The 524,562-nt window shown below is 39.0% G+C and overlaps 1 protein-coding gene and 1 pseudogene across 2 annotated transcripts; one reads left to right on the forward strand and one right to left on the reverse strand.

Annotated features, from left to right (window-relative positions):
- Positions 1-217,409: 217,409 nt before the first annotated feature.
- Positions 217,410-458,592, reverse strand: SYT16 (synaptotagmin 16). The gene is given in 8 exon segments (XM_003901907.5): positions 217,410-229,522; positions 245,490-245,679; positions 248,594-249,034; positions 254,466-254,722; positions 260,049-260,261; positions 352,563-352,742; positions 455,971-456,753; positions 456,756-458,592. Coding segments are annotated over 8 exon segments (2,973 nt in total). The 5' UTR covers positions 457,351-458,592; the 3' UTR covers positions 217,410-229,208.
- A 39,544-nt stretch (positions 458,593-498,136) lies between these two features.
- On the forward strand, positions 498,137-498,778 carry LOC101000636 (annotated as a pseudogene). Its single transcript, XR_649797.4, has one exon. The product of XR_649797.4 is annotated as a cytochrome c oxidase subunit 4 isoform 1, mitochondrial-like (transcript).
- The last annotated feature ends 25,784 nt before the right edge of the window (positions 498,779-524,562 follow it).

The following is a 524,562-nucleotide window of genomic DNA, read 5'->3' on the forward strand; positions in this document are numbered from 1 at the left end:
GCAAAGTTGGTTGTAAAAGACCAGCTTTTTATAGTAAGACTACATGGCATGAGAAACAACAGAAGCTATAAAAAGAATTATTAACATGTGTCTATTTCTTCTACCCATGCCCTAATTATTTTTGGGCAACTCAGTCCTCCAGACTGACTTCTTTCCATTAAGAGTAGGTAAACCTGGCCAGGTGCGGGGGCTCACGCCTGTAATCCCAGCACTTTGGGAAGCCAAGGCAGGTGAATCATGAGGTCAGGAGATGGAGACCATCCCGGCACACATGGTGAAACCCCGTCTCTACTAAAAATACAAAAATTAGCTGGCCGTAGTGGTGCGTGTCTGTAATCCCAGCTACTCGGGAGACTGAGGCAGGAGAATAGCTTGAACCAGAGAGTTGGAGGTTGCAGTGAGCCAAGATCATGTCACTGTACTCCAGCCTGGCAACAGAGCAAGGCTCTGTCTCCAAAAAAAAAAAAAAAAAAAAAAAAAACAGTAGTTAAACCCATGTTCGTTGCAGCATTATTCACAATAGCCAAGACATGGAAAAAACTGCAGTGCCCATGAACGGACGAATGAATTTTTTAAAATATGGTGTGTATGTATAGACGTATGTTGCATATATATATGCACATATATAGACACACACACAATGGAATACTATTCAGCATTTAAAAAGAAAGAAATTCTATAATTTCCAACAATATGGATAAATCTAGAAGACACTATGCTAAGTGAAATAAGTCAGGTACATAAAGGCAAATCCCACGACTTCATTTATATGTGGAATTTTAAAAAGTTGAACGCATAGAATCAGAGAGTACAATGGTTACCAGTGGTTGGGTTGGGGAAGAATTAGTGAAAGGGGAAATGTTGGTCAAAGGATACAAAGTTTCAGTTAGACAAAAGGGATAAGCTCTTGTAATCTAATACACAGCATGGTGACTACAGTTGATAATAACGTGTATTTCAAAATTACTCAAAGATTGGATTTTAAATGTTCTCACCACAAAGAAGTATGTGAAGTGATGGATATGTTAATTAGCATGATTTGATTATTCCACAAGGTGTACATGTATGGAAACATCACACTGTATCTCATAAATATATATGGTTATCTGTCAACTTAAAATTTAATGTACAGAAAAAAGGGGAAAACATTGTCCAATTCAATGTCTGAACTCAGTGGCCAGGACAGACAAATTCACCTGCTGAGAGCACAGTCAAGTAAGGACAAGATATGGTTGGAAGAAAAGGGGTGACATGACCAGATGGCAAATGGGCTACCTGTGATGAGGGTGACCAGCAGTAAATTTAGAGCTCAAACTCCAGGCCCATCTCTTGCAAGGATCCTTTCTTCCCACCTCTACTCCCTGCCCTGTTCTCAGTTTAAATACATATATTTGTATTTAAAAAGGAGTGGTGAAGCCTTTAGTAGTTAATTGGACTTATGAAGACATACGATTATATGTTTAACAAATTTAATGAGGTAGACATACTGGCTAAATGTTTTACAAATAATATTTCTATTTTCAGCTACTAAAAGCACTGGCAGACATCATGGCAAGAATGAACTGAAAGCACAAGAAAAACGTAAGTGAGAAAACACTAGGAAGAATGTACTGCAGAGAAAGGGGGCCATGGTGAAGCGCACTGTGTATGGATGGCAGCCACCTTCCTCACGTCCACCTGTGGGACTTCTAGGTCTCAACTCTTGTCACTTGATCATATTTCTGGCAGACTAATAAAGCCTACACATTGCTAAATATGTGAGGCCATTTTGAGAACACAGTTTTATTATGCAGCCTTATAGACTGTAGTCATACTATGGTAAAGAAAATAAAAATTAGATGTGAAAACATTGACTTTGTTCAATATTTTTGAAAAAAGTATGTTTTTTCAAAAGTACTTGTTCTACAAATGCATTTATATTTATTTATATTGTTAACCTTCATCCAAAAACATACTTAAAGTGACTTCTTTTGGAGTTACCTGTATTACCCTGCTTGGTTAAAATGGAGCTTCTTGATAAGTGAGAACCAATCCCCAAATGCAGGTCCTTCAGCCTAGCAGGGGAAATAAATACACAAATACTCAACAGAAACAGAAAATCCAAGAGTCAGTAGAATAGTAAGTACAGTGCTGTTGGGGTGCAAAGTAAGAACAGATCTTATTTGTTTGAGGAGGTTAGTAAATTGGAGTAGCTTATATTCCAAAAAAAAATCTTAAATGAATCAGATCTAAAGAGATTAGAGAATGCTAGTCTAGACAGAGGAAACAGCATGGGAAAAAGTACACAAATGGATCCACATGAGACATGTTCAGGGAGATTAGAGAGCACAGTTGGGGGGAGTTTAAATATACAGCAGGCTGTTAAGTGTGGACACTATTTGATAAGCAATAGAGAAAAGGTGAAGCTTCTTGACCAGAGGAGATCTGATCATAACTTCCCTTTATAAAAATATTAATTCTGCAGTGTTGCATAAACACTGCTGCGTGTTTGGGTGACAGATTGTAAGGGTTTGACTAAGGTAGTGATAATGGGCATGAAAACGAAAGGCTGGGTATGAGAATAATGCAGATGTCAACTCCACAGAATTTAGGAATTTCACAAATGTGAGAATCTAGGAGAAAAGAGTAGAGGAAATAATACTGAATAATAGGGAAGATTGAGGATTGAAGCACCAGACATGAATGTGCCTTGTAAACTATAAACAGTGGTACTACCAGGGAAAGACAGCTAGAAGGAAGTTATGTGCTAAAAAGGAAAGAAGTTATATGCTGAAAAATTGTGAGAGCTTTCACAGGGGTAAGAGAAATTCAAATTCTGACCAACCAGAAGAGAGGCCTTAATAAATACCTAAGGCACTAAACAGAGATCCCCGCCAAAAGGCTATGTCTTAGAAGTAGGACTAACCTACTCTTTTAGTCTAAAACTACCCTTTAGGACTAAAGGTTAACTTTACTTTGTTTACTTTGTAGTTTTTGTTACCCACTGTAACAAAGCTCAAAAATAAGCCTTGACAGGAAAAGTAAATTACCTACAGTCTAGAAGAGAACTACATTTTTTAAAGGAAGATATCAAAATCTAAACATAAAACAAAGTAACATTTACAATGTCCAGTATCTAACAAAATAAACAAACATGTGAAACTGAAAAATATAACTCATAACCAAGAGAAACTTTAGTTCATTGAAACAAAACCAAATGATAATATAATAAAATAAGCAATGACTTAAAAATAAGTATTATAAATATGTTAAATAACATAAAGAAAAATATGAACATGAGGAAGAATGAAAAAACTATGAACGGTGGAAATATGGAGCTCAAAAATCTGCCTCAAATGAAATGTTCACTGATGAGTTTAACAGAAGACTAGCATTACAGAGGTAAAGATAAGTTAACTCTAAAACAGAGCAAAAGGAACTATGAAAACCAAAGCACAGAGAAAAAAAAAATGTATGATAATATCAATTGGTCTAACATATGGATAACTGGAGCTCTAGAAAAAGGCAAAGTAAGCAGAAAATACAGAGATAAATTTATAATTTAAATGCATGCATTAGAAAGGATTGATCTAAAGAGAGATTTTAAGTTAATCAATGAAGCTTCCAACTTAAAAATCAAGGAAAAAAACTAGACAGTAAGATATAATAATGAGAGCATAAACCAATGAAAAAGCAAACAGAAAACAAGAGAGAAAATCATTAAGAACAAATGAAACTTCTTTGGAAAGAAATAAAAATGGAAAATCATTTGCTGGAATCATGAAAAAAGAACAGGTGGGTGGAAGACACAAGTCTCCAAAATCAACAATGAAGTAGGTGTGGAGGATAATCAATGTGAACCTAAAACTAAAGTAATAAGTAAAAGTAAACAACTTTATGTTGCAAAACTCAACAGGTAAAATGAGCAAAAATCCTGAAAAACAAAAAATTATCAAAACACTTAAGAAGAGACAAAATTTAACTATTAAAATTTTTGAATTTATAATGTAAAACCTCAATGACAATTCCCCCATTCCTCAAATGAACTTCAGTCTCAGTTGCCTCACTGGAGAATTCCATTAAATATTTAAGGAATAAAGATGCCAATCTTTCACAAAACAGACATGTTTTTAGCTAATAGAAGAGAAATAAGTGTCTAGTGCTTTATCCTGATACCAGACAATGACATTACGAGGAAAGAAAACTGCAAACCACCATTCTGTAACATGCTAACTATATCAGAAAGTAAAAGTATACAAGTGACATTCATCCTAGAAATGTAAGATTGCTTTGATATTTAAAAGCACAAGATATTTAAAGCTTTGATATAATTCAGCACATAAACCGAATAAAGAAAGTGAATAAGATTTTTTCAATAGATGCAGATAAAGCATTTGAGTCTCATTTCCAGCAACCATTTGTGATTTTTAAAATGATAGAAAACCAGAATTAAAGAAGAAAAAAAAAGCCTTTATTTACCTGATTAAGGGAAACTACAAACATCTACAGTTAATATGAAACCTAACCAGCATCCACAGTTAATAGGAAACTTAAAGGCAAAAGAATTAACATTTTCTTTCCAAAATCGAAAGAAGGTGAGAATGCAAGCTCCTAACCACCACATTAGATATTCTGCTTGAGATTTTATCCAGTGCAATAAAGAAAACATAAATAAAAGGAATAATACTTGGAAAGGAATAGTAAAACTATTTTTACCTTCAGACATTATGATTGTGCATATAGAGAAATCCTAAAGAATCTACAAAAGAATAAAATAAACCCACTAGAACTATTTAATTTTGCAAGGTCATAGGATACAAGGTCACTACATAAAAATTAATTTTTTCTATAAACTAGAAATAAACTATGAGAAAATAAAATATAAACAAAAGATTAATAAAGCAATACAATTCATATTTGCAACAGAAATATGAAATATTCAGGAACACATTTACCAAAATACAGGTAAATACTCTGTATCAAAATTAAAACCCATAGCTGTAATTAAAGGCCTAGATAGTTATGCCATGCATATCAAAGAGTAAATATCACAAAAATGCTAATTATTTCTTCTAAATTGATGTAAACCCCAATCAAAATCCAGAATGTGGGTTTTTTTTTTCAATATTGTGAGCCTAATTCTGTCATTTTAATGGAAATGCTAACAATCTAAAATAGAACAAAAGGATTTTGAAAAAGAACAATGTTAAAAGGCCTATACAATCTTATTTCAAGACTACATCATTCTACATAATTGAGAGACTATAGTACATTTTTCAAAATTCTTCAAACTGTGTATTTCAAATTGACACACATTACTGTGTCTAAATTACACAACTCCAAAGTTGATTTGAAAAAAAGTAAATAAATTTAGACTTCAAGAAATACTATTTAATATTTATATAATTCATGTTAAAAATAATTCTTGGAAGAGTGTATGTGTATTTGTGTATATATGTATGTGTGTGTGTATATATATGTGTGTGTGTGTGTGTGTATATATATATATAATTATTAACAACAAACCCAGTTGAAATCTCAGGGTTCTGTTAAACAAGTCCCAATAACTCCTGGCTGCTATAAGTAAAAATATTGTACACGATGTTATTGTTCCATTTTTATTTACTTGTTAATTCCAAAGAACACATGACCTAAAAGGATCCTACAAGTAGCAACTAGTAGAATTAAAAACTGTCTGTGTCCTTCATACCCCTGAAAATAAGAGCAAATAAACTGTAATCCACATAGCAAACATGGAAAACGAAATGATCATCAAGATTTAAAGAGAGAGATAAGGAGAGGAAGAAAACATGATTATTGAAGCAAAACTATCAGCTTATCACTTGTAACTATGACTGAAAATGGTTTTGGTTTTACAATAGAAACTTTAAAAGAAACTATATCAGCGAATATTTAATGACATGAATGGAAATATATACATAATAAAAGCAGGAGACAACCTACATAAATGCAGTATGTCCTGGTTTATTTTAGTACTTGTCTTATCTTTTAAAAGATCTGTCCTAGTCCATTCAGGCTGCTATAACAAAATACCATAAACTGGGTGGCTTACAAACAATACAATTCATTTCCCACAGTTCTGGTGGATAAAACTTCTAAGATTTAAGATTTGCAGTCTGTTGAGGACCCACTTTCGGGTTCATAGATGGCACCTTCTTAGTGTTGTATGCACATGATAGAAAGAGTGAGGGTGTCTTTTATAAGGACACTAATCCCATTCATAAGGGCTCCACCTCCATGACCTAATTGCCTTCTATCTCCTAAAACAATCATATTGGGGTTTAGGATTTCAATATATGCTTTTGGGGGGACACAAACATTCAGACTGTGTCAAGATCTCTCTCGAAATAGAACCTGATTAAGAAAGAATGTGATGATCTTCTTTCTTAATTCAAAAGGTAATTGGTATAGGAAAGTATAAAGACGACAAGAACTCTAATGACACTAAATGTGTCTACTTTTTGCATTGGACAATATTGTAGAAAATGCAGAAATGCACTTTCATGCCTGAGATATAATCAATTCCACATGATGAAAGCGGACTCATTCTTTTGTATACAAAAAAGAGGAAAGAAAACTTTGTAATTTATTATTTAAAACATTATCAAAACATTGTTTCTAGTGCTAAGTCTCAGGGAGAGCAATTTAGAAAAGCCTGTCTCTATTGTTCGGAAATAGTCCTGGGCCCCAGCTTTGCTCAATAATTTGCCCTCTGCTTGCTATATGTACTTTTGATTCTTATACCTCCTTCATTTTCCCTTCCCTGTTGGAAGTCAAATACCTTTTTCTAAAAGTACTTTGCCTCAGCAACTTCTTGTCATAGGGAAAAGTCTGTTTAAAATTTTAGAGGTAGCTTCATAGCAGCAAAGAAAAGTGGTAAAACACTTCCTGAAATTAAGTAGTAACTCTCTCTCATTAAAAGATAGTGGCAAGTGGTTAATTTCTCATTAGTATTGTAGTAAGTCCATTAATGAAACTTCCCTCATTGCAAGAATTGATTAGAATGATTTTGAGCATTCTGAAGAACTTGATGGTCGGAAGGTAGCAGGATAAATGTTAAAGGTGTAGCTAATGCACACTTATCCACATTGCCAAAGGAATGGCACTTGATAGACTTCAATATTACAATTTAATAGATAGTGATATTAATATTTAAAATGCATGTCCCCATATCAACATAGCAAGTATGACAGGTACCCTCTTGTACAAAAGGCAGAAAATGAACTCTACTTTTCTTCTGTCAATGTTTAAAATACTTCAATAATATTTCCTCTCTTGATGTTTCAAACTTTTTAAATATGGTAATGGAGGGGGGGAAGCTTTAATAGAAATGGTATAAAGTTTGTCCAAAGCCTAGCACACTCTCCTTCTTCCCAAAGAACCACTAAAGGACAAAGAAAATGTAAGAATAAAAATAAAAGCAGATAGTTTTGGAATCTGGCCTAACACTACCACCACCAGACAGACCATAATATTATGACTTACAGAAATCTGTATAAAAGATGAGGAAAGATGATCAATAATTAAGCCACACAGGGATGGGGAGAAAAAACCCTTAATCCCATAATGTCAAAAGAGAAAAACCTGAAGAAAAGTGAAAGTTCAGACGTAACCCTAGACTAACTATAACATAAGAACCTCAGACTCAGCTACTACTGACTCACAGCTATAGCATGACCAGTTTCAGAAGACAGTGTCAACTATCCCCCTTTCTCTAATAAACTACCAAACTAATATTTCATGATGCCTCACATTCCTATTTGCCTGGTCACTTCCAAAACTCTAAGTTAACCAAGCCATTCACTAATCCAACTCCCCACCCAAACTGTAGTGCACATACCCTAAAGGGCTGGGTTAATAATACCTTCATCTCCTTTCCTTCCAAAATTTTTCACTGTGCCTTTTGGTGCTCCTGATATGGAATAACAAACTCTCTTGCAACCTGAGTCTCCTCTCTGAATATGCCCTTTACTCCCTTGTTTGTTTGATAAAACAAAACAACAAAACAAAACCCTGAAAGTCTCCTAAGACCATGCCTTCTGACAGTTTCCCAAGAAATACTTCAGGAATAGGAGGTAGGCAGGTGTTCCCCTTGCTCTTCTTTGTCACTTGAAAGTCAATGTTTCTTATTTCTCCTTTCCAAAACTAAGTTCCTTTGAAGTATAGTCAGCTCTCATTATTTACCATAGATTATGTTTTATAAAGTTACCATGAATACTAAATCAGCTATTTCTAACCATTGCTCCTAGTTAATGATAAGGTTATGTTCCAGTGAGCCTATAAACATAATATTTTTATTCCAAACATTTTAAAATTAAGGAAATAAATAAATGTGCAAAATAGCAGAATGGACACAATTTAGAATCAAATTAATGAACTAGAAAATTAAGTTGAAATATTTACTCAAAATATGATCCCTTGGGCAAAAATGAAAAATCTGGAAAACCTAAAGATTCCATAGGAAGTCTACTAGAAGTGATAAATTTGTAAAGTTACAGGATACAAAATCAACATTCAAAAATCAGTAGCATTTCTATATGCCAACAGTGAACAATGTGAAAAGGAAATTTAAAAAGTAATTCCATTTACAACAGCCACACATAAAATTAAATCCCTAGGAATTTAACCAAAGAAGCGAAAGACTCTATAATGAAAACTATAAAACATTGATGAAGGAAATTAAAGGGTACATAAAACATGGAAAGATATTCCATGTTCATGGATTGGAAGATTCAATGTTGTTAAAATGTACGTGCTACCCAAAGCAATCCACAGATTCAATGCAACTCCTATCAAAATACCAATGACATTCTTCACATAAAAAGAAAAAAAAGTCAATTCTAAAATTTATGTAGAACCACAAAAGACCCAGAATAGCCAAAACTAACCTAGCAAAAAGAACAAAACTAGATGAAAAACATTACTTGACTTCAAATTATGTAACAGAGATATAGTAACCAAAACAGGGTGGTACTGACATAAAAACAGACTCATAGACCAACAGAACAGAGAACCCAGAAATAAATTCACACAGCTACAGTGAACTCAGTTTTGACAAAGGTGCCAATAACATACACTGGAAACAAGACAGTGCTGAGAAAACTGAATATCCATATATAAAAGAATGAAACTAGACCCCTATCTATCCCATATACAAAAATAAAATCAAAATGGATTAAAGACTTAAATCTAAGACCTCAAACTACGAAATTACTACAAGAAAACATGGGGAAAAATCTGCAGGACATTGGTCTGGGCAAAGATTTCTTGCATAATACCCCACAAGCACAGGCAACCAAGGCAAAAATGAACAAATGGATCACATCAAGTTAAAAACCTCCTGCAAAGCAAAGGATACCATCAACAAAGTAAAGAGACAACTCACAGAACAGGAGAAAATATGTGCAAACTACCCATCTGGCAAGGGGTTAATAACCAGAATATATAAGGAACTCAAACAATTCTATAGGAAAAAGTCTAATAATTCAATCAAAAAATGGACAAAATATTTGAATAGACATTTCTCAAAAGAAGACATACAAATGGCAAACAGGCATATGAAAGGTGCTCAACATCATTGAGCATCAGAGAAATGCAAATCAAAACTGCAATGAAATATCATCTCACCCAGTTAAAATAGCTTATATCTAAAATACAGGCAATAACAAATGCTAGCGAGCATGTAGAGAAAAGGTAATCATTGCAAACTGTCGGTGAGAATGTAAATTAGTACAACCACTATGGAAAACAATTTGGAGGTTCCTCAAAAAACTAAAAGTAGAGCTGCCATATGATCCAGCAATAGCACTGGTAGGTATATACTGAAAAGAAAGGAAATCAGCACATTGAAGAGATATCTGCACTCATATGTTTGCTGCAGCACTATTTACCATAGATAAGATCTGGAAGTAATGTAAGTGTCCATCAACAGATGAATGGATAAAGAAAATGTGCTACCTATACACAGTGGAGTACTATTCAGCCATAAAAAAGAATGAGGTCCAGTCATTTGCAACAACATGGATGGAACTAGAGATCATTATGTTAAGTGAAATAAGCCAGGCACAGAAATACAAATATCACATATTCTCAATTATTTATGTGACCTAGAAATCAAAACAATTGAACTCATGGACATAAAGAGTAGAAGAATGGTTACCAGAGGTTGGGAAGGGTAATGGGAAGAGGGAGTATGTGGGGATGGTAAATGGGTAAAAAAAAAAAATAGAAAGGATGAGTAAGAGCTACTATCTGATAACACAATAGGGTGACTATAGTCAATAATAACTTAATTGTGCATTTTAAAATAAAGAGTGTGACTGGATTGTTTGTAACTCAAAGGTTAAGTGCTTGAGGGGATGGATACCCCATTCCCTATGACGTGCTTATTTTGCATTGCATGCCTGTATCATGTTTTGACATTTCATGTACTCCATACATGTATACATTTACTATGTACCCACAAAAAATGTTAAAAGATTTAAATTTTTGAAAATCTGGAAGAGCAGATAAAAAATATAATAAAAGATAAATATAGAAGTTCTAATATCCCTTTTAAGATTTCCAGAAGCCAACCACAGGGAAACCAGGGAGAAGAAATAACATAATAAAATATATTTAAGCTATATAAAAACTGCAGCTTAATATTTAAAGGGAATATTAAAAGATTATAAATGAGAAAATATGACAGCTAGAAATATCCCGGTGGAATTTCAGAATTCTAAATATAAAAAGAAAGTATAAGCTTATCTAGAGGAAAATAGGTTACCTGTAAAGGAATAAAAATCAGATAGACTAAAGTCTAACTATTTTCGCGCCCCCCCCCCCCCCCCCCACACACGCACACACACCCACACACAAAATGGATACTACAAGACAGTGAGCTTATGTCTTCAAAGTACCAAGAAAAAATAATGTTGAACCTAAAATAGTAGGCAGTCTCTAAAATGACCTTAATTATCTCCACTTTCTGGTATTCGTACTCTTCTGTGATTCCCCTCAACCCCTGAGTGTGAGCTGGGTTTAGTGAATTACTTTAAACAAATAGAATACAGAAGGAGCAATGGGATGTCACTTTTGAGATTCGGGAATTAAAAGACTTTGTCTTCTGTCTTGAGGCAACTCTCTTTTCCTTTCCTGCTCCCTACCTCTGCAGGAAGCCAGCTTCCATGTTGCGAGATGCCCTATGGAAAAGCCTATGTGGCATAGAAAGGAGGGAGGCCTCCAGCCAATAGCCTGCACCGAGCTGAATCCTATCAACAATCACTTAAGCGAACTGGGAATTTGATCTAGTCCTTGGTGATGTCTTCAGATTGACCACGGGCCTAGATGCCAGTTTCGCTGCAACTTTGAATGACTTTGAGCCAGAGACAACCAGAATAATTTTACCCATGTTTCTGACCCACAGAAACTATTTTAAAAAATTGTTGTTTTACGCCACTGAGTGTAGTGGTCATTTGTTGTGCAGCAACAGGCATTCAAGTGTGAGAGCGAAAAAAAAACCTTTTTGAAACGAGCTCAAAACTGTAGCCACCAACAAATCTTTCTGAAAGAATTATGAGGATGGGTTTCAACCAAACAAGCAAAAAAAAAAAAAAAAAAAAACTGAAAAACTAGACATAACAATAAATTTTTGAACAACAGAAAATGTAGACAATTCTAAATAACTGCTGAAAATAGAGTTGTGAAATTTAAGGCAATTGTTAAGAAATTATTTCTAAGAAATTAGAACCATAATAAAAATAACAATAAAAACAATCTAAAGTTTAAATTTCAGTGTCTTCAAGGAAACAGAATACACAGGATGTGGAAAGCGAAAATACACAGTGCTAAGAATGTTGTACTCTTAAGAAGAGATCAAAAAACTTCATCAATTATCTATGTTTATAAAATAATATTTTATAATGCTTGTTTAAAATGAATTGGTAAACACAAGGAAAAAATGAAAATATGCCATATAAACATTAGAAGGGGGAAAAATAGAAAAAACCGATTATTACAGCTAAAGAAAATACTAGGAAACATTAAAAATAGAAATAGATGTCAGAAATAATATCAATTATGTAAGTTATTACAGGTGATTACAGTAAATGACCCTATCATTCAAAAGTAGTGATTCTTGGATTGGGTTTTAAAAATTAGCTATATGTCATTTACAAAAGACACATGCAAATAATATAAAACAAAATCCTCGTGTGGGTGAAAAGCAGTGATAGGCAGATCACACACCCGTCAAAGAGTAACAAAAAACAAACGAGAGTGGCAATATCAAAAGCATGTATAGTCTATTCGAGGTAAACAATCCTTAAAGCAGAAGAAAGAGTTATTTCCCAAGAAATATGTCATTAAATATCATGCATCTAACAGCACAGCGTTGACATAAATACAAAGCAAAATCTGTTAGAAACACAGAAATGACAAGTTTCCAGCATAGTGGAAGACTTGAATGAATCTTAATCGCTACTACTAACATGTTTGTTTGTTTGTTTGTTTTGTCTACAAAATTGAGATTACACATTCATTCTTAAAATGTTTTTAACATTTACTGAAATTGACTAAGAGTTAGTCAAGAAGGAACAATAAATTCTAAAAACCAGAAGCCATATTTTCTTACTGCAAAGAAGAATACTTTAACATAATTGAACACAAAAATCTATACAATTAAAAGCTGAAACCTTCTATATAAAGTGTTTTAAAGGCAATCAATATAGGAATTAGAGGCTACAGAAAAATTTGTGATTATACCTCAACCTACAGGCAAAAATCTATAGGGTGTACTTTAATTGGTGTTCAGAGGAAATTGCATATACATAAATGTACTTACTAGAGAATAGGAAGATCAGAAATAAATTAACTAAATATTCAACTAAAGAACATAGAACATGAATTAAATAAATTCAAAGTAGATGGTAGCAAACTTAAAAGCAGAAATTGATTCTATTTAATATTGACCAGGATATGTAGAAATTAGGACTCCATACCTTCAGTGGTAATGTAAATTTTTGAAGCCTTTTGGGAGGTCAATTCAGAAAAAATCTATTAAAATATTGAATGTGTATATATATGCTTTTTGAAACCCATTCTATATGAATAGTCACTCTTTTCCCCAACATGTCATGGAAGGCTGCAAATTCTAGCCTTGTTTTTATCTTTATTATTTTTTGTTTTATTTTATTTTATTTTTGAGACCGAGTCTCGCTCTGTCGCCCAGGCTGAAGTGAAATGGCACGATCTCGGCTCACTGCAAGCTCCGCCTCCCAGGTTCACGCAATTCTCCTGCCTCAGCCTCCCGAGTAGCTGGGGCTACAGGCATCTGCCACCACGCCCAGCTAATTTTTTGTATTTTTATTGGAGACGGGGTTTCACCGTGTTAGCCAGGATGGTCTTGATCTCCCGACCTCGTGGTCGGCCCGTCTCAGCCTCCCAAAGTGCTGGGATTACAGGCGTGAGCCACCCTGCCCGACCTAGTCTTGTTTTTAACAGCAGCATTTGAAAAGGTATTAATGTCCCTTAATAGAGGACTAGTTAAATAAACTATGTTATATTCATGTACAAAATATTCTGTAGCAGTTAAAAAGAATGGCTGCCCTCTGTACAGTCTGACAGAGAAATATCAGGGATTTATTATTAAATGGAAACAGTATGGAACAAAATAATATTCATAACATAATGCCATTTTAAATGTTTTAAACTATGTGTGTGTGTGAAGCACTTACAAGTATCCTCATAAAAATCTCTGGAAGGGTATATACCAAACTATACATAGTTGCTACCCTGTAATATAAGGAATTATGGAATTGAGTAAATTTTTGTAAACCACAAACCATACTGAATTTTATAATTAATAATCATGGGCATTGCCTTGATATGAAAAAAAAGGCCCAGGCTCTTGTCCCAGCTCTATTTTGTAACATGTAACTTTTAATGACTCATAAATGCTCTAAGCGCCAGGTCTTTCGTTTGCTAAATGGGATGAAGAAAGCTTTTTCTATCTGCCTAACTGGTTCATTGGAAAGAATAAATAGAATAATGAAGGGTAACATTGTTTTAAAATCTGCAAAACGCTGTACAAATGCCTGGGATCCAAGAAACTGAAGTAAAAAGAGATTTGAAATGTCATCCAAGAAAATGAAAAATAATATTGCATGACCTCCTTCAATCCACTTCCTGTAGGTTGGGACACTGATTTTTCTGACAGCTGAATGTGTCAAAAAGAAATGTCTCAACACAGAGAATGAAGCTGTCAAGCTCAAAAGGCAGAGGGATGGGTGAGGAAGGGTGGAGACTTAGGAAGGACACAGGAAAGGAGATGGAATGATGTAACTCCTGCAGAAGTCAGTCAGCCCTCATTTAACAAGCCAGTTCTTCCGGAGTAAGGAGTGTTTTCAGAGTGTGAATTGTCACAAACCTGACTTCGCAGGAATTTGTCCTCACCCTTAATCTGTATGTCAAAGAGATATCTGTACTCCCTTGTTCTGATGAACAGTACTCTTCACAGTAGGCAAGATATGGAATCAACCTAAGTGTCTATCAACAGATGAATGAAGAAAGTGTGGTAAACATACACAGTGGAATACTATCCTACCACAAATGAAAAGAATGAGATCCTGTCATTTGCAGCAACATGGATGGAACTGGAGGACATTATACTAAGTCAAATCAGTCAGGCACAGAAAGACGTATCTCACACATTCTCTCATACATTGTAGTGGAAAAAAAAAGTTGATCTCAAGGAGATAGTGAATAGAATATAGATTACCAGGCTGAGAATGGTAGTGGGGATGAGGGAATAAAGAGAGGTTGGTTGATGGGGACAAATACACAGATACAAGTTCTAGTGCCCAATAGCACAATAGGGTGACTAAAGTTGGTAATAATATAATAATATAATGTATATTTCAAAATAGCCAGAAGAGAAGATTTGGAATGTTCCCAACACAAAGGAATAATAAATGTTTGAAGTTATATATATTCCAATTATCCAGATTTGATTATTACACGTTGTATGCTTGTACCAAAATATCATGTGAACCTTACAAATATGTACAACTATTATGTATCCATAGAAATTTTAAAAATTTCTTTTGAGGTATCAAAGATAGAATACAAATCCTGACTCATTGGCCTAATTGGTTTCTGTTAGTGAAAAGAAATCCCTTTTCATAAAATAAGCAGATTCCAGAAAATGGAGAAGTGGGTTATATAGAGATTACTGAATTTGTGTGCAAATTTTCCTTGAAATTTGTATCTTAGAGAAATCCTCCATCAATGTATTGCTAGCCCACAGCAATAAATACATATATAAGATTAATGTCCTGAGAAAGAGTAGGTAATTTTAAAGTTACGTATCTTGATTAATACTTTTTTTAAAAAATGACCTTGTTATATTTGGCCTCAAGCCATTAAACTTTCAGCTAGAAAGAGAGGAAATAATATTTAATAGATTGCAAGCCTACAAGGCAGAAACCATAATTATTTTCCATTTTCTGTACCACCTCCAGGCCAGTGGTGCTAAATAAATGTTAAATTATTGTAAAACTTGGCCTGAAAGGAAAGTCCATGAAACGGAGAATATATCATCCTGTAACCTTCACAGGAGAATTTATAAGACTTTTGGTTGTTAGTGCAAGCATTTGAATAAAATGAAGAGGTAACGCTTTCCCAGTGACAAGGCTTATCCCAGTTTTTGAGGCAAGCTTTCAGATGTCCAGATATGTGGGCAATGACTGCATCTTGATTGTGTCCCTGTTTGATCCCCTCCCCCACCTTTATACAGTACTTGGTATACAACTTGCTCTCAATAAACATTTGTTAAATGAATATGTAAAGAATTCTGAAGGAAAGGATTTTTCCTCTCCTCATAAATGGCAAGTCATAATATAAATTCATCCTCACTGAAACCATGGGCTTATTGGGGCTTTGACCTTTTTTACTGATTATTTATTCCAAATTTGGAGGTGAAAGGCAATGGATTAAATGAGAGGAGTCTGAAAGGGGGGAAGTGGGTAACTGGTTCTATTCCATTTCTGATAATACCCCGGGGTACTAAAAGTAAGTCAACCCTCCCTAATGTCTTACTTAGGTGATAACTTCTGCAAGCCAAAGTTTTCAGGGATTAGACACTGGCAAAGGAGGTCAAATGAGACTGGGGCATCCAAAAGCAGGAGAACAGAAGTTACAAGAGAGGCAGGGAAGGACAAAACACAGGCTCTGTCACACAGTCCAGCATGTCTAAGACGGAACTTATCAGTATTTGCTCATACTTGAGTGAAACCTTCAAAGGGCATCAACTTCCTACTTTGCTTATTTGTCTCCGTGTCTCCTTTCACCCTGATTCATGGAGACATCAGTACATCTATGGCTTTCCCTGTCCTTGTACTTAATCATTTATCATCTTTTAAGCAGCCTCATTTATGTTCTAGAGAGGGTGAAGGTATGACTTCTACCCTTGAAAAAACTCATGATCCATAGAAATGTTCTTATGGTCAAATACATTTGGAAAATGCTTAATATTTATTCTCTCTTGGAGAATTGTCCATGTATATTAACATATTCAACACTCTCCAAGGCCTGTAGGAAAAAAATCTTAGATACTTGACTCAACCTAGCATTTTCTCAAACTTTTTTCACTATGGTACCACTTTAAACCTACTAAAATCTAAAGCAAGGGTTATATGTTTTTAAATAAAATATGCAAACAACAAAATCTTAAAATGTATCCAGAATTTCACGTTTTTAATAATTGTTCTCTTGTAAACAATTGATCAGGCTTGATTTGCCCCCAAATAGTCCTTATTTATGCATGTTGTCCTAGCTTAATTATTAATAGTGTCCCATATTCAAAGGTGCCCTGATTTAGACAACAAATTACGTATTACCCTATCCACAGACCAACTTTGTGCATCTCACGCTATCTTCCTCTTAAGTCCCTCATTCAAATTGGCCTGTTGCAAAGAACTTTTGTATTCTGTAGACATAACTTGGGATACAAAACCAAGTATCAGTTATATTAATGTTACATAAATATTACTATTAGCTTTTCAAACACTAATGTTAATTCCTTCTATTTATTCAGGTTTGTATATTCCCAATCCAAATTATGTGGGTGATCTAAAATTCCAACATGAAATAATACTTAACTATCCAGTATGTTTAATCTGTCTCATTCAAGTTTTCATAGTATAATCATGCAGGTAAATAGTCCAAATTCTCACAGTGATACTTAAATAACTGATCTTCCCATGAAGTCATTTCAGACCTGCATTCTACCCTTTCATATGTCATGGTAACACAGAAAATCACAATTAAAAAGTGTTAATGATACAAGACTGCATAAGTATATATGGCTTTGGTAGCTGTGTTGACTTCCAGATTTCACACAAAATCACTACCAATAAGAAACAAACATTGAAAACAGACTTACAATATCCCATGATGTTAAATAAAAACTTAGAAGGGTTTTAGTGAGAGACTTGCACAAGCCAGGTTTTTAGTCTGGTCACTATTGACATTTCGAGCCAAATAATACTTTGTTGTCCGGGGCTGTCCTGTGCAATATAGGATATTTACAGCATCGTCAGTCTCTAACCAATAGAGGCTAGTAGCAACCCTACACTTAGCACCACACACCCTCGAGATGTGTCAACCAAAAATATCTCCAGCTATTGCCAAATGTCCCCTAAGGGATAAAACTGTTTCTTGCTGAGAACCCCTGGAATAAGCAGTTGTAGGGAAGAACTGAGTCCTGATGTGTCATATTGCTACAAAATCACAATAAATCCATACTATCTCTACAGGTAAGGCTTCATGCATTTCAAATCAACAGATATTTGTTGAGTACCTACTACGTACAAGACACTTTTCAAATACTATAAGAGATTTTTAAAAACTAGAAATACATCCTGCCATCAAAAACTTTAAAAGATAAGATACCTCTGAGGTAACTGAATTTATTTTAATTCTACGTGTGCTTATTTAATACCATTTGGGATACTGAGTAGTATTTATATTTACTGATCATCTAAGCACATCTATTGTAGTAGTAAGTTAGCAAATATTCTAAATAGAATTATCTGAGATAATAAAGTGAAAGCATAGAACTGATATTACTCAGGTCACACATTTGATGAAGAAATATAGAAATCCTTATGAACTACCAAAAGGAAGGCTTCAAAGATGCATCTGAGGAAACGGATTTTCTTCTGGGCTGAAACATGTAACAGAAAATTACCAGTCTTTTTCTAGTGATCAAGAAAGGGCTTATAGGAAAGCTCATACTTCAGTTTGAAATTTATGATATTTTTCTCTGGAGGTTGGGATATTAAGCTTGCATAAGTTGGAGAATTCTACAAAGAGCCTGTGGATAACTAGGTGGATTGGTTGTAATCCAGTTTTGAGATAAAGGCCAGAGAAGTGTTTTCTTGGGGTGCAATATGGGTAAATTATGTATAGGAAGATAATTGGCCTGCAAGCAGGGGACTTAAGTTCCAAAGTTGGTTCTGACTCTAATCTACAGTCTTATAAATTTATTTTAGGTCAAGAAAGCTAAATATGCTTTCCCTATATAAAAGAAGAATCATGTCTTCTCAGTCTACCTCAAATTAAATACCATAAATGAAAATTGAACTACATTTGTTATATTAATATAAGCTGTTAATTAGCTACCAAATGAAATGATTGTACTGAAGGTCCACTCAGATTGCTTCCAGGTCTGAAAAAGTCTATAGTTTTACCACAAAGCTTAAGTCTCCAAGATAGTATCTGTATTTATGAAAGAATAGCATATAGGTATTAGCCTCATAAAGTTCACCAGTCAACTTCTCTAAGCCAGCTAGACTGAGATACAGATAAAATTGTCAGGTGGTTGGTATTTTTGTACCACCAGGGACAAGAGGAACATCCAAATGAACAGTCAAGTCAATCACTGGACCTGGAGAAACTCCCCTTGAGTTCCAGCATTTAGTAGGAAAATGTTTCCTCTTTTTTTGCTTCTAACTTCTCAGTATCAACTAGTAGCAAAGAATCATAATCCAGGCTTTGGTACTCTGAGAGGAGAAGGGGCCATAAAATGCATTTCATCTCTTCTAACTAAGCTTTAGTTTTGTACAATGGAGAAACTCTATTGAATTGTACTTGTGAGATCTGACTAGCCAACATTTCTTGGTAAAGAAAGAGATCTGCCAGCCCTAGGGTTAAGCAGAAAGCATTTAGTTGTGTGTTCTCAGGAAGCTTGCTAATGCCAGCAGTAACGTTACCACCATGCGTGTAGTGTTCTATAGTACCCTCACACACTTTTGTATTCATGCAGTTTTAATACATGACTGAAAATTCATTTGGTGATGGTGCATGATTTTTACTTATATTTTACTTATACTTACTTACATATTGCTATCCATTGAAAGCAGACACTCACCTTCGTGATTTTTCTTTTTCAGTTTTTCCTAAGAGAAGTCAGTCCAGTCAAATAAAAACATCAGAAACCGCTGGAATGTTGATAGGAGATTTTTAAAAGTATACCTAAGGCTGGATTTAAGCTCAGTCAAAATTAGGTTCCCAATTCCATCTGGTCTTCAGGATTCATGGGGAGGTAGAAGTGCCAGTTGGACTGGAAAGTTCTAGTGTGAGATGAAAATTTCTTACTTAGAAACTAGACTTTGTAGCCTGTCAGCAAACATAAGGTTTAGATATTTTGTGAAAATATTTTCCCAAAATAGCCTACAGTATGCTGCTTGGGAAATGTTTGAGAAGGAAGACAAAATTTAGTCAAGGAAGTTTGTGACCATGGAGGACAAGATCCTCCACAGAAGTTTCATGGTTTGATAGCTCCTGCCCCCATCCCTGTTTCCTTCTGTCTCCTGCATTTTCTTCTTGCTTTCTGATGCAGCAGCTCAATGGGAATGGGCACATCTATATTTAGCATTTTCTTTGTCCATGTGGGAATCTGTAATCTCTTCAGACTTGGCAAGGATGATTCAGTTTGTTGTTTTCTTACTGTTGTTGCTAATTGGAGAATTACCTCATTGCAGACTTCTGTACAAGCTATGATTCCAGTCTAGTTTTAATCTTCATTAGGTAACAGAGATTCTAATAAAGACAATCCTGAAATCACAGTATGTTAACTCAAAACATTTAACTAAAAATACTTATTAGTCAAATACAATTTGGTGGTTTTTACAGAAATTTTTTAAAACATAAAACTGAGCAACTAAAAATAAAACTAAGCCCATGCTTGCTCTCAGTGCAGCCAGAATGTGACTGTTTGGAAAACAGTTTTACAGGTGGGTGAAAACATCACCAACAAGTATTTTACGGAGTTTCCATTTGCCAAGGAATTGTGACCTGAGAAGGTAAAATAGTATCTGTCCACAAAATGTGCAATCTGGTATTGAGATAAATCACACAACCTGAAAAGTTTAATATAAAGAGATAATTGAATAGTAAGTGAACAAAATTATAAGAGCTTCCTAAAATATTTCTTGAGAATTTCCCACAGTTGAGTTGAGAGAAAGATTAATTAAGAGGGGCAAATGTCTATATGGAATAAGGAAAGCCTCACAGAAGAAGAATTAAAACTCAGCCTTAAAGTCAGTTAAAGTTCAGGTAGAAGAGAAAGGAAAACACCTTTCGGATGAGGAAGTCCATCGATCTAGTTCTAATTAAGTGTCTACTGTACTCTGTGCCACACCTGTTCTAGGTTATAGACTCACAAGAATGAACAAAATAGATACAGTCCCTGCCCTGGTGGAGTTAGTAGTCTGATCTCATAAAGAAGAACAGATAAAGAAAATGTGGTACATATACACAATGGAATATTACTCCACCATAATAAAGAATGAAATCCTATCATTTGTAGCAACATGGCTCAAACTGGAGGATATTATGCTGAGTGAAATAAGCCAGGCACAGAAAGATAAATATCATATGTAATTTCTCATATATGAGAACTAAAAAAACAAAATGATCTCATACAGAACAGTGATGGTGACCAGAGAAGCTTTGAAGTATAACGGAGAGTGGGGATGTGAAGAGGGCTTGGTTAGTGAAAAAAAACACACAGTCAAATAGAATAAGTTCTAGTGTTTCATAGCACACTAGAACAACTGTAATTCATAGTAATTTAATGTATTAATATATTTCAAATTAGCTAGAAGATTTGGAAGGTTTCCAACACAAAGAAATGATAAATGTTTGAGGCAATGGATATGCTCATTAACCAGATTCGATCATTATACATTATATGCATGCATCAAAATATTATATGTCCTCCATAAGTATGTACAACTATTGTGTATCTATATAAACTTAAAAATTTGGCTGGGTGTGGTGGTTCACGCCTGTAATTCCAGCTTTGGGAGGCCCAGGCAAGTGAATCACTTCAAGTCAGGAGTTCAAGACCAGCCTACCAGCCTGGCCAACATGGTGAAACCCCTCTATACTAAAAATACAAAAATTAGCCAGATGTGGTGGCATGTGCCTGTAATCCCAGCTACTAGAGAGGCTGAGTCAGGAGAATCGCTTGAGTCTTGGAGGCAGAGGTTGCAGTGAGCTAAGATCATACCACTGCACTCCAGCCTGGGTTAGCACAAGACTCTGTCTCAAAAAAACAAAACAAAACAAAACAAAACAAAACAAACAAAGAGAGAGTAATAGTGAAAACAAAATAAAATCACAGCCAAGGCAATAGCAAGTTGAGGTTTAGGACTTGTGCACATCCTGGAAAGTCTGCTTTCTCCCCTCCACCTCCCTTAACTCCAAGCAGCATGGTCACTGGGAGCTAACTGCTGCAGAAAATATCCCTTCACCTGAATTGATGACAGTCACAACATCAGTAGGTTAGTTGATAAGTGAATGAAGCTACTGTCTTAAAAAAAAAATCTAGTGATTGTTTTTCTTGGCTCCATGTACAGCTCATATACAACCTAACTCTAACCTATAGTTAGAGTTCTCAACTAGTTTTTGCTTGTATCCCAAAGAAACAACCTCTACTGTCTCAATTTTTAAAGGGCACTTATTGAAAGGATTTTGTTATAACATTCAGGACAGTTCAGCTTAGAAACAAACAGGAGGCAGAGATGAGAAAAAACATGGTCACTTCTGCTTGTTTCCAGGACCATCACTGTTGGATGCTTCCCCAGCCTATATCACCTGTCCTTCCTCTTTTTGTCACATGCTCAAAATTGACCCCTCCCAGACAGAAGCTCATATAGAGGACACAAATCACAAAGTAGCTGCCCCTGTCAATCCTGGACTCAGTGTAAACCCTCTGGGTGTGGTGAGGAGCTGATGAAGCCTAGAATTTTGTCATTTTTTTCCTTGAAAATCAAATCATCACAAAAAGGATTAACTACGAGATTGTGTCAAATCATCACAAAAAGGATTAACTACGAGATTGTGTCACATTTGAAGAACGACGATACTGAAATATAACACAATTCTATTTCCTATTCTATATTTAATTTTTCAACAATTCCCTTTTTAAAATGAGATTTTGGAAAGAGGTAGAGAATATTAAAAATTAACACACTGTAAGTAAAAATATTGAAACATTTCTTTTTTTTTTTTTTTTTTTTTTTTTTACAACTAAGGCATTAGTGTCTATTAACTCTTATCTGGAATTTTAAAAACCACATGTAGGTCATGAACCAGCTTATATGAAATAAGAAAAGTTGCCTTAGTTGAAGTTGTGGAATGTGGACCTGAACCTCTGCACCAAATCCAACCTCCGACCTCCACCCTCAAGGTGCCCCTGAGATGTTATCGCAGAACCCTGGGGTTTAGCAGCATTTGGACCACAAAACAATCACCTGGCCTATCTCTTCTTTTGGGAATGAAGCTATGTACCACCTTTAACTTTTAATTTAATTTATACATTTCATTTCATTTTTAAGAAGCTGAGCTTTAGTTTATCCAGGATTAACTATATAGTACCACTGAACGGTTTTATTTGGCTGTAAAAATTCTAACATTTTTGAAACAATGAACTCACTATCAGATCTTCCTTTCTGACCTAGAAGTAATTTGATTAAGATAATGAAGAGACAAGCCTGGAATCCAGGTCTTATGGCAAAGGCCACTCAGCTCTGTGGCCTCTATCCTGAACACAAAGTAACCATAACCATGTACGTTTCTGTACGTGGTATGTAGTCTAAATATTTTTTCTAATTGTAAATTATTTACTAAATTGAGAGTTGGAGGATTCCATAAGAGTTAGGCCTTTTCTAGTAGAGGTTTTAGACTCACAAGGAAAAACTGAAAAAGCAGCAAGCCCCTGGTAATACCCTCCTCATATGCATTCCTCCTAAGAGAACTCAAATAGACTCATTCTCCTTAAACAACATGGAACATTAAAGAAAATAGCACTTTCTTCTACTACATTTGTCTGGAGCAGAGATATCAGGTACCTATAGTTAGAGTTCTCAACTAGTTTTTGCCTGTATCCCAAAGAAACAACCTCTACTGTCTCAATTTTTAAAGGGCACTTATTGAAAGGATTTTGTTATAACATTCAGGACAGTTCGGCTTAGAAACAAACAGGAGGCAGAGATGAGAAAAAACATGGTCACTTCTGCCTGTTTCCAGGATCACCACTGTTGGATGCTTCCCCAACCTATATCACCTGTCCTTCCTCTTTTTGTCACATGCTCAAAAATTGACCCCTCCCAGACAGAAGCATTTATTTTGCTAAGCTACTCTCATATGCCCAAACCTTGCTGCTAAGGGACAAAGAGAGGTTTCCTACCCAACCCCACTCTCTGGCCCATTCACAACCACAAAACAGGAGATTCTGCAGAATCAAAAAGGAAACTCAGAGGTAAGGTAGCCAGAAAAATGGCATGTATTTATAGTCAGAATATATGAGTCAAAAGACTACACGGTTAGCCATTTATACATAAGAAAGAAGGGTAGAATTTTCAACTCCAAAGAGTCAAAATTACTGGACTACAGACAAGAGGAAAAATGTTCTAAGGCTCTTGGACATTCATTCTCTAGAACAGTTTTATTCAACGTGTGCCCTGTTAACCCGTGTCTCATGAGATACTTGTCATGTACAGAAAATGGTTCATATCACACATTTCCATGTGCTAGTTAGAACATTAAATGTTTTAAAAGTTTGTTTTATTGAGCATTCTCCAAACTTTTTTATCATTTAGCCCTCAACACCTGTAGCCTCAGTTTTCAAATGAGCACACTAAAAAAAAAAAAAAAAAAAAAAAAAAGATGTTTCTCACAAAAGCAGCATTGTATCCTATGAACATTTTGAGACCATTTCACAGGAGTTAAGAGTTTTCTGGCTTAAGACTAACTAACTAATTTCACTATTTAGTCCTTGATCTCATGAAGTTATAGCAGCTTGCTGTAAATCAGATTACAGGTAATCTGCCTTCCCAAAGATGAGAACATGTAGAAACTTTGCTCCTACCATGAGGGTCATCCCTAATGGCCAGTAGGTAAGTTGCTGTATTAGTCCATTTTCACACTGCTATAAAGATACTACCAAAGACTGGGTAATTTGTAAAGAAAGAAGTTTAATTGACTCACAGTTCCACATGGCTGGGGAGACCTCAGGGAACTTACAATCATGGCAGAAGGGGAAGCAGGCACGTCTTACATGGTGGCAGGTGAGAGAGAGTGAAAAGTCCAGGGGAAAATGCCATTTATAAAACCATCAGCTCTCATGAGAACTCCCTCACTATCACAAGAACAGCATGGGGGAAACCATCCCTATGATCCAGTCACCACCCACCAGATCTCTCCCTAACACCTGGGGATTGCAGTTCAAGATGAGATTTGGGTGGGGACACAAAGCCTAACCATATTAGTTGATATTCTTCTCTTTGACTCAATTTGCAGGAAATAGAGTATGATAGAATAGCAGAGCCCCCTCCTTATGCTTAGCAAAAGACAGAAGGGATGGGAATTAGATGTGAAAATCCAGATACACACTCCCCCTTCTCTCATCTGTGGAAGCCCTGGGCCCTTCTTTCTTCAGCAGCCCAGAGCGATGTGCCCTACATCCAAACAGCTCTGCCAGCCTTCATGCTGCCCATTTTTTTGTAATCAAGAACATAAACAACTGAGAGCATGAGACATCTTTGAAATCGCTTCCTTTAATTTTTACCCCCTTTAATTAAATGGAGATGAAAAAAATTAATCCTTACCAGGATCACAGTCTGAAAGTTAGAGGTATCAAGTGTTCTATCATTGCTTCCTGCCTGCAACTCCGTACTTTGCTTTGTATCTAGGCAGCAAATTATTGTAGCTCGCCTGACAAACATGATTAATAACTCAGCTAGCTAGAGCCTTTGTGCTGGATTCAGTGTTTGCCAAAAAGGGCAGAACTCAATGGAGAAGGGGGCACTCCAGTGACAGTTACTTCCTTGTCCCATGACCCTTCTTTATAATTAAAAACCAAACTCAATTACGTAGCCAACATTCACTGACATAAGCCTTTTTCCTCCTGTAAGTGAGGAGTGCTGATGCTGAGATTATTTTCACAGTTCTAAAATAAAGCAAAAAGAAATATGGTGATCTCTCAAAATGTAGCTTCCACATTCAATTTTTGGAGCTGCTGAGACCTGTCACACTTGTAACCTGTATTGCTGTGCTTGGGAGATGTAGTGCTTTTGCTGGGGAGCAGAGAAGCTGTGAATCCATGCTTTCTCTCTGTCACCTGTATCTAATAGCATTTGAAAACTTGCTATGGCACAAATTAAAGAAAATCACGAGGCCATCCTAACCAAGTGAGGTGGGTTGTCAATGACCTAGTTCAGGCTCTGTGGCTATTAATTCTGCTGCTGAATAGATTTGTCAATTGTACTGTTTTTCCATTTTGGTACAATTTGTTCTTTTCTGCTTAAGGCCATTGCTTCCCTACTGAGGCAGCTTCCAAATAACAGCTGTGATACCACCCACCAGCAACCTAAGGATGTCACCCAACTCAAGTCAACTTGAGTGCAATTTGACCCCTCCCCCACACAAGTGCAAGGAAGTACTCAGCCAGATGCGGATTTCGGCTAAGGGGATGCCTCTAAGAAAGCATCAGACCCACACAAAGGAGGCTAAATCTTGCCGGGTTTGATTTTGAGGGAATAATCACTTTATTTATAAAATGCCCCTCCTACCATGGCCCTGGAAAGCAGTCACAATTGTGACTAGATAAAAACATTAATTAAGGCATCATAAGCCACCCTGAAGGTGCAGGAATAAAAATAAAGGAGGAATTTGCAAAAGTGGAGGTTTCAAAAGGGTTGCTTAAACAGAGAAGAGGCAAGTAAGGCATTGACTTGAGAGCAGAGAGCCCAACTCTGAGATAGCTCCAAGGCAACAGGGAAGCAGCGTATGTCTGTTTCAGAAAGGCAGGAGCTGAAAGGAGAAGCCCAGGTAGTTACTGCCTAGGATACCTGTTTGGCCTGCTAAGTAGGCCAGGTGTCTTGAAAGAATGACCCAATGGCACACTGACATGGATGAGTCTGAATGCTTGATTATTTCCTCTCAAAGTCAGTAGGACTAATGAGGAAAACCCATTTTATTATTTGCATAATCCTTTGTGTAAACAAATACTTGTCTAACTCACTCTAAAATAACAAGCATGTAGCTTTTCAACTCTAAACTAGTTAAATCATCAGATATTCTATCCAACTTTCAACGATCAAGGTTATTTCTCAGCAGAAAGACAAAAATTAGTCAATATGTTATTCAGATCTGCAATAAATGATATTTAGTGACACTGTATATAAGAAGGGCATGGTGATTCAACTTCCATCTTAGCATGTACGCATCCACACGTATGCATAAATACACTTGATTTTTTTTTACTCTAACCCATTAATATTAGAACCCTTAAAATGTTATCCATCACTTATAGCCAAGGGGAAGTGATAAGTAAAACACTCCAGAAAAGATTGCCATCCATCACTGTCCCTTACCTTTTTTCACCCCATTGGTGAAAAAAATAAAATTCTAGTTCTCAATTTAAAAAATGAATCATGTTTCAAATACTTCTGTAAGAAGCCTTTCAACAATTCCATTTAAGATTGCTATAAATTTTTAGAGCTATTATGAATTGTAATATGTGTTGGGATTGGTTCACCAAAAGTAATGGTTAGGAGAAAAATAAACAATAATCTCACAATAATCTGCTGTTTTTAGTAATTTGTAGCATACATATAAAAAAATGGGCTTCATGCCAGATGACATCCTCACCTGATTTGCCCCACACTGGGCTTCTATACTTTAGTGTTAATTATCATGTAGGAGATACTTGGTTCAGGTACCTACACAAAGAACCTAGAATGATTTTAACAGGAAACTTTTAAAATATAATTAAAGGCTTTGTTGAGAACAGCAATCTATCCTTCTCTAATGAGAATTGCAAGGCTAATTATATGCACTTTATATAAAGTGACCTAAAAGGATTTAGAATAGATTCAAAGATCAGATTGGAGCTCATCACCACTCAGGGAGCATGGCTAGGGTAATTGTCTCTATATTGATCTAACTTGTATGTTTCTCATTATTCTTGTCCCAGGTGAGCTATGCTCTTCATTGAGATGCCAGTTTCTTATGTTGGGACCTCTATTACTACATCCAAGCCTGTCCTTATGCACTTGCTTAGTGTGCAATCTGTAATTATTGAGTAGGTAATACCAAGAATGCCTGTGTAGTGCTGGAGCAGTTCCTCTACACTGAGCTCCCTCTGCTCAGGCACTTGCCGTGGAGATCAGCATCCTGATGGCTTCAACAGCTCTGTGTACCCTAGGAATGAACTTGAAAGGAAAAGCATCCTGCTTAAGGGCCTCACTGAAAATGGATCTCCTCACTAAACCATCAAACATGCCCTTCATGAACATGTTGTAAGAGTAACCTTTGTCCAGTGTGATAAAGACTCACGTGTAATTAATCCTGAGGCTGTATTTTCTACCAGCTGAACAGAGACGTCATTATCCAAAAGAATTATGTGTCATGTTTGCTAGCTCTGATCAAAGAAAATAAACCTAAAATGTGGCTCAAGATTTTATGTCACGTGTGTGTATAGCACCAACTGTCAAACAGAAAAGGAGTTCGTTTATTTAACTTTTCTGTGGGGGTGACATGAGAATGTCTGTAATCAACACTATATAAAATTAATAATTAAACTTATTCAAATTCCCCCAGAAAAATCCAAATTCATTCAATTCAAATAATACATGTAAATATTATGAGCCGAATCTTATCTTTCTTTCATTTACTGTGATTTCTGCCAATATTCTCCCTGTTAGATTCAACAGTGATAGATTTTATATCAAATTGTGAGGTTGATAACAGACCACATATTAAAAAATCAATCTTATGATTTTAAATTCATATCTTATTGCAGTGAATTATTCTCGGCTGCTTGAGAGTTATTAGTTTTATGGATAAGTGTAATATTAATACTTGTAGTTATGATCACCAGCATAGAGAAAATTGGCTTTTGTAGTAACACTATAAACATCATGGATTCCAAAAAAGATGTTTCGAGTGCCTGCTACGTGCTAGGGAGCATGCTTGGTGCTGAAAAAACAAATAAACACAGCATAATCCCTTATCGCCAATTGTTCACCAACCAGTTATGAAAACTAAAAAATAAGCCAGGTGCTGTGGCTCACTCCTGTAATCCTAGCACTTTGGGAGGCCGAGGTAGGTAGATCACTTAAGGTCAGGAGTTTGAGACCAGCCTGGCCAACATGGTGAAACCTCACCTCTACAAAAAATACAAAAATTAGCCTGGCATGGTGGCACATGCCTGTGATCTCAGCTACTCAGGAGGCTGAGGCATAAGAATTGCTTAGAACCCAGGAGGCAGAGGTTGCAGTGAGCCGAGATCACACCACTGCCCTCCAGCCCGGGTGACAGCAAGACTCTGTCTCAAAAAAAAAAAAAAAAAGAAAGAAAAGAAAACCAAAAAATCAGCAGCAATTAAAAATACATGATAGGTAGATCATTGGTCAGTAATACATTTGGTTGCATCAATTTCTGTTAAGAAACGCCAATTAATAGTGGGTTCAGGATAAAGGAAGTAATTTGCCTCAATTAGCAAGAAAGCTGGGGATAAGTTAGGCCAGGGACTGTTTCATATCCTAATCACGGCATCAAGGTCTTTTCATTTTTTATTCCATCATCTTTTAGGATATGGCTTTCATCTTCCTGGTCACAAAATGGCATAACTAAAACCATACATCCTATTCACACTCTAGGGGAAAAAGGAGGAAGAGATGAAGGCAACGAGAAGCATAGTGGCCAAACATCTCCCTTCTCCCTTCAAAAAGTTTTCCCAGAAGCTCTGTCTAGAAATTTCTACATTTCAGGGGCCAGAAATGGGTCAGTCACTCCTATCAAGAAGGTAGAAGAGAGAAGTATTTTAGCTGTGCCTCAATATGTTCTACTAATAATGAGGAAGAAGTGGAGAAATACAATTGGGTTGACAACTAGCAGCATCTGCCACAGGAATAAGGGGAATTCTAAAGGATTACTGGGCATAGATCAAAGAAGGTTCTCCAAAGGAGAGGACAATTAAGACTAGCCCTGACATGCTACCAAGAGCAAGTGAGGCAGGCAGACTGAGAGGAAGTATCAGGGAAGAAGGAGACAGGAAGCGCATTCCAAACAAAGGAAATGAAGGTGCTCCTAGCACTGCAAGTAGTTCAGTGTGTTTGGAACACAGGATTTTGAGTAGGAGAGGGGACAAGGTGAGACTGAGATACCAGAAAACACTAGAAACAGCTACAGATGTGAAATGTTTTACAGTCTTGTTAGCTGTGCCATACTAAGTAGTTTTGACTTCACAGTAAAGTTAAAAAGGTGTCACTATGTCATGAATAAGCCTTGCAGTTGGTGTCACAATCTTGCCTCCTGTCTCCCGGTGGAGGAGTCTCTGGTGAAATAACATTCCTTATCTTTCTCTCCATTCCCTACTCGCTCCTTCAAGAAAGGAGAAACAGGTCTGATGGATGAGTTTGGGAGAAAACACTGGACATGCTCAGCCCAGCCACCCTCCCCCTCCCTCCTTTAGAGAGCTAGTCTGCTCCTCGATGTGGCAATCTTGCAGGGTCAAATTCTGCCTTTGTGAAGGAGGCCTGAGGTTGTTCAGTACTGCCTGTGACTGGTTATATGAATCTAATTTTGATTTAGGTCAAGAATGCTAACAGTGTTAGGAAGTTCACTGTAGCCTCACATCCAAGCCAATTTCTCCAGTTCAGCTTTACTAGTAACATTGCTGGTATTTCCCTTTTCTTCTGTCTGATGCCTTGCAATGTTGGTTCTGAACTTCGTCCTCTAAACCCATAACAGTTGGTGATTTTCTATCTCCTGCCACAGTATCTCTTAGTCATTCTATCTCACCCCTTTACCTTGTCCTCAGCCATAGAGTTTGTTCTCTTTCCACCCTGTGAGCACACAGGTGCAGGGAGATCTGAAACCCTTCCAGACTGGTGGATGAGCTCTGCCTGATGGCTATGCGGCAGGCACTCCTCTCAAGAGCATTTTGTATGCCTAGTTGTTATCTTTTCATTAGAAATACATTTAGTTGGGAACCCTGTGCCTGGCACTCTCATCCTGCAGAATTTTGGCCAGAACGCTCTACTGTTTCGAAAACAAAGCTCTGCCTTAATTGCCTCTGGCAAAATATTTGAAAATAAAATCCAAAAATCAAGGGAAGTACAGTACGAACATTGATGATACCCAAATTGACACATTTGTCTGGCTAACAAACTTGTGTCAAGAAGTGAAAATAGAAATTCAAGCCACATGATCCTTACCTGGGCATGTTCACTGGATTTATGTGGAAAGCTCATTAGTATATTCCCTAGCCTCTCTTGATTGGAAAACACAGGGTACAGCTGTACAAACTGCTCTAACAGCTTCCAAGAATATAAGTAGAGAATGGTGATATCGAATAGCAGCATTAATGAGAGAATTGCTGCTCAGAGATAGGAAACTTGCAAATGCTGGGAGTGAGGTGGAAAAGGCAGAACGAATCACATAGAAGTAAATGCTGAAGAATAAAGACAGAGGTTGGGAGAAACCTATTTCACCCCAGGGATGGAAAACAAATAGAACAACCTTTGGATCTCACCGTATGCATAAATACAAAACGCATAGGTATTTTTTTGAAAAAAAAAATCCCATCAATGAATTATAATTCAACTATAAATCATTTCTAAAACATTAGATTTATGAGAGTTTCTAATTGGCATGATAAATCAGTCTGCATATCAGCTACAACTCTGGTGTTTCCCATCTTTTCTTTTGTCATGTCATTCAGGCATTGCATTGTCATGATTGACAACTTAATAGAAACACATTTTTATCTTCTCTAGTTCTTCTAGAAGACAGGATACATGAGCAGAAGGTGCTAGAAAATGGAAAAGAGTACGAAATCATTTCTATTGAATTTGCTACACCACTTGCCTATTCACATGGATAATTGGTAATTGTTCTTAACAAGCAAGAGACAACACTTGGCCTTGTGCCCAGGATCAGTCCTAGTAAACATGTTGACCAGAAAACCTTTTATACCCTGGGCCTTTTCCTCTCTGATTATCCTCTTCTTCCCTTTGGTAATGTAGTTGTCTCATTCTTTTGCCTTCCTCCCTGTTCACAATCCCCACAAAGCTGGATTTTAAATACATCTGGTGTATGAGTTATCTGTATCAGAAAGAATTTAATCACTACTTGGAAGTACTGATATTGGTTAATACTGGCACCAGAAAGCCTGTATTTAAATCCTAGTTTTACCATGCCTCAATGTGTGACTCAGAACATGTTAGTTGACTCATCTACACTTCAGTTTACTTACCTGAAATGGGGATCACACCTACTGCAGAGGTTTTCCATGAGGATTAATGAAGTAATTAAAAATAGATTTGAGGTTAGGCCTGGTGGCTTACACCTGTTATCCTAGCACTTTGGGAGGCTGAGATGGGTGGATTACTTGAGCCCAGTAGTTGAAGAACAGCCTGGGCAACATAGAGACCCTGTCTCTCCAGGGGTGGTGGGGTATAGTTAGTGGGAAGGCTGAGGTGGGAGGATTGCTTGAGCCCAGGAGGATCAAGGCTGCAGTGAGCCATGATCATGCCACTGTACTCCAGCCTGGGTAACAGAGCAAGACCTTGTCTCAAAAAAAAACCCCTTGCATAATCCTAAAAATAGCAGTAATATTATGGTACCTGTTCCAGTGGTATTTACACTGTAACCTTATTTCAAAATGAAATGAAGGAAAGGTTAGGCAAAAAATTACTTGGGGTGGTATGTTGCTTAAGTATAAAGCTAAACCAAAACTTGGTTGCAGTCTATGCTGCTTAAATGTTAAAGCTAAGCCAAAACTTCAAGTAAGACCTATGCCGAATAAATTTTTTGGAGTTTGTGATGAGTGTGGCTAGAAAGGAAGATTTCCTAAAGACATGTGGCATCATTTAGGTCTCAGAAATAGTTCATGGCTTGACTTCTTGTTGGGTGTCCAAGTATGTCTTTAGACTACCCATAAAAATCAAGGTTACAAAGCAAACACCCCAAAGGCCTGATCACACTTCAGTTGTATCTAAACTAATTAGGTCATTGTGATACACTTTTCATAGTGCAAAAAATAAAAAGATAAAAGAAAAAAATTACAAAGCTAGGTAGGAAGAAATGTAGGAAAATGATATATTGATCATTCTTCCAAACAGAATAGGTCACTGCCATAAAAGAATTAAAGAAATACAATCTATTAATACCATTGCATTGCACAGAGTAGGTGTTCAGTAAATATAGAAAGGAGTCCATTCTGTCCATTGCCTTAAATATTGGAAAGGGAGGATAGAGACATTTGAAAGGGTTCTTCCAAAAGTCTTGTTAAGAAAAATTTGCAACACTGTAATAAACAAAAATTGCAGGGAATTTTTTTTATTAGCAGAATATCATGAACATTGGTTTTTGATGCCAAAAAATAAAGATATTTAGGCTCTGCAGAAACAGCAAGCTTTGCCTGTGGCAAATTCATAAAATTTCATAATTTCACCAGAGGCAAAAGTGTCAGTTTTCCCCATAGGAGTTAGATTACCAGTTGGAAATGTGAAATTTTAGCTCAGAAAGAAATCTGGGTATGTTTTGCAAAACTTAAAACTAATTCTCTTATTTACATTCTGGGGGAAGCCAAGCCAAGCCATGCCCAAGTGGGGAAAGTAGCAATGAAGGAGGAACAGATGAGTTCAGGAATCAGATGGAGAGAAGGTAGAGGGTGGAAGTACTGGGCACATGAGATCCTAACAAAGATCAAAAAGAAAGGATGTGACAATGGATGTGCCATAAATTCATAGAATTAAGAGGCCTAGAATTTTGTTTAAATACCAGGTTCAGAGTATCAAATCTCCCAACAAATACCCTAAGACCAGGATTTCTTTTTATGGGCTCTATCTCTGTCCACATTGAATCTCCTATGTTCCTGCCTCTGGTTATTTTCCTTTGATGAAAACTGTACCAGATTTTATTATACAGTTTCAAGGAGAAAGGATTTTGCTTTTGTATTTGCACTTAAATTTCAAGATGTAATTTCCTAAAACAGGCTTTGGAGAAGAGCATAAAAATAAAACTAAGATGTTTCGCAAACACCTGATCCTTTTTGAAAGGATTCCAAAGCCTCATAAATCTTCAGCTTTGTTCTGTGAGTTCTCACCTACAGAATTTTCAATCACACATTATATATATACATGACAGAAACTGAACTTGGGAAGAATTGTACAATGGGGAAGTTTAAATATATGGTTTTAATCTCATTAATAAAGTACTGCTATTAGATGTGGGCTGGAGACCATGAATAATGCCCTAAAAACTATTCTTCACTAAATAAGATATGCCTTCCACTATCCCTGAAGACCCTTTGTAGATTCATCATTTTCTAACTCAGCCTGTATTGTATCTCTTATTCTTCAGATAGAGGAAGGGATGCAAAGGCATTTAGAAGATTCAAACGTTTGAGTACATGTAACCTTTCCAGGAAACTGATCCAAATAAGAACTCACATTAAATACAGCTTTTCTTGTCATTCAGAATTGAACTACCTTTGACAAAAAGGAGACTTGGCTCATAAAATACATTCAGTTTACCTCCACCATGCCATACAAACTATTTGTCCTAAACCTAGATGAAGCAATTCCATGTGGCCCTTGATATTTGTCATATCGATATCTTTGTATGAATACTGGAGGCCACTCATGTAGAGTTATTGAATCAGAAAACATTCACTGGGAAGTCACAGCTCAAGAAGATGCCATCCTATCTCACAGCTTATTAAAAGAGTTAGAAAAAAATACCCAACTATTTAGAATTAATCATTCAAGAATATTATGGTACAGGTGCCATTTTCCACACCCTAAGCCAGAGAGATGAAAAGAAATGAGAACTTAAGGATATCAAGCTCTGCTCCAGTTTGTCAAGAATTGTATTTAAGATTCCTTATAGTGAAGAACTCAGGTTATTTCTCCTTTAGGAGGAGCTTTAATAAGGAGAGTTGACTGCGGAGTTTAAGATGAGAACTTCTCATACACATACATGGCAGGTGGTGAACTAAAAGGGAGACTCCCAATTACTTGTGCTGCTTAACATTCAGAGAAATACAGCATGCGACAAAACAGTGAGTCTGGTGGCTAGAGAGGGCTGCCGTGCAGAGGATATTGTCAGAAAAGACTTTTTCAAGGGAGGTTATGCATAGTTACCTTAGTAAGTCACTGAAGGAATTGAGTAAAAGAGAATAAGATAATGAAAAGTACCAGTGACAGATCTACTGAAAACAGGAAACCACAGAGAACTGACAATGAGCAAACAAAAAGAGAGGTTCCTGCAGAACAAGGTTCAGTTGATATTAATTCAGCTCTCAACCCACCTAATGAGTTAGCCTAAGTGTCTCTGCAAGCTTTATTGTGCATCCAAATCCCTGGAGAATCCTGTTAAAATGTGGATTCCGATTCAGGAAGCATGGGGAGAGGCTAGCAGTTTTGCCTGAGGTGATGCTGATACTGTTCATCTGTGGACGACCCATTGAGTATCAAAGTACTTACCACTGAAGCTCATCAGATCAGTGAAACCATCACAAACCAATAGCAGAGCCTCTGGAAGGCACTTAAGACAATGGAGCAGTCTGTTCTCTGGAGTATCTCTGAATCTGGTTCATTTGCTGCCCAGGTGACTTGGTTCTCTTCTTGCAGAGCATATAATAGAAAGGAAGTGACAAAAGTGGCCCCCAAGTTCTAATGTGAGGGCTATCTGCCCAATTTCTGACTTTACAGTCTAGGAGAAATTATACCATTTTCTAAGCCAGTGTTCTCTAAAATTTTAATAATTATAATCCTCAGAAGGACTATTTTGAAAATCAAAATTGAACTATATAAGAATATAGTAAGACAACAAATATCAGCTTTTCTTCCTTCTTTCCTATACTAAACAATAAGTGTAATTAACATTGATATAACTGACAATAAATAAAATACTTTCAAAGAAACTTTTATTTTGTCTTTTCAAAATCCATAAGCAAGATTCATGTCAACACACTCTAAAGATGAAAAAATAAGCTTGGAGAGATGTTAGTGCAGTAATAAGGTCCCTACAGTTTGGATAGAGCATACTTCAATTCAGATTCTCCATCTATTCTTTATAGAAAGTTTACCATGTATAAAGAGAGTCATAGCTCCACTAAATAATATATGTAAAATGTCTAGCAGAATTTCCTGTCATAGTGTTTTCTCTGCTCCTTCCTAAAATGAAACTATAATAATAAAAAATAAATTTGTGAAGTCATCCTTTTAGTTTCCTAGGGCTACTGTAAAAAAGTACCACAAACTGGGTGGCCTAAACAACAGCAATGCATTGTCTCAGTTCTGGAAACAGAAGTCCAAAATTAAGGTATTGACAGGGTTGGTTCCTTCTGAGGGCTGCAAGGGCAGGATCAGTTCCAGGCCTCTCTCCTTGGCATAGTCTTCTCCTTATGCGTTTCTGTGTGTCCAAATTTCTCCTTTACGTAAGGACACCAATCACATTGGATGAAGACCCACCCAGTGGCCTCATTTTAACTTGATTACCTCTGTAAAGACTCTGTAGGTACTCTGAGGTGCTGGGTTGGGACTTCGACATATAAATTGGGAACTGGGGGGTTGAAATGCAATTCAACCCATAGTAGTAATAATCCCACAAAGACAAAAGTAAAATTGGAAACAAAACAGTTTTAGAAGATGAAAAATGGACAGAAAAAAATAGAATCTAAGAAATCTGAATGTCCGATGCACACTGGAGGAATGCAAATAAGAAACAGTATTTCATAACATCCAACACCAGAAAGCTTGAGAAATGGTGGCAACTTGTTCTCCAGAAAAGGAAAGAGAAGCAAAGAGCTGAAAGCAAGATGTTTATTTTGAAAATATATATAAGGAGAACTCATATCCCCAGGCATCCTCCCTGTCCACAAATGGGACTTATTTGGTAGAGAAATTGAACCCTGGATATTACAAACACAGGGAGGACTGGGGTGGGGAAGGCACCCTCCCGGAACCAGGAGGATTGAGTTAATATTGGCACACTGAATGATAAGCCCCCTACTGCTCTTCTCCACTCTGCCTTAGGAATACAGGCAGACAGGCAAATACTGCCTCGGGAAGTGATTGGTAAATTGTTCTCTGGAATAATTGAATAGTTCTGGGGGGTGAGGAAGACTAACAGATATTGACATGTAGGGGTCCCTGCCAGAACACTTCTGGATCCCTACTCATTAGACCTTCAGCAAAGACTGCAAGTTCTCCAGCTTCAACCACGAATATAGAATTTGCAACTATATTTTTACATTATTCTTTCTTAAACTATTTGTATTTTAAAATATAACATACATACAGAACAGTGCCTAAGACAAATGGAATTTATTCAATGAAATATCACATAGTAAAGACCTATGTAGACATCAATTCATACCTATTATGTATTGTTTCAGGCATTTCTTGCTCAACATTAGTGAGACGTATCCACGTTGTGATAGGTAATTATAGTCCATTATTTTTCATTATTGTATAATGCTCCCTTATAAGAACAAATTTTTATTCTAATGTTTGTAGACATCTCACTTGCTTCCATTTTATATGTATTATGATTATTGGTTCTTTGGGGGTTGTATGTGTCTCTTCAGGCCCATGTGCAAAGCATCTCTGTTAGGTTTTTACCTCAAAGTGGAAGTACCAGGTCAGAGGTTATGCATATTTTCAACTTTATGTGCAAGCTCATTTTTCCTAGTGATGTTGTACCAATTTACTCTCCCCAAAATGATCCTAGATCATTCCTGTTGCTCCGTATCATCACCAACACTGGGTATTTACACTCTTTTTAAATTTAGAGTGGCTTACTCTTAAATAAAGAAGTAGAATCAAGATCAACAGCTATTTCAGGAAAGTCTCTAGGGTGAAAGACAAAAAGCAAGAGAAACACAAGAATGAAGATCATAATTTGTATGAAAAAGACAACAGGTAAGCTTTTAAAAGTATTTTAAGAGCCTTGAAGAAATGAAAAGCTACTGAGTCCATAAAGAAAGAATGCTTTTTGAAAATTGAATAGAGAATAAGAAAATACTAAAATTAATTGGAAGGATCAAAAGATAACATTAAGGATTTCTTACAAAAGGAGAAAAATAGAAGAAAGTTAAGGAAACTCAAGAAAAGGAAAGAAAAAATCCAGGGTCCAACTACTAAGTTATAAAAGTTTTAGGAAGAAAACAAAACACAACAGAAAACAGATGGAAGGAAATGACTAAAGGGCAAATACAGGTAAAATTCCTGAAATAAAGAATGTAAATTTCCAAATTTAAGACACCCAACAAGTGCCTGACCCAATGAATTGACACAAAAAACAAAAATCACACCAAGCCACATTATCACTAAATTTCAGCACACCAGGGGGAAAGAGAAGATTCAGTAAATAAATCACAGGTTACCTACAAAAGAAGTGGAATAAAAACGTCAGTAGAGCTCCACAAGGGCAACACAGCAGTAATGAAACAATGGAAAAAACACTTCAAAACTGGTAGACAAGACGCCAGGTATCCAAGCAAACATGAAGAGAGAAAACAAAAAGATCACTGCGAAAAGCACACATGGTTTCATCTCACTGACACACTGAGGTAAAAGTATATGCATGATGTGTGAATTTAAGAGGAAAAGACAGTTATTAAAAATGTAATAAAATTTTCAGAAACATTCTGAGACTCATTATTTCCAACTCGATTATCTACCTGGCCAAGAAATCAATCATTGTGAGGGTAGAATAAAGACATTCTCAACTGGTCAACACCTTAAAAACATTGGCCAGCGCAGTGGCTCACACCTGTAATCCCAGCCCTTTGGGAGGCCAAGGCAGGTGATCACGAGGTCAGGAGATTGAGACCATCCTGACCAGCATGGCGAAACCCAGTATCCACTAAAATACAAACAAATTAGCTGAGCATGGTGGCGTGTACCTGTCGTCCCAGCCACTCGGGAGACCGAAGCAGGGAAATTGCTTGAACCTGGAAGGCAGAGAGCTGAGATCATGCCATTGCACTCCAGCCTGGCGACAGAGCAAGACTCCGTGTCAAAAAAAAAAAAAAAAAGTTATCCCATGTTTAGGTTTTCAAGAAGTTACACAAGGATATGCTTAACCTTATTAGAAAACACAGAGAAATAGGTAGAGGTCCTAGAGAACACTTGTGTAGCAGGCCAAGAGAACAACCAGACCAGGGTTAAAAAGAAGGACTGAGAATTCCTCAAGTATGGCCCCAAGAAAAACAACCTGATAAGTTAGCTGGTTTATTTGATATTTTAGAAAACATAATTCCATAGCTTGTGAAAAATTAATGATTGTATACATACAAAACTAAGCACACCAAGGAGAGATGCACACAGGAAAAAGAGAGACGACACAGCTTCAGGGGATGGGAAAATTGTTTAAAAAGTAGGAGTAGTCATAGTACACCATTTGAGCAGGGGATTATCTGTGTATGGTAATAATATTAATATAGCTATGTTTAAATATATCCAAATTGGTTAAAAGGGAAATGTGGAGTAAAAAAATCGAGGCAGAAAAGCAGACCTAACCAAAGAAAGTCAATAATGGACAAAACATCTAAAAATACTAAACAATATTTAGATATACAGAAATAAAAGCCTGAAGAAACAACTTAAAAAGTAGAAAGTAGTTGCCTCTAAGGAGTGGAATTAAGTATGGTGGGATGGGGCAAGAGACTTTGTCGTTGCTGTTGTTTTTGATGTTATACACTTTATAGCACTTTGGCTTTTTAAACTATGTATTATTTCTGTTTGACGATATGATCTTCTACCTAGACAATCCTAAAGACTCCTCAATTTGATAAATGAATTCACTAAAGTTGCAGGAGACAAAATCAACATACAAAATCAGTATCAGTGCTATACACCCATCGCAGTCAAGCTGAGAACCAAATCAATAAGTTAATTACATTTACAATAACTACAAAATAACATAACATACTTAGGCATACACTTAACCAAGGAGGTGAAAGCTCTCTACAAGGAAAACTGTAAAGCACTGATGAAAGAAGTTACAGATGACACAAAAAAATGGAAAAACAACCAAAGCTCATAGATTAGAAGAATCAATATTGCTAACATGATATTGATTCACACTACCCAAAGCATCCTATGGATTCAACGCAATTCCTATAAAATACCAAGATCATTTTTCCATGTTTCACAAAATTAGAAAAAAAATTTAAATTTCTGTGAAACAAAGAAGAGCCTATAGTTCACTCATAAAGCAATTATAACCAAAAAGGACAAAGCTGGAGGAAACACATTATCTGACTTCAAATTCTGTTACAAGGCTATAGTAACCAAACAGCATGGTAATGGGCCCTTAACTCCCAAAGACAACCAAGTTATCTTTGCCCCCTTGTTCCCAAGACAGAAAGGAGAGGAGAGCAGAAGCACCCAGAATGCTGGTACCGAAAGTTAAAGTAGGCTTTTCTCTCAAATCACCCACTAACAAAGACAGAGCACCATTTAGGAAATTAAACAGCCAACTAAGCAGGCTGCATTAGCAAAAATAATGAGAATAAATTCAGTCCTTTCAGCTACCAAGAGATTTTGACTGAAATTATTATTTAAAGGCATTTGCCAATGTATAAGGTCCATGTGCTAGGGCTTCTGCCAGAGCTGATCTCATTAGACAATTCCCTTTCCCCTACTTGTTGACTAGACTCCAGCCACATGGCCTCCTTGGTGTTCCTCAAGTATGCCAAGATGGTTCCCAGCTTACAGCCTTCACACTTGCTCTTCCATCTGCCTGGAACACTCTTTCCTCGGATCTTCACAAAGCTCACTTATCTATCCAGTGGTCAGCTCAGATGCCACCTCTTCAAGTCAGACTTCCCTGATCTCTTCTATCACCTGGAGCATCCCACTCCAATAGGTCTCTAGCACTGTACTCTATCTTCTTCAGAACATTAGTTTTATTTGAACTCCATCTCTCTGTTTAGTGTTTCATTGTCTCTGTCCTCCACTAGAATATAAGGTCCACAATTGTGTCCCCGTTGTTCAATGATGAATCGCCAGAGCCTGGCATAGAGCAAGTGGCAAATGAATATTGGAGGGAGAACGGGAGGAAGAGAACGGAGGAGGTCCACCCTCTTTAGCATTTCTCAGGATGGAACACAGCCAGGTTATATCTGAGTTCTTCTGCGGGCATTGCCAATGCCAAAGCAAGCCCATTCCAAACCTGCCCTGACATCACAGTGATTAGAAGTAGGATTTAAAACTGCAAAAACACCCCATGTAGAAAAAGGAGGCTCAAGCACCAATTAGCAACAGAGAAGCAAATGAAAATGGTACTCATTATGTATAGGTACCGAGCACAAAGATATTTAGAGAAGAAACATGTGTCATGTCCTCTAAAACAAATCAAGAGAACTCAAAGTAGAAAAACAGTAGTTAGAAACAAGCGACCATTTGGAAACCAACATTTCTAAGTCAGCTATTTGATGCCAGTGTCCAGGAATACAGCTGATCTCTATTTTAAGAAGTGGAGCTGTCAGTGAAGCAATCCAGAATGATAATTTAATAATAGCACTTTGGAAGAGAGACGCTATAAAATTACAAATTTATCTGAAGAATTCCAAGGCTTAATTTATATGAGGACCTTAAAAGGACTAAGTCCAATCTGGAAAAACCTACACTAACTCCTTCTAAAACCAAAGCAAGTTTTTCTAAGTGATGAAGTTAATTCATTTCAGCCTAGCCCAGAATATTCCAGTGGTGACAGCAAAAATCCTTTAAACTTATTCTATAACATTAAATGACAGTGAAACTTCTGGATAATTTGTTAAATGTCAGGCTAGGAGAAGACCCTGCCTGTCCCTCCCCTCCTGTGAGAGGCAGAGGATCCTCTGGCTTCTTGTCTCAGTGACTCAGCTGTATTCCCACTGATGCAAACAAGGCCACCCTAGGCTAACAGCTTTTTGAGGGTCATAAATCAACTGCTTTCTCTTCTAGGGAACTGGAAGAACAGAATAAAAGGTGGAGTAATTAAAAAAGCAGAGATGCCAATATCAGTTAAATCATCCCTCCAAAGTTAAGCTTAATGAATGTCAATTTTCTTTTCTGTATCCGTTTTTATAGTGAACATGGCAGCATCAGGGAGACGCAGCCAATACAGTAGCACTCAATGGTCTCTGTTAGGGCAAATTGGCTTTATTTTCATTTCATGCTTTTGGGTCAATGACATATCCTTAGAGGTCATGAGCTTTCCCACTCTCTCAAAGACGTTTTCTTAGTTAGGGATGTGGTTTTCAAAGTGAGGTCCCCAAACCAGCAACATCAGCATCCCCAAGAAGCATGTTAGAAATTCACATTTTCAGGCCTCACCCAAGACCTGCAGAATCCAAAATTCTGAAAGTGGAATCAAACAATGAGGTCTTTATCAAGCCCTCTAGGTAATTCTGATGTCTCCTAAAGTCTGAAAATCTTTGAGTTAGGATAATGCCATCCACTTGAACAAACCTGAAATTTTCAGTGACTTTACACAATAAACAATGACTTATCATTCACATAATAGCTCAGTGTGATTTCGGGAGCCAATTTGCTTTCATCTTGAGTCTGCTCCATCCATTATGGCCTCAGAATTTGCTGCATCTTGATTGATGGGGGAAAACGAGTAGAGAATTCCTATCCTCATCTCAAAATTCCTGGCTCAAAAGTAATACACATCACTTCCACCCATAGTTCATTGATGAGAACTAGTTAATGAGTCACATTTAGATACAAAGGAGACTAGAAAATATTCTCCTTGGCTGGGTGCATGCCTCCCTGCCACATCACCATGCCACGGAGGAAGCAGCACAAATCTCTGCCGTGAATGTGCAAACCACATTCAAGCAAACAGTGATGTAGCCAGGGCAGCGGGAGACAACCAACCCCTCACCCAGAGCATATTCTCCAGAACTGGCACATTTTCATAATCTTAAGATAGGGATGCAATTGTTGCTATAACAGTGATTAAAAAAAAAAGAGACTACAGTTTCTCAAATGCTAATGGACATACCCATCGCCAGGGAATCTAGTTACAATTTAGATTCTGTTTGTAGGTCCAGGGTGGGGACTCATTTTCTGCATGTCTATACAGTTCTCACGTGATTTCAATGCAATGGTCCACGGACTACACATTGAGAACAAGATTTATAGAAGATAAGTTGAAAACAAGGGTCAGCGTGTTCAATATGGGATTGTTATACATTCAAACCTAATGTCCTTACAACATTCTACACACGTGGCCATGCATGATCTAGCTCACTACCCTCCCTGCCACCATCCCCCAGTTCCTCCCATTTCTTTTCCTTCTACTCTCCACACCTCACTAACTTCACTCCAGATATAGAAACCTGATTACTATACTCTGCACGTATCAGATACACTCCTTCCTCAGATTTGTTGCCCTAATATTGCCTCTGCTCAGAATGCTCTTAATCAAGATAGATACACAGCCAACTCCCCACCAACTCTTCGCTCAAATGTCACCTTCTAAAAGAAACCTACCCTGACCACTCAATATTTAACTGCAACTCATCTCCTCCTTCTTGTACTCCCAGGCTTCCTTTCCCTGCTCAACTTTTTCTCACATTCTCGCATGATATTTTCTAAGTGCCCAGAACATTACCTGGTGTATACTAGATGCTCAACAAGTATTTGTAGAATGAATATATCAGGGTTCAGATTATAAAACCAACCTAAAAAGTCATCAAAAGGTGATGCCTTTTCCAAGTCCCCACTTCTCTCAATGTTAAATGCCAGCTCTACCAAGAAGTGGGCGGAAAGAGAAATGGGTAGAAAGGGATGGTTGTATCTAATACTTGAAATAAAAATATACCTTGGAAGACCCAATGGACAGTGAGTCACTATTAAAGAGGATAGGTAAATTCCTATACTTTAAGCTGATGTAACTTAAAGTTAACTCCTACCTATTTATGTGAGCCCTTCCTTAGTTAGCTTAGGCTCCTACAGCAGAACACCATAGACTGGGTGTTAAACATCATTTATTTCTCACATGGCAGAGAGCAGATAGTGAGCAAGTTTCTTAGTGTCTCTTCTTAAAAGGGCACTAATCCCATCCATGAGGGTGCCACACTCATGACCTAATTACCTTCCAAAGGCACCACCTCCTAACACCATCACATTTAGGTTAGAACTTCAACATACAGATTTTGAGAGAATGACAAACATTCTGTTCATAACAATCTCCCTCAGTGTAAACTAACAGACTCCCCTTCCCTTGCCTCAGGCCACAGAGAAAACGGATGAAGGCTCTCTTGAAAATTTCTGACACTGAGATCCTGTTATTCTTTTGGGACTTCTGATTTTCCAAGAATTCCCTAAACTCCGAGCTTTGCCCCCAGACAGCATTTGGACCATATGTACACACCAGCCACAGGGACAAGGCAAAGTGGAATTCAGGGCTTTCCTGGAGAATAGCATGAAAACATGCAGGAAAGGATGCCAGTCAGGCCAGCAGAAAAAGACAAAGACTAACAGAGTTACTGGGTCCTAAAGGGAAATCTTCAAGAGCTGTAGGAGATCCAGATTCCTTGACCAAAGCCAAAGTCACCTACCAGCAAGGATTCTATCAAATAGAGGCCAGAGCAGGAGTCATGGGTACTCAAAGTCTATCCAGTGGGTGGGGCTGGGCAGGTGTAAGAATAGTTTTAAAGTCCAGAACAACTGTCCAGACTGCTACATTGTTCACCCTAGAAGTACCAGCTGAAATGCTACAGCACCCTTCTCACATATACACATACTCCCTACCCCAATCAGGCAGCATGAGTACCAGTATTATATACCTGTAAAAGATGATTTAGAAGCTATGTTTTTGTTTTTGTTTTTGAGATGAAGTCTCGCTCTGTCACTCAGGCTGGAGTGCAGTGGCACAATCTCAACTCACTGAAAGCTCCACCTCCCAGCTTCACGACAGTCTCCCCGCTCTGCCTCCCCAGTAGCTGGGACTACAGGTGCCCGCCACCACGCCCGGCTAATTTTGTTTTTGTACTTTTAGTAGAGACGGAGTTTCACCGTGTTAGCCAGGATGGTCTCGATCTCCTGACCTTGTGATCAACCCGTCTTGGCCTCCCAAAGTGCTGGGATTACAGGCATGAGCCACCACGCCTGGCCAGAAGCTATGTTTTAACCACATACTCCTACAATGGAGCACATGTAATGACTTCCTTATATTGCTGGAAGCTTTCATTGATAGATTCCCAGTCTTTCCTATTGCCATATGTTGGAAATCTAGAATATGTGTTGTCTCCTCTGAGGTTTTGGGATCTGTGAGTGTATTAGTCTGCTAGAGCTGCCATAACAAAACTTTTGTGCCTTAAACAACACATTTATTTTCTCACAGTCTGGAGGCTAGAAAATCAAAACCAAGTAGCCAACAAGGTTGGTTTATAGTGAGACTTCTCTTTCTGGCTTAGAGATGGTCACCTTCTCACTGTGTCCTCACATGGCCTTTCCTCTGTGTCTACCTAGAGAGGAGAGGAGAGAGAGAGGTCTGGTATTTCTTTCTCTGCCTGTGAGAATACCAGTCCTTCAGGATTAAGGCCCCATTCTTATAACTTCATTTAATCATTACTATCTTATGGACCCTGTCTCCAAATACAGTAACATAAGGAGTTAAGGCTTCAAACATATGAATTTTAAGGGGACAAAATTTAGTCCATAACAGTGAGCCTATGTGTTTACATATATACATATAGGTGGGCATGTTTTTGTGAATACACATATGCAAATATATTCTTTGGTCCTAAAATTGTTGGATTCTTTTTCAGACTTACTAAACACAAAAAAGAAATGAATTTATCATTTTACAGGAACCCCACTGCCATGCTCTCTCATTTTGCTAATGACAAGTTTCAGGACACAAACTGTCTGATGCTACAATGGAGAAAATGATGACTTGGTAAGAGACTGAAATCCCCATCACACCCTGAATATGTAAAGGTTTATTGTATCCCCTCCAGCTAAGTTTACTGCAAACAGAATGTCACTCATAATTCTATCTGAGAACTTTCTTCTGTGTTAGGGAAATACGTTAAATTATAAGTATTTGCAATTCTAACCCCCTCCTCTTCAAAGGAGATGGAGATTTTACTGTTTTTGTAGCTTCCAGACCTTTATTGTGTTGAGTGGGGTGATGATAAATGGAGAGGAAAAATGAGGAAGCTAAGAAAACCATATTGTTCTACTTAAGAAAAGACAACCTAATACCAGAGTGAGAGGGAGGAGTGGGTTGGAAAATTGAAGCGTGGGCTAGAAAAGGGATGGTAGTGAGGGCCAAAGGAAGAGGAACAATGGAACTTGCTGTGGATGGAATGATTTTATCCCCCCAATCCAATTCACATGTTGAAGCCCTAATCCCCAAAGTGAAGGTATTGGAGATAGGGCCATTGGGAAATAATATGGTTAGATGAGATCTTGAGTGTGGGGCCCTCCTAATGGGATCAGTGCCCTCTCCAGACACCAAATCTGCCAGCTCCTTGCTCTTGTACTTCTCAGCCTCTAGAACTGTGAGGAATAAATGTTTATTGTTTAGGCCACCTGGTCTATGGTATTTTATTATAGCAGCCAGTCTAAGACAGGACTTTGGGAAGGTTTAAAAGGGTTTAATAGGGAATACTTCTGTGTGAAAATGAGCCTCTCATGTCTTCTGAAGAAACCTGTTTAGTAAATATTTGCATCATGCTTTAGGAGTTGGTCTAAAGTGGCTTATTTTTTTTTTAGTTTTATTAACCTTTATGAAATCACTGTTTGGTGGATAAAAATGTTTAATTATTGACAGTTTTGTGTGGCTCAAGCTAATATATTTAGGTAATTCAACTGATGGCAAGATAAAGGAATCTCCAGATATTCCAGGCATATTCAGTACCTAATAACCTAAGGGGCTAAGGAAAGCTAGGTTGGACATGTGGCCTCACCAAGGAGCCTGAGGCCCTCCTTCTTACCCCCAGACAACATTCAAATCTTATCATGTTCTAGGAGCACAAAAGGAACACATTGAAAGTAAGGGTCCTTGACTTGCTTCGAAAATAAACCCATTCTTTCTCCTTTTGATACACAGAGAAGGACAGAGTGGCCCCTACCACCCTGGCAACATGAAATAAAGGAAGTAGAAGCAAGCACGCTCAGGTTCTCTCTCTTGTAACAATTAGGGGGTTCAGTAGGCATGCTGGAATCTGGCAAATCAGATGCATGAATTTTTCTTTCACTGAGGGTGTGTACAAGGAAGATGAGCTAGAGCTAGGAGGTAGGATTCTTCCCCAGTGATAGCCTGCAAATGCTTCCATATACTGAACATAAATAAGTACAAATTAGTATACTAAGCACTTGACATATGTCCATTCATTCATGCTTCAAAGAATGGGGTTTGAGTGCCTACTTCACGCCAGGTACCCCATGATACACTATCAGATCAAATTTTCACAATACCCCTAACAAGGGAGGAATTATTCCACATTTATCGAAGAAAGCCTGGGGCTTAGGGTAGTGAAAGAATTGTTTATAATTAGTAAGGAGCTTAGTTGGGATTTGAAGTGAGGTTTAAGGAAAAACCCATTCTTTTAACCACGACACAATAGTGAATGCTTAAACATTTTCCAACTCAAATCTGAAACGCCTTTTTCTCTGTCAGCTTTCACTGTGATCCACCATCATGGGGTGGCTGGAAGAGTGACACACTGTGAGTTGGCAGAGCTGCTGCCAGAACGCACTCAGTGAGGAGACACTGCTGTTTTCCCCTCCTGTGCCAATGGTAGCTTAGAGCTCCAGATTCCTGCCTCATTAATGCAGAGCCATGGGTGATAACAAATCCCAATTTCTGCTCATTGCCCTGCTCTAGTTCCCTAAATTGAAGCCAGGAGTAGGAATCAAACTAAATAATGAATTCAAATAATAGGTCAGAGGATGTTATCTATTCCCCATCTTCAAGTAGAAGAGAGGGCTAAAACCCACAGGAAAGGCAGGTAGGATGAACAGCAGAAATTGCACAGGGATGGATATTTTAATCCTTCCCCCATTTCCTCTTACTCTCCCTGAGGAAGTTTCAAAACCCTTGATTAATATATCTGCAGAGCCTTCTAAAAGAGTATCTGGTGAGCAAACTAAAAATAAACAGAAACCCACAAGGAGAGGTAGGAAAGATAATAGCATTATTTCTGCAGGTAATCCTTTTGTAACAAAGTTTACTTTCATAATTTGAGTAATGGAAAGAAGATTGAGATAATTTGTTGTCCTGTAGTTCCACTAATTTGCAAGCTTTTTTTGGCTGTTTAATCGAGGTAACAGTATTATTTTTCTCACATTTTTCCAAACTACCTCCCCAAACAAAGACCCCTTCCATTAGATTTCATTTTCTATCTCAGTTCACAGGTTAACTTTCTCCTGCCTCTACCCAAAGGTAAAAAACACAAGATGTCATATATCCAAAATCTGTTATAAACTGAATTTTTGTGTCGTGCCTCCCTCACCCCTGCCAACAAAGTTCACATATTGAAGCCCTAACCCTCAATGTGATTGTATTTGGAGATGGGGCCCCCCTTCAGGAGTTAATTAGGTCATTAAGGTGGGACCCTGGTTCAGTGGGAGTAGTGCCTGTGTAAGAAGAGACACCGGAGAGCCTGCTTGTTCTCTCTGCCATGTGAGGGCACAATGAGAAGGCAGCTGTCTGCAAGCCAGGAAGAGAATCCTCACCATTCTAGTACTCTGATATTAGATTTCCAGCCTCCAGAAATATGAGAAAATAAAGCTCTATTGTTTAAACACCCAGTCTATGGCATTTAAACAAGACTAAGGCAAAGCGGACTAAGACAAATCCCTATTCAATTTTTTACTATGTCATCAATATCTATTGAATGAAAGTTACTAGATAATACACCATGAGCACAAGTGTTTATCATGTATAGATCCCAGAGAGGTCACATAGTGAGTGGTTAAGAAAGTAATCTGTACTTATCTTCCAGGAACTTACTCAAATGGTACCTAAAAAATGCTTAGCACTATGACCAACATGTAACAAGTTTCAAAAAATATTAGTTCTTGAAGAGAGTAAAGGTAAGGGGGCTGTTTCAGAAAGGTGGTCAGGCTTCTTAATTTGCAAACAATGGAAATTACTAGTTTGAGCTGAAAAAGAACTTATTAATAGATATTATCTATGTCACTATAATACATATATACATATATAAAATATTCTGAGTTCTCAGTATCTCAAAATGGGCCAGAAGATCAGACTTAGAGACTGTAAAGCCAGTAATAATGTCCCCAGTTACACCTTAGAATTAGTCTGCTGGAGATCTTGTGGCCACTGCCTCCACTGGGCACAACTAGCATAACCATCTTATCTTACCCTGGAAAATGTTGTTTGAATGCCTGTTATTGCTACCTCTGTAAATTGCATTTAGCTGCCACCACTTTTGCCAGAATGTGTAACTCACAGTGCCCCTTTCTTTGTGCCCTTAATTTCCAATTCAAAGTTCAATACCCATGAAATTGCACCCTGTATCCTAGCTGTCAAGAGTAGAGAGAAAATAGAATCTAAATCTTATCAAATCTGAAAATGTAAGGAATTCTCCAAACGTACGGAGTATAACAAGTGTTTGAAGGCTAGGGGTTGGATTGACTAAGTAAAACATAGGGAATTTTTTAATTTGGTGAAACTACTCTGTATGATGCTCCTATAGTGGCAGATTCATGACACTATGCATTAACTGAAAACCATAGAAGGATACAGCACAAAAGAATGAAACTTAATACACGCAAATGATAAAAAAAAAAGAGATAGAAAATCCCAGGATGGAATGCACCAGATGACAAAACAATCTAACTCTATTACAAATACATGAGACAACTTCACTGAAGAATGGAAAATGGTTCTGACCTAAGTAACTGTGGAAAAGAAGAGGAATCTCTAAGACTAAAAATTCAAAAAGTACTGTACATAAGTGCTGTCCTTTAGTTAATAAAGTTATTTCCCATGAAGGTATAAGTTATTAATTCTGAAGCCACCATTTATGTGTACTGGAATTGAACAATTAAGCAAATGAATATGGAAGTCAGATTTCTAACTGTTGAAGCAGGAGTTGCAAACATCCAAGGGAAGAAGACCGGAATAATCCCTGTGGTAACTGATTAGGACTGGAGATATCAGTATGAACTCATATTCTATTTAATTTAAACATGGATGATTAAGTATAGAAATATGTGTATGTATGTGTATATTCACAGATTATTATACACACGTAAACTTCCTTGCTCTGTCAGTTGAAAGAGTCTAAAAGCAATGACTTTCAGTAGTAACAGTCCAGATCTTGGTTTCTAATATGGTTCTTTAATAGAAAGAAACAACTCTTCTTGAAGAAATGGCTGGTTCTAGGACCAGGACAGGTAAATACTTAAGATAAACCTAAGATGCATTTTAGTGCGAAAAAGAAAGAAAGTGCTAATAACACTAACAACAATAACAATAAGGATTTGTCAAAGGAACATAGGCCTGGAAAGCTCTCAATGGCCAAACATGGAACAATTTGAGCAATAAAACAAATCAAGTAGTATTGGATTGTCAACCAGAGTATAAAATAAGCATCCAAGAGTCCACAGTGGTATAAATAATTGATTGCATAAACAGGGGAGGCTAGGTGCAGTGACTCACACCTGTAATCCTAGCACTTTGGGAGGCCGATACAGGAGGATTGCCTGAGCTCAGGAGTTCAAGACCAGCCTGAGCAACATGGAGAAACCCCGTCTCTACTAAAAATACAAAAAATTAGCTGGGCATGGTGGTACGTGCCTGGAGTCCCAGCAACTAGGGAGGCTGAGGCACAAGAATCACTGGAACCCAGAAGGCGGAGGTTACAGTGAGCTGAAATCATGCCACTGCACTCCAGTCTGGGTGACAGAGCAAGATTCTGTCCCCCACCAATCAAAAAAATAAATAAAATAAACAAACAGGGGATAAGAGACTTGCAGAAAAATTCCAAATAATTTACACTCCACCCTAAAGAAGATAATTACTCACTCCTTACATGAACACTGTACACATAAACTTCTTTCTGAAGAGTACAGTATGGAAAAGCCAGAATAATGTAAATTTACAGTAACCTAACAAACACTACCTAAGATAGGTGGTCAAGGTCAACATCAACTACGATAAGCTATGTTGATAGTATGTACCCTTGATAGAATGTGGTAGGAATGGTACTTTTTATCTGTGGTCTTCCTTCAAACCCACAACCCCAGACTAATTGTGAGATAATCACCATATGAATCCCAGTTGAGGGAAATTCTAAAAATACCTAACAGTTATCCCTCATAAGAGTTGAAGTCATGCAAAACAAGGTAATCTAAGAAACAGTCACAGCCAAGAGGCACGTAAGGAAACATGAATATTAAATGTATGTGACATTCTGGATGGTATTCTGCAACAGAAAAAGATTAAAAAAAAAAACTAAAGAGATTTGGATAATCTTGCTAGCACTGACATATCTATACTAGTTCATTAATTGTGATAAACGTACCATGTGCTACTGTAAGATGATAATAAAGGAATATGGTTGTGGGCTATATGGGAACTCTGTACTACCTTTGCAACTTTTGTTTTGCAAATCTATAGCTAGCCTAAATGCTTAATTAAATGTGTATTAACAAAGAAAAAAGTGAATATTTGATATGCTTTGGCTGTGTCCCCACCCAAAGTGTCATCTTGATTTATAATTCCCATAAACCCCATAAACCCCAGAGGTCAAGGGAAAGACCAGGCGGAGGTCTTGGATCATGAGGGCAGTTTCCCCTACACCATTCTCATCGTAGTGAGTTCTCATGAGACCAGATGGTTTTATAACGGGGTCTTCCCACTTCTCTGGGTACCTCTCCTTCCTGCCACCTTGTGAAGAAGGTGTATTGTTTAACCTTCGCCTTCCACCATGACTATGTTTCCTCAGGTTTCCTCAGCCATGCTGAACTGTGAGTCAGTTCTCTTTCCTTTATAAATTACTTTGCCTTTATAAACCTCTTTCCTTTATAAATTACTCAGTCTCTGGCAGTTCTTTATAGCAGTATGAAAATGGACTAATACAATACTTAATCCACTTAATCAAAGAAAAATGATTTCCAATCTGTCCCACAAAGCCAATCCAAATACTATATATAAAGACATATCCAAAACAAAATGGTCCAGAAAGGTTGAAAATAAAGGAATGGGCAAAGGCCTAGCAGGCAAATGGAAATACAAAAACAGAGGTAGAAATCTGTAATTATTATGTATATCAATGTATGAAATAACATAGAAATTACCTTTACATGTAAAATTATGAAAGACTCAAGGGGATATAAAAACACAGCAAAAATAGCAGACCCTTAACACAACACTCTTAGTGTAAGACAAATCAAGAAGACAAAAAGTAAGGACAAAGATTTAAGCAAATAATCAACAAGATGAATCTAATTAATACATACAAAATTCATACCCTGATAATGGAGAATATATCTTCTTCTCAAGTGCACAAAACACATTTACAAAAATTGGTCACATATTTGGTCACAATGAAAACATTACAAAGTTCCAAAAAAAGTAGAAAGGTTACAAACAATAATCTCTGATCACAATGCAATAAACTTAAAAATTATAAACAAAACAGACAAAATATTCTTCTGAAATTAAAAAAAATTAAAATCTGGTAAACAACTCTTGGATGAAAAGAAAACTTAGAAAACAAAATTACAGATTTTCTTTTTAAATAATAATGAAAATACCTACCAAAATTTTTGGAATATGTTTCAAACAGTGAATAGAAAAATTCAGAGTCTTAAATACTTTTATCAATCAAAAAGTAGGAATTAAAATAATTAAACTATCTCAAAAAATTAGAAAGAGGATATTGAAGTAAGCCAAAGGAACTTACAAAGAAGAAAATACTAAAAATAAAAGTAAAAATTAATACAGTAAAGAAAAATAATAAATTAATGTAATAAATTGAAATTTTAATTTAATCAAAATCATATAAAAAATGAAATCAAAAACTCATTTAAAAAATAGGGAGAAAGTACGAGTACACAAAATAAGAAATGACAAGAGGAAATAACCACTGAAACAAAAGAAATATTCTGAAATCATAAGGGATTGTGTTGCAGAGCTTTATGCAGATAAATTTGAAAACCAAGATGAAATGGATTTTAAGGAAAATATAGCTTATGAAAATGTCCCATTAGTGAAAAAAAAGACAAATATCCATAGAAGAGAAAAAGGAAACAAGGAGCTGTAGCACAAAAAAAGCACCAGGCCCTGATGGCTTCACAGGGCAGTTCTACCAAATATTTAATGACCAAAAATACCAGTGCTCCATAACTTGTTCCAGAACACTGAAAATAAAATTCTAATTATTAGTATGGAACAAGAATAACATTGATAATTAAACCTGATAAAGTCTGTACAAACAAAAGTTTTAATTTAAACCATTAGCAAACAGAATCTAACACAATAGTATAAAAACAATATCCCATGACAAAACAGGATTTGTTTCAGGAATGTAAAATTGATTCAATCTTAGAAAATAAATTATTATAACACAATACACCTAAAGAGGAAAACTTTTAATGGTTTCATAGTTATAACAAATTCAATGAATTATAATATTCATTTTTGGAAAAATCATATGGCAAAATATAAATTGGTATATACTTTCTTAAAATTGATATTGAGAAAATTAGTGGATACCCACTAACTCTACTACCATTTAACATTTACTAGAGGCCTATGCAATCAGATGAGTAAAATTAATAAAAGGCACAGTGTTGGAAAAGAAAAAGTAAACTGCTGCTATTCGCTGAAGATGTGGTCAGTGACCATATACCCAGAAAGTCAATGATAATTCTAACTAAAAATATACAATACATTAGCAGTATATAAAATTAACATGCAGAAACAAATAGTTTTCTTATATAAGATTATCAGAGAATTTAATGGCAAAGAAATTTTATTTCCAATAGCAACAAGGAGACAAGATACCCAGGAATAACTTTGACAAAAAAAATGTATGAATTTACATAAAGAAAACTTAACTCCCCTGAGAAATAATATTGGACTTGAAGAAATGGAAAGACATTTCTAGTTCTTGGATAATATGACTCAACATCATAAAGTTATCAGTTCTAAGTTACAAATTTAATGCAATCCCAAGGAAAATGCCAGCAAGCCATTTGATGGATCTGGACTAAGCAAGTTAATACAAATTGTATATGGAATGTTCAGGAAAATCCTGTAAAGGAAAAACTACTACTAGGGGATTGATCCTACCAGACTTTAAAAAATACTGAAACATGTTTATAATAAAAACAGTGTGATACTGGTACATAAGTAGATAGACCAGTGAGAAAGAATTAAAAATCCAGAAATAGAACAAAGTGCCTATTTAATGTATATGACACATGAAGGTAACCTCAAACCACTGAGGCAAGGATGAATATCTTAATAAGTGGTTAGTAAGAGAACTGATACTTGGAAAAAGACAGTTAGATCCATACCTCATTTAATACACAAGAAAAAACACCAAGTGAGTCAGGAATCTAAATGTAAAAAATAAATCCACAAAAGTACCAGAAGAAAATATGGGTGAATTCCTATAAAACTTAGGGATAAGAAAAGATTTTCTAGCTTTAACTCAAAATCCAGAGAAAATAAAACATTAATAAATTTGAATACATTGTGTCATTCACAAAAGTTTTTTTGAAAACTTTTACATGGCATAAAAAAAGTCAAAAGATAACATACTAGGAGAGAATATGTGTAGCATGCTCCACAGATAAAGAGCTAATAACACTAATACATGTGGAACTCTTAAAAATTCTGGAGATGAAAGAATGGAAACTTTGCCGGATTTCAGGCAGGAAATGATGATCTCTATAGTCACCATAGAGATAGTGGGAAACTGTATGATGTCTGATATATTTTGAAGATAGAATCAAGTTGATTTCCTGATAAACTAGACATAGAGTGGGAAATACAGAGAGGAATCTCACATGACCCTAGTGGTTTTGGCCTGAACCACTAAACAGATGGAGCTGGTATAATTGAGATGGGAAAGACATTGGGTGATACAGGTCTAAAGGATAAGTTTAGTGTTATACATGTTAATTGTGAAATACAAGTGTGGATGTGACTTTCACACTTAATGCTTGCAATACCTTCTATCTGTCTAGGGCATTACATATCCTTAGGCTTAGCTGTATAGAAGCACAGGAAAGGAAAGGAGACGGAGACTTTGCCTTCACAGCCAACATTGTGAGACCCACAAATTTGAAGAGCTTATTTATTCCAACAATACTTTCATCAACCATGTGCCCTCTTGAGTCTATTCCTGTCTCTGTAATGATTAGTAGGTTTCTGGACCCAGTGGTCTTAAACCTTCTAGAGACTCGTCACCCACTTCATATAAACTTAAGGTATAGAATTAAAGCCTCTATCCATGACTCCATTCCAGCAAACTACAGTTGACCAGAATGCAGTACTTATATTTTGGTAGTCACCTTAATAATTTTAATGATGAAAATCTATTGTATCCTTTAGAAGTGCCAGTTGGGAAAACAGACATTTTTAGTGTGTGTCTGCAGTTCAGCCCTAACTGTGTCAGCATAGGGTTGAATTTAGTATGAATTCAAGTCATTTAGTAATCTTAAGTTTCTCATATTGTTTGTTGTGAAAATATCTATCATTCAGTGCATTCTGTAGTGTGGGTTACCTAAATAGAATCCAAATCAACTGTGTCGCCACGTCCTTCTGAATGCCCCACTGCAGGCATATAGCATGCAATTAAATACACAAGACTTCAGTAGTAATCGGAGTTAGCAATGGTCTATGGTTTATTTCATGAGGGGAACAAGAAGACAAATCCTTTCAATCAATGGCTAGGATGTGATAAAGACATAACTGGCACCCTTGTGCATAATTACACCTAGTGTATAATTCTTTTTAATGTCTCATCCTAGAAAGGATCTGGAATTTAACCTATAAACACTAATATCACATGGCAAGAAAATGCTTCCATCTTTCTCTTCTGTTCTTCTAATTTGCAATACATTTGAACTCCAAATTAGCCTTTATTTGGAACGACGCTCCCAGGGAATCAATGTAGGTAAATATTTTTGTTTTGAGCTAAATTTTAAAAAAATTCTAAATATGGTGAACTTCTAAAATAATATAAATATTGCAAAGATGTATGCAATATAAGCCTAGCTCTTGCCGCCTGGGTACACCTTTGTATTCTGTTTTGTTTGAGACAGGGTCTCACTGTGTCACCTGGGTTCAAGTGCAGTGGTACAATTACAGCTCACTGCAGCGTCAACCATACCATTGTTTAAAATGTATTTAAGTGTTTGATCTTTACTACCTTAAATGTGCATAATCCTGATGTTCATCAGAGTTCCCTGGAAATCTAGACATGATTTTCAGAGTGCTATCAATTTTCTATTTCGTAGTGACTAGAACCTTCTTCATAATTCCTGCTCATTCCTATGCAGTTTATTTTTTTTCATTCCCCTCTGCCTCTGGCCTTTGCATATAATACTGCTGCATGTATTTAGGCTCCTCACCAGATTTTACAATAACTCCATCTACTCTGAGCAGAGACCTGGCAGGAAGAAGCAAGTGGCCACTGGACACAGAGACCTATGGGTTTGTGTCACCTGGGGCTAAGTGAGGAAACTGGGGAAGAGGTTTGTGGGAGGGGTAGGAGAATGAAGGCAGGGACAAAGGGAAACTAATTGAACCTGCTTAGAAGTGTAAAAGCAGCCTGCAGCTGGACAATACAGAGCAGCAAGTACATTTAATGCAATAAATATCCCAAATAAAGCATCTGAAGAGAAAGAAGGGAAGGGAAGGGAATGGGAGGGGAGGGGAGGGAAGGGGAAGGAGAGAGGGTGAGAGGAAGGAAAAGGAGAGAGGGTGGGAGGATAGAAAGAGGATGGAGAGAGGGAGGATGGATGGGGGAGGGAAGGATAAAGGATGGGGGAGGGAAGGATAAAGGGTGGATGGGGAAGGGAGGAGGATGGAGTGAAGGAAGAAAAGCAAAGAAAGAATCAAGTAAAGGTACAAGTAAAAGGGAATTACTAGAATTTACATATAAAGTAGGAAAGCTGTCATATCATGTAAACTGGACATGGAGCCACAGACAGGCAGGCACAGGGTCTCAGTAATGTGGACTAAGACCGTGAGCTGCCCATATCATTGGTGGGCAGGATTTATAACCAAAGCTCATCTCACAGTTTTATAAAGCATTTTTAATTAATTCAAATGTTTAATATCACCATTTAGTAAATTCAATCGTTTGAATCTTATATTATCCATCCCATTTGTTTCAAGACCTAATAACTAACTATATACTGTTCATATCAAAAATAATTCTCATAGTCACTGAACTGGACTTACACAGGAAAAAGTAAACCTGAACCCAAGTTAATGGTTAAAAAGACAAAACTGGGCATTTTTAAGAGTGTGAATCTTCCATGACTGCTATATTAGCATAATGCATATTAAATATAATTTTTAAAAATCAAGTACCATCACATTATTTTTTCTCTCTGGACCACACACAGGAATAACTGCAGCACAAGTCTCAAATCACAGCTCCCCATAGCACCCTGACTTTCCTGTTGCCATGACAACACCAGAGAGAGTGAAATGAGGTTCCAAGATATGACCAAATTCATTGATTTTTTTTAAAATCAGGTTATATATTTCATGAATAGTAAAGCCTCAGTAATAAGTTAAGATTCAAGTATATTGCTTAAATTATCTTACTATACACATGCAACTTAGAGACTACTATCTAGAATTCAAAAGGACTTTATGTATAGAATTGCTGAAATAAATCTAGTATACTCTCAATTATGTTTTTTTACAATAAGCATTGAATCATCTGAATGAAAAAGATGAAGAAACTTTGCTGAATGCAAGACAATGAGTTGTCACTTTCTATCACCAGTTGCATTCTAGAAAACATGTGTTCAATAACCAGATATCACGGCTCAGTGTTTTGGTACATTATTGGATGATGTACAATTTTCAAATATATGATGAAAAATACACACAATGAATAAGAATAAATCACAAGTAAATAATCTTGGGAAATAACAAATAACTAACAAGTATATTGAAGCATAATATACATATCCAGTATTGGTAAGTGAAGCCATCTCTTCCAGACTTAGAAGAAATTTGTGAAAAACAATTTTACTGAAAAATTTGTGTTAGGCTTAATATATTTTGTCATTTATCAGTCTGTGGGAGTTTCAGTAGTAATTGATGTTTTTACTATTTCTCCCTAAAATTACCTACATCTGACATGCGTAATGGCAAAAATTTTTGAGAGCCTAGAGACACGCTGGACACCCTCATCCCAGAAAATCCACAGGGTTGTGTTCTAAGACTCTGAGTGGATGCCTGAAACCAGGGACAGTACCAAATCCTATACATAATGTGTTTTCCTATGCATACCTACCTATGATAAACTTTCACCCTCATTTACAGCTTCGCTTTGGCATTTCTGAATGGCCAGCAGACATTGCACATTGAGACTATTATTCAGTAAAATAAGGGTTGCATCAACACAAGCACTATAATGCCACCACAGTGAATCTGGTAACTGAGAAGAATATTAAGTGACTAGCGGGCAGGTAGCACATACAGTGTGGAAATGCCAGACAAAGGGACGACTCATGTCCCATGTGGGAGAGAGTGGGGAAGTGCAAGATTTCATCACCACTACTCAGAACAGGGCACAATTTAAAACATGAATTTGTGTTTCTGGAGTTGTCCATTTACTATTTTTGGACCACGGTTGACCATGGGTAACTGACACCATACATAAGGGTAGAGGGTGGAGGGGGAACTACTATACTACCATTTTAATTAAAAGTCTGGGTTTTCTTAAGAATGGGCCAATTTCCTCTAGGCCTAGACTTGTTTGTTTGATAATGTAGTTCATAGTTTAGGCTTTGTGGGACCAATGAGAAACTGAAGGCTTTTAGCGGCCGCATTTCGTAGCTGAGAGTTTCATCTGAAGTGTGAATGAAAATGAGTTCACAAGAAGCACTTATGAGGATTTAAGCAGGATGGTATGTAAGAGAAACATTCCTTGGTTCTTTATAAAACAGTGACACTTTATGGCCTATATATTTATAGTTTGGGGTGAATTAAACATAAGTAATGGCTCTTTTTATTTTCAGAAAGAGAACAGTAGTAAATAAATCTCAATATCTGGAAACAATATGGTTTTGATTTTTTCTCTCTTTTTGTTTGTTATGAACAAGGCAAATTTTATATAGACAACTGCTATGAAATTGTGTTCCCCTCAAATTTCTATGTTGAATCCCTAACCCCTAGTATCTTAGAATGTGATTGTATTTAGAAATAGGTCTTTCAAGAAGATAATTAAAGCTAAATGAGGTCATTAGATGGAGAGGGTCTACTCCAATATGACTGGTGTCCTCATAAATGAGGAAGAGACACCAGGGTGGTACGCACACATGCACGTTTGCCATCTGCAAGCCAACAAGAGAAGCCTCGGAAGAAACCAACCTTCTAACACCTTGGTCTTGGACTTCCACCGTCCAGAGCTGAGAAAATTAATTTCTGCTCCTTAAGCCACCCAGATGGAGAACAGAAGGATGGGGCCAGGAGAAGTTGATTTCTGCTAGTACATACATACTTATATACATACATATATAACCACGTATGTACATAAGCACATACATACATAGTTACATATTCTCAAAGTCGATGAACCTCTTGCATAGACTTTGCACTAACTTTCTCCCTAGCCCATGTGCTAACCTGAAAAGGGACATAGGAAAATGTCCTTTGGGGTGAATTAAAAATAAGTAATGGCAATCCCAAACATTAACTATCCCAAAACACAGGTAATGAGAACCGTAAGTTGCCTGCAAAAGCCACACTCTGGAAAATACTCTGAATTATCATCTTTGGAACCACAAACATGAAAAGGTACCTCTTACTTCAAGCTTGCTTTTAATCAAAAATACTTTTATTATTAAGTTCCTGCAGTTTGTGGCCAGTCACTTCCCTGCTCATGGTCATCATTAGGATTGTCCGGCATTAGCAGAATAAAGACAATACTCCCTGCTTAACTTTTCAAGGCTCTTCTCAACCTGGTCCTCATCTGCCATCTCACTTTCTCCCACCTACTCTCCACCAGAGAATGGCTTCTCCCAGCTTGGCTAATATTTTAGCCTTGCTCGATTCTGCTCACATCATTCATTCTGCCTGGAAGTCTTCGCCACTCCTCTGCACTATTTCTATGATGGTTACCCTCTGAGGATCAGAAGAACTCTCTCTTCCCACTGACAGTTCACAGTGCTGTGTCTAGCTCAGCCCTGAACTCTCATAGTCTCTCTCCTCTCTGGATCACCCTTTTGACAACCTTATCATCCTGTCTTGTGACATTTCTTTTCTCAAAGCTGCATATAGTTATTTTCACTTCTGAATGATTGCCTCTAAAGTGTATAGGTCCTGCTAATGATCACCTCTAAAGTGTATAGGTCCTGCTTCACCTAAATTAGTTCAAAGCTCTTTGAAATCAAAGACTTTTTATTATCCTACACAAAAATCCAATGTCTCCCTACAGTTTAGTAGATCCTTAATACCTATTTTAAATGTATGCAGCATAAGATTATAATGTGGAAAAGATTTCACTTTTATATATCCTGAACATTTCTTGGCTAAGGCCTTAATCATATTTTTAGGGGTCAATTACGAAAGATGTGAACATTTACAGAACACAGATATGTCCATTTACTGTACTTCAGATGATACATAGGAGTGTCCATTTGTAGGTGAGTAGGAGTTTGATAAATTATTCGAGGTGATGTACTTCAAATTGTATGGAGAGATATTTAATGGCAAGATATTTAATTCTATATTTAATACAGAAATATATGTGAATGCATAAGCAAATAGAAGTGTTAAAAATAAGTTATTTTATCTCAAAAGAAGCAGAAACTACCACCTGGATCCCAAGGTAAGAAATCAGATACTTTTATCCTTTGAAGAATCATTGGAATGAGGTAGTCAATAAGTCCTCTATATCACATTGCTTCTACTACACTTATCTCTCCAAGACTGATTTTATTTATGGATGTATTTATGACATTTTCATGGCTCTCCATTAAGTTTATAAATCCCAAGATCAATATGTGAAATTTATTTCTTCAGAATATTAGTGATACAGTTTGTTCAATAACTATTGACTCATCCACTGATTAAGCCATAAAATTTGAGTTTCCCTATTTAAAAATAAATGACTACATGTATCTCATAAGAAGAGCAGACATTTTCTGAATGATGCCAGGAAGTATCTTACATATAATTGGTACTTTAAAAATTATCTGTGGAAGGCAAAGGAAGGAGGGAAAGAGAGAAGGAATATGCTATGTTTTATAGCTTAAACTATAAATTGCATATTAGTGTTATTAAGGAGCATTACCAGATATAGGTATAAACAGAAAATATAACATTCCCATACACAAGAGATAAAATTCTCCTACTTACTTGCTTTCTTTTATTCAACTAACATTTATCAAAATACAAAATATCAGCTCCCCTCTTCAACCATCTACTTAAATATCAGCAAAGCCATTTTTAGCCCTGTAGCAAAATCACTAAAAGTGACCATATTTTACTAGCAAGAAGAATGTTTAACAAATAACACTTTGCATTAGGAATAAACAACAACAACAAAAAAGCCAAATTGCTGAATAGCCGATGTAGAGTAATAGAAGCCAAAAACATGCTGAAAATTTGTAACTGTGCCCAGAGGTACATTTAAGCAAAAGGATCATCACTTCTACTTTGAAGAAAAAGCTTCTAAATCAGCAAACCAAAGAAAGTCAGCTGAACCTTTCTGTGAATTATTTGGCAAACAATACATTTAGTAATATTTTACACACAAATAATGCCACTTTTCCAAGGTACTCAAAATATTTTGCAAACATCCACTCAGCTTCAGAGCATCATAATTAAACAACTACTGTCTTAGTACCATCCCATGGGAATAACACCCAACGTCCATAGTAATAATGAAGCAGGCCAAGGACAGTACCCTCCTCACTCTGAGCCCCCAATACCACCCTGTACATTACCTCCTTCCAGATGCTGTAGTTAAATAAAAACTGATTTCCCCACCCAGGGACTTCTCAGGAAAGGTAGAAGAGCAGACCTAGGCATCTCTGTCCGTCACTCAGAAGTAGATCAATTCAAACGGTGAGCTTAAAGACATTCAGTTGGAGCGGACTACAGCTGGTTTTATAGGTAACAATTACTGATAATTGTGGAGTTTTCCAATAAGTACTGCATCCAGAAACATTCACAATTCGTCAGAACTTTCCAGTTCTCAGAGAAAATATTAGCAGGCTCTTTTCAATGACATAGGAAGGCCGGGCACGATGGCTTATGCCTGTAATGCCAGCATTTGGGAGTCCAAGGTGGGTGGATCACTTGAAGTCAGGAGTTCAAGACCAGCCTGGCCAACACGGCAAAACTCCCTCTCTACAAAATCTATAAAAATTAGCCGGGCGTGGTGATGTATGCCTGTGTTCCCAGCTACTCAGGAGGCTGAGGTGGGAGAATCGCTTGAACCCAGGAGGCAGAGATCGCAGTGAGCTGAGATCATGCCACCACACTCCAGCCTGGGCGACAGAGTGAGACTTTGTCTCAGGAAAAAAAAAAAAAAAAAAAAAGATGGTAAAACAGAGCTCTTAAAAACTCATTTGAAATAGAATCTTTACCCATATCTGCAATTTTAATAGAAGCCACTGAGGACAGTGGCTATGGAAGATACCCACTCCTTCCTCCCCTGCAAACACCCACAGAAATCTTTTTACCCCTGGTTACTCCAGTATTCTCCCATTTGTCCTCTAGGAACCCACTATAGTCCATTCTTTGAGTCTTTCTTAGGGACTACTACCTAGTATTTCCCAAAAGGTGACCAACAGTGCATAACATCTGACACCTCTGAACTAGATCCCCTCAAAATCCCCCCTACCTAAAGCCCATAGAACCAAAGCTGCCTGGCAATTTGGCTGGCTTACAGCATTCAAGATTCAATGTTGACTTTATTCTTGCTGCCTTCCAGTACTCTTGTAATTCTGCATCTCAATATCCTTAGCACTTTTTTAGTATTTATATTTAGTATTTGGGGATATTTTTTAGTATTTCAGCACTTTTGTATTTGACATATAGCTTCAAGGGTACAAGATCTTGCATCTACAGTTCTGTTACCTATAAATTTAACATAAACTTATAAGTACAAATTACCTCTTTACAATTATAAAGTTTGCCAGGCGTGGTGGCTCACGCCTGTAATCCCAGCACTTTGGGAGGCCAAGGTGGGCAAATCATCTGAGGTCAGGAATTCAAGACCAGCCTAGGCAACATGGTGAAACCCCATCTCTACTAAAAATATAAAAATTAGCCAGGTGTGGTGGTGGGCACCTGTAATCCCAGCTACTTGGAAGGCTGAGGCAGGGGAATCACTTGAACCTGGGAGACAGAGGTTGCAGTGAGCCAAGACTGTACCACTGCACTCCAGCCTGGGCAACAAGAGGGAAACTCCATCTTGGGGGGGAAAAAGTATAAAAGTTCAGTTTATTTACTTGATATAGAGATTAGTCCAATTTCCTAATTGTCTAAACTTCAGACTTTCATCCTTATGATAAGCAAACTGATAGTCTAAGATTAGCTTTATTTTAGGATGTGGATAAGGAGTGGCTGAACTGTAGTTCTCAAAACCTAACCCTTAACTCTCAGTCTCACCCTGCACAGGAAATTTCCCAACTTCATTTATAATATTAGTGTAACACTGTAATTATTTCAATTTGATATATCTTTTATTTCTCTCTTGCACAACTACATTATTTCAGAATTGTCTGAGTCTCTCTCTCTCCCCTCCTCCTTCTCTCTCTCATGACTCTGAGCTCCCAAAAGCAAATACTGTGTGTTCTTCTCATCTCTAAAGGCCTAGTGTAGTGCCTAGGACACAGTGCATTCTCAGTGAATATTTGTGGACAGACCCACTGTGTGAGTAAAAGATTAAAAGAATAAACGGTACGATCAATAGCATATTCACTAAACACATGTCAGCTAAGTGTGTGTTTTTGCAATTACTGCCAAAACTGTTAGAGCACATAGGAAAAAGCAACTAATAGTGAACGGTGGGGTATTGTTAACGTGGGTTTATCAGAGTCCCAGCAGAGTTTCTTTTCGGAGCACTTCTCTAAAGTTCAACATGAGGAGGAGGGCAGGGCATAGGCTGAAATTTGTCTTCCCCAAAATTTGTATGTTGACATCCAAATCTCCAGAGAACCTCAGAATGTGACTGATATGGTTTGGCTTTGTCCCCACCTGAATCTCACCTTTAATTATAATAATCCCCTTGTGTCCAGGGCGGGGCCAGGTGGAGATAGTTGAATCATGGGGGCAGTTTCCCCCATACTGTTCTCGTGGTAGTGAATGGGTCTCACAAGATCTGATGGTTTTATACATGGGAGTTCCCCTGCACAAGCTCTCTTGCCTGCCACCATGTAAGATGTGACTTTGTTCCTCATTCACCTTTAGCCATGATTATGAGGCCTCCCCAACCATATGGAACTGCGAGTCAATTAAACCTCTTTCCTTTATAAATTACCCAGTCTTGGGTATGTCTTTATTAGCAGCATTAGAGCAGACTAATACAGTGACCATATTTGGAGATGGGGTCTTTAAAACCCATTTAGGCCTAGTGTTCCATTACGGGAACACTAACCATGTGGGAGTTATTTATGTCCTACTACTCAAGGTCATCACCAAAGTCTGATTTTTCACACATGTCTGCAATTCAAAAAATTGCAACCTCCAGTATAAATGAGTTAAAGAGGATCATTTCAGTTACAATTACATGATTAAGGTGGGCCTCAGTCTACTATGACCAGTGTCCTTACAAGAAAAAAAATGGACACAGACATGGACAGAGGAAGATGACACACAGACACAGGGAAAAGATGGCCACCTACAAGCCAGGGAAAGAAGCCTCAGAAAGAACCAACCCTGTTGACTCCTTGATCTCAGGCTCCCAGCCTCAAGAACCCTGAGTAAATTAACTTGGCATTTAAGCCACCCATCTGTGATATTTTGTTATGGCAGCTTTAGCAAGCTAATACAACAGGGTATGGCTGTTTTCAAAGCCCTGGTGCTCTATGACTTACAGTATTTCATAAAAGAAAGGAGATGTGAAGGTAATTAACGTAACTGCCCACTATATGCCTGGATACAGTACCAGGTGTTTCAGGAGAATCATCCTTTGGCTCTCCCAAACCACCCTATAATGCGGTATTATTAACCCCATTTTTATGATAAGTGAGACTCAGAGATTAAAAAGTTTTCTAACAATACTTGGCTAATTTATTTCAGAAACAAAGCTTCAAAACATGCCTAGACTTCAAAGTCTATGTTTTCTGACAGTGCTATGACCTCCACAGGCTAGGTGGTCTCTGAAGGCTGAAGGTCTGCGAGAAAGATACTCAAGTGTCTACAGACAGAAAAGCATCTTCACGTACACTGTGGAAGTTAAAAGTAGATAAATTCATTATTTAATCACATTTTTTAAATTATAATATTTACAAGAATATAAGATGCATTTTTCTACCCATACATGAGAGAGAGAGAGAGAGAGAGAGAGAGAGAGAGAGAGAGAGAGAGAAAGGGAGGAGGAGGAGGAAGAGAAATAGGAGGAGGAAAGTGGATGAGGGAAGAATCAAAGTTATATTATATCCAAGCACTTAAGGTCAGAACTAGAATAAACTAAAAGCAAAACACAAACATCACCCCTGTGAAGTTCATGTTCTAACACCAAGTTTTTCTTTTTTTTTTTTTTTTTTTTTTGAGACAGAGTCTCGCTCTGTGGCCCAGGCTGGAGTGCAGTGGCCAGATCTCAGTTCACTGCAAGCTCCGCCTCCCGGGTTCACGCCGTTCTCCTGCCTCAGCCTCCCAAGTAGCTGGGACTACAGGCACCTGCCACCTCACCCAGCTAGTTTTTTGTATTTTTTAGTAGAGATGGGGTTTCACCGTGTTAGCCAGGATGGTCTCGATCTCCTGACCTCGTGATCCACCCGTTTCGGCCTCCCAAAATGCTGGGATTACAGGCTTGAGCCACCGCGCCCGGCCCCTAACACCAACTTTCTTAACAAAAAATAGAGACTACCATCTGACATGAGACAGAGATTGGAAATACATCCAGAACATGTTAGATCTAAATATTTTTCTACTACATAATTGGTAGGTCAAAAGTAATGAAGGCACTGCTATAGTATTTCTATTTAAATTCATTAAAATTTTTTCTATTTTTATTATGTTCTCATATAATAATATTTGTCTGTGCTCTGTGTTAGTTCATGCTGCTATGACAAAATATCTTAGACTGGGTAACTTACAAAGAACACAAATGTATTTCTCACAGTTCTGGAGGCTGGGAAGTCCAAGATCAAGGTGCCACCGGATGCAGTATCTAGTAAGGGCTTGCTCTTTGCTTACGAGATGGTGCCTTGTTGCTGTGTCCTCACGTGGTGGAAGGCATGGAGTGAATGAAGTCACTCCTTCAAGCACTTTTGTAGAGTCACTAATCCTATTCAAGAGGGCTGCAAAGTCCTCATGACCTAATCACTTCATAAAGCCCCCACCTCTTAATACTGCTGTATTAGGAATTATGTGTCAACATGAATTTTGGAGGAACAAAAACATTCAAACCATAGCAGTCTGTGAGGGTGTTTCTGGAAGAGCTTAGCATTTGAATCCTCAGATTGAGTAAACAAGATTAAGTTCATCAATGTGGGTAGGCTCATCCAATCCACTGGGAGTCCAAATAGAACAAAATGGCAGTGTAAGGCAAATTTGCTCTCTCTGTTGGAGCTGAGGCATCCATCTTCTCCTGCTTTTGGGCATCAGTGCTCCTAGTTCCTGAGCCTTCAAACTCAGACTTAGACTTTTACCATTGCCTACTCTGGTTCTTGTGCCTTTTAATTCAGACTGAATTACAACACTGGCTTTCCTGGTTTTCTACCTTGCAGACAGCATATCACAAGACTCTTCAGCCTCCCTTGTCACGTGAGCCAATTCACACAGTAAATCACCTCATAGGTAGGTAGATAGGTGGGTATCCTATTGGTTCTGTTTCTCTGGAGATCCCAGGTTAATACAGGGAGTGATTTTGCCTCCCAAGGGATATTTGGCAATGTCTGGAGACACTTTTAGTTGTCATATTTGGGGGAATTTGCTACTGGCCTCTAATGAATAGAGCCCAGGAATGCTGCTAAACATCCTACAAGGCACAAAACAGCCCCGCACTTCTACCACATGACAGACTTATCCAGCCCAAAACTGTCAACAGCACTGAGGCTGAGAAACCCTGAACAGGTACTAAGCACTTCTGCATAGGAATCCATGCAAATTTATTTTATGTTTCCATTTACTTTGCACCAGTATTTGTGATATATTAGTTTTGGCATCATGTAATATATGCAATATAGTAGGCTGCATTAAATGTACTCATTTAACTTAGTTTGCTTTTCATAAGTTAATGTAATTTTCTGCTATGTATTACCAGTATTTGATTTTATAGAACCACATGATATAAAACTTCATTTACCAGTTAATGTATTGTGTTTTGTTGCCTGTTACTACCCAACACACAATATATTTGCTGTACACAAACAACTATGTACAAATAACTATGATTTTATACTTTTTCAGGACTAGAATATACATGATCATACTCATAATATATATCCATGACATATGATTGTCTCCTAAACTCTAGTACATATATATGAACAAATATATTTCCCATAAAATATATAAGAAAAATATATTTCCTATGAAATATATGATACTATCATGAAATGTACATTTCCCAAAAATCATTTTATCCTTAAAATCTTGAGAAAATATTTTATATCTTTGTGTCTCATATGATGGCACATATGAAGTGGCATTAGAAAATTTTTGAGTGAAAAGTTTCTTTAAATTCCCTACCCATTCCATTTGTACATGTTTGATTTGCACAGATTAGATTCAATTTGGCAGACTTTCACTGAGCACTGGAGAAATACGATGACTAGGACAGAGTTTCTAGCTGTGAAGTGTGCACATTCCAGTCAAAGAGAAACAGACAGTAAAAGTTTTTGTGTGTTTGTTTGGTGGTTGGAATTACAAGGTAAAACAAAATTTCTTCACATTTCTTTTTTTTATTCCTTAAGTATCTGTAACCAGTTTCCTAGTTTCTATATTGTCTTAACAATTATAAATCTTCCTAATTTTTAACTTTATATTGAGTCAAGTACCATAATTTGCTAAGTCAAATTTGGATTCATTTAGGGCCTTGTGGCTTTTTCCAATTGCTCCTGACAGTTATCACAACAGTGACAATTTCTAGTATGTGGATTTTATATTTCTTCCAGAGTGTTTTCTGAAAATAACACCCAGAGTGGGATTGCTAAGTCAAATAGCGTGAACATTTTTATAGCTTTTAAAGTACCCTATTTTGTTACTTACAAAACCATTCTGCCAACGTTTATATTGCCACTAGAGAATAATGGAGAAAACATTTCATCAAATACTTCCCAGGATTGGGATTTATCATTTTAAAAAATGTTTTTGTAATTTAGTATGATTTTAAATGTATCCTAAATTTTGTTTGTATTTTAAGCCTCTGATGACTGAGTATATATGGAAGTTTTCCTATATTCTTATCTAAATTTTTTTTCTGAAAAATGAATGTTTATGTCCTATGCTGATTTATCTGTTAGAATCCTAAGATTTTTCTATAAAATTAAACATAGAATTATTAATTAATTAAACTGTTTTGCTTGGCTTATATATTCGTAAAGGATTGATCTACTTACAGTGTATTTACCAGGTTGTGAACAACTGAAAGAAACTGAAATCCTCAGAATATCTGATACTTTTCCCAGGAAGTTTAGATTCCGGGGAAGCAGGGAATTCAATAACTTTGACAACAAAGTCATTAATGCCAGTTATCCACTTACCAAAGAAGCATGGTTTCAGAATGATTGTAGTAGCTAAGTTTAAAGTAAAAAGAGGGGGCAAAAAGATAACCATCTGTTAAGAAGAACTTTATTTTTGTCTTTTCTTTCTACTTTCTTCGGGTGAGTGATTTGAGAAGATTAATGCAAACATCTGAACATGCTGTTTTGCACTGAGCTCACTTAGCCTTTTCTGCTCAAGTCCTTGACCCAGATAAAGAAATATATGATTTCCAAATTCAATGAAAGCTGAAATCGAAGGGGAGGGGAAAAATGCTATCTCAGCTCAAAGTCTGATTTCTCTCCTGTCCTACAGTTTTAATTGTAGGATAGAGCTTCACTTTAAAATACCTCCCTTTGTTCACCAGGCCTTCTGCAATCCTCATATGGGAAGGGACCTTGAGATGTCATTCGCTACCTCAGACCATGTCTTTGGAACCAAAACTCAAAACAAGTAGCCTAACTGAAGACTTTTTTCTTTACTTGCCAGTGTATTTGTAATAATCTTACAAATGTTTCTAAAAGGTCATGTGAATTTATCCATAAAATAAATAAATTGTCTAGGTCTCATTCATCTCTGTTAGTCCCCAGGCAGCTGGTGTGAAGCCATCAGCAGGCACCGATGCACTACCCCACCTATTTCTGTGTCTTCAGCCCTCTTCCATCTCCTTTGAATCAGTTTATTCAACATCTCCCCCGTCCACATGCCACAGGTATTTCAAATCCAACACATCCAAAACTGAAATCACCTTTCCTTTCAAATGAGTTTCTCGACTTGATGTCCTCTCCCCATGAACACCACCACAACATTCATGACCCAGGCCAGAAATCTGAGAGCTCTCACAGGCCCCTCTCCTCTCTCCACACTCAGTCACTGAATTGGGTCAATTATGTCTGAAAAAAAATCAGTATCTCTCACGTTCATTTCCTTCTCTCCATCCTTACCATTGCTGCCTTTGTGCACAAACTGTAATTTCCTAAGCAAATTATGAAAATCACCTCCTTATTGGTGTTCTTGCTTCCAGTGTTTATCACCATCCACCTGCTCATACAAAAACTGGTTCCACTCTCCTTAGCTCTGTCAGAGATCTTTAGAAAATACATATCTGATCATGTAACATATCATCACCATTCTTGCCACCCCTAGATTCTTCTAGGGCTCTTGGTAACTGAGTATAGTAGCCAAGGCCCTCTATGAACTTGCTCTCACCTGCTTCCCTCTGCTGCATCATCCTTGCCATTTCCCTTGGAACACCCACCCCTGGATTATATGGATTTCCTTCCATTTCCTTGACTAAGTGACACTATCAAGCTTCTGAGACTTTGTGAGTGTCATTTCCTGTGCCAGGAATGCCCTATTTACCTTGTCTGCCATGCCAACACCCTTCAAGATTTGGTCGTTCTATCAGCCTCTCCTCTGGCAATCTCCTCTGAATCTTTTTCCTGGCTCGCATCCCCTGTACCCTGGAACCTCTCCTTTTGTTCTCAGTACATCTCTACCACATTCTATCTGTTGACATCTCCCCACTAAAGCATAAACACTGTGAGAATAGGAACTATTGCTCTATTGCCAGTGTTTAGGACAATGCTTAGCCTAAGGAATAGGTGATGAATGAATGAATCTCTATTAGGATCCTGTTAGGTGAAAGGGGGATTTTTCTGTTTCCCCAGAAAGCATTCTGGGTATTCTATATTCAAGGTCAAGAGAACTATAGGCTGCCAGGGCAGCCACTTTCCACCAGTGGGGCTTGATAATAGAAGCTTGTTAAACAGAACCTGCATAACATGATCACCCCAATATTTCACCACCCCAGTACATAAGCAGGCAACTGGATGGAGATAGCTAGTCTTTTTGAAATTTAGAGTTTGGGAAAAGAGAAACCTCTCCTCTTCTGACCTTCCCATGAGATGATAAACCCACAATAAAGCCAAGAGGCTCTGAGAATAATCACTTGAGTTTTAGGGGACCTGAAAGACAGGAATACTGAAATACTCAATCCTTCTGTGCTTGAATCTTTGCCAAACCACCAGCCATGTTACAAGCTTGGGACAGTTATATGGTATGGGTCTCTTCCCTAAGTTCCTGCTCCCTGAGATCCTGAAAGTTACAGGAGCCAAATCACTTCCTAGCAACAGACCCCAGATATGATAGCCATGAAGACTAGATGAGACGGGGAGCTCACAGTGGTACAAAAAAGAGTGCATGTCAGAGGGATGTGGTGTGATGCTGCTGCCCATGAACACTCACATGATGCCACAGACCCTCAGGGAAGCACCAGTGCCCAGGGAAGCCGGCCCCACCTGTCCACATCAAGACAAGAGCTTGAACACTGGCTGGTCATGACCACAAAGGAGAGTGCAGATGCCACACCACGCTGTCTCTCCAGCCAGCCCAACCTCAGAATAAAAGCAGATGGAAGGTTGGGGGTTAGGGGAGTGTGAACAAGGGTAGTAATGAAAATCTAGTCTGAAATGGGGAAAGGAGGGTGGCTTTGAACTAAATATGAAATTTCAGTTTTTAAATACATAGAATAAGCCTTTAAAAAAACTGAATGAAACTTTTTTGGTAACCATGCCCCAAAAGTTATGGAATCAGATTTTAATGTTCTGAAGGATCAGTAAGCTACAGTTGAGGTTAGTTGTTGGGAGTAAAAGATTATTTTGCATTTATGTCCCAATAATTTGAGACTCCTCAGCAACAACAACAAAAAGCTATAGAGAGAAGAAAGGATGGTGGAAGGCAGGGAAGGAAAGGAAGGCAAAAGAGAAGATAGGTCACACTTAGATAAACCACAGAGATAGCTTCTACAAAGTACGATTGTATTAATATATCTTGTATGTTGTTATATCTTTTACATTCCATCATTATATCTTATACATTTGTGACTAATAGAATCCAAAATATAAAATGCTAGCTCCAAGATTACGTAAAGGCCCTGTCCTTATCAGTATTTTTTAAAGAATTCTGCTGTCTCAAAAAAACAAAACAAAAAAAAAATTGCACAGATGTGTGCTCTCTAACTGTAGATTAAGAGATGAGTCTCCAAAACATAAGACCATTGTGCTTTTTTTTTTTTTTTTTGGAAACAGAGTCTCGCTCTTGTCACCCAGGCTGGAGTACAGTGGCACAATCTCTGCTCACAGGAACTTCTGCCTCCTAGGCACTACACTCTAGCTGGGTGACAGAGTGAGACTCTGTCTCAAAAAAAAAAAAAGAAAGAAAGAAAAAAAATGCATGCAATAAAAATGATAAAGGGGATATCACCACCGATCCCACAGAAATACAAACTACCATCACAGAATACTATAAACACCTCTACGCAAATAAACTAGAAAACCTAGAAGAAATGGATAATTTCCTGGACACTTACACTCTCCCAAGACTAAACGAGGAAGAAGTTGAATCCCTGAATAGACCAATAGCAGGCTCTGAAATTGAGGCAATAATTAATAGCCTACCAACCAAAAAAAGTCCAGGACCAGATGAATTCACAGCCGAATTCTACCAGAGGTACAAGGAGGAGTTGGTACCATTCCTTCTGAAACTATTCCAATCAATAGAAAAAGAGAGAATCCTCCCTAACTCATTTTACGAGGCCAACATCATCCTGATACCAAAGCCTGGCAGAGATACAACAAAAAAAGAGAATTTTAGACCAATATCCCTGATGAACATCGATGCAAAAATCGTCAATAAAATACTGGCAAACCGAATCCAGCAGCACATCAAAAAGCTTATCCACCATGATCAAGTGGGCTTCATCCCTGGGATGCAAGGCTGGTTCAACATATGCAAATCAATAAACGTAATCCAGCATATAAACAGAACCAAAGACAAAAAACATATGATTATCTCAATAGATGCAGAAAAGGCCTTTGACAAAATTCAACAGCCCTTCATGCTAAAAACTCTCAATAAATTCCATATTGATGGAACGTATCTCAAAATAAGAGCTATTTATGACAAACCCACAGCCAATATCATACTGAATGGGCAAAACCTGGAAGCATTCCCTTTGAAAACTGGCACAAGACAGGGATGCCATCTCTCACCACTCCTATTCAACATAGTGGTAGAAGTTCTGGCTAGGGCAATCAGGCAAGAGAAAGAAATCAAGGGTATTCAGTTAGGAAAAGAAGAAGTCAAATTGTCCCTGTTTGCAGATGACATGATTGTATATTTAGAAAACCCCATCGTCTCGGCCCAAAATCTCCTTAAGCTGATAAGCAACTTCAGCAAAGTCTCAGGATACAAAATCAATGTGCAAAAATCACAAGCATTCTTATACACTGGTAACAGACAAACAGAGAGCCAAATCATGAATGAACTCCCATTCACAATAGCTTCAAAGAGAATAAAACACCTAGGAATCCAACTTACAAGGGATGTAAAGGACCTCTTCAAGGAGAACTACAAACCACTGCTCAGTGAAATAAAAGAGGACACAAACAAATGGAAGAACATACCATGCTCATGGATAGGAAGAAACAATGTTATGAAAATGGCCATACTGCCCAAGGTAATTTATAGATTCAATGCCATCCCCATTAAGCTACCAATGAGTTTCTTCACAGAATTGGAAAAAAACTGCTTTAAAGTTCATATGGAACCAAAAAAGAGCCCACATTGCCAAGACAATCCTAAGCCAAAAGAACAAAGCTGGAGGCATCACGCCACCTGACTTCAAACTATACTACAAGGCCACAGTAACCAAAACAGCATGGTACTGGTACCAAAACAGAGATATAGACCAATGGAACAGAACAGAGCCCTCACAAATCATACCACACATCTACAGCCATCTGATCTTTGACAAACCTGAGAAAAACAAGAAATGGGAAAAGGATTCCCTATTTAATAAACGGTGCTGGGAAAATTGGCTAGTCATAAGTAGAAAGCTGAAACTGGATCCTTTCCTTACTCCTTATATGAAAATTCATTCAAGATGGATTAGAGACTTAAATGTTAGACCTAAAACCATAAAAACCCTAGAAGAAAACCTAGGGAATACCATTCAGGACATAGGCATGGGCAAGGACTTCATGTCTAAAACACCAAAAGCAACGGCAACAAAAGTCAAAATTGACAAATGGGATCTAATTAAACTAAGGAGCTTCTGCACAGCAAAAGAAACTACCATCAGAGTGAACAGGCAACCTACAGAATGGGAGAACATTTTTGCAATCTACTTATCTAACAAAGGGCTAATATCCAGAACCTATAAAGAACTCAATCAAATTTACAAGAAAAAAACAAACCACCCCATCAAAAAGTGGGCAAAGGATATGAACCGACACTTCTCAAAAGAAGACATTTACACAGCCAACAGACACATGAAAAAATGCTCATCATCTGTAATCCCAGCACTTTGGGAGGCCGAGACAGGCAGATCACGAGGTCAGGAGATCGAGACCATCCTGGCTAACACGGTGAAACCCCGTCTCTACTAAAAAATACAAAAAACTAGCTGGGCGAGGTGGCGGGTGCCTGTAGTCCCAGCTACTCGGGAGGCTGAGGCAGGAGAATGGCATAAACCTGGGAGGTGGAGCTTGGCAGTGAGCTGAGATACGGCCTCTGCACTCCTGCCTCGGGGACAGAGTGAGACTCCATCTCAAAAAAAAAAAAAAAAAAAATGCTCATCATCACTCGAAATCAGAGAAATGCAAATCAAAACCACAACAAGAAATGCAAATCAAAACCACAATGAGATACCATCTCACACCCATTAGAATGGCAATCATTAAAAAATCAGGAAACAACAGGTGCTAGAGAGGAATGTGGAGAAATAGGAACATCTTTACACTGTTGGTGGGACTGTAAACTAGTTCAATCATTGTGGAAAACAGTGTGGCGATTCCTCAAGGATCTAGAACTAGAAATACCATTTGACCCAGCCATCCCATTACTGGGTATATACCCAAAGGATTATAAGTCATGCTGCTATAAAGACACAAAAATGTTCTTTTAAACTGCTATACTGAGCCAAGCAGTGTGCTATGGGAACTCCTGGTGCCAGAGAGAAAGCATTTTTTTTTTTAAATTATACTTTAAGTTCTAGGGTACATGTACACAACGTGCAAGTTTGTTACATGTGTATACATGTGCCATGTTGGTGTGCTGTACCCATTAACTCGTCATTTACATTAGGTATATCTCCTAATGCTATCCCTCCCCTCTCCCCTCTCCCCCCTCCCCACAATAGGACACGGTGTGTGATGTTCCCCTTCCTGAGTCCAAGTGATCTCATTGTTCAATTCCCACCTATGAGTGAGAACATGCAGTATTTGGTTTTCTGCTCTTGCGATAGTTTGCTGAGAATGATGGTTTCCAGCTGCATCCATGTCCCTACAAAAGACACAAACTCATCCTTTTTTATGGCTGCATAGTATTCCATGGTGTATATGTGCCACATTTTCTTAATCCAGTCTGTCACTGATGGACATTTGGGTTGATTCCAAGTCTTTGCTATTGTGAATAGTGCCGCAATAAACATATGTGTGCATGTGTCTTTATAGCAGCATGACTTATAATCCTTTGGGTATATCCCCAGTAATGGGATGGCTAGGTCAAATGGTATTTCTAGTTCTAGATCCTTGAGGAATCGCCACACTGTTTTCCACAATAGTTGAACTAGTTTACAGTGCCACCAACAGTGTAAAAGTGTTCCCATATTTTTTTTGAGATGGAGTCTCACTCTGTCACCCAGGCTGGAGTGCAGTGCCACAATCTCGGCTCACTGCAACCTCCACCCACTGGGTTCAAGCGATTCTTCTTCCCCAGCTTCCTGAGTAGCTGGGACTACAGGCATGCACAACCATGCCCAGCTAATTTTTTTTATTTTTAGTAGAGAGGAGCTTTCACCATATTGGCCAGGCTGGTCTCAAACTCCTTACCTCATGATCTGCCTGCCTTGGCTTCCCAAAGTGCTAGGATTACAGCCATGAGCCACCAAACCCAGCCAAACCTGTTATTTTTCTAGGAGTTCCTGAGAACAAACAGCCCAGTGCAAGGCCTGACACAAAGCTGGTACTCAATATATGCTGTTGAATAAATATTAGAGGAAAATGGCTAGAAAATGTTGAGGTAATGATGAGAAGGAGGCCTGTACCAAGTGCTGTAGAGTGCCTGATCTGAACTAATCCAGTGGGATGAGCAGGTGGTCAGGGAAGGCTTCTGGGCAGAATGTTCTAGACAGGGCTGTTTGAGTTACAACAGTTGTGCTCTTTCTTTTCTTGGAAACACCCTATCTCTCTGTATACTGAACTCTTTCTCATCATTCAACACCCAGATAAAGTCTCCACACCTCCATGGGTGAAGCCAGCCCCAACCATCACACTCTCCCCTTCTGAACTTTTGATGCCTTCTGGAGCATTTTCCTGGCACCCATGTGTATGTGCACACTCCCAATCTATGTTCTTATCACATGTTTTATCTTGTATTTTGTTGAAACACGCATAAAGCACTTAATATGTGCCAGGAAATGTCCTGATTGCTTTACAATCTCACCTTATTTAATCATCATAGCAGCCCAATGTGTAGTTTTGCTGTTACCCCCATTTTATATCTAGGGAAGCTGAAGCACAGACACGCAGACTACTTATCTTTTGCAGTAACAAACAAGCTCCTTGAGAGTAGAAAATGCATTGTCTCCATCTTTATAACCGCAACTTGTCGTGTATGACTTGGCACGTTGTAGGCTTTCAATTTAATAAACAAAATTATGGATATATTGTTAAATAAAGGAGGTTTGGCAGAGGCCCCCATCCAAATCAAAGACTCTATTCACTTTAACAGACACTTAATTGAATTTCCTTTTATATAATCTTCTCCTCCTCTTAACAACTAAAATGTTAGTAAACCATTACTCTTGCTTGGGGGAAAAATATCATAGAATTAATAGTGACTCTTAAGCGTTGTTCTCAAGCCAAGTAAAGTTCATCAAGATCTGGTAAACCCATTTACCTTAGAAAGACAAATTTCACATCATTGCCAAAAGAAAAAAAAGGAGATGCTTGTAAATTTTCTGTGCAAAATCTCAGTTCTAACCTGTGTCAGCCTGATGTTTAATGTGCTATTAAAGAACAGAAACATGTCCAGAGTTAAAGATGCTGAAAATGAGATCACCCCGTGCTTATGGACAATGCTGTCCCTCTCAGAGGACTACACAGAAACGCAGAGAGCACAGTGAACAAGTGGCTGCTTGTGAACTAACCTTCCTCATCCACCTTGAACACAAGCATTTGGAGGGTTGAGATTTGTTCAAATTGTGAAAAGAAAGATATTGCACAAAAAGCAACAGAAAACAGAAAGATGCATGAAACCGTATGAACAGTGTGCACTGTCTGAACAGAGTCAAATGTCATTCGGTACAATCTGACTGGCCTGTAGGTCTTTCGGTGTCCTGAAATTTCCACCTCATTACTTATTTTTAAGTACCAGTAAGTAGGCCTACTTAGAATAGAGGCACCCAGATTTTGTAAAGTGCTGGAAGAATACCACCTCTCTTTTAATGGTTATGACCTTATTCATTTGGGCCAAATCCCCATTTAAAATGTCAGCACCCTGTGAGGAAGTAAAGCTTAAGTCATTGTCAGTTAACACTTGGTTTGTTTGATAATTCCCTGTTTGAGATCAGTTTGTCCATGGGGAAGAATAAGAAAATGATCTCGACTGGTACAAGGAGAAGGGAGAGGAGTCCTAGGAGGCAGAGAAAGATGACTGCTGTAAGGCTGAGGGAGACCCAAAAGACACACATGATGTGCTTTACAGTTTTTTCAAGCTGGCTGTGTCACTGCACGTCTGCAGGTGTATCCAGGACACTGGGAACAATAAGCAGTTTTGACTCAGGAAAGGGTTTTAGTGAGAGAGAAGTGCTTCTTTACCAGCCAATGTCTATTGCAAAACACGAGTTGGATGAGTGGGGTCAAAGGCTACCAGGCCAGCACCCGACATCTCTGGAAAATAATGAAGCAGGCAGAAGACACAATGTTCTGGTATCAGGCTGATCAGCAGCACATGGTTAGACTGAGCTCGGGGCTGAAATTACTCAGAACTGGGCAGCGACTTGGTGTTCTATCCTTCCCTGCAAGAAGACAAGCTGCATGTCACACTCCCTGCACAACCTGATTGGAAAATAATTGTTTCACAAATTGTACGAATACTGTCATTGAGATGCTGCGGCTGGTTTTCCTGCTCACACAGTCAGGTTCTGGAGACAATAAATGCAAAAGATCTGCATTCCCATCATATTCTAACCATGCAACTAGCAGACCAAAGTCACCTAATCACCAGAACTTTCAAAATAACCAAGCCTGGGTTTGAGTTCCAGCACCGAAGAGGTGCAAAAGGCTTTCAGCTGGGCTGAAAAGGAAGAGAAGCTGAGAGAGCACTATTTGAGGATCCAGGACACAGACGGGGCATAATGGAGGAAATAAATGGACTCATAGCCCCTCTATCTGCACTGAGAGCTAGATCCAGCACTGCCCTGAACTGTCATACAGGTTGTGCCCTGCGCAAGAGCACCCAGTCCATGTGGACAGTAGTGGGAACTCTACTACTATCTGCAAGCCAAGCAACTATCTGGGCAGGACTAAGCAGGCTTTCCAAAGTGGGTGCCTTTTTGTTTGTTTGTTTTTTATAGTTGGCCTGCCAAGCAGATGCAGCTTTATCTTAGCAGGCACAACACCACCTTATATATAAGCAAAGATCATGACAAGTCCAGTTCAACTGGATATGAGCAGAAGCTAAATAGAGAACTGTGGGGTAACTGGAACTCCCCCGACTGTTGTACCACAGTTCCTGCGCCCTGCCCTCCTACAGACCTCACTCAACTTGGGAGCTCTGTTTTGGATTCACAACAAAGGGATCAGAGGGGCCTGGAGTTCTTTTCTTGTCAATACCCTATGAGCACGGATATTTATTTAAGTAGCTCCAGAGAGTCTAGACACAGATGAGAAAACACATGCACATTTCCAAGGAGCAAGGAAAGAGAAGGAGGAGCAGAAGTGGTGTGGATACTTGCAGACATCTGCTCAGCAATAAACGGGGATGAGTGGGGACTTGAGTGACAAGAGCTGAATGATAGGACCATATCTGAAAAGTCCAAGTTCCTTCTCCACATGTCCTAAATGGAGAAGTCAAAGCGAAGTTGTGTCGAAGGGAAGAAGTTCAACCTGTGTGTTGAACAATGGGAGGTGAGTGCTAAAGACCAGTTCTACCTAATTCCCAAGTTTTTCCAGGCCAGCTGCAACCTCCCCTTATGTATTTGTGATCTCTGGGTCCACGGCTGGGCTCTTGGTCTCCCATCTTTTCTAAAAACCAGAACTTCCTTGCCTGGGAATTTCTTCATTAGCTCACTGGTTCATCCTCTCACGAGTTCAGGCTACCCTCATGTGGTAGGGGAGGTTTACCAAGAGACCCCTTGTGGCCTCTCCTCATTGCTAAATGCAACCCCTAAGGTCCCAGCTGGCTTGCAGAAGACACAGAGAAGTCTAACTCATCATAAACTCTCCTCACTGCAGATGGATCTCACTCTTCGTCCTGTGAGCTAGCTTCATAGGAATGAAGGCATTTTTATGGTGTGATGCATCTAGCGTTCTCAAAGTTAAGAGCATCCTTTTCCAGTCTCAGGCATTGGCCAGCTTGCCTGTGAATTTTGCATTTTAAGCACCTCAGATCTCAGCTTAATTAAGAGCATCACTGCTCCTGGAGCAATCTGGTGACAGAAAATCAGGCAAGCAAAACACACACACACACACACACAGAGAGAGAGAGAGAGAGAGAGAGAGAGATTGTGCCCCTAGCAGGGCACAAGCACTGCTAGGACATGCGGCAAAACAAGAAAGAGTGCCAGGAGTCCTGAAGCCACAGCCTCGTCAGAGACCAGACACACACAGCTGGGCAATGGAAGGGCAGCTTCATGACACCTTATCACGAAGCATCCAGTGGCCAATCTCTGCACAAGTGAAGAGAGGGACATACAGTAAAGGGGATGTCCCCATGGTGGTGGGCCCAGCAGGGGAGCTGCCCCTAAAAGTAAGTGGAAGGTTACTTTGAGGATTAAATGTGACAATATCTAAAACATGTTGAGTGCAGACCTGGCACATTCAATAATTAGTAGCTTCTACAGTTATTCAGGCCTATTTTGAGCTGAATTATGTCCTCCCAAAATTCATATGTTGAAGTCTCAACCCTCAGTACCTAACAATGTGACTATATTTGGAGACAGGACCTTTACAAAAGGTAATTAAAGGTTGGCCCTAATCCAGTGTGACTGGTGTCCTTCTAAGAAGAGGAGATCGGGATACAAGTGCACACAGAGGAAAGCCCACGTGAAGTCACAGAGAGAAGATGGCCATCTGCAAGCTAAGGAGAGAGGCCTCAGAAGAAACCAATGCTGCCAACACCTTGATCTTGGAGGGGTAAGTTCCAGAACTGTGAGAAAATGCATTTCTATTGTTTATACCACCATAAGAAAATACCACATGGTACTTTCTTATGGCAGCACCAGCAAAGGAATAGAGTGTACTCAGCTTCATCCCGCTGAGCTCCAGGGCCTCAAAAGGAGAAGACCATGCTTGTCGCTGGCAAGAACTTTGCCGTGCTGCTGCTGCTGGGGGAGGTGTGGGTGCGAAGGTGACTCAGCCCCTTTTACTTTAGAAAAGCTAAGCCCACCAGTGAAAAAGGTTAAGCTGAGCCACAGCCAACCACACCTTCTCTCAGACAGTTGACCCTGGAGCACTTAGGTACAGAGCCGGGCTGAAGCTACTGCTTGGCAATCATAACACTGCTTTCTCTCTCCTGCATTATAGCCCGGGCCTGGGTATACATGCAGAATTCACTTTTTTCAGCTAACAAAATGACATTTTACTTAACAGGAACTAATGCTGGCTCATCTGGAGCTATATGATAGGAGCAGGAAGAGGAGCTCATGTTTTATTGCAGGATAGCAAGGGAGGTAATGAAGGTGGGCACTGCAGATCTGATACCCAGCCTTGCCATTCTCTAATCATGTGACTTTAAGTCAACTATTAACCTCATTTTTCCAATTAGAAACAACTGTGCATCCTGTTAGGGTTTTATAAGTATTAAATGAGTCCATCTATGTAAAGGACCTCACATAATTTTTCTCTACATGTAACCCCTATCATTGCTAGCTAGTATTATTAGTACATCACCACATTATAAAGTAGATGCTATGATTATCCTCACTTTACAGCTTAGGAAACTGAGGCACTGAGCCCAAAGTTACCCAGCTTGTAAATGGTGCGGCCTGGGAATCGAACCCAGAGCCCATGAAGTGCCCTGAGCTATACTGTCTCATAAGCACTGCACTTTACAACAACGGTGAAGGGGTTCTAGTATCAACATAATATTTATTACATGATCTCTCTCTAGGTCCTCGGCCTTTTCAGAGTTCTATACAGTATTTTATTTCCTAGTGTCAAATCTTTCTATGTAACCCAAGCCATTTCCCTAAGTGTTCAGCCTCTTGGCCCACAGGCTCCTTGTCTCCTTACAAGTCTGTATGGTAAAGTGCAAATTCCTAGTGTCCCTTCCCAAACCTATAAAATCAGATTTTCCACAGTGGAACCCAGGAATCTGCATTTTAAACAACCCCCACCCCACCCCCCACACACACACACATAATCATCCGAACCCCATCATCTTCCCCCTGCATAATTCTCATGCACCCCTAAGTTTGGAACCATGACTATTGATTACATCTACCCAATTTTGTCTTTGTACATATTCTTAATAGGGACCTGACATGTTCCTAGTAGATTCCAGAACATCGAATTCAAAACCATTTTCCAAAAAGAGAAAATAACAGTCCTGCTTTACTTGTCTGTTGCAAATAACGCAGTCTCACTCACATAAAGGCACTGAATGTGTGGAAGGTGCAGGGTGAAGAGAAATCCCATAGCTACCATTTATCCAGATGTTTCCAATAGGAAAGAAAACATTAGCTTTGTAATTATTCCCACATCTCCAGGTCTGCAGTGGTTCTTTTAATCACTTGTTTTAGATGAAAAAGTTAACCCTTTCCAGTTCTACTAATAATAGTTCTCAGAGAGAAGCAGGAAAGACTTATCCTTGTCATAACAGGGGCTGTCCCACTGGTCTGTGATCTGGTGGTCAACTTTTCAAAGTAAACACACCTACCAGATACAAATTCCTCCTTCCTCCTTCCTCCTTCATTGAGATGCCACCACAAAGATAGTTTTGACTATTCCAAACAAAAATGTGCTGCCTAAATAACACACAACAGTATAAACACTCACTGACCCATTAACTACCTGGTTTCATGACCTCCCACTAAAGCTCACAATTCAACCATGCAGCTGAATTCTGGGACATTCAGTGACCATGCAGGGAGGGAACGGTCCTGTTGTAATAATAACACAGCAAAAAGTAATAATAACTAGTGTTTGTTGAGCACTTAATTCCCAAGCACTGTGCTCAGTGCTTTTCATAATTAACTGATACAGCAAAAGGAACCAGGAAGAAGGGAAAACCTGCTTGCCTTTGAAAAATGACAAAGCATTCACAACAAATTTGCTCTGGTAAAATGTATAGTATGCACTTTGCCAGTTGCCATGGCCCTTCCCCTTGGTGCCCAGTAAGCTGTTTCTGGCCCCCTGCTATCTTGCATGTGACATCCCTCCAGCTGCCCTGCCAGATGTTCTTTGCTGGTCAACTGGCAGATACATGAGCAGATAATAGCTCCAGTCTGCAGGAAGCCCTCTGTGGGATTTTCTTCCAACACAGCATTTACAGGATTTTAGTCGGAGTTTGGGGCATACGGAGAGGGTAGTGGAAGTACTTCAGATTGAAAATGAGAAGCAGTATGTGCAGCTGTCCAACCCCATTTAAACACTGGCTCCTTGGTTAGCAGTGGTCTGAGTTTCCAGTATTTGAGTTGTTTTTCCCTTGAGCTATTAGAATGTTCATTAGCTGAAGTAAAAATCTGCAAGTAAGCTGCTAATAAAAACAGAGAATTTGCTTCTCTACAAGCCTGATTGTGGAACATTTTTGGCTTATTATATTATTTAGTCATCTAAGGAAACTAATTGTTTGGCTCATTTGTTGAAATTTATAACACTTGGATCCTTTACTTGCAGAGCAAACCAGAACATTTTGGCATTGAAGAACGTGTGGTTTATCTATGAAGTATAGTATTTTTAATATTCATTTTGAATGCAGTGGAAACCTTACTCAGAAGACTATTAGTTTATATCTGAATATCGTTTAAATTAGAATCTGTAAGATATTCCATAATCAGAGGTTATCTCTATACATAGAGGAAACATTGAACTCATTGGATCAAGAACATACTTTTCCCCAGAAATAGATTCTTCATAGATAACATCGTCATTGTATTAGTCCATTTTCATGCTGCTGATAAAGGCATACCTGAGACTGAGCAACTTACAAAGGAAATAATTTTAATGGAGAACTCACAGTCCCATGTGGCTGGGGAAGCTTCACAATCATGGCGGAAGGCAAGGAGGAGCAAGTCACATCTTACATGGATGCTGGCAGGCAAAAGAGAGAGCTTGTACTTAGAGAAGTATCAGATCTTATGAGACCCATTCACTATCACGAGGACAGCACGGGAAAGACCTGTCCCCACGATTCAACTACCTCCCACCAGGTCCCTCCCACAACACATGGGAATTATGAGAGCTACAAGATGAGATTAGGTGGAGACACAGCCAAACCATATTATTCCATCCCTGGCCCCTCCAAAATCTCATGTCTTCACATTTCAAAACCAATCATGCCTTCACAACAGTCTCCCACACAGTCTTAATTCATTTCAGCATTAACTCAAAAGTCCACAGTCCAATGTCTCATCTGAGACAAGGCAAGTCCCTTCTGCCTATGAGCCTGTAAAATTAAAGACAAGTTAGTTACTTCCTACCTACAATGAGGATACAGGCATTGGGTAAATACAGCCATTCCACATAGGAGAAATTGGCCAAAACAAAGGGGTTACAAGCCCCATGCAAGTTTGAAATCCAGTGCAGCAGTCAATCTTAAAGCTCCAAAATGATCTCCATTGACTCCATGTCTCACATCCAGGTCACAATGATGCAAGAGGTGAGCTCCTACAGCCTTGGGCAGCTCCTCCCCTGTGGTTTGGAAGGGTATAGTCCTAACTCCTGGCTGCTTTCATGGGCTGTCATTGAGTGTCCCTGGGTTTTCCAGGTGCACAGTGTAAGCTGTCAGTGGATCTACCATTCTGGGGTCTGGAGGACAGTGGCCCTCTTCTCACAACTCCACTAGGTGGTGCCCCAGCAGGGACTCTGTGTGGGGGTTTTGACCCCACATTTCCCTTCCATACTGTACTAGCAGAGGTTCTCCATGAGGGCCCTGCCCCTGTGGTAAACTTCTCCTTGGGCATCCAGGTCTTTCCATACATCTTCTGAAATCTAGGTGGAAGTTCCCAAACCTCAATTCTTGACTTCTGTGCACCCACAGGCTCAACACCACGTGGAAGATGCCAAGGCTTGAGGCTTGCACCCTCTGAAGCAACAGCCTGAGCTGTACCCTGACCCCTTTTAGTCATGGCTGGAGTGGCTGGGATGCAGGGCCCCAAGTCCCTAGACTGCATACAGCAGCAGAGGGACCCTGGGTCTGGCCCACGAAACCATTTTTCCCTTCTAAACCTCTGGTCCTGTTATGGGAGGGGTTGGCATGAAGACCTCTGACATGCCCTGAGCATTTTCCCAATTGTCTTGGGGATTAACATTCAGCTCATTACTTATGCAAATTTCTGCAGCTGGCTTGAATTTCTCCTCAGAAAATGGGATTTTTTTCTATCACATTATCAGGTAGTAAATTTTCCAAACTTTTATGCTCTGCTTCTTTTATAAAACTTAATGCCTTTAACAGCATACAAGTCACCTCTTGAATGCTTTGCTGCTTAGAAATTTCTTCTGCCAGATACCCTAAATCTTCTCTCTCAAAGTTCAACAAATCTCTAGGGCAGAGGCAAAATGCTGCCAGTCTGTTAGTTAAAACATAACAAGATTCACCTTTGCTCCAGTTCCCAACAAGTTCCTCATTTCCATCTAAGACCACCTCAGCCTGGACTTTATTGTCCATGTTACTACCAGTGTTTTGGGCAAAGCCATTCAACAAGTCACTAGGAAGTTCCAATCTTCTCCACATTTTCCTATTTTCTTCTGAGTCCTCCAAACTGTTCCAACCCCTGCTGTTACCCAGTTTCAAAGTCATTTTCACATTTTCGGATACCTTTTCAGTAATGCCCCACTCTACTGGTACCAATTTACTGTATTAGTCCATTTTCATGCTACTGATAAAGACATGCCTGAGGCTGGGCGATTTACAAAGAAAAGAGGATTAATGGAGAACTCACAGTTCCACACGGCTGGGGAAACCTCACAATCATGGCAGAAGGCAAGGAGGGGCAAGTCATGTCTTACGTGGATGGCGGTAGGCAAAGAGAGAGCTTATACAGGGAAACTCCCCTTTATAGAACCATCAGATCTCATGAAACTTATTTGCTATCACAAGAACAGCATGGGAAATACCTGCCCCCATGATTCAATTACCTCCCACCAGGTCCCTCCCACAACACTTAGGAATTCAAGGTGAAATTTGGCGGGGGACAGTCAAAGTATATCAGTCATTACAAATAATGATGATGACAAGAGGAGGGAAAGAGGGAGGGAGGAAGAAAAAAAGGAAGTTAGTTCTAGTCCCTCAGAGCTGAGTTCAAATTAAATTTTGCTACTATCAGCAAAGAGTTTCATTTTTCTTATCTGTAAAATGGTCACTACTTCACAAGATTATTGAAATAATTAAGTATGCTAATGTATATAAGGCTTCTGGCCCATAATACATATCTAATGAAATTAGCTGTTACCAGGTATAATACAGGACACCAGGCATATTAGTTTCCTATTGCTGTTGTAACAAATTACTATAAAATTAGTGGCTTAAAACAATACAAATTTATTATCTTATAGTTCTGAAGGTTAGAAGTCCAAAACGGAACTTAAGGGCTGTATGCTTTCCAGAAACTCTAGGGCAGAATGTTTCCTTGTCATTTCCAGCTGCCAGAGGCCATCTCATAGTCATTGACTCCCAGGCCGGCCCTTCCTCCATCTTTAAAGCCAGCAGCATGGTATCTTCTCTACTCTCTCTGACCTCTGCTTCCATCCTTTTATCTTCTTTGTTATAAGGACCCTTGTGATTATATGGATCCAAGTGGATAATCTAAAATAATCTCATTTCAAGATACTTAATTTAGTTACATCTGCCAGTCCCTTCTGCCATATAAGGCAAAATATTCACATTCTGGGGTCTGAGACATGAACTACTTTAAAAGCCATTGTTCAGCCTACTACAGTTTATTCTCTGGTCCCTAAAGATTCACATCCATTCTACATGCAAAATACATTTCCCCAATCCCAACATTCCCAGAAGTCTCAGGCCACTACAGTATCAATCCAGTTCAAAAATGCCATCTAAATTCACTGACCAAGAAGTTCTACATCTCATTCCTTAAATAATATATGGGTGAAACTCTTGGTGTGATCAATTGGGGCAAAAATTATCCCCATTTGACCTGTAAAACTAGAAAACAAGCAATGTGATCCCAAAATACAATGACGGGACAGACATAGGAAGTTACAATAATCTCCGTTTAAAGGGGGAGATGCAGCGGGGATAGAAGGAAGAAAAGAATCACTGGTCCTGAGCAATATTGAGATCCATATGGAAAGAAATTTATTAGGTTTAGAAGTCTAGGAATAATCCTCTTACACTTCTGCCCCCCTGTCCACATCTCCATTCTTTGGACATAAAACAGCCCTTTTGGCTAAGAGTTCTGTCATCTGGGTCATCCTTCCTTTTGGACAAAAGGCAGAACATCTTTACAACTGAGTAATTTATAAACCTGTTTCCTGCATGTAGAATTTTTGGAGCCTGACAGCCTTCTTTCATTTCTTCCTGTCAGTTTTAGCCCAAACTGGCAGTGTTTCTGATGATATAATATCCTCAAGGATGGTGTGGGTTTTCCATGTATGTTCCAAGGACTTACTCCATTAGACAAGATGCTCCTTCAAAGATCCTTCCTGGATAATCTCATCTCTATTTTTCACTTCTCCTGAAATGGTTTAGGGGATCCATGACCTATAAGACATAATGTGATTGAATTCTTGGACCTTTGATCCTTACAAGGAGCAAGTGAAAAGTTGTCCAGCCATAATATTGACTTTCTCTCCAGAGTACAACTTACTGACTGCAAATCTCCTGATTGTAGCATTTTTTTTCAACCTGGTTAGGCCGAGAATTTCCCAAGTACCCAAGTCCTAGTTCTGTTTCTGCATAGAGGACTTCCTCCAATCTGTCTCTTTTCTGTCACATTTCACCATAAGAAAGCAAGAAGAAACCAAGCTATACCTTCAACACTTTGCTGAGATTCCATCAGCTACACATCCACAAGTTCATAACTATGAGTTCTTCTTTCCATATAACAATAGAACACAATTCAGCTGAGCTTTCTTGACTAAATCACAAGAATTTACTTTACTCTCCTTTCCATCAACAGTCAGTTAAATTTGAATTTCATATAAACAATAAAGACTACTTTATATAGATATGTCTCAAATATTGCCTGGGACACGCTTAAACTGAAAAATAATTTTCCATTTACCTGAAATTCAAGTTTAACTGGCATCCTGAATTTTTATTTGCTAAATCTGATGTCAGTGAGGTTCCATGGATGATTCTAAGAGAACAGAATACAGAATAGAGAAATGATGAAGATGGGGAAGATGAAGAAAAGCAGAAATTCACAATATAAGGCTATGCATGGGAGGGAAGACTTCATCAAGGAGCCATGACAGGAAGCCCTGAATGCCAGGGAGGCAATGCTAAAGATTCAGAGAAGGTGGAATGTGAGGCAGAGGGATTAATCCTGAAACAGCCCCAAGCATTGAGGAAGAGCATGCTTCATCTCATTACATTTCGAGAAGAGCAAAGTTTTTTTCATTTTTCTCTGGACTTCCTGTGGGTATGTATACACATACACACAAACACATGCACACAAGATCTATGTGCATGGCAGCACCATAATGATTTTGGTCATACTTATTAATAAAATCTTTTTCCTCAGTGGGAACCCAGCACTCTGCTGTGTGTGTGTGTGTTTGTCTACAAGAGACCCAGAGAATTATGAAGAAAATATTTACTTTTCTAAAGATGTGTTGATAAAGCCTTGTTTATGGACCACAGTGAATATATCTTCAAATTAACTTGCTATCATGAATATAAATACAGGTTAGGTTGTCACACACAGAGAATATATATATAGTTTATGTCACCCCGTTTGCATTTGTCTTTTCCAAAGCAAAAAGTGGTTCAAGTTGTATCAATGACATCTGCTGCACTGACTTGCTTCACCACCCTCCCTCTCCCAAGCAAGAAAACTGAACCTGTAACATTTATGCTTTCCTACTACTTGAGAAGAAATTTTGAAGAATATCATTTAGCTTAGAGTGGCTTTATAGCTATTTAAAATTTAAATCACCATTCTCCATAGTTTTCAAGGCAGAAATTGAACAGGAGTTGAGATGGGAATACATGGTCGTCTTCTCTTGTGTTTTCTCCTGAATGCAGCTTTCAGAGAATGCTTCTTAACTGTATCAATAACTTGCTTAGTTCTCTGTGCAACAGGCACTTTTCTAACATGTGTTGCTTGTGTTACATTTATTATGTCTTAAATACTTTCCTTATAGGGTTGTGGTGTAAATTGAGTATTAACTTCTGGAGTTCTGGAGTGAAACCCACCTTTGTCTCAGTCTGGTTCTTCCCAGCAGGGTGACCTTGCCCACCATTTAACTATACTAAGCCTCAATTTTCTCATCAGCAAAATGGAAACGATGATAGTAAATATTTTGTAGAATTGGTATTAAGATCACATGTTATCATCACTGCTCCTATTATTTTTCTAACACCATTACAGTACATTTGTGGGAGAGAAGAACCACCATACTTTTGTACCATTAAATAATGTTGGGAGTAGCAATCAGAAACAAGGAAAAAGACTCAGCTTCCACTGACTCATATCCAGTGAAAATGTTGGGAGAATCCAGAGGCAAATGTGAAGGTACCAAAGGAGGACATAGAGATCCTTACAGGAAAGATTTTAAAAGAGTTGTAGCAATTTAACCTTCAGAATGAAAAAAAAGTGAACAGTGTTAGCCAAAGGCATGAAGGATAATCATTATACAGCTGCCTCTCATCTCCATTAAATCCAGAAAATTTACTCTGGATATACATTCTTATCCCTGGTAAAGTATTAGACATAATCCTAGGAGACTAATTAATTTCCTGGTGGGGATCTTCTAAAACAGGAACTTCACATTTATCTGGAATAATGTGGGAACATTCTGGCCTAAAGATGTGGAAATAAATGAGCCTGAAAATTCTATTAAAATAACATCTACATTATAATGTTAAATAATTATCATTTGGAAAAAATAATTTATTGTATGTAGTTTATTTTTCTGTATCCATCCCACATCTCTTCTCCAGACTCATTCTTAGTAATTTAACTATCTCATACATACTAATTTTATTTATTTGTTTTACCCTTCTTTATTCTGCTTAGAAGTTTGGAGGTAAGATTCTTTTTTTTAAATAAATAAATACAATTTTTATTTCAATCATACCTCAATAAAGCTGGGAAAAAAATAATAATTTACTATTCTTTTTTTCCCCATGGAGAGAAAATTTTTTTTAATTATAGGTAAGATTCTTTTTAAAGTCTTTTCCTTTAATGGCTAAAAAAGTACATATTAAATATAAACATTTTAGAAAACAAAGACAAGTCAAAAGAAGATTGAAACTACCCAAAATCCCAATTAAAACATTCTGGCATATGTGATCCAGACTTTTCTGAAAACGTGTGGAACAGGGAAAAAATAGTATATTTAGTATTCACAATCTCTCAATGCCTGTGACCAGCCCACTGAGGTTTCTTTTCTCTTTGCTCACTCTGTTTCTCGACTTTTGTCATGCAGAATTAGGCAGTTGAGATGACGAAGGAGTAGAAAGAGTTGAGTGATTTACACTGGAAACAGCAAAACTTACTCTCTAAGAAGATCAAAGGAGGAAGATGTAAATGAGGAGGGGGAAAGAGTGAGAAAGACCAGAACCATTCCAGTGGAAATTAAGGATGAGTCCTGGGGAAAGAGGGAGTAATTGGGCAACTTTCATTCTCCAATGACTGAGACACTGGGGCAATGGAACAAAGAGAGAAACTTTAAGTAGATTAGATGTGTGTTATGAAAAAAATCCCCTTTTATGTTTTCCAAGAGAACACATACACAAAAAAGTGATTTACATTCATTCTTTTTGAGATTTTTCTCAGGTTTTTTGTTGTTATTTCTGAAGATGACCCTATGCTAAGGTTCACTTCAAGGGAACAGCAAACTATCCTAGCTATATGGTGTGCATAAATTTTGCCCAATTTTAATAATATTGTATATGCCTTTGTATAACCATCTTGATTCTTAACAAAATGCTCATTAATGTTCATTAACTCTGTAATCAGTACACAGTCATTTTAATTAACATATTATAAGTGTATATCTAGGTTATGTGTTCAATACCCTAAATAATACCTTGCTGAACATCTTTATGTATAAAGATTATTCTTTCTTTAAAATATTTCTTAAGACAGGGTCTCAGAATTCAAATTATTGGATCATTTTCAATAAAAATAGAGAAAAGTAAACTTAAAAGGAAAATGGTTTGTATTGATCATTTTTCAACAAAAATAGGGGAAAAAATTTTAAAGGAGAATTACTGAGCCAAATGGTATAAACATTTTATTACTCTTGAGTCATGCTAACAGAGTGCTTTCCAAAAAGATATCAATTCTATTCTATTAGCACTTGGACCATCAGTGGATAAAGTTGCATGTTTTACTATATTTTCTCCAATATTAAACATTCTCATGTTCAAAGAAATAATTATTTTTATAATCATTGAAGAGCCCTGGAGTTCAGATAATACTTTAAAAATTGACCCAAAAGCTTCAAATCATTCCTTGACCTTCTCAATGTCCCTGAAGGCCATTTCAGTCAGATACTAATTAACTGGCAGCCAGCACTTTGAGTTGAAGAAATTGTTGTTTTCGTCTTTCAGAAGAAAGAGACAAATTACAGGAATTAGAGGAAAACAAGATCAAGTGAGGAAATTTGTTTTCAAAGGAACCTCTTCCACAGAATATTCTGGAGTCACAAGTTTTATCTCATTCTCCCACTCTGCCTTCAACTTTGGTACCAGAGCCTCTGTGGTCAGAGTGATGGCAGAGGACAAGTGTGTAAGATCTGCCCTCACCAGTGGAGGGTGACATTCTGCACAACAGCCAATCCAAGGGAGGAAAGCAGTCAAGTCAGTTTTACAGAGATTTCCAATACCAGTTAGCAACTCTTAAACAGATGTTTCTGGTAAAGTCAGAATACCAGAACCATTTTTCCTGAGCTGTTCAAATTTCTTCTAACTTGGATGAGGGGATTTATGCACAGTAATGTTAAATGCTTGACACTATTCAGAAAGAAACAACAAAGATTGGAAGTACACATTTTAGATCATTTAAATCTCTAAATTCACATCACCATCATACCCTTTCTGTCAGTTTATACATAGAATCTATTAAAGATGTAGGACGGTCCAATCCTCAGGCTGTCATATGATTAGCACTTCAAGGAAGATTATATCTTGTCTGGGCAGCAGACTGTAAGGGATGATGCTCTGTTAGTTCTTCCTCTCTGAACATCAGAATATTGGCTACACATGTCAGCTGATCCTTTAAATTAAAGTTAATGATCCTGGCATGGGTACTCATTTGCTAGGCTTTATATTAGCAGAAACTTTTACTGCAAATGAATCATTTTACCCTGCGGAATATACCACACACATTTTTCTAAACCATAAAGTTATTAATTCATCTGTACAATATAAGGCTGGTTGTGATATTAGCCTGGGCTCTTGCCTACCAGAGGGCTGGTGAAATCTTTCATCTGCTATGTCTCAGAATTATCTGAACCCGGCCGGGCGCGGTGGCTCAAGCCTGTAATCCCAGCACTTTGGGAGGCCGAGACGGGCGGATCACGAGGTCAGGAGATCGAGACCATCCTGGCTAACACAGTGAAACCCCGTCTCTACTAAAAATACAAAAAAAAACTTAGCCGGGCGAGGTGGCAGGCGCCTGTAGTCCCAGCTACTCGGGAGGCTGAGGCAGGAGAATGGCGTGAACCCGGGAGGCGGAGCTTGCAGTGAGCTGAGATCCGGCCACTGCACTCCAGCCTGGGTGACAGAGCGAGACTCCGTCTCAAAAAAAAAAAAAAAAAAAAAGAATTATCTGAACCCAGACCCCATATGAATGTTTTTTCCACACCCTGGTTGTATTTGTATCTTCTGAGTCCCTGCTTCCCCATTATGATCTGAGTTGAAAAGGGTTGTTGCTTAATTCAGGAAACAACTAATTTGATGATCCCAGTTTAGAGGTTGATTCACTAATTGGTGGCACTGATATCTGGGTTAATATATCACCTATAATAATTAGCGTCAAGCCCTGTGAAAGTATGCTAACCATTTACAAACTGTTTCAGAGAATAAAAATAGTAGTAATCATATTGATAATACATGTCATTTATTAAATTCCTGGTTTTTTGCCATAGATTACAATCATCCAGCAAATTGGTGTCATTCACTCATTGACTTATTCAACAAATATTAACTGAACTCCCAGCATGTCTCAGACACCTAAGACCCAGGCTGAAAGATGACTATGACATAGACCTTGATGAAGAGAATGGAGTATGCTATAAGAGATGCCCCTGCAAGTTTCAGACAAAGTCAGAGGAGACAGGGTAGAGTACACGGGGAGGTCACAGGGGTCTTCCTTGAGGAGACAGCATCTGAGCTGCTAGAGGCAGAGTGACTAGAAGCCAATTGCGGAAGTCTAAGCGCCCAATGACTGTAAAGGAACAAAGACATCAGCAATGTGAACCAAGAATTCATGAGAACACACTGGATTTATGGAATAAAAAGGGTAAAGGGCTCTTAGACTAGGAAGTGAATGGCAGTGCCAGCATCCAAATCTGCTCCAAGCAAATCTGAGGTGAAAGATGATGAGTTCATCCTCATTTCATATATATAAGGAAACTAAAGCTCAAAATGTCCAAAGATCCAATGCAAGTTCACACTAGTAGTTAATGGCCAAACTGGAATCAAATATATTTTGGCTACCTCCAAATCTAGGCTCTTTCATTTATCTAACCTACTTTGTTTGTCTCTCTCTAGGAAAACTCACTGACAGCAGTTTGATTTCATTGGAGACAGTAAGAGGTATTTACTAAAAGCAAAGCTAGCTTATTTTTTAACCCTATGCTCACCAGAAAAGGTACCAAATCTAAAACTATTTTTCTCCTCCCCACCACTCCTCACCCCTTTTGTCCTGTTTTTTCTATTAGATTCCCTACGGAACAATAAGCCCTGAAAAGGAAAGGCATTAGATGACCCTCACACAGCTCAGGAAAATTATCATTATCTGCAAACGACATATTTGCGTGTCTATATTGCCCAGTTTTAAAGGCCTGATGAAATTGTTTTTCTGTTGTTGCTGTCATGGTATCCAAAAGTAGATGCAGGTTGCAGAGTCAGCAAGAGGCAAAACACATTTTGCTGAGAGTAGAACTCACTCATTAATCTTAGCTATTGAGTGAAAGACAATTTAGGTTTTAAGTCATCAACTTTCCATAAGGTTGGAATTACCAAATGAAGGAATAGGTATCCCTTTTTTGTTTTAGAAAAATTGTTACAACCCTTTATTCTTTACTGACAGATGGTAAGCCACAGACTTTGAACTACTCCAAGTTCTTTTATATTGAATTTCAAGTATAAATATAAGCTGATAAAAGTATTCAAAATTATAAAATTTGTGTCATTCAACCAAAATCTGTTTGGGTTAATTCAGCCAAAATCTATTTGGGTCAAAATCATAAAATTTGTCTTATTCAACCAACATCTATTTGCATTAATTAAACCTTATTAAAATTAAAGGAAAGTATTTCCTGATGTCTGAAAGAACCTTACGGAACTTCATAATGTTACTACCTAAAAGTTTCTAAGAATATTTTGAAGTCACTATGCCAATCTTGTAATCCTTTCCATTAAATATGAAAAGTATCAATACCAGGAATCTTTAGCATTTAACATAAATATTTGATAGTCCAACTTAAAGAACTACCAACATCCCATCCATCACCATGCCAAATGGAAGAATGAAGTAATCTGCTCAAGAGTCTAACACCTAGTTATACAGAAATGAATGATGCTGTTCACTCCTATACATTTCACCAACTTCTCATGTAAACACAGTGCAAAGATTAGTAAATATTTTAATTTACCTAATTTATTGATATTAATTACTACAAATTGTTCAGTGAAAATGTACTAACAAAAATGCCCCAAGGAGAATTACAAAATATTTCATTTACTGAGAAACTGACTTTTGACTCCAGAAAACTTTGAATATTTAACAAAAGCACAACTTTCTAATAAAACCCCAAAATTGCAGAAAGCCATTTTCTAATTTATTTGGTTCTGAAGTAGTCAAAAAGTCAATCCTATAATCTGAGGACAGGTCATGAGATGAAAGACCACAAAACACAGCTATCAGACTTAAATGTGAAAACGTTCCTTGTTCTGTATATACTCATGCCATATGAAATAATTTCTGCTTGTCGGTACATGCAACCAAATATTTGCTGAGCATATATTTACTTTACTAAGTATATGTAGTTCTTCGCAAAATACTGAGTAGTGTTTTTGTGTGTGTGTGTTTTTGTTTTTTTGAGACAGTGTTTCGCTCTTGTTACCCAGGCTGGAGTGCAATGGCATGACTTTGGCTCACCGCAACCTCTGCCTCCTAGGTTCAAGTGATTCTCCTGCCTCAGTCTCCTGAGTAGCTGGAATTATAGGCGACTGCCACCAGGCCTGGCTAATTTTTGTATTTTTAGTATAGACAGGGTTTCACCATATTGGCCAGGCTGGTCTCGAACTCCTGACCTCAGGTGATCCTCTTGCCTTGACCTCCCAAAGTGCTGGGATTACAGGCATGAACCACCGCGCCTGGCCAAGAATTATGATTTCTAAGCCAATTTGGGATATTTTGCCTAATCTCTGTCTTCATTTCTAATATTCACAGAAGACAATGAACATTAACTAGTTAGGTATTAATGCTGCTTGAGCAAGTTGTTTCAAGGAACTGAAAGACGAGCATTCTCAAGGAGTTTATTGTTTAGTGAAGAAAAGAAAATTACAATAGGAAAGTAGATGAAGTATTATAGTATAGTTCGGACTGCTTCAAGTTTCTTGTGTGTGGTTGAGGAAAATGGTATCAACTGGTTTGAGGTAAAGATAAAAGAAAGCAGAGGATTGAAAATAGTTCCAATAATGGGGCTTCTCCTTTCTCAGATTCACACAGTGCCATGGCACAGAGCATGGCATGATTCGTAGAAGAACTCAGATTTGAGGGATTTGAACTGAGCATTGGAGGATATCCAGGACTTAGACATGTAAGGAAGTGAGAAGAAAAAAGAAAAAAAAAAGTCATTTGTCAATTCTGGGCCCTTGAATGTGGGAGTTGAGTAGGGGGAGAGGTAACATCAGCAACTGCTAGCTTCCAGAGGAGATGAGACCTCCAAGGATGGAGACTGACAGAAATAAAAACTATGAATGGCAGATCATGCCAGGTCTGCAAAGCCCATTATAAACCCTGGGTTTGCTCCTGAAGGCCTATTCAGCATCTTCCGGGGTGGGGGTGGGGGTGCTAAAATACATAATGGCATGTTTTTCACAGGAAAACATTGTCAGTCAGGCGACTTAACTGCAAGCTAAGCTGGCAACTCCATAGAATTCATGTTTATAAATTTCTGGTCCCTGGGACTGGTAACAGGGAAGCATGTGATTGCTTCATCCTTTATGCACAAACTTTTCCCATCAGGAATCACCATCACTCAAAATAACCCAGATATTATGGGACAAGTGCTGCTCAATAAATAGATTTCATGTTAAAATACTCTCAGAGAAAGAAAGAGGCTTTGAGTGACGGTTGCTTCTTGCGGTAACTGATTGGCTGGGACCCAATGTCTAAGCTTACTTCCAGTGAGCTCCAAAGCTGAGTCAACCAAATGTTAAAAGTGATGCAGAAAGTGCTGTGAACAAGGTTAGTAGTAGAATGTTACATTTTCGCCTCACTTCTAAACTTCAACTAAGGATGAAACCATTATGTACAACCTACCATTAACACCATGTTTCTTTAAGTATTTGGGCAGGAATATTGACTACCTATTAGTTCTGCATCAGCAAATTGAAGAGATTGAAAATGTAAGGAATCTTGCTCAGTGTGCAGCCAAACTAAGACACATGAGGGAGAAAGCTTATCAATTAGCTTAGCATACTGAAATGACAAAAAGTGCAAGCCCCAATATAATGCCTGAAAGCAATGGTAGGAGCTGAAGTAATCTGACCACTATGGGCAATTTTCTTTCTGCTAGCTAAGCATCAAACAGCCCCAAACTTGCTAGAATGCTGTCTTCTAGTCATGGAATGACTGCCAATAATGCTCATGTATAAAGTGCAGACCAGCAGGGGGAAGGACAAATCAAGATGACCCATCCAAATATTCTCTCTCAAGAATAGGAAAACTAGTGGGGTTAGCTGACTCTTCACCTTCAGCCCCACTGACAGGTGCCATCTTGGACTTGAAGATTACTACTCCAGAGCCCTCTAAGTCATTATTCCTAGATGTCCTTTATAGAAGGATGGTTTTACTAAAATACAAATATATACAGAAGACAAAAGAGGTGTTTCTTACCAAGTTGTATGATAAAAGGAATGAAACAATGTCAGACTGTTTTGTGACTGATTTAACAGGGCTACAAGAGCAAATCGTACCCTGTATTTGGAGATAAGGTATTCCCCATGAAGAAGAAATGCTTGTTCACTCAGGAAATTATCTTGAAGAATGAACAAAGGAAACCGGTTAAGCAAAAGACCTGAGATTGGGTTTGAATAGGGTAGTAATTATAATTTGGAAAGCCTCTTATCTCGTATCAGGATAAGAGAGGGAGTCATTGTGAAAGACAGCTACACCCAAAAGAGCTTCTGTCTCAGTGGAGCATGCTGACCTAGTATGTGGTAGGGCGGCAAAACAGAGAGGCCAGAGAAACTTACCCAAAGGAGCATGTTGCCATAAGTCTGTGTGAAAAAGTACTCAAGTAAATTCTCAGAAGTAACAGAGGCATATAGACCAATGAAATAGAATTGAGAGTCCAGAAATAAACCATATATATATGTGTGTATATATGTGTGTGTGTGTGTGTGTGTATATGTATGTGTGTGTATATATATATGTCAAATGATTTTTAAAGGGTTGCCAAGACCATCCAATGGGGGAAGAAAGAGACTCCTGAATGAATGGTTCTGGGACACTTGTATTTGCATGTGTGCAAAAGAATGAAGTTGAACCTTTTTCTCAAACCATAGATAAAAAAATTAACTGAAAATGAACCAAAGAACTAAATGTAATAGCTAAAACTATAAAACTCTGAGAAAAAATACATAGGGATAAATCCGTAAGACCTTGAATTTAGTAAAAGATTCTTAGATAATGAAAAGCATGAGCAACAAAAGGAAAAATAAATACAACTTCATCAAAATTAAAAAATTTTATGCTTCGAAGGACAGCATCACGAAAGTGAAAAGCTAATTCATGGAATGGGAGAAGATATTTTCATATTATTTATCTGATAAGGAACTTACATCTAGAATATATCAAGCAATATCACAACTAAATAATAAGACAAACCAATAAAAACTGAGGAAAGGATCTGAATAGACATTTCTCTATGGAATATATACAAGTGGCCAATAAGCACATGAAAAGAGGCTTGAAATCATTAATTATCAGGAAAATGCAAATTAAAACCACAATGAGATACCACTAGAATGGCTAGAATTAAAAAGCCAGATAATAACAAGTGTTGATGAGGGTATAGCAACATCAGAATCTCACTGCTGGTGGGAAAGTAAAATGGTACAACTGCTTTGGGAAATAGCCTGGCATTTCCCTAAACCATTAAACAGAGTAATTCCCCTATGTTTTCCTGAGTAGCTTTAGAGTTTCAGCTCTCACATTTAAGTCTTATCTATTTTTAGTTGATTTGTATGTAGCATGTGGAATAAGCATCCAAGTTTATTCTTCTGCATGTGTGTATTAGTTCATTCTCACACTGCTGATAAAGACATACCTGAGACTAGGCAATTTACAAAAGAAAGAGGCTTCATGGACTTACAGTTCCACGGGGTTGGGGAAGCCTCACAATCATGACAGAAGGCAAGAAGGAGCAAGTCACATCTTACATGGCTGGCAGAAGGTAAACAGAGAGCTTGTTCAGAGAAACTCTCATTTTTAAAACCATCAGATCTCATGAGACCCATTCACTATCATGAGAAAAGCACAGGAAAGATGTGCCCTCATGATTCAATCTCCCACCAGGTCCCTCCCACAACACGTGGGAATTATGGGAGCTACAAATGAGATTTGGGTGGGGACACATAACCAAACCATATCTTTCCACTCCAGTCCCTCCCAAATTTCATATCTTCACATTTCAAAATGAATCATGCCTCCCCATCAGTCCCCCAAAGTCTCAACTTATTTCAGCATTAACTCAAAAGTCCACAGTCCAAAGTCTCATCCAAGACAAGTCCCTTCCACCAATGAGCTTGTAAAATCAAAAGCAAGTTAGTTACTTCCTAGATACAATGGGGCTACAGGCATTGAGTAAATACAGCCATTCCAAATGGGAGAAATTGGCCAAAACAAAGGGGCTACAGGCCCCATGAGAGTCCGAAATCCAGTAGGACAGTCAAATCTTAAAGCTCCAAAATGATCTCCTTTGATTCCATGTCTCACATCCAGGTCACACTGATGCAAGAGGAGGGTTTCCATGGTCTTGGGCAGCTCTGCCTCTGTAGCTTTTAGGGTACAGCTTCCCTCCTGGCTGCCTTCACGAGCTGGCATTGAGTGTCTACAGCTTTTCCAGGTGCACAGTGCAAGCTGTCAGTGTATCTACCATTCTGGGGTCTGGAGGATGGTGGCCCTCTTCTTACAGCTCTACTAGGCAGTGCCTCAGTAGGGACTCTGTGTGGGGACTACCACCCCACATTTCCCTTCCACACTGCCCCACAAGAGGTTCTCCATGAGGACCCTTCCCCTACAGCAAACTTCTTCCTGGGCATCCAGGCATTTCAATACATCTTCTGAAATGTAGGCAGAGGTTCCCAAACTTCAATTCTTGACTTCTGTGCACTCACAGGCTCAATACCACATGAAAGCTGTCAAGGCTTGAGGCTTGCCTCCTCTGAAGCCATGGTTAGAGCTCTGTGTTAGCCCCTTTCAGCCACGGCTGGAGCAGCTGGGATGCAGGGCACCAAGTCCCTAGGCTGCACACAGTATGGGGACCCTGGGTCCAGGCCATGAAACCATTTTTTTCCTCCTAGGTCTTCAAGCCTGTGATGTGAGAAGCTGCCACAAAGGTCTCTGACATACTCTGGAGATGTTTTCCCCATTGTCTTGGGGATTAATATTCAGCTCCTCGTTACTTAGGCAAATTTCTGCAGCCAGCTTGAATTTTTCCTCAGAAGATGGGATTTTCTTTTATATTGCATTGTTGGGCTGCAAATTTTCCAAACTTTTATGCTGTGTTTCCCTTTTGAAACTGAATACCTTTAACAGCACCCAAGTCATATCTTGAAAGCTTTGCTGCTTAGAAATTTCTTCTGCCAGATACCCTACATCTTCTCTCTCAAGTTCAAAGTTTCACAAATATCTAGGGCAGGGACAAAATGCCCCCAGTCTATTTGCTAAAACATAACAAGAGTCACCTTTGCTCCAGTTCCTAATAATTTCCTCATCTCTACCTGAGACCTTATTGTTCATGTCACTATCAGCATTTTTGTCAAAACCACTCAACAAGTCTCTAGGAAGTTCCAAACTTTCCCACATTTTCCTGTCGTCTTCTGAGCCCTCCAAACTGTTCCGACCTCTGCCTTTTACCCAGATCCAAAGTCACTTCCACATTTTCAGGTATCTTTTCAGCAATACCCCACTCTCCTGGTACCAATTTACTGTATTGGTCCATTCTCACACTGCTAATAAAGATATACCCAAGACTGGGAAATTTACAAAAGAAAGAGGTTTAATGGACTTACATTCCATGTGGATGGGGAAGACTCCAGATAATGGTGTAAGGCAAGGAGGAGCAAGTCATATCTTACACGGATGGCAGCAGGCAAAGAGAGAGCTTGCAGAGAGAAACTCCCCTTTTAAAACCATCAAATCTCATGAGAACCATTCACTATCACGAGACTAGCGTGGAAAAGACTTACTCCCATGATTCAATCATCTCCCACTGGGGCCCTCCCACAACACGTGGGAAACATGGGAGCTACAAGATGAGATTTGGGTGGGGACACAGAGCCAAACCATATCAATTTGGATATCCAGTTTTCCCAACATCATTCATTGAAGAAATTGTCCTTTCCCCATTGTGTGTTATTTGGTACATTTGTGCCATCTTTATCGTGGCATCTTTGTTGAAAACCAATTGCCTTTATATACTTAGATTTATTTCTGGGCTTTCTTTCCTGTTCTATTGGTCTACATGTCTATTTTTATGTCAATTCCATGGTGTTTTGATTATAAGTCCTTTTATAATATATTTTGAAATCAGGGAGTATGCCTCCTCCAAGTTTTGTTTTTGTTTTTCTTTTATTGCTGAAGATTGCTTTGGTTATTTGAAGTCTCTTCTGGTTTCATACATAGTTTAAGATTTTTTTTTCTATTCTGTGAAAAACAATATGAAATTTTGATAGAAATTACACTGAATCTGTAGATTCCTTTGAGTAGTATGGCTGTTTTAACAATATTGATCTTACAATCTATGATCATGAGATATCTTTTATTTTTGTTTCTTCAATTTCCTTCATCAAGCTTTTATAGTTTTCTGTGTACAGATCTTTCATCTCCTTGGTTAAATTTACTGCTAAGCATTTTTTGACACCATGGGATTATTAATTTTTGGATAGTCCATTAGTATAGAATATATAGAAATGTTACTGATCTTTCTATGATGTTTTCATTACCTGCAACTTTAATAATTTTGTTTACCCATTCTAATAATTTTTGGTGGAGTCTTCAGAGTTATCTACATATGTGATCACGTCATCAGCAGAGAAACTTTTACTTCATCCTTTCCTATACAGACGCCTTTTAGTTCTTGGTAAACCTTAGCAAGACTAACAGATTTTAAAGATAGAAAAGGCACAACCAATATCAGGAATAAAACAGATATCATTACAAAGCCCACAGATATTGAAAGGACAGTAAGAGAATATGCAATTGACAATTCCTCAAGAACCAGAAACTACCAAAACTTACTCAAACTAAACATAATCTGAAAAGTTCTACAACTATTAAATAAATTGAATCTATAATTTAAAAGCTCCCAAAACAGTCACCTCCAGGCCCTATGATTTTACTTAAGATTTTATCAAGTATTTAAGACAGAATTAACACAAATTCTGCATATACTCTTCCAAATAATATAAAAAAGGCAATACTTTCCAATGAATATTATAAGGCCAAGTTAGTCCTGCTACTGAAACCAGACAAAGACAATGTTAAAGAAAGAAAACAATAGACCAAATACCCCTCATAAACATACATGTAAAAATTCTCAAAAAAGATTTTTACTCTAGCAATATATAAAGGGAATAATAAAACAGGATCAAGTGGTATTTATTCTGGGAATGCAAGGCTGATTCAACATACAAACTCAATTAATATAATCCATTACATTAAATTCTAAATAAACATAGAATGATTCTATCAATTGGTGCAGAAAAAAAGAGCATTTGACAAAATTCAACATCCATTTATGTTTAAGAACCCTTAAACAAGGCATAAAAGGCATCTACAAAAACCTAGAGCTAGCATCATTCTCAATGGTGAAATACTGAATGCTTTCTACGATCAGGCAATAATGTCCACTATCATAACTTTTTTTTTTTTTTTTTTTTTTTTTTGAGACGGAGTCTTGCTCTGTCGCCCAGGCTAGAGTGCAGTGGCCGGATCTTAGCTCACTGCAAGCTCCACCTCCCGGGTTCAGGCCATTCTCCTGCCTCAGCCTCCCGAGTAGCTGGGACTACAGGTGCCCGCCACCTCGCCCGGCTAGTTTTTTTGTATTTTTTTAGTAGAGACGGGGTTTCACCGTGTTAGCCAGGATGGTCTCGATCTCCTGACCTCGTGATCCACCCGTCTCGGCCTCCCAAAGTGCTGGGATTACAGGCTTGGGCCACCATGCCCAGCCCACTATCATAACTGTTATTCAACATTGTACTTAAAATTTTTGCCAGTACATTAAAGGAAAGAAAGGACGGATGGGATAATGGGCAGAAGGACAGAGGGAAGAGAGTCATACAAAATGAAAAGGAAGAAATAAAACACTCTTCAAACACTGATAACATAATCGTGTATACCATCCCATATATCTAGGGGTTAAAACCCTACAACTAAAAATTTGTGTTTAACAAGATCACAGGATACAAGGCCAACAACAAGATACCAACCATATTTCTATATATTAGCTGTGCTAGGCAGAATAATGCCCTCCCAAAGATATTCACGACATTACTGCAAGATTCCCAGAACCTGTTAATATATTACTTCACATGGCAAAAAGGACTTTGTGGATATTACTAAGGTTATGGGCCTTGAAATAGATTATCCTGGATTATCCAGGTGGACCCAATAAAATTGCATAATTCCTTAAAATTGCAAAATATTCTTACCTATAATCAGAGAGAGATGCAAGGATGGATGGAAGTCAGAGAACTTCACCTGACATTGTTGATTTTGCAGATGGAAGGAGGAGGCCATGAGCCAAGAAATGTGGTTAACCTCTAGAATCTAAAACAGGCAAGGATTCTCCCCTAGAGCCTTCAGAAAGAAAGAGCCCTGCTAACCATTTTAATTTTAGCCCAGTGAGACTCCAGATGGATTTCTTACCTACAGAATAAATAGTAAGATAACAAATACATATTGTTTAAAGCCATTAAGTGTGTGGCAATTTGTTATAATAGCAATCGAAAAGTAATATAATAGTAATGAATAATTGGAAAAAGAAAGCTAAAACAATACAATTTATAATAGTTCTGAAAATATGTAATATTTTGGTTTAAATCTAACAAAACATGGACAGAAACTGTATGTTAAAAACAATAAAATGCTGATGAAAGAATTCAAAAGGACACCTAAATAAATTGATAAACATACCATGTTTGTGGATTGGAAAACAGTATAGGAAAGATCTCAATTCTTTCTGTATCAATCTTAGATTTCCCGCAATCCCAATAAAATCCCTAGCAAGATTTATGACATAGAATTAGCTGAGCTGATGCTAAAATGTGTATGGAAAGGCAAGGGAAGCACAATTTTGAATAAAAAAGAGTAAACTTGGAAGACTCATGCTATCCAATTTTAACATTACAAAATAAAGCTACAGTAATCACAAAGTATGAGACTGGTGAAAAGATGAACATATGGATCAATGGAATAGAGTCCAGAAATAAAACCCCAGACATATGGCCAGAAAAATAATGATTTTTAATAGATGCAAAGGGAATTCAGTAGACATAACAATCTTTTCAAAAAATTGTTCCAAAACAATTGATAACCCATATGCAAAAACATAAAATAAACCTTGACCCTATACCCCTAATATCATCCTTAATGGTGAAATACTGAATATTTCCCACCTAAGATCAGAGAATAATGTCTACTATCACAACTTTTATCTAACATTATACCCACGATCCTAGCCAGTACAATAAAGCAAAGAAAGGACAGATGGGAAAATGGACAGAAAATTATACAAAATAAATATGTAAAGTTATGTAAAAATTCATGAAATTACACAAAAATTTAGAATGGATTACATATTTAAATATAAAACATAATTATAAAACTTTTAGAAGAAAACCAGGGTAAAAAATCTTTACAATCTGACCTTAGGAAAAGAGATTTTAGACATGACAGCAAAGGCACAATCCAGAAAAGAAAAAAAATCATTAATTGAACTCCATCAAAATAAAAAAATTTTGCCCTGCCAATGACAGATAAGAGACTTCAAAGACAAAATACCAACTCAGAAGAAATTTTTCAAATCACATTTTCAAAGGATCTGTATCCTAATATGCAAAGAATTCTCAAAGCTCCACAACAAAATAAACCACCCGATTTAAAAACAGGCATAAGGCTTTACCAAAGATTATTCAAAGGCAGCAAATAAGCCCATAACAAGATGTCCAACATCACTAGATATTTTGGGAAAACAAAACAATAATGAGCTATCACTATACACTAATTAGAATGGCCAAAATGAAAAGTACTGACAGAATACTAGGTGCTGATAAGGATACAGAGCAATTGGAACCATCATACGCTTGTCTGAGGAAATGCAAAATGGTCCAGACCCTCTAGAAAATAGCTTGGTAATTTCTTATAGAGGTAAACGTACACCTATATATGATTCAGCAGTCCACTCATAGCATTCACCATGGAAAAATAAAAACATGTTCACACTAAAACTTGCACATAAATGTTTATAGCATCTCTGTTCACAATCATCAAAAGATGAAAAACAAATGTCTTTCAATGATTGAATAGATAAATACACTGTTAGGCCCATACAACAGAATGCTACTCAGCAAGAGAAAGGAAAGAACTACTGATACATGTAACAACATGGATAAATCCTAAAGTCATCGCCCTGCGCTAAAGAAGCCAGTTTCGAAAAGTTACATACTTTACAATTCTGTTTCTATAACATTCTGTAAAATAACTATAGATAGAAAACAGATCGGTAGTTGCTGGGGAATAGGAAGTTACATAAACGTGGAAGTTACACAAATCACAAATCTACACCTGTATTAATATTCATAGAACTGTATATCCTAAGAAGGTCAATTTTCCTGCTTGGTCACATAAAAAATAAAAGTGGTGTTTTTTTGTTTTTTGTGTGAGACGGAGTCTCACTCTGTCACCCAGGCTAGAGTGCAGTGGCGCAATCTCGGCTCACCGCAAGTTCTGCCTCCTGGGTTCACGCCATTCTCCTGCCTCAGCTTCCCGAGTAGCTGGGACTACAGGTGCCCACCACCATGCCCAGCTAATTTTTTTTGTTTTTTGTATTTTTAGTAGAGACAGGGTTTCACCATGGTCTCGATCTCCTGACCTTGTGATCAGCCCGCCTCGGCCTCCCAAAGTGCTAGGATTACAAGAAAATAAAAGTTTTTAAAGACACAGACTGGTTTCCAAGGTGCTGAAAGTCTAATAAGTTGAGGTAGATGAACAATAAATCACAATCACACTCTCACACACGTATACAAAAACACACACCTGATGCCAGAGACTCAATCACCCCCACCCTATAGAAAGGGCACTGTCTTACTCAGCTTTGTGTTACCATTCTCAAGATTTTGTACTCAGTAAGTAGTTATGGGACTCAACAACTGATGAATGGTTTTTGTGGCTACCAGACCATGGCTCACTGGCACAGAACCTGCCATGTTTACTCCATGGTGCTTTCTCAGTCGTGGAGAGTTGAGGTTGAGAGACAGATAGGATCCATACCTCCCTTTGTGCAATCAAAGATCACTAGAAGAGTATACCAAGTCCACTGAAGGAAGGAATAAGAGTGGATTAAGATATTGCATTTTGTGAATCCTCAAAAACCATATATTGAATGAATTCATTGAGGAACAAATGTAGGGATGTTAAGGCACCCGAGTTTGAAGACATTTTTATGGACACATAGGCAAGGTTCTCCCAACAATCTGCAGCCAAGGAAGAAAAGTAGCCTGCTGACTTTTATAGCATAATATAATCTCGTCTCTGAGCACAGTCACTTCTTTCAGAAGCAAAAATGGCTCCCAGATCTCAAGAATATACGTTAAATATAATGTTCTGAAATTTACTACTAAACACACTCCTTTTCTTTCTAATAGGAACCTGCAAGAAATAATTTAGGTTGCCGAGTTATTTAATTTTGTTTTCATAGACACAGCGAAATAAAACAAAGTTTTGCTCCACAGAAAAACAAAACCATGAGATTTTTTGTTGTCATGTGCTGATATGACCTGGAACACACAGGTTCCAAAAAGAGAACATATAAGACAAGTACCTTTCCTACCTTATAGGCCTAGCAAAGGACAAATAAATAACCTAGACAGACTAAAATTAAGTGACTTGAGAGAGGGATGAATTGCCATGACTCTTAGAAGCAAGAGAGATACCTCTGGAGGATGTGGGTGGGATAAGGTGGGATCAAGGAAAGCTTTGTTGAAGATAATCTCTTTTAGCCTTTTTCTGTTCTACCAATTGTTGCTTGAATAATATTCTCTAATATTCCATGCACATGGCAGATGAGGACTTCCAGTGTCCACTCTAACAATATTTTCATCTTCCGGAGGGTAAACTAAAGAGTTGGAAAATACTGCCTTTGGTTTGTTCAATTGCTCTTTTTCTGCAAGTAGCAACAACTCGTTCCCTTTCCAAACAGTGAGAGCTCTTAGAAGAAAGGTGAATGTTTGGAATTAGGGCTGGCAATAAATCATCTCAGGCTGAGCACTTAAAACACTGTCCTAAGGCGCTGTGTAAATATGAGCAAAAAAGACTACCTGCTGTCTGAATTATCACTACCCCTCTATTTTCTTCTCTTTCCCATCAAATTCAATCATATTGTTTCCCTTATACAAAGATATAAGGAAGCCATTTTTGTCACAGCATAAGAAAGGCCCATTTCAACTTGTAAGGTTTTCATGATGTAATAATAACAATCAAAAAGAAAAAAACATGCTATATTCCCTTACCCCAAGGAGAAAAAAACCTGTCATTTCCTCTTGGTATCAGTGACTGGCTGGCAGAGGAAGCTGGAGAAGCCCCCAGAGCCAAGTTACTTTGGGATCCAAGGCCATTGTTTATTTCTACTTTTTCCAAACATATCTTGTATATCAACTTGATAGCACTTTCACAACTGGCCACTCCCATCTCAAAGGTTTTTATGCCATTGTTCTTATCAATTACATCTTTTACAACCATTAAGATCACACTGTTAGCCACATTGTATTGAGTTCTCATTAAGCATCAGGCATTGTGTTGTAATCCCCACAACAGTCCTGTGAGGTAATTAACATTAGTCCTGTTTTATAAATGAGAAAAAATGGCCAACTCAATGCAACCAGGAAGAGCTTCTCCCACTTAGAGAGACCAGACCATCAAGTAAACCAGCACACTTCAAAGAGACCTTGGAAAGAAGGCACTGAGAGTGGACAGAAGGAGGACTCAGATCCCGGGAAGAAGCTGGGATTCCTGCATGGGCTTGCTGAGCACCAGAACTAATTCCTGGTCCTGAGCAGCTCCTAAAGAAGGGGTGAGTGAAACAGGCATGAAGTGACCAACTCTTGTCAGAGATGAAACAGGCATGAAGTGACCAACTCTTGTCAGAGACCTCCAGGATCCTAGCCACAGGAGACCCCACAACCGAACCAGACATTTGAGTTGACAGGGAAAACTGCCTGGAGAGTTGCAGAGACAGAACCCTAGTCTGCACAGAGCCCAGAAGGTTTGGTGCAGGAATAGCTGCAGGGGAGCACAAACATGGGTGCTCATCTGCCAAGCCTCATCATACTATTATAGGTGGCTTTGGTCTTTGTTAGCTGCCAGACTTAAAGAGAGTAGGGCTGTCTTGCTCATGGGATAGGGCCAGTCTGATCCAAATGTCCCTGTCCGCCAGCTTCTCCCAGGCTCCCTGCCTGGCCTCACCCACTTGCAATGCACCCTCAGCTGCCCCAGTGAAATGCTTAACTGTAGCTACCACTGTAACTCTTTCACTAGCTGCCCCCACGTACCCATTAGAACACTTTTACAGACAGACTTCCACCAATACGCACCCACCTACAGCCTTCCCATGCCAGTGCACACTAGCCACAGCCTCCCTCTGCTGTCCCACAGGTGCATATGCACACATAACCCCATTGCCACCCCACCAGAGTGCTTTTGCTTGCAGCCCCAGTCACAAGGTCATTGCCAGCAGACTGGGAATACCTGAGCCCTTCCAGCACAGCAGGTGTTCTACCTTCAGAAGCCAGAGGACAAAGCCCTGGGCCTGGTCCCAACCCCTCAAGGTTAGAGCACACAGCCTTGGAATGCTGAGCTGAGCTTTGGCCCCGTGAAAGCATCTAGAAATGAAGCCAATCAACTAAACCCAACTTATACCAGAGTCAAACCATCAAGGCCATCAAAGAATGTAAAAGCAAAAATCCCCATTCAAAATACAGCAGTTTCAAAGGTCAAAGCAACATTAGCCCACACAGATGAGAAAGAACCGGCCCAAGAATTCTGGCAATGTTAAAAGCTAGAGTTACCTCTTACCTGTTATTGACTGTGCTAGTTCTTCAGCAATAGTTCTTAATCAGATTGAAATGGCTGAAATGACAGTCATAGAATTCGGAATCTGGATGGCAAGGGAGCTCAACAAGATACAGGAGAAGGTTGAAATACAATCTAAAGAAAGCTATACAATGATCCGAGAGTTGAAAGATGATATAACTATTTTAAGAAAGAACCACATTGAGCTTCTGGAAATGAAGAATTTCCTATTTCATAATGCAATTGAAAATAATAACAGAATAGACCAAGCCGAGGAAAGAATCTCAGAGCTCAAAGGCTACTCCTTTGAATCAATGCAGATAAAAATAAAGAAAAAAGAATTTTAAAAAGAATGAAACCTCTGAGAAATATGGGATTATGTAAAGAGACCAAACCTACAACTCACCAGCATTCCTGAAAGAGATGGAGTGAGACCAAGCAAATTGGAAAACATATTTAAGGATAATGTCCACAAAAATGTCCCAACTCACTAGAGAGGTTGATGTTCAAATTCAGAAAATGCAGAGAATCCCTGTGAGATACTATATAAGATGACCATTCCCAAGAAACAGTCATTAGATTTTCCATGGTCAATGTGAAAGAAAAAATGTTAAAGTCAGCAAGAGAGATGGATCAGATCACCCAAAAATGGAACCTCATCAGGCTAACTGTGAACCTTTCAGCAGAACCCTTATAAACCGGAAGAGATTGGGGGCCTATATTTAGCATCCTTAAAGAAAAGAAACACCAATCAAGAATTTCATATTCTGCCAAACTAAGTTTGGTAAGCAAAGGAGATATAAAATCCCTTTTAAACAAGCAAATGCTAAGGAAATGTGTTACCACCAGACCTGCCTTACATGAGGACTTTAAGGGAATGCTAAACATAGAAACAAAAGACTGATACCTGCCACCACAAAAACACGCATAAGTACATATCCCACTGGCACTGTAAAGCAACTATATAATCAAGTCCACATAACAACCAGCTAACAACATGATACAGGATAAAATCCTCACATATCAGTATTGGCCTTAAATATAAATGGACTAAATGCTTCACTTAAAAGGCACAGAGTGGCAAGTTAGATAAAGAATCAACACCCAATTTTATGCTGTCTTCAAGAGATCCATCTCATATTCAATGACTCTCATAGGCTCAAAGTAAAAGGATGGAGAAAGATCTATCAAGCAAATGGAAAACAAAAAGAGCAGGGGATGCTGTTCTTATTTCAAACAAAACAGACATTAAGCCAATAATAATCAAAAAGGGACATTACATAAAGGGTTCAATTCAACAAGAAGACTTAACTATGCTAAATATATATGCTCCCAACATTAGAGCACCAGATTCATAAAACAAGTTATTAGAGACCTACAAAGACACTTAGATAACCACACAATAATATTTGGAGACTCCAAAACCCCAGTGAAAATGTTAGGCTGATCACTGAGGTAGAAAACTAATAAAGATATTCTGGACCTAAACTTGATACTTCACAAATGGAACTAACAGACATCTATAGAATCCCCTACCTGAAACAATAGAATATGCATTTTTCTCACCTGCATACAGCACATACTCCAGGATCAACTACTTGTTAGAACAGAAAGCAATTCTTGACAAATTCAAAATAACCGAATCATACCAACCACACTCTTGGACCACAGTGCAATAAAAATAGCAATCAATACCAAGAAGATCTCTCAAAACTAGACAATTACATGAAATTAAACAAATTTCTCCTGAATGACTTTTCACTAAAGAATGAAATTAAGGCAGAATTCAAAAAATCCTTTGAAACTAATGAAAACAAAGATACAACATACCAAAACCTCGGGGACACAACTAAAACAGTATTAAGAGGAAAGTTTACAGCATGAAACACCTTCATTAAGAAGGTAAAATGATCTCAAATTAATAAACTAACATACCACCTAAAAGAACTAGAAAAACAAGAGCAATCAACCCAAAAGCTAGCAAAAGAAAATAAGCAAAATCAGAGCTTAACAAAACAAAATTGATATAGGAAAATCTCTACAAAAGAACTAAACCAAAAGTTGATTATTTGAAAGAACAAGATTGATAGACTGATAGCTAGACTAATAAAGAAAAAAGAAGACCCATATAACACCAATCCCACAGAAATAACAAAAAAAAAAAAAAACTCTCAGAGACTATTATATACACCTCTGTGCAGGCAAACTAGAAAACCTACAAGAAATGGATAAATTCCTAGAAACATACAATCTCCAAAAATTGAACCAGGAAGAAATTGAAACCCTGAGCAGTCTAAAAACCAGTTCTTGAATCAGGAACAGAAAAACTACCAACTAGGAAAACCTCTGGATTAGACAGATTCACAGCCAAATTCTAACACATATAGAAAGAAGAGCCAACATCTATTCTACCGAAATTATTTCCAAAAAAAGCAAAGAGAGGGTACTCCTCCCTGACTCATTCTATTAGATCAGTATCATTCTGATACCAAAACATGGGAGAGAGACATGAAAAAAAGAAAACTTCAGGCTAATATACCTGATGAAGATAGATGCAAAAATCCTCAATAAAATACCAGAAACCCCAATCCAGCAACACATCAAAAAGCTAATCTACCATAATCTAGTAGGCTTTATTCCTGGGATGCAAGATTGGTTCAACACATGCAAGTCAATAAATGTGATTCATCACATAAACAGAACTAAAAACAAAAACCACATAATTATCTCGATAGATGCAGAAAAGGTCTTTGATAATATTGAACATCCCTTCATGTTAAAAAAAAAAAAAACCCTCAAACTAGGCATCAAATGAACATACTTCAAAATAATAAGAGCCACCTATTACAAACCCACACCCAACATCATACTGAATGGGCAAAAGCTAAAAGCATTCCCCTTGAGAACCAAAACAAGGCAAATGTGCCCACTCTCATCACTCCTAATCAACATAGCACTGGAAGTCCTAGCCAAAGTAATCAGGCAAGAGAAAGAAATAAAAGACATCCAAATAAAAGGAGAAGAACTAAAACTATTTCTCTTCATATACACTATGATTCTATACCTAGAAAACTCCACAGTCTCTTCCCAAAGATGCCTAGTTCTGATAAATAGCCTTAGTAAAGTTTCACAATACAAAATCAAGGTACAAAAACCAGTAGCATTTCAAAACTACAAAAATGCCCAAGCTGAGAGCCAAATCAAAAATGTAATCCCATTCACAATAACTATAATAAGAATAAAATAGCTAGGAATAAGTCTAATTGGATAGGTGAAAGATGTCCACATGAACATTTCAAAACATTAAAAAAATCAGAGATGACAAAAACGAAAAAATATGTCATGCTCATGGATAGGAATAATCAATATTGTTAAAATGGCTGTGCTGCCCACAAAAAATTTATAGATTCAATGCTATTCCTATCAAACTACAAATGGCATTCTTCACAGAATTAGAAAAAAAAAATTACTGTAAATTCTTATGGAGCCAAAAAAGAGCCCAAATAGCCTCAGCAATTTTTAAGCAGAAAGAATAAAGCCAGAGGCATCACACTATCAGACTTCAAACTATACTACAAGCCTGCAGTAACCAAAACAGTATTATACTGGTACAAAAACAGACACATGGACTAATGAAACAGGTTAAAGAACCTAGAAATAAAGCCGTACACCTACAGCCATCTGATCTTCAACAAAGTTGACGATAACAAACAATGGGGAAAGGACTCCCTAGATTCAACAGATGGTGCCGGAATAATTCGCTAGCCATATGCAGAAGATTAAAACTGGACCCTTTCATCTTATAAAAAATCAACTCAAATGAATTAAAGACTTAAATGTAAGACCTAAAACTATGAAAACCCTAGAAGGAAACCAAGGAAATCCATTTTGGACATAGGCCTTACCAAAGATTTCACAATTAAGTCTCCAAAAGCAATTACAACAAAACCAAAATAGGTGAGTGTAACTAAGCTAAAGAGCTTCTGCACAGCAAAATAACTATTATCAGTATAAACAGATAACCTACAGTATGGGAGAAAATATTTACAAACTATGCATCTGACAAAACTCTAACACCCAAAATCTATAAGGTACTTAAACAAATCAATAAGCAAACAATAAACAGCCCCATTAAAAAACGGGATAAGGACATAAACAGAGAATTCTCAAAAGACAACACATATGCAGCCAACAAGCACATGAAAAAAATGCTCAACATCACTAATCGTTAGAAAAATGCAAATCAAAACCCCAGTGAGATACCATTTCACACCAGTCAGAATGCAATTATTTAAAAGTCAAAAAATAACAGGTGCTGGCAAGGTTGTTTAGGAAAGAGAATGCTTATACACTGCTGGCTGGGAATGTAAATTAGTTCAACCACACGGAAAGCAGTCTGAATATTTCTCAAACAACTTACAACCGCTATTCAACCCAGTCATCACATTAGGAGGCACATACCCAAAGGCATGTTAATCATTCTACCAAAAAGACACATGCACTCAGATGTTCACTGTTGTACTATTCACAATAGCAGAGACATGGAATCAACCTAGATGCCCATCAATAATGGACTGGATTTTTTAAATGTGGTACATATACACATGAAATACTATATAGCCATTTTAAAAATGGAATCCTGTTCTTTGCAGCAATATGGCTGTAGCTGGAGGTCATTATCCTAAGTAAATTAACACGGAAACAGAAAACCAAATAGCACATGTTCTCACTTATAAGTGGGAGCTAAACATTCAGTATGCATGGACACAAAGATGGGAACAATAGACACCAGAGCCTACTTGAGAGGGGAGGGTGGGAGGAGGAGGAAGATTGAAAAACTACCTGTCAGGCACCATGCTCACGGCTTGGGGCATGAAATCATTTGTACACCGAACCCCAGCATAATGCAATTTACCCATGTAACAAACCTGTACATGTACCCCCTGAACCTAAAATAAAAGCTGAAGAAAAAAAAAAGAGAGACATGGAGAGAAAATGAAGTAACTTGCCCAAGTGAATATATAGTAGAGCTCACATATGAACTCAGGTGTATTTGACCTTGAAAAATTATGTAACTTGATACTTGAATAGGACTCTTCTTTTTGTTGAAGAATTTTGCCAAAGACTCAATATTGAAGGTAACAATAAATTTATACTAAAGAAAAGCTGCCAGCTGGGCATGTGGCCCACGCCTGTAATCTCAGCACTTTGGGAGGCCGAGGTGGGCAGATCACCTGAGGTCAGGAGTTCAAGACCAGCCTGATCAACATGGAGAAACCCCATCTCTACTAAAAATACAAAAATTAGCCGGGCATGGTGGCGCATGCCTATAATCCCAGCTACTCAGGAGGCTGAGGCAGGAGAATCGCTTGAGCCTAGGAGGCAGAGGTTGTGGTGAGCTGAGATTGTGCCATTGCACTCCAGCCTGGGCAACAAGAGTGAAACTCCATCTCAAAAAAAAAAAAAAAAAACATATTTCCACAGCACTAACATGATGCTGAGATGATGAGAGATCATCATCATCATCTACCTTCAGCAGATAGAAGGCTAAACCCTGAAAAAGAGTTACTGCAGGACAAGAGCTGAGAGAGGGCAAGGAACAATGGACAGACACACAGTTAATCTCAGCTGGTATGTGCATCACCAATGTAAGGGAGTTCTGGTCTGTGAGAACCCAGACAAGTGTCTCAAAGAACCAGCACTTGGACACCTGCAACGGAGGGCTTCTTTGGGCCAGGTATCAGTCAAGAGAGGACCTTAATTATAGGACTAGATAAGTAAGGATTTTTGTGCCTTGCATCTGATTTCCTTTCCTCTGTAAGTACTAAAATGGGAGGCAGAAGAAATACAGAAAAAAATGAAGACTAGATTACATCCTCTTCCCCCGTGGGTCCCAGTTGTGAGTATGGCCCACAATTGGAAGAGAGAAAAGAGGCTATGAATTGGATGTGAGACTCAAGCTTTTAGCATTTGGTAGGAATTTTAATACTTGAAATCAAGTCTTAGTTACCAATGGGGTACCATTCTTACAACAAAAAGGGTCAAAACTCTAGGATTTGCCCAAGGACAAGAAAGAACAAAGCATGTTAAAAGATAATAGTTAAGGTGGGGTGTGCAGATGTGTCCAATGCTCCCCCCACCAACAAGTACATTTAAAAATCCGAAGCAATATTTGATGAAATGATACTAGAGTAAAAGGGAGCCATCTCAAAGGGTACTAAAGTTAAAAAAAATGCAAGACAGCATAATTAGGTTTTTTAAAGTATTCACGAGAAAGAATAATGTTTACCTATGTGGCTTGTCATCAGTGAGAAAGGAGGAATTACTTTTCATTTTATAACCTTTCCATGGTGTTTCATTTTTTACCATATATATACTATAGTTAAAATATCAGTTAAAATGATTTCATTTATTTCTGGATATAATATGAAGCAAGCTTTTGAAATTTTTTTAAAATTAATTTCAGCCAAGCCTCCAGTTGTTTTGTCTATTCACTTACAAAGAATCAGGAAAATGTATTATTTTTACAAAAATAATTGTACATTCTTCCTTGTACTATATCGGTCAATAGTTTAAGGGGAAAGAAACCACTTTGGACACTTTCATTCAAGATCCCCTCACCTTGGGTTGTGTCTGGTATTTTTCTTAGTCCATTTGGGCTGCTATAACAAAACACCTTTGAGTAATTTATCAACAACAGACATTTTTCACAGTTCTTGAGGCTCAGAAGTCCAAGATCACGGCAGCAGCGCATGTTTGGTGAGGGCCTGCTTCCTCAAACAGGGCACCTTTTCACTGTGTCTTCACATGGTGGAAGGTGTTCTCTCAGGCCTCTTTTATAAGGGCACTAATCCCATTCATGATGGTTCCAGCCTCATGACCTAAATAACCCTACTTCCCTGGGGGTTAGATTTCAACATAGGAGTTTCAAGGAAACACAAACATTCAGACTAAAGCAGTATTTCTAACTCTAGCATAGCTGTCATTGGCCAGGGTTCTGAAGCAGCCAGAGCTGTGTGTTTTCACTTTGCGCCACAGCCATGCTTGTGATGAAAGCTGCAGGAAGCAACTGATTGGTGCGTGCACGGAAAGATCCCATTTGCTGATGAGGGAGTTCCAGAGTAATACCAGCCCTGTCACTGAAACTTACCACACAGAACCTCAAACTCCAATTATCACTCATTTTCTCCACCTTCTTATCACTTGTATTTGACAGCTGTTCAGTGACAATGAAAGTAAAGTTTTCCATCTCAGGTATTATGCTGGTGGGCCAGATTAACTTCTGGAAAGATTTAATTATCTTTGAGAGGACAGCTCCTCTAATAACATCCCTTTTTCTATCTTGCCCAAATTAGTATTTGCTTCAGTGATTCTCATCCTGAGACTTAGCTCCCCTGTCACCATGCACTGAGTGGGCTTTGTTAAAAAACCAGAGGCTGAGCCTCTTTTTAAGAAACACTAATTCTGTGGCTGCCTACTTCCAGCTGTATCTCGATACACAGAAATGCACTTGAGGTTGTCCATCAGGATAAGCATTAAAATTGGGTCACAGAAAAAAAGCAGGTTATGAAAGCGCCTGTGTGGAATGAGCTCTTTAAAATGAATGTGTATGTCTAGAAAAATACATCAGTATGTGATCAGTGACTATCTGTATGGTGACTAATTACCTTTATTTGCTTTATGCTGATGCACTTTATGATTTTCTTCCAGTACATATATATCGCATCTTTAATCACACAAAATAACAAAGCTATTTCAAACATTTAATTGTTATTATTTCAGAGTTAGGGAATTTGAAAAGTGTTTAGCGAAGTCTTCAAACTTGAGAAATAGCTCTAAAAAGACCTTCTTTTGAAACTGGCAGTCATGATACTCTACACTTTTCCAGCTCTTATTCATTTGCTGAAATGGTTTGTTTGTAGTAAGCCTACTTTCTAATTTGTCTGAATTTCTAAGTAGAAAGGCATGGGGAATGATATGGCATCAGTAATTGAATAGCATGCTAACAATGCCAGAGTTTTCCGTATCTCTGTAGACAAACTGTGTGTAGGAGGAAGGGAGGGTGTATGTGTGAGAAATCTTCTCTAGATGGTCCACTGGGAAAGGGTTACAATCACAGCAAATGAAGTTCTTCAGAAGTCCTCACAGCTGGAGACAGACAGCAGCACACACAAGATAGGGAGGAGTGTTTTTTTCCTGCACGCACCCCAAACTGCCCCCATGTGACTGCATGCTACAGTATTCGCTGGTAGTTGGACATGAGGTGAGCCCAGAGCTTTGAAGGCAGACATCTCTTCTCAGCATGCTGGTGACCTGCGAAGCTGCCCAGAGACAGAGGGATGGGAAAAAAAATGGCTACAGCTGTTTCTGGCTGATCCTCTGATGCTGGCATTTGGGGCAATATGTCTGAGGTATCTGTTTTTAGCCAGCATGCTAAGTATTACTGTTCTTCCACAAGACCGCAGATTTATCTTAGGGCTTATAGGGATCTAATAAATAGCATTATTCTTATTCCTTACCTGTGTTTAATAATTAGAATGATTGAGAAGCTGAAAAGATGAAAATCAAAATGCCAGATTTATTTTTGATAGAACTGTTGAAGAACAAGGCTTAGGTGTGGGCTACAATTGGGCTTCCTGACAATGTACCCCAAAATTAGCCCTGCACAGACATAGGCAGTACTTGTGAAACTGCGGGTCTGTGTTTATGTTGTGGGTACCCTGATAAGTCTACAGCACAGAGGAGCACATCAGATTGCTTGCTCTCTGCAGGCAGGCAAACGTCACAGAGAAGAAAAGTGAGAGGAATGCCAGCCCAAACATGTGTAGCTTATTTCCTCAACTTACCAATCAGATAACAGAAGGAGTATGTGAGAAGGGCAGGAAGAGAGTCCAGGTGTGGATAGACAATACTAGGGGAATAAGTTGTTTACCTAGAGTGTTTGGTCTTACTTGCATTCTAGTCCGCACCATCACAACTAGCTCTGTAAAGTTGGCAGAGAGGGGTCATTAACCTTTTTGTGTCTATTTTCTCATCTTTTTGATAGTGTGTTCGTCCAAATTAGTAATAACCTAATTAGGGTGCTCTTTTATAATCTAATTTCTTCCAGAATTCTTTCCAATTTTCAAAATTTTATTCTATGGTTTTTTTCTTCCCTAAGGTATCACCACCCACTATATATGTTGAGCTCCCTTGATATTAAAACACAAAAATGTGAACAGGGTGGAATACATGCTAAAAAATATTTTAGAGCAATTAACCATCATTGACCCAAGGGAAACAATCTGAAATGGTAAGTACTAAATGATTTGTAAAAGTTGATTAAACATTCAAATAAGAGCAACATTCAGTGATGATTTATACCTTTCTCCTCTATGAATATGCAGTAGGCTAGAAGATAGTTTCCCAGTTTTATCCACGTCATGCAATTTGCTCATATCTATTACTATAAAGGACTATTCACTTTGAAACTTGAGTCATCTGAGAGAGAATATAAATAAACAAGACCACATTAGCTGCCAGAATTGGAGATCAAGTCTGGATGTTAGCCAAGCATAGGTGATGGTGAAGTGTGGAAATTACCTAATAGCAAGGCTCAAATCTGACAGAAGAATGTATTAACACATCATGTAGCATGGCCCTCAACCCAAACAGAAATTCACTTCTTAAGCTGTTTTCGCATATAACGGAACAGAAATAGGGGATAACCACAGATAACTAAACCACTAAGTCACCACTTCCCCAACAGGCAGAGTTAGGGAAAAGAAAATGGACAAGTTTATGCCCTTCACTCATTCAACAAGAAGTTTTTGAGTACCTTCTATGTGCCAGGCACTGTGTCAGGAACTAGAGGTTATGGTAGTAAGACTAAGGCCTTATTTTGAGTTTTCTCCCAAATGAGACATTTTCAAAACTGATTGAAACAAAGTGAGCTATCTGTCTTTAGTAAGGCAGTAAACAGTAAAGAGCATGATAGAATAGAGTATCCCAAACAGAGCAATTTATCCTACTGATGATTCATGACAAAGTTTCTCAGGCCCAGAACAAAGTGAAAAAATCAGATGTATGTGAATGTGGAGGTGGGGAGTGTGATTTGTTGAGTAAGGTTTGAAAGAACTATTGGAAAAAGTACTTAGTCTAACCTTAGTCCCTCCAAATTTTTTGGTATAAAAATTTTTCATAAAATGTAATTTCATAAAACACAATATTAGTTGATTCTCTTTTTAATGTCCTCGTTTTGCAAACTAAAAAGGTAGCAACCCTATGTCAGTCCCCAAATTGTTTTAGAAATGTTACTTGTTCTTAATTACTGAAGGTTTGGGAATTCTATTAGAAACAATAAGGAAAGTATGCAGATTGAGTTGGCAGATTTTCTATGCCCTTGAATGAAAAGGGGAGTTGATAAACCTCAAATTAGTAGATATTGACATAGTAAGGAAAAGCAGGTTGACATATAGTAAGTGCAAAATCATTGAGTCAGCTCTCCTTATTTTGTAGATTGATTCTAAAGCCTGGGTCTAGATTGTCTGGATCACAGGCTTGTTGGGATGCAAAACATTTTTCTTCAGGAACTCTGAATACACTGTTCAACAGTAGCCAGTTTTTATCGTCTGGTTTTCACCCATTTGAGGGATAAAACTGAAGGAGGAGGAAGCTGGCAAACTTCTCCGTAGGAAATACACAAGCCTTGCTCTTAAGAGAACAAATCCTACTTTTGCTATTTCTGTATGAGACAAAACAAATAAGTAAATTATAACAAACCGGATATGGAATATAAACAGCAGAAGTCTAGAGCTCATATTTGAAAGGTAACTTATGGATCAGATACGTTTCCCCAAAATTCGTATGTTGAAACCCTAATTCTCATGTGATGGTATTTGGAGGTCGGGCCATTGGGAGGTCATTATGGTTAAATTAAGTCATAAGGTAGAGCTCCCCATGATGGAATTAACACCCTTATAAAAAGAAGAGGAGACACAACATCCCCTCTGTCTGTGTGCACTTACTAAGGAAAGGTCAAGTCAGGATATAACCAGGAAGAGGGCCCTCCCTAAGAACCTGACCATGTGTCACCCTGACCTCAGACTTCCAGCCTTCAGAATCATGAGAAATAAATGTTTGTCAGTCTATGGTAATTTTTATAGCAGCCCAGACTAAGACAGAAATTGGTAGTGAGAGGTAGGGTGCTGCTATAACACCTAAAAATGTGCAAGCAGTTTTGGAACTGGGAAATGAGTAGAGGCTGGATGAATTTGGAGGTACATGATGGAAAAAGTCAATATTGCCATGAAGGGAGTTTCAAAGGTCATTCTTGTGAAGGCTTGGAAAGAAAGACAGCTGGAAATAAAAAGTTTCTATTTTCTTTGAGAATACATAAATACTCATGAACAAAATATTGGTAGAAATATGGATAGTAAAAGCCATTCTGATAATATCTCAGACAAAAATAAGCAACATGTTATTGGAAACTGGAGGAATGGTGACCCCTTTTTATAAAGTAGCAAAGAAGTTGGCTGAATTGTTCATGTTCTAATGTTTTGTGAAAAGGTGAAATTTGGGAATAATGAAATTTTATATTTAGCTGAGGAGATTTCTAAGCAAAGTGTTGAAGTGGTGGTTTGGTTCCTCCTAACAGCTTATTGTTAAATGCAAGAAGCCAAATGAATTGAAGATGGAATTGATCATCAAATATGTGTTTGGGAAGAGGAGGGTAGAGGAAGAAGGAATTGTTGAACAAAAAGAAACCAGAACTTAAAGACCTGGAAAATTCTCAGCCTATCTGTATTTTTAAAAATGAGAACACATGTTCAGAAAAGAACTCTAAGAGTGCGGGCTTCACGACCATTTAATAAGGAGATTACTGCATGTGTGAACCACTATCCTAGTTAGCCACTCAGCAGGAACACTGCCAGTTTTAACTGAAGGGGATGGAGATAGGACAGAATGAAGAAAGACTGTCAAATGTCTTAATTTTATAAGAGAACTATGGAATACTATGGCCACAAATGTGCAGTGTTTGAAATTAAGAGACGATTTGGCCGGGCATGGTGGCTCACACCTGTAATCCCAGCACTTTGGGAGGCCGAGGTGGGCGGATCACGAGGTCAGGAGATCAAGACCATCCTGGCTAACACGATGAAACCCCATCTCTACTAAAAATACAAAAAACTAGCCAGGTGGTGGTGGCCGGCACCTGTAGTCACAGCTACTTGGGAGGCTGAGGCAGTTGAATGGTGTGAACCTGGGAGGCCGAGGTTGCAGTGAGCTGAAATTGCACCACTTCACTCCAGCCTAGGTGACAGAGCAAGACTCCATCTCAAAAAAAAAAAAAAAGAAAGAAAAAGAGAGAGAGAGAAAGGGGAAAAAAAAGAAAATAAGGGAAGATTTATACTGAAGATAATTCAGAGATAATCAGGACTGCCTCCACAGTTTCAAAGGTGTGGGGGCATCAGACAGCCCCACAGTTTGGGGTGACAAAGCTACTGAGGCACAGCTACCAGAAGCCTTAGAGTCATGACCCCTACCTGGCAGACCTCTGGGAATAGGATCTCCAACTGGCATAGCTCTGAAAAGGCAACCCTGACCTGGTATAGCCTTGAAGGCAGGATCTCCATCCTAGTGTGTTCAAAAGAGGGGACCTCTACCTTGTTAAAATTTGTTCATAACATTTGTTAGAGACCATATGGAAGATTTTATTCAAAAAGGACTACTGCAATGGGGGCTTTTCAGTAGGGGAGAGAGATCAGGTTCAATTCTGCAAACAACAAGGACAAGTGAAAATGTATAACTAAGGAGTAGGTTTAGGGTGGGGGTCAGTGGATTACTAAGAGAAAACATTAAGGCTATGGGGCATTCTGGCTAAACTGCTTGACAGGTTTCTTGCTGAAGGCAGACCAGAGTGATAAGATATCAAGAATGCGGACTTTTCACTGAACTGACTCATCAGAATTCTTGCTAAAACTGAACTAACTGGCCCAGGGACAGAGCCCAAGGTCAAGACCAGATCAAAAAGAGTAGGACCTTGTCTCAAGTTTGGTCAAGGAGAGACTCTGTCAAACCTCCCTGTCGTTCAAGGGAAAAAGAGATAGTCTTCTTTTCTTTGAACAATGTAAGTCCATTTCTCATTCAGAGACTTTTGTTTATTAAGGACCAGTGGAACTCTTTGTTAAGACTTCACAGTAGAGAAGCCAGTCAAGAAGATTTATACACATTGGACTTAAAGTATCTTTAGATAATAGAGTGAAGATCGCAGAGGCAGTCCCTCAGATTTCCTGGTTGGCTGTTTGAATACTTTTGTGATGGCATAGACATCAGTGTCATGGATTTTTTTTTTTTTTTTTTTTTCTTTGAGAACAGCATGGAAGTGTTTGGTTTTAGCTCACAGGGCTTCTTTAGATAATCCAAATAAGGATCAGGGCAATCAGGTTTTAGTTCTCAATGGTGCCATGTCAGAAGAGTGGGAGAAAAATTGGAAACATTAGAGAGTTGTAGCCAGATATTGGAGAAAACTAAAATAATTGATCCTGTCCAGGTTAGAAATAGAAAAAAAAAAAAAAAAAGGTACATCAAGAGGTGAGAAATAGCCCAAAGGCAATGAATACCCACAAGGATGGACTATAGTTTTCTACTAAAAGATAAAATATCTTTCTACAGTCATTCCTCATTTTGATTAAAGTTAATCAAAATAAGACTACTTTTCTTCGTAAAATAAGTCTGGTCTCATTAAACTTGGCCAGATTATGTAAGAGCAGCAATAATAGAGATTGACTGCATAGGACCCTTTTTAAGTCAGATTTGCTGGAATGTTTAATAAGGAATCTCAGATTAGACTTTCAAAAAAGCCTCTCAAGGCTAGAAAATAAAGCCAAGAACTTGCCATTAGACTGTGCCTGCCATAACTAGATTTGAGTGAATTCATTTCTTCTTGAGGTCTCCAAAATATCCTATGTTTCCTAGGCCAACCAGGAAATGACTGACCAGGAAATGACTCAACTGTAAGATTGGGAAACTTATAATCCAAGTATCAGAACAGCTTTTCCAAGAGGGCTGTATAAGCATTCATTCCTTAAATCATCCTCAGTTTATTAAAATGGTCTGATCATAACTGATTCCAGGTACATCATACTCAAATAAGACATTTCAATCAAAACCTGGATAACAAATGTTTCCAATTATGTTCTGTTACAAGAATAGCATGCTCTTATTAAACTTATGCAAATAACTACATTACCGTAAAGAATATTCAGAATTATAGAGGGATCAGGTAGAGAGAGAAATAAATGCTTCACTTTTATTTACAAAGGTATAAAATCCAAATTGTTGAGAGTTAGAGACTGCTTAATGGAAAAGAAAAAGGGGTTCCTTATATATGGACTATAGAACTTTAAAGGACCAGTAAGTTTTCAGCACAAAGAAATAAAAATATACCATGTGGAAGGGAAATAATCAGCCTGCTCTAGCCATTCTGTCCCACCTAAGGCAGGTATGGTCTGAGAAGCATTCGTGAAATTCAGTCTAGAAGCAAATGATCACCAAACACTGAGATTTAATCATCAGATCATAGAATGCCTCTCCTCTTCCCACACCTTACCACCATATTAATAAGGCCTAGCCTATTTACAGCAGTTTCTTTTATCCATTACATGGTGTCTGACTATAAAGTTTACTGAACAAACTAAGAGCTGAAAAACAGAAGTTGAAGAGAGAGCATCAGAATCAGACATGGCAGAGATGTAGGAACTAGCAGACCAGGAATTTGCGATAACTCATTTAATATGCTAAAAAAAAAAAAAAAAAAAAACCCTAAAGGATAAAGTGGACAGCATGCAAGAACAGATTGGCAGTATAGTAAGAGAGACAGAAATCATAGGAAAACAACTTTAAAATGTTAAAGATCAAAGAAAGAAATTAAGAATGCCTTTGATGGTGCTATAGTTTGAATGCGTCCCCCCAAAGTTTATATGTTAGAAACTTGATCTCTAATGTAGAGGTGTGGGAGATAGGGCCTAGTGAGGGCTAAGAGCTCTGCCCTCATGAATGGATTAATGTCATTATTGTGGAAGTGGGTTCATTATCACAGGACTGGGTTCTTATAAAAAGATGAGTTCGGCTCCCTTGTTCACTTTCTCTCACTCTCTCTTTGCCCTTCTGCTATGGGATGACAAAAAAAGTGGCTTTGAAAGATGCCAGCCCCTCAGTCTTGGGCTTCGCAGTCTCCAGAACCATGAGCCAATAGGGTTTTGTTCATTATAAATTACCTTGTCCGTGGTAGTCTGTTATAGCAGCAAAAATGGACTAGTACTAAAAATTGGTACCAAGAATTGAAGTTGTTGTTATAACAAATACACGAAAATGTGGAGGTGGCTTTGGAACTGGGTAATGAGTAGAGGCTGAAACAGTTTTCTAGAAAATGCTGGGAAAAGCCTATATTTTCATAAAAGGAGCATTAAAGGTGATTCTGGTGAGGGTTTAGAAAAAAAGAAGAGCTGTAGGGAAAATATTTAAGTTCCTAGAGATTACTTTCAAGTGGTCATGATTAGAATGTTGGTAGATGTATAAACAGTAAAAGCCATTCTGATGAGGTCTCAGATAACAATGAGGAATATCTTCTTGGAAACTGGAGTAAAGCCTATTCTTGTTATAAAGTGGCAGAGAACTTGGCTGCAACATGTTCATGTCCTAGGGCTTGGTGGAAGGCAGAGTTTAAGATCACTGAACTAGAATATCTGGCAAAAGAAACCTCTATGTAAAATATAAAGGAGCTCTGTGGCTTCTTTTAACTGCCTAGAGTAAAATAAGAGAGAAGAGAAATTATTTAAAGATGGAATTTATAATTAAAAGGAAAACAAACAGATTTTTAAGATGTGCAGCCTTGTCACATAAAGAACAACAAAACTTACAAGGATCCAGCTAAGTGATGCTTGATAAAGGGATCAGTATGGCTAGAAAAAATTCCAGGTGGTATTCATCTAGATAATGGCAGAATGGCCCTAAAGACACTTGGAAATATTTGAGGCTACCCTTCCCATCACAGGCCCAGAGCTTTGGAAGGCAGAATGGTTTTGAGCGACAGGCCAGAGGCACCCTCCATAGGCTTGCTTCCCTGGGATGCCTCAAGTCTCTGCTCCCACATCCCAGCATGATACTCTTCAGATGCTCCAGTTGTGGCTCAAGCAGGCCTGGGTGCAACTCAGACCTCTGCTCCATAAAGTACGAGCAGTAAACCTTGATGTTATTCATGTGGTGCCAATTTTTTAGGCTTGCAGAATATACAGGGTGTGGGGCCATGGCAGCATTCACCCAGACTTCAAAGAATGTATCAGACAGCCTGGGGGCCCAGGTAGAAACTTATTGCAGAGGTGGAGCTACCACAGTGATCCCCAAGTAGGGTAATGCCCAGTGGAACTGTGCAGTCAGAGCTGCCACAGAGAACCCAGAACTGTAGAGTTACCAGCATACAGCACAGTCTAGGAGAGCTGATGGCAAAAGACTCCAATCCATGAGAGCTCCTACATGGGCTAAACTCAGCAAAGCCATGGGGCAGGGCGGCCTGAGGCCTTGGTAGCCCAAGCCCTACCCTCGTATGTCTGGAAGGTAGGACATGGAGTCAAAGATGATTATTTCCAAGACTCAGGATTTAGTTTTGCTTGCCTGGTTGGGTTTTGAACTTACTTGAGACTAGTTAGCCCTCCCTACTTTTTTAAACCTATTTCTCACTTTTAGAATGGGAACATTTATCTTATGGCTGTCCTACCACTGTATTTTGGAAGTAGATGACTTGTTTTTCTTTCACAGGGCCACAGATGAAGGAAAATTTGCCTCATGATGAGTCATGTCTCAAGTTTCACCCATATCTGATTTAGATGAGGCTTTGGACTTGGACTTTTGAGTTGATGCTAGACGAAGGTAAGACTCTGGGGTTACTGGGATGGATTAAATGTATTTTGCATGTAAGAAGCACATAAATTTGGGGGTCCATGGGTGGCATGCTATGATTTGAATGTATCTCCCAAAGTTTATGTGTTGGAACTTGATCACTAATGTGGAGGTTTTAGGAGGTGGGCCCTGATGGGAGGTGTTTGGGTAATGAGGGCTCTGCCCTCATGAATGGATTAATGCCATTATTGTGAATGCATTTATTATTACAGGAGGGTTGCCTTATTTAAAAAAAAAAAGACTTTATCCCCCCGGCTCTCTTTCTCACCCTATCTTTGCCCTTCTACCATGGCACAACACAGTGAGAAAGTTCTAGCTAGATGCCAGCCCCTCTGGAGGCTAGATTCCAGCCTCCAGAACTGTAAGCCAATAAATTTCTGTTCATTATAAATTACCCTATCTGTGGTTCTATTAGTCCGTTCTCACGCTGCTATTAATATAAATAACTACCTGAGACTGGCTAATTTATAAATGAAAAAGGTTTGACTCACATTTCTGTGTGGCTGGGAAGGCCTCAGGAAACTTACAATAATGGCAGAAGGGAAAGTAAACATGTCCTTCTTCACATGGCAGCAGGAAAGAGAAGTCCAGAACGAAGTAGGGTAAAGCCCCTTATAAAATCATCAGATCTTGTGAGAACTCACACACTATCATGAGAACAGCATAGGGCAATTGACCCCATGATTCAATTACTCCCACAAGTTTCTTCCCAGGACACATGGGGATTATGGGAACTACAATTTAAGATGAGATTTGGGTGGCGACACAGCCAAACCGTATCAGTGGTAGTCTGTTATAGTAGCAAAAACAGACTAAGATAGATGGGCTTAGTATACTGGACATAGCTCAATGAAGAATCTCTAAAATTGAGAATATATCAATAGAAAACTCTAAAACAGAAAAGCAAAGAGAAAGAAGGAAAAAAGAAAAGAAAAAAATAGAATATCCAAGAACTGTGGGATAACTACAAGAAAGAAAGGAACAGCAGAAATACTTGAAACAATAATGACTGGATATTTCCCCCAAGTTAATGCCAGACACTGAACCACAGATTTGGGAAGCTCAGAGTAAATCAAACAGGATAAATGACCAAAAAAAACATAAAACATAAACAAGAAAACCCTATACCTATCAAACTATAGAAAAGCAAAGATACAGAAAACAATCCCAAAAGAAGCCAGAGAGAAAAAGCATCTTACCTACAGAGGACCAGTGATCAGAATTATATCTGACTTCTCAGAAATCATGCAGGCAAAAACAGTGATTTAAAGTGTTGATAGAAAAAAAAAAAAAAAACATCAACCTAGAATTCTGCACATCCTGTGAAATTATCCTTCAGAAATAAAGGAGAAAAAGATTTTCTCAAACAAAAATTGAGAGAACTTGTTGCCAGTGGATCTGCCTTGCAAGAAATACTAAAAGCCGTTCTTTAAAGAAAGCAATACAATATAGGTCAAAAAGTGAGCTCTACATAAAGGAAGCATGTGGAAGAAGAAATAAAATAAAAACGTGTGTTTTCCTTATCCTTAATTAATCTAATGGATAAATTTGTTCAAGGTAATAATAGCGACAATGTATCTGATTATATATGTTTATTTTTTATGTATATGTATGCTATGTATACATAAGTGAAACGAATGACAGCAATGATAAAAGGGATGGGAGAGAGAAATTGGAATTTTGTTATTATAAGCTGCTAACACTTCCCTTGAAGTAGTATAGTGTTATTTGACAGTGGACTGAGATTAGTTGTACATGTATATTCCAAATTATATAACCACTCAAAAACAGTAAAAAAAAAAAAAAATATATATATATATATATATATATATAAAAAAAACTGGCAAACTAAATAAAATTGAATTACACAAACTGCTCAATTAGAACCACAAAACGCAAAAAAAAAAAAAAAAAAAAAGTGGAACATAACAATAGGAACAAACAAAAGGCAAAAAAATCAATAGAACTGCAAAAAGAAACAGAAGAATCCACTATTATAGGTGAAGAGTTTGAGATTCCTCTATTAGAAATGGATAGATCCAGCAAGCAAGAAGGATACAACTGAACTCAAGAACACCATCAATCAGTTGTATATAATTGACACCTAGATACTACTTCATCCAACAACAGCAGAATATACTTTCTTCTAAAGCTCGCATGAAACATTCACCAAGGTAGACCACATTCTGGATCACAAATCCCACCTTAACAGATTTAAGAGAAGAGAAATTATATGTCTGTTCTCAGATCAAAATGAAATTAAACTAGAAATCAGTAACAGAAAGAATTGGAAAATCCCAAAATACGTGGAGGCTAAGCACATTTCTGAATAACACATGGGTCACAAAAGAATCTTAAGAGAAATTTTTAAGTATTTTGAATTTATTGAAAATTAAAATATAACATCAAATTTGGTGAGAGGCAGTGAAAGAAGTGCTTAGAGGAAATTTTATAGCATTTTCTTCATGTATTGTAAAATAAGACAGATCTAAAATCAATGATCTATGTTTTTATCTTAGGAAACTGGAAACAGCAAATTAAACTCAAAGTAAACAGAAACTAAAGTTAGAGCAGAAATCAATAAAATTGGAAATACAGAAAATCAATGAAGCCAAAAGCTAGGTTAAGATTAAAAAGATCAATAAAATTGATAGGCCTCTAGCCAGACTAAGGAAAGAAGAATTATACACCATAATTTATCTCAGGTATGAAAGGCTGGTTCAACATTGAAAATCAATTAATTACATATCAATACATTACATATAAAGGCTAAAAAATAAAAATCACATGATCACATCAATAGATGCAAAAAAGCATTTGACAAATGCCAATACCATTCATAATTTAAAAAAAAAAAAACTCAGTAAACTAAGAATAGATGGAAATTTTCTCAACTTGAAGAGTATCTGCAAAAAAAGCTGTAGCTAACCTCATACTAAATGTTTACAAACTGGAAGGGTTCTTACTAAAATCAGGAACAAGGAAAGGATGTCTCCTCTCATCACTACTTTTTTGTTTGTTTTAGGGTGTTACTCAAATACTCCCAAGTGGCCTTTATTTCATAAAATTATTTTCATTAAAATTCTTTCATCTACTCGTTTTACTGTGTGATGCTATTTAAATGGAAAAAACAATTGGCAAACTCACAAATTATGTCCTTCAAGTCATTTCTTCTCCTTTGAGGCTGAACGTATCAGACAGCATTAGTTCCCAGGCCTAGGCCAGTGAATTCTTAATGCTCTCACATTAACCTGAACTTGGGCTTTCACATGAGGTCGGGTACCCATTATACCAAAGGCGATTCTCAATCTTGTAATGTGGCCCAGGCAGAGGTTTAGATATTGTATGTCCTTGTGTGTGCTATTTCCCCCAGCCCATTACTGAATCAATAAGCCAGTCTCTGAAAACCCCGGTCTACATGGGATGAAGTCTACCATTAGGAAGGATGGAGAAATAAGATGTAAGCCAGAATTGCAGAAAATAAAAATGATGGGAACTTCTACATGAGACCTATATTAGGTTTTCTATTTTGTTACTTTAATAAATTGCCACAATTTTAGCGGTTTAAAACATGTTATCATCTGACAATTCTATTGGTCCAAAGTCCACCTGGTCTCACTGGACTAAAATTAAGGTGTCAGCAGCGCTGCGCTCCTTTCAGGAGTCTCTAGGAGAGACTCTACTTTCTTGCCTTTTCCAGTTTCTAGACGGCACACACACTCCTTGGCCTCTGACCCTTTCCTTCCCATCTTCAAAACCAGCAGTGTCTAGTCAAGTCTTTCTTAAAAGTCTCTTTGACATGGACTCTTTTTTGCCTTCCTCTTCCACATTGAGGGATCTTTGTGATTACATTGGAGCTCACCTAGTAAGGCAGATGCTCTCCTTGTTTTAAGGTCAGCTAATTAGCAACCTTATTTCCCTTTTGTTTTGCAACCTAACAAATGCACAGGCTCTGAGGATATGTAGTAGGAAGGGGTGTTATTCTGCCAACTCCTTTTTGAGAGGACTGTGTCTATTTGGCAAATATTTTTTTTTTTTTTTTTTTGAGACAGGGTCTCGCCCATCACTAGTTTTTAACATCACACTGGAAGTCTGAACTAATGAAATAAGACAAGAAAATAAAAGGAATACTGATAGGGGAGGAAGCCATAAGCCTATCTTTGCCTGCAGATGACATAATCATCTATGTAGAAAATCCAAAAGAATTCTGGAATAGGCAATTATAGCAAAGTTTCAGGATTAAAGATTAGTATACAAAAAAAATCACGTTTATAATAAAACACAATACCATTTACAGTAGCATCTCATAAAAATGAAATACTTAGGAATAAATCTAACAAAATATGTGCAAGATCTGTATGAGGAAAACTACAAAAGTGATTAAAGAAATCAAGAACAAACTAAATAAAAAGAGATACTCCATATTTATGGGTAGGAAAACTTAATATCGTCAAGAGGTCAGTACTTTCCAACATGAGCTATAGATTCCGTGCAATGCCAACCAAATTCCAAGAAAGTTATTTTGTGGATACAGTATTGACAAACTGATTCTAAAGTTTATATGGGGAGGCAAAAGACTCAGAATAGCCAACACAATATTGAAAGAGAACAATAAAGTTGGAAGACTGACAATATCCAACTCTAAGACTTATTGTAAAGCCATAGTAATCAAGACAGTGTGGTATTGGTGAAAGAATAGACTGATATATAGTAGAAAAATGTATCAGTGGAACAGAATAGAGAGCCCAGAAATAGACCCACATTAACCTAGTCAACTAATCTTTGACAAAGGAGCAAGGGTAATACAGTACAGAAAAGATCGTCTTTTCCACAAGTAGTGCTAAGCAACTGGATATCTACATACAAAAAATATGAATCTAGACACAGATATTATACCCTTTGTAATAATTAATTTAAAATGGATCATGGAACTAAATATAAAAGGCAGAACTATAAAATTCAAAGATAACATAGGGGAAAACCTAGATGACCTTGGGTATTATAATGACTTTTTAGATATAACATGAAAGGCATGATCTATGAAAAAAATCATTGATAAGCTGGACTTTATTAAAATTAAAAACTTCTCTGCAAAATACAGTATGAATAGAACAAAATAAGCCATAGATGAGGAGAAAACATTTGCAAAAGACACATCTGATTAAAAAAAACTGTTACCCAAAATATAAAAAATGACTCAAAACTTAACAGTAAAAAAAAAAAAAAAAAAAAACAATTAAAAAATAGAACAGAGAACTTGACACCCCATCAAAGAGGATATACAGATGGCAAATAAGCATATGAAAAGATGTTCCATATCACACTTCAGAGAAATGCAAATTAAAATAATAACATACCACAATACACCTATTGGAATGACCAAAATTCACAACACTGACAACACCAAAAGCTATTGATGGTATGGAGCAACAGGAATTCCCATACATTACTGGTGAGAATGGAAAAAGGTAAGGCTGCTTTGGAAGACTGTGTACCAATTTCTCACAAAACTAAACATACTGGTACTATATGATCCAGCAATTGTGCTCCTTGGCATTTACTCAAAGGATATAAAAACTTACATCCATATAAAAAGCTGTGCATGGATTTTTATAGCAGCTTTGTTCATAATTGACAAAACTTGGAAGCAACCAAGATGTACTTCAATAGGTGAATACATAAACTGTGGTACATACAGAAAATGGAATATTAGTGCTGAAAATGAGACATCAAGTCATGAAAAAACATGGAGGAAGTTTAAACACATATTACTAAACATAAGAAACCACTCTGAAAAGGCTGCATACTGTATAATTCCAACCATATTATATTCTGGAAAAGGCAAAACTACAGAGACAGTAAAAAAAAAAAAAAATCAGTAGTTGCCAGGAATTGGGGGTAGAAAGTGATAAATGGGCAGAACACAGGATTTATTTTTTTATGGGGGAGGTTAGAAATGCTGGTTTGTTTGTTTTTTTTATTTTAAGTTCTGGGATACATGTGCAGAATGTGCAGGTGCCATAGCGGTTTGCTTCACTGATCAACCTGTCATCTAAGGTTTTAAGCCCCACATGCATTAAGTATTTGTCCTAATGCTCTCCCTCCCCTTCCACTGGCTGCTCCCCGGTCAACAGGCCCTGGTGTGTGATGTTCCCCTCCCTCCCTGTGTCCATGTGTTCTCATTGTTCAACTCCCACTTATGAGTGAGAACATGCAGTGTTTGGTTTTCTATTCCTGAGAACACAGAATTTTTAGAGCAGTAAAACTACTCCCTACAATACTATAATGGTGGAAGTGTCCGTATACATTTGTCCAAACCCTTAGAACATACATCAACAGTGAACCCTAATGTGAACTGTGGACTTTAGGTGATTATGATATGTCAATGTAGGTTCAACTGTAACAAATGCACCACTCTGCCGGGGGATGTTGATAATGGGACAGGAGATGAATGTGTGAGAGTAGGGAGCATGTGAGAAATATCTGTATTTCCTTTCATGTGGCTGTAAACTTAAAACTGCTTTTTAAAAATCCAGTGAGATTATTAAAATGGCACAATTGACAAGGGAATTTGTTTCTGTGGTATATAACATTTTAAAATAATAAGTGAAATTACAATGAATAACATACTAGGACATATCATGGAAAGTAAGGATATTGACAAAGGTTAGAAATTTCATATAATTTCTGAAATGTTTATATTAATATTTACCCATGCAAACATAATTTAGGAAAGATTAGCATCTTTCCTTTTATGACAATGCTTTACATGAAATTCAGTGTATCAACGAATGAAATTATCTTTAACATGTCTTTTTCTACAAAGTGAAAGAACAAATATTTTGAGATTTTCCAGAGGGGGGCCTCTGGAAAACCTCAAGATCAGTTTGAAAATAATATTTCATTTAGGATATGATTTCAGGAACGCACAATTGCCAAAAATACAAAAAATAACTTAGCTCTTTTAAAAGTGAAACATCTCATTTCTCTTAAATAATCGAGGACATGGTAAAGGTGAACATAAATCACAAGAAAATATTCTGATAAAACACAGAATCTTTGTTTCCTAGGCAGATCATTTGAAAGATAAGGTAAAACCTTTTTACAGTTTCTTGTTAACAAGAGATCAATAATCCCCGAGAATGTTGTCATTTTTGACAGAAAGACACCAAAATTCTAGGTTTATATCACTGTACTTTTAATATTGAGTTCATTTTTTAAAAACAATTTATTAAATAAACGCATTTACCCTTAGCTGGCTCAACTACACGTAAAATTACTTCTCTGCAAACCTTCTACAACTTTCTGTATTCATTCTGATTTAGAGGTTTTTTTCCATACATTTCCCTCTCTCATTCTAGAATAACCAGCCATTCTACTTCACAAAAAAATTACTCTTTTTTCCTTAACAAAAACACATCCTTTATACCTTGTATAGTTTTATCAAAAAATATATCCTACTTTTCTTGTAGACTTTGCATGCAGAGTTGTTTCTCTTATGATTTTAGTAGCCTTATTCCCACATATTGATTATAATTTTAAACCATCGGTAAACTTTCAAATAGAGAAACTAGGAGTAGACGATTGTGAACTACCAGTCACACAACGGTGTTATCTGAACGACTAGCAAATTTTATGAAAACACCACCTCACCATTTTATAGGCATATGCTGTTTCATAATACAAATTCTCAAGGTGGCAAAAAAGAACGTGTTTATTAACAAGCTCAAATATAATTAGCCTCTCTGTATATGTCATATATAAATAAGAAGACAAACGTAAACTTGTACTTAGCAAAGCATGTTTTAGTACTTTTGTTTCAAAAGTACATTTGTTTAGAAATGATATAGACTCTTAATATCTAACTTAGCATAACTCTAAAGGATTCAAGTCACCAAAAAGATTTTTAGAAATGTATTTTTAGATAGACACATACCATTGAACAGGGCTGGCAATCATCTCCAGTTATTTCCCTGCTAAGTATTTTTTAACCTCATATGACTAGTAGACCCAAGTAAATAATGATATATGTTCGTATTATATTTAATGCTAACTCAGAATATACAGCTGTTTTTATTAAACCAATACTATTAAACTGGCCCCCTTTTTAGGAAATATTTACCCAACCCATGTGAATTTGAAATATATTTTAGTTGGTTGCTGCATTTCTGGGAGTTTGGGAAGACAAGTTATATGAGCACTTATTTCTTTCTAAGCCAATCAGAACAGAACTACTTTAAGGGATTTTATAAACTTGGTAATAGTATGTAGAAGCAGGGAAATATACATGATAATATACATACATATACACACAAAGACAAGATGCAAATTGAGATCTTTTATTTTAAAATTTTAGCCTTGAGTCAGCCATGAAAACAAAAACTCAACAGTTTACATGAGTTGTTTTTCACTTTTTGCTCCATTTACACTTTTATCCAAATTGTGTTTGTAACAGATGGAACAATTTAAGGTTACCTGCTCAGTATGAGGGTGAGCACTTTTACCAATATTTATGGAGACTTAAGATTTCCTTTTGCTATGATCTATAATCTTATCGAGGTAATAAACTACATTTTAGACAAGACACCGAGGGCACATCAAAGCTGTCTGGGTGTATCCAAAGCCTTACCCATCTGTTTCTAATTAGCTTTTTTTCTTTTCAGCCTCAGGTAGTTGCTTTTGGGGGTCTGAGTTCCTTGAGAGTCCCACAGTGGGTCAGGGGGCTAAAATTTCAGGGACTATAGGGAGCTGAGAAGCTGAACTGGGAAGGGAAAGGCCTGGCAGAAGCAAGCAGAGGGGTGGAGGATACAGGGGCTTGAAAAAACACTATCCAAGGACACAAAGGAGCTGAAGGGAAGACAAAATGTGGTAAAAGGAGGAAGGAAGAGTGAAGGTGATAGGAAGGGAGGGGTCTTAGAGGAGCCAGTTTGGGGAGATCATGTTTCCCAAAGATGCTATCAAAGTTCCAAATTTGACACTGAGTTCAAGAAGGGAAGTTTTGGTGACTGAGAAGTTCTCATGAAAGAAGTGGGATCAAATAGAACAGAGAACCCACACAAGGATCCAGGATAAAAATTTTCAGCCCAAGAGTCAGGGAGTGAACCCCACTCAAAATAAGAAGCCAGGAAGAACTTTCAGCTCAGGAAGTACCTTTAATTATAAGAATGAAACTGCCCTACCACGCCTCAGTGGACCGCCATTCAGAGCACTAGCTCAAAGTCTGGACTCACCAATGAATCTGATCCTGAGTTGTGGAAACCATAACTGTTAAAGAAAAAAAAATTAGACACCTGTTAACGACTTGTTAAAGATTCTATTCAAAAGAGATCACTGCTATGGGGCTTGGCAGTAGAGACAGATCGGGGGCTTGACACGGGGAGAGATCAGGCTCAATTCTGTATACAACAAGAACAAGTAGGGATTTACAGTCAAGAAGCAGGTTTGATGGTGGGGACGTCAGTGGATTTCTAAGAGGAAACATCAAGGCTATGGGGGGATTCTGGCTAAGCTGCCTAACAGGACTCTTACTGAAGTCAGGGAAAAGTGGTAAGATAAGAAAGGTGAGAGATTTGCATCGAACTGACTCATCAGGGTTCTTACTGAAACTGAACTAAGTGGGCCAAGGACAGAGCCCAAAGCCAGGGCTTAGTCAGAAAGCGGACTCAGAGGAGCCTGATCCAAGTTCATTCAAGGACAGAGTCCATTGTCATCCCCAGTGGGTCTAAAGGGCAAAGAATTGGACCAAAGATTTTATTCTAAAGCCTTAAAATCTTGTGGAGTTTGCCTTGCTAGGTTTAGGACTTGCTTCAGACCTGTCACCCCTTCCTTCCTCTGTCTTCCTCCCCTGTGGAATGGGAATGCCTTTCTCATGCCTGTCCAACCATTACATTTTGAAAACACATAATTTGTCTGATTTCACAGGATGGAGAGGAATTTTGCCTCAGGATTAATCATACCTCAAGTCTCTTCCATATATGATTTAGATGATATTTAGATAAGACTCTGGATTTTAGAATTAATGCTGGAATGAATTAAGACTTTTGGGCTGTTTGAATGGAATAAATGTAATTTGCAAGTGAGAAGGACATAAATTATAGAGGTCCAGGAACAGAATGCAATGGACTGAACGTTTGTGTCCCTCCATATGTTGAAGTCCTAATCCCCAGTATGGTAGTATTTGGAGGCAGGATCTTTGGAAAGTAATTAGGATTAGATTAGGTCATGAAGGTAGATCCTGCATGATAGAATTCATATACTTAGAAAAATAAGAGGAGACAGGAGATCTCTTGCTGTACCATGAGAAGACACAGCAAGAAGGCAGCCATCAACAAGCAGGAAGAGGGCCCTCACCAGGCATCAAATCAGCCAGCACCTTGCTCCTCAATTTCCCAGCCTCCATAACTCAGAGAAATCAGTTTCTGCTGTTTAAACCACTCAGTCTATGGTATACTGTTATAGCAGTCTGCACAGACGAAGACAATAACCGAGGGTCCATATGACTTTGGGGACATCTTACAAAATGCACCCTGTAGAGGTAAACTCGTCCTGAACCATGCACAGTCCTGATTCCAATGATGTTCTCTATTGAAGCCGAGAGGTGAGAGGGAAAAGAAAACTAGCAGTGGTTTGGGGACTGCTGAATAAACAAAGTAATGAAACGGTCAGTGAATTACAAAGGTCTTAAACCAAAGACCATATGCTTAATACCCATCTCCCCAACCACTTGCTGTATAACCCCTTTGTTCAGGTTCATAATTAATTCCTGTTTTTCAGATGCAGCTTCATTATATTTTATTTAGTCCTTTTCCTTTCTTGCCATCTTCCAGGTATGTTAGTTGCCATGAGAACCATGATGCTAATTTTAAGGGTGGAGCCCAGAGAAATCCACAAACACAGAGGAAAAGAGATTTAATCTTTTTTTCATTGAAATGTAGACCCCAAATTAGAAAACTGGGGGTTGAAATATAGACCCAAATTGGAAAATTCAAAAGTTAAATAAACCACATGTGGCTTCAACCTCACAAATATATGCTTCATAGACCAGTTCACATCCTCAGGCATATGAACCAAGTGATAAAACCCTAACAGTAAAATCATCAAACACAAACAGAGGTCTCTGTGCTATTCTTTACTGGAGTTTTTACATAAACTAATCTATCAAGAAAGTGGTTCCCATAAAAGGATCTGACTGAAGGAGTTATGTTTTCTTGTCTGTCAGGTGTGAGCCAGAGTCAAGCTCTTATAAACCATTGCCCTCTTTTCTATGGGTAACTATGTTATATTGCCTTCTGCTAAATTTTATCTAACTAAACCCCTAAAGCCTTTCAAACTTTCTTAATGACCAAGAAGAGATTTTTCCAAAGAACCTATCAAAAACATCCAATTCTAGACTACTTGGGTCACTGTCTTGCCAGTGTTAGGCTATTGTCATGGCTCTCTCTCCAATCTAGTCCCTGGCCATAAACTCAATCATCTCCACTAGCTTAACTCAGACATTTTATTCCTGGCCCTGCCATCCAATGGGCACTAAATGTTGGTATCAATACAACAGAATAATGTTAAAGAATGTAAGTTCTTTTATAACCCAGAGTGTTCTAAGAGTCATAATAAAACCTGTGTTCACGCCAATCCTTTGAGTTTATCTTTTACCATTTGGGTTTTCACACTGGAGATCATTGTATTTAGCCATGTAGAACATTCATGTCCTGCTGTTCAAGCAATGCTCTTCATATCTTATGGCCCTGGACTTTGAAAGGGTCGATTCTGTATTGACATTGCAGGAGCAGGTTAAAATATTCCACTTTCTGCCCAACGGTAAGTAGGTGGGGAAGTATCAACCTTCTCAAGGTCAACATAGACCAGCTAGGAAATAGTGTGCTCAAAGAGGATAGCTGAAGAACTTCCAATAAAGGAACTACGAAGATGTGGCAAGAGATAAGGGAACAGGTAAGTGGCAGTACTTAGAACTAGAAAACTGAGGAGTCCTTCAGATCTGAAGGGGCAAGAGAAAGAGCAACAACCAGAACCCAGCAGGAAGTTGTCAGAGAAGAGTCACTTGAGAGGAGCTGTGGCATTTAGTAGAGGAATACAGCCCCTGCCAGACTGCAGCCCAGAAGAAAAGGAATGTGTTGGACTGGGGCAGATAATCCTATAGCATCGCTCTCCTCCTGCTCTCTGACTGCTTCCCTGCACCTGCCTTTGACTCTAACCAGAATATAGAAGGCACAGGAGTCAGGGCATCCTTACAGGTCAGCCTGCTAGGGGCAAAAATCAGGGTGAAGAATGGAGGTAAATCTAGAGGTACAGACACACAGTGCTGTTTGTAGACTTATAAACAAGCTAGTGCTCACCAAGGGACAGAAGCCTCCTCATGTGTTGATAGAAGCCCTAGGAATTTGAAACACCTATCTTGCTATTGGAAGAGGAGAGACACACTAACCAACTGGAAAACACTAACGGGCACCCTAGAGTGTTACCAAGACAGGTGACAAACACGTGCACCTGGAAATAAATCCACACCACATCTGAAAGGGGCGCCTTCTCCTCTCTAAGTCTTTTGCTTTGCAGAGACTAAAAACAAACTATAGGAGAAATCATCACTTTTTTTTTTTTTTTTTTTTTTTTTTTGAGGTGGAGTCTCGCTCTGTCACCCAGGTTGGAGTGCAGTGGCGCGATCTCGGCTCACTGCAAGCTCCGCCTCCCAGGTTCACGCCATTCTCCTGCCTCATCCTCCTGAGTAGCTGGGACTACAGGCGCCCACCACCACATCCGGCTAATTTTTTGTATTTTTAGTAGAGACGGGGTTTCACTGTGTTAGCCAGGATGGTCTTGATCTCCTGACCTTGTGATCCGTCCACCTCAGCCTCCCAAAGTGCTGAGATTACAGGCGTGAGCCACTGCACCCGGCTCACAATTCTAATAACCAACATTTGTTGGACACACCATGTGTCAGACTGTTAAAAACACTGTGCCCAAATTAACTCACTTAATTCTCACAACAACCCTATGAGATAAACAGCATTATTATCACTAGTTTCTGGATGAGAAAAGTTAAATAGACTGAGAAGTAGAGAAGCTACCACCAATCAGTAATGATACCAGGTTCCAAACCCAAACAGTCTGACTTTAGAGCCTGCACTTTTAAATCCTACACTTAAGGTGAGCACTCTCAACTATGTTTATTTTTAATATAGTTGAACTGCTCATCCATTATTTTCATGTTACCAGCATCTAACATCGCATTTGAACAGGTATGAAAGTAGCTATGGAGTTACAGAATTTCACAGCTGAAATGAACAATAGCAACTCATTTCATTAGTAAAGAAATACAGAGGCAAATGCACAGATTGATACATAGTATATTTCTACCTGAGGTGTGGTACTAGAGTCAAGATTCAAACTCTTCTCCTAATCATTTTACCATGGCCATTTGCACACTGCATCTCTGGCTGCATGCAAAGAACTTGTGCCAGGCACTATAACGGAGGGGAAAAAAACAGAGAACTTGCCTTCCAGGTGTGACCAGCATGGACTAAGAGGAAATAAGATAAGTATCACCGTAAGAATCTAAGTAGTCTTGCTCACAACAGTGATTTCTCATAAAGTGTAATGGAGTTTAGAGGAGCAATCATGTTTTTTCCAGAGGGGCATCTGGTAGGGTAAGGTAAAGGGGATGACCTCTGGCTTAGGATTTTCAGAATAGGTCATACAAGAGGAGAAGTTTCTAGCTCACAGAGTTTATCAAGGGTCACCAATGATCTGTCAAGTTAGAGATAAAAGCGCTGCTCCCTGGAAACATGAGAAACTTTGAAGTTTGTGAGTTTTTGAGGTAGGGGATTTGTGGATACAAAGCACCAACAATGCCTTGCCTTTCCCCCACCATTCAAGATTCTGCACCCCAATCACCCACAGGTTGCCGTCATTCAGGAGCTCTTTCCTTAAGAATTGAGCAGTAGATTGCAATAAAGGTTTAAAATAATGGAATGGATGAAGGCTATCGACAGAAGAGCAATTGCAGAATGCCAGTAGATGGAACTGTGCACTACGGTATCATGTATGTAATAACACTCTATCTTAAAGGAGACTTCCAGAGAGGGTAGATTTCTTCACCTTGAAGAATGTGCTCCAGCATTTGTGATTTAGACCAAGACCCCAGGAGGAGCCTATAGTCCCCGTTTGTTCTTGCTCCATAAGGCAGGCAAGCCAAGTAAAGGGCGTTCAAGCCATAGCACTAGTGCTTTTTCTTCCATTATCCTCAGACAGAGTAAGCCCACTAAACTTACCATTCCTGTCACCTTCTCTTAAAGGTTTTCCTTCAAAGCTCAAGTGAGTCACTCAGAAGGTAGATAAATCCTCCATGAATGTATCTAAAATTTAGTTTCCACATCTACAAATTCCCGACCAACCACCTTACTCTGAACTGTTCCAAACACCACTGGCTGTTCATTTCCCTCCTCATGCCATCCCTCCAGCAGTGTTCAGACTTCTCTCTGTGTGCAGCTATTCCACAAGTTTCCTGGGGTGGGGGCAAGTAGAGAACATTCTTTTTTCGTATATCCCATAATGCCCCCTAATGGTCAGTGCAGAGTAAAGGGTTATTAGTTTAATATAGTTTAATTCCATGCAGTGGAAGATAAAATAGCTACAAAAAATGGCCTCTCAGTGTTTTGGGGCTTTTCCGCACTTTGGAACTTCTCTTTTAGTGATCCCCACTCTCCCTGACTATCTCCAGAGGCACTGTGTGTTGAGTGAACCAGTTGTCTGCTCAGGTATCACAAACCTCATGGTTTCTGCACTTTCCCTGAAGAGCCAGGGCAAACCATTTCTAACTGCTGCGCTGGACAATTTCCTCCAGAGAACCATTCCTGGAGCTCACTGATCTCACCAAACCCAGTTTGGTGGCCCTGTGACAGCCATTCAGCAGGCTGCATTGTGTCACACACTTGTCATGGTGTACAATGACTGATCTGTGCAGTTAGTTATGTAACACCTAAACCTAACTCAGGTCCCAGTCTCCTCAGACACCTTCACCATTCACAACTCCCTTCAGGCTCATGGAAACCAACTGTTCATCTTCAGAACAGTGATTTAAGAAGTTTTAAGCGGCCTTTCGAGGACAAATGTAGACATCATGAGAATATCTAGCAGTAAAGGGATAACACTAACTTGTCAAGATGTTATCCAAGGTCTCAGTCTCCAGGTGGACTTGAAGGGTTTATTAGTCCATTTTCATGCTGCTGATAAAGATGTACCCAAGACTGGGAAGAAAAAGAGTTTCAGTTGAATTTACAATTCCACATGGTTGGGGAGGCCTCAGAATAATGCAGGAGGTGAAAGGCATTTCTTACATGGCAGCAGCAAGAAAAAGTGAAGATGCAAAAGCACAAACCCTTGATACAACCATTACATCTCATGAGACTTACTCACTACCATGAGAACAGTAAGGGGAAAACCACCTCCATGATTCAAATTATCTCCCACCAGGTACCCCCCATATACACACATATTTCAAGATGAGATTTGGGTGGGGAGACAGAGCCAAATCTTATCAAAGGGGATTTCTATCATCAACACTTGCAAGAATTTGGTCCTCTACTACAATAATGGAACAAAAATAAAATGAATCCAAGACCTTCTGTAAGCAGTGAACAGGGAGACGGTAGCATGGTACCAGATTCAAGGGAAGCCCTCCCTGCAGACAGGGAGGGCTCACAGCTGGCCATTGGAGGATGGATGCCATTCTGCACTAAGAAAAGGAAGTAAGAAGACAGCGAACGTGAATGGGATGGCCAGGGAAATGACGGAATGTGGATCACAATGTGGAATATACCATATGGTTGGAGAGGAGAAGTGGGAAATGTTGATAATGAAGGTTAGTGCCAGATTATGGAGGATGTTGAGAATCCTGCTGCAAGGTTTGAACTTTGAATGACACAGAGCTCTCTAAAAGTCAGCTTTCAACAAAGAAATTGGCTGCTTCTAAATGTGGTCACCTTCCATTATTAGAAGTTCGTCATCACACACCGGGGCCTATCATGGGGAGGGGGGAGGGGGGAGGGATTGCATTGGGAGTTATACCTGATGTAAATGACGAGTTGATGGGTGCAGCACACCAACATGGCACAAGTATACATATGTAACAAACCTGCACGTTATGCACATGTACCCTACAACTTAAAAGTATAAAAAAATTTAAAAAAAAAAAAAAAAAAAAAAAAAGAAGTTCATCAGTAGCCGATCTGTTAGGGGTGAACAATCAAAGGTTCTCTGCTCTATGTTGCGGAATGCAGAATTAGGCAATGCAACAGAGGACCTTAGAATGTGGCATCAAACACCTGAATTTAAGACCAGCTCTGTTCTTCACTGCCTTTGTTATCCTAGGGTTGTCATTATAAGCCTTCTATCATCTATAAAATGAGCATAATAGTAACTGCATCAGAGGGTGATTGGACAAAGTACATGTAATATGTAAATCTACTTTATAAAAGTAGATTATACCAATAATAGTTAATATTAACAAGTGTTAAACTTTCCAACTTGCAATTCTGTGTTTATAGCCTAAAAATGTTATGGTCCAGAAGAGTGTGTTATGATGAAAATTATGTTGTAAGAACAATGGAAACTTTATAAGGCAAGATGAATTGAAGAGAAAGTAGAGGTAGGAGAAAAGCTCTCAGTAGCCTAAAATGAAGTGATGGTGTAGGGTAAGCGCAGCCTGAACTAAGATGGGAGCAATGGAAAAGGAAAAGAAAAGGATTGTAGTTTTTTTTTTTTTAATTATGTAAGTATATTTAGGAAATCAAAGGTGACTGAGATCACAGATAAAATAGCTTTTTTGAAACATCCCAGTTCCAGCACTATCCAGATGAAGTGAGAGACTGTCTCGGGATGCACTCTGCAATTCAGTTACCACTTGCATGTGGCTACTGAGCACTTGAAATGCAGTTACCTCTACCTGAAATGTGCTGCAACTGTAAACTACACACCTAGATTCAAAGACCTAATATGAAAAAAGAATGTAATGCATCTCCATAATTTTATATTGATTATATGTGAAATGATGTTATATTGGTTTAAAGTTAAAATATTTTTGAAATTAATTTTGCTTGTTGTACTTCACTTTTTAAATGTATCTACCAGGAAACTGTACAATATAGGTGTGACTGACATTATGTTTCTGTTGAACTGTACTGGTCTAGCTTATGATTCTCAATAAAATTGCAATGGAGCGTTTCTCATGTAGACATCCCAGAGGTCTCTCCCAGTACATATGAATCAGCAGAAACTATGAGTGGTCCTGCTTTTTAAGATGCTCCTCAATGATTATAAGAGCCATAGAGTATCTGCACTAGAACATTCCAAGTGTGCTTCATAAGCTTTATTTTTGTACATGCATCACCTGGGGAACTCGTTAATCAGCTAACTTCAACCCCAGAGATTCTGATGAGTTAGATCTGAAACGAGCCTGAGGTCCCCTGGAATGTTCAATTACTATGCTCTGCACGTGAGCTAACTCAGGAGACCCCAGAACCACATTTGAAGAAATACTTCCCTGGCAGTGGGAAGTGCTGTTCCACAAGGAACAGGCGAAAACATCCACCAGCACTGTACCAGCAATGCAGGGGCACAGAAGGGGAAGAGGACAATAAGGAAAGTGAGTACTTAAGTAACTTGATATGTGGCATTACAAAACAATTATCAGAATAATCAAAAAGTCATAACTGTTTATCTTATTTAACTTTTAACTTTTTGGTTTACAAAATTATTCTATTATTTTAAATTACATGACAAGCAGTGGGTACAATCTTTTCAGAGCTTGGAGCTTCTACAGATTTGATCCTAACACATAACAAAAATATTTCTCCAAACGTGGAGACTGCGCTATCTTCTACTGTAGGATATTAGGATCAGAAGGATCTGTATGGACACCAACCTTTGGGTTCATTAATCATGAGGGCAGAGAGACTTACCTTTTGGTCTTGATTTACTGTTTTTTATTGTTTCGTAAATCAGCTCATTCTTATTAAAGAGAGGAAAACTGCATTCAGAGGAAGATAGATCCTTAGAAACTATTGTCAGACAGAAGGCCTTTGGCTCATTAACTACCCAAGTTAAGGTCCCTCTTGCAGAGCCCTAAAGGACTCTCACCAACACCACAGCAGGAAAACCAATACCTTGGGCAAATGACTTCCTGCCTACAGAAAGTCTCTTGGAAGAGACAGTTCTAATTCTAGTTAAAAGCTCTCCCACCTCGATCTGCTGGGAGCCTGGATTTAGGCTCTGATTCACCATCTCTGCATTCCAATAGCATGCAAATCGCACCAAGAGCTGGAGTCCATTAAAAAAACTTTTAACAGATTTCTTAAGTGGTCATAAATCTTGTTTCTGATGTGTTTCATTTCTTCCAACAAGTACCTTGCCGTTAATGAGAGAATTATTTTAAGCCAATTCGAGATCCTAAAATTTAATCAAATTTCCATATGATTTATTTTAGCAAATTGTTATAAAACAGGCAGTAATTAGCAGGAGGTGACCACCATGGTAAAGGGTCCCTGGAAGATGATACTGTTCTTTTCACACTTGGGCAACTTGATTGACCTTCAGCATAGGTGACCCCTTCATCTTTTTGTTCCCTGTAGTAGTCATGATGGCATGTTTGAATACCCCATATTTGTGAAAGTGCCCTTCTTTGTGCTCACAGAATATATGGCTGAAGTCAGAGATGTGACTTGAAACAACCTTGAAACGTAACTAGGCCATGGTGGAATCAAGCCTCTGACCCCAGCCTTTCAAGCCTCAGCCTCTAAGAGACTCAACCAACCAGCCAATGTAGGGGATAGAGCACTGCACTACACTGTCTAAAGGCAAATCTTGGGAAATCTAAGGCTTTTAGTGTCAAAGGCACGGAAGCAAGCATCAGGCCCTATACTTCTCACCCACATAAAGGAGTAAAGCCTGCAGAAGTTAAGCAACCTGTAAAAGGTGATACAATTAGTTAATGGCAGAGCCAGGGCCAATGTCCAAGTTTTAAATCCTAGGTTTAGAACTATTTCTCTTTGACGTTAATTATGGAAATAACTAATACGTGTCTTCATCAAAAACTAAAATAAGTAGGTATAAAGACCCTTAATTTTACATATACGGAAAAAGAATAACCAGATATTTTAGTTTTCCTATGAAATCATCTATAACAATTTATTCATAATTTACCATGTGTAGAGTACTGTACTATGAATGTGGGCATTACTAGACCCATTTTAGAAATGAGGACACTGAGAAGTTGAATGTTTATCCATGTTCACACATGAAGAAATGTCAGAGTCTGAAGCCAACTTACTATTTTCTACCTTCAAAGTGGACAATATTAACCACTATGCTACACCACCTCTTAGAATATCACCCGCCATGTACAAGTGGGTTTTGTTAGGGTCCTGAAGCTAGCTCAGGTTCCTGCCAAAACTAGATCCTCATCCCTATGACCCTGCCCCTGACCAGCCACCACCCACACACTACTGCTCACCTCCAGCGTCTAGTGTCAATTTACCATGGGAATTTTCTGTATGTGTTCTAATTGGGTTCAGCAGGGCCCTTGCCTAAAAGCTACCTAGTGGCCAAATACACCCCACTAGAAAGTACTTTCCTGTAGATGTGAAGTATGAAACCTAGGATGCCCTCAGAAGGAAAAGGAAGTTTGTGGAGCCTATTGGAGCACTGGGTAAATGTACCACTTCCTTTGCAACTTGGCCACAGAGCCATCCACCTTCAGAAGACAAGGGAAGAAAAACAGTCCCCCTAAGCCCCAAAGTTCTCCTCCATGAATCCCACCTTCCTGCTTCTACCTCTCACCTCTCAAATCTCAGACACTGATCAAGGCAATTGCTTCAAATTCCTTTCAATTCCCTTCTTACACAGCTGAGGACCCAGATGGAAACACGAGGCCACTCATGACCATACAACTTAGCCTCCATTCAAGCAAGAACACTTTGAGAGTTTAAGGGGACACTATTGCTAAATGTGTTGGCCTATCAGACATAAGACAGACTATCCTAGGCCACCTCAATGTATAGTCACCCGGTCATACCTCCCAGTCGCCTTCTCTGCAAGACAGTGTTTAATGCACTGCTGAGGCAAAGGGCACAATTGCAGCAGCAGCTGTTTCCCAGGAAGGGCATCTCCCCAGGTGGCTGCCATTACTGGCATACAAAGCCTGCTAGGGCAACAGCTGGCAAGGCAGGTTGGCTCACTTTAATTCAAATTCAACTCCTTCTACTGAAATCCAGTTTATTCTGAAAGAGGTGCTAGCTGAGGATATTGTTCATGGAGCTGCATTTCTCAGCAAACTAGATCCAAAAGGCACCAAGTGGAAAAAGCAGGACACCTGTGAGCCATAACACAATTTGGCTGAGACACTTATCGCTAGAGAAGAGCAAATGCAAAGGTTTGCTGCCACCTGCTGTTGCATATTCGTCCTTGCTAACAAGAGGACAGCAGCTGGGCTCCAGGCATTTGGTGTTTTGGGACATCACCAGGAACCCAGACTCTTCAACTCACTCATACCACAACTGAACCATGGGGCCATCAAGCATGTATCTCACAAGCATTTATTGTGAACCTTCTGCACCCTAATCTAGGGAAGGAGACAAAAAGATGATTGAGACTCCTGCGCATGCTGAATTTGAATGTATTTCATGAAAGGACAGAGAGCAGGGCAGTGAAAAATTGAGAACAAAGATATTGTCTAAAATATCTTTGCATCTTCCAAAAAAACAGAGCTTGGCCTGTGACATGTTGAAATGATTATTAGCTACCCAAGGAAGATGCATGTTCTAGTCATTTCTCTCATTTTGATTAGAAACAAATGTGGCACACAGGAGCCGGTCCTAAAGAAATCTATGAAGTAGGGGTTATCTTTACCACTTTCCTCATGATCCCTAGCCTTTTGTGTTTGTTTCTGTCATATCTATGGATCCAGTGGTATCAGATGAGGTCAGGGACATTTTTTCATTATAGTCTTCTAACTTTTAAATTCAGGGGTACCTGTGCAGGATGTGCCAGTTTGTCAACATAGGTAAAGGTCTGTCACGGGGGTTTGTTGTAGAGATTATTTTATCACCCAGATATTAAGCATAGTATCCATTAGTTATTTTTTCTGATCCCCTCCCTCCTCTCACCCTCTACCCTCTGATAAACCCCAGTGTGCGTTGGTCCCCTCTTTGTGTCCATGTGTTCTCATAATTTAGTTCCCACTTTTAAGTGAGAACATGCAGTACTTGGTTTTCTATTCCTGTGTTAGACTGCTAAGGATAACGGCTGATGTGGTTTGGCTGTATCCTCAATCAAGTCTCATCTTGTAATTCCCATAATCCCCATGTGTCATGAGAGGGACTCAGGGGGAGGAAATTGAATCATGGGGGCCATTTCCCCCCATGCTATTCTCATGATAGTAAGTTCTCACAAGATCTGATGGTTTTATAAGGGGCTTGCCTCTTTCCTTGGCTCTCATTCTCCTTCCTGCTGCCACGTGAAGGAGGACATGTTTGCTTCCCCTTCTGCTAGGATTGTAAGTTTCCTCCCTGCATGAGAGTTCTTTATAGCAGCATGAGAATGGACTAATACAATGGCCTCCAACTCTATCCATGTTCCCGCAAAGGACATTATCTCATTTTTATGGCTGCATAGTATTCCACGGTGTATATGTACCATATTTTCTTTATCCAGTATCTCATTGATGGGCATTTAGGTTGATTCAATATTTTTGCTATTGTGAAGCATGCTGCAATAAAAATGCACACACGTGTCTTTATAATAGAATAATATATATTCCTGTGGGTATGTATCCAGTAATGGGATTTCTGGGTCAAATGGTATTTATCTTTAGGTCTTTGAGAATTGCCACCCTCTTCCACAATGGTTGAACTAATTTACACTCCCTTCAACAGTGTCAAAGTATTTTTCTCCACAACCTCACCAGCATTTGTTATTTTCTGGCTTAATAGCCATTCTGACTGTTGTGAAATGGTACTTCATTGTAGTTTTGATTTGCATTTCTCTGATGATCAGTGATGTTGAGATTTTTTTCCGATGATTGTTAGCTGCATGTATGTCTTGAAAAATGTCTGTTCTTCAAAGTGTCCTTTGTTCATTTATTAATGGGGTTGTTTTTCTTCGTGTACATTTAAGTTCCTTTTGGATGCTGGGTATCAGAACTTTGTCAGATGCAGTTTGCAAATTTTTTTCCCATTCTGTAGGTTGTTTACTCTGCTGATAGTTTCTTTTGCTGTGTAGCAGCTCTTTAGTTTAATTAGATCCCATTTGTCAATGCTTGCTTTCGTAGCATTTGCTTTTGGCATCCTTGTCATAAAATCTTTTCTTGTGCCTATATCCTGAAAGATATTGCCTAGGTTGTCTTCCAGGGCTTTCATAATTTTCACTTAAGTCTTTAACCCATCTTAAGTTAATTTTTGTATATAAGGAAGGGGTCCAGCTTCAACTTTTTGCATATGGCTAGCCAGTTCTCCCAGCACCATTTATTGAATAAGGAATCCTTTCCCCATTGTTTTGGTAAGGTTTGTTGAAGATCAGATGGTTTGTAGGTGTGTGACCTTATTTCTGGGTTCTCTGTTCTGTTCCATTGGTCAACGTGTCTTTTGTACCAGTATCATGCTGTTTTGGTTACCCTAGCGCTGCAGGAGAGTTTGAAGTTGGGTAGCATGATGCCTCCAGCTTTGTTCTTTTTGCTTAGGATTGCATTGGCTATTTGGGCTCTTTTTTGATACCATATAAATTTTAAAATAGTTTTCTCTAGTTCTGTGAAGAATGTGAATGGTAGTTTAATGAGAATCACATTGAATTTTACATTGCTTTGGACGGTAAAGCCATTTTAACGATAGAGATTTCTTATTCAAGAGCATGGAATGTTTTTTCATTTGTGTCATCTCTTCTAAATACATTGAATCCCTTTTTTTTTTTTTTTTTTTTTTTTGAGATGGAGTCTTGCTCTGTCACCCAGGCTAGAGCGCAGTGGCACTATCTTGGCTCACTGCAAGCTCCACCTCCTGGTTCATGCCATTGTCCTGCCTCAGCCTCCCAAGTAGCTGGGACTACAGGTGCCTACCACCACACCCAGCTAATTTTTTTTTGTATCTTTAGGTAAAGACAGGGTTTCAACGTGTTAGCCAGGATGGTCCTGATCTCCTGACCTCGTGATCTGCCCACCTCGGCCTCCCAAAGTGCTCGGATTACAGGCGTGGGCCACTGCACCCGGCCACATTAAATCCTTTCTAAGGACTTGAAAGAGGAGGACAGAGCATGCAAAAGGACCAGTGTAAAACATAATACTCACAAACTGGTTAAAAAGCAAAATGCCATCAGGTGTCAAATGTGTAAGTGTTTACCTCAATTGCTGATGTGAAGCCTCCCACCCTCCATAATTGGGTTTCCCAAATTGAATGGGATAGCTGCTAAGTGTGGTCATTAAGACATGCTTTGAACTTGACTGCCTAGGATCTGATTCTGGCTTTATCTTTTAGTAATTATGTAATGCCTTAGATGAATTACTTGACTTCTCTGTGCCTATATTTTTGCTTATAAAATAGTAATATCATCTACTTCACACAGAAGAACACTTTGAAAGTATAAGGGTGCACTGTAATATTCCATTATTATTTCAATGGAAACAAGCAGATATTTTAAAATATGTAAAGCAGAATGGTATCTGATACACATAAGCACTCAACAAATTGTGCATGCCTGTATATTCTTGTATTTCCATCATACCCCTTTCTGTTAGCTACCCATAATCAGATAATCAGAGAATAAATTAAATTTTCTCCTGAGGTTCCAATGACTTCATAGTAACTAATGGTTAAGTGGCTCCTGGAACCTGTTCTAGTTGTCAGTGTGGAGCAGTCTGTAGAACCACCTCCATATTATTTCCTACCACGTGCCTCTTAGGAGATCTGTTTCATGTCAATTTGTGAATCAGAAACATAAGACACAAACTGGTAAAGAGCAAAACCCAAGTAGCAGCAAATGGGTATTTTAACTGCTGCTGTTAGTTAGGCAAACTGATAGAGGAAAACAGAAATAAACTACAGTGTCAAGCTTTCAGCAGTGGGAGAAACTGCTCTAGATAAACTCCGGAGAAAAAAGTCATCCCCACCTCCTCCAAAAACAGTGGAGACTTATAAAGCCTGTCCACCTCTGCAGCATGGAAATTTTGTAAGCAGTAGCTATAGTAAGCATTTTATAGAATCAGAAAGGAAGTGATTTGAAATCCCCAGCTTTATATCCCAATACAGACACACAGTTGGTAACAACTAAATTTAGAGTTTAAACCTTGAACAACTGCAGACAGGAAAACTGATCATGCTCTGGAGTTGGTATACCTACCCTGATCCAAACAGAGGACCTGCTGACCACCAGCTACCTCAAACCAGAAGGCAAACAGGAGAAAATGGGGACAGGCACAGATGACCATGACAAGAAAGGGCATATGCAGAAAACCAGGATGGCGACATTTCCTCTAGGGAAGGGTTTCTCTCATGTTAGTGAGAAAGGATCATATTGTAATTGTAGCTTTTATAATGTGTTTTTTTCAGTGTACTTAAGCCTGTTAAGGAAAATAAACATTGATCATCCCAAGGTCTCTTTCAATCTCAATTGAAATTGGGCTGTTCTCTTCATAAATCAACTTTTTTTTTTTTTTGAGACAGGATCTTGCTGTGTCACCCAGGCTGGAATGCAGTGGCACAATCTCAGCTCCCCGCAACTTCTGTCTCCCCGGCTCAAGCAATTATCCTGCCTCAGCTCCTGAGTAGCTGGGACTACAGGTGTGTGCCACAGCACCTGGGCTAATTTTTTTTATTCTTCGTAAAGATGAGGTTTCACCATGTTAGCCAAGCGGGTCTCAAACTCCCGGCCTCAAGTGATCCTCCTGCCTTGTCTTCCCAAAGTGCTGTGATTACAGGTGTGAGCCACTACACCTGGCCTAAAATCCCAACTTTTAATTTATTAAAATTTGTAGAAAAATACTAAAACAAGTCTATTCCTATGTCTGTATGCAGTATGTTACACTTGTCTTTCTTTAACTGTATATTTGACCCAAATTCAATTTTAAGGTGATCAGATTGATAAATCTTAATGTCCCTGTAGAAAACAGTGGATTTCTGACCCAGCGAGCATCACGGAAATGGATCAGAGTGACATCAAAATAAAAAAAAAAAAGTAGGGCCAAAAAACATTAACTGCATAGCTTCAGTCTCAATATGAATAGCTTGACAATTTGTCCAGACACTGCTTTCCACATAAAATAAACCCCTTCTCAGCTCACTTGAAGACACATGATCAATAAGAACAACATTTTATTCCCAAATTATATTAAACTTTCCCATATAACAGTTGTCAGGGTCACCTACCACTTTATCACATTCAGCCTGAATCCTTACATATTTTTATAGCAAACCCCTTATTAAAATTTACTTTCTATGGCTATAGCAATGTTTCTACCAAAGTCAGTTACTGGAAATGGGGGAAATGCCAGATTCTGAGTTATTATGTTTATCATAAAGAAGAGCTGGTATGGTTAAGAAGACAGGTCATCCTACTTCATGTTCATTTAAAATAATGCAAGGAAAGGGAAAACTCCGTATCAATTTAGACTGAGCAAGAATTTCCGATTTGAGAGTGTGAAGTCAAAAGCATCCACTAATGAATTGTTCAAACTTGGTTGGCGAAGACTCTTGACCTGTGACAGAACTGAGGAAATCTCAGGCTAGCATTTCTTTGCTGACCCAAATAGAGTCTAGTTAATCACCTGAAAGACTGTCCTGCACATCACAGAAGAATCCCTCAGAAACTGCCCTTCGGTCCCTGCACATCAGAGCTGAGCTGCCACATGTCACAGTGCGCTTGCTAGAGGTGAAGACAAAGGGAGACTTAATCTCAGATCCAGCATTGTTTCTTTCAGAGAACACAGAGGAGAGATGCCGAGGAAAAACTACTTCTGTGGAAGAAAAAGCAAGAGCTTCACAGTTTTCTCTCCATCTCATTGATTAGCACACAGTTCCTATATCCTCATGTCCCGGTAGAAATCCAATTGTGACACCATATTGATTGTGACCCTGTTAAGATGCTTACACTTTTCAAAATTCTTCCCATCTTCCTGTTCTTCCTCTTCTCCCAATTATTGCCCTTTATTTATTTAAAAAAAAAAAAAAGTGAAGCAGGAAGAACCTAATCACATGAGAAATTAGGAAAGGGATTTGTGCAGATTTTCCTTTGAAACTCACACATAATTATGGACTGGGAAGGTTAGAATAAGTTGCTTCTTCTTTTGGTGGGCACGTGTTTAATAGTAGAAGGAAGAGAAGGTACATATGGCTATTAAAGACCTGATCGAATTTAAAAGAGGAAGAATATACTAAAGGTATTTAAAGGGGCACTAGAAAGCAAGAAATTTTCTGTTCTTTAAAGGTTTGCAGTAAATGGCAAATTCTACAATGAGGTAGCATTTATAAGTTCACAGTGACATTAATTCACTAAAGCAACTGGAGAAGTAACTGACAAAAGAGTGAAACTGACTGGTATTTTGTACATGGTACACATGAACTACTAAAGAAAAGGGGTTTCTGTTCCAATCCAGAGTAGCAAGTATCAAAACGCTACCACCGTGAGCAAGAGTCCTTCCTGGGATGGAGAGAAAAGTATTTGTATGGCACATCCAGTCTGTGTGCACTGATAACTAAGATACATGCCCTACATTTTTATACTGAAATGGCTATTTTTGCCTACATGTCCTTTCCAGGCCTAGTGTTCTCCAAACTTCTGCCTATTCTTGCATTTACTCATTCACTAACAATTCTGCAAGATACTGTGCAAAGTCCAAGGAAGTCAATGATTAAAAGACCCAGCTAATACCCTTAAGTATCATAACCTATTATGTCTACAAATAATTCCTACAAATTCTGTCATAGTGATACATACACACACTATAGAGAGAGGAGGAGTGGAGGAGGAAGGAGAGAATGAGAACTGAGCATTAGGCAAGTGCTTCACTCAGCCTGGTAATTCAAAAGGTGTCACTGAAACAGGAAGGAATGTTTGAAATGAAACTTGAAGAGTGAGTAGATTTTGTAAGGTCAGCAATGGAGTGGGACATGGTAGGCCATGTTAGAGCTTAAGGAACACCATGAACAGAGATTTAAAAGCATAGGCTGACACAGCTATTCAGCTAACTATAAATCCTGCAATCACCCTCAATGTTTTCTATTCCTTCTTTGGCTGAATCTTGGTAGACTATAATTTCATACAATAACCCAAATTAATGTACCTAATGTGAAAGAATCACAGCATCGAGCTCGAAAGGCTCTTTTCATGACCTTATTAGTGGTGGCTGTCAGTGAATTCAGTGAGCTGAGGTGACATGGTTTGCCTGTGTCCCCACCCAAATCTCAATTTGAATTGTATATCCCAGAATTCCCACGTGTTATGGGAGGGACCCAGGGGAGGTAATTGAATCTTGGGGGCAGGTCATTCCTCTGCTATTATCGTGGCAGTTAGTAAGTCTCACAAGATCTGATGGGTTTATCGGGGGCTTCCATTTTTGTTTCTTCCTCGTTTTCTCTTGCCTCTGCCATGTAAGAAGTGCCTTTCGCCTCCCACTATGATTCTGAGGCATCCCCAGCCATGTGGAACCATAAGTCCAATTAAACCTCTTTCTTCCCAGTCTCATGAATAAAGACATCAGCAGCAGCAGGAAAACAGACTAATACACAAGGCAGTGAAAAACAGCTCTCAAGACAAGCAAATGCACCCCTGGAAGGGAACACAGGTACAGGCTGAGAATATGGACTTTGGAGTCAGGATGGGATGCCTGTGAGCGTCATGCAGGATGATGACAGATATTCAGCACCACATCTGGCACATAAGCAGCACTTCATAAATATCAGACGCTACTCTTTTACTTATTAAATTATTGGAAGGTGTATTCTATAGTTATACTGTGATATTTATGAATTTTGCTACCCATTAAGACATTTAGTTCTACAGGATGAGCATGTGAGTGAACAAGATGAGTAATATGAAATCATCTGATTTTCCAGAAGAATTTAAATCTAAAAATCTATGTAAATTGTCATAACAATAACTCATAGTCCATAAACTATTTTTAAACAATGTAGATTCACATACGTATGTATATTTATCTATAGTAGCTATTCATAGTATAAACAAGAAAAATAGGAGAACAGGTAGGTGCCATTTTCATTACATGACAGATATTTGTAAAAGGATTTTTTTGCAAGATTATAAATAGGTAGGATATTTTAATGGGACACATTGACAGTAATTCTGGTCTCACTCATAAGTGGGAGTTGAACAATGAAAACACATGGACACAGAGAGGGGAACATCACACACTGGGGCCTGCCGCGGGGGTGGGGGGCAAGGGGTAGGAGAATATTAGGACAAATACTTAATGCATGCGGGGCTTAAAATCTAGATGACAGTTTGATGGGTACAGCAAACCACCATGGCACATGTATACCTATGTAACAAATCTGCACGGTTTGCACACATATCCCAGAACTTGAAGTATAATAAATGTAAAAGGATTTTTTTAATGTTGCTTCCTGAGGGATTTTCACTTTTTACTGCATTCTCTTGTTAGTTTGACCATGTCTAGCAGGGAAAGATGTTCTGTGTCAATTTGTGTATTTATCTTCTCTTTAGATGAGTGTATTTGGCTTGCCCAAAACACTTCTGAAGAGGTCAGATATTTTAAGACCAAGACAAAAGTTAGATTTTTTTCATTGTGGCTGCATCGTCAGCTCTACAAAAAAAAAAAAAAAAAAAAGAAAGAAAGAAAGAAAGAAAGAAAGAAAGAAAGAAAGAAAAAAACCCTCAGCCAAATGCATACAAATGAATTATATGCCACCCAGTAATTTTCAAGAAAAAAATTATGAGTCAGGAATAACACTGATGACTCAATGATCCACATAATCTCAGAAAACAGGAAAAACATCAGATTGTTTTCCATTTTAACATCAGTTGGTAAATATTAATTCACTAACATCAATATACAGGGGATTGAACTTGAATCACAGACTATGGCAATAGAAATGGCAATAGAAATGTGGTAAGAACTAAGAAATAGTTCTTACCAAAGAGGTAGGAAGACACACTACATACCATGTCAGAATCTATGAATCTGAGAGTGACGAGCATTTGTTCAATAAATATTTCTGGAGCTAATACTCTATGTCAGGCACTGTTCTAGGTGCTAGGACAAGAGCAATGCACAAAACAAAAACCACTGCACTTATGTTGCTCACATTCCCAGGTCATTCATTTTCATCCCAACTTAAGCTTGTTCGCCCTAAGAATTTAGATGTATTTGGATGTGGAGGATGCTCTACTGGGTCATTCAGATCGTCTTTCAAGAATGAAGGACTTGCTTCCTGAGCTGCTGGGAGTGCAGCTATCAACCCTGTCTGGAGATTTGAATTAGCTTTAAAAAAAAAAAAAAAAAAAAAAGTGTTTCACATAACATCAGACCACCTTCCAGGGCATCCCATACCCAAAGACTGATAAACACGGAGCCATAAAGGCTCAATCTCCTCACTACACCTTAGGACAAGGGGCATGTCAGCTTCAGAGCAGCCTATGGCATCAGTAGATATCTCTATTGGCTCTACATTGGGATGCAACTTCTCCTCCTGCTTCCTTACTATCCACAACAATTCATCCCAAGAGCATTACCAAAAATATTCTCTAATAAGCTCCTGCATGCCTTTCTCTATCTTAAAGTTGGCTTCCCAGAGGGAACCCAATCTGTGGCAATTGTCCTTAGGAGTGAGAAAACAAACATCAAGAATTTTCATGCGGATTTCCTGCCCACCTGCTGGCAATGGGCCATCTACCCCATTTCTGACGCTAGAGGCAACACACGTATCTTCTGGCACAAGATAATAGGATAATTGTTGGCACTTTTCCAGTGGAAGGGAATGCATTGGCTAGATTTTGAGGAAAAATGGAGAAAGAGCAACCATGAGGACAGTGAAATACGGTAGCTACCGCCACCTGCTGATGCTCTAAAAAAATAACAAAAAGTTGAGATGGATACATTGGCAATTAAAAGCTAAATATAAAAAGAGTGAGTACTTCCATGGTAACAAGTAAAGAGGTTATCTCCTCAGCAGTAGGGCAGGAAAAGCTGTGCATCCCACCAAGGAACAGTCAGGTTTTCTAGAAGATTGAACTCCCAACCAAGGAAGATCAGCTGTGCCACAGTCAGGGCCCTGATTTGAAAAGAATAGGAGCCTAACATATGGTATGGGGACATCTAAGTTAATGGACTCAAATCTTGAATCACCAGACTTCCGTAAATTCTCTATGCCTGCAGAATTGGCCCAATTTTCCCAGTTAAGGGCTAGCACTCTTCCTTGCTTGAGGATCATTCACAGATCTCACCCACGCAAAAGAACACGTGCCCCCTCAGGATTTGCCCTCACCTTCCCTGCTGGTCACTTGACAAATAAATATGGTTAAGTCACAACATAACTCAGTTGCGAACATGCTAAAAGGAGAGGTACTTTATCCTAAAGTAACTGTATGGTACACTTGTACCCAGAAAGTGTAAGTAGGAATCTTGGTGTCCTAGATCAAGGTGGGTAAAACAAATTTGAATAAGAGTTTGATATAGGAGTAGTTTCTTCTAATACAGCCTCTAATGCTCTGGCAAGAACCCTTGGAAATGATGAAAACATACTGATAGGCTGACTCATACTAAATGAGAAATACAAGAATTACTACCAGTCAATGGAAGAAGGGATTGAAAGACTCAAGAAATAAATACGTCAAAATATACTATGAAAGGCCAGAAAAATTCACCAGATTATTTCACAAGTGGGCTGGAGGATATGCCATTTGCTAAAGCAAAAATGGGTGTCTAGCGAGAGGGCCAACAGCATTACTAAGGTGGTTTGTGGTGGCTCTACATAGGCCAAGGCAGATGTAGAAATGAGCTCACTAGTAACAGTGGGCATGTTAGGTCCTTGAAACAATCAAGGCCATGCATCAGCACTTAGCCAGGAGACTGGGTGGAGGAAAGTATTGGAATGAGTGTCAGCAAAAGGGAGCATGACCCATAGAAATGGTTAATAGAAAACAGCTTTGCTAGAGGCAAACTAGATGGGCAAGCAATAAGGGCACTTAAGCTGTACAATCAAAAGAAATTCAAGATGGTTAATCAGGAATCTGAAAGCTACCATCTCAATGCAAAGTCACAGTCCTTTTCCCAGCTTCTAGACCTAAGCTAGGTTTCAGAATCAGAACCCATGCATGGAAAAAGTAGTTAGGTTTCCAGGAGGAAGAACCCAGCAATACCATGGCAAGTACGCTGGGAATGATTCCTCCAGTCTCCTTTCAAAGAAACGTATACAATTGATTAGGAAACTGTGGAGTTGAACAAGGGAAACTGAAACATGTTAAGGACTATTGGCAGAGTCTGAGTTGACAATGATACCCGAATACTCAAAACAGTCTACATCCAATGAGTGATCAGCCGAGGCCTATAAAATTCCTAGACCCCAACTCCGGAGAACCCTGAAAGGCCATCCCAGGCCTAGAGCTTCCCATGAGACTGAGAGCTTTCTTGGGACCATGTTGCATCTCATCCTCTCTCTGCCCAATCCTGCTTCCTTCCCTTCCTTTCATGGGGGTTGACAGCAGAGACATTTCATATGAAATATTCTGCAAGCTAATCTCATTTTCAGAGTCCACTTCCCAGGTTAACCAACATTGGGCAAGTCAGGGAAACTGGTGGAAAATGAGAGTTTCCTTGTGCTGGATATCTTCCATATCTATTCTCCACTCTTCTTCCTGCTCTGTTCCCTTCTCTACGGACTGCATCATCCACACCCTTTGCCCACTGGCTTCTCAAGGGAGACCAACAGGAGACTGAAGGGTGAGAAAATACAACAATCAAAATACTAATGACCCAGACTCCCTGTCTTCTCACAGGTTGGGACATGGTTGCAATGCTCCACTGAAAACCTTAACTCTAAAAAGTGACCCTCTCCCAGGTTCAGAGGTGTAGCTCTCTGCAGTATCCCTGAATTATCCCCCAGTTGTTCACTCTTGTTTCCCTTCTTTGGATTTAACAGTAGGAATGAACCTTGTCTATTGTTAACCCTGGGGAGTTTCCTTGGCCTTTTTTGGTTTCCCTTAACCCTGCCCACGCTTTTGTAGAAGATTCCTTATTAAGTGCTCTTTAATTACCCTACCCAAGTATGCCATTTGTTTTTTGCTGTGTCCATGATGAACACGGACCAGTAGAAGTTTACTTGTATGGAGATGCAAGCAGCCTCCTGAGAAATAAATCTTCCTAAGGAACGAAAGAGAGGGCACACAGCCTTAGCTGGAGGCATAAGGCTAACAGATAAGATTGTGGGCTTAGAAATTAGAAGTTCTGGGTTCAAACGTACAGCTAGCAAGTGACTTCACCTCTGTAAGTCTTACTTTACTCATCTATGTACTCGGGAGAACGGTGATACCTACCTGTGTCAGGACGCTTTCAGCTTCAAGGAACAGAAAATCTGAAGCAAACTGGCCAAAATAGTCACATTTATCGCCGACAGCTGGAAGTTAAGAGACTGTGAGAACTCTGGGTTGTAGCCGCATCACGGCTCTGGCACCATTTCGCTGCACGTCTCTTGTTTTACTTTCTTTTGCATAGTTTATCTTCAAACTAGCTTCCCTTACTGTTGAAAGAAGGCCGTGAACAGCAATAACAGCATATGTGCTTCCTTTGTCTCCTCTGGTGTAGTGAATGTCTTTCACCCAAATCACGGGGTAAAAGCCTTATCCTTCATTCTAATTGGTTCAACTTAGTTCGCTTGTCCACGCCTGTACCAGTGAAAATTGCCCTGATTGGCTAAGGCCTGGGCACTGAGCCAATCGTTGGCAAGGAAGATGATATTACCATGATTAATTTAAACTAATTAGGATCTAACCCTGAAGGTAAAGGTAGAGATCCCACCCTGAGTCTCACACGCTTCCTCCGGGGTAAGATAGATACGTTTCAGGTGAAGGGCTCAGGTGAATACCAGCCAGCATTACCAGGTGCTGAGTGGATCCTACAGGTGGAAGAGTCATCTAATGCACCTGTCGCTGTTCTCCAACATTCTGTAGAGAGTTGGCTTGGAATGGTGTAGCTGTACACAGAGGAGGGCTGTGCTCCAGGTGAAGGACACCATCTCCTGTCACTCTCCATTTTTGTGATTGAGTTTGGTCACCAACTTGTCTGAGTTGACCCTCGTGATTGTGATTTGTGCACTTTTCTATACGTTTGCTTAGAAAGCATACATTCTTTATAAAAATGTCCAACCTCACATTTTCTGTCAAATTGCCACCCACCTTTCATTTCCTGTTCGAAGACAGGTTTATCAAAGAGAAATGTACCACCCCCATTTCTCTATCTTCCTCTCCTTCCTTAACGCGCATTCAACACGCTGCTCGCCCCACTGTTCCCCCATAATTGCTGAAGCTATGACCACCAACTGTTAAGCCAGTGGACCCATGTCAGTCTTCATTTTATTTGACCTCACAGCAGTCCTCCACACAGTTGACCTCTCTCTTGTTTGGCTTCCGTGACTCTAGACTTCCTCAGCTTTCCTCCTACAACTCTCATCATTGCCTGGGATTCTTTGATTACCCATCCTCTTCTACGCAGCTTCTAAACGTTGGAGATATATGCCAGTAATTCTCGAACTTTAGCATGAATCAGAATCATCTGGGAACTTGTTAACAGATTGCTGGGCTCTGCTCCCACTTCTGATTCCAGTGAATCAGAAACTTGCATTTCTAATAAGTTCCCAGGTGACACTGCTGCTCTAGGGATCACACTTTGAGGACGACTTTCCTACCTGACTTTCTTCCAGACCCCAAATCTATATATTTGACAATACTACTTGGATATTTCTCAGGCATTTCCATGCTACTCATCCAAAACTGACCTCATGAAATAGTGCCCATATCTGCTTCTCTTCCAGTTGCCCATGGTCTTAATAAACTCAATTACTTACTGAGGCCACAGACTTGGGTGCCACCCTTGATTATTCCCTCCCCCTCATTCTTCATATAACTAGTTACTACCTCATGGCTCCTCTTTCTCCTACGTATATCTCAAAACCATCCCTTTTATCTCTACCAGCACTAAAACCTGATGCCTGGAAGGTGGCATAGCTTCCCAGCTAGTCTCCCAGCATCTGTACACTGAACTATTCTCCACATACCTGCCAGAGTGAGCTTCTCTAACTCAAATTGGATCCCATCACTTTCTTATTTTAAACCTCTGCATAGTTTCCCAAATGCTCTTAGATAAATGCAAAGTCCATAGTACAGCCTATAGGCTGTGGGAGATTATCTCTAGCCTCGTCTCATGCCCCTCTCCGTTAGGCACTGACCATCTTGGGCCAACCCTGTTTCTCACATGTACTCAATTCCTCCCTCCTGGGGCCCTGTGTGCATGGCTTTCTTTCCTGCACAACTCTCTTGCCTTTCTGCCATCACCTCATTAACTTCTGGTCTTTCTTGGCTTCCAAAACTACATTGTTTTAAATTCTGTAGGTATTTAAATTCCACAAGAATTTAAAACACCTGTACTTGTCCTTCATGATGATTGTCAAAAATATTGTTAGTAATTAAATGGCATTTCATTTAGTTCTGAACTATGAAAGAGCAGAAGCCCTGTCTGTCTTGCTTGTGGTATACCGCAACTATAGTGAGCACTCAATAAATAAATCTGAAAAAAGAATGAATCAACATGTTTGAGAGCACAAAGGAAAAGTCTACTGTCTCTGGATTTAGAGGTGCTCTGCAGATGATGAGACATATGAGTTGAATCAAGTCTTAAACGATGCACAGGAGTTTGCCAGATGAACTAAGACTTTGTAGAATTTTCTCACAGTGATCAGCCCAAAAGAGTGACAAGGTTCCTACCTATGTCTCTCAAAAGTGTTTCTTCAGTGCTATAAGGAGGCTTTGGGCTGCCTGAAGGGTGGCCACACATCCAGAAGTTTTTGTATTCAGATTCGAATCCTGTTCTGTTTATGTAGGAGAGAGGCTGGCTACAGGAAGAGAGGTGGGTGAGAGGTTTGCAGGACACACCACCAGACCTGTCCTCAGAACAGTGAATATTCCCATGCCCACAAATCCGAAGGAACCCAGGGACAGAAATTCCACTGGAGAGTCATGGGATAAGGAGGGAAAGTGAGGGTGTCCCCCCTGCCAGGTTGACCTGAGAAATTGAGAGTAAGTGTGCAAGGGTGAGGGTTAAGACAAGAACTTCATGGATTGGGGGTTATTTTCATCTTTTCAAGCTTCAAGATCTGCAACATCCCTGCATGCTTTTAAATAGTTACCCCTTTCCTAAGATTAATGTCACAAAGGGCAAACGCCAGTGTAGGACTTGTTGATTCTCGACCTTGAATAAATAATGCCTTATAGATTAAAGTTATGTGACTACTGTATTCCCATTGTTGTCTCTCTTCTAAGTTTTAGTAGATCCACGGACAATTGAGAAAATGATGGCTATGCATCTGTTCCATGGCAGAACAGGTTTTTAACCTAATGAAACATCGCCATCTAGAGTAGAATGGCTTGTGCTGCAGCAAGTCACCCAGAGAGAGAACCTGACCACAGAATCCTGGAACCACATAATTCCACAGCTTTGCACGTTGCAAAGCGGTTCTCTGGAGTACTGTGGAAAACTTTACCATTTTGGGTCCCTTTTGAGCTGTCAATGCCCCCTTTCAGGAATGTATTCAATGAAATGTATTCCCAAACTGGGATCAACAAACCACTAGAAATCATGAGACATTACAGGCCTGTAAATTCTAAAGTTTGTGAAATGATGGCTGTCTTCAAAATTAATTAATGGATGCACAAACAGATTTACACATTTCTTATAGAGAGATATTTGTAACAGCAAAAATCTGAACTAATAATCATATTCAACAATGAGAACTTGTTGAATGAATTGTGTAACATTTTATAATCACCAAAAATAGTATTGCAGAAGAATATTTAACAACTTAAAAAGTTATCACCACAAATATATAAGGTGATTGTGTGTGTGTGCGTGTGTGGATGTGTGTGTGTAAAAGCAAGGTTTTTTTTTAAATAAAAAAAAAAGCCTAGTGTGTCCAGTATCATTTTGCTTTAGGAAGGGAAGGAGAAAAAGAAAAGAAAGAGGAGGGGAAAATATATATCAAAATACAGATAGTGATTATCTCTGAGTGGTGGAATAAAAGCCATTTCTAGGCTGATGCGGTGGCTCACACCTGTAATCCCAGCACTTTGGGAGGCCGAGGCAGACTGATCACCTGAGGTCGGGAGTTCGAGACCAGCCTAGCCAACATGGAGAAACCCCATCTCTACTAAAAATACAAAATTAGCCGGGCTTGGTGGCACATGCCTGTAATCCCAGCTACTCAGGAGGCTGAGGCAGGAGAATTGCTTGAACCCAGAAGGCGGCAGTTGCCGTGAGCCGAGATCATGCCATTGCACTCCAGCCTGGGCAACAAGAGCAAAACTCTTTCTCAAAAAATAATAATAAAATAAAAAGTCATTTCTGCATTCTTCTTTTTTCTTCCCTATATTTTTGGGCTTTCTGCCATAAACATCAATGTTATTATTGAACTGTGTTTTTCTAATAGAAATAAAAGCAGTAATATAACAAAGACTTTATAAAGGCAAACCACTTCACTGCAGCTCTAAACGCTCATCTGTACCCAAAATAATACCATAGTGGGGAGAATTCAAACTCAGTCATCAGTGGGGGCACACACACATATGCACACGTGCACACACACATACACACACACATGCACACACACATACATACACACACATACACAGCTGTGGCAAAGCAGTCCCAGTACCTTAGGTAGTGCCAACAGGCAGGGAGACCTCTTCTGGTTTAGCAAAGAAGAGCCCTGTCTCAGCTTGGTTGACACTCTTCAGATCTAGCTATTTCAGGGAATGGAAATATTTTATATAGCCAAAGCTCCCAAAAGCTGCAGTCCTGCCTCCCACAACACTCTAAGCAATGTATCCCTGCCTGCTCTTTTCTGGGCTGCATAGACCTCTATTATCCTTCCAAGCCCAAGGGAAATCTCTCCTCCCCACAGTTTTTTGAAAACTTGTCCACCATTGTTTACCACTGAATACCTGGAATGGAGATGTTCATTCTCTCTTATATTCATGTCAGACATATTGATCAGTCAGCATACAAATGAAAGTTTAGTGCTTGGCAATTCCTGGGACATGATCTTAACATGTAGGAAGGACAGCCGTTCTAACCGGGAGGGAACTGGTGAACGAAAGTAAGCCCTTTCCAGCACTACAGCAGCATCCTCAGTGCCAGCAGGGAAAACATCAAAGAGGTCTATAAGACAACCCAGGTGGATAAAGGAATTGACTGGATCACATCAGGCCTCAAATACTGGAGGAGAGGGGGAAGAAAAAAATTGCCCAAATTTTTGTCCCCCTTTATTCTTATCATTGGTGCTTTTTTGTCCTTCTTGATGGTGTCATTTTAATGTTTAACACCACACTTAGTCACATTCCATGTTCCCTTTTGTAATATAAAGGTTGCCAGTCTTCTTTTCATTGGCCATGGAATTGTTCAATTTCCCATTCTTGCAATATAGGCTCTCAGGGATCTTAACATTTGCTCTGTCTACGGATGTTGCATGTTGGGAAAGTCACTCTCAGCTCTGAGCAGTAATTTCAGCATCTAGAGTCCTGAAGGAAGTCATCAAGTATTAATTGACCATGATTAGATGTTGTATACTGTTAGAGCTGAGAAGAAGATAAAAGTCACTGGGGATGAGCTTCCCGAGTACAAACACTGCTACAGGAGTGAAGGCTGCAGTTTTAAACTGCAGCACAGGTCAAGTTACCACAAAGTTACCAACTTTTTACATGGCCACAGGAGGGAGGTCTTTTTACAACTTTTTAAAATTTTAATAATTTGTAAAGACTATTTTTAAGTATCACAGCATCTACCACTGCCACAATTTCAGTTATCAAAAATACCAGGATATTAAATTGAGAGAGATTAATCAGCTGGTCCTACTCATTTGTTCAGCAAATGCTTATTGAGTGCTCACTAAGAGCAACGCTTGTAGCTTGGCATTAACAAAACAGACATTGTCCCTGTGATCCTGGGGTTTCTAGTTTATTGGGGGAAACTTGGCTTTAGAAAGCAAAACTATAAGAGTTATAATACACATGGTTTCCAGGTATGCACTTCTGTAACAACTCCTGAGTTTTGTCTGGGATCCCTTCCACTGCACTTACAGTCCAAGTCCAAGGGAAGACACAACACCCAAAGCTAAGCCAATCAGTTAGTTTTGCTCATCTTTGTTTAGGAATCGGTTCTGGGTTGGGTTTATGACCCAAGGGAAGCCAATCAGAACTAATAAGGCCACAATTCCCAACCCTCAGTTTGAGCTATCAGAGATTAGGAATCTTTCTTTTCCCACTAGACAGACAGAAAATATGCAGTTGAACCCCACTGCAAGAGGGCAGACGGTGGAGACAGGGGCAGAACCAGGGAAGCTGGCAGAGAGGAAAACTGGCACCCAACGGATGGTCCAAGCCTCCAGTCATTTCATTTAAAGTAGCTAAAATTCTGGAACTTCTATGTCTCTTGAGCCAATATTTTCCCTGTTTGGGTTGTGTTTCTGACACTAACAACTGAGAATGTCTAGACTGATAGGTAAAACCCAGCACAGCATGGGATTAAGCCACTAAAAAAAGTTTTCCTAAAGAAATGTACTATAAACTTAGAAGACATATTAAAAGAGCTTACCAGAGAACCCTGGATATTATTCGTCACACATTTTCACTGCCTGCAATGGTTTTATCCATGTTGCTCTTAGGACGTGATTATTATGCACTTTCCTGACTTTCAGATGGAAAAGAAAATGTTGCCAATTCCCTGAACAACCCAGTCATTCTTAACGAGAGGGACAGTATGAAGAAGACTGTGTGGTAAAGAAGGAAAACAAAAAAGACACAAAATAAATCAGAAGCCAGTCACACTTAAAAACTGGGTACACCAAACTCCCGCTGAAAATCCAGAATAAATAGCAGACAGAAAGACAGACAAACACACACACTCCTGCCACACATATGCACATGTCAACATATAGCAATAATGCTTTAATCATGCCAACTTATTATGCCGTCTTTCCTAGAGAGGTACAGAAATAGTATTTCTCAAGTGTAGTGACATGAGCATTTTCAGATTCTACAATGTAACCATTTTGAAAAATAAGTTGAGAATATCTATCCAGAGTCTTATAAATGCATTTGACTTTACAATTCCACTTTTAGAAATCTATCATAAGAAAACTGAAAAGGCCTTATGTATGATATTGATAAAAGTACTATCTGTAATACCAAAAAATAAAAATCATTTAAATTTCCGACAAAAATATAACATTATTGTCCCTCTAATTGAATAAATATTTACACCAAAGGATGTTTTTCAAAAGCCAACAATGACAGAAGAATTTTTGTTGTAATGATAAGTGAAAAGAGCTGGATACAAATTTGCATGTATGCTATCATCTTGTCCCTGGGAAAACAAACTATGTTCATTTCAACTTGAAATGATTCGTGTTTTAATTTGTAGGAATAAATGAAATCGATTACGTGCATTTCCCAGTGAGATTAATCTTAGCTGTTCTGGTATGATCAAAGTAGTCAGCTCAATTTTCCCTGAGTCCTTATCTGGATATTCAGTGTGGTCAGCTGTCATGGGTGGCTTTGTTATGTCAGGAGACTTGATAGCCAAGACTGATAAACTAAACAGACAGTTATATCAGATTTGGGCTGGGCTGCCCACCGCTGAGCTGGGCAGTTGTTAATTTCTGTTAACAATGTGATCACATGCTCCGCTGTACTTAAAGTGTAGTTTATATGTCACATCCTCATTTTTTCCCTTTTTTGTTAGTGTGCATTATAGATATGTGTTGCCCAAAACTGCATCAATTATACATACAAGCAAAAGTTACAATAACCTTATTTTTAAATATATTTTCTTTCTTCTGGGATATGAAAAATGAATTCACTTGGTAAATAGCCCTGATATCAGATTCATACATATGAAAATAGACTATTTTCTGTTAAGAGAAGAAAACTGTTCCAGAATGTAAAACTAAACAAATAGACAGGCAATCCAGTTCCCTCATGTGCAAGGAGCCATTAGTAAAAGATGTATTCCTTTATGTGACATCAGAGGATGTTCTATTACACCCAGGAAAGTGGGAAGGGGATAATCAAGTTGAGAGTACAATTCACAAAGATAATCATTTTTATTTGATGGAGAAAAATAGCATAGGCTTCTACTATAAAAGATTATTTTAAAAGACAAATCACAGGGAAAATAATCTAAAAGCCTTAAAATCTCTTATAAATGCCTGTCTGAATTCAACGACCAAAAGCCCAAATTTAAAGACCCTTAATGTCACTAAGGGAATTTCTGTGGACATGTGCACTGATGATGAAAGGAACAATCTCCAGTGCTCACCTATTCCTCATCAGCTGTGTTGGTTTGTGTGTGTGTGTGTGTGTGTGTGTGTGTGTGTGTGTGTGTTTCTCATGCACCAAGCAGAGCTAGTTACCACAAAACCCAGAGAGCGTAGAATCAGTCATTAAGTTGGTGCCAGAAACCATGGTGGCTGGGGTCTCAATTGTGATAAGATTTACAAGATCTAAGATCTAGCATTTTACTCTGCAAAATACAGCACCTTTGGGGATGTTTAGAATCTTTCCATTTATCTACAAGGCATTTCTACTTCAGTGTCTCTCCACCCACACATACCCCATGGAAGAAGCTTAATAATAGTTCACAATATGTATGTATATATTAGAAAATGCCTGGCAAATAGTAAGTTCTACATAAATGTTACTTAATCATGTGCATTATATATATTTATATATATATATACACACACACACGCATATATATATTCATTCATTCATTCATTCATTCACTTAATCCTTTCAATTCTATGAAGTAAGTACTATCACTTTCATTTTATACATAAGGAAACGGAGGCTCAGGGTGACTACATAACTTTTTCATTTTATGATTAGTAAATAGAAGAGCAGAGATTTCAACCAGGGGTCCTTGAGACCATACTGATGAATGCATCAATGAGCAACGAAGAAACAATAGGCTCTAACACCTAATACCAATCTTTGTGTGCCTCAGCTACTGCTCTCATGATTAGTTTCTTTTGCTTTTTTCTTTTTTAAAAAAACCGTATTGGTTTTTGTTCATTTTTTTAATTGTTGTATTGGGTTTTTTAATTTTTGTTTTTATTTCAATAGTTTAGGGCGTACAGGTGGTGTTTTGTTACATGGATATGTTCTTTAGTGGTGATTTTTGAGATTTTGGTGCACCCATCACCCAAGCAGTGTACACTGTCCCCAGTATGTAGTCTTTTATTCCTTACCCCTCCACCCGCTTCCCTGCCACCTACTCCCCAAAGCCCATTAGAATATTCTTATGCCTTTGCATCCTTATCCTCATAGCTTAGCTCCCACTTTTAAGTGAGAATATATAATTCAAATGACAGGTTTCTCTATCACTTATTATTTCCAAGCCCTTGTCTGGGGTTCTGAATTCTGCCACCTACTCTCCATGACTATGGACTACTCTCCCTGTGCCTACATTGACATCTGCAACACTCCCACCTGTGCTGACATCCTAAACTCTGTCCCCATCTTCCCAGCCCAGGCTTCCTGGGACATGTTCTTCTCTTTGGTAACATACTGATCATATATATATTTGTTTATTTACTGTTATTAGATCCCTTTACCCTCAGCTCCTGTGGCATCCTATTTTTAATCACTATGACTTTATAATAATGTTCGGTGATTGGCTCAGCAAATATTTTCTCCTTGCTCTCTCTCTTCAAAACTTTATTATCCAGCTGAGCATGGTGGCTCATGCCTGTAATCCCAGCACTTTGAGAGGCCAAGGAGGGTGGATCATGAGGTCAAGACATCGAGACCATCCTGGCCAACATGGTGAAACCCTATCTCTACCGAAAATACAAAAAATACTGGGCGTGGTGGTGCGCGCTTGTAGTCCCAGCTACTCAGGAGGCTGAGGCAGAATTGCTTTAACCCGGGAGGCAGAGGTTGCAGTGAGCCGAGATCACGCCACTGCACTCCAGCGTGGTGACAGAGTAAGACTCCATCCCCCTCCAAAAAAAAATTATTATTCATCACCATAGTTTTATTCATTTAGAAGGTCAGAATGACACCAGAATCATATTGCTGAAAGTTTTTTTAAAGGAGGTTTTATTAGAATTTCATTAAACATATAAATTAGTTTGAAAAAAATGATGTGTTTATGGTATTCACACACTCCATCTAAAAATATAGTTGACCTCTCTCTCTCAGGTGTCCTGTTGTGTTAGGGTAAATCCGTGAAATAGGAAACCCTGAATGACTGTTATATCAAATATGATATTTGTACTTTTATTGCTATTCTGAATGGTATCTTTATTTCATTATTCTTTTTCCTAGCTGATAGTTACTACTTAATAGAAAAGCTTTTATTCCTCTACTTTTAAATCCGTCACTTAATTAAATTTTCTTATTACAGCTAATGGTTTTTTAATGGATTTTTTTGTGTTGTGTCCATGGGAATAATACTATCTAAAACTAATAATAATGTCTACATTTTCTGTACCCATACCTAGAAATTCCAGGGCAACATTAAATAAAAGTAGTCATAGTGGGCATACTTAGTGCACTACTAATTATGGAGGAAATGTTTCTGTTATTTCATTATTAAGTACATAATGTAGAATTGGAAACATAGAATGATATTCATTATCTTGTTAAAAACATCTCACACTTCTAGTTCACTGAGAGACTCATTTTTATCAGAAACTTGAAATATTTCATGTTCTTCCTTTATTAATATAGTATGCTTTATTTCTAGCTTTTTTAGCTGAAACATCTTTATATCTCCAAAATAAAACTTGTTTGGTCTTGATACATTAGTGTCTTAATTTACTGCTGAATTTAGTATTTGACACCTGCATGTATAGAGTTTGTTCTGTTTTTCCTGTCTATGTTGTATTTGACTGGATTTGTTATCAGAATTTCCCTAAATTTAAAAATAAACTGGAATTATTATCAAGTTGAAAACAACAGATGCTGGTGAGGCTGTGGAGAAAAGGGAACACTTTTATGCCATTAGTAGGAATGTAAATTAGTTCAGCTTCTGTGGAAAGCAGTTTGGAGATGTCTCAAAGAACTTAAAACAGAGCTACCATTTAACCCAGCAATCCCGTTACTAGGTATATACCCAAAGGAAAATAGGTACTTGTACCAAAAACACACATGCACTTATAGTAGTAGTTCCACACTTCACAACAGCAAAGACATGGCATCATCCTAGGTGCCTATCAATGGTGGATTGGATAAGAAAAATGTGGTACATATACACCATGGAGTACTATGCAGCCATAAAAAGAATGAACGTGTGTCCTTTGCAGCAACGTGGATGGAGCTAGAGGCCATTATCCTAAGCAAATTAACATAGGAACAGAAAACTAAATGTCACATGTTCTCACTTATAAGTGGGAGCTGAACATTGAGCACCCATGGACACAAATATAGGAACAACACACACTGCATAATACTAGACAGGGGAGGGAGGAAGCAAGAGTCAAAAACTACCTATTGGATACTCTGCTCACTACCAGGGAGCAATATACCTATGAAACAAACCTGCGCATGTACCCTCTGTATCTAAAAGCTGAAAACAATAAAAATACAAAATACAAATGAACTGGAAAGCTTTTTATCTTTTTCTACACTATTTAACAGTTGACATATTATGTCTTCAAAGCCTGAAATAATTCAAATTGGTAAGAATATCTAGCCCTACCAACTTTTTTGTAATTAATACTTCGATAATTTTAAAAGTTTTTGCCTATTTATTTCTTCAGCTTATCAATTTCACCCCTATTCTATTTTGGTTATTTATAATTTCTCCAAAAAATGATTTTACTGAGATTTTCAGGTTTGAGAGCATAAAGAAAGCTGTACATACCTTTTACTTGTAATTTTGAAAATCAACCATTTATAAAATTACTGTTTTTCTCTATTTTTCTTAATCCAACTTAGCAATGGTTTTTCTACCTATTTTATACTTTTTTAAAAGAATGAACTCCTGAATTTATTTACCAATGCCATGAATTTTTCTGTATTATAATTTATTAACTTCTAAATTTATATTCAGTATACTTCTGCTTTTTCCATGTTTATTTTGCTGTAATATTTCCAACTTTTAAATTGAATGCCTTATTTGTTTGTTGTCATTTGTTCTTTTTAAATAACAAGAATATATACAGCTATAAATTTTTATCTAAGATTGTTTCACCACAGCACAAAACTTTTGATATATATTGTACTCATTCTTTTCAAATAGTCTGTACATTTTTCCTCTAATACAATCCTTTGCTTTTATTATGTCAAGTTTATACTGGCTAATTCAACCACAGTATCTTGTGCTTTCATATTTCATATTTTTAAAATTTTTATTATTTGTATTATCTAAATGGACTACATTTCCTTTACTTTTATCTTATTTAGTAAAAAATTTCAAAGCCACTATAACTCTGATACCAAAGTCTGCCTACCGGGTTCAAGCGATTCTCCTGTCTCATCCTCCCGAATAGCTGGGATTACATGTGCCCGCCACTGCGCCTGGCTCATATTTGTATTTTTAGTGGAGACAGGGTTTCACCATATTGGTCAGGCTGGTCTCGAACTCCTGACCTCAGGCGATCCACCCACCTTGGCCTCCCAGAGTGCTGGGATTACAGGCATGAGCCACCGTGCCCGACCCCAAAGCACTTTTTAAAAAGACCATGTCATTATAGAGAAATGAAATTCCTAATGAAGATTCAACAAATCAAATAGAAAAGGGAACTAAAAATACATTACAACCAAATAACATTTAGTGTAGGAATGTAAGGATTGTTCAACTTAGAAAATCTATTAAATAAAAAGATGAAAAATAATCAAAGCATCTTGTCAACAGATGCCAAAAAAGTTAATTTAATGAAATTCCATGTACTTTGCTAATGAAAACCTTCAACAAGCTAATGATTGAAGAAAAATTCCTTAATCTAATTAAAGCCATTATAAGAAACCTACAAGAAAACTTTACATTTAATCATGAAATATTAAAAGTAACTTAACTAAGTAACATGACAAGGCTGTCCATTATGGCCATTATTAGTTAACATTACAGTGCAGGTTCAAAGAAAAATACATAAGCAAAAGTTAAAATGATCAGATCAAAAGCAGAAAATCAGCTATTTTTAAAAAATAATATTTTTGCCTAGGTAAGCCAGATAAATCAGTTGGAAAACTATTAGGATAAGATGGCTAAATAAAATCAACAACAATGACAAATCAACAGATTTTTCTACAACTTAACAATAATAGATTAGCAAATTTAATTTAAAAAAAAAAAAAAAGATCCAATTCACTACAGCAACGAAGCCCATGAAATGACAATAATCCTAACTCAAATGTGAAAAGCCTTAGAGAAGCTGTAAAACTCCTCCAGAGGAAAGAAAAACTCAAATTAACAGAGAGACGTAGTACGTCTCTGTATGGAAAGATTTAATATTGCAAAAATGTAACTTCTTCCCTATTAGTCTAAACTGATTATTGGACTTGACAGCCAATTCTAAAGTTCATGAACAAGAATATATAGGACAACTTCTAGAAATGTGAAAAGCAACAAGTGGTGACTTACTCTACATGATATAAAAATTTTCTTCAAACTATTGTAATTTAAATGATGCAGCAATGGCACAAGAATAGGCCAACATATCATTGGCACAGAGTAAAGGTTTCAGGAACAGACCCGCGTATAAGATGGGAATTTAATTCAAGGTAAAGTTTGTATTTCAAATGCTAAGAGAGAATGCCTTAAGAGACTTCTGAATGAAGACCACAGAATAAGCAGATGAAGAAAAACTCACCACCACTACACAATTCTAATCCCCAAAATTAGAATTGCCGTGTCTGCGGGGGAAAGAAGGCTCAGCAGAAAAGCAGAAAAGGAAAATCTCCTGGTGCAGGAAATAAAAAACCTGCCTTACTGAGTAGGAGGTGAAGCTCTCTGTCCCAGGGAAATAATTGGATTTGATGTATGCTTAGAAATTTATACTTTATTATTTATTGCTGCATTATATCAAGAATCCAGATAGAGTAGTCCTGTTGGGAACATATTGCCTGCCAACACAAGAATGCAAACCAAAAGCCTTATGGTTATTGGCAGGAATAGAATTTACCTAGAAGCCCTTTCATCTATAGCATCTCACCTCCAGCAAGGAAGATGTGAAAGAAACTAGGCTTGTGGGCACTGTACTACCGCAATGAAATTGTTTGTCTTATTCTCGACTGGATTCAAAAACTTTCTGACCTGGGTACATGTCTTCAAACTTCTTGGTCCTCCAGTTTGAGTGACAGGTCTAGTTCTGATAATGGTGATGATGTTGATAAGGATAAGAAGCCAGAGCAGGAATTCTCTATTCCTCGTCCCTCAGGTTCTCATAATTATAGTTAATCCCTATCACTCCATCATCATCACCATCCTAAAGCACTCTGATTATATGTTCATAAATAACTATAAGATTATCTACAAAATCAATTACAGAAACCTCAGTACAAAGTACCCAAATGACACTAACCTTAACCGCCGCTATGAGATGAAAACCTTGTAGTCACTCTTCAGTTTCCCTTGACTGTCTCCTTCCTTCCAAAGATGCTGCCTGATTCCAAGAGCTTTTCCATACCAAATGACAGCTCTACTTCTGGACTAAGATGAAATGACATGCTGCCGGTATGATAGCTAAGCTTCCTAAGTAGCTATAGGAGGATGAATGCTGGAACCACAGGTGAACTTGGCCAATGGAAATCAGGAAATGGGAAGGAGGTGGGCCAATTACATTTTGCCCTCCTTTCTCCCTCTCACAAACTACTCCAGAATTTAGCTCTTCCTCCCTGGCCTGTCAGACAATATTTGAGTGCCGAGCGAACACTCCCACAGTATGACTTCGCATGTCTCCACTGACTCTTCAAGAAGTGGTCTCCACTGCTTCTCCTTGCCTCTTCCCTTGCCTCACTCCACTTTTTCCTCACTCTCACTGTCCTTGTCTTGTGTTTCTCCAATGAAAATTACTTTTAATCCTTAACTCAGTCTCTGCTTTTTAGAAGGACCAGTTAAAGACCCAGCCTAGTTAGCAAGACAGGGTGTGCCATCCCTTATTTCTCAAATTGGATAATACTCTGAATACTGAACAGACAGAAATCCAACTCAATCCCCATATTCATCTCCCTCTCCCCATATATGCTGCAGTAACAATTACTGGGAAATTCTATCAAAACAATTGGCTATAGCAGTTTACCAATGAATAAGACACCAAATAGTTTGGTTAAATGTCACCTTCGTTAGAGTAAACACTTTTTTTTTTTTCTGTTTGTTGTGCTGAGTTATCTGATTCTCAATAATACCCATGCTGCTTTTGCCATATCAAGACCAAGTGCAGCATGCAGTTTATAGGTTGGTGCCTCACTAACTTGAAAGTCATGCTCAATTTCAGTCTCCCACTATCACTCCCTGGGAGATCTTATCAAAGTTACTGATAGCTATATGCATATGAGCAATACCTCAGCTCTCATTGAGGACTCATCTGAACCTGATACCATTTTTCACTGGTACAAAAGTGAAGCGATGAAGAAAGAAGAGTTTTCTGAGGCATATTAAGATATAAAAGCTCTAGGAAGGTTTTTGAGATGGCTGAAGCCTATAGAACTAAGAGAGAAGATGAGGATCTGTCATTTAACTTGTCTTCTGCTAGCTTTGATACTCCATTATCTTGAATGAGTCATATATCTATTCTCTTAACTATCCACAGTGATTTTCAAAGGTTGTTTCCAAAAACAATTTTAAAGAATAATACAACTTTGGGAGGCCAAGGCAGGTGGATCACCTGAAGTCGGGAGTTCAAGACCAACCTGACCAACATGGAGAAACCCCATTTCTAATAAAAATACAAAGTTAGCCAGGTGTGGTGGCACATGCCTGTAGTCCTAGCTACTCTGGAGGCTGAGGCAGGAGAATCGCTTAAACCTGGGAGGCGGAGGTTGCGATGAGCTGAGATCGCACCATTGCACTCCAGCCTGGGCAACAAGAGTGAAATTGTCTTAAAAATAAATAAATAAATAAATAAATAAATAGAATAATACAGAGCTAGAGTCTTTGTTTTAAACATTGTTTCTTAACAGTTTATATTTTCTTTTTTAAGAATGATTTTTTTTTTTTTTTTTTTTTTTTGAGACGGAGTCTTGCTCTGTCGCCCAGGCTGGAGTGCAGTGGCCGGATCTCAGCTCACTGCAAGCTCCGCCTCCCGGGTTCACGCCATTCTCCTGCCTCAGCCTCCCGAGTAGCTGGGACTACAGGTGCCCGCCACCTCGCCCGGCTAGTTTTTTGTATTTTTTTAGTAGAGACGGAGTTTCACCGTGTTAGCCAGGATGGTCTCGATCTCCTGACCTCGTGATCCGCCCGTCTCGGCCTCCCAAAGTGCTGGGATTACAGGCTTGAGCCACCGCGCCCGGCCTAAGAATGATTTTTAAGGTGGAAGAATGGGAGTGGGGGTGAGGAATGAAATACTAACTAAGGGTACAATATATACCACTCGGATGATGAGTATATTAGCCCGGAAGTCACCACTATATATCAATATACAAAACTACATTTGTGTCCCTAATTCTATTTTTTAAATTTAAATTAAAAAATAATTTTTGTATTTTTATTCAGTCTTGTAACCATATTTCTGCCATTCATTTATACTTTTGTGTTTAACTAATTTCAGTATTCATTGCCAGTTTTCTTTGCATTTTTTTGCCATAAGTTATTGGGGTACAGGTGGTATTTGGTTACATGAGTAAGTTCTTTAGGGGTGATTTGTGAGATTTTGGTACACTCATCACCCAAGCAGTATACACTGCACCATATTTATCATCTTTTATCCCCAGCCCCCTCCCATTCTTCCCCTCAAGTCCCCAAAGTTCATTGTATCATTCTTATGCCATTTTTCTTTCTTATAGCTTAGCTCCCACATATCAGTGAAAACATACATTTGGTTTTCCATTCCTGAGTTATATCACATAGAATAATAGTCTCCAGTCTCTTCCAGGTCACTGCAAATGCTGTTAATTCATTCATTTTTATGGCTGCATAGTATTCCATAGTATATAGATATACCATAGTTTCTTTATCCAGTCATCGATTGATGAGCATTTGGGTTGGTTCCACGATTTTGCAATTGTGAACTGTGCTGCTATAAACATGTGTGTGCAAATATCTTTTTTGAATAATGACTTCTTTTCCTCTGGATAGATACCCAGTAGTAGGATTGCTGGATGAAATGCTCATTCTACTTTTAGTTCTTTAAGGAATTCCAGTTTCCCATAGTGGCTGTACTAGTTTACATGCCCGCCAGCAGTGTAGAAGTGTTCCCTGTTCACCACATCCATGCCAGCATCTACCATTTTTTCATTTTTTGATTATGGCCGTTTCTGGCAGGAGTAAAGTGGTATCACATTGTGGTTTTGATTTGCATTTTCTCATCATTAGTGATGTTTAGCATTTTTTTCATATGTTTATTGGCCATATGTATATCTTCTTTTGAGAATTGTCTGTTCATGTTCTTAGCCCACTTTTTGATGGGATTGTTTGGTTTTTTTCTTACTGATTTGAGTTTGTTGTAGATTCTAGATATTAGTCTTTTGTCAGACATATAGATTGTGAAGATTTTCTCCCACTCTGTGAGTTATTCCTGTTATTCCTGGTCTCCCATTCTGTGGGTTATTCCTGTTATTCCTGGGTTATTCTGACTGTTCCTTTTACTGTGCAAAAGCTCTTTAGTTTAATTAGGCCCCAGCTATTTATCTTGGTTTTTATCGCATTTGCTTTTGGGTTCTTGGTCATGAAATCCTTGCCTAAGCCAATGTCTACAAGGGTTTTTCCAATGTTATCTTGTAGAATTTTTGTAGTTTCAGGTCTTAGGTTTAAGTCTTTAATCTATCTTGAGTTGATTTTTGTATAAGGTGAGAGATGAGGATCCTGTTTCATTCTCCTATGTGTGGCTAATCAATTATCCCAGAACCATTTGTTCAAAAGGATGTCCTTTCCCCACTTTATGCTTTTGTTTGCTTTGTCGAAGATCAGTTAGCTGTAAGTATTGGATTTATTTCTGGGTTCTCTATTCTGTTCCATTGGTCTATGTGCCTATTTTTATACCAGTACCATGCTGTTTTGATGATTATGGCCTTATAGTATAGTTTGAAATCAGGTAGTGTGATGCCTCCAGATTTGTTCTTTTTGCTTAGTCTTGCTTTGGCTATGTGAGCTCTTTTTTGGTTCCATGTGAATTTTAGAATTGTTTTTTCTATGTCTGTCAAGAATGATGATGGTATTCTGATGGGGATTGCATTGAATTTTAGATTGCTTTGGCAGTATGGTCATTTTCACAATATTGATTCTACCCATCCATGAGCATGAGATGTGTTTCCATTTGTTTGTGTCATCTATGATTTCTTTCAGCAGTGTTTTGTAGTTTTCCTTGTAGAGGTTTTTGTTAGGTATAGTCCTAAGTATTTTTTTTTACAGCTATCGTAAGAGGGGTTGAGTTCCTGATTTGGTCTGTGCTTGGTTGCTGTTTGTGAATAGAGGTGCTACTGATTTGTGTACATTGATCTTTTATCCAGAAACTTTGCTGAATTATTTTATCAGTTCTAGGAGCTTTCTAGAGGAGTCCTTAGAGTTTTCAAGGTAAACAATCATATCATCAGCCAACAGTGATAATTTGACTTCCTCTTTACTGATTTGGATGCCCTTTATTTCTTTCTCTTGTCTGATTGCTCTAGCTAGGAGTTCCAGTACTGTGTTGAATAGGAGTGGTGAGAGTGGGCATCCTTGTCTTGTTTCAGTTCTCAGAGGGAATGCTTTCAACTTTTCTCCATGCGGTATTATGTTGGCTGTGGTTTGTAATGGATGGCTTTTATTACCTTAAGATATGTCCCTTGTATGCCAATTTTGCTGAGAGTTTTAATCATAAAGGGACATTGGATTTTGTCAAATGCTTTTTCTGCATCTATTGAGATGACCATGTGATTTTTGTTTTTAATTCTGTTTATGTGGTGTATCACATTTATTGACTTGCATATGTTAAACCATCCCTGCATTCCTGGTATGAAACCCACTCGATCATGGTGGATGATCTTTTTGATATTGTCTTGTTGGATTTGGTTAGCTAGTATTTTGTTAAGGATTTTAGCATCTACATTCATCAACAATATCGGTCTACAGTTTTATTTTTTGGCTGTGTCCTTTCCTGGTTTGGGTATTAGGTTGATGCTGGTTTCATAGAATGAATTAGGGAGGGTTCCTTCTTTCTCTATCTTTTGGAATAGTGTGAAAAGGATTGGTACCAATTCTTCTTTGAAGGTCTGGTAGAATTCTGCTGTGAATCTGTCTGGTCCTGGACATTTTTGTGTTCGTAATTTTCAAATTACCATTTCAATCTCGCTACTTGTTATTGGTCTGTTCTGGGTATCTAATTCTTCCTGATTTAAGCTAGGAGGGTTGTATTTTTCCAGGAATTTATACATCTCTTCTAGGTAGTCTAGTTTATGTGCATAAAGGTGTTCACAGCAGCCTTGAATGATCTTTTGTATTTCAATGGTGTCAGTTGTAATATCTCCCCTTTTGTTTCTTAGTGAGGTTATTTGCAGGTACCATTGTTTTGATCATGCTCTTTGTTGCCTATGTACGTTGATTTTTTTGTTTGTTTGTTGTTTTTGTTTTTTTCTTAACTTGTATTTTTGTTTTATAGGTCCCCTGTGATTTATGCTTTAAAAAGATTCTGTTTTGATGTGTTTCCAGGATTTGTTTCAAGATTTAGAGCTCCTTTTAACAGTTCCTGTAGTGGTGGCTTGGTAATTTGTCAACTTTTCCTCAAACACAGTGAGCCTTTTAATCTGTATGCTGAGAAATATTTTCTTCAGTGATTTCTTTTAGTATATCTTCTGCGACAATTACTTATTCTTCATAAATCTTCACATGTTAACATTTTTCTCCACTGCACGTCCTCTGTAAATATTCTTTTTCATGATATTTAAAACTCTAATTAATGTTTGCCTCTGCATTATGGAAGAAGTCATTAAATTGGCTTTCATATTGCTACTCTCTGTTATTGATTTTATATTAACATTCTGCTGTGTCTGATGCTGATTTTAATTCTGTTTTGTATTTTTAATTGCTATGTAATCTTTTTTCATTGCATTCAGCTTCAGCTTCACCTTGAAATAGTGGCTTTTGAGCTCACTCTGTAACTTTTTCTCTTTTTATAGCTTTTCATTCCTATTTTATAGATGCCATATCGTTACTTATGTTACTGTGGACACTAACTTTTTCTAAACTTTTTTCTGACACCAAGAATTCATCATGTGAAGAAACTGTCATTCCTCTGAATTTTAACAATTATGTAACATCTCTTGTATTCCAACATAATTTTACATGTTGAGCAACATCCCAGCTGTTGTTGAAGTCTGTTATTATTTTTCAGTTTACTCCTCGTGGAATGAGAAAAGATCTATCTAGTCCCAATGTTTGCTAACACACAGGGATTATGGCTTAGCTTTAACACAGCTTATTACAATTGGAGGGTATAATGATATATTAGCATATAACTTGATTTCCAGGGTTTAGAGATACTCTGCTATTATGACTCTGCTGGATTTCAGTGAAATCATTAATCCTATTCCTGCTATTTGACTGTCTGACTTGGTGAACCATTGGAGTATTAGGGCTGTTCTTTTTGTTCCCACCCACAGCCTTTTTATATATTGCTACTCTATCTCCAGTAATACAAAGTAAAACTGTTTGCCACCTCCCCACCCCAAATGCTGATTTCTTGTCCTGTTGTTTCTGGAAGTTTCAGTATCCAAATGAATGTTGAAAAAGAGGTACTAATGAGGAATGTGAAAATAAGGGTTGGGACATGGAGACAGTACTCAGATAGGACTATAAAGACCCCAATCAGAAGGCAAGCAAAGGAATGAGAAAGGGATGATGATGGGTTAGTTAAGTTTCAGGTGGCAAAATAGATGTCAACATCACTTCAGCTCCATTTGTCTTACAAAATAGAAAATTATGCCAGAAACTGGCAATAGATAAGGTGCAGCTTAGATTTAAAGGTATTTTGAGTTTGTGTGTAGTGGGGGGACAGTGGTTCGTAGGGAGAGAGTGCATCCCTTTACAGTAGACATCATAGTAGAAAGCAGGGGGTCAGTCAAGGAGTATTGACATGTATATTTCAACACAAAAGTTTCTATCCTTAGATCTGCAAAAATCTGCTAGGAAATTGTTGAAATTGCCCACTATCTAAAAACTCTTGAAGTTGACAACTGCTTTATATGCCTGAAGGTAAAATACAGATAAATTCAACCTCCACTGGAATCAGGTGGAAGAGGATAAAGATTTAGTGGTCTAAATGCACTATTAATTTATGATGAAGTCACTGAAAATACTCATATCTTATGAATAATATTAATTACTGCTAGCAGAGTGTTGCTGTTCCATTTGGGCTTGCAAATGTCAGCAGAAACCCAAGTCTGTCACAAATCAGCATAATAAGATAATATTTCTGAAATATCACCAGATGTATTTTCATTTTCTAAAACTCTTGTTTCATACATGGAAGCTGAGGCACCCAGCACTTCAGAGGAAGGAAAGATACAGCCAAGAACAACAAAGAAATTGTCCGATGTTGACTTTCAAAACAAACTTTCTAAAAGAGCATAAATAGAAACAATCGTCTTTAGTTGCCAGGGCCAGGCATTGGAGAGAAAGGAGTTCTCTTAATCAAATAGTGTCCCTTTAAATATCCAGAATTATCTCTGGCTAATGCTTTCCTCCTTTTGCCTAAACTAGCTGTGTTTCTGTTACATGTAGTAAAAAGAATCCTTATCAATATATTGCTTTTTTAATGTGCTAAACTCTAGCTTCAATGTATAATACTCAGTTAACTGAGCTCTGGGATCAAAATTAAGAACCCTAAATTTTATATTTACTTATTACTGCCTTTCGATGTAAGGTTGAGCAATCCATCAGTTTGCTGTTTTCAGTTTAATGGATTTCACCTAAAACTCCATCTTTTCGTTGAAGTCATTCCTGGCTGTGGATAAAAGCAGTCTGTCTCAGTACTGATTCTTCCGTCTATTAATATGATCTCTTGCAACATACTTAAAAATTAGCATATAATATCCCTACCTCTTTTACTAATTTGATTTTAGCATAATATTTCTTCTATTTACTTGTTTGAAGATTTGCTCTGGGTTTGACCACAATAGCAACAGCTTGTGTTGCTCCATGACGGTGCCTACGGAGGTTAGAAATTGGATCTTTCTGTCTTCTCCTGAAAGCACCTTCTTCAGCACCACATGCATTTTTCATTGTGCTCCATTTTAGCATTTTCATTTATTTAACTCGTCTTCTACTTGGTAGTTTCATTTGGTTGTTAATTGTTCATTTGCAATATAAATTCTCTTTTATTGCTAGCGTCCAGTGAATAGGAAATGTGTGTTTTGTTCCATGGACTTACTTTCATTATCGTCCTAGTACATAAGTATGAGTTTACCTGAGTTTACTATGTGTGAAGTGCCCTGTAAAGGGAATTTCACAGACGGGTCCATATCTATTCATTTATTCATTCAAGAAACATTTATTTAGTTCATGAGGATAAAGAGAAAAACAAAAGACACTCATTTTCCTGGGGACGTCACAGAGTAGAGGAGGGGACAGACAAAATCAGTTATGGCAACAAAGAGTAACAAGGCTGTGAAACGTGACTAAAATAATATTGAAGCTTGACTCCTTTATTCACTAGAATTTGTTAATGATTATGTTATAAGACTACTGAAACAACTGCTGAACAGGTTATTATAATTACTGAAAAATGTTCAGAACTGGGGAGGAATTGAGATTTCTGGCTTCTACCTCAGATTTCAATCTTGAATCACATAGCCTCTTGGGTTCTGTTCTCTCTATAAAAGGAGAATGCTACACAAGATGGCCTCCAACATTCTATCTGGCTATCACATGCTACAAATCTGTAATTCTAAAGGCTACAGAAGAAGCTTCTCTACAACTAGTTCAAACTGCAACCTCTCAATAACACACATCTTTGAAGTTCTGGTTCACTGCCATCTTATCTAGCTATGTTTAATCTCCTCTCAAGATGAACTATCTGCGTGGGAATTAAAAATTGGACACATTATTGGTGACTATACCACATTCCTGTGAATCAGACCAATAGCCATCTGGCCCTTGAGTGTGTTTGAAAACACTGCCAAGCTTGAGGAAGGGCCCTTACTCAGGCGTCTGGCAAGTATTGAGTCAGAATCTCTCTGTGATTGGAGTTCTTTGTTGGAAAAACTGTTTGTGCTTGGGAAGGCTGTATTGGCTGTGCTGTGGGCATCACTTAGCTAATAGGAACATGGCCTGGAAAATAAACAGTGAGAATGTCCTGGCAATGCTTTCCTTTATGCCCCCCGCGTCAGTCACTCTCAGTTCATTTGTGGTGTGTATGTGTATATACGTTAGGTTTCCTTAGCACGTTCTTGGCAGGAAAAAAAGAAATACCTCCTCTTATTTTGAAGTCTCCCCCATCTAATTAATACATACACATTGGCTTAGAACACAGCATCTTTTATAAAGAATAAATACCTCATGCTTTGAGAAGTCTCATGGGAAGCATCACAATTACTTGTCTGGAACCATTTTATACCGGGCCATTTTTGAGTGAGTGAGGAACCTAGAATAACTGGAAAACTAAAGGTTTCTCATTATTTCTAAGTCAGTAACAGAAATTTACTTAATCACATTAATGGATTGACATTTTAATCTTGCACTGTTATTTATTTTACTCAGCTAAAACTTTTTTGAGTTTGATCCTTAACCTGGGCATGGTATTAAATGCTGTACCTGAGATAATTGATGCTTCTCTTAGTAAACCTAAGAGTTAGGTGAAATTGTTTCCCCTGTTTTAGAGATGAGAAAACCAAAGTTTAATGCTTTTTTCATTTAGGAAAAAAAGCGCAGCTCGCTACCAGCACTCATTTAATTTTATATAAACGCTTTTTTGAGGCTAAAGCCAATCTGACTGATTTTCAATGTGAAAATAAAATATAAAACTGTTCTTGGAGTTACTTCTAAACAAAACTAACATCAGAATCATCCATTTCAGAAAAATCGGATTCATCAAATGAATCGTTGGCCAACAACTGCTCGTTGTAGGAATGCTACGTTTTCCAGGATTTGACATTTTCAGTGATGGAGAATTAATATATTTTCGTAAATGAAAATACCACTACTAAAAACAGAATGGTATCAATAGAATGATGTCTCTTGTTTCCAAAGTCGATATAGTAGAGCGATTTGAAAATAATAATAAAAGTGAGATATTTTGTGGCAAAGTTATCTTAGAGTAAACACTGCAGCCACTGGCAAGTCATCTCAAGGAAAACAGGAAAAGGATTAAAGAAGTTTAGACAGGAACTTTCCCAAAGTCCTACAGGTATAGGTAGTGGTATTAAGGCTTGAAGCTTACTCCAGACCATTTTACTCTTACTCCAAAACCATTTTCCTAAGCACAACAATACACTCTCTCACAGTGAAGGCTCTGCAGTCAGGCCACAGGAGTTCTAATTTTGGCTCTACCACGGACCAGCTGGACAGCGCTGGACTAGTTTCTTAAATTCTTTGTACCTCAGTTTTCTTAACTATAAATTTGAAAATAATAAAATGTAATTTTTATGGTTGGCGAGAAGTCAATTAAATACTTACAAAACCTCACGTATAGTAAATGCTGAACAAATGGTAGCTGTTTTAATTTTTGTTCATTCAGCATAGCACTGGCTGAATGAACTAAAGACAAATTATCAGGAAAGATCAAGATAAATATATGTCGTCCATATCCAAGGGCCATATAGTCTAGGGGAGAGGAGAGATATGTAATGAAATAATTCAACACAAGGCAGACAATAAAAAAGAAAGAGATACAAAATGCTATAAGGGCTCAAATGAAAAAAAGAGTATATCCAGTTGGAAGAGAACAAGATATTTAATAATAATAAAAAAAAAGGCATTAGAATTGGACCAAAAATGAATGGAGCATTTAAACTGATGGTCATATAATTCTAGACACTGGGATCAAAAAAGAAAAATCCCACTGTCTGATGGTGTTTTATGTCCACATATCAGATTATAAAATCATGAAGAGCAAAGACTGCTTCTGTTGTTCCCTCCTGAGTACTGCAAAACAAATGTTGTGGTTGTTCTGAATGTCAGTATTCACTCACATCACCAACCCCTAGGGACCAGTTTGTTCACAATTGTGGCAGCAGCCTGCACCCCACACCATCATCTCCCACTCCATTGCAAGTCTTCGGCACCTTGTAAGTCGTCCATATCTGTGGGCACTGGAAACTAGAGAGAATTTTGTAAGGAGAAGGCCCACACGCAAGGTCAAGGAGGTCCGTATATACCATATGGAATTTTAAGGAGTATGCCCAAAGAAATTATTTGTCAGAGACTCATAATGATATAATATTTTCGAGCAATTATCAGTAGTTCTAGAAGATTTAGCAATGGGCTTCCTAACTGCTTCTCCCACTCAATTCCCTCCTAATACCAGACTTATATTTTCAGCTGCTTTATTGACGTTCCACTTGAATGTTTCACTCCAAGCTAAAATATGAAACACTAAGTTGATGATCTCTCTCCCTACCTCGTGTTCTTCCTTTTTCTTTGTCTGTTAATGGTCCACCATTGTTCCATTTGTCTAAAATCTAAACGACCGCCATCCAATAGAAATAGAATGTAAGTCACATATATAATTTTACATTTTCTAGTAGCTACACTACACATTTTTAAAGAAACAGGTTAAATTAGTTTTAAATATATTTTATGTAATGCAGTAAATACTAAATATTAACATTTCAACATGTAAGCAATGGGATATTTACATTCTTTAATATAAAAACCTCAAGATGGCCGAATAGGAACAGCTCCAGTCTCCAACTCCCAGCGCGAGCGACACAGAAGACCGGTGATTTCTGCATTTTCAACTGAGGTACTGGGTTCATCTCACTGGGGAGTGCCGGACGATCGGTGCTGGTCAGCTGCTGCAGCCCGACCAGCGAGAGCTGAAGCAGGGCGAGGCATCGCCTCACCTGGGAAGCGCAAGGGGAAGGGAATCCCTTTTCCTAGCCAGGGGAACTGAGACACACAACACCTGGAAAATCGGGTAACTCCCACCCCAATATTGCGCTTTAAGCAAACAGGCACACCAGGAGATCATATCCCACACCTGGCCGGGAGGGTCCCACGACCACGGAGCCTCCCTCATTGCTAGCATAGCAGTCTGTGATCTACCGGCAAGGCAGCAGCGAGGCTGGGGGAGGGGCGCCCGCCATTGCTGAGGCTTAAGTAGGTAAACAAAGCTGCTGGGAAGCTACAACGGGGTGGAGCTCACAGCAGCTCAAGGAAACCTGCCTGTCTCTGTAGACTCCACCTCTGGGGACAGGGCACAGCTAAACAACAACAAAAGCAGCAGAAACCTCTGCAGACGCAAACGACTCTGTCTGACAGCTTTGAAGAGAGCAGTGGATCTCCCAACACGGAGGTTGAGATCTGAGAACGGACAGACTGCCTGCTCAAGTGGGTCCCTGACCCCTGAGTAGCCTAACTGGGAGACATCCCCCACTAGGGGCAGTCTGACACCCCACACCTCACAGGGTGGAGTACACCCCTGAGAGGAAGCTTCCAAAGCAAGAATCAGACAGGTACACTCGCTGTTCAGAAATATTCTATCTTCTGCAGCCTCTGCTGCTGATACCCAGGCAAACAGGGTCTGGAGTGGACCTCAAGCAATCTCCAACAGACCTACAGCTGAGGGTCCTGACTGTTAGAAGGAAAACTATCAAACAGGAAGGACACCTACACCAAAACCCCATCAGTACATCACCATCATGAAAGACCAGAGGCAGATAAAACCACAAAGATGGGGAAAAAGCAGGGCAGAAAAGCTGGAAATTCAAAAAATAAGAGCACATCTCCCCCGGCAAAGGAGCGCAGCTCATTGCCAGCAACGGATCAAAGCTGGACGGAGAATGACTTTGACGAGATGAGAGAAGAAGGCTTCAGTCCATCAAATTTCTCAGAGCTAAAGGAGGAATTATGTACCCAGCGCAAAGAAACTAAAAATCTTGGAAAAAAAGTGGAAGAATTGATGGCTAGAGTAATTAATGCAGAGAAGGTCATAAACGAAATGAAAGAGATGAAAACCATGACACGAGAAATACGTGACAAATGCACAAGCTTCAGTAACCGACTCGATCAACTGGAAGAAAGAGTATCAGCGATTGAGGATCAAATGAATGAAATGAAGCGAGAAGAGAAATCAAAAGAAAAAAGAAGAAAAAGAAATGAACAAAGCCTGCAAGAAGTATGGGATTATGTAAAAAGACCAAATCTACGTCTGACTGGGGTGCCTGAAAGTGAGGGGGAAAATGGAACCAAGTTGGAAAACACTCTTCAGGATATCATCCAGGAGAACTTCCCCAACCTAGTAGGGTAGGCCAACATTCAAATCCAGGAAATACAGAGAACGCCACAAAGATACTCCTCGAGAAGAGCAACTCCAAGACACATAATTGCCAGATTCACCAAAGTTGAAATGAAGGAAAAAATCTTAAGGGCAGCCAGAGAGAAAGGTCGGGTTACCCACAAAGGGAAGCCCATCAGACTCACAGCAGATCTCTCGGCAGAAACTCTACAAGCCAGAAGAGAGTGGGGGCCAATATTCAACATTCTTAAAGAAAAGAATTTTAAACCCAGAATTTCATATCCAGCCAAACTAAGTTTCATAAGTGAAGGAGAAATAAAATCCTTTACAGATAAGCAAATGCTTAGAGATTTTGTCACCACTAGGCCTGCCTTACAAGAGACCCTGAAGGAAGCACTCAACATGGAAAGGAACAACCGGTACCAGCCATTGCAAAAACATGCCAAAATGTAAAGACCATCGAGGCTAGGAAGAAACTGCATCAACTAACGAGCAAAATAACCAGTTAATATCATAATGGCAGGATCAAGTTCACACATAACAATCTTAACCTTAAATGTAAATGGACTAAATGCTCCAATGAAAAGACACAGACTGGCAAACTGGATAAAGAGTCAAGACCCATCAGTCTGCTGTATTCAGGAGACCCATCTCACACGCAGAAACATACATAGGCTCAAAATAAAGGGATGGAGGAAGATTTACCAAGCAAATGGAGAACAAAAAAAAGCAGGGGTTGCAATCCTAGTCTCTGATAAAACAGACTTTAAACCATCAAAGATCAAAAGAGACAAAGAAGGCCATTACATAATGGTCAAGGGATCAATTCAACAGGAAGAGCTAACTATCCTAAATATATATGCACCCAATACAGGAGCACCCAGATTCATAAAGCAAGTCCTTAGAGACTTACAAAGAGACTTAGACTCCCATACAATAATAATGGGAGACTTCAACACTCCACTGTCAACATTAGACAGATCAACGAGACAGAAAGTGAACAAGGATATCCAGGAATTGAACTCATCTCTGCAGCAAGCAGACCTAATAGACATCTATAGAACTCTCCACCCCAAATCAACAGAATATACATTCTTCTCAGCACCACATCGCACTTACTCCAAAATTGACCACGTAATTGGAAGTAAAGCACTCCTCAGCAAATGTACAAGAACAGAAATTATAACAAACTGTCTCTCAGACCACAGTGCAATCAAACTAGAACTCAGGACTAAGAAACTCAATCAAAACCGCTCAACTACATGGAAACTGAACAACCTGCTCCTGAATGACTACTGGGTACATAACGAAATGAAGGCAGAAATAAAGATGTTCTTTGAAACCAATGAGAACAAAGATACAACATACCAGAATCTCTGGGACACATTTAAAGCAGTGTGTAGAGGGAAATTTATAGCACTAAATGCTCACAAGAGAAAGCAGGAAAGATCAAAAATTGACACTCTAACATCGCAATTAAAAGAACTAGAGAAGCAAGAGCAAACACATTCGAAAGCTAGCAGAAGGCAAGAAATAACTAAGATCAGAGCAGAACTGAAGGAGATAGAGACACAAAAAACCCTCCAAAAAATCAATGAATCCAGGAGTTGGTTTTTTGAAAAGATCAACAAAATTGACAGACCACTAGCAAGACTAATAAAGAAGAAAAGAGAGAAGAATCAAATCGACGCAATTAAAAATGATAAAGGGGATATCACCACCGACCCCACAGAAATACAAACTACCATCAGAGAATACTATAAACACCTCTACGCAAATAAACTGGAAAACCTAGAAGAAATGGATAATTTTCTGGACACTTACACTCTTCCAAGACTAAACCAGGAAGAAGTTGAATCCCTGAATAGACCAATAGTAGGCTCTGAAATTGAGGCAATAATTAATAGCCTACCAACCAAAAAAAAGTCCAGGACCAGATGGATTCACAGCTGAATTCTACCAGAGGTATAAGGAGGAGTTGGTACCATTCCTTCTGAAACTATTCCAATCAATAGAAAAAGAGGGAATCCTCCCTAACTCATTTTATGAGGCCAACATCATCCTGATACCAAAGCCTGGCAGAGACACAACAAAAAAAGAGAATTTTAGACCAATATCCCTGATGAACATCGATGCAAAAATCCTCAATAAAATACTGGCAAACCGGATTCAACAACACATCAAAAAGCTTATCCACCATGATCAAGTGGGCTTCATCCCTGGGGTGCAAGGCTGGTTCAACATTCGCAAATCAATAAACATAATCCAGCATATAAACAGAACCAAAGACAAGAACCACATGATTATCTCAATAGATGCAGAAAAGGCTTTTGACAAAATTCAACAGCCCTTCATGCTAAAAACGCTCAATAAATTCGGTATTGATGGAACGTACCTCAAAATAATAAGAGCTATTTATGACAAACCCACAGCCAATATCATACTGAATGGGCAAAAACTGGAAAAATTCCCTTTGAAAACTGGCACAAGACAGGGATGCCCTCTCTCACCACTCCTATTCAACATAGTGTTGGAAGTTCTGGCTAGGGCAATTAGGCAAGAGAAAGAAATCAGGGGTATTCCGTTAGGAAAAGAAGAAGTCAAATTGTCCCTGTTTGCAGATGACATGATTGTATATTTAGAAAACCCCATTGTCTCAGCCCAAAATCTCCTTAAGCTGATAAGCAACTTCAGCAAAGTCTCAGGATACAAAATTAATGTGCAAAAATCACAAGCATTCTTATACACCAATAACAGACAAACACAGAGCCAAATCATGAATGAACTTCCATTCACAATTGCTTCAAAGAGAATAAAATACCTAGGAATCCAACTTACAAGGGATGTAAAGGACCTCTTCAAGGAGAACTACAAACCACTGCTCAGTGAAATAAAAGAGGACACAAACAAATGGAAGAACATACCATGCTCATGGATAGGAAGAATCAATATCGTGAAAATGGCCATACTGCCCAAGGTAATTTATAGATTCAATGCCATCCCCATCAAGCTACCAATGAGTTTCTTCACAGAATTGGAAAAAACTGCTTTAAAGTTCATATGGAACCAAAAAAGAGCCCGCGTCTCCAAGACAATCCTAAGTCAAAAGAACAAAGCTGGAGGCATCATGCTACCTGACTTCAAACTATACTACAAGGCTACAGTAACCAAAACAGCATGGTACTGGTACCAAAACAGAGATATAGACCAATGGAACAGAACAGAGTCCTCAGAAATAATACCACACATCTACAGCCATCTGATCTTTGACAAACCTGAGAGAAACAAGAAATGGGGAAAGGATTCCCTATTTAATAAATGGTGCTGGGAAAATTGGCTAGCCATAAGTAGAAAGCTGAAACTGGATCCTTTCCTTACTCCTTATACGAAAATTAATTCAAGATGGATTAGAGACTTAAATGTTAGACCTAATACCATAAAAATCCTAGAGGAAAACCTAGGTAGTACCATTCAGGACATAGACATGGGCAAAGACTTCATGTCTAAAACACCAAAAGCAACGGCAGCAAAAGCCAAAATTGACAAATGGGATCTCATTAAACTAAAGAGCTTCTGCACAGCAAAAGAAACTACCATCAGAGTGAACAGGCAACCTACAGAATGGGAGAAAATTTTTGCAATCTACTTATCTGACAAAGGGCTAATATCCAGAACCTACAAAGAACTCAAACAAATTTACAAGAAAAAAACAAACAACCCCATCAAAAAGTGGGCAAAGGATATGAATAGACATTTCTCAAAAGAAGACATTCATACAGCCAACAAACACATGAAAAAATGCTCATCATCACTGGCCATCAGAGAAATGCAAATCAAAACCACAATGAGATACCATCTCACACCAGTTAGAATGGCGATCATTAAAAAGTCAGGAAACAACAGGTGCTGGAGAGGATGTGGAGAAATAGGAACACTTTTACACTGTTGGTGGGATTGTAAACTAGTTCAACCATTATGGAAAACAGTATGGCGATTCCTCAAGGATCTAGAACTAGATGTACCATATGACCCAGCCATCCCATTACTGGGGATATACCCAAAGGATTATAAATAATGCTGCTATAAAGACACATGCACACGTATGTTTATTGCAGCACTATTCACAATAGCAAAGACTTGGAATCAACCCAAATGTCCATCAGTGACAGACTGGATTAAGAAAATGTGGCACATATACACCATGGAATACTATGCAGCCATAAAAAAGGATGAGTTTGCGTCCTTTGTAGGGACATGGATGCAGCTGGAAACCATCATTCTTAGCAAACTATCACAAGAACAGAAAACCAAACACCGCATGTTCTCACTCATAGGTGGGAACTGAACAATGAGATCACTTGGACTCAGGAAGGGGAACATCACACACCGGGGCCTATCATGGGGAGGGGGGAGGGGGGAGGGATTGCATTGGGAGTTATACCTGATGTAAATGACGAGTTGATGGGTGCAGCACACCAACATGGCACAAGTATACATATGTAACAAACCTGCACGTTATGCACATGTACCCTACAACTTAAAGTATAATAATAATAAATAAATTAAAATATATATATATATAAAAACCTTAGAAATCCAGAGTATATTTTACAATTACAGTACCTCAGTTTAGACCATCCACAGTTCAAGTGGCAAGTTGCTACAATATTGCTGGGGCAAAGACCCAGACAATTACTGGATCTTTGTTACATAGACAATGCAGGTCTGTCTACATCTGAAAAGTGACTCTTCACTCTTGTTCCCTCACCCTCCATCTCTAAGCGTTTAGTGTGTCTCTGTAATGTCTCTCATAACTATTTTGCCATTTCTATTCAACACACGTAAGACCAGCCTTTCCAAAGTGCTATCAAAAACACCATCAATGGCTTCCAATCGCCTACCGAAGAGGATTCAGATGCCTCACACTGGTGTTCAAAGCCTTCCACAAAAGGTGCCCTGATTATTTTATGGCATCACTTTTCATTGCCCCTCTCTAACACTCGTCTCCTTCAATTAATCCAGAATACAGATTGTTGCCCCATCACATCCCTACTTTCCCAACCCTTTCCCTTTTGTCGTTGGCTCCTCTTTCTGCCTGTTAAAATTTTACTCTTTCTTCAAAGTTGTTGTTGAACTCTACTTTTTCATTAATACTTCCCTGTTTTTCCCAACTAGATAGAATCTCTTCATTATTTTATTGCACAATTCTGTATTTCTCATGCAACTTAGGCAAATCTATTTTGATTTAGAATTTTGTGTATATTTTTCTTATCCCTTCTAATTTTTAGCCTGTTGTGAGCCAGGACGGTATCTTTAAAATCTCGGTATCCCAGGCAACAGTCAACTGGTTCCTTGAATCTACAAATAGATACCTAAGAGAAGCCAATCTCTGAGACCCACTGGTGAAGAAAAGCAGAAGCCCAGAAAACCATCTTTTCGAAAGAGCTTTCCATCATTCAGGCAACAGTAAGTACCCAGAAAGGCAGGGAGATTTCATGTCATATTTTTTTTTTTCTATGAGCTTAAATGGGAAGTTAAGGTTAAAACTCAAAAAGCTAGCCTACAAACTCTCTTTTGGAGATGTGTTTCCAGGCAGCATTGTTTTGGAAAGTGCTGCATAGGAGAGAGAAGCCTGGCATCATTACTGAAGTGCTGTCATGTTATAATTCGGGTATAAGTGTGGGCATCCTCACCATCTCAGGGAGCATTTTTTCCAATACTATAATCTTGGTTTTGGCTGAGGATATCCCTTATATTCTCCCAGATGATGTCTAATTCTATAACCAGGACAATTACTGGGTCTTTGTTCCAGGGTAATAGGATACAAGTTTGGAAATCAGTAGGCCAGTGGTATGTAAAAATAATATAAACGTTTCTTTAGATAAAACCAAATCTATGAAACAAAATTCATTGTGCAATATGCAAGTGAGGGGAGCAATCATTTCAGCCATCTGTCTGAAAGACACTCACACCCTTAGAGCAAATTCAAAGAAAGAAAACAGCACTGTCGAAGTTTTGGGCCCATGCCTAGGGTTCTTTTCCTCTAAATATAGGAACAAATATTTAAGTCCCTGGTGTGTTTGTTCCCGTTGTCCAGGTTGCTTCCATGCTTCTGCCTCCCCATAACTTGACTGCTTCTTATCTCCAGGCAGAAAGCTCTCTCTATCAATGCTGACTACATCAATTCCATTCCATTTAATTATGCAGAGATCCGGGAAAGAGGACATAGTACAAACCAGAGACAGTGAACTACTTAGTATTTTGGGGTTTGTTTGTTTGTTTTCCAGTTCCTAATGGCCTATCCACTACAACAGAGTGAAGAGTTTTTGTAGTTGGCTCATTTTGAAAGCTAAACAGAAATGACAGTTTCTAGTTTATTTGGGACTCTTAATTATTTAGTATCAACAGAGATAATTTCCTTGGGGAGTTTGACATGAAAAGGAGTTTAGTCTATGTGTGTTTTATAAAAAATGGGGCAATCAGGATAAGGTTCCATTGTAAGAAGACAGTTTCCCTATTCACAGTAACCACTAGTAAGGCCTGCCCTGGAAGGGCTTGGTTTCCATGGTGATATCACGTTGGCACTTGAGCGCCAGCAGCCTCTAGTTGGCAAGATTAGACACCTTAAGCAGTCCTGCTCTCTCCTGACAAGCTGCAGCTGGCTACTGACCAGTGGACATGGCCCTGAAGCACCTTGGAGTAAGCTCTCCCAGGGGGAAGACGTCCAGTCTTTCCTCCTGCCAATGAGGTCAACTGAGCATGAAGTATTTTAATTAGATAATTGAAGAATTGTACCCTTTTTTTTTCACAAACTGATAAAAAGAAAGTGGGGGAATATCAGACATACAGATAAAGCTTCTGTATTTGGCTTCTTCATAAACTATAGAAATACTATGACCATAATTGATCAAAGTGGTGCTGTATTCTACTTGTATGTATGAACTAATAATAATTTAATATCTTTTCTTTTGCATTGAGGGGAGTAATAATTCTGTATAACTTGAGTTTACACAGAACAGTTTGTAAACACCTCTAATTATAAAATCCATGGGGCAACAGTATGAATACCTTTTAGATAAGTAAATGTTTGGGAGTGAGTCTCACTGTATGGAATACATGGAGGAATTGCAAGAAAACTACTACAATATGAAGAAAAGACTGGGGTGATTTAATCAAGGACTTTGAAGGATTTGTCCTGGTAGAGTTTACCATGACTATACAATTTCAGTGACAGCAATCAGGTCTGAAATAGAAGCAGTGGGCCAGGAATCAGCTAGAATAAGCTTGGGGAGTAGTGTGGGGAAATAAAAACAGAAATCCTTTTTTGTGGTGGGTATTCGTTTTGAGGTTAAAACTATCAACTCGCCAATTCCACTATATTTAAGCTTCTCAATGTGGCTTGAAATTCTCATGCAGATTGAAAGAAACACCTTGAGGTACTCACCCTTTCTTTTACTTCTTAATGGTAATAAATAAATAGGCCCATTCACCTGCAATTGATGGTTTCTCTCTCTCTCTCTCGCTCCCACTCTTGCGCACGCTCTCTATGTGTGTGTGTTCCATAAATTTTTTATTTCTTTTATTTTTTGTTTATTTATTTATTTTTTGAAACAGGGTCTTTCTTTGTTGCCCAGGCTAGAGTGCAACAGTGTGATCCTAACTAAGGCTAACTGCAGCCTCAACCTCCTGGGCCCAAATGATTCTCACACCTCAGCCCCCCGAGTAGCTGGGACCATGCACAGGCATGCACTGACACACCTGGCTAATGTTTTTTTAATTACTTGTTGAGACAAGATCTCACTATGCTACCTGGACTGGTCTTGAACTCCTGGGGTCAAGCTGTCCTCTTGCCTCAGCCTCTCAAAGTGTTAGGATTACAGGCATGAGCCACCATGCCCAGTTTACAAATTTTAATAGGAAAGAAAATTATATCGACCTACTTTTAAACTTAAAAGTAGAACACCAATGGAAACAAAAAAACACATTTATTTGTTTAAAAAAACAGACTAAGAGTTACTTAGACAGTGCCATTTACTTCTACCAGATATGCTCCAGGCACTATCCAAGACACTTACATGATATAATATATAAGATTGATTCTTTACTGCTGGAAAGTACTGATCAGTTCTTTATGTTACTGTCTTGGATGTGTCTGATCATATGTGGTTAAGTTTCTACTAACACATACATGATAGTCTCTGTCATTTATGTGAGTCAGTTGTTCATTTAAACTGAAATAACTGGGTTGCTCAAATAACTGTACATTTAATCAAGACTTTGTCTTGCTTGATGATATGGTTTGGCTCTGTGTCCTCACCCAAATCTCACCTTGAATTGTAATAATCCCTCCATGTCAAGTGCAGGGCCAGGTGGAGATAACTAAATCATGAGGGCAGTTTCCTCCATATTTTTCTCCTGATAGTGAATAAGTCTTACAAGATCTGATGGTTTTATAAATGGGAGTTCCCCTGCACAAGCTCTCTTGCCTGCCACCATGTAAGATGTGTCTTTGCTTCTCCTTTGCCTTCCACCACGATTGTGAGGCCTCCTCATCCATGTGGAACTGTGAATCCATTAAACCTCTTTCCTTTATAAATTACTCAGTCTTGGGTGTGGTAGTGTGAGAATGAACTAACACAGTAAATTGGTACTGGGTGGTGGGGTACTGCTGTAAAGATACCTGATAATGTGGAAATGAATTTGGAACTGGGTAACAGGCAGAGGTTGGAACACTTTGGAGGGCTCAGAAGAAGACAGGAAAATGTGAGAAAGTTTGGAACTTCCTACAGACTTGTTGAATGACTTTGAACAAAATGCTCAGAAGAAGACAGGAAAATGTGAGCAAGTTTGGAGCTTCCTAGAGACTTGTTGAATGGCTTTGAACAAATGCTGATAGTGATATGGACAATAAGGTCCAGGCTGAAGTGGTCTCAGATGGAGATAAGGAATTTGTTGGGAATTGGAATAAAGGTGACTTTTGCTATGTTTTACAAAGAGACTGACAGCATTTTGCCCCTGCCCTAGAGATCTGTGGAACCTTGAACTTGAGAAAGATGATTTAGGGCATCTGGCAGAAGAAATTTTCTAAACAGCAAAGTGATCAAGATGTGACTCGGGTGCTCTTAAAAGCATTCAGTTTTATATATTCACAGAGAAGTGGTTTGGAATTGGAACTTATGTTTAAAAGGGAAGCAGAGCATAAAAGTTTAGAAAATTTGCATCCTGATGATGTGATAGAAAAGCAAAACCTATTTTCTGAGGAACAATTCAAGCTGGCTGCATAAGTAACGAGGAGCAAAATGTTAATCGCCAAAACAATGGAGAAAATGCCTCAGGGCATGTCAGAGGTCTTCACAGCAGCCCCTCCCATCACAGGTCTGGAGGCCTAGGAAGAAAAAATGGTTTTGTGGGCTGAGCCCAGGGCCTTGCTGCTTTGTGCAGTCCTGGGAGTTGGTGCTCTGCATCCCAACCATGACTAAAAAGGGCCAATGTAGAGCACAGGCCATTGCTTCAGAGGGTGCAAGTCCCAAGCTTTGGTGGTTTCCACATGGTGTTGAGCCTGTGGGTGCACAGAAGTCAACAATTGAGGTTTGGTAACCTCTGCCTAGATTTCAGAGGACATGTGGAAACTCCTGGATGTCCAGGCAGAAATCTGCTGCAGGGGCAGGGCCCTCATGGAGAACCTCTGCTAGGGCAGTCCAGAAGGGAAATGTGGGGTTGGATCCCCCAAAGAGAGTTCCCATTGAGGCACTGCCTAGTGGAGCTGTGAGAAGGAGGCTGCTGTCCTCCAGAACTCAGGATAATAGATCCACCAACAGCTTATATTGTGTGCCTGGAAAAGCCACAGACACTCAATGGCAGCCCATGAAAACAGCCAGGAGGGAGGCTGTACCCTGCAAAGCCACAGGGGTGGAGCTGCCCAAGACCGTGGGAACCTACCTCTTACATCAGGATGACCTGGATGTGAGACATGGAGTCAAAGAAGATCATTTTGGACCCTTAAGATTTGACTGCCCTGCTGGATTTTGGACTTGCATGGGGCCTGTAACCCCTTTGTTTTACCCAATTTGTCCCATTTGGAATGGCTGTATTTACCCAATACGCACACCCCCATTGTATTAGGAAGTACCTAACTTGCTCTTGATTTTACAGGCTCATAGGCAGAAGAGACTTGCCTTGTCTCAGGTGAGACTTTTGACTGTAGACTTTCAAGTTAATGCTGAGTTAAAACTTTGGGGGACTGTTGGGAAGGCATGATTGGTTTTGCAATGTGAGGACATGAGATTTGGGAAGGGCCAGAGGTGGAATGGTTTGGTCACATTTCCACCCAAAACTCACCTTGAATTGTAATAATCCCCACATGTCAAGGGCAGGGCCAGGTGGAGATGATGGAATCAGAGGGGGACGTTTCCCCCATACTGTTCTCATGGTAGTGAATAAATCTCATGCAATCTGATGGTTTTATAAATGAGAGATCCCCTGCACAAACTCTCTTGCCTGCTGCCATGTAAGACATGACTTTGCTCCTCATTTGCCTTCTGCCATGATTGTGAAGCCTCCCCAGCCATGTGGAACTATGAGTCCATTAAACTTCTTTATAAATTACCCAGTCTCAGGTATATCTTTATTAGCAGTGAGAGAACAGACTAAAACACTGGATATACACAGAAAAAGGTTATTTGCTTTGAGACACCTACATGGGCACTGGTGCCCCACGTGAGTCAGTGTTTTGTAGAGGCCCCTAGGATCATCAGTTTGCAAAGCTGATAACTAGATCAGCTTTATCAGCTTTGCAAACTGATGGAAAGTTTGCTAGAAAGAGAGGGACGCTATCTCCCTGGTGCATGCCAGTTCACCTAATGAATCCAAGTTAATCTAATGCTCAGTTCACCTAACAAATCATGGAGAATGACACACACACCCACAGCTGTTCAGTGGATAGAGGAGCTATCTTTCACCCTGAGATTTATAGTTGTTGTGTTTAAAAAATGCCTAAAAGGAGTCAGTTCTGTTGTGTCCTTTTAAATGATGTGCACTATCTAAAAACCATTTCAGGGTCACTCAGTGAAGAAGCTGTGCCAGGAGACTGGGAATATCTTCCAAATCCTTAAGCAAACAGTGCTGAAAACAAACTGCTGAAAGAAATACAAGCATATGACTTTAAAATGATGCCTCTGGAAATAAGGGACATACAGCAGCTGCCAGATGTTCATGATCCCACCTCCCCTACTTAACAAAGGCACCTATATTTCACCAGAAATAAAATTTTATTAGTAACATGTCAAATGTTTTAAAATACAATTACCTTTCTTCTTCCTCTCAGTTTAAAAAACAATCCGATAAAAACTCTAAATCATGACCCAAATATTTTTAAATGTGAAAAAGACATATTTTAGATTATGTAACAGATACACATTTTCCCAAATAAATGTTGTAGAACACCATCTGCTTGATATTTGAGTGCATTCCCACAGAAATAAATTCCTGCTTCTCTTCCTTCATTAATGGTTTATGACAAATTTATGACACTATATTTCACAATAGTTATACCAAAATTTTATGACCAAAAGAGCCTGACAAAAATCACTTGGCATGCTCAAATTAGACAATTTATGTGACTCTCTCATTTACACCAATCCTCCACCCCGTACTGAGACCCCAGCAACTGAGGAGAAATAGAAAAAGTACAACAGGGGAAGGATCTCTCACAGAATAAAGCTCAAAAAAGAGCTCAAGACAAGAAGTTACAGATCCAGGTGCCATTTTCAGCTCAGGTTTTCCATAATCTTCAGCTTACGCAGCTACCCAAAATTCTGAATTTAATGTAGGATGTTTTTGTAAGGTTGTCTCAGATTTTGCCAAGCAAGAAATTGCTAAATTCTTGTTAAATGTGAACAGGATTTCATCTTTGTTACCAAATGGAGCTCCCTTATGTGAATATAATCAAGAGGAAAATCAAGAAGAGAAATTTGCATGTGTCATCTCCTGACTGATAAGAATGGTACATGACTCTACCCATGTTCCTTTCCTGCACTTGATATAGAGAAAACTTGTAAGAGGAATAATCTTTGCATTTTACTCTGCAAAGTATTATAGTATTTGTGGCAAATTTAGAAAACTAGTGTTACGGTTTTCTGATTTTACTTCATGCATTTTATTTCTTAAAAGAAAAAAAATCCCGCAGAACACAGACATGAACACAGAGTCTTTGAAAGTTTAAGAGTATAGGCTTCAGTCTGCATATTTCTCCAATGATGTAGACTCTCCCAACTCAAAGTGTGGTGGATGGATTGGCAGCATCCACATCACCTGGGACATTCGAGAGATGAAGACCTTCATTCCTCATCCCAAACCTACTAAAAGGAATCTGTATTTTCACAAGATCCCTAGTGACTTGTAAGCTCAAGAAGCACTAATGTAATGTTTTTAATCCACCCAACCCTAAAGGATAATCCTTGAGAAAGACAAAACTACTTTAATGGGGAAATTTTGTCCATAACGTTCAATCAGGAATGTAACAACTTTTAGACATGGCCCACTTAATAAAGAAACAAAAAACCTGAAATTTGTCTTGTGGCTGCTGTATAGTAATGAAGTTTGAGAATGAGAACATATAACTTAAAATGTCATATGTTACATAAATATTCAGGACCTGATTAATTATACACAACCTTCCATTGTTTCCAACCTAAGTAGTTTCTTTTGTGAGACATATACAACTGTTAACTATTACACTGAATTCTAGAAACATGAAGATTGCCTTAGTAAACAATTATTTAATGACTAAGTGCAATAGTTTCCAAAAGAATTTTGTTCAGCCAGTAATGACCATGTTACTATGATGAATTCTTACTTGATACACTCCAGAAACTTTCCCAAAGGAGTTCAGCCAGTACTGCAAATTGTTACTTTCCTCTTAAGTATCAATGATAGGGAGCAAGCTGGGGGCGAAGAATAGAACTATAACTTCCACTTACAATGGACTATAAAGACTGGGGTCAGGATGTGATTTAAAGAGGAAACCACAGGGAGAGAAGGAAGGTGGCTCCAGTACCTGGTGTTAAGAAATACTGAAGTTCAGTCAAGCAATTCACCAGCACAAGGCAAATTAAAGAAGGCTGCCCCTCTGACCTTGCACACAATATACACAACTTTCAGGCTGTTATTTATTGATTCTCTTTCTCCTTTAAGGCTCTCCTTAACATTAATATTAATCTGACTTGTCCCATAAAAGAATATAGAAGCCAGAGGTAAGGGGAAAAGGAATTGTTCCCTACCTGATTGGTCTCCCTACCACACCCACGAGATATGCCCCAGGGATGGGCTGAGGAGAGCCATACTTCCCTTAGGCAATAGTGGCTTTTTGCCAACAGTAAATATGCTGTAAAGCAAAATGTATCCTCTCCTTTCCTTCTAAGATCTGGGTCAGGAAAACTTTCCTTCACCTTTTGCATCTTCTCACCTGCAAACACTTTTTGAAAGACACGTTTGATAGCCATCCCAGTTTGGAAAAGGGAAATGCAGGTACTGCATTTGGATTTGGTAAAACAAAACCAAATAATCTGATTTCTGGGACTGTGCATTATTCACTTATGTATCCCCAGCCCTAGCACAGTGCCTGGCTCATAACAGCTGCTCAATAAATGCTAGTAAATTGCACTTATTTTCAAGTCTTCTAGCACTGAGTTTGTTAAATCTTGGGTGTTACATTGAAACCAGATAATGCATTGGAACTTATCCATTTTCCATTTATACACAGGCTTATCCTTTAGCCTTTCCCTAACCTTAATTATTTTCTATTTTTCCTTTGCTTATCCACCCAAAGAGCTCAGTTTCAGGGATATTTTACAGCGTTCACACTTTGCAAATAGTAGATATGCTGAAAAGATTCTAGTCTTACTCATCACAGTGAATGAAAGAAAGGAGCGATACATTGCAGAGATCAGGTGTTCTGTGTACAGCAGACACAGGAAAGCAAAATTGAGTATAGCAAGCAAGAACACCCCCCCACACAACAAAGCAACTTTTTCTTTCACTTGCTAATCCTACTCTTTACTTCTCTGGCCCTGCCCTCTTTTTCCTCTTTTCTTCATTTTTCCTCTTCTACTTTTTTATTTTCTTCTTCACTTGGCCTTGAGGCTAGTTGGACACCCACAAGAAAGATAACATTACCAAAGGCTCTCCATTTTCTATCTCACCTTCCTTATCATAAGGATGGCTCTTGCCACCAGAGAAAGGATGTCCAGGTTTTAAAAAAAAAAAAAAAAGGTTGTAACTGGTCTTCCACCTTTTGCAGCTCCTGTAACTAAGCCCGCTGGGTAGTCAGCAAAGCAAGCCTGTATGTGGGTCTCCCTATAGATTAGTTTGCCGTGCTAAAATCCCAGTAGTCTATTAGTTAACCCAGAAAAGTTTACACATTTTACATACAAATTTTCTAAATCAAGATAACATTAGTCAACCCCTTATCTATGAGTTGTTTATTGGAAAAAATAATTAAATGCCCTACAAGATATTTTTTAACTACCTGTTTCGAGGCAGACACTTTTTTAAAAAAGCATATTAACAAATATCACAGGGGAGGGATAGCATTAGAAGTACCTAATGTAGATGACAGGTTGATGGGTGCAACAAACCACCATGACACGTGTATACCTGTGTAACAAACCTGCACATTCTGCACATGTATGCTAGAACATAAAAAAAAAAAAAAAAAAAAAAAACCCACTGGTTTTTAAGACAGTTCCTTCTCGATGTATGAATGTATAGATCAGAAAACTCAGTTAATGATGTCATCAAATAAAACAGGCTTTTATATCTGTCACTGGTTCATTGCTCAATAATTCTTTCTTCAAGATTTATTAAATACAATAAATATTACAATGTCACACTTTTTTCATATTTTTTCTCTTCCTCTCTTCTCTATGCCAAAGTATATGTATTTCAGTCCTCAATCAATTTCGATATGTGGCAGTTTTGTAAGTCATATCTGTTACCATTGGTGTCTTTTACTTATAGACACTGTCCTAAACCAAGTCAAATGTTCATTTCAGAAAATATTTTAAAGTATTAGAAGGCTAATTCTACCTTTAAAATTGTATGATGGTGTAACTATCCCATCAAATTTGGAGTTTTTCAAATAAGATCTTATTTTTTAAAATAAGTGTTCTGATTAAGTATTTTATAAGCAGTGAAACAAAATTTTTGAAACTTTGGTATCAAATCTTGCCCTCAAATTAATTTTTAAACATTTAAATCTGTATTTCAAAGCTAACTCATTTATACTAAATTGCCTTTAAAAATTAACCTAAATTATAATTTTTTAGTTTCTTCTAAAGCATTTCTTCCTACTTTGATTGAGTAATTAAACATAAGCCTCATAGTCTTATCAATAATATATCTATGTGGTCTTCAACACTGCAGGCTAATTAGGGAACCAATACTCTTTATACCAACTGAATTCATGTTAATCACCCCAGTGATTAATTAGAGGGACCAAGTATTGAATCAAAACTAAAACCAAATTTCTCTTGAATAGAAGAAAGTCTTCTTGGTTACAAGATGGCATCCAACTAGGGAAGATACTTTGTTGACAAGTCACCATACATAGATTTTTTTCCAAGGCATATGATTCCTAAAGGTCTGTAGTATCTTCATTTAAAGCAGTGCCCTTGATTATGATTATTACGTGTAAAGTGTTCTGAAAGCACATTAGTAAGCAAATCATTCCAAACCCCTTTAACCATGTTCTTCTTATGTCCTATGCAACCCTTACTTTAGATTCTTATCTTCATTATCATAGTCTTCCTAACACTCATCTTTGAGTCTTTGGTATTTTCTTAAATACACCTTTGGCACCTAGTTTTTCCAATCTGTTTTATCAGTTAATGACAATTCTTTAAATGATACGCTCCATAGGACAAAACTTCAGACATTGAAATCAGACATCTCACTCAAACCTGAAAGAACAGTATGAACCACTTCAAACAATTTCGTGAATCTATCCAACTTGTTAAATAATTATCTGTCAAATTGCAAAACATAGGGACTTATCTAAACTTCACCACCAAAGGCATTCTGAAACAATTTGTCAAACAGTGAATGATCAGCTATTATACAAAAATCAGTGCAAAGTTTCATCCAGGCAGCCTTAAATGTACTCTTAACTAGATGAAGAAATAACATCATGTGGAATTTGTTGTTCTCATTATTTTTGCAGATAAGGTTTCTAAAAAGTATCAACTCATTAAAAACAAATTTACCTCCCCACCCTTTTCCTGAGCTTCGCAGCCTGTTTAAAAAAAATAAATAAAACTTAAACTGCTAACTAAAGGCCCACCACAAATTTTAACCAACCTGTAGAATTTAAAGATAAGCCCATCTGCAAGGCTATTTTGTTAAATTTCACTTTTAAAGAGAAAAGTCTAAGCCCTCCCCACAAAATAGTAAAATGGATCAGTTTGGAGTAATCTGGTCGTTACACTCAGCAGTTTAGTTGCAGTGTCTTTGCCCCATCTTGAATTGCTATTAATGGTAAAAGGAAAATGGTATCAAACAATTATTTGGCACAATGCTTGACAAGTCAAAGCACTTCAGAAAGAACCAGCCCTTCCTCATGTCATTTACAGAAAATTAAATGTGTTCCACCCTTCATCCTCAGGGACATGGCATTATCAATTTAATCTGTTACTTTCATTACTTTCCAGTAAGAGTGGCAGAATTTGGAAATCAGGGCGTAAAAGAAAATTTTTCACCTGTATAATTATTTAACGTAGGCCCCTTCCTACACATCTTATGTTTAAAAAAAAATCTTTGCTTCTGAAGTGCTAATTGACCGCTTTATCATATGTGAACATATTTTCTAGTCAATTTGATGATTCTAAGGACTGCTGAGTAATAACCATTGTTCTCTCCAATCAGTTCAGCATGCATCTCATCTTTGATATCAAGTGCACTGGTAATGAGTGCCTTATATTAACATCTTCACTATAAACAGTTCAGGCATTTAGAAACAAAGTATCAATGGACTTAACAGTTACTTTAATTCATTTTATAAATAAGCAACTGAGAATTTTGCTCCAAGTGGCTGCTAGTGTAGCCCATTTCATAAATGGCATTCTCCGAAGCATAAGGCACAATATGATACGAATGCAGCTCTTCATAATAGAGAGACTGAGAACAGCATTCTTGTACCATAAACTTCAGCCGTTTTCTTGCATCAGAATATGCAGTCTTATAACAGGGAGCTTCTTTAAAGTATTCATAGCTCTCTTTCTCCGTCTCTAGATGTATCTTCCTCAGCAAATTGTTAATTAACACAGACCTTCTTAAGTAGGTTTCTGGGTCTTCAAGAAACCTGAGCTTCTCCAGAGAAAGTTTGAGAATGCAAGTTCTGTCCTCAGGTAATATCAGGTGCTGGAAAGCAAACATGATCATTAAATCTATATTTAGAAAAACAAAAACTACAGCTTTTTACTGTTGACAACACTCATAAAAATGAAAAAATAATAATAAATAAACCCTTACTTTTGGAAAATACCCATGGTAATCTTGATGTAAATCTTCTTCTTCTGCATATTTTCTCTTAAAGTAGGCTACTTTCGACGTTGTTAATGTATATGTTAATACTTTTTTTGGATAAGCTAAACAAATAAAAGAATTGGGGAAAGGTCAGATTTTATTGTGGCAAATAGTATCTTATAATATAAATTTTATCTATAAAAATAAACTGGTGATCCTGGAAATTGGTGTTCTCCCTTCAACGTGGTGAAGCAGTGATTGAAAAGCCGGCAGACAGGAAAATACCACCATCCAGACCCAAACTAGATGTTCTAGAGAGGATACCAATCTTTATTTCCTTATGCAGCCCCTCAGAAATCAAATACCAATATACTATTTTATTTCATGCCATTTAATGTCAAAACACACCCAAATTTGAAATGGAATGTAATGGGAGGAGATAAGAAATTTTTCATCATTCTTTTAGTTAAACTGCCTAATATAGAGAGGACATTTAGTGTTACTAGGTTAATCAAATTGGCATAAAATAGCTGGTAGCCCAATTACACTTTAAAGAAATAACAGTGTATCTATAGACAAAACACTCTATGATATGATTATGGTATAGCCATCATCCTAACACGTGGTTTAATGGATGTTCTAAGTAAATGAAAGAATTAGGTAAGGTTCTGATTTGCAGACTTGGCCTTGTCATAATACTGAAAGTGAAGACCTTTGTTTTCTCCTTTAAAATACTGTTGCTACCGAGGTTCTGAGTTGTTTAAGGAAGGACGGGGTTCCAGAAGCCAATTTTCACTGATCCTTCAGTTTAAAGGCAGTGCTTAAGGGAGTTCCCAGAGTGTACTCTAGGTGGCACTCATATCACAAAAAGGAGGCAAGATCCACTCTAAAAGCTAAAGACAAGCAGCTTCCTAGAGAAAGCACTGAATGAATTTAGAAAACAAATTGAGTCCGGTTCAATACTCATTCAACCTCAGGGGACCAGGCCAGAAAGAAACTTCATATTTCAACATAATTTATTTTACTCTTAATACACACCGTCAAATATTTCTATGTGTTGAAACCATTTAGTTCACAAAATAATGAATAATTTATGTGTTAGTTAAATAAATCTACAGCAAGACATTTGATGGTTTTCCTCTAAAATCTTAAATTTTTCTAAGCTTAAATATTTAAAATGTGTTCAAGACTTTGCCTTTTCTAGTTTGTCCTCCAACTCAGTGGCATCTGAGCGACAAAAGCTTCCTGCAACTTTTTGTAGTTATATGATTTTCCTCAGTCAGTAAGAAAAGCTACAAAATCACTCCCAAGCAGTCCAATTTTTCACTGGCGTCACTGTGGATTATTAACCAAAGAGAGCCTTAAGTCTGAGTTGTTATGTTTTGTTAACGGAATGAAGAATTTTAAAACACTGGTGTATCTGATCTTAAAAGAAATGAGTATGTCATGATAATTCACAATTGAACCGAAGCAAAGACAATAGTTGCTACTATACTTACACAATCCCTGAATTCAGTAAGCAAACACAGCTTACGTAGAGTTTTCACTGATTTCAAACGTTTAGGAAATAAGAACAAAACTGTATAGAGAACAAAGAAACCAGTTTTCTCAGGGGCTGCTTTTTAGTAAACTGCATTTTCTTTGGTATATATTTTAAGGATTTAATCAAATAATTAGGTGAAGCTTTGGGTTATTCCATGTGACAATTACTTGTACTTACTTCTTTTTAAACTGTTTAGCTAATTGATGTAATAGTAGTTTTCAAATGTTAGTGAGCATCAGAATTATCTGGAGGGTATGTTAAACTCTGAGGGTCCCACCCCCAGAGTTTCTAATTCAGTAGATCTGGGCTAGGAGCAGTGAATTTGCATTTCTAACAAATTTCCAGGTGATGCTGATACTGCTGGTCTGGGGATTGCATTTTGAGAGCCTCTCGTTTGCAGCATTCAGCAGGTGTAGTAGTAGCACTATGGCAACGAGTTAAGAGCAGAACCTTCAGTCAATCAGCTGATTGCCGTATCAATAGAATGTCAGGCAATTGGCTTGATTGATTGTTATTGTTACTGTTGCTTCCCTACACTGGCTTAGATGCTTTAGCCTCATGAACAAAGCCAGACTGCATTTTAACTAAATAGTGAAGAATGAAGTCAGTTTTCCTGGGTTCACATTAAGAAGCATCAATGGCTGTTATTAGCATTATACCTGGGCAGGTCACTAATTTTTTTTTAACAAGTTCTAATGAATTACTATAGTGTAGGTGACAGTGAGGAAAGACTAGAAAATGAGATGAGTAACTTTATTATAAGCAAACATGACTTTCTTATATGTATCTTTTTTAAATGTCTGCTCATTTTATCTTCCATGTAATGCAATATCTACAGCATTTACGACCAATTAAAAATCTTTTAATGAGTGATACAAGGGAGGGCAGGTGGCAGATTAGAGAACCAAATGACAAACTTATAGTTCTGGCTCCCAAGTGCACCTCCAGGAAAGATATTTTTATTTAACAGATCAAGATTTTAAAAAATCATATCAAATGATTCCAAGGTTCATAAAGATTGTCTGGCTATCATCAACCAGTTAGCCTAAGATACTGAATGTATCAGATCCTGAAAATACAGATAAAATTCTCAGGAATTCTAGATTTGAGTCTCAACTCCTCCGTGGGCAACACACTTAGCCATTTAGTTTATTGCTCTTAAAAAATACCCCCATGGGTTGTTAAAAATGCTGAAAAGCCTTCACAGCTGGTATCAGTTTGACAATTACCTCTTTGCAAGCTGTTTAGCTATTTAAAATGTTTTCAGTATCAATTTTGGAGGATGGTTCTAGCCACTTTTAGGTTCAAATATATAGCAAACATAAGTTCCTACATCTGTTTGCTTGGCTGGATTAGAATTCAAAAAATTCATAGCTGATAACTATGTATCCATCACCTGATTGAGCCTCCTGAGTGTCCAGATAAGAAAACTACAGCGCAGACAAGTTCAATAATTTACATTCTGGAATGTGGCTAAGAGTTTGGGTTTTGAACTCAGATGGAAGTGGTCTGAATTCCAGCTCTGCTGCTTCTTATTTGTGTGACTTTGAGCAAATTACATAAACTCTCTAGAAATCTCATTTGTAAAGTAAGGATAGAAATAACACTGGCTCATAAGATCATTGAAATAATTCATAGAAAGTGACTGGCACTGTGCCTAGCATATAGTAAATACTCAATCAAATTGTAGACCTTATTTGTGCCATTAGTCACAAATATACCACATAGAAACAAAGCCCAGCCTGGCCTCCTAGCTCTGACTCAAAGACTCCACCACCCTGCCTCCCAAAAATACTAGATTGTAATGAGCAAGTTAGAAAACTGCAAGAAGATATTGCAAATAATCAAGTTGAAAAAAAGTAGTACAGATTCTATAACGACTCCAAATATCTCTGGTGTATTGCCATTGGTCATGCATTTTGGGTGAAGGAGGTGTAAACTATTTTTGAAACATACAGATAATCATCTGGATAATTAATTAAAGCTGACCTGACTGTCCAAGGCAGTTTGGTTGTTATGATTCAGTAAACATGTGTAAATCTATTATAGTTCTCCTGCAACTAAAAGGCCAAACTCAACCCAGCCTATTATTCAAATAAAGATGACGAAATAGACAAGAAAAAAATGAAATGACTTTATGTCTTCTTATTCTGAGTGTTCTGAGCTCTGAGAACAGTATGTAAATTACAAAACTGAATTAGGCTGAGCCTAAATTTATCTCTGAAAGTGAAATGGCTAATGCTGGCTTGAATATTCAAGCTGTTTCTAATGCTATATCCTCTGGGCCCATAAAATATCGGTGCCAGGCTCAGTGTCTTTGGTAGTATAAAACATCAATAACCAACAAATTAAAAGTTACGGAACAGAGTGACCATCCCTGTCATTAGAGTTCTAGCAATACAATTTATATGTAATTCTTTAAATAAATATTTAAAATGTAATTACAAATGATTGCTCAAATGCTCTTCCTTATTGCTCTGCTTCGGCCTCCACAAAACTAAAATCATATTATGGTGCAGGTGATTTCATTTGGTACATGGCCCGGGGACAGTATATTAAGGAAACATCATGAGCAAATTAATTTACAAACACTTTGAGATAACAGACCACCGTAAAAAGAACAACTCCTGTCAAAGTAATCCATTCTTTATCTAAGACTGAAAAGCTGGAGACATGGTGAAGAAGTGATGAGTTCAATATATCTTAATTTTAGTTTGGTTTTCATTTTTCTCCCCACAACATTTAAATCAAAACATTCCAAAAACAGAGTTGAAACCGTCCTATTAGATGTGTGCATCCTACCCACAGACAGAAGGGGTGGAGGCTGATCAATGAGGAGAAAGAAGGTTGGTTCCATCTCAGATCAACAACTGACTTGTGTTATAGATAAATCAAGCACCTCAGCTTCACAATCTCTTGCTGATTTTTCTTTGTAACATGTTAGCCTGGCATGAGCCTTTGAAAGCGCAATGGTCCCTATTTAGCTAAATAATGCTTTGCTGGTGGCAAAGCTACTGGAGATGTTTCCTTAAGGGCCATGACCACAGTTGATTAGAAAGAGTTACCCCATCTGTCCCTGCTAACCATATTCTGCAGTCTCGCTGTATGGCTTAAAATACTTCAGCATAACCTTCTAGTTCTGTCCAACGGCCCCAGTTCAAATATCAGCTCTACAGTTTATTTGCTTACTGACTTTGGCCAAGATATTTAACCTCAAAGAGCCTAACTTTTCTTTAACTGTTAAATGGGGGGACAATATCAAACTCATTGAGTTTTACTGGAATTAGAAGAGATGATGTTTAAAAAGCAGTTACTCAGTGCCTGTCGCATGGGCTCATATTTCCTGCTCAATAAATGTTATGTATTATTATTGCAGTGACTTCATTTTGAAATCATAAGTACATATCCTGCTCAGCAGCATTATAGTATACCAAGGACATTGGTCCTCTCTTTAGTGCTAAGCACAGGCTGCATGAAGCATTCACAAATGTATTCAAGAAGGGAGATGGGTGCAAAGTTCAAGGCTATGATTCTGTGCCTTCTGGAGACCTTTGGCTCTGTTGATGTTTAACAACGTTCCATCAGCCATCTTTCTTCTCTCTTATAACCCCCTTGCCTAGCACTTTTCTGGATAATATCCTTTATGGTAGTGGAACTCAGTGCCAGGTTTTATCTCCGAATCAATGGAGCAATCTGTTTCTTCAGATTTATCATCCACCCCAAGCACAATATTGACTTTACTGGCAGTTTAGAATTACCAACAAGTTCCAGCCCCTAGCAGACTTTCTTACAAACTTCCAGGAATAATGAGAGCCAATGACTTAGAAGACTTTCTCAAGATACCAGCAGCATTGTTTGGTACTAGATTGCATCCATGTCCCTTGGGATAACCCCAAGCACAGGCATGGAATAGTAAAGAAAACCCCACGAGTTCCACAAGCCTATCCTGCTCCCATGGTAATGGTCTCTGAACCAAACAGAACACCATTAAGTTTCCTTAGATGCTGCACTAAAGCCAATTGCTGCCATGATCTTGCCCCGCTAATGACAGAGGCCAAATGCAGGAGGCTTCTCGGGTAAACGTCATGATTTTCCACCACCTAGAAGTGGATTCCTGATTTTGAGGAATGATGTTCCATTTTACCCCATCTTTTACCTTGGAAAGTAGAAATGAATTAGAAAGAATTGCTTTTTTGGAACCACATTGCAGTATATGGGTTCCAAGAAATCCATACCTAGAGATATGCTAGAGAGATACTACAACTTCCCTCAATACCCAGGACTGGTACTCAAAGAAAAGACTTTTAATCCCTAACCTATAGATAACAGTGGCCTTTCTAAAAGTACCTGATCTATATCACTCACATTGTCTTCCACTTTGATATCACCACCACCACCACTCCATGCTTCAGTATATTAACAAAAACATCTGTCCGGGCCAATGTTGCTTCTGCTATCCCAGAAGGGATAAAAAACCCTTATGGATAAAAAACCGTAAGATTGAACTAATCTTTAATTTTACTCACTTTAAAACACATGAGGATTTGCCTGGAGTTGGGTGGCTCTCTGCCCTCACTCATATGGTACCCGATTTGTGTTTCACCTGGAGTAGCTCTAGTGGTGAAAAAATTTTCATTCACAGGGTACCTTCTCACTAAAGAGCTATAGGTGCTTCCATGGAATAGCGCACAGCCATACTATACAGCCATAAAAAAGAATGAAATCATGTCCTTTGCATCAACATAGATGGAGCTGGAAGCCATTATCCTAAGAGAACTAACACATGAACAGAAAACCAAATACTGCATGTTCTCATTTATAAGTGGGAGCTACATTGAGTACACATGAACACAAAGAACAGACACAGGGGCCTACCTGAGGGAGGAGGGTGAGGATACAAAAACTACCTCTCAGGTACTATGCTTATTACCTGGTGTTGAAATAATCTGTAGACCAAACCCCCAGTGACACACAATCCTGCCCATGTACCCGTAAATATAAAATAAGTTTTTCCTAAAGAGCTATAGATGCTTCATTAAATTGTGTTATGTTCGAGCTCAAGCAATCTACTTAAGCTTGTAGTCTTATACCACACATCAGATAGAGAGAAAATGAGCCACAAAGCAGTAAAATGAGCAGCACATGGAGGCAGAATTGAGGTTCTAGGCTCTTGAGTCTTGACTCTCTTTACAATATTCCCAACTTTTCTTCCTGTTCCTTACTAATGCTCCCTTTTCCTAAGCACTTTGAAAATAATATATACTCTGAAATACACATGCAGAGTAGACTTCCCAGCCTCAAACTTGTTCCTCCTGTCCTTCTACGCACCACTGATATTTAGATAACTCTTGTATTTCTACCAAGAAGCCTTCTTGCTGCACTTTACTTTCTGTCATTCTTTTGTTTTCTAAATATAAGGCTATATTACAATATTGAGCACAACACTGGTTAGCTCTTAGTGTTTTTCAGTAATATCCTTCCACCCCCCCTTCACCCCATCTGAGACTTATTGCAGTGAATTGGATGGCTCTATTATTAGCCCATTTGTATAAACTTAATTAGAAAAAAAGAAAATATAAAAAAACTGGTGTTAGATTACAAAGGGTAAACATTAATGTATTAACACTATTTCGATAAACAACTTAAAAAGAAAAAGGAAAAAAAAGAATCCACAAGGATTGGCTTCTCCCAAAACTGAAAAGTATCCTTCCTTCGTTTTAGTGCTGAATAGTTGTGGTCAATGTACTCCTACCTCTGCTTCAGAGTTAGCAGTTTCACTTTTTCTAGGTTTCTGAGGCATATTGCTTTGACAAACAGAGCAATCCGAACTGATTACTCCTTGGCTTTAGAGTTATTGTTGGGATGCCAGCTGACATGAGTCATCAGTAGAGAGCCCAGGTATGGAGGGAAGGGCCTCAACCTCTTGATAAAAGTTTTCAACATCTCTCTGTGCATCAAAGCATCTTCTAAATTCCATGAAGTTTACATGACATAAAACTGAACATAGAATTTTTCACATATACCTAAAAACTTCCAAATAGAGTATATGAGTAAGAAAGACTGAAATTATAATTTGATTTAGTTTTAACCTGCTTGATCTCAGCCTTATCCAAATGTTATACTCCTAAGTGTGTGCCCTCTTTATAACCCATTACATATACAAGTGCAGCTGGTGTTCAGATTGATGAGGGTGACTAGATCCTTAAATAAAAATTGGTGTGGAACTCTGTATACATCTCATGGCAGATGACAGTAAATATTTTTGGTCTCCTTGGGTTGTTTCTCACCATAAAATACAGTCCGTATGATAAATGAAGTAAGAAGGGTGGATGGTGCTAACGGCTAACAAAACAAACATTTTTGACAGTTCAAATGCTAATCTTTAATGCTTAAAATGATTAAACTACAGATATTTAAATAAGTGGCTACAGAGATCAATAATCTTAAAGTCTCATGGTATTCATAAATCTGTACGACTAGACCAGAATAAATTTTCAAATAGGTTTCTGAATAAAAATGGTCAATTATTTATTTTTATAAAGGGAGGAAAGAAATGGGATGAAATGCAGCATGGTCTATTCTTATAAATTTGATTGTTATTTGCTAGGCTAGTTACCTACGGAAAGGGCACAGCACATGTGAAAGTTACAAATGCTGGAGGTCTGAACACTCATTTAAGATGTATTCAGTCTTGAAAATTGAGTTTAAAATGTTGAACCCTCAGAGGTTTCTATCATCATGACCTTATGCAAATTAAATTTGAAGCATCACAATAATCTCTTTCTGCAACTTGGAGAGTTCTCTTCACTTCCTTCATTCAAACAGGCACTCGTGTGCTCAGTAGGCTTCCGCTTGGCATGTTCCCGGAGCCAGGCTACCTAATTTGGCCCGCCCTATTCACATGGGTCTTAGAGAGGAAAATCTGCCAGCCCACAAATGTCCTTTTTACAGAAAACCTCTATTGACTTCTACCCAGCAACCATCTATATAAACAACCCCTTATATTGATCTTGTAAGTTATGGTAATGCTACATTAGCATTCATTTCTCTGGATACATATTTAAACAGTAATTTCTTTTAAGCTAGCAATTACCTGGTAATGCTGAATCAATCCGAAAAGTGTATTTCTAGAACAGTTTCAGAAAATCTGCTGAGAGTTCCCCTTTGCACAGCGAGCATTTCTCACAGCCTCAGGCTCATGAATGGTTACCTGAGATCTTGAAACAAGGAGACAGACACAAATAACATCGGGCGAGTCAGGACTGCACTGATATGAACTGGTTCTCAAGTCAGGAGAAAGCCTGCAACAGGAGGATATTATCTAAGATATTTGAGATGGGGTTGGTCTGGACTAGATAGATAGATAAGCCTTTAAACACACACAATCACTTCAGTGTTCTCCAGATTTAAGTTTAAACATGAGAAATCTTAACTATCCTAAGAAATTTGGAAATAACTGAATAACTCATCTTACCAGTTATTTACTTGGGAGATTATTTTTGGAAGATTATCAGTACGCTGATTTAAAAAAAAATTAGAGTCATTCTTAAGTTTTAATGCCAGATTTTATATAATTTCAGGAAGTATTCCCTCTAAAGTAACAAACCAGGAGTTAACTAAACAGACGAACCCAGTCTTTCTTTAGAATGCACATTCTTTCTCACAAGATTTGAAATCACCAAATGCTACTTTTTCTTTGAAGACAGCATTTCCTTAAAGGGCCATGTTTAACTGCACCTTTTCTACATGGATATATGCTTACGGATCTCATCATCTTCTAAATTTAGAGAGATGTGCTTTCCAAAGGAAGATAGGCAGCCAATAAGGAGGATCCCATCAAAAGAGAGGTGAGTTACTATGGTTACTTTTCAGGAGGTTGAGTAACAGTGAACGGCTGCTCTTGGCCAAATGGACCCTTTCCAGAGGAGGACCTAAAAAGAATGTTGCTATCCATACGTGTTGATTCAATTAGTCAAGACTACACTATGTCGTTTGAGCTTTAACCACAGGCTTTCTATGGGCGCTTGCTGCTTTCAGCCTAGCCGCATATAGGCAGCGAAGTCAACGGATAAACAAGGACTGAAAACTTCCGAAAGCTAACCTGATAGCGAAGAGCAAGGGAATCTTCACCCAAGAACCAATCCCAAGGTTTACATTTAAAAAATCAAATCAGGTCATTTGGGACCAGCAGCTGGCCACTCTTCAATGACTGGGGGCGGGGTGGGATCCCGGAACACGTCCCTATCCTCCCGCTCAAGGAAAGGAGTCTCTTCTGAGCTCGGAGGAAAGCACCTGGCTGGATGGGTCCAGACATACCTTGCGAGCTGGGTCCACTCACCAGATCGGCGCATGCACCTGTTAGGTAGAGGCGCGGGGTTCGGTGCTCACTCCTGCTTTTGCGGCTGTCACTCTTCAGTCGGGCACTGACAGCGGCAGCAGCGGCAACTGCAGCTCGGCGGGCAGCCCTGGCTCCTGCAGGTCCGTCCCTCCAGTCTCTGAAGCGCCTCTCACTCCGGGTTCGCAGCTCTAGGCGGGCGCGCAGCTGTTCTCCGCTCGCATTGGACCACAGGGAGCAGATGTTACCCGGTTGCTAGGAGCGTTGCTAGGAGGCGATGACGCCCCTCCACAGCTCGGGAGCAACTTTCCTGTAGGTCGAGTGCGCTGGCAGGGGCTGCTGGGAGCAAGGTTGAGCGCTGGAACGCCGAGGGGCGGCGAACAAAGAGCCCCGACAGAGGGGTCCCGACTGCGCTCGCCTAAGTTGGGGCTGGCGGAGTGGACTGGGAGGCTGGGGCGGGGCGAGAGCCACGGGCCCGGGTAGGTGAGCGGCCCCGCGCCTCCACCGGCAGGTCACTCGCTGCAGGCCTTGGCTCGATGTCCCCTACGGAGGTTGGGTTTGGGGAGAGGGGTGGGGTGGCACTTTCATCGACTGAGGAAGCAGCAGTGTTTGGCTCAGTGTTGTTGTTGTTGTTGTTGTTGTTGTTTTAGACCCTGATGCTTCCTCTGGGATACTCTTCGCCTTGGAGCAGGGCGCTGAGAAGGGAGAACCGGATGAGTTCGTGGGTGTGACGGGGTGAGGCGTTTGGGGACGAGCAGTACGGGATCTTCTCCCTTCTGGGACTCTCCTCCCTAGTATGTTCGTGTTTGTGTCTGCAGGTTTGAGCACTTGATAGATTCTGAGGAGGGATATATTAACTAATCCATAAAAATCAGCCCAGAGTCTCATTCCTTTTTGGCGTTGTCTGTGGCTGCCTACTAGCAGGGTGCCTCAGATTAAGAAAAAAAAAATGTTCTTGTGGTCTAAAACACGTCCTTCACACAATTAGAAAGTCGTCATTTTGGTCCAACAGCTAATTAAAACCTCAGGCCAACATGTAAACTTCTTTAAAACGAAAATGCAGAAGAGCAAAGGTATTTTTCACAAAGGAGACTAGAGGTGTGCGTGCTTTAGCACTTCAGTATACTTTAGTGTACATGTACACTTTAGTATAAATTGACCCAATTGGTTGCATAATTTTTCATATCTCACTCAAGCTATGTTTTTATGTTTTACATTGCTTTTTTTGTTGTTGTTGTTGTTGTTAAATAGGGCTGTTTTCTTGGGGATGGGGGATAATTAGAACATCAAAGTGGGCAATTTGGGTAGCCAGTAAGCCAAATTAAAGAAGGGAAGATGAAAAATCTAGTAGAGAAACGTTGCCCAAAGCTATCTTCAGAGGGAGAATCGCACCGAAGAAGAGACACATCACTTTCCTGGTTCCCTGTAGAGTCATGCCCGGGCCTGGAAGGAAGAGAGCACTACTGGGAATCAATTAGAAAGAAAAGTTGCCGTCTTTGGAGCCAGGGCAGGGCTGCTGTGCAGTGTTACATTGATTCCTGTGGTGGCTGGCTGTGAGGCTGAAGGGGCTACACCAGTGGCCCCACCGCTCTCAGGTCGCCCTGCTTGCTCTCTCAGCACCTACTGAACACCTGCGGCAAAGCTAACAGTTTGTTAGCCCTAAGATTTAAAAAGCTGGCAACCTAAAATCGAACTGTCTGAAGAAGTAATCATAAGCCACAGTGGTTTGAAGATCTGATGATAAAGTTTCAGCTATCGGGTATGACAGCGGGCTTTGGGATGGGTACACCTCAAATCCAGGAGATGGTCTTAGCCAGAAGTACACCACTGCTACTTCCTTCTTAGTTGGAATAAGGGCAAGATGCAGCTGATATCTCAATCAGCCTTGTCTTCTCGTCCAGTTCATCTCAAAACACTCTCCTCCTTGCTCTTTAAGGTCCAGTCACGCTGGACTTTTTTCAGTTTCCTTGAATATGGAAGGGTCTCACTTGCCTCAGGTATTTTGTACATGCTGTTTCTTCTTTCTTAATGTGCCTGCCTTTTACCTGGCTCACTCCTACTCAGCTTTCACGTCTCAGCTTAAATACCACTTCCTCATAGCAGCTTCTCCTGACAGCCTCCCACCGACTACATTAGCCCCTTAATTACGTTCCCAATTCACCCTACCAATCCTATTTTACAATATTCATCACACCAGATTTTAAGCTAGTGCACCTGGTTAACACCGTGTCCCCAGTGTCTAGCACACAGTGCCTGGTACATCAAAGGTAACCAAGAACACATGGGAATAGATGAATCCACCTGCCTGGTTTGAAGTCCCTGTTTTCACCTTAGCTACGGAGCTATCAGTTCATGAACTTACACTAACCTTGAAGGCAGCCACTAGTTGCTGTCTTTACAGTTACTCAAGCACAAGAGGGGGGCTGGGGGAAAGTCTATTATACAGAAAATAGTTTTATTCCCTTAACGAGACATTGTGTTTATAAAGCGACTTTTTTTCCCCCTTTTCAAAACATCTTATAAAGGTCACTACCTGCATTTTAATAGCATTGGGAAATACTCACCTAAAGTCATTTATATATTTTCCTAATTCTCGTCTTTCCACACCCTCTAAAGTGGTTGTGAGTCCTCTGAGATGAACTGTTTCATTTTTCCTTAAAATACTCCTCTACCTCAGGTAAAAGCAGCCTCCATAATCACATGCTATACCTCTAGGGAGAAAAAAATGTATTTGGGAGCAGCTAGCTAATTTGACCAGTATGGACGGTATGTCTAGTGTTATACTTTATCTGAATAGCCTAGGAAATCTTTTCTATTGTCAGTTTAACTTAACAAATAATTGCCAAATCCCCTCCTCCTCTGGGACCACCTCAAGATATAACAGATGTTGGAAGACACAAAAGAAAGGTCAAGGTAATCCAAGATCACAGGATTCCTTGATGGCATAACTGGAATTAGAAAACAGGTATGATTTTAATCTTGACTAGGTTATTTATGTCTGCAGATATAATTTGATAAATTCTGCAATTCTCCTTGTAAGATTAGAATCTTTCATTAAACAATTTTGGATTTTAAAATACATATTAAAATTCCATAAAACCTACCTTAGAATTTATCCAAATTCTAATCTTCTCACCACTCAATCTTGTCCCTCCTTGAGATGACCATACAACGCCAATCCTGTCTCCTACTTCTTATCTGTTTGCTGAAAAGAATCAGATGTTTTATTATGTAGTGGAATGCACATTAAAATTTATCAGCACTGTGAAATGTCACCCAAGCTTCCCCTTGAGCCATATTTCTGAATCTTTCTGGGGCAACCCCAGGGAACCTGTAAAGAGACTATGAAGCTTACAATATATATCATGTGATTTGACTTATTTGACTTATCAATAAAATGCTACACAGGATAATTTTTTAATTACTACAAAAGACAAAAAGAAGAAAGAACCAAAGAACCAGAGTCATAGATGGCTATCTCAATTATTTTAACATTTCAGCACAGGTAAGCCTGTGTTGAAGCAGTGTCACAAGATAGCAATCATTTGCCAAGTTTAAGCTCTCCAGATGACATACTCTAAGATTCATATAGGAAAAATGTTTCCTCTGCATTATTCTTCCTTTGCTCATAGTTATATTTGCTTTAATGTTTCCAGTATGCCATATATGTATGTATCTACTAGTGCACATACACACGTAGAAATGGTCAACCTTGCTCAGCCTACCAGCTCAAAACTCTTTGCCCTGTGGCTTCGGAAATGTGAACTCAAATGGTCTTTCTCTGCAACAATGCTCCTTCGCAGTATTGAAATGGTCTAAATCTAAGGTGACTATGGATGTACAAGTAGAAGTAGAACCCTTAATCAGCCGATAGAGTTCTAGTGCTGTCGTGGGTGAGAAAGAACTTAAGCAACCAATAAGTTTGCCATTGGCAAGCTTTTCGTAAATAATCACCAGTACCACAAAATTTCAAATAATTTTTTTAAATGTAAGTATGCCAGATACTGACTTAACAAGAGTCTTACCAATACTGTTTCATTTTCTTGGGTATACAAATAAACTACAATTCCCAGCCTTCTTAAATATAGGTGGAGCCATTGGACTAGTTCTGGTCAATGGAGTCTGGGCAGAAGTGAAGAGCGGCACCTCTAAGCCTGTCCCCTAAAACACATTCGATCCTCATGTCTTTTCTTCCTGCCCCATTTGTATGGCAATACATTCCTTCAAAGTCCATAAGGACTCTGAATGACCAAATCACAAAAGACTCAACCCCTGAGATACTGCTAGAAAGAAAGCTGATTGGCCAAAAACATCCCAGATTAGGGAGAAATAAACCTTTCTTATGTGAATCAACTGACATTTTGGGTTATTACAACAGGTAACATCACCTCAACTAATACAGAATTTTTAAATTGTTTAAAAATTGTCACTGAATCATCTATAGAATTTTTTCTCTATGCTTTTCTGTTTGGGGGATGTCAGCCATGTTTTGAGTGCTATGTAGGTGTCTGAATATAATAGCTCAGCTCCCTCTACTTCTAGCTTGTTGCATCTGAGCCTTGCAAACTTACGAGAACTGGGTATTTCATAGAGGGGAAAGTGCTCTGGACAAGAACTTCTCTAATGAGGAATTACATACACTTTTCTACATGAACACCTACACTTTGCATTTTACCTTCTCAGAATCCTCTTTAGATGCAATTTAATTAATTCAGGTGATCCTTACATTTATATAGCTCCTTACCTGATGTTCAAGCCAGCATTTGAACTGATATATGTTGATTTGTATATGTATTCACCATAAAAGCCTACAGCACCCTGAAACCAAATGAACTGTATGGATCATACATGTAATGCTTATAGTTCTAAAATATATGTCTGCAATTGGTATGGTTTTGAAGTTAATGGTTTTTGTATATACTAAAATAAGCAGTATCATCCAGGCCCATAAGATTTGCATGTTGATGCTGCAAAACTGTATCCTTTTTTAACATAAAAAATTTTCACACATGTACATATAAGCCATCTGCTAAAACTTTATTGATAAAACCAGTAGCAGCAGTTTTACAAAATTGGAATGATTTTCAGTTTTCATGAACTATCATGAATTCAGTTGCAGCAGACATTTTATACAAACTGGGGCTAATGCTTCTTCTATGTTTCTGTTTTAAACAAAAAGCAATTAGAATTTATCCTCATGCATTTAAATATCTAATACAGAAATAGTGTTTAGACTGCATAAAATATGCTTTCCAACATCACTGTGAGACTGAACATCTGCCTTAAGTATTATTTGCACAAGAAAAACTATAATTCTTCTAATCATGAATTTATTCTTTGTCACAGGTAAAGTTTTACATTTTCTAACATTTTCAAAGGGCGTTTCTAACAAAAAAGTATTGACATTCAAAATTTCACTGATTGGTCTTGTTTAAACACAATACATAATAGTGGATAGTAATACATTAAAACCATTATTATGAAATCTTAAAGACTACAAAAGGTAGAAAGGTATTCTAGTTTTTAACAATTAAAAAACTTCCACACCTTTTCCTATACACAAATTATCCACTGACAGAAGTAAATTTAGAAATAAGATGGGTCATTACATTCTACAGCTGTTTGTTCTGATAACAGCTAGTGATACATTCATGCTTCTTTAATAAGAGACACCATGAATCAATAAGTCATACTATGAGAAACACAAGGACACCCACATGGAATGTTCTGAAGATTGTCAGAAGTTTCTAAAATAAGGGTTCAACTCTTCTGAGGAGAAATTTTTTTTCTCTCTCGAACCTCTGGACCACATAGGAATTCTCTACTGGAAAACTAGAGGAGGAACTATAATAGCATCCGGGTCTGAAAATGCCTGTGAAACACTGGGAGAGGACTGGGTGGCTTCTACCTTACAACTAACAAAACTGGCCTTGAACAATCAATTTGCCAAGAAATTCTTCTACTGACTTAGAAATCTAGAGGAAGACCAGATTTTATACTAAACCATGTTATACTTAACTATCCACAAAAGTGAAATTTATAAAATTATTGACTGCCTTTGACAACCACCAAAATTCAGCACAGTCTAGTACATATAAATAATGTATTAAAGTAAACACAGAATAGAAAAAGTACATGTTTACAAGGTTAATACATCTGCAGCATCCAGCTGTGAGTAGAATAGTAATACAAAGCACATTCCCTGCTAAGAACAGTGTACTCCATGTAGGGTAAAATCTCCTGAAAATCTCCTAAAATAGTTACATATGTTCAAAATGAATGAATCATTCACATTTACATTTTTTTCATGAAAGTTCTTCAAGGACACCCATCAAAAGTTGAGATATAAAGGAAAACCAATAAAATATTTTAGAACAACAGAGCTGCACACAGTATGCATATGGTGAAACATAAATGTGTGAATATGAACAACTGTTTCAGATGCCATATGAAGACCAAAAATATTGAGAAAGTCAGATTTATCTTGCACTGTGAACACAAATAAAATATTGCTATGAAATCTTGGATGTACCTTAAAAATGATGTTTTAAATCTTTACTTTTTCTGGGAGACAATAAAAGGGCGTTTATGAAGAAAATGATTATATGAGTGAAGAAAGTTACTTGGGAGGGGAGAGATGGGCCAGATTGATTCTTCAAAACAAAAATGATAAAGTAGATTGAAGGACCTTTTTTGGCAGTGGAAGAATTTTTCTAAGTACTGTATTCAAATCCACTTTGTAGGGGAGGAAAAGCTATTCCATGTAATACTTTGCCTGTATTCAAAGTTAGATTGTTCTAAAGAAAGGTCTGCACTCTACTCAAAGGTTGGTGAACTGGCTGAAAACGTGGATTTGCAATTTGTTATATGATCAGTGTTTGAACAAAAAAATTAGAACCCAATTTTTCTAGCATCTCAGAGACAGAGCGGCTAAAGACCATTCAACTATAACTTGTATTCAGACAAATTACTGACATTCTATGAATATGGCCCACTGATTGGCAGAGCTCTAAAAGTGTCAATTACTTTGATATATTGACATAAAGAGTTGATGTGACCTTCATATAAAAATAACAAGCTATCCTATAGTCTTCAAAAACACTGCAAGTCTTCAAAAATTCAGCAAAATGTCTTTCCATCTATCATCTTGTCATACTTACGGCCATGATATATAGTGGGGTCTCAAAATGTTCATTATATTAATGAAGGAATGAATGAATCCTGTTCCTACAACCACCTGGTAAAAATAGGCAAAATGAGTATTATTATTCCCATCTGATAGATGCAACAATGAAGGCTTGAAGAAATTGTAACTTGATATTTTAGAGCTCATTAGTGGAAGATTTGATATGAGAACACAGGCCTCATCAACTTTAATCCAATATTCTTTACACAACTATACCTTTATCTCTGGAATAATGCCAGGTTCTGCAAGTTGCTATAGCTACAAAGCAAAGGGCAGTCAGAAGACATATAGTCTCAAAATGTTTCTCAGATACAAATCATTGGCCAGGACTCCCCCTTCACCCGGAGTGACTATCAGTGTTATCTTTCCAACACCCATCTACTTGTTCATGCAACCTATACATTAGCATGGGTTATCTTTTCATTCAGAATTCAGAGATGCTGTGTGAGCCAGATGCTTACATACCATTTTTAATTGATTTGTACAATTAACTATGATGGGGCATAATCACAAAGCTTCCCTTCTCTTGGCAGGAGTGGTAAATGTAAAGTCATATAAACTAGCAACAGAAGGTGATTTTCTATGATGAATCAGTAATAACACAATTAGCACTTTTTATCGACAGATATTTAACTCATTGCTCAACAAAAGAAGATATTACAGAGTCACTAAATTTGGGATCACATCTTCGCAACCTTCAGAACTTTTGGTTTAGATTCCAATGGAGGGAAAAACTCGTACATAGGGTAATATAAATTATGAAATTATTAGTTTTTTAAATCAATCTCCTCCTCCAATGTAAAACAAGCTCAATATCATATAGGTGAAATTTATTCTAGACTGGAAGTTGCTACGTTTTATTTGATGGATCATATAAAATATATGAAGCCTTTCCTGAGAGCATGCACTTTAATAAAATTTGCCATAGCAACTGGAACTAGAAATAAAAGCAAATAGGTCATAAACGGTGATACAACCAGACAATGAAATATTATTCAGCACTTAAAATAAATGAACTATCAATCCCTGAAAAGACATGAAAACTTACACGACCATCCCTAAGTGGAAAAAAAAAAAAACAATCTGAAAAGGCTGCATACTGTATGACATTAAAGGCAAAACTATGGGGACAGTACACAGACCAGTGGATACCAGGGCTTAGGTGGGAGGGAGGAATGAATAGGCAGAGCACAGAGGATTTTTAGGGCAGTGAAAATCTTCTGTATGATACTACAATGATGAACACACGTCACTGTACATTGGTCAAAACCCATAAAATACACAACACCAAGAGTGAACCTTAATATGAACTATGTACTTTGGGTGATAATAATATGTCAATGAAGGTTCGTCAGTTGTAACAAACATACCACTGTGGTATTCAAAATGTTCACAGGGGAGAAGTCTGTGTTTGGAGTATATGAGAACTCTCTACATTTTATGATCAATTTTGCTGTGAACCTAAAACTCTAAAAAATAAAATTTATTAATTTCTTAAAAAGTAGATCTCACAGACCAGCTTTTGCCTGAAAATGTAGGTCAAATCTTATCCCAATACTATAAGAGAAAATATTGTAACAGAAACCTCTGTCATAACAAGGTACACAAATACTAATTTCTTATTCACAAACTTAAAATCTATACTGAAATTAAGTTTTAAAATTCTGGAAAGGACTTTGTATTTCACAATAAAATTGAATTTGCGGCTGCATTCATATGGTGGCATAATAAAAGACTGTATTGTAATTTGGTAGAGATGTGAATTAATAAAGATTATCATAACCCACAAGGAAATATGGCAAAATTAGGAAGCTTTAGTCAAGGCATTCACTATAAGGAACTTGACAAAGAAACACTCTCAAAAAAATAAGCATGGCCCTAGAATGCAACTATCTTAAAATAACTTACATGAAAATATCTTTTAATGTACATGTTCCTCACTTAATCAGAGTTTTTACCGGCAGACTTCTGATATTTCTTCTTAAACATCAAGGTTTTTATTAAACAAGATATGTACTTTTTTATTATGGACTATCAACTGGGCAACACGAAAAACTTGCTTTCAGTAAGAAATTTTAGGCTACCAAAGATTTTGCATTAATTTGCATGGACTAAGACATGTCTAGTAGAATGATAAACAATCCATTGGAAAAACTCCTGCTTTAAAAATGGGTTGAGTCTAGGAAAAAAGTATTGGTCTATCTGCCAAAGTAGGGACACTCCCAATGTTGACCTTTACCTATTTCATAAGCATACCCCAAATGTATTCAGTTTTTAAGACTAGTTTTAGGCACAGAGAGGTAAGCAGGGCTCTTTGTTTAGGTTATCACCTCGTTCTCTGGAGGCTACTGTTTCCAGTTCAGTCTTTCAAAAAGCAAAGGGTAGCAATGCCTTTGACTATTAAAACACAGAGCTTGTAAGAAATGTGTCAAGTTTGTACAGACCTAGCATTCCAGGGTCTCACTTACTGTCTTGCAAAGGGCATTCGGTATTTAATTATAAAAGTCAAAAATACTAAATATCCTATTTGATGCTATAATGCTTTTCACTGCTGGAATGGAATGATGCATTTCCTCCCCCAGATACAAAACATATCCATTTATATTGAATGGAAGCATAGACTGACAAACAAGTATCTCTATTTCTTAATTAGAGACAGGGTAATAACTTTCACCTTCCCTAAATCCTCTGCCTTTCAAAGGGGGAAAGAGACAATTACAGAAAAATACATTAAGCCAAATATTCAAGCTTAATAAAATATCTTATTATTTACCTAGATTACTTATCAGAATCTAGTTTTCATAAAGAATATTTAGAAACAAAAAAAATTGTTAAATTGTTTTATCCAACTGCCATTCTCCAACCCCTAACCCTGAGTCTGGAACATTTACACTTTAAAAAGTCTTGTTTCTTGTGGTTTTTTTTTGAGACAGTCTCACTCTGCTACCCAGGCTGAATGCAGTGGCATGATCACGGCTCACTGCAGCCTCGAGCTCACAGGCTCAAGCAATCCTCCCACCTCAGCCTCCTGAGGAGTTGGGACTATAGGTGCACACTACCATACCCGGCACATTTTTGGTATTTTGTAGAGACAAGATCTCACTATGTTGCCCAGGCTGGTCTAGAAATCCTGGACGCAAGCTGTTCTCCCACCTCGGCCTCCCGAAGCGCTGGGATTACAGGTGTAAGCCACCATGCCCAACCTATAAAGTTCTTTTTGAATGAATAAATTTTGTATAAAACAAACAAACAAAATCCCAGCAACTAGATACTTCCAGGGGGAAATGAAGTAAACAAAAATAATGCATAAATATGGCAATACAATGGGAAGTTAGCCTTTTCATCATCCTCAAAATAAAACCGGTAACACTGTCACTCGAAGGCATGAACTAAAAATTCCCACTGAGAAACCTTAAGGCAGCATTAGTGAGCAATGGAAAGCAGTTAGCAATTTAGCAGCTTCATTCCAAGAAGGGCCTCAGACCCCCATGACTGCCTATGAGCTTGTTCTATAAAGCCTCGAGCTGTTTCACAGGTTCCACAGTGGATATAAATAAGGTGATTTTTGTCTGCGTGTCTAGGATACAGTTTTGTGACCCAAGGGAAACAAAAACAGTCAAAGCACCATAGGAGAGGAAACTCCCTCTGAGCCTGCAGGCATCCCCAAAGCCCTAAACAAAACCCAAATAGGAACTCTTCAGAGAAAACTTTCTATGATGCAGAGAAAAATCAATGTGGAAAAAATGTCCAAATTGGAAGAGGACAGGCCTGGAGTGTTATTGTTGATTCTTTTTTTAATCTTACACCTGAATATTAGAATGAAACTTTATAAAGGGTATATTCCTGGGTGTCCTCTCATTCTTCTTTGGCAGAACCAAGACTTCAAGCACATTTTTCTATTTTAAAAAACTTCCAAAGATGATTCTCTGACACCCTCACCCCCACCAATTTCCCATATAATGCAACCAAGGCTCACTGCCAGTCCAAGGCTTCCTAGACGCTTGCCCCAATAAATTCAGCCAATGTTTCACCTTCCAATACTCACAAAAAGGAACTCTACTGTTTATGGCACATAGTTAGACTAACTTAACAATTGTATATTGGTAAGCATTATTGTATAATGATGACTAACTGCTTCAATGTGCACTCACAGCACTCCAAAGAGATTTAAGTTCTGTGCCAGCCCAAATAGCACAGGGCTAGACAATGAATAAATTTTGAATTAATGAGAAACAACCTTCACACAATTCTCCAGACTTGATTAGGGGGATGCTCTGAAATCTATCCATGTGGTCAAGAAGAGAAAGTGTGCACCATCCCCCTGGTTAGAACTTCTGGATCATTGTTACTAGAAATCTCCACAGCCTTCTTACCTACCATCTAACTCCTTCACCTTCCCTACATGTTTAATTATTCCCTACTAAAGGCCCTAAGCTAAGGGATTTTTCAATGTCTTCATGTTTCTCCTTAGTTGGGATACCTAGGAATCAAAACAACGCTTTGGCAATTTGATTATATGAGGAGTGTAGCCTCGCACTTCCCCATCCCAGAATCATGTTTAGTTTAAAACCATAAGTAGCACATGACTGATTCATGGCACCTAGTTACACTAAACTTGAAGTGGTTTTCTCATGAAGACTTCTCTAGATTAAACGTCAACAAAGATTTTTCTAAATTCTCCAGAAACTCTCCTTTTTACTCAAGGTTTGAATCACTTGAGAACAAGCCACTCTTAAAAACCATTTTAAAAAGTAGTATCAACTGAATTTCTTTCATTATGATCTCATAAGGGAAACAGTGATAATTTGTTCTGAGTAGAGCATTCCAGTCGAACAGATAAGTTTTGAGAGCCGTGTTATGAGAGTATTTTTAAATGTTTGCCTATCAGGATATAAAATGGATATGCAGTGTAGGTTTTAAAGAAAGTGTTATCCATTTTTAAAAGAGTGTCAGTGTAGTATCACATCATTTATTTTACTTTTTTGGATCACAGTTGAAATATGCAGTCAAACTGCCGTTGTCACCAACTCTTTTGATGAAGGCGACAAGGTGCCTTGTCCATTTATGAATGAGAGCTGGAGACAAGGAGAGGCCTTGTTCGTGATCGATCAAGAGGTACACACAAACCATCAAGATGTGTACTCCCTCCAAACTAAGGGGATAAATGCAAAGACTTGGTTCTACCACAGTTGGACTCTGTTAAGGCTCAATTTCCTCCACATACCAGGCTTATCTCTGATTAGGCTGTCCTGATGAAGCCTCCTTTATTTACAAATCCAGCCTGGCTTCATGAGCCTATCCTTTTTACAGCATCTGAAATTTGGTTTTTGTTTTTCTCCAGTGTTCCAATAACTTTTGCTAGAAAGAGAAGATACATCTTAAATATTTTCTTTTTCAAGCATGACTGTGAGGAGGAACTATGGAATGCTAACTACGTGCCCAGCTCTACGTTAGGCACATTACATCTGTGGTTTCACTGATACCTTTTCAGACACCTAATGAGGTAGGTAGTATTTCCATTTTCCAGTTGAAGAAACCAGGACACAGGCTTGCTAAGTAATTTTCTTAAGGCCCCACAGCAGAGTTTCATGTAAACCCAGGCTAGGATCACAGTTTGTGCCAACTTCACTGTGCTATGCCAATCTCATTGTCTTAGAACAGTTTCGTTTCTCTCATCTTTAAATATTTTTCAGAATTCTCCAAGTTTTAGAAAAGTGATAGCTAGTTGATCTGATGCGTCTTTTGGTTTATTAGTTTACTCTCCTTGCGTACTACTCCCTGGAGGATTCTAAATGTATCCAGCACATTTATTTATTCTTTAATTCTTCCATCAGTGTGCTGTATGACTTTTTATTTTGTTGTAAATGACTTTGCCCAAATGAATAATTTTTAAGATAAAAATACTTTTACCATTTCAGGATTATCCATCATTTGCTTGGTTCTTAGATCAAATAGAATAGAATGTTCTTTAACAACAGTTTCCTCAAAAGTAAAAGGAGATACCACATGCATGTTCTAGTCCTGTTTCTTTATCAGTAAAGAATATACCTCTATCTGGTTTTATGACATTTACAAATAATTCTTTCCTACTCACTTTTCTGCCTTTAATATACTAAGTCCTCTGCTGCAAAAGGATAACCAGGTTTTTAGGAAACCCACAGTGATGTCCACACCGAATCATCAATTAAATCAAATTGGTGGCTATCAGAGGAGCTCCTTCATTTAACCTAACGCTAGTTTCTACTTAAATAGTACTTCCTCTGGAAAGAAAAGAATTTTGGTTCTCAGATAAGATCATCTAAAGCACAGTGACTGCCCAAGAGGTAATGATAACTTGTAAAATATTATGAAATCTACACATTGAAAAGGCAGAAGCTGTGTTTCAGGCTCACTGGCACCTAGGACTGTGGAGAATATTGACATTCGATGTCAGTTAATTTTCAATGAAGGATGTCAGAATTAATAGTGCCTAAAGTGAATGACTGCAATGCCATACTCTTTTCCCTCTCACAAACATGGTGATGATTCCTTCCCTGATTTCATGCAGGTGGAATGCCGAGTATAATACATCCAAAGGCATTACAAATTCTTCTTATGTTAGGGAAGGCAAGACACCCCCACCTCCAACAGTTATGTGGCATCAGCAAAAACAGAGTCCAAAACAACGTGCATCACACTGGGAGCCAGTGAAGGAGAGGAATGGAGAGCAGGTGTTCGGCTGCCTGGTGAATGGTCCATTTAAAAATTCAACAATAGTCAGAGGGGAACAGGGAGTACAACAGCCACCACCGTAATTGGGGAAATCAGGATTTCTCAATTCAGTGTAAACTCACACCCTAAAAGAAGGCACACTATAAAGCAGATTTCCATCAACCCAGCACATCATTTACTCTTAACAATATTATTTTAAAAGCCTGCTCTTCAGGCAAAATCACTGAAAGACCTACTCAAGCAACAAAACCCAGTGCTGCTTCAATGTCAAATCTCCCTATGAGATATTAATCATTAGCCGGAAGAAATAGGCAAAAGCAGTTTTTTTTTCACTGCAGAACCAACTAATTATCTTTCATAACTCTTTTGAAAACCAAATGTAAAAGCTCAAGTGAAAAACATGTTAAATGCATTTGTGTCTAGACTTTGCCAAGAAAATAAGGGAGTTTAAGTGCACAAAATCAAAAGATCTTACTAAACTAGAATTTCAAATCAAGGTAAAAAAAATCAGCCACATATTGTTATATATCTTGTCTTCAGCATTTTAGATTTATACAATCAGCTGAGGGTGAATGTTGCTGTATATTCAAGATGTACATGCATCCTATTTGGTGAGTAGCACCAACATAGTAAAATTATAAAAATAAAAAATGCTTTTCAGGCATTCCTTCCCTTAAAATGCTGCACATTCCTGTAAACTGTATCATAAACAGACCATTGGAAGGCAGATCAAGCACACAAATATCTTCACTATACCAGCAGAAAACCTTAAAAATGGGTGACTCTTGGGAACAGAAAATGAAGTATAGGTGATTATTGGGTACCATGAAACAAGGATGCAGCAGCAGGAAAATATGAGAAGGAAAAATTCAGGGCTGTCTGTACAATATATACAGAGTTTTTTCAAATGTAAATTTTAAAATGAATGCTGCTATTATGTTACTGCATAAAGGAAAGCATAGCGAGGCTGTTCCACTTCCCTTTAAACACAGGGCATAAAGAGATGTGAAAAGCCAATTCTTTGTGCTGCTACTTAATCAATCGCACTCAGTTCTACTCAATGACTTAGCCACGCTGCAAAGACCACTCAGCAGTTAATGGATATAATGCTGGAAAAGCAGTCTGAGCTCTCCCAAAGAAAGGTAGGGTAAAAACCCAGAGGAGCATGGTTTTATTACATATTCCTAATAACTGAGCAGTCATATACATGAAACTCCCATGACCTGAAAAGTAATTAAGGTATTAATTTATTTGGCAAATTCTCATTCTTCCCTATGAAATCATTTCATTCAAAGACGGAACCCTGAAAGCATAGTAGAGTTATCCTGTGCCCTAGTCTGGTCTTGTCAGGATAACCATTACACACTGTAAGGAATAAATATGTTCTTCAAGTGTTACAGCCTACGCTTACAATCTGTCAAAACGTGGAGCTGAGGAGGAGTTATGTGTTTTTAACTGTATACAGCCATCACTAGCTATCACTCTTCCCACAGACAGGAAAAAGTCCACAATGAAACATAGAAACTAAAAATAGGTGACTGAGCAATTGCTCAGAAGAGCTGCACATTGAGCGCAGGGATTAAATGTACATACATTCTTTCCCTATTTTTTTATTAAAGCCAATTTAAAGTAATTGAAATTAAGGGCCCAGACCTAAGAATAAGGAAAATAAACATGCACTGCATAAATATGTAAAAGTAAGTCACAAGTAAAATCCCATGCTCATAACCATACAAGATCAGTGTTCTGAGTGGCACATGCCCAGACTGCAAGTAGTGACTAATATATGTTGCTGCAAATGCCATAAAAAATGACAGTTATAGGCACTTCAAATGCTTAAAGAAAAACTTAATGTTATTCCACACAAGCTGAAAATATTTCTCCATTCACAGGTATTATAACATGTTCACTTTGAAGAGTCAATCAAATCAATATTTATTAAAGACCCACAGTGTACAATTTACTATGCTCTAGTGATGGAAAATACTCAATTTTAAAAGAGCATGATTTACATGCAGTACATTCAAAATATTAATATATGAGTATATATAATTGAACATAGAAAAAGTATAATCCAAAAGAACACCAGAATCAGAAAAATCAATAAATCTATGACTGAAATAGTCTTGTTTTTTGTTTTCTTCTTATTCTGTAAGAACTTACTGGGTGAGAAAGACAGCATAAAAACCTTGAAAGTTACAAGTTTGAAATCTTACATATTCAAAAGGAGACAAGTTGTCTTAAAACAGTAGTTTCTGAACTCTTTTCTTGCTTCAAAATGATTCATCTAACCAAATCTCATAGAAACCACAAAATATAAGATAAAAGAGGTATTAATACAAATTTATTTTAAAAGTGCAAGTTTATAATATTTACTCATTAGGTAAATAGGTTCTTTGATAAAGAGAAAAATGTGAAATAAGAGTTTATGGATTAGAGTTAGATTCTTCTATGAGGCTCAGCATCTGATTCATTTCTATATTTTGGAGTTTTTTGTACCATATTAAGAAAATTCTGATTCATCCACCTAAATGGTTGCAAATAGTAGCATTTAACAGCTCCCTTGCAATCTCAGGTTACTCTTTAAGCAAACAGAGACAGCAGAAGAAGCTTCACCCCATACCCTGAACCAAAATTCAATGATCTATTGGCACAAATTAACTCATCAGTGGTCTCAATTGTGGTCTAACATTTTCCATATGGACACTTCACTGTGTATGGGTGTTTTTAAAATTACAATATTTAAATCCAAATCAAACCATTGAGAAACCCAAAACTCCCACTCACAATGTCCTAGGGGTTAGTGGAATCTGTTTTTGAAACCCTGAAACCCTTGCCAGGACACACTGACTTGGTGTCAGTAGACAGCAACACAGGTAACCAAGGTGGACACAGCACACAAATGCAGGTTAGCAAACCTAGGATTCCAACAAAGTGTGCCATCTGCATATCTGCTGGCCTTTGGTTTCCTTCATCTCCTCCCAATGATCTTGTTCCTCCTCTCCACTGCTGTTCTGGCCCAGGGCAATCCAGCCAATCATCTCTTTACGCTTCATAGTACGCCTGTTATAAACGGAAATCATCAACGTGACATCAGACAGCTGAAAGAGGGCCACCTGGAAGACAAAGGTCTCCTTATAGACAGGATTGGGCTGACCACGCCGAATGGACGTCTTGCAACGGGACATCTCTTGACCCACAGAATTGAGGAGAAAGAGTTTTCCATATGTATCTAAGACAAAAAAAAAAAAAAAAAAAAGGGTGGGGTGGGAATGGTAAGAAACATTAGTGCTCTCTGTTTGGCTGGACTAGTCATAACATTTATATGGGCTACACATTTCTCCTTTCAACATACTGATCGGTATCCTTAAGCCTGGTTCTTGCTGTTGGGCAACACAGCTTGCATGGATTATTAAGGAAGGGAATTATTACCTGGAGTGCCTAATGTTTCATGTGACTCACTATCCAGCACACATTGCTGATGTTCATTAGTACCTCTTCGTGCACAGGGCGTATACATACGTACACAGGCATATGTGCAATGGTGTTTGTGGGCAGGCACAGTTCTTCATCTACATTTATTTATGTAACAAGATAAATATACACATTTTGCTCTACATGATTTTTTTCATAGTCAAATTGCTATTTTATGCCTGAATTGGAGAATTCTTTTCTCATTCTCTACATATTCGTAAGTGTGTGTATGTATGTGTGTGTGTGAGAGAGAGAGAGAGAGAGAAAGAGAGAGACAGACAGACAGACATGGTCTTGCTCTGTTGCCCAGGCTGGGGTGCGGTGGCATGATCACAGCTCACTCCAGCTTTGACTTCTGGGCCCAAAGTGATCCTACCTCATCAACCTCCTGAGTAGCTGGAACTAGAGGCATGCACCATCGTGCCCAGCTAATTTTAAATTTTTATGTAGAAATAGGGTCTCCCTATGTTGCCCAGGCTGTCTACATATCCTTTGGATCATCTCATCCACTCCCATATTTTCAATGACATCTACCAAGTCCATAGGTCTGGCCTCAACTTCTCTCCCAAACTCAAGATTCAACTGAATACTACACTTCTTCTCTTGAAATCCTACACTCGTCTCACACTCAATATGCCCCCAACTCTAAACATTTGCTGTTCCAGTGTTCCCTATCCCTGTGAACAGTAGCATCATTCACCAAATTATCCAAGTCAGAAATCAGGACTTCATTTTTCACAAGACTGACTTCCTCATTCCCAGTTCACCCAATCAGTCACCACGTTCTGTTGATTCTACCTCTCAAACAGTTCCCAAATCTACCCACTTCTTTCCATCCCCAGTGCCTCTGAACTCTGTGTACACTGTAAGCTCAGGTCGCCAGCATTTCTCACCTATATTACCTCACGTTTCCTCACTGACCTCCTAGTCAGGGGACTCCCAGAGCAATCTCTGTAAAATACAGATCCGGCCATGTCACTCTCACTAATAAACACAAACTAAGTCTTCAGTACTTTCCACTAGTCTCAAGATAAAAGCTCAATTTCTTGGTGTAGACTTTCTTCTTTGGCCCTATCTTCTAGTCTCATTGCTTACCACTGCTGCCATTATACGCTGCATTCTACTGCATTGAACCTCCTCCCCTCCTCCAACCCAATTTGTTCTTTTTCTCTTTCTCATCTGTACATGCTCCCCGTGCTCTGTCATCCGGACCAATATTCAGCCTCATATGACTTTTGTTCATTGCGTTCAGTTTGGATATCACTTTATCTGGGAATATTTGCTGACCTTTTTGACCTTTTTCTCTCACTCCCACCAGTTCAGATAACCCTCTTATAGTCTCCACTAAAACCTAGTTTTAGCCTGTTTCAGCACTTACCACCAGTATTATCACTGCCTATTTACTTGTCTGCAAAGATGCAGTTTTCCAATGGTAGACAGAGGGATTGCCGTATTAACCACTGTACCCCGATGCTTAGCTTGTGCCTACCGTGTGCTAGACCTTCAGTAAATATTTTGTAATGAATGTTCATGCCTAGTCAGGAAGCTCAACTTTCTTTTTCTTTCGGTCTCAAGTTTTCAAACTTGTGCAATGAAGCTAAACCTCTTCATTGTAGAACCCCTCCACTAGAATGCCAGAAAACAGTGACTAGCATCATTACAGAAAGGAAAGAAAGCATTCAAATTTTACCAACATGGTCTCCTTTTGCTAAAGTTCCTGAATGGAACCATCATAAAATAATTATCTCCTCAATTACATTTTTATTAAAATCAATTTATAAATGTCTTGACCTTTACCTACAAATTTTACTACTAACACGCGCACATTATTCTCCTAAAAAAACAAAATGTTAGGGTGTTTCCCAAATTCTATCATTCTGTACATTCTGTTCAATGCACGCCGCAAGCTGGTTAGTGTTATTGCTCATTTTCCCACCTAACGACCAGTCAAACTTTTTAAAGCTTAAACGCAGATCTCTGTAATTTACTGTTCTCTCCAAGAGCATTGTAAGATAGGAAACAAATTACAACCTGCAGTTTTCTTTCTATGTTGATCTTTTTCTATTCCAGTTTGATGTGTTATTTTATGCACTTATCTGCTGAGAAACACAAGGTGTGAAATTACACTTCAGGTGTGAAAACACTTCTCTGTCTCAGAAACAGGGCTCTCTTCTTTTCAAACTGTTCTACAGAAAAAGCTGTCAGAAAACCAACAATGAGGGAGTGGATTTGTGTTTCTGAAGCTGCATAGCTACATGATTCCTGTAGAAAAAGTTCAATCCAGTCACCAAACTGATTGGGCAATTCTGCTGCCAGGTATAGCAGTGGGAATTGAGTTAATCTTGCAAACAAAAGCATGCTCATTTCACAGAGAGAGCAATTTCAAGCTTTATCCTGCCATAAGATTATTTTCTAATTACGAGAAAGGCCACTTACTACCAAATTACTATCACAGAAGTTGGATTGTATGTGCATAACAAGAGAAATAATAATAATCTTATAAGCAATCCAGTCTGAAGACACCAGACAAAAGGAAGGAAAATGTTCATTGTCCTAGTTCAAAAGGGAAACTTCTATTAACACTAATAATGCACCTACTTCTTAACTTCCAGTGCAGAGGCTGTGCCCAGGAAATTCGGCTTCTATGGAATAATTGGGGGGCATGACCAGGGTCTTTTGGGGTTCAGTGACTTACTCTGATTAACATCAGTCAGAATGAATGGAGAAAGACTCTAGCTAAGTAAATATGCCATTTAAATAAGCTCTGTTTTAATCTTTGGAAACAGGTAATCGTGGCTATGAAACAATGCTGAGCAATATTTCTTTTCTGGTGGTGATTCAGAAAGCTTTATAGTATCTTTAGCAACTCAGAACCATTAGCAAAACACTGAATGGGTCATAATCCCTTGACAGCCCTGTCAACTGTTTTACTAGTCACTTGCCTTTTTCTTGCTAAAGGAAGATGCCACTTGTACTACAATATTTATAATAGTACATAATCCCCAAATTATGGCACAAAAGTATGTCATTTGGAACTCAGAAGGCATTTTTCCAAAGAAACAACATGGTACCCATTAGTTAAACAGCCCCCACAAAATACCTACCCATTTGCATAATAATTTTCTACCAATTGCTGAGCTGAGTCTTGGCCTGGGGGTCAGAGGAACTATGAATCTCTGGGATACAGGGCAAAGGAAAGGAATTTGGCCATTTAACTTTCACTTTTAATGTATTAATATGTACAAATGATTTTAAACATATGAAAATAAAAAATAATATCACACAAACTGACAGAGTATTTAGAATTTGTCATATATGCTACTAATGTTTCTGCCTTTTTATTGATTTTTAAGAAATAAAACATTGCAATTGAAGATTCTTTAGCATCCCTCTTTGGGATCCTGTCCAACTTCTTTTCTCAACAAAGGTAATTACTATGTTGGATTTGGAGTTTATCATTTCCATATATGTATTTAAACTTTCAATATATAAATAGATGTAAATATAGGTGTCCAAACTATATTTAATAGAATTTTGCACATTAAAAAATTTAACATTGTAGTGTATGTCTTTCTAAAACTTATTTAATTTATAATTTTTTATGTTATCTCTATGTATACATATATGTGATTCATTTACTTTATCTTCTGTGTGTAATGTTCCAATGTATTAATAAATTATAATTCATTTTTTCATTCTGTTAATGAACATTTAATTCCTTATAATTACCAAAAGTTAAAAAGATTTCAGTGAACGTTTTTCTCTATTTTGCATTATACCAATATTCAAAAATTTCTCTAGGATATACCTAGAAGTGAATGACTGTGCTCTTTACAAATTCTAGACACAAAATCTTTGCTAGTTGTCTTAATTGCTACTACCTTCTACCTGCCTTTCAGCTTCATTTATAGTCATTTGTAGTACAAATGTTTTAAATTTTTGTGGAGTCAGGTTTATTGGTGTCTTAAGTTGATGCTTTTTAAAAGAAACCCTACCCAAACTCAATAGTCTCCCACATTATCTTCTGAATCTTAGATCTTGTTTTTCACATTTGATCTTTAATACAGTTGTAATTGAGCTTTGCATGTAGTGTGAGGTAGGGATAGAATTTTTTTTCTATATTGGAAGGATTATTCATTAAATAATCTATTATCTCCCCACTAATTTGTAATACCATGTCTGTCAAATATCAAGTTTCCAAGCTTCAGTGTCTTCCCCTAAGTCTGACAATATTTATTATCATCATTTTATAACATGTCTTGATATCTGCTAGGGATAATCCCTCTACCATCTTTTTAAAAGCTATTTTAGTTATTCTACTCTCTTGCTTGGTTTAATTGGCTCTTGCATATGAATTTTAGAATGAGTTTGCCAAGCTCTGTAAAAAACAAAACAAGATTAAAAAATACTAACTAAAACAAAAATACTAAGAAACACTTGGGATTCTGATTGGTATTGTACTGGACATATAATTTGGGAAAAAAACTGTTGTTTTTACAATATGGAATGTTCTTGCTAATGAACACAGTATATATAGATGTGTGTGTGCTTGTGTGTGTGTGTGTAGTTTCTCTTTGTATCTTTCATAAAGTTCTGTTGTTTTCCTATAATTTTCATATCCATCTTTTATTATCTTTTGGTACCTTAGATATTTTGTTCCTATTATAAATAGTAACATTTTAAAGCTCTACTTTCTGATTGTTGCTGATGTATTATAACACAACTGATTTTATATAAGAAATATTACTTCATGGATTTTCATTTATTTTTAACGTTGATAATCAGATTTTCTACAAATAATGGCAGCTTCATTTCTTCCTTTCAATCTTTAAATGTTTATTTATTTTGCTTATTATACTGAACTGTCTCAAGCTTCCAGTCTAACAGTAAACAAAACTGCTGGTGGGAATCCTTTTGCTTTTGACTATAAAGGGATTTGAGGATTAAGAATGATAATTGACATAGATTTCCTTAAAATATCTACTGTCAAGTTGAGCAAGTTTCTTTCTGTACCACATTATTAGTTATTGATATTTACTACCAGATCCACCATTCTAAGATCTTTCCTAGGTGAAAGATATAAACCCTTAAAACTGCATTCCCCTAATCTCTTATCAGTAAGGTTCCACTAAAGAAAGCTATCGACAAGAGACAGGAAAGTAGAAGGAGAGTGAGCCCCAGTACTCTAGAACCAGTTGCAGGCATGTGTAGGCATTAGAAGATGACAATGAAAAAATTCTGCCCACAGTTGTCATTAGTAGATGAGAATGATATTGATCAAAGATCCCTATAAAAAATCACCTGTCCCGTGTGCAAACAGTTCAGAGCCTATTGACATCTCTCCTGTGATGCCTTATACTCCTGAACTTCCTGAAAACCGTCTTCCTGATCTTTACTCCCTTGTCTTCCAATGTTTAAACCTGATAGTAACTTCTGATCAAACATACCTAGAATATTTGCTATTTTCCTGAAAATATGTGACTGATAACAGTAATTGCTAACCTGAACTGGAAAGTTGCTATCATAAAAATAAAATAAAATAAAATAAGATTGGAGATTGGTCTAGAAGTTGGGTATCAGGTAATAAATAAACTAATATCAGAGGATATAACAGTGAAGATCCATAATCCATATTATGAGATGGTAAAACTTCCACCGGCTATAATTTAGAATAAAGAACATGTGCCTAATGAGTTTTTTGCTCTAAAAAAAGAAATTGAAAAATGGAATGTTAGAAGTATGTATTCAGTACTACTGGCTGCATTTAGGGGGAAGAGGGGAAAAGTTAAGCTTGGGAAAGAACTGACCAGTATACAAGAAAAAAGAGAAAATACAGAAATTCAGACCTGGCTGGAAGAGTTGATTGATTCCAGATCTCTGAAGAAAGAGATTTTAAAAGGGTTTGAGCCACAAAGGCCCAGTAAACTTTCTCAGGTGAATAATGTGACATTTAATTCGGGTCAAATATCAAATTAAGGGTATGATCTTTACACCAGATTTGAATTATCTGAGCCATATGACTGAGTTCTAAAAATGGAATATGAGAAGTGATAAATGTCACCTTCAATCACGGTTATATTCAACAACTCCCACCCAAGCAAGAAATCTCCCATGTTGTATTTTCCCTTTCTATGGCAACAATGGAGGCCATATTTTGAATACCATCATCTCAGTAAACGGGGAGTGCCTATATGCCTGAGTTACAGTTTAGAGAAGAGTCACATAACTACTTCGGACTGTAATGCAAAGGAGAAATAAGCTTTTGCTGTGCGAAGCCCCTGAGTCAGCAGGGTTTAATCGTCATAGCCTAGTCTATATTAATATATCTTACAAGATGCATCATAGCCTAGTCTATATTAATACATCTTCTATTACACATCTGCTAAGATTTTTGTCAGTAATGAAGAGCGCATTTTGCCAAAAGCAACTTTTTGCATCTATTGAGATAATCATAATGTTTTCAAAAATTTTATTTTTTAATCAAAAGCTTCTATTTGCATCTACTGTTATTACCATAAGGCTTTCTCATAAACCAGTTAAAATGGAGAATTACACTAGCAGATTTTCCTAATATTAAATCATTGTTGCGTTCCTGAGCTAAGCCCAATTCTTTGGTAATTAATGGTTTCCTTCCTTATATATTATAAAGCTAGGTGAACCCAGTATAAACTGTAGTGTGCTTTTACTATGAGGCAGTGTGAGGAAATGGGGCAGACAGAGACTAGGAAAAAGAGAGAGACCTTAATCTAATCTTATATCTATCTTTCACATAGCAATTTTTGTCCCTTTATATTTATTATGACTATTCATATATTTTGACATATATTCACTGTTTGGTTTGTGCTTTCTATTTATCATGCATTTTTCTACACTTTAAAAAATATTTTCTCTGCTTTCTACTGAATTGGTTACATTTGCTTTATTCTCATTTATTCCATTGGTTTAAAATATTAAAATTTTAATATGTTCACTTGGTTTAATGTCTAAAATTAATCAAAATCTCTACTCTTCTATTTTTAAATCTCTTAATTTTTTAAATAGATTTTATTTTTTAGAACAGTTTTAATTTCTTAACAAAATTGAGCAGAAGGTACAGAGATTTCCTATAAACTCCCTGCTCCCACATGCATACAGCCTCCTAATCTCTTCATTTTAATACTAGCATTTCTTTTCCTTGAAGCAACATCAGTCTAAACATCCAGCTCTCATATGTCTTACTCATAACCTGGTTTTGCAATATCCTCTGATCTCTCTCCAGTGTTTTTTTTTTTCAATTTTTAAAAATTGTGTTAAAATACATATAACAAAATTTACTATTTTAACATATTTAAGTGTACATTTCAGTGGTATTAAATACATTCATAATGTTGTACAACATCACTACCATCCATCTCCAGAACTCTTTTCATCTTGTAAAAACTGAGACTCCATATCCATTAAATGATAACTCCCCATTTCCCTCTCCTCCACCCCCTGGCAACCACCATTCTACTGGCTTTTATGATTTTTTTCCTACTCTAAATACCTCATATAATTGGAATCATACAGTGCTTATCTTTTTGTGACTGGCTTATTTCACTTAGCATAATGTCCTCAAGGTTCATACATATTGCAGCATATGTCAGAATTGTTTTCCTTTTTAAGGCTGAATAGTATTCCTTCTATGTATATACCACATTTGCTCATACATTAATCCCTCAATGGATACTTAGGCTGCTTCCACATTTTAGCTATAGGGAATAATGGTGCTATGAACATGGGTGTACAAATTTCTCTTTAAGACCCTGCTTGCAATTCCTTGGAGTACATACCCACAAAGGGATTTGCTGGGTTATATGGTGATCCTATTTTTCATCTTTTCAGGAACTGCCATTCTATTTTCCACAGGAGCTGTACTATTTTACATTCCTACCAGTAATGGACAAGGGCTCCAATTTTTCCACATTCTCATTAACGCTTGTTATTGTGTGTGTGTGTGTGTGTGTGTGTGTTATAGTAGCCATTCTAATGGGTGTGCGGTGGTATCTCACTGTAGTTTTGATTTGCATTTTCCTGATGATTAATGATTTTGAGCATTTTTTCATATTTCTATTGGCCATTTATATATCAACTTTGGAGGAATGTCTACTCAAGTCTTTAATCCGTTTTTTAAACTCACATTGTTTTGTTGTTGAGTTTTAGGAGTTCTCTATATATTCTGGATATTAGTTTGTTATCAGATATATAATTTGCAAATATTTTCTCCCATTCTATGGGTGGTCTATTTATTATGTTTTGATGCACAAAATTTTTGAACTTACATGAAGTCCAATTGTCTATATTTAATTTTATTGCCTATGCATTTGTTGTCATATCCAAGAAATCACTGCCAAATCCAAGGTCATAAAGTTTTTGCCCTATGTTTTCTTCAAAGAGTTTTATAGTTTTAGGTGTTATATTTAGGTCTTTCATCCATTTTGAGTTCATTTTTATATATGGTGTTAGGTAAGGATCCAACTTCATTCGTTTGCAGGTTGAGATCCACTTTTTGTAGCACCATTGGTTGAATAGACTATCCTTTTCCCTTTGAATGGTCTCGGCAGCCTTGTCAAAAATCATCTGAAGTCTCTCTCTCTTTCCCATATTTATGTAATTTCTGCCTAGAATTTTATTGCCACTTTGTGGTACTACCCCCAATATTAGTCATTTTTCCTAGTGCTTCTGTTTTTGCTTTATGCAATCCATGCAGGCTTATATTTACTTACATGTTAGCCAATTTATTTGTTCATTCTTCCTTCTTGCTTCTCACTACTTCCAATTGCTTTCTTCCTGAAATGCATCATTTAGTTGTTTTTTCTAATGAAAAACTCTTTCAAATTTGTGGAAAACATCTTTATTTTTCCTTCACTCGGGGAACAAAACGCTGAGTATTTTTCTCCCAATACTTTGATATTCTTTCCCATTGTCCTCTGGTTTCTATTAATGTTGTTAAAAGGTCTGTCCTCAGTCTTACTGTGATTCTTCTGTAGGTAACTGGGTTTTTTAACATCTTTATTGCAATATAATTGACATACCATGTGATATGGTTTGGCTGTGTCCCCAGCCAAATCTCATCTAGAATTGTGGCTCCCACAGTTCCCACATGTTGTGGGAGGTACCCGGTGGGAGGTAACTGAATCATGGGGGTGGGTCTTTCCTGTGCTGTTCTCATGATAGTGAATAAATCTCATGAGATCTGATGGTTTTATAAAGGGGAGTTTCCCTGCACAAGTTCTCTTTTGTCTGCTGCCATGTAAGACGTGCCTTTCACCTTCCATCATTATTGTGAGGCCTCCCCAGTCACGTGGAACTGTGAGTCCATTAAACCTCTTTTACTTTATAAATTACCCAGTCTTAGGTATGTCTTTATCAACAGCATAAAAACAGACTAATACACCATAGTAACTATCTTTTCTTTCCTATTGCTTTTAATATTTTTTAATTTTGATATCATTGTGAGAATTAAATGAGTTAATGTAGAAAAAGGAATATCACCTATGCATTCAATAAGTTAGTGCCTCATCTAAATTTTCATATGAAATGGCCATGATTCTGAGCAGAGAGTGACTCTTAATACACTATATTTAACAAAAACTGGACCAGGATTCTCAAAGAAGGTCATATGTCTCATATATGTTCATTTTCACTGAGTCTTTTTTTCCCTGCACTCTGTTTGTAGAGCACACTTTCTGAATCCCACTTTTTCTTCACACAAAACATGAGGGAGCTTGATTTGCTTGTTTTTCTTTCCTGTAGTCTCTGCTATTGTGAGTGCCTAACAAGGTTAATATGCTGCCGCTGCTGTTAAGTATTATCATTTGGGGTGTAATTATCATGTGTGGCTAATCATGCACATGCTGAGAAGCTGGGGAACTTGTTTTTAACTGGAGGGAACATCTTAATGATAGTTTTTGACAAGGACCGTTATATGTGTACATATACACATATATACACATTGCAGTAGCACACTGTAGAAGGAGACATAGCAAAGATGAAGATGGAGAAAGAGAACCTGTCAACACAATAGCTAACTGTTTTGAAACATAGCAGTATATCTTTAACACTAGCTTGTTAACCTCATTTAATAAGGAAAATGTAATTCAGAGGGGTTAAATCAAATGTTGAGGCCATGCAGCAGTTGGATAGCAGGACTAGGAGAAGAACAGAATAGAGCTGCTAAGTTGTTATTGAATTGCTTTCCCGTGAAGGCAAATTCAAAAGATAATCAAATGTTTCTATCTCTTACTGCTAACTTTTCCAAAAGCATTTATAAATGTACATCAGGATTTCAGATGTCTGCTAGACACTATACACTGTTTTTCCATCTGGACCATTAGCCAGGGACAGACTTGGAGTTATCATTTGCCATCAGAAGATTTGTAGACTACTCTATACCATCTTAATAGCAATAATAGTTTTGAACACTGACCACATGTACTAAATGAGACATGACCTTGAAAATGGCTGGAGTGATGTTTGGCACATTGTTACTTGATTTGCACTAGGATAAGTTCATGCTGCTACTGCACTTATATATTGCTTATAAATAGATTCTATCAGCTAGTTACAGTAATTTCCAAATAGCCTATTTTATCTTTCTTAGCCCACCTATAGGAATTTTAAAAAAAAATCACAACACTTTATAACACGGGCTTTTTCACCAAAAGATGATTGACAGACAGATAGATATAGAAAAATGAAGTTAGAAAAGAAGAAATGCCCAGCCAAATACTTTCCCTTGTGATGGATGTGGTTTATGGAGGACACTATAGAAGATGCCCTCAGGGTCAGATGCTCAGTACCCCATCTTTTTTTTTTTTTTTTTTTTTTGAGACGGAGTCTCGCTCTGTGGCCCAGGTTGGAATGCAGTGGTGCGATCTTGGCACACTGCAACCTCCACCCCCTGGGTTCCAGCAATTCTTCTGCCTCAGCCTCCCAAGTAGCTGGGATTTCAGGCACCTGCCACCATGCCCAGTTTATTTTTAGTAGACATGGGGTTTCACCACTTGACCAGGCTGGTCTCAAACTCCTGACCTCAGGTGATCTGCCCGCCTCAGCCTCCCAAAGTGCTGGGATTACAGGCATGAGCCACTCAGCCCGGCCAGTACCCCATCTTTCTGATCCAAGGTTTATCTAGGGAAATAGAGTGACATCTGGAGATGTCACGCTAATTTAAAAAAAAAAAAAAAAAAAAAAACAAGAAGTATTGCCAACCACAGAAGTCCCTATCCAGGGCTAAGATTCATATTTTATTGTTACCAACTTGACCCAGTTGATCTACTTCATACCACACTAGATTGTATTCCCCAGTATCTAAAATTTAAAACATATAGAACATTTGAAATAATTGTACAGTGGAGGTCCATACACCCACCACCCTAAGTTTTCTATTCATCCATTAATCTGTTTTAATTGTAGCCATTGTTGCTCTTCAATGCTAAAAATTTCAGCATGCATTTCATTAGCTAGAGTTTAATATTTTACAGTTCTTTTTTAAGGTAAAATTCACCTATAGTGAAGTGTACAAAGCTCAGTGCCATTCACCAAGTTCTGACAAATGCAGACATCCATTTAACTCACATCCCTATCAATATATAGATTAAAAATTTTAAAGAATAACAAAATACAGAATATTCCCATCACCCCAAAACATTTCTTCATGTCCCTACCTAGTATATCCTAGCACCAATACCATTCCTGACACAACCACTCCTTTGCTTTTATCCCCACTATACACTAGTTTTGCTTACTGCAGAATTTCTTATCAATGGAATCAAGCGGTAGGTAACTCAGCAAGTTTGTGAGATTCCTCCGTGCTGTTGAATGCCTACGTTTAATTTTATTACTTTTTATTGCTGAATAGTATTCCATTATATAAGTCTACTTAATTTGCTTACTCAGTCTTCTCTAGATGGGCATGAGGACTGTCTAGTTTTTGCTGTTATGAATAAAGCTGCTATAAACATTCTCGTATGGGTCTTTTTTTTTTCTTTTTTGACTTATAGGTTACTGCCTAAGAATGTAACTGCTAGATTCTCAGTGCATGTTTAGTTTTATAAAAAAAACTTCTACGCCTTTTCCCAAAGTGGTTGTTCCATTTTACACTCCCACCAAGAATGTATTCTTCACATCCTCACCAATACTTTGTGCAAATTTTTCATTTTAGCCATGCTGGGGGCTGTGCAGTGGAGGCTCTGGTTGGAGCTGGCGGAGACTCACATTTCTATTATTGCCCCCACTAGCTCCAGTCCATCAGAGTAAGGAGCCCTCTCGCCCAAGGATTTTACCTCAGAAGGGGAGGGGGTTTCTATCTCAGTGGTTTATTTCTTCTAAGATCCCAACAGAGGAGAAGAACTTCATCTACTGTTTGTTCAGTTCCTCTGTCTTACTTAGGAGGAAAAGTTTAAAAAAATATCAGATTATCTAACTGAGTCAGGTTGGTTAACTCAAAGTTGTCTTTTGTTTTAGGATATATTTTGAGGCAAAAAGATTCTCACTTCTAAATCCTAGCCACTGTCTCTCTTTCCAGCAACATGTAAAACCTAAACAATATTCAAGAGAAGAAAAGTTCCCAGTACTCAGGCTCAACCTATTTTCCTTCACACTTCCCTAAGAACCATTCTTTACGTGATCATGACCACCCTATCGGGCAGGATTGAAGTCACGGAGGAGGTAACTGCACCTGAACTGAAGCCTCAACCACAGGATGTCATGGCCCTCAGTGGTACAAGCTCCCCTGGCTGGCGGTGACTCTGTGGCGGACTCTGCAGCAGGGCCCGGGCTGCCGCTGGCTCTCCCTCTGCCGTGGGGAGCGGTGAACTCGGCATGCAGCCTCCGCCTTTCCCCACTCACAGCTCCATTCCTCTCCTGGCTCCTGTCCTCTCTTCTTTTCCCCCTCTTCCTTCCAACTCTTCTCAGTTACCTCATAAAACTCATGTCCCCTCATTCTTTCTCTCTCTTGTTCTCTTCCATATGGGAACTAAAAATGTATCCCAAGCTTGCCATGTAACTGTCAAAGTAGTGTGAGTGCCATAATGAAGCGAGACATAAAGAAAAACCAAGACCATCGACATCTAAAGCCCTTGAAAATTCCAAGAGGTCCCTTTCAGAAGCTCCACAAAGGAACCTTCTACTTTCTCATCCCTTCCTAATTAAACTGGCTTTTCCTCAAGTACCAGCATTCTACAGAGACAAAAAACTTTTGTCTTCACTATTGGGTTTCTATTTTAATTCCTAGCATCACAGCAGCATTGTTTTCTATTCCATGGGTTGCAAAGATACAAATGTCAGTTACATTTTAAGTTTTATTGCAACACTATGCCTATGGCAAATCATGTACTAAATGCCAAATAGTCTTAAACTTCTGGAATAAAATCAATTTCTAAATTAGGACTTGCCTTTTTTTTCCTATTTGGTTTTAAATATTTGTTACAAGAATTTCATCTGTAGCATATTTCTATAGATATTTATTAAGATATAATAGTTCCATCCTCAATATCAGTTTTGCAAGTATTACAGGTATGTAAACTTATAAAGTACATACTATACCGACTCCCTTTTTATAGATGAGGAAACTGAGATTCAGAACAGTTTCATAACTCACAATTTTTGTTTGTTTGTTTTTTGTTTTTTTGAGACAGAGTCTCACTCTGTCACCCAGGCTGGAGTGCAGTGGTGTAATCTTGGCTCACTGCAACCTCCATCTCCTGGGTTCAAGTGATTCTCTGGCCTCAGTCTCTCAAGTAGCTGGGATTACAGGCGTGCACCACCAAGCTCGGCTAATTTTTGTTATTTTCTGTAGAGATGCGGTTTCGACATGTTGGCCAGGCTGGTCTCGAACCCCTGACCTGAGGTGATCCATTCACCTCAGCCTCCCAAAGCGCTGGGGTTACAGGCATTGAGCCACCACACCCAGGCAGTAACTCACAGCTATTACAATAAGTGGCAGAGCCTGAATTCACACCTTGGTTTGTTGGCCTCCAGCTGGTACTTTCTCAAGCACCATGCTGTACCTCTCCTCTGTATTGCCTAGTACCACCCAATATACAAAATAAAGCTTCACAGCATGGACTTGAATAGGCCATGACTGTGTGATCCACAACCCCATCATTCTCTGCATCTCTACTATGTTCCTAAAAAATTGTTCAGACTTTATCAGATCTCAGAAGGACAGGGAAAGAGGTTAGCAAAAGTTCAGAAGGCAAAGTAGTAAATCCAGACAGATCTCTAGTAAATTCAGAGCTATTCTGGAAAACAAATTGGTATCTAGTAAAAAGAATCTAGCTATGCAACTAATAATAAGCATCTATTATGCATTCTAAATAGCCCTCATGTGGCTCTGAGTGTCAACACAGAATATGGCTGATAAACCCAGTCTATTCTGCTATCCAAAGTGCTGGGGCATTCCTTACTAATTTGCCCTAATGGTTTTCACACAAGTTCTAACAAGATACCCCCATTCCACAGAGCTTTTGTGGGCTGCGGCACAGTTAAGGGCAAAAAAAGAGTGAGAGCCCAGATTCAGCTGTAGGAGACAACTCTTTTACAGTGGCACTCCTAGTTCTTCACCTGCTGCTGACACATGAGGCCTGAGTCCACTGACTCTTTCAGCCTGCCACAAATATACGGATTTCATCCTTCTTTCAATAACAGTTTGGTGCCCATGGTGGCAGGCTCCCTAGCCCTCCACTCTACTCCCTTCTAGTTTACCTTCCTGACTTGAAAGACTAGAAATTCAACAACATTTTCAGACTCTCTTGCAGCTAGCATTCCGTATCCAAATTAAGTCCTCCAATTAGGTGTGTTTGCATGAGGTCCAGAAGGCAGAAGCAAAAGAGAAACCCCCTTTCAAGCTTTTTCGCTGAAAAACAAGATCATAAAAAGGTAAGCTAACTTTTTAACAGCATGCTTCTAATGTTCAGTCTCTGACTTCCTAGATGGTGAGAGGCTGTTGAGGCAACTGAAAACAGCAGCTTTTTGAGTGTGGCTTTCTGAACTTTAGACTGCAGCTGTGGGGATATACCTTGAACCCCTCTTTCCAGTGACAATCTCAAAAGTGGCAGTTCCCTGGAGAGCCAGTCCTGCATTGCCGCAGATCTGCCTCCTGTACTTCCTTTCTCTGTCACCACCATAACCATTAACATTTCTTGTGCATTCACTATGTGGTAGGCACTGTACTAAATGCTTTAAATAAATCATTTCATTTAAACCCCAAAACAACTCCATCAGGAAGGTACTATTAATATCTTTTTTTGTCAGATGAGTTAGCTATGTTCTGAAAAGGGATAAATTGCACAGGATCAGATCAAAGCTAGTGGTTAAGTAGTAGGTAAAGCTAGAATTCAATCCCAGATCTGCCCTACTGCAAAGCCAGAGCTCTTTTTCTTTAAAGTTGAGGGTCTAAGACATATTAGCAGATTTTAATTGCCCATACACATTATGTTGCTGAAAATGCTGTTCATTCTTTTCCTTTAAACAATATAGACACACAGGCCAGTCTATTTCATGTCCAGATACATCTAGATAGCAAAGAAGTCTAATTAAATAGAAAGCCATTTAAAAATACAAAGGTATCTCTTTGTGAAAGCTTGCCTAAGTCATAATAAGATCATTTTTATGGTAAAAATTTAAGAACTAAGATGAAAGCAGACAGGTCTTTCCATTTGTCTCTGGAAGAACCAGAGCTGGGAGAAGAGACTCACACTTACCAGGTGCTCGGTTAACAGCAAGGTTTCGGAAATGGCTGCCTTTGATCATTTCCACAGATAATCGCCCCGTTGTGGCATTGTACGAGAGCCCCACCAACAGCTCTGGCGCCCCTCCATGAGACAGCGACTGCGTGGATGAAGTACTATCACTGTGAGAAACCGCAGATGGGCTGAGCGGAGACCCTCCACTCTGGAGGGGAAGAACAACAAAGAATCCATTGGCCCACGCTGCACTACTCTCTTTTAGAGAAAGCCGATATTATGTTTGGTGAAATTGTGACCCAATCCCCAATGACTGCCAAAGATGACTAAGGGCGCACTCGGTGTGAATTACAATGGCCCCGGGAGCACAGTCATGGATGAGATCCCTGCATTAGGAACTGACATGTTTGCTTCAAGAGCTGTCTCCATTCAATATTTCCTCTCTAAAGACAAAACGGACAAAGACGTTATTACTAGTGTAAATCAAACCCTCTAAGATACAAGGAGAGTTAATAATACATTCAATATAGACTCAAATTCCCTCCTGTGTAATCTGTGCTTGGATGTTTCTAAGGAACCCCTTCACTCCAGGCCTGAGGTTTGTTTCTGTTCTCTGCAGCTCCTTGATGAATACGGCAATACAGGAGGTGTTGTGTCTTAACTATAAAAGAAACGACCACTGGACATCTACCCCCACATAGAACATTTGGCTCCTAGTACTGCTTAAGGTTGTTAAATACATGCCAGGTGCCAAATTTTGCCTTTTAAAGAAATAACTTACATTACAAATGAGCACTTTTACAACTGTTTGAGAAAAAAGCCAACACATGGGTTGTGGGTCTCAGCGACCTGGCAGGCACCAAGTGAGCCCAGGAGAACTTGCGCTTTCTGTCATGTTTATTCATGGGCACGCTTCTCCTGAGCACCTACCCTTCCCCACCAGGCACGGGCACATCAGGAAGAGGAGCGCAAAATTGAGCAGGACACTGTCACTCAAGGCACGGGAGTAGCAATCAGCCCTGTAGGGGCAGGCAATCCTGTCCCCCTGAAACACCATCTCTTCCACCAGAAACAAGGGCATTCGATTTGGCTTAACCTTTTCTTCTCAATGTCTAAAATCATTTCTTCAAACTCCTGACCAGAAACTCAATAATCAGAACCAATAAAAGGAATCAAATATTCTGTCCATCTGCAGGAAAATATCCTGTTTACCAAAAACCACAGACATCTCGGCAGAGTGCCACCCCCTGCCCCGCCGCCCCGGAGGCTTTATGGAACACAATTTGTAAACGGTAGGGCTAGGTGGTTGTGATAGATGCCTTACAGACCCTACTGTCTAGAAGATAAGAATTCAACAATGAAATATTTGCTTACTTTTCAGTGAGACTCACTCCCACTCCAGTGCTTCTATAAAAGCTTCCCACTGTGGCACCTGTCACTCACTGCTTGCCTCTCCCATCAAATTCTGAATCCGTATAAATCTCTCAGTCCCTGGTGCATAGCCTAATGTCTGGCACATAACTATGCTCAACAAAATGAAAGATTTTCACCTGCAAAGTTCTTTTACACTAGCTCATTTTCCCCATTCAACTCTGTGCCCCCAGCACACAGCATAGGGCCTAGCAAGCAGAAATATGGGTGTGATCATCCCCATTCCCCAGCTCTATCATGCAGGATCCCTCCTGATCTCCTGTGCATTCTGTTCTCCATCACCTCAGATGTGCTTTACTCAGATATTAAGAAAAAAGGGAGATCTGAGCAGAGATGAGACATCATCTGGCTTCTACTTTAAAAGGCTCATTCTGGCTCCCACGTCCAGAAGAGTCTGTAGAGGCAAAAGCAGAAGTGGAAAGACCACCACTGAGCAGCTATTTCAGTAATCCAGCAGAGAGCCAGGTTCTGGCTGTACTTGAAGATAGAGCCCATAGGATTTCAGGTGGAAAACAGAAAAGTCACAGATGATTTCTGAGATTTTTGAACCCAGCAATTGGAAGAATGAAACTGCCTTTAAGTAACATGGGGAAGACTGCAGGTGGAATAGATTTAGGGAGGCAAAAATCAGGGTTTCAAGCCTGAAGATGTTAATTTTGAGACATCATTGGACATTTAAGTAGATGAACCTGCCACCACTACAGTCCAGCCTTTCTGTCTCCTTTGTTCTTCTTCAGATATGACAAGCTTCCTCCCTCCCCCGGCCACCCCACATCCTGACTGCTTGCTTGTGCTGTTCTCTCTGTCTGGAACTCTCATCCTCCTCACATCACCAGCCTCGCTCTCTCGATGCTGTGAGTTCTGGTGTTTCATCACCACCTCAGAGAAACTTTCTCTGATCCTCTAAACAAGAGCAGCCTATCACTCTCTTTCCTTGCCTACTTGGCCACAACTAGACTGCAAGCTCTCCAAGTGCAGAGGCATCGCCTGCTTAGTTCTTTCCTGCATCCACTTTGCCTGTACCATAATTGACAGTAAACATCTCTGAATGAATGACTGATTGACCCCAAAGCCTAGAGAGCTCCCTGATCTGTTAACATGGTTTTGTAAAAGGAGATGGGCATACTACATGACATATAACCCACAGCAGTAGTGAGCTGCCCATCCTGTAGACATGTAAATTATGACACCCTTCCTTGAAACTCTGGGGCAAGCAGGGAAATGGGGTATGAGGGAAGACTGTACTAATACAAATGAAAGGTTTCGGAGGCAGCTGAAGTTCTGGGCTGCTATCTCAGTCTGCCCCAGCATACCAGTGAAGAACCTTGTCCAGAAAGTCCCATCTCTGAGATTCATCATGATGCAGATTGGGGGTAGGAGGAGTAGGATCAGTTGTCCACAAACCAGAAGGCCAAGCCACCTTCCCTGTTCTTCTCCATGCCCTCTACCACACTGCTACTATCTTGTCCTAAAATGGACAGGGCATTTATCCATCAGGTTATCAGGAAGACAGGCATGAAAGACTCATTGTACCATGAAGTGCAAATCATGGCTTACAAGGGTGAGGAGAGCCAAAAGGAAAATTAAATTCAAGTCTCTGAATTCACAGACTGAATGTACTAAATCAAGGGCTAACAATCCCAGGTCTTCGAACACACCACGTCATTAGCAGCACCATTGAACATACTCACACTTATATTACTTCTTGGCTCCAGAACCAGAGTCACTTTCATTTCCCCTTCTGGGTGCAGGTGGCTGAGATAGAATAGTTTCTCTCCCATCATTCTCTCTCGGGTCATCTTCCGGGCAGCGTACAGGCGGAAGCGGACAGCACAGGCAGCCACGTCTCTGGGCTCCAGCTTGGTGAAGGTGACCTTCTCCTTGAAGACGGGGTTGGGCCCTCTCTGTATGTTCGTCCTGCCCCTCTGTTTCTTACCAGGCAGCAGCACTACATGAACTTGCCAGGAGTTGACACCACTTCGGTCCTTATCTGGGAGGCCCTGTGCCCTCACAATGGTCACTGTGAGCTTCTGGCTGGAGGCTCTATATTCAAAGATGACATCTAGGTCACCACACTTTGAGATGGGCTCTGAGACTCCGGATGGCACCTGCAAATTGGTCCTGTCCTGTTCCTGTTGCAGGCAGAGGAAACAATTAGAAACGGAAATGATGAGACCCAATTACATTTTGGCCAGTTGGTGCTCCTTTGTGCTCCTTCAGAATCCCTGCTTTCTAACTGCCAGTGTATTCCCTCTATATCAGACAGGTCTATTTACTGGTCTGTCGCTGCATTAAACTGTGAATTCTTTGACGGCACAGTGCCTAGCATATGGCGCGCCTTCGTGAATGTTTTTGGAATGGATAACTAAAGCTTTTATATTTTGCAAAGTGTTTTCATATACACTGCCTCTCAAAAAGCACAATTGCCCAGGATCATTGAAACCAACTGAGATGCTAAATCTAAAATTAAGTCAACAGGCAATTGTCCATAGGAGACTTTTCCTTGTGTCCCTAAATACAGATGGTTGAGCCTGAGCCTGTTCTCCACAGGCAAGAGTTTTCCACAGACAAGAATTTTGATGGGAGTCCCAGGAAGGTGATGCTTCAGTATATTTTCAATCTACGTGAGAGAAAAGGTTTAGGGCTGAGCTTCTCAAACTTTAATGTAGACCTAAATCATCTGAGGATTCTGACTCAGTAGGTCTGGAGTGGAGCTTGAGATTCTGCCATTTCTGGGACGTGTGCAAGGGATGTTGATGTTACTAGCCTCGCCTCACACTTTGAGCAGCAAGGGTTTAGGAGGACACCTCCACAGCCCTTTAGTAAACAGCAACACTGAGCCTGGAGCCAGAACATCTAAATTGAAATCATAACTCTAGCACTGACTAGCTTTTTTACCCTGGCCAAATAGACCAGCCTCTCTGTATTCAAGCTTAAAAACGCACATTAATGTGCCTGCTTGCTGGTGTGTTGTTGTGAGGTTTTCATTGATGTGAAAATACCTGGCTCAGGCCAGACTGCATCAATATCTATTCCCACCACTGAACTGGTGCTACCTATTCTCAAACACACATCTCTCTTTATGGAATGTCACCCTTGGGCAGCAATTTACTTGCAGCCACTCAGATCTGATGACCTTACTGGGAAAACTGAGCTGAACTGCATTTATTATAATGAACCACCCCACTAACAAATTATAAATCATGTCAAAAATAATTCTGTTTTCCTCTGAAGGCATGATCCTTACCTGTAACTCAACTTTGAACTGATTCTTATTGCAAACCAGTTCTTATTTATGCAATTGAACACCAGACCTTGCTAATTTAGAGATCTCATTTCAAATTATAATAAAATGCCTCAAAATATGCATCCATCAGTGAAACTTTCCCACATAGTCTGGGTGAAAGTTCATGGTTCTCTGGGTTCATATTTCCCTAGGAAGCCCAGGCCTACTATTTACTAGCTCTATGACACTGGGCAAGTTATTTAATCCTTTCCATGTTCTATTTTCCTCAACTGTAAAATGAAGATGGTACCTTCTGTGTAGGGATGTTGTAAAAGGTAGAGGACTTGACAGATAGTAGACATCTAATAAATACCCTTTTCTTTTAAGATTCAAATTAGCCTACAAGAAAATTTAGATTTCTTGTAAAATAAGTGAAGCTTCTTATATCCTTTCCTCTGAGCATGCAATCATGCGTGAGTGTTTCTATTCAGAGGTACTTAGTTTCAAGTGATAAAAGTGGTTGCTATAGAGACTTTTGAATACAACTGACTGGTGTATATATATTAGAAGCAAGTCTCCAAGGATTTAGGCCAACTCAAAAATCAAGTCAGAATCTTCTCTCAAACTCCCTTGTCTCTTCCTAAAACTCCCATCTATTTTAGCCTACTCTTGTTCATCTCTGTATTGCATTTCTGACCATAAGTAATAATAGCTAACATCTACTATGCTGTTTCTTATGCCAAATACCATATCAAATCCTTTACAGGCTACAAAAACTGGCTCTTAAACACTTCAGATCTTCTTGGCCTTACCTCATGTTCCATGTTCCCCTAAGGCACAGCCTATCTGGGCTCTAAGTAGTTTCAGTCTGGAACAATTCAATAAAGTCTTACCTTCTACCCACACAATATAATTCTCATCTCTTATCATTGGTCCTTCTGTTGACCACCAAGGCTTAGACAGCTGCAGAATCCTGCTTGATACTAATATATGTAAAGTCTACTTTTTGCTCCGTAGTCAGTTGTCCTATCAGTTCACACAGCTTCTTGGAGTGTGGACACACAAGATCAAGCAATTAGCCATACTGAGTGGTGGCCAATTCAACTGTGTATTCTCATACTTGATCTCCCTTTTTCCCTGCCTTACTTCCCTTGTCTCGCACTTTTGTTCCCTGGGGTTGCACTCCCAAAGTAGAGAACAAAGCCTTTACTTAGGCTCTGTTTTTTTGAGGAACCCAACTAAGAAACATTATCTTTTTGAATATTTACATCAATGTAATGAGGTAGGTATTTTAATATCTTCATTTTATGAAGGAAGAAACTAAAGCTTAGAAAGACTAAATAACACACTCTTTCCCCACAAGCCCAGATCATATTCACAGACAAGATTATCCAGGACTCATTCCCTGGCAGTTTGAGTCCCGGGCCTGCCTTAACTTGTATTCAATACTCAAAATCCCAAAATCCCAAACCTTATTTTGAACCATATGGTCTCCTTTCTTCTTCCCCAAACCTTCAGGCATAACAATTTTTATTTATATATACACACACACACACACACACATATATATAGAGAGAGAGAGAGGGAGAGAGAGAAAGCATGCACGAGAGAGAGAGAGCACAAGATGAAGAGGGGAGAAGACGGAAGGTGGGGGTTGGAATCACACTATCTGTGGTTTTTACATCCTTTGAGGCCCCTGCTCTTAATGTTAGTTAATAGCTCTTAGTTTTGTCAACTTCAATGCCAAGGTAAAAGTATTTTAGTGAATGAGGAACTCTCTCCACTTACGTATCAGGCTATCTCTTCAGATAAATGCTCACTGCACCTGCAGGTTTCTAGGAGAGTCCTGAGTAGAGCTCCTGACTGTCCTAAGAATGCCTCTGAATAAGGCACAGATCCTGCCAACGGCTGGGCTTTGGATAGGCCAATTCAAGCTGTGGCCATAAAAACTGGGCTTTGTGGCCCCTGCCTGGGTTGATTTGAGAAAAAGATTTGTGAATGTTGGTATTTTCATAGCAATTAATTATTTCAATACACTTTACCTCTCACTAGGCAACTGAAGGAGCTCCTCATGTGGGTACTGTTAACACCACTAATCCATCTGACCTTCCTGCAAGGTAAAAATCTCTCCATTCTTATCCCCATTTGGCAGATTTTAATTAACTTCTCAAGGCCAACCAATTAATCAGTGGAAAGCAGAGATGAAAAGTGGGACACCTGTCTCCCTGTGTGCTCAAAATCACCAGCCACACTCCCATTGTCTTTCCTGCCAAGCCCTGGGTCTGCAGGCAAAAGCCAAGGGCCTTTGCCAGCAGAGAAAAGTGGAGCTCAAAAATCCATCCGCCTAACAGGTAGTCACACTGCACGACCGGTTTCCTTCTGAGACAAAATAAACGATTCCTTGAGCTCTAATATCCTGGGCTTTTCCTTAAGATGAGAATACTTGTGTCAAATTGTCAAAACCCATGTATGTTTAAAGATTTTCTGTCAAATTGAAAGCCTTTCTGTTTTAGTAAGATAGTGTTGATGTCATCTGTGTGGCCTAAAGCAAACAGGCCTACAATATGTTCCTGATGCCAGATACACAGGGGAAGACAGAGTTCTCAATACAGCTAAGAGGCAAATAAATCAATTCTTAAAAGGCAAGCTAAGCCTGCAAAGCAGGCAGTTACGGGAACTGCCTCCGTGTTGGATTTGAAGTTCTACTGTAGGAGCACCAAATTACAGTTTTTTCTCAAAATAGATAGGAGGTTGAATGGAGCACACAGAGATGTCTGGGTATTTTTGGAGTCTGAGAACATTTAGTACCCTCAATACCGAGGCTTCTATTAAAGCTCCAGCAGGCAGGTAAATGGGAGGTGACCTGGAGAAGGCACTTCCAAGCCTCATGGCACAATCACCAAGGAGACAGAGTATCAATAGGCAGGCAAATCGTTTAGTCTATTTTGTTTTTGGGTGAGAGATTCAAAGCATTTTTTAAATGTTAGTGTGTGGGATTTAATATGGCTTGGTAGTAAACTAATGGGTAAGCAGAGTTTTTTCTTTTTTTAAACAAAATTTATAAAGTTAATGGCTTTGGGTGCCTCTATATGAAGGGCTGCTTTTTAACAAGCCACAAACCACATATGTGAGCTACCATTTAGGTCCTCAGCAGAAACACCTACACAGGGGCACGTATATGTGTGCATACCCCCCCTTAGATACTACCTACACGCACCAATGTGTTAGCAGTAAGGCTTGGAAACAGGGTTTCCTGTGATTTTTTTTTTTTTTTTTTTTACCTTGAGCATTTAGTGTGTGTGACACTCCAAGTCCTAACAAGAGATGCATTCTGTTTATTTTCTTAAATGGATGCTAATAAAATCCATTTACCTCTCTCCTCCTTCCTTCATCCCTGCAAATTATATTAAAGGTTTATATATGTATATGACTTATTTCATCAAAATTAATTTCAAATTAGGTATTAAACGCCATTCCTTAATGCCTTCCAATGTCACAGAATCATGATAGGAGGGATCTATCTAATGGAAAAATAACTGTAAGGGCCAGTAAAAGGAAACAATTTGGTAAAATCCTTATCACAGTGCCTGGCATACATTAACTGCTCAATAAATTGTAACTACTACCATCATCACCTCCAGCCATATCTCTGGATTGATTGTTACATTTATTCTGGACTAAGCTTTAATTGAAAAAGAACTTTGGAAGAAGTATCTTTTATGAGAGATTTACTATGAAAAGCAGTGTCAATGGCCAGAGGGCCATTACTGATTAATGCTGTTTCCTAGGCCTTCAGTTAAATTCAAAGCTAACAAATATATTCACAGTGCAACAGCCACATCATCATACCTTGTATAATTTCACTTGGAAGGCCATATCATTTTAGTTCCATTTTCAAATAACTTTCATATCAAATAATCAAAACTTGAGATTTGGGCTAAATAAAAATAGACTCCACTTAATTGAAACCATGAAGTAAATAAACCAGTCTCTCTAAAGAACTGAAAATTCCATTATTTAAAATTAAGCCTGTAAAAAGCCTTTATGTAAAAGAAAAGCCTGGCTGTTCCTGGATCCATTCTGTCACCATTCCTCTTTTTCTTCCTTTTTTTAAACCATTCTTCCTTTTTTTTCCATTTTGAGAGATAGTTATGATTCTGTTATTGACATGCATGGGATTTTTGTCATCTGAACAAAAATTTATTGCAGATAAAGGTAATGCTTCCTTTCTGGAATTTTTTTTTTTTTTTTTTTTTTAGTGAGATGAGGAGAAAGGATAGTGGAAAGAGGGGAAGGGGAAAGGGAACCAATGAAAGAATGAAAAACAAATAACTTGCCTCTGGACTCCACATGGAGGAGCTGTCAGTGGCATAGGAATCTTCAAATCCCCGGCTATTAAAAGCTGTCTCCATCTCCAAGCTGCCCTCTGTGGATTGGCGCCTGAGGCTTTGGACCACATTGGACTCTTGGTGAGATGTGCCATGGTGTTTGGCATCCCCCCTCTCACATGGGGACTGTGAGTGAGCAGAGATGTGGTCATCTTCACCATAGGAGAGATTCTCAGAATAACGCCGTTGGCTGGCTCCATCCAAATCTAAATTTGCAATAAGAAAACTGTTTCAAATGCATTATTTTTAATACCTTTTTACCTAGAGAAATTGAGTAATTGCAGTCACAACAATCAAGATTGCGAAAACAGAACCCATACCAATAATACCTGCAGAAACATAATTCCATCCATACAGTGAAGAAACTTGATCCATAAAATGAAAAAGAACATTATCTCATTATGGGGGGTATCAGAAGGTTTAATATTTTTTAAATATGAGTGTAGAGAATGTATATTTATGTCAAAAGGATAAAATAGACACAGCATTTTGCTGGAGCTAATGACCACAAGACTTCTGCAATGGATCTAGAAAGCAAAAAGAGTCGTCTAATATGAAGATCATATGGTCTCCCAACCTTACCATGCTTCCTTTTCTCTGCAGTGTTTACTACATTCCCCTCTGCTCAAAAAGCTTCGGTGACCCTACCGAGTAAAAAGTTCTCTCCTTGATTCATGGTCTTGGATTGATATGATCTGAGTTTAAATCCTGTCTCTGCCATAAGAATTTGGACAATATTCAAATTCTCTGAATCTTTGCTTCTTTATCTAAAAAATGATAAAAGCCATCAGAAGATCACTGTGGACACATGAAATAATATTCACCTGGCAGCCAGCAGGCCTTCCATAAATATTAGCCTTGCTTACCTGCCTGGCCCGAACTGGCCTCATCCAGCCCATCCAACCCCATTTTCCACTGCTTCCCAAGCGACCATGCCTCATTCCTCTGGTCTCACCCGTTTATGAAAATGCTAGCTGTGTATTTCTGCTCACAGTGCCCCTCAAACCCTCCCTGTGTCTGTCCTCCCTCCCCATACAAAGCGCCAACAACTCCTGAGCCTTCCCTGCCTCCTTCAGTCTCCACACTTTTCTCTCTCAGCACTCCTCACCCCAATTCATCCCGTTTCATCTTCCTACATGTCAAGGTTGTCCTCAGATGGTCAGGAAAAGCTGGCAGGATCTTCTTAAGAAATAGCTGCCCCCACTATTTGCCTCCCACGCCCAAAGAGAAATTGAAGATCTCTTATCTCTTTGGCCTCTTTTCTCCTCCAGCAGACCCCATCCCAGGATGAAAGAAAATTAGAGATTTAGACAGGACAAGGGAGTGGGTTGGCAAAGTCTATGTCATAAAGCTCTTACATATACATCGTATGGTAGCAATTGTTTTCCCTCGTTAGCCTGATACCTCAGCTATTAATAGAATGTAAGCTCCTGGATGGTACTAAGCCACATACATCTACTGCATAGTCTTTATCTGCCAGTGGGTTATCACTAACCCTTCAGAGAACTTAAAAGTCTAGGTAGGTAATAAACATTGAAAGCAGCCAGGTATGCGGCAATATGAGTGTTGGTGACAGGGATTCACCAGAGTATATGACCCATGTATAGTAAGCATTCAAACTTCAAAAACATGTTATCAACCAGACCATATAAAAACATCTTCAGGCAGATCCTCGGGGCAGAACTTCAGACTCCTGATTTGGGGTTTTGTAAAATCACAGCAGGCCATTGAGAAAGTTCCCTATCTTCTTTGTTATCCTAAATTATTCAGTTCAGATCCCTTAGACACACTTTTATAGGACATCACAACATTTTTACATCCAGACTTTTGGTTATTTGGCAAACATACTAAAAACAGGCCACACAAAATGACAGAACAAGGAAAACTCCACATGCAAAAACCTACAACGTAAAGCAGGATTGTCTTCTAAGTCTCTAATTAGCACACCCATTCCTCACATATACGAACAGTAAAATGTCCTATTAAACAGTGGGTCATCCATCAACATGTGTAGAACCCAGCAGGATTTCAGCACAAAATTTTACTTTACCAAGAAATTACCCCCATAAAATTGTCTCATGACTTTAACTCCTACGGTGATAATACCAAGATCAGTAATAAGAGAATTTTCAAAAGCTACATTAAGCCTTGAAAAGCTATTCATAACTGAAAAACATAAGAATGATATTAACGTAACAAACCATTTTCCATGACAGACAAGCAAGGAATGAATTAGCGAAGCAAATCTGGGGTACAAGTCAAGTCGCGAGGAGGAGGAAAGGGAAAGGTGATTCACCTTTCCATAAAGCAGTCTTCCCGTGCCTTTAAATTAAAGAAGATCATGTCACCTTCAACACACGCACAAAAGTAATTGCCTGTTGTCAGAGAAATGTATCCTGGCTTCTCAGAAATTATAGGCCATAACTATGTCACGTCAACCAAATTTATTTTAACAGAGAAATTCTTCTACTTGCTTAGTCCATACCCCACTTTGATAGAATAAAACCCCATTATTCAAATACATTTTTCATACTCCCAAACCTCTTTCCCTGATCGCCACCCAAATACAAAGACTTCTGCTTACCATCTGTGACGGCAAGTTTTATGTGTCAACTTGGTTAGACTCTAGGCGCCAATTATTCAATCAAACACTAAATCTAGGTATTGCTGTGAAGGTATTTTATAGATGTGATTAATCAGTTGACTTTAAGCAAAGGAGATTATCCTACATAAGCAGTCAGCTGAAAGACCTTAAGAGAACTGAGGTTCCCCTGGAGAAGACATTTAACCTAAGAACTACAGCTTCAGCTCATGCCTAGAGTTTCCCCCTACCTTTCTGCAACCTGTTCTGCAAATATGGGGGCTGTGTATTTCTGTTACCTAGCCAGCCACCACCTTCATATAAACCAGTTCTTTGCAATGAATCTCTTGAGGTACATACACACACACACACACACCCCTGCATGTGCATGTGTTTGTATGTACATGTACATTCTGTACGTATATGTATGCATATAATCCTGCTGGTTCTAGTTCTCCAATTGAACCATGATGGATATACCATCTCAAACAAAACTAAGTACACATTCTGGAGACAATTGATCTGGTTTTGAGGACACCAGGGTAATAATATCTAGCTTGTAGGAAACATCCTCAGAATAACTATTCCATAAGCAAAAATAAGGTTACTGCTAGGAAAAAAAAAAAAAAAAAAAAAGCCCCAGGAAATGGACTAATATTCTGCAACTAACCTTTCATGCCTAAAGACCTTGCATACAGCCTCCAATCCAGACCACTTAGACCAAAAACCCTCTTTAACATTATCAGGAATCCAGTGACAGTGTGCAATAACATTAAATCAGATACACAGGACAAAAGAGAACTTGCCTGGAATATGGTTCCAAATAGCCTCACCACAGAATCTAGAATGAAGGATTTCACTTAAGATGAAATATGAGACAACCTACCAATAGCTCATTCATGTTTCAGATTTTACTTGGATTTGGCCCTTTAATTTCACTGTCCAACACTTTTGAATGCATTTTTAAAGTGGAAGAACTGTTTCTACAACTACATTTGGTCTTACAAAACAAGGTTTACAGTGGAATAAAACAGCTAAATAGAGAACAGGCATACCAAAAAATTCCTCTCTGGGCTGCATGCTTAATCTTTTCATGATTCTTTACCACTGAAAAACATCCACTGATATAAAGATGAACAAAAAAAAAATCAAGCAATAAAAAATATGTTAACATTTCCATGGCATCTGGTAACCTAAAATTTGGCATGTGGCTATTTCTATGAAAATCCTGCTGATTTTCTTCAAAATCTACAGGTACTTCATTCAATGTAGTAGATTTTTTTTCCTCTTTAACCTTTTCTATCACCATCTGTCTAAAATTCAGAATTACCAGTTAGGACAAGAGATAATTTGTTGCTCATTCCAGGAAGGATAAGGGTTAGAATGGTTGTCAGAACCCTCAGAATATCAGCCATTTGTGTAAATCAGAAGCCAGACACTTGGGCTTTGGGGAAATGGGGCCATTAGCTTTAGGATTAAACAAGCTGTTCTCAGGGAATCAACTGCTATTAACTTTCATTAGCTAACATTTGCCCTCTCAATGGAGAGAAAGGAATGCTGTGATGTAACATCAGAGAAAGAGAAAAGTCAAGAGAGGGGGTGGGGAAACGACAGTGTCTGTGGCCACTGATGTTGTGGTTCGGTTATATAAGGCCTTTATTTATTAATTTACCTTGAGCTAAAAAGAATGGCAATAAAATACATTATGTTGGTTTATGCCAATAAGTCAGACCACATGACAGATAACAAGTTATTCCTGCTGAAAATTAGGGGTCTTTTTGTTAATTCTAGCTCTTTAATTCTTTATTCTGTCTGCATGTCCTGTGCTCATCCTCAAATCAAAATATCTCCTTTTTTATCTTCTCTCAATTTCTGCACCCTCCTTTTTGTCTGTCTGGGTTTGAAAACATGGAACATCTACAGCTATGCCCTCATTTGACTGACCACCTTCCCAAAAGGAAAGAAGGAAAGGTTAGAGAGCTCAGGTAAGTGAGATCAGGTCATGAAGGTGGGTGGCAGAGCATTTTCTCTTGCTTTTTTACCAAATACACGTCACAGACCCTTCCCTGTTACGATGGCTGTGTCTATTCAGGGCTCTGGGCATAAAGGAGTCAGACAGATACTTTGACCTTTGCTTGGGAAACCACAAAGAACTAGTGTACTGTTCTGTTTGCATCCTCTCTCCAGGTTACTTTGGGTCTATATTAGAGAGGGGAAGAGGACCTATAACAAGGTCTGCCCACCATCCCAAGCTGGCCACCCTACCTTTGAGTATCCCTTCCCCTTTGTGAAATGTAAATTTAGGAAGATAATGCTGGAGAATGACATAAGACTTTGTGCTTACCCAGTAATTTTCATGCAGGTGGGGTGTGTAAGAAACTACAGGGACTGAGGGTAAGGATACAGGGGCATGTGCTGTTTGAAAAAGGTTATTTAATATTATTACACTACTTTTTTTTATTTGAAAGATAAAAATACCCATTGCTTTCATAATGCAAACTAATTAGAAGAAAGGCTTCGAAATATCTTCTGGAGTTATATAGATATATGGAAAACTTATTTTATGATTCTAAATGGGAGAAATGGCACAGACTCTCAACGTCAGTGGACAGGTACATGAAATTTTTGTGTTTATCAAAAGGGAACAAGATTTGCTAAGCTCAATAAATACTATTCTAAATTTAGGAAGAAGTGGCCGATAAGAAAGAAAGGGGTCCCACAACCTAGTATCGAGACCCACGCAGTTCTGATCCATTCCTTCTCTCAACCCTCCTGCATGGCAGTCCCCTTGGGAGGTTTAAAGCAGCCCCTTTGCTCCATGTGCTGCATCCTGTCTCATTTTCTTTTCCTTTCCGGACTCTCAGATGCAGAGTGCGGAGGCTGAATAACTCGGATGTGCTCTTACCATTGGCCATCCCTGGTCTAAAGAAAGGGTGTCAGGCAAAGAATACCTTCGCAGGCAGATACTTCTGTGCCATCTTCTCCGTGTGTCAACAACAAACGGCTGAATTTTGGTTTCTGCTCCAATCCTGTCTGCTTTCCTTTCTCAGATGTCACTGAACGGAAACTCTGGGACCGGGACACGGAAATCTCAAATTGTTTGATCACCTCCTCGTCACTGTCGGAAGATGTGGACAGCTCTTCGTCATCCCCAAAGCTGTTGACTGGGAGTAAACAAGAGCCATGAGTCTCCTGTGTGGCCTATGTGCGCGAATACAGAGATAGACTCTCCGGGAAAACAGAAGAGAAGAACATGGACAATAAGCTTGAACAAAGGCACGCTCAAACTGGATAGAAAACAATGTAAAGCACTTCTGCAACACAAATTTGAATCCAAAGAAAAGAATGCTCCTGAAGGCAATCAGAAATACGGTATAAAGCTAGAACCCAACAGAAATCATTGGGACACCCATAGTCATCATAATGAACTCTCATGTTGAGCCAGGCAGCCCTGCTAATTTGTTATGTTGCTTAAATGTGTTCATAACTGGAAACAGAATGTATATCAGCACATTTGTCTTATATGCAGTTCTAGTCAACGACCATGGGATGTATGCTCTTCATCTCATTTATTAAAACACACATAGCCAATCCCTACTTCGGAGAAGGAGTATCTACAACACGATTTTCCAAAAGCTTTCCAGTTTTGAAGAGAGTCCACCCGGCGCAGTGGCTCATGCCTGTAATCCCAGCACGTTGGGAGGCCAAAGTGGGCAGATCACTTGAGGTCAGGGGTTCGAGATCAGCCTGCCCAACATGGTGAAACCCTGTCTCTACAAAAAAAATACAAAAATTAGCCAAGTGTGGTGTCAGGTGCCTGTAATCCTGGCTACTCGGGAGGCTGAGGCAGGAGAATCACTTCAACCCAGGAAGCGGAGGTTGCAGTGAGCTGAGATTGCGCCACTGAACTCCAGTCTCGGAGACAGAGTGAGACTCCGTCTCAAAAAAAAAAAAAGAAAAGAAAAGAAAAGAGACTCATTGTGTGTGTGTGTTTTAACCCATTGAGAAATTTTCTGAATCTTTCTCAGCATCAACAATCCAACCTTTGAATTATTGATTTTTAAAAATAAGTTGTATATATTTGAGGTTTACAACATGAGGGTATGGGATACATACAGATAGTAAAATGGTTCCTATAGTGAAGCAAATTAACATATCTATCACCTCGCATAGTTACTTTTTTGTGTAACAAGAGCAGCTGAAATCTACTTATTCAACAAAAGTCCCTAATGACATACAGTTTCATTCACTATAATCCACATCTTGTAGGTTAGATCTGTAGACTTGTTCATCCTGCATATCCATTTTGTATACTTTGACATGCATCCCTATTCCTGCCCCCTGCCCCTTGGTAACTGTTTTATTCTGTTTCTGTATATTTGAACTTTTTTTTTTTAGATTCCACATATAAGTGAAATGACGCACTATGTCTCTTTCTGTGTCTGGTTTACTTCATTTAGCATAATGTCCTCCAGTTCCATCCATGTTAGGGCAAACGACAGATCTTGTTTTTTAAATTGTTTTTTCATTGTCAATATAAAAATCTCCTTCCTTTCTAAGGCATATTTATGTACCACAATTTCTTCATCCATTCGCCCATTGACGGACACTCAGGTTGTTTCCTTATCTTCGCTACTGTGAATAATGCTGCAGTGAGCATGGGAGTGCAGATATCTTTACGAGGTAGTGATTTCAGCTCCTGAGGTATATACCCAGAAGACGGACTTCTCGATCATATAGCATATTGTTAATTTTTTTTCTTTTTTCTTTTCTTTGAGACAGAGTCCCACTCTGTCACCCAGGATGGAGTGCAGTGGCGCGATCTCAGCTCACTGCAACCTCTGCCTCCTAGGTTCAAGCAATTCTCGTGCCTCAGCCACCACAGTAGCTGAGATTACAGGCATGCACCACCATACCCAGGTTTTTTTGTTTGTTTGTTTAAGTAGAGACAGGGTTTCACCATGTTGGCCAGGGCCTCCTGTCATGTGGGATGACAGGCGTGAGCCACCATGCCCAGCCTATTGTTAATTTATTTAGGAACCTCTATAGTGTTTTCCATAACAACTGCAACCATGTACATTCCCATCAACAGTGTGCTAGAGTTCCCTTTTCTCCATACCCTCACCAACACACGTTGTCTTTTATCTTTTTGATAACAGCCCTCCTAATGAAATACCCTTTGAATTATTCATACACTTTTCCCACACCTTGATATACCAGCACACGGGCCCTCTTTCAGTGTCTCCAACAGGCCGAGATTGTTCTTGCTGTTGAGCTCTTTGACTTTGTTGTTCCTTCTGCCTCCCCCAGGTGTTTACATGTCTGGCTCCTTCACATCGCAGGTCTCAGCTTGACTGGCACTTCATCCTACAGTCCTCCCTGAACATCCTCCCTTAAGTAGTTGTCTTCATAGCACTAAGCTTTAGTTCTCTGTTCTCCCCTATAACTTCCATGAAAATAAGAATATTTCCTATTTTGTTAACTGATGTCTCTCAATATGTAAAACAATGCCTGCTGCATAGTAAGTAGTTCATAAACACTTGTTAAATATTGAATGACTTGGTGAATACCCAGAGTTCTCCTAAGCCTGAGTGTATATCCATGCACTCACACATACACACACACACACACACAGTTCTCCGTGCTTAGAATACTCTTCTCCAGCCCCTATATACACTAGTCAGGAATCTAACTCATCACTGAGGTCTCAGCTTAGACATCACTTCTTCCAGAAAGTCCTTCCCTGACCTCTTACATCAGGTTAAGACCTCCCTGCATGTGCTGTAAAACAATTTTCTGTTCTCTCTTGTCAGTGCTCCCTCCCATGCCATGGCAGCATTACCTATCTAACTGCAAATTGCCCCACCTAACCTGCATATATACCATGAGGGTGAGGAGCACATCAGACTGCCCACCTTTGCATCCAGGCCCTATCTCCAAGCCAGGCACACAGCAGACTACTCTGTAAATATTTGCTGAATGTGAATTGGAAACCACAAATAATGGGGAATAATTTTTAATCATTTTATATCCCAAAGTCACATAGTGATTCCAGAGAAGAATATGGTTGTTCATTCACAGATGGGTCCTGAAGATCACTTCTGAATCAGAAGCCAGGAAGGAATAAAGCGCCATATTTCAAGTGAGAGAAAATACTTTTAAACACCAGCCTGGTCAAAACATGTATTCTCTGGCTTGTCTGAGAGCTGACATTCCTGGGGTTCTCTGGAAGACTAGCAATAATAACACACTTACTGAGTGCTCATTATGCGTCAGGCACTGTCATAAGTGCCTTACACATAAAACCTTTATGATTATTTCCATTTTTCCAAGTAAGAAAATTGAGGCAGAGAGAAGTACACAGCTGGCAGAAGATCACACTGCCAATTAAGAGCAGAACCAAGATCTGATTTAAAGCAGCCAGTCTCTAGCACCCACATTTCTAATCAGAGTGCTGGAGAATCAGAGAGAGGCGGTGGAAAGAACTCTCACTCTGTGTACTCACGTTAACTAGTGGAGCTCCTGTGGCCAAGTCTCTTAACCTCTCTTATGCCTTGTTTTTGGATCATGTTAAAGGTCTGGATCATCTCCCAGGTCTTTTCTAGCTCTAAAATTCTCCAGCTCCAAACTTCCCCGACACGCATCAACATTTGATTTGTTTTTTACTGATCTTCTCTTTCATGGAGCAGCTTCTCCAGGAACGTAAGAGTACATCTTTGTCATCTCACTTACTCTACTGGCTGCATCTAACACCATAGCAGGACCTGAAAACCTAAGTGTCAGAAGAGACTAGATTTCTCAGCATTACTCCAATAAGCTATGCAAATACCATCCCATCAGAAAACCACCATAATGACCAGTCTCTTCATGCCTCCATGTGCTGGGCATAGCACTCTAGGATGGGATGGACCATTGCAAATAGGCGAGATCCAGAGACAACAGGAACAAAATCAAACTACTTCCACCTTTAGAGTACAGGACCAGCTAAGCACCTGGGGAGATACATGCATGTGAGGGGTGTCTGGATTAGACAACAATTGGAGTGTTTTCCAACTCTGAGATTCCATTCTAATTTATATTTTTAGGCCAATTTTTAAAATTTAAGTAGTCATAAGTCATCCATTTCAAATGAGTTAGTCAATGCATGGATATCTTTCTATCTATAAAATAATTGCAACTAATTTATTAGCATTTAGTTCTTGATTTTTTTTAGTGAGGCATTGATCATCCACAGAGCAAAAATTCTCCTTGCCTGATATACAATCATACAGTACTTATAACATTTCCCATATACTAAACATATAAACCAGTTACCTTCTTGGGAATTTGCATCTACCCATTCCATGAAGTAGGAATTATATTATGATTATATAGATAGAAACGAAAGGCAGAGAAAAGTTAAGTAACTTGTCATAAGGCAACAAATTTAAGAAATTACCAAAGTTGGGACTTAGGTGTAGCATCTATGTCCCTAACCACTGTGCATATCATCAGATTTCATTGCATTAGGAAGCTAGAGCCCTATCTAGCTTACTCCTCATAGCAAGGTTCAGGGAGCTCTCCTGCTTCCACCCTGACACCTGTCAAGAGTGCTTTCTTTGTGATGGATAAAGGAAGAGCAGAGCAGTGAAAAGGGCAGTAGTAGTGTAGATGTGAGTGCATACAGGCTTATTGCTCCTTGTGGGATTATAAATACATCTGCACGTGCTATTCTAAGCCTCACTCCCCAAGGACCTCAGGGAATTCTCAGTCTAAAGATGAAACCTGCGATCTCTTGCAAAGAGATCTTGCAAAGGCCACTGAGCAGCAATAGAAGTCAATAGTGGCACTGTTACAGTAATAAAAGCAATCCTTTATGCAGCATTTATCACATGCCAGGCATTGTTCTACTACCTGACACACGTTAACTTATTTACCTCTCACAATAACCTAAGGAAGTAGGTACTATTATTATCCCCAGGCTATGAATGAAGAAACTAAGGCACAATGAGGTTAATAACTTGCCACAGTCATAACAGTTTAAAAGCAGTGGGCCAAGATTCAAACCCAAGCTGTCTTGCTCCGAAGTCCATGTTATTAATAGTCCACTACGTTCCCTCTACCATCTGTTTCCCCATGGAAAAAACTTCTTAAATTCTGGACAAAATGGATGCAACTGTGTTTTATCACCAGGAAAATAAAATTACATACATTGGGCTGGAAAAGATTTTCATGAGCATCTATTCCCTCTACTTCACGTAGAAAAACCAAAGCCAAAAAGCTGAAGTGATTTGCCCACCATCACACCAAACCAGGACCAATCTAAAGTCTACCATGTTCCAAGTCAATGGTTTTTCCACAGCATTTTCCAATCTCTCCCCAATGTTTGTTCGTTGGTTTGTTTGTTTTCAAATTTAAAATTTGGCTCTTGTCTATTTGCAAGATCCCAGCTACTTGCCTTTCAATGTATCTATGCTACCAACTAAATAGCTGATGTGGGTTTCATTTAACTTAATCTTTGAAAGTCACAAGGTCTCCTCTAAGTTGTGACACTTATTTCAACAACAAGTTAGCATCTTCTGAAGCATCATATACATACCAAGTTGAAATCCCTTTCTAATTAAGTACCAAGGAAATAAGACAATAGAAATTTTTATTTTATCTTTTTATCTAATTTACCTTCATCCAATTCACTTGCTAATGTGACAGAAAAAAAGTTACACAATTTTCATAAATGTGGATACACCTTGAAGCTGAAAGACTGTTCATTTCACTCAATCACAGAATTCAGACATATCTCAGATATCATCTAAACATCTGCCACCAAAGAGAAGACTGACTCTCCTGCAATCTTTCTGATACATGTACTCCAGCAGCTTCATCCCTTTATGAACACACAATCAAGGTGCTGCTGTGGGCTTCTTGGGCTGGCAGGCAGTTCATGACTTTCACAGTCAAAGAGGCATCCAAAAATGACCCATCAGTATCAAGTTCCTATTGCAAGGAAGCCAGAGTGTTCATCTCTAATTTTTAATCATTTTCTTCTAGTTTAAGGAGGGGCAGAGGAAATTCCATCTCTATCTTCCAAACAGACAGGATGGTGGGGTCTTAGTATGACAGAAACTGTCTGTTGGGAGTAGTATCAGCCACTGTTAGAGTGGTTAAGAGCGCAGAATGTGAAGCCACGCTGACAGAGTTTAAAACTGGGATATTACATTTGCAAATCTGGGACCTAAGCAAGTTCCTTTAATCTCTCTAAACTTCAGCGTCCTCATTTCTATATCCCTTACCTCTTAAAATTGTTGAGAAGACTAAATGAGATAAATCACGTAAAGGCACTTAGCATATGTCTGGCATATGATACACTTTTTAAATGTTTAACTGCTATTGTTATTTTCATCATCTTCATCAGCATCCCCCACCATGTCACTGCCCTTTGTGGAAATCCTTTTCTCCAGCTTGGCATTTATATGCAAAGGAAAGCATGTGCCCTCTCCCAGGGTCTGACTTTGAGAACTTACCATTAGGGTTGTTGTAGTGGAAGGGTGGAAAAAACAAGGGCTGGGGCAGGAGGAGATAAAGCTGATAGCGTGGGTTGTACTTCCCACCTTACCTTACAATGCTTTTTCCCAAGCCTGGAGGTGGAGTGCTCTGTAGGAGCTAACAACACTGCCTGGAAGTGGGAAGTGCCCAACACCTGCTCATTTTGTTGCTTCTTTTAAGGAAGCAAAATTACCAACTGGCAATGCAAAGAGAGGATTTCTTGAGCCTGTCTGCTGCTACTTTAGACATGGAGAAAAAAATTATAAATGATCAGAGCAGCGCCAAGCTTATTAATTCCTCCCACATAGGAGCAATGCGGTGGAGGCAAGTACTGCTCACACTGAATAGATGGGAAGTAGAGACAGGTAGGGGTGGGTTGTGCTCAGTGGTGCAGTACCTGAGTGCTACTTTCAACTACAATTTCAGGAAATCCCTTAGATATGAGATTTCTCCAATATCCACAGCAAATGGCTGCCCATGTTGGTTGGATAAGGATAGAAATGAGGATAAGAAAAAGCAGAAGGGAGGTCCAAGATGACAACTGCCCACATTAGTCCCTAGGAAAAATGGCCACATTTCTAAAAGCACAATCTGGCCATTCCTGGACTCAAACAGGTTGGGAAAATAGTTTTATAAATTACCCAGTCTTGATTTTTTTTTTGAGACTATTCCCTGAGGAAGTCTGAGGTTCCCCAAAGGAGCTTCAATGCCAGTGTAGACATGGAGGTGTATAAGGGATGCAATACACAGGTTGGGCTCTGTACTCTCTTCGATCAGGGCTATTTTGTTTTAATATGCTTTATATTTTTATAAGATTACGCTGGGGGGAGAAGGAAGACTCTGACACATTAAGTTTTAAAAACGTTGATGTAAACCAACTCCTTCATTCTCCCTCATCCCCACCGCAAATAGAGAAACTAAGGCTGAGGCTACTTTACAATCAAATAGCTAGTAAGTGGCAGAAAAAAGATCAACATCTGGTCCCCCTGCAAACATCTGTTTTGTCACCCAAACCTTGTATGAGATGTTTTGACAACTCCATTTCACATATGAACAAAGCAATGGCACTTGTAATAGTTAAATATGAGTGAGTCAAACAGAAAATCTTCCATTACAATTAGTAACCTACAAAGCACTATACTAGGAAACAAATTACAATATTGAAAATTCCAGTTCTGACAATGGCAGAGTGATTCAAACTAACCCCTCTACAAGTAAAAATTATAAATTCACAACAACATTTTTTAAGTCAACTATTTGAAGGCATGGTGAGCAAGAGCAGGCAGAAATTGGAGGAGATCCAATTTCTGAAAGAAAGGAACACAGATTATATATATACTTGCTGGGTTTTTTTTTTTTTTTTCATTGCTCTAGCAGCTACTGAGAAAGAGGTGTTAAAATCTCTAACTTTTATTTTGAAATTTTATTTCTTCTTTTAGTTTGTTACTTCTTCCTTCATGTATTTTGAAGCCCTTAATAGGTGCACACACACTTACAATTTTGTGTCTTCTTGAATTGACCACTTTACCACTATAAAACATACTTCTTTCTTTTTCCTAATACTCCTTGTCTTCAAGTCTACTTTGTCTGATATTAATGTAACTGCACTAGCTTCCTTATGCTCTCAGTTTGCATAACTCATATTTTTAATTCTTTCATTTTCAACCCGTCTGTGTTTATATTTAATGTATGCTTCTTATAGCTATAATACAGTTGGGTCTTGCTTTTTTCTTCAGTTTGACAATCTGTACTTTCAAGTGAGAATTTATTTAATTTGCATTTAATGTATGAACATTGTTGGGTTTAGGTATGTCATTTTGCTGTTTGTTTTCTATTTGTTGCATCTGTTTTTTCATCTTCAGTTGCTCTTACTACTTTATATATGTGTTAATAACCTGTTCGCTTAAAATTCCATTTTAATTTGTCTATTAAGTTCTTTGGCTATACCTATTTGCATTTTCTTTTGTCAACAGTTGTTCTAGAGATTGTGTCCTATGTGAATCACAGTCTATTTTAAGACAGTGTTATATCAATTTACAAAATTTATACATTGCACTATACAATATTATACCATGGTACAATGATTTGTACTTTGCAACAGTATAAATAATTTACCTCCCCTCTCCTTTGTGTTATTGTTATCTCATATTTAACCTCACACTTTATCAACCCCACAATGCAATATTATACCTTTTATTATCTCCGTACCTTGACATACAGTTGATCATAGTGATGTGCAATTGAAAAGAGTGTTCTTCAGTTTTTGGATACAGAGTTCAATAAATATCAAATAATACCAATCTCTACACAGCTCTTACAGAAAGCAGAGAAAGAAAGAGCATTTCTGAACTCATTTTAAGAGGTCAGCATAATCCTAAACACCTTTTAACAAGACAACACAGTATAGAAAATCATATACCAATATCTCTTATGATTATAGTCATAAAAAATCCTCAGCAATATATTAAAAAAAGAAATCCAATAACGTATTTAAAGGATTATATATTATGGCCACATAAGGTTTACCCTAGAAATGCAAGGTTGGTTTAAGATACTAAAGTTGACGCAATTCACCAAATTAACACAATAAAAAAGAAAAACCAAATAATCATCTCAACTCATACAGAAAACAATGCTGACAGAATTTATTGTCAATTTCTGATTAAAAAAAAAAATTCACCATCCTATGGATATTTCTCAATCTTGAAAGAAAAGGAGTGTAGGGAATCTACTGAAACCCTATAGCTAAAATCAACTACGAGAACTACTTAGTGAATTTGGCAAGGTCATTATATAAAAATCGATTCTGTTTTTATATTCTAGTAACAAATTACATATGAAATTTTTTAAAATTCCATTTAGAAAGAGCATCAAACTGCACTAATACTTAGAAATAAATTTAACAAAAAGCATTCAAAACTCTCACACTAAAAGCAATAAAATATTACTGAGAGAAAATAGAAGACTCAATATTGTTAACATGCTAATTTCTCTCAACCAGTATAATGATTTAATGCAATCCAAACAGACATTTTTGTCAAATTTGACAAGTAGACTCTGAAGTGTTTAAGAAAACATAAAGGACCTAGAATAGTCAAAATAATTTTTAAGAAGAACAAAGTAGGGGGACCAACCTATCTGATTTCAAGACTTATTACATAGCACACTAAATCAAGACAACTTGCTATAAGGATAGATCAATAAATCAATGAAGCAGAACAGAGAGTCCAGAAATAGCACCACACATGTATGTTCTATTATTTTTTCGCAACAGTGCCAATGTAATTCAATATTAAAGTATTTTCGAAAACTGATGCTTGAGCATATGGGTATCTATTTGGGAAAAGAAACATCAACCCTTCTATCTCACATGGAGTGTGTGTGTGTGTGTGTGTGTGTATACATATACACATATATATGATTTTGATTAATTTGTATATATGTAGATCTACATATATATAATCTAACTGTAAAACTTTAAACTATAGAACACCCAGGGAAAAACTTCAGAGCAATCTTTTGTGACCTCAGAATATACAAAAGCATGAACCAGACCAGAATAAAAGTCCTAAGTTGGACTCCATCAAAATTAAAAACTTCTGTTCTTTGAACAATGTCATTTACAAAAAGGCAAACCACAGACTGAGGGAAAATAAAGGGCTTCTATCTAGAATTTATAAAGACCCTTTATAACTCATAAATAACACAACTAACAAAATTTAAAAATCTAGACACTTCATAAATTAATGTGTACAAATGGCCTATAAACAAATGAAAGATGCTCCACATCAGTGATCATCAGGGTAAGACACAGTAAAACCACATGAGATATCGATGAATTGAGGGCAATTTTAAAAAATCTTTTCTTTTTTTAACTTTTAAGTTCAGGGGTATGTGTGCAGGTTTGTTACATAGGTAAACTTGTATCATGGGGTTTTTTTGGTACAGATTATTTTATCACCCAGATATGAAGCCTAGTACCCATTAGTTATTTTTCCTGATCCTCTCCCTCCTCCCACCCTCCACCTTCCCAAAGGTCCCAGTGTGTATTGTTCCCCTCTAGATGTCCATGTGTTCTCATCATTTAGCTCCCACTTATAAGTGAGAACATGTGGTATTTGATTTTCTGCTCCTGTGTTAGTTTGCTAAGGACAATGGCCTCCAGCTCCATCCATGTCCCAGCAAAGGACATGATCTCATTCTTTTTTATGGCTGCATAGTATTCCAGGGTGCATGTGTGCCACATTTTATCTAGTGTACCACTGATGGACATTTAGGCTGATTCCATGTCTTTGCCATCGATAAAATTTTTAAAAACTGAACATATCAAAGTCAAGGAAGCAAAGCATCTGGAGCCCTCATACACTCCTGGTGAAAATGTAAAATGATAAAACTTTTGAACACTATTCGGCAGTTTCCCAAGAATTTAGGCCGGGTGTGGTGGCTCATGCCTGTAATCCCAGCACTTTGGGAGGCCAAGGCGAGTAGATCAACTAAGATCAGAGGTCGAGACCAGCCTGGCCAGCATGGTGAAACCCTTTCTCTACTAAAAAATATAAAAGTTAACTGGGCATGGTGACACATGCCTGTAATCCCATCTACTCCGGAGGCTGAGGCAGGAGAATCACTTGAACATGGGAGGTGGAGGTTGCAGTGAGCTGAGATTGCACCACTGCACTCCAGCCTGGGTGACAGAGCCAGAGCAAGACTCCTTCTCAAAAAAAAAGAATTTAAACATAACATACATTTGACCATATAACGTAGCCACCCATTCCCAGATATTTTCCCAAGAAAAACAAAGACACATGTTCACACAAAGACTTACACATGTTCATAGACGTTTCATGTGTAATAGTCAAAATCTGGAAGCAAAGAAAAGCCTGGCAACACATGAACAGATAAACAAATTGTGGTATATCAATACAATGGAATATTACTCAGAAATCAAAAGGAAGGAACTATTTATTACCTGCAACAACATGAATGAATCTCAAAAGCATTAAACTGAGTGGGAAAAAAGGTGAAAAAAAATGTGCATTATATAACTCCATTTATATAATAATCTAAAAATTCGAAATAATATATAGTGACAGAAAATTGATCCACGGTTGCCTGGGATGGGGTTAGAGAGAGAGATGGATTACAAAGAGGCAAGAGGAAATTTTTGGAGTAATGTAAATATATGTTTTCTTGACTGTGGTATTTGTTTCACAAGTACAATATGTCAAAACTCATCAACTTGTGTACTTTATGTATGTGCAGTTTATTGTACTTCAATTGTGCCTCAATGGAGTTTTTTTAATGGTGGCTTAAAAGAAATCTGTATCTTACAGCAGCCTTACCTCCTCCCGTGGCGAGACCCAGATGATCTCCCCTTAGTGACTCAAATTTTCCCTGCATAAAGTCATTTCTGTGCAGCTGAGAAAGCTCAGATCCATAAGTCATGAGCCAATAAGCATTTGTCTTCCTGCTCTAAACCTAGGAAAGAAGCCTGAGTACCCATGAAATGTTGCATTTCTCTACTCCCTACTGTATTTACCTGGGAAGTTCTTCTGGCATTCCTATTTATATTGTAAGTTCCTAGATAAGCCTTTAAATCCAGCCCACAGCTTACTTGTCTGACCCCGCCCCCATGTCTCTAGTTATTGGACGCTCTTCCCTGTCCCAACAGCCACAAACTAAGGTCAAACCCAATTAACTCTGAATACAGACAATGATACTACATCCTGGGCCCTTCTGGTGCCATATTCAGCCCGCTATATTTACGCCCATGAGAAAAAAGTGTTTACCTATTGTGATGGTTAATATTGTCAACTTGATTGGACTGAAGGATGCAAAGTATTGTTCCTGGGTATATCTGTGAGGGTGTTGCCAAAGGAGATTAACATTTGAGTCAGTGAACTGGGAAAGGCAGACCTACCCTCAATCTGTATGGGAACCATCTAATCAGCTTCCACCATGGCCAGAATAAAAAGCAGGTGGAAGAACGTGAAAAACTAGACTGGCTGAGTCTTCCAGCCTCCATATTTCTTCCATGCTGAATGCTTCCTACCCTTGAACATCGGACTCCAAGTTCTTCAGCTTTGGGACGCTTGGATTTTCCACCACAGACTGAAGGCTGCATTGTTGGTTTCACTACTTTTGAGGTTTTGGGACTTGAACTGGCTTCCTTGCTCCTCAGCTTGCAGATAGCCTATTGCAGAATTTTACCTTGTGATCATGTGAGTCAATACTCCTTAATAAACTCCCCTTTATATATACATCCATCCTATTATCTTTGTTCCTCTAGAGAACCCTGACTAATATACCTATGTCGGCCCCAAGTGGTCCTTGCATCTTTGAGCAGGGATTTGGGTTGCTGATTATTCACCTAAGGGATGCACCCTATATCAAGGGCTCCTCTAGCCTCTTTGAGGCTTATTTTCTTTCCCCACGAGGCCAAACCCATCAAAGATAAAAGAAGAGCCATGATGAAAGTACTGAGAGGTAGGGTGATTGGTTCTGACTGCAGGGATCACAAAACCCTCAACTGTAGGTAGTGTTCTAAACAGATCCATATCTGTAGTCAGATTCACTGGGCCCTCGTTTCTCACTTCAAGGACTCTCTCAACTACCAATGTTTTCTGAACATTTGGTTTTGATGATTACTCTAAACTGTTTCATCACTGCAAAAAGACTCACCTAGACAAAAGCAAGTGTGAAACTGTCAGCCTCTCTAACTCTTCTAAGCTCTGCTCTCTCATTTGTATGCCTCCTACAAGGGAATTGCTTGATAGGACCCAAGTGTTGTGTTGTTTTCCTACTGTGGCGGCATTTGCATACAAATTAATGGCCAAGACTGTAATTTACTCTGCTGAGAACTGAGGTGACCTGATAATTAAATTTCTGCACATGCAGAGAAAACACAAAACCAAACGGTTGTTCTTGCTTTCTTTCCCCAAACCCCCAATATTTCTCTATCACTCCAATGAATCCTTACAAGCAAATGTTGAGTCAACATTTTAATTTACAAATTCTCTGATTAGAAAGATTTTTTTTTAATCTCACTGCCATAGATACTAAAATGAAGGGCTTGGGATGTGTAAACAGGTTGAAAAAGATCATGAATGGCTCGTGCAATTTTCAGGTGTTGTGAGTTTCTGGCTTTCTAGCTGTTCAGTTCATTCACTAGTCTTCCCATCCCATGCTGTAAATCATCCTCAAGGCAATTTCTGAAGTCATTCTTTTATCTCACAATAGAGCCAAGTCAAGCCACAGAGATAATTTCTATGAGGCAGTTACAAACTCTCCTCAGCATCGACTCTATAGTGAATATATCCAAATATATCACAACAACTGAAAATAAATAGACTGAATATTAAGAATAGACTCGGCCAGGCATGGTGGCTCACGTCTATAATCCTAGCACTTTGGGAGGCCGAGGTGGGCAGATCACGAGGTCAAGTGATCGAGACCATCCTGGCTAACACGGTGAAACCCCATCACTACTAAAAACACAAAAAATTAGCCGGGCATGGTGGCGGGCGCCTGTAGTCCCAGCTACTCGGGAGGCTGAGGCAGGAGAATGGCGTGAACCTGGGAGGCAGAGCTTGCAGTAAGCCGAGATCGTGCCACTGTACTTCAGCCTGGGAGACAGAGCAAGAGTCCATCTCAAACAAAAAAAAAAAGAAGAAGAAGAAGAAGAATAGACTCAGTGGCCAGGCACGGTGGCTCACATTTGTAATCCCAGCATTTTGGGAGGCCAAGGCAGGCACATCACCTAAGCCCAGGAGTTTGAAACCAGCCTGGGCAACATGAGAAAACTGTGCCTCTACAAAAAAAACAAAAACAAAAATTAGCTGAGCCTGGTGGCACACACCTGTAGTCCCAGCTACTATTAAAGCCGAGGTGGGAGGATCACTTGAGCCTGGGAGATTGAGGCTGCAGTAAGCCATGATCATGCCACTGCACTCCAGCCTCAATGACAGAGTGAGACCCTATCTCAAAAAAAAAAAAAAATCACTTAACTAAGTAACAGCTTTTTTAAAGCCATATTCCAAAAAAAAAAAATCATACAATCTGTAGATCAGATATTTGGTTGTGGTGTGCTCATACTAGAATAGCAGCCTCCAAATGATTCCCTATAAAATCTAATAATAAATAACTTTTCTCCATTTGCAAGAAGACAAATGGAAAAGGTTTTCTAAATGTTCACTTTTCCCCCTAACACTTCTATGCCATGGATGCCTGTTATCACACACATGCTGACAAGAACAAGCAGGTAATAAAACAAATGAATATTAACAAAGAAACTTGGAAATAGCTAATCATGTTTCTTTCTCCAGCTTGTTCTGTCATGGATATGCACATTCATGGCTGCGCCTGTTAAATGGCTTCCATAATCTACTCATATTTTCCACTGATAAAATGGTTCCTGATTCATGATGAAAATAAATCCATTAAAGTTTCATGGGGTTCCACAAAAAGCACCTCGACTTCTTAGGCATTCAAACACCTAAAAACAAGCCTGGCCCTAGGTATAATAATGCCCTTTGTTCCATTCATTTTCATAATTTTCATACAGAGTTTACCTTCTATTATTTTTCTTATCTACATTTTCTAAATAGGTTTATGTAGTCGTGACTCCCCGAACATTTCTGAGGAGTTTGCAGTCTTAATTCATACTTCTCTACTCTCTGCCCTTAGCGTCTATTATACTATTAAGAATAAAGCACATGCTTCAATAGTGAATGAACAAAGGAATTTAAAAATCAGTACAATACTGAATTAGGGTTCTGCAGAGAAATAGAATCAATAGGATATAAATGTGTATAGAAAGATTTGTTATAAGAGATTAGCTTAGGCAATCATGGGAGCTGAGAAGTGCCAAAGTCTGCAGTCAGTATGCTGGAAACCCAAGAAAGCCAGTGATGTAGTTTCAGTCTGACTTTGCAGGTCTGAGAACCAGGGGAACCAATAGCATAAGTTCCAGAGTCCAAAGACTTAAGAATCAGGAGAGCAGATGATGTAAGTTTCAGTCTGAGGGCAGGAGAAGGCTCATGTCCTTGAGAAAGGATCCACTTTCCTCTACTGTCCAAAAACATCTTTTTCATTTCCATCTGAGACTTCATCAGAATGGACTTTACTGTCCACATTTCTACCAACAATCTGGACATGATTATTTACGTATTTTCTTAGAAGATGGGAGTTTTCTCTAGAGCTCTCCTCTTTTCTGAGCCCTTACCAGAATCACTTTTAAAAGTTCCTTCACGACAATCTTGGTGTCTTCTAGCATGTACTTCAAAACCCTTCCAGCCTCTACCCATTACCCAGTTCCAAAGCTGCCTTCACATTTTTAGATATTTATTACAGCAGCACCCCACTGCTCAGAACCAATTTGTCTTTCATGCTGCTATAAAAAAGTATCATAGTCTGAGTGATTTATAAACAGCACAAATTTATTTCTTATAGTTCTTGAGGCTAGAAGTCTGAAATCAGGATGCCAGCATGCTTAGGCTCTGGTGAGGGCCCTCTTCTGGGCTGCAGACAGCTGACTTCTCTTTTTATCCTCACATGACAGAAAGAGAGCTCACTAACTCCCTTGCCTTTTCTTATCAAGGCACTAATCCCATTCATGAGGGCTCCACCTCCATGACCTAATTACTTCCCAAAGACTCTACTTCTAAGTACCAACCTGTCAGGATTAGGGTTTTAACAAATGAGTGTTTTGGGGGGACGTAAACATTTACTGCATAACACCCCACAAACACACAGAAGATAATACATTAAAGGGATTAAACTAGCTTAAGGAAAGATGGAAAACAATCAAAGAATACATAGTAATCTCATGCATACATGGAAGATTTACAAAAATTAACCCTGTATTAGGCCACGAGCACAGAAGCTTCAGAGCTACAATTAGACCACATTCTAATTTCAACACCGCTAGGAATAAGTCTCTTAAAAATTAGAAAAATGCTTTTGGAAACCAGAAACCACATTTTTAAATAATTGATGGGTCAAAGAAGAAGCCCTAATTGGAATGATAAAATATTTATAACTGAAAAATAATGAACACATCACATATCATACATTTGTGGGGTATATTAAAGTGGTACTTAAAGGAAATTCATGGATTAATTTAATGCACATGTTAGAAAGCAAAAAAAAGACTGAAAAATCAATATGATAAATGGTCAACTTAAGATGCCAAGAGTTTAAACCAAAGCAAAATACAAGGAAGAACTATAAAAGATAAAAGCAGGTATTAATAAAAATATTAATATAAAGAAAACATAAAAAAATAAGAGAAGATAAAAACTGCATTTTTTAAAAATGTCTCCCAGGCTAGAGTGCACAGCTCACTGCAGCGTGGACCACCCAGGCTCAAGGGATCCTCCCCACTCAGCCTCCCAAGGAACTGAGACTACAGGTGTGTACCACCACACCCAGCTAATTTTCTAATTTTTTATAAAGACAGAGTTTCACCAGGTTGCCCAGGCTGATCTCACCTAAGCCTGGGCTTAGGTGATCTACCTGCCTCGGCCTTCCAAAGTGCTAGGAATACAGCCACCATGCCCAGCCAAAAACTGCATGTTTTAACGATAAGCCACTAACAAGATCGATTGAGATATAAGAGAATATATACAGTGAACCTTTAAAAATCCTAAGAGAAAAAAGTAAGTTTAAGCAACTAAGCAATTTTAAAAAGAAAAATACAAAACACACAGACCAATAACCATTACAGAAATAATATTTAGAAAAACATTCCAAAAGACTTATCACACCCAGATGGTTTTATATACCTTTTTCCAACCTTCAAAGACTAGGTGACTGCTCTTTTATATAAGCTGTTTCAGAAGGAAAAGCTTCCCATATAATTATATGAGAATAATGTAAATTCAAGGAAGGTAATTTATACAGTAGATCAATCTCACTTATGATCCTAGTAGCAAATATCCTAACTACATAGCAGCAAACAAAAGGTTTTTTTTATTTTTATTATTTTTTTTAGAAAGAGTCTCACTCTGTCGCCCAGGCTGGAATGCAATGGCGCAATCTTGGCTCACTGCAACCTCCGCCTCCCAGGTTCAAACGATTCTCCTGCCTCAGCCTCCTGAGTAGCTGGGATTACAGGTGCGTGCCACCATGCCTGGCTAATTTTTGTATTTTTAGTAGAGAGAGGGTTTCACCATGTTGGCCAGGCTTGTCTCTAATTCCTGACCTTGTGATCCGCCCACCTCAGCCTCCCAAAGCGCTAGAATTACAGGCATGAGCCACTGCACCGGCCACAAAATTTATGATGTATTAAAAACAGTTATCCTTGGTATATGCAGAGGATTGGTTCTAGGACATAACTCCCATATATGCATATCAGCACTTACTCAAGTCCAGCAGTTAGTCCAGCAGAACCCACAAAGACTTGGAACCAACCCAAATGCCCATCAATGATAGACAGGATAAAGAAAATGTGGCACATATACATGATGGAATACTATGCAGCCATAAAAAAGAATGAGTTCATATTCTTTGCAGGAACGTGGATGAAGCTAGAAACCATCATTCTCAGCAAACTAACACAGGAACAGAAAACCAAACACTGCATGTTCTCACCCATAAGTTGGAGTTGAACGACGAGAACACATGGACACAGGGAGGGGAACATCACACACCAGGGCCTGTAGGGTGTAGGGGGCTAGGGGAGGGAGAACATTAGGACAAATACCTAATGCATGCAGGGCTTAAAACCTAGATGAGGGGTTGATAGGTGCAGCAAACCACCATGGCACATGTATACCTATGTAACAAACCTGCACATTCTGCACACGTATCCCAGAACTTAAAGTAAAATTAAAAAAAAAAAAGAAAAGTCAACCCTCCATATAGGCAAGTTTTGAATCCCATGAATACTGTAATTTTTCTTTTCTTTTCTAATTTTTTTTTTCAAAGACAGGGTCTTGTTCTGTCACCCAGGCTGGAAGGCAGTGGTACAATCATAGCTCACGGCAGCCTCAAACTTCCGGGCTCAAATGATCCTCCCTCCTTAGCCTCCAAGTTGTGTATTTTTGATCCATGTGTGATTGAAACAGACCCCCATAAAAATGTAACTGTGAAGTTCAAATCTACGTTATTCAAGGGTCAGTGGTACATTAAGAATAAGAGCCTATAGCATAGGCCAGGCATGGTGATTCATGCCTGTAATCCCAGCACTTTGAGAGGCCAAAGTAGGAGGATTGCTTGAGGCCAGGAGTTCTAAACTAGCCTGGGTAACATAGCAGGATGCTGTCTCTACAAGAAGAGTTTATAGCAGTCATGCAAAGAAGTTTAAGTATCATGAAAGTCTCTTAAATATAATTAATCTCATTGACAGGTTAGGGATTAAAAACATATAATCATCTCAATAGACATGGAAAATCATTTTTTAAAATTTCAACATCAAGGCTGGGCACAGTGGCTCATGCCTGTAATCCCAGAACTTTGGGAGGCCGAGGCAGGTGGATCACGAGGTCAAGAGATCGAGACCATCCTGGCTAACACGGTGAAATCCTGTCTCTACTGAAAACACAAAAAATTAGCTGGGCGTGGTGGTGGGCGCCTGTAGTCCAAGCTACTCAGGAGGCTGAGGCAGGAGAATGGTGTGAACCCCGGAGGCAGAGCTTGCAGTGAGCCAAGATCACACCACTGCACTCCAGCCTGGGCGACAGAGCAAGACTCCGTCTCAAAAAAAGAAAAGAAAAGAAAAATTTCGACATCCATTCCTGATTTTTTAAAGAAGAAAGTCTTAACAAACTAGGAATAGAAAATAACTTTCTCAACCTGAGACAGAAAATCTATCAAGCATCACAGTCGATAGTGAAACTTTAGCATTCCTCAGAGATAATTCAAGACAAGAATACTTGTTCTCATCACTTCCTTGTGAGGGGGTACTGGAGATCTTAGAAGTACTATAGGACAAGAAAAATAAATGAAGTACATGAATTGGAAAGCAAGAAATAAAATTTCAAAAATAGAACTACGTTAAAAAAAAAAAAAAGAGAGAGAGAGAGAAAGAGAGAAACCACAGGCAACCTTTAAAACTATTAAGAATTTATCAAGGACACTTCTGTTTCTGATCAAGATGGAATAACAAGTACCAAATTTACCACCACATAGACATAAAATAGGCAAAGAGGGGGGCATAAACAATAGTTCTCCATATACAGAACTCTAGTCAACAAAAAACAGGGATTCCTGAGAGGTGAGAAATGAGAAAGGTGAGTCCTATGATTGTCCAAGTTGACTCCCTAGAGAAAATTACCTGGCCACAGCTCAGAGAACAGGACTCAAGACAAACCACCAGGTTTCCCTGATTTGAGAAGATGGAGTTAGATGTCCAGGGAGGTCAAGGACTAAGAGCTCACAGAAATAGTATTAAAGAGGAAGGCTACCAAGAGAAAGAGCTCCAGAGACATACAGTATTTGAGTGTTTAGCTGAATACTGATCAATACCTGCATGTGAAGATTCAGAATCATGGAAAGAACTACTTGAAATGATTGGCAGGAATAGTACCAGGGCTCACTGAGAGCCACGAATAGTGCCTATTCCAACTAGAATGGAAACCTCATTATTAACAGTGCGCAGTGTAAACTCTTCAGAAAGATTTGGCCTCAGTAATGAGGAACAATCATCCCCAGGTATACCATTACTTTAGCCCTTCCTAAAAAAGCTTAAAGATGGCAGATTTGGGCAATGCAGACTGAAAGACTAGTGAGCTTGAAAACAGCAATAGAAACCATCCAAAATGAAACACAGAACAAAATAATCAACGTAAGAAACATGAAGAAAGCACCAGTGAGCTGTGGGACAATTTCAGGGAGCACAATACATATATAATGGGAAACGCTGAAGGAGAAAGGGGGCAGAAAAAAAAATCTGAAAAATAGTGGCCCATATGGTGAAACCCCATCTCTACTAAAAATATAAGAAGTTAGCTGGGCGTGGTGGCACTCACCTGCAGACCCAGCTACTCAGGAGGCTGAGGCAGGACAATTGCTTGAACCCAGGAGGCAGAGGTTGCAGTGAGCTAAGATCATGCCACTACACTCCAGCCCAGGTGACAGAGCAAGACTCCATCTCAAAAAAAAAAAAAAAAAATGGCCCAGAGTTTTCAGTGTTTGATGAAAATTATAAGCTCACCAATTCAACAGGCTCAACCCAGTCTAAGCCTGAGAAAAATGGTGAAAACTCTATCAAGGTATATAATAAATTCCTTAAAATCGGTTAAAAGTAACCAGGAACAGAACACAAAGAGTGAACACTAATGCAAACTATGAGCTTTAGTTAATAAGTGTGATTGTTAATACTGAGTGTCAACTTGATTGAAGGATGCACGGTATTGTTCCTGGATGTGTTTGTGAGGGTGTTGCCAAAGGAGATTAACATTTGAGTCAGTGGCCTGGGAAAGGCAGATCCACCCTTAATCTGGGTGGGCACAATTTAATCAGAATAAAAAGCAGGCAGAAGAACATGAAAAGGCTAGACAGGCCTAGCCTCCCAGCCTACATCTTTCTCCCATGCCAGATGCTTCCTTCCCTCGAACATCGGACTCCAAGTTCTTCAGCTTTGGGACTCAGACTGGCTTCCTGCCTCCTCAGCTTGCAGATGGTCTATTGTGGGACCTTGTGATTGTATGAGTTAATATTCCCTAATAAACTCCCCTTTATGTATACATCTATCCTATTAGTTCTGTCCCTCTAGAGAACCCTAATTCAATAAGGTATCAATATCAGTTTGTCAATTGTAACAAATGTACCACACCAATCTAAGATGTTAATAGGGGAAATAAGGCAGAAAGAGGTAAGAGTATATGGGACCTCTTGATACTTTCTGCTCTCTATTTCCATAAACCTAAAATAATCTATTTTTTAAAAGTAGAGGAAAAACAGATGTTTCATGTACAGAGGAACATGGATAAGGATGACAGCAGAATTCTCATTTTAAAATCTCACTGTGAAACAATATTTCTTAAATGCAGAAAGAAAAAACTGACAGAATTCTATACTTAGACAAAATATCTTTCAAAAACGAAGGCAAAATACACTTTCAGAAAGAATTCATCACTGTCAGACCTGCAAAACAAAAAATGTTAAAGTCAGTCCTGCAAGCAAAAGAAAAATACCAAATATAAATCTGGATCTGTGCACCTGAAATCATTATGTGGATAAATACATAAAGATTTAGGTTCTTATTATTTAAACCTCTTTTTAAAATGTCCCAATTGTATGTATGTGTTGTAGCAGGCAGATGTTAACTTTGACCTTCTAGCATCTTTCTCTCTTTTTTAGTAACAATATCCTGATATTCTTTTAGAAAACCACCCCTCTCCATATCTTCATGAGGTCTGAGTGAGATTGATTCCACATTCCTTCATTTTAGGCTGGGCAAAAAACTCAACTCTAGCCAATGATAACCATCCTTGGGATTTTGCTAGAAATATTATGAGCAAGCTTCCCCATTCCTGCAGCTGTGGTAGATAAACAAGTAGAACATAAACTGGTATCTGCCATCATCTGGGGAAAGTCTGCCTAAGAAAGAAGTCAACACAGTAAAAAAGAAAAAAAAAGTAGAACCAAGATTGCTGCTAGATTACTGCTTTCAACACCCTCCGTGAACTGGAGCAAATCATTCTTGTATCCAGCACTCACTGGATACGCTTTTCTAGCACATCAATTTTCACTAATGTGAGCCAGTAAAATCTAGGGGGTGTGTGTGTGTGTGTGTGTGTGTGTGTGTGTGTGTGTGTGTGTGCTTAAGCCCCTCTGAATCTGGCTTCCGTCACTTGAGCCCAGACGTATTCTCATATATTGGTGAAGTGCAACAGTATTATAGGTGAGAGTTCAGAGATCTCTGTTCAAGATCTGCCTCTGTCAACACATAATTATGAAATCTTGGCCAAAGAACTTTATATTGCTCTCTCCCCTGAATTCTTGCAATAAATGCTGTCTCTATTTTTAATGCATTAAAAATGTATTAAATTCATTAGACATATAAATATACACTGTCTTGTGATGTCTTCTATCTTGACTAGCTATTTAAGTCTTTATTAACATTTTATTCATTTAATGTCTTATTTCTTCAAGTTGCATGTCCTTGTGTCCTCACACATAGCTAATGCTACCCTTTCTTAACCCAACATAGACCTAGCATACATAATATGTGGAAGTGGATTTTTAGGGCCTTCTCAGCTTAGAATACTTTATGAATCTATAAGAATACCGTAACCCCAAATATCATTCATTACTGCTCCTTGATTTCATGGCATTCTATTCAAAATGACCAAGGCACCTTATGCCTTGTCTTTTCAAAATTGCAAGTTCCTTGCAGCAGGGTCTGCATTAGGTCTCCACAATCCCAAGATGGATCACTGTTAGCACACTGAAAGCATTGGCTGAATTAAACTAAACTAGATCAAAATTTCCCTTTACAGCCAGAAATTTTTTCTTCACTGAAGAAGAGGGGAAGTGAAGAGTAAAGGATTTAGAATTTTAAAAACCCAAGTTAGGGTCCTAGTTCTGCCACTTCTTAGCTGTGTGGCTTACCATTTGTCACTTTACTTCTCTGACCTTCCATTTCTTCATAAATAAATTAGAATAATAATCCCTGCCTTGCCTTACAAAGTTGCTGTGACAAACAAAAGAAATAATTTGTAGGCACAAAAGAACTCTAGGCAACATTTATTAGGCATTATGATGTGCTCATCATGTTACATATCATATTCCATTTAAAACTTATAATATCCTCAGAGAAAGCTATTATATGGTTATTCAACAGATGAAGTTACTGAAGCCCAGAAAAGTTAAGTAACATGTGGGTGGGCTCTTTCTGACTCTCAAGTACATAGTCCTTCCATCGCACTATCCTGATGGGTCAACACAAAGTACAAATGCCAGGTGCTCCATTCCTCAGGTTCCAGGGAACTATAAAGGCCAGACAGTGAGCTATGCCTCAAAACCAAAATGACACGAAACAAATGAGTCCTGGGACCCAAGGAGTCCTTGCTTTTCACAGTAGCTAGGATCAACAAAATCATGGAATATGTGCCACTGTTGAATAAGCGGATGGATTTGTAAATAAGTGATTTTCCCTGAATTCACTTTTCTTTTCCTGTCCTGCTTCCAGGCTTGTTACAGCTCCACTTTGCCAGCTCTAAACGGGACATAGACAGGGGTTTCTCCAGGGCCCACACATGGCCGGTGGTTTCATCTTGCAAGCATCTCTGATGGATTTTGCTGCTGCTAGAGTGTGGTATATGGATTGGATTCTGAGGTCACACTCAGGAAAGAGTACCATATATCTTCTATATCAAAAGTAGAGGTTGCGAATTGGTTATGGTATTCTTTCCTGAGTGTGGCCTCAGAATCCAATCCATATACCACACTCTAGCAGCAGCAAAATCCATCAGAGATGCCTACAAGATGAAACCACCGGCCATGCATGGGCCCTGGAGAAACCCCTATCTACGTTCTGTTTAGAGTTGGCAGAGTGGAGCTATAACAAGCCTGGAAGCAGCACAGGAAAAGAAAAGTGAATTCAGGAAAAATTCAGGAAAAATAATTTATTTACAAATCCATCTGCTTAATCAACAGTATTGACTCTGTGACATGCCAGGCTCAAGCCTGATGCAGATGTACATGGTGATCATAAAAAGATCACAAAAAGACCTCTGGCTACAGGTTACCAACATGCAATTCCAATACCACCAGCTCTCTCTTCTACGACACTGAAAGGCTCTGGGGGGCACAAAGAGGGTAGGAAAGTCAGGTTCACTTAAGAAACCAGAAATGGCCCAGATGAGTCACTAGCTTAGACATGCCAAGTCCATTGTTGGAACCTATGGGACTAGATATGTTTCAGGATTCAGGTTCTTCTGAATTTTAAAAAGACAATATGGTATAGGTACCATATATTATTTAATACCCCAGTGGAGTCTGATGAAACACCTTGTAATAAAACACATTAATAATTAAAACATGATTATTCAAACTAACAGAGATAAGTAAACGCTCTAAATAAACTCATCTCAGTTAAAACAATCTTAACAACATGAAAAATATTCCAGTTTTAGATGGTTTGGCTTTTAGAATTCCAGATAAAGGTTTGTGCACCTGTATTAAGAATAACGTTGAAAACATCAATTTAAGACACAAGCTAATTATGTTTCTCTGATTTCTAGAAGAGACATCCCAAATCACACGTTGATAGTTAATAAAGACATGTAAACTTTTCCCCTAAGAGATTATTGATAAGTTAATATAAATTTAAGAGCAGGATAGAGTCTGGAGGTGACAGAGTATGCAAGGAAGTTACATAAACACAAACAAAACACTAGAAAACTGCAGGACCTTGTGAACAGGGATCCTGCCATAACTAAGCCAAAGGGGTCAAAAAAAAAAAAGCTCACGCTTCTGTAATTCATTTCAAGTGGGGACCAGATCATCAGAGCATCTGAGACCTGACTGTAGGTCAGAGGCAAAAGTGTCTAAGAAACACAATAACTTGTTCTTAGTTGCTACATACAGCGGAGGCTTTTCAGTCCTCATTTGCCATCCTCTCAGCAGAACAGGTGGCCACTGACCAAGTTTCTTCCCTTGTTCTCCATGACAACACAGCCTCATTTTTCTCTGTTCTCTTTGCTCATCTCAGCCCCTGAAGCCAACTCATTTCTTCTACCACCTCTTGGCATCAGTGCTCCTCCGGAATCTACTGTGAGCACTTGCTCAGTGATATGGTGTGGCTGTGTCCCTACCCAAATCTCACCTTGAATTGTAGCTCCCATAACCTCCATGTGTCATGGGAGGGACCTGGTGGGAGGTAATTGAATCATAAGGGTGGGTTTTCCCCATGTTTTTCTCATGCTAGTGAATAAGTCTCATGAGAGCTGATGGTTTTACAAAGGACAGCTCCCCTGCACAGGCTTTCTTGCCTGCCACCAGGTAAGACACGCCTTTGCTCCTCCTTTGCCTTCTGCCATGATTGTGAAGCCTCCCCAGCCATGTGGAACTGTGGGTCTATTAAACCTCTTTCCTTAATAAATTATGCAGTCTTGGGTATGTCTTATTAGCCGCATGAGAATGAACTAACACACTGAGTCCACATGCTCTCTCTGCAAATCTTAAGCAACCCACAATTCCAACTCTCACATCCATAATGATGGCCAGCAGAGCAGCTTCTCCATCCCTCTCTTTCCTGAACTCTTGACACGTGTATTCAACACTACCTCTAGCCTCAGCTTTCTCCACATCCCCACCCTGCCCATCTCTGCTTCCAGCCATACCCAACCAATATGTGGTTACCTCTTTTCTTTTTTCAGGTCCTCATGTCTCTATGCCCAGGATGTCTCTGCTCCCATACTCTCATTTCCAACTTTAACTTCATTCTTCAAAATGCTCTAAGCTTCACCTGCTTTGGGATCTATTCTCCACCTCCCACAGAAAATAAATCTGAGCTTGGGTTCCTTTCCCTCATTTTCATTCCTCCTACGCCCTGTGCTTACCCCTATGGAAGCACTTACCAAAATAACCTGAAGCTCTCCCTTTACTTGTATATTCCCCCCACCAGACTGACAGCTCCTTAAAAGTGGAAGCAGGATCCCTCTCTCTGCATCCTCAGAGCCTACATAGCTTGAACAGTGTCAGCCCAACAGCAGCTGCTCGATAAATATTTATTGAATGAAGGCAGTAATTAATTAACCCCATCCTACCATAGTTGGAGGAGTAGGAATTCTAAAAGCATCTAACATGGAACAGCATCTATCACCATAACCAGCACAGAATGGATGCTTAACACGGATCGGTTGAATTAATCAATTATATATTTCATTAGTCTTTATAGGACTCTTCAACCTGAAATTCAGATATACATGGATTAAAAGGGCTTTTGTGCTCTGGATTTGAGCCCCAACTTTTATAGGAAATTATCTTTCAAGTTCCAAATAGCTTACAAAGCAATGCTTGGAACAACACCCATTGGTAAGCAGGGGCTGTGTGCACAACAGTGAAACACTGTTTATCAAATTTGGTTTCTATTAATCTATTTTCACTTGTCTTCCCCAAACCTGAAAATTGATATCTGTCTCTTTAACGGAATTAAACATATATTACTTCATTATTTTCTTCCTGTATTGTATCCTTCCTTTATCTTCATGTTCTTTTTCTCTTAAGTGGATTTAACATTCTTAAGAGCTATTATAATATGATAAAAAGATGAACAGAATAGTCTGACCAAATAATTAGGACAAAGTAAAAATCAAAGCAGTATACAGCACAAATAGAAAGAATTCATACTTTCAAAAATAAGATACTAAACAACTGGGCTACATGCCCTTGGAACTGCTGCATGCTGAGTTCTGGAATATATGCTAAAACTGGTCAGGATCCAAATTGGATTTAAGTGGGGGCTAGCAACATGTCAAAGAACCTTCATACAAGAACCTACTAGAGCTCCTGAGGCAAGCTGTGCCCAGAAGATTTGACCCTTCATACGCAAAAATTACCCTTCCTACGCACCAGGAAAACAGATGACACACATGGATATTTAAGGTCACTTCAAGGACAGTACTATCTGTCATACCCATCAAAGCCACAAGGCACAGTAAGAAGCTTTCGGGGTAGGGCAGTCAGTCAAATCCACCCTCAGACAGAAAAACTTTTGTCATTTTCTGGAAGAAGTTCAATTGGAACAGTTTTTGTTTTGTTTGTGAGGAAGTCTAAAAAAAAAAAACAGCTTTATTGATATAAAATCTTATAACAATTCACCAATTTTAAGTATACAGTTCAATGTTGTACACACTTATGCAACCATCACAATCAATTTTAGCACATTTTCTTCACACTAAAAGGAAACCTCGTATCTATGACCTGTCACAAACCCATTCTCCCCCACACCTGGAATCCCTATTATCCCCCCAGTCCTAGTCAGCATAATCTATTTCCGTCTGTATGGAATGGCCTATTGTGGACATTGCATATAAAAAAGAGTCATATAATATGTGGCTGTTTGTTACTGACTTCTTTCATTTGCATGTTGCCAAGCTTCATCCATGTTGTAGCATATGTCAGTAGTTCATTCTTTTTATAGCCAAGTAATATTCCATTTGATGAACAGACTACATTTTGTTGAAGCATTCATCAGTTGATGGACATTTGGGTTGTGTTCATTTTTCAGCTATTATGAATGATGGTACTATGAATATTCATGTACAGGATTTTGTTTGAACATATGTTTTCATTTCTCTTGAATTTATGCCTAGGAGTGGCACTGCTGGGTTGTATGGTAACTCTATGTTTAATCTGTTGATGAACTGCTATACTATTTTCCAAAGAGGCTAAACAATTTAACATTCCCACCAGCAGTATATTAAGGTTCCAATTTTTCCACATCCTCACCAACACTTGTTATTATCTGTCTTTTCTTTTACAGTCATGCTGGTGGGTACAAGGTGGCACCTCATTGTGGTTTCAATCTGATTTTCTCTGATCGCTAAGAATGTTGAATATTTTTTCATGTACTTATTGGTCATTTGTATATCTTCTCTAGAAAAATAGACATATTCAAGTCCTCTGCCCATTTTAATTGGGCTTTTAATTATTTAGTTGCAATAATTCTTTATACATTCTCGATTCATGTCCCTTACTAGATATAAAATTTGCAAGTGCTTTCCCTCATTCTTTAGGTTGTCTTTTCACTTTGCTGATCATATCATTTTCAGCACAAAAATTCTGAATTTCAATAAAATCCAATATATCTACTTTTTTGTTTTGTCACTTGTGCTTTTAGTGTTATATCTAATACAGCTTTGCATAACCCAAAGTCATGAAGATTTACTCTCAGGTTTTTTTCTAAAAGTTTTATTGTTTTAACTTTTACATTTATGTCTATGGGTCTATCTCAGTTTATTGTGTGTATGGTATAAGAAGGCTGTTTTTTCATTGGATATCGATTATATATTCATAAATTACACAGCAGCTCTCATGTCTTTCCATTTCCTATAGGGCACTAACTCAATCCCTCTCCTCTCCACCTCACTCATGCTCTCATATACTCTCTTTCTTCAAGTTGGCTCATGAACTTGTCAAACAACTCAATTGATTCATGATCACTAAATTTCTTCCAGAATATGTGTTCTTGCTTTGAAAATTAAAAAGTGAAGTATCCTTTTTTATAACCAAGTAATATTCCCTTTGATGGATAGACCACACTTTGCCAGTTTCTGTGCTTTGTGCCTCAGGCTGGGGAGGAAAGATATCCCTCATATGATAACCAAGATTTATACACTTATCAGTCATATTGTCAAACATTTTATTTCCACTTTGACCTTCAGGAAAAAAAAATGCAGTTGATTTCATTCATAACACAATCCAAAGGTACCTATTCTTATCTTTGATTTATAAAATACCTATATATTTACTTTTCAACTGTTCTATGGTTTTTAAGACATACTCTTGCCTTAATATTTAAAATCAAATACAATATTTAGCCACCTATTATTTTCTATATTTTTCTGAAATATTTACAGAGAAATATTTTTCCTTAAGTTTAGTATGCTAAGTTAACTTCAGTGGTACCTTAATTTCATGAAATGTTTTTCAAAGTTGGTTAAATCATAATTTATGATCTAGTATTACATTTGCATTTAATAGATGGTATATTTCTAAAATTAGTATTAAAAGTGAACCAATTCAGATGGGTTTATACCCAAAACAATTAGGGATAAAAATTTCTTTCATTGTAGTGACACTTTCATTAGCTAAATGGGCTGTAACAAAATAAGATTGTGTTTACCAAAATATTTTAGTCCTGAAACAACCACTCCTCCCTCCATCCCAATTAAATAAGTTTTTTTTTAATCTGTTAAATTTACCTTAATTTTTTTCACTAACTGTAGAAGCTCCACAATCTGTCAATATTATGTTTAATCAGATTTCCAGAACTTCCGGATGAGAGCTTTGCTTGCAAAACTAATTAAGCATTTAGAGCTAAAACATCATTGTCATTATTCAGTATCATTACCCTATGTGAATTCATTTTTATAAGCTCAAATAACTAATGTATTCATAAATTCAAATAAGAATTTTCTGTGTATTAGGTATACAAAACCATCCTAAGCTAACGGATATTACAAAATATTAGATTCAAAAGTGCCACTGCTTGTAGGAGTCAAGTAAATTATCCTTGATTCTTTTAAATGTCACAGACTAACAGACCTTTAGGATGGTATGCTATTCTAATTCTTATCTTACCAAGAAAGGAATTAAAAGCCACAAAGACTAAATGGTTTTACCATAGTGAAGAAAATGACAAAATTACCTTAACAGCATCCTACATTTCTATGGAATTTTAAATCTTATTAAGATGTTTGGTTGCTAGCAATAATGCCAACATTCTCCCTCTTTCCTTTTAAGCTTCTACCCTTCTTTAGTAACTTGAGTTTCTTTCAACGTCACATGCTTTCTTTTCACTCAACTTACTGGGTCATTTAATACATCATTCCCGTTTTAGTTATCCAAGCCACCGGATTTCCTTCTAACCTCTCTAGCCATTGTCAAGGCAATTCACCTGATATTCTGCACTTCATTAAATTACCTTCCATTTTTATCATCTGCAAACTGTGCTGCTGCCTTTCTTAGATTTTAGTGTCTACAGTCTCTTGCTTTTAGGGTTCAGATGAAGTCCATCTTCCCTGTATAGGCCCTCCCTCATCCAAACAGTCTTTCAGTAGCAGAAATACCTAAAGTCTTCCTCTATGAGTGAAACTCTGATACAGACACCACCCACTATTAATTCCAGTACAAGGCTTGTTTCCCTGGTGTCAAGGATCAATCCATTGTAAGTTACCATCTTATCAAGATGGAGTCTTGATAAGACTCTTAATTTACCCAGGGAGTTCAGTTTATATTGAGTCATTGCATGAATCATAAGGTCTGTTCCCTGTCACCACCTGATCATGTGGTTTAGAGCAAGTTCACTATCACATATTCTCCAGGTCTCAGTTTCCTTGACAGTAAAGAGGGGACTCTCCTGGATTTTAACTTACTTTTAGCTCTAAAACACTATGATTCTTCTCACTTCCAGGCTCACATTTTCCCCTCTTGTTTTCATGATTAGGAGAAGTGAAAAGATGCACAAAAGTTCAAATACCTGTTCACATAGATTAATAGCTATTTGCCTTTCAAATGAGATTGAACTATTTTCTTCCACCTTTAAAATACACTGTGAACATCATCTCCATTTCTGAACAGCTCCACAGTGTTTTTATAACTATAGTGTTTGTGCTAAATGTGAATAGACCTGCAAATAAATGCAATTTAGCTCATTCGAAATCCAGATTGGCAAGTCTCTTTCTCTGAATTCAACCAAATAGGAGTCAGTTTTGAAGGCATGGTTGTGTTTCACATAGGGAGGGGGCTTGTATTTATTTGTGCATCATGGCCTTTCATTTTTTAACACATGGCATACATTTTCAAAGAGACTTTAAAGCAAACTCGCAAAATATTAAACAAAGCAGATTTTAACAGTTCAAGAAAATATATATCATATAGCTTATGTGCTTTGCAAACATCTCACGTAATTCTCACAGCAATACCACGAGGCAGGCACTATTATTTCCCCCATTTCATAGATAAGGAAATTGAGGCAGCTAAGTTAGCATGCTCAAAGTAGCCTAGGCTTCAATCCCACATAGTCTGGGAGCACATTATTCAACCTGAAATCCAATGATATGGCATCTCTGATGCTTATTAACAACCAAATGCAACAGATAAATCATGGCTTTGATTTCCTTTCTTTGCAGCTTTCACTTTATAAATACAAAAGGCCACTGTCTGAAAATCCATTTTGTTTCATCAATGCTTGAATTCAATCAATGATAATACACTCTTGGCTAATTGAGAGAAAGGTTAAAGCCACCTTTGAATGGGATTAACAAATAACCAAATGAAAAACAAAAACCTTTATACTCTATTGCACACTGACCAGAGCTACGTTCTGCTCCTGGCAAGAAGTGAAACAGGTAGTTCAACTGCAATTATGTGAAAGAAAAAGTGAGAGTAATAAACAAAATGTATAGCACAAATCTAGATGGGATATGGACTCGTGTAGATCTACGTATCTCTTATTTCCCAACAAATTTAGGTAAATTGAGGCCACACTTGTCTTCCTATAATTCATCATCCAAAGACATTTCAGAATGATTTCCACACAGAGGATCCTTCGCATAACATCGACATCACAATGGTTGCACTTTCAATATTCTCTGAGTAAGTTATGTTTAAAACACTTTCAAAACTAATTTTTTTTCCCAGCAGGATGATATAAGTGGACAAAACTACCATACTATTGAAAAGGAATTGATCAAAATAAGCAGTCAGAGACATTGGCAAAAATGGCTTTAATCTGAGCAGAAAGATACATTTCAGTTTGGCTTTGTATTGAATATTTTCAATAATGGTCAAATTTTCCCACTGTCCTAACCTCCTTAACAAAGCTAAACATCTTACAGCTTATCTGTGCTATCTCGTGATGCCTCTTCGTGGAAGAAGGTGGGAGGAATGGGTGGTGGAGGGTGGTCAGCTACCAGCTGCTGTTAAAATCTGTCAACTGGCAAGTGAAGCCTTCTGATTTGTGAGCAATTTCCAAAAGAAAAAAAATCAGAACTACCATCTGGGAAGTAGGAAGAAGATACCACTTGGCAAAAATGATTCAGAAAACACAGGCAAACACAGAAACACACACAAACATATCAATGTGTACACACACATACACACAGAGAAAAGCAATGGCCTCAGCTGATAAAAACCATCAATCCCCTCCTACTACTATTTTTTTTCCAACTAGACTAACATTAAAAGGGAGGTCGGAGGGTGAGTGGCAGAACTATTGACGGGATTCTATTGATAGCCCCACTGCTGACTCACTAATCTACTTCAAGCAAACCACCTGTTATGAATTTAGGGCATAGTTTATCAACTTGCAAAGCAGGTGTGTGCATTCTCACCTTCCACAAATCATGAAGCTCATTTAAATGAGGATTTCAAAGAACTGTGCTATTCTGGGAATAGAACTCCCGAAAGGAAGTGTAACATATCATTTTTAGAGTTCCACATGATCTCCATACACTCATCAAGAATCTTCACAATCAAGAGAAAACCACCAGTGGGCACCGCTATTTGCTCACACAGGTGCAGTGGAAAAGCCCAACGCCTGTTCTCAGCATGAAGCATGGCTGCCTCAAGTATTGGAAGAACATGGTGCTCTTTCTATCTCCTTTTCCTCCCACATTCACCCAAGACTGCTCCAAAGGGACTGCTTCATAACCAGGTGTGATGGTGGGTACCTGTAATCCCAGCTACTCAGGAGGCTGAGGCACAAGAATCGCTTGCACCAGGGAGGCAGAGGTTGCAATGAGCTGAGATCGCGCCACTGCACTCCAGCCTGGACAACAGAGCGGGACTGTCTCAAAGGGGGGAAAGAAAGAACCATTTCATTCCTAACTGTGATGCTCAGGCTGGCCCAATGGGAACCACTCAGATGAAAAGTAGTTATGCAAAGCTTGCCACTCTGGCCTCATTCTGAATTTTGCACTGAGGGGATAGGACAGCTACTTTCAGTTTTAAGAAATAGTTCCCAGAATTTAATGTTAAAACATTCCACATTTGTCTTTGACTTCACCTGATAAATTCCACTCAGTTTCTCCTACTTTTTCCAAATTACACTTCAAGGTACTGTCATTATGCACAGTACTTTCAAGTTCACAATTATAAATTCATTGTAAATTTTCCTTTACAATTATCTTTTAAGCTCAATTAAAAATAGTATGGGGTTTACTTTTTTAAAAAAAATATTTATTTCAGCACTAGTTGTATAATAGAAGAACATAAGACTTTAATATTTCAGAATGATAACATTTTAATGTCTTTTCCTGTTCAATCATAAACCTGTTCTCCTTAATTAGCCTTTTCAGGTAATCTTAATCCTACTTAGACAATTATAATTAACACAGAAATTAATATAAAAATTTTTCCAACCCACCTAAAAGTTTAAACGAACAGAGTGATTTCATGGTTAATTGTGTATAGAGAGAGCATAACATTGTGGTTAAGAGACAGGCTGCCTATATTCAAATCTTGGTCTGTCAAATATGAGCTGTGTGATCCTGGGTTTAAATGCTCTGTGCCTCAGTTTCCTCTTTTGTAAAATGGAGTTAATGGTACTTATAGAATTGTTGAAAGGATTGAATTATTTAATGTGCATAACGCACTTAGAAGTCATACAGTAAGCAGGCTGTATGGAAGTAAGGAAGCGATAGTGATTATAATCATTGTCATCCCAACCACAACACTGTCCAATACAACCTAGTAAATGCACAACCCACTGTGTTTGGGGCTCTAATCAAACCAATGCAAGACAATTAATTGAAGGTAGAAGCCAAACATAAATGACTAGTCAGCACATCATATAATGCATAACACAACTGAGCAAATTCTGCCTTCCAAAACCCAGCCAGGCCAGGAAGGACACAGAGATGTCTTCTCAATATAGAGAACCTTGGATGGAACATCACAGACTTCAGTGATAAGAAGGATAAGGGTAATAACTCTTTCTGGTGTATAAAATTCAGAGGTTTCTCTTTCCCAAGGAATCAAATCCCACATTTGGCACAACCCCCAGCAGTGAAGAAGTCTGCAATAAAAATGAGCAACATTTCAGAAATATACCGCCTGCACAAAATATAAAGTTCCCTCTGAAATAAAAAGGCTCTTTTCAAGCAGCTTGGGGAAGGCAAAAAAGGAGAACACAAGACTCAAATTAAACATGGCTGACTAGAGACTTCTGAGATGTGTTTCCAATCAGGGATCCATGTCTGATTCAATGGGCAGGTCAAAGACAGTGAAACTCCCAACATAACATAAAACATGCAAGGTCATTGTGCTGCAGGAACCAAAGGATAGTGATCAGTGATATGTCACCTCTGAGAGTATTACTGTGGTGCATGTAAGGCTGGATTAAAATACAGTGAACAGCCAACTCATGCTTCAGTATCAAAAATGGAATAATCTAGTGAGAAAAGGATATTAAACATTTTTAAACAGTCAATGAAACACAGGTAACAACCAATCAGAATATTGTCTGGATTTAAAGGTTTGCTTATACTCATCTCTCTGATGTGCCCTTATACAGACCTAGGTCTAGAGCTACCAACCACAAAGTGAGGTTCCTCTCCATCTCTCTTTTCTTGGGCTCTACTTCTGAGATGGCTACAGCCATTCTCTTTCTTGGTCCTACATTGATACCAATGGATCTACATTCATTTTGGAAAGCATGGCTATCAGAGATGTAACATGGTCAAGGCTGAATTAGGATGGGAAGCCATATACTGCAGTCACAGATGCTAAGGGGAGGAAACAGGAAAAGTAAGAAGCTCAATGTGCTGTCAGGGAACTTTCTCTCATTTTCCCACCTATTTTTAATGAAATAAAGGCTAATTTCAGAAAAAGATAAATTTAAGGCAAAGAGCATTAAATGACAGAGAAGTTAGTTTTACAAATGATAAAAGACAAAATTCGCAATGAAGACATCAGCATCATAAACAATTTTGTGGAGACACACAGCATTGAAATGTATAAAAATATTTAAGATATGCATGAAAAAACACTTTTAAGTCTATGAAAGATCAAGTAGGCAAAAAAGTAGTTGAAAATAAAAATACAACTAACAGCTTCAGGTGCATAAAACTTCATCCCTTAAAAGCAAAAAGGACACCTAATTTTAAAGTGTCAAAGTATCTATACTTGGTCTTAAAGGAAAATCCAATAAATTACTAGAACAAGAAGCTGTTATTCATTCATTCTCATGTATCCTCTGAGCACCTTCTACATGTTATGCTGTATACTGGCTCTGATGTTACAGTAGTAACCAAGACAGACATGTTGCTGCCTCTACAAAACTTAGAAACTAATAAATGAAAGAGAAAAGAAAATGGGGGCTATAATTTGACTGTGTCTCCTTCAAAATCCAGGTGTTGCCAAAGTGGTAGTATTAAGAGGTCGGCCCTTGAAGAGGCAATTAGGCCATGAGGGCTCCTCCTTCCTGAATAGGACTAAGACACTTACAAAAGAGGCTTCACATAGTGAGCTCACTCAGTGAGCTTGCTCTCTTGCCCTTCCACCTTCTGCCATGTGAGGATGCAGCAAGAAGGCCTTCACCAGACACCAGATACCAGTGCCTTGATCTTGGATATCCCAACCTCCAGAACTGTGAGAAATAAATGTCTTATATTTATAAATTACTCAGTCTCAAGTATTTAGTTACAGCAACATAAACAGATTAAGAAAATGGGTAATTGCAATGTAGTTTGAAATATACTTTGATACGACAATTGTATGGATCACAGGAGACATTCCCCCCACCCACTGTGATCCATGTGATACTTAAGGAAAAGGGCAGGTTGCAAATCAAACAAAAAACAAGGACAAGGAGTTACTCCAAACTTTGAGGGCTCAGATATTACATTACATGTGATAACTTACTATAAGGCATATAAAAGAAAAGCTACCTAATTTTTTTAATGAAGACAGCAAAGTGTAGCAAAATTGGAGAATCACCACAAATAACCAAATAAGGTTTACCTCAAGAATTCAAGGATAGTTTAATATTAGTAATTAACATATATCATTTGATCCAATTGAAAAATTTAATTTGAGAACTATTTTTATTATTATTTCTTTAAAAACAATTTACAGGTGACTGTGGCAAGGGTGTAGAGTACAAGGTTAATATACAAAAGTCAACTGCTTTCCTATACACCAACAATAAAACTAAAATAGACCAGCAATAAATTTGAAATTTAAAATAGAATACCATTTACATTAGCAACCCCAAAAATGAAACACTTAGAAATATTTTTGAGGTTTTGGGGCTGGATAACATAAAAATATACAAAAAAAATGAAAAACAAAAAAATAAACATTTCACCAAAGGCACAATCCATGAAACAAATAATAAATTGGACTTCATTAAATTAAAAACATCTGCTCTGCAAAACACACTGTCAAAAGAACCACAAGACATGCCACAGACTGAGAAGAAATACCTGTGAAAGATATATCTGATAAAGGATTGTTTTCCAAAGTATACAGACAACTCTTAAAACTCGACAGTAAGGAAATGAAAAACCCAATTAAAAATGGGTAGGATGTTTGAATAGATACCCCACCAGAAAATATATACCAATGGCAAATAAGCATATGAAAATATACTCACCCTCATATGTCATTCAGGAGCTGCAAATTAAAACATCAATAAGATACCACTATATACTTATTAGAAATGGTAAATGCTGGCAGAGTTGTGAAGCAACAGAAACTTTCATTCATTGCTGGAGGGAATGCAAAATGCTGGAGGGAGTACAACCACTTTGGAAGATAGTTTGGCAGTCTCTTACAAAACTAAGATTTTACTATATATGATACAACAATTGTGTATTTGTCCAAAAGAATTGAAAACACATCCGCACAAAAACCTGTACATGGATATTTATAGCAGCTTTATTTATAATCGCCAAAATTTAGAAGCAACCAAGATGTCCTTCAGTAGGCGAATGGATACATAAACTGGTACATCTAGATAATGGAATATTATACAGCCCTGAAAAGAAATGAGCTCTCAAGCCATTAAAAGATATGGAGAAATCTTAAATACCTATTACTAGGTGAAAGAAGCCAATGTGAACACCTATATACTATATGAGTCCAACTATATAATATTCTGGTAAAGACAAAATTACAGAAACAGTAAAAAGATCAGTGGTTGCCTGAGGTTAGTGAGGAGGGAGTTATAAATAAGCAGGGCACAGAATATTTTTTAAAGCAGTGAAAATATTATGCATGATGCTATAATGGTAGAGGCATATTACTATATACTTGTCAAAAACCATAGAACATACAACACCAAGAGTGAACCCTAATATAAACTCTAGACTTTGGGTGATAATGATGTTTCAAAGCAGGCTTACTTATTGTAATAAATCTACCACTCTGATGGAGGAGAATGATAGTCGGGGGAAAAAGGGGAGCACAGGTTATTTGGGAACTATGTACTTTCTCATCAATTTTACTGGGAACTTAAAACTGCTCTAAAAAGTCTATTAACCAAAAAGCTATCTGTTTTCCGTAATTTTTATTTTAAGGATAATACACATACATCACTTTTCTCAAATCAAAGAGTAGTAATCAGTATTAAAAAATAGCAATCCTTTGTCCCACCTCTCAATTTTGCTCCTCTGAGGCCAACACTTTAAACTCTTAGAGCTGATTCTTCTGGTATTTACCTTCATTTTTCTAAGTATATTTACACTACTAATTTTCACTTATCAAGTTTGGATATTATAGAATTCCTGTGGTGGATGAAACTCTAGCTATTTTGCACTACTTCCATTCTCTTCCTCCTCTGTCCAAATATTATATACAACATTTTTCATTAAGTCAACAGTTGCTGTTTATATTATTATGACCAAAAAGATATTGTTCATATTTGAGCTGCTTTACTAGTATTTATAAAAGGGTAACAGGAAAAATTTCAGAAAATATTCTACATTCCTAAGTGGAAAGGCATATTTTAAAGACATCATTTCTTCCTCTACTTCTTATATAAGATTAACACAATAAGGATTTTATGGGAAATTGATAAAACATTTTTGCATATAAACTTTAGAATCAAACAGCCAACACTAGTACATGTTTGAAAAAGAATACAGTATGAATGTTTGGTTGAAGATAAGATAAACAAGACATCCCAGACATGCTTTGCAAGGTAGAAAGACTACACGATTATAAAACTAAGGATGATCACAACACTGCACTCCAGCCTGGGCGACAGAGCGAAACTCCATCTCGGAAAAAAAAAAAAAAAAACTAAGGATGGAGTACCTTTTATCAGAATAACCATCCCACAAAAGCCACCTATAAAAGCTGAATGAAAAAATATACACAATTGTTTGAACAAAATTTTGAAGCTGTTCAAGAACAACTGACAGAGGTAGGACTTAAGAATCTATGATCCTTGAGAGAAGAAGAGCATGGAAGGTAAACTACACATTCACCTCAACTATTTCCTTGGGACCGTTGTTCAAAATCCCAGCATGGGGAACTAGAGATGAAGAGAAAAAGGTAAAATCAGCCAAAGTAGCTGGGGCAAAATTCCTGGGAGTAGGTAAGCACAGAAGAGTGAACCCAAAAATCTGAGTAAAAATTTCCCCCAAGTTATTGGCCAATTTCTAAGCTGGCAACTGGGAAACTAAACAGCTAAGCAGAAAATTTATCACCAGCATGTTTGGGGGAAGTCAGAGATTGGAGGTCAAGTTCTACTAAGGTAAAGTACACTTGAGAAACACTTGGACTTTTATTGAGATCTCTGAGGCATTGCAGGTTAGTAATAAGAGCCATCTCTAAGAATAAAGGTAAGACTGCAATAAACCTACCCAAACAAAGCCTAAAATAAGCCCTTGAAAGAAGTAATCTGCTAGTATTCCAGCTCCCAGCCCCCAGAAAAACAAAAACAAAAACAAAAACAAAAACAGCTTTTGTTAGAAGAAGAAAAAAATCATCGAGAGCCTCAACAATTTTTGAGCCACAATGTTTGGCAAAAAGTCACAAATTATTGGGCTTACTGAGAAAACAGTACCAAACGACATAAAACCAAAGAGAAAATCAGTCAAGAGAAATAGGACCACAAATGATTCTAACAATGAAGTTATCAGACAAGGACTTTAAAATTATTAAGATTCATATGTTTTAAAAATTTTTTAAGTATGAATATTTAAATAGAGATGTAGAATCTGTTTATAAGGGGACTCAAATGGAAAATCTAGAACTTAAAAGTATTCTATAACTAAAATTAAGAATCCAATTCATAGCTTTGCACAGTGGCAGTATCATAGCCAATGAGCACACAATTATTCCTAAGTGAAAGAATCCAATTGATGAACCCAAGAGCAGATCAGACAAAGCAAAGCAGAAGATAAGTAAACTGAAAATGCCTACACTGAAGTACATTTTTAAAAACCAGATAATAAAAAAAGCACAAATAGTGTATGACATATATACATATATGTGTGTGTGTGTATGTGTGTATGTAATAGAAATTCTAGAAGGAGAAAAGAAAATGTGGCAGAAGCAATATCTGAAGAAATAGGGGCCAAAAATTCTCCAAAATGGATGAAACATCAAACACGAAATCAAGATAAATAAAAAGCAGACCACACCTAAATACATCATGGTAAAACTGCTTAAGAAAACAAAGAGAACTCGCAGAAACAGCCAGTGCAGAACAGCATATTAGCTTCAAAAGAACAACAATAAGACTGAGGTCTAAATATTCAACAAAAAATTTCAAAGCTGGAAGACAATGCAATTATATATTTAAAGTGCTGAAATAAAAAAAGAACTAACAATTCAAAATTTTACTTCAAAAATAAAGGAAAATACATTTCAAACACATATATGCTAAGAAATTCATAACCAGCAGACTGGCACTATAAGAAGTACTAAATGGAATTTTTGAAGCTAACAGAAAACAGTATCATATGGAATTATGGAAATGTAGAAGGGAAGATTGAGTACACGTGTAGGTAGGTATAAAATACTGACTAACAAGAATTATAATACTCTTCCCATTGGAAAAGATTATCTCCCACTCCTTAAAAAAAAGAAAAAGAAAAGATTTGCAAAATTATAACTTTTATTGAACCCATTAGAGAGCACTTAGCTTTTAGGGCAACCAAAATAACCCAAAATCTAAGAAAAGACAGGAGCCTCCAAAGGGAGACAAGATACTAGAATTCGCTTACCTGAGACAGACACTGGACCCCTGACAAGCCATTAGGAAGAATTTCAACGAAAAGTTTTAACAGACTGCTAAAGACCAAGTATGAGTTAGCATGAGAGCACAAAACTTCTAGGAGCTGCAGACAAAATAGAAATCTACACCCACTCACAGATTCTTCTCAACCACCTTCACTGGATGCTAATGAGAAAGACTGGGGGCTGAGGGAGAGACTAGAGAAAGCCTCCCTTTTAGTCCATTCTTGGTAGAGGGAAACAGCAGGCACTGTGGAAAACAGTACTAAATCCACACAGATTCTTTCCCACTTTTCCTAGGAAACAATAGACAGGCCACTGGGGGAAGGACAGAAAATCCTGTAGGCTTTTAGGCACAGTTGAAGACCTCTGCAAGTAGGGAAAGAGAACAGGAAAAAACAACAACAACAACAACAACAAATAACTTCTACCTCTAATACTGTAGGGTGGCAGGAATAGAGCCTGGGCCCAGGTCATGAGATGTCTCCTACATCTGAGAAAGAGGCAGGATTAATGAGAAGGCCACACTCATGACAGCCAAGGAGGTAACACCTACCTAAGACCAAACTTGCACCAGCACAACAGAGACCACCACTCCATTCTGCCAACTAGGCACATTCAAAGCAATGCCTTAGAAAATGCAATAAAATTGATTTTGGACTTTACTCTTGCCTTCTGGAGTGATTGTGACCATAAAAGCAATGGAAAAATCATCAACTCACATTCTATAAAAGCGTATTTGGAAAAATATTTGCAAAACATCACAAAAAGCCTTAATAATTATTATAATACAAGATGAGTTTTTAGGAGAGGAATTAAGAAGAAAATTTCCAACACAGAATAAAACCATGAGCAGGGCACCTACATGGAGAGCAGGTACACAGATTTTTTAAAAATCAGAAACAGTTCACACTCCAAGAAAGAATAAAATGTCACCACTTATGAGTGTGAACCTTCACAACTTTGCTCTTTCTCAAGTCACCTGCATCCTGAGAAGCCATGGGGCTGCATGGATCATGCCCATGGTCACTGCCAAGCAGCACAGGTGGTGTGTGCCAACGCTGGGGACATAGAGTGCCCCAACCATCACAGTGGTCATGCTCGCTTACAAATCTCCAGCTTGATCCTAGGAGGCTCCTGGTGCCCACCAGGAATTTTAGCTAAGCTTTGCCGAGATTCCCCGAGTTTAATCAAAGTCAGGACCAGGTGGAAAGAGCCCACTGCTGGCTGGTGAAAACGAATTGGAAAGAGGGAAATGAAAACACGGACACTTTTTTGAGAGTTGAAAGGGAATCTCCATTACCTTTTGTCCCCCTCCTCCCTTGGAAAATGTGGAAAATTTTGAAATTGAGCCCTCCAAATTCAATTCAACATTTCCTAGGCAAATTTATGGGTAACTTTAGGAATTATCCTAAAGATCCATAAAAGAATAAAGATGGAGAAAGAAAGAGACAGAAAGAGGGAGGGGGAGAGGTATATGTAGTAGGATCACACCTGCTTTCCTAAAATTAGGTGACAAGGATGATTTTATATTATATTATATCATACAAGATATATACACACACAGTAGTAAACTTGAGTGAGGTGGCAAGTTAATGTACTTTTACTATTGAGGAGGTGAAAAAATTCTTTAAGAAAATAAAATAATTGAGGCTTTTAAACATTTTGGAATCACTAAAGTTCTTTCCATTCCACTGAAATAAGGTATCACAAAACAAGGGATCAGAATTCAACATGAGAACTCCAACAAGACTGTCAGGCAAATTTCTTCAGGAACCACTACATGTAATTTATGAAGTGACCCAGATAAAATCAAATTCCTTCATGAACTTAAATCTCTAACTAGTAAGTTAGAAAAAAATCTGAAAGGATTTCTTTATTTAAAAATTTAAAAAAGAACAATTCCCTTGACTAATTCTGACTACCGCCTATCTCCAAGCCTTCTGGCAGCATTACTAGTATGTGACAGGATTGTGGTCAGGCCACCATTTAGAATCAGGTGTCAGGCACTTTTAAATGATATAGTGGACAGTTCATCTTCACAGAAGCCCCAGAAAAGGGGCTAGTGCCCGCTCCACTGCAATCACGCCTCATAGAGTGGAACAGGGACTTCCCATGACTTAGATTACACTCTGCCTATTGTCTAATAATATAGCTGGCTGGCAAAAGAGGACTCACTGTGTTTGCAAATGTATCCCATGAAGAAGCAAACACCTGGAAGCATCTCCTTTGATTCTAGGCTAAACTTCACATTTCAAAAGACCATAAAGACAGAAAAAAAAAAAAGTACAGCAATTTGTGAAAAAAGAAAATGTGCTTGTTTCATCCTAATTCTGTGCCTAGGTTTGCATAGGTTCTCACATTTAACTAGATACCATTATCCTCGCGTTTCAGATGAGAAAAGACAGCCTCTACTTGTTCCCACAGGTATATAGCAAGAAAGTAGCAGCATCAGCATTTGAACCCAGATGGCTCCAAAAACCAGGGTCTTCACACACACACTCAGTGTGGTAAGTTAAAAAATGGGACTGACTCAAATCATGAAAAAAACATATCAAATATCTTCATTTCTGTGTTTAGTACCACATTCCCCAATTCTTTTAAGAAACAGGCACATTCTGATTCTGCTAGATAATCTGCTAAACTTTAAGCTTAAAAATCAAATCTTTTGTATTACTACAGTGTTGTTCCTTCTGTTCAAGTTTTGGCCTACTTCTTTCTAAGGCATTGTGAAGTGAAGAAAAACTTCACTTTTCCTTACATGTCAATAGCTTATAATTCCACTGATTACAAAACTAAAAATGTCTCACAGCAAATTCAGTCACTTAATTTGTGATACTGTCACAATGAACTATTTGGAAACAGAGTACACCAAATTTTTAAAAGTATTCTTTCATTTATTCAACAAAGATTTGTTACCACCATAAGGCAAGCGCAGATGCAGGGGTAACACCAGTGAAAGAGGTGGATGGAAACGCCTGCCCTCTTGGAAACAAAGAAAGAAGTAAAACAGGTCCAATAGCAAGAAGTACCATAGAGTGAAACATAAGGCATGGAAAGGGGATGGGGACAGGTGGAGAGTGGAGGGAGGTACCATTTACATTCATGTAGTCAGGGAGACCTCTGAGGGGGCCACATTGGAGCAAAGACCCAATGGAAGTGAGTAATCCAGCCCTGGCGAGATGTGGAGTTTGGGTGTTCCAGACAGAGGAAACAGCCAGTGCAAAAGTATAACTAGCATTTTAGAAGAAGACCCAAGATCGGGCACAGTGGCTCATGCCTGTAATCCCAGCACTTTGGGAGGCTGAGGTGGGCGGACCACCTGAGGTCAGGAGTTCGAGACCAGCCTGGCCAACATGGTGAAACCTTGTCTACTAAAAATACAAAAAATTAGCCAGGCGTGCTGGCGGATACCTATAATCCCAGTTACTTGGAAGGCGGAGCCAGGAGAATCGTTTGATCCTGGGAGGCAGAGGTTGCAGTGAGCTGAGATTGTGCCATTGCACTCCAGCCTGGGTGACAAGAGCGAGACTTAGTCTCAAAAAAGAAGACGGAGAAGGAGAAGGAGGAGGAGGAGGAGGAGGAGGAGGAGGAGGAGGAGGAGGAGGAGAAGGAGGAGGAGGAGAAGGAGGAGAAGGAGGAGGAGGAAGAGGAGGAGGAGAAGGAGAAGAAGAAGAGGAGGAGGAGAAGAGTAGGAGGAGGAGGAAGAGTAGAAGGAGGAGGAGGAGGAGGAGGAGGAGGAGAAAGACCCAAGGGCACCAGAGTTGCTAAAGCAGAGTGAACAAAGAGAAAGGAACAGAATGAGGTCAGAGAGGCAACAGAGCTAGATGACACAGGACCTTATAGCCACTACAGGGGCTCTGGCTTTTACTCTAAATGCTTTGGAAATTATTGACAGCAAAGGAATGACATGCTTTGACATAAGTTTAAAAGGAATGCGCTATGTCAAAAACAGACCACATGAGAGGGAGAGGTGGATACAGAGAAATCAGTTAGGAGATAAGTTCAGCAACACAGGACGAGGTGGCTCATGCCTACAATCCCAGCACTTTGAGAAGTTGAAGCCAGAGGATTGCTTCAGGCCAGGAATTCAAGACTAGCCTGGGCAACATAGTAAGACACCGTCTCTACAAACAAATGAAAAAAATTAGCCAGGTGTCATGGTGTGCACCTGTAGTCCTAGCTACTCAGGAGGCTGAGGTTGGAGGATCGCCTGAACACAGGAGCTCAAGGCTACCACGAGCTATGATTACGCCACTGCACTCCAGCCTGGGTGACAGCACAAGACCCCATTTCAAAACACACACACACACACACACACACACACACACACACACTGAGAATAATGGTTGCTTAAAGCACCATGAGAGCAGTGATGGTAGGAAGATGCAGCCTGAGTTTAGATATATTGTTATGGTAGAGCCATCCAGAGTTGCCGATGGATTACATGCATGAATAAAAGGGAGAGGTATGAACAACTCCAAGATTTTTAACCTGAGAGACTAGAAGAATGAAGTTGCTATATAGAGATAAGCATAATTGAGGAAAGTATTGGATTTTGAGAGGAGGTCAGAAATTCAGATTTGGATACACTAAGTTAGACATCCAAGCAGAGTTGCAAGTATACGCTTGGCTAATTCAAGCATAGTTTATAGACTTGTCAGCATGTGAATGAGATTAGGATGTGATGATATTGGGAAGAGAGACCAATCCTAAGGCTGAGCCCCAGATCATGGTAACATTTAGAAGTCAGGGAGGCATTAGAGATCAAGCAAAGGAGACTAAGAGAAAGTGACCAGGTAAGTAGGAGGAAGCATTTACTTCCTACACCAACAATGAAACTTTGGATCTCTAAAGAATTATTAATAAAACCAGTATTTGATGAATATCAGTTTTCACAAATTTTCTTTTTTTAAATCCCCCCCAATTCAAAAATTCCTTAAAACAGAGCAACCCAAAAGAGCATGCCACAAAGATTCCTTGGGCATGTCCTCCTCAAATCTTCTACTTTGCCTGATACAGTTATGACAGAATCTCAGCAAAATTTAACCTTCCCACTAACTTAAGTTGTAAAATATTTATTATGAATCTAGCACAGGAAAGTCGCAGTACTAAACACAGTGGTGATGGGATACAGGGATGAGTAATAATACGTGGTCCCTGTTCTAAAGAGTCCACAGTTTAGCAGGAGAGCTCAAATATGTACATCAGAAATAGTGACACCAAATTAACATAGATAAAATCATAGCAGTTATAAAAACATATTTAGGGGTCAAATACTTATAATTTGACAAGAATCCCATTATAATCAGTGCCATACTTGAAAGCAAAAATGTACTTGAATTATTTCAAAGTCTCAAATGATAATGACCTTATTAAATGTTCTTCAGCACTAATATTGAATGATAGCTCCTCGCTGGTATGTATAACATCTCTCTCATCTTTGCTAAAAAATCTTTTAACAGGAGGACACCTCTCGTGAAAATGACTTGGAGCTGCGCCATGGAAACTGAAACATCATGACTTCATTTCCACAGGTGGAGTGCCAAAGAAGAGTTACTGCGCCCTTGATCTTTTGTTCCTGGAGCATGCTCAGGAGGTGCTGCCAGAACACATCGACAGACACTGTGATGGTTTCACTATTGACAAGTTTTCTGAAACAGACCCGTTCACAGCTGTTCACGGTAACGGTGATACCACGTTAGCCACACCTGTGCAACCAGAGCTCCAGGACTATCCCAGGGGAAGGACTCATATGTCTTGCCTTGTATCTCAGAGAAACAATTAACAACTGAAAGTGAAGGCTAACACAATAATAGTCACAATTTATTCTCACTTATTTTAGTTCATTCAGGCTGCTGTAACAAAATACCATAAACCAAGTGGCTCATGAAAAACAGAAGTTTATTTCTCACAGTTCTGGAGGCTGGGAAGTTCAAGATCAAGGTGTCAGCAGATTCAGTGTCTCATGAGGGCCAACTTCTGATACAAAAGTCTTCTCACTGTGTCCTCACATGGTAGAGGAGGTAAGGTGGCTCCCTGGGGCCTATTTTATAAGGGCACTCATCCCATTCATGAGGGTTCTGCCTTCATGATCTGATCATTTCCCAAAGGTCCCACCTCCTGATATCATCACGCTGGGGACTATGATTTAACATGTAAATTTGTGGAGGAGACACAAAAACCTTCAGATCACAGCACTTGTTTTTTAAGTCCTCATTAATTTGGGGAGGAGAAGGTCAAGGCAGATCTTAGGATGCTGTCTTTTTGCCTTATGTCTTCATAAGACAGCGTGTCAAAAATGTTAAGAACTTTGGCTGCATTCTTCTAATAATCTGTAATCTAAAAGTATTTGTAGGATATTTACACTGGTCATTTTTCTGAAGATGATGAAATACAGTGGTGACAGCTAAGATTAGGTTTATGTTCCTTCATTGAGTCATTCATTTTTTTTTTTCATTCATGAAACTGATGCTATGCTAAATGCTGGCAATGTAACAATTATTTTAAAAGCATAAACCCTTGAAAGAATCTACAGATTTGAGTGGGTATACCCATAAAAAAAATTTAGATACAATATAAAATCTATATTACTGAGAAATGTAACATGCTATTGGAACATAGCAGAGGAAGCAGCTAACTGCCAGAAAAAGGCAGGGAGAAGGAATGTGCAGAATGTGACAGAAGCTGGAGAAAGAAGACAAGGAAGCCTCCTTAGAGAAAATGCTGCTTGAGATGACTCTTGAGAGATGAATAGTTTTCGCAAGGAAGGCACAAGGTTGGGGGAGATGAAACCAAAAGTTTTAGGTATAAAGTGTACTTAGTATTTCAGGATGCTAGAAGACAGTAGATGTAAATAATTGAAGGTTATGTATCTTTCAAAGTAAGTTGTACTGGAAGGCTTTTTGTAGGAGAAAATATGAAATCTGATGCAGAGTTTAAAATGAACATTCTGACAGGGAAACTCAAGAATGAATAAAAGATGGAAATAACATAAAAATAGAGAAACCAGCCAGGTGCGGTGGCTCATGCCTGTAATCCCAGCCCTTTGGGAAGCCAACGCAGGCGGATCACCTGAGGTCAGCAGTTCGAGTCCAGGCTGGCCAACACGGTGAAGCCCCGTCTCTACTAAAAATACAAAAATTAGTTGGGCATGGTGGTGGGTGCCCATAATCCCAGCTACTTAGGAGGCTGAGGCAGGAGAATTGCTTGAACCCAGGAGGCAGAGGTTGCAGTGAGCTGAGACTGTGCCATTACACCCTGGACCTTATTGGAATAGACCAAGCAGAAGAGGATGCATATCTTGAATTAAGGTAGTAAGGGTAGGAAGGAGTTGGACAGATACAAGATAAGTAGCAGAGACATAATCAATAGGATTTGGTATATATTGAACAAAATATAGGCAAGGTAGGGGAGCTATGAAGGATAAGAGATTGAGAAGGACTTGTATCTTACTTTGATAACAGGATTTCCATAACTGAAATAAGAAAGGAAGATGATTAGTTATATTTTTAAACATGTATGTGATATCTGTCATCCACGTGAAGGCAGCTGGATCTATGAACCCATGGTTCGAAAGAGGTCCAGACTAGAGATGAAGATTTGTCATGGAAGTCATGGAAGGATGCATAAGAGGGAACCAAATATTTAAGGGACAGGCAGAGGAAGATGAATGAAAAGGAAGGACTAGGTGTGGCAGGGAGAAAACCAGGAACAAGTGGAGTCCAGAACCCAGGTGAGGAATGAATTTCATGGGGGGCATAGTCAACAATTTTTTTTTTTTTTTTTTTTTGAGATGGAATCTCGCTCTGTTGCCTAGGCTGGAGTGCAGTGGCACAATCTCGGCTCACTGCAACCTCCACCTCCCAGGTTCAGGCAATTCTTCTGCCTCAGCCTCTCGAGTAGCTAGGACTACAGGTGCCCACCACTACGCCTGGCTAATTTTTTTATTTTTTGTAGAGATGGGGTTTCATCGTATTGGCCAGGCTTGTCTTGAACGCCTGACCTTGTGGTCTGCCCACCTCAGTCTCCCAGTGTGCTGGATTACAGGCATAAGCCACCACACATGGCCGAATAGTCAACAATTTTAACTGTCAAAATCAGTCAAGTAAAGTTGAAGGAAGCGGGGGGGAAGACTGATTTTGTGACTAAACCATTCAGGAGGTCACGGCAATCCAAACAAAAAAAAAAAAAACATGCCCATGGGAGTAATAGAATAGAAGCCAAATCGCAGTGAATGAAGAAGCAGGCAGGAGGAAGTAGAGACTGCAAATACAGCCTATTTTCCCATAAACTCCTTGAACCTGACCTAGGAATGTGTAAGTCCACTCTCAGAAACCATAGCGCCCAGGAATTTTTTCATTGCCAATAAATGCTGTTGAGCTGAATTTCTTGTAGCAAAGGCATGGGATGGAAGTGGGGGCACTTCAACCCACTTTGGGACAACCACCACCATGAGGAGAATGCCTTGATGTTTTGAGTGAGACACATGTGGCTTGAAAACCCAGCTTCTTTACCAGATAATGACACCGAACAAGCTACTTAACATCCCTAAAATGATTACCTTTTATTTAAACATAGGAATAAGAATCTGCCACCACTCTGGATATACCTCATAACATTTCAATGATGATTAAATAATATAATGTATGTAAAATGTCTACTGTAAGTTAAGGTTACTACATAGTTAACTACTATATAGTTAAGGTTGTCACTCTCTATATATTATTGCTAACATTTGCAATTGAGAAGTTCTTCACCTGAAGTGATCTATAAAATCAACAAGGATTCTTGGCAAGTCTCTTGTCTTAGGCACTTTCTGTGAGAAAGCTCATGCTAGTGTGAGTTTTCCTGCAGTCTGCATTCCTTTTACTCTCTTTATAATTTCAAAATCGATTCAAATATATAGATTTAGCTTATAACCAAAATCATCTTAAGAACAATTCCTGGACGCACCATTTGCAGAATAGCCAAGGTAAAGTAAAAGTTGCCTTTGAAGACAAAAATATAATTTCCTCAGTTAAAAAAAATCTATAAGAGTAAATAATTCATATGAAGGCATGTAAGTAGCTCCCACCTTTTGTGCAATTTCTCTATTTATTTAAATGGACAATATAGACTCCTGCGGTAAGAAGATGCTAAAGTAGTCCCTCCTGAGCCCCACTTTCTAGTGTCCATGCCTTTGGTGCCCCTCCCCCTTCAGTGTTGATGGCACTTGTGCTTCCAACCAGTAGAATATAGCAGAGGTGATAAGATGTCACACCACAATTACATTACCTGAGATTCCTTTTGCTATCAGATTCTAGCTTGCTGAAGTAAGCAGACATGTTGGGGAAACCTATGTGGCAAGGTAGCCTCTGGGACCTCAGGAAGCCTCCAGCAGCTGAGGGTGGCCTCCAACCAACAGCCAGTAAGAAGCTGGGGCCCTCGGTCCTACAACTACAAAGAAATCAATTCTGCCATCAACCTGAGAGAGCTTAGAAGTGGACTTTTCCCCAGTCAAACTTCCAGATGAGGATGCAGCCCAGCTGATACTTTGATTATAGCCATGTGAGACCCTAAGCAAAGGATTCAGCTAACACATGCCTGGACTCTTAATCCATAGAAACTGTGAAATAATAAATGTGTGTTGTTTTAAGCCACTAAATGTGTAGTAATATGTTATGCATGAATAGATAACTAATACAGATCCTATATGGTAACACCATTCTAAAAAGGTGCATTAGAGAGATTTTTTTTAACATGCAGGAGAAAAGCCATGATCTAAATCAGCAGTGACAAATGATGCACAGCATCAAAAATATATATATGTATGTGTGTATATATATATTTTTTATTTATATATATATACACACACACACATATGTGTGTATATATACATATATATAGTGTTCCCTGACTTGTGGAAGACATGTGTCCATAAGCACTGAGAAGTAGGTGTTTGGGGTCCTATGGTGATATATGGCATATGTGGTAACATAAGAAATCTAGGCTTTTCCTTGAAACAGGCTTGTAACCAGCATTCAATGTAAAAGCAGTGGAGAGGTCTATGAATGGCATTGACTCCTCTAATAGAGCTGTGGGTTTTTTTGACACCCAGTATCTATTCTTTCCACTTCTGGAACCTTCATTTTCTCCAGTAAATCACCTTTCCTCCACTCTCAGGTCATTTCTGGAAAAGCTCTCTACCCCCAACACCAGAAGCAGCAGTTGACTTAGACCTGGTCAATCAGAACATCACATTTCCCTGGCTTCAGTGATTGCTAAAGTTTGTCACATAATTCAAGTCAAGCCACACAAATCAAGCCAATTAGTGCTAATTCCAGCATTTTCTTCTTCTTGCCAGAAAGTGGTGCTTTTTTGTTTTTCTCACTGGATTATAACCTAGGAGGATATAAACCTGGAGGTTCTGGCAACCATCTGGCTATGCATGGAGCTTGAGAATGGAGCCAGCCCAAATGGAAGTAGAGATTAGAAACTGGGGATGAAGGGGGGAAACCAGGTCCCAAAGATAACATTTGCACTTCTAGATAGAACTCCCCATGAAACCAGATTTACTCCCAGATTCATCCATTACTTGAGCTCACGCCTTTATCTTTGCTCATAAGAAGCCGAGAAATTCCTAATTTGACTTTAGTTCAGTTGTGTAAATAGTGTGGTTTCTGGGACATAAGCAATATTGCCTCTATATCACTTTACGGCTAAGAATAAATCCAACGTCACAAAGGGAAATATTAAGGGTAAGAAATCGTGGTTCATGTACAAACTGATTTAGCAGACTCCAACAGAAGTAACTGCTGGTCAATATGCATCTAAATGCTGAAGAATAGTTTTTTAACTTTCTGCACATAGGTTTTGCAGTGGCTACTTTTTGTGAGATCAAAACAGAATAAAAACTAAGTAGTCCCAGAAGAACCTAAAGTTCTTGTTTTGGTTTTGAAATAGGCTCTGATATTACAGCTTAAGAAGATACTGCTTGATGTTTCAACTTTGTTTATCCCTGCCCCCTACCCCTGCAAAAAAAACCAATGTTTGAAATAATATAAAAGTTTTCAAAGTCTTTCCATGAACAACAATGTCTCTTGTGATGATCCTATACCTGACATCCTTTAGCAAAAATGTATTAAATATTAGGAAATTTCTAGGATAGCAGAAATTCCAGAGTAACAACTGGATGGCATTACCAAGAACCAGATGCTAGTAAGCACGGGCAAAGTGAATCAATCAAACACCAAAACACTCCTCACCCCACCCCAGGGCATGTCCACTTATTTTTCCCTATACCCAGAATGTTCTTCCCTCAAATATTTGCACAGCTCTCATCTTCACTTCATTCAGGTCTCTGTTTACATGCTGCCTTCTCAGAGAGATCATCCTATAAAATATAGGACCACCATATTAAGGTAGCATTCATCCAATTAATTTGTATCCCCTTATCCTGCTTTATTTTTCTACATGGCTCTTTTCATCACCTGACATGTTATATTTATTTGTTTGGCTGGTGAATATCAGATATGGGTAAGACATAGATGTCTGCTTCATCAGTTACCTATAATTTCCAGAAAGTCGCAGTTTACCTGCAGAATCTAGGTCTTGTGCAATTAACATAGACTATTTTAAGATCTATACAAATGCTTTGATAATACTTTCATTACACTACTGGTCAAATTTCAGGGAAGCAGAAAATATCAACAGAGGCAATTTATTTAATACAGGGAATTGGTTTCACAGGTATTGGATGTCAAATGAATAGGAAGAAGAATAGGGAAATAGGCCAGAGATTACAACTGCATGAAGCAGCTACCACCCCTAGGGCTGAGGAACCAAAAGGAAGCAGTCAAATTATCAGAAATCAGCTGCCACAGAATTGGGCTCAGGCATCTGAGGACGAAAAATTGTCTGACGCGTGCTGTTCCTCCAAGTGGGCTGGAATGAGGCTGGTTCTGGAATACTGAAAGAAGTTACAGATGAGAACCCAAACTGCTGATAGCAGAGTGAAGGGCTGTGCTGGAGTGCCCCTAATAGGAACAGTGAGTAAAACAGAAATCAATAAGTCCCTTCTCATCTCCTCCCATCTTTCAATGTCTTTTTACTGCTCTTTTGGGCATAGAGAACCTAGGAAAATCCGATGATCCGCCACCATAGGAGAACTGTAATTTGCAGAATTCTAAACCCAACATCCAAAGCAGAATCTAGAAGAATGGATTTGAGTTGACAGTAGTTTGAGAACCAGCACAGATTCCAACGCATTTCCCCAATTTTATCTTCTTAGAAAAGCCAAATTGAAAATGAATGGTACAATGATTAACTCCTGACTGTATTATTACTAGTTTCCTCTTGTAAACTTGGTTGACTTTAATCTGGAGTAACACACATGAAATTCAGGAGGTCCATGAACCCATAAAATGTCATTATAAATTTTTTTGATATGTCTTGATGTATCTTTCTGGACAAGTGAGTTTGTAACTTTCATAAAAGTTTCAAAGGAGCCTGTAACCCTCCTAAGATTTGGAATCACTGCCCATGTTCTCATTTATTCATTATTTAAACTTGCTATTAAACACACAGACAACTTCTAATACTTAGATTCTTTTAATGCCTTAAGTTCACTATTGACTATGACTCTCTTGGTGACACGGAAAAGAAACCAATTTGAACCACCTAAAGATAAAGCAGGGGAAGGGAAGGAAATTCATTCAAGGGACCTTGACCAGGAAAGAAACTACCTAGTTTAAGAAAGAGGTGTGGAATAGGACTGTCTCTTCATACATACCATCTAAATAAACTCCAGTATATGTGCTCAAAGAGATATTTATATTGCAGAATTATTTTTAATAGTGAAAGTTTAGAAATAAACTAAATGTTCATCAATTGAAGGATGGAAAAATGGTATATTAATACAGTTGACTACCATGTAGCAGTAAAACTAAAACAAATCTACGTGTATCTGCATATCTCAAAAACATAACATTCAGAGGGAAGGGAAAAAATTGCAAAATAATATGTTTAGCATTATATCACTCGTATATAGTTTTAAAATATGCAAAATTATGTTATATGTAGTTTACAGATACATATGCTTGCATCAAAAAAAAAAAAAAAGAAAAAGAAAAAGAAAAACAGAAACACAATGGGAATCATAATTTCCAAATTTAGATTTGTTTTACCCCAGTGAGTAGAGAAAAGAAAGAAAACAAAAAGGGCTTCTCAGGGGATTTCAATTCCCTTTGTCCTGGATGGCTTCTATAAAATAAATCTGAAATATGACAAAATGTTAAGATTTGGCAAAGTGGCGATCTGTGACTCTTTGTTATATTACTCTATGTTTTTCTGTTTTTAAAATGTTTAATAAACTTAAAAACTATGAAATACAAAGGGCACTAAGAACTCCATTAGCAATGACCTAGGCCAGCCCTTAGCATAATTAACATGAGTTCAAAGAGAAGAGGAACTTAAAATCATATTTCAGAAACTCCTCCCTCTATAAGGCTCCTTTTCCGAAACAAGACTCGCTCTCCTCAGGGGCAGGTATGGGAAGAGGGTACCAGCGAAGAAAGAAAGGAGATTTACCAAAGAAAAAATAATAGAGGAGGGAAGAAGAGGATAATATCTCCATGATATTTTTATAAATAAATAAATAATCAACACACAAACACACAGGTAAGAATCTTCCTAGGGAAGAAGAAATAAGATAAATGAGAAAAGATCTTATTAAGTTTGTACTTCCTGTCTAGCTCTGGTTTCTTCCCCTTTAGGCTGAGTAATCATAAAAAAGATATCCCTGCTCTTACTTTTTTTTTTTTTTTTTTTTTGAGACAGAGTCTCGCTCTGTTGCCCAGGCTGGAGTGCAGTGGCCAGATCTCAGCTCACTGCAAGCTCCGCCTCCCGGGTTCACGCCATTCTCCTACCTCAGCCTCCCAAGTAGCTGGGACTACAGACGCCCGCCACCTCGCCTGGCTAGTTTTTTGTATTTTTTAGTAGAGACGGGGTTTCACTGTGTTAGCCAGGATGGTCTCGATCTCCTGACCTCATGATCCACCCGTCTCGGCCTCCCAAAGTGCTGGGATTACAGGCTTGAGCCACCGTGCCCGGCCTCTGCTCTTACTTTTTATAGGACAATGAAAACTTCTGAGCTTTAAAAAATATATATATCAAGTGATTCCACTAATAAAGAAAATTTTTTTATTCCTTGAGAATTGTTAAAATGGGATTTAAGCTTATCTGGAGGATAACTTGCCTCTAATTCCTCTAATCCATTCCTAATTATATTAAGAATAGAAAAAAAAGGACTTAATTTTCTTATTTTGAATCTGTCCTTCAAAATGTTCCAGTATTCTATCATAACAACACCCAGAAGTCAAAGTAAGGATTGAATCATCTGATCATTTGTATCTTACATATTCTAACTTCTATCCACATAGGATTTTGTTATATGCCTGAAATTTCCTCCAAAAATGACACAAAACTGCAAAATAAGTAACAATGGGAATAATCATCTTCTCACCTTAAACGTCAAGACTTCGAAAACTGTATGTCAGCTGCTAACATATTCATTAATATCTATCTACCTTTGCTAAAACATGCAAATCAAAATATCAAGAAAATTAACTTTATAAAGCTTTTAGAAAACAGATTCTGGAGCAGTCACAGAATATTAAACCTTTTTCCCTGGACAGTTCTGGATAACCAAGGAACATGATGGCAAATACTATCAAATGAAGGACTAACAAATGAAGATAAATTTAACTAGGCATAGGCTTACTTTCAAGAAAGATTTATGCAATGGAAAAGCAAAGTTCCAGTACTGCAAAGGAAGGAAAGGTGGAATGCAACATTTCATATGCAATAGCATGTCCTGTAGAAAAGATAAGGCCTGTATGATTTGTGAATCAGCTATATTATATTATCTGATACCATTTAGTCTCAACTGCCACAAGCAATCCCAATAATACTGACAGAAGAAAATACCTTCAATCCGCAAAGGGTTGGAATTAATCATCAACTAAGAACACTGTAGGATTTTCCCTTCCATGTTACATTAGCCTAGCAGAGTAATCTGGTTGAAAAGTAAAATATCACCATGATTTCAAAGCCTGTTGTTCTATATTTTAAGTACATTCAGAGATTGTTTCTAAAGTTCTATATGCCAATGTGCTTGGAACACATTAATTCCATTAGCAGGCTATTTCAGGAAATAGTGAGCATATTTCTTGGAAACAAATACATGTGGTTAAAAAACAGCTTCAAAAAAAGCATGAGGTGATAAACTGAAAACAAAGATGATTTTTAAATGCAATTAGAACTCCTTCCCATCACATATCAAAGGTGTCATAGCTGCTTCTCTACTGAGAAGGTGGTGTTTTGGATTTGAGTCTTTAAACCAAAAAGCCTATCTTGGGATGACACTATAAGTAGTCTCTCTGCCTCTTAATCATCGGCAACTGCTAAATGAAGTGTATCTATTTTCTCTGTTACATTACTATTGGCAACCAGGTCCTCAGTAAGTGCCCAGAAATGTTTCCATGGTTACAAAAAGCATTCAGCATCCCTCTTGTTTTGGGCCAATTTAGCTTAAAATCTATTGTGGAGAAAAATATGGCACATTAAGAAACATAAAATCAAGATACAACGTTATGAAAAGAATTCAAGGTTAAATGGGAAAAGCGAGCTTGACAAGGCTTTTTAAGACGTGCACATAAATCACTGATTAAAATGCTGCTTTTCCCTAGTGTGTTTCCTAATACCTCTCTTCAACAGACTGCAAAGCAGCCCATGTGCTATGGCTTACATCACCCCAAGGTATAAAGGAACAAATGAGTGCATGAGGAGTCTTCGAGACTGTTAACCCATCAGTAAAATCAAAAACAAAAACAAAAACAAAAAATAGGTGCTTTAACACTCATACAGCTAAGAGTCCAATCGCGTATCCTAGTTTTATAGCGTCCTCAGGGTACTTAAATATTTTGAGGAAAGAGAAATAAGAGCTTTTGTTCAATGGCTAAAAGGCATTTGAAGTAAATTAGTGGGCTACATCACATCAGCGAGAGAGAGAAATGGAAGTTCCCTAGAGGCAACTTACGCGAGCTCCTCCATCTATAAAGCTGTGAGTGAACTGGGCTGAGGCTGTCTCACTCTAAGCCCATGCTGCATTCCCAATTCCCAGCGCCACCACAGAGCCGGGGCATTAAAAACATTTTTGCATCCTCTGGAACAGAATAAACAAGTGATATAGGCTTCTGCACAGTCTGAAGGAAAGGCCTGTGGCTTATACTTGTGTATACTTGTCTGCTCCCCACAATGCTTTGTACATGATAGATGTTCAATACATACTTGATTGGTTAAAAGGGGCCATAGTATAACACCTCTCTTTATAGAGAAATGTTCCTCCTCATATCTACTTACACACCCACACCACTCTTTATCATTTTCTACTGCTCTTATTTTCCCTGTGAAATGGAAAGAAGTGGGTGGAATTCAAAGTCATAATGCTGTTTAAGGACTAATGTGAAAACTTCCAGGAAGATAAAGTGAGCATACTTTTCCCTCTTCTTCCCTCTAAGTGCCACCCTAAACCCCGGACATTGTCTATTAAACAGAGATCAGAAGACTGAGAAGTGCAGAGAAGAAGGTAGAATGGATAGGAACCTTGGGACTCAAGGAACAACATAGTCATGAGTTCCCTGGGCTCTTTTACCTCATATATCCCAGACCTGAAGAAGCTGGCAACACAAAAATGCCCATGTACACTGACCAAAACAAAAGTCTCAATAAAGGCTTGCTCTCTCTGCCCAAAGGACTAGGAAAGGTGCAGCCTAGTAAGACAGAAAATGTTTAGATAGGACCTGCTCTACTCAAGCCAAACAGCACAGAAAAAAATTGTGTCCTCAACTTTACCCATGACAACAAGGCCACATGGGGAACACAGACTTCCATCCTCACCAATCTGTAATGAGGCAACCCAATACTCTCACAAGGCATGCCAGACAAGGCCAAGCTAGGAGCTGGAACTTCCATCCCTGATGCCAGACGTGAGTATCCCCCACCCACACAGTGTTCACTGGAGACCATTTGGGAAGCCCTGTCTTCCACCCCCGCCTGGAAGTCATGAGGCACACCTCTTCCTGCCCGTTTAGGTAATGTCAAGGGAGGTCTAGCAGAGACCCAAGACTTTCACCAGAACCCAGTGGTAATGAGGCCACCTGTACCTCGGGGTCAGTGGAAACCACATGAGAAGATGGAACTCCCATCTTAACTCAGCATTAATGAAGAGCACCTCTTCAAGGGTCAAAGAGGCCAAGAGGGGACGCTGGTCTTCTATCTCCACAGTAATGAGGTGGTATCCCATTGCATGCCAGAAGCATATCATAGACTCTCTTTGTGAGATGTCTTTTTGGCAGAACAATAACAAAATAATGATAATTATTTCTGTTTATATGTTCATATTCTCTTATACAGGTTCCTTCTTACAAGCTACTATAATAGTTCTCCAACACATATTCTCCCCTCCAATTTAGCCTCCAAACTGATGCTAAAGTTATCCTTCTGTATCAGAGTTCTGTGGGTGCCACCCTTGATTAAGATATTTCTAAGATTCCCAGTCATTTACAGGATTATATGGTTTGGCTCTGTGTCCCCACCCAAATCTCATCTTGAATTGTAATCCCCATGTGTGGAGGGAAGGACCTGGTGGGAGGTAATTGGATCATGCGGGCCGTTTCCCCCATGCTGTTCTCACGATAGTGAGGGAGTACTCACGGGATTTCATAGTTTAAAAGTGACACTTCCCTTTTGCGCGCCCTCTCTCTCTCTCTCTCTCTCTCTCTCTCCTGTTGCTGTGTAAGATGTGCCTTGCTTCCCCTTCACCTTCTGCCATAATTGTAAGTTTCTTCGGACCTCCCCAGCCATGTAGAACTGTGAGTCAATTGAAGCTTTTTTCTTTATAAACTACCTAGTCTCAGGTATGTCTTTACAGCAGTGTGAAAATGGACTAATACACAGGATGAAGGCTAAATTCTTAACACAAAAAACAAAGACCTTCCCAATCACAGCCTTAGCTCTAGCCTCATGATCCATCCCTGAAAATGTCAGGTTTGTTCACATGTCAGCATTCATGACATTTTGTCCAGTTGGAATGCCTTTCTCCTTCCATTCACCTATTAAATTCTGACTCATCCTCACAAGAACCTTATCTGGTCACCTCTGGCAAAATCATACCAAAAGTTATCATGTACATAACTATAACTTCTCACAAACTTTTTTTATAGGATTGGTTACATATATCACACACATCACAGAACTCTTTAATGGAAAACCAGTATGTTATTTACACAATTATCCCTCAGCCCAAACATGCTACCCAGTTTAATAAGAATGTTCAATTCAATTTCACAGTGTGGTGTTAAGTATATAAACTCTATGTTCCAGCTTCCACTTAAGATGTAGGCAGTTGGAAGTAATGGTCCCACTCTTTAAACAACAATAAAATTTATATAAATGGTCAAATCACATATTTTCTTAAACTCATCAGAAAGCTGAAGTCATAAAGCAATCAACTAGTCCAAAAATTAAAAAGAGGCAACTTATTTCAAGGAGAGAAAGAACACAAGCACTTGCTGGCAAGGGGCAGATACTAGATTCATACAAGCTGGTAAGAATTAAATGACTATTTTCCAGTTATTTCTAAAGGCCCAGTGGACTAGCACAGAAGTACAGAACCCACGGGAGTCACAAACCAAATGGAAATTCAAGCCCACTTAGAAGCTCATCACAGAGCTCACCAGGCACTCACAAGAAAGACTAGGTGGAGGCTGGGCGCAGTGGCTCAAGTCTGTAATCCCAGCACTTTGGGAGGCCGAGACGGGTGGATCACGAGGTCAGGAGATCAAGACCATCCTGGCGAACACGGGAAACCCCGTCTCTACTAAAAAATACAAAAAACTAGCCAGGCGAGGTGGCGGGCGCCTGTAGTCCCAGCTACTCGGGAGGCTGAGGCAGGAGAATGGCGTAAACCCGGGAGGCGGGGCTTGCAGTGAGCTGAGATCCGGCCACTGCATTCCAGCCTGGGCGACTGAGCGAGACTCCATCTCAAAAAAAAAAAAAAAAAAGAAAGACTAGGTGGAGAGCAGGAGAAGAGAAAGCTGCTGTCATAATACAGTCATGAGGAAGGAGAACAATGGCTACTACAGGCAAAGTAAGAAGCCCCACCAAGATTCCGCTCTTGAATTTCCACTATGAAACAAAAGCCTTAAGCCACTTGGGGAAGGGTAGCTGATACAGTTTGGCTTTATCCCCACCCAAATCTCATCTTGAATTGCAGTTCCCATAATCCCCACGTGTGGTAGGAGGGACCCAGAAGGAGGTAACTGAATCATGGGGGTGGTTTCCCCCATGCTATTCTCATAATAGTAAGTTCTCACGAGATCTGATGGTTTTACAAGGGACTTCCCCCTTTACTCAGCTCTCATTCTTCTTGTTGCCGCCACGTGAAGGATACCTTTGCTTCCCCTTCCATCATGACTTTAAGTTTCCCGAGGCCTCTCCAGCCCTGCACAAATATGAGTTCATTAAACCTCTTTTCTTTTTAAATTACCCAGTCTCAGGCAGTTCTTGATAGGAGCATGAAAATGGACTAATACAATAGCAAATCCTGTTGCTTTCAGACCACAGGTAAAGACACATTAAGGTGAGTGAACAGAACAGAATAAACACTTCTATCCCTAGGGAAAGGGCAGGAAAAACTCCTGGGGTCAGACCACTGGAGATTCCCCTGTCTCTGGGGAGAGAGGCAGGATTACTGAGAATGTCCTAACCCCAAGACATAGGAACACAGCAATTGCCTAAGACCGAGAGCACTCTAGAACAGCAGGAAACACAACCTCCAACTCAACCACATCACACTAACAAACAATAAATAATGCATAATAACAGGCTTTTCCTGGGAAAGGGACAAAAGCCTGAAAAAGACACTCTCTGATGCATAGGCAAAAAGAGGAGACAATGTTAAAGACGGAGCCAATATTGACGAAACTGTGTAACAAACAGGCCCCTACCCTAAACACAACTTAGTAATAATTTTGAAGCTTATATCACACTGAGATGAACAATAACAACAAAACAAAAACCCAACTCAAATGCTGACTAAACTGACTCAACCCCCTCACACTAAACACCCTGCATTAGACAAGACTGCTCACTTCCAGCAAAAAATATCACATACTTTCCCTACATATAATGTTCTATTTTCAGTCATAAATTACAAGACAAACAAAAAAGAAACAAAAACACCCTGTCAAGAGACAAAACAACCAAGAAAGCCAAACTCAAATATGACTCAGATATTGGAACTATCAGACAAGGAATTTTAAAATAACTGTGATTAATATGTTAAAAGCCATAATGGAAAGGGGCGAATGTGCATGAAGTGATGAGCAGAGGGACTGAAACTATTTTAAAATGCAATCAAATCAAAATGCTAGAAATGAAAAACATGGTAACAGAAATAAAAAAGGCTTTTGTAGACTTGATGCTGTCAAAGAAAATATTAGTAAACTTGAAGATGCTATGTTAGTAGGTACTACCCAAACTGAACTACGAAGAAGAAAAAAAAGTGACGAAACAAAGAAAAACATCTCAGAACTGCGGGATAATACCAAACAATCTAATATTTGTATAACCAGAATACCAGAAGGAGGAACAAGAGAGAATGGGGCAGAATAAATATTTGAAGACATGATCACCCAAACTTTTTCAAAAGTAATGAAAATCATTAAACCCACAGACCTAATAAGTTTAGAAAACACAAGAAAAACAAATACCAAAACATACACATGCATGCATGTCCATGCACAAACACTCCTAGACACACTCTACTGACAACCAAAGATAAAGACAAAATCTTGAAAGCTGCAAGTGAAAGAAACATATATTACATGCAGAAAAATAAAGGAAAGTATTATAGCAATCCATAAGATAGTGAAATGGCAATCTTAAAGTGCTGAAAGAAACTGTCAACCAACATTCTATACCTAGCTAAAATATTTTTCAAATAATTGAGAAAATTTTTCAAACAAAAGCTGACATAATTGATTAGCAGCATATATACAGTATAAGAAATGTTACAATGAAGAATGTTTCAAATTGAATAAATGAAGGTAATAAATAAAGATACCTAAAATATTTTTAAATATAGATGTCAAGCATTTTTCAAAGGAAAGTTAGGATAATTCATTAGCGGCATATGTTCATGTGGCCTAAATGAGGTAAATATAATATTTTTATCTTTTTAAATTTGGTTTTGTTTTGAGGAGGGGTTTTTTAAAATGATTTTTAGAGATGAGGTCTCACTCTGTCACCTAGACTGGAGTGCAGTGGCACAATCACAGTTCACTGCAGCCTTAAACTCCTGGGCTGAAGCAATCGTCCCACCTCAGACTTTTTTGTCTTATTTTAACCATTCTAAGAGATAACCAATAGTCTAGGGCAAAGCAGTATCAGTGTATTATACGTTTATTCCATGTATAAGAGTAAAATATATGACATCAATAAAACAAAGGATAAGCAGGAAGAATTGAGAGTATACTGTAGCAACATCATCAAACTATGCATGAAACTGCACAGTATTATTTCAAGATAGACTGAAGTTAACTAAAGATCCTTGCATTAGGGATCCTAGGATGGACATTAAGCCTTTTTTAACACAAGCCCAGAGTCGATATATAATGAAATCATAAAAATACTCAATACAAAGAAAGCAGAAAAATTAGGATAAAAGAAACAAAGAACAGATGGAACAAACAGAAATGAATCTAGCAAGAAGACAGATTTTATTTCAGCAATATCAATAACTATATTAAATACAAATAGTTAAAACACACCAATTAAAAGTGGAAGCTTGTCATATTGGATTATAAAGTAAGACCCAATTATATGCTATGTACTAGAAACCCACCATATAAAATAGGTTTAAAGTTAAAGAATGGAAAAGAATATATCATGTCAACACTAATCAAAAGAAAGCTGGAGGAGCTGTATTAATATCAAAGTAGAGTTTAGGACAAGAAACATTACTAGAGGTAAAAATGGTACATTACATAATGACAAAGAGGTCAATTCACCAAGAAGATACATATTTCTAATATGTGTACATACTTAACAGAGCTTCAAACTACACAAAGCAAAAACTGATAGAAATAAAAAAAAGAAATAGCCAAATCCACAATCAGAGTTACAGACTTCAATACTCCTCCCTTACTGATCAACAGAACAAAATCAGTAGGCTAAAAAAGAAAAAAATCGAGAGACAAAATAAGTATTAGAAAATCTGAAAAATAGCCTCAAAAAACTTGTAATTTATAGAATACTCTCTCCAGGAACAGAATATACAATCTTTTCAAGTGCACATGAAATATTTGACAATTCAGGACAGGGTAATAAAACAAACCTTAATTAAATTTTAAAAACTAAAATAATAGAAAGTATGTGCTCGAGTCATAATGGAATAAAACTAGAAATCAACAACAGAAAAATATATACAATATTCCTGATATTTGGAACTTAACCAACACACTTTTACATAACCAATGCAGTAAAGAGGAGTAACAAAGGAAATTAGAAAATATTTTATTTTTAATCGAATTAAAATAAAAACAAAATACATTAATACTTATTAGATACAACTAAAGCATTGCTGAGAGGGAAAATTATACATCTATAATAGAAAATAAGAAAGAACAAATTATTCCCAAAGCAAGAAAATAATAACAGAAATTAATGAAATTAAGAACAGAAAAACAATAGAGATAAATTAATTAAACCAAAATTGAGATGCTTGGAAAAAACAAGATAGGTAGGTGGCTAGACAAATAATCCTCTAGCCAGACAGACCAACAACAAAAAAAGAAAAAAATTACCAACATCAGGAAATAAAGGGAGAAATTACTATGAATCCTAACAACATTTAAAAAGTAGTAATTAACTACTATGTCCATAACTTCAACAACATAGATGAAATAAAAAAATTTGAAAAACTCAAAGTGCCAAAAAATCACTTAAGAAAAAAACAAATAACTAGGTTCCTCTTATACCTATTAAATAAATTGAGTTTGTGTTTCAAAACCTTCCTACAAAGAAAATGCCAGGCTCAGAAGGCTTCATTGAAAAATTCTAGCAAACATTAAAAAATAATAATTGTACACAAGTTTTTCCAATCTATAGAAAAGGAAAAACACTTCACAACTCATTTCATAAAGTCAACATTACCCAGAACCAAAGATACGGCAAGAAAACTACAAAACAATATCCCTAATAAAAATAAATGGAAAAAAAATCTTTAGCAAAGACTAAAAAATCAAATCCAGTAATACATTAAAGGAATACCATAACATGATCCAGTGGATTTTATCCAAGCTATGCAAAACTGGCTCAACTTTCAAAAGACAGTGTAATTTATTTGAACATACTAAACAACAAAAATCATATGATCATCTCAATAGATGTGAAACAGCATTTGACAGAATTTAACATCTTTTTTTGATAAAAACTCTCAGAAAGCTAGAATACAAGGGAACTTCTTCACCATAATAAAGAGCATCTACAGAAGCCTGCACCTAACTACTGAGTATAAGAGTGAAAGACTGAAGGATTTAACACTGTTAAGATTGAGGCAAGAATATTCACTCTCACCAGTCTTATTTAACATGATAATAGAAGCCCTATCCAGTGTAATCAGTCAAGAAAAAGAAATAATAGACATTGATATTGGAAATAAATAAAACTAGAGACAACCAAAATGTTCCTCAACTGATCAATCAACGAACTAGTGCATTCATTCAACGGAATACGGTTCAGCAATTAAAAAGGGAAAACTACTGAAACACACACCATGGATGAATCTCAAATGCGTTATGACAGGTGAAAGAAGCTGGACTCAAAAGACGACAAACTGTGTAATTTCATTTATATGACATTCTGAAAAAGATAAAACAGGAGAGGCTAAAAATGTATCCACACGTGTCTGGGGCTGGAGTAGGGAAAGGACTAACTAAAAACAAATGTAGGAGAATTTTCTGACATAACAAAACCATTTTATACTTTGGTTGTGGTGGTTACAAGACCATGTCTATTTGTCAAAAAGCATAGAACTATACACTAAGGATGAATTTTATTATAGTAAATTATACCTTTAAAAAGGAAAAAAAGAGAGAATATGTGTATGTGTAAATGTTAGAATGAGACTGCCTGAGCTCTGCTTCTTCCTATAATAAATGTGGATATTGGACAGATATCAAACTCTCTCGCCATCAATTTTCTCAACTGTAAAGTGAGAATAATAATAGCATCTACCTCTTAATGTTGTTAGCTTTCCTTGCTGCTATTCCATTGTTAATTATTATTTAATCTCTCACCCAACACTGTGCTCATTGTTAAGAAAACACAGATGAATCTATGGCATGGTCCCTGACTTCCTGGAGGCTCCAATCTAGTGAATAAGCATCTCTGGAAGGGCCAAATGAACACAATTGTTTTACTGCCATTAGATTTTACAATTACAAAAATTAGCAAAATTTGCGGTATGCCAAATTCACATCAATTTCAAATATAGTTCAACCTTTTCAAGAATGTTCTAAAATAGGAACCAAAATTTCAACTCAAATCTAAGAAATTCTACTGCTGGCCCAGCTATTTCTAGAATATCTCTATAGACAATTTCAAAAGACTCAAAATTGCAATTATCTATAGCTTCTCAGGTTCAGAAAGAATATCAACCTACCTCATTTTCACCAATTTATTCTAGCATTTCAATGTTACCTTAATTTGAATAAAAGTATCAAGAAAGCATGAGAAGAATATGAAATTGTGTTTCCTTATATGCCAAGACTTCATATATCTGAATAAAACTTTTCCCTAAAAAGACAAAGCTAATAGGAATCATGGAAAATGAATGAAGGGACTATGAGGTATTCCAGAAAAGTCTGCTCTCTCCAACAAGAGGGACATTAATAACTTTGTCTTTAGATCACATAAATGACTCACCAATCTGTGTGACTTATATGTGCATTACAACTACACACCGTGCACACATACCCAAATCCCTTCTGTGCATATCATTTACCTCTGTCCCTTAACCAGGTGGAATGTCCTTACTTCAAGGTTAGAGTATTAGAGGCATGAGAAATTCATGCTGGAACATACCACAGCTACTTTTAGAGAGTCAATTACATTTTTATCATATTCAATATATATTTATTGAAGGCCCAATATGTGCTCAGTTCTCACAGCATAAATCTTTATCGGCAGTTTTTATTAAATGTGTCCTTACCATTCAGAGCTAAAAGAAAATCAAGCTATTCTTATTTCAAAGATTTCCTATCCACTGTCATCTCACATCACGTCTCAGTGAAACACTGTGAGAAGTGTTCTTGGAGTGTTATCAACTAAAAATTCTGCAATAAGTATGGCTTTTTGCACAGGATTTCACACTGAATAATATAGTAACATCTAGAAATTCCTAACCTAGAAGAAAAAAAGAACATTTTACAAGATATTTTTAAAAGCATGACATGTGCACAAGGGGCTTCTCAAACAGAATCCACAGACTCGTTTTCACCATTTCACTTGCTCAGAACTATTGTTTTGAAATATGGAACTCCCAAACTTGGATCTTCCAAAGTTTTATATATTGAAAATATTCCTAAGGATTATATCTCTCAATCAGAAGCCAGTATGTGGGAAGGTAAAAGAGAGAGAAAAATAAAATCCACATGATAACTAAAAACAAGTCAAAATAAAATAAGTAGAAATACTCTTTGGAGGAACGCAGAGAAAATGATGACTGGCTAGCTTACCTTGCTTTTTTCCATTAATAGTTTCTAAAGTACCAGGGAGCTGGCTGTCAAAGCCATGTTGAAGGCCACTTCTTTGCTTTTCAAGGTGATGCTCTTCCTCCGCAATAGAAGAAAGCACATGTGGTGACTTGTGGTCATCACTGGCCCGATTGGGCCACTGGGACATTGTGGAACATGAGTCCTTTGCATGTTGGCTAAGCCTGGGGCTTGAATTTTGGGCAGAGTCCTGCAAATCACTATTACAACATGAGAAATGATCCACTTCAAGAAACAAGGAATTTGCATCCTCTTGACTCCAATCATTGTCTTGTTCTTCATCTTCAAAGTATGTTTCCTGAATCTGAATATTATCTAAGTCCTGATCTAGTTTGTCACTCAATTTAGAGTCTTGTTTGCTTACATTAACCAGCGAAGCAGATAACATATCTCCTGCTTGCTGGAGAGCTTCATAAACCCGAGATATCCAGGAAGAGAAAGGCTGGAAGAAGTTCTGAGCATCCTGAGACGCCATGGCCAACACCATGGCCAGCTATCTGATGTCTACAGTGTCCACTTGTTCAGTTCCTTCAGTGCTCTGGATTGAATGTGAACTATAGAATAAGCATGTTGAGAAATTAATTTGGAGGTCTCTTAATGGCTGTGAATATTTCACTCTCAAAACTTCCAGCTGAAACAGAGGAAAGAAATACTTACACCTGTTAAAGTTACAACCTCAGACCCATCACCAGATACCTACAGACAATGTCAAACAGCATTTGGACACGAAAAGGGATCATCATGGAAATCTTAAAATAGTTAAATAAAAATGACTGTGAAAGCCTAGATGTAGATTATTTCAGTGCCTATTCACCTCCACAGCCACGTGGAAAACTTCCATTAGCAGTAATGGGTTCTGATCATGTGGACTGAGAGAAGTCTATCCCCATAGACCATCCTTAATAGTGTGAAAAGGATAAATGAATCTTCATTAAGATCCAGTTTGGTATGACATTTCAAAACACAAAAAAGGTCGGATGTTTCACCTACAAACCTGCAGATCCCAGAGAGCTGACTAATAAGCACCTTTGCTTTATGACACTAAAGTTTGTACTTTCAAAGGAAGTATGTGACTGGAATTAAAAAGCTTTAAACAAATCTTAAAATAGGATTTTATATTTTTATGCAATCTCTAGAAATCATATCTATTCTTGGGGAGCAATCGCTGAAAAACCGAGGGTGGCAAATGGATTATCTAGCTTACTGGAGACATGTCCCTGGAATCTCATTGCTTTTGTCTATGTTCCAACCTCCCAGAGATAGATAGCCCTCCACAACCTTTGAGACTCCTAAGACACACTTCATCCCACAAGATTTACAACCTGAAGGAAGCAGCTCCTGGATATCAACAAAACCACAGGACACTATGAAGACTCTAGAGCTAAATATTTATACTTTTACATGTATACGTTCATACAATGTATACATACGCTTATGTGTGTATATTATGTGTGTGTATATCTTATTGCTATTACAGTGCTCATCAACAGCTCAAGATGAATGTTACAAATGACTACAGGGCCAAACTCACTACTTAAACTTAATTACCCAATATCTTGTATAGCAATAACTTCCTTTTAACTAAATCTACTAGCTATCCCTTAGTCTCTTGACCTCAGCCACTGCATGTGATATGACTACTTACATTCTAAAAATTTTTTATTAGCCATTCATGGATGCATTGACTTATTCAATAAACAAATATTGATTATCTATTAAATGCTGGCACAATGCCAGGGATAAGGTAATCCTGAGGGCTTTGTCTCCATAGAGTCCACATCTCAGTTAAAGGGAAACTGAGCTCTCCACATTCCCCCCTTAGGCTGAATAATTCATGTGTTGCTCTTTCAGGCTCCTCCTTGTCTTCCCACCACCTACATGTATACAACCAAATCTTGTCCTATGGCTTCCCTTCCCTGTTATATTCACCAGCTGCAAGAGTAGGCCATCCCTACATTTCAATTAACACCTTTTTGAAACTCCAAAATATACTTCTCCAGCCTTTGCTCAATTTTTCTTTCCAGACTTATATCTGTGACTGTCAAAGCCAGTGATTCTCAAACTCTGGTATGTCAGAAACACCTAGTGAGCTAATAAAGAACACAAAGGCCGAGGCTGGTTGAAGGAAAAGGACCTAGTCTGAACCTTTAGATTTTTGGCAAGTACTCCAGGTAAGTCTGACACCCACGGAAGTTTGAGAAACACTGATAGACTTGGATGTCTCACTAAAATCTCAAATTCAGCTCATCCAAACCTAGTGTATCACTTTGCTACAAGCGTTCATCACTCTAGACTCACAACATGGGTGATTGTGAATTTCTCTCTTCAACACTCCCTTCTTCCTTTCCAAATTCTGTTAGATTTTGGTCTCCAAAAATTCTCTTTCATCATGTTTTGTACAGTTATCACATTTCCCATACTCTAGTTCCCTCAGATACTACATACCTAGTTCGCTTCATACTCTATTCTTACCCAGACTCAATTCATTCTGTTCGCTCACCATAACCTGATTTTATATAAGGTTACGCCTGTCTCCTCCTCTAGAATGGAGGCTCCTTGGATGGCAGGAATTGTCTGTTTTGTTCTCTATTTTATCCCCAGTGCCTAGAAGTGTGCTGAGCACATAGTGAATTCTCAATAACAAATTCTATTAAAAATCATGCATAAAACAACCCCTAGCATATATTAGGTACTCAGTAAATTTGTTAAGTTAATGGATAAATCCTATCCAGAAGTGTTAAAAAGATGTTAAAGAATGTTATCACATAAGTCCCCTGCAGAGTAACAACAGTAAAGATCCTTTTGCCATTTGTTCCATCCCATTTCACCACCCAAAGTTTTTTGTTTTTTGTTTTTTGTTTTTCTCCGCAAGTATTTTGCATGAGTTACTAAGCTTCAGCACATTACAGATTTACAAGGTTCTCTCTCAGATTTCAGTGACTTTAGTTTCCACAGCCGTCTTTTTGGTACCTGAAACATTTTAAGCCAGAAATGACATGTTTTCCTTAATCATTCTTCCATCATTCTATTACACACAAAAAAAACTTTGTGTTTTGTTGTTGTTGTTTTTCTGAATTTTTTTATTTTTTTATCTAAGTTCTGGGATACATGTGCAGACGTGCAGGTTTGTTATGTACGTATACATGTGCCATGGTGATTTACTGCATCTATCAACCTGTCATCTAGGTTTTAAGCTCCGCATGCATTAGATATTTGTCCTAATGTTCTCCCTCCCCTCGCCCCCCACACCCCAACAGGCCCTGGTGTGTGATGTTCCCCTTCCTGTGTTCATGTGTTCTCATTGTTCAACTCCCACTTTTGAGTGAGGACATGCAGTGTTTGGTAGAAAATTTTGTTTTCATATGCAACCCAAAATCTCTGAATTTGAGCCAGCATCTTCTTGTCCAAATCTTCAAATTAGTACAGCCCATATTCTTGGCCTCATATCCCCTTGGTTTCTATAATCTCTGTTCATCAAAATGAAAATGAAAAAATTCATTTTTTAAAAAAATTGACAGTTCATCAAAATGGCAATTTTTGTAAAAAATGATTTTTGATCAGTCTCCTAGTTTTAAAGAAAAAAGTCATTATGGTTCCCTATTAGTTACACTGCAAAGTTTGAGCACTGGTGCTGTCAAAATCACTACTCATTTATGTTTGTTGTTGATACAGTGTTTTTTTTTTTTTTAATTAATTTGAATGCTTCCAACTCAATATAATCTTCACCTCTCCCTGTTGTTTACAATCCACTTGCTTCACTCATTTCTATGTGGCCTGCCTGACCCCTGGATGCATTTGAATTTCCAAGCCATACCCTATAGGATAAAGTTCAAATTCTTTACTATGGCATACAAGAGGAGAAATGCTCAAATAATAAAAATAATAATAATAATAATTAAGTCAAATAATAATAATCAAATAATAGTAATAGTAATAAATAATGATCAGCACCATCCAACTGGGCTTAGTGCTGGGGAGATCCTAAAGGCTTCCTGCAAAGTGTAAACACTTTAATTGCTGAAACACTGGGTCTGAGGAGGTCTAGAAGTGCAAAAGGACACTGGAAGGGGCTTCAGATCAGTGGCTATTTATCAACCAGCTTGGAACTAATTTCAGGACAACAGCAACTCACGGAGCTCCACCTTTTATCCTCACTGAATACCTAGCTGTGTCTGAGCTGTCCCCAATAATGCTGCCACACCATGAGAACTCAGCCTTTCCTTACCACTCCTCGCTGTAAAGTCCTATGCGCCAGTCTCACTGACACACTAAGCATTTTCCAAAGTGACTATGCTCTTTCCTGACTTTTGTTTGTTTTGCCCAGGATGACTTTTCTCCCTAAACTGCCTGATACTCATTTTTTATGAGGAAATGTTTATTGCTTCCTCTGTCAACTTTTCATCTACAATCAAAAGTGTGGACTCAGAGTGCTCTGAATGTGTCTTTATTATATAATGTTTCCCACGATACGATGAATATTTGTCAGTCTTCCTCTTCCAATGGACTGGGAATCCACAAGTGCTAGGGCTATGCTTATATGCTATAGCTCCAGAATCTACACAGGGCAGGGGCTCTGCATGTTCCATGAATGAGTGAGTGAATGAATGAATGAATGAATGAACGAACAAAGTTACTAGTGAAAATATTTAAAGCTAAGTAAACCTGATTCCTTTCTATTTATCCATCTCTAAAGTGGCATTAACGCACTAGATGACTTCTAACACTTCCATTCTGCTCTGAAACCCAGGAATTTGCCATTGTGTACCACAGAATATTGTAATATTGAGGCCGGATACAACCAGAAGCAAGATGCCTTTTCATGGAATAGTTCTGTACTTTTTTTTGTCAATAACCATTGTTAGATGATCCCAGAATAATTGGAAAGAAGTAAAATCTCAGTCTCTATATAAAAGAGTGTCCAGTTGTTATATTCTAAAGTACTCAAAAAGGAAGGAAATCTGCAGCTAGAATCTGAAAAACTACCTAGTTAGCAACACCAGAGACCTTTCGTTTTATACTAAATCAGTTTAAAACCAAAGAGGCCCAGCACTGGCAGGGTAACCATGGAGATATCTTTGTGGCTTAGGTATATTTCAACTTCATTGGTAGGGCACACCAAGGATAATAATGTCAGATATATACTGTATGCTACTTCTTTGGTGGCTTTCTTACAGCTAACAAGAAGATAAAGTGGCTTCTGGTGTTTTAGAAAACACACACACACACACACAAAATAGAAAAAACATCCAGTTCCCTGGATTAGAAGGAAAAATACATTTAAGGTCTTGTCATATCTGAGAAGACTCATTATTACAATTGAAATGGTTCATGATATCTCATTATTATGGAAGTATACAATGAGACAACAAAAAAGATTGTGTGTGTGTGTGTGTGTGTGTGTGTGTGTGTGTGTGTGTGTTTAACATACAAGCTTCTATCACAAACAAGACCTGGGAAGATTTACAAAGTATTGAAGTACTCAGAATAAACTGGCAATCTAAGAAAGAATTAGTAGCAATTGATAAAGATTTTTAAAAGCCATAAATAAATATATTCTTAAAGGCTACTTTTTTAAAATCTTGGTTTAATTAGAATTCTATTTTAATTAAGATCATTTTGTACATAGGAAATGACAAAGCAGTAAATATTAAAGAGTTGTGTTTCTCTAGAAAGAAAAACTATCAAATTCTTGAGCCATATGTTTTATCAAACATTTTGATTGTTCTCACCAAAGCTAACTGTGAACAGCAAAGAGGTATGCCATCCCAGAATAACAATGCTCATAGTCCTTGACGGGCTGTTAAATCTTTCCAATCCCATTTTCTATCTGATGGTGTTGCTTGCAGGGTGGGGGGACAGCTATGACCTAAGAAGAAATACCAGATTCTAGAAGCTGTGCCTTAAAAATCTATGTTACTTTGGTGAAAGCTAAAGTGGAAGCCTGTATGCCTGTGTGATTTTCAAAGGATTATCAACTAACTCCTGGAGAGAGTCAGACACATTCTGAGAGACAAGAACATGTTTCCAATAATACGGTCCCCAGGTAACCCAACATCAAATCAAAATTTTATACAAGTTCATCTACTGAAGTGTGCTGATGTTCATCATTTTTTGAAGGAGAAATCACTTGGAAAAATACACTCTTCTCATTCTTCACCAACACTCATAGGTCAGTCACAAGTAAAAGTCAAGAACCATGGGTTTATTTCAAGTGTCTTCTCATAGCTGTCAGTTAACTTTCTTGTGTCACCTATAAAACATTGGTTATTTATTATTGACTTACTAGAATAGTCATAAAGCTAATTATTTTTATGACAATTATCATGCCTTTTGGAGAAAGACATTTTGCATAGACCTGGTATAAATAAGAAAACTTAGGAAGATGAATAATGCATGGAGTCAAAATAAGAACTATAAAATAGGCTGCAATTCATTCTTAATATGATTCAGAGGAGTCTACAGGTGTTTTCCATTAAGAGCAAATTTCTTATGTGGGTTGGAATATGTGTCATTGAAACGAAGTATCTTCTACAGCATTTGTCCAAAATGTGTTCTAAATGTTGGCATCTCAACAAATATAAAAAGGGACTACTGAGGACTCTTTATGGTAACAATAGGGATACAGTACAGCCATATTGTCACTGCCGGAGCATGAGCAATCCAATAGGCCTTTTTACACTGGACATCAGGGAGGCAGTTAATATAAAATGAAAAGTGAAGCTGCCCTATAATCAAAATATACTTTCATTGTTAGACACAGAAAAATGAGACAATATAAAGGAAAGACATATTAATAGCTTTAGAATCACACAAAATAAGACTGTCTTGGGTCTGCTTCTCACTTGCTCCACAGCACAAGGCAAATCACACTAGTGAGTGCATCTAAATGTTCTCATCTAGGAGGATGAGATCCTAATAGGATCTCAGGAAAATCACTACTCCCTGTCTTCCAACTCACCATGGAAATCAAATTAGACAATATTTTTTGTTGGTTGGTTGTTTTTTGTTGTTGTTTTTGTTGTTTGTTTGTTTTTGAGGTGGATTCTCACTCTGTCGCAGTGCAGTGGCATGATCTCGGCTCACTGCAACCACCACCTCCAGGTTCAAGCAATTCTGCCCCCTCAGCCTCCCAAGTAGCTGGGATTACAGGCGCCCACCACCACGCCCGGCTAATTTTTGTATTTTTAGTAGAGACGGGGTTTTGCCATGTTGGCCAGGCTGATCTCAAACTCCTGACCTCAGGTGATTCGCCCGCCTCAGCCTCCCAAAGTGCTGGGATTACATAGACAATGTTTAAGCACCTATAACAGAGCCCAGTATTAACTGGCACTCAACATCAGGTATTCAATATTAATCCCAAATTCATGATATTTCAAAAGGTAAAAATATATTAAACTCTTATCATCTTTCCCTAATGAGTTAATACCATGGGGAAAAATGGTACTATCAATATATCAAGCATTTTCCAAACACTGTATAGTACGCAATACTTTTTGACAACTTACATGAATAAAAACTCTTTGTGGAAAACATTGGCCTTCCCATTTTACAGTTGAAAAAACTGAGGCTCAGAAAGGGTAAGTGACTTGCCCTAGGTTTATATCTATAACACAGGTGGAACTGGTATCTATAACACAGGTGGAACTGGTATTTCCATCCTCCTTTGTTGAATTCCAAATTCTTACTTTAATCATTACTCCAAATCTTTTAAAAAATTGCAATTAGATAGTAAAGAAATTAGAAATAGAAAAGGTAAAGTGATTTTCCTAAGTGGCAAGCGTGGGGTTCAAATCCAGGTTTGTCTAGCTCTAAAGTTTATTCTGTTTCTAGTACACCACAGTTGCCTGTTTCACTGATGGAATGCTTTAAAAAATGTAAAATGTCACAGTTACTTTTAAAAATAAGCATAATGAAGTTTAAAAAGATTACAAACTTATGCTTAAGTCAAGTAAGGGTTAAATTTAAATGTATTTTTGAACTCTACCCAACAAATAGCTTTGGAGCATGATGATCTCAAACGAACTAGGACTGGCTCAATAAAAGTTTTACATTGCTCAAGGTTTATAACATTATAGCAATAGCACATTGTAAGTATTCCTTAGATTTCATAAGCCCATTGAGTATTTTTGAGTATTTATTATATCCAAGGCAGAGATTTAAACATGCTCTGCAAATAGTCAGTGGTTATATAAACACATAAGGTCTTCAGTATCTCCAGAGGGATTATTTAACATGGCTTTAATGACACAGTATTTTTAAAGAGACTATCATCCCTCTTGCACAGAAATCCATTTTCAGATACACATATAATAAAATTTTTATGAAAAAAGAATGAATTCTATTTAACTACACTTGCCCTTTTAAAACCCCAACCAAAATGAGGAAGAATCTTATCATCATCCAGTCTAAAGCAATCACTACAGACCTTTTCCAAAAGGGCATCTGTGCTCCAGGGCCATCGGCGCACATCTACTGGCCCCCAGTAGAGGAGATTCTGAAATCTCAAATAACATCCACAGTATGAAGCAACATAATTAGGAGGTAATGTAATAAAATTGAAGAAGGCAAAATGCAGACACAATTAATAAGAATTACTTCCAGACTATAAGATATACCAGATTACTCATTTTTGTCCCCAAAGCACAGATGGAAACATCATTTGTATCACTTGAAAAGGCACTAGGCTCAAAAGTAGGTCAAAACTGATGGAACTAAGGTCACTGTAACCCTCTTGAGATAGATTTAAAAATATTCTAAATATCAGCAATCATTCAGTGTTTGTTAAAGTTTTTTTTTTTTTTTTTTTTTTTACTAATTATAATAGTAATATTAGCCTTATAAAAATTTGGTTAAAAAAAAAGGAAAAAAAATCATTCACAATCCCTCCACCTTCACACAACTCCAATTATTTTTGCACATTTCTTCTATCGTTTTCCTTGTAATTTGCACAGTTATCCTCAGGTTATATAGAAAACTAATAATTACCTTTGACAACTCTTTCTCCTTCAGAATTTATTACCAAGGCCTACCCATTCTTTCATCTAAATAACTCTGAACTCTATGGCCTTCTGCCACCTAAACAGGTAATACTTGAGTCCAAGTCACCATTATTTCCCAACTGAACCACTTCAACAGCCTCTTAAATGACCCCGCTGCATTCACTCCTACCCCATTTCCACAAAATGAACTTTGTGATTTTTCTAAGATGCATATTTGATCACGTCATTCAGTGTTTAAAATGGCTTCCCATTACACTTATGACAAAGTTCAAAATTCACAGGACTCAGAAGGCCATGCCTGGTTGGCTCCATCTTGTCTTTAAGCACTATTTGCTCTCTATGCTGGGGCATCTCACCTCCTCCTTTTAGTTGCTGACTTCACCAGGCTCCTCTCACAGGCTGAGAAAGCTCTTCTCCCTCCAGGATCCCCGACCCTGACAGTGCCCATCCATCTCCTTTCAGGTCCCACATTACACTTCACTTTTCACAATGTTTTCCCCCCGCCATAATCCATACTAAATGATGTCACTGAAATATTCTCTCATAACACCTCTTATTTCTTATTAACACTTATTATAATTGTAGCTTATTGATGAATTATAAAATTATTTCTTTTTAATATCTGTCTCTCTCACTAAACGAGAAGTTCTATGAGATCAGGGAGTAGGTTAATTGTTGTCTTTGCCATGCTGTCGGCATCAAGCAGAGTAACTGACTACCATAGAACAGGCCATCAATATCTTTGAATATTTGAATACATAGCTCCACATATATAAACATACACAAATATTACATATTGCTTCTTTCAGTTAACATTTTTAACACATTTTACATGTTTCTACAGTATTTTATGTTTATCATTTTAAATGATTTAATATTTTAAAAACTAGATTTTCAATTAGGGCCTCAATATATTTTCCCAAATTCAAATCTATGAAAGTACTTGTTCTAATAATAATATTCAATCCTTTACATTTCAAGAAAAAATATCCAGTATTCACCATCAGAATGAGAATGTCTATAAATTGTATTCATTCAGACATCATAAATTTGGTATTTATTAGTCTTTTGATCGGAGCAAAGCTAAAGCTTACTTCTGTATTTTCTATTTTAAAAACTCTATAGCTGGTTACACAACTTAATAATAAATAACAATAATAATCAGGTGTCTGTTTACCTTATAATTACTTTTTTTTTTTCATTAAGAGATTAGGAGAGACAGTGGAATGACACTAAAATAGGTATCAGGCACCATAAGCCAGTTCCACCTTTGTACTATTTATGAACTCAAAAAATATGTTTAATATCTTGGGCTTCCATTTCTTCACCTGCAAATGATAGAATTACACTTGGTAAGTTGTCAATGTTCTCTGAAAATAACATTCTAAAGCAGGATCTTGGGGAGCTCCCCTTAGCCACCTCCACTGGACTTGTTACTACTGTTGGTAGCCAATACACATATAATTCATTTTGTTTCAAACATAACTATGATATAAACAAATCACAAATTCTAGCATCTAGCAGCCATATCGAGCACATAGAAGTCACTCAAGAAATATTTATATCAAATCAATCTGAACTCAATTGAGACTGGCCTCCATAAATTAGATCTGCTTAATCAGGAGGTTAACCTCCTATAAAATCTAGGGATGGTTTTTATAAATTTTAAACTATTTGCAAAATATCTAATGAATGAGGTTTTTCCTGGAGATCATCTTTATACCTTTTTCAGAGTCTTAAAAGGATCTCTATTTCCCAGTGTCACTTCTATAAAGGCACAGATTGCTGAAATTGGTCTGTTTCTGAAAGATACCCTACAACCAACAATTACACAACAGGTTTTAATCTGGTCGCCACTCTGGGATGAGAAAATATAAATCTTTCATCTGATGGAAGTTTTATTGATAGGCAGAAAACCATTCCATCACAAATTACTAATTCATTGCAAATATTTCTTCTAGATCCTAGGACACAGCCTGACATCCTAATTTATACTGGCCCCCTCCAATGAATGAACACATCAGCATTCATAAATTGAAAGTCCCTATCTAAATCAATGCTAACAACTGTTTGATATTTTCCTTATATTTTCTCATTTGTTTACACAAGCTTCAAACTAAACAGGTTGTAAAATTGTTCATTACTGAAGTGACTATTGCTACACATTTTATCTTCTTCATTAGTGGTTAGCAAAATGAGGTCTCCTGGGGTCCTTGATGACTGGGCTGCTAGAATAGTAATGCTAATAATATGACATTGTCAATGCTTCTGTGTCTGGCAAACATTAATAATCAGATCCTCTTGGGACTCCATCAAAAACAGCAGCCTTAATGGGATCTTTGTGGTTGCAAACATAAGTAGGGTACGTGAGTGGTACATGATGTCTCTCAGGTCTACCAAGCCAAAGTGACCCCAATCCAAGAATATTTGAAAACACTCCTTTTACATTTCCCTTTCTACTGGCAGGGAATTTCACATAAGAACTGGGAAGCACTGTTTTCTAGGCATGATAGTGGAGCCAAATGTTCTTAACTAATTCTACATACATGTGTGACCTATTTTATAGCATTATATATAGTTATACAGATTGTATCTATTCAGTTAAACCAAAATGCTAGTTATATTTCTATTTTAAGCCAACAATGCCTGTCTGTTGCTTTTTCCTCCTCTTTCTCCTTGAATCCTTCCAATTTCTTACTAAAAGACGTGGAATCTTGCTTACTGAGGAACAGCAAATACCTTGTAGTCTTCTGTTAGCATAGCTCAGTTCACATTCAACTAAGACTTACTACCATCACCCATAGTGAATAAGATTCTACTTTCTGATAGCAAAATACTAAAATTTCATGCCAAAAAGAATTTTAATATAAATATGAGTCCTGCAATAGAGCAGCTAATGGAATGAAAAATCTTCCAACTGATATGAAAATGACATTTCACATTGGCTTCCGTTTCTAAGCACAGTCCCACAGAAAAAAACACACTTGATTCATTTCAGCTTCTTTGGAGAAATTCTAAATGGAATTCTTGGCCTAAAATGTTATTAAAATTAATACCAGTTAGGTCTTTAACCACAAAAACAAACAGTAGGAAAAATAAAAATTTAACAGGACTCTGACATCTTTCCAACACAGACTAAGGAAGCACTGAGTGTAGCTTTAATAGGCATTAATTGTTTAGGGACAGAAGGGGGATGGAGGGATTTGGGAAGATCAAACGCAAATCTTTAAAAAACCTTTCTGTTAAACAGTCAAGGTAAAACATTGAAAGCTTCACCATACTTTCTGTAATGTCTTGTAATGCCATGATTTGGATTTTGCTTCAAGATAATTTTGAAAAGAAATATTCAAAGGGTTAATGCCCTAAATGTAGGTTTTTTTCATCACCCTGTTCCCATCAAATGTTCTGCACTTTTGTGGAATGGCAACTATAAATTACCACTCTGTAGTCAATGCTCACTGGGGAAAAACAAAAAAGATAAGCAGTTTTTAATCACATAGCAATTTCATTCAATAAAGCTGACATTAAGCCAGGAGCAGTAGTTCACACCTATTATCCTCAGACTTTGAATGGCCAAGGTGGGAGAACTCCTTGAGGCCAGGAATTTGAGACCAGCCTAGGCAACATAGTGAGACCCCCATCTCTAGAAAAAATAGAAAAATTAACTTGGTGTGGTAGCTTGCCACTGAAGTCCAAGCTACTTAGGAAACTGAGGCTGAAGGATTGCTTGAGCCCAGTAAGTTGAGATGACAGTGAGCTATGATCATACCACTGCACTCTAGCCTGGATGACATAGAAAGATCCTATCTCTAAAAACAAAAACAAAAAACCTGAAATTATTTGTTCAAAAGTATCAAGAACTGTTTAGGAGATCCAGAGTAGAAAAACTATAAGAAAATAAGATTCAAAATGTTTTTCAAATTTCTAAATTCACACACTTCAAATAATACCTGTCATCTTTTCATTAAACTTCAATCAAAGAGTCTGAAATAACACAAGCTTGCCATTATTATGAGAGCTTTTATGAATAAGGTATTTGCTCCTCAAGTAGGCTTTAGAGGAAAACATATATTTTTAATGGAAGTGTATAAACACAGACATGCTCTTTCTTTTACTTTAATCTGTCAGGCTAAGGAAAGTAATGAAATTGTAAACCTATTACTCCAATAACTGGTTTAAAACTGATTACTCTAATAGCTAGTTAAGCATATAAACTCATAGACACCCACTTCAATGCAGAAACAGTCACCTCTACTAATTTATTCTACCCAAACAACACAAAAATCTCTTTTCCTTGCTTCCCACCCATCAACTAATTATGATTTTAATTTAAGGCATATATCTCTTTAAAGTGGAATAAACATTAGGGTCTCGCTGACAAGAGAAGCATAAAACCCCAATATTCCTCTGACAAATGTAACTTTTACCACCTATGGTATCCTCCAGACAGGATATATCTTGGAGAGAGATTTCTCTGGAAGATGCCATCGAGAGAACAGCTGTTGTTAATGATGCCAGTCTTTAGCATGTGCAGACAAGCACACAAACTTTAAACTTACAAAAAATGTCTTCATCTATAATTGAAAATGACATATTTATCTCCATTACATCAAAAATCCTTCAAAACTTCCCACAAAGTAGGGGGAGATAGTTTCACTGTCTCCAGCAAAAAGATGTACATTTCAGGCTGCCTGAGATCATCCTGGAGACCCATTGATATGGTCTGGCTATGTCCCCACCCAAATCTCTTCTTGAACTATAGCTCCCATAATTCCCATGTGTTATGGGAGGCACCTGGTGGAAGATAACTGAATCTTGGGGGCCGTTTCCCCCATACTGTTCTTCTGGTAGTGAATAAGTCTCACGAGATCTGATGGTTTTATAAGGGGAAATCCCTTTGACTTGGCTCTCATTCTCTCTATCTTACCTGCTGCCACGTAAGACATACCTTTCACCTTTTGCCATGATTGTGAGGCCTCCCCAGTCACGTGAAACTGTGAGTTCATTAAACTTCTTTTTCTTTATAAATCACCCAGTCTCAGGTATATCTTTATCAACAGTGTGAAAACGGACTAATACACCCATGCTGCAGGACTGAAGGAAGAACTTCTATCAACCAAGAAAAAAGCATTTACTGAGTGCGTCTATGTGGACTACCAAGGTTTACTGAGGGCTGTCTAGAATTCTCAGTCATAAAATTCCATGCTGTGACTATTTCAAACATAGACTGGCTCCAGAGCTTCTACTAAAAATAAGACTCAGAACTATATATGTTAAATATATATATATACACACCCATATGTTACACAGTCATTGGTAAAGTGAAAAAGCATGAGGGAAATCTTCTGCAGCTTTTGAAATAGTGATGTGTGTTTAGGGAGCTCTCAAACTTAGGTGTTAAACATTTCCACAGCAATTCATACTTAAAGAGAGCTTCAGATTTGTTTTTATTACCATCCTAGCATCACAGAGGAAGCTCAAATGCCCCAAGAAGAATCTGTTTCTAAGGAAACTCACCATGCACCCTTATGTAAATAACTCAGAAAGTAGGGCTGCTCATATTCCAACTGTAAATGTGCGCAGATCTGTCAAATGACTTCTAGTTCCCTCCCAACCTCGAATCTAATGCCTCCATCTCCAGCAATCAGCTGGCTGTGTAACATGTTCATTTGCTGGGTCAAATTCTCAAGCAGGGGACAATAACCCGTGTCTAAGTTGCAAGAAAACAAATAATACAGGATGGAGATTTTAAAGGGATGTTCTCTGAGCCAGGGAAACAAGAAAATGGAGACAAGAGGGTATCATTTGGAAATGAATTGTCTTTGTTAATAATTGTTGAAGCTGTGTGATGGACATATGGGGTTCATTATATGACTTTTCTCTCTACTTTCTTGTATGTTTGAACGTTTCCATAATAAGTGTTTTAGTGAAGATTTTCTTTTCCCAACCTCCCCACCATAATATACTGAAGGAAACAAAACACAAATATGGATGGATGGAAGGTAAGATCCTATGATGGTTAATTTTATGCATCCGTATGGCTAAGCCATGGCGCCCATATATTTGGTCAATTGTTAGTCTGGATGTTTCTGTGATAATATTATTGTAGATGAGATTAATAATTAATTCAGTGACCTCTATGCAAAGCAGATAGACCTCCATAATGTGGGTGGGCCTCATCCAATTCACTGAAGTCCTTAATGGTACAAAAACTGACCTCCCACAAGCAAGAAGGAATTGTGCAGCAGACAGTCTTCAGACTGGAAGTGCAAAATTAGCTGTTGCTTAGATCTCCAGTCTATCAGCTCAACTTGCAGATTTTACACTTGCCAGCTTCCATGATCATGTAAGCTAATTCCTTAAAATCTCTTTCTCTCTCTCTCTAAACACAACCACAAACACACAGACACACACACACACACACACACACACAATGTTGGTACTGTTTCTCTGGAAAAACTCTCCCTAATAGAGCTCCCTATAGCCATTACAGAATTTTCAGTTTGTCTGCCCAGCAAAGAGCAAGATGATCTCAGTCCTATCTAAAGTATATCTCCCTGTCCTGTCAATTAGTCTTTTGTTAAGCCCCTACCATGTTTATAACAATCCATAATTACTTTATTTATTTGCCTCTTTATTTTTGGTTTTGTGTTTCCCTGTCTTCATCAAAAGCATGTAATTTCCAAAAGAGTAGGAACTACATCTCTCTTTTTCACCATTTTGTTTCCAGCACTTAGCACAATGTGTGGCATGACACAGATTCACAATGAATAATGTTGAATGGATGAATAAATATTCTCAAACCAGTAATCTCTCACCTGAGTTTTTTGGAATTTGCACCCACCAAACAGGCGATGGGCCCATCTGAATTATTATAAGCCTATATATATTTTTAAAGCAAAATATAAGATTAATATCAATTCTCAATTATTTGTGCCTTAATCAAGTAACCAAAACCAGTAACTACACATTGCAATGAGATACATCAAGGCTTGTCCTGATGTTCAAATAAACTTTTACAGTTCCTCAATTTTCAAATGTTTAATATCATATATTAGGTTGAACCATATGAAACTTCTCACCTACAAAAACAGCAATTTCACAGTGCAATATAATGTAACCCATAGTGACAGAAATGTATATTCTATGCAAATTAAGATATTAAAATCAGAAGAAAAAATACCTTGTAACTTATATTACTCACAAGTGTCCTTCCCACACTAGGGACCACCCTTCCAGTTGGGTTTTGTTTTATGTATGTCCCAGTGGAGAAGGGTGACACAATAAGTATAAAGGGGACATTTTAAGTATCCTATTATTTCAGGACAAAAAACTACAAAAGTGGAGGGCTTGGGGAATGTAGAAGATAATCAGTTTTCTAAAGAGCATTCAATCCTTAATTCTAAAACAATTAGGGATTGAAAACTCAATTCTAAAACTTATTGTGCAATTCTATAGACTGTCAAAAGGTATCCCAGTGGAATTTTTTTTTTCTTTTTGAGACAGAGTCTCACTCTGTCACCAGGCTGGAGTGCAGTGGCGCAATCTCGACTCACTGCAACCTCTGCCTCCGGGTTCAAGCAATTCTCCTGCCTTAGCCTCCCACATAGCAGGGACTACAGACGCATGCCACCACATCCAGCTAACTTTTGTATTTTTAGTAGAGACGGGGTTTCACCATGTTGGCCAGGATGGTCTCAATCTCTTGACCTTGTGATCCACCCGCCTTGGCCTCCCAAAGTGCTGGCATTATAGGCATGAGTCACTGAGCCTGGCCAGAATTTATTTTTAATCATCTAATTAAAAAGAAAAGGAGGGGAATATGTCCTTTTCTTTATTCCAAGATATTTGATTCATTTAAGATTCATCTGAGTAGGACATGCCTAAAAGGAAGCCACTGCACAGACCTGCAGGTGAAGGAACCTAGACTCTGGGTACAGGTAAAAGAAAATTCATTGCTAAAGAAGGCAACAAAATGCCCCAGGAAAGAAGACTATGGATTGTGCTGATTTTACATTATCCTGAAAAATGCCTTTCTCTGCCTAATTCATCAATCATACTAAATATGAAGTATGAAGAAGCTGACGATGGTTATTTACAACTATAAGATGAGCACATGGCTAAATGTTCCTCTCCATCTCAAGGAGCCAAAAATAATGATAATAATAAGACCACTGCTACATCCCTATATCAAGCTACTATACTATCTATTTTTATTTTTACATCTGTTTCAGATCCTGATTCACACCATTTTACAAAATTTGTCATTATTCTTCCTTATATGGGTATAAAAGGAAAACAGAACGTTATCCAAATCATTAAGAGGATACTGAAAGATACAGAGATGGGACAGCCAGACTCTTCTGTTTGGCCAAATTCACCAAAAACTTCTAAAAGTCTCGAAATCTTGAATTTAAATTAAAGTTGGTTATAATTTGACAAACTTGAATAATCTTATAGAGTAGACAAATTTCCTAAATAACTATGTTTTATTCCCTGTGCAGAAGTCAACTGCTGGTAGTGTCACAATGTATATGGGGCAGTCAGGAGGAAAGCATCATGAAGGAAAAACCTTGTTTGCTCACAAGGTAGACTGAAGCAGTGAGAGAGGGAACCAGGTGGAGAAACCGCCAGATGGATACTTTGTGTGAGCAGCAGCAAAGGGGCACTGGTCCAGTGTTAACACTCTGCTCAAGCACTTCCCTTCCTGACTTAAAAGGGGAACTTAACAATAAGCCTATCCCTTTTCATCAATGGTTCTCCACCTGGCCACACCTTTAAATCACCTGGCATTCTTTTTAAAGCTATAAGTTTGCCCTGCCACTCTCTGTTGTGATGTAATTAATTTGCAGTGAGCCTCACACTGGTAGTTTTTAAAAGCTTCCCAGAATTGAGATCCTGTGTAGTTCAACTGAGGTTACAGTTAGAAAATACCCTGACTGCTAATTACAATCTATATCATAAGTGTCTGACAAGCTTTTGTTATGTCTTTCCTTTGTAAGAATCATTATAACCCCAGTTGGGGAGTGTGGAATACCAGTGCTAGAGGAAAATTGAGAAAAGAGAATCTTGCCTCCAATTTTCATCAACCTATTTGAAAAGATTGGAAACCACTGCCAAGTGGGGCTTCCACCTTCTTCTCCTGTTATAGTGGGCCAAATGGTAGCTCCCCAAAGATATGTCCATGTCCTAATCCCTGGAATCTATGCATGTTATATTATTTGGAAAAAAAAGAGTCTTTCATTGCACATGTTATTAAATGAAGAATCTTGGGATGAGACTAGATTCCTTGATTAACTCCAGTGACTAATGACACAGAGAAGAAGGTGATGTGAAGACAGAGGCAGAGATTGGAATGATGCAGCCACAAGCCAAAGAATGTCAAGGATGGCTGGCAGCCACAAGGAGCTAGGAGCAAGGCATGAAACAGATTCTCCCTAGAGTCTCCAGGGATTGTGGCCCTGCTGACACCTTGATTTCAGAATATGGGTCTCCAGAATTGTGCAAAAATAATTTATGTTGTTTTAAGACAATAAGTTTGTAGCTATTTGTTATGGCAGCCATAGGAAACTAATACACCCCCCAAATCCTCCATTCTCTGATTTTTCTCATCCCAGAAGTTTACTTCAAAGGTATGAAGCAGTGGATTATGTTGGGAAGATTAGATGGGCAGAAAATTGGGGTGATAATGGTAAGGCTTTGTGTCCCCACCCAAATCTCATCTTGAATTGTAATCGTCATAATCACTGTAATCCCCACGTGTCAAGGCAGAAACCAGGTGGAGGTAACTGAAACATGGGGGTGGTTTCCCCCATGCTGTTCTCATGATAGTGAGTGAGTATCATGAGATATGATGGTTTCCTAAGGAGCTATCCCCCCTTTGCTTGGCACTTCTTCCTGCTGCCTTGTAAAGAAGGTGCCTGCTTCCCCCTCTCCTTCTGCTATGATTAAGTTTCCTGAGATCTCTCCAGCTATGCTGAACTGAGTCAGTTAAACCTCTTTCATTTATAAATTACCCAGTTTCAGCCAGTCCTTTACAGCAGTATGAAAATTGACTAATACAGTAAATTGGTACTGCCAAGAGTGGGGTACTGCTATAAAGATACTTGAAAATGTGGAAGCAACTTCGGAACTGGGTAACAGGCAGAGGTCGGAACAGTTTGGAGAGTTTAGAAGAAGACAGTAAGATGTGAGAAAATTTGGAGCTTCCTAGAGACTTGTTGAATGGCTTTGACCAAAATGCTAATAATGATGTGGACAATGAAATCCAGGCTGAGGTGATCTCAGATGGAGATGAGGAACCTCCTGGAAACTGGAGCAAAGGCCACTCTTGCTAGGCTTTAGCAAAGAGACTAGCAGCCTTTTGCCCCTGCCCTAGGGCCTTAGAGATCTATGGGACTTTGAACTTGAGAGAAATTATCTGAATTTAAAACTTATGTTTAAAAGGGAAGCAGAGCATAAGTTTGGAAAATTTGCATCCTGACTATGCAATAGAAAGAAAATTTTAAAAAATTTTCTGGGCAGAAATTCAAGCTGGCTGCAGAAATTTGTAGAAGTAATAACAAGTCAAATGTAAATCACCAAGATAATGGGGAAAATGTCTCCAGGGCATGTCAGAGGTCCTCATGGCAGCACTTCCCATCACACGCTTGGAGGCCTAAGAGGACAAAATGTTTTGTAGGACAGGCCCAGGGCCTTGCTGTTTTGTACAGTCTTGGGAGTTGGTGCCCTGCATCCCAGTCATGGTTAAAAGAGGCCAAAATACAGCTCAGGGTATTGCTTCAGAGGGTACAAGCCCCAAGTCTTGGTAGCTTTCATGTGTTGGGTCTGTGGGTGCACAGAAGTCAAGAATTGAAGTTTGGGAATCTCTGCCTAGATTTCAGAGGATGTATGAAAATGTGTGGATGTCCAGGCAGAAGTTTGCCACAGGAGCTGAGCCCTCATGGAGAACCTCTACTCCAGAAATGAGAAAGGGAAATGTGGGGTGGAAGCCCCCACACAGGGTCTCCACTGGGGCACTACTTAATAATCTGCAAGAAGAGGGCCCCTGTCCTCCAGACCCAAGAATGGGAGATCCACCAACAGCTTGCACTGTGTGCCTAGAAAAGCCACAGCCACTCAATGCCAACCCATGAAAGTAACCAGGAGGAGGACTGTACGCTGCAGAGCCACAGGGACAGAGCTGCCAAAGACCATGGGAACCCACCTCTTGCATCAGCCTGACCTGGATGTGAGCTATGGATTCAAAGGAAATCATTTCAGAGCTTTAAGATTTGACTGTCCCACTGAATTTTGGACCTGCATGGGGCCTGTAGCCCTTCTGTTTTGGCCAATTTCTCCCATTTGGAATGGGTGTATTTACCCAATGCCTGTATCTGCACTGTATCTAGGAAGTAACTAACTTGCTTTTGATTTTACAGGCTCATAGGTGAAAGGGATTTGCCTTGTCTCAGATGAGACTTTGGACTTGGACTTGTGAGTTAATGCTGAAATGAGTTAAGACTTTGGGGGACTGTTGGGAAGGCATTATTGGTTTGAAATGTGAGAGAGACATGAGATTTGGGGGGAACCAGGGGCAGAATGATATGGTTAGGCTTTGTGTCCCCACCCAAACCTCATCTTGAATTGTAATCCTCAGAGCTAGAGGAGAAATTGTTATTGTAACCCTAAGAACCAAATAGGATCCTCATAATCCCCACATGTCAAGAGAGAAACTAGGTGGAGGTAATTGAATCATGGGGATGGTTTCTCTCATGCTGTTCTCATGATAGTGAGTGAGCTCTCACAATACCTGATGGTTTTATAAGGCAGTCTTCCCCCTTCACTTAGCACCTCTCCTTCCAGCTGCCTTGTGAAGAAGGCTCCTGCCTCCCCTTCACCTTCCATCATGATTAAGTTTACTGAGGCCTCTCCAGTCATGCTGATTTGTGAGTCAATTAAACCTTTTTTCTTTATAAATTACCGAGTCTCAGGCAGTTCCTTATAGCAGTATGAAAATGGACTGATATATGTGGCAATTAAGATGTTGGCCACTGGGGTCAGGCAATGTTTAGTCTGAGTCCCAGCCTTGCCACTTAATAGCTTGAAAAAAAAAAAAGAATTCATCTCTCTCACCTCGGTTTTCTCATCTATAAAATGGAGATGATACTAGCACCTGTTTGTTGAATAGTGAGTGGGAAAGGTGCACAGATGGTCCCCAACTTACACTGGTTTAACATATGTTTTTTTGTCTTTATCTAAAATTCTCGATTTATGATGAGTTTATCTGTAATTAACCCCATTGTAAGTGGAGGAGCACCTGTACTTGAACATACTCTCACCTAAATGCAGAAATAAAATGAAAAATATTTGGTGGAGGAGCACCTGTACTTAAACATACTCTCACCTAAATGCAGAAATAAAATGAAAAGTATTTGATAACAGCAGTCATTATGGCCCAAGCAAAAAGAATCTGGCCACAGCTGCTGGGGCAGGTCAGAAGCCCCTGCTGACTCAGAAGGTAGCTGTTTAGTTGCAGGTAGAGAGGAGAGGGTAATCTTGTGCAGGAACCAGCTAGTTGGGTCTTTCTACCAGCTGGTAGGGATAAATTGTCACATTTTAGCAACCATCCTTCTGAGCTCCAGCTAAGCACCAGCTTTGCCACAATGTATAAAACCTGTTTCCTTACTCACTCAGTGCTCTTATCTTTCTCTGGAGAATCCTCCACCTTCCCATGCTCAGTGTTGAGAAACTAAACTTAAACTTGCCACTCAAAGTAACTCAGTCAATTTCATTTTGGATAAAGTATCAGTCTTTGGGATTTCCACTCCCACCTTCATGTTCTCTTACAGCAGGGAACCTCTGGGCATTGGTGTGAGTTTATTTAACATGATGTGCTGTTCCTGCTGGCTCCTGCTGACTCCAGGAGAATCAACCTCTGCCTTACAGCATTCCATAGCAGGAGTACCTCTTGGTGATGACCCTAGGCAGCACAAGCTATATAATTTGCAAGACTCAGTGCAAAATGAAAATGCAGGGCCCTTGAAAATCACAAGAATTTCAAGACTGCAACAGCACACCATCACTAAGCCAAGCACAGGGGCCCTTCCAAGTGTAGGCTTTGGGCAGTTGTGCAGTTCCATGCCCATGAAGCCAGCTCTGACTACAAAAGGCCTTGGACTGTTCATCCTCCAGCCTCCAATATAGGCCCACCTCATGGCAAGCTGCAATAACTGCCGGCAGGCACATTGACTCATTCCTCTGCTATCTTATTTGCCCCTGCTCCCACCGCCAGGGTCAGGCAGAAATTTCTAAAACAAGTGTTCTCCTGCTCACCAGAGGAACTGTAGCAGCGGCGTCTTGTCAAGTTCTCTCTCCCTCCAGCACCACCAGTATATTCGCCCCACCACAGCCCCCCAGGCCTACATGGGACACCAGTGAGGCAGTCTCCTGCCACAATTCCAAAAAGAAGCACGCGGCACTCTCCTTTCCAACTCTTTGTGGGGCGTGCTGAATTCCAACCTTCTTATCACAACTGGCCTGACTGGGTCCCACATCTGTCCTCCTTCTCAGGGTCTGGTCCAGGAAACATTTCATGGTCTCCAAACCTCTTTCCTTTCACCTTTTCAAGTCATGGTCTGCCCTTTCCAGAAGAGGAAGGGCATTCTTCTTCCCTTGCCTGCCTGGGAGGAAATGCCCTCATGTTACATTGTCTATGCTTTCTATATTGTGCCTCTTAAAATGAAGCTCTTTGTACCAACTCCTAAATTTTGCTTTTGGAATATAAAGTTTTTTTTGCGGGGAGACAGCAAACAAAACAAAACAACAAAAATATTCTCTCTCTCTCCCCCTCTTCTCTCAAAGCTGGGCTTCTTTTAAAAACTATTATCTCACTGTGAAATTTTGATTTTTAATCAATTTTTTATCTCAAATCTGAATATTGGCTTTTTTGTTCCAACTGATATTCATCCTTCCCCCAGAGCAATCATTGTCAATGAACAACACAAGAACATTACATAAAGAAATCAAATAATGCATGTAAAATACTTAGAATAACAATGCATGTAAAATACTTGATAATAGTAATTGCTAAATAAATGATAGTTACCAATGATCATTATCTGTATTATTATTATTATTACTATTACCTATGTTATTAGGAAAACACCATTCCAGTTTCTTTGTCCCCTTGCCTAAATCCAGGCAGAATGACGTCTGTAAATTCTTTAAACTTTAAAATATATATAGCCTAAAGGAAAGCAAGGTATTTTTGTCAAGCAAATCATTTTGCATAGTAGGTTTGGAAAATAAACATCCACTCTTGCCTCTCTGGTGTTACCACATAATCGAAAAGAATTATTTTATTCTTCAGAACATCACATATATTAGATTAAAATGATTCATTCAGTTTCTGATATTCTATCATTTTTTGATCAACAAAAATGGCAATCTCATATGGCTTAATCTAAGAGTAGGATGGTCTCATTTTTATTAGTTATCTTCCATTCATAGACTGAAAGCTAGAGAAGAAGTTGCTATGGTAACCCGAAGAACCAAACAGAATCACAGACTGAGAATGGGAGAAGCCTAGTCCAGACTCATCAATCTGCAAATGAGGACTTAAGGCTCAGAGAGGTGAAGTGAGTTTCCCAGAATATCGTGGCCAATTAGTGGCAAAACTAAGCTCTGTCTGTCTGTACTGGGCTTCTTCCCACCACACCAGGCTGCCTGCCTGCCTTCTTTATGTTTGTCAAAATACGTTAAGAACATCCCAACTTCACCGAGAAATCAGTACTCTGAGGATAATTAAGGCAAATATCAAAGGTTAGACACAATCTGGGGTAGAAGCATGTTTTTCAAAGACTTTTGATAACAATAATTAAACTTGTAAAAGGAGAAATGTCAAAGTGAAGGTGTTTGCTTTTTAGACATTATAATTTGGGGATGCTCTTGAAGAAACTATTTTTAAAGCTCCCTTTACATGACCCCACTCTGAATTTGAGACATGTATTTTTCAGTGTTTCCTGAGCGAACAGCTTTTGTTCATGCTTTATTGTTATTGTTTCAACATTCTTAAAACCTCAACTTATTTGCAAGTATAATTCATAATTGTCTCTAAAATATTCGGATAAAATGTCAAACGAGACAAAAAGGAAATATTTTAAATAGTTCTAATTTCAGTTCCTCATACCCATTATAGTTTGCAAAGGAGAAAACATCACCAACTTTAATCTACCAATTTAAGTAATGAATACAATTCATGAATGTGTAATGTCATTCCTAGCAGCCATCACTGTGACTTGCTATTGCTGTTGCATTGCTATAGGCACTATGCTGGTGTCTCTACAGAATTACTTAATTTAATCTAGGTTGACCCTATGAGAGACGTACTGATACTCCCAATATGCAAACAAGGAAACTGAAGTTCGTAATGGTTCCATAATTTGCCAAGGTCACATAATGAGTGACAGCCAGCTGCTGAAGGGAGAGAAACAGAATCATGATGAATCCTACCTTCATACCAACCCATGGCCAAACAGACATCTGTTCATCTCACTCACCTATGTCCCAGCTGGGACAGTAGTGTCTAAATCATTCATAAGTCCCAGCTTTTGCATAGCAAGCTCTATTTAAAATATTCCATTCTATTTTCAGAATAAGTCATATGTCCCATGGGAAGTTCAAAAAATAAGGCCAATGCAACAGCAGGAATGCCAAAGCAATTGCCAAATCTGCAATTTACACCTCTCTCATTATTATTATCTCACATAGAGATTTAAAAATATGTCCTCACACTCTTTGATACTCTTCCCCTCAAAAAGTAGAACTGAATTTCCCAAACTTTGAGCTTGAGCTGTGCTCAGTGAACAAACACAATGTGATAAAAGTGACATTGTAAGACTTCCTATGCTAGGGCATAAAAAGAGCGGTGGCTCCTCCTTGCTTTCTTATGGATCTCTCACTCCAGGGAAAGCCAGCTGCCACATCATAAAGCACTCAAGAAGCCTTGTGGAGGGTTCCACGTGGATCTGATCTGAGGCCTTTTGCCATCCTGGAGGGGACTCTGACAGCCACAGTCCAGCCTTCAAATGACATTCTAACTGAAGCCTTCAGATGACATTCTAACTGCAGCCTTCAGATGACATTCTAACTGAAGCCTTCAGATGACATTCTAACTGCAGCCTTACAACAGACCCTGATCTAGAATAACCCAGCTAAGCCACTCCTCAATTTCTGAACTTCAAGAACTGTTAGACAATGAATTTTTATTGTTTTAAGTTACTAAGTTTTGGGATAATTTGTTATAAGCAATAGATAAATGCCTTTATTCCTACATTATGCCTTTCTTATAACAAGGCAAAAAAGCTGAACTATCCATGGCTACAAAAGCTGCCATATCAGTAAGCCAAATATTCCCCTTGATCCAGGCATACTTAGAACACACCAAGAACGTAGGATACCTGGAGGGTACTCTCCTCGAAAAAAATGTAAGGTTCCCTTCACTCGAAAAAAATGTAAGGTTGCTCCTTGACCAGGTACATCATGCCCCATACCTTGTGGGGTATGGAAAAGGAGAGTAATAATCAGACTGATAAAAAAACAGCAAAGTTATTATCTGTAAGATAAGAGTACTCTCTTTAAATGTCCCACATCTGTGTGATAACCATCCCTCTGTGAGAACATCCTGTATCGCAAAGTTCTGTGCTTCAGCAATTGAAAATAGAGTATGTCCTCTAAGAGCAGGAAGCCAATTATTTCTTTAAGCGTGTTATTTTTCCCTCATCAAATTGAAGGCAGTGAGTAAATGACACAGTATACTCAGTGAGCTTAAAGAGTAAAAATCTCCCTTTGGAAAAGTGACCATTGCCATACAAGGTGAGACACGGTCCTGAGCACTGAAAAATCTCAAAAACAACTAACAAGTGAAATGTCAACATCGTTCTAACATCATGAGACTAAAACGCATTAAAGCTCTTGTCAAACAGAACACATATTTTTTCTTCAAGCATTCATCAGAGGAAAACTCAACAGAGACTTCTAAAGAGCTAAGAAAATGGGAAGTGGTGGTCAGAGCCTCTTCCCATCTGCTCCTCGAACTCTAAGGAGAACATTACTTTCATAAAGATAATGTATTCTTTAGTAAAGTCAATTCATCATGTCCACCCTGACCCACACCACAGCAAGTTGCCGAGCCCAGGAGAATCTGAAGCATAATGCTTACCCAGCCCCTTGCGAATCCCAGTCTTGTCTTTAGATTGCTTTCTTTTCCCTCGATGCTCCAGGAAAGGAAGGCCTCCTATCGTTTCGAAACACAATTTCTTGTTGATGAAGAGGAAGAGGACGGCCAGAAGAACAATAAAGACCCCAACAGCAGACAAGAAGCCAATGGCTTCAGGAGTGACTGGCGAGAGAACACAAAGAAAAAAATATTATCACAATGAGAGTGACCTAAGTTTCCGTTCTAACAAATTATGATCAATGCTCTTCAGAATCTTTACTTTTGTTAATGAGAAATGACAAATACTCTACAAATCCTGACTCTGGCTGACATCCCCCAAGACTGTGTACAGGGGAAAGGAAAAGGACTGTTGGCCAGTACATCCTGCGATGCTGGCTCCTTAGATGAGAGACATCTATACCTTTGAATGTGTAGTTTCTTCTACCTGGAGTACAACTCTTCTTGCTCCTGTCCTCAGCCCAATATTCAACTTCAAACACACAATAAAGAGAGAGTTCAATCAAATGGGTTTAGCTGGACATGGTGGACCAGTGTTATAAAAGCAAGTCTCCAAAAATGCAGCTGCCTAAAGCTTACACAATCATCACTTGAGACAAATTTTCAGATAGATATTTCCATCAACATTGGCAATTGGAGGAAAAGTCATTTCCTGGATACATTTTGCAAATCCAACTGTGCAATTTGATCATGGTTATCAACAGCAATAAGAAAATTAATAATTCATGCCATCCATATAAGAAATTCAAATTATAGTTTTGACTGCTAATATTTTAGAATTTTGGAAGACGAAATTCCATTTCCTCCTTCCCCTCCTCCTCCTCCTCCTCAGTATCGAAAAACTCGGCCCTTTAACTGACCTGGCTAAGGTCAGTACGCCTCAAAGAGTCCCAGCCATTGCATTCAGCTATGAGCATATATAACAGAGAGACCAGAGGAGCTAGTTTGGGATTTAGGAAAGAATCCTCTAAGGAAGTGACATTTGAGCCAAAGTAACATTCAGTAAAGACATCCAGAAATTAACTTGTATAAAGGGTTAGATTACAGAACAAATGTCATTAAGAATGATTCAAGGGAATTGGGTATACGTGAATATGCTTATGAAAATGAATCTCCTAAGAGCAGCTTTAATCATTGGGCAGGTTTAATATATGATTTAATAATACAAATAACACAAAGCCTTAATAATATGAAGGGATAATACTCGCCTAACCTTACTATCCAGATAAATAGAGAAAAGATGAATCAAACCAATCCCAACACCTTGAAAAGATAAAGAAATAAATGATACTGCCTTACTGATTCAACCTAGTGGCAAGCCAATATAAGAACGAACAAAACAAAACAAAAATAGCAGGCAAGATAATAACTTCATAGTCTGCAAAATAATAACAGTGCCTGCTATCAAAACCAACACACACCATGAAAAATAAAGTATGTGCATATTGATTATGCCCCCTCCCTTCAGAAGCAGTACACTGTAGTAGTAGTTATAGGCAAGGGATCAGCAGTCACAGTGCTTGGTTGAAATGACACTACCACTTACTATCTGTGTGGCCTTCCAGAAATTATTTAACCTCTTTGTGCTTCAGTGAGCTAAACTACAAAAGGAGAAAATAAACACAGCTACATCAAAGGTTAACAGAGGTAACACAAGGAAAGTAATCAGTGTGGTACTTGACAGAGTCCTTAAACAGGAGTAAACCATCTTTCTCATTACCAAATTTCCAGAGCTACTAAAATATCTAGGAATGATCAAATATGGGATGGATCAGCTGCTTTGTACTCAGTCTGAGCTCTAGATTCCATCCTCCTCCCCTCTCTAGCTTTTTGCCTTTCACTTCTGTGTTGTCAGCCACTCTCCCTTGTGGATGCTGTGTCTTTCTCATTTGCATGAGAAATGCACCAGGTGTCTCCCATCCTTTAAAATTCCCTCCTCACCACCACGTGCTCTTCAACCACACCCCTTTATCTTCTTCTTTCCACAATCAACCATCTTCAAAGTATTTTCTACACTCATCACCATTTTTTTTTTCTGAGACAGAGCCTTACTCCATCACACAGGCTAGAGTGCAATGGCACAATCTTGGCTCACTACAACCTCCGCCTCCCAAATCTAAGCGATTCTCATGCCTCAGCCTCTTGAGTAGCTGGGATTTCAGGTGTGCGCCACCACACCCAGCTAATTTTTGTATTTTTAGTAGAGACAGGGTTTTGGTATGTTGCGCAGGCTGGTCTTGAACTCCTGACCTTAAATGATCTGGGAGGCCTCAGCCTCCCAAAGTGCTGGGATTGCAGGTGTGAGCCACCACACTCAGTCTCATCTCCACTTTCTTACCTCTAAAGTTGCTGGTACTCTATACCTAGATTCCCACTGATCTCCTTGTTTCTAGCCTTGCCCCCTCAAGTCCATTCTCTATACAATAGCCAGAACAATCATTCTGAAATGTATAAGTCATTTCGTTTGTAAGTTTGTTCAATTGCCCTTCTAAAGCCTTCTGTAGCAGGTTGCGCTGTGTGGCCTCAAGGACACATGTTCACCATGAGTCTCAGAAGGTGACCCTATTTGGAATAAAGGTCTTTGAAGATGTAATTAGAGTAAGGATTTTGAAATGAGTTCATCCTAGATTAGGGTGGTACCTAAATTCAATGATGAGTATCCTTATGAGACAGTAAAAACAGAAGGCACAGAGAGATGAAAGCCACGTGAAGCCCAGGGCAGAGGGTAGAGTTACAAAACCTCGAGTTAAGGAGTGTGAAGAGTGGCTAGCAGTCACCAGAAGCTAGGAGATAGGCACAGAACAGATTCTCCCTCAGAGCCTCCAGGGAACCAACCTACCAACACCTTGATTTTGAACTGCTGGCCTCCAAAACTGTAAGAGTAGATTTGTGTTGTCTTAAGTCACCAAGTTTATGGTAATTTGTTGCAATAACAACCCTAGGAAACTAATGCACCATCCAATGGCATCCCATTACCCAGAGGACAAAATCTGAATTCCCTAACTCAATTTACAAGGCCCTTCATGACCTGGATACTGATTCCAGCCTTTATTGCTCATCACTCCCCAACATCAAACTCTTGGTTGTTGCTGTGTTCACCTATTTCTGTTTCCCCAAACGTAGGTCACACCTCCAGATCTTTGCATATTTCAACTCCCTGGGACAACTGCTCCTCTAGCTAATCTGATACCATGCTTCCTTTGAAAACCTTTCTTGTTCTTCTAGCCAAAGCTGGACGCTTCTACAGTGTGTTGCCACCTACCAAGCCCTTGACAGTTTTCTTCAACCAATTTCAAATGTTAAATTTTAAATTTCATAAGAACAGGGACTATGTCTGAGTTACTCACTGTACTCTCAGCAGCTAGCATAAGGTAAGCATTCAATAGATAATTTGTTGCCTGAATAAATGTTGGAACTCTTCTATGTTACAACACATTGGCCAATGTGCCTATCAGTGAAAACTCCTGGAAAGATATACCTCAAGGGTGTCAGTAAAACTACCAACATAGGATATGATTTACATTAATATAGGTCTTAGGAAAAACAGGATTCATGTATAAGCAGAAACATCTGCATCTTATAATGTCATCAATTAATGAAACTAAATTTTTATTTTTGAATAAAGGATTTTTTTCCATCATAAAAGCAGCATGAAACTCATTACATAAAATCTGCAAAATATGGAAAAAGATAAAACAACTCACTACTAAGATTTTGTGTGCTTCCTTTCAGTCACTTTAGCTACTTGGCAAATATAAAATTGTAAAGACTTCACTGTTTGGGCTTATAAATATTTGTATTCGTTAAAAAGTTTTAATTATTTTTAAATAAGTTAAAGAAAAAATAAGTAATTCAGGCATAGAGTAGAATGTTTGGAAAATATTAGAAAATATAAAAATGATGATAATGTTCAATCTGATCACCTGTCACTTAACATTTTAGCTTGGTAAATAATTTTTTCTTGACTTTATTTTATCATAATTGAGATACCATTTCATATGCTTATATTAATGAATTTAATGTAAAAACATTCACAGATTGAAGGTAATATAAAGAGATTATTCAATATAATCTTCAAAGACAAGAAAAAGTGTAGAAAATGGCCCCTATGTTACTCAAAATAACTCTGTTTTTTTGGAGAAGAAATATTTTTGTTAATAACAATTCTTGTAGTAATGGCTTAACTATGGATGGGCATAAAATTTTCAGGTAAGTCCCAATATTTTTTTCTTCCCAAAATTATACAGACATTGCTACATTACCTTTTAGCCTTAATGCTCCATAAATAAGTGTGATGATGCAGCTTACTTTTCGTTACTATATGGGCAACAGAATTTTTCAGTCTGTATGCTACTAGAACCTTTTCCTTTATAACATAAAAATTTTACCAGAACGTATTTTTCTATGAGTCTCTTTGTTCATTTTTCTTGGAAGCCAGATTTCATCACATATCCATGGTTTGTTTTTTGTTTTTGTTTTTTTCCAAGCTTAGGAAAACTTTATTCAATTGCATCTTCGATAATTTCTTCTATTTCAACTGCGCTTGTTCCATCTTAAACTACATTACTATTTCTTCAGCTACAAACTTTCATTTTTCTCTATTTGTTTTTTCCTCTACAATCTGACAGATCTTAAACATTCCCTACACATTTTCACTAAGTTAAAGAAGTTAAAACATGCTTATAACCACTCTGCCATATGCACTATTATGACCTTTGAATATCTGAGTCAGAGACAAACAGTGAAGATACGGTTTTTCTCCATCTTTCCAGGTTGGGGCAGGGATGAGGGATGGGGAGCATCAGAAATAAGTTCAAGTCTAGCTAAGGAGAGAGAAAGCTTAGTTCAGTTAGAGAAAGGTTAGAGAAAGGCAAGTTTGGTTATTTCAAAAGAGTTCATCATGTTTCTTCCAGAATCTATTAATTTCAATGTCATCTTTTTCTGTGCTTATGAGTACTTAGTGAGAAGTCTAAAGACGTGCATGAAGGACCGTTGGCCATGGATATGTTAAACTGTAGATTAGATTATGTGCTTTCTAAATAAGTAGAGTGTCATAGAAATGACTCAGAAGGTGGCAACACAAGACTTACAGGATTGCCTAATCAGGGTTGCACAAAAAGTGCCCTGTTTAGACATGTTTAAAATTCCAAATATAACTCAGCAATTCCACTCCTAGGTATGCACCCAAGAGAATTGAAAATGCAGTCATACCTTGGGTATAGTGTAGGTTTAGCTCCAGACCATCACGATAAAGCAAATATCACAATAAAGCAAGTCACACAATTTTTTTGTTTCCCAGGGCACATAAAAGTTATATTTACACTATACTGTAGTCTCTTAAATGTGCGATAGCAGGATGTCTTTAAAAAACCATGTACGTACCTTAATTAAAAATACTTTATTGCTAAAAAATGCTAAAAATCACTGATCCCTCAGTGAAACATAATCTTTTTGTTTATGGAGGATGTTGTCTCAATGTTGGTGGTTGAATGATCAGGGCAGGTGGTTGCTGAAGGTTGGGGTGGCTCTTATCTTAAATAAGACAACAATGAAGTTTGCCTCATTGATTGACTCTTCCTTTCATGAAAGATTTCTCTGTAGCATATGATGCTGTTTGAGAGCATTTTATCCACAGCAGAACTTCTTTCAAAATCCTCTCAAACTCTTCCACTGCTATATCAACTAAGTTTATGCAGCATCCTAAATCCTTTGTTGTCATTTCAACAACATTCACAGCATCTTCACTAGGAGTAGATTCTATCTCAAAAAACCACTTTCTCTGCTCATCTATACGAAAGCCACTTTTCATCTCTTCAAGTTTAAGCATGAGATTGCAACAATTCAGTCATGTCATTAGGCTCCACTTCTAATTCTAGTGTGCTATTTCCATCACATTTGCAGTTACTTCTTCCACTGAAATCTTGAGCCCCACAAAGTCATCCAGGAAGATTAGAATCAACTTCATCCAAACTCCTGTTAATATTGGTATTTTGACCTCCCAGGAATCATAAATGTCCTTAATAGCATCTAGAGTGGTGAACCTTTCCAAATGTTTTCAATTTACTTTGCCCATATGAGTCAGAGGAATCACTATCTAGGGAAGCTATAGCCTTGCAAAACATATTTCTTAAATAATGAGCTTGAAAGTTGAACTTACTCCTTGATCCACTGGCTGCAGAATGGATGTTGTGTTAGCAGGAGTGTAAACATTTGTCTCCTTGTACATCTCCCTCAGAGCTCTTGCATAACCAGGTGCATTGTCAATGAGCAGTAATATCTTGAAAGGAGTCTCCTTTTTCTGAGCAGTGAGTCTCAACAGTGGGCTTGCAATATTCAGTAAACCATTCTATAAACAGATGTGCTATCATCCAGACTTTGTTTTCCATTTCTAAAGCACAGGAAGATTAGACTGAGCATAATTCTTAAGGCTCTTGGACTTTTTGGAATGGTCAATGAGCATTGGCTTCAACTTGAAGTCATTAGCTACATTAGCCCTTACTAAGAGGGTCAGTTTGTCCTTTGAAGCCAGGCATTGACGTCTCCTCTCTAGCTATGAAAATCCTGGATGGCCTCTTCTTCCAATAGAAGACTGTTTGGTCTACATTGAAGATGTGATCTTAGGTAGACCATCTGTTTAACTTGCTGCTGCTACATCAGCACTTGCTGTTTCACCTTGCACTTTTATGTAATGGGGATGACTTTTTTCCTTGAATCTTATGAACCAACCTCTTCTGGCTTCAAGCTTTTCTTCTGCAACTTCCTGACCTCTCTCAGCCTTCACAGAATTAAAAAGAGTTAGGGTTTTACTCTGGATTAGGCATTGCCTTAAGGGAATGCTATAACTGGTTTGATTTTCTATGCAGACCACTAAAACCTTCTCCATTTCAGCAATAAGGCTGTTTTGCTTCCTTATCATTTGTGTGTTCACTGGAGTAGCACTTTTAATTTTCTTTTAAGCCTTTTCCTTTGCATTCACAACTTGGCTAGCTGTTTGGTACAAGAGATCTAGCTTTTGGTTTATCTCAGCTTTGGACATATCTTGCTCATGAAGTATAACAATTGTTAGCTTTTGATTTAAACTGAGAGACTCTTGCTTCCACTTGAACACTTAGAGGCCATTGGAGGGTTGTTAATTGGTCTAATTTTAATATTGTTGTGTCTCAAGGAATAGGAAGGCCTGAGGGAAAGGGACGAGAGATGGAGGAACTACTGGTCGGTGGGGCAGTCAGAACCTACACAATATTTATCGATTAAGTTCACCATCTTCCATGGACACTATTGCAGCTCTAGAAACTGACCCTAAGGAAATGGAGATACATAAACTGCTTGAAAAATACATGAAATTGCCGGGCGCGGTGGCTCAAGCCTGTAATCCCAGCACTTTGGGAGGCCGAGACGGGCGGATCACGAGGTCAGGAGATCGAGACCATCCTGGCTAACACAGTGAAACCCCGTCTCTACTAAAAATACAAAAACTTAGCCGGGCGAGGTGGCGGGCGCCTGTAGTCCCAGCTACTCGGGAGGCTGAGGCAGGAGAATGGCGTAAACCCGGGAGGCGGAGCTTGCAGTGAGCTGAGATCCGGCCACTGCACTCCAGCCTGGGTGACAGAGCGAGACTCCGTCTAAAAAAAAAAAAAAAAAAAAAAAAGAAAAATACATGAAAATAACCATCTTTAAAAATCTCAATGAGCTATAAGAAAACACAAAATAGACTAATGAAATCAGGAAAACAATATGTGAGCAAAATGAGAAGTACAATTAAGAAATAGAAGCCACAAGAAAGAAAGAACCAAACACAAATACTGGAATTGAAGATACAATGTCTGAACTGAAGAGAGAGCTTCAACTTAATCAAGCAGAATAAAGAATGAGTGAACTCAAATACAAACCATTTGAAATTATCCAGTCAGAGGAACAGAAAGAAAAGAATGAAAAGAATAAAGAAAGTCTACAAGACTCATGAGACACTCTCAGGTGAACAAATACATACATTATGGAAGTCCAAAAAGGAGAATATAGAAAGGGGCAAAAAGCATATTTAAGGAAATAATCACCAAAACTTCCTAAATACTGGGAAGAATATAGACATCCAGATTCATGAATCTCAAAACTCTCTAGATTGAACACAAAAAGATCTATACTGAGACACATTAGAATTAAATTGCCAAAAGTCCGAGAGAAAGAATTTTGAAAGAATCAAGAGAAAAGCCACATGTCACATTCAAGAGACCCCCAAACAGACTATCAGTTAATTTCCCAGCAGAAACCTTGCAGAACAGAAGACAATGGGATGATATAAGTACTGGGAGAAAAACTACAAAACAAAATATTTACCTGGCAAAACTGTCTTTTTTTTTTTTTTTTTAACTTTTAAGTTCAGGGGTATATGTGCAGGTTTGTTATATAGGTCAATTGCATGTCACAGAGGTTTGGTGTACAGATTACTTCATCACCCAGGTAATAAGTATAGTATCCAATACATAGTTTTTCAAATCTCACCCTCCTCCCATTCTCCATCCTCAAGTAGGCCCTGGTGTCTGTTGTTCCCTTCTTTATGTCCATATGCTCTCAATGTTTAGCTCCCACTTACAAGTGAGAACATGTGTTATTTGATTTTCTGTCCCTGGGTTAGTTTACTTAGCATAATGACCTCCAGCTCCATCCATGTTGCTGCAAAGGACATAATCTCATTCTTTCTATGGTTGTGTAGTATTCCACAGTATATATGTACCACATTTTCTTTATCAAGGCTACCATTGGTGGGGATTTAGGTTGATTCCATGACTTTGCTATTGTGAATGGTGCTGCAACGAACATACACATGCACATACCTTTATGGTAGAATAATTTATATTCCTTTGGCTATATACTCACTAATGGGATTGGTGGGTTGAATGGTAATTCTGTTTTAAGTTCTTTCAGAAATCACGAACCTGCTTTCCACAATAGCTAAACTAATTTACATTCCCACCAGCAGTGTATAAGTGTTCACTTTTCTCCACAACCTTGCCAGCATCTGTTATTTTTTGACTTTTTAATAATATTCACTGTGACTGGTATCAGATGATGTCACTTTGTGGTTTTGATTTGCATTTATATAATGATTAATGATATTGAGCATTTTTTCACATACTTGTTGGCCACATGCATGTCTTTTGAAAAGTGTCCGTTCATGTACTTTGCCCACTCTTTAATGGGGTTGCTCATTTTTGCTTGTAAATTTCTTTAAGTTTCTTATAGATTCTGAATATTAAACCTTTGTTGGATGGATAGTTTGTAAATAGTTTTCTCCCATTCTGTAGGTTGTTAGTTTACTCTGTTGATAGTTTCCTTTGCTGTGCAGAAGCTCTTTCATTTAATTAGGTCCCATGTGTCAATTTTTGTCATTGTTGCAATTGCTTTTGGCATCTTTGTCATAAAATCTTTACCAGGATTGATGTCCAGAATGGTATTTCCTAGGTGACCTTCCAGGGTTTTTATAGTTTTAGGTTTTACATTTAAGTCTGTAATCCATTTTGAGTTAATTTTTTGCACATGGTGTAAGGAAGGTGTCCAGTTTTAATTTTCTGTATATGGCTAGCCAATTATCCCAGCACCATTTATTGAATAGGCAGTCTTTTCCTCATTGCTTGTTTTTGTTGACTTTGCCAAAGATCAGATGATTGTAGGTGTGTGGCATTACTTCTAGGCTCTCTATTCTGTTCCATTGATCTATGTCTCTGCTTCTGTGCCAATACCATGCTGTTTTGGTTACTGTAGCCTTGTAGGATATTTTGAAATCAAGTAATATGATAACTCCCAGCTCTGTTCCAACATCATACTGAATGGGCAAAAGCTGGAAGCATTCCCCTTGAAAACCAGCACAAGACAAGGATGGCCTCTCTCATCACTCCTACTCAACATAGTATTGGAAGTCATGGCCAGAGCAATCAGGCAAGAGAAAGAAAAAAAAAAGCATTCAGATAGGAGGAGAGGAAGTCAAACTATCCATGTTTGCAGATGATATTATTCTATACCTTAAAATATCCCATAATCTCTGCCCAAAAGCTCCTTGATCTGATAAACAACTTCAGCCAAGTTTCAGGATACAAAATAAATGTATGAAAATACTGGCATCCCTATACACCAATAATATCCAAGCTGAAAGACAATCAATAACACAATCCCATTCATAATAGCCACAAAAAGAATAAAATACCTCAGAATACAGCTAACCAGGAAAGTGAAGGATCTCTACAATGAGAACTACAAAACACTGCTCAAAAAAATTAGAGATGACACAAACAAACAGGAAAACATTCCACACTCACAGGTACGAAGAATCAATATTTTTTAAATGGTCACACTGCCCAAAGCAATTTATAGATTCAATGTTACTTCTATCAAACTACCAGTGACATTCTTCACAGAATTAGAAAAAACTACTTTAAAATTCATATGCAAAAAACAAGACCCTGAATGAAGAAGGCAATCCTAAGCAAAAAAAACAACACTGTTCTTTAAGAATGAAAAAGATATAAAGACTTTCCCAAATAGAAACTGAGTTAGGGAAGCCAAGGTGGGCAGATCACTTGAGCACAGGAGTTCGAGACCAGTCTGGGCAACATGGACACCCTCTCTACAAAAAAATTTACAAGTTAGTCAGGTATGGTGGCATACACATGTAGTCGCAGTTATTATACTTGGAAGGCTAAGGTGGGAGGATCACTTGAGCCTGGGAAGTCAAAGCTGCAGTGAACCTGTGATTGCACCACTGCACTCCAGCCTAGGTGACAGAGTGAAAAGTGAAACCCTGTCCCAACAGCCCCCCCCAAAAAAACTAAAGTAGTGCATAACCATTAGACCTGCCGTACAAGAAGTACTCAAGGGAATTCTTCAAGTGGAGATTAAAAGATGCTAAAGAACACAAAAGCATGTTAAAATATAAAACTCACTACTAAAGGTAAACATAAAGATAAACACAGAATACTGTGCTACTGTAGTGGCAGTATGTAAATCTCATTTAACACCAGAATGTAAATTAAAGGAAAAGATAGTAAGAGTAACTATAACCACAGAAATTTGTTCATAGAAGCATAACATAGCAAGAAACAAAATATGACATCAGTTGCACAAAGCATTGGGGGAAGACATAAAGTGCAGAATTTGTGTATGTGATTGAAGTTATCAGCTTAAAATACACTGCTATAACTATAAAGTGTTCAATGTAAACTCCATAACAAAAAAGTACAGTAGATGCACACAAGGTAAAAAAATTAATCAAAGCATACCACTATAAAAAAAATCAAAACACAAAGAAAGATGCTAAGAGAAAAAGAGAGGAAGAAGAGAACTACAAAAGAGACAGAAAACAATTAACAACATGGCAATAGTAAGCCCTTATCTATCAATAATTCCATTAAACATAAGTGAACTAAAAGTTACAATTAAAAGATACAGAATGGCTGAATATATTAAAACAAAAAACAAGACCTAACTATATGCCATATACAAAAGAGTCACCTTAGATTTAAGGACATACATAGGCTGAAAATAAAAAGGGTGGATAAAGATATTCCATGCAAATGGTAACCAAAAGACAGCAAAAGTGGCTATACTCGTATTAGACAAAACGAACACTAAGACAAAAACAGTCACAAGAGACAAAGAAGGTCATTTCATAATGACAAAAGGATCAACTCTACAGGGATCTATAACAACTATAAATATATATGCTCCAAACATGAAAACACCTGAAATATAAAACAAACATTGACAAATCGGAAGTGAAAAATAGGTAGCAATGCAATATAATAGAAGATGTCAATATCCTACTCTCTATAATATATAGACCATCTAGACAAAAAAACATCAATAAAGAGCAGAACTAAATAGCACTACAGGCCAAATGGATCTAACAGATACATACAGAACATTCCACCCAATAGCAGCAGAGTAATCATTCTTCTCAATTACACACAGAACATTATCCAGCATGGATAACATGCTAGGTCACAAAACAATCCTTAACAAACTTAAGAAGACTGAAATCATTACAAATATATTTTTCAGTCACAACGAAATGAAACTGAAATAACAGAAAAAATGGGAAATTCACAAACACATGGAAATTAAATAACATACTCACACAATTATGAGGTCAAAGAACGAATCAAAAAGTGAATTAATATTTATCAAGACACAAAAAACACAACATACCAAATCATATGTGACTCAGGAAAGCACTACTAGAAGTTTAAAGCAATAAATACGTACATTAAAGAAGCAAGATCTCAAATAAAAAACCTAACTATATACCTCAAGAAATAGAAAAATAAAAAAATACTAAACATTAGCAGAAGGAAGAAAATAGTAAGGGTAAGATCAGAAATAAATGGACTAGAGAATAGAAAAACAATTTTAAAAATTGAAAAAACTGAGTTGTTTTTCTGAAAAGATAAACAAAATCAACAAACCCTTAGCTGAACTAAGAAAAAAAAAAAGAACTCAAAATCAGAAATGAAAGGGAAGATATTACAACTGAACCTACAGCTAAAAAGAATCATAAACGAATATTATGAATAATTATACATAAATGAATTAGACAACCTAGAAGAAATGGAGAAGTTCCTAGCAACATACGACCTACCTAAAACAAGAAGTAGCAGAAAGTCTGAACAAACCAATGACAAATTAGGATATTGAAGGAATAATTGAAAAACTCCCAACAAAGTCGAGCCCAGGACCAGATGGCTTCATTAAGTTTATTCTAACAAACACTTAAATAATTAATAACAATCCTTAAACTCTTAAAAAGGGAAAAAGCGGGAACACTTCCAAACTCATTTTACGAGGCCAGTATCACCAAATACCAACGCCAGACAAAACCACAAGAAAATAAAACTACAGGCCAATTCCCCTGATAAATGCATATACAAAAATCTTCAACAAAAACACTAGCAAACTGAATTCTACAGCACATTAAAAGGATCATACATCACGATCAAGTGAGATTTATCCCTAGGATTCAAGGATGGTTCCACATACACAGATCAATCAATGAAATATGCTCATTAACATAATGAAAGATAAAAATCACATAATCATCTCAACAGATGCAGAAAAAGCATTTGACAAAATTCAACATTGTCTCATAATTGAAAAACTCTCAATAAGTATAGAGGAACTTACTTCAACAAAATAAGGGCCATTTATTCAAAGCCCACAGGTAACATCATTTCAACAATGAAAAGTGGAAAGCATCCCTCTAAGATCTAAAATAAGACAAGGATGACCATACTTCCGTCTCCAAAAGTGCTCTCCAATACAGTCCTGAAAGTCCTAACCAGAAAAAATAAGCAAGAAAAATAAATAAAAGGCATCCAAATCCGAATGGAAGCAGTAAAACTATCTCTGTCTGCAGATGGCATAAGCTTCTATGTAGAAAACCCAAAAGATTAAAAAAAAAAAAAAAAAAAAACTGTTAGAACTAATCAGCAAATTCAGTAATGCTGCAGGAGGTGAAAGACATACATGGAAAACTACAAAACATTGATGAAAGAAATTTTAAAAGATACAAATAAATGGAAAGACATCCCATGATCATGAATTGGAATAATAAATATTGTCTATTTTAGCAATGTATAAATTTTTTTAAAATCTACAGATTTAATGCAATCCCTGTCAAAGCAATCTATAGATTTAATGCATCCCTGTCAAAATCACAATAGCATGTTTTAAAGCAATAGGAAAAAAAAAAAAAAAAAAAACCTAAAGCTTATTCAAAATCACAAAAGACTCTTAATAGCCAAAGCAATATTGAGTAAGAAAAACAAAGCTAGAGGTAACACACGCCCTGATGTCAAAACATACTGCAAAGCTGTAGTAATCAAAACAGTATGGCATTCACATAAAAACAGAGAGCTAGGCCAATGGAACAGAATTAAGAGCCTAGTGATAAACAGATACGAATGTGGTCAACTGATCTTTGACAAAGGTGTTAAGAGTACACTATTGGGAAAGAACAGTCTTTTCTACAAATGGTTCAGTAAAATTGGATATCCACATGCAAAACAATGAAGTTGAACCCTTACCTCATACCATACACAAAAATCAACTTGAAATGGATTAAAGACTTAAACATAAGACCTGAAACAATAAAACTTTTAGAAGAAAACTTAGTTTTAAAAGCTTCTAAACACTGAAGCTTTTAAAACTTTTAAAACTGGGCAAATCAATTCTTAGATATGACACCAAAAGCACAGACAACAAAAGCAAAAATAAACAGACAGGATTACATCAAACTAAAAAGTTTCTGCACAGCAAGGGAAAAAATTAACCAAATGAAAAGGTGACCTGTGGAATAAGAGAAAATATTTTCAGATCATATATCTGATAAAGGATTAATATTAAAAATACATAAGGACCTCCTAAAACTCAATAGCAAACATGCCAAATAACCCAATTAATAAATGGGCAAAGGACCTAAATAGGCATTTCTCCAAAGATGGCATGTAAATGACCAACAGGTACTCAAAATCACTAGTCATCAGGCAAATGCAAATCAAAACCACAATGAGATGTCACCTCAGATCTGGTAGAATGACTATTATGAAAGAAAGAGAGAAAGAGAAAAAGAAAAGAAAAAAGGAGCAAATGTTGGAGAGGATATCCTTTTACACTGTTGATGGGAATGTAAATTGTTACAGACACCATGAAAACCAAAATGGATATTCCTCAAAAAATTAACTGTAGAATTACCACTTGATCCAGCAATCTAGCTTCTACACACATTCAAAAAGGAATTGAAATCTGAATCTCAAAAAGATATCTGCACTCCCATGTTCACTGAAGGATTATTCACAATAGCCAAGATATGGAATCAACCTAAGTATCCATCAATGGATGAATGGATAAAGAAAATGTGGTACATATACATAAGATAAAATATTATTCAGCCTTAAAAAAAGAAATCCTGCCATTTGTGACAACATGGAAGAATCTGAAGAACATTATGCTAAGTAAAATAAGACACACAGAGAAAGATAAATACAGTACCACATGATCTCATATATGCAATACATTTATAATAGTCAAACACATAGAAGCAAAGAGAATGTTAGTTGGCAGTGGCTGGAGCAGAAAATGGGGAGTTGCAGTTCAACAAATATGAAGTTTCAGTTATACAAACTAAATAAGATCTGGGGATCTACTGTAAAATATAGGGCCTATGATCGACAATACTGTACTGTATATTTAAAAAATTTGCTAAGAGGGTAGATTTTATGTTAAGTACTCTTGAATTCACCCCCAAAATAGTGGGAGGGGGACAGTATGAAACTTTTAGAGGCAATGAACAAGTTTATACCATTGATAGTGATGATGGCTTGATCATTTCACAGGTATATACTTATCGGCAAACACATCAAGTTGTCTACACTAAACACCCACAGCTTTTGTATGTTAATCATATGTTAATAAATCAGTTAAGTACTATATACCACCCTGCTATGGTAAAGACTGAAAAACTGAAGTACTAATACATGCTACATCATGGGGGAACCTTGAAAACATTATTTAAAGGGTCTGAATTTTATGATATATGAATTTTATCTCAAAATAAGTTTTAAATTCCAAATACATATATTTTTTAAAATCATAATTTCCTTAGATTTTGTTTGAGAGTTATTTCCTTCATCTTTGAACATTCTGTAATTTTATTATTCAACATTTAGAATTAAAAATAAAGTTTAAATATTATAGGTCATGAGAATTGTAGTCAGCACAGTGCTACAATTAATGTGTAACACTGAACAGAGCAAGCCAACAGCTCTATCAGTATAAGCCAAGGTGGCATCTGAGTCTAAACAAAATTAGAGACTTTGACAGAGAAGCTTAAAAGGCATGTTGCATCCCTATATACAAATGCTATAGTGAAGAAAACTAGTGTATATATCATCTGCTATAGATGACAAGGGCACATATGTCAAGAAATTTAAGTGCCATCTGCAGAGTAACTCATCTAATTATTCCAGTAATTACTAAATTGGAAATCAGATGGCTGTAAAGTTTGGTCACATAGTTCATGCTAAAAACTTCCTCAAAGTTAACTGTATGTCTGGCGTGCCACTGGATAGCCCCATCTGTTGATTTTCAAGCAATGGCTCAAGGAGAAGGCAGAGCATATAACGACATAAATAGAGATGCTTCAGCATGTCACACAGTCACTAGATGTTTGTAAATTTCATTCCATGGTTGGTGAAGGGGTAAAAAAAAAAAAAAAAAAAAAAAAAGCTAACCAATTGCAGCCATCTGACTCACAACAAGAACTAGAAATAGGATGAAAGGAAGCTGAAAATTTATTTAACAAAATAATAAGGAAGGAACCAGATAACTGAGCAAAAACAATACAAACAATTAAAAAGTAAAGGTATAATTTCACAGGTATTATAAACTTTCTGCCACCACTGTGGGAAGTGTGAGAAATCTCATTAAAAACATAAGTCTGAGGTAAATCTAAATGCCATTTATAGATCCCTCCCATCTTTGTATATCCATTAACCTGAAAGTTCTCCTTCCAATGAAATAACCTCAATTTCACTCATTCATTTAGAAAGCAGCAGAAGTTTGAAACATTCTATGATGTTTTCAGTCATGCAGCAGGAGTCCCTGACTTAAACCTAAGCTTTGTTTGGATTTCAGTCTTGCTTGAGCATGCCTACATTCTCCTCCAGGAATCCACATCCCTAAGGACCACAGCGCCTCCCAGGAAAGGCAGTGAACAAGGTCAGAGTAGAGGTGACCTGGGTACAGCACAGGTGTCTACCACTCAGGTTGACCCAAGCCCAGATTCCTTCGGTCCCAGGATAAGGAAGTGACAATCAAAGGTATAGCATTAGGAATCAGCAGCTTTTGCAAAACAAGGAGATGTTTTCAAAGGTAATTTCAGCAGCAGTAAGAGGTGAGGCCCTAGACCTCAGAATTCAACAGGACGGTGGAGACAGCAGTTGGCTCCAGCATCAGTGCTGGTGACTTTCACTGTCATCAACAATTTAGGAGGTCACCATGGGGGAACCAGAGAGAGGAAGAGAGCAAATGCTGTGAACAAAAGGTTTGGTCTACAGGGTACAAGAGAGAGGTCTCCTGGAGACCTCTAGAACTACTTGGCAGGCATTATGTGGGGGTTGAAGTTTTCAAAGAGGAAATTTTTAAAAAATTTTTTTGGACCATTTATCTTGCTTTGACCAGCATAATCACAGATACTATAGTTTATGTTCAGATATTCTTTGCAATCAACAAAAAGGAGGTAAGAAATTGGAAACCTTTAAGCATTGACAACCAATGTGTCTGTTCTCTATAAAAAGCAATTTAAGGACACAAATTCAAAATATCTGTACAATTAGACTCATTCCTATATTAGTTGTTTATACAACCAAATATGAAATTCAATAAGCCACTTAAAAATTAATACAGAACAAGTTACATTGAGAGCTTTAATTTTCCTTTTTTGCTATGTGATGCTTCTAGAACTAAAAGAAGAGAAGAACAAGGTCTGTGATACTTTGCAGCATATTATTTTGCCAATGTCCTACATCCAGAGCTAGTTAGGCATTATAAGTGTAATAATATTCATAGATACTCAGTCATTTTTCTAAAAATTTCTGAAACTGTGAAATATAAAAAATATATATTTAAAGTAAGGAAAATGGGTAATTCCATTTAAATGTTCTTCCTAGTTAATAACTAACAAAGATATGTTAACTACATGTTAAAACAAATTCTTTGGAAGGAAAAAATAGACCTCTCAAAAAATGGGGAAAAAAAGTGGCTTAATGAAACCTAAGTGAGATTTTAACATGTTCCAAAATAAAGCATAGCAACATATGGAGTCACTAGCAACCAATCATTTTTCAAAACACTTGAGAACACAACATTTGGGGGTATACACGGGGTGCTATCTTTAATATAATAAAATATGTGTGTTGAAATATGTCCATCATCTTCTGAGAATTAAGTAACCTATCTGCTTTACATGTTTAAAATGTACATTCTCTCTTAGCATTAACACACACACACACACACACACACACACACACACACACTTCTAGAAGCTGCAAATTATCAGCAAACTTGCTCTCCTTTCCTTTAATACTCAGACGTAGGCTCAGAAGTAGCATTTAATGATGAAAATGGCTGAGATGCAATAGTCCATGGAGTGAATCTCTGAGATTTTCCTCGCTTGTCTGAGTTTCCCTGCGCACTTCAGCTATTCTCCGCTCTGCAGACCTCTCCATTTTCCTATATCTTCCCAGATGGGGAAGAGAATAGAACACCAGCAAAAGGTGATTCGTCAGTTAATAAGACCACAGTCAACATTTCTGGATGGCTGGGTTTTCAATGGCATGCTTATGTTGCTGAATTTAATTAAGCAATATATGAGCCTTGTACAATTTATGTCATTTGCCAAAAAAAAAAAAAATCAGTTAGCATGAATATCACTGTATCAGTTCAACATTGTTGAACTTAATGGCCAGGCACAGTGGCTCATGCCTATAATCCCAACACTTTGTGAGGCTGAGGCAGAAGGACCCTTGAACCCAGGAGTTCAAAACCAGCCTGGGCAACATGGCAAAACCTGTCTCTACTGAAAATACAAAAATTAGCTGGGCATGGTGGCACCTACCTGTAGTACCAGTTATTCGGGAGGCAGAGGTGGGAGGATCACTTGAGCCTAGGAGGTTGAGGCTGCAGTGAGCCATGATCACACCACTGCCCTCCATATATGTGTGCGTATGTGTGTGTGTGTGTGTGTGTATATATATATATACTGAATATAATATAATTATAGAAACAATTAGGAACATATGCCCAATAAAAGTGTGTCATGTTGAAATGTCAGAGAATATTCAATCACATTATTTTGGGGGATTGGTTGTTGAATCAATGGGGCAATTTAACTTTCACATAAAAAGAGAATATTTTTACAAATGAGAGAGATTGAGCGATAAGTCTACTTCAGACAGATAAAAACAATCTTGGAAGAAAGACATCCGACTTTCTTCAACTCTCCAAAACAAATGCATTTGGAAAACATTTGGAGTGAAATATAATTTTGATTTGTTTGTAACTTTATTTTTCAACTCACAGAAGACTGCCCACACAGTGAGACTGAAACTTTAACAGAATTGTTTGTCACTAATCCAATACCCCTAAAAAGACAAACCATTTTCTTGCAGCCTAAAACAAATATTTTTTAAAAGATTATTATAAAACTCTCCCAATTTTAACTCTTGACCCCCAAAGTCAGGTATAGAACTGGGTGCTTAAGGACTTGCCTAAGTAGCACATGGGACATCTAGAAATAAGAATACTGAAAGATCCATTCAATCCCAAACTTCTCAGACAACACATTTTCTTGTGTTCAAAAGGTTATCTGTCCACAGATACAAGTTCACCCTATTACTAAGAATTTGTTTGTTGGGAGCATTCAAAATCTGCCGATATTTCAGGTGAGAGCAAAAATGCATAGCCCTAATCAGTAAAACCAATTATCTAGTGTTACTGTCCCTTTTTAAAGCTCAGACAACAAACAACCATTTAGGTAACAACCATTGAACAAAACTATCATATATTCAAATAAAATCAGCATCCTTTATCTATTCAAGTTCCTTAGTAGGAACCTCTTCCTAAGAGGAATTTTCTCTAGAGTTAATTTCTGGGGAAAAAGAAAACAAAAACCCTCTTCCAATTCTGATTAGATGGGATTCTAATTGATTCTCAGATTTCTCTACTAGAAGTATTTACTGGTTCTTTTTAATTACAAAAAAAAGACACCATAAATTGTCTGTTTTACTGTCTGTGCTAATTTCATTTCCTTATATCCTTGGAGTAAGCTATTATTTTCCCACTGGTTCCCATGGCATTTTTCATTATCAGCTGCTAATTGTCTAGCATTCACATAGGACTGTGAACCAAGTAGGCTGCCGCGTGGGTTGAAGTTCTAGAGGAAGCTGAACAGCAATAGGATTCAGCATTGTTATTATTGTGACACATTAGAAAATTTCCACCCACTTGCGTGCCCACATCACTCTGCTGCACATCATCTGTACCCAGAGGGGCTGTGCACTGAAGCATGCGAGGCCATCTGTACCAGGCATTCCACTTGGTGATTATCACTACACATCGAGGGAAGATTACACAGGGCCAAAGGGTTGCAGCTGTGAAAGCCATAGGTCTGGCTCCATATGGCAAGCATGAGAGTTGATCTTAAAACACAACTACTACAGGCCCATCTAAAAGAGTCCTTTATTTCCAACCTTGAGCACAAGTACCTGACTCAGCCCAATTACTGCCTCAAACTTCTCCCGTTTACCTTTCCAAATCAAGGCCAATTTAGAGACGTAAACAATTTTTGAAAGATGTAAAGAGGTTGGAGGCTTTTAAATAGATTTTAAGATGTATTGCTGCTTGAAATCATTCCCAGTGGGGATGTGGATATCTGGGGCTAATTACATTTGACCTTATAAATTCAGAAAGGGCCAAATAAAAGCTATTAGAACAGCCCAAACAACATGCAACATTTTACACATTTAGGTCAAGGGGGAGTTGTCAAAGCCTCTTAATTCGCAAAGCAGACAAGGACTATAAAACTGGGACTTTGAGGCACAGAAGGTGGTGCTTTTATTCTTGTGCTTTGCAGGCACCAGGTTACAAAGTCTTGTGAAACAAAGCTCTGATTTCATAGCAAGCTATGTGCTGATCGCTTTCGCCAGAAAAGTGTGCCTCCTTAGGGAACATCTTCTAACGGTACAGAGCTACCCTCACCAAATCAGAATCACAGGGGGCTAAAGTACTTACATGGGTTAACCGAGATCATTCAAATGCCGTAAAATGTGAATGATATAGGATGACTTTAAGCTGAGCCTCACTCATTGCTGCATCCAATAACATCACCACAGTCCAAATTCTATTCTAGGACTTTGCTGGTTAAGAATACAAGAATCAGCCCAGTGCGGTGTGGTGAGCACCTATAGTCTCAGCTACTCAGGAGGCTGAGGTGGAAGGACCGCTTCGAACCCAGGAGTTGGAGGCTTTGGTGCACTATGATTACACCTGTGAATAGCCACTGCGCTCCAGCCTAGGCAACATAGCAAACTCCATCTCTTTTTAAAAAAGGAAAAGAAAAGAAAAAAACATATGAGATTTAAAGTTCACACAGAGATGCTCAGTCTCTGTGGACTGGTTCATTCTCATTAAAACAGCAAGAGGCCGAAAGGCAGAGAAACATAGTGGATATAAAAAGAGCACTTGGCCGTGAGTTAGGAGATTCTGGTCTAGTGTACTAACTCCATAACCAGGGTGATATGAGGTGCTGAGGACAGGGTTGTGTCTTGCCTTGGAGATGTCAATGTGCTTTCACATAGATGTGTGACAAATCAAAACACCAGCTTTTATACTATAATGATTATTCCTGGCCAGGAAACCAGAACCAATCTTGTATCTGGGGGTGGATTCACTTAAGATGAAATTACAGATCAAAAGGTTGCTTGGTGAGCAATGAGTAAGAGCAAGAAAAGCTGGATCTTCTCAAGGTCTATTTCCATCCATCTACTCGGTAGATGACTCAGCTGTCTCCTCCTAAGGACTCTCTCACTCAGATTCCAGAATAGCCTTTTAAAATCAGAAGACCCAAGCCTCTGGGCAGAGCTAGAACCCACATCGCACATCCTTATTCTTCAACTTTACTTTCTGTATGCCTCAGTCATCACCAGAATCTCCTGGTTTAGGGTTCTCTTCCTATCACTTCAACCACTTTCTCAAAGTTCCACCTCTCTGCTCACCTCACAAAGGTTTTATGATCTTCAAGATTCTGAGCTTGATACTGTTCCCACTTTAACAAGGATTCCTTCACATATTTTCTGCATTCTCATGGCTTTAGCTGTCATTGAGGGCTACCAAATATGTCAAATCTCTAATCTGGCACATATATCTCTACCAGGATGTCCTGCAGGATTCCTAACATTATCAAGCCTGGGACTTCACTCACTCTCCTCTTTAGAAGTCCTCTGAAACTTCCCAAATATGCACCACTTCATTCCTAGCACAGTGCTTCAGTCAGACCCTTACCATTCTGAGGTTGGAGGCAAAAGCCTCCAGTTTGAGGTTGTCCTCCATCTCCTTCCCCTTAGATTTTGTTTTGTTTTGTTTTGTTTTTTAAAAGCCTAGTCCAAGTTTTCAACTCTTTAATTTCTCAAAAATATAACTTGGGTCTCTGATAGAGAGGACTTGGCTAGACTAAGCTACTTTGATAACCTTACAGGATAGTGAGGTTCAGATAGAGATGATTTCACGAACATGGCTGAACGATGATTGTTTTACACACATACACTTAGGCAGGATACTGCCAGATCCCTCACAACTCCAATCCATTCTACTAACCCCTAATAGATTCAGGTACATGAGCCACAGATATGGTTATACTTAAAAACTTCTAGGGCTCTCCACTAAAATTTAAAGCTCAAAATACTGTAACAGTCAAGACTCTTTCTAAACCAGCCCCAAACCACCTTTCTAGTTAGGTTACCAAGCAGACCTTCCAGATACTTTATGCTTAGCCTCACCAGATTACCCATTTTTCTAAACACACCAAATACTTCCAAACTTTTGTGCATTGCCTCATAATAATCCCTGCCCCTGGAATAAACTTTCTCTACAGGTAAAGTCCTACTCATGTTGTTAGGGCCCTCTGGAAAGTCAACCCCTCTACAAAGCCTATCCAAGTCCCACCTGGCAGAAGGGACGAATGCACCCTTGCACGGTGCTTGTGCCTTTACACTAAGCTCATTTCAGTGCATCATTGTTAGTTTAATCCAACTGTTATCCCCACTAGGCTGCAGTTTATTGAAGCCAGAGATGGCATCTTATTATTCATCATCATATTCCTGATGCCTTATTCATCATAGATCCATGTTACTTTAATTGAATAAAAAAGTATAACCTCCAGGATTACATTTTGCTTTAAGTTATTTTATGCACAATAACCCTATCAGTAAACTGTCACTGAATAAGAGTATGGAATGAGATATATCTCTGGAAGATTCTTCAAGAAAATTAATCCCGTAAGTAGTGTTTCCTTCTTATTGGCTCTAACAAGCATGTGGCTCTGCTGCTCTTGCCCTATGGTTTAGGTGCCTCCGTGGTTCTGGGGCTGTGCCAACTATCAAATTTGCAGGCTAAGAAAACTATTATCTTAAAACTGTTAATTTAGAAGGAACCCTGGAGGACTTTGATTCAACCCTTCATTTTACACACACACACACACACACACACACACAGAGAGAGAGAGAGAGAGAGAAAGAGAGAACAAACTAAAGTCAGAGGCCAAAAGATCCACCCAAAATACCCGGCAATATTGTAGCAGAGCTGAGACCAGAGCTCAGGATTTCCCGTGCATTCTGACAGTACTGGCTTTACCATTCCCTGTTGCTTCTCCCTGAGACCCTCTTACATAGAATCACGGCATCCACTCTTCACAGCAGTAGTGCTCTTCTCCCAACCAAGAACCTCCAACAACTCACCAAATGAAGGACCTCACGGTATACCACCCTGACTGACAACCATCAGCATCTGCTTGAATACTTCTGCTGCCTAGGAAGCTCATGGCTCTGCCAAGCAGTCCAACCATTCTTTGTCCACATCTTCTGCTTAGACATTCTTCCTCACAAAGAAAGCCAGCACCAATCCTGCAAATAGCTAAAGACAGCTCTATGCCTCCCCAATTTTGTTCTGTAACCTAAACAATTGCAGTTTCTTCAATCATTTCTCAAAACATATGGTTGCGACTCCCAATTTTACGAGTTGCCCTCCTCTGCCCCACAGAATAGGGCCTAATCCTAAACAGTTTTGGGCTTCGAAAAAGAGAACAAAGGGCCTCTGAAAGAGTGTTATTCAGTGCCCATTTCTCTAACTTTCCAATGCAAAACTGCCATTTCCATCAGCTCTGTAGGATGTCTGAGTAGTAATATGTGGGGCCCATTAACAGAAAACAGTACCTGAGAACACTGTTTTTCTTTTTTTTTAAATATATTTTAGGGGTACAAGTGCAGGTTTCTTAGATGCATATATTGTGTCGTGAAGTCTGGCTTTTTAGTGTACTCATCACCTGAATAGTGAAAATTGTATCCAATAGGTCATTTTTCAACCCTCACCACCCCCCACCGTCCCACCTTTTGGAGTCTCCAATGTCTATTATTCCACTCTGCATATCCATGACTACTTATTGTTTAGCTCCCACTTATAAGTGAGAACATGCAGTATTTGACTTTCTATATCTGTGTTATTTCCTTGACGATAATGGCTTCAGTTCCATCCATGTTGCTGCAAAAGACATCATTTCATCCTTTTTTTATTATACTTTAAGTTCTGGGATACATGTGCATAACGTGCAGGTTTGTTACATAGGTATACACATGCCATGGTGGTTTGTTGCACCCATCAACCCGTCATCTACATTAGATATTTCTCCTAATGCTATCTCTCCCCACCCCCTCATCCCCTGACAGGCCCTGGTGTGTGATGTTCCCCTCCCTGTGCCCATGTGTTCTCATTGATCAACTCCCACTTATGAGTGTGAACATGTGGTGTTTGATTTTCTCTTCATGTGTTAGTTTGCTGAGAATGATGGTTTCCAGCTTCATCCATGTCCCTGCAGAGGACATGAACTCATCCTTTTTTATGGCTGCATAGTATTCCTTGGTGTATATATGCCACATTTTCTTTATCCAGTCTATCATTGATGGGCATTTGGGTTGGTTCCAAGTCTTTGCTATTGTGAACAGTGCTGCACTAAACATACGTATGCATGTGTCTTTATAGTACAATGATTTATAATCCTTTGAGTATATACCCAGTAATGGGATTGCTGGGTTAAATGGTGTTTCTGGTTCTAGATCCCTGAGGAATCACCACACTGTCTTCCAGAATGGTTGAACTAATTTACACTCCCACTAACAGTGTAAAAGCATTCCTATTTCTCCACATCCTTTCCAGCATCTGTTGTTTCCTGACTTTTTAATGATCACCATTCTAACTGGCATGAGATGGTATCTCACTGTGGTTTTGATTTGCATTTCTCTAATGACCAGTGATGATGAACTTTCTTTCATATGTTTGTTGACCACATAAACATCTTCTTTTGAGAAGTGTCTGTTCATATCCTTTGCTTACTTTTTGATTTTTTTTTCTTGTAAATTTGTTTAAGTTCCTTGTACATTCTAGATATTGGCCCTTTGTCAGATGGATAGATTGCAAAAATTTTCTCCCATTCTGTAGGTTGCCTGTTCACTCTGATGGTAGTTTCTTTTGCTGTGTAGAAGCTCCTTAGTTTAATCCCACTTGTTTATTTTGGCTTTTGTTGCCATTGCTTTTGGTGTTTTAGTCTTGAAGTCTTTGGCCATGCCTGCATCCTGAATGGTATTGCCTAGGTTTTCTTCTAGGGTTTTTATGGTTTTAGGTCTTAATCTTTAATTATTTAATCCATCTTAAGTTAATTTTTGTATAAGATGTAAGGAAGGGATCCAGTTTCAGCTTTCTACATATAGCTAGCCAGTTTTCCCAACACCGTTTATTAAATAGGGAATCCTTTCCCCATTGCTTGTTTTTGTCAGATTTGTCAAAGATCAGATAGTTGTAGATGTGTGATGTTATTTCTGAGGTCTCTGTTCTGTTCCATTGGTCTATATATCTCTTTTGGTACCAGTACCATGCTGTTTTGGTTACTGTAACCTTGTGGTATAGTTTGAAGTCAGGTAGTGTGATGCCTCCAGTTTTGTTCGTTTTGCTTAGGATCATCTTGGCTATATGTGTTCTTTTTTGGTTCCATGTGAAGTTTAAAGTAGTTTTTTCTAATTCTGTGAAGAAAGCCAATGGCAGCTTGATGGGGATAACATTGAATCTATAAATTACTTCGGGCAGTATAGCCATTTTCACCATATTGATTCTTCCTATCCATTAGCATGAAATGTTTTTCCATTGTTTTCCATTTGTTTGTGTCCTCTAGGACACAAACTAGGCATTCCATCAATGCCTAGTTTATTGAGAGTTTTTAGCATGAAGGGCTGCTGAATTTTATTGAAGGCCTTTTCTGCATCTCTTGAGATAATCATGGGTTTTTGTCATTGGTTCTGCTTATGTGATGGATTATGTTTATTGATTTGCATATGTTGAACCAGCCTTGCATCCCAGGGATGAAGCCGACTTGATAATGGGTGGATAAGTTTTTTGATGTGCTGCTGGGTTCAGTTTGCCAGTATTTTATTGAGTATTTTCACATCAATGTTCATCAGGGATATTGCCCTGAAATTTTCTCCTTTTGTTGTGTCTCTGCCAGGTTTTGATATAAGGATGATGCTGGCCTCATAAAATGAGTTAGAGAGGAGTCCCTCTTTTTCTATTGTTCGGAATAGTTTTAGAAGGAATGGTATCAGCTCCTCTTTGTACCTCTGGTAGAATTCAGCTGTGAATTCATCTGGTCCTGGGCTTTTTTTGGTTGGTAGGCTATTAATTACTACCTCAATTTCAGAACTTGTTATTGGTCTATTCAGGGATTTGACTCCTTCCTGGTTTAGTCTTGGGAGGGTGTATGTGTCCAGGAATTTATCCATTTCGTCTAGATTTTCTGGTTTATTTGTGTAGAGGCATTTATAGTATTCTCTGATGGTAGTTTGTGTTTCTGTGGGATCAGTGGTGATATCCCCTTTATCATTTGTTATTGTGTCTATTTTATTCTTCTCTCTTTTTTTCTTTATTAGTCTGGCTAGTGGTCTATTTTGTTAATCTTTTCAAAAAACCAGTTCCTAGATTCATTGATTTTTTGAAGGGTTTTTCGTGTCTCTATCTCCTTCAGTTCTACTCTGATCTTTGTTATGAGAATGTTGTTTTTCAACTGATTTATATTCGATAGAAACCTAAGGAGGGAAAACTATTAGATGCAAATACCCAAGAAAAAAATTTAGGGCCAGAATACCCTAGAACACAAACAAATCAACCTAAAGCTTTACAGAATGAATTTAAACTTTTCAATACATTCTTTCCTGTTTTTCTCCTTTCAACCCCCATCTTTAGTCTACGAAAGCACTCACTAAAATACCAATTCACAACCAAAAATAGTCAGTACATATCATTGACAGGATCACAGTCATCTAAATTCCTGCCGAGATTCTGTTTCAGAATCCCACTGTGAGTAGAAAAACAGAAGAAGAAATATATTTCTCAGCTTATCTGACATCTCTCCAAGCTAAACTTTCATTATTTAAACCTAGTGGAGTCTCATTTTGATAACACCACTGGTATTTTTACTAAAGAGAGCAAAGATTGAATAGAGCCTCTTCTCCAACATGGTAAACTAGCCTGACACCACTCCATCAATAATTTAACTACTTACTGAGCATCCATTCATGACTGGAACTTCATTTCTAACTTCAAGAAGCTTAATAAGTATTCTCAAGGAAGGCTCTATGTGTGGGAAATTTTTTCCACAAAAACCAAGACTTGAAAAAGGGACTATAAGGATCAACTATTATAAAATAAAAAATGATTTTAAAGGAGGCCGAGTGACTTAGCAAGAATCACTGCAACAACTTGATGTAAAAACATCCCATTATCTACATCTGTAAGCAATGCCTTATCTAAAATCAAAATAAAACCAACATCTGAAACTTGTAAATTATATAATATTCATTGTGGAAGAAAAGCAGTATATTCTGCCAATTTCTGAGCATCTTTCATATTCATAAACACATTTGTTTGATTAACGAGTAATTTTTTTAATATATGGCCAAAGAAGCCTTGCCAGGCAAAGGCAAAAAAACGTCTTCTACCTTTGGATCGATTTCATCTGGCTCCAGATACTTTCCAAAAAGCTTGTTGACTTGTATTTAAGACAAATCATTTCAATTGTTCACAAACTGGAAATTGAGCTCCTGCCCGGCCACTTCATTGAGAACTTGTAGTGGGAAGGGGCACCTTTGCACCTGTGGTCATAGCAATGGGGTTTGTCCATTTGGGAAAGGGATGGGGACTGTGGAGGAAGCACTAAAAGGAGCTGCAGAGATAAGAAGAAAAGAGAGATTCCTCTTGACTAGATAAGGGGAAAAAATGAGTGGACTTTGATGCCGCAGGCTGGGGCAAGGGAGGATAGAATGAGAGGTATTGAGCAGAAGGCTTTATCTCATGGAGGACAGGATTGTGCTGGAAAAAGGGAAAAGTAGCAAGAATGTCTCACAAAAGTCACTACGGATTGCAAGAAGAGTCTCAGATTTCAGGGAAGAATGAGAGGGCTATGAATGAAGATTTAGAAAAAACAATTCAAACTGTCACCCTTCCCCAAGGCAAAGAATAGCCCAAAGAGTGAGGATACTGTTGTAGACCTTGGATACAGGATACTGTTGATACTGTTGTAGAATTATTACTGGCTTATATATAAGCTGATGCCTGGATGGTAGAGCTGTGAATCTGAGGCCTTGGAGTCCTTGGATGGTGAAGTATTTAACGAGGCATCACTAAGGGACAGCTAGTGACTGGTAAAGTCCTGGCAGTGGCTGATCCAAGGCAGGCCATAGGCACAGGGAGAGAGGCTGGCGTTTGTGCAATTAACCCTATTGAGGCAGAGAATCTCACCTTCAACACAGATAGGCATGTGTTTGTCTGTAGATCCCAAACTAACATAACAAAAAGAGCACTACGTCTCCCCATTGTAACATGCCCATCCAACCTTTCCCTTAGATTGTAACTCTTGGTTCTAAATAAGTGATCCTTCTGCACAGGAAAGGGGCAGATGTCACGGTCTCCCCCAAGGCTCAGGAAGCCTTTCATTTCAGTGCAGTCTGGAAGGGAAGGCGAAGCCTATCTGTGATTATTCAAGCAGATTTGCCCCCAGGCAAGCAAAACATACAGACCTTGTCAACCATTCTGGTTCTCAGTCTGATCTAGGAGCAGCCGGTCTGAAGAGCATTCCAGAGAAGCCTGCCTCACCACCATGTGGGTGACAAAAGGAAAACCTGAGAGGGAGGGAAATGGAGAAGGGGCCAAGCAAGATCTGAATCTCTAGGGAAGCTACTCAGAACAAAGACAAGCAGAATAATAATTATTATACTTTACACTTCCATGGCATTTACTATGTGCCAGGCACTTTATGCTCGTGTAAATCTGACGAGGGTCCTAAGACATTGAAATTATCATTATTATCACTTAACAAATGAGAAATATACTGAGGCTTGAAGAATGACTTATCCAAAGTTGCAGAACGCTGTGTCAGAGCCAGAATTTGACCCTGGCAGTCTGGCTCTGCTATCCTGCCTTATCACAGGTTTTTGGGGGATTTTGTTTTGTTTTGTTTTTTTGAGGCTAGAATGCAACACACACTGTCAATAGGGGTTCAGTGGCCATGAGGAGAGCCATTTAGTCTCAAATCAAGAGAGACGAACAAGAATTTAGAAGCAATAACTTGAGGATCTTTAAGTATCAGCCTGAGCCAGGAGATGGAAACAGAAAAAAAAAAAAAAAAAAAAACTAGAAATAAAAGGAATGTTACCTCAAAAGCTGAGGTTAAGGAATTCAAAAATACGAGATAACCCCGTGAAAAGGACAATAATGAAAACTATGTAGTTGCAACTTAATGCATCTGTTTATTCTGTATATTCTGTTCATCTTCAGAGATTTCCTCCCATCATTATAAAAATTATCATGCACATAAACAGTTGACTGCAATAAATATGGTAAGAAACTAGCATTGCCAGAGTTTTTTTGAAAAAAAAGGAAAAAGGCTGCTAATTCTAAGATTGGGAGTTGAAAAGCCCCCAGATGACATCAGCCTAAATTCTCCTAGAAAAGAATGACAGGAAGCTGGCTCAGGGAACTTTCTCTGTGGAGGTGACCCATTTTGTCACCATAGATAGGACTGAGGTGTACAGCGGAGGCCTGGAATGAGGGGTCGGGGAGGTGGTTGGCCTCTGTCCTTCCGTTGTCCTTCTTCTTCCCCGTTAGACACTGCGATGGACTGAATTGTGTCGCCCATAAAATAAAATTCACAGACTGAAGTCCTAACCCCTAGTACCTCAGAAGGTCACTGTATTTGGAGATAAGGTCTTTAGAGAGAAGCTAAAATGAGGCCTTAAAAGTGGGCCCAGATCCAACATGACTGGCATCCTCATAACAAGAGGAAATCTGGCCACAGGTATGTACCCACGTGAAGGAAAGATCGTACAAAGACAGAAGGAGATGGCCATGTAGAGCCCAAGCAAAGAAGCCTCACAACGGAACCAACCATGCAGACACCTTGATCTCAGACTTCTGTCCTTCAGGGCTGGGAGAAAATAGATCTCTGCTGTTGAAGCTTTGCAGTTGGTGGCATTTGTGAAAGCAGCCCTGGTGGATTAATACAGTGTCTTTCGTGAACTGTAGGTGTGCGGAGGAGGATTATTTGCTAGCTGTCTCACTGAATAAACATGTGCTTCCTGGCCCTCAAACAGACTGCCGGTTAGTGCTTTGCGGGGTTATGCATCCATCAGGAACAGGAGGAAAAAAGAGTTAAAGGTCCTCCAGACTTCCATGGCAAAGTTCCCGGACACATAACCCGCTGGTTCATGTCCTTTTTTTGTTTTTTTTGTTTTCGTTTTTATTTGAGACCGAGTCTCACTCTGTTGCCCAGACTGAAGTGCAGTAGCACGATCTCAGCTCACTACAACCTCCGCCTACTGGGTTCAAGCAATTCTCCTGCCTCAGCCTCCCAAGTAGCTGGGATTATAGGCATCCACCACCATGCCCAGCTAATTTTTGTATTTTTAGTAGAGATGAGGTTTCACCATACTGGCCAGGCTGGTCTTGGGCTCCTGACCTTAAGAGATCCACCCGCCTTGGCCTTCCAAAGTGCTGGGATTACAGGCGTGAGCCATCATGCCTGGCCTCATGTTCTTTTCATATCCTTTAGGAATTAGCATAAAATCCCTTCAGATTCTGTTTCCAGGCTCCCTCTGTCCCCTGAATTCATCCTTCTTAGCATCAAACAAAATTCATCTTCACCTGTTTTTTTACCATGTCAGTCCCCCTTAACTGGTGTTAATGGTTTCTCATTAGTTACAGTATAAAGCCCATATTCCTTTGCTTGTCTCTTAAGGATACCCCTTAAATTCTTTTGTTTGTCTCTGAAGGTCAACTCCAGGTTTATCCCACTGTGCCCCCAAAGGAATCCTTCTAGTTCAACAGAATTAACAACCTCAGCGCATTGCCCTGGAGAGAGCATTATTTATTCATTTCTAGGCCTCCTGACCTTTAATCCAAACCCCTCCCCAAGAATGCCTTCCTAGTCAAGTCCCTCCCACCCAGCCACCCCTGAAGGTGAACTGTACGGCACTCCCACACTACTTACCTGGCAAACATCTTGTATCTGGCAAGCTGGGCAGCTGTTTTCTACTTTGTGAAGCCCTTGAAGGCCCATGTCTAATATTCCTTGTACCCTCCCCACCCATCTTGTACAGTGTCTATCACAGGGTTTTGGGTACAGTATCATTCAATAAACACCAGGGAAGCAAATAAGGAGGAAAAGGTGTGAACACAGAGATTGCAGCAATCCCCACCCTGTTTGAGTATCTCATTTCTTAAAAAGTTCTTTATCCTTAGGTAATTCATTGAACAATTAAACTTATAGTCTAGATATGTGGTCTCATCCCTCTAAGCTTCTTGTCTGAAACACTGTGTGTGTGTGTGTGTGTGTGTGTGTGTGTGTGTGTGTGTGTGTGTTGGGGGATAGGGGGTTGGGGCAACAGAAGAGGCCTCAGATGAAAGTTAAAATGGGTATTCCTTAATGGACTGTAAGCTCCTTGAAAGCAGGACACTCATGTGCCATTTTCTCCCTTATACTTGTACAAGTGGGTATTCTGTCAATATGTGTGATTGACACATAGACACATGGATCAATTATAAGCCTGACCATAAACATGGGAGTCCCTGGGGTTTCCCACTGCCATAGTAGGGACAAGTTTCCATCCTTCCTCTTTCCTCTAGTTCTCTAACCCAACAAAGCCAAATGCCACATCATATCTGGGAAGCCTGGTGCCTAATACTGACTTCCATTTCTGCCACTGAAACAACGAAAACAATAATCTCTTATTGAAAATTGTCCCGACACTCTCCAGATCTCCATGGAAAGGCAAATGGGGCTTCCTGCCCATCCACAGTGGCTGTGTGTCTGTATGTCAAGAAATTACCCTGACTGGTCCTAAGATCATTAGAAACTTTGTCAGCAAATGCTTCAGTAATTTTAACCAAAAAGGCAGAGGAGCAGTGGAGACTGAGCACAGGTCGGAGTTGGCAACTGATAAATAGTATCTAAAAGCTAAGTAGGTCTTATAGCTCTTATGCACCTTACTTTCTTTTTTTTTTTTTTCAATTTTATATTTTATTAAATATAAATGCTAAATGCTAATCAATTTTGTAAACACTACTTATTGGATAATCCCTAGTTCTCTCTCATTCACAAATTAGGACTTCCCCTCACAATTGGCAAAGTAAGGAAGTTAGTCTTACCCCAGGGCAAAGGATCGCCTTGTCTTTTCAAGAACTCACTAAAACATTTAACTCTATTAAACAAGGAGAGAAAACATTTCAAACTGCAAGGCACAGATGCCATTACCACTGGCCTTGCTCCAGCAATTACAAATGATAACCAACTTTAAAAATCATGATGGACTACTGCTTCAAAGCAAAATCAGTTTAAAGCAAATGTAAACTTTGAAGCTCTTGGAAATAGAATCACAGAGACATCACGCCCCACTGGGAAATCCCTGCTCCAGCCAGCCCAGCCTCCACGGAGGCAAGTAGCACTGTTCCTGGCACAGTCTTTTTTGTTGGCTTTTGTTGTCTGTAAGACAAGTTCATGCTTATGCTGGACAGCTGATGAAGAGGATTTTTAGCCCTTGTAAATTCACCAATGAGAACAATTTGTTCAGAGTTCACAAAACAAGGATGCACGGGTACCCCTTGTGACATTAGGTATAAATGCTGCCATTTTTAGAAAACCTGAAAACAGGTCGAATTGTTCAAGGAAAGGAACATGCCAGGCCCAGCAGCCTGGGGGTGATGAAAAGTTGCCAAGGATGGTACCTGGGCTTGTGACCCTCTCTCTGGGAGCGTCAAAGAGCTAAGGCAATCATGCAAAGGAACATGGCTACAGAGGCAGACACAGAACAGAGGAGGGGACGGACAGGTGGCACAGGGAGCAGAGAGGAAGGCCAGGGGGATGTGGAAAATGAAGAGAGAAAAAGTGATGGAGGAGGTGCAGCAACATCATTGCATTCTAAACTGCAAATTCTCTATGGAATCTCAGGGACAATTATGGCAGGACCTCTTCCCTGTGTCATGCCTAATCAAAATAAGAAATGTATTTCTGTGACGTTACTACTGATGATTAGTGCTCTCATTAGCCGCCTTATGGCACTGGGAATCAGTCACCTCCAGTTGATAGAATGATGCTCTGCCCTACCTATCCCCCAGCAGCCAGAACAAATTTAGAATGATCTAGTATCAACTTTTTCATTTCTACTAAACCATAGTTATCAGTACTTTTTTCTTTGCTGGGAAATCATGGCAGAAAACGATGACTCCTCATACATTGCTATGGAAACCCTAAAACTTCCTCTAGAAACCATCAAAAAGAGTCAGCACATAACCCCACTCTGACTTTCCATCACGATTCTCTCCAAGGAAGAAAACCGAAAATCAGATGGATTCATTCCGAGTTCCTTTTTCCAATCAAACAGATGGGATTTAGATAAGCTCTTAAAGCAAATTGTGATTCATATAATAATATGTAAACTTATCTCAAATCTCAGACGTTTTTTTCTAAAGAAGATTCCAATAATTAAAGCAGTGCTATACAACTGAAATTCCATTAAAGCAATATAGTTAGACACAAGTTTCTCTGAGCTAAAATATTTACAAAGCCTGGCAGAAGGGTCAGAATACTTGCACCCTTTACTCAATGTATTAAAACACTGATGATTATGAAAAAATGTACTATTAAAACATGTAACAAAAATTTTTCATATGTTCTTATTTAATGATTTCTAAAATACATTCAAAAGAACCTACTATGTGCTTACCACGATGCAAAGTAAGATCAAGAACAAAGTAACCATAATTTCTATCAGAAACATCCTTCTAAGTCTACCGACTTAGAGCCCACATGGGACGGATCCAAGTGAAGGTCCTAAATTCACAGGCCAAACACTTTCCCAACAAAACTCTAGGTTGAAGGGAAACTACCATGTGTTGACCCTGTGCTTGGTCAGTTTCACCACCCCAACAACTAGATCAGTTTTCTTATCCTCACTGGTATAGATGAGGACACACAGGCTTAGAGAATGACCAAGTTGCCCATTGGTTACAAAGCCCCAGTTACGTGAAGAGCCAGGCTAGGCCGGCACCAGTGACCAAGGCTTAGGACTTCTCTGCTGCAGGCAGCAGAATGACTCTGGCTAAAAAAATGAAACCAAACTATAATGAAAAGATATGTAAAGACCACCAGATAGAAAGAAAAGGGAACAAATAAGACACAAAAAAGGCCAGAATAAGGACAGTGTGGGCATCTGCAGAGGAGAAATTAATGGGAGCCACTATCGGCATGAATCAGCTTCAATCACTGCAGGGCCTTGAGTTCCCCTATTGAAAGGTCATGCTGACCTCTTGACTGGAGGAGCAAGGCCATCTGATTGACAGCCCCACCCAAACTGCCTGCCATTGAAAGTAGTGCCACTCCCAATTAAAATTAGAGGGGAAGAAGGAATGGGCAAAAACAGATAACGATGGAAGGTGATGGATATATTAATTTGCTTACCTGTGGTCATCATTTTCCTATACATATCAAAATATCATGTTGCACACCTTAAATGTATGCAATAAATAAATTTTGAAAATAAAAAGGAAGAAGGAATAAAAATACTCTTTCGCAAAACTGTTCTGAGTTCACTATAATAAAATTGCCATAATGTGCCCAAGCCACAAAGTTGTAAACTCTGGGAAGTGTATTGCAAGTCCACGTTGTTCTCACTATGGGTTACAAATGAATTAAACAGAGCAGAGTCATCTTCAAATAATGGGATTTTAGATCTGAAAGGAACCTCAGAGGTCAACTAGAACAATTCTATCACTTTGCAGGTAAGGAAACAGGATTTGTCCCAGGTTCCACAGGCTAGTGAGAGGCACAACTAGAATGGAGCTTGCCTCAGTCCAGACCAATCTCTGCCCACTATGCTGCATCCAACACTTTTGGGTCATCCCCATAAAATCTTAGTGCGGCGAAATAACTTAGTCATCTCCTTAGCACTGGCTATAATGCAATTTAATACCTCTAAGCGCGTGCTACCCACCAGTGTAGTCCCAAACCACATCATTTCCTCCCAGAGTTCTCTTTGCATAACAGGGCCTCAATTCTGGTATTACATGTCAGTTTAGGATTTACACATTCATAAAGCATTCTACATTTTTTGTCATACAGAGGTTTTCTCAGGCTGAATTACCACCTTAACAACAACAAAAAGAAACTTTAGACAATTAACATTTAATAGGGACTTGTTGACTTGCCATGTACTTTTTAAGCCATTTACATATAGGTACAAAAAAAATGTAAGCACAGAATTATTTGAAGAAATAGAAAAATAGAAATAAACTAAATGTCAAAATGAAAGAAGGGTTGAATCAAATGACAGTATATCTATATGATTAAAAAAGCAAACAAAAAAAGTTTATACAATCATGAATGTTATAAGCATAGAAATATCTCATAAGCTGGTTGAATGAAAAATTTATACAGAAAAAGTGTATGCAGCAAAATCTCTATTTCCACAAAAACAATAGCAATACATGAATGTATGTGTGTGTATATATATATGGCTATGTATATGTATACATACACATATACACACACTCATATATAAATATATACACAAATATGCATGTGTATGTGTGTACATATATGTATATATACACATATACACAATTCGTATTAAAATTCTAATTTGGGGAATAGGGAACGAGAATACAGGTGATTTTTAAATATTCTCCTTATTTTCTATTCTTCTGGTATAGACTTTTTTTTATTAAATAGAAAATAACTTATTTTGTAAATGTCCAAACACTTTGCCTCCTAGGCAGTACTCCACTGTGTCTGATAACCTAACCCTCACTATCTACCCTGAGCCAACATACTAACAGGAACAGTTCTGGCCTCTGCACACAACTAGCCCTTTAGCTGGGAAGGGGCCACATTGTGAGCGCACACTCCCCCAGAGACTAGGGCAAGAGGAGGTAAATGGTGAACAGGACAGCTCAACCCTGAACGGGACAGCTTTGTTTTGTTTCTCCTGGCACCTCTTTTGTTTCAGAGTCCATGGGTTGACTAGAACAGCTCTTTACCCTTAAAAAATCACGTAACTGTACTATACAGTCCTAAATTCAGGGATGAGTATAGGGTAGAGGCTGGGAAAACAGGATGAAAGAGTCAGGTTTGATTATTCCAACTTTCACTGATTTTATTTTGTAATTTTAGGGACACTAAGTGAGATCTCTTGCTTCAGATTCAGATACCTTCTTTCTATAGCCAGAATCTTTGTGAAAGCAGACAATGGGAAAGCAGCTTTGTGTCTGTCCCTTCCCCTCCTCCCGGCTCTCATCTCTGACAGGCAGCATGGTGATTTAACTGTCAGCACTAAGTGGCACATCTTCTAAGGGGCTCCACAGACCACTCCATAAACCGACAAAAGAATATAACAAACAAACAAGTGCCTGAAAGCTTTTGTGTTTCCATGGCAACTAGCCTGGCTTTCCCAAACTCACCCTGTCAAAGATATTCCACCAAAAAAGAGAATGTAGCTAACCACACACCTGATACCTTATTAATGCTTTTGTATATACCTGATCAATGTTTACAAAAACAGCCAGTCAAAGCTAACTATGACCATGTCACAACTATCCTGGACTTGGAAGTCTGGGCAGTAGGTTTTTACTCTTAATTTTGAGTGAGCAGAGATGTCAGGCTGGTCCATTCAACAGGCATTTATGGGACTCACTCCCTGCCATATAAAATGCAGCACCTACATACATGAGGCATGAGTAGTTTAATGTCATGAGTAGATAAGGTCTGAAGCAAAGATGGGGAAGGAGAGACAGAAGATCTATCTGTGTGCCCCATGTCAAGTCTCCTTTCAGACTCTGATATGGTTTGGCTCTGTGTCCCCACCCAAATCTCATCTCTAGTTGTAATCTCCACAATCCCCACGTGTTGAGGGAAGGACCTGGTGGGAGGTGATTGGATCATGGGGGTGGTTCCCCTCATGCTGTTCTCATGATAGTGAGTGAATTCTCACAAGATCTGATGGTTTTATAAGGTTTAACATTTCCTCTTTCACACGCTCTCTCTCACCTGCTGCCATGTGAGATGAGCCTGCTTCCCCTTCCACCATGATTGTAAGTTTCCTGAGGCCTCCCCAGCCATGTGGAACTCTGGGAAACTAAACCTCTTTTCTTTATAAACTACTCAGTCTCAGGCAGTTCTTTATAGCAGTGTGAAAACAGACTAACACAGACTCCTATCAGAAATCAGAAGCCTGTAAACACTGAAGGGGGCCATGGGTCCACCCTTGGTTCCAGCATTTGGTGTAGTCAGAAAGGTGAAGCCAACCCTGAGACTTTTCTGAGTAGCAATGGTGCCAGTCCTCTGAAGGGATGGTAAGAGGGTATCTCAGTTATGAAGGAGCTGGATGTGCTGGTTGGTGGCCACAGTGCCCAGCGTGTGTTCAACTGGTTAAAGCAGTGTCCACTTCCAAAGTAAAATTACCCTCTGGTCACCTTTGATGTCAAGCTTTCTAGTCTTCCCATTAATTCTAAAGATCCCAGAGCAGGAAGGTCAACTTAAGAAAAGGACACTGTTGGTGGTACTGCAAACTGGCACAATTTTCCTTGAGGGCAGTTTTCTAATACGTATCAAATGCTATTAACATTCCAGAGCCTTTGACCCAGCTATTACACTTAAAGAATTTACTCTAAGGAAATGATCCTAGATGTACACATGGATACAGCAAAGATATTAATTGCAGGGCTCTTCACAATAGGGAAAAATTGGAAACAACCTAAAAGTTCAATATGAGACAGGCACTAAGTTTTAGTACAGTCACACAGAGGCATTTCATGCAGCCATTAAAAGGGCTGTAGAAAAACTTTTGTACTACTATACTAAATGAAGACTGGGTTTTAAAACATAAAATATAGATGTAAGCATATGAATAACTAGAAAGTTATACATCAAAATAATAAAAATAATCAACTCTGAGTGGCTTCGTTGTAGACTTTTTTTTTCATTTATCAAGTTGGCTACAATAAAATGCTATCACATAATTTAAAAAACAAAGGAAGCTTTTAAAAAAGGAAAATAAATAAGAGAAAGAATATATGTTGGCTCCATCCTGTTTCTAGAAAAGTATATGAAAATTGACTTTTGATTGACTTTTAATCTGTCTCCTCTAAGAAAGAATCCTGACTTGGACTAATGTGCTGGAAAATGGGTTGTTTTCATTTATTCATTATTTAGTAATTTCCTCCTATTTACAAAGTTGAGGTGCCACATAGACAGTGTGGAGGTAGGGGAGTCACTGAAGGCCTTGGAGGCAAGAAAGTAATATGAGATCTGCATGTGCACTGGAATGCGGCACTCCAGAGGTAGGAAGACAAGTATGTTTTCTGTTGCTGCTGTAGCAAATTATCACAAACTTAGTAGCTTAAAAGAGCATATATTTATTATCTTACAGTTCTGTAGTTCAGAAGTTCAAAATGGGTCTCGCCAGGCCAAGAGCAAGGTGTGAGCAGGGCTGCATTCTATTCTGGAAGCACTAAAAGAGAATCCATTTCCTTACCTTTTCCTGCCTCTGCAAGTGGCTCAAATTCCTTGGCTCATGGTCCCTTTCTCTGTGTTCAAACCCAGCAGCAACAGCTAGTAGAGTTCTTCTTATATCACATCACTCTGACCTCTTTGTCTGCTTCCCTCTTCCACTTGCATAGACTCTTATAATTATACTGGTCCCACCTGGACAATCCAGATTTAAAGGCCAGTTTATTAGCAACCTTAATTACCCATTGTCATGTAACCTAACATATTCACAGGCCCTGGGGATTATGATGTGAACACCTCGAGGGGATGTGGGGCACTATTTGGCCTACTAGAACCAGTTAAAAATCATTACAACGATCCCGATGAGAGCCAGAAGGATGATAATGGCCAAAGGGAAGGGGTGGAGAAGGCAGTTCCATCAGATGTTAAGGTTGAAACTTCTAGGATTTGGTGGTGGTCAGATATGGAAAGTGACTTGCAGCCTAGCTGCCAGGTGACAGCTGTGACCACTCACAGAGACCGAGAACACATGCAAAGGACCAGGTGAGGGAGGGAGATAATGTGATACACATGCAGAACTGGAAGTGCTCATGGGATGTCTGGGTACACATGACTCTGTGAACAGGTGGTCTGGAGGGAGGTCTGACTAGAGAAAAAGAAATAGGAGACAGCGGCATAAAACTCATGGATAAAGTGAGAGATATGAGCAGATCAAGCCGTCTGCTCTAGTATGAATCACATGGAAAGAACAGAAAAGCCTGCCTTTATGAATATAAGCATCTTGTACTCAGCATCCACAGGTTTAGAAGCCCTAGATAAGATGTGAGCACCACACAGGTCAGGAAGGATTATTCTCAAGGTGGATTAAACAAGCTGGCCCCTTCCTTGCTCAATTAAAGTCGTAAAGAAAAGCGCCTTATGTTTCCATAGCTTTAAAGTACTTCTGTAACTCAACCACACCATGTAACTGCCTTATATACAAATTGACCTAGTGAACTGTTATTATGCAAAGGCTACACTGTATTTCAGCAGTCTTACCCACTTTTTCGGGTTTTAAAAAAGGCAATCAATTGAGCAACATTTAAAACCATATTTAAGCCATCAAAAGGTTTCAATCACTCTGATAACAAATTTTGAAACTCCTTTGCTATGATATTACCCTTTTAGAAACAAGCACAGAGAAAAATAGGAAAACCAATTTGATCACCCAAACTCAGTTTCTCACAACACATTCTCCAGAGACATCAATGTTCCAGCAACGCAGTAGAAACAAACACCTAAGATATTTCAGACACGCCTTCACTGCAAATTCAGGGATCAAAGGCAAAAGAAAAAAGTTTTATCAGTTTTGGTTTTGCCCAGCTCCTGCTTAAACAAGTATTCTTCCCTGAAACATTTAAAGTCCAGAAAGAGGCAGGTGGGTGGTGCTAGGCATAACCCCCGGGTTAACATCGCTTACACATCCCTTTGTGAATCTCTCCTCTTCACCTGACTTGTACGCCTCTACCCCTACAAACAACATAAATACTTTTTCTCTGTTCCTGTCCATCTCTCTGTATGAAATTTTATAAACACCTAGAATTGTATTTCATAAAATTCAAACAACTCAAACCTCCAGCGACTCCAACAGAGTTTTTCTAGTCGGCCAAACCTGAGGGGTTAGTGAGCAGGCTTGACCAACAAATTTCACAGAAGCTGCCCCACCAGCTGTTACAGAGATGCACTGAGCATAGCTAGATGAACTGACTACATCAAAATAGCCCAAACTGTCTTTACTAGTAATCCCTGGATCGCTCTTCCTTTGGGCCTCAGAATGGAGAGAAAAACTGAACTAAGCCAGTGCTAAAGAGGTGAACTAGCAAAAATGTGTTTAGCATTAGGAATTTTCATAGATATTTAGCAATGTTCTTGCTCCATGGTACAAAGTAAATTTTCCCCTGTACACACAGGTTGTCACTAATGACTATGCACACAAGAAGTGTCAGGTTTGTGCCTACTAAATCACCTTTCTTCCTGCAAGAGATGGTGCTTTGGGACGTGCTTTTATCCATATTTATGTACTTATCCTCATTATCGTGTTCCTGATAACAAGCTGTCTGTTATGCCCTAGCCTCAAAAGGAAGTAATGCTCAATTCTTAACCCAGGTTATTTAAAAAATAACCAGACGCCTCCGGTGTGCTTGTGAACAGAAGAGTGGCCAATATCTACAGACTTAAGCCCCTCTAATAGCAAAGAAGCAAGCTCTGTAAATGAGAACAAAATGTAATTGCCACTGCCTGTTTCTGCCAATCCCAGAAGACTGGGCTTCTCACCTAGGTATAAAAGAATCAGGTAAATGCCAGATCATGTTGCCATGGGATTTCTGGTGACTAGAGATCACTAATCCTCCTACACACCCACTCTGAACTAGGTATTCAGACACACAGAAAGGAAGCTTTACATAGGCTCACTTAGCTCAAAGACATATATGCCAAGGTCAAGACTATGTTAAAAGCTGAAAACAAGCACAAGACAGCAAAATTCCAGTTATATCCTTTTTTCCTGCCAATTGCTCCTCAGCAAACAGATTTCTAGCACCTACTTTAAGTAAGTGCCCCGATGTCCATGCCCATCTCTTAGGAGGACAACACAAATCAATTCCATTGCAGCTCCAGTCAATATCCCTTCCCCTCCTTCCCACCTCTAGCCTATGTCTAGCTCCGCCTTTCAACTCCTCCATTTGCTATAACGCTCAGGTGAACTCGTACGATGCAGATCCATAAGGGGTTTGAACTTGCAACAACAGGAGTCTCAAATTAATTTAAACGAAATCAAATAGGTTAAATATCAAATTTACACCTATTACGGTTCTTATACTATTTTCAAAGTCAACTAGCCCCTTCCCTCAGAACACCAAAGTTAGCCTGAGGATTGTTCAGAACAACCAACTTACCCAGCTCTCTGGAACTTTCACGACTGCAAAGCAAGTTAAACCAGGCATGATATTTCCTTGAGAAAGCTGATTCAATTGAGGCTACCTAGAATTTCCTGGAAAGGCACCTCCACCTCCCTTCTGACACTAGGTTATTACTTTTTTTCCTAACTCTAGGTCGTAATGACTTCTTGCTCTCCTTGGAGTTAATAATGCGCACCCCAACTGGGCAAAACTGCAGTTCCCACCTAGCAGGGGTAAAGGAAAGCCAGCTGCTTACTTGAGTGTGAGACTCACCAAAGGAATGTTTGCTATCAAGGAGGTAGAGAAACTGGTCTGACTCACCATGATAGCGATTACAACCTTCTGCCTTAATAATTTAATCATTTTTTTAAAAAATACATAACCACCTGTTCAGTGGCGTTATTAGTTCTGTCTTTACAGGAAAAAAAAATCATCATCCTGATAAATTTGCTGCAAATTATTATTCATTTGCTATCAAACTGTAAGTAATTATTCCCTTTAGGGAACAGATGTAATTTGCTGCCCTAACTAAACTCAGACTCTGGCCATAAATATTTTGGTTAATCAAAAAAGCGCTTTCTCTTATTTGTGCCTAAAGCTCCTACAATAAAAAGCCAGTGCAGGATCACAGCTGGGATGCTGATGAAGACAAAATGCCTAGTCTCCTGTGAATATCGTAACCTGGAATAAAAATACATTACTTCCCAAGTGTTCATCACTCATTTTTTCACTGAATAGCTTTATAGAGCCTCAGGCTGAGATGAAGTCATGCTTCCTGGAATTTAAAACCAAGAGGGTCACAGAAGCTAAAAATCACTATGCTTTTGCATAGGTAAAACTGTGAAGCCAGAGGCAATAGCTGGGCTGTCACTCTGTGAAAACTAAAAACGTGAAGGTATGTGGGATGAAGGACCACTGTTGCTGAGTTGTAACAGATTTTTCATTTTTCTGTTTCATACAGGAGGAGTCCTATAATTACAGCTGAGACATTGTTACAGGATTACTAATTAGTCTATTTCACCTAAGTAAAAAAGAAAACTAGTATTTTATTTTTGTACATTTTTTTTAAAGCATAGAAACTCAGAGTTATAGAAGACCCCACGATAGTAGATTTATCACTGGAGCTAAGGACACCCTCTGAAATTGAAAGCCCTGAACCCTCTCCTGATAGGGTGGGGGGCAAGGGGGAGGGGACACACACACAAAATTGTGTAAATATATTCATAGAATGTATTCATGCCCCCTTAAAATTCATCTGAAAAGCCCTTTGAGGTCCTCAAAGTCTAGGTTAAGAATTTCCACTTCAGAGGTAATATCTGGCCACTGCCTCAGTCCAATTCTCCCATGAGGCCAATACAGAAAAACAGTATCTCTTTCACATTATAGCTCTTTAAAGAGTCGAAGGTGCTGTCCTTCCAACTGCCCTTGATTAGATATGATTTTTACACTCCTATTCTCCTGGTCATATGAGTCTCTTCCCAAAGCACAGAAGCAGAATGTTCTGGAAAAGGAAACAGCATGCCTCAAAGTGAGTTCCCCCATCATTCATCCCCCATACAGAGACTGAACTCTCACCACTAAGGGTGTTGCAGAGAAGATGCAAGAATCCACACTAAATTATATTCAAATGTCTGTTTGTCTATGTCCTTCATAGGGGTGGCAATAAAAACTAAACACTGTGTTTCCCATGAGTTTCAACCAGGCAGAGCACATACTCTAACTTCGACTCTCTGCATTAATTTGGGCTGAGTAAACCTTATTTTTAGCCCCAAGACAGCAAATTCCTTCTAGCATCTAATGTCTAGATTTTTTAGAAGTCCCAACTTGATTCCTATTGAGTTCTCAGCCTATGAAACCCCAGTATCTCCTACACATGTGCTGCTAAGTCAGAGCACTCACCATTCCTGGTGACCATTGATTCATTTAGACCATATATTGTTATTGGCAGCATGCCATGTACCAAGCATAATCCAGACCTACAGCCAGGATTAAGGCAGAAGTCCCTGTCTTCACAGAGTTTACACAGTGGTCTTACACAATCGAACCATGACCCTGGTCCTAGATTTTCCAAGTTTTCCTTTGGCTTTTACATTCTTGTGAAATCTCCACCTTTTCCTGGAGGGAAAAATACCACCAGTTAGATGTAGGCCCCACACACAGCTTTCAGATAATTCTTCCAGGAATTATCTCTCACCTTCAAGGTAAGAGATTCCAACTTACTCAATTCAGGTGAAAAGGGAGAGGAACATAATCATTGCATCATAAGATGTTAGAAGAAAATAAGGCCAAAACATGAAAGATGGTCAAAATAAAGCCTCACCATGAAATTTTCATAAGAGAACACATGTTCTCTGTACACATGTTCTCTGTACAAGGAAAACTGTATAATGACGCATTTCTAAAAATCTTAAGAGAAGAAACCCCCTTTTTTGGACATTAATTACAATGAGACTAAGCAATGCTAAATAGTTTCTGAAGTAATCTTGAAAAGTATTTGTTTTCCATATTTGAATGCTAAGAATATAATTAGCCACTTAAAAGCAAATGCTAATACACCATTTTGTGTCCACATTGGACACTCTTTGCACAACACATGATTTGATACTAATCTATGCCAAGATTTTCTTCTATAATCACAAATTAACTAAAACTGGCCACAGGAGTTCCTTTCTTACTGCCAAAAAGCTCTCTTTTCAGGCTTAACACTTTCCAATCTGAGCATAAAGACCAATTCCAGGTGTAAATAGCTTAAAGGAGGGAAAGAGGGAAGGAAGAGAATTGAAAAAGCAATTGAAGAGCATCTTACTGTCAGAATCTGTGCTAGGTTCCATGCCCGAGACTGCCCCCCAGTGTTTATTTTGTCCTCCTTCCTTAGCAAGAGAACAACCAGCATTTAGCTAGGCCAGTGGCTGTGCCCAATCAAGAGGGCGCTTCCCAGCACCTCTAACAACTGAATGAAACCATATAACTAAGGATTGGCAAATGATATGCAAATGTACATTTTATAGGCAACTTTGAGATGTGTTAAAGATGGTGAAGCAACGAGACAGAAGCAGCCTGGGTCCCTAAGGATCAAGAAGTTAACACAATCACCCAAAACTTAAGTGCCTGTGGACTTTGCTTACATGATAGAGAAATAAACTAACTTGTTAAAGGCACCATAATTTGGGGTTGTCTGTCACTTGTGGCTGAATTTAGTCCTAACTGATACAGCAAATTTATTTAATCCATACTATTTCTATTAGGTACTGTTCATCATTGCCATTTTACATAATAAGAAACTGAGGAATATTTCTGCTAGGTCTCTCATAAGCAAGAGGGTTTCATACAGGGAAAGAAAAACATGGTAGTATGAGGAAAAAAAGAAGCACGACTTGGTGCAATATGTAGCCAACAGCACTAACTAGATTGTCATCAAAGGTTTTTATATAGAATGTTGAGGGTTAGATACTCAAACCAAGATTTCATTCAGGTAATTGATTTAATAATGAATAGGAAATACACCCTTGTTCTGAATTCATAACACACTAGTTGTTTACATCCTAAATTCCTGTTGCTGCTACAAACACTTCTACTCTCTGGTTGAACTGCAGTGAAGTTTCCAAGCCTTGCTTAACAATTTCATCTGAAAGACAACTCTAAACCTTACATATCATAATGCGCTGACACCCAGGGATTATCTTGGCTCTGAGGTCACATATACCCTCAAATAATCTCAGAGACCTGCAAATCATTAGGGGCTCTGGGATGATTTGGTTTAATAATCTCAACCAAAAAACTTCACCCAATTTAACCCCACCTTTTGTATCTCTCCATGCCCCCTAGCACAGTGCTGGGCGTAACCAAGGTCATCAAAAACAGTCATTTAAAGGGACTGTCTACTATGCAAGACTCACCACTTCAACTTTTATGTCAGAATAATTTCAGCATCTCCATATCCCTTTCCTTTCATCCTGATTCAGCATAGACAGTCATCTTTCGTGTATAGCACTTTGTATTAACTTTGCCTGAGATTTACCTTTTAAGGGAAACTATTCATTTCTGCAAACAAAAAAGACTGACAGCAGTCACAAAATACATTAATTGTGATCTCAATGAAGAATGTAGTCTTATAATCATTTTTGTCAACATGATTTTGAAGGGAGGTCAAATTCCTATTAATAATATGTTGGTTTTGAATCTTTATAAAGACATGACAGCATGATTTTCAAGAACTTTTTTTTAAACCAAATACCAGATAATTAAGTTGTAACAGTCAAACCCTTAAACTCAAAATTCATTTCCATTTGTCTGGCACAGACATTTAACTGTACTGCATCCCAATAACTTCAGTATGATGTTTAGAGGCTATAAATAAAGTTTCCCTCCAGATATTACTAGGGCGCCTATTCGGAAATAACTGTAAAACAAACAGCTTGAAATGTTTCCTCTCGCTCACTGGCCAAAACACAGGAAGGGATTGTCATCTAGTGGTGAGGTCAGGAAATAAGAGATTTGGGGAAGAGAGGTTTGGGGTTCCTGGAAAGGTTGCTTGATTCTGTAACAGACCAAGCAGTAGAAATCAATACAATTTATCACCAAGAACAATGGCTGAATTTAGTCCTAACTGATACAGTGAATTTATTTAATGCATACACTATTTATATTAGGTAGTCTTCATCATTGCCATTTTACATAATAATAAAGTGAAGAATAATTCTGCTAAAAAAGGTAGAGAAAGAGTTGTTAAGTTGCATTGATGTACTTCTTATGAGTTTGGTGCCATAGTTCCATAATTTGTAGCTCAAATAATTGGAATATTCTTTTGCTGATCTAATAATTTTCTACATAATATTCATAAGGGCCATTCTCTTCCAGCCTGCCATAATGAGTAGAAAGAATAGTATACAATGAGGTCCACTTTTTTTTTTTTTTTTTTTTTTTTGAGAGGGAGTCTTGCCCTGTCACCCAGGCTGGAGTGCAATGGTGCGATTTTGGCTCACTGCAACCTCCGCCTCCCAGGTTCAGGTGATTCTCCTGCCTCAGCCTCCTGAGTAGCTGGGATTATAGGCGCCTGCCACTACACCCAGATAACGTTTTGTATTTGTAGTGGAGACGGGGTTTCACCATATAGGCCAGACTTATCTCAAACTCCTGACCTCATGATCGGCCCACCTTGGCCTCCCAAAGTGCTGGGATTACAGGCGTGAGCTACCGTGCCCGGCCTACAAATAGCCCACTTCTTTCTAACACTAGTTTCATTGATACCCATGCAAATTTATAAGCCATTTCTTTTTTTTTTTTTTTACTTTAATTTTAGGTTCAGGGGTACAAGTTTGTAAATTCAAGGTAGGTAAATGCAAGTCACAGGGGTTTATTGTACAGATTATTTCATCACTCAAGTACTAAGCCTAGTACCCAATAGTTATTTTTTCTGATCTTTTCCCTCCTCCTACTCTCTACCCTCAAGTGGTCTCCAATACCTGTTGTTGCCCTCTTTGTGTCAATGAGTTCTCATTATTGAGCTCCCACTTACAAGTGAGAAGATGCAGTATTTGGTTTTCTGTTCCTGAGTTAATTTGCAAAGGATAATGGACTCCCAACTCCATCCATGTTCCTGCAAAGGACATGATCTCATTCTTTTTATGGCTGCATAGTATTCCACGATGTATATGGACCACATTTTCTTTATCCAATCTGCCACTGATGGGCATTTACGTTGATTCCATGTCTTTACTATTGTGAATAGTGCTGCAACGAACAGACACGTGTATGTGACTTTATGGTAGAACAATTTATATTTCTTTGGGTATATACCCAGTAATAGGATTGCTAGGTAGAATGGGAGTTCTGTGTTTAGCTCTTTGAGGAATCACCACACTGCTTACAAAGCATTTCTTTTCTCTTTACACAAGGCGCTAAGTTGAACCCTAAGTATGCTCTTTCTTTTGAGACTGTAGCATTGACAAATATGTGCCATATACTCCCATTTTAGACATAAGAACCCTGGGCCCACTTTAAAGCCAAGGAAAAAGCTCATAGAAGTATTTGATTAGGGTAAAACAGCTAGTATTTTATTGAAGCTAAGAGTTGAAACCAGGTCTGTCTGCTGCAAAGTCCTTTATCTTAATCACTGCACTATTACTGGCTCTTTCATCCCACTTCCAATAGGACATGTGCTTTGAGCTGGTTGCCCCATAGGTGACAGCCTGCTACCTGTCCACTCTCTCTTGCTGGGTTCTCCATGTGACTAATGACAACTAGCAGTGTAGCTGGCTTGAGTTAGACAATGTTGAAATAGAAAAGGCCAAACAAAATGGTTCTTCTGTGGCTCTTGAGCCCCTTACTCTAAGTCAACAAAGCTACCAGGGCTCAGAGCAGTAGCTCACAACCCAAGATGACACCAGTCAATATGGAATACAGACATCTAAGGAAAGAATTGAGAATGAATACACAGATAGGGCAGACACGAAATTAAACATCGACACTGCCTCCAGGGCAAAGGTTATGAATATAACAGAAACACCGAAGTTTCCTGTTACAGAGAATGAGACTGGGAAAACTGTCCCCTCGCTTCTGATTAGTAACAGAAGGCTCCTGGAAGGATAATTTCAGGTGCTGTCAAGATGAGGAAGTGGTTCATGGCCTTTGCAATAAGGAACAACGGAGTTAGACTTGATTCAAAAGGCAAAGTGACACCCTGGGCAGGAGGAGAAGGTTCTAAGAGAAACCACTGCTGCAGGAACATGAGTTATATGATAATAATTAAGCAAAACAGGAGCGTTTATTCAGTCAAGCTCTGTTTTTCAAGGCTTACTGTGCCAGGTTCTGTGCTAGATGCTGAGGGAACAAAGATGAAGAAGTCAGTGCATATTCTCCAAAGGGAGGCAAGAGACAAATGTAAGTTTAATCATGACATGTAAACTACCAAGCTGGAAGTGAGCAAAGAGGACTGGGGGACACAGGGGAGGGTTTCCTCCAACAGCCTGGAGGTCTGAGGAGAGTTTACTGAAAACAAGCCTGAGGCTCTTTAGTTGCTTAACCAAGTAGTTATGAGCATCTGGAGTCAGACTGCAAAGGGTCACATCCTCGTTCTACCACTTACTGCTCTTTAATTTAGGCATACTACTTCTTAAACTTTCTGGGCCTCAATTTCTTCACTCGTAAAATGAAAACAAGAATAGTATCTAATTCATGAGGGTGTTATAAAGATGAAAGCTTAAAAGAGAGTCTGACACATCCAGTAAATAATCAATAAGTCACCTATTTGTGTTGCTGAATAGAATAATAAACATTCATTCAACAAATGAATGAACTCAACAATTTGAGAGTGAGGAAAATCAGGAGGAAGTCTGTGTTGAAACGGCATTGTCTCAAATGTCTACAATGCCGACAGGACACCCCAGTGAACGTTTCTAGAGACAAGCCTGGACCTAGCGATATAAATGTGAGAATCATTGAGTGGTTGTAGTCATAGAAATGGATGAGATCATCTAAGAAGAGAGAGAGGAGAGAGAGAAAGGTTAAAACCAAGTTCTTCGTCGCACACCGGGGCCTGTAGGGGGGTGGAGGGCAAGGGGAGGGAGAGCATTAGGACAAATACCTAATGCATATGGGTCTTAAAACCTAGATGACGGGTTGATAGGTGAGGTGCAGCAAACCACCATGGCACATGTATACCTATTAACAAACCTGCAAGTTTTGCACATGTATCCCAGAACTTAAAGTAAAATAAATTTTTAAAAACCAAGTTCTTAACAGTGGAAACACTTAGAATTCAGGACAAGAAGGGAAACAGCAAAGGAAAATAAAAGGGTAGGAGGAAGCAACCAACAAGGTAGGAGGAAAAACAGGTGCATGGTAACCAGACGAATACGAGGCCAAAGGACCAGCATCAGCAAAGGCACAGGCATGTGAAACAGCAATGTGTGTATGTCAGGGGGCCTGGAGCATGCAGAAATCTCCAGCAGTTCAATACTTTCTGAGCATAAATTGAGAGGCAGTGGGGAGATGAAAACTGAGATATAAGAAAAACAGAGGGTGATAAAACGTGTATCAAGGATTTGAGATGACTAAATCATCTGAGGCTTAAGGAGGTTTTCACCATGACAGAGTTCTGGCCAAGTGTGCATATCAGATAGCTTTTTCTAGCAGCTATCTGGATGATGTCTATGGGAGGCAAAATAATGCCCCATCTCTCCATATGTCTATGTCCTAATCTCTGGAACCCATGGATATAAGAGATTACAGGACAAAGGGGAATAGTGCAGGTGGAATTAAGGTTGCTAATCAGATGACCTTAAAATAGGGAAATTATACTGGATTATCCAGATGGGTTCAATGGAATCACAAGGGTTCTTAAAACTGGGAGAGGGAATCAGATAAAAAGGACCAGAGAAATGGCAGAATGAGAAATCAAGCCACTACTGCTGACTTTGAAGATGGAGGAAGAGGCCATGAGTCAAGGAAGGTGGGCAACCTCTAGAAGCCAGAAATGGCAAGAAAACTGATTCTCTCCTAGAGCCTCCAGAAATAAGTGCCATCCTGCTGACACCTTGATTTTATCCCAGGGAGATGAGTCTCGAACTTTTGTCGTACACAAACTGCATGATAATTTGTGTACCTTTGCACCACTAAGTTTGTGTAATTTGTTACATCAGCAATAAGAAACTAGCACAATGTCCTTAAGAGGTAAAACACTAGAAGCAGAAAACCTGACTAGGAGGCTGTTGCGTTCGTGCAGAGGACAGATGATGAAGATCTTAAGAAAATGGGACAGGGTAGGTAACAGTGTCTACTGTTTACCTGTTCTTGTGCCTAGCAACATATTTCTATCACATTTTTATTGGGTCTAATAATGGAACACATGTATTGCAGCAAAGTTAAAATATATCCCTGTTGGAGAAATACATACCTAATGAATTGAATTGGAGGCTACTGCCAAAGGCAGGTTAAAAAAGAGTCAGGAACATTTAAGGCTGCACCCCAGGACCTGTCTCTTCTATGAATCCTCCCCATATGTTGCGTTTGGTCTTATACTATTTCCAAAAGTTAGAAAAATGTTTTTCTAGCTCCTGATTCTCTCCTCTACATTTCCCTGACACCTAGAAATGCCTTGCCTACATGCTTGCAACACTAATAATTTTCTGTCTCAGGAGGTGCCTTCTGCTTCTGTTTTTCCACACAAGTAATTCATATTCATTGTAGAAAAATCAGAACACAAACAAGAAAAAGAAAAAGAAGGTAAATCAACCATGATTCCCACCTCACCCCCCAGAGATAACTTTTTTTTTGTATTTTCAGAGCTATCTTTGAGAATGTTATATTAATATTTATACATATTCATGTATTTTATTTTTAAAAGTGGAATCATACTCTTATAAAACATCATGCTTTTCTTGCCAGGCAATATATTATGAATCTTTCCATGAATATAAACATTTAAAATATAATTCTTAAAGGCTACTAAGTGTTTTCAACATAAGAATATACCATCATTTATTCCCTCAGTCCCCCCATCACTGGACATTTGGCTTTATTTTTCCTTTATCCTCCATCTTCTGTATTTCCCCTCTTTTCTTCCAGGTGTTTGCAGCCATCACCACCTGTTGGCTGTAGGTCAGCCATGCTACAGTTTATGGCTCCTACCCCCACGGACGCTCTGGGGGGATGCTTTCGTTCCAGCTTCCATATTTCCCCCCATATGATTGATTAATTAGATCTCCAGGTGCTTCCAACCACGACACTGGATAATGAGACAAAAGTATGTTTAAAACAGAACAACAAACTTGACCTTCGTTGATAATGTTAATAGTGGCCAGCAATATATATCAATTTGAAAATGCCTTCCTGCCAAAGCTTTGGTTACTAAAACTAAAAGTTCCGTAGCTTATGATTCCTTATACAGGTTAAGCATCTCTAATTCAAAAATCTGAAGTGTTCCAAAATTCAAAACTCTTTAAACACTGACAGGACACCACATGGGTGGCTGAGATAGTGACACCCTTGCTTTCTGATCATTCTATATACACAAACTTCGTTTCATGCACAAATGCATTTAAAATATTGTTTAGGACAACCTTCAGATTATGTGTATAAGGAATCTATGAAACATAAAGGAACTTCATGTTTAGACTTGAGTCCCATCTCCAAAATGTCTCATTATGTATATGCAAATATTCCAAAACCCAAAAGTCAAAACACTCTGCTCCCAAACATTTTAGATAAGGGACACTTAACCTATAGTTTATAGTTCTGTGTTTATTTATAATTAGAACAGTCTTGTTCTGACTCTCATTTGCAAGTGACAAAAAAAGTCCAACTCAAGTACCTTTAAGCAAAAAAAGCTGTTTCACACAACTTAAAATCAGATATAATCAGATCCAGAAGCTCAAACAATATCAAGAAGCTGCCCTCCTTGACCTCTTGACTCTGCTTTCAATTGCATTGGCTTTATGTTTTGGTTGGGAACATTTCCCTGTACGGGGTAACTAGGCTTCTATGATCATAGCTCCAAGTCTAGTACAAGATAGCTTCCTTCCTCAATATGCTCCCCGCAAAAATCTTAGAACTGGCTCTTATTGGACCACTAGGTTTATTTACTTGTCTGTGAACCAGTCAATCCCTGTGGCCCAGAGGATGAACAGGCCATTGATTTGATTCGTCAAAGGACTCCCATGCTGTGTAATAAGTATGGCCAAAGAGACAGGCTACAATAACCAGGAGGAAAATAGATGCTGTGTAAACAAAGCAATAGATATCCATGCAAGGATGGAACTCTCCAAGACAGTGATCTTCACTTATTGGGATCACAAACCCATCTGAGAATCTCAGCATGGAGGTTCTTCAAAAAACTAAAGATAGACCTACCCCATGATCCAGCAGTCCCACTGCTGGTATATATCCAAAAGAAAGCAAATCAGTATGTTGAAGAGATATCTGCATTCTCATGTTTATTGCAGCACTATTCATAGTAGCCAAAATACGAAATCAACCTAAGTGTCTATCAACAGATGAATGGATAAAGAAAATGTGTCATATATACACAATAAAACACTATTCGGTTATAAAAAGAATGAAATCCTGTCATTTTCAACAACATAGATGGAACCAGAGGTCACTGTCTTAAGTGAAATAAGCCAGGCACAGAAAGACAAATATCTCATGTTCTTACTCATATGTGGGAGCCAAAGAAAAAAAGTGGATCTCATGGAGGTAGAGAGTAGAACGGTAGTTATCAGGGGCTGGGAAGGATCAGGGGAGAGGAGACAAGGAGAGGCTGGTTAATGAGTCCAATACTGTTAGATAAAAGAAATAGGTTCTACTGTTCGATAGCACAGTAGGGTGACTATAGTTATCAATAATTTATCGCATATTTCAAAATAGCTAGAAGAGAAGATTTGGAAGGTTCTTAACACAAAGAAATGATAAATATTTGAGGTGCTAGATATCCAAATTACCCTGATTTCATCATTATACACAGTAAGCATGTATCAAAATATCACATGTACCCCACAAATATTTGCAACTACTACTCATCAATAAAAATAAATAAATCTCAGGGGGAAAAGCCCTCTGAAAATCTAATATAAGCTCTCCGTGGAGGAATAGGAGCACACAGAAATGCAAAAGATTGCACATACAATGCATTTGTGAAATGGAAATTATTTTCTTCACCTACACAGAATATAAAAGCCACCTTATAAAAAGTTATGCTTCTCACTCACTTTTTATGAAAAAAATAATGGATATTTCCTGAACAAAGATTGAAATCCAAATTTTGCTCCACAAAAGAAAATCTGCTTAAAGCTAAATTTCAATGAGAATGTTGAAGTTATTGATTTGGAATTATAAAATGGTTTTCAAATAGAATGCAAGTCATCTTTAGTATTTAAGCAACTTTGCATTTTGATAGCAACTAGTCCTGAAAAAAAAAAATGCCTAAAGACATGCAGCAGCAAAGAATCAAAGTATGCCTTTCACCTTGACAGACAGAAAACAATGCATCAAGGAATACAAGAATGCTCCAATATGTAGGCTGAATTCATGTTGTACTATTTCTTTTGTCCTCAAACCCATGACATCATCTTTGGCAAAGACTATATCACTGATGCACTGATGTCAGCAGGGAAAGGATTAATAATCCATGCTTTAATGTAAAGGTCTTCTAAGTAGCAGCAACCTTCAAATGAGTTCTGCAGCATTTCCAGATGTCTGGAGATTTCTGACCATAGAAATATCAATTGACAAAGCATAGTCACACTGGACACCAACACACAGGAGCAATTTTTCCAGCAGTGAACTTCATATAGATATCTATTTCCTTTAGTTCAAAAACAACTGTCCATCATGGTATGTGTTGAGAAGTAAAAAGGTATACCTAATAAATGTATGTATACACACACACACATATTCAAAAAAGAAACCAATGAAGAATTAACTCCTCACTCTCAAATGATTTCAAGTGGGTTTTTTATTTCTCTAAAAAAAAATTGTCCTAAACTTGTTCCTATAGTTCAAGTCAATGTTTCAAAAATTTGATGTCTATAAATTCAAAGAATTTCTGGCAGTAAGGAATTTTATATTATGTTTCCAGTTCATGGCTGTTATGTAAGCATACATCCACATTACATATTACATTAATTATATGTATGAGTGTGCTGTTTAAAAAAAAAAAAAAATCTCAATCTTCTTCAAATGTATCTTGAGAACAGGCTCTTTGTTGCCATCACTGCTATATCTTTCTTGGCCAAAAATCTAAAGCCATGTTCATCTAACCCCTTTACCACCCAAAAAAAAAGGCAGATATATTTTGTTGAACATCTGGCTATCCTCATTATCCTATTTATGAAATTCAGAACATGACAGAAAAAGAGGGTCATCATTTATTGTCACCTCAAACTACAAATCCCTGAAAAAAAATAAGTGGGTTGAGGCATGGAGAGTGATAGGGGCTATTCTTCTAGACTATGTGATTAGCAGCACAGTAGATAAGGGAAGAGTTAGAGGAGATAAGGCTGGACCAGATCATGTACAACCTATGCGCCATGGTAAGAATTTGGATCTGATTCTAGGTATCATTGGAAACCAGTGGAGGGTTTTAAGCCAGAGTGTAACAAGGCCTGATTTACAGCATAAAAGGCTCAGTTTGCTGCTGTCTGGAGAACAGGCTAAAAGGGGCAAGGCTGTAAGAAGGAAAATTACTTAGAAACCTCCCTCAAGAGTTCAAGAGAAGGATAATGGTGGCTTATAACTGGGTAAAAGTAATGGACATGGATGTATTTTTGAAGAGAAACCCAAGTCAACTTGTTGGTATGACTGATAGATAGACTGGATATAGAGCATGAAGAAAATAAGTCGAAGATAACCCCTAGGTTTTTGGTCTCAGCCAACAGATGGTACCACTTTACACAGCTGGGGAACACTGGAGGAGGAACAGGTGGTAGGGAGGAATCTGGTGATAGGGAGTCTGTCCTGAACATGCTCAATTAGAGAGCCCTACTGGACACTTAAGTGAAAATGCTGATTGGATAAATTAGTCTGGATTTCAGGTCAACACTGGAGATAAAAATAGAGAGTCCTAAGAGTATGCTAAAATAGCGTGCATGGGACTGAATGAGATCCCTCCATATAGACAGCATGATTCAGCCACAACATGTGGCGCTTTTGCTTCACCAAAACAGCAAAAATAGAGAGTGTGTCATCTGCCTCACTGGAGTTCAGAGACCAAGCTTTTCCTTCCAGTTGGAGTTTTGCCTAGCAAAGAAACTTTGCTTGGCCCTGAGCTTCAAAAGTCATGAAGTTCTCCAGCTCCAAAGTGATCCAACAAAATATTACAGAGAAATTAATGCTATCCCAAGCTGAACAAATTATAACTCTCTATACCATTTCAAAGATGTCAATAGCCTTTAAATGTTCCAAAAGGGACTTACAGAATAGGAAAAATAGGGGAGGCTATCCTGAGAAATCCCAGTAATTTCATCCATTTGAATGCTAAAGAAATGTGAACTTATTTCTCCAAGACCTGCTTCAAAATGTGAGACTGGTCAGTAAATCTGGAGCTTCTCCAATAGTGTGTGGATTATTTTCCTCTGCACTGCATAAAGAAAGTTTGCAGACAAGGCTATGTTGGAAAAATCCAAGTTTGGGCCCAGGCTTTTAAACTGAATGAGCCTTTTTCTTATGAAGATCCGTCTTGCTTGGTGTATTTTCAAAATTCATATGCAAGTTCGTCCCTGTAACTTTATTATCTTTAAGTTTTATTTGATAAACACACACACACACACACACACATACACACACACACAAGACCCAAAGAAGGATGATCTTATTTTCTTCTATCACTTTTAGTTGAGGCTAAAACTAGTGTAAATACAGTCCAGTGTCCGTAATCATAATAGCAGAGTATATTTTCTTTCATTTCCTCCAATGGGAAATTGTTTAACTTCAAAACATGGAAAAGACAATAATTGTATGTCACCTATCAGTATACATTAGCATTCTATGCTGCCTTATTCCTAATGTCTTACATGATATGCATTTTTTCTTAAGGGCAATCTTTAAAGATGTAAAAAGAAAAACAATTTTTTTTAAATTTTTTGGTCACCCACCAATCTCCTCCAGTCTATAGACTAGAGTCTTTATAAAGTAGCCCTCATGTTTCCATGGTAGCAAACTGTATTTCCAGAACCCATCATTCATTCATCCTTTCAACAAATATTGGGTGGAGCATATGCTATGTTCTGGGCACTACAGCTCTGGGGACACAGCCACATGCAGGACAAAATCCCTATACTCATGAGCACACATTCTAATGGTGGAAATAGACAAATTAATAAACAAATATATGGTATATTTGCACATCGTGACAAAATGCTAAGAAGAAAAACATGGCTAGGCAAGGATATAAAAACATATTTGAGCTGTCCACATGGTAGGGATATGGAGGAGGGAAGATTTCTAAGGAATGCCACATTGAGCAAAATCTGGACGAAACGAAGGAGGACCAAGACTCCAGATTCTCTAATAGAATTCATCACCCATCACTCTGTACCTCATGTTTCTATCGCACTTTCTATCTTTATTCGTTCATTCATTCTTGAATGCCTACCACAGCCCTGGCACTATTCCTGGAGCTCTATTGTAGCTTTAGTTCATTCTGTTTCTGTCTGTTCCTGCCAAGAGATTACAGTGATAGGGACTAGATCATCTTTCTCTTCATAACTCCTTTAGTGTTTTGTATGGGGGGGAATGATATGTTTGATGGAGAGATGAATGGATAGATAAATGGACTGATAGCCTAAAACTTAAGTACGTCCAGGAGTCAAAACTATTATTTTCCTTGCTACTTCCTGAGTCAATATACATCTTCTCTCAGGAGACCACCCAGGTTACACAGACTCCTCGTAGAGCACTCAACACAATAAATCAGGTTAGGCCCACTGGGAAATAAAGGATTAGAGTCAAAGGAAATCTTTGATTAAAAATGTAGTTCATTATTCAACACTCTTTGCTAGACAGCAAACATAAAGGCCATAAACCTTGCCTTAGCTCAATAATTCAAAGAGCTTCCAAACATAGGATAATACAAATCGACTCTTTTGAAATCATACCCAACAAATGACTCATTGGTCATAAGTACACACAATGTCACATTTGTGTGAAATGCTGTCCATGTAACAGCAGTAAGCAAAACAAAAATGAGTTTAGTAATCCCATCCTATCCTTTGATTTTTTAAAGAAGCCCATATATTCCCCCTTTTTCATGCATAATTCTGTTTCTCAGTGCTTAGCAAAGTCTTTTCAAATTAGAGGTAAGGTTTGACAAATTCTTAGTCTCCCAGCATGGGACATGTACCCAGAGAAGTAGTATCAAATATTAACTGGTAATCAAAATTCATTATAAAAGGGCATTAAAACTTAAAGATACATCACTGCTATAATCATCTTGAAAATATCCATGACGTCAATAAATTTGGAATTGAATTTTTGCCAGCCTGTCTTGTAAGGTACATACCAAATGCCTTCCCAACAATTATCTGCTTCGATAATCATTTGGTAATTTACAGCAATAATACATTTGTTTCCCCCTAACGGCACTTTTTGCACCATGCAGATAATATTCCTCATGCAAACCCCTGTTTCTGTTATTTTAAAGATCAAACATCCTTTCACCTGAGAGGTGCAGAGGAGCTGGTTCCCGTGGCAACCATAATTTGCTTCCAGTTCAATGGAACATTGAGTTCTTTTTCACAGGTTCACTGCACTGAGTGGCCAATCACAGCTCAGAGAGCCCCACTTCCTTTGCAAAACACTATTAAAAAAGTCTGTTGCTAAGGTGTTTTTGCTATGGTTAAATGAACCTCTTAGATATTGATTTTAATGCTTTCAATTTTTTAAGCTGCTGTGGTGTTCAGCTTTTTCTTAAACACATAGGACATAGCTCCTCCGAGCCTCTTTTTCATCTGCCTTGGCTCTTTCATTTCAATGATGCAAATCCACCGGCATCTTCTTTCGTACATTTTTCAACAGAAAACAACAATTGCCTTGCTGAATGAGGATGGGCTTGGGACAGCACCTGCTTTTCCAACTCTGGTGTGATATAATCCAGAACTGTAAGAATGTGAATGCCCCTCCGAATTGGCCAAACTATTACCTTAGACTGAAAATACTTAAAATTACCTAAATCAGGGCTGAATTTATATTAAAGGTAAGGGTTGTAAACTATTTTAGAAAGTGCCTGGTTCTGATAGCAGATCTTCGAGCCTAGTTAGGTTCCACTCTATGGCCAGTCCTTCAGAATTCAACCCCTGCAACCATTTCAGGGTTATCTAGTTACCTAGTTGGAATCCTAGGAAATACTTGTTCATCAGGATAAAAAATATCTGTCTGAGGAAATGCCCTACAAATTTTAGTCATAAAAATTCAAGTGTGTAGATTAAAAGTGCTACCTGCAAGTCAGTCAGTAGGCAAGAAATTGTTCAATAGCAAGATCCCAGTAAAACCACATGCTGTTGCCAGAGAATGAGGAACAGCTTGGGGGAACATCTGAAAATGAAATACTGAAAGCGAATACAGTATAGGAAAACAACTTTGGAAAATGGTGGGAAGTCATTTGATACCCTGCGTGGAGGTTTATCACTTTGCCTCATCAGAGCTAGTTTCAAGTTTTGGAACAGATTTAAAGACAGCATACAGCCAGGCATGGTGTCTTACGTCTGTAATCCCAACACTTTGGGAGGCCGAGGTGGGTGGATCACTTGAGGTCAGGAGTTCAAGACCAGCCTGGCCAACATAGCGAAACCCCATCTCTACTAAAAATACAAGAATGAGCCAGGCGTGGTGGTGCATGACTGTAATCCCAGCTACTTGGGAGGCTGAGGTGGAGAATCTTCGAATCTGGGAGGCAGAGGTTGCAGTGAGCCGAGATCATGCTACTGCACTCCAGCCTGGGTGACAGAGAGAGACCCTGTCTAAAAAAAAAAAAAAACAAAGCCAGGTGCGGTGGCTCAGCACTTTGGAAGGCCAAGGCAGGTGGATCACCTGAGGTCAGGAGTTCGAGACCAGCCTGGCCAACATGGTAAAACCCCATCTCTACTGAAAACACAAAAATTAGCTGGGCATGGTGGCAGGCGCCTGTAATCTCAGCTACTTGGGAGGCTGAGGCAGGAGAATTGCTTGAACCTGGGAGGCGGAGGTTGCAGTGGGATGAGATCATGCCATTGCACTCTAGCCCAGGCGACAAGTGAGACTCCATCTCAAAAAAAAATAAAAATAAAAAAAGGAGACAGCATACATTTTGCAGAACTTATTAATATGATGTCATATTCGAAAAAAATAACAGAGTTGGAGGGCATATATTTATATGGATATGAATGACAGCAAGTAAGAGTAGAAATAGCTACCATAATGGAAACATACTTGTCAAATTTGGAACAGACAGCTTCTGTTCCGTAAGACTAACCTTTAAATGAATGCAAACAGAAACTGAGGACTCACTCAAATTGTACAACAGCCTCTGTATTAAAAAGCAACAAAACCAGTGTGATGCGTGGTTTGGCATGGAGCATGACTACGGACAAGGCACATCAGAGAAGGCACAGCTTAGAAGAAAAAAACACAGGGACAGAAAGACCAAGGACGTCACTAAGTGCTGCCAGAGCCATTCTTGATTAAAGCCTCCACAAATATTCAGTAAAGAAAAATTCTTAGCTAACTCGGGCCATTACAAGCTATATTACATATAATTTGCTTCCAGTTTTACAGTAAAGTAGTGTGGTACATTGAATGGTGGACCCAGAAAGACATCTCCACATCCTAACACTCATAATCTATGACTACAAGCTTACTTGGGCAAAGGGGGTCTTTGGATATGTAATTAGGTTAAGCAGCTTGAGATAACATTGTCCCAATGAGTCCCAAATCCAGTGACAAGTATCCTTCCAAGAGTCACACGGAAAAGACACACAGGAAGGAGAGAGGAAGACCATGTGAAGATGGAAGTAGAGACTGAAGTTATGTAGCCCCAAGCCAAAAAACAACTGGAGCCATCAGGGGAGATAAACAAAGATTCGCTCCCCGGTGCCTTCAGAGGGAGCATGGCCCTGCCAACACCTTAATTTCAGACTCAACTCTAGAACTGTGAAAGAACACATTTCTGTTGTTCTAAACCACCAAGTTGATGGTAATTTGTTATGATGGCCACAGAAAAAAAGTAGTATATGCACTATATACGATGGAATAGTATCTTTTATGGAGTTTTAAAATAAGAACATAAAGTAAAAGTTGCATGTAGTCTAAAGTACCTTGAAAATCCCCTCTGTCACTCTGAAAGTACTCACAAAAATATCCATCATGGTTCATTTTGACTTTGTGCTTAAAATGAATTGATGGGGCCAGGCACGGTGGCTCACACCTGTAATCCCAGCACTTTGGGAGGCTGGGAGTTCAAGACCAGCCTAGACAATATAGGGAGACCCCCACCTGTACAAAAAATTAAAAAGTTGGCCAGGTGTAGTGGCATGTGCGTGTGGTTCCAGCTCCTTGAGAAGCTGGGGTGGGAGGATCACCTGAGCCCAGGAGTTCAAGGTTGCAGTGAACCATTATCACACCACTGCACTCCATCCTGGGTGATAGAGCAAGACTGTCAAAGAGAAGAAACAAAAGAAAGGAAGAAAGAAAGAAATGGATTGCTGCTTTTTGGTTGAGCCACAGTCACCAGATGTAGAAGCTAGCTTGCATTTCAGGAACACTTACCAAAAACTCCTGTATCTCTCAGTATTAGATTTTCAATCAGAAAAAGATGTTCATCACCTGAAGGCAACATGGAGCTCAGACTACCAAGAAAGCAATACAATCAGACCTTCCTTCCATCCCTGCTCAGTTTGGAGCAAATGTTCATCAAGAAAAGTTAGAAAACAAAACTGTCCACTTATTAAAATTGTGCTCTCCATTTTATTTCAAATTAAATGAACCCCATTAAGTTAGATGTCCATCTAATTCCTATTCCCAATGTGATATAATCGAGTGTTTTCTCATTTTATGGAACCTAAAAAAATACCTGAAATGACTTTTAAAAAACAAACACAGGCCTTTCCACAGAATATTCTGATATAATAGGTCTAGGAAAGTCTGAGAATCTGTATTTCTAATGAATGGCAGATAATTCTTATGATCAGACAAATGTGTGAATCACTGACTGAGTCCATGCCATATGTTTGATTCTCTTCAATCTGGCTTATTGTCTTTTAAGTCTCAAAGGAACAGTTTGTGAGTTCACCAAGCAACTAAACCTGGTACACCTAAATCAACTTTGCAGTTAGCACACTGGTGGAAAAACTGAGAAAAGGGGAAAGACAGGTAAACAGCAGCCTTTAAAGGTCAAAGGCTGGTCTTGTCCTACAGGGGTGGCTCACCACGTACTCAGGTGAGGACTGTGAAGTATAGTATTAAATGATCAACAGGCTCTTAAAGTTGCAAGAGCATGGCTGCATATACACCTCCACCTAAACACACACAAAAAGTCTCTCATGCTCTGTCTTCTTTGCATATGGTCCTAAAGATCCTGCGGCACCTGAATCTCTTTGTAGGAGCATGACATAAGCTCACTTTATTCAAGTGATATTTCTAAGAGTTAAGAAAAAATTGTGGAGAAAGGATATTGTGGTAGCCAGTCAGCCTTTAGGATGCACCCCGCTGGAGTTCACATCCTTCTGCATTCTCTCCCCATATTGTGCCAGGGTTACCTGTGTGATTCGTAGGATACGGAAAAATTGATGGCATGTCATTTCCGAGGTAGGCCATAAGGAATACTGTGGCTTCTGCCCTACTCTCTCTTCTGGATCCCACACTCTGAGGAGATGTAGCAGCCATATTATGAGCAGCCCTGTGGAGAGGCCCACACGGTGAGCAACTGTGGCCTCCAGCCAACAGCCATGTGTGTGAGTCTGCTTGCAAGTGGATCCTCCGACGCCAGTGGAGGGTCTAACTGCAGCCTCAGACAGACCCTGAGCCAGAATCACACAGCCAAGTCACTCCCAAATGCCTGATGCCAAAATCTGTGAAATAATAAAAGTTATCTTAAGCTGCCAACTTGTGGGATAATTTGTTACATGGCAAAAAGATAATTAATGCAGATTTCATTTATTAATGAAGTACATTTTCATTGGCAATAATCACTCATAAGAACGTCATCTCTAGTTAATATACACGTCTCACTCAGGAAACACAAGCAGGTGTTTTACTGAAAACACTCAAAGCAACCATAACCAAGAATAAAATGATCAAATATTTAAAAGCTATTTGCATGATGCACTTGAAATCAAGTTTCGATGAACCAAGCAGCTATTTAAGGAACTAAATCACTCTGCTCAGCTCACCTTGCCTTTAGAGCAGTTCTTTTAGTTGTAATGACAAAGGGAGCTTGTCTCTGCCTCGACTAGGCTTTTGGAGCAGAAATTCCAGGTATTTTTTATATCCATCATAACTTCTAGCACAGGGTATGAATAATAGGCATTTAAAACAGTAATTTACCTGTAAGATGATTTCTAATTTTTAGAATATGAGCTCTGTGAGACCCAAAGTGCTGTGTGTCTCATTTACCATTGTGTCCTCAGAGCCTTGTGGAGCTCCTGGTGCATCATGGACAGAGAGTACAAGTATTGGGATCAATGGCTGGAAGGATGGACGGAAGGATGAAAGGAAGGAAGGACAGAAGGAAGGAAGGAAGGAAGGAAGGAAGGAAGGAAGGAAGGAAGGAAGGAAGGAAGGAAGGAAGGAAGGAAGGAAGGAAGGAAGGAAGGAAGGAAGGAAGGAAGGAAGGGAAGGAAGGAAGGAATATTTTTAGTTATTTAGTGTAGCTGTTTATTTATATCATTTTAGAATTTTCACATCGGAGCTAGGAGCAAGAAGAAACTAAAACTGCATACTCTAGTGCTTAGGAAAGTACTGAACATATAGGAGATGATTTACAAATATTTGCTTCAGGCCATGAAAATAAGAGAAGGAAAACTATACTAAAAAAAGCTGAAGAGCGAGAAAAGAATCTGAAATGCTAAATCAGTGAAAAATCCTTTTTAGCCAATATGCTACAAACAGTACAGAGCCCTAACAAGAATATTCGTATTTACTCAGAAGGCTGAGATGGGAGGAACGCTTGAATCCAGGCATTCGAGGCTACAGCGAGCCATGACCGTACCACTGCACTCCAGCCTGGGTAACAGAGAAAGACTTTGCTACTAAAAAACATAAGGAATAATTAAATGAGGAAAATTATTTTATGGCTCACTGCTTGTCATTCTAGAACCCTCCCACATTCACCAGTAGACACAGCCCTCTCCCCTTTTCTGAGGAAACTGGCTGTCTCAAATTCCCTATCAAAACACACTGTTTTAAAGAAAGTGTTTTACTTCTTTGTTAGTTAGGGAAGTACTAGCTGTGGTAATAGCTAAACTCTAATTCTCAGTATCTTAACATAAAAGAAGTCCATGGCTGGGCGCGGTGGCTCACTTCCCAGCACTTTGGAAGGCCAAGGCGGGCGGATCACGAGGTCAACAGCCATGTGTGTGAGTCTGCTTGAAAGTGGATCCTCCGACGCTACTAAAAACACAAAAATAGCTGGGCGTGGTGGCACGCGCCTGTAGTCCCAGCTACTCAGGAGGCTGATACAGGAGGATCGCTTGAACCTGGGATGCAGAGGTTGCAGTGAGCCAAGATCGTGCCACTGCACTCCAGCCTGGGCAACAGAGCAAGACTCCATCTCAGGAAAAAAAAAAAAGAGAAGACCAATTGCAGCAGAAGGTAGAAGTGGAGGAGATCTGTGTCACATAGTTTTTCAAGGGCTAGACCAATAGAGACACTGCTGTCTTCAACCCTCGACTTCCAAAGAGACCTGGGGTGTGGACAGTCTGCCAGCAGGTGTAAGAAGCGGGCGAGGCAAGCAGATAATTACACAGAAGATTGTCATAGGCTGGGCTTGGAAGCAGCTTACAACACTTCTAGCCACACTCCACTGGCCAGAACTCAGTCATATGGCCCCAGAAGCAAAAAGATCTGGGAAATGCAGTTCCTGCCTAGACGGCCACTTTCCAGCGATAACGCCACAGTAGTTTGGTGCAAAAGTAATTGCGGGTTTTGCCAATAATGGTGCAATTACTTTTGCACAAGCCTAATAAAGAAAGAGCATGAACTTTGGAGGACAGCTAATATCCCTACCCATGAATATTTATTCACACAAAGATTTTAATACTTAATAGTAGCTTAAGTCTTCTCAAAGATTTGTTTGCAGAAATCATGATTTTAAGCTAAAAGAATGATTTGGATGGAATTTCAGGCATCTGAGAATTGTGTTGGGTTTCACTCATCTTTATGGCCCCAGGGCATAAGTCAGTGCAGGTAGTTCCTAGAAATCAGGTTATTGAAGGAACAAGGAAGAAGTATAAGGGAGAGGTTTTTGAAGTGGGATATAAGTAAATACATAATATTCTATTCTGACCCCAACCGTAACAGAAGCAATTAGATGGCAACACAAGTTTTAGGCCACATAAGAAAATGTGTTCATGATTATTCCTTCACCTCCTTTGAGTAAATGTTAATGATCTCCCTCTTTTAATAATTGCTATGTTTCTAACCTCCCAGGGGTCCTAGAGGTTCAAGTGAATTATGATTAGGAGCTGCTAATTATAGTCATGAGATATAGGGAAGAAAAGACAAAGGGAAAATTCATAAATATTATACATGTGACAAAAGTGGGCCAAAGCCTTAGTCAATCTGCCTTCAGAGGCCCAGTGAGAAGAATGCAATATGTCAGTGGGCATTCTCAAAACCTTGACTTCTTCCAGCTATTCAGGCACCATCTCGGTGAGTAGAAAGTCAGTGTTCAAGGACACACAGATTTACTCTTTCCTTGGTAGCTCCCCTTTATCTGAAATCATTACAATCATTAGCTCCACACGTACCATTTCCAAGACTCAAGACTCAAACCAGCAAAAGCCAGCACTCACAGCTCTTCATAAAAGTTTAGCCTAAACATGAGAAACACAACCTCATAACATCACGGGAATGCAAAGCAGGCCTCCAAGGTATGGGCAATCCCAGGTTTGCATTTCACATTACACTGAGCTGCTCCTGCCAAGGCCCTGAAAGGAAGCTGGCATCTGCCTTCTATGGTATGCGGAAGCCGACCCCATACCTAAGGGAAAGGAGTCCAGTTGGGAGGCAGGAAGTGAAGGAAACAAGGCAAGTTTTGACTTCCTCAGTGTTGATAGTCCTAAATCAAGTCACGCATGTGGTATAATAGAGGGCATTCAAAACCTCACAGAAGGGGGAGACCCAGGGAAAAGCCAAGGATGGATAGTTCCAGTGGTATCAAGCAGTTGTTGGTTAATGACAGGGAGTGCATAGGATTCGGCCAAGCATCCAGTTTGAGCAGTATACAGGAGAAAAGTTGGGGTCCCAATCACTCCTACGATTGGGAGTTTGTAGGAATAGACTGAAAAGCAGGGCCAACTTCTCTCAGGAATTACTGGCACTCTCTCATTATTGATACCCTCGAAGGACATGAGGAAGCCCACAAAGTCTTCAGTAGGATGCTGATCTACAGGCAAGAAAACCAATTCCAATACCTTCAGCATCCCAGCAGTGGTTACCTTTATACCAAGCTCCTGCCACTGGCTGGCAGCTAGCAAAAATCATGCTTACTTGTTAAAGCTTATGAATTTATCTAAACAACCACAGCAAAGACCTGGCCAGGACAAAGACCAATAAAATGTTGCCAAAATTACCCATAATCTACTTCCTATAATCTTAACCCACTCATTCCACAGTTTCCATACCAATCAAAAAATGAATATTTTGTAAATATTTATTAAGCCCAGTCATGTTCTAAGCACTAAGGATATATTAGTCAACCAAACAGGCAGAGTTGCTGCTCCTGTGGAATTTACATGATATTGAAAAGAAATCCTAATCTACCTTCTCCTTCATTCATAACCTAATTTAAAAAGCACAGCCCCCTTCTTTCCTTTCACAGGTTACTATCTCATGAAGGGAGACAGATATTTACCATACATTTAATGAGGGCCAACTATGGGAAAGAGGAAGCGGCACAAAGATGAATAAGGTGGAAGCCACAGTCTACTGGGGGAAATCATGCATTTACAAAAGGTTACCAAATAGCCAGGGGTTACACAGGTTTTATTGTGCCCCACACTAAAAAAAGAGACATAATGAAGACTTAACCCCCACTCCCCACATTAACTCAAAATGTGGCCTTATTTGGAAATAGGGTCTTTGCAAGTATTAGTAGTGAAGATGAGGTCATATTGGAGTAGTGTAGGCCCCTAATCCACTATGACTGATGTCCTTATAAGAAGATGGTCCCGTGAAGATAGAGCCACCACGGAGAACACTATAGGACTACAAAAGCAGATACTGGAGTTCTGCAGCTGCATGCAAGTCAAGGAATGCCAAATATTGTTGGTAAAAAACTGATATGATTTGACTGTGTCCCCACCCAAATCTCATCTTGAATTGTGGCTCCCATAATTCCCACGTGTTTCAGGAGGGACTTGGTAAGAGATAATTGAATCATGGGGGCAGTTTTCCCCATATTGTTCTTATTGTAGTGAATAAGTCTCACGAGATCTGATGGCTCTATAAGGCGAAACCAGTTCCACTTGGCTCTCATTCTCTCTTGCTGCTGCCATGTACAAAGTGCCTTTTGCCTTCTGCCATGATAGTGAGGTCTCTCCAGCCACATGGAATTGTGAGTCCATTAAACCTGTTTCTTTATAAATTACCCGATCTTGGGTATGTCTTTATTAGCAGCATGAAAATGAACTGATAAAACAACCAAACCACCAAAAGCCAAGTTTCAGAAGAAGCATGACCCTGGGACACCTTGATTTTGTACTGCCAGCTCCCTGAACTGTGAGAAAATAAATTGCTATTGCTTTAAGTCACCCAGTTCTTATGCTTTGCTATGGCAGTCCTAGGAAATGAATATACTAGCGAAGCGTTATAGCATAGCTAAGAACAGGCTATGATGGGAACACAGAGGAAGAAATCACTTAACTGTACCTGTAATGGGTGAGGAATGCTTTCCACAGGAAATGCTATTTGCATGGGGTCTTGGAATATAATCAAGACTTTTATCAGGCACATGGGAAAAGTCAAACATGAAGGTCTTTTAGGCTGTGCCAAGGATGAAAATATATGGCCTTTTGAGAGAACGGCACGTAATTTGGAGGAGCTGCCAAATTATAAAGCACTTGGTATGCTCTAGGCAATTTCCTAAGGGGCACATAGAGAATGAATGGAGGTAGACAACTACAGGGAGGAGTATAAAGGGTGGACAATACAACTGGAACGTAAAATTAGACCCCAATTATGTTGGCACAGCAGGTAATAGGAGACCTTTCAATAATTACAAGCAGGCCTAACCCCTACAGTCTCAGCACTTTGGGAGGCCAAGGTGGGTGGATCACCTGAGGTTAGGAGTTCGAGACCAGCCTAGTCAACATGGCGAAACCTTGTCTCTACTAAAACTACAAAAATTAGCTGGGAGTGGTGGAGCGTGCCTGTAATCCCAGCTACTCTGGAGGCTGAGACAGGAGAATCACTTGAACCCAGGAGGTGGAGGTTGCAGTGAGCCAAGATTGCACCACTGTACTCCAGCCTGAGTGACAGAGCAAGACTCAAAAAATAATTATTATTATTATTATAAGCAGATGAACACTATGATCATATTCTATTTTTTGACAAGATATTTCTGACAGTGGTGTGCTAAATACACTTGAAAGATGAAGACCAGTTACCACACTGCTCAAACAGATCAAGAAGGCTCAACTAACACATGGGGATACAGGGGGAACCCAGAATTATTAAGAGGTAGGGCAGACATCTGATGAGTGTGTAGGGCATAGGAGACATGAAATAGTAGTCTTGACTACTTAAGGGTACACACTGCTACCCAGAATGCAGAGTTCAAAATCTGTCTCAGCCACTTACCAGCTGTTTGAGCTTAGACAAGTTGCTTAACTTCCCTCGTCATTTCCTCACCTGTAAAATGGAGATACTAGCAGCAAAGGATGGCTGGGAGGATTCAATGAGTGAATATATAGAAAGTGCTTAGGAAAGCCTGGTACATATTAAGTGCTTTGTATTTGCTGCAGCAGCAGCAGCAGCCATAGGCACACAGGGGATTCTTGGGCCAGGAAGATAAGGATTGTATATTTCCAAAACAATATGTTTTAAGAGAGCACACAGGAAGAGATTCATTCCAGGTGAAGACAAACTGGTATTAGAATAGATAGTGCAAAGACACACCAGTCAGAAAGGGAAGGATAGATTCCTTAGATGCTGAGGAAACCTAAAGGTGGCTGAATAACGAGGAGGAGCTATCACAGGTAAGTCAGAAGGGAAATCAGAAGGCAGGATCACAGAACCCTTCCAAGACCATACCAAGGAACCTACACTGCAGTCAACAGGCTTCGGAAGCAGAGCCCTCGCAACCAAGGGGTCTATGTGGCCACCTGGCGTCCAGTCCACGTTCTTTTGGTAAGAAGCCCCACACACCTATTTCCTTGAGGAGTTGCCTCTTCTCCACTGGATGTCCTTGCAACTTAAATCAAGAGGCCTTGCCTTCCCCTGACCAGGGGGTGGGTACATAGTCCAAGCCAAGCCAAACAGGCCCTCCCTCCTTCCTGGAATGGAACTGGGAGGACAGTGTTGAAAACACCACGCAAGGCTGGCATTCACAGGCCCCAGTGAACCATTGAGTGATTCCTGCCTCAAGACCTTCAGTGCTACCTGATCCCTGCCCTTTCGGAGCTGCTTCTCTCTCCTGCAGGCCCTCCTCTATTGTTCCAGTAAATTCTCTTTTGATTTAAATTAACAAAAGCTAGTGCCTGTTACAAACCACCAAAGGTCCCTTACATCCTAATACAACTCCAATAAATGGGCCTTCCTGGAAATGTATTTTCACAATAGAAGTACCAATAAGAAAATAGTGGCCAGGCATGGTGGCTCACACCTGTCATCCCAACACTTTGGGAGGCCGAGGCGGGCAGATCACCTGAGGTCAGGATTTCGAGACCAGCCTGGCCAATATGGCAAACCCCTGTCTCTATTAAAAATACCAAAACTAGCTAGGTATGATGGCACCTATAATCCAGCTACTCGGAAGGCTGAGGCAGGAGAATCACTTGAACCTGGGAGGCAGAGGTTGCAGTGAGCTGAGATTGCGCCACTGCACTCCAGCCTGGACAACAGAGTGAGACTCCATCTCAAAAAAAAAAAAAAAGAAAAGAAAATAGCAGAAATTTATAGGATGACACTTACTGCCTGGCAATCAAAGTCACTGCCTGTGGGCTGCCCAAGCTATGAGGTTGGAACCAGCTCTTTCTTCTTTCTCTTACATTGAAGCCTAGTTGTATTAATATATTCCATATTCAACAGTGTATGATATGTGATAACAGAAATTGTAATATGACCTAGATTTCTTGCCTTCTGTCAGTCATTTTATCAATCCCTTTTTCCATTTTTTAGATAGACACCAAGAAAGGGGCACTTTTTGGGAAGTGAGTGCTCCCTTCTGAACACAGTTCCACCCTGGGAGATTCACTGATTGATTTCCCTCATCAGTACCTCACCACTGATGTTAAGAATAAAGGAACCTCCTCACATCAGCTCATCTGTCTTTCTGCTCTGAGCCCAATTGCTCCCCAGGGCTTTGTTCATCTTGGATTCAGTTTCCAACCAACAGGCCTTCCGGCTCTGCCTAAGACAGAGACCCTTCTGAAGTCAAATCTGTATTTCCACCAGAATCAGCCATCTGATTCTTTCAAATTCTCTATGAGCATGGTTGCAATGCTCATGATGCTACATTTGAAATTAGACAAAGGCATTCTTCCCCTTACTGATGCTTTGTACCTTTCAAATTTATTCACTCAACCAGCCCATATTGAGTACCTTCCATGTGTTAGGAACAAATGTAGGCAGATTGTTACATCCCTGGAGGGAAGTGAATATTATTCATTATGTATCCCATGCCTAGCAAAGCACCTGGCACATGAAAAGAGACGCAAAAAGGTTTTATTGTCAAAGGAAAAGTTTGCTTCTCTAACAGCCATGGGCAAAGCAGATTTCAACGGCCTCTCCTAGGGCCCTATCTGACCCTCAAGTATCAGGGTACATGGAGCAAATGGGACTCCGGAGTCATGCTGCCTGGACTGAAATCCTACCCTACCCTTCTGAGTAGGTTACCTAAGGCTAATTACTGCACCTGTGAAAGCCTTAGTTTCGTCTGCAGAATGGGATTAGTAATACCTGCCTCACAAATTTATTAAAATAATTAAATGGGAAAATGCATGAAAATCATATGCAGAATACCCAGTACAAAATATAAAATAAATGTGACTGCATCTGGACAAATTTTACAATCACAAATTCCAGTGCGCAAGAAACATAACTTATTTCTTATAACTCAATTTAATTTCTGACTTTGACCCTCCATTCTGCCCAATATGAAAAATAAAACTCGATTACATAGAAAAATAAAGCCTTCTTCGTCCCTCTCTTCTCTGGAGTTGTCCCTAATGGGATCCTGTGTGGGCCTGCCTCATCCTGTGCTGGACCTGGACACAACTTGTCTCATCCAGTCCCTGGTGCAGACAACAGGATTCTCAAATAGCTCCCTGGAGCAAGATGTTGGCACACTCTGAGCAGAGACCATCCCTATCACATCTTTCCAACACACATCCCCCTGTGCTGGCTGGAAGAACCTTGGAGGTTTCAAGTGTACACTCTCAGCTGGTGTCTGTGCCCACTGGAAGGAGTCACATGAACTTTGGATGCTCTGCAGTTCCAATCTGCGCAGATCTTCGGGACTTGACCCAGCCTAGACGCACCTCAGTGCTGTTTCTACTACACAGCAGTACCATCATGGGCCCAGGATTTCCTCCATGAGATCTGACATCTCCCCGAACCTCACCCAGGATGCCAGACACAAATCTTCTCTACTGTCATATTTCTAAATCGAATGGGGTGGAGGGGATTATATTCCCGCAACCCCAAAACTTAGCTTGAGTTGGAGATTAAGAAGAGCAGGGAACACACACAGTGAGAGAGGTCTCTCTTGTATGCCTTGTCTACCTCTCTTCTCTCTTTTCTTGGTTAGAAGGTCTATATTTACTCAAAAAGGAAAACTAGGATGAGGCAGGAGTGGGGTTAGGTGGGGAATTACAGGGAAGAATTCAATTATAGAGAATTATTCTGACTGTTCACGTTTATTTCCTCAACCTTTGTTTCACTCCTCTGTTTTGCATTTAGAAGCTAAAAATTGGCACATTTTCTGCAATTTGCCCCTGACAACTCCTTTGGGGGTAACAGGCAGCTAGAGATGGTTAGGGAAAAATAAAAAGAAGCAGAATATTAATCTAGTCATTAACCTCTGACATTATTAAGACAAAACTGGAACTTGGGTTCAGGTGTAGAAATCCTCATTTGATTTGAGTAACTACAGGAAAAACCACGTGTGCAGCAAGTGCAGTCCTAAGAGATGTGGGGTTCCATGACTTTCAAGCAAAGCCTGCCAGGCTCAAGAAGGACAGAAGACCCAGGAGCTCCAGAGGGCAGGGGATTCAGAATGAGAGGACAAGATCTGACCCAGTCCCTGAGCCAAGTGTGTCTATGGGTTCCAAATGACTTTCATTTTTCTTTTATCTCCCAGATGGCTTCTGCTTGCCTCCCTCATTTTGCAAATACTGAAATTTCTTTGGTATCTTCTTGACTTGGGGAGCAAATCAGCTGTGTGAGTCTTTAGCTATGCAGGAGCTCCCTGAATCACATATTCCAGGACTGTTAGCTGCTATTTAGTTTTCATCTACAGATGGCTTCATAAAAGCCATTCTCCTTATTCTGAAAAAAGTCCAAGTGGTAGTTAGATATTAATTTAAGATGCAAATCAGGTTATGCAGGTGGCATAAAATAACAGCAGGCTTTAAGAACCACAAATGAGGGGTGGAACTGACACAGCACCATGCACTGGTTGACGGAAGCAGAACTTCTCCCATCCGCTTTCCACAAGATCGACGCCTCCACTGTGAGGCCGTTTTGCTCTTACCTGTAAACAGGGTAAAGAAAATTCTAAACACAACGCTATCTCCTTAAATTCCTCTTCATTTCATGCTGCATCCACATCCTAGACCAGGGGTCAGCAAACTTTTTCTGGAAAGGGTCAAACAGTAAGTATTTTCGGTGTAGGCCATATGGTCTCTGTTGCTACTCCTCATCTCTGCCAATGTGGTGTGAAAGTAGCCGCAGACAATACGTAAACAAGTAAGCATGGCTGTGTTCCAATAAAACTTTATTTATAGACATTGAAACTTGAATTCCACATAATGTTGACATGAAATATTCTTCTTTTTTTTTCCACCATTTGAAACTGTAAAAACTATTCTTTGCTCATACAAAGCAGACAGTGGAACAAAGCCCAGAGGCCATAGTTTGTTGACCTCTGTCTTATATCATCACAATTTAATAGGATAAATCTCAGTTCTAACAAGCAACTAATTATAGTCCCAAGTAATACATAAAAGGAAACTTTATTAACCATTTCTTTTTGAGTATTTCATATGGGAGGAGGGGGCTAGAGTTTACATATTTCTTTATAAATAATGCAAAATTATAAGATGAGAATCTAAAGTGCATAAAACAAACTATTTTCAAGCCCAACATATATAAGTGAAAACGCTATTATATATTCATTTTTTAAAGTCTTGACAAGGTCCCTATTTGGCATATTTTACTGGCCTATATTGAATGGACATGTATTCAGTCCAAAAAACTCTATTTCTTTATGTAGTCTACAACCCAGAATTTTCATTAACTCTTTCTGGCCTTACCACGACCACCCATTTTCAGTCTGAATAGGTAACTGGCCATACCCAAGGATTTTGTTCCAGAACAACTGTTAAGGCACAATTTTATGGTTGATAAAATACTTGAGCCTTCAACTGGTCCTCTTTGTGCTATGACTTTAGAAGCATTTCTCAAGGACACTCTATTCTCTTCCCAAATCCCTTTCCACTATGAGTAGGTACGTGGAAATGAAGTAGGCAATTATGTGACAAAACCTCACTTCAGTTTGGGAACTCCAGGACAAAGGGGTTTGTATATTACTTCCCAGGGTATAGCCCAGGGGACCTATACACTTTGCAGGAAGAACTGGTCCAGCTTGGTCTCCACAGCGGTGAGTGAGTGGTGTATGGGGGCAAGAAGCCTTAACTGAGCCTCGCAAACACAAGGCCAGAGAAGATCTGGAAAATTCTGACCGGTTTCTACCCATCCCATCCCCCACACCCACCAAGTCCAAAAAAAAATGGCTCCAAAGAGGCTAGCCGAGATCTCAGAGAGGTATAAGGGCAAAGGCCAAAGAACAAACTGCAGTAATGACAAAAGAGCCCAGCACAAACAGAGGATAATCATGAACCACATTGTCCCCACCCGTACTGCCAGGCTGGAGGTAAACCCTAAGAGGTTAGCTCTGAGGAGAAGAGAAGTGATCAAAGAAAAAAATTCCTAAATAACTAATATTTAGCTAAAAATGCAGAATAAATGTACCTTAAATTGACAAGATTAATTTTTTTTTGCAATTCAGAGTAATAAAGACTCAAAAATCCAATTAATTCAGAATAGTAGGAGTAACTGTGGTAGTAATACAAGAGTAACAGTAGCAGTAGTAGTAACAATATAGTAGTAATACATAGTAGCAGCAGCAACAGCAGCGGCATCAGTGGTGTGGTAGTAGTAATACAATAGTTGGTAGTGGTGGGGGTAGCAGTAATAGTAAAATACAACTCATATTCATTGAGTACTTTCTATTTGCCAGGCCCTGTTTTAAGCATTTTACATGAAACTACTCATTTAATCCTTACAACAACCCTTTGAAACAAGTATTTATCTTCATTTTGCAGATGAGAAAACTTAGACACAAAAAGGAACAGCTTGAACAAGAAAAAGATTCAATGAATATTTGCTGAGCCGAAAAGTGGACACATTTATGAAATCAAACATAAGCAGGAAGTGGTACCCACACAAAATCAGCAAGGTGTGGGCATCCCAAAGTCATCGACAAAGTTTCTTGGTGCTCTAGATTTGCAAGCCAGAAGGATTCAGCATTAGAGGAAGAACTTTGATTTAAAAAAAAAAAATTAACTAAACAAAAGAGATAAGGATGGGAAACCATCAGAGGTTGTTATCAACCCACCTTTGCGATCTAATCATTTCCTCCATTCCTTCACATTAGTTCACAACGGATTCCTTTATTCTTCCTCTGATATAATGCCATTAACTATATCAACTTCCAAATATGAGGTTTCTAGAGCCCCTGTTGTTTCTGCCGTTCTGCACTACAAGCAGTGAGCGGGGCTGAGGAGTAAGGCAGCCGGCAGGGAGCAAACGTCACTGGGCCCAGATGGGCCAATGCTTTGAGAGAGTGTTGGAGCCCACAGCTACTCCTGGTCCAGAAACTGCCCCCTAACAAGCCATGACCCCATCTCTTTAGTGATTTGATATCCCGTCATTTGATTGCTTTTTCTCCATGCAAAAGTCCTTAGTGGTAAATATTTATTTTATAATTCAAGTGATTTTAAGTTTTAAAAATATGATGGTTTCCTACTGAGCCACAGGGAAGATTTGTCATCCCAATTAGGAAATGAAGTGATTCTCCAGTATGCACAGAATCTAGCCTCCCTCTCTGCTAAGACCACACTGGGCCCTAGATAATCACGCCACCTAGTGGCACACTTGTTCTTCTGAGAACCTCCCTCAATCTGAAATGAGGGTGCCCAGCCATCAGTTAAATTATTCCATCTCACAGCCTATGAATTTCAATAAATATACCATCTGTTCACCTTCTGTGTGGGAGTTCAATCATCTTCTTGGCAGCAGGATTATTCTACAGCAATTACCTATGTTTTTATCACCTCTCATTGAGCTGCAGCAGCCATCTCTGTAAAACCAAAAAGTTTTAAACCACAGTTTCTGTAGATGGGACGGTCTTATGTCTAGAACACACACACAAAAAATATGTCTACACTTGATTTGGGGGGGCGGGGGTGGGTATGGAGAGAGAACCAAGAACCTAATGAACAGGCTTTTCTTGTTTGTTTGTTTTTTAATTTCGAGATGGAGTTTTGCTCTTGTTGCCCAGACCGGAGCACAGTGGTGCAATCTCAGCTCACTGCAACCTCCGTCTTGGCTCAAGCAAGTCTCCTGCCTTAGCCTCCTGACTAGCTGGGATTACAGGTACCCGCCACAAGTCCTGGCTAATTTTTTGTATTTTTAGTAGAGATGGGGTTTTACCGTATTGGCCAGGCTGGTCTTGAACTCCTGACCTCAGGTGATCTGCTCACCTTGGCCTCCCAAAGTGCTGAGATTACAGGCGTGAGCCACCATACCAGCCAGGCATTTTTTTCCTGAGCTGCGGGGTAGAACTAAGGAGCCTTCACTTTAGGATGCCAGGTTTTGATGTGTTGAAGTAACAAGATTTGAAAAAGCAAAAGGCCACCGCTGAGAGAGCAGCCACAGTCTATTAGATGCGGAATCAGGAGATGCAGAATCGGGGGACATGGGACCTACCTCCAGCTCTGCCACCGTGTGCACAATCAAGTCGCCTCTCTGAGCCTCAGTTTCCTCTTCTGTAAAATGGGAAGGTTGGAATGGTGACCACTGAACCTCCCTTTGGCTCTAATATTATAAGATTCTAGTGGATGGAAAACGGGAGCCTACAGCACAGCCCACGCCCAGATGTACCACTGATTTGCTGAGCTTCACTGAGTTGCTAAGTAAAATTATAGCTAAAAAAAGAAAATGTCACAAGCACCCAAGTGGTTTGAATGCTTTTTAAATCTGGATTATTATTAATGATTCTTTTTGCACAGTATATGAGAGGAGGAAACAAAGGCTTGGTGAGGTTAATTTGCTCCAGGTCACCCCCTAGAAAATGGGGAAGCTGAAACTTAACTTATGCCATTTGGTTCCAAAGTCCAAGCTCTTATACAGTGCCATATTGGAAGGCTTCACAAAAAAGCAGAATTTCAAGACAAGATCTAGAATCAAAGAAAGAACGAGAGGCATTTCAGAGGAAAGCGTAAACATACATGTCATAAATACCCAGCATTAACTTTATATTGGCTTAGTTCCAGCTGCTTATCATCCAATTATGTATCCAAACAGCCTGGCTATGGCCATAACAATGCTGTGTGCTCCCCAAACCACGTTCACTTTCTTTCTGGGCACATAAGAACACTAAATTTCCCAGTATCTCTTCTGATAAGATCAAGAACAGGAACTGGGTTCCAGCTAATGGGAAGTGAGCAGGAATTCTCTGCACCATATGAGTGTCGCTATAAAGGCCTGTTTTATACTCTTTTCCTCCTATTCATGCCCTGGAAGTGAAGGACTCCAGTACAGCAGGACCACACCTGAGTCACTACACTGAGGAAGGCTTGTGGAAGGTGGCCCCACCTGCACTGGACTGTGGCAAAGTGAAGAAGGAAAAAAAAAAAAAAAAAAAAAAACCTTTATTTTGTATTATACTGAGATGTAGGGGTTGTTATGGCAGCTACCAACCAATAGCCTGGCCAATGGGAACAGTAATGGTGCCTTAGTTTTTTTGCCAGCCCGGTATCTAATCCCCTTTCTTCTGAATGCAGTCCTCAATTCCCCTTCTCCAGCACTATGATGTACCTGAACTTCAGTCCACATGGTTCAGAAAGGGATGTCATCACCCCTCCTCAGTTCTAAAGCCTCTTGGTCCCCACATCAGCCAAATGAGAGTCAATCCTGAGACTTTTTGCTGGAACTATTGTGAAAGGGAAACTCTTTTTCCACTGGGAAGGCCAAGCTGGGGATACAAGTCTGGAGCAGCAGGGAGGTCACTACGGAGGAGAGTCAGCCCTAGAACAAAATTAGCAAAGGGAACAACAGAGCAATGAGAGGGCTAGGGTGAGAGAAGAATAAATGGGGGAAGGAGAAAGAATAGAAGGCAGAGCATGAAAGAAAATGGAGGCCAAGGGTGGCCAGGGGAGCAGTGGGGACAAAGCAAGGGCAAAGACAGAAAGGAGCATGAGGTGTGAAGGAGAGGAGGCAGACGGGGGCAAGAGTAGCAGCTAGAGGTGGAGGGAGAGAGAAATCAAGGGGATGGAAAGAGAGATTAGCAAGCAATGGAGAGAGGGGGCCAGGGCGGGGTGGGGAGGGTAGAGTCAGAGACAGGGAGGGTCAGGGGAAAGATGCGCGGAAGAAGCAAGAGAGAAGGGAGGAAGAGGAGAGGTTTATGGTGGGAGGATGCAGGGCGAAGGAGAAGGGGCAAAGATGCAGAAAGGGGAGTAAATGGAGAGAAAAGTAGAAAAGGAAGGGAAGGAGGGAGGCAGGGAAGTGAGATCTTCCTTTGAATGCTTCAGTCCAGCCAAACCCAGTCAGCCTCGCCCCTGGATGAGTCAATAAATTCTTTTACATTTATCATTTTAATTGGGGTCCTGCCATTTGCTGCAGGGAATTTTTTTATATTTTCCAAAACAACCTTTAAAATAGATGAAAGCAACATATGTGTCAAAACATGGACACATAATTATATAACACAGCCAGCAAGAATTGACTACCTTCTACCAAAATAAGAACTTTCACTCTTCAGAGCATCTCTACTACCTTATCCTTTCAGACTTTACCAGATGACTTATTCAGTAGGATCCTAGCCTAAGATTATACACTATTATATTTTCTGGCTTCATTCTTTTCCCTATCGCTCCCTTAATCTTGTTCTCTGTTCTAATAAGTTGTTCTACCTTTATCACCTTTTCCTGATGCAAACTGTCTTGTTTCTGCCTTTTGCATGATCATTTAGAATTCTGGAAGGGTCCCAGCTGTTGGTCCCTCCAGCCCTACTTGTCCTCTCAGCGCTGCAGTGGCAGCTACTCGGGCACATTACCTTGATCCCAAAGGCCACTAGCTTGAGCTGCTGCTGCTGAAATCATCCAACATGAGTCAACAGTGAGCTGAAATGCATTGTTCTGAATCTCCCTGATGTCACATTCTCAATAGCAACAGCAAGAAACAACTGACTTGAAATGTGAATCAATGCTCAAATTCGCGAGGGAGGGGAGAAAAAGGTGAAGATGTGCTTGCCACCAAGAGCGAAAGCAAGAGAGAGATGGATAAATTGTGTGTGTGTGTGTGTGTGTGTGTGTGTGTGTGTGTGTGTGTGTATGCATGTGCACACATGTCCTGGAAGGTGGACCAAAAAATAAATTAAAGGATTCAGTTCTCAAATGCTCATCAAGGAATAAAACAGTCTGGTTTTCTCTAGAGCCAAAAGAAAAATGAAGTGACGAGTGGAATTTTAAAAGGCAAAAGAAGGAAAGTACCTTAACCAAAAGCCTAATGTGTGTGGGGTCACTCACACATTGGAGACAAATGTCGCCTCCTTTCTTATTACCGAAAACACCTGAACTGAAGTTAGCAACAGAGTCTCTGCGCTCCAGGGACTTATATTTATTTCCCCCAGAATATTTCATATTTATTCAAGCTAAATAATATGTATGACATCTGGGCACAAAGTCTTTTCAAAGAGAAAAATCAACCCAGCCACGCTAATTTTCCTCATTCACCAACCAACCCCCACATGCAGGAAGCCAGCTCCCTCCCATTCACTCACAGCACCACAGCTATGAAACTGTTCAATACAATCCCAGAGGCTCGGTTTTCCTCAGCTACCCTTATTTACTAACATACGCTATTTACTAACACACACAATTGCTGTCAATGGTGGCCTCAGTTTCTCATGTATCAATGAATTTTAAGGCTCTATAAAAATCTAGATGCATATAAAAAGATACTGCAGCAAAGGAGCTCAGGTTTTTCTTCTAAAAAGAAGTAAAAATTGTAGTTCTAGAGAAGTAAAAATTGTATGGTTTGGTTTTTTTTGTTTGGTTTTTTTTTTTTTTTTTTGGTCATTAAGGAAACATTCTTGACTATATTTAAGACCACCCAACTACCTGTATCTGGAACTCAGGGACAAATATAGCCCTTCCACTTTGGTTGGGGCAGTGAACGTGAATCCTTGTCCCTCTCACTAACCTGTGAAATGAGATGGGCAACTTGAAAGGAAACCCAAAGCCCCTTCTCAATGATTCCCAGGGGCCTGCCCCATATCCACAGCTCTGGGAACTCCCCTGGCCCCTCCTTTGTCCAGGGTGGCAATCCTCCCTCCAACAACCAACCCAAACTACCCACAGCCCAGAAGCTCCAGTATTTCTTACTCTTTTCACTTCCACCAAAGTGCCCACACAGTCTTGAACATCTGAAACTAAAAGTGAGAGAAGGAAGAAAGGCTTGCTCATGATCCTCCTAACCCAGGAGAGAGCAATATCCTGCCTCTTCGTGATCTTTCTCCACTTATAAAAGGTTATTCTTATTGACTGAATGTGGCCTGATTGTATGTCCCCAGTGGCTGTGACAAAGACTGCCTCCTTTGATCAAAACTTGGATCCAGCCCCTCTGAGTCCTCTGCTTGACTAGGCTGACTTTGGGGTTCTCTCTGTGTCCTTGCTGAATCCAGTTTGAGCAAGAACACTGCTAAATGAGTGTCTTAGTCTGTTTTGTGTTGGTATAAAGGAATGCTGAGGTTGGGTAATTTATAAAGAAAAGAGAGTTATTTAGCTCACGATTCTGCAAGCTGGAAGGTTCATGATTGTGCATTGGGGGAGGGCCTCAGACTGCTTCCACTCAGGGTGGAAGATAAAAGGGAGCTTGCCTGTGCAGAGAGTACATAACTAGAGAGAAAGTGAGCAAGACAGAGAGACAGAGACAGACAGACAGAGAGCGAGCGAGCAAGAGCGAGCAGAGGGAAGTACCAGGCTCTTTTTAACAAACAGCTTTTGCAGGAACTAATAGAGCAAGAACTCATTTATCTGCCCTCCAGAGAGGGCATTAATGGATTCATGAGGGATCCATTCCCTTGACCCAAACATCTCCCATTAGAGCCCCACCTCCAACAATGAGATCAGATTTCAACATGAGGTTTAGCAGGGCAAACATCTAAACTATAGCAGTCAGTTCAGGGAAAATGTCCCCAACCTTGGCATCTGACCACCCTCTAGTATCTTATAAACCTGGCCTGCCTTCAGCAATAATTCTATCAATTTGGCTTAGCCAGTAACCCCTTATCTTTGAAGTTTCCTTGATAATTTTCCATCCACTGACCCCTACTCTGCTCGGTGGTTATAAACCCCTACTTGTCCTTGCTGGAGTCAGAGTTGAGTCCAGTCTCTCTCCTCCACTGCAAGACCCTATGGCAACGGTCCCTGCAACTATCACCATGCCTCCCTTGAATAAAGTCTGCCTTAACCGACTTTACCAAGTTTTTGAATCTTTTTTTTTTTTAACAGCTCTAAATACGTTATTTCATGCAATGACTATCATGACCTTTTCTGGGCCTCCTACGGTGAATGTGACCCTAAGTCCTTGTACCAATGCCAGCACAAAACCTAAATGTGACAGAGGATTACAAGACGTGGTGTTATAGAGAGACAGCTATTAGCTTTATCTTCATCATTGTAGAAAAAAATACAGATATACCTTGTTTTATTATGCTTTCATTCATTGCACTTCACAGATATTGCTTTTTTTTTTTAACTGAAGGTTAGTGGCAACCCTGCATTGAGCAAGTCTATCAGCACAATTTTTCCAACAGCACATGCCTCACTTTGTGTCTCTGTCACATTTTTGTAATTCACACAATAATTTCAAACCTTTACATTTATTATTATATCTGTCATAGTGATCTGTGATCAGTGACCTTTGCTGTTACTATTGTAATTGTTTTGGGGCACCACAAACTGCACCCATATAAGACGGTAAGCTTAATCAATAATTGCTATATGTGTTCTGACTACTCCCTTGACCAGTCATTCCCCCACATCTCTCCCTTTTCTTGGACCTAGTAATTCCCTGAGACACAACACTATTGAAATTAGGCCAATTAAGCCAGGCGCGGTGGCTCATACCTGTAATCCCAGCACTTTGGGACCCGAGGCAGGCGGATCTCTTGAGATCAGGAGTTTGAGACCAGCCTGGCCAATATGGTAAAATGCTGTCTCTACTAAAAATACAAAAATTAGCCAGGCATGGTGGCGTGTGCCTGTAATCCCAGCTACTCGGGAGGCTGAGGCAGGAGAATCGCTAGAACCTGGGAGGCAGAGGTTGCAATGAGCCAAGATCACGCCACTGCACTCCAGCCTGGGTGACAGAGTGAGACTCCATCTCAAAAAAAAGTAAATAAATAAAAGGAAATTAGGCCAATTAATAATCTTACAATGGCCTCTAAGTGTTCAAGTGGAGGAGGAGTCACAGATATCTCACTTTAAATCAAAAGAAAAAAATAATAAAGCTGAGTGAGAAAAGCATGTCAAAAGCCAAGATAGAGCAAAAGCTAGGCCTCTTGCACCAAACAGTTAGCCAAGTTGTGAATGCAAAGGAGAAGTCCTTGAAGGAAATTAAAATTGCTACTCCGGTGAACACAGGCATGATAAGGAAGCAAAACAGCCCTACTGCTGATATGGAGAATATTTTGTGGTCTGGATAGAAGATCAAACCAACCACAACATTTGTTCAAGCCAAAGCCTAATCAAGAGCAAGGCCCTAACTCTTGAAGGCTAAGAGGTGCAGAAGGAAGCTGCAGAAGAAAAGTTGGAGGCTCACAGAGGTTGGTTCATGAGGTTTAAGGAAAGAATCCATCTCCATAATATAAAAGTGCAAGGCAAAGCAGCAAGTGCTAATGTAGAAGCTACAGCAATTTATCCTGAAGACCTGGCTAATATCATTGATGAAGATGGCTATACCAAACAACAGATTTTCCATGTATACCAAACAGCCTTCTATTGGTAGATGTCATCTAGGACTTTCATGGCTAGAGAAGAAAAGTCAATGCCTGGCTTCAAGGCTTCAGTGGACATGCTGACTCTCTTGGTTGGGCCTAATGTTGCTGGTGACTAAATTGAAGCCAGTGCTCACTGGCCATTCTGAAAATCCTAGGACCCCTAAGAACTATGCTCAGTGTACTCTGCCTATGCTCTAGAAATAAAACAACAAAGCCTGGATGACAGCGTATCTGTTTATAGAATGGTTTACTAAATATTGTAAGCCCAGTGTTGAGACCTACTGCTCAGAAAAAGATTCCTTTCAAAATATTACTGCTCATTGACAATACACCTGGTCACCCAAGAGCTCTGATGGAGATGTATAGGGAGATAAACGTTATTTACATGCCTACTAACACAACATCCACTCTGCAGCCCATTGGTCAAGGAAGAATTTCAATTTTCAAGTCTTATTATTTAAGAAATACATTTCATAAGGCTACTGCTACCATATTAAAACCTTCTTGAAATGATTCACTAAATGTCATTAAGAACATTTGTGATCCATGGGAGGAAGCCAAAATATCAACATTAACAGAAGTTTGGAAGAAGTTGAATTCAACCCTCATGAATCACTTTTGAGGGGCTCAAGACTTCAGTAGAGAAGTAACTGCAGTGGAAATAGCAAGAGAACTAGAACTAGAAGTGGAGCCTAAAGATCTGACTGAATTGAGGCAATCTCATAATCAAACTTGAATGAATGAGGAAGTGCTTCTTACAGATGAGCAGATGAGCAAAGTGGTTTCTTAAGACAGAATCTACTCCTGGTGAAGATGCTGTGAACATCACTGAAGTGACAACAAACGATTTAGAATAATACAAAAGCTTAGTTGATAAAGAAGTGGCAAAGTTTGAGAAGATTGACTCTAGTTTTGAAAAGAGTTCCACTGTGGGTAAAATGCTATCTAATAGCATCACATGTTATAGACAAATCTTTTGTGAAAAGAAGAGTCCATCAATGCAGCAAACTTCATTGTTGTCTTATTTCTAAAAATTGCCACAACCTCCTCAACCTTCAGCAACCCACCCTGATCATTCAGCAGCCATCAACGTCGAAGCAAAACCCTCAAGCAAAAAGATTATGACTCACTGAAGACTTAGATGATTGTTGGTATTTTTTAGCTATCAAATATTTTAATTAAGGTATGTACTTCTTAAGGCATCATGTTATTGCACACTTAATAGACTATATAATAGTGTAAACATAACTTTTATATGCACTAAGAAACCAAAAAATGTGCGTGACTCATTCTATTGAGATATTTGCTTTATTGTGGTGGTCTAGAACCAAACCTGCAATATCTCCAAAGTAAGCCTGTAAATAGAAATAAGATCTATCAATTAAGACACTCTAAAACAGGATTCTGTATGTTTTCTAAATGTCTCCTTGCTTTATCAACCCCTCAATGACCACTTATTAAATATTTATCTGACTATATGTGCAAGGATTCATCCACCCACAAATGTTAAGGCTAGGCAGAATTCATCTTCAGTGTTCCCTGAATGCCACAAGAGAATGTTCAGCCAGTCCTTGCAACCTCAGTAATAATAATAACAGTCATCACTATCTGCCATGCACTTTACATAAATAAATTTAATCCTCACAAAAACACTCCATGGCCACAGGAGGTAATTATCTACCCTCTCTCCCTTTTTAGATAAAGCAGCTGAGGCAAAGAAAAAGTAAGTTACTCACCCAACATTCTAAAACCAGCTGAATCAAGTTTAGAATCCAAGAGTCTTGTTCAAGAGCCCAGGATCTTACTCTCTACTCCACTACCTCCTTGTGTCCATTTGAAATAAGGTATCTGTTTACACAGTATTAGACAGATAATGAAATTGTGATGATACTTTCTGAAGCAATAGCACCTAAGAATGAAGGAAATCTGGATGTGACTCAGTCAAATAAATCAGTAGAGATTATTTTGCTCAGATCTTTCATGGGAAAAATCATTCCATTATGTTTATGGCCCCACATCAAAAGAGCACAATTTGGCTTTATTTCCCGGAGTCCTCTGGTTTTTAGTGGGTCCCAAAAGAGAGAAATCTTCTGGAGACTTTTCAATGCTGTACAAAACCACCGATCACATTTATGGACTTTGTGCCCTACAAACAGCGGGAAGAGTGACTTCATCCCCCAATCAGCATAACAGATCTTGACAGTGCATGAGCAAAAGCTTTTTGCACTCCAAAAAAGCAATTATTTTCTGTGGGAAAAAAAAAGTCAACTTCTTAGGCATAATGAACCCACCTATTAATCTTGTCCTGCTACTCCTGCTAATTCTGGAAGCAGGAAAGTAGTCACAACTTGTTGCCCTCAAATTTAAAAAGAGGGCACATCATCAAAAACGAAGAACTTTTCAACTTTGTCCTTCAACTGGTCAGGCTTTCTTGCAAGCGGCAACTTCCAATCAGTGGAGCAGAGAAGCTGTTTATCACTTTAAACCTAGGTTTTTTCATTGTAGGGTATATGCATATTATTGACTGAAGCACAGTGCCTTTAATAATACAGAATGTACTTCCTTAACTCGTTGAAGATCTGTGTTTAAGAAAGGAGGCGAGGTATAATAAATTAACTTTTGATGACTTCTAACAATCCTAATATTAATAAAGGAAGCCTGAAGAGTTTTCTTTTTAATGTTTTTACAAGACTTATTGCTGATGAATGGATTGCTGGGTAGCTCATCAACCCAGATAACCAGTTATATACTTCCTTCTTCTGGTAGTTACTGAAAATCTACCTGCTATTATTGAAAAATAGTCCTGAGATTTCAATTTGGAGAAAAGGTAGGCGGAGAAAGAGAAAGGCCACTGACGGGTGTGTAGTTGTAGAGGATACAGGAGTGGCAGTGAAATCCAAAGGATGCTGATATGGTTTGGCTGCGTCCCCACCCAGAATCTCATCTTGAATTGTAATCTCCATAATCCCCACATGTCAAGGGCGGGGACCAGGTGGAGGTAATCAGATCATGGAAGCAGTTTCCTCCATGCTGTTCTCATGATAGTTAGTGAGTCTTAAAACATCTGATGGTTTTATAAGCATCTGGCATTTCCCCTGCTTACACTCATGCCATCCTGCCACCCTGTGAAGAAGGTGCCTGCTTCTCCTTTGCTTTCCACCATGATTGTAAGTTTCCTGGGGCCTCCTCAGTAATGTTGAATTATGAGTCAATTAAATCCCTTTCCTTTATAAAATACCCAGTCTCAGGTATTTCTTCACAGCAGTGTAAGAACAGACTAATACAGTAAATTGGTACCAAGAGTGGGGTACTGCTACAAGAATATCCAATAATGTGGAAACGACTTTGGAACTGGATAACTCGCAGAGGATGGAACAGTTTGGAGGGCTCAGATGACAGGAAAATGTAGGCAAGTTTGGAACTTCCTAGAGATTTGAATGGCTTTGACCAAAATGCTGATAGTGATATGGATAATGATGTCCAGGCTGAGATGGTCCCAGATGGAGATGAGGAACTTGTTGAGAACTGGAGTAAAGGTCACCCTTGCTATGCTTTAGCAAAGAGATCGGTGGCATTTTGCCTCTGCCCTAGAGATCTGCGGAACTATGAACTTGAGAGAGATGATTTTGGGTAGCTAGTAGAATTTCTAAGCAGCAAAATGTTCAAGAGGAAGCAGAACAAAAACATTTGAAAAATTTGCAGGCCAATGATGTGACAGAAAAGAAAAACCCATTTTCTGGGGAGAAATTCAAGCCAGCTGCACAAATTTGCATAAGTAATGAGCAGCCGAATATTAATCACCAAGGCAATGGAGAAAATGTCTCCAAGGCATGTCAGAGACCTTCCTGGCAGCCCCTCCCATCACAGGCCTAGAAGCCTAGGAGGGAAAATTCATTTCCTGGGCCTGACCTAGGGCTCCCTTGCTCTGGGCAGCCTCAGGACATTGTGCCCTGCATCCCAGCTGCTTCAGCTCCAACTATGGCTAAATGGGGCAAAGGTACAGCTCCAGCCATTGCTTCAGAGGGTGCAAGTCCCACGCCTTGGATGTGAGACATGGAGTCAAAGGATATCATTTTGGAACTTTAAGGTTTAATGACTGGCCTACTGGACTTCATACTTGCATGGGGCCTGAAGCCCCTTTGTTTTAGCCAATGTGTCTTATTTGGAACAGGTGTATTTACCCAATGCCTGTACTCCCATTGTATCTAGAAAGTAACTAACTTGCTTTCAATTTTACAGGCTCATAGGCAGAAGGGACTTGCCTTGTCTCAGATGAGACTTTGGACTTGGACTTTTGGGTTAATGCTGAAATAAGCTAAGATTTGGGGGGACAATAAGAAACGCATGATCATGTTTTGAAATATGAGAACATGAGATATGGGAGGGGGTGGGGAGGAAGATATTGTTTGATTTTGTCCTCATCCGAAATCTCATCTTGAATTGTAATCCCCATGTGTTAAGGGCAAGACTAGGTGGAGGTAATTAGATCATGAGGGTAGCTTCCCCCATGCTGTTCTCATAATAATGAGTCTCACGAGATCTGATGGTTTTATAAACATCTGGCATTTCTCCTGCTTGCATTCATTCTGTCCTGCTGCCCTGTGAAGAAGTCTTGGGTATTTCTTCATAGCAGTGTAAGAAGGGACTAATACAGATACTTTGAAAATGTGGAAGAATAGTGATATTAAAATTAACTATAAATTACTTATCATGTAATTTGTTTTTAATAGTGCAATCCTGTACTCTCTTGTTTCTTATCCTTTGTTCATTCTATTTTTATAACTGGGAGGATAGTATATGGCACAATGTCTGCCATATGAGGGTGATTTAACTAGACTTGTATATTTAAAAGGATCACTTTGGCTGCTATGTGGAGACTAATTGGAGGAAGTAATACCAGAGTTCAGAACAGTTCAGAACAAAAACAGATTAGAAGCTGTTTCAGTAATTCAATCTAATGGCATGCCAGAAGAATGCAAATGGACATAGAAAGAAGAGGATGATTTGGGAGAAGTATGCAGGCAGTAGCATGGTCAGAAATCATGGATTGGATGTGGGGATGAGAAAAAGTAAGGAGTTAAGGTTTCTGGTTTAGTGGATGTTACTGGTATATACTCAAAAGGGGTCTGTGGAAGAAGATGATAAACATATTTTGGACCTGTTGAGGTTGAGGTACCTGTAAGACATTTAAGTAGACATGAGACAAAAGTGACTGGATGTTTATTGTCACCCCTAAAGCCCAGGCAACAAATATTTGTCAATCTAATGTCAACACTGGACTAGACACTGGGAATGGAACAGTGAAAAAGCCATACATCACCATAGCCATTATGGAACTTAAGAGTTTAGGTGAAGAGAAAGGCATTCAACAAGTAGTCACCCAAATGCAAAAATGGAAGCATGAAATGAAGTATTTCAAAATGGGCAAGGGCTAATTATATCAAATGATACTAAGAGATGGAGAGGACATTAACAGAGCTGTCTATTGGATTTGATACCAAGGACGACACTGATATCGTGACAACAGCTGCCTCAGTGGACTACCAAGACAGAAGCCAGATAAAAGTGAGTTGAAAAGAAAACTGTACAGTGAAGAAGTAGAAACAGTGGCTACAGGACTTTTATTCAAAAGGTTTTGCTGAGAAGGGGAGCAGCCAAATGGAGCACTGGCTAGAAAGGGACATAAATAAGGTCAAGGGAGAATGATTTCAGATTTAAGACGGAAGATTGTAAAGCACATTTGTATGTTACTGGGAATATTCCAGCAGAAAGGGAGAAAGTGATTATGTTAAGAAAGGGAACTTTGCAAGAGCCAAGTCAATAAGACCAGAAAAAAATATATTAAAAACACAAGCATTTTTCTTTGGGGAGGTAGTGATGGAAGAGAGCACCAGGGGGCTTCATGGATGCGAATAATGTTCTGTTTTTTAATCTAGGTGCTAGTTAAATAAATGTGTTCATTTTGTGAAGATGTATCAAGAGGTGACCTTATGATGTGTGCTCTTTCCTGTATGTATGCTACATGTCAATCACATTGTTTAAAAGTAAGATTAGAAAAAAGAAAACAAAACCATCATTTTTGCAAGTGTTATGATTGCATATAAAGAAAACCCTGACAAATTTATAAATCATTATAAATAAAAATTTCACAAAGTGGCTGCATATAAGAATAATACACAAGTCAACAGCACCACAACAAAAAAAGCTCAATTTTTAATACACTATTTACAATAGAAACAAAAACCACAAAATATCTAGTAAGAAATTAACAAAATATGTATTTAACCTGCAGGCAGAAAATTGTAAAATTTTGCTGAGAGATATTAAGGAAAAACTAAATAGAGCAATATATGTGTAAATGAATAGGAAGATTTGATTTTGCAGTGATTTAATTCTTCCAAAATTGATCTAGAGACTCAGTGAAACTCCAATCAAAACCCCAACAGGATTTTGTGGAACTTTACGAACTAATTCTAAAATACACATGAAATAGTACAGGACCATAAAAAGCTGATACACATCTGAAGAACAGAAAGGAATGCTTGCTCTGCCCTGTGTATGGACTTGCTAAAGCTACATGACCACCTGTAAAGCAACTAAGACAGTATGATGTGGGCACAGAGATGCTCTGACCCGCTAGCCCAGAAACAGACCCCCCACCATATATGGAAGTTTGTTACATGATTAAGAGTACTATATAATTTGTCATACAAACTGGGGTACGTTAGGGGGAACTATTTATTCATGGTTATGCCAGGCCAACAAATGCAAACTATCATTGAATTGGGCAAATGAGAATGCATGCCCAGTATATCTGTGGCAGCACTGGAGGTAAATAAGCAGAAGCAGCTTTTGGTGGGAACTAAGACATTTCATGCAGACAGAGGCGGGAAATGGAGTGCAAATAAAGACATAAGTGGGGTGCTAGATTCGATAATGGGCATGTGGCCTGCCTTACTACTTATATCTTTTCAGTAAATTTGGAAGCAACATAGTCAGCTAAGAGTGAATAGGAAAGGAGCCCAGAAAGCTGGGGTTAGAGAAGACAGTGTGATTGTTCTGGAGAGTAGAAGGACAAAAATCCAAAGGATAGATGGCAGGATTGCCAGGCAGTGTCAAGGGCTAATGTTACATCAGTGTCAGGAATTTGTAGATCACTGAGCATAATTATGCATTTTTCTTCTGACATATTTACTGCTTAAATGATATAATGTGAAATCTAAACTAGTAAAAAAGGAAAAGAGAAAAAGGGGATCATAGACAATGAAAATGTGGTAGGCCATGGATTAGAGGTCTGTGGGGTGACAACACTAGAAGCTCTGGCCAGGAGGGTGGGACAGGAGTCAGACAGCAGGTACCTTAAAACGAAGATGTTGAAGATGGTGCCATTTATTGGTGATGAAACAGCAAGGGACCCATGGAAATGGGGGTTGGCAATATTATTATCTGGGTCCTAAAATCATAAATCATGCAATGTTAGAGCTGAAGTCCAGACAGGTGAATTGTTTGTCAAAAGTGCTAAGAGAGAATGTTTATTGAGACCCTACTATTTTCCAAGAGCACAGAGATGAAAGCATGACAAGTACCCTTGGCTGAAAGGGCATCCTTACTTCTTCACAGTTGTAATCTCTCTGTCACTCATTTTATTAACTTGAAGATCAAGTAAGAGAGAAAAGAAAAGGCACATTTCTCTGTTTTTGTTTTTAAATCCTTATGGAAGTCAAAAAGAAAAAGTATTAATAACACAGTTGTCCTGGCTGCTTCGGTGGTATTCCGAGGTGGGATATGGTTGGCCCTCTTCCTTACACACACATTGAGTGTATCAAGAGAAATGGACTCACACTTAAAAAAAAATTAATAGCAGGAAAGGGTTGGGGAGAGATATCCAATTCTGTATATAAAAAATTATTCATAGCTTACAGTGGTAGCACTGAAGGGAAGTCTGGGGGTTTAGAGCCAACACTCTCATTATCCTAAATATAAACATTGCAAACTAAGTATGCTTGCTACATAGACATTGCCTCTAGATGAATCCTCTAATAGTGCCTAGAATACCACTCCAAGACCCTGCTATTTAGAAATTCTGTACCTCCCACAGCAGGTTGGCAAAAATCTTTCTAAAATTCTCTGACTCTTCCTAGTCCACAGAAGAGGGAGAGCTTCGAATTTATTTTGGATTCTGCAGTGATAGGAAGAGAGGCAAGTAGAGGCTGAAAAAAAAGGATCAGAAATTCAAATTACTTCAAAAACCCAGGTTTTGGTATGAATGGTGAAAATGTCTTCCTTTTCTTCTCTCAAATCAAAGTCCCTCGGATCTGGCAAGCCAGTGTGAGAGATGTGAGGTTGTTTCAAGTGTGGCTATGTAGACTCAGAGATTGATTTCATGGCCAGGTACAACTGAAAATCGGACACCGTGTGCTTCAGTCACGTCCCCGCATTTGAGAGTCATGAAAATTAAAGCTGCCCCACAGTGTTTCCTTTCATGCTCGCGATAACAAGTCTACTTCTCAGCTCTCTTGAAATTGAGATTTCCGGATCAACTCTGGTATTCCCACAAATGGACGTTTACATAACTGAGCAAAAAGGAGCCAAGAAATAACTGCCTTTGGCTTGTGGCTTTCTAGGAGAAATGTTTAAAACATACTGAGAATGTTTTAATGCTTTTCTAATCACCTTCCTTTTCAATATAATGACTTTTTTTCTTTGTGAAGATAAAAAGAAGACGCAAAAAGGAACTACATCTCATTGTCCTTTTAAGTTTTTTGCCTCTGCGTACTGTAATACTCTCATTGAAACTATCTGATTTTCCTGGGATCCCTGGAGAACAGTGAGTAGAAATGATCAGTGTTTATACACCCCAAGGCCTTGCCCAGGTCAGGTGTACTGGCAGTGTGTGCCTATGTGCCTGGGACATTCTGCTCTTATCGGCCTGCTTAGTTAGAAACACCCAGGGATTAAGGTTCTACCTACCAGTTTCCCATTGTCTAGTTAACGCCTAAATAACTTCAGAATGTTTCCACCCAGCTACAAGTCTCAATTCTCCTTCTGAGTGCTCCTGAAAGAGTAAACGTTCCCACCCAAACTGAAGACCAAGGAACCCACTGTTGCAGGAATCATGTGACCCTGAGTACACAGAGCTCCCCAGGGAGAAGGGCACAGGGCAAGCTCTCAACTCTGGACAGAAATGAGGACACCCAGGAACTCCATGCTTAAGCGTTTCTATGCCCAGCCTGGATCTGGGAGTCCAGCACTCTTTAGCAGGGGCTAAGGAGAAAAATGGGAATGACTTTTAAGCTCTAATTACCTGGGAAACTTTTGAACCCTCAGGAGCCCTGGTTATACCTCAGACCTAACGAAGCAGAATTTCTGGGTGTAAGTCTCAGGTGTGTGTTTTTAGGAAAGATCTCAAAAGAGATTCCTAGACACAGGTAAGGGTGCAATCCACGGTCCTCCCTTGGCACAGGAAGTGGGGTCCTCATACCTCACAAAAGATCTGTGTTTCTGCCTCCCAGCCTGACCCGAGACCTAACTGTGGGACCGTGGGAGTGTGTGTGACAACCTTCTCTCCCTGAGGTGCAGACAAGAATGCCAACCAGATGTCAAACCATCACACGCCTGCCATTCAGACAAAAGGCTGAGTACCACACTCCACCACCTCCAGTCCCCAGGCTTCCTGGGAGGGAAAAAGACCCAAGGGCCAGCTCCTGAAGAAAACCGATCATCTCCCACCCGCCTCCCCAAGAAGTACCGTAATTTGATTGGCACAGTTTTGAGAAATACACTAGGAACAACAGAGAATTTGCTGACTGGAAGAAAGGTAGGAGGCCTGATGAGAAAAACAGCCCCTGCCAGGAGGAGAAAAGAGGTGCTTTCTCCTTCAGCTCTGTTTGGATAACCGGTAGGTGAACTCTGAAAGTAAATGACCTGGTTTCTCCAGCTGTAGCTGAGGCACAAGATATTTCTGTTCCTAAGCAACAGACAGATGCCTTGATTCCCCATCCTAGCTCAGGCTGGAATAATTGAATTCCTTGTTTCCTTTACGGCGCAGCCCCTGCTCCCTACGTACCTGCAGGGCAAACGCTTGAAATGTGTTGTCCCCTTCCCCGATGCTATTTCACATACACAGACAGTAATTTTCAGAAAGACTTGGTCCTGTTCTTTTTGGGTACAAGGAAAGGAACATAATCTAGAACACCATCTGTCTTCCTGAAATAACCAATAGTGGCACTATTTTTACCCAGCAATTATCAAACAAATGGAGTCATTTGAAAGAGTCACAGCTGTTCCTCGGTGTTATCTCAGTACAAATATGACACAGCGCATGCTGATTTTGTTTTCTGCTTTGTGTCTCATGTACACCAAGGCAGTGATAATTTCTCAACCTCCCATCCGAACACAAGTCAAAGTGTGTACTCCACAACTGAGTCACTCAGGCAAATTAAAAATCCCTCATTATCTTGATTACGCGGTCAAGGTTTCATTAAATATGGTTCTCATTTAGAAAGCAAATGCAATGAACTGCATATTTCAGAGTGAGTGCTAGGAAGCTGTTCAATCTCACAGAAAACAAGTTTTTTCCGGTTAAACGCAACCTGAAACAAGTATCAGTACTCTTGATTTTATATGTATGTTAGCATTTTTAACAAAAAAGCAAAATTATGCAAAATGAATCCTGCTTTTCCATTATCGACCTTCATCATAAATTCAGGAAGATGCCCTATTGAAATAAATATCCCTAGCAAACACACACTCACACACACATGCATGTGCACACACACATGCACACACACACATGCAACTCTATCAAACATCTATAATTCTTTTTATCCACCCGTATCTGAACCTTAGGTTAGAAGTAGGTTTGGGAAATTCCCCAACCTAAAAAGGCAGTGGTCACCTCCCAGAATGACTGCAAAAATACCAAAGACTTGCTTTCCCAGCTTCCTTGGCACCTGGGACAAAGGAACATGGTCTAGGCACCACCAATCAGACATACTCACCCCAGTGTACAGAGATCACCCAGTGTTCCCTCTGGGAACAGAGATGCTACAAGAAATACAGAGGCCCCACAATGCAGGGCTGGTGCAGGCATGCATGGTTTGGTCCCAATGGCACCTGGGGTGCAATCTGCAGCCTCTAGTGCTCTGCAGTAACAGGAGTGTCCACCAACCCAGCTCTGCAGGCTGACTTGGGCTCTCTCCCTGGCTTCATGGCTACAACCTGGCTCTCCAGCCCTCCCAGAAATCTGTGAACCAAGTAGCATCTTTTAAACAATTCATTTACTGCTTAAATCAACCAGCACTGGTGTTTATTGACACAACAAAAACCTTACATGAGAAAAAAATTTTTAATGTTTTAACTACATGAAAACAAATAATATCCTTGAAGTTTTTGTTACCCTTCAAAATTTTCCATCTCTTTCCTAATTCTTGAGTCTCCAGTCTTTATTTTATGTACACCCAATCCACATAAATGTCTCTAATTCCCAAAGATTCCCTGATTCCTCACTTTCAACTAGGAATGTAACCAAACATAGAAAGGTCAAAGTCACAGAAGGAAGATACAGGCTGACACAGCCATTTTCGTATAAGACTATTCCCCAAGGATCAAGAAGTATTACATGTATACTCTAAAGCCATAACACTGATATCAGGTGATGCACAGAGCAGCCCTCATCAATTTTGAGCAATGCTTCTCAAACTGTAATCTGCTTATGAATCTCATGGCAATTGTGCCAAAATGTAGACTGATTTAGCAGGCCTAAGATTCCACAGCTCTAACAAGCTCCCAGGCAGGTTACTGGTCCACAACTGCACTTTGCATAGCAAAGTTTTCAGTGCTCAGGTAACTATTCCAATGTCCCCAGAGAGAAAAAATTCAGTGTGTTTTCTTTCCATTTTCTGGAGCTCATCTCCTCTACTTTTCCTTTTAATTTTATATTTAGAATAACCAGACTCTAACGTGGCAATACATTCCATCATTTGGCACATGCCTCACACCAAATGGAAAATTTCTTATGTGCAAAATGTTAGAACATGTTAAAAAAAAATCTTGCTTCATTGGCTCTGAAAATGTTAAATTCTATAAAACTAGCCTATTTAATACAAGAGCCATTTATGCTTTCAGTTTGGATACTTTAGAGAACATTGTCTATTTTATGGTCCCAAAGAGTCTCATCTGGATGGACACTAATTTTTTTTTTCAAATATAAATTAAAAGTATGAAGACTTATCTTTGAAGCACTATAATACCTGGGCACAAAGGTGTGATGACACAAGAAAGAAATACTCTCAGTACCTTGTCTGATATAAAAACATATTGTGCATGTACAGTTGTTCCTCAGTATACACAAGTGATTGGTTCTAGGGCCCATCACCCCCTGCATATACCAAAATCCACATACACTCAAGTCCTGCAGTAGGCCCTGTGGAACCCACTCATGCAAAAAGTCGGCCCTCCAGATATGTGGCATTCGCATCCTGCAAGTACTGTCTGGTGGGAAAACATCCATGTGTGAGTGGATCCACAGAGTCCAAGCCCACATTGTTCAAGGGACAACTGTATTTCCATGTCTCACTTTCCTCTCCTGAACTTAATAGAGTTTTCTACAGTAATGTCTTTGAAAGGGACTGCCCCTTGTCAATAGGAACAAAATTGTTTTGCAAAATTCTATGCAACTAGAGTTCATGGTTCATATTCACCGTCCTCTATAAAGCTGGTGCCATCAGCCACTCTTACCTCCAAATTCACCTCCAAAATTGGCCATTATATTTTTCTATTTCTGAGTATTAATCTGAGCATTTTTCTGAGTATTAATTATTCTGTGTATTAATGCAATTACTGAAGGCAGAATATATTCTCCTTTACTGAAAACACTGACAACTCCTCACTAAACATATCCAAAATTTCACGATACATACAAAAATTTTAAAAGGTCCACCATCCCGTTTTAATACCTCTAGAAAGAACTGTAATCAGTTATGGTTTCCTAGAAGGCCACACATTAGAGGAACACATCATCCTACTTTTGGCTATCATAACATGTAGTTCTGTTTTTTAGATGATGATGGATAGCTTAGATTACTGGTCAGAATAGGAAATGGTTCATTAATTAAGGACATTTTTGCCCTCCTGTGAATATTCACCCTTGGGGTGTTACACATGAATTCTCTTCCCACTTTGCTCACTTTGTACCTCCCCTACTCATGTGAGAAAAGGATTTTTAAAATTTAAAAAATGCATCAAAGTTAGGCTATGAATAAATGTTATTCACAAAAGAGATTCATTTTCAGATGAATATTCTGAAAAATGTCAAGCTCCATGGCCAATGGGCATGGGCAGTAAGTACAAAGGAAGGGGCCAGTGGCAGCTAGGGCTCTGGTGGAAAGACAGTAGGAGAAAAACGAAAGATGTTTTGTTAAGGAGAAGCCAGGCAAACCCAGGGTGACAGAAAGAGGCCTGAGATGAGCCAGGGAAAAATGCCTATCCATCCTCTCACCCCATTTCATTCCTGATTGGCTGTGGCATGGTGGTTTCTCTTCAGATTATAGGAAAAGCCTATAACGCTTTCAGGGAAAGAGTTACACTTTTTCAACCAAGGACTCTCCAAGCTTGCAACAGCAAACACTAGGGCCAGTTTGAGATCATATTCTTAAATTTCACAGGTTTTTTACAACTCATGGGTCCTCTTTTCCCAGGAAGGATCTATCTACAGTCAATATTTTAGTTGGCCCATTCTCAGTAAAACATTGAACCCTCTTTAACAAATGATTGCCTTTCATGAAAAAAACCAAACAGATAAGGTTAATGAATTTGCTTCTGGATACATCCTATCCTATCTATGAATACAATGTTTTAGTATGAGTCTCATCTGTATTCTACTCAAAATCAAATTTTTGTCATTGTAACTGCTTACTAGAAAAGATTAATGAATTATTTTTACCAAAGTATAAACAATGTATGCAAAACTAAACACAGTCAATAGAGATTGAATTAGGCATCCAAACAGACAAGAGCTAACTCCCTGCCCTGAAAGAGAATAAAACAAGAGAAGCCATGAGTTGTGATGAGGGGAGCTGAACCAACGTCTGCATTTCCCAAAGCACAAAACAGAGTAGAGAGAATTCTATATGGGATGTCCCCTGGGTCTTAGCAGCCCAACACCTTTCTACTCAGTTCCTCTTCTCAGTTACCACAGAAAATAATGAGCAAGAAACTGTCTTCTCTTGAGAAGAAATAGGAAGGGGCGGGCAGGAAAAGCACAGTGAAGAGTTGAAACTGCTGAGATCCAGTTAAATTCAGGTGAACTAATGCAGGGAGATCTCAAACATGTTTCAAATCAAGACTTATCTTCAAATTGGCTGTATTAAGAACTTTTAAATTTAGATAAGACAGCCCTAGGTATGATGATATATTAAGGGAGAAAATTGTAAATAAACCAGATATCCAAAACTAAGGGAAGACCTAGCATAAAAAAAGATAAATATTTAAGAGGATTGATATCCCAATTACCCTGACTTGATCTTTATACATTATATGAAAGTATCAAAATATTGTATGTACTCTAAAAATAGGTACATCTATTATGTATCAATTAAAAATATGTATTTACAAAGAAATAAACAAAAATAAGGGAAGAGTTTATGAGTATGCATTGGGTCATTCATTAAGCATCAAGCAATGCTATAAGACAATATATCAAATGCTTATAATTGTTTTAAAATCAGGGTATGAAGCTGCATACATAGTGTGATTGAAACTATTGATAACTACTATTTACTGAACACTTCATATTTTATTTTCAATCTCTGCTACAATAGTGCAAGGAAGGTACAATTATCCACACATTTTACAGGTAGGAAAGTGAGTCTTAAAGATGATAATATTCCCAAGATAAAAAAAGAATTAAAAATGGAACACTGATAATAAATTGTAGGGTCAAGCAACTCCAAAGTCTCATTTTACTAACAATATTGCCTAAAAACTTCACGGAGGACAAAAAAATATTGAAAGAAAATGTGCTACGATAACACTTCACAGAATGGCATTTTATATCCTTTAATATGTTGTCTATAATGTGGTATTGTTTTTATAATTATTGTAATTTCATGTGCAAAAGTTAGTTAAGGACTCCAGCTCTGATCATAATATAGTAATAGGGGTTAAATTTCTCTTTCTGCCTTAAACCACCACAACACTGGACAAAATATATAAAGTAATGGTTTTAAAGATGCAGGAAAGCAGGCAACACTAAATGGTGTTCCCTGAGAGAAAGAACAAATAAATAAAGTGATCCCTGTGGGTGCTCCAGTTCACTGCCTGGAGAACATGTCACGGAACAGGGAAGGGGAGCCAAACAGACCCAGAACAGAGTCTTGCTGAGTTGAATAGAAGCAGCGTGGAGTTTGGGGAAGCCACAGTGACTAGAATTTATGGGGTAAAGCACTGCAGAAGAAGCATTCACAGACAGGATTTCCTTTGAGTCTTTGAGTACAGATCAGCACATGTGTATTAAGAAACTAACAAGACAAGGGAAAGAACCACCAGAAAGGTACAATCAAAAAATCCCTAGAGCTCATGAAAAGCTGGAAATAAGTTATGTTGTCACTAGCCAGTGGGCAAAAAATACTAATATACAGAATATAAAGTGGGATACTTAAAGGCTGATTGCCTCATTAGTAGGACCAAATTAGCAGTAGATTATGGGATGATTTACACCCACCTAAAAAGGTTTAAAAGCAGGTTTCAACAAAACTAGATGAAGTCAAGTGGCCTTAACTGCCTTCCAGAACATAGCCAAAAATACTTAAAGAAATAAAATGAAGCACCATCCAACAATATAAAATTCACAATATCTAACATCCAACCAAAAATTACCAGGCAGGCAAAAAAGAAAAATGGGGAGTGGGAGTGGGAGGGATTCAATAACTAGAAACAGACCCAGTAATGACAGAGATTACAGAATCATTAGACAAGGTAATTAAAACAGCTATTATAAATGTACTCCACAAAAGCATATTAAGAACAGAAATGGAAGATAAAATGGGACATAAATCAAATTTATGGAGATGAATAATAAAATAACTGAGATGAAAAATACACTGCATGAGATTAACAGAAGATTAGGCATTGTAGAAGATTTAGGGACATGAAGACATTGCAATAAAACCTAAACAAAATAAAACACACAGAGAAAAAAGACTTTTAAGAAAAGAAATTCAAAAGAAGACAACATCATGTGGCCTACTATACATATAACTGGAGTCTCAGAGAAAGGAAGTGTAGCAAAAATATTTGAAGAAACAATTGGTCAAAAAATTTTACCAATATGAAGAAAATTATAAACACATATATCCAAGGAGTTTGGCAAACCCCAAGCAGAAACAGTAAGAACACCAAACTAAGGTACATCATCATCAGGTTTCTAAACAAACAGTGACAAAGAAAAACTGAAAAGTAGGCAGGAAAAAAAAAGACATCACATTACATACAAAGGAACAGCAATAAGAATGTCAATATATTTCTTATCAGAAACAATGCAAGTCAAAAGACAGTGGAACAACGTATTTAAAGCAATTAACAAAATAGCTGACAAACTAGAATTCTATACCTAGCAAAAATATCCTTCAAAAATAAAAGTAAATAGTTTTTCAGACATACAAAAGCTAGAAGAATATATCATGAGCATCACTGCACATAGTAAAGGAAGTCCTTCAGTAGAAAGCAAATAATACCAGATGGCAATTTGTATCTACACAAAGGGATGAAGAGCATCAGAAATGGTAAAAGAGTGGGTAGATATAAATTTTTTCTCATTTTTAATATACTTTAGAAGATAACTTCTAAAACAAAGATAATAACATATTGTTGTGTGTCTTGGTCAATTTGGGCTTCTATAACAAATTAGCAGACTGGGTGGCTTAAACAACAAACATTTATTTCTCACAGTTCCGTGGGGTGGGAAGTCCAAGCTGAAGACACTGGAAGATGTGTCTGGTTAGAGCATCCTCCCAGGATTGCAGATAGCCATCTTCTGGCAGAGAGCAAAAAAAGAGAAAGAAAACTCTCTCATGTCTCTCATAAGGACCCTAATCCTTATGGGTTTCCCATAAGGGAAGGATCCATTCCTTCATGAGGGATCCATTCTCTTGACCTAATTATCTCCCCCAGCTTTCACCTACAAATGCCATCACACTGGGCATTAGGCTTCAACAGGTGAGCTGTGGAGGGATACAAACATTCAGTCCACAGCAGTTGGGTGTATAACATATGTGGCAGTAAAATTTACAACAACAACACAAAGACCAAGAGAAAAGAAATAGAACTATACAATTTTAAGGTTCTTAAAATATGTGGGAATCACTGTAATATTATTTGAAAGTAGATGATGATAAATTTAAAAGTTATACTGTAAACTCTAGAGCAACCATTAAACAACAACAAAAAAGGTAGAGCTAATAAGCCAAAAAAAAAACCTAAAACATAATATTAATAAATTTTCATTTAATCAAAAAAAAGAAAAAAAAAAAAAAAAAAAAAAAAAAAAAAAACAGGTAGAAGACAAATAGAAAACAAATAATAAAATGGTAGGTTTAAATCCAACCTTAAATGGAAATAGTCTAAACTCACCAACTAAAAAAAACAGATACAAAATTGGATAAAAGAACAATACTCAACTATGTATGCTATCTACAAGAAATAAACTTCAAGTAACAAGACAGAATTATTACAAGTAAAAAAGATAGAAAAAAGATAAACCACACTAAAACTAACCAAATAAAGCTGAGTGGCTATACTAAGGTCAAATTTCAGAATAAAACATTACCAAAGAAAAGGATCATGTCATAATGATAAAGGGAACAGGTCATCAGGAATATATAATAATCTTGAATGTTTATTCAGATAATAAAAAAACTTCAAAATGCACGAAGCAAATGCTGATGTAATTAGAAGGATAAATGTATAGATTAATTCATAAGTATTGTTGGATATTTTAATGCCAGAACCTCAATAATTGATAGAAAAAGTAGACAGAAATTCAGTAAGGATTTAAAACACTAGAAAAACACTATCAATAAAATTAATCAGCATTTATAGAACAACCAACAAAAGCAAAATACATTTCTTATAAAGTGAACATGGGACATTTACCCAGACCATAATCTGGGCAACAAAACAACACATTTAAAAGGAATCATCTCATACAAATGTTATTGAAAGAGAGTTAAATAAGAAATCAATAATAAAAAGGTTTCTAGACAGTTCCCCCAAATATTTGGAAACTAAAGAACATACTTATAAATATTCCATGATTGAAAGAAGTCAAAAGGGAAATTTTTAAATTTTTTGAAACGAATAAAAATGAAGACAAAATATACCAAAATGTATACATAAGACCAAGTGGAGTTTATCCCAATAATACAAGACTGATTCAACATTCAAAACCCAATGTAATTCAACATATTAACAGACTAGTTAAAGAAAACCATACGATCTTCTTGACAGATGCAGAAAAAGCACTTGGCAAAATCCAACATCTATTTTTGATCAAAACTTTCAGCAAACTAGGAGTGGAAGGAAACTGCCTCAACTTCATAAAGAGCATCTATGAAAAATCTACAAGCAACAGCAGACTTAATGGTAAAAGACTAAATGCTTTTCCCCAAGACTGGGAGCAAGGTCATCCTATTCGACAGTACAAACTTGTTAAATCGCTTCTTACGTCTTTCATATTTTTTATGCTGATGTAAATAGTATTTTTTTATTATAAATAGTAATGTGTTTTCATTGTAAATAATATTGTTTTAAGTTAATTGCTAGTATATAGAAAAACAATTTTTGTATATTTTCCCTTGCATCTTTTTAGACTCACTTATTAATTCTAGTAGCTTTTATGTAGATTCCAATTCATAGTTCAAAGCATATGGGTCTTCTAGATGCTGGGTATGGGGAAATTCACTGAAAACAAACTAGCAAAATTCTCACAAGCCACATGAGGAAATGAGTCACTGTGAGGTCAAATCAGCAAATAAAGAATTTTACTTCCTCCTTTTCAATGTATATGCCGTTTATGTCTTTTTCTCAACAAATGTTAATGTACAAACAAGAAAATCCAGGGAGAATTTATTCATAGAAAATGGTGAGTTAATTCTAAAATTTACATGGAAATAAAATGACCTAGATTACCCAAAACAGGATTGAAAAAAAGAAAAAGTGGAAGGATTTACACTACCTGATTTCAACACTTATTATATAAAAAGCTACAGTAATCAAAGCAGTATGATATTAGCATAAAGATATACATATAGATAAACAAAAGAGAAAAGACACTCCAGAAATAATCTCAAACATATATAAATAATTTTCAAGAAAAATGCCTAGGTAATGCAACCGAGAAAGGATAATCTTCAACAAGTGCTATTAAAATAATCACATGTGCTTATGAAAAAAAATGAGCCTAGACCCTTAGCTCACAACATAAGCAAAAATATAAAATGCAACACAGATCTAAATGTAGCATCTAAAACTATAAAACTTCTAGGAAAAAACATTGGAGAAAATTATTTTGACTCTGGGTTAGGCACTAAATATAAAAGAAAAAACAATAATTGGATTTTATCAAAATTTAAAATTTTTACTCTCTAAAGCATGCTGTTAGAAAAATTAAAAGGCAAGCCACAGACTACAGGAGAATATTTGTAAAACATATATCTGACAACTCGTGTGCACATTAAAGAACCCTCATAATGCAATAATAAGACAAACATAATTTCTAAATGAACAAAAGATTTGAACACATACATTACCAAAGAAGAGGTACAGATGGCAAATAAGCATATGAGAAGATGGTCAATATCATTAGTCACTGGAAAAATGCAAATTAAAACCAACATGAGATATCTTCTTATAACCATGAGAATGACAAAAATAAAAATAAATTGATGATATCAAGTATAATAGAGGATGTAAAACAACTGGAAATGTCATACATTGCTGGAGAGAATACAAAATGGTACAGCCACTATGGAAAACATTTTGGCAACTATTTTTTCCTTTCTCCCGACCCCACTCTTCCTTTCTTGGCCATTTTTTTTAGAGCTAAATGTGTACCCATCTACCATATAACCTAGCAAGTCAACTCCTAGGTATTTACCCAAGAAAAATTAAAGCATATATCCACACAAATACTTATACATGAGGATTCATAATAGTTTTTTTTTCAGACTAAAAAGGTGGTTTCCTTTATTTTGGTAAACTTTAAAGATCTCATTTTGATACTACTTCAAAATGCCAAATAGAAAGACCCACTTTCTGAATAATTAAAGCAATTTACATTTTAAACATGTATTTCTGTAAGATGTATTCTATCATCTGAAATATTAATAAGATCCAAGAATTTCTTAACTAAACAGTAAACTGATCATAAGTATATAATCTGTGATCAATTTCATAAGACTAAGTTTGCTGCACCTTAATTCCAGGTATAAAATGATTTAGAAAGCATTTTGACTGCGGGAGGTAGAAAATAAGGACAGGTAAATGATCTGTAGTTTAAAACACAAAATCCTGTCACGTTACATCTCACATGTTCAAGAGACCCTCCATGTGCTGAAAAAAAATCATGGTTCCCAGAAACAGTTAAATCCATTAACAAGTCATCCAGCACAAAATAATTTTTAAAACTCCTTATAAAAAAGGAGTCCGGCCGGGCGCGGTGGCTCAAGCCTGTAATCCCAGCACTTTGGGAGGCCGAGACGGGCGGATCATGAGGTCAGAAGATCGAGACCATCCTGGCTAACACGGTGAAACCCCGTCTCTACTAAAAAATACAAAAAACTAGCCGGGCAAGGTGGCGGATGCCTGTACTCCCAGCTACTCGGGAGGCTGAGGCAGGAGAATGGCATAACCCCAGGAGGCGGAGCTTGCAGTGAGCTGAGATCCGGCCATTGCACTTCAACCTGGGTGACAGAGCGAGACTCCGTCTCAAAAAAAAAAAAAAGGAAGACAAAAAAGGAGTCCATGTATTCACAGATACTGTAGAATCTCCAGCTCCTATGTATATTACCGAAAAACGCAAATAAATATATCTTTGCGGTATTATAACCATACACTTCTTTCCCATCAGACTGTACCAGTCACCTTCGTACTGTGGAAGTGTTCCATCGTTTGGGGCAGCCCAGGCCATAAGGTCCCCCACAATATTCCAAACTGTTAAAGAGTCTAACTCTTGAGCTGCTGATGAGGCCTGGAGGATCTTCACGGCTTTCTGTGATTCATTTCCCAGTCTGTAAATCACATAAATGGGGACAGCAGCCCCTTCTTGTGTGCCCTGCTTCCCTTCCCAGACTTCTTCTCTTAAGAGCTTCAGGCTCTCCGCATCCCTGTGTTCCAAATATTTCAGAGGGATGTGTAGGGCATGAGACAAATGACAGATGTTCTCCTCCATCTGAGGCCTGATATCCAGCCTCAGGTTCTGGTGGGGTGCCCCAGAATCCAGAAGTCACTTATAGTCGGTGACAGAAATATGCCCCTCTGGGCTCAGTAACTGCAGGGAGTGGCATTTATTGGTGGCTGAGGAGCCACAGAAGGCTTTATAGTCCAGCAGAGCAGTCACAGCGGGCCATTTCCCGCAAGCTGCACAGTCGAACCTGCGGCTCCGCAGCCGAATACAGCAGAAATGCCCTCTCAGGGCATCAAAGAGCAACAGGCCGCCACTGTGAGAGGGGCCGAGACTCGCAGCGATGTTCAGCACTTCCAAAGCCTGCAGGCAGCCCGGGACCCCAGTTACGACACGGAGCATCCTGCGGTCCGCGCAGTTGGTCACTGTCTCCGCTGGGGGTGGCTGGGGGAATATGCAGCGATAGCAAGGCCCACCGTCATAATGGTAGACTGTGATTCGGCCCTCGAAGCGCAAGGCACTGCAGACACTAGGGGCCAACCCGCCGGCACACATGCGTCATTAACCAGATAGCGAGTGGGCACGTTGTCCGAGAAGTCGGCCACCACATCATATCGGCGGACCGGGTCTAGGGTAGTGGCTGGCATAAGGGCCTAAGTGTACCGCACTCATTCCACCACCAAACTGAGGCAGCGCCGCGAGGCGGCGGCCGAAGCGGCCTTGGCCAGTCCAGCCAGTGCCTCGCCATGTAGCACTTGGTGGGCCAGGTTGCTCATCTCTACCACGTCACAGTCCACAAGGCCAAAGCGGCCCACGCCGGCCGCTGCCAAGTACTGCGCCAGTGGACAGCGGAGCCCACCGCAGCGCACGACTAGCACGTGTCCGTGCACGCCCAGCTCGGACAGCACTGACTGCCGGCTATAGCGCAGAATCTCATCTCGGGACAGAGCCGACTTCGGCGGTAGCGGCAACACCGGAACCACTCGTTCTGGCTGCGGTTCCTCCTCCGCCAAAAGGGCCGCCGCCAGCTTCTGTTTCAGGGAATTCAATTCCTCCTCACATTGGACAACTTCAGTCTGTAAGGGGAGTACCTCCTCCCAGGTCATAACAGTTTTATTCATAATAGTCAAAAATTTGAAACAACCCCAAGTCTACTAGTTGGTGAATGGATAAACAAATTGTGGTCTATTCATACAAAAGTATATTCCTCCACATAAAAAAGAACAAATTACCAGAATAGTCCACGCAGTATTGAAGAACAAAGTTGGAGGACTGATACCACCCAACTTCAAGACATGCCACAAAACTGCAGACAATGTAGCTTTGGTGAAAGAATAAATTGATCAATGGAATAAAACAGAGAGCCAAGAATTAGACCCACATACATACAGTCAACTGATTTTTGACAAAGGAGCAAAGGCAATACAATGGAGCAAAGATAATCTTTTCAACAGCTGGTGCTGGAACAACCAGGCATTAATATGCAAAAAAAATGAATCTAGACAGACATTTCACCCTTCACAAAAATTAACTCAAAATGGATCACAGCCTTAAATGTAAAACACTAAACTACAAAACCCCTAGAAGATAACACAGGAGAAAATCTAGATGGTCTGGATTTGGTGGTGATTTTTTAGATGCAGCACCAAAGGCACAATCCACAAAAGAAAGAGTTGATAAGTTGGACTTTATTAAAATTAAATATTTCTGCTCTGTGAAAGATAAAGTCAAGTGAATGAGAACATACGCCATAGACTGGAATAAAATATTTGCAAAACACTATCTGATAAAGAACTGTTATCCAAAATATACAAAGAACTCTTAAAATGCAACAGTAAGAACACAAACAACCTGATTGAAAAATGGGCCAAACACCTTGCCAAAGAAGAGGCGCAGATGGCAAACAAGTATGTAAAAAGATGTTCCAGATTATATGTCGTCAGGGAAAGGCAAATGAAAACAACAAGATACACATGTATAAGAATAGCCAAAACCCAGAACACTGACAACACCAAATGCTTGAGAGAATGCTCTCGTTCACTGCTGGTGGGAATGCAGAATGGTACAACCACTTTGGGAGACAGTTTGGAAGTTTCTTACCAAACTAAACACACTGTTACCATATGATCCAGCACTCATTCTCCTTCACACTATAGCATAGTGTAAACATAACTTTTATATTCACTAGGAAACCAAAACATTTGTGTGACTCACTTTATTGAGATACTTGCTTTATTGCAATAGGCGGGAACTGAATCCCCAGTATCTCTAAAATATGCCTATGTTAAGAATTCTATCAAACAGGCTGGGCGTGGTGACCCACACCTGTAATCCCAGCACTTTGGGAGGCCGACGTGGGCAGATTGCTTGAGCCCAGGAGTTTGAGACCAGCCTGGGCAACATTAGTATTTACCCAAAGGAGTTGAAAATACAACTCCTTAGTATTTACCCAAAGGAGTTGAAAATATACGTCCACACGCACACACACAAAAAAACTGCACATGAATGTTTATAGCAGCTTTATTCATAATTGCCAAAACTTGGAAGCAACCAAGACATCCTTCAATAGGTAAATGGATAAACAAACTGTGGTGAATCCAGACAACAGAACATTATTCAGTGCTAAAAAGAAATAAGCTATCAACCCATGACAAGCCACGGAGGAAATTTAAATGCATATTACAAAGTGAAAGAAGCCAACCTGAAAAGGCTACATACTGTATGACTCCAACCATATAATATTATGGAAAAGACAAAAACTGTGGAGACAGTAAAACTATCAGTGACTGCCAGAGGTTAGAAAGGGTAGAAGGATGAATGGGCAGAACATAGAAGATGTTTAGGGCAGTGAAACTACTCTGTATGATACTATAATGATGAATGCATGTCACTATACATTTGTCCAAACTCAGAGGATGTACAACACCAAGAGTGAACCTTAATGTGAACTTTGGACTCCGGATGATGACGATATGCCAGGGTAGGTTCATCAGTGGTAACAAATGTTATCAGTCTAGTGGGAGATGCTGATAATGAAGAAGGCTGTGCATGTGTAGGGGCAAGGTGTAGGTGGGAAATCCCTGCACCTCCCCTTTAATTTTAGTGTGAACCTAAAACTACTCTGAAATATGTCTACTCTTTAAAAGGGAATAAACATTGATGCACACAAGAACAATGATGAATCTCCAAAGCATTATGTTAAGTGAAAGAAGCCAGACACAAAAGATGACATATGATATGATCCCATCTATATAAAATTTTAGAGAAGACAAAACTATCACGATGGAAAGCAGATCACTGGTTTCCAGGGTCCGGGAAGTGGGAGAGGAGATTGACTGCACAAGGGGACAAGGGAAATTTTTGGCATGAGAGAAATGTTCTACAAGATGAATGTGGTGGTAGTTTCAAAACTATACATTTGTCAAAAGTTATAGGATGGTACACTTAAAACTGGTGAACTTTTGCATGCAAATTATACTTTAATAAAGCTATAAGAATATAACAATAAAGCACACATACCTCACTTTATTGCACTTCATTTTATTGTGCTTTGCAGATACTGTACGAGTGTGTGTGTGTGTGTGGTTTTTTTTTTTTTTTTTTACAAATTTCAAGTTTGTAGCAACCCTGTATCAAGCAAGTCTGTCAGCACTATTTTTCCAAAGTTCTCACTTTGTGACTCTGTGCCAGTATTTTTTAGCAATAAAGTATATTTAATTAAGATAGGTATTTTTTGCATATGATGCTATTGTACACTTAATAAACTATAGCATAGTGTAAACATAACTTTTATATGCACTGGGAAACCAAAACATTTGCGTGACTCACTTTATTGAGATACTAGCTTTATTGCAATAGGCGGGAACTGAATCCCCAGTATCTCTAAAATATGCCTATGTAAGAATTCTATCAAATAGGCTGGGCGTGGTGGCCCACACCTGTAATCCCAGCACTTTGGGAGTCCGATGTGGGCAGATCGCTTGAGCCCAGGATTTTGAGACCAGCCTGGGCAACATGCTAAAACCCCATTTCTACAAAAAATATAAAAATAAGCCATGCATGATGGCACATGCCTGTGGTCCCAGCTACATGGGGGGCTGAAGCAAGAGCCTGAGCCCAAGAGATCAAGGCTGCAGTGAGTCGTGTTTGCACTGCACTCCAGCCTGGGCAACAGAGGGAGACCCTGTCTCAAACACAAAAAGGAGATTATCCAACAGAAAGTAAAAGGCATCTGTGATTCAACCACAGTTACTACCACAGTTAAGACTTCTGTGCATTAAAATGTTTGTATTTTTACCAAAAAAAAAATTAGTAAACTTTGCAATTTAATTTTGCAAATTGGTAAGCGTTTTTCACTTAACATATCCTGAACATTTCTGTGTCCGTAAAGAAATAGAATGACAACATGACCTCTAATGGCTACAAAATAGTCCGCTGGAGACATACAAAATAATTGATTCAGATTCCCTCCCACTTGGCGAGCAATGTTGTGATGAATCTCATTATCAGGAATCCCACTCTCTGATCACCACCATTCATACTTCTAGTTCACTCCTTCCTGGTCCTACATTCCAACCCCAGCAAACTTGATTTTTCCTGGTCCTAGATTCCATCAATTCTACCACTTTCTTCACTGCCTCTCGCCCTCCTCGTGACTGCTTTCTTCTTCCCCCAGCTTAAAATGCCATGATCAGTCTCCGTACACCTCACTGACATACTTCCTAAACACTTGCATCTTCCCACTGCATTAGACCCACTTAGCAAAACCACACCCTGGTAAAATCCAACACTCACTGTATCAACATAGCTAAACAAGGCTGGAGAAAAACACCCTTGAATCGAATGGCCTCACATGAAATTCATGGCCACAAGCCTCAGGTGGATCCTCAATGCAGTGCAGCAATCTTTCTACCTTTCCCTACTCCATTTTCTCCCACTCTCTTGGCCCAGTGCCTCTTAAACTATCTGTTGTGAGGACTAGATGTTTTTATTTCCAATCCATTATAGACCAATACTTTTAAAAAATACAACAAAAATTTTATAGCAGTGTCAAGTGCTATAAAAGTTTCTAAAAGCTTACTCTCACTTTCTGTACTCATCTCCTGGCAAGTCAGTAACCAAAGGCTCCCCAACTGGCCACTTGGTGCATTGCAATCCTAGATGACAAATCTCAAACTGCCAGCACTTCCCCACCTTATTCACTCTCAGTTGATCATCTTGCTTCCTCTTTCACTAAAAAGGAATGAAAGACAATCAGTTTTTACTGATATGCAAATGATGTTTACAAAGGTTGTTACTACACTCTGATAATTGTTTCTGTGCTGCTTTGCAAAAAATGAAAACTAAAAATAAATCACACCCAAACAAATACAGGCTAGAATCATTTGTTGTTGTTGTTGTTTGGAAAGAAGCAGTTCTTGCAAAGTAGCTTTGTTACTTGTAGCAAACTGTATACATAAAACCTTTTTGCAACCTATAGTAACTTTTTCCAAAGATTGTTACCTATTTCATGGTGGAACCATTAAAACATACTGAACCACAGAGGAAAGGACAACTATTTAGCCTCATTGAGGAGAAGGGTACTGTATATTTCTGTGGCAACTGTATGTGGGTACATGGACAAGGTCTGTCATCTATTTAGGGACTTGTTTTATATGCCCCCGACCTTATCCTCATCCTTTTGTTTTCTTTTGAATGTACTTTTCCAAAAAAAAAAAAAGAATTATAAAATTATTTCAACCTTAGAACCTTAAGATGCCTTCAAATGGATATGTTAGTCCTTAGGGAGTCAATATGTTGCTGCTTATTTAAATACAGTTCGGTTGGAGCCCCAAGTGTGCCAACCCCACACTTCCCAGATGCCTTCATCTTCCTGTGAGCACCTGAGCTAGGAATCTCAGGTGACTGAATTCGGTTTACAGTGCTGAGGAGGCTACATTGTCTGGGGTATATATCCAGGGGTTCGCCATCTGGTATCAGAAAATTTAGGACACAGATATACATGAGTAGTTTAGGAGCAGAGGTTTAATAGGCAGAAGAAAAGAGAAATAGCTCTCTCTGTCGAGAGAGAGGGGTCTTCCCAGCGGAAAAGATGGGCTGGCTGTGGATGCCCGGGATTTTATAGTCAAGCTTGAGAAGGTGGTGTCTGATTTAGGTATGGCTCACAGATTGGTTCAATCAAATGTGATATTTACATAGCACGCCCAAAAGCTGCTCTCCCCACCCTAATCTTATTATGCTAAGGAACTCTCCGTGTCTGGCCGCCATCTTGTCGCTCTTTACTGTACACAGGGCTGGCACCTACAGGAAGACGGAGCCAACATGTCTAGTCCATAGTTCCCGCCAGCATTCACCAGTGCAAGCTCCCAGCTTCGCTGTCTATGTCTCTAGCTCGACTTTACAGGCTGCTCTTTGTTACAAAATGATTTGGGGCTGGCCAGGCACGGTGGCTCACGCCTATAATCCCAACACTTTGGGAGGCGGGTGAATCATGAGGTCAAGAGATCGAGACCATCCTGGCTAACACGGTGAAACCCCGTCGCTACTAAAAATACAAAAAAAAATTAGCCGGGCATGGTGGCGGGCACCTGTAGTCCCAGCTACTTGGGAGGCTGAGACAGGAGAATAACGTGAACCCGGGAGACGGAGCTTGCAGTGAGCCGAGATCACACCACTGCACTCCAACCTGGGTGACAGAGTGAGACTTTGTCTCAAAAAAAGAAAAAAAAAGACAGAAATAAAAGAAAAAAGAAAATGATTTGGGGCTGCTTTTCATTAAAAGGAAAAGCCTTACCAAGGACTCCCCATAACCTTACTATCTGCCCAAGTGATTTCTTCTTAACCCCTGTATCAGTGCCTACTCTATTGAAAAATTAGGTTTTCATTCTTGAGAAGAAACTTATGGAAGGACACGTTTCCTATCACAAGTTCACATACTAATTTTTTTGTTTGATTGCCTTGGTGCAACTTACGCCAAGAAATCATAAAGATTTTTTTTCCTGGGTATTTCGTGAAGGCTACGAAGTTGGAACAGGCAAATCCTGGGTGTGAAAGCTTTGTCTACCTCATTTATTTTTTATTTTTTGTAGTCATAGTCTCTGCTTTCCTCTTTTAAGACCATTGAAGTATTCCCAGGCCCTGTCTTAAACTTAAGAGTTGATGTGTTGGTAGGAAGAACTGAATGTGCAAGATGATTTTTTATTCCATTTTTTTATAATCTCCTTTTGTACATGTAATAATATTGAACCTATGAATTGTTGTTGCTCTAATGGTTTAACGGGAAAGGAGAAAGAAAGATCCTAACTTCTGGGTGGAAAAGTCTTTCCCCTGTATGCGGAAGGCCCTGATTGAAATGTGGACCTAAGACTGTTTGCCAACTTTTGTCTCTTAGTTATTGCATCTTGACTTTAGGATTCCCCAATTTTTTTTCTTTTTTTGCCAAGCTGTGCCTTTCCTTCTGGAATTGTAAGTGAACACAACAATAGTACCTGCTTACCTGTGAAGTGGATACTGTTACAGAGAACACAATAGTGGCTCTCTCACTTTTGAGATGATAATGTCATGTGAACGTATGATCTACAGAGAAACCCCTGTAATTGTACCCACAGATGCTGTCTGCTGGAAAATAAATTTAGACTGTTTTTTCCCCCTGTCAAAATGACAGACAGACAGACTATCAGAAGGGACCAAACTTTCCTTCCATATACTCTTTCTTCCCTTTTATTGGAGATGAATTGTTTGTGTTACCATCTTAGGTCAAATCCTCCATTTAGGTACTGGATTCCAACCTCTCTTCTACTCAGAGACACTGTTCCATCAATTCTTTCTCTCCTGCATCAGAGATTTTTCCCTTTCTACTGAGTTATTCCCATCAGTGTACATGCTATTATTTCTCCCATCTTAAGAAGAAAATCTCTTGCTCCCACTTCCTCTCCAGCCTCTTGACTGCACTCTCCTTTAGTACTGTCTATATGCTCTTTCCAGCCCTTCTTCCTTAACCAACTCCAACCAGGCTTAGCCCACCACTCCATTACATTGCTTTCTCAAGGTCACTAGGGAAACCCACTTTGTAAACTCTGGCAGTCAACTGTCAGTCTTTGAAGTAGACGCTTTCTATGGTCCATGTCATGTTCCCTGGGCCCACCTCTAATTTCAGCCGTAGCTGCAGATGGTTCTGTGCTCATTAGCAGCATTCCTTAACAAGCACCCACCTCACCTCTCTCTACTTTCAGCCTCAAGGTTTTGCCCACAGGAGCTTGCAAATCCCGGAAATAGAGAAGAGTTAACACTCTCAAGAAAACCCTCAGCCAAGGGGCAGACCAGACACATGTCCCAACTTCCCACTGTCTCAGCAGAAAATTGTGGCTGGCACTTTACATCCTTCTTAGATGTCTCGATGGAGCTGACCCCACAGTCTAGAGCAACCATCTCAATCACACGCCCTTTATTGGCTTTCCTCTTCCACTATCTCACTTCCCTACTCTCTCATTCCAGTTCCTGGGATCATCTCCCAAATAAATACCTTGTCCATCATCTCTGCCTTAGAGAACCCAAACTAAGATGATCCTCATCTAACTTATCAACCACATTTGACATGATTGATCATTCTCTTTTTTGAAGCAGATTTTTTTGGCTTCTAGGATATTAAATAGCATATGTTTCCTCCTACCTCACTGACCACTCCTTCTCATCCCTGCTAGTTCTTCCTCCCTAAACTCTGGGTCCTTGGCCACATATCTCCCATGCCTATGCTTATTCCATTGGTGATGTCAAATCATGGTGTTCAACATCACCCAAGTGCTGATGATTCCCATATTCCTATATCGAGCCCAGATCTTTCCTTTGATCTCCACATTCAAACACCTAATTGCTTATTCAGTATCTCCAATAGGATATTTAACAGACATCTCAGACTTGGTGTTCCCAGAATGAAATTCCTGATCTCCACTCCTCCTCAAGCCTCACCTGCCCAAACCCACTCCTTCCACAGTCTTCCCCTCTAAATTTATAGTGTCTCCTGCCCTCCAGTGTCTCCAGGCAAAAACTTCAGAATGATCTTCAGTATCTCTCATACTTCAGTCTATCTGCAAATCCTGTCCGTTCTATCCTCAAAATAGTATGTATTAAATAATATATGTGCATACGTATAAAATATTATATTGGAGATAAGTGTGTGTATATCTCCAAAATCTGACTATTCTCACCATTTCCACTGCTACTCCCCTGCTGCCATCATCTGTTGTCTACATTCTACCTAACTAGTGCCACTGTCACCCATCTTTAGTCTATTGTCAAAGCCGCAGCCAGAGCAATCCTGTTAAGATGTGTGTGTTATTATTGTATGGGAGTCTAAGTCTCTTTGTAAGTCTCTAAGGACTTGCTTTATGAATCTGGGTGCTCCTGTATTGGGTGCATATATATATAGGATAGTTAGCTCTTCCTGTTGAATTGATCCCTTTACCATTATGTAATGGCCTTCTTTGTCTCTTTTGATCTTTGATGGTTTAAAGTCTGTTTTATCAGAGACTAGGATTGCAACCCCTGCTTTTGTTTGTTCTCCATTTGCTTGGTAGATCTTCCTCCATCCCTTTATTTTGAGCCTATGTGTGTCTCTGCATGTGAGATGGGTCTCCTGAATACAACAAACTGATGGGTCTTGACTCTTTATCCAGTTTCCCAGTCTGTGTCTTTTAATTGGAGCATTTAGTCCATTTACATTTAAGGTTAATATTGTTATGTGTGAACTTGATCGTGTCATTATGATATTAACTGGTTATTTTGCTCGTTAGTTGATGCAGTTTCTTCCTAGCATCGATGGTCTTTACATTTTGGCACATTTTTGCAACGGCTGGTACCAGCTGTTCCTTTCCATGTTGAGTGCTTCCTTCAGGGTCTCTTGTAAGGCAGACCTGGTGGTGACAAAATCTCTAAGCATTTGCTTATCTGTAAAGGATTTTATTTCTCATTCACTTATGAAGCTCAGTTTGGCTGGATATGATATCCTGGGTTGAAAATTCTTTTCTTTAAGAATGTTGAATATTGGCCCCCACTCTCTTCTGGCTTGGAGAGTTTCTGCCGAGAGATCTGCTGTTAGTCTGATGGGCTTCCCTTTGTGGGTAACCCTACCTTTCTCTCTGGCTGCCCTTAATAGTTTTTCCTTCGTTGCAACTTTGGTGAATCTGACAATTATGTGTCTTGGAGTTGCTCTTCTCGAGGAGTATCTTTGTGGCGTTCTCTGTATTTCCTGTATTTGAATGTTGGCCTGCCTTACTAGGTTGGGGAAGTTCTCCTAGATGATATCCTGAAGAGTGTTTTCCAACTTGGTTACATTTTCCCCCTCACTTTCAGGCACACCAATCAGACATAGATTTGGTCTTTTCACATAATCCTATACTTCTTGAAGGCTTTGTTCATTTCTTTTTCCTCTTTTTTCTTTAGACTTCTCTTCTCACTTCATTTCATTCATTTGATCCTCAATCGCTGATACTCTTTCTTCCAGTTACTGAAGCTTGTGCATTTGTCACGTGTTTCTCATGTCATGGGGAAAAGATTCCCTATTTAATAAATGGTGCTGGGAAAATTGGCTAGCCATAAGTAGAAAGCTGAAACTGGATCCTTTCCTTACTCCTTATACGAAAATTCATTCAAGATGAATTAGAGACTTAAATTTTAGACCTAATACCATAAAAACCCTAGAAAAAAACCTAGGTAATACCATTCAGGACATAGGCATGGGCAAGGACTTCATGTCTAAAACACCAACAGCAACAGCAACAAAAGCCAAAATTGACAAATGGGATCTAATTAAACTAAAGAGCTTCTGCACAGCAAAAGAAACTACCATCAGAGTGAACAGGCAACCTACAGAATGGGAGAAAATTTTTGCAATCTACTCATCTGACAAAGGGCTAATATCCAGAACCTACAAAGAACTCAAACAAATTTACAAGAAAAAGCAAACAACCCCATCAAAAAGTGGGCAAGGGATATGAACAGACATTTCTCAAAAGAAGACATGCGTATAGCCAACAGACACATGAAAAAATGCTCATCATCACTGGCCATCAGAGAAATGCAAATCAATACCACAATGAGATACCATCTCACACCAGTTAGAATGGCAATCATTAAAAAGTCAGGAAACAACAGGTGCTGGAGAGGATGTGGAGAAATAGGAACACTTTTACACTGTTGGTGGGATTGTAAACTAGTTCAGCCATTATGGAAAACAGTATGGCAATTCCTCAAGGATCTAGAACTAGAAGTACCATATGACCCAGCCATCCCATTACTGGGTATATACCCAAAGGATTATAAATCATGCTGCTATAAAGACACATGCACAGGTATGTTCATTGCAGCACTATTCACAATAGCAAAGACTTGGAATCAACCCAAATGTCCATCAGTGACAGACTGGATTAAGAAAATGTGGCACATATACACCATGGAATATTATGCAGTCATAAAAAAGGATGAGTTTGTGTCCTTTGTAGGGACATGGATGCAGCTGGAAACCATCATTCTCAGCAAACTATGGCAAGAACAGAAAACCAAACACCACATGTTCTCACTCATAGGTGGGAACTGAACAATGAGATCACTTGGACTCGGGAAGGGGAACATTACACACCGGGGCCTATTATGGGGAGGGGGGAGGGGGAAGGGATTGCACTGGGAGTTATACCTGATGTAAGTGACGAGTTGATGGGTGCTGACGAGTTGATGCATGCAGCACACCAACATGGCACAAGTATACATATGTAACAAACCTGCACGTTGTGCACGTGTACCCTAGAACTTAAAGTATAATTAAAAAAAAAAAAAAGATGTGTGTGTTAGATAACATTATTCTGTTATCAAAACTCTGCATAGCTTCAAATCTCATTCAAAGTAAAATCCAAAGCCTTCCTGCCAGTTTCCAGGGGCCATCCTGTCACAACTGGCTGTCCATTACTTCTCTAACCTCTCTCCTCCTGCACTCCCTTCCACCCGCTCTGCTCCAGGTGGAGTGATCCCCCTGCCACACCACATACACTCCTGGCTCCTCCTTTTTATATCCTGTTGCAGACATTGGGGATAACATTTGAGTGGGAAGATACAAAATTCACATGTTAATTTTAAATGTTACTTGTGAGAGTCTTTTTTTTCAGCTGAGTCAGTTTAGATTTATTCAAACCACTCAGGTTTATTACAAAAGGACTGTACCCTTTCTCATTGGTCTGTTGGATTCTGCTCCCAAATCATGAAGAAGTACAAAAACTTTGCCTAGGCATTATAACTGATAAATAAATAATAACATAATTACCACTCTACTCTTATGGTAAATTATTTTTTATGATAGTTTCTAGTAGCTTAATAGTCATCCTGTTAAATACACATACAGATAGTCCCCAACTTGGATGGTTCAACTCAAGATTTTTTTCAACATTACAATGGTGCAAAAGCAATATCCATTCAGTAGAAACCATACTTTGAGTACCCATAAAACCATCCTGTTTCCCACTTTCACTACAGTATTCCATATATTACATGAGATATTCAATAATGTATTATAAAATAGGTTTTGTGCCAGATGAGCTTGCCCAACTCTAGGCCACTGTAAGTGTTATGAGCATATTTAAGGTAGGGTAGGCTAAACTATGATGTTTGGCAGGTTATGTGTATCAAACACATTTTCGACTTACAATTATTTTCAACTTATGGTGGGTTTATCAGGACACAACCCCATCATAAGCCAAGGAGCACCTGTGTACATCTGTAGTTCCATGCAAAATTATAGTCTAATTAATCCACCAATAGGTACAAGATAAGCTTGCTCCTTTAAACTTCCTTAGGAAATTAACTTGGACTCAGACAGCATTAAATAGATTCTGAAAATGTCAACATGCCCTAAGTCACCTTTTGACTTGAAGAACTCTGTCTTTGATTTGTAGTTAATGAATTATAAAAAGAGAAAAACTTTCTGGACACCAAGCTAACAATCAATAAATTTATCTCGGTCCTTATAGATAAAGTACTCATATAAATTTGCTTCCCCATTTCCAATACAAGCAAGTGTGATGAGAGAAAAACCCAGGGTGCTAGATTTTCACCAATATGAGACAAGCAAAAGAAAGATCCCACAAGTCCTTTTCTATATAGAGGCAGGGTGGGAGTGGAGGAAATATTCACTGTGCATGCCATGGGCTAAGCTAGTGGGGAAAAAAAAATAAGCAACAGTTTTTATAAACTTTAGATAAGTATGGAGAAAATTACACTGCAAAAAACTGCTGCTGCATATGAATGTACACACACATATATACACATGATAAAATAACCATGAGTGAGGCGTATGTTTCTAGGGAGTCAATCAATGTTGGGTTCCTTTCTTTCCTCACTTTGCTAAATTGGTCAAAGGAGTCCAGGGAAACCAGTTTTCTCTCTAAACAAATGCACAAGAAGGACTCCCAGATGGGCTGACTTTCTAGGTTGGCAAACCAAAGCGGTGACATTATAAACATTGAACATGTGAAAAAAGGAAAGGCGCAAGCAAAAGCCAATCCACTTACTATTTCTTACTAGAGTAATAGTGACAAGGGCCTCTGAGAGAGGTATAAGCGTGCATGCACGTGTATGTATAGTATGATTTTTAAAACTAGGTAAAGTAGTATAATAAAAATTAGGAAATGCCAAAAGAGATTTTAACATCATTGGAGTATATTTTAAATTTTTTCATTCAACAAATTAGCACCTTTTGAAAAAAGTGGCAAAATTATATTATTTACAAGATAATCACTAGATCTATAAACACCCTAATTCACAGTGGTGTGATCTAGAACCCAAGTTTAAAGTTGCATAATGAATACTAATACTTTCTTTCAATCTTACAAATATATCTCTGGAAAAAGTATATATACATGTATACATATGTGTGTATGTGCATATGTGTGTACACATACACATATCGTGGTGGGGGTGTGCATGTATCAACCTAATATATATAGGCTAAAATAAGTGTTCTGAGCATATTTAAAGTAGGGTAGGCTAAACTATGATGTTCACATATTATGTGTATTATGTGTACACATTTTTGACTTACACTATCCCTATGCATATATATATAGACACATTTAGACATTAGATCAAAAGTCCAAATTTTATGTCCTTGATAAATAAGATGTCCATAAGAAATCCTAATCATTCCAAAGGTAATCACAAACTGAAAGACCTCCAATAATAAATTGTGTTCCCACTACTATTTCCCCGGGAAGCTCCTTAAAACCCATCCTTTCCCTGTGCCCGAGTTTTCCCATTTGCAACATGTAAGTGTCTTTGTCCATTCAGGTTGCTGTAACAAAATGCCATAAGCTAGTGGTTTAAAAACAATAGCAATTTATTTCTTGCAGTTATGGAGGCTGGAAAGTTCAAATATCAAAGTGCCAGCAGATCTGGTGTCTGGTGAAGTTCTGTTTCCTGATTCATAGATGGTACCTTCTCCCTGTGTAGAAGGTACAAAGAAGATAGCAGAAGGCCTTAGCCCTATTTTATGAGGGTACTATTCCCATTTATGAAGGTTCTGCCCTCATGACCTTATCATCTCCCATAGGCTCCACCTCCTAATGCCATCATCTTGAGGGTTAGGATTTCAACACATGTACTTGGCAAGACACAAACATTCAAACCATAACAGTAGGTTTCTTATTGCAGATTAAAAAACTGACCCTGAATATAGCAATAGTGAAAAGATGCCCAGCATCTAAATGGCCCCAGTGACTCAAGGGTCCAAAATGATTTTAATTCTTGTGATTTTAAAGCTATGTCTGTTTGGGACCAGTAAAAAACAACAAAGCCGGGTGCAGTGGCTTATGCCTGTAATCCCAGCACTTTGGGAGGCCGAGGCAGGTGGATCACCTGAGGTCAGGAGTTTGAGACCAGCCTGGCCGACATAGTGAAACCCCATCTCTACTAAAAATACAAAACTTAGCTGGGCATGGTGGCACACGCCTGTAATTCCAGCTATTCAGGAGGCTGAGGCAGGAGAATCACTTAAACCTGGGAGGTGGAGGTTGCAATAAGCCAAGATCATGCCCCTGCACTTCAGTGTGAGCAACAGAGTGAGACTCCATTCAAAAAAAAAAAAAAGTCAAATTCCACACTTTAAATCATCAATAATATAACAGGCAATAAACCTCTGTGTTTACAGTATCAATTTGACTTTTACAAATCCTACTTAACTTTCTTTCAAATGAAAAAGATATGTTGCTTTTTAAATAATCTTTCACAGCAAAGTCTCAGGATACAAAACCAATATGCAAAAATCACAACCATTCCTATACACCAACAACAGGCAGGCAGAGAGCCAAATCATGAATGAACTCCCATTCACAACTGCTACAAAAAGAATAAAATACCTAGGAATATGGCTAACAAGGGAAGAAGTGAAGAACCTCTTCAAGGAGAACTACAAACCACTGCTCAAAGAAATCAGAGAGGACACAAATAAATGGAGAAATATTCCATGCTCTTGGATAGGAGAATCTATATCCTGAAAAGGGCCATACTGCCCAAAGTAGTTTATAGATTCAATGCTATTCTTATTAAACTACCACTGACATTCTTTACAGAATTAGAAAAAAACTATTTTAAAATTTAAATGGAACCAAAAAGAGCCTGAATAGTCAAGACAATCCTAAACAAAAAGAACACAGCTGGAGGTATCATGCCACCCGACTTCAAACTATCCTATAAGGCTACAGTAACCAAAACAGCATGGTAGTGGTACAGAAAGAGACACATAGACCAATGGAACAGAATAGAGAACTCAGAAATAAGACTGCACACCTACAACCATCTGATCTTCAACAAACCTGACAAAAAGAAAAAGCAATGGTGAAAGGATTTCCTATTTAATAAATGGTGCTGGGAAAACTGGCTATCCATATGCAGAATATTGAAATGGGAACCCTTCCTTAAACCATAGACAAAAATTAACTCAAGATAGATTAAAGACTTAAATGTAAAACCCAGAACCATAAAAACCCTAGAAGAAAATCTAGGCAATACCATTCAGGATATAGGCATGGGCAAAGATTTCATGATGAAAATGCCAAAAGCAATTGCAACGAAAGTAAAAATTGACAAATGGGATCTAATTAAATTAAAGAGCTTCTGCATAGCACAAGAAATTATCAGAGGGAAGAGATAACCTACGGAGTGGAAGAAGATTTTTGCAATCTATCCATCTGACGAAGGCCGAATATCTAGAGTCTACAAGGAACTTAAACAAATTTGCAAGGAAAAAAGCAAACAACTGGGCAAAGGACATGAACTGACACTTCTCAAAAGAAGACATACATGCAGCCAACAAACATGAAAAAAAGCTCAACATCACTGATTATTAGAGAAATGCAAATCAAAACCACAGTGAGATATCACCTCGTGCCAGTCAGGAATGGCTGTTATTAAAAAGTCAAAAAGGGGCGGAGCAAGATGGCCGAATAGGAACAGCTCCAGTCTCCAACTCCCAGCGCCAGCGACACAGAAGACCGGTGATTTCTGCATTTTCAACTGAGGTACTGGGTTCATCTCACTGGGGAGTGCCAGACGATCGGTGCTGGTCAGCTGCTGCAGCCCGACCAGCGAGAGCTGAAGCAGGGCGAGGCATCGCCTCACCTGGGAAGTGCAAGGGGGAAGGGAATCCCTTTTCCTAGCCAGGGGAACTGAGACACACAACACCTGGAAAATCGGGTAACTCCCACCCCAATATTGCGCTTTAAGCAAACAGGCACACCAGGAGATCATATCCCACACCTGGCCGGGAGGGTCCCACGCCCACGGAGCCTCCCTCATTGCTAGCACAGCAGTCTGTGATCTACCAGCAAGGCAGCAGCGAGGCTGGGGGAGGGGCGCCCGCCATTGCTGAGGCTTAAGTAGGTAAACAAAGCTGCTGGGAAGCTCCAACTGGGTGGAACTCACAGCAGCTCAAGGAAACCTGCCTGTCTCTGTAGACTCCACCTCTGGGGACAGGGCACAGCTACACAACAACAACAACAACAAAAAAAAGCAGCAGAAACCTCTGCAGACGCAAACGACTCTGTCTGACAGCTTTGAAGAGAGCAGTGGATCTCCCAACACGGAGGTTGAGATCTGAGAAGGGACAGACTGCCTGCTCAAGTGGGTCCCTGACCCCTGAGTAGCCTAACTGGGAGACATCCCCCACTAGGGGCAGTCTGACACCCCACACCTCACAGGGTGGAGTACACCCCTGAGAGGAAGCTTCCAAAGCAAGAATCAGACAGGTACACTCGGTGTTCAGAAATATTCTATCTTCTGCAGCCTCTGCTGCTGATACCCAGGCAAACAGGGTCTGGAGTGGACCTCAAGCAATCTCCAACAGACCTACAGCTGAGGGTCCTGACTGTTAGAAGGAAAACTATCAAACAGGAAGGACACCTACACCAAAACCCCATCAGTACATCACCATCATCAAAGACCAGAGGCAGATAAAACCACAAAGATGGGGAAAAAGCAGGGCAGAAAAGCTGGAAATTCAAAAAATAAGAGCACATCTCCCCCGGCAAAGGAGCGCAGCTCATCGCCAGCAACGGATCAAAGCTGGACGGAGAATGACTTTGACGAGATGAGAGAAGAAGGCTTCAGTCCATCAAATTTCTCAGAGCTAAAGGAGGAATTACGTACCCAGAGCAAAGAAACTAAAAATCTTGAAAAAAAAAGTGGAAGAATTGATGGCTAGAGTAATTAATGCAGAGAAGGTCATAAACGAAATGAAAGAGATGAAAACTATGACACGAGAAATACGTGACAAATGCACAAGCTTCAGTAACTGACTCGATCAACTGGAAGAAAGAGTATCAGCGATTGAGGATCAAATGAATGAAATGAAGCGAGAAGAGAAACCAAAAGAAAAAAGAAGAAAAAGAAATGAACAAAGCCTGCAAGAAGTATGGGATTATGTAAAAAGACCAAATCTACGTCTGACTGGGGTGCCTGAAAGTGAGGGGGAAAATGGAACCAAGTTGGAAAACACTCTTCAGGATATCATCCAGGAGAACTTCCCCAACCTAGTAGGGCAGGCCAACATTCAAATACAGGAAATACAGAGAACGCCACAAAGATACTCCTCGAGAAGAGCAACTCCAAGACACATAATTGTCAGATTCACCAAAGCTGAAATGAAGGAAAAAATCTTAAGGGCAGCCAGAGAGAAAGGTCGGGTTACCCACAAAGGGAAGCCCATCAGACTAACAGCAGATCTCTCGGCAGAAACTCTCCAAGCCAGAAGAGAGTGGGGGCCAATATTCAACATTCTTAAAGAAAAGAATTTTAAACCCAGAATTTCATATCCAGCCAAACTAAGTTTCATAAGTGAAGGAGAAATAAAATCCTTTACAGATAAGCAAATGCTTAGAGATTTTGTCACCACTAGGCCTGCCTTACAAGAGACCCTGAAGGAAGCACTCAACATGGAAAGGAACAACCGGTACCAGCCATTGCAAAAACATGCCAAAATGTAAAGACCATCGAGGCTAGGAAGAAACTGCATCAACTAACGAGCAAAATAACCAGTTAATATCATAATGGCAGGATCAAGTTCACACATAACAATATTAACCTTAAATGTAAATGGACTAAATGCTCCAATTAAAAGACACAGACTGGGAAACTGGATAAAGAGTCAAGACCTATCAGTCTGCTGTATTCAGGAGACCCATCTCACACGCAGAGACATACATAGGCTCAAAATAAAGGGATGGAGGAAGATTTACCAAGCAAATGGAGAACAAAAAAAAGCAGGGGTTGCAATCCTAGTCTCTGATAAAACAGACTTTAAACCATCAAAGATCAAAAGAGACAAAGAAGGCCATTACATAATGGTAAAGGGATCAATTCAACAGGAAGAGCTAACTATCCTAAATATATATGCACCCAATACAGGAGCACCCAGATTCATAAAGCAAGTCCTTAGACACTTACAAAGAGACTTAGACTCCCATACAATAATAATGGGAGACTTCAACACTCCACTGTCAACATTAGACAGATCAACGAGACAGAAAGTGAACAAGGATATCCAGGAATTGAACTCATCTCTGCAGCAAGCAGACCTAATAGACATCTATAGAACTCTCCACCCCAAATCAACAGAATATACATTCTTCTCAGCACCACATCGCACTTACTCCAAAATTGACCACATAATTGGAAGTAAAGCACTCCTCAGCAAATGTACAAGAACAGAAATTATAACAAACTGTCTCTCAGACCACAGTGCAATCAAACTAGAACTCAGGACTAAGAAACTCAATCAAAACCGCTCAACTACATGGAAACTGAACAACCTGCTCCTGAATGACTACTGGGTACATAACGAAATGAAGGCAGAAATAAAGATATTCTTTGAAACCAATGAGAACAAAGATACAACATACCAGAATCTCTGGGACACATTTAAAGCAGTGTGTAGAGGGAAATTTATAGCACTAAATGCCCACAAGAGAAAGCAGGAAAGATCTAAAATTGACACTCTAACATCGCAATTAAAAGAACTAGAGAAGCAAGAGCAAACACATTCGAAAGCTAGCAGAAGGCAAGAAATAACTAAGATCAGAGCAGAATTGAAGGAGATAGAGACACAAAAAACCCTCCAAAAAATCAACGAATCCAGGAGTTGGTTTTTTGAAAAGATCAACAAAATTGACAGACTACTAGCAAGACTAATAAAGAAGAAAAGAGAGAAGAATCAAATCGACGCAATTAAAAATGATAAAGGGGATATCACCACCGACCCCACAGAAATACAAACTACCATCAGAGAATACTATAAACACCTCTACGCAAATAAACTGGAAAATCTAGAAGAAATGGATAATTTCCTGGACACTTACACTCTTCCAAGACTAAACCAGGAAGAAGTTGAATCCCTGAATAGACCAATAGTAGGCTCTGAAATTGAGGCAATAATTAATAGCCTACCAACCAAAAAAAGTCCAGGACCAGATGGATTCACAGCTGAATTCTACCAGAGGTACAAGGAGGAGTTGGTACCATTCCTTCTGAAACTATTCCAATCAATAGAAAAAGAGGGAATCCTCCCTAACTCATTTTATGAGGCCAACATCATCCTGATACCAAAGCCTGGCAGAGACACAACAAAAAAAGAGAATTTTAGACCAATATCCCTGATGAACATCGATGCAAAAATCCTCAATAAAATACTGGCAAACCGGATTCAGCAACACATCAAAAAGCTTATCCACCATGATCAAGTGGGCTTCATCCCTGGGATGCAAGGCTGGTTCAACATTCGCAAATCAATAAACATAATCCAGCATATAAACAGAACCAAAGACAAGAACCACATGATTATCTCAATAGATGCAGAAAAGGCTTTTGACAAAATTCAACAGCCCTTCATGCTAAAAACGCTCAATAAATTCGGTATTGATGGAATGTACCTCAAAATAATAAGAGCTATTTATGACAAACCCACAGCCAATATCATACTGAATGGGCAAAAACTGGAAAAATTCCCTTTGAAAACTGGCACAAGACAGGGATGCCCTCTCTCACCACTCCTATTCAACATAGTGTTGGAAGTTCTGGCTAGGGCAATTAGGCAAGAGAAAGAAATCAGGGGTATTCAGTTAGGAAAAGAAGAAGTCAAATTGTCCCTGTTTGCAGATGACATGATTGTATATTTAGAAAACCCCATTGTCTCAGCCCAAAATCTCCTTAAGCTGATAAGCAACTTCAGCAAAGTCTCAGGATACAAAATTAATGTGCAAAAATCACAAGCATTCTTATACACCAATAACAGACAAACACAGAGCCAAATCATGAATGAACTTCCATTCACAATTGCTTCAAAGAGAATCAAATACCTAGGAATCCAACTTACAAGGGATGTAAAGGACCTCTTCAAGGAGAACTACAAACCACTGCTCAGTGAAATAAAAGAGGACACAAACAAATGGAAGAACATACCATGCTCATGGATAGGAAGAATCAATATCGTGAAAATGGCCATACTGCCCAAGGTAATTTATAGATTCAATGCCATCCCCATCAAGCTACCAATGAGTTTCTTCACAGAATTGGAAAAAACTGCTTTAAAGTTCATATGGAACCAAAAAAGAGCCCGCATCTCCAAGACAATCCTAAGTCAAAAGAACAAAGCTGGAGGCATCACGCTACCTGACTTCAAACTATACTACAAGGCCACAGTAACCAAAACAGCATGGTACTGGTACCAAAACAGAGATATAGACCAATGGAACAGAACAGAGTCCTCAGAAATAATACCACACATCTACAGCCATCTGATCTTTGACAAACCTGAGAGAAACAAGAAATGGGGAAAGGATTCCCTATTTAATAAATGCTGCTGGGAAAATTGGCTAGCCATAAGTAGAAAGCTGAAACTGGATCCTTTCCTTACTCCTTATACGAAAATTAATTCAAGATGGATTAGAGACTTAAATGTTAGACCTAATACCATAAAAATCCTAGAGGAAAACCTAGGTAGTACCATTCAGGACATAGGCATGGGCAAAGACTTCATGTCTAAAACACCAAAAGCAACGGCAGCAAAAGCCAAAATTGACAAATGGGATCTAATTAAACTAAAGAGCTTCTGCACAGCAAAAGAAACTACCATCAGAGTGAACAGGCAACCTACAGAATGGGAGAAAATTTTTGCAATCTACTCATCTGACAAAGGGCTAATATCCAGAACCTACAAAGAACTCAAACAAATTTACAAGAAAAAAACAAACAACCCCATCAAAAAGTGGGCAAAGGATATGGACAGACATTTCTCAAAAGAAGACATTCATACAGCCAACAGACACATGAAAAAATGCTCATCATCACTGGCCATCAGAGAAATGCAAATCAATACCACAATGAGATACCATCTCACACCAGTTAGAATGGCAATCATTAAAAAGTCAGGAAACAACAGGTGCTGGAGAGGATGTGGAGAAATAGGAACACTTTTACATTGTTGGTGGGATTGTAAACTAGTTCAGCCATTATGGAAAAGAGTATGGCGATTCCTCAAGGATCTAGAACTAGATGTACCATATGACCCAGCCATCCCATTACTGGGTATATACCCAAAGGATTGTAAATTATGCTGCTATAAAGACACATGCACACATATGTTCATTGCAGCACTATTCACAATAGCAAAGACTTGGAATCAACCCAAATGTCCATCAGTGACAGACTGGATTAAGAAAATGTGGCACATATACACCATGGAATACTATGCAGCCATAAAAAAGGATGAGTTTGTGTCCTTTGTAGGGACATGGATGCAGCTGGAAACCATCATTCTTAGCAAACTATCACAAGAACAGAAAACCAAACACTGCATGTTCTCACTCATAGGTGGGAACTGAACAATGAGATCACTTGGACTCAGGAAGGGGAACATCACACACCGGAGCCTATCATGGGCGGGGGAGGGGGGAGGGATTGCATTGGGAGTTATACCTGATGTAAGTGACGAGTTGATGGGTGCTGACGAGTTGATGGGTGCAGCACACCAACATGGCACAAGTATACATATGTAACAAACCTGCACGTTATGCACATGTACCCTACAACTTAAAGTATAATAATAATAAATAAATTTAAAAAAAAAAAAGTCAAAAAACAGGTGCTGGCGAGGTTGTGGAGGAAAAGGGATGCTTTTGCATTATTGGTGGGAGTGTAAATTAGTTCAACCATTGTGGAAGACAGTGTGGTGATTCCTCAAAGACCTAGAGGCAGAAAAACCATTTGACCCAGCAATCCCATTACTAGGTATATGCCCAAGGGAATATACATCATTCTATTATAAAGATACATGCATACGTATGTTCATTGCAGCAGTATTCACAATAGCAAAGACATGGAATCAACGTAAATGCCCATCAGTGATAGACTGGATAAAGAAAATGTGGTACATATATACCATGGAATAGTGTGCAGCCATAAAAAGGAACAAGATCATGTCCTTTGTAGGGACATGGATGGATTTGGAAGCCATTATCCTCAGCAAACTAATTTAGGAACAGGAAACCAAACACCACTTGTTCTCACTTGTAAGTGGGAGTTGAATGATGAGAACATATGGACACATGGTAAGAAACAACACACACTGGGGCCTGTTGGAGGGTGGGGTGGGAGGAGGGAGAGCATCAGGAAGAATAGCTAATGGATGCTGGGCTTAATACGTAGGTGATGGGACGATTTGTGCAGCAAACCATCATGGTACACATTTATCTATATAACAAACCTGCACATCTTGCACATGTACCCCTGAATTTAAAATAAAAGTTTAAGAAAAAAATAAAAATAATCTTTCAGAGTAACTGCTATTTTCACAACAGCCAGTTCATCCCCTTAACCCTTTCACAAGTTTAAAACTCAAGAGAAACATAATGTTGGCCTCAAAAGTAATCTGAAGAACATTCTGATTCACTAAAGATTACCAACACATAGTAGCACACATAGAAAGGTTAGAGGCATTTTCATCCAAACCAAAGCAATAGATTTCTGTTGAATGCATCTGATGTGGAGGGCACTAAAGGGATAAACATAAAAGAATCTCATTCTTTGAAGTGTTTACAATTTAGTTACTGGGTAGACATAAGAAAGCTACATAAAAATTGTTTTTATTTTAAGAACCAACACCATTAAAAATAGGCAAATGACATGTACACTTCTTAAAAGAAGAAATGCAAACAGCTAATAAACCACATGAAAAAAATGTTCAACATCACTATCAGAAAAATGCAAATTAGGCCAGGCACAGTGGCTCATGCCTGTAATCCCAGCACTCTGGGAGGCCAAGGCAGGCAGATCACCTAAGGTCAGGAGTTTGAGACCAGCCTGGCCAACATAGTGAAACCCCATCCCTACTAAAAATACAAAAATTAGCCAGGCATGGTGGTGGGTGCCTATAATCCCAGCTACTAGGGAGGCTAAGGCAGGAGAATCACCTGAACCCAGGAGGCGGAGGTTGCAGTGAGCCAAGATCATACCATTGCACTCCAGCCTGGGTGACAGGAGCAAAACTCCATTTCAAAAAAAAAAAAAAGGAAAAGAAAGAAAGTAAAAATACAAATTAAAACCACACTGAGATAGCATCTTATACCAGTCAGAATGACTATTATTAAAAAGTCAAAAACAACAGATGTTGGAATGGATGCAGAGAAAAGGGAAAGCTCATATTGTCGGTGGGAATGTAAATTAATTCAACATCTATGGAAAACACTATGGAGATATCTACCAAGAGGAAAATAAATCATCATATCAAAAAGATACCTGTGGGAGTGGAGGCAGCACAAGATGGCCAATAGAAGCCTCCACCAACCATCCTCCCTTCAGGAACATCAAATGGAACAACTATCCACACAAAAAAGTACCTATGTAAGAATGAAAACTCAGGTGACCAATCACAGTACCTGGTTTTAACTTCATATCACTGAAAGAGGCACTGAAGGGGATAGGAAAGACGGTCTTGAACTGCCAATGCCACCCCTCTCCTACCCCCGGCAGTGGCCACATGAGGTAAAGAATCTGTGCACTTGCGGGAGGGACAGCATGGCAATTGTGGGACTTTGCATTGGAACTCAATGCTGCCCTATCACAGCAGAAAGCAACACCAGGCAGAACCCAGCCAGTGCCCATGGATGGAGCATTTAGATGAGCCCTAGTCAGAGGGAAATCACCCATCCAAGCAGTTGGAACTTGAATTTCAGCAAGCCTCGCCACCACAAGCTAAAGTACTCTGGGATCTTAAATAAACTTGAAAGGCAATCTATGCTACAATGACTGCAACTCCTACACAAATCCTAATGCTGTGCTGGGCTCAGAACCAGTGGATTTTGGGGGGCACGTGACCTAGTGAGACACCCGCTGGGGCAACTAAGAGAGTGCTTGTGCCAGTCCTCCCCCAACTCCAGGCAGTTCAGCTCCAAAAAAGACTCCTTCCTTCTGCCTGAGGAGAGGAGAGAAAAGAGTAAAGAGAATTTTGTCTTACAAATTGGATACAAGTTCAGTTACAATAGGATAGGGCACAAGACAGAGTCCTGAGGGCCCCCATTCCAGGGCCTAGTTCCTGGTCATCATTTCTAGGCAACCTTGGGCCAGAAAGGAGCCTGCTGCCTTGAAGGGAAGAACCCAGTCCTGGCAAGATTCATCACCTGTTGACTAAAAAGGCCTTAGGCCCTGAATAATTTGCAGCAACAACCAGGTAATACATGCTGTGGGTCTTGGATGACTCTGAGACATGCTGGCTTCAGGTTTGATCCAGCACATTTACAGCTGTGGTAGCTATAAGGAGAGACTCCTTCTGCTTGATAAAAGCAGAGGGAAAGGTAAAGGGGGCTTGTCTTACAGCTTAGATACCAGCTCTGTCACAGAAGAGTCAAGCCCTAAGTGAGCCCTTGTGGTTTAGGTGCCAGCTCTGCCACAGTAGAATGAAGCACCAGGTAGATTTCTGACTCCAGGCTCTGTCTCCCAAAGAACATGTCTGGACCTTCCCAGGGCCCAGGGAAACTCAGCACACTGAAGAGAAGGACAGAAGTTTAGCTGGTTTCACCACCTGCTGATCATAGAGCCCTAGGGTCTTGAGTAAACATAGGCAGTATACCCAGGTAGCGGCTACAGTGGGCCTTGAATGAGGCCCAGTGTTGTGCTGGTTCCAGGTCTGACCAGCACAGTCCCAGTGGTGGTGGCCACAGGGGTGCTTATGTCAATTGTCCCCCACCTCCAGACTGCTCAGCACAGAGAGAAAGACTCCTTTTGTTTGGGTGAAAGTAAGGAAAGAGAGCAAGAGTATCTGCCTGGTAATCCAGATTATTCTTCCAGATTTTATCCAAGACCACCAAGGTGGTAACTAAGTCTGCAAGAGCCACAGCATTACTGGACACAGGATGTGTCCTAATGTAGATAATGGCTTCAGTGACCAAACACTTAGATCACAACACCCTTCAAATACCTGGAAAGCTTTCCCAAGAATGAATACAAACAAGCCCAGACAGTGAAGACTACAATAAATACCTAATTCTTCAATGTCCAGACACAGACAAACATCCACAAACATGAAGACCATACAGGAAAACATGACATCACCAAACAAACTAAATAAGGCCTCGGGGGTCAATCTCAGAGAGACAGAAATATGTAGGCTTTCAGACAGAAAATCCAAATAGCTGTTTTAAGGAAACTCAATGAAATTCAAGATAACACAAAGAATTCAGAATCCTATCAGAAAAAAATGTAACAAAGAGATTAAAATTATTAAAAAGAAACAAGCAGAAATTCTGGAGTTGCAAAACTGCAATTGACATTCTGAAGAATGCATTAGAGTCTCTTAACAGCAGAATTAATCAAGAGAAGAAAGGATTAGGCAGCTTGAAGACAGGCTATTTGAAAATACAGTAAGAGGAGATAAAAGAAAAAATAATAGAAAACAATGAAGCACATCTACAATATCTAGAAAATAGTCCTTAAAAGGCAGAGTTATTGGCCATAAAGAAGAGATAGAGAGATACAAGGGTAGAAAGTTTATTCAAAGGAGTAATAACAGAGAACTTCCCAAACCTAGAAAAAGATATGAATATTCAAGTACAAGAAGGTTATAGAACACCAAGCAGATTTAACCCAAAGAGGACTACCTCAAGGTATTTAATAATCAAATTTCCAAAGGTCAAGGATAAAGAAAAGAGCCTAAAAGCAGCAAGAGAAAAGAAACAACTAACATATAATATAGTGGGGCTCCAATACATCAGGCAGCAGGCTTTTCAGTGAAAACCTTACAGGTCAGGAGAGAATGGCATGACATATTTAAAGTGCTGAGGGAAAAAAGACTTTTACCATGGAATAGTATATCTAGCAAAAATATCCTTCAAAGATAAAGGAAAAATAAAGACTTTCCCAGACAAACAAAAGCTGAAAGATTTCATCAACACCAGACCTGTCCAACAAGAAAGGCTAAAGGAAGTACTTGAATTAGGAAGAAAATGATGTTAATGAGCAAAAAGAAATCATCTGAAGGTGTAAAATTCACTGGTAATAGTACAAGGAAAAACATATATAACATTCCAACTGTGGTGTGTAAATTACTCTTAAGTAGAAAGACTAAATGATGAACTGACCAAAAATAATAACTACAACAACTTTTCAAGATGTGGACAGTATAGTAAGATATAAAGAGAAACAACAAAAAGTTTAAAAGCAGGGAGACAGAGTTAAGGCATAGAATCCTTATCAATTTTCTTTGTGCTTGTTTGTTTATGCAAATAGTGTTAAGTTGTTTTCAGCTTAAAATAATGGGTTATAAGATAGTATTTGAAAGCCTCATGGTAACCTCCAATAAAAAAACATACAACAGATACACAAAAAATAAAAAGCAAGAAACTAAATTATATCACCAGAAAAAAATCACCTTCACTAAAATGAAGACAGGAAGGAAAGAAAGAAGGAAAAGAAGACCATAAAACAACCAGAAAATGACAAAATGGCAGGAGTAAGTTCTTATCACTGGTAACATTGAATGCAAATGGACTAAACTCTCCAATCAAAAGACACAGCTGGCTGAATGGATGAAAAAGCAAGACCCAATGACCTGTTGCCTATAAGAAACACTCTTCACCTATCAAGATGCACACAGACTGAAAATAAAGGGATGGAAAAGGATATTCCATGGCAATGAAAACTGAAAAAGAGCAGGAATCACTATACTTATATCAGACAAAATAGATTTCAAGACAAAAACTGTAAGAGGAGACAAAGAAGGTCACTATATAATGATAAAGGGGTCAATTCAGCAGGAGGATATAACAACTTTAAACATATATGCACCCAACACTGGAGAACCCAGATATATAAAGCAAATATTAGCGCTAAAGAGATAGGCCCCAGTACAATAATAGCTAATAGTAAGTGGAGTGTTCTACTTCAACACCCCACTTTCAATATTGGACAGATCTTCCAGACAGAAAATCAATAAAGAAACATCAGATTTAGAGGCCGGGCGTGGTGGCTCATGCCTGTAATCCCAGCACTTTGGGAGGCCGAGGCGGGTGGATCACAGGGTCAGGAAATCAAGACCATCCTGGCTAACATGGTGAAACCCCGTCTCTATCGAAAATACAAAAAATTAGCCAGGCGTGGTGCTGGGCGCCTGTAGTCCCAGCTACTCTGGAGGCTGAGGCAGGACAATGGTGTGAATCCGGGAGGCGGAGCTTGCAGTGAGCCGAGATCGCACCACTGCACTCCAGCCTGGGCAACAGAGTGAGACTCCGTCTCAAAAAAAAAAAAAAAAGAAAAGAAACATCAGATTTAATCTGTACTATAGACCAAATGGACCTAATGTATACTTACAGAACATTTCATCCAATGGCTGCAGAATACACATTATTTTCTTCAGCACATGAATAGACCATATGTTAGGTCACAAAACAAGTCTTAAAACATTCAAAAAACTGAAATAATATCAAGTATCGTCTCATATCACAATGAAATAAAACTAGAAATCAATAACAAGAGGAATTTTGGAAACAATACAAATACGCTCCTGAATGACCAATGGGTCAATGGAGAAATTAAGAAGGAAATTGAAAATTTTCTTGAAACAAATGACAATGGAAACACATAGGTCCAAAATCAAAACCTGTGAGACACAGCAAAAACAATGCTAAGAGGAAAGTTTATAGCTATAAGTGCCTACATCAAAAAACAAGAAAAATTTCAAATAACAACCTAATAATGCATTTTAAAGAACAAGAGCAAGCCAAACCCAAAATTAGAAGAAAAGAAATAATAAAGATCAGAACAGAAATAAATAAATTTGAAATGAAGAATACAAAATATCAATGAAACAAAAAGTTGGTTTTTTGAAAAGTTAAACAAAATTCAGAAACCTTTAGCCAGACTAAGAAAAAAGAGAGAAGATCCAAATAAATAAAATCAGACACGAAAAGAAGACATTGCAACTGATACTGCAGAAATTCAAAGGCTCATTAGTGGTTGTTATGAGCAACTATATGCCAATAAATTGAAACATCTAGAAGAAATTGATAAATTCCTAGACACATGCAACCTACCAAGATTGAACCATGAGGAAAGCCAAAACCTGAACAGACAAGTAACAAGATTGAAGCCATAATAAAAAGTCTCCTAGGCTGGGCACAGTGGCTCATGGCTGCAATCCCAGCACTTTGGGAGGCTAAGGCAGGCAAATCACGAGGTCAGGAGTTCAAGGCTAGCCTGGTCAACATGGTGAAGCCCCATCTCCACTAAAAATACAAAAAATTAGCTGAGTATGGTGGCAGACACCTGTAATCCCAGCTACTCGGGAGGCTGAGGCCACAGAATCACTTGAACCTGGGAGGTAGAGGTTGCAGTGAGCGGAGATCATGCCACTGCATTCCAGCTGGGGTGACAGTGTGAGACTCCGTCTCAAAAAAAAAAAAAGTCTCCTAGTAAAGAAAAGCCTGCAACTCAATGGCTTCACTGCTGAATTCTACCAAACATTTAAAGGAGAAATAATACCAATCCTACTCAAACTATTCCAAAAAATAGAGGAGAGAATCCTTCTAAATTCATTCTATAAGGCCAGAATTACCCTGATACCAAAACCAGATAAAGACACATCAAAATCAGAAAACTGTAGCCCAATATCTCTGATGAATATTGATGCAAAAATCCTCAACAAAATACTAGCAAACTGAATTCAACAATACATTAAAAAGATCATTCATCATAACCACTGGGATTTATTCCTGGGATGCAAGGACGGTTCAACAATCTGCAAATCAGTCAGTGTGGTACATCATATCAACAGAAGGACGGACAAAAACTGTATGATCATTTCAATTGATGCTGAAAAAGCATTTAATAAAATTTGACATCCTTTTCTGATAAAAACCCTAAAAAATATGGGTATAGCAGAACATACTTCAACACAATAAAAGCCATATATAACAGACCCATAGCTAGTATCACACTAAATGAGGAAAAACTTAAAGCCTTTCCTGTGCTTTGGAACACAACAAGAATGCCCACTTTCACCACTGTTATTTGACATAATACTGGAAGTCCTAGCTAGAGCAATCAGACAAGAGAAAGAAATAAAGGGCATTCAAATTGGAAAGGAAGAAATCAAAGTATCCTTATTTGTGGATGATATGATATTATATTTGGAAAAACTTAAGATTCCACCAAAAAAAAACTATTAGAACTGACACATTCTATAAAGTTGGAGGATACAAAATCAACATACAAAAATCAGTAGCATTTCTACATGAGAACAGTAAACCTAAAAAATCCAAAAAGTAATACCATTTATAATAGCGACACATAAAATTAAATATCCAGGAATTAAAGAAGGAAAAGATCTATATAATGAAAACTACAAAACACTAATGAACTAAATTGAAGAAGACACCAAAAAATGGACAGATATTTCATATTCATGGATTGGAAAAATAAATTTTGTTAAAATGTTCATACTACCCAAAGCAATCTACAAATTCAGTGCAATCCCTATCAAAATACCAATGACATTCCTCACATATATAGAAAAAAAAAAACCCTAAAATTTATATGGAACCACAAAAGACCCAGAATAGCCAAAATGATGCTAAGCAAAAAGAGCAAACCTGGAGGAATCCCATTATCTGACTTCAAATTATACTACATAGCGGTACTAACCAAAACACCATGCTACTGGCATAAGAGCAGACGCCAATGGAACAGAATAGAGAACCCAGAAACAAATCCACACACTTATTGTGAACTCATTTTGGACAAAGGTGCCAAGAGCATACACTGAGGAAAAGATAGTCTCTTCAATAAACGGTGGTGGGAGAACTGGCTATCCATATGCAGAAGAATGAAACTAGATCCCTATCTCCTGCCTTTTACAAAAATCTAATCAAAATGGATTAAAGACTTAAATCTAAACCCTCAAACTATGAAACTACTACAAGAAAACATCAGGGAAACATTTCAGGACATTGTTCTGGGCAAAAATGTATCGAGTAATACCACACAGGCACTGGCAACCAAAGCAAAAATGGATAAATGGGATTGCATCAAGTTAAAAAACTTCTGCACAGCAAAGGAAACAATCAACGAAGTTAAGAAATAACCCTATGGAAAGGAGTGCAACATCACTGATCATCAGAGAAATGCAGATCAAAACTACAGTGAGATATCATCTCATTCCAGTTAAAATGGCTTATATCCAAAAGACAGGGAATAACAAATGCTGGCAAGGATGTGGAGCAAAGGGAACACTGTTGACTGGGAATGTAAATTAGTACAATAACTATGAAGAACAGTTGGGAGGTTCCACAAAAAAACTAAAAATGGAGCTACCATACAATCTAGCAATCCCACTACTGGGTATATACCTTAAAAAAAGATATCAGTATATCAAAGTGAAATCTACACTCCCATTTTTGTAGCAGCACTGTTCATAACATCCACAATTTGGAAACAACCTAAGTGTCCGTCACAGATGCATGGAAAAAGAAAATATGGTACTTATACACAAGAGTACTATTCAGCCATAAAAAAGAATGAGATCCTGTCATCTGCAAAAACATGGTCGGAACTGGAGGTCATTATGCTATATGAAATAAACCAGGCACAGAAAGACAAACATTGCATGCTGTCATTTATTTGTGGAACGTAAAATTCAAAACAACCAAAATCATGGACATAGAGAGTAGAAGGGTGGCTATCAGAGGCTGAGAAGAGTGGCAGGAGGATGAAGTGGGGATGGTTAATGGGTACAAAAAAAGTAGAAAGCATGAATAAGTCCTAGTATTTGCTAGCACAACAGGGTAACTACAGTTAATAATAATTGTACATTTTTAAATAACTAAAAGAGTATAATTGGATTGTTTACAACATAAAGGATAAATGTTTGATGGTATAGATCCCTCATTTTACATGATGTGATTATTACACATTGCATGGCTGTATTGAAACCTCTAATGTACCCCACAAATATATACACCTACTAGGTACCTGCACAAGTTAAAATTTAATTTTTAAAGCCTACAACAGATTTAAAAATAAAAACAAAAGACACCTGCACTCATATGTTTATTGCAGCACTACTTACAATAGCATAGTCACGGAACCAACCTAAATGTCCACCAACAGTTGATTGGATAAAGAAAATGTGGCATAGATACACCATGGAATACTATGAAGCCATAAAAAAGAATGAAATCATGTCCTTTGCAGCAACATGGATGGAACTGGAGGCCATTATCTTAAATGAACTAACACAAAAGCAAAAAAATCAAATATTGCATGTTCTCACTTGTAAGTGGGAGCTAACCAAATGGCACGCATGAACATAAACATGGAGAAAAACAAAGCTATCATATAAAGTCTGGGGACTCCACAAAGGGGAGGACTGAAAAATTACATGCTGAGTACAATGTCCAATATTTGGGTGATGGGTACACTAGAAGCCCAACTCCTACCATTTCACATGTAATACCCATGTAACAGGCACATATACTCCCTGAATCTAAAATAATTAAAATTAAAGAATTTCAAATTAAACAGACTTAGCTATTATTTTTTTAAAACCTTTTAAATGGAAACTGCTAATCTAAGAAAACCTCCATTGCTTCTAATTACATGCTAATGAACATGAAAGCAGTGACACAGGATAAAATCATTCCTTTTTCCTGTAACCAGATTCAGTTAGCTGGGAAGCTGCCAAGCATTTTCTGTGACATGAAACAAAACCCTGGAACATAGCTATAAATGTATCCCCATACAATGTCTGCTAAGAATGAATGTTCTGTGATTTTTCTTTTTTGAACTTGAAAAATGTGGCTCTCTCCAAAAGCATTTCAATGGTGCTGGGAGGCCAAACTGCTATTTCCAGATAACCCTAGGAGACCTTGGGTTACTTCCTATTCTGGCTAACTTTGGGCCCAGGGAAATCTTAGGGGATTTCTACCCCACTTCAGTAGGTCCTCAAGTAAGCCAAATTGGTCACTAGTCCCCAAAACTGGTTCCAAATGACAAAGAACCACAGGTTTAACTTAATCCCATTGCCTTCTCCTCACTTGGGTGACTGTTCCATTGACTATTTCTTCCTTCTCACACCTCCATCTCTCCCCTTCCATTGGCTTTTCCTTCTGAGCCTATAAATATACTCCAGTCTTCCCTTCTAAAATAAGATATTTTATTGGGATACTAAGCTGCTCTCTCATCTCCTTATTTTCTCCTACAAATTTCTTGATGGAATAGCCTGTATTTATGAGCTCTACCTCTTCATCTCCCTTTATTCCTAATTATCAGGATGCAGCTACCTCGGCTGCCTTTATGCTGCTTAGCTAACACTATCCTGGAAGCCACCAGCCACCTTGTCACTGCTGTTTTAAAGATCTTTGTTCACTCCTTACCCTTTTGCTTTATGACATTAAAATTGTCTTCCTAATAAAAATAAATGAACAATAAAGAAAAAGGAAAGAGCAAAGAAAGAAAGAAAGAAAAAGAAATAAAATCGTCTTCCTTTGCCTGCTATGGCCATCCTCTTCCTGGGTTTTGCTCCTAACTCTGGCTATTCTTTCCCGGTCTCATTGGTGATACTTTCGTTAACCTCCTACTCATCAGCATTTATATCCCTACAGCTTTGGCCTGAATGTTTCTCCTTACTCTACTCACTCTCCCTGGGTGATCTCACCCATTCTTGGGGCTTCCCTAAACTCTCTTCACTGATGTCTCCCACAACTAAAACCACCAACTTCTCTCCCAGGCTCTAGGCTCATATTTCCAATAGCACACCTTGTCTCACTATCCAGAAGTCCCACAGGCTCTTAAATGTGCCCCCACATGACTCATTATCTTGGCCTCAAAAATCTGCTTCTTCTCTTACTTTCTGTCTCAATGTGATTTTCATCCAACCAGTTGTCTGAACTTGAAAAACTCTATAATCTTTTATTTTCTGCCTTATTCTCTACATGTAATCTATGACATATAAATCCTGATTTATATCCATACGTTCCCCGTGAATTGTCTGAGTTCAGTCCCTGAATACCTCTTGCTTGATGTAGTCCAATAATTAGTAACTCATCTCTCCTTCTCCTCTCCCTGTCGCTTCTTCCTCTTCTGCTCCCCTCCCCTCCTCTTTCCCTTCTCCCTCCCGCTTTCCCCTCCACAATGTTCCCAGGTTAATGACAGTTTCTTCATCAGGAGAAAAAAAACACAGAAATACAGTTAGCGCTGAGGGACTGGCACATTTCCCTAAGTAAACGCGTGGGAATATAATGCAACAGAAAATGGATGGTGATTTGCTGGCCTAAAAAATAAATTAAAATTTTGTTGGCATATCAAATGAGGTCCTCTGTAATTGAGCTCCAACTCAGCTCACATTTACTCATTGCCTCGGATAATCCCAAAATGTGCACCACACTCAGCCACAGAGCATTCCCAGAATCAGCCATGTACTTTTGTTACACCACACTTGTGCTGGCGTAGTTCTCACTGCCTGAATGTACTGTACCTCACTCTTTCCCCACCAAGCAGATGCTTTCTCATGGTTCCAGGCACAGCTCAAATATCATCTCATATAGATTATCTCCTGACTTACATATAACTCCTCCTGCAATTTTCATCACTTCTGTGTTAGTCCATTTTGTGCTGCTATAACAAAATACTACAGACTGGATAGTTTACAGAGAATGGAAATTTATTTCTCACAGTGCTGGAGGCTGAAAGTCCAAGATCAAGTTACTAGCATCTGGTGAGGGCCTTCTTGCTGTGTCCTCACATGGCGGAAGAGCAGCAGAGCATGAATCCACTCCCAAGAGTTGTTTTTATAGTGGCATTAATCCACTGATGAGAGCAGAGCCCTATGACCTAAACACCTCCCTTTGGCCCCATATCTCAATAATGTTGCATTGGGGATTACGTTTCCAACACATGAATTTTGGAGGGCACATTTAGACTACAGCAACTTCTTTTAGCACTCCCACAGAACTCCAGCTGTGTTCCTCTCCTAGCACTTAGTACTTGATTACCATTCCGTAATTGTGGCTGTGAGGTCATCTTCATTTTGCAAGAACCCAGCACAGTGCTTAGACTATGGGGAGGCGGGGAAACACCCTCAATAAACTCCCTTTCAACTGCTAGGGCTGGCCCGAGTAAAGAGACGATTTTGCCCTGCAGAAGCCTTAGGCCTGTTGCCTACATCAGACACAATGGAGCATGATGATTTATTGAGATATTAATTTGTACTTTCTTCCTGCTGCTATTGCTACTATCAGCATTTTTCCCTTCTCCCTTCCAATAACATAAACAACTTTATGTTTGGAGTTTTTGAGTCCTTGGCAAGAGTCACACTCCATTTTTAATAATTTTGTGAATTTCAGCATAATAAATTAAAGTTTCAAGGTACTTACAAAAGTTCACATCCAGACTTTCTTTGTGAAAGAAAGCCTATGCCAAAAGGGAAAGGACAGAAATATTCTCCAAAACAGGAAAGGAATGAGTTTAAGGGATTGTGTTCTGTCGGAAACACAGGCCTCATTCCCACCTGTGCCTGGGAAGGTGGGAGCTGGGGGAGCTCTTCCAGAAAGCCAAGAGTAGATGGACATGGTGCATTGTCTCTCAGGGTGGTCAGTGGGTGAAGAGCTGGGAGGGTCCTCTGACAGCCTAGTTGCTGGGGATCATGTCTTCAGCAGCAGCATATCAGAATGTGCAGTGGTCATGATGGAGCCAACTGTGGGGAGTGGACCAGGCCCAAATTTACGGCACTGTATCAGCCTGGTATTCTTATATTATCCTGTGGAGTGGGAAAGGGTACCGGTAATGATCGAGATTTAATTTTCCCACCAGTCAGGCAGTTAATTCAATATAGAAAAATAAAGGAATGTGAGCTAAAAGATAATTGTGCTCTAAAATTAATGTCTACTACATAATGCTCACTCCGATTCCCAGGAAAAGTACAGGATCTCTCAGGGCAGCCCTGAAACGGCTTTGGGACATAACATTGACCCATTCTTGCTTTGAACACACATTATCTAATATGTCAAGATGTCATTACAGGGGCAACGAAATTTCTTGCATATATATTTCTGTTTAAAGCTATTAGAAAGTCTTCTTTTGGTGTATGCTGTGATGTATCTCTTCAAATCCTATTAGTTCAAAAAGCTAAAGGCAGAAGCAACCCAGGGTGACCAATTTCAGCTTTGCTGGATACTGAGACATAGGAAAGAAGCCGACATCTGGGGGAAGTACAGTTCTCAAACATGGCCACAAGGTGGCAGGGTGACTCTGCATGCCAGAAGCATATCATCCAATGTGTGGCTGTTCTTGAATCCAGAGAGAACCCAGGAGACAGGCAATACAGAATAGTTGGAAAGCCTGTATCTAGAGGACTTTTCCACTGAGTGGTAGATTCTCATATTATTAATGTACTCGTCTTCTAGAGGCAGACCCTCCAAGAGCCTCCATGAGGCCTTAGCAGCTTTCAGATGCCAATTCTCCAGCTTTCCAAAATCAGCCTCAGCTGCACGGCAGCTCACGCCTGTAATCCCAGCTACTCGGGAGGCTGAGGTGGGAGGATCACTTGAAGCCAGGAGTTTGAGACCAGCCTGGCCAACATAGCAAAACCCTGTCTCTACTGAAAATACAAAAAATTAGCTAGGCAAGGTGGCCCACGCCTGTAGTCCCAGCTACTTAGGGAGGCTGAGGTGGGAGGATCACTTGAGCCCAGGAGACAGAGGTTGCAGTGAACCAAGATTGCACCACTGCACTCCAAGCTGGTCAACAGAGCAAGACCCTGTCTAAAAAAAAAAAAAAAAAAAAAAATCAGCTTCTCACACTCAGTGAGAATCATGGAAATCTGTTAGGATCAATACCTATGAGGAAGCCTGGCCCTGCTCACTAGCACACAGTGACCACTGAACAGAAGTGTCATTCGAAACCCCCTCAATCTCAAAATCCTGTCTTCAAACAGGAGGAAAGACAAGCTCAATGTCAAACTCATCAAATGCAGGCTCAACTGCCTCAGTCACGGGGAAGTGGCCTTATTATCTTCAAATCACTTCCCTTGCTCCTCCTATCAGTAGGGGTTAGTGTACTGTCTGCAGCGGAGGTAGGAGAGATTGGAAAATCTGCAGAGCAATCAGAAAATTAGCATGAAATCATAACAGAAAATAAAAACCTAACTGGATATTAATTTAAGGCCACAAAAAATTTATTCGTGGAAGTTTAGAAAATCCTAATGAAAGAAATTAAGATAGGCATAAATAAATGGATGTAAAGGATACCTATGACTGAATGGCTAACAAGTTTGTTTCCCCGGCCCTCTCATCAATTCTGTAATCTGCCATACAACTCTATAGTTGAGACTTTTTTCTTAAAGTAGTTGAGTAGGTTGTATCGTCTGCAATAAAAATCCTGGTTATTACAACAGAAGACAAGGAAACAAATAGAATTAGTAAATCACTCTAGAAAAAAAAGCAAACCAATGGGAGGGGCAGCAGAGAGGAAAATGAGGGACTGGGGAAGGAATGTAGGAGAATGGCTACAGGATTTCAGAAGGCGCACATTTAATACTCAATTTTAAACTGTTTATGTTACCAAGATAGAAACTTCTCCTATCCCTCCAAACCATCCATTGGTTTTCTACATATTCAAATGCCTTTCAAGTGAATGGACTGCTGATGTTTGTGTGAATTAAGGAAAATGGATTCCTTTTCCTTTGCCCATCTGGGTCATTGCAATGCAGACACAAGAGCAGCCACCGGCAGTAAAGTAGAGCGATCAAGACACTCAGAAAAGTAGAGCGATCAAGACACGCAGAGGCAGGCACAAAGAGGTGGAAGGGACCATGAGAAATCAACCCCCAGGAATTCGAATTCTATGATTTGTATGAAGGATATGGGAGTAAAGACTTGAGCTGACCTCTGGGTCATATAAAGATAAGCTGCTCCTAGCCCAGTGGTTTCCAAACTTTAGCAAGTACCAGAATCACTTGGGGCGCTAATCAAACCACTGATTGCTGCGCTCCACCGGGTTTCTCAATCAGTGGGTCTGACATAAGTTCTGATTAATTAAATTTCTAACAAGTTCCCGGTGATGGTAACACTACTAGTCCAGTAACTTTGTAAACCACCGTTCTAGGCCAACAAGAGTGGGTCTTACTCACCTGGGACTTGTAAGTTAAGAAAGACAGGAAAAGTTTCGTGAGCCAGATAGGAAAATTTTTGTTCCATTATCTGTAGTTTAAAATGTATTTTTGTAGAAAAGTTTTGTTTGATTTTGTTATCCACGTGCTGCTGATCAAAGTATAAATTGCATACTTTGATTTTCCTTCTGTAGGGAAGGCAAATTTCTTTCTGTAGGGAAATTTGGCAACATCAAAATATTAAATGAGTACATCCTTTGACTCAGCAGTTCTACACCCAGGAGAAGTAAACAGTGTAAAAGATACATTCAGGAATATTCTGGCAGTATTTTTTGATCTTTTAAAAATCCCTAAATGGCCATTAAAAGGTGATTGATAAAATCAATCATTAAAAAAATCACCTGGCCGGGCGCGGTGGCTCATGCCGGTAATCCCAGCACTTTGGGAGGCTGAGGTGGGTAGATCACGAGGTCAGGAGTTTGAGACCAGCCTGGCCAACATAGTGAAACCGCGTCTCTACTGAAAATACAAAAAATTAGCTGGGCATGGTGGCAGGTGCCTGTAATCCCAGTTACTTGGGAGGCTGAGGCAGGAGAATCACTTGAAGCCAGGAGGAGGAGGTTGCAGTGAGCCAAGATCATGCCATTGCACTCCAGCCTGGGTGACAGTGTGAGACTCTGTCTCAAAAAAAAAAAAAAAAATTCACCTTTCATGAGACAACATTTACAATGTACTATTTAGTGAAAAGGCAGGTCCTGATTATACACATTTACTCCACTAGTCAGTGCTGCTCAAAGTAGCAGTCTATTAACTGTTTTTTGCGATTCTTGAAATTATAAATCAGCACACACTGCCTTCTTCCTTGAAAATGTCTTATCACAGCAAATAATGCAACAATTTCTCATATTATCTTCATATGCAAAATGGGTATAAAAGATCAGGATTTATAAAAAGGTAAGTTTCTTTAAGGCCTTAATGAAACTAAAACAAGTGCTTTGGAAACAGAAATATTTCCAAACACATGCCTGGTTTTATGGGAATGCTATGCTATATACCATCATATATCAACACACATCTTTTTCAAACAATAGGTAATTGGAATACAGCAATGTGTTTAATGAATAATTTCAAGAGAGAACAACACAAAGCACTAAGCAGTATTTATATACCAGTACAATTGGATAGATGGATAGGTGATCTTGTATATCAAATGTGAATCAGGGCTGGGTGCGGTGGCTCACGTCTGTAATCCCAACACTTCGGGAGGCCAAGGCAGGCAGATCACCTGAGGTCAGGAGTTCAAGACCAACCTGGACAACATGGTGAAACCCCGTCTCTACTAAAAATACAAAATTAGTCAGGCATGGTGGCGCACACCTGTAATCCCAGCTACTCGGGAGGTTGAGGCAGGAGAATCACTTGAACTCAGGAGGCAGAGGTTGCAGTGAGCCGAGATTGCACCACTGCATCCAGCTGGGCAACAAGAGCAAGACTCTGTCTCAAAAAAATAAAAAAAATTAAAAAATAGCCAGGTACGGTGGCTCACACCTGTAATCCCAGCACTTTGAGAGGCCAAGGCAGGCAGATCACGAGACCAAGAGTTTGAGACCAGCCTAGCCAACATGGTGGAACCTTGTCTCTACTAAAAATACAAAAAATTAGCCAGGCACAGTGGCGGGCATCTGTAATCCCAGCTAGTTGGAAGGCTGAGGCAGGAGAATCACTTGAACCTGGGAGGCAGAGGTTACAGTGAGCCAAGATCGCACCACTGAACTCCAACCTGGGTGACAGTGCGAGACTCTGTCTCAAAAAAAAAAAAAAAGTAAATCAGGACATCTGACCATGTAGTATACAGAGCTGATATGGATGCATCCTTCCCACTAAAAACACATGGAAATTCTGAATAAAATATAACCAATAAGCAAAATTTACTTCCAAAGGACAAGTATCTACCAGATTCCAAAATTAAAAAAATCAAAGCCAGAGCTTCAGCAATCCACTGGAATTTTAGTTTCAGACTTCGAGGCTATGGACTCCACAGGGGAAAAGAGGAGGATTGGAAGCTCCACCTCCACCTCCCTGCAGGAATAAAGCCCTGCACCTTAAAGAACAGTCCTGTAAGTAAAAAGGAAACTGTACACAGCCTGCTCGCTAGCCCAAGGAGAGAGAGAGGAAGTTGCTGAGTGCCCTGGTCCTTGAGTTTAAAATTTAAATTTAAAAAAAAAAAAAAAGCCACTACTGGGCACAGTGGCTAATGTCTGTAATCCCAGCACTTTGGGGAGGCTGAGGTGGGCAGATCACAAAGTCAGGAGTTTGAGACCAGCCTGGCCAACACAGCGAAACCCTGTCTCTACTAAAAATACAAAAATTGGCTGGGCGCAGTGGCTCACGCCTCTAATCCCAGCACTTTGGGAGGCCGAGGCAGGCGCATCACCTGAGGTCGGGAGTTCAAGACCAGCCTGACCAACGTGGAGAAACCCTGTCTCTACTAAAAATACAAAATTAGCCGGGCATGGTGGCTTGTGCCTGTAATCCCAGCTACTCGGGAAGCTGAGGCAGGAGAATCGCTTGAACCCGGTAGGCAGAAGTTGCGGTGAGCCGAGATTGAGCCATTGCACTCCAACCTGGGCAAAAAGAGCAAAACTCCATCTCAAAAAAAAAATACAAATACAAATACAAAAATTAGCCAGGCATGTTGGCAGGCACCTGTAATCCCAGCTACTCAGGAGGCTAAGGCAGGAGAATCGCTTGAACCAGAAAGGTGGAGGTTGCAGTAAGCTGAGGTCGTGCCATTGCACTCCATCCAGCCTGGGCAACAAGAACAAGACTCCGGCACAAAAAAAAAAAAAAAAAAAAGCCACCCATGAGAAATCCTGGGCTTGCACAGGATGAGGGGTCTAAATGTTTCCTCCATACAGTTTTTAATACTCCAAGATGAATTGTTACTATAAAAAGTGATCCAGGACCACCAAAATTCCTAGGGATCCAGTAAACACAACATGAAAATCTCTGTCCTTACAGACAGAGATTGAAATAAATAATTTTACAGCTCAAAGCTTATGGGAAACTCACTGAAGATGAACTAGCACAATTAAATATCACAGAACACATGAGGAAACGAATCACCATGACGGTGAATCAGCAGACCTGAAAATTGACACCTTAAGAAGTGAAAACAATAGATGAATCAAATGGACTACAAAACAGTCAAGTTTAAAATAATTTAGAAACCATAGTGAAGGAATAAGATACTCTGGCAAAGGGACAGATTTATTTTAAATAACCAAATAAAATTTTATAAATAAAAACTATTATTAGTGGAAAACAAAACTATTGCTAGGTTAAATAATAGAACAGAGCTACCTTTAAAAAGAACTACTGGGCTGGGCCAGGCTCGGTGGCTCACGCCTGTCATCCTAATACCTTGGGAGGCCGAGGTGGACTGATCACCTGAGGTCAGGAGTTCGAGATCAGTCTGGCCAACATGGTGAAACCCCATCTATACTAAAAACACAAAAAATTAGCTGGGCATGGTGGCAGGTGCCTGTAATCTCAACTACTCAGGAGGCAGGAGAATCACTTGAACCCGGGAGCTGGAAGTGCAGCGAGCTGAGATCACGCCTCTGCGCTCCAGTCTGGGCAACAAAAGCAAAACTCCATTTCAAATTAAAAAAAGTACTGGGGTCACGGGACACCCAGCATAAAGGGTGGTGGTGGTGGACAGCAGCCGCAGAATGTTGCCTACCAGGGTATTTAGCCTAGTTGGCAAGCGAGCAATTTCCAAATCGGCGTCTGTACGAGCACACGGAAATGATGTGAAGAGCGATGACAATGCGCTCCCAGCTTATGTGGATCGATGTGACTATCCCTTACCTGATGTGGCTCATGTCAAGCACCTGTCTGCCAGATAGAAGGCCTTGAAGGAGGAGGAGAAGGCCTCCTGAAGCAACCTCTCCATGGACGAGAAAGTCGAGTTGTATTGCATTCAGTTCAAGGAGAGCTTTGCGGAGATGAACAGGGGTGCGAACGAGTGGAAGACGGTTGTTGGCGCTGCCATGTTCTTCATTGGCTTCACGGCGTTCATTATCATCTGGGAGAAGCGCTGTGTGTACGGCCCCATCCCGCACATCTTTGACAAATAGTGGGTGGCCATTCAGACCAAGAGGGTGCTGGACATGAGGTGAACCCCGTGCAGGGCTTTGCCGCCAAATGGGACTATGACAAGAACGAGTGGAAGAAGTGAGAGATGCTGTCCTGCGTCTGTGCCTTGCTCTGTCACCACCATGCAACTCCATGCCTATTTACTGGAAACCTGTTATGCCAAACAGTACCACTGCTAATAAATGACCAGTTTACCTGAAAAAAAAAAAAAAAAACTACCGCAGTGGAAGAAAAATCTGGAGAAGTTACCAAAAAGAAGGTGTGGAGAAGGGAGAAAGGAGAAATAAAGAATATGAATATGAATCAATGCATAGTTAACAGATAAGAAACACAGAAAGAGATGCTTCAGCATATGGCGGTTTAAAGAGGTCTAAGAAGGAAAGAAGGGAATGAGAGGGAGAGATAATACTCAAAGAGATGACTAAGAATTTTCCAAAATTCGAAAGTGAGAATTAAGACGGAAAATGTCTAAATAAAAACAAATCCACACTATACCCATAATGGTTAAATGTAAGATTTTTAAAAAACAAGAGAGAGAGAGAGAAATTCTTAAAATCAACCAGAGGAAGACAATTTATCTAAAAATAAATTATAAGTTATAATTCTCATCAGTGATAGATGATAAAGGACTAAAAAGTAATACATTAAAATGTTGAAGGGACTCCCATTTCTGGACAAGATGGAATAAGTACAAAATACAAAAAGCTCCAAGAAAAGTCTGCTCTCTCCCTCAGGGTTTCTCACCTTTGGCACTGTTGATTTGGAGCTGGATAATTCTTTGCTGTAGGATCTTGTTCTCTGTATTATAGGATATTGAGCAGCATCCCTGGCTAGATGTCAGTGACAACCCTCCAGTTGTGACAACCAAAAATGTCTTAGACATTGGCAGATGTCATCTAGGGGAATAAAATTATCCCCAGTTGAGAATCAATCCCCTTAGCCAAAGGATGTGGAAGAGGACAGTGCTGCAAGACAGAACCCTTTTGAATATACTCATTGTATTTTAGACAAACACCATGAAAGGACTGCATCTCTCTGCATCCCCACCAGGCACTGTGAAGAGCCCTGATGACCATCCTTGCCTGGCACTAACAGCAAAAGTAGCGTGCCTTCCCCTCCTCGCTGGAATGGGTTGGAGCTCTGTTGACCATTCCTGCCCTAAACCAAGACAGGATGAGGAAAGAAGCAGTGCCCCTTCCCTTCTTCAATGGCATAGCGACCACAGAACCCACATGAACTGTAGGGAGAAACACTCCACCACCCTGCACTTACTAACTGAAGCATCTCTTCAGCAAAGAGGCAATGCCCTACCTCCTCTCAGCTAGAGAGTCAGGAAGGATTATGGAGAAGAGGGGACTGGATAAAGAAATCTTGTTAAATCTGTGTATGAAGTCCTGTGCATACTCCTAAATGGTCCATGTGTGAAATCAACTGGCGTCAACATAGTAAAGTTTTGAGAACTGAACTATGGTGAGAAATATCATATAGATTTCAATTCACCTACGGACAACACACTATATAGAGCAGATCAGAAGATCAGGGCAAAGAAAGATTAGCTATAAAAACTAAATCGACATTCAAGCCACAGCCCACAAAAGTGAATACAACATGAGTTTTGAGCCCAAGCAGGTTGATTGCCTCTAAACCAGAGTCTCATTATGTAACACTCAAAATGTCTAGGATACGATCCAAAGTTACTCATCAAAGTTATTCATCATACCAAGAACAGGGAAAATCTGAAAGACAAGACAATCTACAGACACTAACATCAAAGTGACACAAATGTTGGAATTTATGACAAGGATTTTAAAGCAGTTATCATAAAAATGCTCCAAGAAATTATGAACCCTCTTCAAGCAAATGGAAAAACCAGAGGTCTCTGAAAAATACTCAAGATATAAAGAACAAAACTGAAAATAATAGAACTGAAAGATACAATAAATTAATTTTTTTTTTAACTCACTAGCTGGGCTCAGTGGCAGAATGGAGATGACAGAGGAAAGAGACCAGTGATCTTAAAAATATATCAATAAAGCCAGACGCGGTGGCTCATGGTCATCAGGGCTCTCCACGGTGCACTTTGGGAGGCCAAGTTGGGCAGATCACGAGGTCAGGAGATCAAGACCATCCTGGCTAACACAGTGAAACCCCATCTCTACTAAAAATACAAAAAATTAGCCAGGTGTGGTGGCAGGGGACTATCTACTTAGGAGGCTGAGGCAGGAGAATGGCGTGAACTCGGGAGGCGGAGTTTGCAGTGAGCCAAGATCGCACCATTGCGCTCCAGCCTAGGTAACAGAGCAAGACTCTGCCTCAAAAAAAAAAAAAAAAGAAGAAAAAAAGAAAGAAAAGAAAGTATATCAATAGAAATTGTCTAATCTGAACAACAGAGACAAGTTTAGGAGGAAGGTGTGAACAAAGACTCAGGGAGCTGTGGGACAATAACAAAAAAATCTAACATTTGTGTCATCAAAATCTCAGAAGGATCAAAGAAAGAATTCAGGACTGAAAAACTATTTCAAGAAATTATGAAAATATCCCAAATTTGGGGAAAGACATAAATCTAGAGATTGAAAAACCTGACTAAACTTCAAACAGGAGAAACCCAAAGAAATCCATACCCAGACATATCATAATTAAATTTCTGAAAATTTAAGACAATAAAAACATCTTGAAAGCAGACAGAAATGACAAAGTATATATAGTGGGATAATAATTCAAATGACCGTGGATTTCACATCTAAAATCATAGAGGCCAGAAGGAAGTGGCACTTTTTCTTTTGTAACATATTAATAGATTAATATGTATATTTGTATATTTATATATGTCAAATATATATTCTATGTCATATATAATATATAAATATATTCTATGTATCATATATATGTCAAATATATATTTAGCATATATTTATTGACTTAAATATATGTCAAATAGAATGCCAACAACTCTACTAAAATATCATTCATAAAATACAACACTAAATAGTAGATATTATCATAAAAATGAGGAAACAAGTTTTAGCAAACTTTATTTTGTCCAATATAACATATTCTCCAATGCGAAATAGCATTGGGTTTATAATGGCTTATTTTTTCATTACAATTCTTATCTTTTTCAAACATCTGTCTAAGCCCATAGACTTTATGATCAGTGTTTTGTTCCTGGTCCAATTGGTGGTGATGTTTTCCCTAACATTTCCTTGATTGTGCATATGCTTTGTTAGGAATAGCCTTAAAGTGAGAATAAGGAAAAAGAGTTGGATCTGTATTGTCTGTGTCTGAACGTACTCAGAGTCCTCACCCTCAGCCAAAGGACAAACTGTCACTGCACATAGTGATCTGAGATGTGTATTCAGATTTATACATTTATGGTATCAGATAGGATCCAATTCTCCTTTACACTCAGAACAATCTGTGTAACTCTACGTGTTTTTCTTCTTTTCCATTTCTACCAAGTCTGCACCACATTTTCAGATCCTATGATTATTTTGTTGGGGTGGAAGTGGCACATTTTTCAAGTGCTAAAATAAAGCAACTGTCAAGTCAGAATTCTATACCAGTGAAAATGTCCTTCAAGAACAAAAGGGAAATGAAGACATTTTTAGATGAAGGAACACTAAGAAAACTTGTTGCCAGCAATCCTACTCTAAAAGAATTACTAAAGGAAGTTATTTGGACAGAAGGGAAATATTATTAAGAGAAATCCGGATCACAGGAGTGAAAGAAGAGCAACGATGATGATAAATATCTTGGTAAACATAGTAAACCATTCTTCTTATGAATTCTTTAAAATATGTTTGATTTTTGAAGGCAAAAAGTATGTGTATTAGTTTGCTAGGGCTACCACAACAAAGTACCACAAACTGTGGGGTTTAAACAATAAAATTTTCTCATATTTCTGGAGATCAGAATTCCAAGAGCAAGGTGCCAGCAAGGTTGGTCTCTTCTGGAGCCTCTCTCTTTGGCTTGTAGATGGCCATCTTCTTCCTGTGTCTTCACACGATCCTCTCTGTGTCTGCGTCCAAGTCTCCTCTTCTTATAATGACACTAGTCACATTGACTTAGGGCTCACTCTAAGGACCTTATTTTAATTTCATTTTAACTGAATTACATATTTAAAAACCCTAGCTTCAGATACAGTCACATTCTGAAGTCCTGAGGATTAGTACATCAATATATGGATTTGGGGTGCATACAATTTGGCCCATAAGAGAATGTGAAATATAATATATAAAAAATAGAGGAGCAGATAAAGGGACTTATATGGTGGTAAGAATTACATATTCCATTGAAGTGGTGAAATATTGATTCTAAGTAGACAGTGAGAAGTTCAGTATATACAGTGTAGTTCCTACTGCACTTAAAAACATACAAAACATGGCAATAAATAAAATATCAAAAATGTGTAAATAATCCAAAATAAGGTAGAGAAGGGAAATAGAATAACCAAAAAAGAAAAAAAAATTGTGACCAATAGGTCTAATCCCAGCAATGTACCTTTGATTAACATTAGAACAATCAATAACATTGCTTATTCTATCAATGACTCATTTCCAGTGTAAAATGGCAGACTGAACACACTTTTATCTCTATTACTGCACCTCAGATTTCTTAGAGAAAAGAATTTTAAGGTAAAAACCAACATCGACAAAAAGAGCAAGGAAGAAACAGTAGCAGATGAGAAAGATCAACACATATTTGGAAGATGAGAAGGATATAGCTAGAAACTACGTCTCACCATCTTTCTTCACTTTGCAAGGCACCTACACAGGGGAAATGCCACAACAGGCTAGCTGATTCATGCAGCAGAATCCCAGAATGGTTCTGTCATTGTAGGTGCCTGTTCCCTCAGAAGGTGGGGAACAGAGACAGGGCTGAAAACAGGAGAATTGGTGGAAAGGATATTTAGAGAGCCAAGCCTCCACCAGATCCAGCAGCCAACAATGAAGCCTGAGGACTATTCCCTTTCTAAGTGTCATGGATTGAATTGTTCCCGAAAATTCATATGTTGAAGTCCTGACTCCACTATCTCCGAATACAACTATATTTGGAGATATAGGAGGAAGAGATAGTTCAAATGAAATAACGTCATAAGGGTGACCTTTAAAGAGGTAGTTTAAATTAAATAAGGTCCTAAGGGTGGGACTCTAATTTAATAGGACTGCTGGGTTTACATGGAGAGGAAAAAACACAAGAGATTTCTCTCCTCCATCCCGGTAAGGTCACAGAAAGAAGGTGCCACTGGCAAGCCAGGAATATTAAAAGGGGTTGGGGTATTTATAAGTTGTGTCTGGCCTCACCAAACACCAACCCTGCTGGCACCTCAGTCTTGAACTTATAACCTCTAGAACCGTGAGTAAATACATGTGTGTTGTTTAAGCCACCCAGACAGTGGTATTTTGTTATGGGAGTCCCAGCTGACTAATATACCAAGTCTACACGGACCTCTGTTTAATCTCTGGAGAAATAAAAGCAGAGAGGCTGTGGGTTTGGAAACCAGGCATCCCTCGTGGCAAGAATGAGGTTCTGTACCAAAAATGGAGTATTCAGGAAGAGTCCATGATAATAAAAGGGAAGTCTGCCAGGTCTCTTCACCTCCTGGATTCACAAAATAATGACAACTAGGCTTATGCCCAGCAGTACCTTCAGGGAGAGAGACAGAGACAGGAAATTGGAATCTTCATCTCTAAAGAAAATTACTGGGCCCAGAAAAAATACAGCAGGTTCTCGAATAATGCTGTTTCGTTATAACGCTGATGAGAACAAAACACTCTATTCCTGACCAGAGCCACTGCCTGTGTGGAGTTTGCATGTTCTGCCCATATCTGCATAGGTTTTCTCTGGGTACCCCAGTTTCCTCCCACATCCCAAAAATGTGCACATGAGGTGAACTGTCATGTCCACATGGTCCCAGTGTCAGTGAGTGTGGCTGTGTGTGAGTGCCCTGAGATGGGATGGCGTCCTGTCCAGGGCTGGTTCCAACCTCGCACCTGAGCTGCCAGGACAGGCCCCAGCCACCCACAACCCTGAATGGGAATAAGTGAGTTGAAAAATGAATGTAGAAATAAAAACAAATTATTATAAAATAAAAATTCATAAAGTATATTATAACCATACCAATGCACAAAAATAAATGATGCACTATGAAAGCACTCAGCAAGTCCTTGTTTGCTTTTTGAACTATGGGGTAGCAGGAAGTACTAGTGACAATTTTCACTCTGCAAAAGTTAATTCATTGATTTAGCCCACCACACTATAAGCCACTATTACTCACTGATTCACCAAAAATTAGATAATTATCTTACTTGTTTTTATTAATCTTTCTTAAATGTATATATAACTCACATTAATTTCTATGTTTAATATTAAAGGGCTTGGGGTCTTTATTTAGAAGTTTTGTTACCAGAAATACACCATAGAAACTTCATTGTTGTTGTTCTTGTTGTTAAGATAGAGTCTTGCTCTGTTGTCCAGGCTGGAATCAATGGCATGATCTCAGCTCACTGCAGCCTCAACGTCCCTGGGCTCAAACCATCCTCCTACCTCAGCCTCCCAAGTAGCTGGGACTATAAGCACGCTAATTTTTGTATTCTTTTTGTAGAGACGAGGTCTTACTCTGTGGCCCAGGCTGGTCTCAAACTCCTGGGTTCAAGCAATCCACCTGCCTCCACCTCCCAAAGTGCTGGGATTACAGGCAAGAGCCCCAGCCAGGAACTTAACTCTTGTTTATATCAATCACCCTATGGTAAAATTGGTTTTGTTATATGTTGTTTCACTTAAAGTCATACGTTCCAACAACCTATCAATTACATTAAGTGAAGACTTACTACATCTACGAATACCAAGAGCTGGGGGCCACAGTGAAATGGAATCCCGAATAATCACCCTGAAGTGACACAGCAAGTAAAGCAGCCCACAACCCTGCCCTTACGAGCTATTTTGGTGCCCCACTCTCAAACGTGAAAGAACCACCAAGGATCACACTTCATTTTTCAAGATGCTAATGGAGGATTTGTTCCAGAATAACCTATGACAGAGTAAAAGCAGTTTTTCATTTTTTCGGTTTTAGGGCTCTTTTCTACTTTGAAATTTTCAGGACCCCAAAGCACTTTAGTTTTTGTTTTATTTACTGATATTTACCATATTCAAAATTAAAGATGAGAAAATTTAAAAACAGAAGTATATACAAGCACAAGTTCGATTAGCCACTGGGTGATGAAGTCATAGCTCCTCATGCCCCCTCTGCAAATTTTGGTGTACACTCAATAAAATGAGAGAAAAAAGACAAACACATTCTTATTATTACGAAAGTAGTTTTGACCTTGCAGACCCTCTAAAAGTCTTAGGGACCACCATTACCTTGAGTTCACACTTTGGGAACTGCTAGAGTAAAGGATGGGATGCAGGAAAAAACGGCAGTCTCACAGTAGATAAACAGAATGAATTTGTCAAACATAAAAATGCTTATTATAACCTGGCATGGTGGCTCACGCCTGTAATCCCAGCACTTTGGGAGGCTGAGGCGGACGGATCATGAGGTCAGGAGATCAAGACCATCCTGGCTAACATGGTGAAACCCTGTCTCTACTAAAAATACAAAAAATTAGCTGGGCGTGGTGGCGGGCACCTGTAGTTCCAGCTACTGGGGAAGCTGAGGCAGAAGAATGGCATGAACCTGGGAGGTGGAGATTGCAGTGAGCCAAGAGCCTGCCACTGCACTCCAGCCTGGGAGACAGAGCAAGACTCCATCTCAAAAAATAAAATAAAATAAAATAAAATAAAATAAAATAAAATAAAATGCTTATTATATATAAGCTATCACTATGTATACTCAATAGAAACCAAAACTGAGGAAATATCTGCAGAAGTAGTTCTTTCCTTCGAGGAGAATATAGACTAGAATAAGGCCAAAAAAGAAAAAGTGTATGAGATATATGAATAAAATGAGTGACAGATTCTGAATGGGAGAGTTGACAAAGATTTCAAAGAGAAAACAGAACAGCATGTGACTTGGGCCACAATGGAGAAAAGAACCCTTTTTAATAAAGTGAGTTCAGACTCTTCTCTTTGTATTCATTTTATATAGACCAATTTTCTCAGATAAAATAAAAATGTTTGTCTCCAGGATCCAACTGAGTTCATAAAGAGTGGGATAGCCTTAAGTTGATTAGAAATAGTGTTCAGAGTTTCAAGAAACAGACATGGAATCAAATCAGTACTTTCCATTAACCAAACTCTTGAGAATAGTTTCATATTTTAAATCTAAGACAATCATCTTAAAGCAAGAATTCAATCAGCAGTTCATTGTTGCACGGAACAGTATCATAAAGCAGTCAGTCACTGTCCAGTTTCTAGATTTCTATCACACTCTGTTTGTTTTTTGTTTTTTGAGATAGGGTCTCCCTCTGTCACCCAGACTGGAGTACAGTGGTGTCATCTCAGCTCACTGCAACCATCACCTCCCAGGCTCTAGCGATTCTCCTGCCTCATCCTCCGAGTAACTGGAGGTACAGGTGTGCACCACCACACCTAGCTAATTCTTCTTCTTCTTTTTTTTTTTTTTTTTTTTTTTTTTAAGTAGAGACGGGGTTTTGCCATGTTGGCCAGGCTGATTTCATACTCCAGGCTTCAAACAATCCGCCCACCTCGGCCTCTCAAAGTGCTGGGATTACAGGCATTAGCCACAGCCTCTATTACGCTTTTTGTAAGGGCAAAGCAATAGTTCGAAGTGGATAAAATCATTAGGAGTATACAACATAAGCATATTAAAACTTTACACTGCATTCCAACCTGGGCAACAGAGTAAGACCCTGTCCCCTGTCTCTTAAAAACAAATTAAAAATTAAAAAATAGGCCGGATGCAGTGGCTTACACCTGTAATCCCAGCACTTTGGGAGGCTGAGGTGGACAGATCACGAAGTCAGGAGTTCAAGACCAGCCTGGCCAACATCATGAAATCCCGTCTCTACAAAAAATTAGCTGGCATGGTGGCAGGCACCTGTAATTCCAGCTACTCAAGAGGCTGAGGCAGGAGAATTGCTTGAACCCAACCCAGGAGGCAGAGGTTGCAGTGAGCCGAGATCGCACCACTACACTCCGGCCTGGACGACAAAAATGAAACTCCGTCTCAAAAAAGAAATAAATAAAATAAAAAATAAAAATTAGAACCTTAAAACTTTAATATCCTATCCCCATATGATGCCTCACACCTTGGCAAGGTACCCTGAAACAGTCCATTTTCCCCCATGAGAAAACAGTTGCTCTTTGGTATCATTCTTCCTCATTTGTCACACTCTGTGCCCTTTACCCACTGTCAACCCAAGTTTCAGAGTCTCATCCTGACTTTCTGTGCTTCTTAATGTTTCCAAAAATGAGACAATTTGAGTGTTTTCATTTTTATAAATCTGTAACGTTTTCATAACATTCACAAAGCATACTGCCTTGTGCTTCTTCAGAGCTCACCACAGCAGCCTCTTATTCAGATGGACTTTCCCAACAGCAGCTCAAACACCAAAAATTACCCTTCCATCGCCATGGTTTCAGCTCTCAGGTTGGAAAGAAGAGAACAATTTCTTCTCTGACTGAGGCGATTATTTCAGGCTTTACCACCTGCAGTGGTTAGTAGGTGTCAACTTGACCGGATTGAAGGATGCCTAGATGGCTGGTGAGCAGTGTTTCTGGATGTGTCTGTGAGGGTGTTTCCAGAGAAGAATGACGCTGGAGTCAGTGGCCTAAGAGAAGCAGATCAATGTGGATATTCAGCTGACTAGTAGCCCTGCTAGGACAAAGAAGAGGTGCGGGAAAAGATGGGGGATTCACCTCTGCTCTTTCTCTCCCTCCCAGAGCAGGACTGTCTCCTCTTGCTGTTGGATGTCAGACTCCAGGTTCTTCAGCTTTTGGATTATTGGACTTGTACCAGCAAGCTCCTGGAGGCTCTCAGGCTTTTGGCCTCAGACTGAGAGCTGTACTGTTGGCTTCCCCAGTTTTGAGGCTTTTGGAATTGGACTGAGCCATGCTACCAGGCTCTCTGAGAGCCATGCCACTGGCTTCTCTGGTTCTCCAGCTTGCTGATGACCTGTGATGGGATTTTACCTTTGTGATCGTGTTAGCCAATTCGCCCCTAGTAAATCCATTTTTATAGATATATCCTATTGGCTTTGTCCCTCTGGAGAACCCTGACTAGTACACCATCCCAATGATATCTAAAGTCTTAAAGAGGAAATGTAATACTCCAAATAAAAATCTAATTGAAGAAGTAGATATAAAAGTTTCATGGGGAGTATAGCAGACAGATTCTAAGATGGCTTATGGTTATCCCCATCTCCTATTACTCACACCCTTGTTTAATCCCTTCTTTTTGAGTTAAGAAAGAACCTATGACTTGCTACTAACCAAGAGACTACAGCAGAGGTGATGGAATGTCACTTGCACGATTCTATTACTAGGAGACTTTCTCCCTTGCTGGCTTTGATGAAGCAAGAGGCCATACTGGGAGGTTCACATAGAAGGGAATTGAGGGTAGCCTCTAGCTAAAAGCCAGTAAGAAATTGAGGCCCTCAGTCCATCAGCCTGCAAGAGTCTGAATCCTGTCAATGCTCAGTAGTGGATCTGCCCCACTCAAGCCTTCAGATGAGAGCCCAGCCATAGCTGACACCTTGATTGCAACGATGCAAACTCCTGACCTACAGAGCTGTGGAATGAGAGATAAGTATTTTTTTAAGCCACTAGCTTTGTGGTAATTTGTTATGCAGCAATAGATAACAAATATAGGGGAGTATAAAAAATAACACTGTAGAAAATATGACTATGGTTCTAATTATCACCACTAAAATCTAACAATTGATTTGGACTAATTAGGAAAGATATTGTAATGAACTTCTAAAAATTCTAAGAAAAAGGATGATGGGGTTAAGGGAGAGGGGTCACCCTCTACCTTCTTCCTGTGGAGAAGAAGGGGAGGGCTGTTGAAGGCAGCCCAGTTCGTAAGGGCTCTGCAAACCTGACTAGTTATAGAGCTGGTATGTCTCAGCCAAAATACCAAGAATAGGGAAACCAAAGGGAAAAGCAGATTGGCAGATATGGGGAGTTAGAGCAAGAGCTGGGAAGCAGGAGTGACAGAGAATGTCAACATGGGCAGTGGGAGGATCCCAGAGCAGATATCTGAGACAAAGAAAGGTTACTCCCAGAAGGAAGGGCTGGATGGCTAAGGTCAGGACCAGTGGAGACAAGGTCATTTATGTATGGGTATTACTAGAATATTAAGCCTTTTTAAAGCTCAATAATGGAACAGCCAGAAATTTTTCAGGCTTATCAACATCATTGAAAGGGCTTTTATAAAACTTCAGAGCCAGGAAGGCATTAAACTCTGAAAAGTAAGGCAGGCGGATCACTTGGGGTCAGGAGTTCATGACCAGTCTGGCCAACAGGCTGAAACCCTGTCTCTTCTAAAAATACAAAAATCAGCAGGGCATGGTGGCAGGCACTTGTAATCCCAACTACTCAGGAGGCTGAGGCAGGAGAATCATTTGAACCCAGGAGGCGGAGGTTGCAGTGAGCCAAGATCGTGCCACTGCACTCCAACCTGGGCAACAGAGAGAGACTCCATCTAAAAAAAAAAAAAAAAAAAAAACCAACTCTGAAAAGGTACCCTGAAGCATATCCACCCAGTGCTATAGCCATCCATCAGTCATTCCTGAGAAGGGTAGGCCACGAAGCCCAGAGAGATCATCAAATGCACATCAGTGGAGAAGTGCTGAAAACCCTCTTGGCTCTTAAATCAAAGAGGTAGCTGTTGTAGCCCTTTTCAGAGCCCATCAGTGAACTCTGCCAAGGTTTCTGCAGGTTGTATGTGTGTACGTTTCCCAAACCCACATGCTCATGGTACAAGTACACTTGCACAAAACAATAAGTGTTGGGGAAGAAAACATGATTAATACTTCTATTTAAAATCTGAGTTCTGCACCTTTGGGTGCTTGTCCTAGATTCTCTTCCCTAGTCTTACATCTGTACGCAGATCATTTGTTCTTAATTTTATATTCCTCACGCACAAAAAATGGAATCAATGACTAGGCACCCTGTTTCTGAGAGTCAGATTGTTCTCATAATATGAGGTACACCCTATGGGAGGTACATGCCATGGGAAAGATCTTATAGCAGGTAAAGGGACAGACATTTATTAATGCATATGTTGTGCCAGCAACTCTGTTGCATCTCTTTTACTCCTTGTAATTCCTCCAAGTGGAATAAGCCAAAGCCTCTGGGAAGTTAAACAATTTACCTGTTACCCAGCCACTGAGTGGCAGGGCCAGAGTTCACAACTCAGACACCTCTGGAACCAGGCCTGTGCTCTCTTCCACCATACCACACTCAGTTCATCAATCTTTTGCAATTTCTATTGAGCCAAGCCCATTGAAAACCTACTTGTAATTGGTAGATTATGTTTATGGTGCTCTTTTGAATTAAGTATATAAACCAGGGTCATTTTCATGCAGGGTGGGTAAAATCATTTTATGTCTCTTAATCTTTGCTCCATTGTGAGTAAAACTATAGAATGTGACTTATTATATTCCTACAATTAGAAGCCAGAAGAATATTATATTCTTACAATAAGAAAATTTCATTCTAAAGGGGTGATATCCATCCGTAAATTTTAATTACCTAAAATCAGATATGTATAATCCTTAATGGAAGGATGACAGCTGTGCATAAAGTGTTTTTTGTAATATGCACTTCAGATACCTTTCTAATCTACTACAAAGCACTGTCAGTGAGTTTGATTATCATCTTAATATACAGATAATTGTTAAATGGCATAATAAGCATTTTATCATTCATAATGCTAAATAATAATGACTAAATAATATCCTAGTGACATAAAAGGACAAATGTCATCCAAATCTACTAGACTCAGGAGAAGAGAAGGTTTATTCCTCCCAAGATATCTGTCCCATTTCTATTATAAAACATATTGACCACATTTTACATTCATTTAGAGACTCAGGTTGGTCAAGAAAAAGCTTCACTGGGTTTACCAATTCAAAAATGCCATGCTGAAATAAAAACATAGTAATTCTACAAACAGTATGAAATTATTTATGCTGATTTACAATGTTTCGATAAGATAACATTAACTGGCTAAATCAGTTGAGAATATTGCCACCATAACTATCTTTATGTTTTCTTCTAGAATTTAATTATTGGTTTAAAAACAGGAGGAGCAGTTCAGAAAACAAAACAAGAACAAGCAGCTTCACAGACCTTTTCTTCTACACTGTTTATAATTACCCAGGCTTAGTCAGCTTTTCAAACTTAAAACAAGTGCACAGCTCATATATGTCAAATCAGTACATTCCTCAGAACTCTGCTATTCTATAACATTAATAATATCTAAATGCTGTCATCTTTTTTTTTTTTTTTTTTTTGAGACAGAGTCTCACTCTGTCACCCAGGCTGGAGTGCGGTGAGGCAATCTCAGCTCACTGCAACCTTCGCCTCCCAGGTTCAAGCAATTCTCCTGCCCCAGCCTCCCGAGTAGCTGGGATTACAGGTGTGTGCCACCACGCCCTGATGATTTTTGCATTTTTAGTAGAGATGGGGTTTCACCATGTTGATCAGGTTGGTCTCGAACTCCTGACCTCATGATTCGCCCGCCTCGGCTTCCCAAAGTGCTGGGATTACACGTGTGAGCCACTGCGCCTGGTTGCTGTCATCTCTTATTGCAGAATTGCTACCAAAGTCTGGTAAGAGCATGGGGATTATGAGGAGGGAAGTATGCACAGAGGGGCAGTGAAGCATCATGGTGTCTTGGATTTTCCTTCAAAATGCCTCTCCCAGAAAAGTAGGAGTGGAGGTGGAGATGAATACAACAAGATTGCTGAAATGCCAATGCTCATTAAAGCTATGTGACCTGGATACATGGGGGTTCACTATATTATTCTCTCTTCTTGTGTACATGAAATTTTCCCTAATAAAATGTTTTGTTAACATTATCACTTCACAACAGAGTTAGGAGTCCAATGTTATTTATTTCACAAAGTAAACTCAATAGTATCAGACCATAAAGCCTAGAATACAGATTAATATCTCAGTGCTTTCATTTATAAACTGCCTCTCTGCCAAATTTGCAGAAAAGCTGCAAGAACAGCACAAGGAACTCCTAAATTCACCAAATGCTAACCTTTGGCCACATTTGCTTTCTCTCTCATATGATACACATATACATATAAATGCACACATACATGCATATATCCTTTTTTCCTAAAGCATTTGACATTTAGGTGCAGATATCATGTCCCATGTCAACCACAATAAAAATACCAAATTTGCTGGGCGCGGTGGCTCACGCCTGTAATCCCAGCTCTCAGGGAGGCAGAGGTGAGAGGATAGCTTGAGCCCAGGAGTTCGAGACCTGCCTGGGTAATATAGCGAGACCCCATTCTCCACAAAAAGGAAAAAAAAAAAAGCGCAAAAATACCAAATTTTAGAAATTTAACACTGATACAATGCTATTATCCAGTATACAAGCCATGTTCAAATCTCACCAATTATCACAATACTGTCCTTTGTCACATTTTTTCCCTGATCTAGGATATAACCTGAAATCATCCATTGCATTTAGTGGTCTCTTTAGGCTTCTTCAATCTGAACAGTGCCTCAGCCAGCTTTCATGACATTGACTTATAGAATGTCTCTTGATTTGCCTTTGTCTGATGTTTCCTCATGATCAGAACCAGGTTATACATTTGTGGCACAATAAGGGGCATTGTGTCCTTCTCAGTGCTTCATATGAGGAAGTACAGGATATCAGTTTGTCCCATTATTGTTTCCTTTTTTTTTTTCTTTTTTTGTTCTTTTTTTATTTTTATTTTTTTTAGAGACGGAGTTTTGCTCTTGTTGCCCAGGCTGGAGTGCAATGGCGTGATCTCAGCTCACTGTAACCTCTACCTTTTGCGTTCAAGCGATTCTCCTGCCTCAGCCTCCCAAGCAGCTGGGATTACAGGCTCCTGTCACCACACCCGGCTAATTTTTTGTATTTTTAGTAGAGACAGGGTTTCACCATATTGGTCAGGCTGGTCGCCAACTCCTGACCTCAGGTGATCCACCCACCTCCAACTCGCAAAGTGCTCGGATTACAGGCGTGAGCCAGCGTGCCCAGCCCCATTATTGTTAATGTTAACTTTGATTATTTGGTTAAGTAAGTATACTCCAGGTTTTCCCCCCATCTTCCAATTAATAAACAATCTTTGGGGAAAATGCTTTTTTTCTTTTTTTCTTTTTTTTTGAGACGGAGTCTCGCTCTGTCGCCCAGGCTGGAGTGCAGTGCCGCGATCTCGGCTCACTGCAAGCTCCGCCTCCCGGGTTCACGCCATTCTCCTGCCTCAGCCTCCCGAGTAGCTGGGACTACAGACGCCCGCCACCTCGCCCGGCTAGTTTTTTGTATTTTTAGTGGAGACGGGGGTTTCACCACGTCAGCCAGGACGGTCTCGATCTCCTGAACTCGTGAATTGCCCGCCTCAGCCTCCCAAAGCGCTGAGATTACAGGTATGAGCCACCGCAGGCCAAGAGTGGAAGTTCTTAAGAAAGAAAGAACGGGCGCCTGTAGTCCCAGCTACTCGGGAGGCTGAGGCAGGAGAATGGCATAAACCCAGGAGGTGGAGCTTGCAGTGAGCTGAGATCCGGCCACTGCACTCCAGCCTGGGCGACAGAGCGAGACTCCGTCTCAAAAAAAAAAAAGAAAGAAAGAAAGAAGAGCTCTCTGCAACAGAGAGGGATCCTAAAGAAATGGGTTGCCCCGGGGGAAATTCTTTAACAATGTAAATAATTCTGTTCCTCTTAAAATTTTCACATAACAGTTCAGCATCCATGGATGAATCTTGCTTGAATAATTGCTATGATGGTTTCAAAGTAGTAATTTTCTAACTCTCTTGGTCTATATTTTTTAGTTGGCATCATTTGTAAACTTTTTAATAATGACTAGGGTTAGAAGTCATTTAACTCAAGATTTTCCGTCCATTTTCAGTCAAAGTGAAGCAATTTTCTTTTAAAGTCTAAGCATCTGAAATCCTGAACATCTCAAGTCACTGTTTAGCACGGGTTTCTAACCTGGGCTTGTTGAGGGCTTATATTTGATCCCCCATCCCCACCCATCCTCTTCCAGGACTGAGCACTGAGTGGAAATTGCTGATGGAGTAGACAGGATGGGGAAAAAGGAAACTGCAGGTTGCCAACAAGAAAGAAGAAGGGAAAAAGTGGCTGCTGGTGGAGATTGACTGCAGGGCAGGAACACCAGCCTATGATGGAACAGGCAAAAATGACACAAGATCAGCCAGGAAACCAGGAGCACCCAAACAGGGACAGATGTCTCCTTTTACAATACCAAATGCTCATCCATCACAGCCCCAAAGACACATCCACCTGAAAACTGCCCAAGATTTCCGGGGTATGACAGAGTCAGATGTTTCCAACATTACCTAAACATGCCTGGCTGTTCCTAAGAAATTATTCTTACAAACAGACTAAAGCAACTTCAAAAATAAACACCTATAAAAGGAAGTACTAATAATGCAACAAATGCCATAAATGGAATAAAAAAAGAAAAGTGGTACTTCACTACTTTTGTGTTCTGGAAACAAAATATTATCTGGAATACTTGTCACTGAGGAAATCATGAAATAGTTCAAGTACCCAAGTACCACCACTTTATATAACAGACTGGGATCTCAAAGTTCCTCACGATTTCATGATAACTTACTGAAAACCAAGTTGAAGCTCTCGAGTTCTCCTGTTCTTCTCTGGAATCTGCCCTTAGACAGCATGCTATCTAGACATAAGAACATTTTCTATTGGCTATATTCTTTTTTGTGAACATTATAAGTTTCCAGGCAAATATTTTAAAAATATCTCCATATTTTATATAATTTACATGCTACATTCATATAGAAGGTCTTTCTGGATTCTCTCCAGAAATGACTGGAATAGAACACTTGGATTTCGCCTGGTTTTAGAACCAATTTTTCCCTCAAGGGGAAATTTTGTGGGGGAGAAAAATGGGGGTTGAGGGAAGCAGTCAGCTATAGCCCTAAGGCAATATTGTGCCCAGGTTTGATTTTATCTTATCGAGGTCATGTAGTCACTGCACAGTGACAAGACAGGACTGCTAAAGAAGTGATCATCACTCTGTTCCTACCTGCCTCTCACCTGTCATTTCCTCACCTGCAGAGGTAAGGAGAAGGACAGAGGAATAGTAGTTCCTGTATCACTGGAACTTGTTAGAAATGTAAATTCTCAGGATGCACCCCAGACTTACTGAATCAGAAACTCTGGGAGTGAAGTCCAGCAATCTGTTTGAACAAGCCCTCCAGGTAACTCTGATGCATGTTAAAGTTTAAGACCTCCTTTTTAAAAATACTGATGTCAGGGTCTTTTTTTAAAGCTCTCTGGGGTAATTCTAACATGCAACTAGGACTAAGAACCAGAGCTAACTAAAGAACTCTATATCTGGGAGAAGCCCTGGGCTCTACATTTTCAGAATCACCTCCACGCTAACAGAAGGCTGTGGGACTTTGGGCTGCAGACATGGCCAAGCTTTGTGGGAAATTTTTCAAGACACTGACAGAGAATACTTTCCTTCTCTCCCTTTTGATACTAGAGACACATAGTAAGCCTCTCACATTACTTTTGAATAAGAACAAAGACAAAATAATGTTTCTCCACAGTTTAGAAACCTTTCAGATTTCTAGCTCCATCTCAGCTAAGAAAGAACATAAGATTGAGCCTAAAAAACTGCTCAAGAGCTGAGATGGTCAAATATCATCATAATTTTTTCATAAACAAAATCAATGGGCAAAAGTTTGATTCTTCAGTACAGTTGAATATACCATATAAGGAAGTAGAAGAAACATTAATCTAAATAAATTGGTATGGAAGCATCTCAGTTTATATTTCTAGGGTACTAAATGTTTCATCTTAACCAAAACATAAAATAAATAGCAGAACAGTGTCTTACTGCATGTGTGTGATGCATAATTGCTCATAGATACTTTGAACCCCTTTGCCTTTGTTTTTCCTGAAAAATACAATAAGGCCAAATCTCATGATCTCCTTCTTTGTTGAGTCTTACTTTGTTAAGTAAAGCCTCAACCATAATTTTTTTTCTAAACACACACACGAACCAAACCACACTTTGTATAAATGAACAGAGCTGAGGAAAGGGAAATTTGGCCCAGATTAGCTGATTTTACTGGAAACACCTGATTAACATTTTTCTCTTTAAAAAGGAGGACAGCATGGTGGTATCCCACACACAAAACAGCAGGGAGAGGGCAACCACCATTTACTGAAGGCCACCTGTGTGCCCAACGATTATAAGAGCTATGAATGACAGCCTTGTCCTAATTTAGAGAAACTGAGGACAGTGCCAAGGTCCCACTGCTAGTGAATTCTAGAGAGAGAAAATACAGGCCTGTTTGACTACAAAAACTCAAGCTCTCCGCACTATCCTAAAGCTGTGTTCTTGGCTGGGATAATTGTTTACAAGGAAAATAATAAATTATTGCAGAAATTTTGACATCTCATTTTCCCATCTCTTTTCCTCCTCACCTCTCAAAAAAAATACCTTCCAAAGGGCCTCTGTAGCCAGCACACCATTCCATCTTTTGTTTTTTTCCTCTGTGGCCCAGACTGGAGTGCAATGGCAGGGTCATAGCTCACAGCAGCCTCGCACTCCTGGGCTCAAGTGATCCTCCCGCCTCGGCCTCCCAAAGTGCTGGGATTACAGGCCTGAGCCACCACATCCAGCCCCATTCACTCACCTAATGACGTCCCTAACATGCGCCAAGCCTGTGCTAGGGACTTTGGATGCTAGGTATGGCAGGTGTGACTTGGTTTTACTCTGAACTCCCTTTGAGGCTTCACTAATACGTATCTGGCTTCAAATGCAACTAACTTAACCAGTTTTCATAGACGGGATTCCAATTTCCAAAGGCACTGAGCCATAAGAGCAGCGGTGCCAAGATGCCAAAAGCAGGCCAACCCAGCGCCTTCCAACGCTTCCATTCAGAGTTTCAACCTGATGTCTCCAGGCACTCCTCCCATCCACTGACTATGGTAACCAGATGCGGTCTCCAGCCGGCCTTGTGCTGCCCGCTGCGAATACAGCCTGTGGGCCACAGGGCAGCCGAGCCCTGCCAGCCATCCTGATCCCCCGAAGGCAGACGCACAAACCCGACCCAGAACTCGAGGCGAACCTTGAACTCACAGCGCCAAAAACGCGCAGTGCCTTCGTTTGCCCGGCTCGCTGAAGGCTGGCTCTGGGCCTGGGGGCAGTGCCCGCGAAGGGCTGCGATGGCAGGCCCCGCTGCCACACGGCATTGAGGGTCCCCTCCGCCTCGGCGCCGGGCGCACGCCCTTCTGCCACATCCCTCGCGGGGCGCGCCGCCAGGGCCACCTGCCCTTTCAAGCCCCGCCAGGCAGCCAAGGGTGATGAGCGGAGAGGGACCCGGCCGCTGCTCCCGCGAGCCAGCACAAAGGCAGCGTCTGAAAGCGGAGAACTTCCCACCCTGGACACCGCGGCCTCCCCCCACCCCGGGCCTCCGCGGCCGGAGCGCACTCACTGTCAGTCGCCATGGTCCGACGAGGGGGCTGCTGGGCGGCCGCCCAGGCTCGGGGAACCGGCGCCGAGCCCGGCCGGGAGCGCGCTCCTCGGCAGGCCGGGTGCGCTCGGGGGCCGCGCCGCGCACAGCCCCTCCTGCCGCGCGCCCCCGCCGCGCCGCCCCGCGCCCAGCAGCCGCCAGCCCCTCGGCCGCCGCCGGCGTCCCGAGAGCCCAGCCTCCCGGGCAGAGTGGCCGAGCTGCGGCGCCCGGAGGCTGGATCTCCCAGTCCTCGCCTCGCCGCGTCCGTCCCCCTCCCCTCCTTTCCCTTCCGCCCCTCCCCCAAAGAGGATGCTCGCAGCAACTTGGAAACATGCTCCTGGCCACGCTAGGGTCGCCTGTCCACGCCACCTTTCCAACAACGTTCCCGTTACATCCTTGTTTTCGTGTCACCTTTCCCATTCTCCGCTTCATCCCTACCTCGAGCTTCTCACCAGCGGGGTTGGGACCCCATGCTTAGCCCCAGCTGGAAGGAGCAAAGCAGGAGAAGAGCTGGGGGTGTTGGGAGGATGAGCCAGGTGCTGGGCATTGATCCTCCGGGGCAGGAGGTCTCCTGTGAAACCGCTCAACGCCATCGCCGTAGGCTCCAAAGGGGCCGTGCTCTTCATGTCACCCTGTGTTTTGTCTCCGATGTGAAAATAGTTCCCAGCACGTAGTAGGCTCTCAGCAGATTTGTGTTGAGTGGGTGAATGGATGTGTTTATAACTGGATGCCTGCATGAATGAATGAATGAATGAATGAATGGCTAACTGATTGAATGTCCACTGGATGAGCAACCCATACATGACCAACCACAACCCTGCCGCTGACTAGGGATGGACGCTAGAGTAAGTAAGTGGACCAGGCCGAATGAGGGAGCCGGAGTCTTGTGCCTCACAGGCCATTGTGGTTCAGGAGGGCTCTGAACTGAGGCTGTCAGTTCAGAATGATGTTGTATACATCTTCTTGAAGTCCAAAAACCAATTTCTGATGGATTATTGGGTTATTCTGCCATTATTTTTGCAGCAACCTAATATATTAGGGGACAGTGGTACATTAGAAACCCTCATCTCCACCACCAGATCCATCATGTGAAGGATCACATGGCTCAAACACATGTCCTAAATTACATGGCAGGCTAGATACTTCTTAAAGATACAATCCATTTCGCCCAGGCATGGTGGCTTAAGCCTGTAATCCCAACACTTTGGGAGGCCAAAGTGGGAGAATCACTTGAGCCCGGGAGTTCAAGTCTGCAGTAAACTATGATTGCACCACTGCACTCCAGCCTGGGTGAAAGAGCAAGACCTTGTTCCTAGCTTTTAAAAGAAGAAAAAAGGGCTGGGTTCACGCCTGCAATTCCAGCACTTTGAGACGTCTAGGCAGGCAGATGGCTTGAGCCCAAGAGTTTGAGACCAGTCTGGGCAACATAGTGAGACCCTGTCTCTAGAAAAAATAAAGCAAAAATTAGCCAGACATGGTGGTGCATGCCTGTGGTCCCAGCTACTCAGCAGGCTGAGGGGGAGGATCACTTGAGGCCAGGAGGTAAAGGCTGCAGTGAGCTGAGATCATACCACTGTACTCCAGCCTGGGTGACAGAATGTAACTCTGTCTTAAAAATAAAATAAAAATACAAAGATACAATCCATTCGATGCATTTGGAGATGCATATTCAAACCCAATCAGTATGTATCACCCCAGCCCCAGGCTGGATGCTGAGAAGACTCAGGAGCAAGGCTCCTGTCTGCCTGCCTATCCACTAGCTCCCATGTGGCTAGGCAGACAGAAAACCTCCAGAGAACAATGCAGGAGTCCTCTCTGGTCAGTTCACAGAGCACGATGAGGGAGAGAATATTCTGATCAGGTTCCACATTCTGATTCAGTCCACTTGGAGTAGGACTTAGGGGAGTCCTTTTTTAAACTCGTGTTTAGCCTTTATTTGTTTTAACACAGGTGATTCTGAAGCACACTTCTAGTTAAGAACCACAGAGGCCTGGTTCATTTGTCTTTGACAACAACCATCTGCAGTAGACCCAAAAGCCAACACTCCTGAAGTGGGGTGAATGGGGAAAAGGAAAGAAGAATGAAACATGACCCTGGAGTCTTGAACCTATTTGGAGCTCACAAACCAGTACGCTAAGCTGGTGTGAGGACAAAGAGGGTAAGTTGGGTTTGGATTCAACTGAACGGTCAGTGGAACCTGTGTGAGGCTCCTTATTCATTAATCAAACTGGTTTTTCCAAATGAGAAAAAGAAAAAAAAATGACAATTCAAAGTATATGTTAAATCAATGATTTCTGAATAATGGATCCATTGGATAGCAGGTTTGCATAGCACCAGACGAGAAGGGGTTAATGAACAAGTAGATTTCATAGAGGCGGAGGCCCCAAGCGCAGATAATTCTCTTAAAAAGTTTAATGGTGAAGGAGTGAAAGAGGATGGAGAGCTTTGGAAGAGAGCAGGATCAAGATAAGATGGGTTTTATGTTCCATTTTGCTTTAAGATAGATTTCTGTACACATATTCAAGTATTTAATGTATAAAAGAATAAATTTTCACTTTTCTATAACTAAATTAACTTTCTGGCCCAAGCCCCTACTACACCCATTGTTAGGGAGTTTGATTTTACTCAGTTCAAGGTAAACATCAATTCAGGCTTTTCTCAGGCAATTCAGAGTTTTCCTCCCCGATTTTTTCTTGGGGTTGCATCCATGTTTGGAAGGACAGGTTGGGTAGCATCAGGGATGGTAAGAGGTATCAGGCCCCATCTGCCCCTATTGGGATGTACCTCTTTTGTCTGGACCTCAGAGCTCGTCAGACCTCCATAGCCATGAGTGAGGGTGGCAGCCACCACTCTGTCCTCCTCCACACCAAAGCCCCTTCAGGTCTGACTTTTTCTCCTTGACTTTCCTGTTGCTCTGGAGAGGAAAAGTTTGACTACTCACCCATTCCATTCTAAGGAAACAGTGAGATCTGTGGAGTCTCAGGCCTTTTCTAACAAGCCAAACAACCATTTCTTTCTTATCATTCCCTTACCATGTGGTGGAGGGGAGCTCTGCATGACGGACAGCCAAGCAAGACATTTAATGTGACATGAGACAAAGGTCCCCTTATGGCTCAATTTCCCCAGCCTATCTGGAAGTTCTACCACCTCCCCGCCAACGCCTGACAATAGGATGTTTTTCTAACAAGGGGTATAGGATGTTTTCAGCCCCATGTAACTGCATAAGGGTGGCTTAAACAGTAACACACCTTGTTATGTATCAAGGGATCCAAAGGTGGGTGGTCCCGCGGTTAATATAGCATCTCCACAACACCCATAAGAACTCGGACTCCCCACCTTCCTCCTCTGCCACAGTAAGGCTGCTGTAGCACAAAATCTCCCAGATCTGGTGGAAGAGGGGGATATTCCTCCTCGTCTCTTTATTTATTTATTTATTTTTTGAGACAGAGTCTCACTCTGTCTCCCAGGCTGGAGTGCAGTGGTACGATCTCGGCTCACTGTAACCTCAGCCCCCCGGGTTCAAGCAATTTTCCTGCCTCAGCCTCCTGAGTAGCTGGGGTGACAGGCTCCCACCACCGTGCCCAGCTAATTTTTGTGTTTTTAGGAGAGACAGGGTTCCACCATGTTGGCCAGGATGGTCTCGATCTCCTGACCTCAAGTAATCCACCAACCTCAGCCTCCCGAAGTGCAGGGGTTACAGGGATGAGCCACCGCGCCCAGCTTCGTCTCTCTCTTTTCATCAGAGAAGGAAATCTTTGTAAAAGCCCTCAAAGGCCTTCTCCACCATTCTGGTGGCACTGGAGGCTGGGAACGCAAGCATCAGCTTTTATGGCACAAAGTGGATGCTGCCAACAAGGAAGAAGGGGGTGGGAATGACTGCCTGGCCCACCGTCAGTGACTGCCATCGTCTTCTTATACCCTCGGCAGACTCTCACCTCACTGCTATCCTTTATGACCCTTCCCCTCTCCATGGCTAAGGCAACCTATCTCGTAACAGGCTGGAAAACTCACTCTTGAAACATCCTGCTTTCTTACAGATCTCTGGGTCTTACATTTGGACCTTCGCCTTTGAAATTCAAAAGCCAAGATTTTGGCTCTTTTGGTTGCCTCCACACCTAAGGCCAGAGATAGTAAAGTGTAGTTAGAGACAGGCAGACCCATATGATACATGAAATTATGTAATAGGAATAAAAAATACATAAGTCCATAACTCCATAGCAAGCTAGGATTTCTTCAGTACACTTATGAAGCGAGAGGAAAGAGCCACGGGAGAGGAAAGATCTAAAATGCAAAGAAAAGGCCAGGTATGGTGGCTCACACCTGTAATCCCAGCAATTTGGGAGGCCAAGGAGGGCGGATCACCTGAGGTCAGGAGTTCGAGACCAGCCTGGTCAATATGGTGAAACCCCGTCTCTACTAAAACTACAAAAATTAGCCGCATGTGGTGGCGGGAGCCTGTAATCCCAGCTACTCAGGAGGCTGAGGCTGGAGAATCCCTTGAACCTGGGAGGCAGAGGCTACAGTGAGCCGAGATCACTCCATTGCACTCCAGCCTGGGCAACAGAGGGAAACTGTGTCTCAAAAATAAAATAAGGTAAAATAAAATAAAATAAAAGCAAAGAAAGGTAGGAACAAGTGTTAGTGGCAGCATGGCCAAGACAGGCAGAGAATTTCATCTTTGATAAAGAACCATTTTCAATCTCAGAAACATAAGTTGAGGAAGAGAGAATTATATGATGCAAAAGGATTTTATAAAGAGGGAGGTTGAGGGAGCTCAGGCATGTGATGTGTTCTCAAGTTTCTCTACAATATAGGACCTGAGCTTGGTTGCCAAGAAGGAAGGGAAAGAGGTGGATTTGAGGATCTAGGAGCATGGAAGAGGTTTTAAGATGTCTCTATTAGGAAGAGGAAATGAAAGGGATGAATAGAAGAGAAGGACTTCCGGCCAGCAGTGGGGGCCCTCCTGGAATTAGACCCCAGAAGTGCAGAAGGCAAGGCAGCCATTTGGAAGCAGGTAGTGGAAGCAGATGGAAATTGAATTCTAGGTCACTGTGTCCCCAAAATATCCAGCCATAGGGCTCAGGGGGTTGGGAGAAATGAGTGAAGACACAGTAGGAGTGAAGAGGGAGAATGCTGAGGGGCCCAGGGCCTGGAAACCTTGAAGATGACGGGTAGGAGGACAGGCTCAGGTGGTCTGGGTGAATGTTAGCTCTTGGGACTGTATATATATAATAGAGAGTGGGACAGAGAAAGGGCAGGACTGAGCAATTGCATTTAAAATGTTTCAGCTGGCTGGGCGTGGTGGCTTAAGCCTGTAATCCCAGCACTTTGGGAGGCCGAGGTGGGTGCATCACGAGGTCAGGAGTTCAAGATCAGCCTTGCCAATATGGTGAAACCTCATCTGTACTAAAAATACAAAAATTAGCTGGACATGGTGGCACATGCCTGTAACCCCAGCTACTCGGGAGGCTGAGGCAGGAGAATCACTTGAACCTGGGAGGCGAAGGTTGCAGTGAGCCAAGATTGTGCCACTGCACTCCAGCCTGGTAACAAAGCGAGACTCCCTCTAAAAAAAAAAAGAGTTTCAGCAAAGATAATTTACGATTCTTGCAGGGCTCTTCTGACTTATTTGTCATAACGGTAATTCAGATATCACTGTCCACATTGCTTCATTTCCAGAATAAGGCAGGACAAAGACCTTTTATACACATTGCACAGAAGTTCCTGTATAGGCTCTCTGACCCTTGGCTGATGACCACATCCTGCTGACTTTATCAACACTCCGGCTTTAAACAAGAAATGAGAGCAAGGCAGGGTGGAGGGCTGCAGCCACATGCTGAGTGGGTCTGTGTCACCGTGGAGACTATTTCTGGTTGAAATAGCTATTGCTTTTTCTTTGTTGCAGTAGGTGAAAATGGAAAAATTATTTTAGCCATGCGTGTGGCCTGCAAGCTATTGAGCATTTTATCTGACACCAAAGGAGAGGCGTTTTTTTATTGTTTTTATAGAACTTACCTTTGAGTTTCATTAGGTGTCTATATCTCTTTGCAATAGTATCTCTGTATATCTCCTAAGCCTCTGAACACAAGTACTTCAGAATATTCAAATATGACATAGAATATGGTAATAAAAATCATAGGATCTTAAAAATAGCCATTAGATAATAAATAGGGTTATGTTCTGATTTAATCCTTGCAAGTCATATGGAGAATGAACAGAAGTAAGACAGAGCTAATCAGGTGGAATTCTGGTCTGGAAGGTGGAAGGCAGGGCCTAGGTTTGATGGTTAAATTTCCAACAATGACTGGAGAGATTTAGTGACCTAAACCCAGAAAACTACTGGCTTATGGTTGCCTGTCTCCCACTCC

Source organism: Papio anubis, chromosome 7 (assembly GCF_008728515.1).
Source record: "Papio anubis isolate 15944 chromosome 7, Panubis1.0, whole genome shotgun sequence".
NCBI classification, from domain to species: Eukaryota; Metazoa; Chordata; class Mammalia; order Primates; family Cercopithecidae; genus Papio; species Papio anubis.